Source organism: Camelus dromedarius, chromosome 10, assembly GCF_036321535.1.
Source record: "Camelus dromedarius isolate mCamDro1 chromosome 10, mCamDro1.pat, whole genome shotgun sequence".
NCBI lineage: Eukaryota > Metazoa > Chordata > Mammalia > Artiodactyla > Camelidae > Camelus > Camelus dromedarius.
The window spans coordinates 32,366,453-32,943,168 of record NC_087445.1 but is presented as its reverse complement, the minus strand read 5'-3'; the positions used below and the strand labels follow the sequence as shown (position 1 = coordinate 32,943,168).

General features: G+C 37.2%; 2 protein-coding genes across 5 annotated transcripts in view; both read right to left on the bottom strand.

Moving 5' to 3' along the window:
• The window catches only part of LOC105100277 (histone-arginine methyltransferase CARM1), a 242,656-nt gene extending 24,671 nt beyond the window's left edge, over positions 1-217,985 (bottom strand). For both annotated transcript variants that reach the window (XM_031449785.2, XM_031449786.2), the window contains exons 1-7: positions 217,785-217,985; positions 127,486-127,611; positions 81,969-82,075; positions 81,011-81,115; positions 62,051-62,161; positions 17,116-17,293; positions 11,663-11,753 (exon numbers count right to left, since the gene is read on the bottom strand). In XM_031449785.2, coding sequence (XP_031305645.1) covers positions 11,663-11,753; positions 17,116-17,293; positions 62,051-62,161; positions 81,011-81,115; positions 81,969-82,075; positions 127,486-127,611; positions 217,785-217,962 — 896 coding nt within the window. In that variant the 5' untranslated portion in view covers positions 217,963-217,985. The remainder of the gene's footprint in view (positions 1-11,662; positions 11,754-17,115; positions 17,294-62,050; positions 62,162-81,010; positions 81,116-81,968; positions 82,076-127,485; positions 127,612-217,784) is intronic.
• Positions 217,986-244,379: 26,394 nt separating this feature from the next.
• Positions 244,380-521,411, bottom strand: RFX3 (regulatory factor X3). Of its 3 annotated transcripts, XM_064490242.1 has the most exons (19): positions 520,686-521,411; positions 481,470-481,537; positions 410,004-410,069; positions 395,338-395,462; positions 355,515-355,612; positions 338,330-338,588; positions 323,928-324,002; positions 315,455-315,636; positions 311,995-312,114; positions 299,957-300,078; positions 298,117-298,229; positions 294,114-294,229; positions 293,522-293,676; positions 289,466-289,563; positions 286,334-286,483; positions 280,045-280,253; positions 273,579-273,732; positions 255,135-255,177; positions 244,380-251,358 (listed from the first exon to the last, which is right to left on the bottom strand). In XM_064490242.1, exons 4-19 carry the CDS (start codon positions 395,452-395,454, stop codon positions 251,120-251,122), a joined length of 2,250 nt encoding a protein of 749 aa, XP_064346312.1. In that variant the 5' UTR covers positions 395,455-395,462; positions 410,004-410,069; positions 481,470-481,537; positions 520,686-521,411; the 3' UTR covers positions 244,380-251,119. The 3 variants fall into 3 exon arrangements, with proteins under 3 accessions (XP_064346312.1, XP_031305642.1, XP_031305644.1); XM_031449782.2 differs by lacking the exons at positions 410,004-410,069; positions 481,470-481,537 and having other exon boundaries at positions 520,686-521,410; XM_031449784.2 differs by lacking the exons at positions 323,928-324,002; positions 410,004-410,069; positions 481,470-481,537.
• Between the last annotated feature and the right edge of the window lie 55,305 nt (positions 521,412-576,716).

Sequence of the window (576,716 nt, the reverse complement as noted above, 5' to 3'; positions counted from 1 at the left end):
TGGAAGCCGGGGATAATTTCCATTGTTTTCATCATATGTGGGTTTTATTTTCCAAGTTAGCTTATGGCCCTTTTATGAGCACATAAGGCAGAGTCTACATGTGGTTTTTACCTCCTGACTTCAAATTTTAAGTGTTCTCCCCCTCCCCCATAATACACGCTATGTCTGAAAAGTCCAGCCAGTATAGTCCAGAAGGGAAACAATCTTCCATTAGTTACACCTAAACACTCTCTGCAGAGTGCAGAGAACCAAGCCAGACTTTTACCATCACATCAGCCTCTCCACGACTTCCACGCGGAGCAGAGCTTGGAGAAGCAACCAGGAGAATCTTCCCTCTCCAGTCTCTTTTGTTCCTGTTGTTTCTCCTCTACCTCACCTTGGTCTTTTGTCCTTCCTCCTCCTTTACACATCTCCTCCCCACACCAGGGTCCTGGATGTGTCTCAGAAGGGTGGTGGTACAGCCCTGGGTCTCTTGCAGAATTTAGCACTGGTCTTTCAGATTCAGCAGATGGGGGAGTTTCTGTAACACGAGCACTCCTGTGTCTTGCTAATGTGAACACATGCTAACACAGCCTCACTCAGATATTTGACTTTCATAAAAACCTTTGCTTATTCATTCTATTCCAACAACAAAAAATTCACTCATCCCCGTGAAAACTTCATTCCTTTAAAACGACCAAAAAAGAAAGAAAAGTAAGGGAGAAGAGAAAACCCTATTCTGCTGTTCAACAATTAAGCAGCTTTTGGGTACCTGAATGTAATACGCTCCACCAGAATGAACAACCAGGGTATGCCAACCTGAGGAGAGGCACATACCACCCTAAGGACTAGGATCTAAGAATGTCACGTAAGCCACACACGGGGCTGAGGATGCAGCATAAGACGGGTAGTTGAAATGGCCCCCTGCGAGGCGAGTGCCTGGTAGGAGAAGGATGCCTGTCTAGGAACAAACTGCATCTTTATTTCCTTTCTCACACATCCCTTTCGTACAGCAGAACTTGAGGCTGGGCTGTTTCCGACAGTTTGCTGCATCAGCAGCATGCAGACACACCACTGAGTAAAGTGGTATCAGATGCTTAGCTCATTATGTTTCTGGTTTTGCTGGCTTAAACCCCAGCAAAGTAACGTGGCTTATATTTTACATGTGCTATATTTATATACTTTTTGTATTTGTAAAAATAGGAATTTTTTTTTTCTTAGTACAAAGGAGAAAGGGAAATGGGTGCACAGGACTTAAAAGAAACCAAGCTTCAGACTGTGCCTCTTTTGTAAGAAGAAAGGGAAAGTCTGTGATTCTGTAAAGGAATCCATGGGGTGTCCCTAGGTGCACCAGTATAAACCTCGACATTACTGGCCTGCATAAGAATTGGACCAATGGAGATGTATCAAAAGACAGAGTAGATTAGTCAAGACAACTATGGTGGACACCCTTTATTCATTCTACCCAGCAAACAATTGCTCTCCTTTTGGTAATGGCACCAGATTTTCTTCTGAGAGGCATCTCTTCCCCACTCTCAGCTCCTGTGGTTTGGGTGGTCCTGATTCTGCCCTTAGCAATATAGTCTCACATGTGGCTCATTCACAGACAGTCAGAGCCTCTTACCTCCCTGGCCTTGGTGATGGACCCAGGGTTAAGCATCTGACTGAAAGAGAGTCAAGTCTAAGACTTTTGTTCAAACTGTTGTTGCAAAGGAGAAGAGTCTGTAAGCCTGGATTTGCTAGAAACATTGCTGCCATGAGCCCTATCCAGGAAAGAGCTGAGCTGAGGGATAGAGAGACCTGGACCCAATGAGTGTCTGTGCCCTGGAATCCATTTGTGCCTGAGAAGCTGAACTGACTCTTGGGCTTTTCAGATACATTAGTCAAGAAATTCTTTTACTTAAGTCATTTTCATCCTTTTTCATAACCTAAAACCGTAAGTGTTTTAACTAAAAAGAAAACAGTTAATAAAATAAGAATCCGCTTGTTTATGTGATATGATTGTAATTCTGAATAGTTTTGCCTAATTCAGGGGAATCCTAAGTCTGTGGATACTGAACTAAACTGCTTTAGCCCAGACTGTCTAGAACTAGGCCAGGGGATGGTGATGCTGATGTCTGTTGGACTTGGTAATTCTGTCTGGAAAAGAGCAGCTCTGATGCCAGAGGATCCAGAAATATCTTTGAAACAGTGCATCCCTGGCGACGCAGATCTGGACGTGTACGGGCCCAGCAGCAGAATCCTGTGAAAGAACTACGAGTCTGGCATAGGTTACAAAAGGAAGATGAATACAGAAATTGAGGCTTATCTCACGAGTAAAAGCCAGATGAATTCAAGAGCTGCAGACATAAAAGAGAAGCAGAGGAGCCATCAAGAAGAAATACTGTGTAGCTGAAAGAAGATTATGTCCCAGGAGTCACTGAAATATAAATGAAATAAGGACAGCAGCACATGAAAGTCCAAACATGACTGTGCTGGTCGTGGCAGTATTCCTGCGAAAGTCCTCTGCAATACTCTGTGCATACATTTGGCTTCCAACAAAAGTCTGGTTGTGTCTCATGATAATCTGAAATGTTCTTATTTGGTCCACATGGCTTTTCTATGGACCAGTGACTGTCAGGGCCAAATACCTTTTTGGGAAAGACTAGAAGGCCTAAACCTGTAGTTGTGCCGAAAGGACCTCTAGTAGACATTTCCGTTCGGGGGTCAAACTGAACAAACCATGCAGCACCTTCACAGTAGCATTTAGCAGCTTGTCCATTCAGTTGAATGCATTCTCTTAAAAACAGCGTATTTCTCAGCAACACCATGGTCAGGAAAGTGTTTTGCAGAGTCAGAGTGGAAAGGTGTAGGAAGGGTGCTCACACTGCCTTTGGCAGAATTCTGCTGCTTGTATTCACCTTCCCTTGTCCTTTGCCAGCCCAGATCTCCTATTTCAGTAAAGAGCAAGTGACTACCTGCCATCTACCGCTGGCATCCCTGATGTCGTTCGGCTGGCTCTGCCTCTGTCAAGCATGATGGATACACACACCACCCACTCACAATGCCCTGAAAAGGAGACTGGGAAATGTCTTTTGGTTCTTTAAGTGGTACATCACCTTTTAAGGGTCACCTCAGATCCTCCTAATCTTACCCTGTCTCTGGAATCCTCAGCCACGTGTCCTTGACCCGCTATGTCAAGGTGTGGGCTCATCCGACCCTACATGAGGACATTCCAGCAGTTTCTCACCTCAGACCTGCACCGTGTGCTCTCCCCGGCCCCCCTCCCCGGACATCCGTTCGGACTGTGGGGCAGCAGGTGCCATGACTCCCCCTGGCGACCATGCACATGCAAACTCCTAAGGGCAGGCTACTTATTGTTAGGAGATGGGCAGTTCGCCTGTGGGGAGATAAGGGCTGGTGGGTAAATTCACTCCTCTCTCATCCTCTGTATAAAGTGTCTTGAGATGTAGCTCACTTGACCTCTTAAAGATGGTCCTGAGGGATCAAGCAATCTCTTGGTGTTTGATACCACATGGCACTCAGCTAAGTTATGCACTTTTGCGTTAGCTCTCCCTCCTTCTCTGCCTCACTCTTGTTTCTCCTCATTCTTGTTTCGCTGGGGTTGCACTCCTTCAAAAAGTAGCAGTAAGTTTTGCCTAAGGCCCTGATTCCTGTGGAACCCAGGCTACGGCAATCAACACGGGTGTGGCTCTTGAAGGCAGACTGTCAAGACGGCATCGCTCACCAGTGTGATGACAACACAATTCTCACTGCTACTGGTGAGTAGGGAGTGAAAACTTTCAGCACGCAGTTTCACCACAATTACTAACAGTCTCGCTGGTAGTCAATTAGCAAGTGATAAAGGTAGAAAGTGAAGGATTGGGCTACATGGTAACTGTATGCTTGAGGTTTTGGGGTGATGATAATTGTATGCACTGAGGAACAGGCAAGCTTCTGTCAATAGCACTGGAAGCTTTGCAAAAAGAAAATTATAATCTCAGAGTAGCCAACTCCCAGCTTAAGACACAGTGTGAAACCCAGACGGCTTCCTTAGCAGAATTTACAGGAATTCCTATCTCCTTGGTGCTCCAAGGCTTTCTGTGCTGAAAACCAGGTACAGAATCTGATGGGCAAAAGCCATATTCTTGAAACTGGAACTGCCCCATCTCCCCGCCCCTAACAAGACAGTAGAGCAGTAAGAGTAAAATAACTGCAAAGGACATCGGGTGTGCGACCTTGACAGGTCTCACGTATCACAGTTGGTCCCTGACAGGGAAGGAGCTGTGCCCTGAGACCTGGGATTGAGACAGCAGGCTGAGGATGGCAGAGTACTGAAAACACCTTCCCAGCTCCCCTGAATCCTCCAGGCCAGCAGAAGCAGAATTCTCATCTGTCTCATCAGAGGAGAAGAGCTTCCCTTTGCCTGAAGACTGCGCAACAACCTGTCCTGAAGATAATTTTATTCCCCTCAAGATATGCTTCCTACTGCCCAACGCCTCCAGACCCATGGTCCCTCACTGCTGTCAGCCTGGCCCCTCCAGCACAGCCCGAGCAGTAGGTACAGTCCCTATTCCAGGAGGAGATAACTGACAACTGAACAGCTGCAGAAGCTGGTGAATGTTTTCCGGTAAGAACCAGGGAAATAGGGGGAGGAGGGCAGAATATGTCAGGAGAGGGTACCATTTGCTGACAGGGGCACTCACATGATTCAACGTTCTAGCAAGACACCAGTCCTCTCAGTCTGCTGGGCTGCCACTCTGAAGCTCGGTCATCATGATGGCCTGCAGTTAATGAGGTGGGGATTCCAGAACGTCTGCAGCACAGTGTTGAAGAAGGGGTCCAAAGGCTCAGAGAGGTGGAAATGCTAGATGGATTTACAATGGAAGACCTAGGAATGTTCCACCTGACTGTTCTCAGGCAAAATCCAGGAAACTCTCCTTTCATGAAGGTAACAGGGAACAAGCCAGTGAGAGAGCAGAGGCATTTCTGACATACTTAGAGTGGCTGACCTCAGTCCATCAAAGATGGTGACAGATGATGCTGCCGCTAAGTTGTGCTCCGAATGAGCACAATGTGGATGGAATTTCAGAGTGTCGGAGGCAAGGAAGCAGTAATTAACCATCATAGGCAAGAATGACATAATTACTGGGTCGGACAGCAATACGAGAGTGACACTCAGGATACCGTGACCCAGAGAGATCCTGCCGTTCTTGCTAACAGAGCCTACCATTACCAGACAGGTGAAGGAGATGCACAGTGACCAGGATAGTGCTCAACCTCTGTAACAACCACAAAAACTTGCTAGCTGGTGAGAGCATGATGTCAGCTGTCACAGTGGAAAGACTAGGTCCCTCACCTAATCTCCAGATCGGCTTTATGGATCCACAGAGCACTGGCCCATGACTGAAGGGAGACCCGGTCCCTTGAGGGAGGACTCTGCAATGCCACCACAGGAACATATGGTAAACATTCTTCAATTCTTCTCCAGAGGGACCTGGGTTTCTGTGGTAAAGCAACTGTTGGAGGAAGGAGAGTATCTAGATTTTTTCTGAGGAATGTCAGATAAGAAGGCTGAACCGATACCGACATGAGAAAATTTTAAAATATCTCTGGTTGGTAAGGGCTTATGGAGGTAGCAAAGGAAGGTCTGGCCAAGTCCACCACACAGGGCATCCAGTGAGTTTATACCCACGCTGTGGTTATGTCCCTAGTCCCTGGATGGACAACTGGGATAGAGACATTCAGCAGCTGCAGAACCGGCACACTGGCCTGTGAAGAAAGGGCTATTATGGTGGCAAAGTATAAGGAGAGGACCCCTCCCTAAAACTGAAACTCCCCGCACGACCCTTAGTTCGGTAAGACTGTTATCTTTAGTTTATAAGTACGGGACTTCTGTCTGAGGGAGATTAGATTAACTTCAGTAAGGTTTTACAGTTGATAATGGACAGAACCAAGAATTAAACACCGCTCAGTCTGGCTGCAGAGTCTGACCCACCTAGCTTTTGACGGCTGCCTACTTGCTTGCCTACGCTTGTGCGCTCTGCAGCCGCAGTAACTGTAGTCAGTACGCTAGGTTCATCTCAAACTTCTTGAGAGCATTTGGCTACTTCTCTTAATCAATCCTATGTATATATTTTTCTTGACATGAGACTCCATTAAAAACTGTATTTGAAGGCCTCAGTTTGAAAACCCTGAACTAATTATTTTCAGTAACGCCAGCAATACACATCACATAAAGAAGTTTTACAGCTGAGAATGATGATTCTTCATGACTGAACCTTACTCTCAGGAGATATTTTTCAGAATCTTAATAAGGGTCATGAAATCTTAATCAAGTAGGAAAAAGAAATTATTAATTTTGTAGATGACTGCTACTAACATCAGAATGTAGTACTCTTGTCTACTAAGAGAACACCTCGAGATTGGTTATTTAAAAAGAATAAAGTTATATGCTTACTGCATATGTAAACTGAAATGAATTTTAGAGTTAAATGTACATTTGAAAAAAATGTTAAATGGAAAAAGTAAAACACAAAAGAAGTAGGAGAAAGTTAATACCAGACTTAAAAGGTCAGGGTAGGCTTTTTCCAAATAATGGAAAAGAAACTGTAGAAGAAAATCTTGGTAGATTTACATACATAAAAACTTTTAACTTCTTTTCTGGTGAAAACCATCACAAAGAATGTTACAAGGCGAAGTGAAAATTCTGTAGAAAATACAACTACCTTAATATCCTTAACATACAAGGAATTCTTATAAATCAATGCATTTGTCTTCTGGTGAACAAAAATGTACTGAGCAATTATTACTGGTGAGGTTAAATGGTGGGGACACAGCAGTAAACAAAACAGCTACTCTTACGGAACTTGCAGTCTCGCGGGCAGAGATGCCAATAAATAAAATAAGTAAGAACACAGAATGTGGTAGATGATAATGGATGCTACAGAGGAAAATGAAGAAAGAGGAAAATGGGGAAGTGGGATAAGGGCTTCCAGAGGGCGAGATCACAATTTGTAATCGACAGACAGTCTCCCTGAGAAGATGACATGTGAGCTAAGACCTGAAGGAGGTGATAGCGAGCCACAGGGACATCTGTGCTGCGGGCAGAGGGAATGGCAGTGAGGTGGGAGCAAGCCTGGTATGCTGGAGGGGAAGTAAGGAGTGCAGCCAGCGGGGCCAGAGTGGAGAGAACAAGAGGGCAAGTAGCGGGAGATGACGTCACATGGGTGGCAGAGTGGAACTAGCTCACATAGAGTCTTACCATCTACTGCGTAAACTTTGGCTTTTACTATGCAGGTGATGGGGAAGCCAATGGAGGGCTTCGGGTGGGAGAAGACTGTGATCTAATTACACGTTATCAAGATCATGTTGGTTGTTGTTTAAAAAGAGGTAATAAGTTAGGAGACTATTTCAAGACCGCAGGAGAAGCGGTCTTGAAATAGTTTTGCTTGTTTTGCTTTTGTTTCTCTTCTGCAGGGGTGGGCAGGGGTGGTGGTGAAGATCAGCAGATTGCTTCTGGATGGGTTAAATGTAAGATGCCCAACAGACATCCAAGGTCAGCGGTCACCAGCCAGTTGGGCCTCTAAAGTCTACGGTTCCAGGGAGAGATCCGGACTGGAGTTCTAACTATGGGAACTGTCAACATAAATTACCACCAGGAACCTGAATGAGATCAGTAAGGGAGTGCGTGCGAACAGAAAAAGGAAGACATCTAAGAACTGACCTGGAGTCAAGCCAACATTAAAGGTTTGAGTCATGAGGAAGAATCAGCAAAGGAGACTGAGAAGCTGGGGCCAGTAAAGGAGGAAAACCAGGTTTAGGCTCCGGCAATGAAGGGAAGAGTCAAGGGTGTCAAACGTTGATGACAGGACAGTCAGGTCAGGACTGATGACAGAGTGTACCTGGTGATCTTATTTTTGTACCCTGTTAGTGGTTCCTCTGTCTCTCAGCTTACTCACTCAGAATACACCCAAATTCATTTTTACATCCCCCTCCCTCCTCTCAGCCAACATTTCCACTTCTTTGCCTCTTCGAACGGAAATCACACAAGCTGTCACCACCTGTTGCCTGGATCAATGCAACAAAGGGTAATGAAGAAACCTCCTTAAAAAGGAGAGAATTAGGAGAGTGAAGGCTGTGAGTTTTGATAACTATGTTATTAAAAAAAATTTTGTGTGTGTTTGTTGACTAAAAATAAAACCACTTAAATACACCAGCTATCAAAGAAATACGGATTAAAAATAAACTGGCCACCATTTTGTTTTTTTCAAATCAAACTGGCATTTAACGAAACATATCCCGTATGGGCAAGACTCGGCAGACAGTCTCATATACCACTGGTGGAAGTGTTAATTGGTGAAACTTTTCTACAGGGCAATTTGGCAACATGTAAGAGTAATTTTTTTTAAAGTTCCTTCTTCACACCTTTTGGTCCAGTGATTCTGCTTCTAGAAATTTATTGTAAGGAAATAATCAGAATTCACAATAAGATTTCTACTATAGGATGTTCACTTTAGCACTGTTTCCTATAGAATTTAGGGTGTAGAATTCTATAAAATTCTATATTCTTGTAGGATATAGGAACAGTATCTTAGTGCTGTTTCTTACAGAATTTATAAGATTAAAATAGTAATTAAAATAATTTGATATCCAGCATTAGTGACTGAGTCAATAAATTATGAGAGAGCCACAAAAGAAATACTCTGCATTAAAAGAATATCCAACAGCTATGAGAATATGTCAACAAGGTCTCAAAAAAAGCTACAAAAATGGTATTTATGGTATGATTCTAAGTTTATAAAATTAGAAAATGGGAAAATGGGAAAGATATCAACTGAAATCTTGGTGGTCATTATTCTATACGTGCCTGAGATGACTGGAATTTCTACTCCTTCAGAAATATTTACTGAGGGCCTACCATGCGGCAAACACTGTTCTGGGTACTTGGAAGATGTATTGAAAAGAGACAGAATTCTAGCTCTTGGAGAGCTTCCATTCTACGAGGAAGGATACAGACAATAAACAGTAATAAATACAGGAATTATACATCTCTTAGGAAGGGAGAAATGTTGGAGGGGAAGCACAGAGCAGAAGTGGGAGTTGGGCAGCACGGCTGCCACTTCATGACACGGTAGTCAGGGTAGGTCTTATTGAGAACGTGGCATTTAACAAAGACTTGATGGAGAGGAAGGAGTTAGCCATGTGAATATGGAGGGAAGAGTATTCCAGAGGAGGCTCAGCAAATGCAAGGCCCTAAGGTGGGAGCACGTCAGACATGTCTGAGGATCAGCAAAGGAGCCTGGTGTCTGAAGCTGAGTAAACACGGCAGTAGGAAATGAGGAGCCAGCCTATGGAGAACCTGCTGGAAGGCTGTGGGGATGTTGGGAATAGACAGGGTAAGAAGCTACTGCAGTAACTGAGGTGAGAGAAGACAGTGTTGAGATCAAGAGGAAACAGTACATTCAGGGAGAACTGGTCAGACTCTGGATATACAGGTGATCCTTGATCAACCCGGGGGTAGGGGGTGGTGTTGGAGCTCCCAGTGTCTGCACAATCAAAAATCCTCGCTAACTTTACAGTCAGCCCTCTGTATCTGCGGTCCCACATCCAGATTTAGTACATACTTAACTAAAAAAAATCCACATTTAAGTGGACTCACACAGTTCAGACCTACATTGTTCAAGGGTCAAATGTATTTTGAAAGGAAAACCAACATACTTTCTTGATGGATTAGAAACGGAGGACAAAGAAAGAAGGCCTTCAGGATTTAGGGCCTGCATGACTAGGAGGATAAATCTGTCAGCAACTATGGTGGAGAGACTGTGAGTGGAGTGGGTCTGGGGTGGGAGTGGGGAGATCAGGAGTTGAGTTTTGGACGTGGTAAGTCTCTCCAAGGGCGGATGTCCAGGAGGCAGCTGGATATGGAGTTCACAGGACATGTCCGAGGGGAGAGATACACTTGGAAACCATTAGAATATAGATCGTATCTGAACTACGTGGATGGATGAGCTCATCAAGGGAGTTCTGTGGACAGAGAAGAGGTCCAAAGACTGCATCCTGGGGGCGCTTCAATATTAAGAGGTAAAGGAAACAAGTAACAACCAGAGAAAGACTGGTTGAGAAAGTGACTAGGGAAGCACAAGAAGAATCAAAAAGAACGGGAGGGAAATAAGTGTTTCAAAAGCTGCTCAAACGCTGGGAGTTAAATCAGCTGAGAAGTGAAAACTGATCACTAGATTTAGCCATGTGGAGGTCAGGGCACTGGTGACCCTGGTAAAAGTGGTTTTGGTAGAAATGGAAGTGGGAGAGTTGGAGACTACTGAATACAGACAACCCTTTTGAGGAATGTCACTGCAAAGGGCTTAAAGAGATGGGTGGTGGCTGACCGGGGAAGTGAGGTATAAAACAAGTTGTTATTTGGTTTTTGATGGAATAATTAGCAGCATGTTTGTATGTCTGATGGGAGCCAGCCACTCCACTGGTATTAGTAAGTAAGATGGCAACAGATGGTACGGCTGGGAGGCCACACAAAAACTGCCTGGACAGCCTACCTCCCCCACCAGTCTGGCATACTCCGCCGCCTGAAATTCCTACCTCTCCTACCTCTCCATTTAAAATAGAAACATTTGGGGTCAGCATGACCTTACATGATCTCATTGCCACCTCCCACCCCCTACTCAGTAAGAGACCACTGGCCCCCACTGGAAAGTCTGTGGCTTGTAGTTTCAAAATTACAGATTGAGCAGAAGTCATGAAATGCTATAAAATCTATGGTGAGAAAGCCTATTTTTCAAGAAAAAATTTGGGAGAAAGAAAAACCATAACCATTTGATCCCATTCCTGGTAGAACTTTGTAACCTAGGAAACCAAAGCACTTCCTGCTTGCTGCCCCTTCACCAAGGTTTGGTACTACATAGAGGAAGTCCTGGAAATCAGCTTTGGGTATCTCTGCATACGTCAGCCAGAACTCACAGCTTAATTCTTAGCATGCATCCTTGTCCATCTGCCAGCACATGCCTGTGCTCCTTCCTCCACACCTAACATCCCACATCCCACTCAGGTGATCTCTGTTCCATTTCTCCCTCCCATGGGTCCAATATGGTCATACTCCTTCCCTCTTTTTTGTCAAAACTATAGTCTCAGAAAAGAATGCCAGAAGGAATGGTGGTTTCAAACTGGCAGGGATTTTGTGTCAGTTCTCATTTTACAAATTAAGAAACCACTTCTCAGGGGGTAAAGTGAACTGCCCCCAAAGCCAACAGCTAATTAGTAGGAAAGCTCCGAAAAAAACTGATGAACTCATTTACATCAACGAGTTCTCTGACAAAGGCACATTCTAGCAGAAGCCATAGCCTCGGGCCAGTGGAATGGATGGAGAAAGAGGAGAAGGAGGGACGGCAGGCAAGGAGAGGAGGTTGTTCTTTCAGCATCAGGGCAGTCTTCTGGATGTTTGTTATTGCCTGAGCAGCTCCCTTATTTGCCTGTTTCAGTAGTTCTCAACAGGGGGTGATTCTGCCCTTCAAGGGGGTCTTCGGCAAGGTCTGGAGACATTTTTGGTTGCCACGGCTGGGGGGAAGGTGCTAGAGGCAGAGAGTAGGTACACATCAGGAATGCTGCTAAACGCCCTACAGTGCACAGGATGGCCCCACTCCCAGTATATGACTCTGAAGGAAATGGAGGGGAAGAGAGAAGAGAACCTTACCAAAAGTTGGCTCTGGAGTAGTGTTCCATGTAGAGCTGTTCGTCAGAAAATGGGGCCAAGTGGATGTCGCTGAAAGTCGGGAACATCATTCCTAATGAGCAAAAGACAACAGACTCAGAAGCTGCCTCCTGCTGCCTCCTGATGGAAGAGGACACTCACCTACCACTCAGCTGATCCCACTCTTTAGTTCTGTCTCAGTTATTACACACAGGCTGAAATGTAAATCTGTCTCAAAGCAATAACAAAATTGCACAGAAGACTGGATGGGATATAAACAAGAAATACCAAAGCAAGTCAAAAGCTACATTATGATAAAAACTTAGGGTCCTAGGTGGAGCATTTAACCCGGCTTATTTGCCTTCTCAGCTATTGGCCTTTTCTCTTTCTGTATGCCCTGTGCTTGAAATTCTGGGTACTTCTTTTATTTATTCTTTCTCTCATTTATTGTAAAAACAACTTAGCTTTGGAAATCATCAACATCCCTTCACCCTATCACATGATTATTCCCATTCTCAGACTCTGTTCATGAAAAATCATACTGACTACTTCTCTGCAGGCCCACCATCTTCCAGGCTGGGAAGCACACAGTGGTGTTTGGTTCCTGCCATCTGCAGTCACAGGGGAGAAGGCAGAGACTTTACCAGGCAAATAAACACCTAGATCGGTGTGTCTGAAGTCGGGCCTCTCTGGGGCAGACATGGCAATCAGAATTATTACTCTTGTCATTTGGGGAGACTTTTCTTCATAGTCATTTATTAAACTGCATGTGACAGAAAGATGAACATCAGCCCTATTTCAGAAATAAGGATTACCAAAAACCTATAGATCCTGTCACTATCATCATGAGAATTCCTAAAATTTCTGATTAACTCTGCCTTGAACATTTCTATGATATTCCCATGTATTAATTCATTGAACACTCATAATACTATAAAGTACGTTCTATTATTATATCCATTTTATAAATAAGAAAACTAAGGAACAGGGAAATTTGAATGACTCAGCCATAATCACAGAGCTAATGAGCAGAAGGGAAAAATGCAGCGGTGAAATATCATCCAGTTGTCAATGGCCTCATACTTAACTATGCTCCCTTTGATGTCTGTTAAACTAGAAAAGGTCAGGGAGGAGGGTATAGCTCAGTGGTAGAGTGCATGCTTAGCATGCAAGAGGTCCTGGGTTCAAGCACCAGTACTTCCATTAAAAAATGAATGAATAAGTAAACCTAATCCCCCCTCCCAAAAAAGATCATTTTATTTAGGGTGTTCTCAGAGGTGGTCAGAGGAAAACCATGATTGTAACATTACCCCTATTTCTCCATCTGAATCTCAAGCACTGTTATCAAAACAATAATGACTGTCTGGTGGTTTTTCAATTTCAGGATAGAAGGATATGAAACAACTTTGGAAAAGTCGTATCTATCATTATTTGTGTAAACTTGGGAAGTTTCATAGGAGGATCTTCTGAGTCCAAGCCTAACAGGAATTCCAAAGATATCAGATAAAATGGAGGCGAGGAAATCATCAAAGGTAAAATGTAAGACAGATTCCAAGAGTAGAAGAAAATGAATCGTCTTATTTAATATACTCACTAAATATTCAGCCCAAGAACTCAAAAAATTTCACATTAAGACAACCAGAAATAAAGACAAGATACTAAACGCGTCCAGAGGGAAAGACTATGTCATTCTGAAGGTTCAGGAGTCAGGATGGCATGGGAATTCTCAATAGCAATATTAGAAACCAGAAAGCAAAAAAAGATGCCTTAAAAACACTGAGTAAAAAATGTTTTCAAGTTAAAATTCTCTACCCAGCAAAATGATAATACAAGGACTCAACAAATAGTAACTTCTCCACAAAGAATAAATGCTGAAGAGGGTGTGGAGAAAAGGGAACCCTCCTACACTGTTGGTGGGAATGTAGTTTGGTGCAGCCATTATGGAAAGCAGTATGGAGATTCTTCAAAAAACTAAAAACAGACTTACCAGATGATCCAGCAATCCCACTCCTGAGCATATGTCCCAAGGGAACTCTAATTCAAAAAGATACATGCACCCCAACATTCATAGCAGCATTATGTACAATAGCCAAGACATGGAAGTAACCTAAATGTCCATCGACAGATGACTGGATAAAGTCGTGGTGTATTAATACAATGGAATACTACTCAGCCATAAAAAGAATACAATAATGTCATTTGCAGCAACTTGGATAGACCTGGAGATCATTCTAAGTGAAGTAAGCCAAAAAGAGAAAGAAAAGTACCATATGATATCACTCATATGTGGAATCTATTTTAAAAAAAAGACACAAATGAACTCACTTACAAAACAGAAACAGACTCACAGACATAGCAAACACACTTATGGTTACCTGGGGGGAAAAGGGTGGGAATGCATAAATCGGGAGTTCAAGATTTGCAGATACTGACTGGTATACATAAAATAGATAAACAAGTTTATACTGTATAGCACAGGGAACTACATTTGATATCTTGTAGTAACCTATAATGAAAGAGAATAGAGAACGACTATATGTATGTACATGTATGACTGAAACATTATGCTGTATACCAGAAACTGACATATTGTAAACTGACAGTACTTCAAAAAAAAAACAAAACAAAAAACAAACAAAAAAACCAGTAACTGCTCAAGTACCCTTTCTTCAGAAGCTATTAGAGAATATTCTTTGCTGAAATGAATAGTGTAAACCAAGAAAAAGGGAGACAAAGGAATGATGATGGAGAGGCAATGTCTGGTAGCCATGCAGAAAGACTAGAGAGCTCCCAGTTCATGTGTGGTTGAGGAGGACAGAGAATTACAGGAGGAAGTCTTCCACAGAATAAATATGGATGGCATCTGTCAGACCCGCTAAAGCATGAAAAATATTAGTCATGACTAAATAGAAAACTAAACTAGTGAAAAAATGAGGCAATTAACTCCAAGAGAAACAAAAGATTTCATATGAAAATAATCATACACACCTACTACACCACCTGACTCAGCACTGAACAATATTTACATTGACATTGTAATGTAAACATTGATTACTGATTTAACCAAATAATAATCTGTCTATATTTCCTTATATTAAAAAGTTCTGAAATCCAAAAAGCTTTGCAAAGCAACAGATTTGCGTAAGTGTGCAATGTCATTTGATGGTAAAACCTGACCTGAACTGACATGAGTTTATAGTCTTCATGTATCCCAGTCGGTCTCCAAATTCATGTTTTTTTGCAGAAATATAATGTGTTTCATTATGGGGTGCTGCCTCAGATCCCACTGGAGGTATTAAGTAATACATGGTATTATGGGCTTTCCAAAGTCCTCCAGATTTGGAATTCTGAAATGTGTCAGGCCTTAAGGGATTGGATAAGGGATTGAGGACCTGTAGAAATATATTGAGAGGATGGGGGTGGGGGTGGGTGCCTCAAGAAGGGAATGAGCTGTGATGTAGGAGAGCTAACTTCTCAACCAGAGATTGACAAGAACAGCAGTATGATAATTTTACAAAGAAATATGTGGGTAAATAATAGAAGCAACAGAGAATAGAGTTGAGAGGAACAGCCTTAGGGGAGTGGTCTCAGGATAGGCAGAGATGTGGCAGAGGGTTACTATTTCTCATTATAAGCCTTTTTATTATTATTTGATGTTGTAAACGATGTCTTATTTTGATGGAAAATAAAAATAATTAGGAAAAAATCAATCATCCTCCCCCTAGGAACACACTGGGTAGAAAGCCAATGAAATCAGTAGTCATCTCTACTTGTCTAGTTAAAGATACATAGCCCAGTATAAAATTTCATATCCATTTCAAACGTCTGGGGAAAAAGGATGCCCAGATATTAAGTCTAAGTTTTCGGCTTAGAGGGCAGCTCAACAAATGCATGTTGATTAACTATGTGTAAAACCTCATCATATGAAAGCACTTCACCATTTGAAAAAAAAATCTGGAAAACAATATAAAAATTCTTTCTGGGAGGTACTGAAGAGGAAATCCAAGCAGCTTTGTTCCTTTGCTTTCATCTCCCATAGTCCAATTTTATCACATGAACACAAGGCTTCCAAGATCATCTTGGGTTGTTTTATAATAGGAATGCTAATGAAGTTCTTGACATTAGGTATATTTGCCTAAGTTTATTTATTTTTGCATGAGTTTTTTTTTTAAAGCCTATTTCTGAATCCTAAAATTTTGAAACATACAGGAAATTACAGATGAACTTCAGGCTTTTCTTCTATGCATATCCTGGGTAATCTGGTGACTAGGAGTTGTACTTGTATTTGCTGGTGTGTCTTCATTGGATATCAAGGTAGGTGCCGCAACAGCGGTCATTCACAGTAAGTAAAACGGGCAAGGAACTGCAATTCTCATGAGAGATGGAACTGTTAAGACTGACCAGTTACTTTCTAAGACTTCATTGGAAGAAATGTGCTGTTGGAATGTGTCCACTCTCTCTGGTGAAGGGTGGAAATTTAGTGGATGTGCAGGAGCTGAGTGTGGGCTTCAGGGTCAGACAGATGTGGAGTCAAATCCCTGCTCTGTCACTTACTAGACGTGTGCCCTTGCCAAGATGCTTTCCCTCATGGTGCTTCAGTTTTCTCTTCAAAAGTTGGGATCAAAATAGTGCCTCCTGCGAAGCCAGGTCTCAGTCTTGGCACTCTGACATTTGGGTTTGGGTAACTCTGAGTTGTGCGGGGGCTGCCCTGCACTTTGAAAGATGTTTAGTGACATCCATGGCCTCTCCCACTAGGTGCTGGTAGCACCCCGTCCAACTGCTGTGACACCTCAAAATGTCTTAAGACATTTGCCCAATGTCCCCGGGGAACGGAGTGTAAAGTCACCAAGAACCTCTGCAGTAACCCTTCAGGTAAATAAAAAACCTCCATCATCGATACTTTGTAAGGTTTTCATAAAATAATTTACGCAAATTGCTTAGCACATACAGACACTCGGTAAGCACAAAAAGAATACTGGACTTTGTATTATCTCAATTATATGCAGTAATCATAGGGAAAGAGACACACAGTAGGAAAAGAATATGGTAGGAGCAACAAATGAAACGAGAGAACTGTAGAGTTTCTCACATTATAGAAGATCAACACTTGAAAGGGCTTTAGCGATTACTTCCAATAACATAGATGAGGAACCAAAGTCAAAAGGTCAAGTGTTAGGCCAAGACTGCTGGGGAAAGAAATGACTTAACCAGGACAAAATTATGTAACTCGGAACTGGTCCTCTATACTATACTGAATACCATGCAGCACACCGCCATCAATGTTTTCTGGAGACCTGCTCATGTATTACGGGAGAATAAGAAGCGAAAATCAAAGAATTGGTGTACTAGAAATGCTCTCTCCTCCTTTCTGTCAAGGATTAAATGTGGGGCAAAAAAGACGGCAAATTTTATGGAGAAGTTAGCCTATTTCCTAAACCAAGAATTGGCCAACTCACCATTTGCTTTCAGCCACTTTTTGGAATGAAGGTAACTTTCTAGCATCCTTTCATTGAACAGCATGTATCCCATTGGTTCTGAAATGATCACATCCACAGCCTCTGGAAGTGAGATTTCTTCAATTTTCCCTGGCAAAACAATGATCTTGTCTGAAAGGTGGTTATTTTTCACTAGCATCTGAAAAAGATAAAGTAGGGTACCAGTACTATTGTTACACAGAATCTTATGAAAAATGTGTTTTGTAGTTTAGGGGATGATAGGGTGATAGGGATGGGACAGAGGTGAGATACTTGCTTCTATAAATACTATAAGAATATTTTTTCCTGCACAAATATTTCATCTTTACTAGAAATAAATTAGAAGATACAGATTTGGAACAAATAAAAATACCTATAATCAATACCACATACAAATAATAACTATTGATAGTTTGATGTATACCCTTCAAGACTCTATACAAGTGTGAAAATGTGTGGTCTGTGTATGTGTGTACACAGGCACATGTACTTTTAGGGGGGCGTTATTAATGGCTTCAGCTTATTTCCCATTATTCTACTGGCAAAAAAGATGCCCAAAGGCTCTGTACAACAATCTTGCATAACTTAATAATCCTGATCCTTATTAAATTATCCTTTGATATTTTGATTCCAAAAATGAATAATACTACATTCATTAGCCTTTTCTTAGAAGTACATTTTATAGTTACGTACTCAGTTTTGACGTCCTCTGTATTTTTTTTAACATTTTTTATTGATTTATAATCATTTTACAATGTTGTGTCAAATTCCAGTGTTCAGCACAATTTTTCAGTTATTCATGGAGATATACACACTCATTGTCACATTTTTTTCTCTGTGAGTTATCATAACATTTTGACGTCCTCCGTATTTTAGTTAATAACTTTGGACTCTCTTAAAAGAGGGACCTTGAAGAGAAATATAGCCATTATATTTCTAATTATTTACTCTTAATGCCAAAAATGACAAGGTGATTGCATCATTACATTTATGCCTTGCTCCTCTCTGAAAAAAAATTTCCTAATAAACACCTTATATGTATTGGCACAAATATATACAATACATTCATTTTCAAGTTGTGGTTTGCTGAGACTCTTAGATCTTTGCTCACTGTATTTGTATATAGTCAGAGACTCTCCATTTTGTATTTTTGTAATGTGATCCCCTTCTTCATCCTAAATGCACTACCCCAAGCATTCATCATGACTGAGTTGCACTTCTCAATTTCTGATCACTTCTTCCCAATGCTAGAGTATCCTTCACCTTAACTCCAGGGTACTGCTCACCCACATGTGCCCTGTAATCTTGTTAAATGTCTTTTCTACTTATACTTTCTCTCTCTTTTTTTTAATCAAAGTATAGTCAGTTACAATGTGTCAATTTCTGGTGCACAGCACAGCACAAAAAAATATACATATATTTGTTTTCATATTCTTTTTTAAATCATTTTTTTCCTTCTAGTTTTATTGAGATGTAACTGACATACAACACTGCATACATTTTTTTGTGGGGGTGAATAATTAGTTTTTATTTTTCTTATTAGAGGTATTAGGGATTGAACCCAAGACCTCATGCTAGCTTAGGCATGTGCTCTACCACTGAGCTATACCCTCTCCCTCATACTTTTTCATTAAAGGTTATTATAAGATATTGAATATAGTTCCTGTGCTATACAGAAGAAATGTTTTTTGTCTATTTTTATATATAGTGGTTAACATTTGTAAATCTCTAACTCCCAAATTTATGCCTTCTCACCCTCTTTCCCCCAGTAACCATAAGATTGTTTACTATATCAGCAAGCCTGTTTCAGTTTTGTAGATGAATTCATCAGTGTCCTCTTTTTTCTTTTCTTTTTTTTAGATTCCATATATGAGTAAATATCATATGGTATTTTTCTTTCTCTTTCTGGCTTACTTCACTTAGAATGATGATCTCTAGGTCCATCCATGTTGCTGCAAAAGGCATTATTTTATTCTTTTTTATGGCTGATGGCTGAGTAGTATTCCATTGTGTAAATATACCACAGCTTCTTTATCCAGTCATCTGTCAGTGGACATTTAGGTTGCTTCCATATCTTGGCTATAGTATATAGTGCTGCTATGAACTTTGGGGTGCATGTATCTTTTCAAATTAGAGTTCCCTTGGGATATATGCTCAGGAGTGGGATTGCTGGATCATACAATAAGTCTATGTTTAGTTTTTTGAGGAATTTCCATACTGTTTTCCATAATGGCTACACCAGACTACTTATTCTTTCAAACAAGTCAAGTAATCTTTAATGTAAAGAAAAACAATGAAGAAAACTATCTGAACATGCCATCCACTGTCAACATTTACCCAGGCACGAGGACATGTGGAATTCCATTCTAAAATCACTCCCCACATTAAAGTCAAGTTCAGAGTTCTAAGAAGAAAAGGCCTGAAGGGCAAAGCTTTTGGTGCCCTGCTTTTCTGTGTACATTCTCTTCTCAGGAGAGCCCATTCACCCACGCAGCAGTAAGCATGGCCTTGCCGTGAATGGCTGTCCAAACTACAACTTTAGGTTTCCTCTCTCACCTGAGCTCTGGTTATCACCGGGACGTTTCTACCAACCCACTTTGTTGCCTCAATCTCAACAAGAGCCAACTTCAGCTTCATCTTAAAAGCTAATCATTTCTCTAAAATTTTTGTACACTCTTGTATTTCCTTGATTCCATCTTGGTTACTAACGCCATAATCCTCAGTATCCTGGAGGCATACACAGTTGCTTCCCACAATTAGTTACTAAGTTTTCTTATTTATACTTTTCAGATATGTCTCATTTCCACCTTTTCCTTTTTGCCTGCAACAACTTGTCCAGTTCCTAACAGCTTCAAATCTGGAATTTAAAAATAGCACTTATATAATGAAAATAATAAAAGCAGTGCCTACTTCATAAGCCTGCTTGAGGCTAAAACAAGATAAGGCATTTTAAGGGGTATGTAAGTATTAAATAATTATTGTCATTATTTTTGTTAAAGAAAAAAGTGTTCACTAAAAAAGAGAAATGTAGATGAGCAAAAGCATGAAAGTAAAAAGTCACTGTGTTCCCATCATCCAAAGGTAGGCAGGGTATATTTCCTAGTAGATGACTGAGTGTACTGCTGTTTATAAAAAATACACTTTTTGTAGTAATACTTCATAATCTTTTTTTCATGTATTATGTTTCAGACCATGTATCTGTGAATATTTTTAGCATCATGGCATACGTAAAAAAGTAACAATCAATGTGATACATACTCCACACTGAGACTTTACAGAAAATAATCCTAAATTCTCAAACCCTCAAGAAGATCAGAGACCTACTAAGGCTTCAGAGAGAGGATGTTACGAGCCATCAGCAGGGCAATTTGGGGTTCATAGGAAAGAACTTGAGTCTCACTAGTCTCACTGGTAAAGAAGGCCACACTACATACACGAAAGTGCGAAAACAGGCCTGCCTGCAGGTCACTGAATCTTGTGACTTCATTTATTTTTGATGAGATTCAAAGAATACTAGCTCAAGAAACTGAAGATACAGATTCTAGTCCCGCCTTTACCACTGAAGAGCTATGTGACCTTGAAGAAGTCACTTAAACTCTCTAAATTTTAGTTTCCCTCCTTGCAAAATGAGTTTAAAACTGAGTTGTTTTAGGCTCTTTTTAGTCCCAACATTTTATGATTAGGATAAAGCAAAATGTCCTCAAAGTACATTCCAGTCTATGAACATAAGGGGTTTCATGATCAAATAATTTGTGAACATATTTATAATATATATCCCTCTTACAAATTCAGAGTCCATTAGCATATTAAAGGATTTTAGGAACTCTGCAGAAAACTGTTTGGTGAAATCAAAGACATCCAAACTTATTTGAATACTTTGCAGGTTTTTTTTTTCCTGAATGATTATTTATCTTTCATAGATCTATCTTTAAGAAACAAAAAAAATAGTTTTTTGAAAATCCTAGGTTTGAATACAATTCCTTGACAGAGATATTTGAAAATAGGATATAAACTCAACCAATAATACCTCTAAGACACAAGAGCAGCTAATTTCAGATATGAGATACATTTCAGTACAGATAGTTTTATGTTAGCCTGTCATTTCAGAGTCCACTCTTCCAAAAATGAAACTCAGTAGAACTATCGTATCTAGAGTAATACACAACCAATATCCAGGAAGAGATCATATTACACTCAAATTATACATGACCATTTTGGACAACCATCTGGCATTATTCAATAAAACTAAAGATTTCAATGACTTAGAAATATCACTCCCTATAAATTTAAATTCTAGAGAAATTTTTGAACATGTGCAGAAGATAACCTGCACTAAAATTTTATTATAATATTGGTAATTATAAAGTAAAAATTTTAAATAATCAGGAAGTAACTACTGACAGGGAAATGAATGAATAAATGGTGTTACACCCATACTATGAATACTACTGAATAGTGAGAAAGACCTGGAGGTACATGTGTTAACATAAATAAATTTCATAAGCAGAATTTTAAGGAGGAAGAGAAGTAGGTTGCTGATGAATATATAGTATGATTCCTTTTATTAAAAAAGGTAAATGTATTCAAAAGTAAACTGTACTGATAAGGATATACTAAATTATTTTTTAAAACTCTTTTATGCTAAGATGTGGCTAACTTTTGGGAATGAAGGGAGGGCATGAAATTTGGGAGAAACATATAGAAATTTTAATACACAGTTATATTATTCCAGTTGTTACACTGGGTTGTAGACATATATGTGTTTTTTTGGTTAGTATTCTTTATACCTTATATTTATATTCATCTTTATTTTTGTATGCAAAAGTATTCTGTAATAGGAAATTTTAAATTATGCTTTTAACTAAAGGAAAAGTTTGAGATTAATCATAATAAATGCAGATTTAAAAAGACAAAAGGATTTCTGAAATCAGAAAGAAACTAATAGACATGGAAGACAGATTAAAACAAAGCAGTATAGCAGTAATTAATGTCTCAGAAGAACAGAAAAATGGAGTGGAAAAATCACTCAAAGGTGTATTAAAATTCCCCTGAAAGAAAACAAACTGAATCTGTTAACAGAAGAAATACATAGCAGTCATAAGAAAATTTCATACAGTAATAAAAACATGGAAATATATTCTGCTCAAGGTTTTCGATTTAAAGAAAAAAAGAATGAATTCCTTGAGCACCCATTCAGAAAAACAATAAAAAAGTGAAAGAAAATCAGGCTGGCATTAGACTGCTCTACAGTTATATTCATTTTAAGAAGACAATGGGACAGTGTTTACAAAATTTAGAAGAAAAAAAAATTGTGACCAAAATAAGGTTAAATCTAGAGGAGGTACTATTTACATTTTCAACATGAAAGAACCCAGTATAGCACATATATGCCCTTTGTCAAAAAACTGCTTTGCCAAAAAACAAAAACAAAAACAAAAAAACTCCTAAAAAACAAAAAGCATCTAATTAAGATGTGAATTAAATAAAGAATCTGGTAATAAGGAAGCTATATTAAAAAGGCTAATGTCTAGAAATTAATCCATTTAATTATAGAACAAATACTAAAAAGTGACATGACTTTTGGTTATATTTCAAAGAGAATGACATTACATCTTGACATTATAAAAACAACATATAAAAAAGGTACAGGAGGAAGGAGGAGATATGAGAGTGCTCATTTCTTTCATAGGAAGGAGTAAATTTTTATCATGAGGTTAAAAAAATTCCAATTTCTTAATGTTTTCCATAACTTTAGAGGAATCCTTTAGGAAGCAATTTCTCTTTATGTGAAGAAGAATTTATTGAAAGTTAAGCCATTTCTCTTTTTCTATTTTGTTTCTTTTCCTTCTGTGAAATTCAACAAAATTTGATTTAACATTTTTAATTTAAAATACTACAGATCCTATAATCTAATTTTCCTAAAACTATTTCTCTCTACCCATTCTTTTCTTTGTATGTTTTTATAGAAAAATGTCTGAAATGTACTCCCAATATTAATAATTATTATGGGTGATTTAAATTTTTTCTTTGTAAATTTCTTAATGGCTTAATTTCTTTATTTTAAGGCACTATTTTTATAAATACAGCAAAGTGACTTTTCCTTATAGAAAAATATTAATAAAATCAGGAATCTAAGCAACTGTATCTGCCCCTCCTCTTTTCTAAGATTCCTCAGAAATACAGGAAATGACATAAATACGAAAGAAACTTTAACATGCATGTACATTAAAAAATGCTAGCAAGGGAGGACAGAGTTTGAGGGAACTCTAGAAGATAGAAAGCAGATTGGATTGGATTGATGGAGAAAACAGAGTACATTATTCGGAACCCCTAAATATCAGAGCTAAGGAAGGCTTCCTGTAAGGGAGTTGGGGAGGAAAATCCCAGGTTTGGGAGGAAAATTCCAAGTTTGAGTCAGCAAATGCCAAGAGCAAAAGAGCCCCTGGGATCATCATCTGGGCTAGTATGTCCACCCTCCCATCCCTTCCATACACCTTAGGTCTGTGGACTCTGTGAGACTGAGCTCACTGGGTTTTGTCCCTGGCTAACATTCTTAGCACTGTTTTTGTAATATGTCTTAGTAGGGATCATTGTGTAGATATTAAAGTCAGAAAGAGAAACACAGAATTGCTGGGGATAACTCTGGATTCCAATTTAAGACTCTGAGGGGAGAAAGCTATGTGGCAGTGCCATCCAAAGTTCCATTCCTGAGGATAAAACTCCTTATTTCAGCAGTGGTGCAGGTCCCTAGGCTACCAGTGAGCTATACACATATCCATGTACACATGCAGGGAATCATACCTGACAACACGTCTTCCTCACTGAGCAAAGGCTTTGGTCGGCTATCCCTCTTAAGGGAGAGGTGTATCGGGAACTCAGATTGCACTACCTATGTTAAGAAACCTAGTCCTTCATGCATCACCTGACAGTGAGTAAACAAGGATCTCCAGACATTGCAGGAAAATAAATGGCATGAAAGAGAAAATTGGAGATTAACAAATAGAACAAATGACTCCAAAAGAAACATAGGGTATCATTTTTTTTAAAAAATTAACTAACCTTAGGAGAGATTTTATAGCCATTAAACAAAAATAGGCTACCTTCCTAGAAGAAATGGACAAGTTTCTAGAAACATATAGTTCACTAAAACTGAATCAAGAAGTAGTAGATAATCTGAATAAACCAATCACTAGAAGTGAAATAGAATCTGTTAAAATACAACAACAGCAGCAACCAAAACCTAAACAAACCCAAAACTTCCCTGCAAACAAAAGTCCAGGACCAGATGGCTTTACTGGGGAACTCTACCAAACGTACAAAGTAGAACCTATACCAGTCCTCCTCAAACTCTTCCAAAAGACTGAAGAGGAGGGAGCACTTCCAAACTCATTCTATGAAGCCACCATCACCGTGATACCAAAACCAGAGAAAGACACTGCCAAAAAAGAAAATTACAGGCTAATATCTTTGATAGATATAAATGCAAGAATTCTCAACAAAATATTAGCAAACTAAATCCAACAATACATAAAAAAGATCATACACCACGATCAAGCTAGATTCATCCCACGGTCACGAAGATGGTTCAACATATGCAAATCAATCAATGTGATAAACCACATCAACAAAAGAAAAAAAATGATCATATTAACAGATGCAGAAAAATTATTTGATGAAATTTATTCATAATAAAAAACTCTCACCAAAGCAGGTATAGAGGGAACATATCTCAACATACTAAAAGTTACTTATGACAAGCCAGTAGCCAACGTAACAATGGTCAAAAGCTGAAAGCCTTCCCCCTAAAATCTGGAACAAGACAAAAATGTGTACTCTCACCACTTCTACTCAACATAGTACTGGAAGTCCTAGCCATAGCAATTAGACAAGGAAAAGAAATAAAAGAGATCCAAATCGGAAGGGAAGAGGTAACTGTCAGTATGATGCAGATGACATGATACTATATATAGAAAACCCTAAAGGCTCCACACACAAACAGCCAGAGCTGACAAAAGAATTGGGCAAAGTAACAGAATACGATTAACATACAGGAATCTGCTGCATTTCTTTACACTAATAATGAAATATCAGAAAAAGTAAAAAGAAAAAGATCCCTTTTAAATTTGAATAAAAAACCAAAACACTTAGAAATAAAGCTTACCAAGGAGGTGAAAGACTTATATGTGGAGAAATATAAAACACTGATTAAGGAAGATGAAATTAAAGATGATTTAAAGAAATGGAAAGACACTTCATGCTCTTGGATTGGAAGAATTAAAACTGTTAATATGGCCATACTACACAAGGTAATTTACAAATTTACTGTTATCCCTATCAAATTACCCAGGACATTTTCCACAAAACTGGAACAAATAATCTTAAAGTTTATATGAAATTACAACCAACCCCCCCCCCCCGAATTGCCAAAGCAATACTGAAGAAAAAGAATGAAGCTGGAGGCATAACTCTCCCAGACTTCAGACAATACTACAAAGCTACAAACAGTGTGGTACTGGCAGAAAAACAGACTTGGATCAATGGAACAGAATAGAGAGCACAGAAATAAACTCACCCACCTATGGTCAACTGACCTTCAACAAAGAAGGGAAGACTATATAATGGAGAAAAGACAGCCTCTTTGGCAAATGGTGTTGGGAAAGCTGGATAACTGCATGCAAATTAATGAAGTTAGAACACTTCCTCACATCATACAAAAATAAACCCAAAATGGCTAAAACCTAAACATAAGACAAGATACCTAAACTCCTAGAAGAGAACATAAGGAAACATTTTTTGATACATGTACTCTTCACAACGTTCTTCTAGGTCAGTGTCCCAAGGCAACAGAAATGAAAGCAAAAATAAACAGATGGGACCTAAGTAAACTTACAAACTTTTACAGTGAAGGAAACCATAAACAAAACGACAACTTACAGAATGGGAGAAAATATTTGCAAACAATGTGACTGACAAGGCTTAATTTCCAGAATATACAAGCAGCTCATATAACTCAGTAACAAAAAATTAAATAACCCAATAAAAAAGTGGGCAGAAGACCTAAATAGACATTTCTCCAAAGAAGACATACAGATGGCCAATAGGCACATGAAAACATGCTCAATATCACTAATTATTAGAGAAATGCAAGTCAAAACTACAATGAGGTATCACCTCACACCAGTCAGAATGGCCATCATTGAAAGTCTACAAATTATAAATGCTGGAGAGGGTGTGGAGAAAAGGGAACCCTCCTACACTGCTGGTGGGAATGCAGTTTGGTGCAGCCACTGTGGAAAACAGTATGGCGATTCCTCAAAAGACTAAAAATAGACTTACCATACGAACTACTATTTATAAAAGGATTTACTGTATAGCAGAGGGAATTATATTCAATACCCTGTAATAAACCATAATGGAAAAGAAAACAAAAAAGAATATAAAACTAGTACAACACTAAATCAACTACATCTCAATCAATCAATCAGTCAATCAGTAGTGAACATTCCCCCAAACAACAAAATATCTAACCAATTCTTCCATTCTCTCCTTGCAACCTCATTTCTTAGTGGACAATTCTGAGCATCTGTTTAAACATTTTTAAAAAGTCATATTAACCTTACTATTAAAAAAAAATCAGTGGTTTTAGTTTACTTAAACAGAGTATTTAAGCTAAAGTTCTTTACTAACTTACCCCGTCATTTTGTAACTTGGAAACAAGTGTCCAGCCCCAGGACATGCTACAAGGCAGTGGCAGGCTTGGAGGGAAGTGATTAGATCTATCAATGTGCTTCAACAAGTTTCGCCCATAACTATCATCGGAGACAGGAGCATTATGGGTCGGCTCCTTGAAGATGAAGCACCTAGGGTTACTATCTCTCTCCCTTTCCTCTCCCTCCCACAGTGCACACCGGCCTCCTGCCTGCATCAAGGTGAATGCTGAGCACTGCATATGACCCCTCTTGGGCCACTGCTTCATTACCAGTGTGCAGAAAACAGGGCCTTTTGAAATCTAATACCATGAAAGAGTAAATGGGCTCCTTGAGGAACCAGACAGAGATGAGAGTTCCAAAACCCTGTGTAAACAAGAACCAGGGGGCAGGGCAATGAGGACAACACACAGAATGAGAGAGACAGAGTAACAGATGCAGAAGGACAGGAAGGAGAGGGAAAGAGGAGGGACTTTTTCTTCCTGCTTCTCTTTGGGGTGACTTAAGGGCAGAGTTTGAGGAGTCCAGAAGCTTCTCTATACTGAGTGATTATGCACTCCTTTATCACTGCAGAATCTCCAAAGGTGACAGAAGGAAGTCACACAAAGCTTTCATGAAGGAAATGTTCCAATCCTATAGTTCAGCTGCCAACAACAACAAAAACATACTGGCAACTTTAATACACATAGTTGTTTCCCTCTGATGATGTTCCAGAATCAGCAACTGGGGAAGAACATCAAGGAGGCAGACAAGCTGTCGAGCTTGGAAAGGATGCTTTGACCAAGTTATAAAAGAAGCACTAAGAAATCTGCAATGTCTATAGAAGCAGCGTACAAGTTGTGTGTGTGGAGGGGGAGGTGGGGGTTGCATTTTTGTACTTTCTATTAGGCAGCCTATTTGCCCTCTGTTGGAAGATAGGTCATCCCCTGTGGACTGTTAAGTATCTGACAGTAGGTGCCATGTCTACTTTGGACTATGGGGAATATTCTTTATGTCTCTTTAAATGCTGGCATATTTGGTAACAGGATAATAAGAGGGTAATTTAGGTATGTCAGGGAAAGTTTTAAATTATGAGATTTTTAAATGGACAAAAAGGTTACTGAGTGCCCTGTCTAGCATTCTCTTTCAGAGTCTTGGATCTATTTTACAACTCTGCAAAAAAATGATGATAATGCAAGTAATTCTTGTCTTTAGAAATGGGAAGGAATTGTTTCTGGTGGACTGCAAATGATTACTGCCCTATAGATGGACCAGTCTTGCATCTATTCGTACATTCTTTCCCCCGTTTCTCATTGCCTTGTAGATGTGGTTCTTTGACTTCTCATTTGAACAGGTTTAACTTCTTACTTGTTATCTATTAATAAGTTAAATAAAATATTTGTCATATGTTCATTTAATATTTGTATGAGAGTCATGACTTTATGTCTTTTTAAAAAATTATCTTTCAGCATTTTAATATACAACTTTTCACTTTAGTTCTGGGACTTAATTTATTTTGTTGCCTCTTTGTGACTTTCTTCCTCTTTGCTTTTCCTTCTCTTATAGGTGTGATGTAGTATATAGCACAGTAGTTAAGAGTACTTGCTTCTGAGACAACTGACCTAAGCTCAGATCTTTGCTTCTCTATTTCCTAGTAGTCTTGGCCAATGAATTAATCGCACACCTCAGTTCCATGTAAGTAGAGTAGGAATAATATCTGCATCTACTGCATGGATTGCTCTAAGACAATGAGATAATGCAAGAAAAGCGATTATACATGGCTTGGCAAATAGCAAGTGCACAGTAGACACTACCTATTACTCCTGCTTGGTTCCACCCCCCCCCCCCCGCCCCGCCCCGGGCGTGGGTGAACCAGGCTTTCAGTGATCAGTTTCCAGGAGTGAGAGTGCAGAAGTAGACAGCCGGTCAAGTCACCAGGCAGCAGTTCTCCTTGACCATATGTTTTCCTTCCTATAAAAATCATTTATACTTTGTGTGGCAACTGCTTAGTTGCCTATCCAAATCCATTCTTGCCTTTCACCTTACTAATAAAGTGCCTATATTACCATGGGTAACAACATAACGACTAAAAAACTATGTTCCCCAGCCTCTTTTACAGAGAAGTGTAGCTAATGACTTAAGTTTTGGCCTATGAGAGGAGAGCATGAATTTGATGGGAGGACTTCCAGGAATTTTTCTTAAATGAGAGAGAAAAAGCTAGGGAAGGACATTTTTGAGTCCTTCCTTTATCCATCCTACTGCCTGGAACATGGATTTGTTGGCTGAAGCTCCAGCAGCCATCCTGCACAGACAGGTGACTTTCAGGAGATAAGCCATATACCACGATAAAGGAGCAGGAAGATGCAGGAGGCCTGGGGTTCTCCAATTTTTTGGAGCTGACACACTGCCTTAGTTCCCACCATCAGACTTCTACATGAGATTAAAAAAGCTCCTGTGTGTTTAAGTCAGTGTCAATTTGGGTTTTGGGCTACATGGAGATGAACAAACCAATAAATGTTGGCCGTCTTGATCAGCCCAAGGGGCCTCTCAACCACGTTAGTCATAAGAGAACCGTGTAGTTTGAGAATTCAGATCAGTTCCTACACTTTTGCTATTTGTAGGTGGGCTACTTGTGGGACCCAAAGGAGCACACGGTAGTAGAGGACCTGTGTGGTAGGGTAAACAGTCTCTGCTTCTCTTCACACCTCCCTTTACACAACTGAGTACATTTCCCCAGTGAAGACTTTTTCCATCCATAAGCAATCTTCAGGGCTGTGAATCTCTGGTGTAATTATGGGCGTTAGAGAACTGCTAACTATTAGCATATGAATACTAAAATTAAATTTTGATTTGCCTCCTCTGCACAGATATCTCAACAGTACTTAGTTATATGATTATATAACTATGGTTATAGTTAGGTTGTATAATTAATTATATATTTATACGATTATATTTTGGTGGCTTTGCTTTGGTAAATTCAATGATAATATTAGACCTTTATCTCTCACGAAGTGTGTTTCATTTATTATCTCATATCTACCCCACAACACTGTGAGTGAGGCATTATATTATTTCCACTTTACAGATATGAAAACTGAAATTCAAAATGATTAAATAACTCTATCAAGCTACTCTGTTTCTCTTTAGCAATAAGTCACTAAAGAAACTCTTGACTGAATTGAGTTTTTTTAAGAGCAAAAGTCATTTAAAAATTTACAACAAAGAACTACTGGAAATTAGAGCTTTCAATGTATCAAAATGACTGACAAATTATATTCTTGATTTTGCTGATTTAAAAGTTATAAAAACAATACCAGTAAACTGATTATAGGTCAAAACAGCATGAGGAACTCTACTGAAAAAAAATTTACGTGCCTATAAAACAATTTTGACAAACCATTTTAACAATTTAAATATGAAGGAATTGGGATCATTTGGATTTTATTTTCCACCAAATATGTGAGTATAAAAATCATCTCAGGTTTTACCGAACCTCAAATGTTTCTTCTCCTCAGTGGTTTCTCCTCAAGTGTGAAATTCAGCTAATTAACCCATCCTTGGCTTCGAGAGCAACCAGGGCCTGAGACTATCTAGAGCCCCATCCGCAGTCAGCTCCACAGCGCTCTGGAGACAGCAGACCTCTTCTCCTCCCCTGTGCTGAGAGCTGATAGAATGCGTATGCTGCAAAGATGCAGCCAAGGCACCCTGAATTTTCTTTTCTCCAGGTCCCTCTTAAGAAGAAGAGTACCTAGTCTAAAAAAAAAAAAGGCTGCTCATGAAAAAAATTACATTTCTGAAAGGTCATACAAATAGTGTTATGAATGGATGGAAATATTTACAACAACCAAAAATACATCTAAAGAAGTGTTAGCTCCTGCAGAACTCCACTATGGAGTGATTATAATTAGGGACTTATAGAACAAACACATTGAGGGCGGTAGGGATGCTACTAGGTCTGCATCAAAACACATCTACTCTACTCTCAAAAATCACAGACTCTTAGAATCTTGGTCGTGATGTATGTTCTTCCTCCTTCTCCACACCACCCACTTTGTCACAGGGATTGCTCACTAAGACTGGAGGTTTCAGAACTTCTTCCACATCCAAGGCCTTCTGGCTTCAGAGAAATATCGTCACAATTTGGGCAGAGTGAGTCCGGTCACTCTAGCCTTACAGAGCATCCTTCGCCCAAGATGATCCCACACTGCATGTTGCCTCAGCTGAGCATGCCAAAGAAAATTCCATTCTCAGTCAGTTAGCGCCTTAACTGACTTGTTACCCCCTTGAAACATTTTAGCAAGACATGATTGAAAAGTGACCTGGCAAATTGTTTCTGGAAGACCCTTCATCTGTTTCTGTCAATTATCAATGACCTCAGTTCTCCTGCTACGAAGCCCTAAGTTAAAGGTGGGGGATGCTTTCCCCTCTTTGCACTCCATCCTCTCAATTTCTGTTTTACTCCAAGACTTCACAATGACACTGTGACAAAATAAGAAATACATTTGATCCCTGTCCCTGGTTCCTGACACAGAGCTCCCAAATCCCTTGGAATTTCCTGGGTGACAGAGCATCCTTTGTTCTAATGAGATGACTCCTGTTGGGCTCCTGGATAGCTTCAGGATGGGTGCGGGCCGGCCACCAGAAAGATCCAGCTATAGTTAGAAGCATGAAGCTTTTAGCCCCACCCCCTCATCCTCTAAGGAGAGGAGAGGGGCTGGAGATTGGGTTACTAATAATCGATCATGCCTACATGATGAAGCCTCCACAGAAATCCCTAAACTAAGGGTTTCAGAGAGCTTCCAGTTTGGTAAGTATACTCACAGCCAGGAGGGCAGCACACCCCAACTTCATGGAGACAGAAGCTCTGCATTTGGGATTCTGGATTTCACCCTCTTCCTCTCGCTGTTCACCTGTACCCTTTACAATATCCTTTATGATAAACTGATAAATGTAAGTAGATGTTTCCTTGAGTTTTGTGAGCTGTTCTAGCAAATTACTGAAACTGAGTGGGTTTGTAGGAAACCCAGACTTAGTAGCCAAGATGGACAGAAGTGTGGGTACCCTGGGGGTCCACCCATCACTTGCAAGTGGTGTCTGACGTGAGGGCAGTCTTGTGAAACTGAGCCCTTAAACCTGTGGAATCTGACACTATTTAGCTTCTGAATGGAATTAAATTATGTAACACCCAGTTGGTGTCCAGAGAGTTAGATAATTGGTTGGTATGGGGGGAAAAATACCCCTTACACATGGTGTCAGGAGAGTTGTGAATAGAGAAACAGCTTTCCTTTAACACATATGCACAACGATGATGACTAGTCTTCTATCTTACATGTGGGGATACTTCTTAGCTGAGCCATTCAGATAATTTCTCAGTATTAATAGAGTTGACCTCCTGTGTGTGTCCCTTGTTTCATGTGACTTGCTTATCGAACAGACTCAGGCTCTCATTTGAGTCTTGAGTTGAGTTTGGGACAATGAAATTTAGAATACACAAACATGGGCACTGAGCTCCAAGACAGTAATTAGAGAGTAAGTTGCCAGAAACTGAGCGATTATAACCATTTAGCCTGGAAACAGAAGACTTGGGGTTTATAAAACGTGATAGAAGAAAGGAAAGCACATAAGGTACCTCTGACATCACAGTCATCGTTCAAAACCTCACTGCACAGGAGAGGACACTGAGATGCAGAAAAGCCATGTGACTTGTCAATTTTAAGAAACCAATAAGGAACCCAGTCAAGGCCAGAAGTTAAACTCACTGTTCTTCACGCAAGTATTTTCTCATTCCAGCCCCTGGACTGCCACATGGAGGTGACCTCCTACTGCTGGAAGAGGAGGAAGATCCAAGCTCCTGGATCAGTCAGGATCCAGACTGTGCCTCATAGATTTGCTGAATGACAGACACTTGCACATCGTTTCCTTGTCCTGGCTCTACCCAGAATAATTCAACCACCTTCCCCATCATTAGCTGCTATGCAGACCAGCTGACAAATTCTCCTGCTGATTTATTAGTCTCTTCTGGGCTGTGTTCCATAAAACTTTCAAGCAAAGGAGAGAAAAGATTCCCATCAGCCAGAAAGTTGTGTGAAGCACAGAGGTTAAAACAACATCTCCCCTGAATAATACATTTAAAAAGTCACCCAAAATATGTTATTCAATCTGGCACCCAGATTTAAAGATTGCCAGATGGCCCACCCAGGCCCCTGAGGAAGAAATAGCACACTGCTCTTCCTTTCCTTTTCCTGTCTTGCACTGATAATATCACAAACGAGTAAAGCAGCACAGAAGTGCAGCATTAAGTTATGCCAACAACTAAAGGTAAGATGCTCTGGCTGGCTGAATGCTCTCCCTATACCTGGAGACAAAACACAGCATTTGTATATGTAATACCAAAGTCCCTAAGCATGTCTAAGAACGCAGGAAAGCTCAGGAAGAGACCAAGAAAGGGGATGGGTTTCAACTTCTTCCCAGGGCAAGCCTGTGGGACCCAACTACGTGAATGGCATGATAAAGTGTAGTCTACCAAATACACTATCTCACAAAGTCATAAAGACTTTCAATTCCAGCCCCAGTATCACTCTGAATTGCCCATGCCTTACATTTGGTTTAACCAATTCAGTTCAAAGATCACGTATCAGGCACAAAATGCTCTGCTCTCTGTACACTATACATGACGGGAGAGCAATAAAATCTGCCCAAGCAGAGGCCCCACCCCCTGCAGGTCAGTGAACGAACTAGACACACACAGCCGAAGGTAACAGCTAATGCTGCTGCACTGCTTACTTGTGTCCTGCACTCTCTCAAGTGCCTAACATATTCACTCATTTAATCACACGGTGTCTCACAAGGTAGGCTATGTTTTTATTCTATTTTGCTAATGTGAAAAGTGAAACTAAGTAATTTGCCAAGGGTCACTATTATGGGTTGATTGAGCCTCTCCCCCCTTAATTAATATGGTTGAATCTAATCCCCAGTACCTCCAAATATGACCTTACTTGGAAATAGAGTTGCTGCAGGTGTAAAATCAGGTTGAAATCACTGAAGTAGAGTGGGCCCCTAATCCAGTACGACCGTCTCCTTATCAAAAAGGGACATGTGGACACAGGCACAGGTGCAGAGAGAACACCAGGCGAAGCTGATGCAGACATCAGGCGATGCCTCTGAAAGCCGAGGAGTGCTCACAGTGCCAGCAAACCAGCAGATTCCAGCAGAGGGGCGTGGACCAGGTTTGCCCCCAGAACTGTCATAAGGAACCAACCCTGCTGACACCGTGAACTCAGACCTTCAGCCCTCAGAGCTGTGAGACAATAAATTTGTGTTTAAGCCACCCAGTTCGTGGTACATTGTTACAGTAGCCCCAGCAAACCCATACTGTCACCAAACCAAAAAAAGTGACCTCAAACCCAAGCAGCCTGGTGCCAGAGTCTGCATTTACAACCACTTCACTAAGCTGCCTATACTACTCAAAGCATTGAGCTAAACACCATACACTTCCTTACAGATAAGGCAGAATGAGAACGATTTAAGGGACCCATAAACCAAGTGAATTCAAAGAAAGATTGTGAGTAACCAATTCAAAACACTCATTCAATAAGCATTTGTTGAGAACTTACAATTGTAGGGACTCAAAAAGTGTAAGATGTGTCAATATTCTCATGGAACTTAATATCTAGCTGGGTCACATGGCAGCTAAATTAAAATGTACTGAATTAGGGAGGCTTTATATCAAAATTTGGTAAAATCTGGAAGATCATGCAGAAGCTAGGAGGATACCACTGGGGTGGAAGGGGATTTTGAATAGAGGAAACGATGTGTATAATGTCACAGAATCACAAACTGGAGATGGCAAGGCAAGGAGGAGAAAGCCCAGATTTCTAACAAAGCGCATAAAGCTGGATTCACGCCATCCTCACGCCACTGACTTTAGAAGCAGCTCTCCTGCTGCCTCTGCTGCCCTCTTGTCGCCATCTTGGTTTCTTGTTCCTCATTCGTGTCCGCTCTGTCTGCCTGACTCCTCAGATCTAAACTTCAGCTTCTGATGACCGTTTCAAACCTGCCAAGTGTTTCACCTCAAGGGCTTCTTGGCTTTGTCTTTGTCTTTTTTTGGTGGCGGGGAACCATTTAGTTTTCTTCCTCTTTGGCTTCACACATCTGACAACTAGAGAGCTGGGTCAGCCGAGCCTGCCTGGATTGGGCAGTTAAGGGAGGGGAAGGGGCCAGGCCACCAGCCAGGATAAGGGGATGGAGGTGAGATGTTATGGGCTAATTGTGTCCCCTCCATCCTGAACCCGTATCTTACAGTCCTAACTCCCTTATACCTCAGAGTGTGCTGTAGTTGCTCATAGGATCTTTAAAGAAGTAACTAAGTTAAAATGAGGTTATTAGAGTGGGCCTTAATCCACACAGAGACAGAGACCCTGGTCCTGACACAGACACACAGAAAAGAAGTCCACAGGAAGTCACAGGGAGAAGACAGCCATCCACGAGCCAAGGAGAGAGGCCTCAGAAGGAAATAACCCTGCTGACAGCCTGATTTGCACCTCCTGCATCCAGAAGTGTGAGAAATGAGTTCTGTTGCGGAAACCACCCAGCCTATGGTACTTGGTTATGGCAGGACCTAGGAACCTAATACACGGGGGATGTAGGAAAAGGAAAGTGGGACATTTGTCAGTGAATCCTTACTATCTCTGAGGCAGCTCTGGTTCCTGAAATAGAGGCAAGATCAAGAGAATGGGCCTTTCTGGATACCAGGTGGGGTACAAAGCCCCAGCCAATCAAGGCTCTGGGAAGAGGCGGTTCATGGAGAGAGGGACCATATCACTGTCCTCTCCTCTTGCTGTAAAGACTCACCTTTAGGACTGTTGTTACAATAAGGTTAAGTGTGATTCCAGACACCCTGCCCACCCTCCCAACACACACAACTGTTTTCTCAGAAGCTGTCATTTACCACAGTTAGAGTTCAAAGCCATAGTTAGAATTCAAAAATGCAGATTGAGAAGGTGAAATTCAGTAACGTGAGAGTAACCCAGCTGATCAAACAACAAGGGAAAGTGGCAATTATTTCTCCCTCCCTATTTTGCCTGGCGAAGGAGGCACTGGGTGCTGGAAGGAGGAGTCGGGTTCACCACAGAGGGAACGCAGTGTGCGTGTACATGTGTGTGTATGAGGAGACGGCTAGAGCGATGGTGCCTGGAGACACAACGGTGAGATTTTAAAAAATTCTGCCTAGTATTGGCCTATGCACCTGCAACTGGGTCATTTTGGAAGTATTTTGGTTGCACTCACACATGTATGCTGCTGGGCTTCCAAGAATTGATGAAGATTTCTTTGGTGACTTCATTATAAAGGCACTTCCTTCCCAAGGGATGCATTCATCAGGGTATCACGGCAGCGTGATTCCTGCCTTTGGCCTTGCTGCAAAAGCCCTTTCAAACAAACTCTGCACAGCTGCAATGCAGAGCCTGCTGCCTCAAGCACACAAATTAAATTAAATATTATTCAGTAGGTATGAGAAACAGGCTGTCAAGGCATCAGGAGGAAAAGTGAAAAATTCAGTCAATTTGTCCTGATCCTTCCTCGACATAATCTGCATATTTGGAGTACAGGGATCTGCTTGGAGTGAAACATTTCTCCAGGATAGGGCTGTGTCTTATTCTTCCAGAACATCCCCTAGCACCAAGCCAGGGACCTAGCAGCTCTCAGCAAATGCAGAACTCATCACATTATCACCATATAACTGTTGTCTGGCTGGTGCAACCTCACTCCAAAGGAACAAGCACCACTTCCAGGTTTAACACTAAACAGCTTTTGTCACTGACTTACTCAATTTGCTGGTAACCCCTTGCCTATTTATTGCAACTTTACTTTTACCTAAGTACGTGTACCGGCCTGCCACCAGCATTAATTTACCATTGTAAATAATGGAGCTTTTTATTCAGCTTGAAAGGAATAATAACAGCAATTAGCATTTGGACAATGCTTCACAATTTACAAAGCCTTTTGCATGCCTTATGTTATTTAGAGCAAGGCAAGTATGTGTTTGAGTCTTTGGCTTATTTCACCTGAGCAGGACCTGTTCTTGGGAATTTCTGGGAAATTCTTCCTCCCCTATTCTGATCTGTGATGTTGGTGAGGCTGCCAATGACGTCCAGTATCCCCCACCCTAGCCACGGAAGTGGGCATGGGACCCAGGTCGAGGCAATCATAGCACTCCCATTCCTCAGATACCGATGATCAGAGAGGCAGCTAGACTAATCAAAATCCTTCCCCAGGAGTTTTTCCAATGTAGATGTGGAGGAAACAGTTCCTTGTTTCCTGAGTCATGTATCTGAAAGGATGTGATTCAGGGGCTGCCAGTGGTCTTCCCCTCCACATGTAGATGGACTATCTATGGTAGAAGAATAAATTCAACAGAGAGAGAAGGAAGCAGCAGTAAAGACGGGGAGGAAAGAGAGATGGGAACAAAGAAGGGAGGGAGAAGGAAAGGGGGGAGGAAGAGATAAGAGACAGAGAGAGAGAACACCAACCTCATTCAGATCATTAGCCACGCCTCCTTCAGACTGCATGGTTATGTGAGGCAATAAATTCTCTTTTCTCTTAGGCCAATGTGAGTCTTAGTTCTGTGATTTGCAACCAAAAGCCTGACAAACAGATTTTACAAAATTAGACTTACTTTTGAAGGTGAAGAAACCAAATTGTTTTCCTATTGTCTGCAAATATTCTCTTTCCTTTCCTGTGACCCACCCATATCAGGCTTGGTCATGTGACTTGCTTTAGTCAATAAAATGAGCCACAGCCATGGACATGTGAACAAAAAAAATTAATGTTTTGCTGTTGTTAAGCCTGGGAATTTGGGGTCCTTTGTTACTGCAGCAGAACCTTGAGGAAAACCCTTGCCTATCTTGAAAGATACACCTATATTAAACACTACAGCCCAAACATCAGCCTAGGCTGTTTGCTTCCAAATTCTCCAGTTCTTATTTACACTGTGCCAGGCTGCTTCTGGCAAACCTAAACCCTCCAAGTTTTTCAAAGCATCTGTGAAAATAAAAAGCATAACATTAAAAAATAAAACAAAACAGCGCCTCATGGCAAACCCTAGGTCGTGCCTGGATGACTGATATAAAAAATGATGAGAATAATAAAAATGATCAATATTAACATCCACTAAAAGGGAGCCTTAACGAGAGCAAGGATGTAGGATGCCTCGCTCACTGCTATATCCTCAGAAGTCAGCACAGCGCCCGGAACGCTGTAGAGCTCAATAAATACCTATTCAATATTAAAGGGAAGAGTTCCGTGGGTAGACTCTGTGCTACATGCTTTACACACTCTCACTGTGTTTGCGTAATTAACAGAAGTGCACTGTGCACCTCCGATGTGCCAGGCACAGGCAACACGGGGGACAACAAATGGGGTCCCTTCTCTCACGCCACTTCTATTCTACAGCAGGGCTGCTGACCTCAGCAGTACTGACATCAGGGGCCAGATCACTTTTTGTTGCGGAGGGTCCTGAGCATTTTAGGTGCTTAGCAGCATCCCTTACCTCACCCCTTTTCCCCAGTGTGACAATCCCCAATGTCTCCAGACATCACCAAATTGTCCCTTGGGAGGCAAAATCACCCCAATTGAGAGCTACTGGGCTAGTGGCAGAACAGAGACAAGCAGGCTATCGATATGAAATGTCTTAGGTACGAAAGTGCCACTGGCGAACATAAAGCGGGGAAAGGCACAGCAAGTGGTCCAAAGGGAGGTACTTTGTTGGACCGAGAGGTCAGGAAGACTGCTGTTCTAAGTTAACCTTTGAAGAGAACGGAATGGGGAGAGTGCCAGCCCTGTGGCCACCTGGGGGAAGAATCTTCCTCCAAGAGGGGACAGTTAGAACATGAACCAGGAGATGGAAGTGTGCTTGCTGTTTCCGAAAAGAGCAGTAAGGCCGGAAACGCTGGAGCAGAGTGAGAGGGGCCAAGCGTGGCAGGAAACGTGGTCACAGAGGGAGTGGGAGGCCGGCACAAAGGACTATGGACTTTATTCAGCCCAGCTGGGGGAGCTGCTGGGAAGTTCCAGCAGGGAAATGCCAGGTTCTGAATTATAAAGAATTACTTGGGCTGCTACGTGGAAAACAGAATACAAGAGACACTGGTAGAAGCAAGAAGACTGGTTACGGGGCTACTCTGCTATTCTAGGTAAGAGACGGCTTTGCCTAGCGGTGGGGGAGTGGGGGGGAGCGTTGGGTACATTGTGGATATATTTTGAAGGTAGACCTTTCTAGATCTGATGTGCTGGATATAGAGAAAGAGGGAAAGGAGTCAATAATCGGGTGTACTATTATTAATATTTTCATTTTGCAGGTGAGGAAACCAAAATGCAGAGAGTTGAAGTGCATTCCACCTAGCTAGTGGATGGGAGAGCCAAGCTTCCACCCAGACACTGATTCCAGAGCCTACACTCTCAATCTCTATTTTATATGCCAATCACGGACCTGGCAGCATAAGTGGGGGGAAAAAGCAAACTGAGGTGCTCTAGTCACCCATTTTCTTCCTACAAAGCACCTGTCACCCCTTTTCAGGTTCCAGGACATCCAAGACGTGCCCGTATAGTCATCATACGAAAACAAGCAAACAAGACAATGGCAAACCTGATCCGTCTCATTAGCTCTTGTTAGATCCATTTTGATGCAAAAATCTTGGTATTTAATTCCTACCGGAAGACAGCTTAAAAATTCAAAATTACCAAGAAACCTTTCTGAAATATCTATTTACACCAAACATCCCTGACAACAAAGCTCACCTCAAGGTTCTAAATTGTGCTAGTTAAAAGCATCCAGATTTGTAAGACATTTAAACAGCTCGTCATCTGAGACACAAAGACAAACTTTGATAATTTTTTTTTGAGCAACTGGTTAAAGGTATGCATTACTCAATCCAGTTCTGGATGAAATTTTTCCAAGCTTTATAAAGGCACTTCTGAGGTTCCTTACATAATGACAATGAGAAATACTTGTAAAAATGTGGTTAAAGTGACTGAAATAATACAGGGAAACAATATAGCAAAAAACCAAAATGTGTTCATCCATTAGCAAATATTACTGACAGTGCAGAGAAAACACTACTGATGACTTTGAGAAGCAAGTCAGGAAAAACATGCCACGTGGAAGGTAAGCTACATACATCGGCATTAAATACAGATGTTCCTAATAGAAGTTATGATATATTTTAGATTCTGTTTCAGTAACAGTTATAAGAAGAACTGCTTCTCTGAGAGCCCTCTAAAGAAAACACGTACTGGAGACTTATGAGCTTTAATAATATCAATGTGCGGGAAGACTGAGTACATGTAATCATTAATGGAGCAGTTATTTTGGTATGAATTTCTAAAAATTCATGTAAGGAGAATGTTTCAGAGACAGCTCCACATGTGAAATTCATTCACAGCACCGTGTATCAGCAAGTTATAAGAGACAAGAAGTTTAAGTAAGAAGTCGACATGGGCTATGGGATGTCATCAATGTGAGTAATTGGATATTTTTTTAAAAAGGCCTTTACGAGACAGGTGACGTTTAAAGTACTTTGTAATAACATAGGGATGTCCTGGGAAATCTTCACAGCAATGAGCATTTGCTGGTTATTTCATAGCAAAGTACTTAGAAGAGTGGCTCCACTTACAGATGAAACATGGAATTTTCTGGTTAAGGACAAAGTTGTAATTTGCTGAAATCTTCTGTGATGATAAGTAGCTGTCAAAATTGTTCTAGAAGCAGGCATTTTTGAAAAAATAAACTTAATTTGCCCTTCCAAAGTAAAGATGACTTTTAGTAATGAGTGAGGGAGGAACTACTTTTCAAAAAAACTCATGCTATGGAAAGACCAAAAATGGTTGTTTTGGGATATTTCATTGTTACATTGTTTTGTTTCTGAAAATGATATAAAAATCTAATATTTGAAAGATTAAAACAATTTGGGAGCATGATTTTATAACTTGTTCAAAAATCTTTCAAAAGAAGAATTTTTACTAATTTTAAACCTATTTCTTAAGGATGTAAAACTGTAACAACTTCTGATTAATTTGTAAGACCTTCTGATTGACATCAGAGAAAAGAGAAATTTATTAACTGAATTTCATACGTGCTGCACAATGGTAGATGGGCTGGAAAATGAGTATTATGATTCATTCAGCTCAACTTATTTTGCCTTTCTTCAATTTGAATTTACATATTTCTGTATGCTTTCCACCCAGTGGCAACAGCCCTCACAACTAAGCAAAATAAATTTAATACAGATCCAGACCTTTAAATCACATTATCACCAAACAGTAAATCAGTATTTTAAGTCATACAACTCTATAGGCTTTTGTCTGCCATCAGTGAAATAAATATTTTTTAAAATGTTATTTTCATCCTTATCTCATCTTTTCCTCCCTTTTCATGCATTTTATTCCTAGCTCTTGTATTACTGCATGAACTAAGACTTTCAGTACAAAAGTGAACAGAAGATTACTTTTGTTTTTAAAAAAAGCATGTTTACTCAAACTTATTTACCATCACATCAAAAAGAATAATATATCTAGGAATAAATCTACCTCAGGAGGCAAAAAACCTTTACTCTAAAAACTGTAAGGCACTGATAAAAGAAATTAATGACAGCACAAATAGATGGAAAGATATACCATGTTCTTGGATTGGAAGAATCAATTTCTTAAAATGATCACACTACCCAAGGCAATCTATAGATTCAATGCAATCCCTATCAAAATACCAATACCATTTTTCACAAAACTAGAACAAATAATTTTACAATTTGTATGGAAACATGAAAGATCTTGAATAGCCAAAACAATCTTGAGAAAGAAGAACAAAGCTGGAGGAATCCTGCTTCCTGACTTCAGACTATACTACAAAGCTACAGTAATCAAAACAATAAGGTACTGGCACAAAAACAGACACACAGATCAATGGAACAGAATAGAGAGCCCAGAAATAAACCCATGCTCCTATGGTCTATTAAACTATGACAAAGGAGGCAAGAATATACAATGGAGAAAAGGCACCCTCTTCAAGAAGTGGTGCCAGAAAACTGGACAGGTACAATTAAAAAAGTGAAATTAGAACATTCTCTAACACTACATACAAAAATAAACTCAAAATGGATTAAAGCCTAATGTAAGACCAGATACTATAAAACTTCTAGAGGAAAACATAGGCAGAATGTTCTTTGACATAAATTGAAGCAATATTTTTTGGACTTGTCTCCTAAAGTAAAGGAAATAAAGGCAAAAATAAACAAAGGGGACCTAATTAAATGTAAAAGCTTTTGCACAGCAAAGGAAACCATAAACAAAATGAAAAGAAAACCTACAGAACAAGAGAAAATATTTGCAAATGACAAGGGATTAATACACAACATACATAAACAGCTCATATAACTGAACATCAAAAAAACAAACAATCCAATCAAAAAATGGGCAGAAGAACTGAACAGACATTTTTTCCAAAGAAGAAATGCAGATGGCCAACAGGCACATGAAAAGATGCTCATCATCACTAATCATTGGGAAGATGCAAATAAAAACCACAATGAGATATTACCTCACACCTGTCATAATGGTTAGTATCTAAATACAAATAACAAATGTTGGCAAGGATGTAGAGAAAAGGGAACCCTTGTATAATGTTGGTGAGAATGTAAATTGCTAGAGCCACTATGGAAAACAGTATGGAGGTTTCTCAAAAACCTAAACATAGAAATACCATATGACCCAGCAATTTCACTCCTGAGTATCTATTTGAAAGAAACAAAAACACTAACTTGAAAAGATGCATGCACCCCAATGCTCACAGCAGCATTATTTGTCATTGCCAAGACATGGCAACAACCTAAGTTCCCATCAACAGATAAATGAATAAAGACAATGTGGTGTGTATATGTGGTACGTACACGTACACACACACACACACAAACACACAGGACTACTACTCAGCCATAAAAAAGAATGCAATTTTGCCATTTGCAGCAACATGGACAGACTCGGAAGGAATTATGCTAAGTGAAATAAGTCACACAGAGAAAAACAAATACTATAGTATCACCTATATGTGGAATCTACAAGGTACAACAAACAAGTGAATATAACAAAAAAGAAGCAGACTAACAGATATAGAGAACAAACTAGTGGTTATCAGTCTGGGGAGGAGGGGCAAAAGGGGCAAGTAGGAGGTACAAACTGTTGGGTGTTAAGATAGGTTCAATGATATACCACATAACACAGGGAATACAGCCAATATTTTGTAACAACTGTAAATGGAAAGTAACTTTTAAAAATTGCATGCAAATTAAAAATTAAAAAATGATAAATAAAAACTAAAATGAAGAAAAAGCAAAATAAAGCATTCTTCTGACGAACTAAAAAATATTAAAAATAAAAAAGTATGCCTACTGAATGTTAAATAATTAACATATAATGAAACACTCATTTTGTGTATAGCTCAGTATGTCTTAATAAATATATGTACCCATGTAACTACCACCACAATCAAGAGAGTAAATATCCAGCTATCCCCCAATTTCCTTCACGCCTCTTCACAATCAATCCTGACCCCTCCTTCACCCTGCTCACCACCACCCACCTTCAGGCAACCAGTGATTTGCCTTCTGTCCCTATAGATTAGTTCTGCCTGTCTGAGAATTTCATATGAATAATTTAATATGCCCTTTTGTATCTGGCTTCTTTTACTCAGCATAATGTTTCTGAGATTCATCCATACTGTTATGTGTAAAGGTAGTTTATTCATTTGTATTATTTAATAGCATTCCATGGTTTGGATGTACTACAACTGGCTTGCCTTTTCATCTGCTGATGGACATAAAGGTTGCTTCCAGGTTTTCATACACAAACCATTGTGGAAACATATTTTTATTTCTCTTAGCAAAATGACAAGGAGTGGAACTGCTGCATCACAGGGGGAGTGCATTTAAGAAAAACTGCCCAATTATTCTTGAAAGTTCTTAAGTCATTTTAGATTCCCGCCAACAATGTATACAGGTCCCATTGGCTTTATCGTCAGTCTTCTAAATTTTAGCTATTTGTGGGTGTACAGCGGGATCTCACCATTTTAACTTTGGAGTATGCTGATAACGTACCTAATATGTGAGTACAGTTTTCAAAATAAATGCATCTCTATACAAACAGATATTGATAGGATAGCTAAAAATGTATGCCAATAGACAACCAGAACTTTGCAGATAAATATCCACAGTAATAACCAGCCAGGTCCCCACCTTAACTACGAGCCACTCTAACACCCAGGAAGTTGCTTTTTAAAATACTATAGTATGGTGGTTTTGAGGCTGAAACTGTTTTATTTTTTAAAAGAATTTAGGAAGGAGAAAAGAACAACTTCCTGTTTCAGTTTCAAGTTTGATACCTGTAAGCAGAGGCTGCCTGTCTGCTCAGGCAGAGGGGAGACTGTGCTGTGTGTTTTTGCTCCGGTGTAGTATCCCCTGTGGTGCTGGCTTTAATTTTGCCCTTAACTGAAGTTCATTTGCACAGAGGGTGACCCTGAAGAAAAACACGATTCCCCTTCCAGCATTGCCCCAGGAGGTGGCTGGGCCCCAGAGTCTCTTAGGCACTTTACTTGTGCTCACACTGAAGTTTAGGGACACTCATCTGTCATTTCCCGGCTTGCTGGCAGAAAAGCAGCAGTGCAAATACCAGGAAACCTCAGCGGTAAGTCCTTTACAGGCAGGTCAGATGCCCGGTAATATGCGCAGTGTGACAGTTTAATCAGAGACTTGTGCGGTATTACTGCATCTGCCTGAGAGGAGCAGACTTCTTCCTTTTCAAGAGAGCTCTTTTCAGATGGCTATTACTTTGCTGAATGAGAAACTGCACAAAAGAAATGCCAGCTCCTTGTGGTCTTTCAGATCATTAAAAAGTAACCCAGGTGGCAAAACCAGTTATCATTTCCTCGGCTACAGCAGATGAAAAGAACAAGACTGGACACCAATCTGAGGCTACATGACGGCCCAACCATCAGCCCAGAGTGAAAGAGGATTCGTCAGTTCTGCGGAAAATGAGGAGTCTAAGTGATTACTTAGCATTGTGTGGGGAGGCCAACCTGTTGATTTGACTGGGTTTTTTCCTCTTCAGATGTTGGTCTGGTCTTCGAAGAATCTCACACGGCTAAACATTGATCTTGCTTTTCCTCCCCTCTTGTGGGACTTCCTACAGGGTGACTGAAACTCTTGAGCTACCTGGAACCGGCTGGGAAAGTAAAGCTGGGGTGGGGGTGGGGGTGGGGGTGGGGGTGTGAGAACGAAGTAAATTCCCTGCTAGAGCTGAATGGAGTTCTAAGACATGAAGACTCTGTTAGCAATGATTAGTGATAAGCCATCTGAATGCTTGTTAGTTTCATTCCCCAGAAAGCACAAATGACACCTTTCTTATTTGGACAAATTTAAATTACAGTCTGTCCTACCTTCCCTGCTATGCTTGCCAAGAAAATGTGTGCCCTAAATCACAATTCCCCGAAAACATGTAGCTGCCATGGCAGAAAAATACTTCAGGTCAACAAGCCCTTTCTGCAAACACGCTGCTTCTCCCTCTAATGCCCAGAATCAAAGCGGCCCTTAAATTGGGGCCGAGGACAGCTCTGCACAATGGGGGCTGCCAGGGGAAAAGAGAGGGGCAAGAACAGGAGTAGCTGTGAGCTGAGACTCTGGCAGAAGGAAAGTAGATTTCAGAAGCCGCAAAGGAGCTGCTTGAATTATGGTTTCAGTAGGAAGACATGTCACCACTGGAAACGAGGACAACTTGCCACTGCAGAGGAAAGGCAACTGTGGATTTGGGCAAACCCCTGAAATTCTCAAGACTCCCTCTGTAACTGAGGAAACTGGTCATCAGTTTCACGAGGTTTTTTTGGCCTCTAAACCCTTTAAATTCAGATTGATCCAGAAACCCAATAACTCAAACAGATAAAAGGGATGTTGCTCTCCTAACCATCAGGGAAGTGCAAATCAAAATCACAATGACATATCACCTCACACCTGCGAGGATGGCTATTTCCAAATAACAGCAAAAAACAAAAAAGTTAGTGAGGATGTGGAACAATTGGAACCCTCCTTATATACACTGTTAGTGGGACTATAAAATGGTGCAGCCACTATGGAAAACTGGAGTTCCCACAAAAAAATAAAAATAGAGCTATCATATGATCTATGAATCTCAATTTTAAGTATAAGTCCACAAGAAGTGACATCAGAATCTAGAAGAGGTATCTGTACCCGGTGTTCACAGCAGCATTATTTAGAATGGAAATGTGGTATACACTTACAACAGAATATAATCCAGCCTTAAAAAAAAGAAGGAAATCCTCTCATTTGCGACAACATGAATGAACCTTGTGGATATGATGCTAAATGAAATGAGCCAATCACAGAAGAATGGATACTGTATGATTCCACTTACATGAAATATGTAAAATAGTTCAACTCACTGAAGCAGAGAATAGAAGGGTGTTGCCAGGGGCAGGGGGAGGGGGAAATGGAGAATTGTTTTTCAATGGGTATAAAGTTTCTGTCATACAAGATACGTAAGTTCTAGAGATCTGCTGTACAATACAGCACCTATACTTAACAATGCACTATTGTGTACTTTAAAATACATTAAGAGCATAGATCTCATGTAAAGTGTTTTCACTAGGAAAAAAACAAAACTAGAAGAACACAAGAAAATTTTTGGAGGTGATGGATATGTTTAGTACCTTGGTTTTAGTGATGGCATCACGGAAGTATGCATATATCAAATTCTTCAAGATGTATATATTAAGTGTGTGCAATTTAAAAATATCAATTATATCTCAATCAAGCAAAAAGGGCAGGGTGTTTGACTAAACAAAACCACTAGCTCAAAAAAAATCTGCACTCCCAAGTTCACTGCAGCACTACTGACAATAGCCAAGATATCAAACAACCTAAGTGTCCATCGATGCATGAATGGATAAAGAAGTTGTGATTTATAGATATAGATATGGATATAGATAAAATGGAATATTATTCAGCAATTTGAAAAACGTGGAAATCCTACCATTTGTTGACAACACGAATGGATCTTGAAGGAATTACGTAAGTGAAATAAGTCAGACAGAGAAAGACAAGTACTGTATGATCTCACTTGTATGTGGAATTAAAACAAAAACCCAAACAACAAAAACAACCCCAACAAACTCATAGGAAAAGAGATCAGATTTGTGGTTACCAGAGGTGAGGGGCTGGTGGAGGAACTGGAGGAAGGTAGTCAAAAGGTACAAATTTCCAGTTATAAGATAAGTAACTATTAGGGATGTAATGTACAGCATGACATTAACACTGTGGTATGAGATACAGGAAAGTTGTTGAGACAGTAAATCGTGTAAGTTCTCACCATAAGAAGAAATCCTGCTTTTCTTTTTATTGTATCTATATGAGATGGTAAATGTTAACCAAACCTATTGTGGTAATCATTTCACAATGTTTGTGAATCAAATCATCATGCTGAACATCTTATTCTTACACAGTGATATACATCAATTATTTCTGAATAAAAGCGGGAAAAAAAGAAAATTGAGGTTAAGAACAAAAGCAAACTTTTTAAAAGAAAAAAAAATAGAAAAAAGACAATCAACTTGTTTTTCACCAAGTCTCAATGCTGTGCAGAATACATTAAATATGAAGCTTTTAGTCTTTCTGGCTATTTCCTAAGTTGAATGTAATAACATTTATCCATCATTGAAAAAAAAGAGGGGGTTGCACTGACTATGGGGGGCTTGGGGCAGGTAGGCTCACCGCTGCTGTTCAAACTCCTTTCTCTCTCCAGCTCTGTCCCTGAAGGGTGTCCTTGATGTATCTCTCAAATACATTGTGAGAAATCCTTTTTAGAGGCTGTTTCATCTCTGATGTTATATAATTCCAGTGGTTCTCAAAGCTGCAGCATCACCAGAACTTATTAGACACACAAATTCTCAGTCCGCATCCCCGTCCCTACTGAATGAGAAGCTTTGGCGGTGGGGCTCAGCACCCGTGTTCCAGGAACCTGAGGGGGATGCTGATGCGTCCTTGCCTGAGAGCCACTGTGGCGTTTCCTGGTGTTGAAGTGGCTGTGCTCCCCTGAACAGTCACCAATACCCAGGCCACCCAAGGGGAACTTCGTAGATTTGGGTCAGCAAGGGAAGTTACTATGGAAAGGACTTAGGAACAGCTGTGAATTTCTCTTGACACATGGATATGAGAGAGCTGCTGATCACCCTGTCCTGAATAGTCTACTGAAGCTTTGGGAAGAGTTGGGAGACTTTGTGTCTTGCAATCTTTTGATTTTAAAAAGGAGTAATACAAGTCACAGTTTACAGCACCCTGTATTTTTCCTTCATAACCACTACTAACAGTTTCTTTTTTTTTTTTTTTAACATTTTTTATTGATTTATAATCATTTTACAATGTTGTGTCCAATTCCAGTGTTCAGCACAATTTTTCAGTGATACATGGACATATACACACTCATTGTCACATTTTTTCTCTGTGAGCTACCATAATGTTTTGTGTATATTTCCCTGTGCTATACAGTATAATCTTGTTTATCTATTCTACAATTTTGAAATCCCAGTCTATCCCTTACCACCCTCCGCCCCGCTGGCAACCACAAGTCTGTGTTCTCTGTCTATGAGTCTATTTCTGTCCTGTATTTACGCTTTGTTTTTGTTTGTTTGTTTGTTTGTTTGTTTGTTTTTTAGATTCCACATATGAGCAATCTCATACGGTATTTTTCTTTCTCTTTCTGGCTTACTTCACTTAGAATGACATTCTCCAGGAGCATCCATGTTGCTGCAAATGGCGTTATGTTGTCGGTTTTTATGGCTGAGTAGTATTCCATTGTATAAATATACCACTTCTTCTTTATCCAGTCACCTGTTGATGGGCATTTAGGCTGTTTCCATGTTTTGGCTATTGTAAATAGTGCTGCTATGAACATTGGGGTGCAGGTGTCATCCTGAAGTAGGGTTCCTTCTGGATATATGCCCAGGAGTGGGATTCCTGGGTCATACGATAAGTCTATTCCTAGTCTTTTGAGGAATCTCCACACTGTTTTCCATAGTGGCTGCACCAAACTGCATTCCCACCAGCAGTGTAGGAGGGTTCCCCTTTCTCCACAGCCTCTCCAGCATTTGTCATTTGTGGATTTTTGAATGACGGCCATTCTGACTGGTGTGAGGTGATACCTCATTGTAGTTTTGATTTGCATTTCTCTGATAATTAGTGATATTGAGCATTTTTTCATGTGCCTTTTGATCATTTGTATATCTTCCTTGGAGAACTGCTTGTTTAGGTCTTCTGCCCATTTTTGGATTGGGTTGTTTATTTTTTTCTTATTGAGTTGTATGAGCTGCTTATATATTCTGGAGACCAAGCCTTTGTCAGTTTCATTTGCAAAAATTTTCTCCCATTCCGTAGGTTGATTCTTGTTTTACTTATGGTTTCCTTTGCTGTGCAGAAGCTTGTAAGTTTCATTAGGTCCCATTTGTTTATCCTTGCTTTTATTTCTACTAAGAGAAAATTTTTGAAATGTATGTCAGATAATGTTTTGCCTATGTTCTCCTCTAGGAGGTTTATTGTATCTTGTCTTATGTTTAAGTCTTTGATCCATTTTGAGTTGATTTTTGTATATGGTGTAAGGGAGTGTTCTAGCTTCATTGTTTTACATGCTGCTGTCCAGTTTTCCCAGCACCATTTGCTGAAGAGACTGTCTTTATTCCAATGTATATTCTTGCCTCCTTTGTGGAAGATGAGTTGACCAAAAGTTTGTGGGTTCATTTCTGGGCTCTCTATTCTGTTCCATTGGTCTATATGTCTGTTTTGGTGCCAATACCATGCTGTCTTGATGACTGTGGCTCTATAGTATTGTCTGAAGTCTGGGAGAGTTATTCCTCCAGCCTCTTTCTTTCTCTTCAGTAATGCTTTGGCACATCTAGGTCTTTGATGGTTCCATATAAATTTTATTATGATTTGTTCTAGTTCTGTGAAATATGTCCTGGGTGATTTGATAGGGATTGCATTAAATCTGTAGATTGCCTTGGGCAGTGTGACCATTTTAACAATATCGATTCTTCCAATCCAGGAGCATGGGATATCTTTCCATTTTTTAAAGTCTTCTTTAATTTCCTTCATCAACGTTTTATAGTTTTCTGTGTATCATTCTTTCACCTCCTTGGTTAGATTTATTCCCAGATATTTTACTACCTTGGGTGCTATTTTAAAGGGGGTTGTTTCTTTACTTTCTTTTTCTGTTGATTCATCGTTAGTGTAAAGAAATGCAACTGATTTTTGAACGTTAATTTTGTAACCTGCTACCTTGCTGAATTCTTCAATCAGCTCTAGTAGTTTTTGTGTGGACCTTTTACGGTTTTCTATATATGGTAACATGTCGTCGACATATAGTGACACTTTTACCTCTTCTTTTCCAATTTGGATCCCTTTTATTTCTTTCTCTTGCCTGATTGCTGTGGCTAGGACTTCCAGGACTATGTTGAATAGGAGTGGTGATGGTGGGCATCCTTGTCCCAGATGTTAGTGGGAAGCTTTTGAGTTCTTCACCATTGAGTACTATGCTGGCTGTAGGTTTGTCATATATAGCTTTTATTATGTTGAGATATGTTCCCTCTATACCCACTTTGGTGAGAGTTTTTATCATAAATGGGTGTTGAATTTTATCAAATGCTTTTTCGGCATCTATTGAGATAATCATGTGGTTTTTGTCCTTTCTCTTGTTGATGTGATGTACTACATTGATTGATTTGCGTATGTTGAACCACCCTTGTGTCCTTGGGATGAATCCCACTTGGTCATGATGTATAATCTTTTTTATGTGTTCTTGGATTCTATTTGCTAATATTTTGGTGAGGATTTTGGCATCTATGTTCATCAGTGATATTGGCCTATAATTCTGTTTTTTTGTAGTGTCTTTGCCTGGTTTTGGTATCAGGGTGATAGTGGCTTCATAGAATGAGTTTGGGAGTATTCCCTCCTTTTCAATCATCTGGAAGAGTTTGAGAAGGACTGGTATGAGTTCTTCTTTGTATGTTTGGTAGAATTCCCCGGTGAAGCTGTCTGGTCCTGGACTTTTATCTGTAGGGAGGTTTTTAATTGCTATTTCTATTTCCTTTCTAGTGATCGGATTGTTCAAGTGGTCAGTTTCTTCTTGATTCAGTCTTGGTGGACAGTATGTTTCCAGAAACTTGTCCATCTCCTCTAGGTTATCCAGTTTGGTTCCATATAGTTTTTCATAATATTCTCGTATGATCTTCTGTATTTCTATTTTATTTGTTGTAATTTCTCCATTTTCCTTTCTTATTTTGCTAATTTGTGCTCTCTCTTTTTTCTTCTTTGTGAGTTTGGCCAGAGGTTTGTTGATTTTATTTACTTTTTCGAAAAACCAGCTTTTGGTTTGGTTGATTTTTTCTATGGTCTTGTTAATCTCTATTGTACTTATTTCCTCTCTGATCTTTATTATTTCCTTCCTTCTGCTGCTTTTTGGGGCTTTTTGTTCTTCTTTTTCTAATTCATTCAGGTGGTGGGTTAAATTGTTTATTTGAGATTGTTCTTCTTTTTTGAGGAAGGCCTGTATCGCTATAAACTTCCCTCTTAGCACTGTGTCCCATAAATTTTGTGTGGTTGTGTTTTCATTTTGTTTTGTCTCAAGGTATTTTTTAATTTCAGCTTTGATTTCCTCATTGACCCATTGTTTTTTCAATAACATATTGTTTAATCTCCATGCTTTCCTTTTTTTCTCCTCTGTTTCTCTGTTGTTGATTTCCAGTTTCATGGCATTGTGGTCAGTAAAGATGCTTGAGATAATTTCTATCTTCTTAAAATTGTTGAGGTTTCTTTTGTGTCCAAGTACATGATCGATCCTAGAAAATGTTCCATGTGCACTTGAAAAGAAAGTATATCCTATTTTGGGGGAGTGTAATGCTCTGAAAATATCCACCAAATCTAGTTCTTCTATTGTAGTATTTAATTTCTCTGTTGCCTTGTTTATTTTCTGTCTGGAAGATCTGTCCAGTGATGTTAATGCAGTGTTAAAGTCTCCAACTATGATTGTATTCCCATCAATATCCCCCTTTATCTCTGTTAGTAATTGTTCTATGTACTTAGGTGCTCCTATATTGGGTGCATATATATTAACGAGTGTAATATCCTCATCTTGTATCACTCCTTTAATCATTATAAAATGTCCTTCTTTATCTTTCTTTATGGCCTTTGTTTTAAAGTCTATTTTGTCTGCAATCAGTACTGCAACACCTGCTTTTTTGGCTTTTCCATTTGCATGGAATATCCTTTTCCATTCTTTCGCTCTCAATCTATATGTGTCCTTCTCCCTAAAGTGGGTCTCTTGTATGCAGCATATTGAAGGTTCTTGCTTTATTATCCAGTTTGCCACTCTCTGTCTTTTGAGTGGAGCATTTAGTCCATTAACATTTACAGTAATTAATGGTAGATGTGTGTTTATTGCCATTTTGAACTTATCTTTGCAGTTGAATTGGTATATCCTCTTTGTTCCTTTCTTCTTCCTTTTGTGGTTTGGTAATTATCCTTTGTATTATCATGGATTTTATTTACTTTTTGTGACTCCCTTGTAAGTTTTTGGCTTGTGGTTACCCTTTTTCATAAATCTATTAGCCCATTACTATAACTATTTTTATTAAACTGATAATAACATGATCTCAAACCCATCCTACCGTTAAAAAAATTTTAAAAAGAAAGAAAAAAAAATTCTGTATTTCCCTGCCTCCCTCTCCCTCTCTCAGTGATTTGTATGTCTTCTTTTATAATTTTGTGTTTATCTGTAATTCATGAGTTATCACCTTTCCAGTTGTGAGTTTCTCATTTCTGTAGCATCCTGCTGCTTTTCTATTTAGAATAGACATTTCAATATTTCTTTTAGCATGGGTTTAGTGTTGCTGAACTCTTAGTTTTTGCAGTTTTAGTCTGTGAAATTCTTTCTCTCTCCTTCTGTCCTAAAGGATAGCCTTGCTGGATAAAATATCCTAGGCTGCATCTTTTTTTCATTCAGGACTTTGAATATGTCTTGCCACTCCCTTCTGGCCTGTAGTGTTTGTGTAGAGAAATCAGCTGAGAGCCTTATGGGGGTTCCCTTGTAACTAACTCTTTGCTTTTCTCTTGCTGCCTTTAGGATCATTTCTTTATCCTTGACTCTGGCCATCTTGATTATGATATGTCTTGGTGTGGGTCTATTTGGGTTCTTCCTGTTTGGGACCCTCGGAGCCTCCTGTACTTGGATATCTGATTCCTTCTTTAAGTTTGGGAAGTTTTCGGTCATAATGTCTTCAAAAACCTTTTCAATCCCCATTGATCTTTCTTCCCCTTCTAGGACCCCTATTATGCGAAGATTGGGACGCTTTATATTATCCTATAGGTCCCTTATGCTATTTTCATTATTTTTTATTTGTTTCTCTTGTAGCTCTTCTGAATGGATGCTTTCTATTGTCCTGTCTTCTAGGTCACTAATTCGTTCCTCTGCATTATCTAGTCGGCTTTGCAAGCTATTAGATCATTCCTCATCTCTGTCAATGAGTTTACCCATTCTACTTGGCTTTTCTTTATAGCTTCAATTTCATTTTTGACATATTTTATATCTCTAAACACTATCTCTTTTAATTCCTTCAGCAATTTGATCACTCCTTTTTTGAAATCTTGACCTAGTAGGCTATCGATATCTATTTCATTGATCTTTCAGGGGATTTCTCTTGTTCTTTTAATTGGGAAAGGTTTCTCTGCTTCTTCATCTTGCTCATACCTCTCTGGCACTGTGGTTTATGGAGTATCAGTTGTCTATTTGGTCCTTAAGGAGTACTTACAGTTTCTAATCATCTACTCATGTAGTTATTATGTCATGAGCTCCATGAGGACAGGGACCATGTCTATCTTGTCAGCCATGACAGTCCTCAGGCTAAGCATAGGACCTAACATATAGTAGCTACTCACATTAAAAACAAACAAACACCTTTCTTTTTCTTTTTTCTTTTTTTTTTTTTATAAATGAATTAGGATTCTGTTAGACCAGGAGACAGCACTACCACCCACAGGCCAATCCAGCCCACTACCTCTTTTTGCATGGTCTGCAAGCTAAGAATGCTTTTTATATTTTTAAATGATTGGGAAAAAATAAAAAGAAGAATGACATATCTTGACCCCTGAAAATTAAATAAAATTCCATTTCAGTGTCCATAAGTGAAGTGTTATTGAAACATGAAAAAAAAATTAAAAAGAGCAATAAAGGAAATTTCAAAATTCAATTTAAACACACACACCTGAAAAATGTGCTCTGCCTGGACCCATGTTTCCCACTGTTGCCTGGGATCCCCATTCCCTGATACCTGCTCCTAAAACCTGATTTGTACAGAGACATGGATGAAATGAGACCCCACAGCGATACTGATAATAACCAGGATGGCAACAATAACAATACTTAGAAAATGTCAGGCACTGTGTTAATATTTATATCGATTTTCTCAGGTAATTCTCATCATATCCTCATGAGGGACTATTATTATCTACAATTTTATTAAGAAATGAGGTAGAGAAAGATGAAGTAACTTGTTTATAGACAGAATCACATCCCCCCGAAAGTGTCTACATCCCATTCCCTGAAAAACTGAATATGTTACTTTACATGGATGTGATTAAATTAAGGATCTTGAGATGGCGAGGTTATCGTGGATTATGCCAGTGGGCTGGAAGCTGGAGGGTCAGGTCAGAGAAGTGATGATTCAGAAGTCAGAGTGACCCAGCTACCAGCCAAATAATGTGGACAGCCTCCAAAGGCAAAGAGTAGATTCTCCTTTAGAGACTCAAAAAAGGGCACAGCTCTGTGTCACCTTGATTTTACCTCATAAAACCCACTGCAGATTTCTGACCTCCAGAACTGTAAGGTAATAAATACTATTGTTTTAAGCCACTGAGTTTGTGTTAATTTGTCACAGCCGTAATTAGGAAACTAAAATTTGTCAAGGTCACATGGCCATGAGGCCGGGGACCAAAGGTAACACTCCACACTCTGTGACTCCAGAACCTGCATCATCAACTCTAATGCCGGCAAGGTGTTCAGGGCCTCCTGACCGGGAAGTGAGCACTGAGCGAAGTGAAGAGGCAGCTATATTCTTTCTCAAGTTGCCTTCCTGCCTCATCAGTCTCAATCACCAACCCAGCTGCAAGAAGGGTGATTTCCTGGGTGGGGTTTTGTGGCAAATGGGGTGGCATTCCATGTGGACTACTTTAAAAGTGCTCCTCTCTTAACTGTGTTACGGGTTGATTGTGTCAATAGAGGAAGGTTTCCTTCTTACATGGCAGACCTATCTGCCTTTTTAAGTGCGTCACAGCAGATTTCTGGAGGAGAAAAAGATGGCTGTTCTCCTGGCTCCTGGATGAACTACCTACAGGTGTAGGTGTTCCAGCTTCTAGACAACATCTACCTCTTCACCTCCAAGGGAACCACTAGTCACTGTTTGCCTGGATGGTCAAGAAGGAGGTGGCAGTGAGAGACTGTATCTCACAAGTCATGTCCCATCCACATGACCTAACCTCTCTAAGGTTCTCCCTCATCTGCAATGTGGAGATTATCTGCTCCAAGCACCTCACAGATTCCTTCTGAAGCACTGTGAGTTTATAGATGGGAAGATGCATCCTAAATTCGAAAGCTTCCAGTATGCAAAATGCTTATTATTGTTTCCTTAACAGATTTCTTATTACCACCTTTTAACTCCATTGTTAGTGCAAAAATAAAGAGTGCTGATGGGCTGGATGCAATTTTGTGACTCAGGCATTTGGTGTCTGTAGGAGAGTGAGAAGGAAGAAGTCAGTTATTGAAGACACTAAAGAAACTGGAAAAAATCCCAGCTCAAAGGATAAACTTACATCAGAAAACTTCAAAATATATGCTCTTTCTATTGTTCAAGATTAAAGATTAGAAGTACCTTTTCAATAAACGGCCTTCAAAGCATTTGTGAAGAGATTATCCACACATTTAAGGTGACGAATCCCATGAGAACCTAAGGGTTTTCAAAAACCTCATTGTTGGCAGTAAAAGGTGAAAAGTGAAAAGAGGAACATTTCTTTTCATCTTCTAGGATTCAGGTCAAACTGCACCTCTTCTTCGTCTCTGACGGTTCCCTAACCAGCCCAGCTGAGGGCACGTGTTCCTCGTGGTGGCGCTTCACATCTCTGCCATTCATATGCACTGGGCATTCGCTGTCCTGCGGCAGGAATTTCACTTGTGAAGTCCAACTGGATTACAAACTACAGAGCTTAGAAGACTACAAAGTACATCAGATCAGATGATGTACTGCGTTTCTATAAAGTCTTTGTCCACCCCTAGGGCGTATGTAACAAGTCACCCAGGGGCCTTGCCCAGGCTTTTAGTATCATCCCATTTTCTCCATCACTTCAATTCTCTTCATTGATTTACTATAATACCGGTATTCTCCAGCAGCTTCTTGTCTGTAGACCAAAGCTAGAATCCTGTATCTTGACCTTGGAGTACTTGCTATAGCATATACTATGCGGATCCTTCATCCAGGACCAAGGCACTCATTCCCTCAGCTGCTGGGAAGGTTGGGAGACAATGGCTCTCAGCTGAGTCTTGTTCTGTCAACTTCCTTCGGCCTAACAGAGGCCTAACTTATCCAAAGTTACACTCCTTCCTGAGGAAGTGTACATAAGAAACATAAGAAACATGAAATAGAAAGGCCTTTGATTCAACGTGGTTAGACTCTGATGGGTGGTCCCAGCTCAGGAAGTCCCACAGGGAATTCCTGAGCCCTTTGTTCCAACTCTATGCAGCTTAACTGCTCCTCTGCTGAATTCTATCCTATTTCCTTCACAGGTCAGGGTCCTGAGAGTCTTCTGCAATAAACATCCTGCACACAAATCTGTGCTTCAGAGCCTGTTTCCTAGGGAACCTGTTCTATGACAGATTTTACACATAAATAAGGGAAAGATAAACAATGCCCACAGTGATAGGAACTGGGCAGTGCTGTCCTCCCTAATGTCAAACCAGTCCAATCTGGCCATGGCTGCCAATACCTGGCGTGAACATTGCCCCCAGCCTGACCATCATATGCCAGAAAAGTGAGGTCTGGCCACCTCTGTCCTCCCCATCGGTCCTACTCACTAGAACTTTCTTTGGTGATGAACATGTTCCATATTTGTGGTGTCCAGTACAATAGCCATTAGCCACTTGTGGCTACTGGGTACTTGGAATTCAGCTAGTGTAACGAAGAAGTTTAATTTTTTAATCAGTTTCTATTTACATATAAATAGCCACATGTGTCTAGTGGCTACCAGATTGGACAGAGAAGCCCTAGATTACGGATATAGTGGGTCCAGAGAGGCAGCATCACAAGAGCTCTGATGTCACTTACCTTTACTTCCACTACCCCATGACCTAGAAATATTTGGTCTAACTCCTTAAAAGTCATCCTAATGAGGCATAGATAGGAAGTGTGTATAGTAAAGTCTAATTATTAAGTGGCCCAATAATGATTATGAAAACTGTTAAATCTAAGTACTAAAGAGCTTTGTTGAAAATTTAAATTGATTACAACACATAAACCTATTTCTGATTACTTATGTTCACAGTCTTTTAATCTCCCGGCCCTTCAAGGAATTTATCTTCTAGATAGAGATATGGGACATGTGTTTGTGTACAATTTGAAATTAAGAAATAGCCTCCTCCTTGACTATACATGTGTATAAATTTGATTAATGTTCTTTTATTTTCCATTTGGTCTGTAAGATCTGGGGGCTTTAGCTTTATGTTTCATAATAAGAAAAGAAAAAGACAGCAAGAGATAGCTGCCCTTTTGAGGTGGGCAGGCTCGTGAGTTGGGAACCTATGGGAGACCTTTAATTCAGCCCTGTTCCTTGGACAAGGATGATCTCTTATTACAGACCCAGAAATGTCAGATGGGGCCCAGGGTGAGAGCACATGGCTGCAACTGGGCAAGTTCATGACCATTCTGCAAAAAATGACTAATCGTGCATGCCCTCCAGACAAGGAGTCATTCGCATCATCTCTCCATCTGAGGGTAAGCCCCTAGAAAATCAGTTTGAGCCACTCAATGCAACCGAAATTGAATTCAATACAAGTTGAAAATATTCTGTTTACTTAAAGCCCAGAAGCCTTTCGTGAGAAGCATCCAGCAATGGGCGACGGTAGTTAAATTTGTACATTTTTCTTTCTTGTTACAATTTTATCTTTTCCGAGCAATTTAATGAAGACTCCAGAGGAAAGAATTAAGTGTCTGTTGGTTCAATTACCAAATAATGAAAAGGTGGAAAGAAGCACCATGCACTGTGTGCTGAGCAGCTATCAAAGTCTATTCTTAGACTGAAAATCTTTTGTGTGCTGTTCACACTTGCTTTTGCCACCCACGAATTGTACAGGGGAGTGCCAGCGTAAGAGGCAGAAACCAAGAGCTAGTGAGGACCATCCTCCGCGTAGGTGAAAGGGCCTGGCTCACAGGGAGCCTCTCCTGACACCCACGGCAGCGGCCAGGAGCACGGCGGAGGTCATGGTTTTCATCAGGAGGGACCAGGCTACTGGCAAAGCCATCCTTTCAGAGGATTCTAATTATCCTTGGCCCTGAATGCATTCTTAAGTAGCCTGTCCTTAGGACCACATGCAGGGAAGGCCTCAGAGGCAAAGGAGACTTGCCACCAAGGATGTCAAGGACTCCTCGCAGTCCCCACAGCATTTGGAAAACCACCCCCGACCTCTACCCACCCCAGCCTTATACAGAAAAGAAAGATTACAGAAACACAAAAGTCCTCTATAGAAGCTAAAACCAAAGATAAAGCTATTATGCTTCAGAATTCATTAAAACAGTGGTTTTAAGGCTTTAAAAATCAAGTCTCTGTGGCAATATTATGCAAGGAAAGAGGCAGTTCAGTACAGACTCCTTCAACCTCAATACCCATGGGGACAGTCTCTCTGCTCACGCTGGGGCCTCCCCAAAACCTTTTTTGATCAGTAACATTGAAAGACTCAATGGACAAGTCATTGTACAGCCTCTTTTTTCACCTTCAAATTCTTCCTTGTTTATATAAGAAAATGGCCTCATTCTTAGGAAATACTGAAATGCTTAAGGGTAAAGGGCTATGATGTATGTGACTGGCCTGTAGAAAAAAGTGTGTCTCTATTTCTACCTAAATACATGCACAAAATGTATATGTATATATCCACACACACCTCTTTGTGTGTATACATATTTGTGTGTGTGTGTTCGTGTACAGTGAGAGGGGGACAAGAGCAAATGATAAAGCAAATGGGGCTATATGTGACCAATAGGTAAATCTAGGTAAGAGAATTTGGTAGCCTTTGAACTATTTTTACAACTTATCTGTAGGTTTGAGATTATATCCACATTTTAAATAGTTTAAAACTTAAAAAAATACTAAAAAGTTTTATAATTTTAAGTTTTTTCCCTTTTCTTCTCCATATTGGCTTCTTGCTAGAGACCCTTATAATTATCCAGCAGACCCACTGGGTAAAAGTGTCCGTGAGGGTAGCCCCACTCTGCCAGAAGGCAACAACCCCACTTAATCAGGTTGAAAATTCTCCTGGAGAAATCAATGACACAGACGTGTCTAGAATAGCTCCTCCCATGATGTGCTGGTGATTACTGAGTATATGCTGGGGCTGGAGACGGGACTCTGCTCAGCGAATGCCTAACTAGCTCTAGCTAATTTATTCCTCTCTTCCCTTAAAATACTACAACCAAAGGTATTACATTTTTAAAAATAACAATCTAATGTGTCTCAAACCACCTCAAAATATATGAGAAAACAAACTATATGAGAAAAAAAAATCTCTAAAGTAATGCCTCTCTCTCCCTCTTTTTTTTTTTTTTTTGGTGTCCAATACAAGAGAAAACAACAGGATCAATCTCTTATTACAACAGAAACTCTTTGAATACAAGACTACACCTGAATCATTACTGTTTCTCCTCTATTCCCCCAAGAAACAGAATTGTGGGATGCAACTGAATGAAGATATGATTGAACAAATGGGCAGCACCTGGGACAAAGTTCTACCCTTTATCAATTCCCTACCTTTAAGAATGCATTTTTGAGCAGAGGCATTTTTATCTATGAGTTCTCTCTATACATTTATATTCTCCTTTTCTCTTTGCTTATTTACAATTCCATATTTCAATTTTGTTTAGAATTCCACAAAGAAAAAAGGTGAGGGAAAAACCAGAAGATATTTTTCACATATATAACTAAATAGGATTAATATCCAGAATATAGGAATCATTCCTACAAACGAATTTGAATTAGTAAAACAATTCAAAAGAAAAATCATCAAAAAACTGGAACAGGCAGTTCCACAGATAAGAAAGCACAAATGGTCAAACACTGTGCAAAGATGCTCAAGTCATTAGTGAGTGGAAAATACAAATTAAAACCACGGATATGTCATAAACACCAGACTGGCAAAAATTCCAAAGCCTGACAATATCAAGTGCTGACAAAGCTGTAGAACAATGGCACTCTCGTTTCCTGCTGAAGGGAGTGAACACTGGAAAAACCACTTTGGAACATAATGTGGCATCAGAGAGTAGAGTTGAAGGTATACACACCCTATGACCCAACAATTCTACTGTTGGGTGTATATTGAGAAGCTCCAGCACAGATGCAGTGCGGAGTGTGTTCATAACAATACTTTTATGATGGAAGCCATGCAAAGTCAGCCGACAGCACAGTGGACTGACAACTTGATGCATTTCATAACAGAACACTATCCACCATGAAAGAGGAATAAACAACAGCTGTGTGCATCAACAAACTGACACTCAGGAACATCATGTTGGGAAAAAAAGCAAATTACAGAATACATACATTATGACTCCACTGGTAGAAAGTTCATGAAGGATTTGTTTTTAGGGACAGAAACACAGGTGGTAAAACTATAAAGAACAGTAACGAAATGATACACAAAAATACAAGAAAGTGGCTATTATCTCTGTTTAGGGCAGAAGAGAGAAATGGTCAGGCAAGACATGTGGACCTTCAGTGCAAATGCTAAAGGCCTATTTCTTAAAAGAGGGAGCGCACACACATTCATTGTGCTGTCACTCTTGACACTGCACACATTGTGCAAGTATTCTTTAGTGTATGGCCAATATTTAGTAAAAATGACTCTTAAGAATTGGTGAATAAGCAGATGATCAAAAATATTTCATCCAAGACTTGTTGGAAGAAGAGAAGCAAGTGCCACAACTTGCCAGCCATGAGACTCTGGCAGTCTTTCCTTCCAAACATGGTCTATTTGTCTCTGGTCCCTTCTTCATCATTCAGTCCAAACCAACCATCACTCAGAGCTATGCCCTGTCCCAGGACGGAGGAGAGTTTCATGATCTTCATCAGAAGCAGGAGCCAAGCTTTCCTGTCTGCCATTCTTCCCCTCATTAAAATGCAGGCCTCCTCCAGGTGTGAAGGACACACCCTGCTCAGGCGTGTGCACACACACATCACATCCAACTCTGCAGCCTGACTGGGTTATTATTATACCCAATACTACTGAACTATTATTAGCTAATTCTTGACTGTGCCTTATTCTCATTTTTTTGGTATACATTTTATAATGATAATCGAGCACTATATTTAATACAAAGCATCCCCTTGTCCTCCAATCAGAACCTGAAATCTGAAAAAGCTCCTTGAAACACAGACATCTGTCTGTGCTCCAGCTACAACCATGCAGCAAGCACCCCTTCAAGCAACAGTAAAATTTAAGTGAGTGGTGCATCTACTGTCAGTACAGCACTTTGAAAAAAACAAATAAATAAACCTAGCTCCAGGGAAGTCTGACTCCTCAGCTTGGTAGATCATTAAAGATAAAAAAACATTCTTTACCCCTGATACCCTAGGCCCACTTGCCACCCAGTGGATAGGGAGGAACAAGGTGTTGTTATATTTTCAGTACCACGAAGTTTTCAAGATTATTGTTTTCATGTCAATTACTACAGTGAAGGCGGGCTCTTCCAGCAGTAACCTCCCAACAGGGGGAAAAAATCAGACTGGTACAAAGAATTCTTCTAAATGACCTGCCTGGAAGAGCCCATCACTCAGTCCCTGAAGTTTCCTGAAGGCCCAGTGAGTAGCTGCTGTAACAATACAACCACTCACCTCAGCGTACTGTGCTACTGAACTGGCTTCAACTGCATAGACTCTCCGAGCTCCGGCCTGCACAGCAAAAAACGACAGTATTCCTGATCCACAACCAACATCTAGAACAACCTGGAAGGAAAGGAGAAGAACAAAAAGGGGTGAGAACACAAATAGGAGCTTAGCTGTTGGCACTATGCCATCTCTGAGCACAGAGATCAGATTTACTTAAAGCATTAGCTTTGATTTTTACAAGTGGTCTTACCGTGGCCAAGTTATGCATCTCTGTGAGACTCCTTTTTCTCATATGCTAAATGGGGTTAATAATATCCACTTTTTAAGGACTGCTGTAGGGATTAATAAGAAGTGTACACAAAGCACTTGGCACAGAATTGGTGTTTTTCAAATTGTTGCTATTACTACTAGTTTCTTTATAACATGGATTGCTTTTAGGATGTTTAGGGCCAAGAAAAGTATGGTGTCATGAATGAATTTGCTTACCCTATCTGTCAGCATGAACAAAATGAAAACTATCTCAAATAATTTTTATAATATATATGTATATGTGTGTATATATTCAGAAAAAATTAAAGTCTTTTAAAATCCAAAAATGAGGTATGTACTTTTTTTCTAGGCCTCTCCACAAAGCTGGGGAGGTTTATATACAGGGTAGGACGGTATTAAGGCAGTGGACAGGATTTACAGAAACTTTTCTTCTATTCTCTGTGTTCAGCCCTGGGACTAAAGAGAAGCACCACCTGCTGGCACAAAGGGACCCACAGCACCTGCGCCTGCATGCTGAGAGGAAGCGGTGGACGGTATGGATTGGACCTCTTCCCCCAAACACTGCGGAAGCCAAGGTCTGAAGCTCAGTCTGAGCACTGAAATCTCACATTCCTGTATTGCCGTCTCATCGTTTTATTCTTAGCATCTTTTAGCACTAGCTTTGAGCAAGGCGTTTTGCTTGGCTCTAAATCTTCATAATAAACATATGAGTTGATAGCATTATTATGCCCACTTGTTAGATGACAAGAGACACTGAACGAGCTCAAGTTCATCCAGCAGTAAGAAGGGGAGATAAGAGTTGAATCTGGATATTTCTGCCTTCCAAGCTCATGTTCCACAGAATCACACACTGATGACTTAAATTTATTTTTATGAATCTGACATCTTAACCCAGCAATACCAAGAGGCAACAACTGACAGAAACAAAGTATCACTTTTTGTAGGAAAATTTAGAACAGTTCTTTCCCACTGATAGGAGGATAATTTTTCCAAAAAACAGAAAACATCAGAGGTTGTGCATGCGTGTGTGTGTGTGTGTTTTGATTACAATCCCACACTGTGCTGACACAGATACGGTGCCATTGTTCTAACAGAACATGCTGTTAGTAAAGGGTTCACAGTACATTAACTTACATTAACTCCAGAGCTGCGGCTGTATTCCACATGGCTTCCTAAGGTTTGGGTAATTAGGAGCATTATCAATTTAAAATGTCACCCAGTCTCTGGAAGTTGCTGTCAGGATGTCTATCATTTTAGAAATACCGCTATTCACTTCTCCTCATCCTCCCCAAGAAGCACATCTTCATCACCTGGTCCTTGTTTATGGCAAGAACACTCACGACTGCTGTTTAGGGAGTGGAGACTGTAAAGCTGGAGACTGCAATCCATAGCTCCCCTTCCCACCTAAATGCACTGCATCAGAGGAACATTTCCAGAGACTTCTTCAATTAAAAATGTAACACCTGAGATTCTATGTTCAGTCCAAACTACAGATATGAAATTAAGACACACTAGAAATTGCACCTGCTTGCTCTGGTGACAGGTGGCCCAGAAATGCATGACAGGAACTCTTAGCCTCTTATTAGGATGCTATGAAGCACATCTTAGAGCAGTGTTTTTCAGTTCTCTTGATCCTGCAGACTAAAAACCAAAGAAATGTTTTACCACTAGGAGAGAGACAGGGAATGCGGAGAGAGAGAAAAAGAAAAAACAGGAGGGAGCCTGGTGTGGTCTGACTTTTTGCCAAATTACGCCTTTTGGAAGGAAGATGTTTTGATAGATCCAGACCCACCTGGAGAAGAGGTGAAAACTTATCACCTGAGGCAGTTTTCCAAATACTTTATTTCAATAACTAATTTCCAGCCAGACTAATTTTATTCACTTGGCTATTTCAAAACAGAGCATAGGCCTTGAAAAAGAACCTGACCTTTCGCAAGCATTATCCAGATAATGCCATCTGTTTCCCGCTTATGTGTATGTTTAAAAAGTTAAGAAGAGAATTTTCAGTCTGGAGCTTGTAGAAGAGGGACATTCTGCCTTGTCTACATAAGCCATGAAATGTTGGAAACAAAGCTGAGGAAGGCTGAGAATAAATTTTCTGGTGAAAAATGAACAGTCAAAGCAAATATTTAGGCTCTAATGGAAATATACTACCTCAGCCCTTTCTGGCTGGGGTCGTCCAGACTAGGAGAAGAGAGGACACTAAAGCAAATAATTCTGTTACACCTTCTTATCTGGCACCCCAGGAAGCCTTGGAGCTATTCCTAATCTCATTTTCTTGTCCTCACAGAAGATTACATTGAGCCTATTTTTCATTCTACCATTGACAGACCATTACAGAACCGGGGATGTCTGAGGACCCTGGCAGACATTAAGTTATACTTTCTTGTCCTAGGGAAAAGTGTCTCCCCTTGGACAGAGGCAAAAGAGAGTAATAAAATCCCCTCCTACGTGTAAAGTAGTTTACTGTTTCTAAAGAATGCTCCCTGGACACTGTACATTTGATCCTCATGGCCCTCTGGAGTAGAGAGTACATAGTTATGTCCCTGTTTTATTGAGAAGGAAACAGGCTTGGAGAGACTGTTTCCAGGCAAAGTAATACAGCTGGTAAGTGGCAGTGCTGGATGAGCACCCAGTGCTCAGCTCTCTGCACCATCATGACCACCTTTGTGCGCAGGAAAAGATGAGAGGAGAGGGTGGACTGTGAAGACATATAAACTAGACCACATCACACTTGGGGCAAACACATCCCAAGGCTCCATGCACCAGGAGGAGAACCTGATGTCTTTGGTGGGTTGTCTTTGGGCCTGGGCACTCCAGCAAGGACTGACTTTCCTGGCCTCTTTTTCTGTAATTCTACTCTTCCGTCCCCTGATCTAGGCTCCCTCGTGTGCAATCCCTTGTACTAGAGGCAGCTCACAGCCTACCTACCAAAGGTTCATGTTCTCTCAGCGACTTGTTGGGAAGCCGCTGCCCAGCCAGGATGACATTTCCCCGCCCCCCTGCAACTATATATGGCCATGTGACCAACTGTGTCCAATGGAATGTGAGGGGGAGTGACAAGTATCATTTCCGGGCCAAGATGGTTAACTAGGGTAGCTTCTCCACACTCTCTGCTCCTTATGCAATGGTACTGGAAACCACCTACTGGAGTTGAAAAGAGCCCGAATCTCTGGGTCACCACTTTAGGAAGAGTCACTCAGAACTCAATGGACATAGCATGAACAAGAAAATGAATCTCACTTTGTTAAACCACTGAGATTTAGGGATTATCTGTGTTAAGTAGGAGGCATATGCTGACCAATACATTGCCCTTGGATGAATTTCCTCCTCTCACTTTTCTACCTGGGAAACTCAAGACACAGCTCAGGGATCACATCTCAGGGGCACTTTCCCTGACTTTCCCAGTCAGTCTAGGTTGGGCTCTCTGGCACTGGGTACATAGTTCTTCAACAGCACTTATTACAGGATACTGCAAGTATTTCTTTACATGTTTTTCTTCCTGTCTTAGCCTATGAGCTCCCCAAAGACAAGAATCACATCATTTATTTCTCAGTACCTAGCAAAGTGGGAAACATAAAAGCTGTTCATAAACATTTGCAAATTAAATGACTAACTGGGATAACTCAATATGGTAGTCACCCAATTTCAACATCACTGTGAGAGATATCTGGAAAAGCTTTATGACTTTTGCCAGCCATTTGGACTCTGGGAGTGTTCCTGCATCACAAAGCTAGCATCCAAAGAGGATGAGCTCAGGATATCCTGGCCTTATTCAAGGCTTATATCCTGAACTGTTTCACCCAACCTTATCTTCTGCTTCCTGGCTTTTTTCTTGGCCCCCAAGTCACCTCACAAACCTGACACTTCATACTCTGTCTCCTTGGCTATGATCCAAACACATCCCTTGGGTCACCCTTTAGCCTTTCAGAGGCAACCGTGACACAGGCCTTCTTGGAACGTTCCATGCTCCTTTCTGCTACTGGGCCTTAGCACATGCTGCTCCCTTTGCCTGGGGTGCTCCCCACATCATGCACACTCTATGATAGTAGTCTATGGTAATTTTTTTTTTACCTACTCAAGGTCCATTATGCTAGATCTTTATTTGTTCCTCTAGATGTATTCTCTACTCTTCCCCATCCTGCTCTTTGTCAGGAGTCTGACCTATATGTACAATGGGCTTCCTTACCATTAGATTCTGGTTGGGATCAGCCAAGAGAAGAGACAACAGGAGGTCTGAGGGAGTAAGGACAGTGAGGTCAGATGATTTACTCTCCTAGCTTCCTTCCTCCTGGGTCTCGTGGATTGGTTGTGCCACCTCTACCAAAAGCCACAGCTCTTGCTGGGTTCCATCTCTTAGGGTATGACTCTTCTCTCAGTTTCCAGTAACCCCCTCCCCTTCCCTCTTTAGGCCCAGAGTTGGTAACAGGTCCCCACTCTTGTTAGTGCCAGGGCACTTCACCATCCCGTGTTGGTTCCCTTAACTCTGTCCACATCTTCATAAATGGTCCTATTAATTAACTCTCCAAAAGACCTTGTTGGGTGTGTCTTCCCTCCTGCAGGAACCCTGGCTGATACACCAACTCACCCTTCAGATCTCAAACAGCTCTTCATCAGGGAAGACTTCCCTAACCTTTGCTTCCCTCCCAGGCTAAGTAAAGTCCTCTAGCTGTATGCCTTCTAATCATTACCTCCTCAAATCCTTCCTTCATAACACTCATCAAAGTTACAATTTTTCATTCAATAAGGGGTTATTTGATTAATTTCTGCTTCCTCCCCTGGAATGTAAGCTTCATTAAGGGAGAGACCTCCATATTTCTCGCTCACTTCTGAATCCCTGATACAGCACAGGGTCTGGCACATGGCAAAAACATTCACTAAATCTTTGTTAAACAAACTGAAAAAGTAAAAACGTGTCTCACTACCACGGGCAGGGAACAGATTCATGATCCAAAAGACATGGTGCAAATCTGTTAGCTCCCTGAGAAAGCACCTTCTACTAGCATAACACATCCACTTCAATTTAGTAATCTTAAGCATCCTTCAAAGGATGACTTCCTTCTGACATTGCCATATTATTATTACATTGCAATCCAGTTAGCTCTGGTATACAGTGTTTTCTGGAGAGAGAAATCCTCCCCAGCTGCACTTGGATACACAAACAGCAACTATACAAATGGCTAACTTGGGGCTTATGTGAGTCTTATTAAGAGGTGAGTCAATGAAGTAGACAGAACTCAACATCTGCTGTGCAGTGAAACTTGCTTTCAACTAAACTTGCCTGTATTTAAATAATGAATAATTAATGTTTATCCGCACCAGAAAGTGGTGTGAAATCCCTGCCAGGACCAATGGGGAAAAGTCAACAATTGGTTCTTGAAACAGTGGCCAAAAGTTCCGTGAATTTACTTGTAAGTTAAGTTTAGAAAATATTAGTAAGATAAGGTCTTTTGCTTGTACAGATGTTTTTAATTATAGGCTCTTACGGTTTCCTGGGCAAAGAAATCCTGCAAAATGTTTGGACAGGGTTAAAAAAGCCCCAAGAGGGTTCAAAGCTATTTATTTGGATTTACTAGGTTAAAAGTAACAAAGGATACCCAGGTCCTTATGAAAACATGAAACAAAACTACCCTTGAATAACAGAGTAAAAATAAAGTAAACATGCACCGTTATCTTTACACTTATGTACAACGCTTGTTTAGTACTTTGTAGGCGTCACCTTACTTACGCGTGATGACAACTACATCACATGGGTACTATTATTTTCTCCATGTTGCAGATAAAGAGCCCGAGAATCATATGGAGCTGAAGCCACACAATTAATAAATGGCAGAGAAGAGATAAAAACAAACGTATCTAATGTAAATCCTGTGTTCTTGGCCACTCCTTTCATCCTCAATTCTAAGTTATTTTTTGTGCTGTTCAGGCTACAGTAATGTTGGTCACATGTAGCCTTCTTTCCACCCCAGCAGTTTTACAGTTGTCTTTCAATACTGAGGTCCTGATTATCCCACAATCATTTCCTCAAGTTATGCTAGTTATTATATATATATCCTTCCTTTGTTTGCTTGAGCATATCAACGGCTGCTCTGAACTGCCATACCCCAGCTGTCATTTTTGTATGCCTTATACTCCTAAATTGTGTCCTTCCCATCTGCACTGCCATCATTATTTTCTTCTAGACATTATTTTATTACATCTGTAGTAAACACCGGTGAACCACTCCAAGTTACATGGACCCCGTTCTCTTACATCGTCATGTACTTTATCATCACTGTTACCTGCCGTGGGCTGTCTACCTCCATAGACAGCACCCAACTCTGTCAACATCCAAACTGTTGACTAACAGGCTGACTGTGACTGTTTTAGGCAGTAACAGGATGAGAGCCGCACAGTCTTTTACTGTCCGTCATCTCTTACTACAGCTTTTGTCAGAGAAGAAGAGTTCCAAATCATCTCAGGAGCTGCAGAAGACATCCCTTTATGGACTGTGCAGCTGAGCCTTAAATCTTGTTCAGATAATTAGCACTTGCACTATGGCAGAAGAATTCTGCAGTGATAGCTCCTCAGAAGACAGAACTCTGCATCTGCTGTGCAGTGAAACTTGCTTTCAACAAAAGGGTTGCCTATATTTAAATAATGAATAATTAATATTTATGAGCACCCTTGTTTCATTTTGCCTGGTCTTCTGTCAGAGGATAGATAAACCCATCACCAATCTTTTAGCCACCCCTTCACCAGTTCTCCAACTATTTTTCTCTATTATTGTGGAAAATACAAAGATGTTGATCACTCCTAGCTTCTCTCTTCATGATTAACCCCCTTCATGTGCTGCCAGCTGACCCAGCCTAGCTCACTCAGCTCTAAACCCTTAGGCACTCAATCATTCATTCATCACACATCTATTAAGTACCTCCTATTACTCTCTGTGCCAAACACTGCTAGGTGCTGGGAATACGAAGATGAAAAAAGCATGACTGGTAGGGAGAAAGAGATACGTAGGGAAGAAATACAATAATGGGGAAGTACAACAATGTGTTATAGGGGCAATGATAGTATTATATACTGGCACAGTGAAAGCATGAAGGAGGAATAGTCTATCAAGGGGTCTGGAAAGATTTCCCTCAGGTGGCCTGAGTAGTGAAAATTGAGAGGTAAGCCAACGTTGCACCATGTGAGTGGAGGGAGAGGCAGGAGCTCCAGGCTGAGGGGGCAGTAGGAACAAAGGCACCTAAGAATGACAGAGCCAGTCATGTTTGGGAGGAGAAGCATGTGTGTGTTAGACGCACAAGTGGGGCATGGTTGAGATACTGACATGGTAAGAGCAAAGGCTGCTGCTTGATTGTAGGTGGTCTAGTATACAAGACTAAGAGCTTTGGCTTGACCCTGAAGCAAGGAAGGATCACAAAAAAGTTTTCAATGGAAGAATTATTTCATAGTCATGTTTCAACAGCATCATCGTGGTGGCATGCATGGGCAGGCACAAGGCCAGAGGTAACAAAGCAGATGCTGGCGGTTCCTAACCAACATCAGCCCCTTCCTGCTTTGTCGGAGCCTCACTTTATTGAGCATTTATCCTCCTCCACATGGTTAGCCATCCCCAAGCCCAGTGAGGGGATCCTGGTTGGTCTACGACAATCACATCATTCCTCTTGCCACTGATGACTTTCACGCTTGTGCGTGTGATGCACTGTCAATGAGACCTGAAGGGAAGTCTGCTGGGGATGACTGGGAAGATTTTCTCCCTTCTAAAACACATAGAAAAGATGCTGCTTCTTTCCTAGACATAGTTAAATTTAAATGTGATGCTTAGATGAATGGGATTAAAACATCTCAGACTCATACTACCTCCAACACTTTAGCCAATTTGAATAGGGATTTTTCTCCTACTTGAGGCCAAAGATATCTTAACTGTACAAGGAAGGAAACTAATTGGAAAGCATCTGCAATATTCCAGGAAGGAAACAATAAGAACGAGAGCAAAGAATGAGCTCTGGGACAGAGAGGAAGAGAAGTTACAGAAACATTGGCTTAGTAGAAGCTAAAGGATTTGGAGACTGGAAAGGAAACAAAAAGGTCTAGATTGACTCCCAGATTCTTGGTTTGGGTGATGTTTCCAACGCCTTCAGTTTTGTAGCATGCCAAAATGGAACCTCCGCTTGCTGGCTGGCGAGAATGGCCCTATAAAGTGCTTGGGCTGGTCTCTGAAAATGAGCTGAGTCACGGCTGCTGCTACAGCCACTACTGCCTAAGGAGTCTGCTGCAGAGGCTCTCTCGCTGCTCCTGGGAACAACAGAACAGCCCTCACCTCACTCATGCCACGTGCCTTTGGCCCCTTGCCTTCAATTGCACTTTCCCTGTGGTGTTAAGGCAAGGAGCCAACACTACAGCAGCCACCTGGTCGGCATGCACGTGTGCCTTGTAGAGCAGGGGAGTTAGTACCCTGTGGGGACACGCTCTGACCAACGGGAGATGGCAGCCAACGGATAAGTCATTCTGCTCTCCTCCTCAGTGAACTATCTGAAGATAGAGTGGCTTCACATGACCTCTCTGAAGCCGTCCTGTGACACCGAGCAATCAGCTTTCCATAGAGCTGTGGCCAGCTCGGTAATATTCTCCCTCACATTTGGTGTGGTGGTGGTTTACACAAAATTCAACGTGTTTATTGACATTTTTCTGTGTTTCTATCTTTTCTGTGTTTCTGAACTTCAAAACTCTAAACCTAAGCCATCACTCTGAAGTTGAGTGACTGTGACAATACCTCAGATTTAGGGAAAAAAAGCAAAAAGAGGATATAGGCATAAACTCTAAGTTCTCTGAAGCCCAATTCCTGGTTCAGTGATGGAAAAGACCAGGTTCTAGTACAGTAATTTGAGCTGCTTATTAATTGTTTTGCCTAATTTATCTGCTTTTTGCTGACTTTATCCTCTTTATCTACTTACATTCCTATCCTGGAAAGCAGGTATTAAAAGAAAGACATCTATTTCAGAAGTTACTGTTGCACAGTCTGCTATATAAGCCTGGAGCAAGGTCACAGTGGCCCTTCACGGCACTGTCTTAGAGAGAATGTCAAAGGTTTAGAAATTTAACCCTAGGATGTTTCTAAAATGCCTTGCCTTTAGTTGGTAGGCAATCTATCAAGCAGAAGGAAACAGCAAGTCTGCCAGTAAAACCATACCAGTGAAATAATTTTTCAAACCTCTGTTTCCTAGTTCCTTCCCATGCACAGCTGAGGCACTGAGGCTACCACTTAGCAATCTGTCCCTTCTTTAATGATTTTGCAAAAGTGGCATCTGGTATAATAGTCATTAGTGTCACTGACCAGATATTTCTGGTTCTCCTTATGGGCACCTGGTAGAATTGTACTCTCTTGCCCTTTGGAAATGACAAGTGACCGCATGACTTGCCTTGGCCCAGGTAATGTGGTCAGAAGTAACATGGGTCAGTTTCAGGTGGAAGATTTAAGAACTGGGTGTGTGCTGTGCACACTCTCCTCTCTGCAACAGGAACTGGTCATGTCTGCCATGGAGGCTGCTCCTTGTACCTGGATCCTAGAGTGAGAAAGAGACAAAATACAGCCCTTGCCTGACCCATAATGGACTAAATGAGCAAGATATAAAACTCCATAAAACCGCTGAAGTCTGAGGATTGACTGTTAACAGCAGCATAATCTAGTTGACTCTAGTCAGCGTGGGTAAGCCATATCCTTTGAGTGCTGATGATTTCCAACTCATATTCCCCTGTATGTCCGCAGCATTCTGAGGCTGAGCTGAGACTCTGTATAGGAGCTCACTAAATTCTTATAGCCAGAGCCTGTTAAGCGTTCTTAGCCCACTTTAAAATTAACCTCAAAACGATTAAGGTCACATGTCACCATCTTGAAAGGTACAGAGATGGACTTGGAGCACAGATATTTTGACTAGAAAATCCATCTACTGCATTAAAGACTCAGCTCCCTCTTTCCTAAATGCCCTAAAGAAATAGTCTGTGATCATTGTTTATTCAGTCTTCTTGGCTCTCCTTGAAAGCTGCACTTTGCTTTCATACCGAATGAAAGCATTTTCCCTCTGCTCATTCTGGCATCTTTCTCCAATACCCGTTCAGGAGCAGATTCTATTCAAGCTCAGGAGAATCCTGGCCCAGACATGCCATCTGCTTCACTCGCTTTCAGGAAGTACACGGAGGCCCCCTTAAGGCTTAAGGCGTTGAAGAGATCAGCTAAGACCAAGGTCCATTTTCTGCCTTTTTCTCCTCACCTGTATTACAGAGAATTAATCGCAGGGATGAGTTCTTGTGATATATGACCTAGTATGAATCTTGGCCACTGTACTAGGTTGAATAGCATCCTTCAAAATTCACTCCTACCCAGAAGCTTTGAAAGTGATCTTATTTGGAAATACGGTTTTTACAGATATATCAAGTTAAGATAATGCCATACTGGATTAGGGTGAGCCCTAAATCCAAAATGACTGGTGTTATAACAGGAACGAGAAATTAACACAGAGACACAGACACATGGGGACAAAGGCACATGACAAAGAAGAGATTGGAGCAGTGCATCTTCAAGTCAAGGAACACCAAGGACTGCCAGAAACCATAAGAAGCTAGGGAGAGGTAAGGAAGGATATTCCCCTCGAGCCTTCAGAAGGAGCATGGTGCTGCTGACACCCTGCTCTTAGACTTCTGACCTCCAGAACCATGAGAGAATACATGTCTGTTGTTCTAAGCTACCTAGCTTGCGGTAATTTGTTATGGCAGCCCCAGGACACTGAAACGGCCTCCAAAGTCCAAGCCATAGGGAAACACACACACACACACACACACACACACACACACACACTTACTTTATAACTATCTATAGATATAAAGTGTATCTCAGAGATTGTTTCTCACTATCACATCCTACCCCCAAACACATTCCAAAAATCAGAGCTAAATAGTTTGATACCAACCTAGAACACATAAAGAACGGATATTGCTCCCAAAATCACCATGCAGTACCAGCAGACCAGAGTTTGCATTGAGCTCTACCACTTAGTAGCTGGGTACCTTACAGCAAGTCAGTTAGTTATGCATATCTGGTCCCTTCATCTGTACTTATTAGGCTAGAAACGTATCTTATATTTGTTTGTCATATGGTGTGGTGGGCATTCACCATTCTTTCGTCCCCTGCAGTATCTGAAACTCCCTTCCTATGCTTTGGGGAAGGCCCTACTTCTAAGCCCGCACCAGCCTCCCACTCAGGAAGCTGCAGGTGTCTGATGCTCTTTTCCAGCATACTTACAGCTAATGCACAGGCATGGCTGAGGCTCTACTGCTAAGATGCGCTTTGCATGAGAGGCTGAGATTGTGAAGTCTCAGGGAAGCACAGAATCCCTTCTGGTAAGGTCGTGGCTACCACCAGGTTCTAGCAGAGGGAGGCTCTAAGGACAACACTCAAGGGTAGCACTGGGTGAAGGCTGTGCACGCGGTGGTGTCTATGTCTGGCTGCACCTATGTCTCCCTGAGATCAATTCTGCAGCAAGATTTTAGAAATTATTTTGGTCTTGTAGCCTCCAACCCTAGTTCTCCAAAGATCCTGTCTCCTTTTAGGGAACTGTTTTTCTCTCTCTCTCTTTTTTCTTTTTTTCTTAAATTAGTAGAGCTGGTTTCTGATGCTGGCAGCTAAGCACCCTGACTAATATGCCAGGATTAAATGAGACAGGATATGTAAAGCACCTAGCAGGAATCATGAGTTACCTCCTTTCTTCCCACTTCCCTACACAGATGAAATGAAGATTCTGCTGTCACAGGGGTGAGAAGTGGGGGATTCGAAGAAAGGATAAAGAAAACATGGTATATACATACAACGGAATATTATTCTGCCTTAAAAAAGGAGATGCTGCCACATTTGACAACATGGATGAACCTGGAGGACACAATGCTAAGTGTAATAAGCCAGACACCGAGGGACAAATACTGCATGATTTCACTTATTTGAAGTCTCTAAAACAGTCAAACTCCAATGAGTTGAAGCAGAGAGCAGAACAGTGGCTGCAGGGGCTGGAGAGAGAGGCAAACAGGGAAGTAGTAGTCCAAGGGAGCACAGTCTCAGCGAGGCCAGGTGAGTAATTCTGCCTTCCCAGACGTCTGCTGCACGGCCCAGCGCCTCTGCTCACCAACACTGGGCTGCACACTTTATACATGGCCAAGAGAGTGGATCTTATGTTAAGTGTTAACACAAAATAATAATTTTTATTATAAAAAACGGGGCAGAAGGAAAGTTGATGATAGTTAGGGCCTAGATTCTGGTGAGGGCCACATGGGTGTATATTTACCCCAAACTCATCAAGCTGCGTACAGGAAATGTGCACAGCCTTTTGTATGTGCTTCACACCACGATAAAGAGGTGAAAAACATGTAAGGCAGCAAGAGCTGGTTTAACCCTTGCGGAAAGAACTCTTTGGCAGGCCCGTGCTGCAGCCCGTCTTCCCATCCTGAGTAAGGACGGGGCTCATTAGTGTACCGGGCTAACCAAATACAGTAGTAGTAGCGTTCTTTAGTTGGAGAACTTCAGAGCAGGGTCAGAGATGGACTCAAGGTCCTTTGACCAAACTGACGATAAGCTCACACCAAAGAAAACTCGCACCGGAAGAGGCTGGAGCTCAGGCTTGCCAAACCTGAGCATCAGCTGAAAATCTGAATAGGTTGCTCTGAATGTGTGGTGTTGTTATTTATGTTTTCTTTTAAGCCTTCAACTCCCTGAATCCCTTCTGCCTAAGCCAGCCTCACGTTTGGATGCACTAGGCAGCTGTTGAGACCAGGAGTTCTCTCCTCTGTGAAAATGCTGATTTAAAAAAAATAATGCTAAGCTCTTGACGCCTGCTCACTCTCTCAAGTTTCCAGCCACTGGTGCCCTGACAAATAAAGTGTCAAAACATTTCCAAATTAAAACCCTACAGCTCACATAGCCCCACACCCTCAGCAGGATGGACTTTCCCTGCTTGTACCCAGTGCACACTCTGAGAAACTAAAAATAGCCAGATGGCAATTAACAGAAACTCCAAGGAGGGGAATGGGGTAGGTTCCAGCAGGGTCAGTTTCCTGGATGGGTTCCAAATGGAGTTCTCAGCCAGCAGTGCTCTGGCCAAGAAAGGATTTTCATTAAAACTGCATGGAGGAGGCAGAACGAAAGAGCAAGGTTTGAAAGATATAAAATTATTGCATAAGTGGAAACTACAGCATCATCCCAAGACCATCAATAATAATAATAATACTCGCTACTATGTAATGTGTTGATATTCTGGGCCATGTACTGAGCACTTCGTATGCACTGCATCCTCTTGACCTTGCAAGGACTCTAGGAAGAAGCTGCTACTCTTACAGAGAAGGGAATTGAGGCCCAGAGACAGTAGATAACCTGCTCAAGATCTCAAGGCAAACAGAATAAAGGTCTGTGGCAGGTGCCCAGTAAGTGGCCAGGCTGGAGTTTGAACTCAGCTCTCTGGCTCCAGAACTCATGAACACACCATGGTGTGATGTTGCTTCACAGGCACATGGGGGTGTTTAAGTAACCACAATGCTTTCACTTGATCCTTAAGCCCCAAGAAACAAAAATCTCTTGGCAATTACAGCCAATCTTCCCATGGGCTCGAAAGCAAGACTCACTGGGTTCAAATTCTGGTCTTTTCATTTACTAGTTGTATAAAATCAGATAAATTATCAACATTCCTGGGTCTCAGTTCTTTCATCTCTAAAATGGCAAAAATATTAATCTTTACCTAAGAAAGCAGATCAAAGGAAACTGCTATAGACGGAATGTCTGTGCTCTCAAAAATCTGTTATGTTGAAATCCCAATCCCCAATGTGATGACATATGAAGATATGGCCTTTTGGAGGTAATTAGGTCACAAAGTTGGAGCCCTCATGATGGGATTAGTGCCCTGAGGGGAAGAGACAGAGGAGCGCTTGCTTCCTCTCCCTCTTAGCCATGTGAGGATACAGCAAGAAGGCTGCTGTCTACAAGCCGGGAAACGAACTCTCAGCGGACACAACTCTACAGGCACACTAGACAGGCACACAGATCTCAGACTATGAGAAATCTGTGTTTGCTGTTTATGCAGTCTGTGGTATTTTTGTTAAAGCAGCCTGAACTAAGACAGAAACAGAGTATGGAAAGCTCTTAGCATGGTGACTTCATACAGGAAGTTCCTCAATAAATAATAGCCATTGGTACTGATTCTAAACCCATGCCCTTTCAGGTAGTCAGTTTCAGTGAGAAAGAATACACAAGTTTAGAGAAAAGGTATCCACCTTGGATTCGCAGGAGTTATTCTAGGAGGGTCTTCAGGCTGATGAAGCAAAGAAATAAGGATTTTAAAACATTTTGGATGTGCGCCAGATTTGGTAGATTTGGAGTTAGGGTGACCAACCATCCTGGTTTGTCTGGGGCTGAGGAGATTCCTGGGACACTAAAACTGGTACAATTTACTCTTCCAGTTTTCAGAGCGGAGGGGATATTTACTTTCAGGAATGGGCAGTACTGGAAGCAAGAGAGGTCATCTCCCCCTCCCCTTTTCCTCCTACTAGGGGTGACCCACCTGACTGGTAACACTGGGAAATGGTCTGAGTGCGCACAGCGCTGGCAGCCTGCCTAACCCCTACCCAAGCATGCACTCTTGAGTCCCCCATCTGGAAGCTTGCTGGGCAGACTCTGAATTTGTCTGGGGAGACCCACTGTTCAGCAAGCAAACAAGTGAGTGGAAAAGTTTAGTTCGAGGGGAAAAAAGGGAGTAGGAAGCCTCATTTGGACACAGGTCCAAACTCTGTTCTGCAAACAGCATTACCAACAATAAAGCGGATACTGTGACTTCTACCTGACATCTGTGTCTATTTCTAAATTGGTTCAGAACTCACAGGGGGAGAGGGGTATAATTAATTATCAGTCATGTGATTAATTATCACCTTCATAAACCCCAACAGATGGATGCCTATTTTATTTCATTGGCAGAAAAACCCATTGCAAGCTGGCAAGAAAAAGGTATTTAATAGAAACAAATAGGGTTAGAGGTGGGAGTAACCTTAGCGATGATCTGGTCCACTCTTTGTTTTTACAGATAAAAAGACATACAAATGAAATGGTCAAGTGACATAATCTATGTGAAATTCTGTGAAAAAGCCATCAAATGAACATTATTAGTATGATTAGTAGTTTGGAGAGTAGAGAGTGTAACCAGAATTAAAAACAGGTTATAGATTAAGCAACTTCAGAAGGAGAAAAGTTCTCCCAAATAGAAGTATTACCTCCAGGAAACCTCCTTAAACCAGGGAGAAGCAACCAATAGAGAGCTGAATTTTTTTTAACTGGCAAGAAGCCTGTAAGACACAGGTCAGTGGGGGAGGGTAGAGCTCAGTGGTAGAGCGCATGCTTAGCATGCATGAGGTCCTGGGTTCAATCCCCAGTACCTCTGTTAAAATAAAAAACAAATAAATTAATTAAATAAACCTAATTACCTCCCCTCCCACCAAAACAAACAAAAAAATAAAAAAGACTAAGGTCAGTAAGACTGCTTATCCACAATCTGGAATACCAGGTGAGGTGTCAAAACAAACAAGTTTCCCTCTCTAGCCTCACCTTGCCCACCAACAATAATATAACTTGTCCTCCTCATCAGGAATGTTAATTTCCAAGTCATTAACCAGAAACGCCCCACTGGCAAAGCAAGGGTGCTGGCCCCTCTAGATATATGAGATCCTTTGGTCAAACAGGGCCATTTCTGGTCTTACCTTTGTCTCTTACTGTTACCTTCACCCACCAGAGAACTTATGTTTGGCCTTTTGAAAACATCCAGTTTTGGGAAAGATGAAGAAAGCCCCTTTCACCTTGACTCTCCCACTGAATGAAACCTGGACAGAATACATGGAACAGCTTTGTGAAGACTCTGAAAAGTAAACAGTAGCAGGCAGACTGGGGAAGATGATCAGAATTTGAAATACTACTGATCATATCCCCTTGCCCTCACCCATGGCCTGAACCCAACACGCCAGAAATGGACACCAGGGAACAGGTAAGAGAGCTCCTGGAGACACCCTCCGGTCCGGCTTCAGCTTCAGGAGTGGGAAATCCTGATGCTCAAGGAGAATGTGGAAATCCTGTCTTTCTCTTCCTCTTCTTTGTTCTTCTCCTCTCTTCTCCCTTCTCCTCTTCTTCTTCCCCTCCTTTTTGTCTCTCTCTGAATGGCCGATAACTAGGCTCAGTCAAGGAAGTGCGTGGCAGAGTGAGCTTTCTGGCCAGTCTAAAAAGTGGTCCCACAAAGTACCAGGGAGATCATCAAGAAGATGGAACTGGGCCAAGAAACCCCATCAAGTGTTTTTTAAAAATGAATTCCTGGGCTCACCTTCAAACTGTACTTACATGGATCCAATCTTATTTAGCATATCAAAACTCAGAACTCCTCCTAGGTGCCAGACCCACCACCAGGTGACATGCACATGGGACAGATGCACACAGCACTGCTAAAGCTTTGAAAAGTGAACTGACATGGGAACCAGCGCCCTTAGAAGATCAACTAGTGGCATGGAACTCATAGCTGAACCTTACCAGGCTGAATGAATATGAAAACAAAAACACCAACATTCTCCATAGGCTTTAAGCAAAAGACCCAAAGTTTCAGAACGTGATAATTCAAAATGTACAGAAAACAATCCAAAATTCCTTGGCATATGAAGAATCAGGAAAATATCAATTCTCTGGGAAGGGATAATCAACTCAAGCGAACACAGCAGTGACACAGATGTCAGAATTATCTGACATAAACTTTTAAGTAAGCTATTATAAAAAAGCTCCAACCAGCAATCATGAACGCTAATGAAATCAAGGGGAAAATAGAGTTTCCGTCAATAAATACAGGCTGTCAAGAAAAGCCACATGGAAATTTTGGAACTGAAAAATATAATCACCAAAATAAAAAATCTCTCATGGGCCCAAGAGCAGAATGGACAGGACAGCAGAAAGCAAGCCATGAGCAAATCAACTGCGGGCTGGGGGTCTATTTATCATGACTTTTTCAGGCATCTTCTCTCTACTGCAATTAACTACTGCGGCATAACAAACCCCATCAAAATTTTGTGGCTTACCCTAGAACCGATGTAATATTTCCCCACCTCTGTGGGAGGGTTGGGCAGTTTCTGTGTTTGTCTTGCCTGGACTGCTCATTTCTGCATTCAGCTGGAGGGGTGGGTGGACTGGAAGGTCCAGACTTGTCAGTCTGGCAGTTGGCACTAGCTGTTGACTAGAGGGCCTCACCCAGCTCCACGTGGCCTCTCAACCCCCAGTGGGCTAGTGGGCTTCTTCCCAGTCTGGTGGGCTCAGGGTTCCACAAGGATGAGCCCAGAAGACATGAGGCTCATGAAGGCCTATGCTCTGAAACTCACACAACATCGTATCTGTCATTTTCTATCTATCACAGTCTAACAACAAGGATTGTGCAGAGATAAGGGATATAAAATTAAACTCTCTCTTGATGAAAGGAGCAGCTACACAACTTTGCCAACGGGTGTGGACCCAGGGATGGAGATCCTTGTTTCAATGATCCACCACATCCTTCCTGGGGAATCAATGCTGGAAATCTCAAAGGCCATAGATCTACAATTACTACAGCAGTGGAACAGACTGCAAGGCTCAGACAATCTAGTGTTTTGCCTAAGATCAGACAGCTTGTTAGGGGGAAAAGACGAAACTAGACCCCATGACTGCTGATTCACAGACCAGTCATCTTGTCTCTGACATGAGCTGTGTAGTATTTTGAACACTTTGGCTGTTTAACAGGTAGGAAAGTAACGGACAGCACTTGTACAGTGGGTTGGCAATCATTCATCATTTAGATCCATTTTGAGAAGGAAATAAATGCAGGCACCTGTGGAGTCTATGAAAAAAATGAAGTAAAGTGACACAGTAAGAGCTATTCATTATGCAGCAATAAAGCTCCTAACCTGCTCTAGGCACCGGCACATAGTGCACTCGGTCTCTTGAGTTCCTGGCACTCAAAGCTTAATTTCTTTATTGAGGTAAAATTCATGTAACATAAAATTAACCATTAACCATCTTAAAGTGCACAATACAGTGATATTTGGTACATTCACGATGTTGGGCAACCATTACCTCTATCAAGTTTCAAGACATTTTCATCACCCCCAAAGGCAAGCCTGTATCCATTAAGCAGCCACTACCCATATACCCACTCCCCCAGCCCCTGGGAGCCACCAGTCTGCCTTCTCTCTACAGATTTCTATCCTGGATGTTTCATATAAATGGAATCATATGAGCTTTTACAACTGCCTTCTTTCATTGAGCACGTCTTCATGGTTGATCCACGCTGAAGCAGGTATCAGCATTACATTTCTTTTTATGAATAACAGAAATACAAATAATATTCACAATATTCCATTGTATAGATAGGCCACGATTTGTTTATCTATTCGTTAGTGGATGGGCATTTGGATGGCTTCCACTTTTTGGCGACTGTGAACACTGCTGCTATGAACACTCATGTAAAAATAGTTGTTTGACTACCTGCCTTTAATTATTTTGGGGTATATAGTTAGAAGCAGAACCTCTGGGTCATATGGTAATTCTATCAAAACATAACTTTGATTCGAGTTTTCGACAAGGTTCTTAAAATGGTTTGTTTGAAATTAAGAACCTGCTACCGGCATTACCTTGTCTCTAAAGTCAACATGGTTCTGCAGGACGGCTCTGTGGTAAGTGGCTGTTCTCACAAAGTCTTGCATCATGTTCTGCTGCTGGGAAAGGCAGCCATAAAACTGCAAGGGAAAGAGAAGGAGAGGGAGAGTAAACAAGCCACGAGGCAGTCCCTCCAAGAGCATCTGGCTCTTACAGCCCCCCATGGTCAAGGCAGGCTTGGTCTAACACACTGGGGAGCTGAGGCTCTGAGCAACGGGGGACCTCTCCACACTGGCCTTGTCTGTAAGGCCCAGAGCTCTAAGCAGATTCCAGACTTTCGACTGTTGTTCCATACAATAGATTCAGGCCTAGATCTTATCTAGGTTGGTGCCCAGGGGCCCTTCCCGAAGCAGAGGCTGAGAGAGCACAGATCAAGAATAAAAGAGATGAGAGAGAGAAGGCCAGGGCCAAAAGAGAGGACCCTGATTAGTCCCATCAGCCCAGAGAGAAAGATACAGGTCTTGGGTATAAATCATAGGTGAGGGTGGGTGGGGCAGAAGGCAGGGACAGCGGTAATCCTGGCAAGGAAAGCCAGCTGGGTGACGTGCTGCTTGTAAATCCATGAGCACGGACAGTCAGTAAGAAAGACAATCACTGTAACTGCTAGCATTTGGGAGCATTTTCTTTGGGCCAGGCACCGTGCTAAGTGTTTCACGTATATTCTCTAGTCAAATTACATCACCTCAAAAATTTGATGAATCATGTTCCTCGTCTGAGCAAACTGAGGCTCAGAAAGACACAGCAAGTTGCCCAAGTCCTGACAACTCGATGAGTGACAGAGCGAAGATCCCAGACAGCATTCCGCTGCTGCGGCTGGTCAGAGGATCACACTCTGAAAAACCACCGCACTCTCTTTTCCACCCCTCCCACATATATTCAAGGGTGTGTGTCACCTTGAAACAACTCGATTCCACCTAGGGCAACGTCTCTGACCTGGAAGTATTGGGCCGCAGATGCCTCTTCTGTCCGCTGGCTGAACACCGACTCTTCCTTGTTCTCATTCCGGCATCTTTTCAAGGTATTTGCAAACGCGTTTAATTCTGCCAGGAGGAAAAAAGCAAAGCCGTTTCTACACCTAGGAAACCAGAGAACTCACCACTGCTCTCTTCACAAAATTCCAGCGAGAAAATATTAAGAGATTAAAATGGCGCGTTCGCCCCGGAACACAAGCATGAGAAGGAATGGCAAAGGTGGAAATGGGGACTCCTCTGCATGTGACACCTTATTTACACTCGTCAGACACGTGCACTCAGAAATATCAACTGCGAGAGCAGAATGGAACAGAGTCGGGGCTCACAGGACTCTCCTGGCGCTGTGCTAACAAAGCTCACAGGCTGGTTCTTGGCATGTGCTCAGGGGAAGGTGACTGCAGACAATAAGGAAAATAACATACATGCGAATACAAAATACACATGCACGTAAGTGAGTATATATATAAAATCTCATTCTATTATCACAGTGATAGGGTTTGTTTTTTCACACTTAGTCTTTCTTAGGTGTATAGAGAAAAGATAGAATAATTGGGGATATGTGAATACAAGGGAATGCTTTCTATTATTTGAGGGGAAAAAATACAGAATTGAAAGCTCAAAAAAATCCCGGCAGTGATATTACTAACAAATAACACAGTATGCACAGTTGTTAAAATCTGGGACTTCTGCCTTAGAAATGTCTCTCAAATCCAGCCCAGTGGTCCTCACTGCCTGTGGTCTCGTCCCTCTCCACCGCTGCTGCTATGCCCAGGTCTCCTCCTTAAAGTCCATGCTGGGTCCCTAACACCCACCCAACCTCAGTTCACCTCGAGCTCCAGTCCCTCACGTGCTGTCCACCCCTGTGTGCTCCCCTCCCCGCCCTCTCTTCCTGCACACCCAAGACCTGCACGATGCCCTTACGCTCCCACCAGGCTGAAACCTTACAAATCCCCAGGTCAACCTGGTCCTGGCCTGGCTTCTTGACTTCGAAAGCTCTGTCTCTTCTATTTAGATTACCTTCTGACATCAAACTCCTATTCATCCTCAAAGATTCAGTTCAAACAAGAACTTCCTCACTGCTGTGCTCTGGAACGCTCACAGGCAGAATTAATTGCCGTAATCCACTGGGCCACAACACTGGGTTACACACCAGAATCACCTAGGAAGAATTTTTTTTAATGTATATGCTGGACCTTCATCCTATACTGGGTAATTCAATGTTCTGGTAATGAGAATAAGGCATCTCTGGTTTTTTCAAAAGCCTCCAGTGAGTTTTCATGTGGAACCAGTGACAAGAACCTTTGCTCTAATCTCACACTCCTAGTTCATCATCATATTTCATATTTTACTCAATTTATAAACTTTTAAAAAAATGTCAAGCTTCATCTATATTAAAGTCTTTTAGGGCATGGTTTAGGGATTCAAGCCTCATTTATCCCTAGTCTTCAGAACATAGTGCTAACATAGCAGCCAACCAATAATGGGTCGAAAATGTGAATTCAACAAATATGGGGAAATGACAAATGAACCTGGTGAAACTTTTTCAATTCATCTGGCAATAGGTGAATGGATTAAGGAGATATGATAGATATTATTTCTATTCAATGCAGTATCATTCAGTCCTGAGAAAGAAGGAAATCCTGCCATTTGCAACAACACAGATGAACCCTGATGGCATCATGCTAAGTGAAATAAGCCAGACAGAGGAAGACAAATACTAGATGACATCACTTATATTTGGAATATTTTTTTTAGCAGTCAAATTTATAGAAACAGAGAGTAGAAAAGTGGTTGCCAGGAGCTAAAGTGTGGGGGAAATAGCAAGAGGTTAGCAAAGGGGTAAAAACATTTTCAACTATAAAATGAGTAAGGTCTGAGGGTCTAATGTATAACACTGTGACTACAGTTATTAACACTGTATTGTATAACTGAAATTTGCTAAGAGAAAACTTAAATGTTCTTAGCAAAAAATTAATAACAAAGTAAAATAAAACAAAATAAAATTCTCCAACATACTGAGAAACAAAGAAGATACTGGATAATATTTACCCAGCTCTAGTCTCCGGGCACCTCTCCAGTTCCCTAGAGTTCTCAGAGTTTGCCAGCAGTGGTTTGTGACACCCATCTGTAAGTTCTTTGAGTCCTGGGCATCTCAGTTGTTTGGGCTTTGCAAAGTCAATGGTAAATTCACTGTCCAATAGTCTTTTGAATACTCTTTACAGTTTCAAGTCTCCATCCTTTGGGGAAAATTTGAACTTTAATACAGCCAAAATTTAGTGAATAGGATGTATGGCAAGTTACAAAGTATCATTTTGGGTTTAAAAGCAAGATTTTGATTATAAAGTAACAAGACTAGTCTGCTTGTGTACCTCACCAGCTGTCTTCAAAGGAAAACGTAAAAGAGAAGCTCCAACGAAGTTTTGTTTTACACCAGCATTCATGCAATACATAAATAGCCTTCCAAAATTGATACTAATTTGGATAGATCAACTCTGTATTTGCTATTAAGAAAACAAATCTTATTACACTATAGACACTATAATCACAAGTCTATAATCCTGATGCAGAGACCATATTTGACAAAGCAAAAATCAAGGTCTCTAATTTGACAGGTTTGAGATGAATTTATAGGATTTGGGAAATCAGGAGTCAGATCTTGGTAAGTCCAGGAATCTGCATCAATTAACTTCTGTCTATTGTGAATACTGTCACAATGGCTACCAAAAGAATGTTCTCTTCACAAGTCACCTTTACCTTTATCTTAACAATTAAATAAATATGTGTAAACAAAGGAAATGTCTGTGTTTTCATATGACGTATAAAGATACAAGAAAACCCACCACACTTTAAAAAAGGAAAAGAAATTTAATTCAAGAGAGCCCAGAGGCAGCTCTGCAGCAGTATCTTGAGTTTGATTTTTTTAAAAAAAACCACACCATGATTATCACATTGTCAGTTGCAGATTTGGTGGTATAATTTTGGGACATGTGGCCAGAACAGCTGAGGCAGTCAGACAGGTATTACCCTTTCCTGGCACAGAAAGATGCTAGCATCTTGGTAAATAAATTCTGTATGGCAAGCACCACAGACAGTATCACTTGTAAATAGCAGCTATTTAAGAGAAGCAAGCAAACAAAAACAGATCCCTTCAATCTGGTCTTTTTAGGAGTAACAGAACAAAAAGGAAATGGTGTGTCTGAGTAGTCTTCACTGATCCATGACTATAACAACACGCTAAAATTGAAAGTAATGGTTTCTTTAAAAAGAACCTAAATCAAGCCTGAGAATCAAAAGAAAATAATTAGAATCATGGCCGAGGCATGGAACTGCCATGTCCTTGGTTAACAGCTATAGGACAGAGAAAATTACATCTATGTATTGTGGTGAAAAACAACAAAACATGATGGTTTACAGCCAGAGTGGTTACAATGCCCGTTCCACCAGGCCATCCTCTTTGGAAATAGTACGGATAAATGTGTCCTCTGAAAGGAGTTCTCATTTTACTCATAATCCATGCTGTGTCCAAGGGACCTGGCTTTTACTAGTAACTGAGGGTGTTTCCCCATCCTTCTCCACTCTGCCCTCAGACTTCTAGGAAATACCCCACAGGGACCTCCTTATTCCAGAGCAGTGGTTCTGACCCAGATCCTCCCACCTTTCCTGCCCTAAGCAGTTAAGGGAGACAATATGCAAATGTGAGCATCCATTCAGATTTTATTATGTTCTCAACAGTTGGCCTTTCTTCACTCTCCTCTGGGAGCCATCCTGGCTCTACAGAATTAATGGCATCTTTCAAACAAATGGTACCTGCAGATCAAAAGGCTTTGCTATCCAAAAAAATGTACTCCTTGCCAAAATGCTTTTCAAAGGCAAAATTACCTGCAGGATTTAAAGATCCCTTCACTACTCTTACCAAAAGTCTCTCCCTCTAGTTTGGAGAACAGAGGAAGAGAAGCAGATGGATTACTATTATTGCATCTTATTTTGGATTCTCCAATGAGCATTGCCATAGTCTGAATGTTTGTCCCCCCAAAATCCTATTTTGAAACCTAATCCCCAATGTCATGGTAGTTAGAGGGTAGAGCCTTTGGGAAGTGATTAGATATAGATTCTCTGAGTGACCCCAATAGATACCATTGTTATAAGACACTGTAGGTTTCTTTGCATACATGAGAAAACCAGAAAAACAGACAGCTTCACCAAACTTCAAGCTAAATTCTTCAAGCTAGTGCTTTTTGGTCCTCTTTAAAATAAATTTGTTAGCATTCTTTGAAAGCAATTGCCAATCAACCTCTCTTAAAATAAAGACACAAGCTCTAAGAAATCAAATGTATTATTCGGTTTTGGCCTCCTCTCAAAGTCTTACAATTGGCAACCAAACCTACAATTCATCATCTATGTAATACTTAACTAAAATTATTTTTGTACAACCAAAACATTTGTACAAAGCACTGGGAAGGGCTATTTGGGAGTATTTTGTACATCTGTCGTAACTCTAAACATTAAGAATCTTACGTAAAAATAATTGGATGACAACTCTCATCAAATTTCATAGGCAATCCAAATGCATTTCTTAAAAACCAATTAAACACTTTCTGAGATGACCAGCAGTGACCTGAACATTAGTAAAATAGTGAGCTCCACCATTTGTTTTCACATTTGTAAGGAGAGTTTATTTGTCCAAATATTGAGCCAGTTCCCTGATCCCTATGGGATCCTCGTGCACTTGCCCTAACTCTCCACCCATCGGCAAGGAAAGACCAAGGGCTGAGAACTGTGTGGTCTCCAATAAGCGGATCGATCAGAGGTCAGTCTTGGAGAGAAGGGTAAGTGATTGAGCCAAAGCAGAAACAAGATTCTAAGGAAAGGGTATCAGTGAGAACCCTTTCATTGGCAAGAGATGGAAACTCAAATCAGTTTAACTGAAATAGGAATTTTATGGCTCACAAAACTGAAAAATCCAGGATTAAAATTCCATTTTCAAGTATGGTTGTGTCCAGGAGCTCAAATGATTTTAAGACCCTCTCTCACTCGCTCAGTCTGTATTTCTCTGTTTTAGCTTTATGTTCAGTCGGGCTTCCCCTCCCACAGGGCAAGATGACTATCATTCTCTCCAGCACAACACTGCTACTGGCTCGGCAAGCCCGGTCTTTCTAAAATGTTCTGATAAAAGCTCCAGATTGAGTCTTATTGAACCAAGTTAAAGACCTATCTCTGAATCAATTGCTATGGGCAGGGATCAATTGACCAGACTCGAGTCAGCCTGATCAAATTCCAAAGGAAAACTGGGCTTCTGTTATCAGAAGAAAGGAGAGTAGATTAAAGGTAGGCTAAACCACAGGTGACCACTGCTGAAAGGTAGATAGAAGACTTACAGACTAAGTTGAAATTCAGAGAAAATATATATGCTTCAGGAGGCAAACTGGAGGATGACAAGCCATGGAAAAGACATTAAATCTCTTGACTTCAGAAATCTTTGAACTGGGGCTAACTTAAAACCAGCTTTGCACTCAGAGTAGGTTGCTGTTGTGAAAGGCCACTACCAAGCAACTGAGGTAGCATTTCTGGTCCTATATAACATGTGGAACCCCTGACACTGTCATAGTTACTAGCTCTATTTTCCTGTCCCCCTCCCTAAGAGTATCTGGCCCCTTTCATAGCTCCTGATGTTCTAGTTGCACTGTTGGATCCCATAGCTTATCCAGTAGACTAGCTAAGAATGCGCTGCTGACCAAAGGGTCACTCAGCCTGGACCGAGAGACCCCCTGACGCTAATAAACAGGGATGGGCTCTGGGGCTCCAAAGGGGGCTGATCCTACATCTTGGTTTACCTGGGACATCCCAATTTATGCCTGCTATCCTGGGGAGGTTACTGATCGCATTCCCTCCCACCCTCACAAGAGTCCTGGTTGGGATGATAAATTCCTGAGTCACTGGCGCTCTAAGATGATGTAGTCTTAGGGGAGGTAGCCAGGCTGGGTCAAGTACAAGAGGGAAGAGGGAGCTGGGAGAGATGATGACACAGAAAGACACAGATGGGGGAAACCATGCAAAGAATGCCTGTTTCTCCATGTGGTTCCTGTACACCTGTCCCTCTGCCTTAATATTATGAGATATTTCCTTATAGTAACTTTCCCTTTTTGTCCTGAGCTGCTTTGTACAGGTAGTCTTGACTAGAATAGAAATTCCCCCACTTTACAGCTGTGTTTTTTGGTTTTTGCTTTTCTCTGAGTCATTTCCAGTTTACTCAGATTTACTGAGAGTTTTTTTTTTTTGGTTTGGGTTTGCTTTGGTTTTACTACCAATTTTATATATTTTTATGTTGTAATTATTTCAAGTTTTTTTTTTTTAATCTACACCATACTTTTCTCTACCCTAGAGGTGAACAGTCTAGTGGCAATTGTGCTCATTTCTACCATTATGTTTTAATCCATCAGGGAAGACCCTCCCATACACATAGTACTTAAGATTAAGACTGAATTCCACAAAACCACCTAGTCATTTGAAGATCATCAGACTTGCAGAAAGCCAAGCAGTACCTCAGTTCACGAAATGAGGCCGGAATGCACCTCCCGGAGCACTCAGCATATATTCACAGAGGCACTAATTTATTTACGTGGCAGCACGAGCGATTATTCAATTAGTCCTCACAGCTTCCCAAGGCCTTTGCGTGCCTCCCAGCAAGCAAAGCAGCACAGGTGAACACCAAACAGGTGGTATCAAGGCACGTTTCCAATTTGATTAGATTTATAGTCTTTAAAATGATGTTTAACAACTTAAATCAACATTTTTACAGCTGCCTAGTCCCTACTCCCTATATTCCCAGAACAGTTAACTTTGGTAAGCATGACATAACCCAACATCAAACTTAAAAACCTGAAATAATAGCCTGTACCTTCAGTACACAATGTTGGGGCACTTCACTTTGCCAAGTGAAAACTTAGCATAGTAGAGAGACATGGAAATCTCTCTGGGCTTTCTCTTCCATATTATCTATAAACAAACGAGACAAAAATACCCATAAACTCAGTTAAGAAATTCTGTCCCTGTTGCAAGGCTAAGGAAAGAAAGTACTTTGTACCTGGCAGCCTTGGGATTTCAAGTCACATTAGAAAAACACAGTTTCAGATGACAAGTAGCATCTTTGGGCTTTGCAAGATGACTTTCATGATCTGGCTCAATTTCCGCTCAGCCATGGCCTGTACAGTAACACTACATGTAACACTCCCCAGAAGTTAATCTTGCCTTCATATTTCAGAAAACAAAATGTTCCTAGTGTAGTTTCTCAATGACATGAATCTAAAACTGGCTAAAAGCATGGATGTGCATTTGTCTTCTTAGCTCAATCTCTTTGCTTTTACCCTCTTTTCGCTTTCACATTTATACAGCTGGTCCACTGGGTGAAAAATGACTGGGCAGAGGCTAAATCCAGCCCACAGGCATTTTAAAAACTGACCATCATGTGTCTTAAAAAAAAATCTCATAGGAAATGTGAATTTCTGGCTAAAATTGCACAGCAGGGTACCCCCGGGTCTGCCTTTCTCTCTGGCAACAATCACATGAAAGAAGTAGCTGCTGCCATCCTTTGAATGAATATGAGATCCCCAGCTCACCACAGCTGCTACCATACTGTCTCATTTGCAACCAGCCAATTCATGCATTTCCATGACTTACCTGGGCCCTGTAGGCATTTGAGTCTGTGCTCTCATATCCCCAAGAGTCTGTTACAAAACTTAGTGGACAGGGGGTCTGCAACTTAAAACATCAACCAGGTCCTATTAATTTCTAAGCATTATGAATTATAAAAGCTAAAGAAAATGATAGCCAAACACACTTTCTCATGCTGCCTTTTCAACCAATTGTTAGTTTAATTCTGAGTTTATAGAAAAAGTTGCTGAGTCCTTGGCAATGATTTTATTTGGCTATTTTGTACAGACACTCATTAAGGCAGATTCAAACTCTAATTCTAGAGCTGATAAGTTCTGGTAAATTGGTCATTATCATTCCCAAACAACCTATTTTCAAATGAATATGGTACTGCCAACTGACCTACAGTGTGCTTTCAGCAGTGAAGATGAGTTTTCATTAGACCATCCACCTCCCCCAACCTTCCCCTATAATTAGAGATGATCTTGGGGACTCAACAGTTTTACATCTACAGTTGAAGAGCATTCCACTCAGGAAGGAAGGCAATAGCATGCACCGATTTATCAACCCCTTAACTGATCCAACCATCTACTTTGAAGACAAGCAACCAGTGAATTTAGAAATAGTTAAATAAATAGTTGAATAAATGTTTCTTGGTTGACATCCACCTGCACTTTCCTCATATGGAACGGTGGATAACATCAACCCAAAGTCAGGAGAATTAAATCCAGGGATATTGGTTATCATTCAGTTTCTTCATAACTACAACTGGCAGGCAATTCTTTTTAGATGTGGGGCTTACCTGAAGCTTTGACTGCATACCAGGTCTAGAACGAGCATTGAGTTTGAACCCCTGATACTCTATTAGAAAGACTGCTCCAAATCTTATTAGGGGTCCATTTGAAAATGCCAAGGGAAACTTTGCTTGGCATTCTGCCCATCTACCACTGATCTGCCCCTTATGGACACTTGGAATCTTGTAAATGAACAGCATTTCCTCTTTCGCTTGGGTGCCAGGATGCTCAGAGCCAAAATCATGTGCTGACAGTAAAATTTATGGGTCCTATAATATGCAGATTTTTGTTTTAATTTACTCTTGGCCTCAGTCTTCCTATATTTTCACTGATCTTTAAATTTATCTACTTATATTTTATTACATAAATATGTGAGGAAACTCAACTTCTCTCTGGAAAAAAAAATGGGAGATGAATGCATGGATGGATGATGCATAAAAAGATTGATTTATTGCCTTCATCATTGCTATATGAAGATTGAACAAAGACTGGTTAAATCATTCTGCAACTTTCTGCCTCACTTCGCACACAATAACCCACCCTGCTCTACACAGCAAATGCAAGGACTTTGGAAGCAACAGCGTTGGTCCCATATGCTGAAAGCAGATGGGATCTGCACTGTCTTCACAGTAGCAGCTGTCCAGGAACCAAAGTGAAGAGGAGGAGGCTGGGGGAAAGAGCATGAGGGGGAAAGAAACATAAAAGAGCAATCAGGAGCAGAGAGAGAGATACTTCCTGTTACCAGTCTCAGCCATGGTTAAAAAGCAAGCATACATTTATGAACTGCTCTATTTGATAACGTTTTCACATTTATGGCATCACTTAATTCAATCCCCACTGCCAAGAGGTATTATGATCCCCACTGTACAGATGAAGGAGAGATACAGACACAGTATACTCTGAGTCAAATTAGCAAGGTCAATCTTCATTCCATTACTACTATCTGCCTTCCAGAAAGTGGGAAATTCTAAAATATAGGAAATCCTAGAGAGGCATGTTCTACATTGGAAGAAGCTGTCTTTGTTTCTTTTTTTCCCAGCCATCCTCAATCAGTACAAGACAAAAGTTAAGATGTAACATATAGATGTAATATAAATAAGAGGGAAATGACTTCAGCTGCAGCCAGAGACACTGGCTAGACAGGGAAATGCTTTTGATTCCAAGTGTTACAGAATCATGACAGCGAAAGGCTCTCAGTGTATAAATGGATAATTTTCTTATTTGGGGATATTACTTTAAAGATTAGCTAATTATTATTCTAGGTCAGCAAATCTTTGCCAAAATGAATTTACTCTAGCTGATCTCTCACTGTCCTTGTAAACCAGGTAACTATCAATATACCAGGTGTCAACATCAAAGTTAGAGTGATGTCAGCATCGTAGCTGAATACAATGCCCTTTGTTCCTGTACCCACCCTCCCAACAACAGTTTGGTATCCATCCATGGACAAAAGTGCCTTTGTGGGAGCTGGAGGATCTGGTACCCACACACCAAGAGACCCAGGTGGAGTCTCATCCACACGTGTGTCGGGTAACAGCTACACAGGTCTTGGTTCCAGCTGTGAACCCTGAGTGACCCATGAATTGGCTCCAGCTCCTCTTAGTCTTGGAGGCCCTGGAAAACAACATCTTAGACAATCAGCCATAGACAAGATGTCCTTTGTAGAAGTCCAGGTTTCCAACAGATAAGTGCCAGCACATCAACAGAGCAAAAAATATAAATTTGGACACATTGGAGGGGTAAGAGTAACATTTTAACTTTACTTAAAGTACACCTCCCCCAGGGCAGCACAGCTTATTAGGGCCAAGAGAGACCTTGCTTGTGATTTCTACCATGGAGGAAAATGAGAGTATGTGAGTAAGTGCCCAGCTTCCCCAGCTGTGCAGGATGCTGCCAAAGAGGCTCATTTCTCTCGTGTCCCATCCACAGTATTGAATCATAAGCTGCATGTACTGTGGGTGTGGGGGAGACTGGGAGAGCGGCAGATACGACTCTCAGAGGGCATTAAACGAATAAGAATCCTACTAACTGCACTGTGAACTCTATCAAGAAGCTCACCAACAAGCCACTGGGGACACCTCACCTGTGGATCTCCCCAGCTGGCTCATGGGCATCCCTAATGCACTGTGTGCCTCACCCACACAAACCTCCGCCCAGTGGCCAGCTCTCTACGCAAGCTCCCACTGAGGCAGTGAGAGCAAACTCTGGAAAATAGCTAGTGAGTATATGTACAGATAGCCAGCCTAAATCTGCAGGTCAGGGAGAAACCCCAAATTTAAGCTTTACATAACCTTTGGGAAAACCAAGGGAGACTGTCAGCACTCAGCCTAGAGCACTGCAGGCTCAAAAGAAGGCATGCAAACTTAAGAGTTCTGCCACAAGAGGGAGTAAGAAACACGCAGTAGGGGCATCCACAGCAGGTCTGAGAAAGCCTCAAAACCCTCAGCAGGGCAGATAGAAGGTACCGTAAGTAAGTAAGGACTGGAGGAATTTATGCTACTTCTAACGTGAAGACAGCCACACAAATTTCAAAGAACATGAAAAATCAAGGAAACATGACATCACCAAAGGATAACAATAATCTTCTAGTAACCAAGCAAAAAGACATGGAGATTTGTGATTTACTCAGTAAGTAATTTAAAATAGCTGTTTTATGGAAACTGGATGCACTATAAGAAAACACAAAAATACAATTCAACAAAACCAGGAAACTTTTTTCTACACAAACAAAGTGAGAAATTTTTAAATAAGATAAATCATAAAAAAAAGAAACAAACTCTAGAGCTGAAGAATACAATAAATTTAAAAATTTAAAATGCAATAGAGAATCAGCATCAGAATGGATCAAGCAGAAGAAAGAAGTTGTGAGTTAGAAGACAGGACCTTTAATCCAGTCAGAACCGAACACAGCATATGTGATCTACAGGATATCATAAAAGGAAACAATTTGCAAATTCCTGGAGTTCCAGAAGGAAAAGAGGAGTAAAGAGGGGGCAGAAAGCTTCTCTAAAGAAATTGTGGCTGGGAATTTCCACAATCTGCAGAGAAATTTGAGTATCTAAGTTCATAAAGTTAATACTTCTCTAAACAAACTAAGAGATCTTCCCCAACACACATTATAATAAAACTGTCAAAGACCGAAGACAAAAAGAGAATTTTAAAAGCAGGAAAAGAAAAGAAGCTTGTAACTTGCAAGGGAACTCCCACTAGAGTATCATCAGATTTCTCAGCAGAAACCTTACAAGCCAGGAAAGAGTGTGACAATGTATTTAAAGTGCTGAAAGGAAAAATTACTAACCAAGACTACCTTATCTGGCAATAGTATTCTTCAGAAATGAAGGAGAGATAAAGACTTACTAGATAACCAAAAGCTGAGAGAGTTCTTCATTGCTAGGCTTCCAAGTTCTTTCAGATAAAATGAAGGGACACTATTAGTAACGTAAAAACATATGAAAATATACAAGGAAGGAAGGAATAAAAGGCATACAATTTATAAAGGAAGAAGTCGACTGTCTTTGTTTGCAATTAATATGATCTTATATATAGAAAATTCTAAACTCCACCAAAACATTGTTAGAACTAATCAACCAATTCAGTAAAGTTGCAGGATACAAAATCAACACACAAAAATTTGTTGCATTTCTATACATTACAATGAAATATTTGGAAAAGAAATTAAGAAAACAAACTCATTTTACAATAGCATTAGAAGCAATAAAATACTTAGGAATAAATTTAACCAAGGAGGTGAAAGATCTATTTACTGAAAACTTTAAGACATTGATGGAAGAAACTGAAGATGATACATTAATGGAAATATATCTATATCTATAGATGTTCATGGTTCAGAAGAATTAATATTGTTAAAATGTCAATACTCCCCAAACTTATCTACAGACTCAGTGCAATCTCTATCAAGATTTCAACGGCATTTTTCACATAAATAGAACAATTCTAACATTTGTATGGCACCACACAAGACCCTGAATAGCAGAAGAAATTCTGACAATGAAGAAAAAGGCTGGAGACATCACACTTGCTGATTTAAAATATACTAACGAAAACAATATGGTACTGGCACTAAAATATACACATATATCAACAGAGTAGAATTGAGAGCCCCAAAATAAATCTTCACATTTACAGTGAATTAATATTTGATAGGGAAGCCAAAAATAATCAATGGGTAAATGATAAACTCTTCAAAAAATGGTGTTGGGAAAACTGGATAACCACATGCAGAAGAATGTGATTGGACCCCTATCTTACACCACTTAAAAATTTAACTCAAAATGGATTATAGAGTTAAATGCAAGAAATGAAACCATAAAACTTCTTGAAGGAAACAAGAAAAAACTCCTTGACGTTGGTCTTGGTAATGATTTGTTTGATACGACACCAAAACAAAAATAAACAAGTGGTACTACATCAAAAAGCTTCTGTACAGAAAAGAAACAACCAACAAATGAAAAGACAACCTATGTAATGGAAGAAAATACTTGCAAATTATTTATCTAATACGGGGTTAATAACTAAAATGTGTTTGGAACTCATATGACTCAATAGAAAAAAAACCAAACTGATGAAAAAATGAGCAGGTAGCCTGAAAAGACATTTTTCCAAAGAAGATATACAGATGGCCAAAAAGGCTCAACATCACTAATCATCAGGGAAATGCAAATGAAAACCACAATGAGCTATCTATCACCTTACACCTGTTAGAATGGCTATCACCTAAAGGACAAGAGATAAGTGCTGGTGAGGATGTGGAGAAAAGGGAACTCTTATACACTGTTAGTGGGAATGTAAGTTGGTCGACCACTATGGAAAACACTATGGAAGTTACTCAAAAAATTAAAAATAGAACTACCATATGATCTAGCAATCCTACTTTGGGCATATATCCAAAGGAAAGGAAATTACTATCTCAGTTATCTGCACTCCCACGTTCACTGCAGCATTATTCACAATAGCCAAGAAATGAAAACAATCTAAGTGTCTGTCTACAGATGAATGGATAAAAAAAGATGTGTCATATATATTGAATGGAATATCATTCAGCCATGAGAGAGAAGGAAATCTTGCCATTTACAAGAACATGGATATACCCTGAGGGCATTATAGTAAGAAAAATAAGTCAAAGAGAGAAAGACAAATACTGTATGATATCACTTATATGTGGAATCTTATAAAAGCTAAACTCATACAAACAGAGTAGAGTGGTGGTTGTAAGGGGCTCGGGGCGAGGGAAATGGAGATATGTTAGTGAATGGTACAAACCTCCAGTTATAAAACGAATAAATGCTGGAGATCTAATGTACAGAACAGTGATTATAGTTAATAATACAGTATTATATACTTGAAATTGCAAAGAGGGCAGACCCTAAATGTTCTCACCACAAATAACAGATGGTAATTATTTGAGGGGATGGAGGTGTTGAGTAACCCTACTGAGGCAATCATTTCACAATATGTAAGTATATCAAATAAACACACCGTACACCTGAAAAGTTACATGGTGTTATATGTCAACTATATTTTGATAAAGCAAGAAAGAAACAAAAAACATCAAATTGATAAAATACTGCATTTTAAAATTGTTTAAAAATCTGTCTTGTCTACACACAGGTACATACACACACACCTAGAGGACCTTAATTAATCCCAAGAGGTATAGTATAGAAGTACACGGTGTAGATGCCAAGAGCTCAGACTCAAATTAGCCTGTCTGGCATCCAACTCTGACTCTATTATTTGCTATTGTGTGACCTTAGACATGTTACTTAAAGGTGTGCATCCATTTTGTCCTTTGTAAAATGAGAATGATAATAGTACACATCCCCTAGGGTTGTTGAATATAGATATACACACATATTTATATTTACTTACATATGTATATACACTTATATGTATATTTACACATATATGTCATATACTAAGTATTCAGGGTTAGTTCAGGTTGGAAGTTAATTTATTTTTCTAAAGGAAAATGAGTAGGCACAGGTGTGAACTTTATCCAAGTGGCCCCTAGGCCTCCTCTCTACTGGGGAATTGTTTCTTTTGCAATTACTCAAGGGTAGGATGGCCCTTTCTGAGTTTTTTCTTTAAAGGTCTAGCATTGAAATTCATTCCAGTACTATGGAAGGAAGCCAAGACAGTCAGCTTTTCTTGGAAGGCTGCATGCCTCAGAACAACCTAAGCCAAGGGGGCTCGAGTGCTGGCAGCTCCTTATTAAAAAGCATTTATTGATCACCTGATGTGTGCTGGGCACAGAACAAGAGGGCAATGTGGGGGGAAAAATTAGAAATGAGGTTCCCACCCTAAAGGAATATGTAACTAGACACACACACAAGAAAGCACTACTACGAAGCAATGCACTGTTATACACAAAATGATATAGGATAATTAATATTCAAAAATCCAAGGCGATCAAGAGCTGTGTATTCATCCCAACAGGGAAGGCTGCCTAGAGGAGGCTAAAGGTGAGCCGAGAAATTCGGGCAGGCAGAGAGGAAGGAGGAGGGGAATGGCCTGAAGCAAAGCTCCTAGCAGGGAGATTTTTGAGCCTGATGTGCAGGTGGGGAAGTGGCTTAATTTTCTTTGTTGAGGGGGCAACATATGGAGTCACAAAGAAAATTAAAACTGGACAGAAAGGCTACTTGGTGATGTACTGTTCAGTGTGAGGTTAGACTTGTCATCTTAAGCAATGCGTAGCCTGTGTGGATTTTTGAGGAAGGTCTGACGACAATTTTAGCAGTTTTCTTTGCATCGAGCTTTGGTCCTGCCATGGATATCACTGCTGACTTTTTGATCAGTTCCATCAACATTCATTAGGTTGCCACCTGCATGAGGGAAGGAAGACTGTTTCTGGCCTGCTCAACATTGTCCAGAACAAGGGTTGAACACTGTAGGAGTCAATCACTACTACGGTGAGCAAGTAAAAATTTCCTGTTTGATAATTTAATGAGTTAATATATGTAAAGTGCTTAAGAGAGTGCCTAGCACAAAAGCAGCTCTACAAAAGTACTGCTAGTCCCCCTCTCTCCTCTTCTTCCTCTTCATCCTTCCCCTTCTACGCATCATAGCCTCGATGAGTCCTGTCCACTGGGCCAGGGTAGCAGAGTATCGCTATGCAGGTTGTGCACTACACAAAATATTCACATAGACTATGAAAAGAGTAGTGTTGTCTGGATTGCTTTACATGACAGCCCTGCACAGGTAAGCTTTCCAAGTCATATTCAAACTGGACGCTCCTTTCATACTTTAAAATTCTAGAATATTCTCAAAAACCCTTCCTACCATTACAGCAGAAGGCAGATTAAAGAGCGGACAGAGTAGAAAGAAACCATAACAGTGTAAAAACGAAAGAAGTCATTCCCAAGGTAACCAGCAGAGGCAGCAGGCATCTTTTAAGTACATCCAAAGAAAAGGACCCTCCTAAAGAGTTTGCAAAAAGGAAGAATGGGAAGATCGCTGCTTTAAAGGCTTGAACATGAGTAACTGCAGTCAAACACAGAGAGAAAACGCTGCTATTGGTATAAAACATCTGATTCAAGAGTGTGTGAGGTCAACTTGGGAAGGAACAGCACAGGATGTGAGCAACATGGAACACAAAAGGATTTAGGAGGACCTCAGGAAGCACAGTGAAAAGGATCTGGACTGTTGCTAAGAGATTTCCCAGTTCTTTCTGGAGGTGGGATCACCTGTTAGGATGTGAATATAGTACTTATTATTATAGTCTCAGAAGTGTATGTGATTCATTTGTTGCATAAAAGAAAACAACTTAGAAAGATATATGCTGTTAACACCATGTGGAGGTTTTAGTTATTCATGACAGGTCACTCTGTATTACTTAAAAAATTATTTTTTTTGTTGAAGTATAGTCAGTTTACAATGTTGTGTTAATTTCTGGTGTACAGTATAGTGATTCAGTTTTACGTATATATTTCTTTTCATATTCTTTTTCATTATAGGTTATTACAAGGTATTGAATATAGTTCCCTGTGCTATATAGTGTTACTATTTGTTTTTAAGGGCTTACTTAAAGAAATTCCTTAACTAAGGATAGGAATAGGTGGTCCCCAGGTGATAAGCCCAGTTAGGATTCTAGTTGGTGGCTAGATTGGTCAGCACAAGTACTCTTACAAAGAGGTAAGGGAAAGATTGGTTTTTAAGTGGAAGCTGAAATAATGCAAACACCTCAAAGGTCAGTAACTATACATCTCACCTTGCTTGCAAAATGACTTATTGGCAAATGGTGTGCATTTTATTAGAATGACTTCCATGTAACAGAAATTTACCAATGACAAGTTGCTAGCTGCCAAAACTCAACTGGGCTACATTGCAAAGGATGGCAAGTGGAAGCTCTACCTCTGTGGCTGCTGAGGGACTGTGAGCAGAGGGAATAGCGGGGGTGCTGGGGAGGCTGGACTTCGATGCTGCAGCACCGCTGTGGCTGGCAGGGGACTGACAGAGGTACAGGGATTGGCCTCGCTGTGGCAGTCCCAGTTGGGTTTGCTCTTTCTTTGAGCGAACACCCTGAGCTTTCCAAAGCCCCTAGAAGCAGCAATGCAAACATCGAGATGACAAACTGCCCCTGCTGTGCCTCTCTTACAGCTATGATCACTCTGCCGAGTGCGACAGTTACCAGGGCACACGGCCACCTCCCTGCTGGACTCCTAGCTCCTGGAGAGTGCAGCTGTGTCTGGCTCATTTTGGATCTCCTGTAGTGACTAGCCCAGCACTGGGCCCGTGGAGGACGCTTACGGTGTGCTGGGCTATGTACACTCTGCCCATTATCTCATTTCATCAGCCAGCAGTCCTCTCCAGCATGTACTGGGATTATCCCCATTTCACAGTGAAGAAACTGAACCTCAGAAGGATGCAGTAACTGCTGGTAAGTTACACGGCTGACCGGCGAAAGTGCAAGACTTGCACCAGAAGAAGTCATGCTTTTAGCTACCATATTGTCCTTCCTTTCCTAGGGACTGGCAAACTGACCCACGGGCCAAGTTCAGCCTCTGGCCTATTTCTGTACCAGCCACAAGCTAAGAATAGTTATACGTTTTCACACAGTTTTAAACAAACCAAAGCAAGAATATTTTGTGAAAGATGAAAATTACATGAAATTCAAACTTCAGTGTCCATAAATGACGTTTAATTGGGGAACAGCCACCTTCGTTCTCCTATATATTGGTTACGGCTGCTTCCACACCACAATGGCAGAGTTGAGTAGCAGTGACAAAGGTCATATGGCCCAGGAAACCTAGAATACTGAGTAGCTGGCCATTTACAGAAAAAGTTTCCTCACTTCATCTCTAGGTACAGAGCTAAGCAGGAGACACACTTCTCTGCCCAGCTGTTCAGGCACACTGGCACACAAAGTCAGAAAAATCATGGAGCGTTAAGTATCCGGTCAGCTCAGAAGCACTATCTGAAGGCCATGGCTGCAACTTGGCCACACCTGGAACAGGGAAGCAGGCACAAGGCACTTGGCTCAGAACCATCTGCGGGCAGAGGATGTACTGCTGACGGTAGTTCTGAAGGTCAATGAGGATGCTCAATAAACCACTGACTGGCTGGGCCAACTTGCAAGTAATAAGGATCTTGCAGAAGACTGAGCTGTGCAGATGATAATGAAAATCACATTTAGCCTTGAATGAGCAACTTCCTCTCCTGCTGAGCTCTCTGTAGAGATGCCAACAAGTTTAGGAACTGACAGATTTGAGTATCACCATCCTAAGCTAGAGATGCTAATTGAGCAGTGACATAGCCAGGGGGCAGACAGCAGGACGGGAGAAGGGCAAGCCAGATGCCTGCCGCAATCCTGTACCTGCGGGATGAGAAGAGCCTGGATGAACCTTCTCTGTACACAGCCAGGAGAACTGTGGAAGCAGCCAGAGGGAGCCCTAAAGGCAAGAATCCAGATCTGGGGTGGGGGGCGCAGGAGCGGGGAGGAGGTGGTCATCACTTGACCCTATGTTTTATGGGCCTCCTGCCAGATGTTCCAGGTAAGGCCTGGGACAAAGTGGTCACCACACCAGATCTTACTAGATACCTCAATACAGGACGCATCCTTGACTGTGACTTGGTACTTCAAGGTCACTGTTCTGCCTGGCAGCTATCCTGAAAAAGTGTAGTAACAGGAGGGGGATATTAACAGTAACCACATCTTCAGAAAACAAAGTGGTACAATAAATAAAGCATAGGCTTTCAGGCCAGAATCCCTGGGCTTCAGTTTTGTCTGTCATCAGTACTCCCTGCATGATCCTTATCAGATAACTTAATTTTTCAGATTTCTGGTAAACTCCTCTGCAAAATGAATCAATAGTTAATTAATGTGTTATAAATCCTATATAAGTCAGAATTAGGTTTGTCTGCATATAACGAAAAACTCAAATAATAGTGACTTAAATGATAGAGTGATTTATTTTTCTCTCATATAAAATGAGTCCAGAAAAGACAGTTCAAGGCTGGTGCAGCAGCTCTACAGTCATACAAACACAAACGACATCAACTAATCCTTCTCCTCTAATGTGCTTAGAACATACTTTCCATCCTCAGGGTGCCTCACTGTCAAAAATGACTGCTGCAACTCCAGAAATCAAGTCTACACTCCTGGCAGCAAGAAGCTGGAAGGGGCAATGGACAAATGGCATCCCTATCTGAATCAGCCTGTGTTAAGGAGATTTCCCGGAAACCTGATCCAATCAGCCGCCAAATTTATCTGCAAGGCTGGCTGGGAGACGCACACTTTAACTATGGTCACTGCCACTCCTAATAATATAGAACGTCTGACAGTGCGGACGGAGAACAGAATGAGGACGCAATAAGCAGTCTTGGCCACAAATGCTCACCTCAAGGGCCGATGCTGCTCCTGAATGACCTAGTGTGTATGAAAGGACACTGTGAGGTTGCAGAGGGACACACAATAAAATCCACTTTCCTTTCCCATCCAAGGCCCTTCATGACTGGGCCCTGCTCTCCCTGGTAAGCCACACCTCCTATCACTTACCCCGCCTTGCACTTTCTGCTCACCATAGCCAAGTGCTGACAGTGGCTTGTCTGGCCTACATCCATGCCTTTGATCTCCTCTTCTTTGTCCAACCCAGGTACCATCTTCTGGAAGCCTCCCTGGAGATCCAGGTCAAGGTAACTGTTCCTTTGCTGTACTCCCACGCTGCCCCATGGACACCCATTCCCGCATCTTCCTTACTATCCTGAAATAACCATTATATGCCTTTATCTTTCTCTCTAGACCTGTGCTGTGCCATACAATAGCCACTAGCCATATAAGGCAATGGAGCCCCTGACACGTGGGCTAGTCCACACTCAGAGGTGCTGTTAAGTAAAATAAAGTGTATGAGATTTGAAAAACATAGTTCAAAAGAAAAAGAATGTAAAATAGTTCGTTAGTAATTTTCTCTACTGGCTTCACATTTGAATTATAGCATTGTGGATGTACTGGGTTAAATCATATTATTAAAATAAATGGTATTTGTTTCTTTTGGCTTTTAAAAATGTCTACTACAATATTTAAAATGACATACATGGAAAGAGTTCTGGAGACGGATGCTGGTGATGGTTGCACAACAATATAAATGTGCTTAATGCCACCAAACCATAAACTTAAAAAATGATTCAGATGGCAAATTTTATGTTATGGGTATTTTTATTTAAAAAATATATATTTAATTACATGCATGGCTTGCTTCTGAGGCTCCCATTGCAGCTCTATTGGTGGGGTATGGCTCTGGAGTATAAGCTCCTGGAGAGAAGCAACTGTGTCTCTTTGATGTTTGTGTCTCAAGCATGCACAGCGCCTATTTGCTAAGTGTATATGTAGTATAAAATCCTTGATCACCAATATGACAAAGGTGGGTGACAGGAGAGATGGCAGTAAAGGACGAGGGCCTGGCAGAACCAAAATGTGCCCAGTTTGGGGCCCTGGGAAAGTCGGGGGAGAACTAAGGTGGCCCCTGTCGTGCAGTGGCTGGTGCACAGCCACACGGACTTGGGTTCAAATCCAAATATTGCTATTAAGCAGCAAATAACCTTGACAAGTGACATTCACCCCGAGCCTCTGTCTCTTCACCTGTAAACCAGGAATGATTACAGCACTGACCTCATCACATTACAAGGAGAAATAAAGGAGATTCTATTGGCACAGTCCCTGAAGCATAATGAACGATCAATAAATGCTAGCTTTTCTTTTTCTTATGAGCTTTTACGGGGCCTGTCGTGAAGGAAAAGCAATCTTTAAAAAGTTGCCTGAAGCCAGCCCACATTAAGTCATTTCCCTGCTGAATATTAAAACAATTTTTAATCTGAGATGACAAAAATAATGTGAGCTGGCAGATGGCATAGTGCTGTCACCCACTTTGCTGCTTGGAACTGAACGGGTTGTACGTAAATACCACCAAACTCTTTCCTTGTTTGGAAAAGCACCTGACTTGAAGGTCTGCTGCATGTTCTGCGGTGCTGCAGGGGCCCTGCACACAGGTGTGATGACACAGCCACTCAAGGCCGGTGGGCCACCTGCACCATCTGGGTCAGACGGACAGGTGGGTTATGTTCCTAACACACAATCGCCAAATCTCAGTGGCTCAGAACCACATTTGCTTCTCATTTATGCTATATGCACAGGTCAGTGCGAGGCCTTTGCTTCATGTCATGCTTACCAAAGGACCCAGACGAGAACACGCTCAAGAGTGTGGCTGCAAGAAAGCAGGGACGTGGTGACTCTCACACTGACTTATGAAATCTTCAGGCAGAAAGAACACATCTGTCTTGCTCACATCCATTGGCCAAAGCACGTCATATGTGCACATCTAACTTCAAAGGAGTAAGGGAGTGGAATCCTACCATATGGCTGGAAGAAGAGAAGCAGGATGAACACTCATAAACAGCTGCGGTGACAGCCACCACCTGCATAGATGGTCATATGATGGTAGACATGATGCCACCCAGCATCCCTGAGATTGAATTCAGGGATTCTAACAAAATTCCCCTCAATTTCACATCACTGGAGAATAACAAAAGACAAACTGAAACGATGTACTATTTTTTAGAACAACTGAATCAGTTACAACTTACAACATCCAATTTTGTTAAGGTTTCAGTCAAATGATACATTGGAGTCATGAGAAACCAGAACATGTGTTTTGGACAGCAGTCTGGCAGTATGTAGCAGAGTGAGAAATCAAAGTTTGTATCCTTTGGCACATTGGTTCAACTTCGGGGGATTGATCTGAATGAAACCATCCCAAAGTTACAGGCCCAAAGACATTCACTTATTTATAATATAAAAAATGTTGCCATTACCAATTGTAACAGCAAAAATATTACTTATAATTTAAAAAGTAGAAATACTTAAAAATATCCTACTATAGAGTCCAGGTTAAATAAGCTATAGGAATTCACTGTGGAATATTACTTATATGTTTTCAATGATGCATTTAAGGTCCAACAAATATGAAAATATGTTTATGATGGAGTATTAAATGAAAATAGTAGATGCAAAATAATGTGTAAATAATAATCACAACTATTTAGAAATGGATACAAAAAAATTGCTGAAAATAATTAAGCCAAAATGCTAAGCACAGTTGTATTAACATTTTTACCTCAGATGTAATAATGAAATAAACTTTAAAATAGAATCTGAGAAAACAAACAATTATCTCCAATTGTGAGGGATTCTGTGAAGTGGCTGCTTGGGCAGAAGTTACATTTAGAAAATGGCTTCTCCATGAAAGAATGGATCTATCATCATACAAGCTCACAACAGGTGCTAAAAACATTTATTGTATAAATAAACAAAAAAGGTTAATGGAAAAAAGAGAAACAATAAATGAATGTTTAATTGAGAACATGAAAATGGAGGGATTATTTCTCTTAAGAACCCTGGCTAGGTAATATTAATCACTAACAAGATAGTTTTCAAGCCTGTCAAGAAGTCTCCCAGGATTAGTTCCGTGTGGGCTAGAAGGTTCTACCACCCACAGAAACTCATTTCTCCCTTGACATCACCACCACTCACCATCACCTTCTCCCATCAACCATTCGTCCTTAACTTTTATCCCTCCCATCCCCAAGATAGTCCAGGACAGCGGCTGAGTTGGAATTTTCCTATTAGAAAGAACAGATATTTTCCTTCAACCACAGGGAACATAAGATAATGGTGATCTTCCCCTCAATCTATGATCTGCCTGTTCTTTTAATGATTTGCTGTATATCCAGATTATCTAATGAAATTCTCAGGAAAGCCTAAATCAAGGCTTCCCTATGGAATACAGACCTTGCATGATTTAAATTTGCAAGACCACTATACATGGTTGTACAGAATGCTCACTGCACAATCCTGGGGCACCATTATTTATCGAAAGCATCATAGACTTATTTATTTACTACAGTTCTTTACCAAATGGCAGTAAATTGTATTTTTTTCTGACAAAATCAGTGTATGAGATAACTGTGGCAGATAAAAGAAAAACTGTCTTAAGAAAGTGGCTTTTTTTTTTTTTCTATTTTGGACAAAGTGTTATGTGGAAGATGGTGGCTCTAAAGAATGCTCAGTGAGTATACATGTTAGTCCTTGCCTTTTCCTCCATAGTCTAGCCTAGAAAGGGGTGGCACACTCAAACCCTTCATGGTTCAGGTGCATTATGTAAATGAGTGAAGGAGGCCAAGTGTGTGCATCTTTAGATAGTAGGGATTGTTAAGAAACTAGAGTGGAGAGTACAGACCTCATCTAAATGCCTTTGAGCTTAATTTAAAAACAAAGTCACCCTGTAGCTAAATGTAAATCATCTTCTGGTAAATTTATTTCTCTGGTCATCAGTTTGCTAACTGTACTTCTTGGTGAAATCAGTGATGAAAAAATAGAATGCAGCTTATTTGTTGAACCTTAATTTTCCTCTTTATTTCCAGCAATGAGACACAAAGAATTTTCAAGAGGTTTGCAAGTTAGTATTTCTCAACCAGGTGTGATTTCATTCCCCTCAAGGGACATTTGGCAAAGTCTGAAGACATGTGGCTGTCACAAACTAGGGATGGGCATGCTATTGGCATCTAGTAGGTAGAGACCAGGGATGCTGCAAAGCATCCCACAGTGCACAGGATAGCACCCCTTCCCACCACCATCATACAGAATTTTCCAGACTAAAAGGTCAGTAGTGCTGCTGTTGAAAAACTCCTGTCAAAGTAGTTATGTGACAATTGAAAACATAAAAAAATAGAGCAAGAGAGAGACGAGGCCAAGACAGTGGAGTAGTAGGATGCTCGTGGCTCACCCTCTCCTACAGATACACCAAGACTCACATCCATGGACCCACTCAGCCAACCAGGGCACCTGTGGAACTCTAACAGAACACTGTCCTCTTCAAAAGACAAAGACGCCAAAAACATGGTAGGAGAAAGGAAAAAAGAGACAAAAAGGCAAAATAGTGTGGGACCGGTCCCGCGGGGAGGCAGCAACAAAAGAGGACTAGTGATCATTCGCTGGGTCTCCCCTCTCCAACGGAGAGGCCAGCAGGACTGACAGGGAGCCTCCAAGGCTCAGATCTGTATGGAGCAGCCCTTGACCTACAGAACTAAGTTAAACAGGCACAGAGGTTCCCTGCAACACCCAGCCCGAGACCCAAGCCAGGAGCTGGGGGCCAGGACAGGCTGCCCGAACAGGGTGGAAGACGGGGACGGCTGCGCTGAGGAAGCCCTGGGGGACTGCAGGGAGGTGCACAACGTGGATGAGTGGGTGCACAGGGCAGAACCTGGGCCCTCTATAAAACAGCATGGTTGATGTACCCTGGAGGGAAGGGTGCATACCCCCATCTCTGAAAACCCACAGAAGATTTTCAGTGAGGAGAGGGGGCTCAGGCACTGCTGCCACATCTTCAGGCACTTGGCACCCAGGTAGGGGTGGGGGCGAAACCTGAATCCGTACCTGGGGGCTCGGCAGCCTCAAAGGCCAGTGACTTGTTTGCAGCCTGAGTCAGATAGGATCCTTCCACCCTGGTGCCTCGCAAAGTTCGCGCGGCCAGGACAAACAAGGAGCTGAGTTTGGACACAGAGCAGGGGCGGGGCTGTTCCGTGGTCTTCCCGGGGCCCGCCTGTGGAGCACTGACCAGGGGCGGAGCACCCACGGAACCGCCCAGCGACCAGCGCCAGGAGAAGGCGGGTGCCCCCCCCCCCTTTCCGGCAGGAATGCTGTGCTGGGAGGGGGCACGATCTGCTTGCCGACAGGCACTGGGAGCAGCACAGACGTGGGTGCCAACGGAGGGCTTCTAGAAACAGCAAGCTGAGTTCGCCAAACAGGGGGGGAGACAGAAAGACTTCTCATTAAGAGCACACAGTCTCCAGGAGAACACCCCCCACCAACTTTTCTTTTAATCTGTTTTTATCTGTTCTATTTTTTATTACCTTTAAAATTTTTACTTTTTAAACAATGATATATCCTCCCAGTTTAAATCCCTTTTAAATTTTTCTTTTAAAACAATATTATTTTAAAAAATCCACCTCGTGATTTTTCTCTCTCTTGGTTTTGATCTCTTGTTACTGATTATACATAGGTTTCAAATATTTTTTTTCCTCTTTTCTCCTTTTTTAAAGGTTTTTAAGAGATGTCTCAACCCAACTGCTATTCTGCTTCAACCTGCTCTTCAATTATTCATTATACACTGTTTTCAAACCTTTTTTCACTCCCTTTTTTCAAAATTCTCTCTTTATCATATCATTTTTATCTGTTCTATTTTTTATTATCTTTTCAATTTCTACTTTCTAAACAATTGTATATGCTTCTAGTTTTAATTCCTTTTTAAACTTTTCTTTTAAAGTAGTTATATTATTATTTTTTTTAAATCCACCTGATTTCATTTTCATTTCTTTTGGGTTTGATCTCCTGTTACTGATTATATATAGGTTTCAAATATCATTTTTTGATCTTTTTTCCTTCTTAAGGGTTTTTAAAAAACGACATCTCAACTCGAATGCTAGTCTGATTCAAATTGCACTTCTATAATTGATTATACACTGATACACCATAAGCCACAGTGCCAGAGAGGTAGGAGCAAGATGAAGCAGAGAAACCACTCCCAATTAAAAGAACAAGAGAAATCCCCTGAAAGAATGATCAATGAAATAGACATCGATAGCCTACTAGATCAAGATTTCAAAAAAGGAGAGATCAAAGTATTGAAGGAACTAAAAGAGATAGTGTTTAGATATATAAAATATGTCAAAAATGAAATCGAAGCTATAAAGAAGAGCCAAGTAGAATTGGTAAACTCATTGGCTGAGATGAGAATGGATTTAAAGGCTATGCAAAGTAGATAATGCAGAGGAACGAATTAGTGACCCAGAAGACAGGACAACAGAAAGCACCCAATCAGAACAACTGCAAGATAAACAAATAAAAAGAAATGAAAGCAACATAAGGGACCTATGGGATAATATAAAGCATGCCAATCTTCGCATAATAGGGGTCCCAGAAGGGGAAGAAAGATCAAAGGGGATTGAAAAGGTTTTTGAAGAAATCATGACTGAAAACTTCCCAAACTTAAAGAAGGAATCAGATATCAAAGTACAGGAAGTTCAAAGGGTCCCAAACAGGAAGAACGCAAACAGACCCACACAAAGACATATCATAATCAAGATGGCCAGGGTCAAGGATAAAGAAATGATCCTAAAGGCAGCAAGAGAAAAGCAAAGAGTGAGTTACAAGGGAACCCCCATAAGGCTCTCAGCTGATTTCTCTATACAAACACTACAGGCCAGAAGGGAGTGGCAAGATATATTCAAAGTCCTGAATGAAAAAAAGATGCAGCCTAGGATATTTTATCCAGCAAGGCTATCCTTTAGGACAGAAGGAGAGAGAAAGAATTTCACAGACTAAAACTGCAAAAACTAAGAGTTCAGCAACACTAAACCCAAGCTAAAAGAAATATTGAAAAGTCTGTTCTAAATAGAAAAGCAGCAGGATGCTACAGAAATGAGAAACTCATAACTGGAAAGGTGATAACTCATGAATTACAAATAAAATAAACACGAAATTGTAAAGGAAGACATCTAAATCATTAAGAGTGGGAGAGGGAAGCAAGAAAATACAGAGTATTTTTTTTTCCTTCTTTTTAAAATTTTTTGTTTTCGGTAGGATGAGTTCAATATATAGTAATGGGCTTACAGAAAAAGGTAACCACAAGCCAAAAACTTACAAGAGAGTGACAAAAACTAAATAAAATCCATGATAATACAAAGGAAAATTACCAAACCACAAAAGGAAGAAGAAAGGAACAAAGAGGATATACCAATTCAACTGCAAAGATAAGTTCAAAATGGCAATAAACACACATCTACCATTAATTACTGTAAATGTTAATGGACTAAATGCTCCACTCAAAAGACATAGAGTGGCAGACTGGATAATAAAGCAAGAACCTTCAATATGCTGCATACAAGAGACCCACTTTAGGGAGAAGGACACATATAGATTGAGAGCGAAAGAATGGAAAAGGATATTCCATGCAAATGGAAAAGCCAAAAAAGCAGGTGTTGCAGTACTGATTGCAGACAAAATAGACTTTAAAACAAAGGCCATAAAGAAAGATAAAGAAGGACATTTTATAATGATTAAAGGAGTGATACAAGATGAGGATATTACACTCGTTAATATATATGCACCCAATATAGGAGCACCTAAGTACATAGAACAATTACTAACAGAGATAAAGGGGGATATTGATGGGAATACAATCATAGTTGGAGACTTTAACACTGCATTAACATCACTGGACAGATCTTCCAGACAGAAAATAAACAAGGCAACAGAGAAATTAAATACTACAATAGAAGAACTAGATTTGGTGGATATTTTCAGAGCATTACACTCCCCCAAAATAGGATATACTTTCTTTTCAAGTGCACATGGAACATTTTCTAGGATCGATCATGTACTTGGACACAAAAGAAACCTCAACAATTTTAAGAAGATAGAAATTATCTCAAGCATCTTTACTGACCACAATGCCATGAAACTGGAAATCAACAACAGAGAAACAGAGGAGAAAAAAAGGAAAGCATGGAGATTAAACAATATGCTATTAAAAAACCAATGAGTCAATGAGGAAATCAAAGCTGAAATCAAAAAATACCTTGATCAAATGAAAATGAAAACACAACCACACAAAATTTATGGGACACACAAAGGCAGTGCTAAGAGGGAAGTTTATACTGATACAGGCCTTCCTCAAAAAAGAACAATCTCAGATAAACAATTTAACCTACCAACTAAAAGAACTAGAAAAAGAAGAACAAAGAACCCCAAAAGGCAGCAGAAGGAAGCAAATTACAAGGATCAGGGAGGAAATAAATAAAATAGAGATTTAAAAAACCATAGGAAAAAAATCAATCCAACCAAAAGCTGGTTTTTCGAAAAAGTAAATAAAATCAACAAACCTCTGGCCAAACTCACAAAGAAGAAAAAAGAGAGAGCACAAATTAGCAAAATAAGAAAGGAAAATGGAGAAATTACAACAAATAAAATAGAAATACAGAAGATCATACGAGAATATTCTGAAAAACTATATGGAACCAAACTGGATAACCTAGAGGAGATGGACAAGTTTCTGGAAACATACTGTCCACCAAGACTGAATCAAGAAGAAACTGACCACTTAACAATCCGATCACTAGAAAGGAAATAGAAATAGCAACAAAAAACCTCCCTACAAATAAAAGTCCAGGACTGGACAGCTTTACTGGGGAAATCTACCAAACATACTAGTCCTTCTCAAACTCTTCCAGAAGACTGAAAGGAGGGAATATTCGCAAACTCATTCTAGGAAGCCACCATCACCCTGATATCAAAACTAGGCAAAGACACTACAAAAAAAGAGAATTATAGGCCAATATCACTGATGAACATAGATGCCAAAATCCTCACCCAAAATATTAGCAAATAGAATCCAACAATACATAAAAAAGATTATATATCATGACCAAGTGGGGTTCATCCCAGGGACACAAGGGTGGGTCAACATACGCAAATCAATCAATGTAGTACATCACATCAACAAGAGAAAGGACAAAAACCACATGATCATCTCAATAGATGCCGAAAAAGCATTTGATAAAATTCAACACCCGTTTATGATAAAAACTCTCACCAAAGTGGGTATAGAGGGAACATATCTCAACATAATAAAAGCTATATATGACAAACCTACAGCCAGCATAGTACTCAACGGTGAAAAACTCAAAAGCTTCCCACTAACATCTGGGACAAGGATGCCCACCATCACCACTCCTATTCAACATAGTCTTGGAAGTCCTAGCCACAGCAATCAGGCAAGAGAGAGAAATAAAATGGATCCAAATTGGAAAAGAAGAGGTAGAAGTGTCACTATATGCTGACGACATGTTACTATATACAGAAAACCGTAAAAGGTCCACACAAAAACTACTAGAGCTGATTGAAGAATTCAGCAAGGTAGCAGGTTACAAGATTAACATCCAAAAATCAGTTGCATTTCTTTACACTAACGATGAATCAACAGAAAAAGAAAGTAAAGAAACAACCCCTTTTAAAATAGCACCCAAAGTAATAAAATATCTAGGAATAAACCTAACCAAGGAGGTGAAAGACTAATACATGGAAAACTATAAACCACTGATGAAGGAAACTGAAGAAGACTTAAAAAAATGGAAAGATATCCCATGCTCCTGGATTGGAAGAATCAATACTGTTAAAACGGTCACACTGCCCAAGGCAATCTACAGATTTAATGCAATCCCTATCAAACTACCCAGGACATATTTCACAGAACTATAACAAATCATTATAAAATTTATATGGAACCACAAAAGACCTAGAATTGCCAAAGCATTACTGAAGAGAAAGAAAGAGGCTGGAGGAATAACTCTCCCAGACTTCAGACAATACTATAGAGCCACAGTCATCAAGACAGCATGGTATTGGTACAAAAACAGACATATAGACCAATGGAACAGAATAGAGAGCCCAGAAATGAACCCACAAACTTTTGGTCAACTCGTCTTCGACAAAAGAGGCAAGAATATACAATGGAATAAAGACAGTCTCTTCAGCAAATGGTGTTGGAAAAACTGGACAACAGCATGTAAATCAATGAAGCTAGAACACTCCCTTACATGATACACAAAAATCAACTCAAAATGGATCAAAGACTTAAACATAAGACAAGATACAATAAACCTCCTAGAAGAAAACACAGGCAAAACATTACCTCACATACATCTCAAAAATGTTCTCCAAGAGCAGTCTACCCAAGCAATAGAAATAAAAGAAAGAATAAACAAATGGGACCTAATTAAACTTACAAGCTTCTGCACAGCAAAGGAAACCATAAGTAAAACAAAACGACAACCTACAGAATGGGAGAAAATTTTTGCAAATGATGAAACTGACAAAGACTTGATCTCCAGAATATATAAGCAGCTCATACGACTTAAAAAGAAAAAAACAAACAACCCAATCCAAAAATGGGCAGAAGACCTAAACAAGCAACTCCCCAAGGAAGAAATACAGATGATCAATAGGCACATGAAAAATGCTCAATATCACTAATTATCAGAGAAACGCAAATGAAAACTACAATGAGGTATCACCTCACACCAGTCAGAATGGCCATCATTCAAAAGTCCACAAATGACAAATGCTGGAGAGGCTGTGGAGAAAAGGGAACCCTCCTACACTGCTGGTGGGAATGCACTTTGGTGCAGCCACTGTGGAAAACAGTATGGTGAGTCCTCAAAAGACTAGGAATAGGCATACCATATGATCCAGTCATCCCGTTCCTGGGCATATAACCAGAAGGAACCCTACTTCAAAAAGACACCTGCACCCCAGTGTTCATAGAAGCACTATTTACAATAGCCAAGACATGGAAACAGCCTAATTGTCCATCAGCAGATGACTGGATAAAGAAGATGTGGTATATTTATTCAATGGAATACTATTCAGCCATAAAAACAACAACATAACACCATTTGCAGCAACAGGGATATCCCTGGAGAATATCATTCTAAGTGAAGTAAGCCAGAAAGAGAAAGAAAAATACCATATGAGATCACTCATATGTGGAATCTTAAAAAAAAAAAAAAAAAGAACATAAATACAAAATAGAAACAAATTCATAGACATAGAATACAAACTTGTGGTTGCCAAGGGGGTGGGGGGTGGGAAGGGACAGACTGGGATTTAAAAGTTTGTAGATACTGACAAGCATATGCAGAATAGGTAAACAAGATTATACTGTATAGTACAAGGAAATATATACAAGATCTTGTGGTAGCTCACAGCAAAAACAAATGTGACAACGAATATATGTATGTTCATGTATAACTGAAAAATTGTGCTCTACACTGGAATTTGACACAACATTGTAAAATGACTATAACTCAATAAAAAAATGTTAAAAAAAAAAGAAAGAAAGAACAATGAAAAACAGTTCCTAGAAACTTGGAGTGTTTACTTTTTGCTTTCTTGAGTCACTGTGTGAAGCATAATCTCACATACAGTCAAAAGAATATCATCTTTTATATAGAGATGGGGCATAAATAATTGTAACACAACAAATCCAGTTCTAGTTAGTAATTTGAACTCTCCTCTCTCTATACTTAATAAACAAGTAGACCAAGAATCATTAAAGATAACAGACTTAACTGATATTTAGAGAACAGGACACCCAATAATAATATGACATATATTATTTTCAAGTGCACATGGAAAATTCACCAAGATGGACCATACTGTGGACCAGAAAACTAACTCCAACAAATGTGAAGCCACTAATATCATACAAACAAGTCCTCAGACCACAAAAGAATTCAGTGAGAGTATAGAAAGCTATTGGGAAAATGTCCAAATGTTTGGAAGTTAAACAATATACTTTTAAATAATCCACAGATCAAAAAAGAAACCCATAAGCCAGAAAACAAGTAACAATACAAATTATTTTGAACTGTATGGCAAGGAAAACACAACATACCAAAATTTACTGAATGCAGCTAGGCATTGTGTAGAAAGAAATGTATAGCATTAAATGTGTATATCAGAAAAAAAGAAAGGGCTGAAACTGATGATCTAAGCATCTACCTTAAAAAGTCAGCTGTAAACCAGAAATTGACACATCATTGTAAACTGACTATACCTCAATAAAAACAAATTAAAAAAGAGAAGTTAGAGACAGAAGAGTAATCAAAGAATTCAAGAAATCAGAAGGAAGAAAATAACAGAAAGAGCAAGAATCAGTAAGACAGAAAATGGACAAAATAGAGAAAAATGAGTGAAACCAAAAGCTGTTTCATTAAAAGGATCAATAATGTTGATAAGTCTAGACTATTTAGGAAAATAAAAAGACGTCTATTACCAGTATAACGAATGAGAGAAACACATCGTTACAGACTGTACCAATACAAACGAATATTATTAACAACTTAGTGACAACTAATTTGACAACCTGGATGAAATGAACAAATTCCATGAAAGACATAAACGATTACAGGTCACTCAATAAACAGTAGATATATTAAACAGACATACGTATATATATTTTTTTTAATAAATTGACTTTATATAAAAATCTTCTCACAAAGAAAATTCAAGGTCCATTTGGCTTCAGTTGTTAATTCTAACAAACATTTGAGGAAGAAGTAATGCCAAATTCTATACAAAATGTTAACAAAAATAGAAGATTAGGGAACATGCCCCTATTTTTCGAGACCAATATTTCTCTGATATACAAACCAGACAAGGACATTAAGAAAGCAATACCTTAGGAACAGACAAAAATAATTTATAAAATTCTAGCAAATCTAGTTTAGCAATATACAGAAAGAATCAGATATCATGAAGATGAGGTTTAACTTAGAAATTCAAGGTTGTTTCAACACTCAAAAATCAATAATTTTAATTCATGGTATTAACAGGCTAAATGTAAGAATGATGCAGTCATCTTCACAGATTCAGAAACAGCATTTCACAAAACACAATTCAAGACAGAAACTATCAGCAAATTAGAAATGAAATAGACTTTTTTCAACCTAATAAGATATCTACTAAAAAAAAACTACAGCTAATGGTGAAAATGGAATGCTTTCCCTGAGATCATGAACAAGGTAAGGATGTACTAGAGGTCCTAGTTGGCGCAGTAAGCAAGAAAAAGAAATATAAAAACATACAGATAGGAAAGGAAGAAGTAAAACTATCTCTAATCAGAATACAGAATCATTTATGCAGAAAATCCTAGCAATCTACATAAGAAACCTGTAAGTACTAAGTGACTCAGCAAGATTGCAAGATCTTGCTAACATACCAAAACCCCCCCAGAATCCCCAAAAAACAAAACTGTGTTTCCAAAGTAATGGATAATAAATGTATACTAAATTTAGGCCGTTTGATGAGAAGCAGGATTTCAAAATGCCTTCACACAGATTGCTTATTAGTTACATCTATCAAGGATGTATAGTGGAGAAACAACAATATCTTGATCTGGTGAACAAAATTCCTATCATCAACAAGGGGTAGACAGATCTCAGTGCTCTCTGATGTGAAATGCTGAGGACACAATAGCAGTGAGGTAGTTTTCCAACTAGGGATGCACAACCTGAATCTTTCCATGAGGAAACATAAGAAAAACTCAAACTGGGGAATATTCTATAAAATAACTGGTCCCTATTCTCTAAATATCACAATGTCATGAAAGAAAAGGTTGAGGAGCTGTTCCAAATTAAAGCAGTCTAAAGACACATGACAACTAAATGCAACACATGATCCTGGACCAGATCCAGTATTAGGGAGGGAAAAAAAATGCTATAAAGGACATTACTGGGACAATTTATGAAACTGGACTATGGATGGCAGATTAAATATACAGATTGAATAGACGCTACTTATATTTGGAATCTAAAATATGATAACAAATGAACTTATTGATAAAACAGAAACAAATTCACAGACACAGAAAACAAATTTACCAAAGGGATGAGGAGGAGGGATAAATTAGGAGTTTGGGATTAGCAGATATAAACTACTGCATTTAAAACAGATAAACAACAAGGTCCAACTGTGTAGTACAGGGAATTATATTCAATATCTTGTAATGAGCTATAATGGAAAAGAATACGGAAAAGAATATATGTATATATAACTGAATTACTTTGCTATATACCTGAAACTACCACAACATTGTAAATCAACTATACTTTAATTTAAAAATATTGAACAAATGTTAAATTCCTGAATTTGTAACTCTACTGTAGCTATATAAGAGAATGTTCTTGTTCATAGGCCATATCCAGTGAAACACTAAAGAGTAAAGGAATGTAACATCTGCAAGTTACCCTCAAATGATTCAGAAGTATAATGATATGTGTTTATATATATTATGTATACACACATAAAGATAAGAAAATGTGACATAATAGTGTAAATTAATGAATCTATTTAAAGGATATCCAAAAGTTCTCTGTTACGTTTATGCAATTTCTCTGTAAGTTGGAAATTTTTTTAAAATACAAAAGGATAAGGAAACTTCTCCATGATTCATAAATTCCCAGAATAAGCTTCACCAGTGTCTTAATTTCTTTTTCTCAAATAGTAGAATGTTGATAAAAGTGGGCTTTCCCATGTTTTGTGCTATCACCCCAAGTAAAGATATGAGTTTTCTAGATTATATGTCAACTCATGAAGAGAGAACAGGCAGATGGAAAGCTGTTGAAAGAACATGGGCCTTGTGTTTTCTCTTTGCCACTTGGGCAATTTCTTTCGTACCAATAAGCCTTAGTGTCTTAGCGTAAAAATGGGATTAAGAGTAATATACCAACTTGACAATATGTATTTGTTAAATGAATGAATGAATGAACAGGAAGTAGACCTTGCACATATTTAGTACATACATAGTCAGCACTTCATAGAAATTACCTTAAGTCCATTTAATCAAAATTTTTTTTCTCTGTTGACACTTGTTTCTGTGTTCCCACTGCTACTAAAACACAATGAATTTAAATGCATTGGATTTCACAGTAGTCTTTGAGATTAATGGAGATTATTTAACTATGTGACCAAATCAGGCATGGAGATTAGAGTTAGAGGAAGGGAAGAAATACTCCTCAAAAAGACTTTTGAATATTTGATCATTTCTTTCCTAGTGGTTCCACCTAATTATCCATACAGGGCAACTCCCCAGTAAAGTTGGATTTTTTTTCCTTTCCCAAGTTACAGATAATTGGCAGCTTTTCACTTACTTCTAAATATAAAATAGGCCCCTCACATTTCATATGCCACATCTCCTTACATCCAGAAAAGCAGAGCATATCTCAAAAATTCAGCAATTGTGTCTGATGGGCAGTGACACCAGTAGACAGCCTTCTGCCAACACCCAGGCTGAGAAATGACAATCAATATCCCACTGCCACCTGGGACCCTCTGAGTCATAGCCAGCTTGTTCCTCACTTACTACTACCTTCTTGCAGCTGTGGACTCTGGTCTGCGTCACAACCTGCCCTGACAGATCCAGAATGAGGGATCAGCTGCTTGGCCTGTTCAGTTTCCAGGGCCAGGAAATCAGACAGGCAACCAACTCCCCAGGGACATTCATTAACTTTGAAAACTATTAGATTAAACCATGGATGACCACCAATCTGCAAACATCTGCATCTGCAATCTTTTTGGTGCTGGGATTCACTTTCAGCAGAGATCAAGAGACACATAAACTCCAGAAGTGGAAGATGTTATGAGGCATCCTGGGAAAATTCCTCAAGTCAGAAACTCCTGTTACGAATTATCTTTCCTTCTTATAGAAGGAATAAGACTAATAAATTATAGCCAGTATTCTAAAGCATGGTGAGTCCAAGTCTTTGTGCTTATTCCTAAAATATAGATTATATACTGAACTAACTGAGAATTTGTGGTACCAGAATTAGTCCCACCAAAAGGGTTCCTTATTTAGAAATGTTCTTTTTTGCTTTTTTTTTCAATATAAACAGATGAAGAAGAATGTTAGTCCTACGTATTCTAAATTACTGAGCCCAAAGTCTGTGTCTCAAGAAACGTAAAGGAAAAGGTCAGTATATTCTCTCTACTTGTCAGAAAAGTCATCAGAATGATGACAGAGACCTTGGTGTAGAATCAGGGCAACAGACTCCTGTCCTTGGCCCCCAGCTCTAAGCAATCCATGTTGGTTCGGGCCCTTATGACTATCCCGGCTATTTAAGATTCTCTTCCTCAGGAAGAGGGCTGCAGGTGGTGTGGTAGTACATGGAAACTGCTTGGTCATTGGATGTGATAGGGAATAAAATATAACCCAAGTTCTTAACACTTTGTCTACTGGAATCTCAACATTTCTATTTAACTGAAATTTAAAGATTCAAAGAAAAGTTTCATCCAGAAAATGAAGGCAGCCTCAATTTTGAGAGTCCATAAAACATGAAGTTCTCAGGCCTGCTCAGACTTTCCATATCAACTCTGAACAGTACTCTAAGCTTGAAACAAAGGTATCATGGAAATATGATTTCTGTATGTAGTTTACCAGTACAGTTTCCTTGAGCATTAAGTGCTCTAAGTGTGAACATTAGAAGAAAGGTTTTTTTCCATTCAATCTTACTGTGCAACTGCACATTATTCTTTCACTGGCTTATTTCTCTCCTAAAATTAAAAATATAAGTCATTAGGGAAGGATGCATGGTGATGTGGGAAGAATACATGAGCTCTGGAGTAGGTAACTTTGGATTCAAATCTTTGGTCAATTAATTGTCTTATTATCTTGAGAAAGTGACTGATTTCCTTTCTCCGAATTTCAATTTCCTCATTAGTAAAATGATCCGATTAAACTCTCCTTCAAGTGGATGGTGTATTAGATTAAGACAACAGGTTAAATGTTTATAGTATAAAAAGTAAAAATGACATTTTGCTCTTAACTTAGTTCTGTCTAATTACATATCCCAGAAAAATTTTCCATTTCCTAAAGCCTTGAATTACTGAAATCCACAAATTACAAAAAATATAAACATTTACATGCTGAGATAAGCCATTTCAAAGATGATCAAAGACAAGAATTTCCTGATTTTATTAAAACTGATTCAACTGATATGTATATATGTATAACTGAATCACTATGCTGTACACCAGAAATGAACACATTATAAACCAACTAAAAAATTAAAATTAAAATTAAAAAACTGACTCAACTGTTACCCAGTAAGAACTGCAGACTGTCAAACAATTATACACCAGTAAAATGAACAACCACAAGAAATGGATAAATTCCTAGAAATGTACAATCTGCCAAGACTGAATCTGGAAGAAACAGAAAATATGAACAGACTTATTACCAATAATGAAAATGAATCAGTAATTTAAAAACTCATAACAAAAGTCTAGGATCAAACAGCTTCACAGGTAAATTCTACAAAACATTTAAAGATGATTTGACATTTATTCTTCTCAAACTACTCCAAAAAATTGAAGAGGAAGAAATGCTTTGAACTCATTCTATAATGTCAGCATCACCCTGATACTAAAACCAGACAAACACATCACAAAAAAGAAAATTATAAGCCAACAGCACTGATGAACATAGATGCAAAAATCCTCAACAAAATATTAGCAAATCAAATTCAATAAAACATTAAAAGGATCATACTCTACAGTCAAGTGGGATTTATCCCAGGGATGCAAGGATGGTTCAATATCTGCAAATCAGTCAACATACTACATCACATTAATAAACTGAAGAATAAAAATTACATGATCATCTCAGTACAAAAAATGCTTTTAACAAAATTCAACATCCATTTATGATAAAAACTCTCAACAAAGCAGATATAGAGGGAAAATATCTCAACATAATAAAGGCCGTATGTGACAAAACTACAGCCAACATCATACTCAGTGGTAAAAAGCTGAAAGTATTTCCTCTAAAATCAGGAACAAGACAAAAATGCCCACTCTCACCACTTTTACCCAACATAGCATTGGAAATCTTAGCCACAGTAATCAGATAAGAAAAAGAAATGAAATGAATACATATTGGAAAGGAAGAAATAAAATGGTCACTGTTTGCAGATGACATGATATTGTACAGAGAAAATCCCAAAGATTCCACCAAAAAACCATCAGAACTAACAAATGAATTCAGCGAAGTTGCAAGATACAAAATTAATATACAGAAATCTGCTGCATGTCTATACACTAATGATAAACTATCAGAAAGAAATTAAGGAAACAATTCCATTTACAATTGCATCAAAAAGAATAAAATATCTAGGAATATATCTAACCAAAGAGGTTAAAGACTTGTACTCTGAAAACTGTAAGATAATGATGAAAGAAACTGAAGACAAGCAAATGGGAAGATATACCATACTCATGGCTTAGAAAAATTAATATTGTTAAAATGACCATACTACCCAAGGCAATCCACAGATTCAGTGTAATCCCTATCAAATTACCAACGGCATTTTTCACAGAACTAGAACAAACAATTTTAAAATTTGTATGGAAACATGAAAGACACTGAAAAGCCAAAGCAATTTTGAGAAAGAACAAATTACACTACAAAGGTATAGTAATAAAAGATACAGTGGCACAAAAACAAACACACAGTCAAAGGAACAGAACGGAGAGCCCAGAATGACCCCAAATTATATGATCAATTTACAATGGAGAAAGGCAGCCTCTTCAATAAATGGTGTTGGGAAAACTGGACAGCTACGTGCAAAAGGATAAAACTGGACTTTTTCATACCATATACAAAAATAAATTCAAAATGGATTAAAGAATCCACAAAACTCCTAGAAGAAAACATAGGCAGTACTCTCTCTGACACCTTAGCAATTTTTTTTGATCTGTCTTCTCAGGCAAGGGAAGCAAGAGCAAAAGTAAACAAATGGGACTATGTCAAATTAAAAAGCTTTTGCCCAGCAAAGGAGACTATCAACAAAACAAAAAGGCAGCCTACTGAAAGGGAGAAGATATTTGTAAATGATACATATGATAAGGGGTTAATATCCAAAATATACAAAGAACTCATACAACTCAACATCAAAAAACAAACAACCTGATTAAAAAACGGGCAGAGGATCTGAACATTTTCCCAAAGACGTACAGACAGCCAATAGACAGATGAAAAGATGCTCTACGTCACTAATCATCAAGGAAATGCAAATCAAAACCACAATGAGATATCACCTCTCAGATGTCAGATGGCTATCATCAAAAAGACAACAAATATCAAGTATTGTCAAGGATGTGGAGAAAAGGGAACACTTATGCACCACTGGTGGAATTCTAAATTGGTGTAGCCTCTGTGGAAAACAGTGTGGCGGTTCCTCAAAAAAAATTAAAAATAGAACTGCCATCTAATTCAGTGATTTCACTTCTGTGTATTTACTCTAAGAAAATAAAAACACTAATTCAAAAAGATATATGCACACCAATGTTTACTGCAACATGACCTACAACAGCCAAGATATAGAAGCAATTAAGTGTGCATCAATGGATGAAATGGATAAAGATGTGGTATATGTAACAGAATATTATTTAGGCATAAAAAAGAAATCTTGCCATTGTGACAACATGGATGGATACAGAGGTATTAAGCTAAGTGAAATAAGTCACAGAAAGACAAAAACCATATGAGCTCATTTATATATGGAATCTGAAAAACAAAACAAACAGACAGACAAAACAAAATGAAAACAGACTCAGAGATACAGAAAACAAACAAGTGGTTGCCAGATGGAGGCAGGTGGGAAGTGGGGCAAAAATAGGTGAATGAGATTAAGAGGTACAGTCCTCCAGCTATAAACTAAATAATCCACAGGAATGTAAAATACTGCATAAGGAATACAGTCAATAATATTGTAATGACTTTGTATGCTGACAGATGGTTATGAGACTTAACACGGTAATCATTCCATAATGTATGCAAATGTCAAATCATTGTGCAGTACACACCTGAAACTAACATAATGTTGTATGTCAATTATATTTCAATAAAAATAAATAAAATAAAAAAGCATATACTGTTAAGTCACATTGGGAAAAAAAAAAAAGGTTCCCACATGCCCTTTTAAATTCCAGCTCACCCTAACTCCCAGCCCCAGATAATCACTGATCAACTTTCTGTGACTACAGATTAACTCTGCCTGTTCCAGAATTTTACATAAATGAAATTATACAATATGGACTCATTTGTATCTGGCTACTTTCACTCAATTTAAAATTTCTGAGAGTCATTCACACAGATGAGTTCATCAGTCATCCATCTCTTTTTATTAATAAGTAGCCTTCCATTGTATGGATATGGCATAGTTTGCTAATGAATATCTACCTGGGTTGTCTCCAGATTTTGGCTACTGTAAATAAAGCTATGAAAATTCCTGTACAAGTCTTTCTGCGTATATAATGTTTCTCCTTCTCTTGGGCAGATATCTAGGCATGGACTGGCTGGGTCATAGGGTAGTGCATATTTAACTTATTAAGAAAGCCTCATTTTCCTCTAGGTCTCACCTCCAAATAGAATGGCTGTCTGCAAATTGTATACATGGAATAGGAATTGCTACGCCATGTTTTAGGATTAGTGGGAGGGGTGCCCACCTCTGCCCTTTGGGATGCGAGTGAGAGGGGGCTACACATGCCAGAGCGATGGTAGCTTTTCTGTGAAGTGGAAGCACATATATTAGAGTGAAACTCTTCCCATTTCTTCAGTCTCTTTACAGGCATCCTCTGGTTTTTCCCTGGCAGTAAAATGCCTGGAGAATTTTCTGCACGGGGATGAAGGAAGGAGAGAGGCTGCAGAGAGCCCATCAATACCATCATTAGGGAGAGAGACATGCAGTTAATCCCGTCGGGTTCCCCTTTCCTCACCTCTAGCCTCCATATTACTGTCTGAGTCTGGAGCCCTGGGGTTCCCTTTTTTGGCAGTGCCCACTCAGAGATTCTGAGTGACTGCTTTCTCTCTCTGATCATCCATCTTCTAGGAATTTGTTGAACTTGCACTTCCTGATGGTCCTTTCTTCATTCTCTTCACTTTTGCTGGGTTTGTTATTTTATTGAGGTCTTGGTAGAGAGGAGAAAAATGATAATCTTTGGTCTGTAGCCCTCACCCAGAAATCAATGGCTCTGAGCCAGTGCCCCAATCTTATCCTAAATCTTGCCACAGAAACTTCCCTAGTCAAGTTTATTAATGACTCTTCTGTTTAATCTAACCCATACCTTTAAGTCTTTTCCCATTCAATCTCTCTGTAGAGAGATCTGGATAACCTCCCTCCTGTCTGAAGTGTGCTTTTGATTTCCATAATACTACTCTCATCTGGTTTTCTCCTGTCTTTCTGGCTGCTTCTTTCCATCTCATTTCCATATTTCTTGTTCTCTGCCCTTAAATGTCAGTGGTTCCTTAAGGTTCCCCTTTAGGTCTTTGTTTTTCCTCGTTCTATATATTCTCCCTAAATCTTGTCACCCAGTGTGCTCTTTTAAACCCCATTCTTGCAGTGTTTAAACAGTCTCTTTCCTGAGAAGCCTTCCCTTACCCTCAAGGCTGAGGTAGGTGCCCTGACTAATGTCCCCACAGCACTAAGAGACTATTCCAGAACTTCTCACATGGCACCATACTGCCTGCTCATGAATCTGCTCCCTCCTCTAACCCTAAGCTCTCTGAGAGTCCAAGGCTGTCTTTCATCCAGAGCAACTCACTTGGCATACAGGTAGTGATCAATAAATACTGACTGGATTGAATTGAGATGATAGATTTTTTAAATGCTTTGTGTTTAATACATGTTATTACTGGGAATAACAGTAAAATTTGCACTTTGAAGAAAAAAATCTGCCAGAGAAAAAGAAATCTCAAGTTAATCAGAGAAAATCAGTCTTAAGTGTGTAACATAAGTAAATGATGCTGTGCAGAAATTAATGATGCACATTTTCATGTGAAAAATATATGTTCTTCATTCCTGGGCACCTCTACAGAGCCAAAAGCAATAGAGAGTTCCCCCATCAAAAAAGTCTCACACTCATGTCCAGAGCAGCATTATTCATGGTGGCCAGAAGGTAGAAGTAACCCAGGTGTCTACTGATGGAAGAATGGATAGATGAGTTGTGTTATGTGCCTACAATGAAATATTATTCACCCTTAAAAAGGAAAGAATTGATATGCTATAACACTGATGAAACTTGAGGACATTATGCTAACTGCAATAAGTCAGTCACAAAATGACAAATATTGCAGAACTTCATTTATATAAGGTATCCTAGAGTAGTCAAATTCACAGAAACAGAAAGTAGAATCATGGTGGCCAGGGCTGGTGGGGAAGGAGGGAATGAGGAGTTATTTAACGGAGACAGAGTTTCAGTTTCGCAAGATGATAAAGAGTTATGGAGACAGATAATGGTGATAGTTGTACAACAATGTGATTGTACTTAATGCCACTGACTTGTACACCTAAAAGAGGTTAAGATGGTAAATTTTAAATTATGCATATTTTACCACAATTAAAAATAAAATAAAAAGTCACACACACAAAAGAATTACAGGCTGTCATATCTGACATACAAATATAGCCTTTATCTGGGAGTCAGTTGCTATGAAAGCAGGACTTCCTCATATATGTGTTATTATTAAGGATATAACTCCACCCTGCACTCCAAAAATGTTTATTTAGCTTTTCTTGTTAGATTTTTAACAGGGAGCCACCAAGATCCTCACACAGAGCTTTTTAAGCTGCACTGTCTGAGAAGTGCACCTTATAAGCCCCTTGGGTCCAGACCTATCTTCCTTGACTGCTGGGGTGAGTCTAACTGCGCTAAGGTAGCAACTGTGCCCTCACCCAGAGTCTGTTTCTAAATTATTTCTTGTTCATTGCTATCTGCATATCTGGTTTTATTTCTGCCTCTAGCCTATTTGGGTTATTTCTGTCTAATGGACATCTGGTCCCCTTTAACAAATGAAAAGCACGGAGAGACTGGTATTCGTCCTCATTCGGTATTGTCTGTCTACAGTTTTGGAGATACCTTAAATGACTGAAGCATCTACTTACCTATAACTAGGTCTACAGTTTACCAAGACTTATCCCTATTGCCTTGTTAAGAGGGTTGCCTAGAGAACGTCGTACACTACTAATACTATTTTTTTTCTTAGCTGAAGAAGAAATTCTAAAATGCCTTGTCCATAAATGTCTTTCTTGCAAAAGTTGTTCAAGTATGTGTTTGTGTCTGATTTCATTTGACCTATGAATGAAGTTTCCTATGCTATCATTCTCTGGAGTTTGTAAATGAGAAAATCTCCCTCCTTCTCAAAGAGGAAAAAGTGCTGGGAAACACTCCTCCAAGTGTCTCTTGATGGGACTCAACTATGCCTCACCGTGTAAGCTAAGAATGCCAGGCCTACCGGCACTGACCACTCTCCACCTGGGCTAGTTCTCAGGGTGGGGTACACAGCAAGCAACCATGAGGTATGAAGTACTATCTTCCTCTGGCACAAAGAGCAAGCCTGCTTACTGCCTGCTGTTAAACGGTAGGTTCCCCGGGCTCAGTTTTCCTCTCTTGCAACGCATCCCACTGCATGGGCAGGCACCCATCTTATCTTCCTGAGAGACGCATGCCTGGAAGAGCTGAGGCTCAGGGAACTTGGAGACAATGTGCTGACACTTTGGCTACTGCTCTTTTCTGAGAATCTAAAATAGTCTCTTATCTCTGTGCCAGGAGTCTTGTGTCTTCTGTCAGCATTCATGAAATGGTGGCAATCTAACGTATAAGTTTGCAAATCAGTTAAAATTCAATTAACTTTGTTAAAATGACAATTCTCACCAAACTGATCAATCTCAATCATACTCAGAACAAGCACTTTTGTAGAATTGACAACTTAATTATAAAATGCATATAGAAATGCAAAGGACCAAAAACATCTAGAACAATCTTGACAAAGAACAAAGTTGGAGGACTTAAACCACCTGACTTCGTGTCACCTGAAAGGTAATCCAGACAATGTGATATTGGTACAAGGATAATCAAAAGAACAGAACAGACAGCTCTGAAAGAGACCAAGTCTATATATAATCACTTGACTTGCAAAAGTCTTTTCAACAAACAGCTAGAATAAATGGATATCCCTATGGTCTAAAAATAATTTTTGGCCCAATGCCTTATGCCAAATAAAAAATAATTAAGATTGATGATATTCCTAAAATACAAGATCTGAAGCTATAAAACTTCTAAAAGGAAATATAATAGAAATCATTCAACAGTTGAGGCAAAAGACTCTTAGGACACAGAATGCATTAAACAAAAAAGAATGATCACCTGGACTTTATTAAAATTTAAAGCTTCTGCTCAACATAAGACATCATTACGGAAATAAATAAGCAAGCTACAGACTAGGAGATAACATGCATTAATTACGTATCTGATACATGCCTGGTATCCTGGATATATAAAGAACAGCAACTCCACAGATAAATAACTAGTTAGTAACAGGCAAATAATTTTAATTCATAACCATGTGAAAATCTGCTTAACATTATTAGGCACCAGGAAAATGTGACTTAAAACCACAATGAGATACAACTACATACCCATCAGAATGAAAAAAAATTAAAAAGACTGAAAGACCAAATGTGGGTAGAGATGTGGAGCAGTTAGAGCTCTCACCCATTATTGGTGGGAGTGTAAAATGGTACAACTACTTCGGAAAAAATTCTGGCTTTTTCTTATAAAACTAAGCATACACTTATTTTATGACCCAGCAATTTTACTCCAAGATGTTGATCAAAGAGAAATGAAAAAAATATGTGGTACAAGTATATTCATCATAGCCCAAACCTGGAAATAGTCTCAGTGTGCATGATAATGAAAATGAATATCTTCTACAAATAAAGATATAAAGAAAGAACTACAACGGGTCAGGTAGGAGGGGTGAAGACGCAGTTTACACAAGACCCAGACCCCAAGGTGGGCGACGTATAGAAGAGAGGTAATTACGTTACAGAGGTTCTCCCCAAAGAGTGGGTGGTCTGAGCCACACACTGTGCTCTCCAGCCCGGGAGTTTCTGCACCAGGAAGATAAGCCCCCAGAACGTATGACTTTGCAGGCCAGCAGGGCTTATTTTCAGGAGTCCCAGACCCCTTGAGCCCAAAGCTGCCCAGGGACCTGGACCTGTCTACAAGAAGGGCCATGGCTAGGGGCCTAGCTCCACACACCGGTGGGCTAGCACTATTCCTGGGACCCCCAGGGCCCTGCAGACAAAGACCCTGGGCCCTGGCCCTGTCTAGCAGGCTGACATACCAACTCTGGGACCCCCAAGGCCCTGCAGCCAGAAAGCCAGGAAACTGGTTCCCCCGCTGATGAGCCAGCACTAGCCCTGGGACCCTCTGGGCTCCAGTCCCCCTACCAGCAGACTGATACAAGCTCCAGGCCATCTTTCACCCCTGAGCCAGATGCCCCAGGACCCAGGCCCACTCATCAGCAGGCCAATACCAGCTCTGGGACATCCGGATCCTGCAGCCCACAACCTTGTGACCCAACCCCACCTACCAGTGGCTGGAATTCTTTCAGGGTGCCTCTGAGTCTTCTCTTAGAATACTTCTAGTTGTATTTTAGTTTACCTGTTGCTAGACATTCGTTGTCCAGAGTCTAAGAGCGCTGAACAAATGATTCAAACACAAAAACAGAATGAAATCATTGACACTCAAACTGAAAAATCACATTTCAGCTAACAACTTCATCTTCAAGGAAAATCAACAACAGTGGTGAAGATCTGGATAATCCTTGGTGTCCTCTTCTGCAGCTTTGGATGAAGGAGAACAAAACCGGGAGCCAAGAATACAAATGTTCTCATGATCTAGGAAAAGGCTGACTGTTTTCTAGTCATGGCTTCAAGTAAGCACCAGAACCAGTTTTAAATCACTTTTTCAATTGATGGCAACTCCTATCAAGAAACATGTTGCTGAAACCCAACCAATCAGAAGACTTGCCTTTGGAAAAGCCAAAGGGTTGGGACAAGTACAAAACTTACCTGCATGAGACTCAAACTTCATTAAAGCACTGCTGTAGCCCAGAGTAATTAAGATGGACTCCTTCCCCACAAGGCAACATTCAGTGTCCCTGTTGAGTGAGCATTTGAAGACACAGACACCATCAGCTATAAAGGGTGAAAAAAAAAAAGAATTAGGAAAATCCATTTAGAGCACTCTAAAACAATTCAGCCATTCCCACATCTCTGTTTCCAAGGCTCCCCCATTTTTATCTTCTTAATATAATGCCTCCTGGGACATATGTCTATATGAGGGTCAGAGATAAGAGATGAGTGTAACCATGGCCAAAAGTCAATTCTCTGCACGTGGGTTAACACAGGGCTCAACACTGACTATTGTCTCTTGCATTTATGAACAGGGTTCCATCTCTTATAATCCTTGAATTTCCCAAATCATTTTGTAACTTTTGACACCAATCCCAGGAGAGATCAGGTAATGTCTTTCTGAATGATTCTTGAATACCCACTGTGTGCCAGAGATATTTCAACAACTCTCCCCTGTAAGTATCATCACTGCCAATGTTCCTAGGTGAAGATGAGGAAAATAGTCTAGGTCCAAATATGCACAGCTAATAAATGGCAGAAATGGAATTCAAACCCAGATATTTGACTCCGAAGCACGTCCTCCCTACAACAATGAGCTAAGTCAAGCAGGACAAAGAGGGAGCTTAGTTTCTGCAAGCAGAAGCCATGGTAAGTGGCTAGGGTCTCATCAGAGTCATCCACAGATCTTTGGAAATTAACTCTCAGTTCCTCTTTTTACAGGGTAGAAAGGCCTTTAGCACTGGAGTAGCTGCAGTGTGGTGGAAACAGCAGTGAAACTTGCAGTTTTGCTTTCGTCTGAGGAACTTCAGTCACCTCATCATTCTGAGTCCCACTGTTTCATTATGTAAAATAAAAATATTGATACTTATTTCATAGGCTTTTGTGAAGACTAAACAATAAAGGGGAAATAATTTCTAAAAATCCTAAACAATAAGGGACTAGTATTATTTTTCTCAATATAAAGTAGACCTCAGTTTCTACTCTTAATGTTTTCCATTCTCCCTTAATAGTAAATACAGTAAGTGTATTAACTTAAAAATGTAATTATATATAAAATTCTACTGTTACAGTTGAGCATATGCACATTCAAACACACACATACACAAACACAGAGTTAAACTAGCCAAATATTTTCATCCATTATTTCAATTAAGTGAGAACCTCCTGATGGAAGCATTCACAAATATTTTTCACAGAACACGTAGGCTGGTTAAATAGTGCAGATGTTTTGAAAACATTTTCCTGCCACAAAACATGATTATAGGTTTGGCCATTACAGCCCAGTCAGTGACTCAAAGGCCTAAGTGTCTTCTTACAGGGAGGTAGCTGTGAATACAGATACATAGGAAGGAAGTTTGCTCTTTTAAACAATTTTTAAAATCAAAATATGTGTTTTTTAAATGAAATTAGGATTTCTAGCATTTACCAGTTACTTATTTTATGGTTAAGAAGCAGAATAAGCAAGAAGGAAGGCGGGCTCTGGCCTTCTCTGGTCTCTTGCACATACACGACTATTACAGTTCATGGGCTTTTTGTGGGCAGGGACAATTTTACTTTATTTTTGGAATCAATATATTTTTTTCTCTGAATCAAAACCTAGCCCCATACCTGGTACTTATTAAATATTTGCTAAATCACTAAAAGCATTTCTCCATGTAGTGATTGCATACTACCCCAGAATAGGTTCAAGTCTCCTTAACCAGATAGGCTCAGAATGTATTGTTTTATTGTTGTTTGTTTTGTTGTGATTTGATTAGAATATAAATTGAGTAGATCTCTCCTCTACTTTTATAAACTGTCAAATGCCTGTCCATCTATCCACTTTTCTTCATCCTTTCCCTATCCTCTGTTTTAAATATGGGTGGAGAATGTCTTTTTAAGCATGCAACAAAATCTGGAAAGTATTGGTAATTACTCAAAATTTTAAAACCTACATATGGTAAAAAAAAAACTTAAAATACTTAAAATCAAATTAAAAAGCAATGATAAACTAGGGAAATACTTTCTACATACATAGCAAAGACTTAATATCCCCAATATACAGTTAGCTGTGAAAAATAAGAAGCAAGCAGTTCTACTGAAGATTTAGTAAGATGGATTGATAGATAACTGGCAACTAGAAAAATGCTGATAGCAAAAAAAGAAGTGAAAAAATAATGAATCTCTGAAATAAAGAAATGTATGATAAAACAATGAGATCAAACTTCTTATGTCTCAGTGTTAATTTTTTTAAAATATTTATTGACAATATCAAATGTTGGAGAGGGTGTGAGAAAACAATGGATGGCAATTACTGGGAATGCAAGTTTCTACATTCCTAGAATACATTCTGCTCATATGGTCCAAAATGTAAAACCTATGTACTCTTTGTTTGACAATCTACTCATAATGTAATTTCTTCCAGGATGTGCTTTATCAAGTGTGGATGAGTTTATATTCAAGGACATTCATCCTAGAGTTGTTTATTATAGCTAGCAAATGCAAAGAAGCTAAGAGCCCATCACTTACATGGTTGGCTAAATCAAACACGGTACCTCCACGTGCAGGTTGCAGAGGAGCATGTATACTATTACTGTAGAAGTTTAACATTGTGCTTATCTTTGGAGAAAGCTGTTTTAAAAGATATGTACCAAAATGTCATCAGTAGTTTCCTCCGAATGGAGAGATACGGGATCATTTTAATTTTTCCCTTTATAAAGTTCTGCCTTGTTGAATTTTCTATGTAAATATTTATTTCTATAATCAAAAAAAAAAGAAAAAAAAGAAAGATATTTTCATTTGGTAAAAAGCAATCAAACAAAAGACACATTATCATTGCCAATGTATTTTACCACATTCTCATTCTCAGTGGATATTACCATTCTTTTAATTTCTTTCATTTATTAGATATTAACTGATACTTCATTCATTCAAAATAATTATTTAGGAATTTTTGTAACCAATATAATCATTATTTTAATTCTCATTTCAAAAATCACTCATTGAAATGACTGTTCTTTTGCTGTTTTCTATTTGCTAGTCGCATATCTTCTTGTGTTGATTTCCTTTCCTGTCCTTTGACCATATTAGTAAATAAAACAAACATTCTAAATGATTTGTCAACTATTGTGATCAAGATTAAAGTGCAGCTATTTTAGGGGAGAGTGTATTATCAATTGAAAATTGTGTCTTTTTAAATTTGAAGACTTTATAGTAGAAAAATGAAGGAATATGATAAAAAATTGAGGAATACACATAAACCAAGACTAGGAAATACCACTACCCTAGTAAAAAGTAGGGGTAATGTGGAGATCGTTTTCAGTGTACACTGTACTAAGGAACAGGGCATCTATCTACCAAATTACTAGTAACAATAACTACATTTGAAGAGCACTCTGACTCTCTTTACAAACATGTCATCTCATCTCTTCAGTGCCACAGAAGGCTGGCTGCTTCTGTGTTCTATCATTCTGCTTTTTAACTTCGCTCTCATCAGCGACCCTCTTTGCTACTTCTTTGAGGGGCAAGGCCTGTGAAGTATCAAGGAGAGTAAGCTCCTGTGCACAAGATTTAGTCAGCTTCAGGAAAGCCCAGAGCCTTGCTGCTCCCTCCTTGAGGAAAAGCTACTTGTTCTACCAAAGAACTCTCAAAGAGAACCACAGTGACTCCAGATACCTTACTTCATCCTCCACCTTGATCTCATCTGACAAAACTTAAAAAGGCACAAAAAGAAATTCAGGATCTGCCCATTTTACAAGTGTATACATGTAAACGTGGAAAACGCCACAAGGTAACATCAACAGAATAACAGCTGAAAGAACGAAGAGAACAGGAAGATCAGGAAGAAGAATAAAGTGATGTGCAGATGGTTTTAGAGTTTAGAACTGGGATAGCTGCCACGTGTGAGAGAGAGAAAAGGGGGCTTTTAAGACGTCAGTCTCAGATTACCAACACTGCCACCAATTATGATTACTGAAACACTTGTCTAAATCGTTTTATTGTTCTGGCTTGGGGTTCTGGGTTTGGTTTGGTTTTGTAAATGCTACCCCCTTCCTCTACATTTGTTTTATAGTTATGTTAAGTCTACATTGTCAAATCATACAGTCATTACACAGTAACATGTTCCCTTTCGGCCCTCATTTAATAACTGCTTAATGCTCACCACCAGTCCTATGTAGATGCCTCTCTAGTCATTTCGGTTGTCCAAAGTCATTCTCTAGTGGAATCCTAGGAAGGGCTCGCTGAAACAAAATTTTTAGTAGATTTCTTATGAGCGGTCAGGGGGACAATAAATAGTCCCTAAATTCTTTTTTCGGGGAGGGGGTTAGGTTTATTTATTTATTCTTTTAATGGAAGTACCGGGAACTGAACCCACGTACTCTAAAGCACGCACTCTACCACTGAGCTAGACTCTACCCGCCAATATTCCCTGAATTCTTGAATGCCAATCACTGCCTTTATTTTTTACATTTCTGAGGGTCAGTTTTTCTGGATATAAAATCCTTGGCTCACATTTTCTTTCTCTGAAGATCTTTAATATGTCTGTCCATTTTCCTCTAGCATATATCATCACTATGAAAGTCTAGGGATAATCTAATTTTCTTTCTCTTAACACATAATATGCTAATGTTGTCTAGATTCCAAAGGATTTTTCTCTCGTTCTTTAAAGGTCTGTAATTTTTACCAGAATGTGTCTTATCCTGGCCGTTCTAGGTCAGTATTTTCAGGTATAAAGTTTATTCTTTCAATACTCATTTTCAATTATTTCAGCAAGAATTTCTCAGCTGTAATTTTAGTATTTGTTTCTTTGCTCTGGTATCTTCTTCAGAGACTCTTATCTATGTGTTGGATCTTCTTTGCTTATGTTTATAACTTTCTTTTGAATTCCTTTTATCTGTTTTTACATTCTCTCTTACATTGAAAAAATTTCCATCTTTTCTCTTTTATTTAATGTATTTTTTGTTACTCTAGTCTTCATTTCTAAAATTATTATTTTTATTATTTTATTTCTAATCATTCTCAAATTGTCATTTCATTTCTGAATTTTTCTAATTCTGATTTATGTTATTCTTTGAACTCTTGTATAATTTTTTTAACCTCTCTTAATTTGTTTTGTAACTGAATCTTACAGAAATATTTCTGTAGCATGTCTTTACAGCGTGCTTTCATTATTGGTAGGAATGTTATTCTGCCCCTGACTGCCTTTTTTCTTTGAGTAATTCTATATAGGATTTGACCTCAATACTTTTCTACTGCTCATTTTTAGGGAAGTATCATTTTTCTGAACTTTTAGAAGGATGTTAGTTATACACACAGTTTTATAAGAAACTACCAAATTCTTTTCCACAGCGACTGTGGCATTAAACATTCTTACCACCAGTGGACACATGATCCAGTTTCTCCACATACTCGACAATGTTTGGTGTTGTCATTATTTTTCTTTTAGACATTCTTACAGTTGTGTAGTGACAGCTCACTGTGGGCTTAATTTGCACTTCCCTGATGGCTAATGATGCCAAATGTCTTTTTGTGTGCTTATTTACCATCTGAATACCCTCTTTAGTGAATATCTGTTTATGTCATTTACTTATTTTCAAAATGGACTGGTTTTGATTTGGGCTTTGTTTTGTTTTGTTTTTTACAGCTGAGTTTTGAGAGTTCTTCATATATCATAGATACTGGTCCTTTGTCAGATGTGTAGTTTGCAAATATTTTCTCCCATTCTGTAGTCTGTCTTTTTATCCTCTTAATAGGATTTTTCACAGGGCAAATTTTTTTATTTTGATGAGATCCAATTTATCAATTTTTCCTTATATGGATCCTCTTTTGGTATCAAGTCTAAGAGCTCTTTGCCTGAGTCCCTCGACCTTGTTTGTTCTATGGTTTCATTACATCTTAACTGGATAACTGTGACAGTTTCTCTACCGTCTTCTGCTCCAGCAACTAAAAATGAGTTCACACTACTCCAAGCTGCCAGCTTACAATTAATGAAGCACAAGAGCAATTACTGCAATGCTCTGCTCAAACCTTCAAAGATTCCCCACTGAATATTAAAGTGCAGACTCTCCTACCTGGAATTGGAAATCCCCAGGCACCTTTCCTGCTTCTGCCCAACCAATCCACAACCCCCTGAACATAAACCATACTCCAGCCAAACTAACTACCTGCTGCTCTCCAAAAAGAGCTTATAATTACAGTGCCAGTAGAGATGTTAATTGGAAGAGCATGACTTATGAAGTAATACAGGAAATCAAGCATAGTCTACTCTCATTACCTTAATTTCTTACCCTGCAATGTTTATCTGCTCTCTTCAAACCAGTCCTATCTCCTTCTTAATTGGTAAGCTCCTTTAGATATCTTTTTTCATGTCTTTTTACCCAATAACCCTTAGCTTAATGCCTTGTACACAATACATATTCACTAAATATTGGTCCTTTGAGTGTAGATCAAGACCCTTTGACCTGGCTCTCAGAAAAATTGTTAAAGTCTGGAGAATTTCCCCCAAGAGAATTACAGAAACAAACTTAAGTCATCTTCTGAAACAGCTTAAATTTTTTTTTTTAAATCATTCTCTTTTCTTCTATATCCTTCTCACCTCCCATGACCACAGTAGAAAGAAGAACAAATAAACACTGAAACCAACTTCATAATCAAATTTTAAACACCTCTGTGATCAGTATTTTCAAATCAGAAGGAAGTAACATTCCATACTGCCTTTCATGAAAGAGTATCACACTTCCCTAACAGCTTCTCTAGGAACCTACTGCTGCAGCAAATTTATCACCATGCTTGTCTGAGTAATCCTTCAGCTCCCCCTGCAATTTCTCAAGGCAGGAAAGTGACTAGTGCCAGAAAGCCCACCATTAGTAGGGATTCTGGGAAAGGGAGTAATGGATCTTGCTCTTCTTTTAATCTCAATTCTTTCCTCTGAAATATATGTCTATTGCTTCCAGAACAGCACTCAGTACATAGATTATGATGGATACACACTCACTGAATTAAACAACTGAATCAATACAGTCAAAGAACCCTGGTCAATTCCTAAACCACATAAAAACAAAGAGAATGAAATCTCAGGGCATTATAGATATCAAAGTGTCAATCAAACACCTGGTATTTTCAGTTGACCTTTTTTTTTTCAACTCTGGCAAATGATTTGGAGGTTATGGTTTATGAAATGTTTTTTCAGTTATGACAAGAAGTCAAGGTCCTCATTTCTCCATTATGAATTTACAATTCTTCCTACTTTCCCTGAAGAAGCTGCTCCTCCCAGATTTAAATTTCTACTTTCTGGCAAGCTCTCAGATCGCTCGCTTTCTTTTCTCCTTGTGGTTTCTAGAGACTATAAGCTATTCTCCTGAAGTTACTCACTCAGGGATAATTGCCTCAATGCGGATTCACTAGCTATAACAACAACAAAATGAAAGCTTTCAATGAAACAGTATAAGATAACAACTTTGCTGTCAAGAGCTCTTCTGGAGATTCATTTCTGGTTTTGCCCTGCAGCAGATGTGATGGAACCAGATGTCTGCAAGCTTTGGTTTGGGGATTCATTCATATACACACACATGCAGCTAACATTTATGAGCACCTGCTATATGCCAGTCACTGTTGATTGGCACTAGGGAAAGATGCAAAGATAAATAAGCCATAGCCACAGCCTTGTGAGAGCTCACAGTGCAAGAAGAGGAGGTCTGTTCAAATGCTGTGGTACCCCAGGGAAACAAGCAACTAATTTTGCCTGGGAGATATCTCATGGAAGACATTACATTGGACTTAAGCCTTGGAAGAAAACTAAGAGCTTTCCAAGTAGAAAGGAAAGGGTGAAAGGTCATTCCAAGCAGAGGGAACAGATGATGTGAAAGGCTAGTGAATGAACATGTCACGAATGAGGATGGCAGTTCAACTTGGTTTGCAGGTGGAGTACTGAATGTTAGTACATCAGCCTGTGTAGGGCAAGTGGAGTAGGGATTTTAAAAGGTTTTGATTTGCTGCAATTAATGTTGTCATTCTGACTGACAAAAGTTGCTCACAATAACACAAAGAGAAATGGGGCAACTGAGCGGCTGGCTACCTTGGTTGAGCACTTTCACATCCTTCACCTCATTGTTCCTCACCGCTGTGTCATGAGGTGGGGTTCCTTATGCTCATTCTATAAACAGGGAACCTCAGGCTCAAAGTTACTGGGGAATTTTCTTAAGCTCAACTCAGTTTGGATTGCTTCAAAATCTACTTTTATTGTTCTGCATTATGTAGCTCTGTATGACAGGTAAAAAGAAAGAAGAAAAGGACAGATGAACACATTTCAAAATTTCTCAGTACATGAGCTCTAAAATCCTATTTTCAAAGCCACCAGGTGGCTGTGAAATATACCCTTCTCTTACTACTTAAGCTTAGCTACTCTTAAACACTTACTTCAAAACCCACCAGCTCCATTAGGGGTGTATCATGAGCATGATATTCACAAAATAAATGTTAAATTCTATTATTAGGATGGAAGGAAGATGGACATGACCTAGGTTTGAATCTTGGTTAGAATACTTTACTACTTTGTCTCCCTGGGAATATTATTTAAGCTTTCTACAAGTATGCTTCTTATTCATGATAATATAATAAGTAAAAGGATAATATGATAATAAAGCATTAGTCCAGCTTCAACAAAAACGATGCTGAGCTTTACCATTTGTGTACTACTGTTCTAAAACCTTTATATGCATTAATACCTAATCTTCGTAACAACCCTCAGGTAAGTATTACTCTAATCCTCATTTAGAAGGTGAAATAACTGAGACAGCAAGAAGAGTAGTACCACAGTTACATTACTTCTAAACAAATGATGTAGCAAAACAGTTGAAAAAATTTAGTTCCATGACAGAGGGAACGTTTTCTTAAATGAGAAAAATTTACCCTACTCCTTTTCTCCATTCTGTTGGCTGGACATGTGATGACTGGAGCCTTATCAATCATTTTGTAACCATTAATATGAGTAAAGCTGAGTGGCAGAGTAGTGAGTTGTAAAGCAACTAGGCTCCTGAAGCTAACCCTGGACTGGTAACTACTGGATTTCTTTAATGTGAGAGAAAATTGGACTTCTATTTTTTTTTTTAAAGATGCTGTTATTTGGGGATTTCCTATTATATGTAGCTGAACTGGATCCTAACTAACACAGATTCCTATCTAACAATATACCAAAATAAACATTTACTTTTTAAAACTTAAATAGCCATTTTTAAAATAAGCTAGATTATAGAAAAGTATTTCTCAAATCTTAGAATGGTGATGGCTTACGTGTACATGCAAAGGCAAAATGTATAAAGAAAAACTGTGTAAGAAACTTTTTTAAATGAAATCATTTTCTGTATTTCTTTTTTCAGATAATTTGCTGTTAGTTTAACAATGTTTTTAAAAATTTTTTTAATTGAATTCTAGTTGATTTACAATATTGTGTTAGTTTCAGGTATATAGCAAAGTGATTCAGTTATACATAAATATTAGTTTTTTTCTGATTCTTTTCCACCATAGGCTATTACAAGATATTGAATGTAGCTCCCTGTGCTATACAGTAAATCCTTGTTTATCTATTTTATATATAGTGGTCTATATCTGCTAATCTCTTATCCTAACTTATCCATCTACCCTTCCCCTTCCCTGTTGGTAACCACAAGTTATTTTCTGTGTCTGTGAGTCTATTTCTGTTTTGTATATAGACTCACTTGTATTACTTTTTAAATTCCACATATAAGTGATATCATCTAATATTTGTGTTTCTCTGTCTGGCTCACTTCACTCAGTATGATACTCTCTAGGTCCACTGTAACACTGTCTTTTAAATGATGAAAGAAGTGTATGAAAAACTAGACACAATAAGAACAGGAAAGATGAAGAAAGCATGGGTAAATATGAAGTAGGACCAGATAGAAATTTGAGAAATTAGAAAAACTGAATAGGTAAGTTTAAAAACAGACTAGAAACAACTGAATAAAGATTTAAATTAGAACAGAAAACATAACTTACATGTTCTTATATTTTGCGTCAGGACAAGGACAGGAAACGTAAAATCAGCTCAGAGACTGAGGACATAACAAGAAGATCTAATGAGTTCTACGAGAAGAGAATAGAGAATAGGTGAGGAATCATACTTGAAAATATAATGGATGAGAATGTGCTAAAACATATGGAAAATATAAATCATCATGTACTAGAAGCATGAGTTAACATCAGAATAAAAAAAATAAATTCTATATTTAAATATGGAATGATGAAATTTCAGTATACCAAATCAAAGAGAAAATAGTGAAAGCAGTCAGAGAATAAAAAATGAATCTACTATATATGAAAGGAAATTATAATTACAATTGCCAAAAGAAAGGAGGTTGTTCCTATTACAGACAATTTTTCACAATCAGAAAACATATTTTTTATTTAGAAAGATGGCCCTCTGGTTATAACATGTGAAATATATTAATTTCTTATGAAAATGAAAGGCTCAAAGCCAAAGTTTAGATTTTATATACTAAGCCCTTTTAGTGAAATTATTGACTTGAAAGACACTAGAGGTCATCTTGCCCAACTGGCTCATTTAATAGATGAGGACCTGAAGCCCAGGTTGTAAGGTGACTTGTCCAGGACCATATAGTTAGTTAATAGCAAATCTAGGGCTAGAACTTTACTGTCTTCCATTAACCTCCTTGCAAGTAGAAATCTGCAAAGTTGTAATTTTCTTTAGTTGGTTACATTTGCCTTATTAAAAAAAAAATCCTTAAGTTAACTGTCAGTTTACACACACACATTCTCACTCCACACAGCCTCTGGCACACACTGATAATGATTACCATAGATTAGAGAACAGACCAAAGGATGGCCACGCAAATCAGAAACTCTTGGCAAATCTGAAGTGGCTCTCATGTAGTTTCGAAAGCTTACTGCAGAGACACTCCATGGTGACTGGTCTTTTCTACCCAAAGTCAGAGACTGCACAAGTCTCTCTTGCATCATTATTGCTCAGCACTACTGGAATTCTGTTGGCTGTACTGCATTTCTAACATTTCTGCCTGGAGAAATTTGAGAACGCACTATCACCTTTCTTATTACCTTCAGGTAGTAAGTAATTTACTTGAGGGTTAAGACTCTGGATATTAGTGTAGATGATTTACACAGTGAAACAGAAATACAGCTGGGAAAATTAAACTCAACGGATCTCTTTACAAAGTAAATGATTAATCTCTTACTATTGGTTAAGTTCAGAATTGTAGAGATGAAAGAATTCAAATTCCTCTAAATTGTTGCCCTTCAAAGTGTGGTCCATGGACCAGCACCCTTAGCATCACCTGGAGCTTGTTAGAAATATAGCTTCTCAGGCTTATCTCAAATTCTGAATCACAATATGCATCTTTATCAAGATCCCAGGATGACTCATACAAACAAGGAAGTGTGAGAAGGGCTGCTCTAACCATCCAAAAGTGAGAAGTGTCCATCCTATTTTTTATGCCACACCATGTATTTCCTTTTCATATTCCTTTCCGTTCATTCATTCATATGTGCCAATGTTCTCAGCACCTTTGCTATTTGAAGAGTAAAATTCCTAGAAGTGAATGCTAGACGTCAAAATACCATTAGACCCATTAGACATCTGATTAAATCTCTATTCTGTTCAAAAGTAATTTCTAACACTACCAAATTAAGCTTAATTCAATGACGGCTTCAATTACTCTTGAGAAATAGATAATTTAATGTTTTTGCTCTTCTATATGCATAAAGGTTAAACTAGGTTCTTGGTACCAAGTCCAATGTGGGGAAGGGCAGGTTCCCCACACCAAAAAGGAATTCTCCAGACACAAGCAGGGTGTCTGAGAACTCAATTCAATTCTGACACTACCTACACTCAGAGATACCATCAGATTCTACAGGTTAAGGATTCAGTCTTACAAGACTGCCCCCTCCCTACGTCCCCACCACTCACCCACCCTCAACCTGCTGACTTTAGACACCAGTCACAAGCCCAGGTTGTTACCTGTGTTATTACCTGTGATTCTGATCAGCTGGCTACAGATCAGAGGTTCCCACAACCCCCTCCTTGAGTTCCATTAATTTGCTAGAGCAGCTCACAGAACTAGGAAACGTTTTACTTACTAGATTGTCGGCTTTTATAAAAGGGTATCTCTCAGGAATAGTCAGTTGGAAGAGATGCATAAGACAAGGAATGGGGTAAGGGCACAGAGCTTCCATGCCTTCTCCAAGTCCACCACTCTCTCAACACTCCATGTGGAAGCTCTCTGAACCCCATCCTTTTCGGGTTTTATGGAGGCTTCATTAAACAGAAATGGCTCTGTCAAAGTCCAGCTCCCCTCCCTGAAGGTCAGAGGGTAGGACTGAAAGTTCTAACCCTCTAAACACAAGGTTGGCTCCACTGGCAACCAGCCCCCAACCTTAGGTGCATTTCAAAAATCACCTCCTTAATATGCCAAAAGACACTTTTATCACTCTCAACACTTGGAAATTTCAAGGGTTTGGGGGAGCTCTTAACCAGGAACAGTGGACTAAGACCAAATATATAATGAGAAATACATCCTAGTAATCTGAATGACCAACTCTACATTTCTTAAAATCACAGTATTGCCAAGGTAAAACAAGAAACTCTAATTAGTTGTTGAGTGAATTAATCTCTGTTCTATTACCTTTTATAATAATCAATGATTTAGGAGGCATTTCCAATTTTCTTAACGGTATTAAAATTTGGGGGGAGTGCAAAAGCAGTGATGTTCTGTTTTTCAAAGTGGTTACTAAATAAACAGATAAACCATGTACAATTTTTAAATGTGCAATACTTTCAGTATTCTTTCACAATTAGGGAGCAACTAGGAAACGTTTTTCTAATGCCATTTAATGCAGCAGATCTTGATTTTGAATCTTCCAAGAAAGCCTAGGTTTGAAGAAAGGTTGACAAAATGACCAAGAGGGCCCTCACTGGCAGTGATATTATAATTGTGCCCCACATCTTCACTTTATAAAGAAATTCTTGATTCCTTTATAAAAGGTATTAAGAGAGTTGATCCAATATAGCATTCGCATTTTTACTGCAGTCACAGAGGATTCTTAAATGTTTAGATCAGCATGTTTTTATAGAACACAATGCAAATTTTTAAATAAATAAATTACTGTTTAACTTTTAAAAGAACAAGTAAGTGGGGACAGGATGATTTATTCAGTAATTGTGTTGAGATAACTGGATAAACATTTGAGGAATAAAAAATACTTACACATTTACCTCTTATTTCTCCCCCTCAATGACAGATTCGTAAAAAAAAAAAAAAATCCCCATAAAAGTAATAGGAGAAAACACAGATAAACTGCTATATTAATTTGTGCTGCAGAGTATTTGTATACACTTCCCAGGCATGATGCCAAGGTTAAGAGCCATGAAGGAAAAAACCAAATATGTTTGACAATCTATTCTTTAAAAGCTCACAAACTTAAGACAAATTACAGACTGGAAACATGATGCAGTATATAACAAAAGGACAGTATCTTTAAAGACCCACAAAGAGATAAGCAACATTTTTGGCTATCAAATTTGTAAAGATACTTTTAGTGAATGTGGGTTTAAATACAGAGAAATAACATTCATGATGAGAACATAAATGATAGAATATTTGGGGAGGGAAACTTGGTAATATATATCAAAAGCTTTTAAAATAATCATGCCCTCTGACCTAGTAATTTCAGTTTAGTGAGTTTATTCTTAGACTATAGTAAAGATTGTGTGGAAAGATTTAATTACAATTCTATTCATCATAGTGCTACTTATACTTTCAAAGACTTGAAAAAATTTTAAATGTCAAGCAATAGGGGATTAATTAAATAGGTCATGGTAATCCACTTAAAGGAACACCATAAAATTGTCAAAAATGTTAACATGGATAGCTCTTACTCATATATTCCAAAAGAATAAAATGTTTTGTGTAACTCTAATTTTATAAGGAAATAAAATTATACACATAGAAAAGTGTCTGGAAGCACAGGCACTGAATCTTTAAAAGTGTTTTTTTCTGGAAGGAAAAATTACAGATTTTCTTGTCTCCATTTAAAATTTTTTTTCAATAATTAATATGCATGGCTTTTTGAATAAGAAAAGAGAACAAAACTAATTTTTGCAAAAACAAAGCTAAAATATAACATATATCATATGCCTTAAAGTGGTAATAATCAGTGTTACATTGAATTAAGAAGTGCAGAAAATGAATCATATGTATGTACAAGACTACAATGAAATTTCACACTAAGGAATTATTAGAATGCATCTGACACTGAACTCGGTAAGTGCCCCACAAAGAATGAGAGCATCAAGGCTGAGTGTGCCTGTCTTCCCACATTTCCCTAAACATTCACGTAGGCTTCCAAAGAAATGTAAGTTCATAAACAGTATGGTATTAATGCATATCTTCCTAACTTACTATTATTTAAAAATACCATCCCGTATTTTGAGTAGTGAGCTCTCCTAATTTGATCTTTATCTGTTTTTCTGATAAATCCAGAACTTGAAACCTGTATACAGAAGACAGACTCAGTGTCCACTCACAGATTAAGGCGACCCTCTGAAATACTACTGACCAAAAATCTATCTCCCTCGCTTTTACTCTTCTGCCATATTTCTAAAGTTTCCATCACGGTAACACTTGGTGAGGACCAGTCTTCAAACTGTAGATCTTTAACACTTGAAATACTTCGCTAAAACAGATGTATACATACATATGATTATATTCATAAAATATAACAATATATATATGTGGGATTAAACTAGTAGTTGACAATAATTAATGGTAATTTGGAATGTGTTTTCCATCTAATCATCAAATCATACAAAATTTTAAACTTAGATCTCTTCAATGTATTATATACTACTGTTTGTGTAAGTAGATTAAGGTATGCCCTAATTTCACATTCACAGTTCTGTGGAAATATTTCTCATTGTAATGGGTCCTTAAATCACCCTGGAGAGGTAAATTTAGAAAAAGAGTATTAAAAGAATATGTATGTATGTATAACTGAATCACTATGCTGTACATCAGAAACTAACACAACACTATAAATCAACTATACTTCAATTTAAAAAAGAGAAATAATTATACTCCATCATGGACTTACAAATAGAGCCCCAACTTACTATCTTTTCCCTTACAAAGATTCAAGCATTTTAACTTTTTTAGTTCTTACATAATGTTACACATAAAAATTAATATGCAAATTCAAAGGCATAATAAATTCAATTCTGAAAAGCAAGCATAGGTGGGTGCTATAATGTTCCAGGCTCTTTTAGAAGGTAACAAAGAAGAGCAGGAAGAAGTTCTACCCTCAAGGTGCTCACAGTCTCTACTTTAAAGTGGTACAACATAACATGGTGTTACGGGGATAATGGTGTACAGAGAAAGAGCACCAGCCCAGACTTGCAGTGGGTGGGAGAGGTTCCAAGAAACTTCCAGGAGATAAGTCTAAACTGAGGCTTAAAAGTGACTACACAGAAAAGTGAGAATGAAATGATCCAGGCAGAAGTAACAGCATGTACAAAGGCACAGAGGCATCAAGAAGCTGGGTATGTGGAGGAAATAACACGTTGATATCACTGTCACACAAAGTGTGGGGCCAAGAAAAACAACAGGAGGAAGTTGGCAGAAGCTTCATACACCATGTTCATCCATCAGGCTTGCATTGAAAGAAATCATTTTAACTAGATTAAACAAACACGTTTAAAGAAACAAAGGCTTAGAAGATCATCGGAAGGGCTTTATAAGCAGCTTCTAGGCTGACTTTTAAAGAGTGATCCTCACAGCAATCCCTTCCAAATGACCCTCCAATGAAGCCAGCATCTCTGCCACAGTCAGAAACCAGAGAATCCAGAAGCTATGCCACAGCAGCTGACTACAGGGCCACACAACTTCACCTGCATTTGATGCCAGCAAAATGGCTGTTTTGGGTACAGCTCTCAACACCAGACCCTGAAGACTCTGCTGCCTCTGCCACTTAAAAAACATAATAAATTTTAAAATCCAGATGTGTTCATGGTAGAAAGACCAGATGCAATGCCTGTGCGTCATTTCTAGCTTTCAAAAAAAGCTCTCCCAGATTCACCTGCTTGGTGGAAACACTCCAGCCTCTAACACGCATTAAGGCTTGCTACAAAAGTTGAAATGGATTCAAGTCATCTAAACCATGATCTTCTGCACATCATGAAAATGAGCCTGGGTTTCATCAAGGATTTTGTTTGAGATGTAAGTCACATACCTTTAAATTTACCATTTTAGAGTGTCTAATTCAGTGGGTTAATTCATAAAGTTGTGCAACCACCACTATTTTTCATTACCCTAAAAAGAAACCCCATACTCATTCTCAGTCACTCCTTATTCCTCCTTTCCTCTATTCCCTGCTAACCATGAGTCTGTTTTCTATCTGTTTCCCTATTCTGGACATTTAAAAAAATGAAATCATGTAACATGTGATCTTCATGTCTGGCTTTTTTCACCTAGCATCATATGTTCAGGGCTCCTCCATGTCATAGCATGTATTAATACTTCATTCCTTTTTATGGCTGAAAAATATTCTACTGTATGGAAATACCATCTGTTTATCCATTCATCAGTTAGGTTGTTTCCTTTTTTTTTTTTTTTTGCTATCATAAATAATGCTGCTATGAACATTCTTGCACAAGGTTTTGTTTTAACATATGTTTTCAGTTTTCTTGGATCTAGACCTAGAAGTAGAATTGCTAGGTCATATGGTAGCTCTGTTTAACTTTTTGAGGAACTGTCAAACTGCTTTACAACTGTCAAACAACTGCACCATGTTACATTCCTACCAGCAATGTATGAGACATCTGATTTCCCTACATTTTCTCCAACACTAGATATCATCTGTTTATACTATTACCACCACTACTACTATTGCCATCCCAATTGGCATGAAATGCTCTCTCATTGTGGTTTTAATGTGCATTTCCCTTGTAACTAGTGATCTAAGCATCTTTTCATGAGCTTACAGGCCATTTTACATCTTCTTTGGAGACTGTCCATTCAAATTCTTTGCCCATATTTTCTCCCATTGTGTGTGTTTTCACTCTCTTGATAGTATCCTTTGATACATAAAAGCTGTTAATTTTGATCAAGTCCAATCTATCTGTTTTTTTCTTTAGTGGCCTGTGCTTATAGGATCATATCTAAGACATCACTGCCTAATCCATGGTCACAAGATTTAAGCCTATGTTTTCTTCTAAGAGTTTCATAGTTTTAAATCTTACACTTTCATCCATTTTGAATTAATTTTTGTATATCGTGAAGCAGTTCAAATTCTTTTTTTCCCCTCTTTAATATCCAGTTGTCCTAGAGGGAATACTCCCAAACTCATTCTATGACGCCACCATCACCCTGATACCAAAACCATGCAAAGACACTACAAAAAAAGAGAATTATAGGCCAATATCACTAATGAACATAGATGCCAAAATCCTCACCAAAATATTAGCAAATAGAATCCAAGAACACATAAAAAAGATTATACATCATGACCAAGTGGGGTTCATCCCAGGGACACAAGGGTGGTTCAACATACTCAAATCAATCAATGTAATACATCACATCAACAAGAGAAAGGACAAAAACCACATGATCATCTCAACAGATGCAGAAAAAGCATTTGATAAAATTCAACACCCATTTACGATAAAAATTCACACCAAAGTGGGTATAGAGGGAACATATCTCAACATAATAAAAGCTATATATGACAAACCTACAGCCAGCATAGTACTCAATGATGAAAAACTCAAAAGCTTCCCACTAAAATCTGGGACAAGACAAGGATGCCCACTATCACCACTCCTATTCAACATAGTCTTGGAAGTCCTAGCCACAGCAATCAGGCATGAGAGAGAAATAAAAGGGATCCAAATTGGAAAAGAAGAGGTAAAAGTGTCACTATATGCTGACGACATGTTACTATATATAGAAAACCCTAAAAGGTCCACACAAAAACTACTAGAGCTGATTGAAGAATTCAGCAAGGTAGTAGGTTACAAGATTAACATCCAAAAATCAGTTGCTATTCTTTACACTAACGATGAATCAACAGAAAAAGAAAGTAAAGAAACAATCCCCTTTAAAATAGCACCCAAAGTAATAAAATATCTGGGAATAAATCTAACCAAGGAGGTGAAAGAATGATACACAGAAAACTATAAACCATTGATGAAGGAAATTGAAGAAGACTTAAAAAAATGGAAAGATATCCCATGCTCCTGGATTGGAAGAATCAATATTGTTAAAATGGTCACACTGCCCAAGGCAATCTACAGATTTTATGCAATCCCTATCAAATCACCCAAGACATATTTCACAGAACTAGAACAAATCATAATAAAATTTATATGGAACCATCAAAGACCTAGATGTGCCAAAGCATTACTGAAGAGAAAGAAAGAGGCTGGAGGAATAACTCTCCCAGACTTCAGACAATACTATAGAGCTACAGTCATCAAGACAGCATGGTATCGGCACCAAAACAGACATATAGACCAATGGAACAGAATAGAGAGCCCAGAAATGAACCCACAAACTTTTGGTCAACTCATCTTCCACAAAGGATGCAAGAATATACAATGGAATAAAGACAGTTCTTCAGCAAATGGTGCTGGGAAAACTGGACAGCAGCATGTAAAACAATGAAGCTAGAACACTCCCTTACACCATATACAAAAATCAACTCAAAATGGATCAAAGACTTAAACATAAGACAAGATACAATAAACCTCCTAGAGGAAAACATAGGCAAAACATTATCTGACATACATTTCAAAAATGTTCTCTTAGTAGAAATAAAAGCAAGAATAAACAAATGGGACCTAATGAAACTTACAAGCTTCTGCACAGCAAAGGAAACCAGAAGTAAAACAAGAAAACAACCTACGGAATGGGAGAAAATTTTTGCAAATGAAACCAACAAAGGCTTGGTCTTCATAATATATAAACAGCTCATACAACTCAATAAGAAAAAAATAAACAACCCAATCCAAAAATGGGCAGAAGACCTAAACAAGTAATTCTCCAAGGAAGATATACAAATGATCAAAAGGCACATGAAAAAATGCTCAATATCACTAATTATCAGAGAAATGCAAATCAAAACTACAATGAGGTATCACCTCACACCAGTCAGAATGGCCGTCATTCAAAAATCCACAAATGACAAATGCTGGAGAGGCTGTGGAGAAAGGGGAACCCTCCTACACTGCTGGTGGGAATGCAGTTTGGTGCAGCCACTGTGGAAAATAGTGTGGAGATTCCTCAAAAGACTAGGAATATGACCGTATGACCCAGGAATCCCACTCCTGGGCATATATCCAGACGGAACCCTACTTCAGGATGATACCTGCACCCCAATGTTCATAGCAGTACTATTTACAATAGCCAAAACATGGAAACAGCCTAAATGCCCATCAACAGGTGACTGGATAAAGAAGACATGGTATATTTATACTACAGAATACTACTCAGCCATAAAAACCGACAACATAACGCCATTTGCAGCAACATGGGTGCTCCTGGAGAATATCATTCTAAGGGAAGCCAGAAGGAGAAAGAAAAATACTGTATGATATCGCTCATATGTGGAATCTAAAAAACAAAAACAAAAACAAAAACAAACAAACAAACAAAAAAAAACAAAGCATAAATACAGGACAGAAATATACTCATAGACTTAGAATACAGACTTGTGGTTGCCAGGGGGTTGGAGGGTGGTAAGGGAGACTGGGATTTCAAAATTGTAGAATAGATGAACAAAATTATACTGGATAGCACAGGGAATCACAGAGGAAAAATGTGATAATGAGTGTGTATATGTCCATGTATCACTGAAAAATTGTGCTGAACACTAGAATTTGACACAACATTATAAAATGATTATAAATCAATAAAAAATGTTAAAAAAAAATCCAGTTGTCCTAGTACTATTTACTGAAAAGACTATTCTTTCCCCACTTAACTGACTTGGCACCCTTGTCAAAACTCAATTGACCATACATATATGGGCTTTTTCCTGAACTCTCACGTCTAGTCCATTGACCTAAATGTTTATTTTTATGCCAGTACTATACTGTACTATATACTACATCTTTGTACTAAGTTTTTAAATTGAGAAGTGTGAGTCCTCCAACTTTGTTTTTTGCAAGTTTGTCTATTCTGGGTCTCTTGCATTTCCATATAAAGTTTAGGATCAGTTTTTCCATTTCTGCAACAGAGGCAGTTGGATTTTTTTTTTTTTTAGAGTGATTGCAATGAATCTACAGATCAATTTGGTGAGTATTCTCATTGTACTAATATTTAATCTTCCAATATCATCTTAATAATGTTAAGTTTTCCAATCTACGTACACAAGATGTCTCTCCATTGGTCTTATTTAATTTCTTTCAACAATGTTTTGAAGTTTTCAGAATACAAGTCTTGCACTTCTTTTATTAAATTTATTCCTAACTATTTTATTCAAACAACTTGGAATTTTAAAGTATTGTCTTCAAATTGTTCAGTGTATAGAAATGTAACTGATTTTTGTGTGTTGATTTTGTATACTGCAAACCTGCTGAATGCCTTTATTAGTTCAATTTTTTTTATGTGTTGGTTCCTTAGGATTTCTTATATACAAACAGAAATATTTTTACTTCTTCCTTTTCAATCTAGATGGCTTTGGTTTCATTTTCCTTGTTTAAATCCCCTGGATAGAACCTCTAGTACAATGTTGAATAAAACTGGTGAGAGCAAACATCCTTGTCTTATTCTTGATCTGAGGGGGGAAGTTTAAAGTGTTTCACCATTAAGTATGATGTTAACTGTAGTCACCAAGGACTTTTAATCAGTAGATTGAAGAGTTACAAGACTGGAAGCATAGAGATGCAGGTTAATGCCTGGGAGACTTACTTTCTCTACTTACAAACTAAGGTCAATTATATTATCACTATGTTTAGTGTCCACTAAGTTTTTCAGTCTATTTTAACTCTCCACACTTTATATTCTGTGCAAGGAATCGAGAGTTTCTATCCTCCTGTTTCCAATGTGACTACTTCTCACCCAGCCCTCCACACCACCTCTCCAGACAAAAGATGCTACCTCCTAGTTCCGGTCTCTAAGAGAACAGTTCTCCAAGAGAATTTTACTGACCTCTTTTCTATCACACCACCAGGAACTGTAGAAGAGAATAATGACCCAGTGGCCCCACACCTTCCAGCTGGTGGCCCACTTTTCTCACTTTCACAACTTTATCCCATTAAAGTGCCCACTCCTAAGTAAATTGAATTTGCATCTCTATAGTTTGTCCACATTAAATAAGCTCCACATATATTAATAATGTTAGTCTCTTGAAAGCTACTTGATACTGCATGCTTAATAAGGTGGGAAAATATTCCTATGGCAAATTTTTATAGTTAATTTTATAAAATTAATTCTTCTTCACAGAAGATTTATATTATTGCAGCTTTCAGTGTGATAAGGTCACCCTGGATTTACCCTGAGGCACGTGTATCCTTTCCCATTGTCTGTCTCAAGGCCAACATTCAGCATCTTCAAGGGAATTACTGGAAGCTACAAATGTTACCTATTGCCAAGGTCCCATAAAGATCATTGTTCTATCTAGGAATATATGATCATGATCTCTTTAGAACCACATTCTAACAAATATATTTTCATAAAATTTCTCCTTCAACAGGTCTACTGCAAAATATGTCCATAACATAAAACCTCACCTATTCAATTAAAAAATCAGAAGTCCCCCCAAAGCATATACATATACACAAAAAAGGAAGAAAGGAAGGAGGAAGGAAGGAAGGAAGAAAGGAAGGAAGCAAGCAAGCAAGCAAGCAAGCCAAAGAGAGAAGGAAAGGTAAAGACAGAGAACAACAAAGGGACAGAAAGAGAGGGAGGGAGGGAGACAGGGGAGAGAGAGAGAGAAATTGGATCAAAAGACCATAGTCATTTTTTTTTTGCTGGATCAACTAAGTGTCCTGAGTTTTTAAAATAAAATATTTAAAAGTAAAGATTTTAAATATAAAATAAAGATTTTTAAATAAATTGGTTATTAAAGTAAAAAGAAAGTCCAATTCATTTTAAAGATTACTGATTATCACAATATGAAATAATTTAATTTAAAATTTCATTACACACGTGTTTATTTCTTTGGTTTTTCTGGATTAAAGCATGCAAGGTTGCTGAGGAAGAGTAAAATACTTCTCCACAGCCAAAATATTTTTAAAATTCACTATTTCACTATCAAAGGAGAGTTCCCAAAATGTATTTTTTCATCTTATAGCATACATTCTAAGTAAATTCAAAATACACCATACAAATTAAATGTGAAGAAATTGCAAGTGTACAACTCAGGAAATTTTCACAAATTTAACGTGTGTCCAGCACCAATATAGAGAAATGGTATGATCCAGCACCTCCAACAGCCCCACCCACGCCCTTTCTGAGTCACTCCTCCTCAGTTACTATCCTGACTGCTGTCACCATGGATTAGTATTGCCTATTTAAACCTTCATACAAATGGAATCACACTGTGAATCTCTTTCATATATTTTTTCTTTAACTATGAGAGTCTTTCATATTGTAATTAACAATACTTAATACCATCTTATTGCTGTAAAATATTCCATTTTATGAAAAGTTCCTAAGTAAGTTATCCATTCTACTGTAGATGAACATTTGCATCGTTTCCAGTTCAGGGCTATTACAAACAATGCTGCTATGAACATTTAATACCTGTTTTTGATAAACATCTATAAACATTTCTATAATATACCTAGGAGGCAGAATTTCTGTAAATACGTAGGAAATAGAATTGCTACGTTACAGGGTATGAGCATGCTACAGTAGCTACTGCCAAACAGCTTGCCAGAGTGGTTTTAACTATACATCCTCATCAGAAGTATTAGAGATTCAGTTTCCTCTAATTCTTGCCAACACTTGGTATCATCAACTTTTAAAATTTTATCCATTCTGGTGTGTGTAGAATGATGTATTACTGCAGTTTTATTTTTTATTCCCTTAATAATAAGTGAGTCTCCTACCAATGTGCCCAAGGATCATAGGCAGCTTGGAATACTTGCTATTCAGACAATGACTTTTTCCCCAGGAGCTTCCATGTCTCTTTACCTGAAAGTTTCTGGCTCAGATATATGCTCAGTCCACGCTCAGAGTAGGCTAGGAGTGCCAGGAAGTTCATGCCCTTAGGATTGATTCTCCCCCAAAGTAGAGATTCATCAACTTTTCAAAGAAAAAACCCCAACACTTGCCAGCAGAAATACAGGTTGGCCTACTTGGAATAAATGGTCGTAAATGTGTGTGCCAAGCGAACACAGATACAGATGGCAAGGGCTCGTTAGCAAAGTCTTTCATTCTCCCTTCTGTAAAACTCCATCACAGGAAACATGTGGAGATTATCAGTCACTCAAGGTGGATGTGCCCATAAAAACCAGCCAGTTAGAGCGCTGTTTCCAGTTAGAGTCCACTCTATTAAAAGACAACTAGTTGTCATCTAAAGACTCAGCAGGGCTGATTCACATAATGTCCTGAAGTCTGAGTTAAATCAAAAGTTCTAGTATGCTTTTTGATGATCAGTGGTATGTGCCAATGACCACCAGCTGGACACTGCAACCGTATTCACCAGGAATCACTGAGAACTGTGCTTGAAGATAGAGCACTGTGATTTGGTAATGACTTTTATCAACACCTTATAATAAAATAGCAGGTTTTTTTAGATTTGATTTTTACAGGCTAGATAATAATCTAGCCTTTGTCTAAGCATAGTGAATTCAAGATGAAATACAAAATTAGGGAAATGGTCTACAGGAAATATAATGAGTTAGGAGGCATACTTATTAGTTTGGGAATTTGCCTATTTTCCTGTTTGTATCCCCAGAGTCTAGCACAGATCTGGCTTATAACAAAACTCAAAAATATTTTTGAATGAGGGAATAAAATGAAAGAAAAAATAAACAATGTACCATATTAAATATGGTAATTGTCTGGTATGTAAAAATATTTCCCAGGTAAATCAATGTTTTATGAAAGTGAAGGATCTCTCTAAGAACCAAAACTTTTGGGGGTTTAATCACTTCTAACAATATCCTTCTGAAAAACATCACTTTCTGAAAGGGATAACTACTAGGTAAAATATTTATGCTAGTGGACAGGATTTAAAAACTAAAATGAATACATAAATACATGGCCTTCTCATACAAAACACCAAGCACAAATTCACATGTATTAGGACATAATCTTGCATTATTCAAGACTTAAAACATGTCCTCTACAACAGTTCATTGACCATATATTTACTAATTGTATCCTGTATACCAGGTATCAGGTTAAGTACTAGGGAGAAAGTGCTTTACAGAATACTTGTGAATAGTTGGGGACATAAACAATCTTATAAATAAATAAAGTAATAATACATCATGGCTGAAATACACTATAAAGGGAAAATAGAAACGCAGTGAGAGATGATACGAGCAGACGTGATAAACTGCCATGATGGAACATAAGCAACTCAACTCAGTACACACTTACTGACTACCTATACTATATGCAAGACACTGTTTTCTGCCCTAAATGGAAGATAAAGATGGAAAAGACAAAATGTCACCCTTGGAGGGAGGACTATATAATAACCAAACACATGATGCATTTGAGAGGGATCCGAGAGACACAGAAGAACACATGTTGAATATGATTAGCAAATAATTAAGATCATGGACTTTATTTTTTTATTTTTTAAATGATTCTTTTTAATTGAAGTATAGTTGATTTATAATATTATATTAGTTTCAGGTATAAAATATAGTGATTCAATATTTTTATAGATTATACCCCATCTAATGTTATTAAAAATAATGGCTATATTTTCCTGTACTATAAAATATGTTACTGTTGCCTTTTTACTTGATACATAGCATATTGTATCTCTTAATCTTTCACCCCTATCTTGCCCTTCCCACCTTTCTTCTGACCACTGGTAACAATTAGTTTGTTCTCTGTATCTGTGAGTCTGTTTCTGTTTTGTTATATACAGTCATTTGTTTTATTTTTTTAGATTACACATATAAGTGATAACGTAGAGTATTTGCCTTTCTCTGACCTATTTCACTAAGTATAATACCATATAGGTCCAGACACATTGTTGCAAATGATAGAATTTAATTTATTTTTATGGCTGAGTAGTATTCCACTGTATATATACACCACATTTATTTACCCATTCATCTACTGATGGACACGTAGGTTGACTCTATCTTGGCCATAATAACACTGCTATGAACACTGAGGTGCATTAATCTTTTTAAATTAGTGTTTTCATTTTCCTCAAATATATGCTCAGGAGTGAAATTGCTGGATCATATGGTAGTTCCATTTTTAGTTTTTTAGGGAAACCCTGTACTGCTTTTCATCGTGGCTGCACCAATTTACATCCTCACCAACAGTGTACTAGAGTTCCCTTTTCTCCACAGCCTTGCCAACATTTGTTATTTGTAGACTTTTGATGATGGGTTTGAGGTGATATCTCACTGAAGTTTTGATGTGTATTTCTCTGATAATTAGTGATGTGAAGCGTCTTTTCATGTGCCTGTTGGCCATCTGTATATCTTCTTTTCAAAAATGTCTATTCAGATCTTCTGCCCATTTTTCAATCAGGTGATTTTTTTTTTTTACATTGAGTTGTATGAGCTGCTTATATATTTTTGGATATTAACCCCTTATCAGTCATAATAATTTGCAAATATTTTCTCCCACTCAGCAGGCTGTCTTTTCATTTTGCCGATGGTATCCTTCGCTGTGAAAAAGGATTTAATATTAGTTAGTTCCCATTTGTTTATTATTGCTTTTATTTATTTTGCCTTAGGAGAAAGATTGGGAAAAAAAATACTGCTATGACTTATGTCAAAGAGTGTTCTGCTTACATTTTTGTCTAGGAGTTTTATAGCAACATGCATGGTATTTAGGTCTTTAACATATTTTGAGTTTATTTTTGTATATAGTGTGATAAAATGTTCTAATTTCATTGATTTACATGCAGCTGTCCTCTTTTCCCAGCACCACTTATTGAAGAGACTGTCTTTTCTTCATTGTATATTTTTGCCTCCTTTGTCATAGATTGATTGACCATAAATAAGTGGGTTTATTTGTGGGCTGTCTATACAGCTGCATTCATCTATGTATCTGTTTCTGTGCCAATACCTTGCTCTTCTGATATCTGTAGCTCTGCAGTATTGTCTGAAGTCTGGAATGATTGGGCCTCCAGCTTTGTTCTTTTTCCTCAGGATTGCTCTGGCAATTCAGAGTCTTCCATGGTTCCACATAAATGTTAGAATTGTTTGTTCTAGTCCTATGAAAAATGTCATGAGTATTTTCATAGAAATTGCATTAAATCTGTAGATTGCTTTGGGTAGTATGAACAGTTTAACAATACTGATTCTTCCAATTCATGAACACATGATATCTTTCCTTTCCTTTGTATAATTTTTATTTTCCTTCATAAATGTTTTATAGTTTTCAGAGTACAGGTCTTTCATCTCCATGGGTAAGTTTATCCTAGATATTTTATACCTTTTGATGCAATTTTAAACAGGATTGATTTCTTACTTTCTCTTTCTGATAATTCACTATTACTGTATAGAAAAGCAACAGATTTCTCTATATTAATCTTGAATCTTGCAACTTTACTCAATTCATTTATTAGTTCTAATAGTTTTCTGGCAGACTTCACAGTTTTCTATATATAGTATCAAGTATTCTGCAAATAGTGACAGTTTTACTTCTTTCCTTCCAATCTGAATAGCTTTTATTTCATTTTCTTGTCTGACTGTTGTGGCTAGAACTTCCAATATTACAGTAAATAGAATTTGTGAAAGGTGGCGTCCTTGTATAGTTCCTGAATTCAGAGGAAAAACTTTCAGCTCTTCACCACTGAGTAAGTTTTTAGCAGTGCATTTGTCATAAATGGCCTTTATTATGTTGAGATATGATCCCTCTATATGAAATTTGATGAAAGTTTTTATCATAAACAGGGGTGTTGAATTTTGTCATATGCTTTTTCTGCATCTAATGAGATAACCATATGATTTCTACCTTTCCTTTTGTTAATGTGATGTATCACATTAATTGATCTGTGGATTTTGAACCATTCTTGCATCCCTGGAATCGATCCCAACTGATCATTCTATATGATCCCTTTATATATTGTTGAATTCTGTTTGCTAACATTTTGTTGAGGCTTTTTGCATCTATATTCTTCAGAGAAACTAGCCTGTAATTTTCTCTTTTTTTTTTTTTTGGTAGTGTTTTTGTCTGAATTTGTTATCAGCGTAATGCTATCCTCATATAATAAATATAAGATATGACAACATAAAACTCCTAAAGGAGAATATAGTCAAAACATTCTCAGACATAAAATGCAGCAGTATTTCCTAGATCAGACTCCCAAGGTATATGAAATAAAAGTAAAAATAAACAAATGGGACTTAATCAAACTTAAAAACTTCTGTACAGCAAAGGAAGCCATCAGTAAAATGAAGAGACAACCTACAGGATCAGAGAAGATATTTGCAAACAACGCAAATGACAAGGGGTTAATATCCAAAATACCCCAACAGCTCATACAACTAAATACCAAAAAAAAAAAAAAACAAAAAACCAAACAACTCAATGATAAAATGGGCAGAAGATCTAAAAGGTATTCTCCAAAGAAGACATACATATGACCAACAGACACATGAAAAGACACTGATTATTGCTAAATACTAAAATTCAAATCAATGCCACAGTGAAGTATAACTTCACGCTGGTAAGAATGGCTATCATCAAAAAGTCTACCAATAATAAATGTTTAACAGGGTATTCTGAAAAAGGGAACCCTCCTACAATGTCAATGGGAATGTAAATTGGTGCAGCCACTATGGAGGAGAGTAGGGATGTCCCTTAAAAAACTAAAAATAGAGCTACCATATATGATTTAGCAACCCCTCTCCTGGGTATATATCTAGAGAAGACAAAAACTAATTTGAGGGGAAAGTATAGCTCAGTGGTAAAGTACATGCCTAGCATGCACAAAGTCCTGGCTTCAACCCCCAGTACTTCCATTAAAAATAAATAAATAAACTTAATTACTTAACCCCCCCAAACAAACAAACAAACAAACAATAAACAAATAAAAATAACAAAACATTTTTAAAAAGAAATTTAAAAATATCTAATCTGAAAAGATACATGTACCCTGATATTCATAGCAGGACTATTTCCAATACCTAAGACATGGAAACAACCCAAGTTCCCATAAAGAGACAATTGGCTTAAGAAGAGGTAGCATATATATGTAGTATATATACATAACAGTATATTACTCAGCCATAAAACAGAATGAAATATTGCCATTTTCAGCAACATGATGGACTCAGAGGAATATTATAATTAGTGAGTCAGACAGAGAACGATATAGTATATGACATCACCTATATGTGGAATCTAAAAAATAATACTAATGCATCTATTTACAAAACAGAAATAGACTTGCAGACATAGAAAACAAACATAGTTATCAAAGGGGAAAGGGAAGGGGGAGGGGTAAATTAGGAGTATCGGATTAACAAATACAAACTACTATACATAAAACAGACAAGCATTATGGATTTACTGTATAGCACAGGAAACTATATTCAATATCTTATAACAACCCATAATGGAAAGTAATCTAAAATATATATAATATACATAGCTGAATCCCTTTGCTATACACCTGAAGCTAACACAATATTGTAAATCAATCATACTTCAATTTTTAAAAAAATAGAATCTTGAAAGTAGCCAGAGAAAAATGACACATAACATACAGTGGTAGAGCAATTTGAATTATCAGTGCCTTCTATCTGTAAAAACAGAGTTCAAAGAGAATAGAACATCTTCAGAATACTGAAAGAAAACAATAGCTACTAATCCAAAATTCTATACCAGAGAAAAATATTCTTTAAAAGTGAAAACAAAATTAACATATTTTCAGATAATGGAAAACTAAGAGAATATGTTGCTAGCAGATTTTGCTAAAAGGCTGATGGAAATTATACCAGATGGAAATTTGGATCTTCGGATAGGGATGAAAAACATCAGACATAGTAAATATATGTTGTAATAAAAAAGATTATATTCTCTTAGTTGCTTTAAAATATGCATGATAATTTAAAGTAAAATGTGTAACACTGTGTTCTAAGGTTTATAACAAATGGAGATGTAATTCATATGATAAATATAGCATAAACAATAGGAAAGTAAATGGAACTGTATGGCTGTGAATCTTCTACATTTTACACAAGTGGTACAATAACAACTTTAAGTAGACTGTAAAAAGTAAAAACGTTTAATTCCCAAATCCACTCCTGAAACTGCAGAGATATAGCTAAAAAGTTACTAGATAAATTTAAATGGATTTCTTTAAAATACTGAAATAATGCACAAGAAAGCAAGGAAGAAGGAAAAGAGGAACAAACTGCAGAGGGAACAAACATAAAATAAGAGAACTAAATCCAACCATATCAATAATTAATTAAATGTCAATGAACTAATCTTTTTAATTAAAAGGATTTATCAGAATTAATTGAAAATCAAAACCCAACTACACAACATCTACACCACTTTAAAAACATATATATGTGCAATCAATAAAGCATATGGCTGGAGTAGGTACCCTGATATTAGATAAAATATATAAGAAAAAAGATACTACCAGAGATGAAGATATTCATTTCATTATGCAATAGGGTCCTTTCATCAGAAAGATAAATAAATCATAAAAGTGTATGAAAGTGTATGTACTTAGTAGCAGAGTTTTAAAATACATGATGCAAAAATCACCAGAAATAGATTAAAAATCAGTAAAAGCATGTATGATTTGAACAACACCATCAACCACCTTGACATAATTGATATTCATAGAACATTCACACCTCAAACTGCTGAATACATATTCTTTTCAAATATACAAAATATAGTTAACCTAGATAGACCAAATTGTGGGCCACAAATGAAGTGTTAAAAATTCTAAAAGGTGAAAAATCACATTGAATATGTTCTCTGACCACAGAGAATTAAAATAGAAATCAGTAACAGTGCTATACCTATTTAAAGAAATCCAAATTCAACATTTAGATGAAATGAATACATAGCTTGAAAACAACAATCTAGCAAATCTGACACAAGAGGAAATAAAAAAATATGAAAGCCCTATATATAAAATAAAGAACTGTTATTATCAAAAACCATACCACAGAGAACATTTCATCCTTACATGCTTGGATGGTCTTCTTGATGAATTTGATGCCAAACATTTAAAGAAAAAATAACATCAATATCATAAAACTTTTCTGAAATATACAGAAGGGAAAACTTCCTAAATCATTTTTTAGGCCAAGATAACTGCAATACTTATTCAGAATGACTTCTGACAAAGCAGCAACAAAAATAAAAAATGACCTATCAATTTCCTTCAGAGACCAGACACAATATTTCTTAACCAAATGAAAGCAAACTGCATCAGTAATATATAAAAAGGGCAAAATATCATGACTAAGTAGGGTCCCCCAAGAATGTACGACTGGCTAACATTCAAAAATCAATCACTGTTAATTCACCACTGTAAACTATAACGTTTCTGTTAACAAAGAAAAAAGGTTTGATTTACATTTCTCTAATAATTAGCAATGTTGAGTATTTTTTCATGTGCCTGTTGGTCATCTGGATGTCTTCTTTGGAGACATGTCTAGTTAGGTCTTCTGCCTATTTTTTGATTGGGTTGCTTGTTTTTTGATATTAAGCTGTATGAGTTGTTTGTATATGTTGGAAATTAGTCCCTTGTTGGTTGCATCATTTGCAAATATTTTCTCCTATTCGTAAGTTGTCTTTTCATTTTGTTGATGGTATCCTTAGCTGTGCAAAAGCTTTTAAGTTTAATTAGGTCCCATTTGTTTATTTTTGCTTTTATTTCCATTACTCTAGGAGCTGGTTTGAAAGAAATACTGCTGCAATTATGTCAAAGAGTGTTCTGCCTATGTTTTCCACTAGGAGTTTTATAGTATCTGGTCTTACATTTAGGTCTTTATCCATTATGAGGTTATTTTTGTATATGGTGTTAGAGAATATTCTAATTTCATTCTTCTACAGGTAGCTGTCCAGTTTTCCAGCACCACTTACTGAAGAGACTGTCTTTTCTCCACTGTGTATTCTTGCCTCCTTTGTCGTAGATTAATTGACCATAAATGCATGGGTTTACTTCTGAACTTTCTACTCTGTTCTATTGATCTATGTGTCTGTTTTTGTGCCAATATCATACTGTTTTGATTACTGTAGCTTTGTACTGTAGTCTGAAGTCAGGCAGCATGATTCCCCCAGCTCCACTCTACTTTTTCAAGATTGTTTTGGCTATTTGGGGTCTTTTATGGTTCCATACAAATTTTAACATTTTTTGTTCCAGTTTTGTGAAAAATGTTATTGGTAATTTGATAGGGTGTACACTGAATCTGTATATTGTCTTGGGTAGCATGGCCATTTTAACAACATTGATTCTTCCAGTCCAAGAACATGCAGCTATCACCTCACACTAGTCAGAATGGCCATCATTAAAAAGTCTACAAATAATAAATGCTGGAGAGGATATGGAGAAAAGGGAACCCTCCTACACTGCTGGTGTAGATGTACTTTGGTGCAGCCACTATGGAGCACAGTATGAAGGTTCCTTAAAAAATTAAAAATAGACTTACCATATGATCCAGCAATCCCACTCCTGGGCATATATCCAGAGAAAATTATAATTCAAAAAGATACATTCACCTCAATGTTCATAGCAGCACTAATTACAATAACCAAGACATGGAAACAACCTGAATGTCCATCAACAGATGACTGGATAAAGAAGATGTAGTGGAGATACACACACACAAACACACACACACACACACACACATACATACATATACACAATGGCATATTACTCAGCCATAAAAGATAATAAAATAATGCCATTTGCAGCAACATGGATGGACCTGGAGATTGTTATTCTAAGTGAAGTAAGCCAGAAAGAGAAAGAAAAATACCACATGGTATGGCTTATATGTGGAATCTTAAAAAAAAGACAGTAACAAATTTATTTACAAAACAGAAATAGACTCACAGACACAAAGAACAAACATATGGTTACCAGGGGGTAAAAGGGGTGGGGAGGGATAAATTGGGAGTTTGAGATCTGCAGATACTAGCTACTATAAAACAAGAAGTTTATACTGTATAGCACAAGGAACTATATTCAATATCTTATAGTAACCTACAATGAAAAAGAATATGAAAACGAATATATGTATGTATATGTACCTCTGAAATATTATGCTGTATGCCAGAAACTGACACAACATTGTAAACTGACTATACTTCAATAAAAAATAATGCAAAAAACATTTTGACACTATTCAATAATCACTGATTATAAAAACTCTCAGCAAACTAGGAATAGAAGGGAATTTTTCTCTATCTGGCAAAGGACATCTATCAAAAAAACCTCAGAAAAATTATACTTAGCAGTTTAAAAATGCTGAGTAGGCAAGCCACAGACTAGAAGAACACCTCCTTAAAACCCACAGGTGTCAATATACTGGTACCCAGGATCTATAAAATAGTCCAACAACTCAGTCATAAAAAGACAAATAACTGTGCCCAAAATAATCTAAAGTCTTGAAATGATACTTCACAAAAGAAAATATGCATAGCAAGTAAGCACCTAAAAAGGTTCTCAGCATGAAAAACTACAATGAAATACATACTTCAAAAATCCACCATAATGGCTAAAATCAAGAAAACCTTAATACTTAATTGAGCATGTGAAGCATCCAGAATTTTCATGCATCACTGGTAGGAGTGCAAAATTTATAACCACTTTAGAAAAGGTCTGGAAATTTCTTATAAAACTTAACATACATCCACTCTGTGATTCAGCATTTCCAATCCTAGGTATTTTTTCATGAGAAATGAAAATATATGCCCATAAAACAGACATTTTATATACAGGAATAATTATAGCAGCTTTATTTATAATAGCCAGAAACTGGAAAGAGACCAAGCGTCCATCAATAGAAATGTATAAACAAACTGAGGTATAGTAATAAAATAGAATACAACCCAGCAATATAAAGGAACTAAGTACTGATACTCAAAACAGCATGAATGAGTCTCAAAAATACTACGTTCAGTCAAAGAGGCTTTACACAAGAGAGTACACACTGTGTGATTACACACAGAAGACAGGCAAAACAAATTCAAGGCAAAAAATATCAGAATACTGGTTGCTTCTGAGAGGCTAGGGAGGCAAGACTGGGAGTTTCAGGAGTGCTAGTAATATCCTCCATTTTGACAGGGATTAGGTTATATGGATTGTCAAAACTCATCAAATGGTACACATTGGATTTATACATTTCATTCACATATAAATTTTACCAAAAAAGAAAAAACAGTAAATAAGTATCAAACTTTATGGTTTGCATATTTAGGGTGAAATGTAGTGATGTCTACAACCGATTTTGAAATGTGTCAAAAACAAAAATATTTATGAATGGATAAAGGAATAGATTAATAAACAGATATGTGATAAAGTAAGTACAGGAAAACACTAATGATGGAATCTAGGTCTGGGATATGTGAATGTTAACTAACAATATAAAATTTCCATATTAAAATATTTGGGGGAAGAAGGAAGTTTGATTGCACTTATTGAAAATTAAGTGAAAATATTTTAAGTGATATTATTTTTAAAAATTGAAGATTTGTGGCTATCCTGTTTTTCTAAATTCAAAGCATATTAACCTGGAATATAACCTAAAATGTGTATTTTGAAATAACTGTGTTTATATTGTCTGTTATTTTTATGAGAACTACATCAGAATATCCAATCTGTACCTACAGGTAGAAAGTGATCTTGAAAGAGGTATTTTGAAGCCAGTTATGAATTGGTACTGAATAATTGTCTTCAAAAATACAATTATTTACCTTCACCCAAACTTTTTAAATATCCACATGTGTGAAGTTCTAATCATCTGGGAAACTTAATGGCTTTCTGTTTGTTCTGAATAAAGCAAATCGTTTTTTACTCAAGTGTTTCCTACATGGGGAAGCAAAGAAAATAAATTAAATACTAGCAGTTGTGTTAAAATAGAATTTCTAAGTGGCAATTCTAATCCCACAAGCAACTTGGCGATCTTGACCTTTGCCTATCTATCTTTAGGTCATGGGTGTAGTAGCCCCATTACTACTAACTACAAACATGACTTGATAGTTACATAATTCAGCTCTACTGACTGTAGTCTCTTTGGAAACAAAGTCCGAACTGCTAAGGAATTTTCAAACTATGAGGCTGAAAAAATTCTCTCATGGTAAAGGCAAAATAATGCTTATCCTTTTAGCAAAACGAATCTGTGTAACACTGAAAGTAATATTCACAAGACTCAAAATTTAAAGAACTTGGTATCATATTTTACTTAGTAACTTAGAGCAACTTACATTCTACCTTCTAAAAAAGGTTTCGAATGTCCTGAAGAAATGTATAGCAACACAAGAGATTTTGTTTTCTTTTGCATGGTTTTCAATGAGGAACCTCTGGTTAAAGATTGTCAAGGTATTGTACTTCAAATTGCCTCCATATTAATGCATAGTATGGAGTGACTGTGACAAAGGAGCAAGAGGTGATCTTTGACTCCATTTAAAACAGACCATGACTAATCAAACAAGAGAAACAATGAGCTCCTGAGTCCTGCTGTGCCTGAAGCAAATTCATTCTTGAAATTTTGTTACATTAGTCTTTTTTATTTATTGTAGTTTAATATGATTCTAACACCTACAACAAAAGGGAGGGGTCCTCAGAAGTAGATTATTGTTCTAATAAAAATACATATACAACTTGATTTTTAAAAAGAAAATTAAGAGCAATGGTGAGAGGGCAAAAATAATGTCTAACATGCACAGAGAATTACATGTACCATAAACCGTCCCGATTATTTTATATATGGTACTCTATTTAATTCTCACAACAAATCAGTCAGAAAGACATTACTATTATCTCCCTTTGATAGATAAGGATATTAAAATACAAAAAATCGAGAAGTTAGCCTACCCTGGTCACAAAGATAGTAAATGGGGGCACTAGGAGTTGAACCCAAGCTGTTCTGCTTCAGAGACCATCCTCTTAATCAATAGACTATTCCACCTCTCTGCTTAAAGGTGGAATAAAGTCACAGACATACATCCTACAGTCTTATTTGCTAGTAATGGGCTGCCAATCTGTATCAGACCTTCTTATCTGGTTAACAGGCTGATTACACAAAGAGATGAACATAATCAGATATTGACCCACAATATAAATATGTATCAATTACTCATGGATTTCAGAGTTATCTAAAGAAATTTCTCGTCTGAATTTTCATGAGGAAAACAGATTTGGTGGACAACATTTGCAACATACCAGTAAGAAATACTGGGGTAAGTTCATATAGATGCTACTTAACTTAATTTCAACTGAAGTTAAGATTTCAGGATAAACTATAAATTAAAAGCTATTCTACTAGAGATCAAAATAATGCTCTCAAGTCATGAACAGACTAGTTTTATCTAAGATAAAATTTATCTAGAGGAAGAAATGCATTTAATTATTTCAGACACCTATTTCCATGAATGTTATCTTAAATTTTTGACTTTTGTAAACACTAGACAGCAGATGGCTATGTTATAATCTCTCTTAAGAAACTGGGGGGTCCTGTTTCCCCCAAAATGGAAGACTTAGATATTTTGACATTCAAACTTAATCAGGATACTTGGCTGCAATATAAGATACTCCACCTTCGAAGAGGGTGGACTTGATGGAGGACCAGTGGATAAAGTTAATATATACTGAGAAAACAGCTTTGGAGCTGTTCTCATCCAAAGAGGGGAAAAAAGCATGGCAGTTCATGCTTCTTTTAAAGAAAACATAGTTGTGTTATTTTCCTGGAAATTTTTCAAAATTGGCATTATCAATTTTAAGCAATGCAACTTCCTTATGAACCTTCTAAGATGAATTAGCTGCAAGATTAACCCCTAGGCAACACCCTGAGTTGACCTTTTGTATAGTTACTAGACATAAACCAATTAAACATCACAGAACATCTGTTAAAAATAATGATCTTGGTTGAAAAGTAGTTGATTGTGGGTCACAGTTTGTTCCGACAGTAATTAGACAGCTTACAGGACCGGCTGTCAGTTGAGTTCAGTACTAATTTGTGGTAATAAAATCATATCCTTTATATTTTCCTTATCTATCTAAAGGAATGTGATCCAAAAATTGTCTGACATCTTTAAGATTAAGTTAAGAATAAGAAAACTGGCTAAACTTCTCAGCTTTACAGCATGAGGAATTATTATTTTCTGTGTCAAAGATCCCTGCCTGCTCATTCTGATTTTTTTAAAGCAGTATTAAGTTTTGAGCTCTATGTAAACATCTTTAGACAAAGTTTTTATTGAGGTTGAGCAAGTTAGCTAGATCTTGTACACAAGGTCAAAGACAGAGAAAAGAGCAATAAAAAACCTGGAAACGTTACATAGCTCCTGACAGATCTCTCCATAATGCTGAAGAAGATATATTAGTGGTCTACTTTACAGTAGCTCTACCTAAATCCCATTTGCTTTCTAAGGTATGAAAATGACAGCCAATATACATGGACTTATATAATTTAATAGGCAATGTTCTAGAGACTTGACAGTAATTACCTCATTTAATTCTCACAACAACCCTGTAAGTTAGATACTATGATAATCCAAATTTACAGATGATAAAACTTAAGCACAGAAATATGAATTAATCTGCCCCAAATCATACAACTAGAGGGTCACTAAACAAACTTCAAATCCAGACAATGTAACTTCAGAGTCATGTTCTAATCACTATGATATGCTATATTATGTTGGCTGATGAATCACAAATTTGTTTTTTCAAGAAGGTTTAGAATACATTTTCAATGGGAAGTCCAATAACCTAATAGATTTACAATTTGGGGAGGTGATGGTTATATACAATTGTCCTTTAAATAAAAAAGAACAGATGACACCAAAAGCACAGGCAACAAAAGAAAAAAAAATGGATTTCATCAAAATTAAACACTTTTGGGCATCAAAGGATAATACCAAGAGAGTGAAAAGAAACAACCCAAAGAATGGGAGAAAATATCTGCAAAGCATATATCTGGTAAAGGATTAATATCCAGAAGACATAAAGAATGTACAACTTATAATTTATCAACAAAAAACCAAATAGCTTAATTCAAAAACAGACAAAGGACTTTATAGACATTTCTCCAAAGAAGATACAAAAATGGTCAAGAAGCACATGAAAAAATGTTCAACATCACTCACTATTACAGAAATGCAAATCAAACCCCAAAAGACGTACAACCTCATATCCACTAAGGCTACCATAAAAACAAATGAACAACTCCACTCCCCCCAAATGACAAGTGTTAATGAGGATATGAAGAAATTAGAAATCTGTGTATTGCTGATGGGAATATAAAATTGTGTAGTCATTGTGGAAAAGAGTTTGGTGGTTCCTCTAAAAGTTAATCATTGATCCAGCAATTTCCTTCTAGATATAAACCCAAAAGAATTTAAAGCTGGGACTCAAAAGGAATCAAATTCTGATGCATGCACAAGTGTGGGGCTGGAGGAGTACAACTAGAGGTGGCAGCAAGGGCAGGAAGAAAAATTCCTGATACACACTACAGCATGGAAGAACCCTGAAAACAATGAGCTAAGTGAGATAAGCTTGACATAAAAGGACAAATAGTATGCAATTACACTTACAGGAGATACCTAGAAGAGGCAGAAAGTAGAACAGATGGTACTCGGCTAGGAGGAGGGAGGCGTGGGGAATTACTGTTTAGTGGGCACAGAGTTTTTGTTTGGGATGACAAAAAAATTCTGGAGATGGATAGTAATAATGGTTGCACACACTGTGACTGAACTTAATGTCACTAAGTTGCACAGTTAAAAATGGTTAAAATGGTAAATTTCATCTTATTTATACTTCACCATAATAAAAAACTGTTTTTAAATTAATAGAATCCATAGTGGTTTATCCGATCCAGGTGCCACTTTACCTGAAGAATTAAACAGATAAATTACAAGAGATCAGAGCAGAATTTGAAGAGTGTGGGAGGTGTGACGTCTTCACTGGCTGATTTCACTATCTGTAGAGAAGACAGTAGCAGTGCCCAAACAGAAAGGTGCCTAACTCCTAGGAAACTCAAGCTGGCCAGTTCCCCTTCGTTTATGAAGCTGATCAAATTAATTCTCTCAGGGTCAGGTGGAATATGGGCACCCATAATCCTTGCACCTGAGGTCCACCCCATAGGAAACTGAACTGGCATTTACACTGACTGCTGCTTCTCCTTGCTGGACCTAGGTTCTCCCTTCCTAAGAGCTGTTTTACTTGAAACTCTTTAGGACAATGAGAAGCTTAGAATGAGTTTTAAATGTAATAACAGCCTAGGTGGCTGCTCCTGAATTCCATTACACACCTTGCTTCAGTGACTAGGTGATTATCCACCATTAACCTGGGGAAGAAAAGGCAAATTGCTTTTCTAGTCATCTAAGTAATTATATGACAAACAGACAGTGGCAGTCATTTCTCTGTGCAAAGAGGATTGAATTTGAAATTTTTAAATGGCTTCCAAGCTGATAACCAACTGGATGTGAAACTTTAGGCACACTGCTGTTGCTTAGATTCTCTGAGTTTTGGTTTCTCTACTTTTGAAGCAGAGAAATTATCTGCTTCATAGGATTATTTGTGACTTAAGGTCTAGCAGTGTCCAGTATCTAATGCATATTCAATTAAAACAGATTTTTAATCACAAGGAAAATTCTCACACATTGTATCTAATCAGGATTCCCCAGAGAAGCAACAGGATATGGAGATATATCAGATATAAATACATATGTATATACACATAGAGAGGGGCAGGGGGTAGGGAGAGAAATTGGGATTAATTAATGTTAGAGAATCGGTTAACACAATTGTTGGAGCTGACAAGTCCTAAATCTGTATGACAGACCAGCTAGCAGGCTGGAGACTCCTGAATAAATTTGATGCTGCAGTCTCAAGTCCAAAGGCTGTGCAAAGGGAGAATTCTTTCTTTCTTTGGGAGACCTCAGTCTTTGCTCTTAAGGCCTTTAGCAAGTGGATGAGGCCCACTCAGACTACAACAGGTAATCTGTTTTACTTCATGCTGCCTGATTTTAAATGTTAATCACATCTAAAAAAAAAACACATTTATAGCAACATCTTGATTAGTATTTGATCAAACAAACAACTGGTGCTTATAGTCTAACCAAGTTGACACAGAACTTACCATCACAGGTATCAAGGTATTCAACCATCTAACACTTCCAACAAGTAATACTGGATGACTAGTTATTTTGACTCTGCATCTCAAGATGGGAGGTTTGGTAGGGTGGGGAATCAGTCCTGACTAAGTAAAAAATTCGATAAAGACATAAAAGAGAGGTAGAAGGAGGTTTTCTGAAAAGGGTTCTGTGAAGGAGGCAAGCACAGTCATTGGACTTGCTCTTTGAATCCCAAGTTCTCCCACCAACTGAAGCCAGCTCAAATCGCACCATGATGTGTGTCCCCACTCTCCCTGGCTCACTTTGTTTTTCATAAAAAAAATCTGTGATTCAAAATTTCCTGACGTTATATTATTGGTGGCTCTGTATAAGGGATGAATCATCTGCTACAACTGGCCTGGGGACGTGAATGCTTGATACAATTTGTGACATTTACACCACATGCCATTTCTAAGATCTTGTTCATAGGCCAAAAGAGCTCAGAACACCCAAATGGTTAGACCTGGGGTTTTAGCTATGTCAACCACATTAGGCTGACTGCATAGATGAGCTGACTGATTAGTACAGACATTAGTGATAGGAAGAAACAAAATCAGATTTGTATCATATAATTATATGAACAGCTTCTACTCTTAGTTATGCTGTTTGGCTAAGAAACTCTGGGCAAGGTAATTCTCTCTAAAGTTAGTTTTTTCTCCATAGAACAAGGTTATAGCGTGTGTTTTCTCCCCCAATGGGATTTGCACAAACTAGGAGGAAACAACACAGACAGTCAAACGATACTGTCCCATGAAAATCAAACACTTCAGAAAGCTTTGCCCAGCAGCACTCTTTCAAATACAAATTTATGGGTCATTGGTCATCTCAGATATTTAGTAGCTATGAGGTGCATCCTGAAACTGGAGAGCTACTCTGTAAAGCTCCTTCTCATTTTAGGGGAATATTTACTAAAATTATTCAGGTCCCATCCATCCCAATTTGGAACTGGAACATGACACATGGAAACTCATACACTCTTACAGATTAGGAAACCAATGACCACCTTACTTAAGTCTTCTTTATTAGATATCACATGACAGAAGTTTCCATCATACCTATTTTGCATCTCAGAATATACAAATGTTCTGCTATAGGTTTCATTAAGCTAAATACATCTTTAATATCATGGAACTCTGTAATCAGATCTTTGTTAACAAATGGATTTAAATTATTATCTTAAAAACTCAGTGGTGCACATTGATGATACAATGCTATGATGCATTTTATTCCCTTAAAAAAAAAATTCAAAATGTAGTACTGTTCAAGTAAATATGTCAAGTCCTTTACAACAAAGACAATCACGAAATTTTCTCAACAAATAATCAGAAAAACCTTACAGGATTTGGTGTAACTCTCCTTGCCAATGGTATAATGCTGAAAATTCTTATAACATGACCATTCTCACATGTTGAAAATTCAGACTAACAGGAGATTAGCACATTAATAAAGATTATTACAAGAGTATCTGAAGAAGAAAAAAACACTCACGTCTCCCAAGCACATTTTCACACAGTTTAAAAATAGACAAAGGCATTTTCACTAGCAACTGAATCCTCTCAGCAATTGTAGGAAAAGGAAAAGTAAACAATAACTTTACTGCAAGCCTTACTTTAAAAAAAGAAGAAAAGATACAAAAACTAAAAAAGGGTTCACACAATAGGCAAAGCTTGAAATTTCAGTGTATTGGACTTCATTTTCAGTGTTTATTATCTGATCCCTCATTTATTTTTTTTTTTTTACTGCTAATTGCATCAATTTCCTCTTATTTTCCATGAGCGGTATGACATTGTTATTCATAGTAAGTCACAACTACTTTTACCTTGAGAGTTATTTCCAGAATTTTTCAACACTGCAAAAGTCACTGAGTATACTCAGCATAACACAAACCAAAAATGGGAAATGCTGAGTTTCATGATGGATCTACTCTACCACGGGCAAGTTACATGGTACAATCCAAGTGAATAGAGCATTCTAGAAGAGCAATTATTCAGCCACAGAATTCTTGGATAATCATGGAATCATCCCTCTACCTTCAGCAATTAAAATGCTAGGAGTGTCAGCAACTTGGCATGCATTTCCAGTTGTTATTTGATGAAACATTTATATGCGCTATACAAATCAAAGTCCTAACTGGAGGAGGCACAGAAATCCAAACTAGTAGAATCTCCTCCATATTAGATTCATGAAATAAGAGGAACTCAGTAAAGAAGGAACAATACAAGAAATCAGAGAAATGAAATAAAATAAATCAGACATAAGTCAGAAAGGGTACGTGAGTGGGTGCCATGAAAAGTGCCTTCTGAATTCTCCTGAAAAGATCCTAGAAGCCATCTACAAAGCATGAAAAGCTTACCCTGTTACACAAAATAATTACTACTCTCTCTGTAAAGGTAAGAGAGAAAAACTGTCCTGGGCCTGTGAAATTATGAAATTATTCTGAAACACACAAAAAGTATGGTAATTGATGATAATACTCTCAAGTAAAAGTCACATTTATAAAACAAATTTACCGCAAGAAGAAAATTTAAGATCACGTTCTCAGTAAGATAAAAGAAGAAATTGCCTTTTTAAAATAAAGCAGACTATTACCAGAAGGGTACAGGCTAAGATAAAGAAAGCCTTTATTAAAATTACAAACATGATACCTGACTTAAAAATTGTAATGGGTTTGACCTTAGATTAGTATGAAACTGATTTTGCTTTGTGGTAGGAGGTAAGGACCTAATACATTATTACAGCAAAATTTGCTACATGATGTTTCCTCCCACTGAAAATGATAGCCATTCTTATACACTAAATTCTTCTAAACACAGCTCTGTTCCTGTGATATCTACGATAGCACAAATCTACTGTCCAGTCGTGCAGCAGCATAACACAATTTTAATTTTGGGAGGTTTACAACAGTTTCATTATCTGGTAGAGGTGAGTGTCCCCTAAATATTTTTCTTTTGAAACATTAATTTTTTCTTATTATTCACTCTTCCATGTGAAGTTTTGGAATAATTTTGTTATGTTAAATTGAACTTTCAGCATGTTCAGTTGAGGTTTTATTGAAATTGGATTAAATGTATGTATTAATTCTGAAACTCAAATGCATACCCAAGTGGAAAAAGAATCCAGAAGATATAATATTAATTATGATTATTTTCCAGTGATGAATTATGAGTCACTCTAAATGCCTTTTTCACATCTTTCTGTGTTTTTCAACCTTCCTATGATTGACAATTATGGTTATAACCAAGGATTGCTTACATATAATAGTATATGTTAATCATAGAGTTGACACTGCATGTAATTAAATCACAGAAGTACATGACTTATTTCCAAGATGCTCCTAGAACCCAGATAAAAATGATACAGTTCATGACAATTAATGATCAGATGAATTGTGAGGACAGATAAAATATTACATTAATTTCCTCTTACTCCACAGGAATCAAATGTTACTATGTTTTCCTTATCTTTAATAATTATATAAATACACATATATTTGGAAAAGGCTAGGAAGCCTAATTTTTCAAATATCTGAAGATAAAATAACATTAATTAGCTCTACCATGTGTTGACTACGTACCACATACCATTTAATCCTCAGATAATAAGAATCGCTATCCCCACATTACAACTATGGGGGAAACAACAGCAAATCACAAACATCAGCAGATCTGGGATTTCAGTCCATGCCTGTCTGATTCCACAGTGTATTTTCTTAACATCCGTGTATATCCCCTCTCACAACAATTTCCCACAATATAATGTGATAATACCCATGGGTATGTAAAAGTAGATATTTAGGTCTATTTCTGGGATATCAATTCTCTCCCATTGATTAATCTGTTGATTATAATTTGGAGTAAATTTTAGTATCACTATTAATCATAATTTTTTTTAATGTGGAACATAGTATGTTTCTTCATTTGCCCAAGTTTTTCATGGCTCTGTGAAGTTTTAAAATCACTTTATGTAGATCCTCAGACATTTTTAAGGTTATTCTTAGGGTTTTTTTAGTATATATAAGGAAACTATCAAAACAGACTTTATTCCATTATAGGCTCTATTATGTTTTTGCTCTTATGTGGTAATATGAACAATTTTTGTATGTTTGTTTTGCATCTGGCCACTTAACTCTCAATAATTCTAATTTTTCAACAATTCTCCTTAGTTTTTCTAGACAGAAAGTTAAATCATCTATAGATCTTCCTTTTTTTTCTTATTTTTGATACTTGCCATTGAATTCATTAGAATTTTTCAGAATAATGACTTTTATAGCAGATGCCCTTGTCCTGGTCCTCACTCCAAAAAGAAGGGCAAAACTAATTTTCATACAGTCTACTGATTGGTATGAACTTACAGGCTGGTTAAGAGTTGCTTTCCTGACAACCACCCCCAGGAAACACCCAATTCCCCACCCAGAAGGGTTAATATTTTGCACAGCAGAGGCCTTCAGAGGACTCTGGTCCAGCTCAAAGGCTCCTGGCCATCCTGTCTGGTGGAACCTGCAATGTGCTTACCCGCAGTTAAAGCTTCTCCTGTATCAACACTGTAAAACATTCAATTGTTGAGTGAAGATCTGTAGCCTTAAAGATATTAAAAATCCTTCACTTACTGAGCTTAATATTAGAAAATTATGTTTGATACTTCTTAATACAATAACATAGATTTATTCACAATGACATTTAAAGAGGATTTTTTTTAGCATAGAAAAGTGCTATGTTATAATCAATGAACAACCAGAGCACCAATTTTACATACATTGTAAAAACAACTGTGTAAAAAATACTAAGAACAAAGAGACTTAGAAACACACAGTATTTGTGATGATTGTTGTATGGGACAGTTTTGGTTTTGTCTGCCTTCCACCTTTTTATAGTTCCTTTTTTCTCTACATAAAGCAGTACTTTTTTATAGTCTGTAGTACTTCTACATTAAGAAAAGAAAAACCTTTATGCTGAAAAATGAAAAAAACTCAGTGCTCTCCATGAAAAAATGCTCAATTATCACTATTAGAGAAATGTAAATCAAAACCACAAAGAGGTATCACCTCACACCACTCAGAATGGTCATCATTAAAAAGTCCACAAATGATAGATGCTGGAGAGGGTGTGGAAATAAGGGAACCCTCCTACACTGTTGGTGGAAATGCAGTTTGGTGCAGCCATTATGGAAAACAGTATGGAGAGTCCTTAAAAAACTAAAAGCAAATTTACCATATGATCCAGCAATCCCACTCCTGGGCATATATCTGGAGGAAACACTAATTGAAAAAGATACATGCACCCCAGTGTTCACAGCAGCACTATTTACAATAGCCAAGACATGGAAACAACCTAAATGTCTATCAACAGATGACTGGATAAAGAAACTGGTGAACTTAAACAATGGAATACTACTCAGCCATAAAAAAGAATCAAATAATGCCATTTGCAACAACATCAACAGATGTGGGGATTGTTATACCAAGTGAAGTAATCCAGAAAGAGAAAGAAAAATACCATATGATATCACTTATATGTAGAATCTTAAAAAAAAAAAAAGACACAAATGAACTTATTTACAAAATAGAAACAGACTCACAGACATAGGAAACAAACTTGTGGTTACCAGAGAGGAATGGGGAAGTAGAGCGAAAAACTGGGAGTTCAGGATTTGCAGATACTAACCACTATATATAAAATAGATAAACAACAAGGTCCTATAGTATAGCACAGGGAACTATATTCAATATCTTATAATAACCTATAATGGAAAAGAATATGAAAAGGAGTATATATATGTATAACTGAATCACTATGCTGTACGCCAGAAATTAACACAACTTTGTAAACTGACCAAACTTCAATTAAAAAAAACTCTGCTCTCAAAATCTTTGAGACAATTTGCCCAAACATCAAATTAAGTTAAAACAATGACCAAACAACATGTAAAAAAAACTGCAATAAATTAGCATTAATTGAAGTACAGATAGATCTATAGCAGGAGGCAGGTATTGGGCAGAGAACACAGTGGAAATTATTCATTTATGATTTACAGTCTTATCTACTTCTGATAAGAATTTCAGGCTGTTGATAAGATTTGATGAGGGCAAAAAAGGAAAGACTTGTGACAAATCTCCTCAGAGAGTACAGGTGAACTCAAGCACGCATCAGCCAGAATACTTCAACGATGTGCTATTTTACTGTGTCCCTGTGAATACCGGCAACTATGAAAACTGTAGAGAGGTCTGAGTCAAGGCAATGTTAAATACTGACAGTGTTCTGAAAGAAGTAATTGTGCTGGGCTATTGAAACAAACCAGCACTGATACTTGACATCACTTGAACCCACCTATCTGCTTTACTCCCTTCTTAGAAAGACTGAAAAACAATGTCTAATGAATCCTTTTCTCTCACTGTTGATCTGTAAGCACTCAGGAAAATAAATAAAGATTTCAATCTTCTGATCTGCTTTCAGGTACAACAAAGGAAAGGAACTGGCTGGAGCATTCTGTACCACAGAATCAAAAAACGTAACTGAGAGGCATCAGCGGCCATGTGTTTGGTAGTTAAGGGGCTGTGGGCCAGGATGCACTTGGACACTCCATGACGATAGATAAACTGTGAAAATACCAGCCTCAAACCAAAAGCTCTTACAAAATAATAGTCAAACCTGACCTGGTGTCCATGACATTCCATCAGACCTGAGTGTGAATTAATTTAATAAAAGCGATGTGCTCTCATTGCAATTTACATTAGTACAAAAATCTGGCCTATTAGACTACAGAACTGTGCATGTGACTAAAGAATATACTGTCATATATCTTTACAGTTTCTATAAACCACTACCAAATAGAAGCTAGCTTAGGAAGTTTGCTAAGCAATCAAAACTAGCTTGTGATGCTTTGGGTAAGTTATTTCACCTAAGTTCCAATTTCCTCAACTATAATTACAAGATAATGATGATGATAGTAATGATCGTTATTATAATAATAACAACAACAACAATAACAACAATACTACCTTCCTAATGGGGTTGTTGTGTGGCTTAAAACACCAACTTGTGGATTTGTAATCACTGCATAAAGATGTACTAGGCCTTGTTCTTCCTGGGCATTTCATTTCTTTCTTCATGCTGGCATTATAGTAGTTTGTTCAGAAAAATCTTCACATGACTATTTCAAGCAGAGGGGGAGGGTAACAGCTCAAATGCAGAGCACATGCTTAGCATGTGTGAAGTCCTAGGTTCAATCTCCAGTACCTCCACTAAAAAAATTATTATAAAACAAGCAGAGAGTGAGCCTAAACCCAGCAATCCTGCAAAGCCATTTTAAATTACTGGCAAATGGCCAAGGGACCTACCCAGGCAAATAGTAGAAATAATAGCAGAATCCAGAGGCACTGCTCCTTAACAAGCAGCTTGAACTGCAGCCGGGATAATATGCTTAAAATGAATGAGGTCAAACAACACAATTTTTAAAATGCTAATAGGAAAATGGGAAGCAAACGTACGGAACTGTCAGAACAGACACGCTGCACAGTGCTTCCAAATCCTTGCGATGGAAGCACAGCCATATAGAGTATTACTTAATCAAAAGATTCTTAGAAAAGTAACTTTATATTCCATACACCTGTGTTTAACTAAAAACATCTATCACAAGTTGAGAGGACCCTTTTTCTGATCATCCCATTGTAAAAATTTTGGTTACTCCACAACCACCAACACATTTATGCAGTAGAAGGCTGTCCGCTAACTGTACCAGTTAAAGACATAATCTAATACTTTGGGGAAACTGATGAGTAGGGCTCCTGTTAGCTGTTTGTCAAGATGTTCTGCCTAGATGAAATCACTAGCAACTGTGAGTATAGGAAACTGTGACTTTCCATAAATAACCACATACTAATTTCACACCTCTTATAACTTTCAGGTCAAAAATCTAGACTCTCATAGGTCTTCTGTGCGCTTCATCTATTACTAGCTGGGACTCAATCCATGCTTGGGCTACCAAATCCTTCTTTTTCACAAGAGTTCACTAAATTGTTTAACACATTTGAAAATTCACAGAATGTTAAAGCTTAAAGGTCCTTAGAAATTCTAGTCTGAACCCCTTATTTCCCAGATGAGAAAAAAATAATGGCAGAGAGGCCCAGGCATTGGACCAAAGTTACACAGCAGATTAATTTCTGGAATGAATAGCTGACACCAGAATGAACACTTCAATGCTTCAATACTAGTGTTTTTTCCAAATAATTTTTAACGTATAGTTAATTTACAATGTTGTGCCCAAATCAGTTTTAAAGGAGAACTTTTTTCATTATTTACTAATGAAATCTTACAGAGACCCCCAATATAGCTGAACTAGCCCCTCACTTCCCATTTGCCTTACCTCCTCCATCCCATCGCCAGCTCTGGCCCCCCACTATACCTCTGTAAAACCCTAGGATTTAGTGCAGTGGAGTCTGAACCTTTGCATACATCATCATAGAATTTCTGTTTCTGCTGAAATACTGGGGCTCCTTATCTGTGCCTTCACTCCTGGGCTGTATCTTCTGGGATCACTGGGTGCACCGCTGGGGCCAGAGGCACCCAGACTCATGTGCCCTGTTTCTCTTCCTTTCCTCCAGCCCCTGCACGTACACAGCTTAATCATTTCCCCTGGTGTCTTCTCCCTTTTAGGCCATAGCCATGGACAACTCTATTAACTGCCCTGGATGCTAAGCAAATCTATTTTATTTTAAAATGTATCAAAGCAAAGAAAAACAGATTTTCTGGTTCAGAATGTCACTAGTGTTTTATAGTTGGCCCCTTCTTAACTTGGCAGTCTGATGGAAAGAAAAAAAATTGGAAATGTTATTTCCTGGGGTTTTCATCATTCTGTAACTGATCTGAGTGGACTCATTCTCTAGGGGCTTGAGAAGCCCAGGCCTCTCCAGCAGGTATGTTCAAGCCAACACGCACCATTAAGTGTTCGGAAAGTCATGGGATTGAAAAACCAGTTCAAGATATTCCAACAGAAAGCAACAGACAGACAAAGAATATTCTGGCTTTCCAACTGCCTTTATTGTCACAAATGCTATAAGCTCAAAGCATACCTCTTTTCCACCCTATACTAGACACACTCCCTTTATTTTCCCTTTTCACTCAGTGTTTCTCAACCAGGACACCATTAACATGTGTGAAATGCCAATTTCTGCTGTGTGGGATTGTCCTGTCATTAAAGGGCATTTGGCATTACTGCCCTCACTCACTCAAGGCCAATCACGCCGCTCCTCAATCACTGTGACCACCGAAAACTCCCCCATATAGTCTAAACACCTCCTAGGTGTGTGGAAACACCTCAGACTGAGAACCAATCCTTGCTCACTGTCTCTTCTAATTTTCCCTTCCTGCTTTTCCCCAGATTAGGTGAGGTGCCCCTTTTTATGTCCCCGTAACACCTTTGCAGGTCCCAACACTGTCTGTTAGAATATACTATCGCACTATCCATTTGTACATCTATCTCCACTGCTCCCTGACCCCATTTATGAGTATCTTCATGGAAGGGATCATACCCGAAACATTATAATCTATTAAATGCTCAATAAACGTTCACTGATAAAAAATGGACAAGCAAATGACATACGAAGGGAATTTGGTATATGCTAAGGAAAAAAAACTGTTAATATGCTTTTTAAAATGCAAAATTTTGGAGCTTCTGTCTTCCCAACTCCCTGAAACTACACCAAAATCGGTAATCTTGGAGAAACTATGCAGAGATTTTTTTCTTCTTCAGAGAAATCTGTGTTACTAGCTTCTGCCTGCTTCTGAATCTCTTGATTTCACTACCAATCACAAATCCATCCAAACTACTTAAACCGTCTTTGTAATATTTGCATAGTCAAAAATGGTTGCTAAGTGGGAAATCAAAATCCATGTTTTACCTTTAGGGAATTTTAGATACCAGCACCAGAAATAAGGGGTAGGTCAATGAAACAAAAAGCCTCACCAGGGTGTGTGAATTATGAGACACACCCAAAATACAAGGACACAGGAAAGCACCCATGGGTCCCATATTGTATGAAGCACTTCAATTTATTTAACCTCCACTATTCAATCCCTTAGGAAATAATACTATTACAATCCCCATTTTACAGATCAGGAAAGGTTCCCAGAGATTAAGTAATCTCCCCAGAACCACAAAACTCACAAGTAGCAGAGCCAGGATTCAAGCTCAATCAAGCTTAAATTCATTCACCTTCAAGTTCACCACATTCAACCATCTCACATGTGTGTAGGGTTAGAGTCTTCTCACAAAATTAAAGACATCTGAATAACAAATTGCATCATTGCTTCAAAGTCACACATTACACTGAGGCTTCACATGTGAGTGCTCCCATATCATGGCTGCTTCCTCAAGAGGAAAAGGGAGAAGAGGAAGGAAAAGATTTTTTGATACCTATGATGTGTCAGCGTGAAATCTTATTTAATCCCTGTAATAAGTGTACCTGTGTGTTCAGACAAGGAAAGTGAGATTCCGAGGTTAAGTCACGTGCCAAATTCATCTTTCTCTGAGGTCACACACCTAGGGAATACTCAAACTGGGATTCAACGCAAATACATCTTATTCTTCTATGCTACCACCTATAAAATATTTCAAAATAAAGACAATATTGGAAGACACTGCGCTTTCTAAAGTGTGTAGAAATACTGGCTCAAAAAGTGCCATTTCTGTTAGGATGACCACTTAGGCTGCTGATGGAAACCAAATGACAAAAGGTTTTCCAAAGAAAGAGAGAGGGAGAATTCCACTAAATTTATTTCTGTGTGTTTTTCACAGAAGTAACAAAAAAATCTAGCAGGAGGTCTGTTGACTGAGATTCTTCCTCTTCAAATTCCTGCCCATCAACCCATGCTCAAGAACAATTTCCAGATTGATCATTATATTAAATTACGGAGACAGAGCTGTAGCTCCCATCTGACTGTATTTTGTGCTTTATAAAAGTCTTTTCTAATCAGTCAAGATTAGTTACAATATGTTTTGTATCAGTAATTATAAAACGGCATGGTATTTGGTACATTTCATTATATTTTCAAGCATCAGATTCCCAGGTTATTAAATTAGACGTGCTACCGCTGGGGCATCTGGCAATTTTTCCTAATTAATAATGACAAAGGGAGACAAAGGGAATATTGTTTCACGGTCCAAATGTATTCAGAAGCTACTATCTTCTAAAAGACACTATACTTGGTCACACAGACACACACAGACACACACACACACACACACACACACACACACACACACACACACACACACACACACACACACACACACACACACACACACACACACACACACACACACACACACACACACACACACACACACACACACACACACACACACACACACCAGGCTCCACTTTCGCCAAACAGCACAAAGCTGGCAGTCAATAAAACAGGAGTTCTAAATGAAATCTCTTTCCCTGCTACTTGTGCTTTCGATGCTATTTTAACACAATTGCAATCAAAATAATCATTGAAGGAAATGTGACAAGTTATATGTGGACACCAATGAAAATCAATAAGGCCTCTTAAATAACAGTTCCAATGAAACAAATTATGCATAATTCTTACCTTCACAACTCAATGATGCTTGAAATGAAATCACTTTATACCCTTTATGCAAGTATGTCTTAGTAGTAGTTAGCAACTTGAAAAAGGGGGTTTTATCAGCAAGATTTCTGCTACTGCACGTCCACCTCAACTTACGGGGTCAAGAAGTGCTGGGTCAATGTATTTAGGGGCATAAAGCATGCTGTTTCTTAGCTGGTAGAAAAATGCCACCTACAGTGTCCTGGTCTTAAATAGGGGTATGAAATGGAAAGAAAAAAATCCTTACACACAGAGGTTTTTAGCTGTATTGAAGTCTTTACACATCTCAAAATTACAGTTTTGAAACAGAAAATTAGAAACAATCCCTTAATTATTGCCCTTCTTTCTCTACTTTCCAGTATAACATGTCTTTCCTAGGCATTCTACTAAAACAAGTATGTACAAGATTAGACACAAGGAAGTATCTGCACTGTCAAAAAAAATCATATATATATCTACAATGATATAGATAGATATATCTATACTATATATATGCTGTTAAAATATATACCAATGATGATATAGGTATCAAATATATTTTAAAAAATTTATATATGTATAAGTATTGTCAGTATATATACATATATATATATTATATATATATATATGTATATATAGCATCACAGGTATAGATTTATTTTTCCAATGACTTGATTGTAATCTTGTCCGTATTTATTCTGGTAATATGCCTGGAAAAGATATAATGATGGCTGGCAATTTTCACAGTGCTATGTGCTAGGCATTTTTCAAAATCCTTGTCACATTAGCTCATTTAATCCTCATAAGGTAGGTACTAATATGATTCTCATGTTACAGAGAAGCAAACTGAGGCACAGGGACCTTCCCAAGTCACACAAGAAGGAAGTGCTAGAGTCAGGATACAAACCCATGCAGACTGGTACCAGGGTCTGCACACTAAAGGCAAAAGCTACTTAGTTTAGCCCAGAGGACAGTGCATGTGCAGGTACCTGCTGCTTTCCAACTTCTTCTTCAATATGCTTGCCTTTGCTCCTCACTACGAGAGCCACACTGGCCTCATTCAGGGCATTATCTTCCCTGTGCCAGCCACAGGGTCTTTGCGCATACTGTTCACTCTTGTTGGATCATCTCCCCTCTCCTCTTTTTCAATCTCTGCTCATGTCACCTTCTCAGACGTAGACTTTCCATGACCTCCCTAACCACCTACTACTCCATTACAGGTTCTCCCAGCACCATGTATCTCTTCTTTGGAGGGCAAGAATACACTTGTCGGTATAATCATATGACTGATATCAGTTTCTCCCACTGAACAGTCAGCTCTAAGATGGTGGGAACAGGTCTGCTTTTGACATCACCAGTGTTTCTGCCAGTACCCTGTACATAGTGTGCACTAAATGAATGTATGGAAGAATAAACAGACTGCTACTGAAGCCTCTAAGCAGGTTAGTCTTTCAGATGGTTTTTTCTGAATTTGCAAGATAAAAGTTGTTAATGTATAAAAGAGGGCCAAAAGGAGGGAGGATGTGTCAAGGAATGAAGGGTTAGAGAGGCTGGGACATGGACCTCACTCATGCATTTAGCCGACAATCACTAGCACCTTCCTGTTAAGTATCAAGTAATGTGGATGTCACGATGAGGACAGTTTTGGAAGGAAATAGTTCTGGTACGAGTATTAAACAAATGCAATATAATTTAAGGGCAACATACAGAGGGAGGAGGTTGGAGGAACAAATCAACTGAGCATGGGCTGCAGTTAGGAAATGTTTCAATCTCAAAAAGTTCTCTAAGTCCGGCAGGAGGCAAATGTGTTTTTCAGGTTGATGGAAGAGAATTAGGTAAAATCTTATGTTCAAAGTCACAGACATGTGAGGGAACAAAGTGTTAGGGTGCCAGTCAAACTGGGGGTTAGGGGGACAGGAGGCAGCTAAGCCAGTGGCCAGATTCTGGAGGAAACTGTGCCATGTACAATAGTTCTGACTTTTTCCAACATTCAATAAGAAAACTGAATAATTATAAATGTGGATAAACATTACATAAAATGGCACAGACTGTTTTTCCATGCCCAAAATGTTTCTTCTCCTAGCTTCACAAATTCTTCTCGCCTTCTCCCTCCTTGGTGTGTTTGGGCAGGCTCTCTGCACTCTCTGCATTGGGCGCCTCACAGGGCCCTTCACTTTCTGGGCTTCAGGGATCACCTCCATTGAGATGATTCTCCAGACACTCTCTCTAACCTTGGACCCTTTCTGGATTTTACCCTCACACCTCTCTCTTCCATCTCAGCATTTTATCTTTTGAGTCTGCCCTTGTCTCCATTAGCGCCCCTTCATGACTCCTCAGGATATATTAATGAAACTCCACTAAGGATTGAAGCCTTATACTCCCATCTCCCTCTCTTGTTGGACACATGAAAAAAGTACATTTGTGAATATTGGAAAAAAACCTACTGGTAGCAATGGAGAACTGATACTGAGGTGGGAACTGGGGTGGGCACTAGGAGGAGTGCTGCAGCCTCCCACCTAGCTCCCTTCACCCTACCCTCTGGGGAAGGCTTTGAAGTCTCGGAAGTAGGTAAGGCTACCACATACAGGTGTGTAGATTGTACACGGAACATAGGTTCCCAGCAAGGAGCTTAACTCCTTGAAATCCAGGCCACACTCTTGTTAACTATATCTCTGGTATCTGTGCAGAGGGAGGTATCTTTTTCTCACTCAACGATGGCCCTGAATGTAGAAGTCTAACAGACAAGCAAACAAAGTGGAAGATAATTCTGGAATCACACAATAGATGTGCAGGAGGAAAAAGAAGAACAATCACTCTGCCCAGTACAAATACAACGAAGCCTGACGTCGTCTATACCTTGGGCAATTGGAGCAGAGGTCCCCAGGCTGATTCTCCACATCCACACCTTAAAGTGGAGCCTGCAACCAACACACCCTGCCCTCTTACGCAGCGCCTACTGCCAGGCTTCTCACTGAAGAGCGAAATATGTCAGGGAAATAGACCCTCACAAATACATGTCGGTAGAAACGCATGCCAGCTTAGAGAAAAATCAATACACAATTGTGTAGGAAACTCCCACCAATCCGTATTATACACTCATCCATCTAGCCTTTTAAAAAATAAACTATTATAAACAACGAATACAAATATATTCAAAAAAAGAATAACCAAGAGAAATAATCAGAACAACTGACACCAGAAGGACTAGAAATAATTTAGTAAACAGAAAAAGGTATTTTAGGAAGTCTGATATACACAGAGATATTACAAAGGATATTGTATCAAATGTTAGCAATGGTTAAATCTAGGGAAAAGGCATTAGGTACTTATTGTACCTACTTTTCAACATTTCTCCCTGTTCAGAAATTTTTTCAAAAAATTAATAGGCAAAAGTATACTGCTCTATAAAACAAAGACAAAGACAAGCTACTATACTTGAGGAATGAAAAACAAGAAAGAATTCTGAAATGGAAAGAGATGATTATTAGAATGAGTGAAACTAAAAATCAGGAAAGCGAAAGACCACCAAATGCAGAGGAAGATACATTTTTTTTTAATTTTAAAGATTCAGATTCATTACTGTGAAGTTGCAGAACACCAAGTGTAGAGAGAAAAACAGAACTACCACAAAGGAAAAAAATGGATTACCTATAAAAAACTAGATCAAACTGAGAACAGATTTCTCAAAACAACACGGAAAATCAGAACACTGTGTGGAAATGCATTCAAATGTCTGAGGGAAAATAATCTTAAAGCTGAATTGTCTAGACAGTGGGTAGAAATTAATTTGCGGGCAAAATAAAGACAGTTTGGGTTATTCAAGACTCAGAAAATTCACCTCTAAGCACCGATACAGCATAGACACAATGGCAGCGAAAAATGACTTAAAAGTAGAAAGAAAACCCAAAAGAAATTAAAGAGAAGCAATATCCTTGCCTCTGGGACATTCTTCCTTGATTAGCAAGGGTTAGAGATAATGGAATTATACTGCTTTCTCTATGTAAGTCCTAACCAGTACTTAGTACTGTTTTAAGTACACTTTAGATAAACTTAGTATCACGCAATTTTATTGAACTTATAGACAAAGCAAAGGAGGTTTAAAGATATGGACCAAGGTATAAATGGTCACACATCAATAATAGGAAAAGTATGTGCTTAATAAAATCAGTAAGGTTAGAGTGAAAATGGTCTAAACTTCTCATCTTCCATGGCAAGAGACAACAATTTGGGAAAACCACAGGATAACAAAGAAAAGTATATCATTTGAAATCATAAAGTATTAAGCATGGCTACATATCAGGCACTAGACAGGGTGGATGTGAAGATCAAGTTTTTAAGATGGTAAAACCTTAAACACATACTCCACTTTTTAAATTCTTGCTTAAAAGGGACATATTGTAAAAACGAGCTTACATAAGGTGGCAATAAATGTTCCTTTTAAAATATTTTCTCTTTTCATATTTTTCATCCCAGGAAGCCTCAATACAGTGGCAGGTGTATTTTATATAAATGACCAAAATGTAACAATATAAGTATGCCTCACATCTTGATCTCCATCTGTTTCCCTGTTAGAAAATTAAACAGCCTTGCGGCAGATAATCCTTTCACAAATTATTTCTTCAGATGGCCTCTGTGTGTGGCATATTCATTCGAGCCTTACATCTCTTAAAGTTAGAGTGACCTCTTTAGGCTCCACTCTCGAGACATCAGTGTTTTTCCAACACAGACTCTGTCTTTATATTCTGCCAGCTGACTATGAAATTCATTTGACTACAGTGAAATCTGGCTTTCATGAGGGGTTCAGGAGTTAACTGTTACTGAAAAAAAAAATCTGTGGGAGGGAAAGTCTGTCATGGTTAATGATATGATTTATTGCAATTACAGAAAACTACCCTGATTGTTCAAATTGCGGTCTGTGGGCCTCAGCCAGATTAAATGCCAGGCTGCGACTAGCACAGGGGAGGTAATCAAATAATTGCCTTTGCTAAATAACACTGCTCTTAATTCACACCGCAAACTTTTGAAAGTATAATTTGGTTATTACGTGATTGGGAGAAACAAAACACCAGGATTTTAAAAATCAGATTATGCAATGAAAATGGATCTAGTATTTGCTGACCAAAACCTATTTGGAGTTTCATGTGTTACACAGAGCCAAAGATTTCATATAACCCAAGTTCCAACTGTTACAAAATCTGCCATTTGTGAATGTTTGTGACCCCCTCTCCCCGTCCCTGCAAAATTCATCCCTTAAAATCTCAAAGCCCAATGTAATGGTATTAGGAGGTGGAGACTTTGGGAGTTGCCTAGGTCATGAGGGTAGAGCCCTCCTGAATGGGATTAAGGCCCTGAGCAAAGAGGCCCCATAGAGCTCTCTCCCCCTTTTCCACCATGTGGGGACATAATGAGAAGTTGGCTATCAGCAACCAGAAATGGACCTTCACCAGAACCTGACAGTGTTGGCACCATGATCTCAGACCTTCAACTTTCAGAACTGTTGCTTATAAGCTACCCATTCTGCGGTATTTCATTATAGCAGCCTGAACTAAGATACTCATCATTCAAGAAATTTAAGGGAAAGAGAAAATTTGCAAAAATCAAGGGGTGAGGAAAGTTAGCGTAGAAAAAGAGAAAGAAGTAAAACAGAGGTAATACATATTTTCAATTAGATATTATCCACTCAGAAGATAGTCCACCTGAACCAACAGATTTGAAAGTGAAGAATGAGGCAGCATTTCTGAAAGTCTGTCAGCTAGTATAATTAATTTGTTCTGGTTAAAATAAAAAAAAAATTGGTCACCTATATTGTCAATAATAGATGTGGATGATCAAAGAGTCCTCAGGGGTTAAATAATTATGGAAATGCTTTTAGTCCCAAAAGAAAATGGTACAAAAGATAAGAATATGAATAGTTAATATGGATGCTTGCTATCTGCATTATCTTCTCAAAACTGTAAGATTGGTTTTTATACAACCCATTATGTCATCCCTGGCACATTCATACTCAAGCATTTCCAAACAACTGCTAAAGAGTATATGTTAATTACAGCTCACAGTGAGGGCACCAGACTCATAAAAGGCTTTACAGCATCCTCCTAAGAAGCATGGCATTAAGTTTTGTTCCAAAGTTTAGAGATGGCCGAAGTTTCGATCCGATTGTGCCTATGCCGAATTTACAATCTACTGAGAAAACAGAATGGACAGAGGGAGACACCACAAATAATATACTAATGGCTCATCAGAGACAGATTCCACTAACACAAGGAAAACAGGAAAATATACACACATAATCTAGATACATTAACACACACAAATCAGTTTGAGTGAATGAGGAAGTATGAGATGGAGACTGATGTGGAATAAGGTAAACTAACCCAGAAAAATATGTCATTGAATATGACATTAGGAAAAAACCTAAAAGAGATGTGAAATACCAGAGGAAAGAGTAGAAATGCAGAGGACCCAATCTCATTTGAAACACCAGCCATGGAATGCGGCTTTATCATATCAGGAGTGCTTACCTGCACTAGTGCGTAACTGTCAGGACCACTCAGAGAAACAAAAGCTAAGTAGTGAACGTGCGGCCAAAACAGAGCATGAGAACAAAGGCCAACAGGAACCAAAATCAGAATCAAAGTTTTTCAAAAATAATAAGATACATAAATAAATGACAAAATCAGAAACCAAGAGAAACAAATTATAGAACAGAGGCTAGGAAAGATGAAAACTGAAGGAAATGCCCAATTAATTTCAACAGTGCGCCGTTTTAAAGGACTGGACTTTTTACTCTCCCAGCTAGGCGTTTCATTTTGCATCTGTTTGGTTTGTTTCTGTGTTCTTCTCCCTAAACCCAACATTCATTAGAGGAACTCTGACAACGCAAAAGAAGGCCCTGTTTGTTTTCAGAAAGTCTCTGGTGTGAAAATCTGAGGTTGGTAACTATTCTCAGAAATGTATTCTGTTTAAGAAAAATCTAGGTGATTATTTCATCTTTTTTTAAATATAGCAATATTTACTTGTCTCCAAACAGATTTGTTTCTTTTCTTCTGTGTACTAGCTTATTAGTTACAATTTCTCTTTCATTCCTGAAATACTGTCAGATAATTCACTAATAAATACTGCCCGTTGTTTTAAAAATGCTACCACTAGGGAGTAACCATGAGTAAATACTGAGATTCTTCATACACAGAAGGAAAAAAAATAGAAAATTTGCCAATTAATGTAACTTAACATGTCTAGTTAATGCCAATAATGAAGTTGCTAATAGGAGAGGTATGGGTTTGGTTATAGGGATATACTGATGAATAAGCGACACTTCCTGAGTTAAGGATTTACAAAGCCACAGTAGAATATCACTCTAACTCTAATTTTATATTTATGTGTCAACCTGACAGGATCATGAGGAGCCCAGATATGTTACTAAACATTATTTCTGCATATGTCTGGATGAAATGAGCATTTGAATTGGTAAAATCAGTAAAGTAATTTGCCCTCCCCAGTGTGAGTGGGCAACATTCAACCCACTGAGGGCCTGAATAAAATAAAAAGGCAGAGGAAGAAAGAATTCAACCCTCCCTGCCTGCTTGCTTGAGCTGGATCTTCTCTTGCCCTCGGTACTCTTGGTTTTCAGGCCTTCAGATGTGAGCTGAATTACACCCCAGGCTGTCCTGGGTCTCCAGTTAGCAGATAGCAGATAATGGGGCCTCTCAACCTCCTTATTGCATAAGCCAATTCCTTATCATCAATTCTTCATTCATATATAGATATAGATATAGATATAGATATATAGATATAGATATATAGATATATATAGATATAGATAGATATATAGATATATATAGATATAGATATATAGATATATAGATAGATAGACAGACAGACAGACAGACAGAGAGAAAGAGAGAGAGAATATGAATATATCTCCATATCCTACTGATTGTTTCTCCAGAGAACCCTGACTATAGTTAAGGTTACAAGACAACCAGGAAAACTGAATTCAAACGGGTGAGAATCCCCCCAAGGAGAGGTCGGAGACACAAACTGGCAAACTAGGGGAGAAAGTGGTGGCAAACTTAAAAGCAGGAAAAAAAAATCAACTGAAAGATTAATACACTTTTAAAGACTGAAGGGAGACTAGTATGACAGTTTAGAATCCCTGGGAAGACAGACACAAGTGGAGTCCCTACCCACTCACCAGCTCTCTCCGATGGACACTTAGGAGAAAGACTGCAGGCAGCCGGGAAACCAGAGAGCACCATCCTGATGGCACTAGGTCCTGAGGCTGATGAGGTCCGAGAGTGGAGCAGGACTACCTAGGGAGGTCAAAGGTCTACTACATCTCTACAAAAATCATACAGGTTTTTCCTTCTTAGCTGTATTAAAATAATAATGGATTTTCTAATATTCTTACTATGAAACTTCATTGGTTATTTAAAAAATATTCTGTTGGAGTCTGTTCACTGACCTTTAAGACTTCTTCATCAAGAGCCATAACGGAGATTGCTTATAAATTTTTGTAACCAATAAATTTTTATGCAGTCTTTATCAGTTTTGGGATTCATGATAAATGTCTCCTAAAACAAATTTAAAAGATACTGTTTATTCTGCTTTGGAGTAGTTTAAGTATTCTTAATATTCTGACTTTTAGAAACTTTGGTAGACTTCCCCTGTGACATTATTTGGGGAGCCCTTTAAATATTTCCTCTATTTTCTTCTATAATTGTTCTCTTTAGAGTTTCTGCTTCTAACAGGGTCAATTTTGTAAGCTGCATTAAAAAAAATTACTTGTGGATTTATTCTCTCAGTTTTTTCATTAAGAAGTACAAAGTAGTCTCATGATTTTTTTTTTTATAATTTCCTCTCTTTTAATATTTATTTCTCCTTGTCAATTCTAGTTTCGTATATTTGTGCTTTCTCCTTTTATCCATTACGTTAGCTAATGATTTCTCTTTTGATTTTTCTCAAAAAACAAGATTTTGAAACTTTTTTCAGCTTTCTAACTTATTAATTACTAATTTTAATTTTAATTCCTTCTGCTTTCTTTTGGTTTGTTTGAACGTTATTTTTATAACTTTTGAGTTGGGTATTTAATTCATTTCATTATTTTATTGATATGAAAATGTAATGCCATACATTCTTTCTGACCACTGTTTTAGCTATATCCTACAGACTATGATACATCGAGAGATGTTTAATTGTTTATTTTCAAATTTTGAGGGAGAAGGCCCTTTTTAAAAAATTCTGTTTCCAATTTCTACTTTTATGCTAATGACAAGTGGATTTGTGAATAGTGATTTTAAAAAGCTCTGAAAGTGAATCTTTGGATCCCTACAAGACAAAAAAGAACAAAAGTGAGGACTGGATTTATAAAATGTGAATAAAAAGGAGTAAAGGCCCTAGGCTCTTAAAAAGATAAAGAACTATAATGAAAATTAGAAATTGCAAATTTTGCAAAGTAAAATGCCTAACCACCAAAAATGTGGGTAGGTGCTCAAGGAGAACTGCAAGAGGGAAAAAAAAGAACGAGTGCAATGATAAATAATTACTGACATTTGGCCTCAAGATCAAACAAACAATAGGAATGATGGGAAACAGCAGAGACAAGAGGGACTGAGGCAACCTGGAGAGCACGTTTCTGTCTAAAAGAGACAGCTCGTATTCTACCCGACATACACAGAAGTCCAGGGCCAGTTTCTAAAGTCTTCTTTAAAAAGAAACTGAAAAATCCAGATTTTCCTACTAAATCTCTCCATTTTAAACTGGTGGCTATTAATTCAATTATAATTTTAAAACATTTATTTAAAGGAAAAGCCAAGCTGTTGAGATTAGACAGTAACATGCTGAAGTTTGAGATTTCAGAGATGGAGCATTTCTGATAAGAGTCTGGTCAGGGGAGTGCATGATCAAATTGAAATGAAAGCTTGAGGTCGTGGAGGTTACCCAAAGGCCATAAAACTACTAAGGATTATGAGAGGATGCAAACTGGAGGAAAAAACTGTAAACAGGTACTGTAATTCTTAAGGAAGAGGCTGAATGACCGAAGAGTCTTCCCTAGGGGTAGTTGCTCAAGGTGGACATAGCAAGTTCTGATAAATTTTTTAACTGACCACAGTGTAAATTGTGCTTTGACCACAAAGACTGTTGGGGAACTTTGATCCAAACAGATCACAGGAGTACTGTGTATAGCCTTATGAGAACTACTAGTAAAATCTTCCAAACTGTCCTTTAATGGCCTATAAGTCTGCTAAATATTAAGACCAAATAGACTGATCTAGGTTAAATTATGACATGAACCCATTTATAATCATTTGGTATCTGTGGCTCTCTACTTTCCCTAAAGACAACCAAGTTCAGTTCAGAATTTTTCCCATTCTCCAAGTAAGCAGGATTTTCAAGCTGGAGAGACACACTCAGAGAGGCTAATTTGGGGGTTCGTAAAGTTTTTATGCTACAGACCGCTTTGGCAGTCTGATGAAGCTAATGGTTCCCTTCTCAGAATAATATTAAGGCATAAAATGAAATACATAAAATTATTAAGAAAACTAGTATTAAAAAAGTTTTCACACTATGATAATATGTATGCTTTCTTTATTGAGAAACCAAATAACAAGATCTAGCTGTGGTTCTAATAATTACTGTAATTTTAAAGCACTGATATGCATAAATGATATTTTGAGGCTGCTGCAACTATTGTAATATTATATGAAAATATCTGTGATTTTATTAGTGATAAAGTTTAATGCTAATATAACTGTGATTTGTGGCCTACGTTCAAAATTGAAAGTAATATTAAATTTAAGTGAGAGGTCAATGAAAATAAAGATGTCTGTTTTCCCCCATTCAAGTTCATGGACTCTGAATTGTACCCACAATTTGTTTGGCAATCTATAGACCCCAAGTTAGGAACCTCTGAGAGTTTAACTTTTTCCATCCTTCCACCAAAACTGAAATTCTGGTCCCCTTCACTGGAGAATAGAGAAGCAAAATAAAGTCTGCTTCCAATTATCATTGCATCATCCACCCCCAGATGGCAGTCCATGCAAGAAAAACATTTAAAAATTCTTTTATTTTACTTTTGTTTCAACCAGTCTCTAGCCATACTATACTATAGATTTTTCTGATTAATTTCTTACAGTTCTGTATCATGCTATTATTTACCCCTGGTGATATACCTTTGCTTTTTATTCATGGACAATAAAAATCCATTCTAGAGTTCCACATGTCTTTTAAAGATGTCATCCCTTTGTTCCTCGTTAGAATTATACACAATTATTCTATGAGAATTTCAATTTTGATTACATCCCAATCATGATGAACAATCTTCACATTCTGAATATTGGACCACAGTTAATACGCTTCCTAAAATCTAAAGTACATATCTCCAAATGTCCAGAGTTCTTCCTGCTATAATAGGGCCATTTTTAGGCAAGGTTCATATCACTTTCACACCTCTAAATAATTTTTCCCTGATGTGTACAATGGACCACTTTTATTCATTTGGATAGATCCAAAATTGATCATTATTTTGCTTTCTAAAAAAAAAGAAATTGTCAACCAAAGAAGTCAAACATTTACTCAGTGTAATATCTGTACCACACACCAGATAATTCAAGTTCCTCACCAGTGAATACAGATAACCAAAACCTCTCATCACTCCTGTATCTCACATACCTAACTGGTAATTGCTGCCAGGCATGTAGCATCCACCCATGTCTTACAGGAGGTCAGAAATTCTACTACACACTCCCACCCTAGTATCATTCTAGCCCCCTATTTCTATCTCAGTCAAAAGCTTCCACGCCACAAATCTTGGGTTTATGTCGTTCCCATGAATGCATTCCGTCCTGATACTCAGAACATCTCTACTTCCTTTTGAAGAGGTTATTTTCCTTGGAAGAAGACACACCCTTCCAACCCATCACAGTTATAAATGGAGCAATTTATACTCTTCAAACATCTTGGGATGAATGCAGAAAAACCTAATGCAACTGAATAAGCTAACTCTCAGTCTAGCAGTCTTCCCAATATGTCATGTTGTCTCATCTAAAAGTTAAGGATGGATCTAGTTGATATGGTATCAAAATATTCAGCTGATGTTTTGGTACTATAAAATGTTCAGAAGTTTTCTTTTTCCCACGCAATTTTTTTAAGTGTCTATCTTAAAGAAAAGTATCATCATTATTATGATATATCTTGCCTGAGCAAATACTTCTTAGATTTCAAAATTTTTATGGTTAGCCAAGGTTATTAGGTGATCTATATTTAATTGCAATGTCCAGAGGAATGTTGGGCTATACTTTAAGTCAGTGTCAGATAAACATAATTTGACTGCTCATAATTACACTGAGATAATAATGCAGCACAAATTCTCACTAAAATGCCATGGCTATATACACTCGGAGTAAAACGGCTGTAAGTACAAAGAGTGAATTATCCAGATAGTTATTTTGTATTCAAATAACCACATCCACATTATTTCAAAACATGAATGTAACCAAATGTTTTACATGTTAGTTTCCTGTGGCCATTGTAACAAGATGGCTTAAAACAACCCAAGTCTATCCTCTCACAGCTCTGGAGACAGCTCTGGAGGCCAGAAGCCCCAAAACCAGATGTCAGCAGGGCTGTACTCCCTCTGGAGGCTCCACAGGAGAATCCATTCTTTTCCTCTCTCAGCCTCTGGTGGCACCAAGTGTTCCAAGACTTGTGGTCACATGGTTCCAATCTCTGATCCCCTGGTCACATTGCCTCCTCTTCCTTCTGTGGAATATTCCTCTGTTTCTCTCTTATAAGAATGCATGTCATTGGATTTGGGGGCCAGTGGGATAATTCAGGATAAGTTCCTCCTTCCAAGATCCTTAATCACATGCTTTGTCACATAAGGTAATATTTACTCTTTCACCATATAAAGTAAAACATACTTTATTTTTTTAACCATATGAGGTAACATTCATAGGTTCTGGGAATTAGGACAGGGACATATCTTTTTGGACACACTAATTAGCCCATTCCACTTTGATTTACATAATCCATGAAATATGAAGATAGATTTTTTTTTCATAAGAGACTAACAATCTCTAAGAAGTTGGGTTATTATCTAATAAGCTGGGAAAATTATTGTAGTTACAATATCTTAATGCCTTTATTCAGGGTGATTTTTATAAGTTGATAATTAATGAAAATAAACATTAATACTTTAAGACTAAACAATAAAGATATTCTGTGTTGATATATACGCCATCTTGATCCCTATTCCTATAAACTGCATTATTTACTCCCAGGTCTCCAGTGGGTCTAATAAAAAAAAGGCTTTAATATGTTTTCAGATTCTACTGATGTTTTTAACTTATGAAAATCATACCATTCCACCATAAAACAAAGCACATTATATTTAGGCTACTTTTGTATACGCCAAATGAATTTTTGTTTACAAATATTTTGATCTAAAGAAATGAAGCTATTTTCCCATGAAATTTAAAAACTCTTTAATGCTACATATAAGGTTATTATTTTTGTTAGTATTTTAGTTAGTTACTGTTGTCTTGAAAACAGAATTAAAAGCATAAATAACAAAGAATGATAATCTAAGATACTGAATTGATCCACTACAGCACAAGGTCAGAATGTCTGAATCAGCCAAATTCACAGAGCCCAACACCAATTTTAGAATGCCATCTTCATCCCTGGTCTATCAGTCTTACCTCTGACCTCCACGCTTTTGATCCCGAGTATGTAAGGGCTTTTTTTTTTTTTTTTTTTTTTTTTTTTTTCTCTCTCCTGAAACCACTTTGGCTTTCTCCTTTAACAAAAATTACTTTATAACAAAAGGTGACCAAAATAAGAGTTAGGGTAAATTAAGTACTTTTTAAGCTTACGATGCTCAAACATCATAGAAATTTTGTTTTCTTGGTTTGCCTCTCTCAGAGAACTGCAGAGCGGTTACATTATTCATTTGCAATACAGTTTAGTATGTTTCTCTGTCTGTATTTCAATTTATAGTTTTCCCCTCTTGGATGTTGATTTTTAAATTTTTTTCATATTGAGTATATAAAACGAGCACAGTTCCAAAAGTCAGAACTATACAAAAATATGTTTTAAGAAGTGTCAACCCACTCCCCCCAATTACTTCCCCTTCCATTCCATTGCCATCCACCCACCTTTAGATAACCCATACAATTAGTCTTTCAAGCATCCTTCCTTTCTTCTCAGTGGTGTAAATTTCAGATGGATGTATTTTATTATTTCCCCTTCCTTCTTATACAAAAGGCAGTAGGTTATAGTCTTTTCCACTTTGCTTTTTTCACTTATCCTGGAAATCACTCCACAATAGCTTACAGAGATCCTCCTCATTCATTTATTTTATGAGTCCACAATCTCCATCATGTGTATGTAATACAACTTATTCAATCAACCTCCAATGTTTCATCATTTAGGTTGTTTCCAATATTGTACAATTACAAATTCTACTGTGATGAAAACAATTCACTTATGTTTCTGCATCGTTAAAGAGGCACCTTTGGGGTGAATTTCTAAAAGCTGAACTGCTGGGTCAAATGACAAATACATATGTAGTTGTTCTGTTTATGGAGGGTAGTGTCAACCTACCCTCCATAAAGATTATACCAATTTGCATTTCCACCACTACTGAGCAGGAATGTCTATTTCCTTACAACCTCAAAAACTGAATGTGTTACTATACTTTTCAATCTTTGCCAGTCTGATAGAGGGGAAATTATATTTCAGGGTACTTTTATTTTTCATTTTTACACTTAAAGTGAGGCTGAATAATTTTTTTATTGGTTGAAGGGCCACTTTACAGCTTGTTCTGTGAATTGTCTGTTCATATTTTTTGCACATTTTTCTACTGGATTTTAGTATTTTCCCCTCATATTTTAAAGATGTCTTTATATATTTTGAGGACATTAACATTTTGTGATATGTTACAAAAACTTCCCAATTTTATCAGTTATGTGTTTGAATTGCAAACTTCTGTGTTTTTCTGTAAATTTTATTAATCATTTATTTTATTGCATCAGTATTTTGAGTTCCAGTTAAAAAGCCTTTTCTTTCACAAAGATAAAAGAATCATGTGTGTTTTCTTCTGATACTTATACGATTTTTAAAAATACATTTAGAGCTCTGATCCATCTGGAGTTTATTCTTGTGTATGATGGGAGTTATGGATCTAATTTTATCTTTTTCCAAATGACTAACTAGTTGTCCCAAAAATCACTTATTAAAAAGTTCATCTTTGCTCTGATGATTTAAGATGATGTCTATAAGAAATTCTAGTTCCAGATATTCTTGTGTCCATTTCTAGACTTTTTATTCTATTCCACTGATCTATCTTTCTCTTTATGTTTTATTTATAGAGGCTTTGTGGTGTTTTAATGTATGGTACAGCTTTTTCTTTTTTGTGTTCCCTTAGTTATTTATTGTTCCATATCAACTCTAGAATCCTGTACAGCTTTTTCTTTTTTGTGTTCCCTTAGTTATTTATTGTTCCATATCAACTCTAGAATCAATTCACCCAAATCATCTAAACAAAAAGATTGTTGGTACTTACTGGGACTGTGTTAAATTTATAAACTAATGTAGAGAGAAATGACATCTTTATGAGTCACCCTCTCCAAAAACAGGGTAGAGTCTTTAATTTATTCACATACTTCTGTGTCTTTCAGCAGTGTTTTAAAGATTGCCTTATTTAGTTTTTGCTAATCTAGTGTCAAATTAATTCTAAGTATTTAATCTCCTTTGTTGTTATTTAAATGGGGTTTCTCTATCATTATATCCGTTAACTGGTTATTATTTCTCAATCTGAAGACTAGCAGTTTCACTTTCCTTATGTTAATTTTATATTTTACTACTTTACTGAGTTCTTTTTATTATGTGAAAAAGTTTTATCATTATTTCCCTATGATTTTCCAGGTACATGATCATATTACCTGCAAATGGAAACAATTTTACTTCTTCTTTTCCAATTCTTATCCCTCTAACTGCTTTGGCCATTACTTTCAGGACAAGGTTGAACAGCAGTGGAGATGGCAGACATATTTTCCTTAATATTGGTGGAAGTGCCTCTAGTGTTTTCCCATAATGTAAGATGCTGAAGAACTTAAGGATGAGTTACATTTTTTTTTTTTTACTACAGTTGAAATTTGTCCAAAGATTCTTTCGCATCTCTGGAGATATTTATATGATCTTTTTTCTCTTTAGATCTGTACTGCAGTGTATTGTTTTACTCAATTTGCTAATTGTGAGTCAAACTTGCACTCCTGGAATAAATGATACTTAATCATTGTCTATCCGTTTTTTTATTGTGGTGTTGGATTCTGTTGGCTAATGTTTATTAAGTAATTTTGTATTACTATTCATAAGTGTATTGGTAATAATTTTCTAATTATAATGTCATTAGCTTACTTACTTCTTAAAAAGAATTTCAGTATTCTCAAATAAATTACAGAGCAATCAATCTCTGTGGTCTTTGACAGTTTAGAAAAAGTCCCCTGTGGAACCACTGGGTTCTGGTGCTTCCTTATGCAGTAGTTTCCTTATGACCTGCTCTATTTCTTCGATGAAAATTTGTCTGTTTAAACATCTCAGTGTTAATTTTTTACAATATTGTCCATTTCCATATAGGTTTTCAAATTTATTTGCACAGATGTTGGCAAAATTGTCTCTAATGATTTTTTTAAAATTCTTCTGTTTTAATGATTATTTCCTCCTTGCCAAGTCTTATTTTGCCTTCTCATTAGCTTAGTTAGTGGTTTATATATTTTGCTAATTTTTTCAAAAACCGTGATTTTGACTTATCAACTATATCTACCCTTGTTTATTTTATTATTTTCCTTTTTCATTCTTTTGCTTTTGTTTGTTTACATTTTCTAGCTTTTTGAGTTTGCAATTTAATTTTCATTTTTTTCATTTTCATTGATAAAAGTGTTTAAGACTGTAAATTTTCCTCTAATCACTACTTTAACATAAAAAAAAGTCATAATCTATCTTCATTGTCATTTTTAATTTGGTGTTGGAAATACAATTACATTCATTAAAATTTCATCATCAGTCCTTTTGCTGAAACTCATCACTTTATGTCTTAGTGGGATTCTAACAGATTCTCAAGAAGGCTCCTGGTTACACATTCTTGAGCTCCTGCATATTTTAAAAAAAAAAACATGACAATGCTGTTCTATTGTTGATGCACTTTGTTTGCTGTTTTTCAACAACAAATACTATGTTTTTTTTTGAATGTCTAAAGCCAGCCTAGTACCTTTGTAAGATATTTTATCTTTTTGCTATGAAACTGAGAATTTTTTTTTTTTTACAAAAGCTTAATAAAGTCTGTTTTACTTAGGTTTCAGAGTTAGTTGCTATGGGCCAGTATTCCCTAGTATCTAGTAAGCCCTTTTAATATGTAGATTCTGACCTTTTAATTTATAGGAAATAGGATTTTTAAAATTATAGTTTTAATATTAATTACTTCATTGTTTTGTATATTTATTTACAGGGAATCCAATTATACCTAATTGGATCCTCTTTATCTACATTTCAAGTACTTTCTCTCTTCTTTTCTTTTTTAATCTCACTTTTCATCCTGTTGGTATTTTCCTGATTTTCTTTAAAGCTCTTATTAAGTTTTCACTTGTCTCTTATTCCTTAGAGAATTTTTTAAATTTTCTTCATTTCTTATATGATTTTGACTATTTCTTCTATATTTTTCCCCATTTTAATCAACCCTTATTTTAGTCTTTTTTATTTTGTATCCATTTCTATAATTAGTTTTTTAAATTTCTGCTAAAATTGTTTGTTTTTCAAATCTTCAAATGTTTGAGAAAATTTCGTATCATTTCATTTAGTGGATATAATTTTCATCAGTTGATTTAACTTGCTTCTCATTTCCTGCTATATTTTTATGGTAGGTATATATAAATGAAGACTATTTTTGTCTCTGCATTTCTGTGTACAGGTGGTTTCGAGTGGTTTAAGAGATGCCTACTTGAAGAGTGCATTCTTCCATCAAGGTAGTAAAATGTGGTAGATTTACTGGATGGCTTTAAAAAAATTAATAAGGCTGTAGTGGTAGAGCAGTTAGTTCTTTGCTTATTTTCTTTTGTCTTGTGGAATCATAAATGTGCTTCCTTTTATCTCCCTGCAATGTGTGGTTTTCAAAGGGTGCCCATCCATTTTAAACTACTTTTCTTCTCCTATAGAGTTACCTTCCAAAAACTGCCTCTTGACACACTATTTACAGTTTAGGTTTTTTTTCCTATTGTCAATGTCCTGATCTACAAGATCACTCTTTTCCTTTATTTTTTTCAGAATGGTCACTCTTATAGTGGACTTTCTCTTCATGGTGATAGTTTTAGATAAGCATCAGGCCTGCTACAAATTCTTCCTTCTCTATTTTATGCCACTTCTCAGAGACTGCCCTTGTAATTCATAAAGCTTACAGCAGGAGGATGAAAGTTGAATCACTGAGATTCCATGTTTAATTCTGCAGTTGCTGGTACTCTGAAGTTAGGACAATGTCTGTCTTCTTGTTAAGCTGTGAGCATGAGTTTTATTTCTTCTTGTTGTTATTTTTGTTTGGGGGAAAGATTTGTTGGGAGATTAAGATTTACACTATCACCATTACCTCAACTACCTCAAATTAAATGGTATAATAATATTGTACCACCACATAAAACACTTCAGTCAGCTATGAGAGCTCTAGTTTGCCACCCCTGTCATGATACATACCCCCAAAACATGTTTACTAATTCTCTAGCAAATTATTGGTGTATACTGTCATGCCCAAGATAACACAGGAAGACTGGGCATCTCAGAATCACATTTGAGGGTCTGTCCAAAAAGATGGATTCCCCCAAGTAGTTAACAAGCTGAAAGTGAAAAAGGAAAGACAAAAAGAAAAAGCAAAAAGGCTGGGGAGCAGTTACATGAAATATAACTATCCAGTAAGAGACTTTTGCTGTGTAGGATATTTGGTAATCACTCTCTGGGACTATTATAAAAAGATGGACATGGGTTTGTGGTTCTTTCTAGCCTTCGTTACTTCACCCCTCATGCTTTAGTTCCTCTGTGTTATGTGTTTCTTTTCTTTTGCTCTGTTACTTCTGTGTTATTGGTTATCTTTAACAGTAATTTCGTTCCACAAATTTAAGGGCTGGTGGTTTCCATAAATAATCAGGAGGACCAAGTCAAGAAGTTTAGGAGCAAAAATGTACCTCTTCTTAAGTTCAGGGACTCTGCGTCTGTCAACTACTGACAAAAGCTTATGTGTCTGTTATGTTAAATTATCAAGAGTAAAAACTGTACAAAATAATTGGTTATTTTTTTATTAACGATAAGGTAGTATAATGGTACATGCACAGAAAGTGCTTAGTAAGTAATTATAAATAAGCAAATAACTATCAGAAATAATGAGGAGAGAGTGGTCAAGATGGCAGAGTAGAAAGACTCTGAGCTCATCCCACCCCCAACAAGCATATCAAAATCACAACTATCTACAGAACAACCATTGATGAAAAAGACTTGAACCAAACAGAAAAAAGAGATCTTCTACAACTACTACAAATAAGGAGATAAAGAAGGAACCACAATGAGACGGGTAGGAGGGGCAGGCTTGCAGTATAATCAAATCCTACACTCCCAGGAGGGCGACCCACAAACTGGAGAATAATTATACTGCAGAGGTTCTCCCACAGGAGTGAGAGTTCTGAGCCTCATGTCCAGCTCCCCAGCCTGGAGATCCTGAACTGGGAACACAATTCCCCAGAGCATTGGGCTTTGAAGGCCAGCAAGGCTTAATTTCAGGAGCCCCACAGGACTCAAGAGAAACTAAAGACTTCACTTAAAGGTGCACACAAAATCTCATGTGCACTGGGATCTACAACCAAAGCAGTAATTTGATAAAAGCCTGGGTCAGACCTACCTGCTGGTCTTGGAGAGTATCCTGGAGAGGGGGCTGGGTGTACAGCTGCAGCTCACCCTGGGGACGCATGAAGACACTAGTGGCAGCCGATTTGGCAACATCAACTGTGTGAACACTGATGTTGGTGGCTGCCATCTTGGCTCACTGGCACCAAGATCTGTCCCCATCCAACAGCCTATAGTCCCCAGTGCTGGGACGCAACAGGCCAAACAGCTAACTGGATAGAACACAGCCCCATCCATCAGCAGACAGGCTGCCTAAAGATTTCCTGAGCCCACAGCTGTCTCTATTAATGCCCCTAGACATGGTCCTGCCCACCAGAGCGCCAAGACTCAACTCCACCCACCAGTGGGCAGTCACCAATCCTTTCTCCAGGAAGCCTGCAACAGCCTCTAGACCAGCCTCACCCACCAGAGAGTAGACACCAGATGCAAGAATGCTAAGATCTCACAGCTTGCAGACCTGGCCTGCCTAAAGCAGTCCAGCCCCTACCCTAGGATCAGCTGGGCCCTGGCTCTGACCACTAGCAGGCCAACACAAACTTCAGGACATCCCAGCTGTGTCAGGAACTGCCTTCCTCGCCACCTCCTGCCACCAACAATCTGAAACAAGCTCTGGGATCCTTAGGCCTCACAGCCAGACTCCAGGAAATGGCTCTGCTGGCCAGTAGTCCGGCACTAACCCCAGGATCTGGCTTCACCTGCCAGAGGGTAGGCAACCTCTCAAGAGTCTTCTGGACTTTTGACTCCACTGACCAGTGAACCAGCACTAGCCTGTGGTTCTGCAGCCAGCCGCCTCCTGGCCAAGCTCCACTAAACAGCACCCAACAGCATCTGCACAAGACAGAGCCTGGCAACCAACCAGGCTAGGGGCCAACCAAGTCTACCAGACCGCCCATATCGTAGGCTCACCACAACAGAAGGGCCCACACAGCCCTCTGGGGGACCCCTAGATAATAAAACCGGGCTGACAAGAGGGGACTATACTGCTGGGATGCATAGGACATCTCCTACAGGAGGCCACTTCTCCAAGGTCAAGAAACATAACAGACCTATCACATATATAAAACACAAATAGAAATTAGACACAATGAGGTGGCAGAGGAACACAATCCAGAGGAAGGAACAAGACAAAACCCTAGAAGAACTAAGGGAAGCAGAGATAGGCAATCTACCCTAGAAAGAATTCAGAGTTCACAGTATTGATCATAAAGATGATTAAAGAACTCTGGAGAAGAATAGATGCACAGAGAAAGAAGTTAGAAGTTTTTAATGAAGAGTTAGAAAATATAAAGAAAACCAGAGATGAAGAATATAATAACTGAAATGAAAAATACACTGTAAGAAACCAATAGTAGAATAAATGATACAGAGGAATGGATCAGTGAGCTGGAAGACAGAGAAGTAGCAATTACTGCCACTCAAGAAAAAAGAATAAAAAGCAATGAGGATGGTTTAAGAGACTACTGGGACAATATTAAGCATACTAATATTTGCATTATAGAGGTCCTAGAAGAAGAGAGAAAGGGCCTGAGAAAATTTTTGAAGAGAGAAATAGCTGAAAACTTCCCTAACCTGGGAAAGGAAACAGTCACCCAAATCCAGAAAATGCAAAGAGTTCCAAACAGGATTAACCCAAAGAGGAATATGCTAAAACACACTGTAATTAAAATGACAAAAACTAAAGATAAAGAGAGAATATTAGAAGAAGCAAGGGAAAAGCAACAAATAACATACAAGGGAACTCCCATAAGAGTATCAGCTGATTTTTCAGCAGAAACTCTGCAGGCTAGAAGGAAGAGGCATAATATATTTAAAGTGATGAAAGGGATGATGTATTTAAATTGATGAAAGAATAAGGCACCCATTCAGATTTGATGGAGAGATCAAAAGCTTTACAGACAAGTAAAAGCTAAAAGAGCCTGGCACCATCAAAACAGCTTTACAACAAATAGTAAAGGAACTTCTCTAAGCAAAAAAGAAAAGGCCACAACTAGAAACAAGAAAATTATGAAATGAAAAAGTTCACCTATAAAGGCAAACATACAGTAAAGATAGGAAATCATCCAAACACAAAACAAGTAGGGAACTTAAAAAACAAAAGTAGTAAAATCATGTATACCAATAATAAGCACTTAAAGGATACATAAAGCAATTATATGTAAAATATCAAAGACAGTCATCGTGATGGGAGGAGGGTACTAATGCAGGGTTTTTTAAATGCATTTGAAATGGAAAGATCAGCAACTTAAAACAATCATATTCATATATATATACATATATATAAAATACATACAAAGAGAGAGCAAGCGAAATGGAGAAAGACTGCTGTATAAAAACCTCATGGTAACTGTGAAACAAAAATCTGTAATAGATATGCACACACATATACACAAAAAAGGAATCTACACATAACCCTAAAGGTAGTCATCAAATCAGAAGAGAATAAAAGAAGAAACAGGGAAACAAACACCTACAAAACAAATCCAAAACAATGAACAAAATGTCAGTAAGAGTACATATTGAAAACGTAGGCAAAACATTCTTTGACATAAATCATAGCTATGTTCTCCTAGGTCAGTTGCCCAAGGCAACAGAAACAAAAGCAAAAATAAATAAATGGGACCTAACTAAACTTATAAGCTTTTGCATGGCAAAGGATACCATAAACAAAATGAAAAGAACTTACGGAAAGAGAGAAATATTTCCAAACAATGCAACTGACAAGGGTTTAACTTCCAGAATACACAAACAGCTCATACAACTCAATAACAAAAAAAAAAAAAAAAACAACAACAAAGAAACCAATCAAAAAATGTGCAGAAGACCTAAACAGATATTTCTCTAATGAAGACATACAGATGGCCAATAGGCACAAGAAAAGATGCTCAGTATCACTAATTATCAGAGAAATTCAAATAAAAACTATAAGGTATCACCTAGTCAGAATGACCATCATTAAAAAGTCCATGAATGATAAATGCTGGAGAAGGTGTAGGAAAAAGAGAACCCTCATACACTGTTGATGGGAGTGTAAATTGGTGCAGCCACTGTGGAAAACAGTATGGAAATTCCTCAAAAAACTGAAAAATAGACTTACCATATGATCCAGCAATCCTAAGGGCATATAGCCAGAGGAAATTCTAACTGGAGTTACATTTAAATACATGCATCCAAATGTTCATAGCAGCACTACTGACAATAGCCTAGACGTGGAAGCAACCTAAATGTTCACTGACAGATGACTGGATAAAGAAGATCCAGTCACACACACACACACACACACACACACACACACACACACACACACACTGGAATACTACTGAGCCATAAAAAATAATACCAGAGAAAGATATATATCACATGATATTATTTATATGCTGAATCAAAAAAATGGCACAAATAAACTTATTTACAAAACAGAAAGACACATAGAAAAGAAACATGTGGTTACCAAAGGGGAAAGGCAGAGGGATAAATCAGGAGTTTGGGATTTTCAGATACTAACAACTATTTATAAAATAGATAAACAAGGTTCTATTGTTTAGCACTGAGAACTATATTCAAAATTTTGTAATAACCTATAACAAAGAATATGAAAAATAATATATGTGTATATATAACTGAATCATTAGGCTGCACACCAGAAAGTAACACAATGTTGTAAATCAACTATGTTTCAATTAAAAAACAAAGAACACACCTATTGATTATTACCTTAAATGTAAGCAGACTAAATGCTCCAATCAAAAGACACAGACTGCATGAATGGATGCAAAAACAAGACTCATGTATATGCAGCCTATAAGAGACTCACTTCAGATCTAGAGAAACATACAAACTGAAAGTAAGGGGATGGAGAATGGTATTCCACAAAAATGGAAATCAAAAAAAAAAAAAAAAAAGCCAGGGTAATAATACTTATATCAGACAAAATACACCTTAAAATTAAGACTGTTATAAGAGTAACCACATAATACTCAGAAGATCCATCCAAGGAAAAGATACAACAACTATAAACATATATGCACACACAGGTGCAACTAAGTGTATAAAGTAAATATTAACAGATACAAAAGGAGAAATTGCCAGTAGGGACTTTAACATCCCACTAGAAATCAACATGAAAACTGCAAAAAGCACAAACATGTGAAGGCTAAATGATATGCTAATAAACAATCAATGGGTTACTGAAAAAATCAAAAAGGATATAAAAAAAAAACAAAACCTAGAGGCAAATCAAAACAAAAACATGATGATCTAAAACCTACAGGACGCAACAAAAGCAGTTCTAAGAGAAGTTTACAGTGATACAAACTAACCTCAGGAAACAAGAAAAAATCTCAAATAAACAACCTAATCTTACTCCTACAGGAACTAGAGAAAGAAGAAAAAACAAAACCCAAAGTTAGCAGAAGGGAAGAAATCATGAGGATTGGAGAAGAAATAAATGAAAGAGACTAAAAAAATAGAAAAGATCAATGAAACTAAAAGCTGGTTCTTTGAAAAAATAAGCAGAATTGATAAATCTTTACCCAGACTCATCAAGAGAGAGAGGGCCCAAATCAATACAATCAGAAGTGAAAAAGAAGTTACAATCAACATCACAGAAATACAAAGGATCAAAAGAGACTATTATGAGCAACTATATGCCAATAAAATGGACAACCTAGAAGAAATGGACAACGTCTTAAATGGGTATAATCTCCCAAGACTGAACAAAAAGAAATAGAAAATATGAACTGACCCAATTACCAATAATGAAATTGAATCAGTAATTTTAAAACTCCCAAAAAACAAGTGCAGGACCAGATGGCTTCACAGGTGAATTCTACCAAACATTTTAGAGAAGAGTTAACACCTATCCTTCAGATATTATTCTGAAAGTTTGTAGAGGAAGGAATACTTCCAAACTAATTCTATGAGGCCATTACCACCCTAATACCAAAACCAGACAAAGATATCACCCAAAAAAAAGAAAATTACAGGCCAGTATCACTGATGAACATAGATGCAAAAAGCCTCAACAAAATACTAGCAAACTGAATCCAACAATACATTAAAAGGATCATACACCATGATCAAGTGGGATTTATCCCAGGGATGCAACGATTTTTCAGTGTCTGCGAATCAATCAATATAATACAACACAGTCACAAACTGAAGAATAAAAAACATACGATGATTTTAAGAAAGAGTTTTTGATAAAATTCAACATCCCCTTATGAAAGAAACTCTCCAGAACGTGGGCATAGAGGTAACATACCTCAACATAATAAAGGCCATATATGACAAACCCACAGCTAACATTGTTCTCAGTGGTGAAAAGCTGAAAGCATTTCCTCTAAGATCAAAAACAAGACAAGAATGCCCACTCACCACTTTTATTCAACATAGTTTTGGAAGTCCTAGTCACAGCAGTCAGAGAAGAAAAACAAATAAAAGGAACCCAAATTGGAAAGGAAAAAGTAAAATGATCACTGTGCAGATGGCACGGTACTATACACAGAAAATCCTAAAGATGCCACTAGAAAACTACTAGAGCTCACCAGTGCATTCGGTAGAGTTGCAGGGCATAACATTAATATACAGAAATCTGCTGCGTTTCTATACACTAACAATGAAATATGAGAAAGAGAAATTACAGAAACAATTCCATTTACCATCACATCAAAAAGAAGAAAACACACAAGGAGGCAAAGGACCTGACTCTGAAAACTATAAGACACTGATGAAAGAAAATGAAGGTGACTCAAACAGATGGAAAGATATATTGTGTTCCTGGACTCAAAGAATCAATATTGTTAAAATGACCATAATACCCAAGGCAATCTATAGATTCAGCACAATCTCTATCAAAATACCAATGGCATTTTCCACAGAACTAGAGCAAATAATTGTAAAATTTGTATAGAAACACAAAAGACCCCAAACGGCCAAACCAATCTTGAGAAAGAAGAATGTAGCTGGAGAAATCAGGCTCCCTGACATTACACTCTACTGCAAAGCTACAGTAATCAAAACAGTATGGTACTGGCACAAAAACAGACACAAAGATCAACAGAACAGGTTAGAAAGCCTAGAAATAAGCCCATGCACTTATGGTCAATTAATCTATGATAAAGCAGGCAAGAATATACAATGGAGAAAAGATAGTCTCTTCAATTAGTGATGCTGGGAAAACTGGACAGCTATATGTAAAAGAATGAAATTAGAACATTCTGTAACACCATATACAAAAATAAACTCAAAATGGGTTAAAGACCTAAATGTAAGACTAGAATCTCTAAAAATCCTGGAGGGAAACGTAGGCAGAACACTCTGACATAAACTGAAGCAGTATTTTTTTGGATCCATCTCCTAAAGGAAATAAAAGCAAAAATAAACAAATGGGTCCTAATTAAACTGTAAAGATTTTACACAGTGAAAGAAATCATTGACAAAATTAAAAGACAATGTACTAAATAGGAGAAAATATTTGGAAATCATGACTGTCAAGTGGTTACTATCCACCATATATAAACAGGTCACACAACCCAACATCAAGAAAAATAACAACCCAATTTTTAAAATGGGCAGAAGAACTGATAGACATTTCTCCAAAGAGGAAATGAAGATGCCAATAGGCATATGAAAAGATGCTCAACATTTCTAGTCATTGGCGAAATGCAAATCAAAACCACAAAAACTATCACCTCACACCTGTCAGAACGGCTATCATTTGGCTATGATCAAAAAGAACACAACAAATGTGCGCAAAGCTGTGGAGAAAAGGAAACTCTCATACATTTTTGGTGGGAATGTAAATTGGTGCAGTCATTGTGGAAAACAGTATGAAAGTTTCTCAAAAAACTAAAAATAGAACTGCCATGCCTGGCAATTCCACTCCTGGGTATGTATCCAAAAGAAACAAAAACATTAATCTGAAAACATATATGCACCCTAAAATTTGAAGCAGCATTATTTACAGTTGTCCATTTATGGAAGGAACCTAAGTGGCCATTATTAGATGAACAGATAAGGAGATGTGGTAGATATACACAATGGAATACTACTCAGCCGTAAAACAGAATGAAATTTTGCCTTTTGCAGCAACATGGATGGACTTGCAGGGCATTATGCTAAATGAAACAAGTCAGACAGAGAAAAACAAATACTATATGATGTTACTTATATGTGGAATTTAAGAATACAACAAACTAGTGAATATAACAAAAAAGAAGCAGACTCACAGATAATGAACAAACTAATGGTTACCAGTTGGTGGAGGTAATATGAGGGTGGCGAGTGCAAGGTACAAACTACTGGGTGTAATAGGCTCAAGGATGTATTGTGCAACATGGAAAACATAGTCAATATTTTGTAATAAGTGTAAATGGAAAAATCACCTTTAAAAATGGCATAAATTAACAAATTTTTTAAGAAATAATGAAAATGACCATGTCATTTCATAATCTTGCTACTTGCTAATGACAGAATATGTTGCTTTGCAAAAGGTTTATTTAAAGGCTACTCTTCTGCTTCAAACCATATGAAATCCCTATTTCTTGGGATCTAAGCTCCAATGGAGATAAGTGTCTTCTCTAGCTTTCTAAGGAACTTTATCTGTTAGAAATTTCAGGACCTTTTTGCAACGTGGGTATTATCCACAGGTTGCAAATATGTTTGGCCCCATGTGAACTGAGCTAACTAAAAGCACAGAAAGAATTTAAGAAAGAATCATGGAAAAAAGAATGGGAAAACCTGGCGGACACTAAATGATGCTTTGTTGAAGTATATAAGCAAATTAGCCCAACTGCTTCCCTTCACTTATTATATTATTATTATTATTTTAAATTTCAGGCACATGTTCTGATTAAGAAGAACATGCTCCAAGTGGAACAAAATTAACTAATAAAAGCAAGAATAAAGTCGATTAAATTACTAGAAAGCTTACAGAAAAATTAGCTCACTGTAACAATGTCTGAGTAAAGATGATATGGATTCTACGTTGATGTTTTCCAAGGAAAAATTATACTTTGTGTCCCAGAAGCTGCATAACTATACCCACTAGAACCAGGCCTTGCTGTACATCTTCCTAGAGATACAGAAATGATTAAGACACAATCTCTGACCTCAGGACGCTGAACATGAAGGTCCCCATCAGAATATGGAAAAACGCAGAGAACGCAGTATTCCTAAGTGCTTCAAGAGCAGTATTATCATTCTCCCTGGAATGGCAAGGAACCAGATGCTTTATGAAAAGAAAGTATTCTTCTTGTAAATGAAAATCACAACTATTTTTGGGAGTGAAGAGGTACGAATCATATAAACCAGCTAAGAGAACTCATTCTAAATGCTCTCTAAGGAGATCGTGGGACACTGGACTGAACTGGACACTGGGGTACTGGGCTTCAGCCCCGGCTCGTTCCTTTACCAGTGAGGTTCGCCGGCAGGTTTCTTCCACCTCTCTGAACCACAGTCTCTGCTAATGCTACTGTTATTCTAGAGGTTAGAAAATTAATATTCATTACCTATAGCTGACATGTTCTCTGCTTTCTGATGTGATGTTCCTAAAAATCTAAGGAAACAGAATTCATATCCTGAAGGATTCATCTGTCATCTGTGTGTGGAAATAGTATTTAAAAACTTACTTTTCTGAGGGAGAAAAAGTATGAAATCAGAAATGAGCCTCCTTGTAAGGAAAAAAAAAGACTTTACCCAAAGGAAATTCATGAAGCAATCACACAGACCTTTAGCTTTCCAAGCACAGAGAAGCATTATGAGGACCAAGATTCTAGCCCCGATGGCTGGAATTAACATTGCACCGTCAGCAATGTTACTTCCTCCGAATTTCTTAGGCCAGTTCCTGAGCTGTGCCTCAGTCCTTTTCCAAGCATAGCAGGGTACCTCACATTAATTTGCAATATTTACAAATACCTTGGGATCTGCGGTGCCATTAGCCAGACTTGGTTAGGCTGACATCAATGCACAAAATTCAAATTCACTTTCCTCTTCCCTGTTCCAGATCACGGATTTTCATTAATCTTTGATTTTCTGATACCCAAGATCCAAGGTGTAGGTATTCTCTCAAGCCTACCCAGAATTTATCTCCATGTTTTTTAAAATATAAATTCTAAACCCATGACTGGGTAAATGTCAAAGTTGGTGAAATGTATTTTAGATAATGATTTAAAGCCAAAAACATCGCTAGTACAGAAAAGAGCAATCTCCCCAGAGTGTACCAGTTGTTTATTCCCTAAGATGCAATAAACCCACAATGAGCACTCTTAGCTTCCTTTCTTGTCTACCATCCTTCCTTCCATCCTTTGTTCCCTCCTTCTCCTTTCCCATCTTGTACAACTTCTTTGTTTCACTCTATAAAACTTCACTCTAACTTCTAGTATTTGAAACAGCAGCTCATTCTGTCTCCCCTGTGAGTGACTTAATAAAAATGCTTCAGTGTCTGAACTGAAACACAAGACAAATTTTATCTTCAATATATCTCTTCCTTGCATCCCTGCAAAGAAGAAAAGCTGGCTAAGCCCTCCAGACAAAGAAATGAACTCATGATGAAGTAAAGCTGACTAAAAATTAAATAGAAGTTACCACAAAGGATCTGTCTTAATCATAAATAGAGGCCACTGCCATCCAGCTATCCAAAGCAAAGCAAAGGACCTAGAAGCCAAAAAGCACAGTGGAGCTGATTTTCTGTTCCATTGATCAGTGCAGCTCTGTTGAGAGATTTCGTATACTTTGAGATACGTGCTTTAGTTCTGCAATATAGCTACAAAATCCCTGAGAGTTTCATGGCAGGGCTGTATGGGTAACTAATTTAAAAAAGGATTCTTCACCTTGTGTTTAGCAATTTGTGTTAGAAGCACATATATATTTTCTTCAAACAGGCTCACAGAAAGTCCAGCAGAGACAGAGATGCTGATGCTTTCTGAATACTAGTACTAGGATATATGCTCGGTAAAAGCAGTGACTTTGCTTTGTTCATTCCTTGGGGCAGGCAGACTCTAAAATGGCCCTCAATGATCTCTGCCTCTCAGTATTCATGCCACTATGGAATCCTCTCCCCTCGGGTGTGGACTGGCCTAGTAACTAACCAACAGACTACGACAAAGTCACGGGTGTCACCTCCACGATTAGGTTACATGAGACTGAGACTTTCATCTTGCTATCAGGCTCCTCCCTCTCTTGCTGGCCATGATGACACAAGTTGCAATGCTGGGCAGTCCATATACCAAGGAACTGGAGGAGGCCTCTTACAAACAGGCTGCAAGGGAGCAAGTTCCTCCGTGAACAGCTGTTGATGAACTGAATAGCCAACACCCACAAGAGTGGGATTAGAAGAGGACCCCTCCCTCGCCAAACCTTTACACGAAACCTCAGCACAAGCAGAGTCTTCATTACAGCTCTGGGAGACCCTCAGCAGGGGACCCAGCTAAGCCATGCCCAGATTTCTGACCCTAGAAATAGTAAGACAGTCAATGTGTGCTGTTTTAAGCCAGTGAGTTGGTGGTTAGTTGTTACTCAAAATAGGTAACTAATACACTGCTGTATGCCCAGTGCCTGTAACAGTGCCTGGCTCATAGTGAAGTGTGCAGTAAATATGAACTGCATGAACCAATAAATGAAATTAATTCCATCACTGACATGGCGGCATTATTAAGTAAAGTCCATAACGTATTCATCACAGTGCTGCTGTGTACAATACAACTAGGTGAATAAACTTAATTTTCTACAAGTATTTTCACAAACACAATTTTCTAAAATATAGTAAGTAAATACAATTTCCCATAACACACGTTAAATAAGCTTTTCAGTGGTAGTCAGAAGAGCCTCAAGGCTGACTTATATTTTCCAGGAAATACCAATAAACTTTCTACAGTTAAAAACAAAACATTATGAGAACTTTATCCCCTTCTTAGCCAACAGGCTGACCAGGAACTCAATTTCATGACGACTAAATTCAGAAAATGTGTAGCAATAATCCAGCTAGTCCTTTCACCTGACCTGGCTGGTGTTCTTTCTCCTTTATGCCTTCATGGTTCCTAACTGGAAAATGTGCTTCAACCTCCTCACCTTCTCAAAAGCATTTGGGTCCACCTCTTCTCTTCTTCTCTAGTTTCTCATTAAACACTCTGGTGATTTGCAGCCTGTGATTCCAACTTCAATTTTAACCAAGGGTAAACTTTTTTTTTTTTTTAATTTCTCATTACAAGTTGTGATAACTGCTATGGAAGCAAGAGGTCTGAGATCAATGACAGTGATGCAGTAGGAACACTGGGTCCTTAGCATGGTGAGAAACATAACTTCCCAACTTTGAACTAACGGATGAGAAGGACTCCAATATACAAAGGGCTGAATGGGGGTTCTGAGTGTGAAGGATAACTACACACAATGAATCTGTTAGAATCTCAAAATATCTATTTCCTCAAACAGTCCTCCAGGAAGTCCCAGACAGATGAAGAATCCTGATGCTTTCTGAATTGTACTAGAATGTAAGCTCCACAGAAGTGCCAATTTTTTTTTAACAACTACTTGTCAAATATCTTTGCATTATTTCTATTTGATAATTTTGACTCCGTGTACTTTGAAAATTAATAGAAGTCATTTTGAATTTCTTTTATTATTCTGCTTATTTTCCCCATTACTTTATGAGGTAAAAATGATCTCGGCTTCCAGAAGAGAAAACAAAGCTTCAGACAAGTTTCATGAAGCCAGTAAATGAGGGATTCTGATCTGATAGATGCAACCACCTCACCAACCTCATCATAACACAGAGGTTAAGATGGTGAGAAGCAATCAACAAAAGAAGGTCACACAATTTTATTCAGATGGCTGGCCAGGAGTTAGGAAACCTCATTTCTGTCTAAAATATGCCGAGAACAGTACTACCAGCCCCTCTATCCTTGCTCGAGTTTCTACGCTCACTAAGGAATCCAGCTCCCTCGAAATAACAAGCAAATGTTTCCATGCCTATGGGCAAATCCAACTTTGGGTCTGCAGCTAGAAGCCCAACTTTACCACAAGCTATAGACCGACCCGGTAACTGAACACAAGAGGATGTAGTCAGGTTTGGAGAACAATATACTTGGAACAAAATGGATCAATAAAGTAAGGTCAATATTTTCTACCCTCCAGGTCACTGTGAAGCTAGAGATAGTGTAGTACCTACCATGAAGGAGTAGCTTAGCTGAGTGGAGGTAAATGTCATCATGAGAAAGTGATTTGCAACAATCAACGATCTTTCAGATCTGGAAAAAAGTCCTTATTCTAGAATGTAAAGTCATTCCACTGAGCAAGGGATTTGTCCCCATTAAAACACTAATGCACTGGGAAAACCTAACCCCTTCAGCTTTTACCCACAAGTCTTCAGGGGGAAACTCTGGCAAGACGAAGTATGGGAAAGACTCCCAGGCACTGGGGATTTATAAGGGACGAAAATCCTGGAAGGAAGAGGAGGATCCTGAAGACAGAATGCACCCTATACCTGGGCTGCAATGGGCCAGGGCTGAGAGTGCACGTCATCTGTGTCCAAAGGAGGGGGAATCAGGTAGGGAGGGAGTTTCATCACCAGGATAGTTCTAATCTGGTACATTTTTATAAGCCTCATCTTTTAAAGTAAGTCTGTTTCAAATACCGAGTCTCAATACAAAGCACAAATATGTCGTCAGTGATATTTCCTTTTTTTGGCTTCAATAACCTTTGTTTTGAATAATAACTCTGAAAGTTAGGGCAACTTTGCTATCTACCGTTTATTTACAAGATCCCTATGCCTCTTTTCTCTCCCTAGTGGCATTGACGATAAGTATTAATCAGTGGATTGCCTGTCTTTGAACTAGTTTATTCATTGGTACTGAACACAGACCATAACTAAGTAAGACTATTGAAAACGGGGGAAGAAAGATCTTAAAGGCTCTTTATTTGGCCAGGAAAACAAGTCTTTTCATCTATTTTCACTTCTGGTGTCTTCAGACCTCAGATACACAAGGGCCTTGAATGATTTTCCATTTGTCATCCATTCGAGGCACGGTTACTGCCTGACAGAGGAAGGAAATGCTTTCCCTTCACTGGTATACATCCCATAATGCTGGAACACAAAACCAGGTCTAGCTGAAAGCCTTCATTTCGTTGCATTAAATATCTTCTTGGGAAAGCTATAATGAAATCATGAAAGCATTGCTTTTGGTAAAATAACAATGAAAGAAAGGAGTTACTTGGCAGGATTCTGACTGTATTTCACATTTTAAAACAACTCCTCAGTGCAACAATACTGAAACAGTTACTGGGATTAAATGGTAGCAAGGTTGGATCTGACTGTGAATATAAAGAATAATCTACTGTTTTGGGGGGAATTTCCTGAATTTGTGATTGCTGTGGGGTGGGCAGGGGAGGGAATTCTGCATTTTTCCTCCCTTGTGTGTCCATGTGAAGAGAGTTCTACTAGCATGCAAGAAGTCTATTCTTCATTGCCACAGAACTTGGGGTACAAGAGTGGGGGTTGTAGGCATTTGCTGCCAAGGAGCCAGGGGTGCTAACCAATCTGCAATGTCTCTCACAATGAAGAATGTTCCCAGTACAAAAGGTATTTGTACCTCATTGAGAAATGCTGGGCCCCAGTAACAATTCTAGCCTCTCTCTCCACCCCCACCCTGTCTCTCCCAGGGTTCTCTGATTTATGTATGCCTTTGGAAGAACAGGACTCTGACAACTTCACCCCCCTCCCTGCTTGCTTCCTCATCTGCTGCCTGCAGAGAAGGTTATCTTCTGGGATGTTCACCCAAAGTGATAGGCCTTCAAGGTTTTGGGGTAAGCTCAATTTATGAATTTATAAGGAGAAAGACCATTGTGATACACATCAAAACGCATGCTCTCCATCATTTTTTTCAGTAATTGTGATTAAGAAAGCTTTTATTACAGCTGCTCCAAAACCTCATTAGTGAGTATGAGTGTACGTGTGTGTGTGTGTGTATGTGTATTACATCCTACATGACCCAACTGGTCTAACTGGTAGTTCTAAAACATTATCTCCAAATTCTTTAATACTCTTTCCATAAAAAGGTGGGGTCTACATTCTCTTCTCTTGAATCTGGGCAGGCTTGTAACTGCTTTGACCAGCAGACAATGACATTGGTGATGTTGGCTGATTTCCGTATGTGGGTCACAAAAAGGAATTCAGCTTCTGCTCTGTTTGCCGAAAAACTCCCACTCGGAACCAGAAATCTCCCTGGAAGAGGTCCCCAGTGTGAAGAAACAATGCAGGAGGAAGACACACCACATATGGAGGCTCCCTACTGACAATCTCAGTGCTAGAGTTCAAGTCCAAAGACCATCATTTGGCAGAATTCTTTCTTGCTCAGAGAAGATCAGTCTTTGTTCTATTAAGGCCTTCAACTGATTGGATGAGGCCCACCCACATTCTGGAGAGCAGTCTTCTTTACTCCAAGTCACTGATTCAAATGTTAATCTCACCCCAAAACACCCTCACAGAAACACCCAGAATGTTTACCCAAATATCCAGGCACATGGCCCACACAAATTAACACACAAATCACACTAGCTCCGATGCCAGCCCAGGTGAATGAAGCCTTCTTGGATCCCCCAGACCAGACTGGTCACCAGCTGAGTGTCAAGGAATAACCTCAGTCCATGCCACAAGGAGCAGAATAATCACCCAGCCATGCTCTTCCTGGTTCTTAACCCACAGAGTCCAGGACATTATGAAATAGTTATTTTAAGTCACTGAGGTACTTGTTATGCTCCAATCATAACTGGCACGATAACTTTAACTCACATTACTTCCCCTCTCCCATAGCAAGCATTAGCTACCCAGGCCATCACAAATACAACGGCTCCTCTAGCTCCAGGGCCCTCTACCTGCCATCTTCCCCATCTGAAATATTGTTCCTCCGCTCTTTGCTTAGTCAGCTCCTCTGTCCTTTCTGCCTCAGATCAAATATTAATTCCTGAGAGGACTTCCCTGACCACACTCTTTAAATTAGACTTCCCTTCAATGTCTATTTTTTTCATTCTGTTCATTTTCCTCAAAACATGTATCTCAGTCTGAAATCACCTTGCTGCGTCTTTGGCTACTGTCTTCCCCCAATTAAAATATTTGCTCCATAAAGACAAGACTTTATGCACCCCATTTACTGCCCACACAGTGATAAGCACAGAACATGTGCTCAGTGAATCTTTCTGGTATGAAAAGTAGTGAATGCTTATGTCACACACAGGTGACTGACTTCTAGATTCTGTCTCTAGGCCTCAATTTACTAACTCTTTTATCACAGAATCTGAAAGAGGAGGATGAATCCTCCCATGTGATACAAAGGATATTTTTCTCTGTCACTTCTTCTCTTTTTTCCCTCCTCTACCACTAGGGAACCAAAAAACGTAGCATTCTTTTACAATCCCTCAAAGACAAAAACCACTGCATTTTTACACTTGATTATCTATGTGGCTTATTTATATATTTTCTGAACTCTTCCAGATGAGTGAAAAGACAACTCTAAAATGAGAAAGAGAAGAAATGTTCTCTCTTTTTTCCTGGACATCCACTCTACTTTTAGCCTTTGCACAATACAGTCTCAGCCCATAATGTCTCCTCCAGTCCCCCAGCACGGGGCTTACAGAGAACCTGGAGAAAGGGGTGGAGAAAGCAGCAGCCTCTCCCGTTTATGCTTCCCTTCCATTTTCCAGTTCTTCCATACACGTGAGGAATGAAAACAATATATATTTTTCCCCTCACCTGAACTCAATCTGGACCCACAGGCCCTTTCTACATACAGCCACCCTCCACACCCAGCAGCACCCACCCCAACCCTCTATACTCACCAATTCCCTTGTATTAAATATGTCTTTTCATTTTGTATTCTGGTGCTTTGACATTTGGGGCCTTGCTGATGCTAGAGAGACTGCCCCTCCCAGAGTAAGTCAATTCCTAGAGATAGTGAACAACTTACCTAGAAGTACGCTTTTCAAATATAAGCCAATCAATCTAGAGCCCACATCCCAACCACCTCCTTTACTGGGCTCTCACACTATGGGCCACTATCTATTGCCCTAATCGCCCCAGGGCCAGATACCAGACCACTAGAAAGAGTCTCTATGTCCCAGAGCCTTCTGAAATTATTGCAACCAGCCAATCAAGGTCACCTGTTCCTTCCTACCAAAATCACGGGGAAGGCTCTTGCCCACAGTTCCCCCGTCTCCCTCTGCCTCCTGACCGACCCCAGTGCTTCTCCGCGTGCTCCCATCCCCACGACGGTGTGCTGTGCCCCTCCCCTTGGGAAATGAGTAACAAACTGTCTTTCCAGCAGCAACTGTCTCCTGATCCATTGACCTTACCTTACCTGCAATTGTCCATTAACACATTATATTTTAAAACATCCCACTAGACTGTAAGTGAAGCCAGTGCCTTAGTCATTTGGGAGACAACTCAGTCTACACTCTCAGTGCTCAGTATTTTAACTCTCATTTTAGCAAGATTCAAAAATGCTTGCATTAAATCACTGATCCTCTTAAGAAACATTTATTGATGCTTTGTGTGCACATCAATATTGAGGTATTGTGGAAGGCTCTGGAGATATGAGTACGAATTAAGCATGCTCTCAGGCTGGCTCCTGGTAAAACAGGGACTTGAAAAACATGCAAGAAAAGAAGGAATGAGTGACTGTCTTCCTAGAGTTCACAAGCTAGAGCACATTACTGGCTGGATCCCCTGGTGTGTTTCCTTCTTAAAATCATTGTCAATTTTGGAGGATTAAAAGTAGAATAAACTGACTTGTCTTGTTCTGTTCCATTCTTTACATGACAAGCTTCTGAGATTGAGAATCTGAAAGACTATTCAATTTTTCCAAGTTATTACCAGATTTAATAAGCCTTCTTTGGAACATCTTCACAAAAATACAGCCTAACTATTCCTCAGAACAGCCTGAGGAAACTGTTGTTTTGGGGACAGAACATAAATATAATATACTCAATAACAATGAGCACTTACTGAGTTCTTAATATATGACAGACATTATGCCAAGCATGGGGTATGCATTTATTTAATTCTTGTAGCATTTCTATTATCATCCTTATTTTATAAATGAGGAAACTGAAGCTTAAATAGGGTGAATGAGTTGCTAAGAGTACCACAGCTATAAAAGGTAATGCCAGGATTTGAATCCAGGCAGTATCACTCCAGAGTCTACTTGTTTAACAACTAATTCTAGACAGGAGCTAAGAAACTATATAATTTTCTAAAATTGTATTGATTAGGCCCATTCTTAAAGTCTATTTAAGAATTTGGACCAATCTTTATCCCAGGAGAAATTCTACCCATTCAAAATGTTGCTACTTCGTGTACAATATTTGAGTACACCAGAATCTCTCTTCAAATAGTTCATTAGAATTTTAAGCTTGCTTTGCCTGGCCACCATCCATAGAGGTCTAGTTGGTTATACAGTAAAATGAGCTACTTAAAAACAAACAAACTCCAGAATTGTTCTCCAAAAACTCTACATAAAACAGTAGCAAGTTTCAGTAACTGCATTCATATATAGAATGCATTTTAGGACTCAAGCTGTTATGAGTGAGTTCTCTTTCTTGTTAGTGAATCTTTCTCAAGGAACGTAGTCAGCATCTTGTAAAAACGATTGCCTGCCTTAGCTTTCATTATTCTACTTCTAATAGTCTGGTTTAATGTACACCAGAGAGGTCATCTCCCGACCTGACTTGCTGCACTGAGGGAAAGGTATTCCTCTCTGTAAGACACTTATATCCTCACAGGCCAGGCACTGGATGTGCTCTGGGGAGTCTACAACTTCAGTCACCTTGGACTTCTAATATTTCTTAAGGCCCATTTGCAGGAAAGAAATTCACAGGACACCCCAAGTACCATGTACATTTCAAATCTGCTCCTTTGTTTCCCTATGTGTATGATTACAGATTAAACAAAATTACCAAAATAGGCAAGTGAAATTTTTCTGGCACCTTAAGTTTCAAAATTCCTAATAGAAACACTGAAAGCTTCTTTTTCCTCTCCCTCATCCAAAAGAGAATCAATGAGTTGCTGAGTAACGCTTTTGATCTCTTGCCAAACTTGACGCTTCCTAAGACACTAGTCAAATAACATTTACTACTTCTTTTTTAAAGATCCAAGTCTCCCCATGCCAGCCTAGAGTAAAGGGAGAAGATACATCCCGAAGGGTTTCTTTCATTCCACAACAAGCATTTCCTGAGTGCCTACTATGTGCCTGGATCTGCTCTAAGGCCTTCAAGATAAAGCAGTGAACCGACATCCTACAGTACTTGCCAGTTATTTGAAATTCTCACTGGAACCAAATGACAGCGCAGAACACTTTAAACTCTATTCAGAATCTTGTAACTTTGGATCAGACGAAACCCCAGGAGTCTGAAGACTTTCAGCTGCCTCAGGCTCTGTTCCCTACACTCAATGGACCAGGGTACTTAACAGGAGTTGCAGGGAAGCCATGTGACCCCCTCTTATTTATATGCAAAGTTTGGTGCACATTTTCCGGGGCCAGGTTCTATAGTTTACCTCGGTTCTCAAAAAGGTCCGGGATCCTACAAAGATTAGAAGCATTCCCTTAATATACCCATGATTCCGTTCAAGGAACCCAAGGGGCTGCACTTGCACGTCCTTGCCAAAGGTCACTTTTTGAAACCAAAAGTAATGCCAAGTAGACGCCACACTGGCCGCCACTGCTGCACACCCGGCTCAGTCCTTCCCGCACTTTAGAACTTGACCTCCATAAAGCTTCAGACTGGAAAGTGGCCCACTGCCTCGGAAAGGGAGCGAGTAACCCGCGGGCCGGGAAGGAAGGAGATGCGCGTTCCCGTCCTGCTCTGCTCCTGAATAGGATCGCGGTAAGCAAATCACGCGCCTCACTTTTGACATCTGCAAGTAGTACCCAACACTAGTTCTCAGCACCTGTCCGCCTGGAGCGCCAAAGTTCTCTGCGCGCAAAAAAGGGGGCACAATTCGACCCACCTGGGCCTTTTCGGCACCGGCGAGGTAGCCCCGCACTCCCCCTCAGCTAGCTGTCGGGGCTGCACATCTACCCAGAACTACCGGGAGCGCACCCCGCGCCCCATCCCCGCTTCCTGAGCGCACGCGGCCCCCACTCTATCCCCCACCCCCCCAACTCCCGCGCGCGCGCGCGCGCCAGAAGCCGCCACTTCGGAGCGGGACTCGCGTGCGTGGGTCGCGCTAGTACTTCACCGTCAGTCACCGTCGCGTCCGCCTCGTCCCCTGCCGGGTGCACCTCCAGCCGCAGAGACTTCGGGTCGGGGAGCGAGAGCGGCCCTGCGGCGAAGAGCTGCTCCTCGGTGACGAAGCGCAGTTGCACACGGTAGTGCCGGCGCGCCGGGACCCGGGAGAGAGCCGGGGCCGCGGCCATGGTGCGAGCGCCTCCGCCCCACGCCGCTCCGCGCGCCGAGAACCTGCCGCGGGAAGGGGAGGGGCTTGGAAGCGCTAGCACCTTCCTCACCTCCGCCGCAAGTTCGCCTTTCCAGCTGGGAGGCGCCCGCTGGCTGGAGCTGCGCTCGCCGTCCTGCACATCACATCCCCTCACTCCACCGGGTGCCCGGCAGCCGCTGGCTCATGGCGACCCCCGGCACATGGGGCTGCGTGCGGTAGATGCGCAGGAGGGCGCAGCGCACAAGTTTTGCTAGCGCGTGAGGCACCTGGAGGCAATTGGGGTTTGGAGGCAGAAGGGTGACACCTGCTGTTCGCTGACACCGCGCGGCGGGCGTGGGCGTCAGTTTGGAACAGGCCTTGGCCCGGAATTCTCTGAGATGGGCACTGGCTCTCTGATAGTTTCTGGGGCTACTGGCGCCCACGTGTGAGCGGCCATCCCAAGTACTGAGCTCTTATTGACAGGGTCCCGACATCAGCAGCCAGGCAGTGGGGAAGCCCAGGAACACTCCACCGACTGGCTTGTCCCCAAATGACATTCATCTTGCATCACCTAACTCGGAATTGAAAACTTACTTGCTGCTGCATTGTGAATCATATTGCTAGACGTGGACTGCGGGGGCCAGGGAGTCTCATCCCCAAGTTGACGCCTGGCTCCAGCTCCCTCACCTGCCCAGCTGGCTCCAAGGCATCAAAGGATAGAGGGTCAAAACCAAATCACACGCTGTCTTCTTTGCGCAGAAATTGGCCTTCTGCTGCAGAGGGTTAAGAAAAAGAAGCAGTCCTTCTTTTGAAGAGAGTCCCCCGCAGTTGTAGACTCGGGTGCCGTAAGGGGAAATTTTCTTCAAATTCTGAACCAGCTTATGTGTCCTCAGTCTGTGACCTCCTGACAGAATGTGCTGCAGGCAGGAAGCAAGGATTGTAAATCCATTTCAATTCCATAAGACAATGTCCTTAACCAAGCAGGCTGACTTTACAAGAATGCGCTTCCCTAGAGGTTCTGGGGTCTGTAACTTCAGAATCTCCAACTGTACTGTCAAACCCAGCCAGGCTTTCTGAAATCCCAGGTCGCATTTTTCTCCCCACCCCATCCCACCTCCCATGTAGCCCTAGTTCCTGATGAGGCCTCTCTGGCTCCCCCCCTTATTCCCTCCCAAGGCTTTCTCTTCCCTGCTTCTCTGTCTCTATCATCCAAGTACCCTGCTCTTCCTTCTTATCTCATTCTCACATCTACTGCCTCATGGCTTTGATTTGTGCCGGGAAGCCCCCGATAATCAGAAATTCTTTAGAGTCAGGGCTGTGGAAGGGGTTTCTGGTGTGAAGACCCAGGAACACCTGCATTCTTCCCCACTCTTACTGCATTATTCTGCCTCTTTGCTTCCAGCCACCTCAAAGCATTTTCCTGCCTTCCTCATTTCTTTTTACCTTCTCAGGCCCTAACTTGATGGCACTAAGTATTTTTGTGCTACCTGAGACCTTCCTGGGTCCTCTTTATCCTCCTGTCAAAAAAGCTTGTTCAGCTTTCACATGCTGTCAGCTGTAAAATTGGAAAGTAAGTCCTGGGAGAGAAGACTAATTTATACTAAAATGTGAATGATGGATGAAAATGACTCATAAAGCACCTCTAAAAGGGCAACATAATGACCTTAGTAGAATTCTCACCACTCTCTCAAGAAACCTGGAGTCCTGTTACTTAAAACAAACAAACAAACGTAAAACACAATGGTAGTCTTTCCCCCACATTAATGCAGGGGGCAAAAATCCAACTTAGGCTTATCAGAGAAAAAAGTCCAAACAGTCACCACAAAGCTGGGAAGTCTAAGCTTTGATCATGACTAGACTTAGGGACTCCATTAAGGTTGACCAGATGGTCTTGTCTCCATCTTACAGAGAGGCTTCAGTCATATGCTGGGAGCTGTCACTGATTTACAACCCTTTAGCGAAGGCAAGGTCTCTTCTCTAACTCCAAATCAGGTTGAGTCATTTAAAAATGACTGATTTGCTGTGATAGGTCTACCCAACTTGGGAGTTAAGACTAGGGAGACTGGAAAGCTTACCAAATTTGCATCACCTGAAGGACAAATGAACCAGATAACCAAAGGGAGGAGATAGCTGGAATGACAATCCATGGTAATTATGTCATCTAGAGAAATAAAAATGCCATATGACATCATTTATATGAAGAATCTAAAAAATAATAATAATAAGGATATAAGTGAACTAATTATTTTGATTTCTTCAATATGTGTCAGCACATTTGACTGTCTTTTATGATTGGATTACAGTATTCTGTTGATTCTTATTTTGTAGTTGGCTTTATTCCTTTGATAACTATGTAAGTTTAAAAAGCTAAAGATCTAATCTGTTCTTAGAAACAATAATTAGTACATATGTAAACTGAAAAAAATGTGCAGTATACTGTATACGTATTTACATGCAATATAGTATGTATGTGCAGTCAAACTGTAATAATTCTACATAATAAAACTGAAAAAGGAAAAAAATATATATTGGATATAGTTCCTTGTGCTATACAGTAGCACCTTGTTGTTTATCTCTTTATATATCTAGTTAGTATCTGAAAATCTCAAACTCCTAATTTATGTCTCCCACCCTTTTCCCCTTTGGTAACCGTAAGTTTGTTTTCTATGTCTGTGAATCTATTTCTGGTTTATAAGTAAGTTCATTTGTATCTATTTTTTAGATTCCACATATAAATGATATAATATGGTAAAAAAAACATGTCATTTAACACAGACTGCTTACCACATGCCTGGCACTGTTCTAAGCATGTTACATTAATTCACTTAATGTTAGAGGGTATATTACCCTTGTTTTGACTGACGAGGAAACTAGGCACCAAGATTAACTGACTTGCCCAAAGTCACAGCTCAGAAATGGCATAAGTTCTCTGCCAGTTTAGACACAAAAGTAAGTCCATGAATAGCCCTGACTACAACTTCTCAACGTTAGAAGCTAGAAGACTAATTTCTTAGTATTCCCAATAGTAGAGCTCAAGAACTTCATGAGACCCCAGAATTGTAAGCACATTATTTAAATGGTCCCCACCTTCTTTCCTCTCTCCTCCTACCATCATGAAGATGGTTAAGAACCCCTTATCTTCCCCTGAGGGTGTTTCGCCTTCTAATAGTTTTATTTACACTTGAGCAGTTTTTGTCCTGGTACAAGCACTAGGCAGAAAGTTCCATGAATCATTTGTTCTTTCTTCTGTATTAAGTATAATGTAGACTCACTCACATTATCTACTTGATCCACCACTGAATTTGACTTTCTATTTTTAGTTTATCCCAAACTTCTGTTTTCGAACAGCTATCACTCTCTTCCACCTCTTCCTGTCATCAGCATTTCTTTTCAGGGCCACCAAGCTTTTTTTTTTTTTTTTTTTTTTTTTTAATTCAGGATAGTTCAGAAGAAAAAGGAGCTCCAGCCTGCAATGGGATGTTGATTGAGAGCAGCTGGGTGGACTTATCAGCTGCATTCCTTCTCTGGTCTGCCAGCCTCAGCACATAACAGGGGGAGGCTATGTTTTGCCCCATGAGCTGAGATTGAATGGAGGTCTCATGATCAAATTGGGGAAACCAAAGCCATGCTCCAGATTCTTCCTCTTTCATATCCTCTAGAAAGAATAAGTTCTCTCAGAAGTGAGGAAGGACCCCAGTACATGATTTCCTTGAGAGACCCCCACCATTTCTAGCTCCTGATCAACTCGGTTGTCAGTACAGCATCAAAAGCATTTGACTTTGTTCATGCATATGATCCGTGTCCAAAGCTTTGACAGATTCTTTCCACCTTTTCCTTTCTCCAAATAATATGTGGAAAAGGACCTCTGGCCAACCTCATTTGCAGGTGCCTGTGGCAGCAAGCTCAGCTCAGCTTTAGCATCCAAAAGGACATCATCAGACTGGTGCTGAGGTAAGAGAGAGAAAGGAGATCCACCCTTGGCTATCTCCTGCCTTCCACAGGGTGCAGCTCACTCTGTCTGTGAACTATAATTCAATACCTTGAAGCCTAGACTAGGCTCTTCAACCACTGATGAGCTCTTTTCCTCATACCTGGTAGCAGATTCTCCCCTCCTGAGCCGAGTGACTCAGACTAGAGTGCTCTCCTGCTTTCTTCCCCTGATTTCAAAGTATATTACCCTCAGCAGTATGGCAGCCACACTACTGAACACGGGGGTCCACAAAAAAATAAAAACCTGTGCCTCAGCCAAATAATAAATTTTGACACATCATGAAGAAATGTTGATGTTAAAGTAATTAAAACAATATAATAATCTGCATGTGTTCTAGCCCATTAAACAGCTAGAGTCAAAATTCACTTATAGGTTCCATATTTATGAATTCATCTACTTGCTAAAATTTATTTGTAACCCTCAAGTCAGTATCAGTAGCACTTTCATGCTCATTTGTGAAAAGTTTGGGTCACCCAATGCACGCACTCCCTGCTGAGGTTGAACAAGGTGACACTCTGCCTTCTCGTTTCAGCGATTACACTGTAAACAAGTGTTCTTTTTGCAGTCTATTTGGTGCCACATTTTTCACATTTTGTGTGTAATTTGTTGATCCTCCTGTTTAAAATGGCCCCCAAGCATAGTGCTGTCTGGTGTTTCTCATGCAAGATGGCTGTGATATATCTTACAGTCTTAGAGAAAATACGCGGTTTACATAAGCTTCACTCGAGCATGAGTTATGGTGCTGCTGGCTATGAGCTCAATGTCAATGAACAATAATAGGTATTAAATAAGGTGTCTTTAAACAGAAACACAGAACAAGGTTATGTATTGATCAGTTGACAAGAATGTGACCAGGGGTCACAGGAACCTAACTCTACTTCCCCTAGGAGCAGTGGTTCAGTACTTGCTAATTCAGTGTCAGTGGCAGCACTATAGAACGTAACTACCATGAATCATAAGAATCAACTATATTTTACAATAATAATGCATTTTTGATGGTGCTTGGCAAAGAGAGCTCTGTAACTTTCAGATAATGTCCTTACAAGATATTCTTTCAAAGCTTAGGCCCAGCCTTTGTGTAAGTGACCAGGAGATGGGCCCACTTCCCATTCCTATAGGCTTGACAGGAGGCAGTCTGAGATAGGGGCATACTAGGCTTAGTGACCAGACTGGAGTAACTAGAAGAAATAATTACTAGAGGAACTAAAATGTTCTGCATAATATAGGGAAGGACTGACCTTATTCTGGACGATGGGGAACATTATGGAGAAAGATAGGAAGAATGTCCATCTTCTCCCTTAGAAAGGAGAGAGGGGGGGGGGAGAGAGAGAGCAGGAGCGTGAGCAAGCTGGGCCTGAGCTGAGGGCCAGGCAACATCATGGGAGGGGCTTCCCTCAGATTACAAGGAAAGTCGCACTTCACGTGCCGTTTTTCTCATCTCAGGTTTTAAGTTCCTTTATGTACCTCATCTCAGTCCTCCGGTTTCTCAGCTCTGCCTCTGCAGCTGAGTGTGGTGGTGGGTTGGAACACAGGCTGAGGGAAAGAAATGTGCTGGCCCCACGGGGAGGAAGCAGCACTGTATCTAGAAAACTGTCCAGGATTGCAGATCCTTACTCAAGAAGTGAAAGGGCCTCCCACAGGGTTGGGAGTGGAAGGAGGGAGCAAGCCATGCTGAGAGAGTATGCTAAGAGGCTTGGGGGAGGCAGATTTGGGGGCCAGTCCCAGTCCCACTCTTTCTTACCTGACTCAGGCATCTGGCAAATAACTCAGAAGCATTTACAGTAAACCCACAATGACCAAATAAACTTACTGTGAAAATTAAATGCCACTGTATAGCAACTACTGAATATATAATGGCTATCATCAGTATTATTGCTTATGGAAGAAAATATGAAGGATATGGAAAACGGAAAAGACAAAAGCTGAAATAAACTATATTCCCTCACCTGAACACAACCACTGGAATTATTTTGGAAGAGTTGTCTTACACTTTTTCCGATTAGCCAGCTAATCTTGGCATTAAGTCATTTTTTTTATTGAAAGAAAAAAAAAGCGTGAATATCCACAGGTATGAGAGATGTATACAGGATTGATATTCCCCTGATAAGAAAAGAAAGACTTATTAGTTACAAATGTGTCAGCTTTTACTTGTTTTTGTTGTTCTGTCATTTACTTATGGCTTGTGATTTATATTGTACTCATGCCCAGAGGCACACTGGCATGTTTTGTAAACTACCAAATAAATAAACAGCAGCTATATTTTAGGATTTGTTTGTATGGAGGTAAAAGCAAACAGGAAAACTGGAGAAAACAAGCTGGAAAATTGAGAAGACGGTTGAAGGGGCATTTTGAAAAACTAACGTGCTTATTATTAATCTGCCAACCCACATTTAAATCCAGGGTCAGACCCCCTGCAATAAATAGTCAGTTACAAGAAAATCACTTCAGTGATCATCCTCCTGGAGTTCTTCCCAGAGATGAGATGTCTGTGTGAGATCTATGCACGATTTCTCAAGAGGTTCTTTTCTTGATCTCTAAGCGGGAATTACAAGACAGACATAGCAAGCTTACTGACCCACCTCTTATTCTCTCAGCAACCGCCATAAACCAGAATACACTCGATTACCTGATTTAGTAGAGGACAGAGTAGGAAGAATAAAGTGGATGATACAAAAAAATGCATTAGAACATATTTTACAACCATACCCATACCCTCTTCAGTTTCTCCATACTTAGGAAAAAATGTTACTTCACCAGTCAGTCTTAATGCTTCCTTCCCAGTGCTAATATTCTTAATATGCAGAATGACAGCTGATCTTTATTCACTGTTCTACATGCATTCTCATTTGTAAGTATCATAAGGGTGCAGATTTACCTTTGGGCTAGCAATACCACTGTTTCACATTCTCAAGGGCAATGCTGATCAAATTTTATCATGCTTAAGAATCAACTGGAGGGATGGTTAAAATGCAGATTGCTGGGCCCAGCCTCCAGCGATTCAGATTTTAAAGGCCCAGTGTGGTGCCCAGGAAATAATTTTATTTCTAAGGCGATCTCAGAGGATGGCTATGCCGCTGGCCTGCCATCAGTGGACCAAAGTAGCTCTGTTCTAACCTTGGGAGGAGTGGCAACCAGTCAGGCTGCATGTTAAAATGTGCATCAGCTAATCTAGGAAGCTGATGAATCCCATATAGATAACAAAAGATAACTGTGTCACTCAATTACAAGTGTGTAGTATTTGCCAGAAGCTGGTTTTGCCATAAACATTTTGAACTATTTCCACATCATTTCAAACCTGTAATAATAGCCTGTTTATCTTTTCAGGGGATATGTTGACACAAAATTTCCAGAGGAGACAAATGAAGAATAGAATTGTTTTAAAGAGCTCCAACTCCATGCTTGTACACCAACCAATCAGCCCTTCTCTTTCATTCCTATTTAACTGTTACAACAGCACCCCAGGTATGACACAAAGAGCACTTTAACCTCTTCCATGTTTCCCTTTCCTCATCTGCAAAGTGAGGATGGTAAATCCTGTATCAAAGACTTGATGTGAAGATTAAGTGAATAATACATTTGAAAGCAAAACATTACCTAGGGAAATCACCCCTGAGTTCCCCATTCTCTCAGGGCAACTTTCCTTCAGAGTGCTCCTCACAGATTCTAACACTTGTTGGGGGGTGATTTAATTATCTCTTCCTCTCCCCCACACTACTGTAAACCCCATGAGCATCCGTTTTGCTCACCATTGAATCCACAACACTTAACCTAATTCCTGGTTCTTAGTAGGCAATCAGAAAATACTGACTGAATGAATGACAATATTTGGCCCATGGTAAACAGTAAGTGTCCATTTAAAAATGCATACACACACAATATTGGATGCAATCAAAATGAGAAATTTAGAGAAGGAAGTCATTCTTGATAATCAGGAATCTGAAGATGACACTGGAATTGGCTGCAAAGCCAGGACAGCTTTCACGGGGGACTGCTGAGGTTCCTGGCTGCACTGCAAAGCCAAGACTGACAACTCTGGTGTCTAAGAGTTGGGTCATTGCATATTAGAGAAAAAACAAGGGCTGAGCTACTGATCTCTTATATCCTCTTTGTTTAAGAATCTACTTTGTCTCTGATTTTTTCAAATGTATTGCCTGTTCTGAGTTCTCCGTTTTGGAAACTTTAGGTCAGGGATACGGGAAGAATCTTAGAATTTACAAACACAATGCAGATTTGCAGCTCAATAGCTCCTATAGCTCTGCCAAATTAGTCACATTTATAATGATGGTCTGGGGAAAAAAAACTGCTCAATTAGATTGCCAAGAACACTGACACACACAGAGCACATAAATTTTTACCTTTCAAGGATCAAAATTAATTTTTGGTATGAGGACATTATTCGTATGACAACTTTACTGTACAGGTTAAAAATAGGAATTGCATAATAGGACAAAGACACTGTATCACTGAGCTCTTAGTGGAGGCGCAATGCAAAGTGTGTTTTCTTGAAAGGAGAAATAAACAACTCAGTTCCTGAGGCAGAAGTTGCACCAGGAGACAACATATACAAACTAATTGCAGACAATAAACATAAACCTTAAAACAATTTATATATATATATATATATATATATATATATACATACACATATATACATATATATATATGCAAAGCAGGCCATTTTAGACAGCTTTCCTAAGCTTTACAATCAGAACTAAACCTGCAGTGCCTGTGCATTTGTTTCAAAAGCTTTCAAAATAAATTCAAATCTTCTATAGTCTTGCATTAAGTCTACCCTCCTTCTGCCACTAATTTTCATACTTGGGAAATTATGTTTCTCTTAACGATTCCCAGTATGTGCTGAGGAGATAGTATTTTCAGATATTCCTATATTTGGTTTTCAGTTTATTATGGTGCAAAGAGACAGGGTTCCTACCTAGTCAGCAGACATGTGCTTCCATCTCACTCACACAAGCTGCTACCTCCTTTTAAACTGCTCTGCACCTCAAGTACCCACCCCCTCACTTATAAGAGGGGAATACAATAAAACTAACCTCACAGAGAAATGGTCAGGATTATCTTTTTAATTCTCATTTATTTGGGCTACTTTAAAATTCACTTCCTCTCCCAAAACAGGCATAATTCTGTAGTGGAAGGTATGACAATAGGAATAATAACATGCAAAAGTGCTTAGTAATACTAAGAACCACACAAAGAACTTTATTAATGTTACTTTCGTAACTTTCCAAATAATAGAAGAACAGCCGCTGGCCATGGTTAGAGACAGCTCCAAATGGTCACCTGTTAGCCCACACCCCCTTAGGTCTTTTAGAGTGGGCAACACTGTACTTTGCATCAACCTTCAGTGCTACATGCCAATTATCTTCCCCAGGTACCCACTAAGAAGGGCTGCACTCTGGAACACCTGCCATCACTGCTCTTTAAAAATAGAAAATCACTTTAACTTGTGTAGGCTTAACACAAGTGGGAGCAGAGAACTACCTCAACCCTAGTACACTCAGATTTTTCTTTTTCTCCTTTGTATCTGAAAACATTCGGTTTTTCTTCAGATAATAAACTGTTTTTCTGAGAATTAGAAATGAAAATATGAAAACAAATGTATGTGGGGATACAAAGCAAGATGGCGGACTAGAAGGATGCTTGTAGCTCACCCTCTCCCACAAATACACCAAAACTCACATCCACAGACCCACTCACCCAACCAGAACACCTGGCAAACTCCGACAGAACATCGCCCTCTTCGAAAGACAAAGACGCCAAAAATCTGGTAGGAGAAAAGGAAAGAATTAAAAACAAAACAGTGCGGGACCGATCCCGCAGGGAGGGAGCAGCAAAGGAGGACTGGCGCTCATTCGCTGGGTCTCCCCTCTCCAACAGAGAGACCAGCAGGATGGAGGGGGAGACTCCGAGGCGCGGATCTGCCCCAAGCACCCCTTGACCAACAGAACTGAGTTAAACAGGCACAAAGGGTCCCCACAACACCCAGCCTGAGATGCGAGCTGACAGCTGGGGGCTGGGACAGGCCGCCTGAGCTGGGCGGAGGACTAGGGTGGCTGCACTGAGGCAGCCCGAGGGGGACTGCAGGGGGCTGCGCGCCGTGGCTGGGAGGGGATACGGAGCAGAACAACCTCGGTCCCCCATAAACTGCGAAAAAAGCGAAGCAACACGGCTGGAGTGCCCTGGGGTGAGGGGCGCTGTAGCCTTTGTCTCCTCAGACCTGCCCCGCCATTACTGGCGCTTCTTGCGAGAAGAGAGGCGGGGCGCAGCCACAGCCGCCCTCTCTTCCTGTGCGCAGCGCCTGGGCGGGGGCGGGGCCAAGCCCTGAATCCACACCCGGGGCTCCGCAACCTCCTAGGCAGGACTGAGACTTGTTTACAGCCCGAGGCAGATAGGATCTTTCTGCCCTGGCACCTCAGAGAACTCGCGCTGCCAAGACAAACAAGGAGCTGAGCTTTGGCACGAAGCAGGGGCGGGGGCTGTTCCGTGGTCTTCCCTGAGCCTGCCTTCAGAACTCCGACCCGAGGTGGAGTGGGAAGCTGCATAGGGCAGCGGAGCGACCAGCGCCAGGAGAGGGTGGGCGGCAACCCGCTTTCCTGGCAGGAACGCAGCACCTGACCACGGTGCTGGGAGGGGGCACGATCCGTCCACCTGCCTCGCCCAAGCAGTATCTGACTGCGGCATTGGGAGGGGGAGTGACCCGCTCACCCATCCACCGGGTAAGAGCTCAGCACCTGACCCAGTGTTGGGAGGGGGCAGGATCTGCTTGTCGACAGCCACTGGGAGCAGCACAAGCAAGGGCGCCAACAGAGGGCCTCTGGAAACAGCAAGCTGAGTTCGTGAAACAGGGCGAAGACACAAAGACCTCTCGATAAAGTCATTAAGAGCACAGCGTCTCCAAGAGAACTAGATAACCGATACTCCTTAAGCCACAGTGCCAGAGAGATATGAGCAATATGAAGAAGCAGAGGAACCATTACCAATTAAAAGATCAAGAGAAATCCCCTGAAAGCACGATCAAGGAAATAGACATTGATGGCCTACTAGATCAAGATTTCAAAAAAGGAGTGATCAAAGTACTGAAGGAACTAAAAGAAATAGTGTTTAGAGATATAAAATATGTCAAAAATGAAATAGAAGCTATAAAGAAGAACCAAATAGAAATAGTAAACTCATTTGCTGAGATGAGATCTGACCTAAAGTCTGTACAAAGCAGGCCAGATAATGCAGAGGAACGAATAAGTGACCTAGAAGTCAGGACAACATAAAGCACCCAATCAGAACAGCTGAGAGAGAAACAAATAAAAAACAATGAAAACAATATAAGGGACCTATGGGATAATATAACGTGTGCCAATCTACGCATAATAGGGGTTCCGGAAGGGGAAGAAAGGACAAAGGGGATTGAAAAGGTATTTGGAGAAATCATGACTGAATACTTCCCAAACCTAAAGGAATCAGATATCCAAGTACAGGAGGCTCAGAGGGTCCCAAATAGGAAGAACCCAAGCAAATCCACAGCAAGACATATCATAATCAAGATGGCCAGAGTCAAGGATAAAGAAATGATCCTAAAGGCAGCAAGAGAAAAGCAAAGACTGAGTTACAAGGGAACCCCCATAAGGCTCTCAGCTGATTTCTCTACACACACTACAAGCCAGAAGGGAGTGGCAAGATATATTCAAAGTCCCGAATGAAAAAAAGATGCAGCCTAGGATACTCTATCCAGCAAGGCTATCCTTTAGAATAGAAGGAGAGATAAAGAACTTCACAGACAAGCAAAAACTAAAAGACTTTAGCAACACTAAACCCATGCTAAAAGAAATACTGACAGGTCTACTCTAAATAGAAAAGAAGCAGGATGCTACAAAAATGAGAAACTCATAACTGGAAAGGAGATAACTGCCATGAATTACAAAAAGAATAAACACAAAATTGTAAAAGAAGACATCTAAATCATTAAGAGTGGGAGAGGGAAGCAAGGAAAGCCACTGTGGAAAACAGTATGGAGATTCCTCAGAAGACTAGGAATAGACTTACCATATGACCCAGGGATCCCGCTCCTGGGCATATATCCAGAAGGAACCCTAGTTCAAAATGACACCTGCACCCCAATGTTCATAGAAGCACTATTTACAATAGCCAAGACATGGAAACAGCCTAAATGTCCATCAATGGATGACTGAGTAAAGACGATGTGGAATATTTATATGATGGAATACTATTCAGCCATAAAAACCGACAACATATGCCATCTGCAGCAACATGGATGTTCCTGGAGAATGTCGCTCTAAGTGAAGTAAGCCAGAAAGAGAAAGAAAAATACCATATGAGATCGCTCATATGAGGAATCTAAAAAAAAAAAAAAAAAGCATAAATACAAAACAGAAACAGACTCACAGACATAGAATACAATCTTGTGGTTGCCAAGAGGGCAGGGGGTGGGAAGGGACAGACTGGGATTTTAAAATGCAGAATAGATAAACAAGATTATACTGTATAGCACAGGGAAATATATACAAGATCTTGTGGTAGGTCATAGCGAAAAAAAAATGTGACAATGAATATATATATGTTTGTGTATAACTGAAAAATTGTGCTCTACACTAGAAAATTTGACACAACATTGTAAAATGACTATCACTCAATAAAAAAATGTAAAAAAAAAAGAAAACAAATATATGTCTATACATGCATTACTGGGATATTGTACACCAGAGATAGACACATAGTAATTGATTGTACTTCAATAAAAAAGAAAGAAAGAAATGAATTGATAAAATGGGACATTTATTGGTAAACTATAAACAAAAATTAACTGCTACTACTTTCCTAGTTTCTTCAGGTATATTACTACAATTGAGAGAACTCAGCAGCCTTGAGGATAATTTTCAAAATTCATTTTGTCTACACGGTATAAGCCATCAATTCACACACACAAAAAAAGGGAAATGAAATTTATATATATACACACACACACACACATATATATAAAAGATCAGATATTCAAGTTCAGTTTGGAACATAGGATAAAAATCTAAAAACCTTTTTTTCACATTCTAGAATCACAAAATATCTTTAAAATTCTACTGGTTAAGGGACAGACAAATAAGCATCCTGTTCATTGATGAAGGTTATGTACATTGGTAAATCTCTTTGCAGTATAGTATCTATCAAATTTCTAAACACCTACCTTTTATTACTCAGCAATTCCACTTCTAAAAAGGACCTGTGGATGGACTGGAGTCAAAGATTTGAGGACAGATTTTAAGGTCAAAATCTAAGTGAAAATTACAAATGTACCCCGAAATCCCTTCAATGCACCTCAAAGTACAGCATACTGTATAGAGTTATAGTGTAATCTACATGTGAGAAATATATAAATGTGTAGAGAAACGTGAAAACATAATTTTACAGCATTTCTAGCAAAAAAAAAAAAAAAAAAAAAGATGAGACCCTCATCCAATACCTGAAATAAAAAGGTAAAGATGAATTTATTGATGATTATAGTAAAGGGGAGCTATGCCCAGTCACATGGTCTCTGCATAGAGCAGACTGCTGAGCTTTACATGGTTTTGTTTGGTCTGGTTTGGTGTGGTTTTGTAAGCATGGAGTTCAGGGGCTGCAGCTTCTCCGAGGTGTTAGTAGATGGACATCACTTGTAGAAGCCTGGTTACTTGGGTGAGACTATTGGTTGGCTGGAACTTGAGGCGTTATTGGTGTGAGTCTCTGCTTGGCTGGCTTTCAGACGCCTGGAGTTGACACTGATTGTAAAAGCATGTTCAAGTTGTTGATCCATTGGTTTGTGAGGGGTTCTGGTGGCTCCTTGTTATCCTGGCTACAGAACAATCTATCTTTTCTGAAATGTCTGGAAATATATTTGGTCTTATCACTGAGCTTACTCTTTTTGTCTTTTGATACAACTCCACTTCACAATCACAAAAACAGACAAGGATATTCACTGCCCAAAGAAACTGCAAAACCTTACATAAATAAGGTGATTAAATGAATCTGGTACATCTGTACTATGGCAAACAATATAACTGTTTCTATAAGGAAGGAAATTAGACGTACTGATATGGAACGTACTGAATCTTCATAATAAGGTGGTGAGTAAAAACAAGATGCAGAACAAGTTCTTACCTATATGTAGAACTCTCTGGAAGGATAAAAGAAGAAACTTATCAAAAGTGTTTACCTCAAAAGAGAGAAGTTGGGAGCCTCTGCGTGGAAAGAGTGGAGGAAACCTTCAGAAAGTTAGCTTTCAAACTTATGGTTACCAAAGGGGAAGGGAGAGGAGGGAGAGATAAATTAGGAGATTGGGATTAGCAGATACAAACTACTCTACACAAAATAGATAAGCAGCAAGGTCCTACTGTATAGCACAGATAACTATATTCAATACCTTGTAGTAACCTATAATGAAAAAGAATATGAAAATGAATATATATGTGTAACTGAATCACTATGCTGTACACCAGAAACACAACATTGTAGATCAACTATACTTCAATAAACAAAATTTTTTAAAAATCACACATTCAGTAAATAATTTTTAAAAAGAAAAGAAAGTTAGTGTTCAAAAACCAGAGATCTTGGGCTCAAAATTCCATTTTCTTTTCACATTTCACAGCCAAACTCCTCTTTCATGTGATTTTTCAGGTTGATGCTCTAGTTGGCTTTGCATAAGAGCACCCCCAACATATTGCATAAAATGGTCTTTAAAAACCTATCACACAATAGCATCAGGCAAAATCCCCCTCTTTTTATTCATCCCCATTAGCTTGGTTGAGTGTGTTCTCAAGGTTTGGCAAATGTGGGGTGAGGACCCTTCTCAGGGATCATCCCGAGGTAGCACAGTCCTGCCCAGACCTCTGTATCAGACACTCTCCCAGCCCTCTGGGCTCCGTACCTCCGCAGGGGGCTCCCCACCACCTGTGGGGTGCACCTGCTGTTTACTTTCTCCAGAAACCAGAAGCCTGTTTTCTCCAAATTCCCTATTTACCCAGCACAGAGTTGATACATTCTCGAGTGTGTCTTTTAACTGCCTCTGAAACCAGTGCCTCCAGGGCCCCTGAAGGACTTTCAGCAATCTTCCCTCAAATCTTCGCGGCCTCCTGCCTGCTGCGAGAGGCTCAGAATTCAGCACAGCCAGCCGGGTGTGGTCTCCAGAGAGCTCCGTCGCAATTACTATTACCATTACTGGGAGAAGACAACTCGTTATTGCGAAATAAAGTGGAGCAGGAACAAAGGCCTGTCAGAATGACTGAAATTTCTAGGATTGCTCCAGTCAGCACTCGGGGAGGGGCGGCTGGGGAGGGAGGAGGGGACGCGAACGAGGGGCAGAACAGAACTAATTCGGCGAGAGGTCCCCGGTTAAATGGCAAAGGTGCAGGGAGAACAAAGAATCACAGCTGTGGGTTTTTCCTCTTGGGTGGGGCTGTCAATTAAGTAGGTGGATTCATACATTTTTAACTTTCAACTGTTAACACAGGCTTTTCTCTGGTGCACACACATGGAGAGAATGTGTGAGCTGCCTGGTGTTTCCTCTAGTAAGGACATGAATCCTACTGGATTAGAGCTCCACCCTTATGGTTTCATTACTTAATTGCTTCCTTTGGAGGCCCTATCTCCAAATACAGACACAATGGAGGTTAGGGCTTCAACATGTAATTCTGGGGAGGGCACAAACAATTCAGTCCAGAGTAGGTGGGTGTTCCCTTCTATCTATCATACTCAGGTCAAAACAGCAATCTGTAGCTGTAAAGTAGATGAAATGAATCTGTTCTCCACAAAACTCCAGCGCCTGGGAATCTACTGGACACTGAATATGGGTTTAGGGCATTAGAGCACCACAGTTCAGAGCTCTGGTAACCGAACTCACAATGTAGATCCCAGGTCTTACAAACATGACTTCACCTCTTAGAGCCAGAGTTCCTCGACCACCAACTATCAGAAGAAAGTCACAGACCTGCAGCTCTCCTCCAAAATGTTGCCTTTAAAAGACACGTCCCTGAAAACCATCAAGGAGTTGGGGTCTTCTGAGCACAAGCCACCCATTCTCCTTGCTTGATCCTCAATAAACCTTTCTCTGCTCCAAACTCCAGTGTCTGGTCTGTTTGGCCTCACTGCATTGGGTACATGAACTTGGGTTCAACAACACTGTAGCAATGTACAATAATTATCTACATGTCATGACATGAAAACAGAACGACTGATGGGGTTCAAGACATGCTACCCAAAATATGGCACTATGAGATATAACTGTCTTAAACTGAAGGAATTAAAAAAAAAAAAAAAAAAAAAACCAGCAGAAGCAGGAAGATCACTTCAATCTCCCCTGATCACCCTTCTTCCTCTGAAACAGGTCATTAAATTCCTATGTGAAAAGTACCCCATACCAGGAGGAGGAAAGAAATTCATTCGTATTACCAAAGACAGGGAATTTAGGGCCAAGAAATCTGTACATTGTTAAACTAATCCTTCTCTTCCTAGTTATTTCTTCACCATTTACTTTACCCAAATCCCTTTGTCTTGTCAGTTCTTTACAAATTTATTCTTTGTCTAAAACGTTTTTTTCAAATTTCCATAGTGAACATAAAATACTCTATATAAATTGCTATTTAAAATTGTTTTAAAGCTTTAAATTTATCCACTAAAGGAAATTCAAAAATATTTTCTTCAGGTAGATGAAAATAATCCCAGACAGGTCTGTAACACAAGAAATGGTGGACGTGTGCATGAATCTAAAAGAAACACCGGCTACACAAAACCACCATCATGATGTCAAATGTGTATGCACAGAAACAAGCTAGAACCAAAACACTGGGAGGGGGTTATCAGAGCTACAGCAGTACATCATTCAGGGCACTGTCCACAGAGTACAGAGGAACTGCAGCACTGAAAAGAGAAACACTGAAAGTTTGCTTTAAGTACTCCTTTCAAGCCATTAAAATTGAGAGAGAGAGAGAAAAAGACAGTTTCTGACCACATCTGAGGGAGATATCACTACAAAATATAAAGTCATACTTATATTTTAAGGTATAGACACAATCCACCCCTAAGAATGGATTTGTCTCTTGGTTAACTTAGGGTCAGAAAAAAACAAAGACTAGCAATAACTTAAAAATAAAGTGTTTATCAATTAGACCATTTCATCTTAACAAATCTAGCTAGCCAGTCTCTAGAGCTCATGAAGTATTCATTCATAATTCTCCAGAGAAAAGCAATTTATTGTACAGAACACAGGCAAATAAAAGTTCTGTGAAATTGTTCCAAAGTTTCCCTGTAACTTAATGTGATCTCCTTTTGGGGTGGGGGGGTGGGGAGGCTCATGTTTCTAATTTCCTATATTTTCTGTTTCCAAACCAGGTTGAACCTATACATCTTAGTTCCATCTTCACCATCTACTGTTAGCTAAATTATGGTAAATTAAGCTAACAGAATTTTCCAACTTGTTTAATTTACCCACATGCTAAATATTCAGGACACAGGAGAAAACAAGTATGTTCTTGGATAAGACAAACCAGTAGATTTCATGGATTTAAAGAATATTCTTGAAAGTCTCTTTATATTTAATGCTTATTGAGTGAATGGATGGTATTGAGAGAATGAGTGAATGGATGGATATGCAAGTAAATAGAGGGTTATGCAAACAATTAAGCAAACTACTTGATCACATTCCTCCCTTCTGTTTGCTTCAGCTGGATCTGAGCACCTGCAGAGGTTACGTGAGAGACTATCTTCCAAGCTGGCCTTAGTAGCTGCGGGAGCGCCAGCTTCTGTTCTGCCCAACACGCAGCCCCACGTGCTCGTCCCTAACCAAGAGTGAGCACTGCTGGCTGCTGACACCTAGAATTTCAGCAGGGGAGCTGCCCAGTCACAGACCTTGGTTCCCATTCAACTCAGCACCTGTGCAGCTGGCCTGCGGCCTTGCATCCCCGTCTCAGCAGCGACAGCTCCGGATAGGGTTCCCACCTGGCTATATTAATCAGTGCTGCTCACTCAGCCATGGGCTTGTCACCCGTGTGGTAGGAGTGACTCCTGTGAAAAGGTGAAGTGCCAAACACGTAGAAGACAAAGTGGGCAACGCTATAGTTTAACAGAGGTGAAAAAAGATTCTGATCACATGGGAATATATTTGAAAGAAGTTCTAATCCAAGACAACACTCTTACTCCAAAGGCTTGTATAGGAAGAAACATTGCAAACAATGAACCATAAGTCATAGAATCACAGACCCTTCAGAGAGCAGGGGGGTCTCAAATGTCCAACAATCCAAAGCCCTCCCTTCAGATGAGGAAGATGGGAAGACCAGGTCCTTCCCAGTGTCACACAACCTGTCAGTGGCAGACTGAGGGCAGTGACTTTACATGTGTCTGCCACTTACAGAAAACATCGGCATTCATTGTCTTATTTTTTCCACCACACTAACCCTGTAAATTAGGTATCTGTTATGATACCTACCTTACATCTAAAGAAACTACCTGTCAGAGCTGGGATATTTGTTCCTCCAAGACAAATACAATCCAGAAATCAAAATTTCTCTACCCTTGATCAGGGTATTTGATGATAAATATTCGTAGAGCTGTGCAGAACCAAGTTTTTCATTGAGGTTGACTATGTTTTACACGTTGAGAGTTATTTTGAGATCACTGAGAGAGACAAACCATAACTTTGTGAAAAAACAAAGTAAATATAAAGGTACATTGAGCAATAAAATTATGAATTTTTTTACAAATACAGATTTAAAATACACAGTTCTAATGTGTCAATTATAACATGTAACTGAGAAGGTAATAAATTAAGTTAAATCATTTTAAGGCCCGTGTAATTGTCTAGGAGGAAGGTAATAGCATTGACATTTTCAGACCTTTTTTTTTAAGTTGAAGTACAGTTACATAACTGGATACTTTCAGATCTTGATCATGTATATAATTAATAATATATTATGTAATTATGTACTATAATATTTCTTTCAAGTTAACCAATAAAAGAAAAGAAAAAGTATATGGCTTCTTAACTAGCAGAAGTGAAAATGGAATTATAGAAATTATTCAGTCCAATAGAAGGGAAAAAAAAAGAAAACACAGGATGGGCAGGACATATAAAGGCTCAAAATAATATGGTAGATGAAACCTAATTATGTCAGCAGCTGTATTATCTGTAAATAGACTAAGTGTTCCAGCTAGCAGCCATGATTTGTCCCAAAAAGTCTCACTTTAATCCATTTACAAGAAACACATCTAAAACATTAAAATGTCTAAAAGTTGAAAGTAAAATTATGAAAAAGGATTAAGTCAAAAGAATACTAGTATATCTATATTAATATTAGACAAGACAGACTTCCAGGCAAAAAGCAGCACAAGGCAGATGTGCAGTCACTTCGTAATGGTAAAAGCCTCAATCCTTCAGGAAGATAAAATAATTTTAAGTTGCTGTACTCCTAAACATTACCAATAATAAATAGACAAGCAAGCAAGCAAAGAATTACAAGAAGTAGACAAATCCACAATCAGAATGAGAGATTAAAAGTCACCTCTCTGAGTAAATTAAAGAACAGGAAGATAAAACATACCAGTATGAATACTTAAAACATGAACAACATAATTACAAACTAGAGCACAAGGATGCACATAAAATCTGCACACAGTACTAAATAATACAAATTCTTTCATGGTACACATGATATTTAAGGAAACTGACTATACACTAAGGTTATAAACTAAACAAACACAAATCTCAAAAGATGGAAATCATACAGAATTTATTCTCTGACAGCAATGTAATTAAGTGACAAATCAATCACAGCAAGGTAACTAGAAAACCTTTACATGTTTGAAAAGTAAAACACAGACTTCCAAACTGTCCATGGGTTAAACAGGAACTGTTAATGCCAATTAGGTAATGTTTAGAGTGATTACAAACAAAATGTCCTGGACCATCTTTAGGTCACTATAGAAAGACTTAGAGAAAGTGGAAGTTTTTCTAAAAATATATATATAACTTAGCAAAACTGACTTAGGAAAGAATTTAAAACTTGAGTTGCAACATAGCCATTAAAGAAATTGAACCAGTCATTTAAAATCTTCCCAAAAAGGAAATTCTAGGTCTAAGGAGCTTCACTGATGAAGTCCACCAAACATTCAAGGAAAAATTAATAAAATAAGAGAGAATGAATGGGAGAAACATTAACCAAAGAAAGTATATCTGAAAAATATCTAGAAGGAAGACACAAGTTAGTAAGTCCTCGTTACCACACCTGAAAACACTCCAAGAGTTACTAGCTTTGAAAAGGAAAGACTGGAATCCCAGAAAAATGCCACTTCCCTCTAACATAATTACAGCAATGACTGACCAGGCCCTTCCTTCCCCTTGAACTGCCCTGGGGAGGGGAGTTGCAGACCCTCCCACAAGAACACCCTCAGGCCTCCCACAGAGCTCCCTGGGCTCCTGGCTAAGCTCCTGTGTTATTTCATCTTCACACTTCCACTGTGTTGTGGATCCTATTCTTATCTTTATTTTACAGCTGATGAAACTTAACTTCAGAAAAGTGATTTTTATGGCCACAGAGTTAGCAGATGGCCTGGTTGGAGACAGAAGGCAGGCAAAACGACTGGAAAATTCACACCCTCCACCTCTCCTCTGTATCTATGTTATTAGTCGTCCCACTGAATCTCCCAGCAGGATCCATCAGGAATGTTTGTTTTCCCACAAAAACACTCCCCTTCCTTGGCACAGATAAACCAGTGCTGACTATTTCAAAGGAGCATATGGTGCCAAGGATTGACCTTTGGATAACTATTTACAGGACGTGGACATTATGAGGTTCGTGCCATCGTGTGACATTAGGCGGTCAGCAGCTACCCAAAACAGGTGTTCAAAACTGCACCTGACAAATATTTAATATCTCCATAAAATAGGGATTAATAACCGAAACTACCCCATAGAGTTGTTGGGATAATTAAATGAGCTAATATGTGTCCTTTATGTCACCCACCAAGAAGCAAGCAGTCAGAAGGCATCTCTGTGAAACACTGTTCACCCCTCCAGCATGGCCAACCAAGCCCTGCTGCTTCTTTTGAATGTGGTATCTGCCCAGCCCTAACTGCACTACATTCAGAGGGGCATCCATGGACAGTAATGAAGACACCCAAATTTCATAATTTCGGTTCCTCTCAGGGAAGAAATTTCCTGATTCTGAAGGAGTGTTGGAGCTTGATCGAAACAGCTCAGTCCTCAAGCATACATCTACCCCAATTCTCCCGGCTTCAGCATCCTAAGTTAAGGAGTTGTCATCCCTCTGGAATAAATTTCCCCTCCACATACATTACTCAAACTCCTCTTATCGCTGTACCAGGTTCATACTTTAATTTCTCAGAGATTTTGTGACGTGAAACAGTCCAGTGTGTAACACAGATTCTAAGGAATCACAAGTCATGTGTTACCCACAATCTCATTTTTATCTTTGCTTGGTGGAGTGTGTTGTGGGGTTTTAAAATAGATCTTGGTCTCCTTGAATCCTTAATCTCAAATTCATTCTTAGGGTGAAGAAAAATTATTAAGTCAAAGGTAAAGAACAGGCTTCTTATAAAACCATGACTTAGCAGCTGCCATCGATGAGCACAGAAAGAAGCCCCCACATCAGGCCATTTCCCCACCAACACCTTCTGCTGGTCCTTCAGTCCTGAACAAGGAGATGGGAGGACCCACGCCCCGGCACGGATTTGTCTTGATGACACAGACAAAATAATTTAATGTAGTCAGGCTTCCTAATTAATCTGACATCCAAATATAAAGCTAATGAAAAGTTTGAAATGTGCCAAATGAGAGTGAGGCCATGCCATTTACAGGAGTCCAAGAATTTTAGTGTAGTGGGTGCAAATTTCACAACCCAGAAACTCACTCTGTTATAAAGGTATTTTTTAACTCTATTTCCAGCTCCCCTCCTGCTGGTCAGCAGAACACTTATTAGGTGTTACCTTTGTAAAGTAGAACTGGATTGGGAGGAGGAACTTTTTTTTTCCCCCTGTGCCTACTTCTATGCAATTTTACTTTATTATTTTATGAAAAGGGGTTCATTCTTCCTAACTCCTAAAGATAACCCTCTTAGGACTAGATTCAGACAAACTCTGTTTTCTATGGGAAAAGCAGGTGGTTGCTGGTGATGCTTCATCAGAATATTCAAGGTTCTCCCAGCAAAACCTGGAAACAGATATGTTCTCCCCCAGAAGCCACCTAGTTAAAGCAGGTGTTCAAACTGATGCAGCTACAGATTATTGTTAAGAAACTGGAGGTCCTGCCAGTCCTTTCATGGGGCTTCCCACCTCAGTTTCACTAGTCCTAAACTGTGTGGCATTTCGGATTCTGCAAAACATTCGTGATGGCCATAGGCATCCTAGGTTTAATTGCCTGGGATTGGGCATATTGTAGTGATAGCTCACCTAACATGCAAGTAAACCATCCTATTTCTGCAATACAAAGAGTGTGACTTCCTGCCCATATTATCTGCTGTTTCTTACAGTTTCTCCTAGACACATTCAGTGGTCTTGGTCTTCTGCCAAGTGTCTCAGTGAGGCCTCTGTATTCTCAAGATCACAAGACTACTCTTCAAGTGCACAGAACCTGTTGACATTAATCATCTAAATAGCCATGTGGACAAAGTGGAAAAACCCTGTGTACTCTAGACCACTGAAAAACACTTCTGCAGGATATGGACAGCTTGTAAATTTGGGAGACTTCCCAAAATTTCCTGTTGTATCCTTTAGTCTTACCAGGTACTCCGAGTTTTTTGTTTGTTTGTTTGTTTTTTGTTTTTAAAGAATATTCTTAGCATTTATTTGTTAAATCAACAAATATATCCTTTTGTAAGAAGATATAAGAAATTAGGTATGCAGTACTTACTTGTGATTACTGAAGCATGAACATTTCATAGCTACTTCTGGTTCAAGACATCAATAAATAATGTGTTAAAAGTAAAGCTGATATGCAGTATTTGGGACGACTTCCAATAAATGCTTCCTGGGCTTAAGAAAACTGCTGGGTAGATTTAGGATTTTAAGCCATTAGGTGTTACCTTAATCTTGTTACCTTGGTCTGAACCAAGAGTAGTTTTGATTTTTTTTAAAATTACCTCAATAAATTATTGTAAAGCAAGTATACAGATAACCATCACACAGATCAAGAAATAGAATGTGGCTAGCACCACAAAGCCTTGAGCTCTTTCCTAACTGCAAATGTTTTCTCCTCTCCAAAGGTAAACCATACATTCTAGTGTGCTTCTTCCTGTTTTTGAACTTTATAAATGGAAAAATGTAACCTGTATTCCGTATTTGGCTTCTTTTTCCATGTAATGTTTGTGAGATTTATCAAGTTAATGGTACATCCTTATATAAATAGCCCATAATTTCTCTATCCATTCTACATTAGAAGGAAATAGGTTGTTATCAGTTTGGTAAGATGATGAGTCATTTCTTAGATCAGAAAGATTTTTTAAAATTTCTTTTTTCATAACTTAATGGTTCCCCTACCTAACACATGTAATGTGTTCTGAGAATATATAGGTATGTTTAACAGGCTGCTATTAAAATGACAGAGTAAGTAATGTAAGTGCTTAGTGCTTTATTTGCACTTCTATTCCAAGTTTAACTTCGGGATGATCACTTGGTGTACGAAATATTTATTTGCCCAAAGTGCATTTACAGTTATAAAATGGCAACTGCTGAAGGAAAGGTTCCCCAAAAAATCAAAGACCATTTTGATGAGTAATCCATTTGCCAAATTATTTAGGAACTTTTGAAGTGTTGATTTCTCAGTCTGCAAAATGGCAAATAATCCTAGATAAAATACAAGCTGCTTTTACAACAATTTTTTTTTCAAGTAATGGACTTCCTGTGATTTGATTCAGAGCTTTTGAAGGAATTTTAAGTTAGTTCAGGCTTTCACAGAATTCAGCAACATGTTCCAAATTTTTTTTTTTTGCCATGTACTGACTTCTAGAAATATGTGTAGAGAATATGTGAATGGGAAAAATAGGATAAATGCACAGATAAAATGCTCAAGAGAAGTCATTAAGAACCACTTGTAATGACAGAAACCATCAACCTTAAATAGCATAATCATTAGGTGTAATCATGAGGGAATTTCTCAATCCACATAAAAAATAACTGCAGATTAGATTAGATACCAAGTACCATCCTACATACCGAGAATTCCATAGCGAGCAAGACTGAGAGGTCCCTGAGCTTTCAATTCAAGATGGTGACACACAGGGACCCTAAGCTCGCCTCCTCCCATGAGCACATGGAACCTACAGCTACATGTGGAACTGTTTCCTCTGACAAACCCCTACAGGCTGTCTGAGCAACCCCTACACGCTGGGCAAACGAGAAACAAACAAAAAACCAGATCAAAGCTGGGACAGTCTCACCATAAACTTCCCCTCCCCCACCCCTCCCCCTCCGCCAGTCAGGAGGGAACTCAAAACCCAGAACATCTCCCTGAGGAATGAAGGGTTCCTACCCTACATCTGACACCTCAGCTTTCCAGACCTTCACCTCAGAGACGAGCTCCCAGAACATCTAGAACATCTGAAAACCAACAGGGCTGTGGTCCTCAGGGCCCACAAGGCTCTAGCAAAGCTGAGAAAGGTTCTTGAAGGGCTGGAGCCCTCAGACTCACCCCGCGGCTCCGCGCAGAAGCAGCCGGCGTGCAGACTCGAAGTGAAGAAGCCTCCTTTGCGCACATTAAATTGTCTAATTTAGCTCACTCCTCTGGGAGTCGGCACCCTCCCCGGGGTACAGGCGGGACCGGCTCCTTGCTCCCCGCCGCGCAGCTCCAGTGCCGGCGCCACCTTTTTTTCTTAACTGTAGGCCTTTTTGTTCTTTTCCTGGCAGGAGCCATCTTCTCCCTTTGCCGCACCCCAGAGTCGGTATCTCCTAGAAGGGAGCTTCCACAGTCTGGTGCCTTGGGTTTGGCGGCTGCAGCCCAGGGGACGTCCCTCAGGTGCCCGGCTTTGGAGGCCTCCGGGGCCCTGGGTTCCTGGGCCCCGCGGGACTGAACAGTAGGGAGACAGGCCGGGCGGGCTCCCACCCCCAGGACGCCGCGCAGACTGCCGCCTGACCGGGGCACGCCGCGGCCTTCCTGAGACAGAGCTCATTTGTTTGTGGTCCCAGTCTTCTCCTCCCCGCTCCCTGTCCCTCTCTGCCTTCCCCCCATAACTCGCCCCTCCCCCCAACCCCAGCTCACCAGCAGTGCCCGGATGGGAGCTTGTACTCTTGTCTGTGCCCCGATTTTTGTGGTTTTCTCCGGGGGGCACCTCTCAATGGCCTGGCTCCGGTGGCCCACAGGACTGTCACCAATGGAGAAATAATTCTTACACCGCCGCCACCCCCAGAGCTTAGGAAGCGGCAACAGAGCCAGGAGCTCTGTGAAAGTAGTCTCTTAAGCTCATCATCCACTATAGCTGCAACCTGTGGAAGTGGCCTGTTAAACTCATCATCCATCATAGCTGCAGCCTGTGCGGCAGGTATCTCATTAAAAGACTAAGGTCCCAGAAACCATGAGACACACAATAAGGAAATAATATTTATCCAAATATTTAGTGTTAAAAGTTAACATTATTTGGTACAATTCTATGTTACCGGTGTAAATGTCCATATAAATTAAAATGGTTTTGGTCTTTCTGTGGGCTAGAATGTTAATGTTTGCTTCAGAAGTAACTTTGTCCTATGATATAAAAGCACCATGCTGGAGACTTCCAAAAGGATATTTTGTCCTGCATTTCTATTCTTTATAAAGAAACCCAAATGAATTGGCTATTCCACGTTTTAGGAGACCCTATGTATACGATGATTTTTTTTTTAAATGCCTGCAAGGTAAAAAATGATTCAAACTTGATTGTGATGGTGACTACATGACTGTGGGTTTGTCAAAACTCACAGAAAGGTACACTAAAAAGGGTGAGTTTTCCTGCATGTCAATATATAACGCAAAGAAAAAAAATTGGGGTAGGGTATCTTAAGTGTATTAAAATGAATTTTAATAAGCTATTTCAATCTAGGCAAGGAACTTGGGTGCCAGATATCAATGTGAAGTGACACAAAACAAACACATTATGAACATTCAAAAATCTGGATGTACAATGGAAATGTTGACAGCTTTTGAAATTAAACAGTACTCAATCACTAATTTTCTTTGAGGGTAAGATTTGTATCCTGCTGGGCTTATAATTTTGTTTTCTCTGTTTGTGCTCTTCATGTGCAAATATTGCCAATTTCATTTGACACAAAAAAAGAAAACAACTTAATTTTGTTTCTAAGCTAGTAAATGACATGGAGACTACCCTCCAGATGAGGCAGTGTAATGTCAGCTTCCCAGCAATGATTTGAGGGGGGAAAAATCAAGCCATGTCAAATGTATTTGTAACAAGGAAACAAATTTATTGATTTTTAAAAGACAAGACACCATTTTGTTTTGAAAAACACAAGAAAGCTAGCCTGAGTTCAAGTCTGAAATATTCAGAAAAATCCTACTAATATCTTTAGTATGTTCCAGTCATTTGTTTAAACAACACACTAAAAGTTAATATATATTTTTATAATTATAAAAGTTCCCCAGTTATTGTACAGTACACAATACAAATCGCCCACAAACTATTATTTAGCTCCTGCCAATTTTGAGAGGACATGATATACTAAAAGATTTAGCATTTCTCACAAAAATCACATCAGGAAATACGTATTTACAAAATCAAATACATTATACAAAAAACCATCACATGTTATTCGGTAAAGATGTTTTTAAATAATTAAAAAGTTTATTCAACTGTAGTCCAAAAACTGGAAAAGAACATTACATTATCTCACACATACAATCTCTACAAAAGTTGCTTACCTCATTTACATAATATATTCAGTCGATTGTAAAATAAATGTTCAAATATCTCCTAGTGTTACTATGTTTCTGTGCTTGTGGGACTGAATAATGTAATCTGCCACTTACTAAGTGAAATTTAAATGATGGCACTTAAAAAAAAATACAGTATTTTAAAAAAACACAATGAAAGAAGTTTGACCTAGAAGGTACGAAAGCCCTGAGTGATAGGAGAATTACTGATTGGTAAGCACTACAATTAACCTAATTAAAAGTTTACCACCCCAGGCACAAATTTCCAAGTTTTCTCAAGGCACTCACTTAAAGTTTCTGTAACCAACGCATTGGTCACCACCATAGGTCCCAATTGATGATGGAGATGAGTAGAGAAAAAAATTTGCTTTGGTACAAAAGATGCTTTTTAAACGAATGATATTCAATACCTACTCTCTTGGGTCATTTTAAATTGTGTTTAGCAGGTGAAAACAAGGCAATTATTTGTTCAAAAGTATTAATTCACTGAAGGAAAGACTTACTTGGTTATCAACAGTCAATGGGAGTTTTTCACTTGCTCTTTCCTCCGCAGAATCATAATTCCTCTAATAAAGATTTGTTGTCCTCATTATTGAGCTACATAAACAATTCTTACCAAAGATTTCATTACTCAGGGCTTCCAATCCCAACATCATAATTTATTTAAAAACAAAAAACAAACCAAAAAAACAAAGTAAAGAAGGGGCGGTGGGGGGGGGGAAAGGATCAGATACCAGAACCAAATAAAAGAAGAGGCAAAATACATTTTTGAAAATAGGACATATTACCAATTACTTCAAACCAAAGTGGGGGAAAAATCCTAGGCAGTCACTTTGTAAGTGGCTTTTACTATTTAAGTAAAATTGGTAAACTAAACTCAGGTCTACTGGCACATAAAATCACTAGCAGCAATGATCAAGGCATGCAAACTGAGAAGCATTTACAGTAAATCATCATGAAGAATTCAAAAGAAGAGAGTTAAATTAAAACCCTTTGAGTATTGCATGTTAACACGTGAGTAATTTGCATGGTCTGACTTCCTAAACTGCCTAAAAAAGCAACATTTACGGCAAACTTGCACTATGCTATGGATGTCCTTTGATCAGACATCGGAATAGGTTACACTCTTTGTGAGCGCCCAGCTAGGGCAGCGCAAGCACATCTGCAGACGACACTGCTCTCAGGTTCCATCACGCAGGGGACAAAAGGGGCCCAGGGCTCGCTGAGCGTCCCTTGAACAAAGTCAGCAATTGTGTAAGCGGACTGGCATTTACAGATATCAGCAGTAGTCATAGCATCTCCTGACAGACGAGCTTAAAATCAAGTGCTTTGCTCTCCATTCTATCTAGATATAATTTTTTGACAAAGTGTTAAAGTTTTGGAGCATAGGTAAAATTATGCCCTATATGAAATTCCCAGACAGTATTTTATGGGCACTCTAACTCCAAACAGCTTACCTGCCCCCGAAGAGTTCGGCTTTTCTTTATCCATTTGAACTTGTTTCTTCCTAAGGCTTCACTTACAATTGTACTTTCTAAAGCTAAATAAACAAGATCTTTTGTTTTGGGAAAAAAAGAAAAAGAAATGTAACCTTTTCTTTATCATACCTTTTAAAGGCAATCTAGGTACTTTCAATGTGCAGAGAGATCAGTTATGACATAGGTCTACAGGCCCATGTATTTGTCCTCCTTTTCTAGAGTCATAATGTGATGCTAGAAAAGTTGATTTTTTTTTTTCTGTAAACAGTACACTTACTTAGATGGCAGTGAGTATTTGGGAATAAATATATCAAGCCCTCTTGAAGAAAATTAATAGTTGTATATAAAATGCTAGTGTTCAGCATGGAAACACTTTCTCTTCCTACCCCCCCTTTAAAAAAACAGCATAATTAGACATTTGGATATAGAGTATATTTTACCGGTCTAAGTCTAAATAAATGATCTGAAAGGCTTTTGTCCCCCATTGTATATCTTACAATGCTCAAAGGGTTAATACAAGGCATTACATCAAAGGGGTTTTCTAATATTAGAACTAAGCACTGAATTAATGCTTCTATTCCAGTTTTTAAAAAATCACCAAACTTGCAGAAATACTAGGATTCCATTAACTGATTTGTTCTAACCATACACATGGAGGTTGATCTGATCTAGTGACAAGCCCAATTTTCAATAGCACTGCATGTCAACCTCTCTCCCCCATGTTCTGGTATGATTCATACAAACACAAGTTCTAAGTTCAAATTTTTGATGCCTGTCGTCTTCTCACCAAGAATTTGGGGGAGGGGAGGTTATAACAAAGGTCAATTTGTTGTATATAACCACTGCCTCAAATTGTACACAAAGGTGACTTGGCAAAGTTTTTACCTTCTTCTTGCGTCCACACAGGGAGGACCGACATCACAGTGACCCATGTTTTCTTTCTTTTGCACTAATATTTCAAACACAGCATTATTTTAGACATTTAAAGTATCATCTGAAGAATTTTGCAAATTTGAAAAACGCATCACGTTTAGCACTTCTAGAGAGTGCGTTCATGTAAAAAGGTTCATGATTACGGTAATGAAACCGTATTCATTCCTGAATGACTTTGACAGCATCCTACAAGAACATGTTCATTTTTACTCGTCAACTACAAATCAAAGGCAGTCAATGTTGCACACTACTAACTTTAGATATGCAGTGTTAAAAATCATTTTTAAAATTTTTTGTTTTTAAAGTACACCATCTAAAGAGAGGTGCATGAACCGTGCTATACAGTACAAGAAAAAGCACAAAAAGGAAAGCAGATTTCTGAAAAGGCAGTAAGACTTATACAGTCAGTCCAAACATAGTTTGGAGGAGCATCCTGAAAAAGTGACCAGCCACTTGATAGCCAAAAAAAAATTTTAAATTGGGTCCCATGTTCCAAGGAGGAGGTTCACCCATTTCACTCCATTGTTCACTGGCTTGGTGAATGCAAATCTTCTGGGGATGATTCTCAAAGTGTATGAGATCAAACTATACCTGTGATACTTAATTCTAGTCCATGGAAATATCTTTTCTGAAACTTAAAAACAGCCAACGCCTTTGTCACATTTTTCCTCGCTGAAAGTGTAGCACTTGGTCTACGGAGATATTTTTCGTGACTAGTGTTTAATTACAATGTCAAGAAATATTAAGAAGTCCTTAAAATGTGTGCTTGTCATTTGTAAATAAATCTACTCTGAGAGTATTAATGTCTTAAGAGTGTTTAGAAAAGTCATAGTTTCAGTGAATGAAAAAAATGGAAATAAAGTATTTAGTAAATGTTTGCTCCAATTTGCTCAACTGTATAAATGATGACTTTTTCCTTAATATGTTTCACAATTCAAATCTAAAATTGGTTAGGATGTGCGTGTGTGATTGTACATATACAATATACATATAAAAGTGTGTGTGTGTATCTCACTATAGATTACAGGTAACTGGAAGTAGCAGAGATCACAGATGTTATTTTGTTTATTGGTCAGGATTATGTACCTTAGTCACAAAGAATTAAAGTTCCTAACTGTGTTCATAAAGGACATCAGAATATTTTTAGTGAGACAAGTTGAAATGTAGTAATATTTAATTCCTCTAATCTGTCCAATTTAGAACCAACCATGAACAATTGAAAGAAATGTTGAATCCTGGAGGGTTCCCAATCCCTAACTTTCATCAGTCTAAATTTGCCCACTATTATTAGATTCCTCTAATGATACAAATATATCCTACATTAAACAATGATAATAAATACATTTAAAATCATTCAACAAACAAGATGAAAGCAGTAAATACATTTGGTCCAATACAGATATAGTATAGTTCTGGAGGTGGTGGTTGGGAAAGTGAAAAAATTCAGAAAGGAGGGACAAAACGCAGAATTTTTTTTCCTTTTTCAATTTTGCTAACACCTGTAAACCTTTCCTAATGCACAATGAAGCAGCCACATGGTCTTTGCAGCCGAAGGTGTTTTGTTGGTTTGTTTGCCTTTTCTATGTGTGTGATGGTGCAAATTCATTGCCTTTTGGGGAGAAAAAAAGGGTGATGATCATTTAAACGATATTTAAATGAAGGTGATGCTGGGATGCTAGTGAAGACCTTCAAATATGGGAGGTGTATAATACAAAATTTGAATCAATTTGAAAAATTACACCTAGAATATTTAAAGTTGACCTAAGAAACTTTGTTGGTCTTAGTGATTAGAGTAGTCTAAGGCAATCGAGCATCAGCAGGTGAAACGTACTGCATGCGACCCGATAAGCCATTTGGTATTTCCTCTCTTTTCTACCCCCCACCCCTCACTCTAATAAAACTGGGAAGATAAACATCTGGGTCATTTTGTGCTTTCCCTTTTTTTGGCTCTATGTATTTATATATTACTTATTTTTGCTAGTTTTTTAAAATAGCTATTTAAATGAATGGATGTGCCTTTTTATTTGTTAATAACTTGAGTGCTTAAAAGAACCTTGCTTTTCATGTAAATTAAAACAGGGGTTGGCGTATCCTCTCTGGGATCTCACCTTCTGACTTGGTGGATGACTCCCGCCCACAGGCACGTGCGTGTGCGTGTGGACACACAGACACCGAGACACACAGAGAAACATCGAGACTGAAAAGATGCACTTCAATAAGTACCTGCTTATTTTGTTAGTCTTCTTAAATTATGACTAGATAAGAACGGTCTAAAATATAGATGGTTTTATGTAACAAAGCTGTAATTAAAACTAGCCTGCTACTCTACAATAGCAATCTGATCCTTAATCCTTAAGCAATCCGATCGGTAATCAAGTAATACTCAGCTCGAAGAACAAAAAATAGGTTCACGGTCACTCAGAGAGGGGAACTGAATTTTGTCTTTTTGTTTGGCTTTCTTTGCCCTAAATTTCCTTCGAAGAACATGTGACCTGTCCTTACTTCGGGAATCTGAAAATGACAGGCACACCTTGTCAAATGGATTAAGGAGGAATTCACAGGAACAAAATAAGCCTTACTAAACCTTAGCTTCAGTTCTGTTTTAAGGCACCATGTAATAGCCGAGGTACGATGATCCCTGATGTACATTCTTCAATGGCACTGGTCCATCCAGCCACCTATCCAAATCCTACAGAATTGGGGATAAGCAACAGTGAGGTGTGCCAGTTACACTGCCTTCAGGTTCTGTTTAAAATTTAAATCCACGTACTTTAGAAACCAGGAAATCTTTTTGAAGGAAATAACGATATGCAGGTTGCTACATTCCTTGCATTCTATAAATTTTCTTTTATAATAGCAGCATATGGAACTACTATTAGGAAAAAGACCTGGAATAAAAGAAAGTCATCCAAATGGAATGGTTTCCTGTATGTCCAGCTCAGCATAAGTAGCATGTACACTTAAAAAAAAAAAAAGTCAAGTCATTTTTTCAGCTTCAGTATCTAAATACAACAGCCCCACTCAACAGCAGAATGCATCTGTGCAGTGGTCCCAAACACAGAATCAGTAGTCTTTAAACAGAGGAATTGGTATGCAAATAACAGTTAAAATTCAATGTTTAACGGAAGCTTGCAATAACATGGTTTAATAATTATGTACACAAATTATGTACATATTAGCATAATCTCTTGCAATTGTCATTTACTCCAAACTGATAAATGCACAGCTCAATTTTTCTTCAGAGAAAAATAGATGACCTTCCCAACCCTCTAGCACTATAATAAAAATGCTCTGTATTCTCTCCATACTCCAAAAAGTTATCAAAATAGTGTCTTGTGGTTCTGTCCAATGAAAAGCACCTTTCAAAAGCAAATTTGATGCATCTGCTGCCAAATGGGCATGCCTCCAGTGTAAATCAAAGAAAATCATTTCTTTTGATATTTCACAGAAGTGCATCTAATTAAAAACTTACACATGAAATCATACACCAAGACTAACAATCAACAATAAAATATTTTAAACTACAAAAAAGTAAATTACTTTTTAATTATAAGAAAACAAAAACATCGACATTAAGTGTTGTAAAAATCCTTCTTGACACCTGAAACTAAGGGGAAAAAAACTCATTTTAAGAGGCAAATAATTTGTTTACGTTAAAAAAAAAAAAAAAAAAGACCTGGCAAAATACATACACCCATTCCATTTCACAACTCCAAAAAGGTAATGTTCAGCACAGATAGAATTTGACAACAGTCGACCTTCAGGCTTATTAGAATTTCAACTTAAGCCCAATATCAACAGGGTTAATGTTAGCTGGAAAAATATGCTTTAATATTCTTTAGACTGCAGTGTAGGTATTTCCCGTAGCGCTGCACTGTCTGATAGTCTGAGTACTCGTGACGATGTGCTCACTGTGAATTGGGTTCAGGAGGCTTGGCTGCACGCCGCTCTCCAGAACAGGCTGCATACAGCCCACCGGAAACGCCTGGTTCAGCTCCGTTTTCTCTCTTTTGGCTTGAGGTTCTGAAGAGTCATCTAATTCCTCATCCATTTCACTCTCCACTTCACTGCCTTCATCTGCACAAACAAATAATACAAAGACTATTACCAGAAGACAAATTGGAAAAGGGCAATCAATACACGCTTTAGAGTCACTCTGATACACACATTAAGAAAGAAACTCAGCCCTTGGGGTACAAAGCTTGTGGGTTTCTTTTCAACGGAGCTTACTCGTGTCAGTGCTCTATTCCTTTAAACCCAGCAAAGGTCATTTACTCTTGTCTGGTTTGTGATTGTACCTTTAATAGTTCTTTTAAGAAGACCTCTGGAGTTTCATAAAGTTTTAATATTAAATACTGGCATAATTTGTGTTGTTATAAATTAGTCACTTTGGTACACTATGCTGGCCTTTGGGCAATGTATTGAGGAAAAATGCTAACTAAAAAAAAAGAAAGAAAAAATTTCCGTTTCCTCCACAAATCCACACTAGACATAAATTTCATCTGTGCTGATGTTAATGTAGGTGGGATCTATGTTGATTCACAAAATAACTACGGCATATATATATATACAGGGGCTGCTGGACAGACTTTCTGTGCACATGCATGTTGTAGATCACAATATTAGCCAGGCCCTTAATTTTTATTATAAAAAACTATGAAGACTAAAGCAATAGTATCAGATTAAAAATGCACAATGAATTTCCATTCCTAGCAACACTGATACTCTCTGGTAATAGCTGGTATTCATTTCTGGAAATTAGGTGTATTAAACAGTCACTGTTACCTCCAAATTTTAATACATTTTACATTAACTAAAACATCATTATAATGAAATACCACTTAATTTTTTCCAGCATGCACTGTTAAAATTCAAAAGCACAGCAGAGAGAGAAAACGCTCACACACTGCTTTACTCCTGGGTAAGATTCTCCTCAGAGGGGTGTAGATAATACCTCCCCATGAGTGCTCATTTTTAAACACCGGGGATATATTTCTGCCTAAAAAATCTTTTTACCTCACTTTCAACATGTTTTATTGTTTACCATAAAAATCCACACATTATACCACAGCCTCATCTATAACTAAAACGTACCTATATTTACTCTAAGGTTTTTGACTTACTATAGTGACTTGTATTAACAGAACCAGACCTCCGTTCTTCTCTCTCACGGCATGTCACCTACAGTAGGTGTGTAACAAGGAACTGAAGAGTCAAAGTTGGGCTCTTTCCAAGAAGTGTTGAGTCTAGTTTTACCATTTGGGGCACACCTGCAGCAGAAGTTCTGCCACTACAGCTCTCAACACACACGGGGTCCCTGACTTTCCCTCTCTTATGAGTTGGTGCAAAGGTGGTTCCAGAGAAAAGTGGAGTGACAGGGCCTCCATGTATGGTTGTGTAGGTTGGACAGTGTGCAGCTGCAGGGAGCAACGTCCTCTGAGAAGTGTTATGTGTGACTTACGAGGCTGAGATTAGATGCATTGACTAGAAATGATGTCTGTAATGCATTAAATGATAAGCAGAGTTCTCTCAGATGAGGCAAAAGATGTCTGGGCCCACCTACTTTATCTGGTTACCTTTTCGCCTCTGGTAAATGGACTTGTCAGATGTCAACATTACAGCTCGTCAGAACAAGCATGTTCAAAGGGCTGGCAGGCTGCAGGAGAGGGGTACATTTGATAGCCATTTGCTTCAAGTGGGTATAATCAAAACGTGCTCGTATGGCACCTTTTCGTATGATTTTCGTATTTGTTTATGTCTAAACAAAAAGGGTCTGTAAGGATCCTCACACTAAATTTTTAATGGGGTAGACTCTCAGGCTTGTGGCTATAAAGTCTTGCTTTCTACAGTTTCCTAACTCTCTGTATTATTTGAAATCTTTATACAGACATAATATCACTTACATTATTTTAAAAATTAAATTCTCATTTTGTGGAAAAAGCTCACAAAAGTTTCTTAAAGATTTCACACTCAAGCCTTAGGTTCTGACTATGCCAGTCTGGCTATACTTCACAAAACATCCAGTCTGGGGGAGAATGGGGCCAGCACAGCCGCCCCAAGAAGGTGAGGGCAAGTCACACTGCTGCTTGGCTCCATCTCCACCAACCTTTCTGTGGCTAAGAAATAGTGTCAAAACTATAATGAAAGAGGCAGCAGTGAAAGGAAAAAGTTCATTTCGAGCAGGTAGACAAGTGGAGAGAGGAGGATGGGCCTTTCGTCTTCCCTGCTGTGGGTGGAAAAGGCAACAGGACAATGGACAGAAGCAGCTCCAGTGCTCCAGGCCACCCTTTCTCAGGTCCACTTGTGGGTGACGGGGGTCCCCTGGATAGGCGACATAGCAATCACGAAGCCAGCCCGCAGACATTTTATGCTCTTATAAAGACTCAAAGACGTTTCCGAGGAACCTACCTGAAGTTATGGGGATTTGGTACACAAAAACCAAAACTAGGAGCTACTGGAGGTAACCAAAGACTTTGGTTCAACACTTGACAGAGAAGGCAGGCTGCAGTTCATGTTGGGCCCAGGAGCAGCATTCCTGCTGCACCTCCAGAAACCCTGGGATGAGATCCCCAAACCTGAATCATGAAGCTCTGGCGTCAGTGCATCATCAGGGTTGCCTTGTGTTGGACCTGGGTTTCAAAAGCCACCTTCCTGCTCTAAATTACAGATTGGCCTCATCACTGATTTACTTTTCTGTTTCTTTGGTTAATCCTATAGAGTATATATTTGCAGCAACAACCTCTTGGGGCAATTCTTTTCTATTTTTGCTGTGTTATTATGCATATTCCTAAAACAGGGATTAATGCACGCTCAATTGAGAGAGACTGACAGGAGTTTAATATGGGAGTGATGGAGTCACACAGGACTTTCCCCAGCACATCAATGTCCCCTGTCACCAAAGAGGCATAGAAGCGGAGCACTGAGTACTCAAGTCCAGGATGCTCCAGAGAACAGAAGGGCACCTCACGTGCAGACCCCCCAACTCCTCCCTCCTGCCTGTTTTCACACAGGCTCTGGCTCTGTCCCAGAAGGGCTAATTGGGTGGTTCTCCCCATTCTTTGTGCACTTTGTCCCTGACTCCAGAACTCAACTCCTTAAAAACCTATCAAAATATCTTCTTCTTCCGTCTGTTTGTTTTTTTTTTTTTTGAAGAAAGGACTGTATTTTCTTCAGTGCTTATTTATTAGAAATTTTATATTTACAAAAACTGAGCTGGCACTTTTATCAGGATTGTTTTTGTTTCTACGTGCTCTATTCCAACCTCATTTCCCCCAAGCCCTGGTTCCTTTTACTGTGTAGTTTTATGGGTCATGAGTTTCTTCAGAATTATAGACTGTGTTGTCATGTGAGAGTGGCAATGCCGGTATTAAAACTTAACAGGTGTATTTGTTAGTCTTTTCAACTACGCCAATACTGATCTTGCTCTTATAGTAAACGTCACTGCTATTTCTTTTTCCACTTAAAAGTGTGAATTGGTGAGATGGGTAGGCTGAGGAATCTTTTTTTCTTGACAAGTGGGCCTTGAATAAAAACATTTGGCCCCATCTTATCACTTTTCTCTAGGCCTCTGGTGAAGGTCAGAAATAATTTCCTGTTATTTGTAATTAACTGCAGGCGAAAACTCAAGAAGAGTGTAAACTGGACTTAAATTCAATTCTTGCACTTAATACATGTCACATAAAGAAGGTACAGGAATGGAGAAATAATGAAGGATTCCAAAAGTCAGAACTGTCATATTCATCTAGGTTTGTATGCCATTTCCACAAAATAAGAGTGCTATAAACCCATTTTCCTATACGACAATTTCTTACTGAAAAAAGTCCTTAAAAATGTATATCATTTCCAACTCTTACCTTTATCCAGATTTCCAGGAGATACAGCATTTAAATCACCAAACTGCAAAACAATAGTCATTTGTGCAACAGTTACTACCAAGCAGAATAAAATAACATTCTATCAGTCTGTGGTAAAAACACCACACTACGACTTTTTAAAACAGAAAACTAGTGACCATTTTGACCTCTGAACACATGGGTCACCTAATTTTCTAATCAAACCTGTCGAATTTGAACAGTTTAAATTGTGTCACAATTTAGCTGTCTTAACTTCTCTGCCAAAGGATAACAATTTTCTCTGTCTTCCACGCTCCATTTTACTTTTTATTATTTTAACACAGCAGTGAAGAAATAGAGGCCTGGCTGACCTGGATGAAGATGGATGTGATAGAAAAAGTTTGGAAAAGCCCTGGTGAGTCAGGACACATGAGCTCTGCCCCTAGGCACCGTCCACGAGTCCACCTGGAGTCTGCATTGCAGAAGCATGGTCCAGCCACTGGGTTGAATGCTGTTTTTAAAGTTTTTATTAGTAGAAATGAAAAACGATGGGAACTCTCCATTGTTGAGAGTATTTATTTTTACAAAATCTTTAATGTGAGACTTCTCTTGTAATTTCATCTTCTTATTTACTAAAATAACAGGGGCCCACATTTAAAAAGAAAGGCATCTGACTATTACTATTGCAACAAAAAAGGGCTGAAAACAATAAGAAACCTCATTTAGCCTTCAGCTTAGACTTTATTTTCTACCTTGGTTGAAGAGCTTGATGATATTTTTACAGTTAAAAAAATACATTTTGAGAGTCTCAGGGTGACCATAGATGGATACGCTAAATAAAAAATTGAAGAGCTGAGGTAACAAAGCTAAAAGGACAAAGGTGACGTGAAACCTCCAAGAACCTGCTTTTTAAATGGTAACCATTAATTTCTTTACGGCTGAAGATTCAGAAGAAGTCGTTAGTAGGAATTCAGATTTCTCAATAGGCTTAGAAAGGGTGAGACGGGAATTCTACTTACATTTGGAAGTTTGCTTATAAAAGAGGTCTATGATAGGAGGATTTTTAAATCTATAAGGTATGTCTATAAAGTGATAAAACTGATCTTATTTTGCAAACATACACACACACTTTCTTTTGTTTCACCTAATCATGTATTACTCTTGATAGTAGCTACTGTGGGAGCTTATACATTTATTGTGAGTTCAAGATTCTGGAATTCCTCTTTGACAACCAATTTCAAAAGTTAGTTTATATATCTTACATATCATTCAAGAAACCCCATCTTGTGATTTTATATCCAACTGCGACTCCAAACTCTCCAAGTTTTATTCATTGTACTCGGTCCTGAAATGATTTTTGATTACTCACCAAAAACAAATGCATCTCTCCCACTATTCAGGATATTCAAACTAATATGTCATTTTACTTTTCATTATTTCTTGGGAGTTCAGAGGCAGTTTAAAAAGAGGCATTCCACAACATCTGAAGCCATGGCAGTATTACTGGAACAACGTGTAGCCTCCCTAGGGGACTGCTTTGAAGGGCACACGGGCTTCCTGGCTGCAGGGTTCCCAGCATGTCTGTTTGGAGGACTGCCCCACTGCTTTAGAGTTACGTCCCATTGGACAGAAGATACAAAAGCATAAATACTGAACTGTTGTTGTGAAGTTGTTCTTGTTCACACGGATCAGAATCTTATATTAGTCTCAATAAAAACCAGTTTAAATTATATAGGATTTGTTATAGGAATTAAAGAGTACAAGCAACAAAAAACAACAGGATTCTTTATCGATTTTTGGTACAAACAGAAGAACTATAAACAGAGAACACCCAAGGCTGAAGAATCATTTATAAGTGATTTCTAATGGACATACACAGTAAGATTTTTCTTTCTTTTAAATGAGCACTTAGCAACACTTACGCTCCAATACTGGAAATAATTTGGCAGTGATGAGTCTAAACATACCTCTATACCTATAGAAAGTGAACGCTAAATTTGTTTTTGAGAAATCTTGAAAGGTTGTTTGAGACTAAATTATGACTGCCGTAGGTGATCAGTAACATCACACAAAGTGGCTAAAACCAAACTCTGGATGTATTTGAACATTTTCTTCAAAAGAAACACTGCTTTTAGTTGCTACTTAACTTTGAAAATACAACAACTTAATACAAAGACCTTCCTCTGAAAGTTTCTGCTTAATCTGAATGAATACATCTGATTATTTAGGATGCTGAAAATAGAAACCAATACCGAAATCCCTGACTGTTACCATTAGTAAATAAAAACTTGCAAACTCAGTGCCGTGTGCTTGTGACCACGCACTGTGCTGGATACTGTGCAAAAAACCTCAGAGACACTGCCACAATGCCTCAGAGTGTCTCTGGGATCAATGACAAAGCTCTAATGTACGGCAAATAGAGAGAGTAGATTTAAAATAAAATCTTGTGATTAAGGGGTAAGATTTTGATGTTCTATATAGTGGAAAGAAAAGTTTTTTAATATGCATTTTATGTGTGAGGAAGGAATACATACGTGACGAGGAAAAACCACTTTAAACCTATAGATAGACTATGATCAGGATAATCAGTTTATCCACTCAGTATTCAATAAATATTTATTGAGAGCTTAATGTGTTCTCCAAGCTCTGCCAGCCAGTTCTAGTCAGATTAATTTGGAAATATCCCCTCTTTCTGGGGCTGAGTATCAGAAGTTACTTATCTTAAAAAGGATAGATCGTTTAGCCAAAAAAATGAGGCAACCTAGGATTGGTTGAAGATTTTTCAAGGCACAGGGTTATTAGGAAAGGGTCATTATCAACTGCAGGGGTTCTGGAGTGAGCAGATTTTTCAAGGCACAGGGTTATTAGGAAAGGGTCATTATCAACTGCAGGGGTTCTGGAGTGAGCAGTGGGTCAGAGTAGCAGGAGGGGAGGAAGGGAGAGAGTGGGAGCGGGGAAGACTGAGGGTGGGCGTAGGGAGGACAGCTTCACAGACAAGAGAGAGACTAGAAGTACCTAAATCAGGCCAGGACAACCGCAAACAGAAGAGGACGAAGAGAGACAGGATTTGGATGAAAAACATAAGGAAGTACAGAGATTACAGTAAATTTATAGCTCCGGAAGTTGGAAGAACTGTTAACCTTCCCTGCTGCACCTGGGACTGGAGTGGACCACTATTCATTGAGGTGACATCTTCCAGCTTACAAAGTACTTCTGTGGTTCCGTATAGGGTAGACGTCCTCTCAAATACTACGATCTCAAGCAAGTATCATTTTCTCTTATTACTTCCTGAGAAGCTTTTCCTGACAGCCCTAAGTAACTCCTTCCCTGTCCCTCTCCATCACCTCCTTCAAAGCACCAGCACAACATGCAACACTCACTGTTCCCTCATCTAGTATCTGTCTTCTCAACCCTAATGCCAGTTCCACGAGGGCAGGGACCTTGTCTGTCCTCTTCATAAATGTATCCCAGAATTTAGTACAGCACCTAGTAAAGGCTGCATGAATATCAAATGAATAAATTTACTTTCTCATTTCAACCTCACGAAAAACTTACAAGTTTGGCAAAGTAGGAGCTTAGATTTAATCTCACAGTTATTGAAAACAATGAATGTGTCTAACATCATATAGGCAATATGGTGGTGTGAGATTTGAGACCAGATATTCTGACTATCAGTGTCGGGAGGGAGGGAGGAGAGAGAGAGAGGAAGGAAAGAAGGAAGGAAGGATGCTTGTTTCATACATGGAGGAAAGAGTATAAATGAAGGGATTTAAAATGTGCTCTGGGGTTAGAAAACATATGGCCTTTGATGTATGTAGGAATTAAAATTCTGTCAGCTAGATAGATAAATAGGGAATGTCCTGAAGTAGAAACAGAATGGAATACAGAGGAAGCATTTCTGTTGTTTTTCCTCCTATTGTAGACACCACCTCCTCCGGGGCCTGACAAGTGGTCAGGATAAACAGCACCCTCCCTGACAACAGCAGACTGAAAAATGTGTGGTCAGGGCAGCCACTGAGAGTCTGTCAGACCATCCATTCACGGTGAGCAGTGATGGCCATGAGGTGTAAAGGGGGGCCTGGTCAGCACAGCCAGGGCAACTGTGGGCAGGATCCTCGAGAGAGACCCCAAGCATGACCCTGACTTGCGGCCAAGCTGCTAAGGGGTAATTCATCGTAAGACTGCAGGGCCTAATACCTGTCCTTCCACACGGGCACCAAGAGAGGGACGAGGCTCAGAACGGGAGGGTGCAGCCCACGGGTGTACGGCAGTGACCACTGCACCTTAGATCCAGCAGCAGCGAACTATCCACAGTGAGGGAGGCTGTACTGTAATACAGTACAGGCTGGACACAGAACCAGGGCAGAGGAAGCCAGGGAGCCCAGACAGCAAACAGGCAAGGAAGGATCCACAGGGGGGCCCACAAAACAGAGACTGGGGCAGAAGTGGGGAATGGAAGGAAGGAATTCAAGGTCTGGGATGAAGACCTCACCTGTGGGGACGCTTTCCCAGCTGGGAGTGTTTACCCCTATCCTGGGTAGGAAGGGCTAATGAGTAATCATAACCACGTCATCGTGGGTGGCCAGGTAAACATCCTCCGAGAAACTGCATCTTAACTAAATCTCTCTGTTAGTGTTAGGCAGTTACTGTGAACAAAAAAATACTGCAAACCACATCAGTAAACAAAGAATGCTGAAACCATCAAGTCTCACCAGCTGCCGCCACTCCCCACAGTGAAGACAAGCCTGCAGCCCAGCCTCTGCAGCCACTCACAATGGTGCACTCTGAGGGGACTCAGAATAAGAAAGGACAGGATACTGGCCCTAGATAGCTAGGTGCTTGTCAAAGGAATGAATTCAATAAGCCCAAATGTTTGCTTCCTCCCACACACAAAAAAAGCGCTAAATTCGTTAACTTGAGATGCCTGGTTTTCTTTAGTTAACAAGTAATCTTTTAATGTTCCAACTACCTGGTCTTTGTTGTAAAACTCCTATATATCCTAGCTCCTCCCCTACCTCTTTGGAGCAGTCCCTCAGAGCGATCTGAGAGGCTGTCATCAGGCTCAAAGGGGTTCGAGTCCTCAGAAATGTCCACCAACTAAAACGTAACTCTCAACTTTTAGGCTGCTTTTAATTCAGTCGACAGTTTAGATAGAAATGAACACTGGGCAGGGGGAGAGGAAGGGGAAAGGAACAACCAAGAAACTAACAGTACATCTGCACCCAGGATCAGGGACTCCAGAAACTTTTACTTTCTCTAAACGAGGGCCAGCAAAAGAAGCCAGCTAAAATCAAAACGCTGCAGCTGTGCGTAAGAGAAGGACCCGGCGTAACTTGACCCAATGAACCTGCCCAAAAGGGGGTGGGCATGCCAGAGCACAAGGAACCTGAGCTGTCAATCAGCCTGAGCACTCAAAGAACCTGAGCAGCAAATCAATCAATCAGTCACGAAAATGCCCCTAAGCCAGGGTATAATAACAGGAAAAACAAAGGAACGGCGCCATTTTTCCTCTCTTGGGTTGGCTCACTCCCAATTCTCAGGAATGTACTATCTTTCACTACCTTTTTACTTTACTAATAAAAATCTTGCTTATATCACACTTTCTGTCTCTCGTTAAAAATTCTTTTTTTTCCGGATGACTAAGAACCAAGGTACTTCTTATTTCCCTTTTCCCAGTAACATTAATATACCCAGATTTATACATTTACAGGTAGAGATACAACCTCTCCCTCTCCCTTTCACGTGCGCACACACACACACACACACACACACACATATACAATGTATAACTGATTTACCAGGTGGCATCAAAATATGAAAATGTACGGTCTAGTATGAGGTTGGCAAACTCTCATTCTGTAAAGGGCCAGGTAGTAAGCATTTCAAGCATTATGGTCCTGTTGTAATTATTCAGCTCTGCCACTGTAGTGCAAAAACAGCCACAGACAATAGGTAAATGAATGGGTGTGAGTGTGTCCCGATATAGGTTTATTTATAAAAACAAATGATGGCTAGAAGAAGAGCATGTGAACCCTTGAAGATCTGGTCCAGTTCACAAACAGTAAAAGAAATGGAAGATTTCATCTTTAAGGAAGGTGTAAAGACTTTGGCCACAGGGAGGATATGGAACCAGAGGTTTTAAGAGCTAGCACAGCTCAGGCTGGTGTTTGTGTGAATCAGTGGGTGAAAATGGATGACGTCTAAGATGCGAAGAAAGAACATATGGAATGTTGCAAGAAAAGAGACCGGGAGGAAGATTACGTGTGTGAGTAATTCAGATGGGGCAAGCCTCACTAGTGCGAAGTTTGTTCCAATTTGGATGAAGATGTGAAGAGATAGTCCAATAGTGTAAGTTCTCCACTGGTAAAAGCAAATACAGAGTGGTTTCAGAGTAGGATGGTTTGGAATCATCAATGGAGAAATGACAGTGAGATGTGTGTGGAGAAGAGGAGGAAGGAAGAAGTAATACCGGGAAGAAGCACCTAGAATCCACAAATGATAACTGACTTCATTCAGAGCAATCTAGCTTTCATGCTGAAACGGTTTCCTACTGCTGCTGAAACAAATGACCACCAACATGGTGGCTAAACACAATACAAACTTGCTGTTTTCTAATTCTGGAGGTCAGAATTCCAAAATGGGTCTCCCTGAGCTAAAATCAAGGTTGCTGGTGGGGTTGCATTTTTTTCTTAAGATTCTAAGGGAGAATTTCTTTTTACCTTTTCCAGCTTCTAGAGTTGGCCCACAGTCCCGGGGGTGGCCCCTTCCATCTTCAGAGCCAGCAAAGATCAAGCCTCTCTTCAGCTACATCAGTCTGACACCGACCCTGCTGCCTCTCTTTTCCACTTTTAAGGACTCTTGTGATCACACTGGGCCCATCCAGATAATCAAGGATAACCTCCTCATATTAAGGTCAATTAACTTTTAACCTTGAGTCCATCTGTAGCCTAACATATCCAAGGTTCCAGGGATTAAGAGGTAAACGTCTTTGGGGGCCCATTTTACCTCCTACCACCTATATCTAAGTTATCTTTTAAAAACTGTCACATTTGTCTGAGTAAAATCATTTGACATTAATTTTTTTCTAGTATTAGAGGAAATACACCCTCCAGATCAAGCTGGTTAAAACACAAAAATTTCCACTTCAATTTTGTCTGTTTTGTGTTCTTTATTGGGGGTGGAGTGGGATAGTATAGAAGCATGAATTTGTCTTTTATGATATATTTGTCATAAGGCCATTTGTAGTTTATTTTCATTTATAGACTAAATTTAATGTACCTTTCCTACCAGTCCGGCAGTTTTGTAGAGCATGCATTTCAAGGTTTAGGTTTGTTGAAACCACACATACATCCAAAAAGTTTACCAGGCTCACAGAGTTGAAAGTTACTAGTAACACATAAGGAAATCATTCCCAACAAAAGAAGCAGAAGTTGAAACTGAGGAAATCAAAAAGCTATTGGGTGGTGGGGCCAGAACAGCCCTAAGCTCCACATGCAAACAGAGGCCTAAGGAGCAACTCGGATGTTAAAGTTTCACACTATGGAGTAGGATACATACCGGCCCTTTGGACAGTTTCATGAGGACCAACCTGTGCCACCAAACTGCACCTCAAGCATCCCCAAAGATCTCAGAAAGCCCTCCTGTGTTAGCACTACTTGATGGTAGACACTGCAGCTGGATTGCTACAGTGTTGGCAGCGGATGAGCTGAAGGAAGTGATCACAGGCGGCATTCACAGCAGAATCCACAAAGGAAGCTTTACAAGGTGACCTTATGCGTTCCTGCTGACCTGGGACTATGATCAGCAGCAGCTGACAGACCAAATCACTGAAAGTTTTAATGAGAAAGGACTACTCATTTGGGGTCCTCAGTTACTCTTTAGAAGCAGCCTTTACATAGATTCAGAATAAAGTGATGCTCTAGTCTCACACTGGAGAGCAGGGCTGCCAGCAGTGGTAACTTTAGATATATGTATACAGGAAAGACATGATGTATGTATGTATGTGTATATATGTACATCTTAACAATTTCTGCCAACGAATCATTTGCTCTAGGAAAGATCTTTAAGCTGTCAAAGGCACTAAGAATAGATAACTATAAAATTCTCTGAAGTGGTTATTATCTCATGGTTGTAATAAGATGCCTCTTTCTGACTTACTTTTTCCTTTTAACTCACATAAATTTTACATATTATATATAATCTTATATATAATACTTTCTCTCCATTTCACAAGTATTTATAAAGACCTTTCATTCATTCCTATTAGTAAGATTTTATTCAAGTCTAGCTATGTCCAGTTAGGCCTGATTATGTTTATACCACTTCCCTAATGTCATTTTCTTTTCTAATTGACTTATTTCCCCATTCTACTCTGTTGGCCATTTTACAAAGCATTGAATTAGTTTGCCTCTCATTACAACTTTGGCTACATCCCAAAGAATGCTGTTGGATGCTTTGTATTTCCATAAATCATTTGATTCAACATTCAAAAATTGTCTATAGACTATTCTTCCCCTTGCAATATAGCATTTATGTGCCTTTATGTTATCTGTTTTATTAATTTCAGCTCCTAAGCTTTGTATTGTCAAAGAAGGATGATCTAACTCTACACATTATTACTTGGATTGTCAGTGTAAAGTCAATATTAAAAAATCTAATTTGGAGTAGAAGGCAATCAAATATAGTCCCTCCTGATTAACAGACATGGCTTCAGATATTCATACACTGATGGAAAGGAAAGGGAAAGGAAATGGAAGTAACAAAAATCAGGTCCCTTCTATGTGCCTGTCTGCCTGCCTGCCTGCCTATCCACCCCAACCACCTACCTGTACCTAGTAACCTACACCTACCTACCTACCTTAGTCCTCTCAATACCCCTGTGAAGGAATGGTCCTTGTGCTTATTTTGTTGATGAGAAAACTAAGACTCAAGTGAGATACATGTATAACTTGCCCAGGTTGCAAAGGTATTAAGTGGGAAATATGGAATTTAAATTTAGGTTTTGAGCACAGCAGGAGGAGCAACATAGAGTGTGGAGCCAGCCTGACCTGTGTTTGAATCACAGCTCTACCAGGATTAGTTATGTGATTCCAGACCATAATCCTCTTTGGTACTTAGGCTTCATTACATATGAAACAGACAGGGTATATTGTCTTCAAGACTCAGTTTGCAAATACTGTTGATAGAGCCCTAGAACTCACTGAATCGTAGGACCATAAGAAGGATGGTGATGTGTGTGTGTGTGTGTTTTTTGTATGTTTGGTGGAATGGGGATGATCACACAGCCAGAAATAACTCTGATGAGCTCAGATGAATATCAATATCTAACCCTGACCTAACTAACTACTTCTTTCTCTGTTCTTCTAAGATGTCAATGAAGGAATAAGGAACTTTAAGGCTTTTCCTATAGAAGAAGGAAGATTGTTCACATGCAGATCTGGAACCTCCTAACCCAATTCCAATCTTTCAACATTCTATACTTAGCTTGAACTTTGTAATGTCCTGAATTTTACAAATCTTAGATAGCTGAGCAATCTTCTATGATTTCAGTTCTATTAACCAAAGTTAGTAGAACTGATAGCAAAAGGATTAGGCAGTAACAAGTATTTTGGATTTTTTGATGGTGGAGAGACATGTCTTGAAATTTCAATCACAAGAGATTTGAGAGCTTTATTATTTTCTTTAAATGTCTTCCAAAAGAGAACCAAATTAATCAAAGCATTGCATTTAGCATTGGTACAGGATTTCACAACTGAGAAAAAATAGTTACTGACTTTAAAGTGATTTCCAATTTTATAAAATTTGCAAGGAATTTTAATGTTCCATTTGGTAGAATCTTGTGTTCCTTTTTTTTTTTTTCTTGTAAGTATACTTTTCTATGTATTTCCAAATAGTTTTAATGAAACTTGCTAAGATGGCTAAGATTTCTGCCAGTTTGCTTCACACCGAGGCAGATTCTGCCCTACATTCGCTGTTGGTTCTACTCCTTCAGGCTGGCCAGCTCTCCTGGCAATGTCTGCTGTTGGCCACTCTGTACCCAGGTAGCATATCTTCATCATGATTCTAACTGTTCAGGCTTTTTTTCCCCTCTGCACCCTGGAACACAGCAATTTGTGTGCTTTTATACTGTTTCAAAACCTCTAAGAAGTGATGCAAACTACTATGCATAAAAGAAATAAGCAATAAGGATATATTGTACAGCACAGGGAAATACAGCCATTATTTTGTAATTACTTTAAATGGAGTGCAATCTATAAAAACACTGAATCACTATGCTGTACATCTGAAACTAATATAACATTGTAAATCAACTATAATTCAATTAAAAGAACCTCTGAGAAGCACTCATGAGTGAGCATGCAGGGAGTGAAGAAATAAGAATACAGGCCTCAGTTGCTTTTGAGGGGAAAAGTAGTTTCAAAAATTTAATGCTACCATTAGGTTGCACCAAGAGGGGCCTCTGTCCTGCGCCCGATGCCAGGAAGCCCTGCTCTGGCTTTTCTGTGGCCGTGGCCCTCCCCATAGTGTATGGAGTCCACCAGGCCAAGTGGATGTGCCCTCCTGGAGCCTGTGTCTCACTCCCACCCCTCAGATCATATTTCTGTTACCTGAGATCCCAGAAGTCTCTGACTAAAGGCCGTGAGTCTCCTTTCAGGCCTGGGCAGGTCTCTTTCCAAGTTCCACCCTTCAGAAGAAAGAAGGGATCGCCAACAAGCGGCAGCTATTTGCAAAGGGTGGACGCAACCTGAACATTGGATGGAGGTGTCCATAAGCATGCGCACGAGGTTCCTCATAGTATAGGATGAGGAATGACACGTAACAGAAGGGACATCTAAGGGCCAGAGCGGGTGCCGCGGGCCAGCTAGGTCTATGCACCATTTTCTGGCATGGGTCTAGGAGGAGCCTAAGAATCGTATAAACTATAAACCCAGCCTTCTAAGTTGTTATCAAAAACTATTTATTGGGGGAAGGTATAGCTCAAGTGGTAGAGTGCATGCTTAGCATACATAAGCTCCTGGGTTTGATCCCCAGCACCTCCTCTAAAAATAAATAAGTAAACCAAATTAACGCCCCCCAATTTTTTTTAAAAAATGTATTTATCAACCTAGGTGGATTAAACAGATTTTACTTATAGTTTGATTCATAACTTTTAAAATATTTGGATGTAGGGTACATAGGCCCTGCAAATGTTAGGGTTGGGCCTGGTAGCATACACTTTATGTAAATACAACTGGGCTGAAAAGAAATGAACCTTGATGTTCCTGACTAAAGACAGGCTTCCCTTGAGGCCACCTTCACTGTCTAACAGGAAACCGTGGAGGTATTCGTTTATTATGTCAGAGGAGCCCTTCTTATTTTGGTTATACCACTTCTCTTCTTTGGAAATCAACTGCAGAGACAACGGTAGGAAAGTGGAAACACGCTCTCTTCACACCAAGAAGCCCTAAACAACTCGCGTGATTCAGACCTGAAGGGCCTGCAGGGTCGTCACACCCGGCCCACAGACTTGCAGGAAATGCTGCTGTTTGTGGGAGTATGCTTCAGTACAGTGATAGTGAAAAGCAGAAACAATTGCTGTGAATTGAGGACCTTGCCCATCTCAAACAAGGGCTATTTCTCTATCAGGAGGACGAGGAAACCACAGTCTTCGCCTGTGTCTGTGAGCAGAAGTACCAGAAAGATACTGGCAAGGCCAGAGCCCCCAGGGCTGGGCACAGGATGACAGGGTGTGGCAAGGAGGCCAGCAGGGGGAGCCATCATGCTTAATCTACACCAGAGATTCGTTCACACCCAGCTGACTCGGAGGTCGGGGCTACCAGGCTAACTATTTTCTAAGCAAAGAGCCCACTGGTGGACTTTGCTGAAGAGGACAGTGTGTTGAGTTTTCTTTGCTGATATCCACAGCGACCACTTTAGTTCCTGAAAAATGTTAAGAAATCCGGAACTTCTATCTTCTTCTCTTTTCCCACTTTCAAACTCTTTCGAAAGACTAATCTCTAATTGGCAAGCACCTGTGAAAACCCAACTTCATACAGCGGTTCTCTGAAATACTGACAGGCACAGTCTGAGGACAGGGGGCAATTCTTGGTCTAGGGGTTTTATTTTACAGATACAGAAATCCAGTATGGCCATCATGGAATTGAAAAGTCCTGTAAGTTGGTAGTCTGTCTTTCCATCATTCTTTTGTACTTCCTTGAATGAGTATTTCTCGGGCACCTATTGTGGGACTGTGTTGAGACCACAGCTATAAGTAAAAAAACTGCATTCCCTGAAGGGCTGCAAGGAGAGGTTAGAGCCCAGAGCAAGCAAGGAAGGAAATCAAGCAGAGGAAGCTGATGAGCAGGGATCCCAGAGGGAACAGGCTGTAGCCCTGGGCTGCTGAGTCCATGAGTGCTTTTCTCAAATGCCAGGAGAGTAAGGAAAAGAATGGCAAACCAGGAAAAAGGAGGGAAAAAATGGGAGAGCGTCTGCAGAACTAACTCTTGGGAACTGGAGGATGACAGTGCAGAAGAGTAGCCTCCCATGTCTCTCCTCCAGGGGGTCACTTTCATCATTTATTTTTAAGTTGTTAAATTGTGCTAATGCAGAGGAGCAGATTTACAGCTAAAAGCAACTGCAAACTCTAAAAACATAATTTTGATTTAGGTCTGATCTGTGGGTGGGTATGGAGGAGCTGACTCTAAAAACATAATTTTGATTTAGGTCTGATCTGTGGGTGGGTATGGAGGAGCTGAAGGGTGTAATTTGTTGTTGTTGTTGTTTTCTGGCAGATTTAGTTTTCCAATTGCATTTGCGTAGACTAATACTCTATTTAGTTTGCATATTCAAAATGTCTACTAACAAAAAGTAGAGAGGGGAAGGGTGGTAGGACTATCAAGATGCATCCTGCAAAGCAGAGGAAGGCAGCCCTGGAACAAAATAATGAAAGCTTACACGTCAGGCATCTGGTTTGTGTGTGACTGTAAGTGTGCATGCTTTTGAGGGAGTTGTAAAGCACAGATAAAAATAAATTAGTCCCCATTCTGAAACTGCCTAAAAACAATTTATATGGTGAAAATTAAAATGTGGATTGAACCCACTTGGCTATTTGGAGTGAGACAGCCCAGCTTCTCCAGTCAGCTCTCCCACCTGCTAGTTCTGATGCTGGGCAACTTTCAACCTCTGTTTTCCTTACTGATGAGCTGGTGACACTAACACATCCCTTGCAATGTTTCGGCAAATATTAAGTAAGAATGTAAAACACTTTAGCACAGTAACTGCCACAAGGCCAGTCCTCAATTAGAAAAACATTAATAAGCAATAAGCTTTATTGTAAATAATAAATAATTTATGACAAGTATTCATTATACTTTCTAAGTTACTACTGTTCCAAGAGGTCATTTTTTTTCTGCAAATGACTTTAACTTGTGATATGAGTCTTCTCTTTTAAAATATTCTGTAAGAAGTCAAGGTACGATTTCAGTGTATTCTTCAGCTGCACTAGAAAAATGCTCACTGAAATTTGTTTTTCATTAATTTGATTTTACCTTAAGCATCCACGCTTATTTACAGAGGTTGTACTTCTATCAAATGGAACTTTTCACTCAACGTTTATCCTAAAACCTTGCCTGTAAATTATTATTGCTCTTCTCCAGGTTTTAGGTTTTGAAGAGTTTTTTCCTTTCACTTTGAGTGCACCGATTTTGATGAATGGAAGACATTTTTCTTTTAATGGTAAATCCTTAAGGTTCTTCAATTATTTTCCCTAAAAATATTACTAAAATGTTTTCTTTTTAATATTGATATTCACAACTGAGCAATTAAAGCATCTTTTGGTTCCTATTTTTTATTTCAAAAAGTTGGTTATATAGGTGGCTTAGATATAATAAATATAATTAAATTATGATATGGGGAGGTGGGTATGGCTCAGCAGTAGAGCACACGCTTAGCATGTGCAAGGTCCTGGGTTCAATCCCCAGCGCCTTCACTAAAAAAAGTTATAATAAAGAATTTAAATATATTTAAAGGATTAAATATAAAAATGTGTCACAGAAAATCATTTTATGAAGCACTCAACATTTCCAGATTCAGTGACTATATTAACAGATTATGTATATTTTAAAGAAATAAACTATGCCATAAACTTCCAAATATATTCCAAATAGCCATAAAATCCAAATAACAGGATATATTTCTGCTTAATTCTTCTATATATTTCTGCTTAATTTTTCTTGTCAAAGCTGCACAGAAATCCTTATGATTTTTAAAATTTAACAGGTGTGCAAACAGATGCAACTTGTTTATTTTATTCCTGCTCTTAAAATTTTACCAGTGCCAGAAAGTCTATGGGCATATTTATAATATTTAAAGAAAAATTTTAAAAATCACATATATTTTAGCAGTAAATAAATTCTGTTTCCTTTTTATCATCTAGGCAAAAAATAATACTACTGAACTCTGGAACTGCAAACGCCTTAAATGACTTACTAGTCAGTGTTAATGTAGTAGCAGGCTGGCATACAGAAGAAAACTCGTGGTTACGATGCTGTTCCATTACATGGTAGCCTTCATTTCAGCAATTGAAATGACAGTGCTACAGGGAATGCAAAAATAAAACTTTATATGTTGTACACTGGGTTTATCTATAAAACGATGTACTGGTCTCTCTTGCCTGCTCAAATAACGTAAATAATGCTAATTTAAAAACTCATTTATTGAATTCACATTAATGAAAAGATATATTAATTGTCCTTAAGTTACTATAAAAGGGAAACCTCTCCCCTTGCTTCTGGATCTACTGAGCTGTCTGACACCTCCTCCAGATACAGCACCTGTAAAGGTAAAACAAATGTCCAGCAAAGTTTGTGACTATTTCTCAGCTTTCTCCTCACTTATTTCTCAGTTACTCTTACTGCAATCTCACCCCATCCTGCAGCTGGTAATAAGCGTGGCCAAGTAACAGCAAGGGCTTTGGTGCCAGGTGATTTGGTTTCAGAACCTGATTTTACAACCTAGTAGCTGTGTGACTGTGTGTGCCTGTTACTTGGTGGCTCCGTGTCTGTAAAGTAGGTTAAAAATAATATTCACTCATTAAGTGAATAGTAGTCTTTAAGTATTCCCATATCTCTTTAACTGTTCTTTATAGCTCTTATCAGCATGTGTAGCTATGTAGTTATTTGAACATTTAATAAATGTGTCCCCTACTAAAATGTAAGCTCCTTGAATGTAGCATCAAAATCCATTTGTTCATCACTATATTCTAAATATTATAGTGTTCTGGTCTAGAGTATATACATAAGAAATGCTTCTTAAATAAGTGAATAAATTAATTTCAGAGATAAGTATGAGATTCAACATGAGTGAACGTGATGTGCCCAAGATTGTACCACCAGAGATGATGGAACTATAAGTAGAATTCAAAGTCCTCTATTATTTCCAGGCAATAAATCTTCAGTTAAACTGATCATACAAAGAACCATGCAATTATTATGTGTAGGTTCTAGAATGAAAAATAAAAGTACAAATCAGAGAGAAAAGGAGCATTTAAGATAGTGTGGGGGAAATTAGGCCTCTCTGAGGGACTGACAGCTAAGACATAAAGGAGTTAGAATGGGCAAGGAGAGTCAGGCAGAGGGTTCCAGATAAAAGAACCATTTACACAGTGCTCCAGTGATGAGAAAAGCTTGGTGAAAAAGAACAGAGAAAAGACCACTGTGATTACAACAGAAGGAGTCAGAGGAGTGAGTTCAGGTTGATCAGAGAGGCAGAGCCAGACCTTGTGGACCAAGGAAAGACTTGTGCCTTAACTAACAGAAGAGAAAGCCTCGAAAGAGTTTTAAGTGGGGATAACAATCAGGTTTGCATTTTTTTTGCAGGATGATATTGACTGCACTATGGAGGGGTTGGGGAAGAGCAGACAGTAACTGGTTGGATATGAAGGTCAAGGTAGAAAGATAAGTAAAGATGATGCTCATGTATCCAGCACGAGTAACAGGGAGGGTACCATTTACTAAGAAAGGACCAGCAGCAAACAAATCAAGAGCTTAATTTCATTAAGTGTATAATAAATTCTCAATAAATAGTAACAATTATTATTGTTTTTGTGGTTGTTATTGCAGATGATTGAAAACTGCTTGCTGCAATAGAGGGTGATGATGATTTTTATGGATTTCATTGGGTTTTGGCCGGAGGTGTTGCTCCTATTGCGTGCATAGGCACTTTAGACTTGCTGGGAAAAGGAAGTTACCTAAGGAGCTGAGAACGCAACTGAGGGTAGGCACGTGAAAGCCTTTTTTTCACTTTCAGTCTTATTTCTCAGGTAAGCTTAGGATATCAGGTGAGGGACACGTGAGAAAACAGCCGTCCTGTCTCTGGAATTTCCTTCTCCTTTCCCCAATAATCAAGAAGTTTTAGACACGGTAATATGACCATAGCCAACAGGTCTATAACGGCCATTTGGTCTATGAGGCATCAATGGTTTATGGGGAGATTAAACCTGTGAAGTAAGCGTTACTTGGCCTGGGCTGAACACTGGATTAGCATAGACAGCTCGAAGGATTTTCCTATGGGTAAGGGGATAGCAAGCAAAGAATTCAAGAGGTGTGCTGAGATCTTTGATCTCAGAGAAGGTTTTTTATCTTATTTTCTGATCTAGATTTTACTTATATCATACATTTGAATTATGTAGCAATCTGCCATATTCATTTCCATTGCTTACACAGAGCAAAAAAGAATGCCCATTAGAAAGACTGGTTGGCCGTACTGACTATCTAAGACCATTTTAATGCTGGTGAGCCAGTATTGCCTGTCCAAGCACATGAGGAGGCCACTATGCCTGCACACTGTGTCACTGGCTTATGACCACTGCCTTTGTTCCACAGAGAGGCAAGGGACACAGAGTCCATGCATCAGGATTAGCCACACGGTGTTAATGGGAATCCCTGTTATCATTATCCTGGTCATCCTGTTAAAGAAGTCCTGGAGCATGAGGAAGTTGTCAAACGTGTTATACCACAAGCATGTCATCATAAGCATGTCATCTCAGAAGTTTTGAATGCTGAATTAAGAAATTTTATAGTATTGAAATCTACTTGCCAACTGGATATTTTGCAACCAGGCATCTATAGAAAAAAATAAGGAAAGAGGCATAGAGGGGAAGTCAAATTTAAGAAAAGTCCAGATTGTTTTGATTGCATGAGGTCCTACCTGTAATTTGAAAGCCACAGTGAATCTTGCTTAATCTCACCCGTGTATAATTGGCATCATTTAAACACAATCACCATTAAGAAGCATTATACAAACACATATAGATCAGCATACAGCAAGGGATTTTAAAGAAGAGGGAAAGAAGAATATTCTGAGTAAGTTTCACATATACCTTATTTATATTACAATACTTATAAAGGTCCTTAAGATATTTTAATATATATTTATTTGTAACTCTATTATCATATTTATTAAACTAGGAAAAGCATATAACATTTTTTACTTTTCAAAATTCAAATAAGCATATACATAGACCTTAAAATGAACATGCCTTCTTTACTGCTTTGGGTGAGTACCTTGTAACATTGCCTAATCTGGTGTGATCCAGCAAAACCTGACCCACGTCAATACAACAAAGTCAGCCAGGGCTGAATCACATGAGTTTGTGCATTTATCCCTCATTATATTAACCAACCCTTGTGTATAGTAACTTCAGAGTTTTAGCTTTTCAACATGTTGAAAATATGACATTTTGACGCTATCCAGAAACTATGAGGAAGAGAATATTTTTCCTACATCTTTAGTAATTAGGAGCATGGGTATGAAAATCAGCCTGAATATTCGAAACAGGTCTCCACAGCTTGCTAGCTATGTGATGATTTAACCTCCCTATGCCTGAGCTTTCTTGTACCTCAGATACTCATCTGTAAAACAGGATAGTGTAGCACCTATCTTACAGAGTTGCTCTAAGTGTTAATGCTTTATTACACATAAGGGACTTAGGACTGTGTTTGGCATATAGTAAATGCCCCCAGAATGTTCGCTATCATCTTCATCATAATTGTTATTCTCCTTCTGAAATAGAATCATTCATTTTGTTCTTGAGCACTTGGAAAAAGTCTACAAAAATACATATTTAAATTTTCCTTCTGTATTTCCAGCACTTAGCCTTATCAGAAACAACAATCTTTCTTATTTTCTAGTTAATAAGGATTTTTTTAGTCCAGTGATTCTCAAGCTTTTCTTTTACATACACACCTTTATAGCATATTGAAACATCCATGAACTTTCACATGAAACTTCAGAATCTTTTTATTGAGAAAATACATATGAACAGAGGGATTTAAGAACCCCCTGCCATAACTACAAAGGCCCTCTGGGGTCCAACAGTCATTGGTTAGGAACCATTGCTGTAATCAATAATTAACATACTTAGATTAAAATAAAATTCAGGTTTTTAAAGAAAGCCCTGTGAGTCAGAGCTCTTTCAACCTCTCTTACCTCACCCATGACCGCTATAGGGGTCTCTCCTGTTGCCTGGGCAACACGATGTTCTACTAAGTAGAACATATACTCATCGTAGAGTAGACGGATCAGGTGGAAGGAGCCAAAGCTAGCAGCACTGCGTAAGGTTAAGTCCCGAATAACCATTGAGCTGTTCCAAGAGAAAAGACATACATGCAGCCAATATTAGTGGCTAGGATTCAAGATCAATCTACTTTTTCTCCTAAAAGAAGTCAGAGGTCTAAAAGGTCGGTATAGATAGCACACAACCTGCCATGGAGTGATTTCACTATGGAAAACAGCTGGCTCATCTCTTTCAGCAGGATGGTACAGACGTCACCCTCACTGAGACTTGAATAGCTCCTTTTTAGAGCTAGACAGATATGCACTGGGGAAAAACCATTTTACTATCATGGCAAGTCTGCTGACTCTATTAAAATTCACAGATGGGTCAGAATTGAATAAAAAAGATTTTTGGAAGGCTAACAACTCATCAGCACCGTAAAAAAAAAGCAATTCAAAGTGAAAGTCTTGATGATGGGTAAACACTGTGTTACCATCTCTCAATGATGATGTCCTCTGGAGTAACTTTGGGAAAAACATGTATTCGTGCCTGAGCAAGTTTACAAAATATACTAAGCACTGTACCCAGATGTGGCAAAGTAGAATGTGTACAGGGATCCCTGCTAGCTCTGTTGGAAGACAAATTTATTAAGTGATTCTAGTTTCTCACTGATTTCCATAAAATTAAGGTGATTCTTCTATTAGAAATAGCATAATAAAATCAACTAAGAAATGCATATCTTTGAAAAATGTGAATGTTTATTTACAAAATATCAAAATCTGAACAATATCATTAATAAAATACTAACAGTACACTCCATTATACTCAAAGTGGAAGTGAGTCAAAATGAAACTCTGGCCTCACTGAAGACATGTCAGTTATTAATCTTGTCCATGCAATTCCAATCTCTTGAATATTTCCAACTTGTTAGAGTGGAATGTGTGTGTGTGTGTGTGTTTCTCCTCACTTTCATTTAGTGGCCTTTTCTAGAGATTTCTGGCCTACACAAATTCAAACTGCCATTATATTCTCAGATAGGAGGAGGAGATAGAATCTCAAACGTATGGGCTGATATTCCAAAGCCTGATTTTGCAATGAAGAAATGTAAAATGCCAGGCAGATGGAAAAACAGGAGAATGTACTTTTATTTCCCGTTTCCTTTCCAGCCTTATTTATATAGAAGCTGCTAACACATCATTGTACATGACAGATCACTGTACATCTGAAACCCTGAAGCCCTGGACTCTGATTCTGGCTCATCATTAACTCACTGTCAGTCTCAAACAAATCACTTCCCTGAGACTGTCTTTCCTTTTGGGTGAAAATAAAAGCAGTATTTTTGGTCTAAATCTTTAATGTGATTATCTAAAGGATCACATGGGTTAAAGGTTGTGAAATAAACTTAGGAATAAACAGAACAAGACTCGAATATAAGCGACTGTGAGTCTAACACACAGAACTGGAGGAGCCGAGCCTCTCAGTCTCATCTGGTTACGACAGCAAGAACAAGGGTCACTGAGTGATGGCGGCAGAGGGCCTCTCACTTGTGTGCATCTACTTACTAAAAGGAAAAAAAGCATGCATTTGGAGTTAGACCTGTGTTGACCACTATGTGATCTTGATTGTGAGCATGTCATTCAACATTTTAAAGTTCAGGACTGGCCTGAGAATCACATGAGATAATTAATATACGTGCGATCTTAAGAAAACTACCAATTACGATACTGCTACGTGTGTTAGAGTTGATAATACCCTTATTATCCTAAAAAGCAGTACTAGTGAATGGTTCCTTAGAGTCAAACACCTTAATGAATACCTTCAGTTTAGAACTCTATAATCACTAAAGATAAATGAATACTTCCATTTATATGTCAAAGCTATAAAGACAAAATGCTGTTTATAATTCAATGCATGCTTTTCCTTAAATTCAGTGACACACTACTTATTTGTAAAAAATAATCACTACAAATTTAATAGCTATTTGAAATTAAACACTTTTTTCCCTAAGGTAAAATTTTAAAAGGCAGAGAATTCTCCACTTAAAAAAGCTAAAGCAAAAACAACAAAAAGAAATAACAATAAAACATTGTCTAACATTTTTACACATACATCCAAACTTGATCATGTGAAGTAAATAATTTTGAAAAATAAAGTAACAAAGGAGTAGAATAGTCACTCTTAATTACGTATCTCCTCCTGAAGAAAGACAGCAGATATTTAAAATATAGCCTGGAGAAGACAAGTGGCTAACAAATATACAAATACGACTAATCTTATACAAAATTGAAAGAAATGCAAATTAAAGTAAGATACCACATATCATCTATTACACTATAAGAAATTAAAAGATCAGTGTTGAAGAGGGTATGGGAAAAAGAACTCTTTCTCATTTACAGTTTCTGTAAGCATAAATCCACAAAAGTTCTATGGAGGGAAATTTGGCAATACATGTCAAAATTTAAAATGCACAAATCCTTTGACCTAGCAATTCTAATTCCCGAACTTTACATAAATGATCAAAGACAGTTTTAACTGCAGCAATATTTACACTAGTAAGAAAACAGGGGGCAATACTAAATATCCATTTTAGGATACTGAGTATAAAAAATATGGTTCATTCATATATGAACATTTATACACATTGGGATCTGGAGGACTAGCAGCTGGACCACGTAGGGTCTCACAGGCCATGATATGGCCTTTGGATTTTATTCTAGGTGTTTGGAAACTTTTGGACAGTTGGGCAATCACCTTATTTCAGCATAAAGTGTACATATAATACTACATTCTGTTGGAAAAAGAAAAAAAAAGTGTGCAGACCTTCCATTATAATACCTAGTTATTTAAAAAAAACTCATAAGCATGCTATGAAATTACTGTCATATGTTAAGAAAAGAATCAGTTGAATTCTATTATTAATGCTATGTCTACTTTATGCTATGTGTGTTGGGCTTCTGCCCTACAAGCCAAGTATCAAATGACACAATTTATAGTTTAATTGCAAACCTATTGTCTGATTCAGACTTCTCTGTGTTGCAAAATTGACTCCACTGAATTTCATGTTGCTAAGTTACCATGAATTCAACTCCTTTTAAAATCAGAGTTATAAATGTTAATTATTTTATAACGGATGGGAAATACCTTTGTGTATTTATCTTTTTATCTCCTGGTGTGGAAACTGAAACATCTACCCAAAAACATGATACTCAGTCCACCTCCTCATGTCTTTGGGGATACATCACATCCTTCCTAAGAAGAATCACACCTGTGATTCCCTCTGTGAACTCTCTTCTCAAATAGTGCTTACAGTTAACTTTGAAAGAGTATTACTTTTTGGAAGACATATATTGTTCACTTGTAGGCAAACTAGGTTCCCTGTGCTCCCTTTCAAGTCACTGTATCAAAGCTATAAATTTCATTCTTTAAAAATGGGGTACTTGGTTGACCCTCAGGGTGGCCCTGAGGAATGCTGTGTTCTGTTATCCACAAAACACACAAGCTGGGAAATGGCCCATTTAACTTCTGCATTTCTGCCCAAGAAAGGCGGTGATATTTTCTTCCACCTCCCAGGGAGCCAGCAGCAACCATTCAAAGCCAGGTTAGGCAAGGAGAGACCCCCTTCACCCCGATTTGGAGCAGAGGGTGTTTGCAGCAATATGTCAACTGATGCTGTCATGATTCTCTGCAGTCCATTTCCTTATTTGTATGCACGTAAATACACACAGAAAATTTTAGAAATTATGACATTAACCAACTTCAGAATACGCAGGGTTGGTGTATGTGACTGCCAAATTCTTATGACAAAGCCAAAAATATTTTTAAAAAATACTCTGTAATTCTCTTCTCTGGTAGTTGGTGACTATAGCTTTCATTACTCAATATGTTCTTGTGCCTCGGTGAAGAAAAAAAAACAGGTCAGATTTTATAGGCTCTCAAGTTTCTAAGCTATTGACTTCGCCTACCAGCAGGAGGTATGCATCTCTCTGAATATGACTTTCCCTCTGTGGCCCTGAACTGTACGCCTTCAAGACTTTTTGAAATGAAAATAATAACCATAATCGTGTCTAATAATAACAAGCCAATTATCCCCAACTCACGGAGGACAGAGGGCAGGCAAGTGACGATCTACTGGGTTTGTACATTTCTGCAGAGAACAAGAACTACAAGTAAGTAGTTTTCTCTTCTTTCAAGATACCTGCAACAGATCTCTGTGGATACAAAGGCTCCAGGGGTGTATTTCTAAAATGATACCAACTAAATACAGGTAGAAAAATACTCAGAAAGGAGTAAGGGCAAGTCTGACGTAACAACATAAGAAAGCAGTAAGAAGCAGAAGAACCCCCGCTTTTTCTGATGTAGAGGACGCACTCTGCTTCTGGTCATGCAGGTTTTGGAACAATAGCTAGTGTAACTTCTGTTTCATCATTCATGAAGCACACATACCATCTATATGATTTTCTGGGGGAAAATAAATGAAATCAACTTGTAAGCAAATGAGAAAATATCTGAAATCTTCCTAAGAAATGTTCCCAAATTAAACTTTTGATTCTACTATTACTACTACTGCTCCATCTACTTTGAGGATACTGTGATAATGTTTTCCAAATGTTTCCCATTTATTAAAGGAAAACATATCATCAATACATTTTTCATTGACATCCAGATCTAAACCTAGGACTGGCTTTACTGAAGCATACCAGTGGGTCACAGAGTTAAGCACCTTAATAAGGTGCTTCTCAAATCATGTGGGATAAAGGTATTAAATATATGAGAGACAGAACTGGGGAATTATTCCATTCCCCAAACAAAAACAAAACAACAACATAACACCGGCAGGCTTTCTTTCACTGTATTGACCCTGAGCTAGACCCTAGGAAACTATTTTCAGGATGTAAGGATAATTCAACTCCTAGCTAAACATACACAGTGAATCTACAGCTCTACTTCAGTTTAACAAATAAGAATTAAACCAAATCAGTGGAGAAAGAAAGAAGTCACAATAAAAACCAAGCAACTACCATCATAACTGAAAGTCAGGTTCCATCTTTATAAAGGTGGTTAAAACAAGATGAAAATTCTGTAATTTGGACTTAACTGGGTTCACAAGCACTACTAGTTTCTAAACTCTGCTGCTTTTTTGTATACCTTCTCTCCTACCACTCACCAAAGCAGATGTCCCGACAGTGTACCCACAGCCACAGTCAGTGATACGGCCTGCGGTCACCACTTTCTGATATGCGCATGGTTACATAGGAACTAAACTGAGGACTGCCTAAACCTCAAAGCAAATACGGCTTTTACGCCCGAGCCAGTGGAGCCACCATTATATAAAGAAGCAAAAAAATGAACTCCCATCACAAGAATAAATGCTGGGATCAAAAATATAACTTATTTAACTTATCTTACAAAATGGAATTCCATGTGTCAATTCTGTATATGCCAACGTACAAGGTTCTGTTTTTAACTCTTGGAGCAGACCTATGGTCAACAACTCATCCCAGCATTTGATATCATATATCAAATAGTCTTTTATCTTCTGAGGTTCTGCTATGTCTACAAAAACAAAACGTTTATATCTGTATTATTTTAGTCAAAAAGTAATTCATTTTGTACCGTCTACTAGATTACTGGATATTAAACTGGCTCCGTGTTAGAATCACCAGGAGCCAGCTTTTTGAGGAAAAAATTTCTGATTACCCCTACTCCTAATCACTACTTCCTAACCACCATGATTTTGATTCAGTAGGTTTGGGGAAGTACCTAGGAGTTTTGCTTTGTCTTTTAGACTAGTTCCGAGATGTAGCAAGGTTTGAAAACACCTGTAATGGATCAAATTAAGAAATTAACTAGGTGGGTCTCCGTATGCATCTGAATCATCTGGATAATATTTTAAAAGGCACAGATTACTGGGCCTCCCCTCCACGGTTTCTGATTCAGGTAGTTTTGGGGGAGGGATCTGAGAACATGCATTTCTAATGTGTTTCCAAGCAATAGTGATGCTCCTGGTCTAGGGAACTGCAGTTTGAGAATCACTGAACTAGAGAATGATAAGAGGAGTGGTGGTACGGCCTCAAGAAAGAAGCCTAAATAATGCATGTTTGCCAGAGGGAGGACTGCAGCCCTTTTGTCACTGTTACTGAACGTATTATCTAGACTGGAACCTTCGATGTTCCCATCTGAGAACTTCCAGGGCTTTGAGTAAGAGGCTTTCTTTTTCTAGCAGAATTTTTATTTCCCTAAGCCTCCTGGTACAATTCCATGAAGGTGTAATCATGAGTTGAGTTGAAGATAATCACAACAGGGAGTTTCTGCAAACTAAAGTCTTCACTCGTTTCTTTTCTTTCTTTCTGAGAAGCACTTGCACACATAACTGCAGAAGAGGAGGAACTGAGCTGATACCTGTAGAAAGACCATTTTAGCAGAAATTGCCTGGCAGCTTTAGGAAAACTGGGTCTTCCTTCGTAGGGTTTCAGTGCTTGCATCATGACATTGTCAAGCCAGGCGGCCCACTGCTCCAGGGTGCTCTGCTGCTGAAGAGTCATCTTGAAGTCTGTTTCTAGTCTCTGAACCATGTTGTCATCACACTGGCACACCCAGGAGGCCTGCTCCTGGGACAGTACACAGAAGGCAAAGGAAAAGTTCAACCCAGCATCTTTTCATTCAATGTCAGTACACAAACTGTATGTATGCATGGGAAATTTTTACTGAAAGCTTCAAACAATTAAATGAATTAAGAAAATGAACAGAGAGTGGGGGTAGGGGAGGATATAGCTCAGTGGTAAAGCCCATGCTTAGCAGGCATGAGGTCCTGGTTCAATCCCCAGTACCTCCATTTAAAAAATAAATAAATCTAATGACTTCCCCCACCAAAATAAATAAATAAAAGAAAAAAGAAAATGAATGACTACTTGTCACTTGTTAAGGAAACTAACATTGCCCTTGTGCCTGAAAAAATGACGTGACAAAAAAGCCATGACTTGGTTTTTCTACACTAGCTGGTCTGTGTGAAAAACTAAAATATATGATTACTTAAGAAAAATAGGAGCCTGAACCTACAGTATGCAGGCTCTTTCTCTCTCTTTAGCTTTTATACTCTCTCTTTTTACTCCCAATCAGATAAAACTTTAAAGCCAATTCATTTGAAAAGATTTAGTGTAAGTCAGATGGATAAATAGATTCAATTGGCCAAAAGTGGTCCCTCCGGATTAAAACAGAAACAAACACTGAATGGTCTGAGGTAGAACCATATGCTGCATGAGGTTTATGGATTGGGAACTGAAGTCTCATGGGCTATCAAGGCAAGGCTATGAATGCAAATTAATTCACAGAACCGAAAACAACAACAGCAACAACAACAAAAATCATTTCGAGAAAATGCAGACATGTTACCTGCCAAGAAATGTGATTACTATAGCTCTCCTTCTGGTTCTGATTGGAAACTTTCATGTTTGGTGTTGGCAAAGAAAATAGGAACTTTCAAAGTTAATTTTCAGTGGTTGTCATACATTTTATAATGTTTCTAGTGCAATGTTGTCTTTTAGGATGAAAGAATCCTACACTCTCAAGGTCAGAATAAAAACTATTTGGTAATATAAAACTGACTGAGGGCATGGATTTTAATATAGGGCCTCAATCAACTAAATGACTTCAAGCAATTCATTTAATCTACATGGGCCTCATTTTCCCTAAGTATAAAATTAGAGGAATGAAATGTGATAAGAATTTTTAAGCTGGGTGCATTATGTACAGGTAATATTTTCAAGATAGATTTCTGTGGAGAGGTGTCTCTGAAGGCCCTAATTCTAGATCTAAAACATTGTAAACATGTGTATATTTTTCTGCAGGGTGTCTGTAGCTTTCATTCTATCTGTTCTCAGAAGACTAATGTATTCAAATTGCCCATTTCAACTGAACAAATCCGTAATCTCCACCCTCTGGTTCCAGCATCTCTCCTCACCCCACAGACTTTACCTATTCAAGAGACATTTCAACCAGAAGGTACTTCAAATACAAAATGTCCAAACTCAATTCATTTTCTCTCCAGGTAAACCCAGGGCTTCTTCTATATTCCCAGCTGATACCACCTACTATCCTTCTTTCCCTTATCTAATTAGTGATAAAGTCTTCCGGATTTTACCTCTTAAAAGTCACTTTTAAATATTTTAAGTACACTAAAATATGATTATAGAAAAACTGAAAATATAAATAAAAAGGAATATTAAAAATTCTAAAATGCCAATATTGAGAGCGAGCTACATGCTAACATATACACCTTTCAAACTCTTCACATGTAACATATAAATATATATGTACACTTATGTATATATATATGTTATTTTAAAAGAAGATCATATTATATATTACACTTGATATTTGCTTAGTTTCACTTAAATATATATGATAGCTGTCTTTCCTTATAGGCAAATGAGGAACTGTATTTACTGTTCAGTGATTGAATATGCTTTAGTGCATGAATATACCATTATTTACAAAACCAATTCCATATGGTTACAATTTATGTTCATTACAATTTTTTACAATCAGAAATATGCTGGAATTAGCAATCTTGTAACTGTATCTTCACTTTATTTTGCACTTATTTCTACATGATAGATTTATGTAATATGAATAGTTAAGATCTTTTGAAATTTACTGTTAAGTGACTCCCAGACATTTTATATCAGTTGGAGAGTCTAGGAGAGTACCCAGGGGAGAATTTAGGCCTCCAGAAAATGATAGGGGAGGTTGTTTTTATTTTTTCATTAATGTCTAAGCATTTTTTAAAAAATTCTGGCAAAAAACATATAAAACTTATCATTTTAATCATTTTTAGGTGTACAGTAGAGGACTGTTAACTAATAGGCTCCTTATTGTGTAATAGATCTCTAGGACTTTCTCATCTTGCAAAACTGAAACTCTACACCCACTGCAGGAGATGTTTTTTGCTCATGTAATGACAACAGGCAGGAGGAACTTACTAGTATCCCTGGAAGAATTTATTTTCATTTCTTAACATAAATTCAAACTCACTACTTAGTAGTTAGTATTTGCCATGATAGAATGATAACCTAAAACCAAACTTAGAGAAAAAAAAGCCACGGGACATTATTCTGGCTTTTTAAATATTATATAAGTGACTTTATATTATACTTCATTTTACTACTCTCAGGACTGAAAATAGTATATACTAACAATAGTGCACATTGTAAATTTCCCCTTGTGAAGGGATTTGGCTATTTCAATTCTACACTGGAAAAAGCTAAGGATGAACATAAGAATGCTACTAATTTACAAATAAATTATACTCAAGATGATAAAGAGTCAGTAGCTTCCAAATCAGAATGATTTTAAAAACAGAAACACAAATATATGCAAAAAGTTAGGTTATCAGGTCAACTCACCCAAACCTATTTAGCCCATATTATAAATGAAATGCTATCCATTTACACACAAAAAAATTGGAAAGCAATGCTGATGTAATGCTATCAGTTAAATAAAACAGAGAACCAATTATATCATAATAGGAAAGTCATCTTGAATGCATGAAGAAAAGATTTAATTAGAAAAGAATGAAATGGTGAAACAGATTTATGGACATCCTGAAAGAAATTTTTTAGAACTTTCAAGATCTTAGAGTACTAAAATATATACATTTACATGTAATTTTCATTGTTTCAATGAAAATTTTCTTATTACAGGAGCATCACCCTTGTAAGTGTCAGTCTTACTGAGGTTAATTGTGTAGGGGCAGGGACAACTTCCACATAAATAGGAGAGGGTGATAAAGGTGGAACGGGAGGCAGAAGGCTGAGAAAACCAGAGAACTCAGAAAACCAGGCAAAACTTGGAACAGAAAAGGAAAGAAAGAAGAGAATTTAAGACAAAATATGCCACCCTTAGAAAGAGATTACCCATTAAAACGAACAGAGTTGTGAGAAGTGAAATATAGGGAGAAATGGAGGGCACGCCACTGTGTTCATGGTCCTCTGAGGAAAAGAAAGAGGTCTTGGAGAACAGATATTTAATCGCACAGGTTTTAGCACTAGTAATTGTCATGTGGACCCAGAAAAACTTGGTAATTGAGAATAAAGGAAGAAGGGAAAAGGTAGCCTCAAAGTTGGTGAGTGGAGAATGAGTGGTAGTATAGATGTATAATTGACTTACATGCAATAATATTGCCAAAGTTGGTGTTTATAACCAGTAAGAACTCATTTCTATAATTACTTCATAGGGTTACAGACACACAACTACACAAATGAAAATAATGTTAATAGAAAATTTTAAATCTCTCCCAGATATTACTAGAAATCATTTTAAAATATATTTTGTTACTGAACTTAAAAATTACTTTTTGAAACTAGACATTGCCTTACTATTTCAACTTTTCTTAAGGTAATTTTAAACATACCTTTTCTGAATGAAGATTTGAAATAAACATTACATTATACATTTTAAGACAATACTGTATGAACCATTAACGTTCCTACTAAAATCAGTGAATGTAAAGTCCACTGAAACATGAAAAATTAATGGATTTGTAAACCTGAGACAGTTTGTTCTTGTGGAGATTATGTATTTGCATGTGTGTATGTATTTGTAAATACAGGAAAAAATATATAGAAATGTAGATTTAAGAAAAACTTTTTATACATCACAAGTTTAAGCCCAAATTCATGAGGGTCAGAATGAATTCAACTAATTAACTATACCCTAAAATAAATCAAGCCCAAATATTACTTTTTGATATATTTTAAATGATAAAACTAGACCAGAATTGCAGATTAAAATTTCTAAGAAATGGAGTAATAATTAGTTTATCTTTAAGCAATGGCATTGTTTTTTTAAAAAAGTTTTATTGAGCTATAATTCACATAGCATGCATTTCACTCATTTAAAGTATATAATTCAATGGCTTCTTTTATTTACAGAGTAGTTTCCAAAAAGAAACCCCATACCCCTTCTTTGTCACCTCCCAATCTCCTAGTCTACAGGATCTAGACAACTAACTTACTTCTTGTCTCTACAGATGTACTTATTCTGCACATTTCATTTAAATGGAATCATGCAACATATGGTCCTTTGTATCTGGTTTCTTTCACTTAGCATAATGATCATCCGTGTGGTAGCATGTATCAGAGCTTCATTTCTTTTTATTGCCTGATGACATTCCATTGTGTGGAATACCACATTTTGTTTATATATTCATCGGTCAATGGACATTTGGGTTGTTCCTATTTTTATGTGGCTAATATGAACAATGCTGTTGGAAAATCCATGAACAAGTTTTTAGATGAACATGTTTTCATTTCTCTTGATATGTACCAAGGAGTGAAACTGCCAAGTCATATGGTAACTCAATGTTTAACCATTCAAGGAACTGCCATACTGTTTTCCAAAGTGGCTGTACCATTTTACATTCCATTCACTAGTGTACAACAGTTTCAGTATTTCCACCTCCTCATCAACACTTGTACTCCATTGTCTTCTTGATAATACCCATTAGCGGTAATGAAATGTTTTAATGTGTTTTTCCCTGTTGGCTAATGAATGAGTTTTGGGGTGCTTAAATTGGGCATTTGTATATCTTCTTTGGGGAAATGTATTTGGATTTTTGACCATTTTTAACTGGGTTGTCTTTTTATTGTTGGGTTGTAATAGTTCCTTATATAGTCTAGCTATAAATTTTTTATCAGACATGATTTGCAAATTTTTTTAATTGAATTATAATCAGTTTAGAATGTTGTGTCATTTTCTGGTGTACAGCATGTTTCAGTCATACATATATATACATATATTTGTGTTCATGTTCTTTTTCATGATTTGCGAAAAATTTTTCAACACTAGAAGGTGTCATTTCACTTTCTTGATGGTCTCTAGAAGCACAAGAGTTTTAAATTTTGATTATGTTCAACTTATATCTTTTTCTTTGTTGCTTATGCTTTGAGTGAGCAATGATACTGTTTTTATAATTGGTAACAATTAGCTTCATTACTTTAGTATGTGAGATAAAATATCTGTTGTGATTCCATAATGATATTCCTAAAGTAACTATTTTGTGTGTGATCTTTAAAGTATAAATGAGTAGTTTCACTACAATGTTAAAAAATATTTCCTTCAATTGGGTGATCAAAAGACTCAAATATATTGCACCCAATTCTTTTCAAATGAACAAATATTTACCAGGCACCTATAATAAACTCTGAACTAGAGCTGTTCTTGGTTCTTTCAAGGTGGAGCACAACTAAAAATAAATTTCTCTCTGTGATATGGTGCAAAGGGCTTTACATATTACTAAATATAGAAATGATCATCTAAGATAGGTGCTATAAAAGGGGGACGGTAAAGCTGAGAGCAGTTAAGTAACCTGCCCAAGACTCCACAGCTAGTAGGTGGAAGAGTTTTATCTCTTGCCTCCCGAACTTCATGACTGTGACTGTCATTACTCCGTTAGTTATTCAGCAAACCCTAGTGAATGTGTTGCTGTCTAGCACTATACATCTTAGCAGACTTGAACCACAAAACAGGAGCAGTAAAGTCATGGCTGAGTAAAACTCTCCTCTGTCAGGACTCTGTGAATATAACTGTGCATGTGTATAGATACAACTTTGAAAATATGATGATCCTAATTAAGAAGAAAAAAATTGGATACCCTTCATTAAAAGACATGTTTTGAAAAAAAGCAGAGTACCTGGACATTGGCAAAGTCGACACGGTTGAGGTCATTGAGCATCTGGTTGATCTGAGAAGTGTTCTGAAGCACTGCACGAGCTGCCTGGGCCAGGTGATTGAGCGACGTGTATCTTCGCAGAGTCTGGGCAAAGGCACTTACAGCTGCAACCTGTAAAGAAATCCAATTAAATTGGAATCTTTTTTTTTCCCCTCCAGTAAAAGAAACCACTGCAATCTTCAAATCTTTATTCCTTTGCCAAATTTTAAATGCTTCCCTCTGATACTTATTTCAAATTCATTTGGTGAGAGAGCTTATTTGTAAATTATAGCATTTAAATCTCTAAACCAAGTATTATTTTCCTTTTGAGTAGGTTGAGGTCAAGACTAAAACAAACTCCCACATTCTTCAACATCTGAGTGCAGCATTAATTAAACCGGTCTTGCAAGTAGCTACTCATCCACAGCAAGAAATTACTTAGTCGAGGAAAGTAGGAAAAGCGTTGATTTTCATTTCTTATTCTCTGCACCACAGTCAACTACAAATTAAGCAAATAAAAAAATTTTTTTTCTTTTTACTTGGAAAATAAAACTATCCAGTCCCACTTTTTAAATTGGATTAAAAAAATATACTTTGCAGAGCACTGTCATTCAGATTTGCTCTTTTTACCTTTATTTTATAGAGGTGAAATAAGAGTGGATAATTTTGGGGTGCAATAAGATCATTCGAAGCCTTTATTAGCAAATATAGAGCTAATAAACTTATCAGACACAAGCAACAAGAACAACTCTTTTTCAGAATTTGAATTCCTGTAAAAGTACTATCCAGAAAGCCTCCATTTGCCCTTCACCATCTACTTTCTATCCTTCTCCATTCTGCTCTGTGCCCAGGAAGACATTAACTGCCTCCCTACCCTTTGGATTCCAGTTGCATTTGGCCAATGAAAGGCACTGGTAGGAATCTGAAGGATGCAAGAAAGAATTGTCCAAGTATTTATTCCCTCACAATCTCTGCTCTCTCCTTTCTAAGGGGGAAAGGAGATCGCCTGATGCCAGAATCACCTGTTCCCCCTTAGACCTAGGGACAGGCAGACTTCCCAGTATTGCTAGTCCTGGGTTGCTTTACCATTCCTCCCTGGTTTTCTTAATTCTGTTCACACATTTACAAACAGACCCTTCTTAAACTCTCTTTAATTATTTCTCCTTTGGATACACCATTTGTTTCCTGCTGAGACCCTGACTGAATCAGATTATGTTGAAAGATATCAAAGATAATGCCAAAAAAAGAAAATCTAGGTAAATAGCTAAATCTCATGCTCTCATGGACACTTACATAGGAGATCTACTGAGGATTTTAACATACTTACAGGAATGTATGCAATGGTATTAAATCACTATGGGTATGTAAGAAGCAATTAATTGAGCAGTCAGTTGGCCGAGTGATAGAAAAAGTTCACAGGCCAAAGGACGCTCCATCTTGATAGTGAGATGTTTTAGGATTATGTGGAACGTGGGGGACATTCACATACCCTCAAACAAGAATATTATACATTTTCCCATTTCTGTGGTTTATACTAATCAAGTACATGTACCAGGAACTATGTTAAATGCCTCATACATATGACCTTGTTCAATTCTCATAAACATCCCATCAGACACATATTATGATTTAGGAAGGTTAAGTATCTTGCTCAAGGTTACACAGAAACTACGACACAGTGGTGGGAATATGAATCCAGGCATTCTGATAACAACTTTTGGTCACAACCTCATTATGCTCTTTCCATTGTTAGGGTAGATCGTTTTCACTGATTGCGCGCTCAGCTGAAAAAAGGCCACACATCTGTGAGAGAGGAAGGTGCACCATCCAGATCAACTCTGGAGATCAATGAAATAGCCAATACTGCAGCTGGACTATGACCACATTCACTTTGATGCCACTGGGGAGGGAGGTGCTTTTAGCTGTTTCAAAGTATTCTTACGACTATGACTGATTTTGCAAGTTGGAAAGCATTCTTCTGACCATCATAATTAAATAGCACCTCATTTATTTGCCCACCTCAATGCAGCACTGAGAAGAGCACTGTTGTGGAGAGTATTCTGCAATGATGGAAATGCCCCACATAGGTGCTGCCCAATATGGTAGCCACTAGCCACATGGGTTATGGTACACTTGAAATGTATCTAGTGTGACTGAGGAATCAAAATTTAAAATTTTTAAATTTAAATAGCCACATGTGGCTAGCACTACTGTGTAAACAGCACAGCTCTAAAGCAATAGTCTAAGGTGGGGATACTGATTAAATGTGTCCTTCTGTAAGTTTCATGGATGGAACGTATTACTGCAAACCTTAAGCCAAAGCAGAAAACCTGAGAACCACCTGTGCCGTCACAGACGTGTCAGCTACAAGAGTTTCAACCACGCCCCACAAGCCGAAAGCCAAGGTGCACTGCTGGAGTGCAACAGTGGATACAGTCACTGACAAGAGGCCACAAAAATGTGACTTCTGGTACTAAAGTTTAGACGGAATCAGTCCAATCTGTCATGTATGTTCACAGATCAACCTAAAGTAATATGGTTAGTAGGGGACGAAGTGGAGACTAGAATCCCTATCTCTAGCTAAATAATCCACATTCCTGAAATACAGTCATCAACCGTGAGACAATTGTTCACTTTAGGAAATGATTACTTAATTCACAAAAGTGCTCTCCGGTGTTAAAAAAAACAAAACATCCTGAAAAGCAAACGGATATTAATTTACATGAACATTTCAGAATACAATGAGTATAGTAGGAGACATTAAAAATCTAAAACTCCTTCAAATGGGAGCGATTTGAACATCCTAGGCTGTTTTCAATCTTTGCAATTAAGCAATCTGAAATACATACTTAAGAAAAGGGCTCGTAAATATACCACAGCTAAAATGTTTCTCTACTCTCTCCGAAAGGAGCATTATCAAACAACATCTCTTGTGCAAGTTTTTTATTACATGCTTATAAAATACAAATATAAAAATCAATTTTAAAAGATTCTATATATTACGCTATCAATACTTTACATAACATCATTTGATAGAACAGACTGAAAATTCATAGTTCAGAACCAGAACCATCTCCTAAACACAAAAGAAAAAGCAAAGACATAAAAGTGTACCTTGGTTTGTATCATTCTCTGTGGAATATTGTTCATGGCATTGGAAAGCCAACCTTCAAGGCTTTTTGCAAAATTTCGAATGGCTTGGGTCAAGGCACCTAAATGTTAAAGAATAAAAGCAGAACGAGAAAGATACCAAAGAACATTAATCTTTACGTGAGAATAAGAGAAAACATGCAAACGACATCTGAAACTGCACAGAACTTATATTGTTCTCATTGACAAAACTGTATTTAATATTACTCCTAACTCTGAAAGAATCCAAAAATTAAATTTTGGGCTTTTTTTTTTTTCCAATATACTTATGACACTTTGTTGGGAAAGGAAAACATTCAAACATTTTTGCTTATAGCAACATATACCAGTTGTGAATATATTTATGGAATTTTCTATCTTAGACAAAACACTTTTCAAAACCAGCTTTGTGTTCAAAGGCTAAGTCTTCTCTTTATAAATTCTTTATCTTGGTTTTTTCCCCAAGCTCTTAACCTATTTTCATTTTAGTTAAAAAGAAAGTGATGCAAAGCTTTCTCTCTTCCTCTATGCATCTGTTTACACGAGAACATGTCAATTAGAGTAGTTATCTCTCACTCTTGTTGAAAAGTAAGGTAAAAAATTAAAATAACCTGACTTGATAATTTTGGATTACTATTCTCCATTTCACTGGCAGGTAGAGATAAAAGATCACTGTGGTAAAACTGCTGTCACAGAGACCAATATTCTTAAGATATTCCTAAAATAGTCCATTCCATACTCTTTACATATCTGTTAAAATCTGAAATAGGGATAGGTCCCAGGAGAGTAGCTTTTATGGTGGTCATAAAACAGTTAGAAGCATCTTCAGTTGTCAGGAATGACTATGACTGTTTGGCAATAAGGGGTCTGTTTACTGAGATGGCTGTATGACAGGGGACAGAATTCTTCTACTGTTCAACAAGTAATTTAATCAATAGCATTTTGCTTCATCTGTGCCCAAGGCTTCACAGGGTAGGGAGCAGTTTTAGACATTTAATAAGTAAGTGTCTGAACCACCCACAACATAAAATAAATCTCTGTGCGTTCCCTATAATGTGGGTAGGCATTACAATCGGTATTCCACTAAAAGAAACAGAGAAGTTAATTTTTGTCCAAGGCTCCCAAAAATATTAATGTCAATGATGGGGTTAAATTCCTTGGTTTTTCTTTCTGTGCTCAGATGAGTCTGACATGCTTCTTTATTACTTTTGTTAAAGCAGAGTTAGAAATAATTTAGATTATTCAGATTACTTGCAAAAGATATACATTTTACTAATCCAATAAAAAAAACAAGTAATTTTAAAAAATGATTTCTTTAAGTGGACAAATGACGGAAGAGATAGAAATGGCTAAATTTTGATTAGGAAAAACTCAAGAAGTGCAGGCTCTTAACCACGAGAATCATCTATTGGAAACATTGAGTTGGAAATTTCTTAAGAACTAATCTTTTGAAATTTCCAAAGCTTCCCACTTCAGCCAAAAAGAAAAAAGAAAGAAAGATATTTTTCTGCTGTATTATGTACTAGAACCATGGAGGGCAGGCATGAATGGAAATGAAAGAGTGAAAAAAATTAAAGACCTTTTTTGAAACTCAGTAAAATTTTGTCCAAGATTCAATTTGGCTATCTGTATTTTGTATTTTGTCTATAATTAATATAATAATTTAATCTGAAAAAACCAAGAACTGGAAAATATTACTTTAAAACATTTAATATGACTCATTTTATCTAGACAAATTTAATGCTAGAGAGATTGTAAAATAAAAAGATATGCTTTGTATACCAAATGATTATAGGTTTTTGTACTAAATGACATGTGGGTCACCTTTAATTATAATCACAAATTGTACATTTAAGTGTTACCAGTTGAGTTCTTGTACAATTCTTTACAGTTAACTTTTTTTTCCATTTTCAGATAAATGTATTTTAGAATATAGTAGCTTCAAGCTGACTTTAAATTAGTGTGATATGCAGACTTTTTTTTTTGGCTTAAAAAAGGAATCCCATCTGGACAGTAAATGGTAGAGTGAAGTACTAGTAGCCAGGAAATAAAATTTTTAAAAATAAAATTAAGTTTGCTCTCTCTGTAGGGATTCATGTCAGATCAAATTGTGCAGATTGACTCTGGTAACTTTTTCTCATGAATGGATGGTTAGAAATGCAAAACTGTTCCAAAGCTAACTGGTCTCAACCTGCTTATGACTAATACTAAAATGCATATAATCAGAAGATAGCATTCTACACTGTATTTTAAGCTTTATTTTTGTTAAGTCTTGTTATAGAACAGGAATTAAAATTCCAAATTTATGTGGTAGGGTGGCACATTAATGTATTGTGCAATTTCAGAGAAACCATAAAACTATACTCATGTCAAAATTCCTGAAACTGAGTTATCTGAATGCAGAGACAAACTACTTGACAGAATAAATTGGTTTTTAAAATCAAAATTTACAAAAAACAAAGGTCAACTGTATTGTGTATTTAAAAATTTTAAACTCCATACATGATTGAAGTTAGGGAACTGCTGAGTTTACAAGTTAAAGTCCTGTGATACTAACATAGAAGCAACAGACTTCAGAAGTGGTTAGTGGATACTGGTGCTGTTGATTTACCTCAAAAAACAAAGTGCTCACTGACATCTTTTCTTACATCTCATGAGAGAAATTTATGTTGGTGGCAAGATGTCATAGGCTAATGAGCTACCCTATGCAACTTTTCTTAAACATCTCTAGAGATTATCACTCAGAGCACAGGGAGCAAGACAAAAACAAGGAAAATGAGATTCTGGAACATAAATCAGTAGAGAATTTACATGTTGAAGTTTTCCATGACAACAACACTCTTAATCAGTTTTTAGTCAGGAAATTAGGTGCAAATAGAGTAGAAAATATTAGCAACTTATAAAAATGTGAGACAATGGCAGCTGGATTTTTAAAAAACCAATTTCTATACAAATTTATTTATGTGTATGTGGTATTATATGTAAATGCATGTCTAAGCATATATTTTAAGGTGGTGAGGAACATATGAAATAACTCATATCTTCCAGTGTTACCTATGACATTTAAAAAAGAAAGTATAAATATATGAATGTTAGTATCTTCATCTTTTTTTTTCTACTAATCCCTATTTAAATATTTTCTGGAATAAATTAACAAGAATTGAGCGTGAACAGTGTACTTGAAGTACATGGTTGCTAATTTCACAAGCTAAAAGATTGCTTTTACCCGATTAACGTCACTGTAGAATGGAAATTCTGTCCGATTTCTTTAAAAGTCAAGGTTACTTGTACGTGCTCATAAAGATGTAGGCCTAAAATCGTTTCAACTGCCTCTAACACAAGTATCCGCAGTAGCGTTTATATTGACACTTGCAGAAAATAGCTTTGTTTGCAACAAGGTAGTTTAAAAAAGCATATCACTTAAAAAAGTAATCTAACTTATCTATGTAATTTCTATTTGCTTTGTGGTGGGAACACAATGCTTGTGCAGTTACATAGATTTTTCCCTCAAAATGTCAGTTAACCATTACTGTTAATGGAAACTGCATTTGTAGTTCTTAACATGACGTTGGTGACAAAGTAAATGCTTTTATAAAGAAATTCAACTTCAGTGGAAACCAAGATAAATTCATTTCAAATCAAAAGCAACCATGAAAGAGGCTGGTCTAGCAATTACAGATTTCAAAAATTGGGGGCCCTCTGAAGGAAATTGTGTCCTTGGGTAGAATAATTTTCACATGACTGACTGGCCTGGGAGTGTTCCTGCAATTAGTCATCCAGGCCGTTACATCTATAGGTTGTCCTTTTTTTTTTTTTTTTTTTAATCAAAAAGAAAATGAAAGATTGAAAAACAGAGAATTTTCCCCTTTTACTACCATTTTGTTCTAGGCTACTTTCATGCAATACTCTGTGTTGCATGTTTTCAATTTGGCAAATTTAAATGAGATTAGAATCACTCGAGTTTGCAACGTCACTGCCCAAAACTTTCTGGGTGGAATGTATGAGAACAAAAGCATCCGTACTTGTCTGCATTTAACTTACTAGGAATAGGTCTAAGGACGTCGGGGATGAGAATCTCCACCAAAGCCTGGTACATCCCATGGTCACAGTTACACATCCATTTCAGGATAGACTCATGTTTGCACAGAGTTATCAGCTTTGCTTTCGGAAGTCGACTTTCTATTTCACTCAGATTGCTGGTGTGAATAAATGTAGCAAATGAATAGATGGCAAATGAGGATAAAAAAGAAAATGGACTTTAAAAATAGTTTTAGTTTATCAAATATTACTGAGGTTAGAACTACACCACCATTGCCCTGGTGCCATACGGCTGGATATATACAACACTCCCCCAGAGCTGCCTATGCACGTTAATACTTTCTGACGGTATGAAAGGCAGATATGATACTAATTCCATGAGGATGAAACAGTTCTACCGCAGTCCCCCAAATCAATAAAAATGGGAGCTAGAATACACACGCTGAAACCTCAAGAGAGTAGTTTGTGGTTTATTTCAATCTATCCACTTAACGTTATCAGGTAAGGTTCACAACTGGTATACATATCTCTAATTCATTAGCTGTGGCGTCTACTCAGCCATGAAAATGAATTGGAAAAGCATATTGATTCTGACCTTGACTCAGTAATGGTAGTGCCGTCAGTTGGAGTAGAGGGAGAATAGCGCCAGAATGTTTGCCACAATTTTTCTATCAGGCTGAACTGAAGATTCACAACAACGTCCAATATTGCCTAAAAAACAAAATGATTATCACTATCACCTTACAAGATGTCTTACAGGGATGTGTGAGGAGAACGTACTGAAATGAGACAAACGCTAGAGACACTTCTGGGCTCATAAGTGGACATGGTGAAATTCAACTCAGTTTTGCCAGTGGAAATGGGGAAACAAGAGATTCGCTGGAAAAAAAAAAAAAGGAGGAAAAGAATTCTTAAATGATTCAGCATGATAACTTGTATTCCTCCTAGAATGGCCTCATATTCCACCGTTACGTTTCCCTCTCTTTTCCCTCCATTTTCACACTTGCTTCCTTTACTCTTCTTCCCTTCCTTAACCCATTGCTTCCTCCTGTCTCCCTGGTTGCCAACATGATTCTCAGATCCGTTAGGGCACAGAATAGGTTCAATTCACATCAGTCCTCATTGCACTAGATGTATCCGCCAACCATAAAAGAGGGCAGAGGAAAAGGGTGTGGGGTTGCTTGTGTGTGGCAGATGGAGTTAGGGCTGAATTAGCTCTGCTTAGTGCTGCTGACCATGGGTTCTGGAGTGTTCCTAGCCAAGAAGAGGCTGGGGTAGAAGCTACAGTTTCCAGTTGGCCTTCAGAGGGTAGTGCCCGTCTGGGCAGAAAAAAGGCACAGCAAGTACATCTCTGAGGTCACACGATGCCTTCCATTCACTCCTATCTCTGCACACTCTCTTTGGAGAGAAGCTGTCAAACTATCTCCTTTTCTAACCTTGGGGGTGGGGGCCTCATCTCCTCCTTCTCCTTAGTTTTATCTCCTAGAAGCATTTTCCAGCTGCATCGAGGGCATTTTTTTTTTTTTTGATGATGCTAAAATTTGCCACTTTCATTAACTTTTGATGATTATATTTAATTTCACCCTGCCATTGCAATTAGTCTGCAAATTCGCCTTCAGATAAAAGCAGTCATAAAACCAAATAACTTGTTTGTGCAAAGAGCACGTGATTCTGTGATTATTTTTAGTATCAAAGACAAGTCCTCAGTATAATGTGTTTGATGTCATCAGCACTGCGAACAGAAACATGTAAAACAGCCCCGTCAAGACAAAATTCACAGACACTGAGAGAAACATGGGGCAATCGTTGAGAGAGGCAATCTGAGCATCTTAGGCAAAAAGAGGAAACCGTAACTTCCTAATTCTGGAGTGTGTGTTCCCTAAGCAGATCTGGCCCTGCCTGTGATAGAGAATACCTGATGTTCTCTACACGAACACGCTGAGACCAGTTCAAGTATTAAGCAAAATCTGTCTGGAGTCATGTTCTGGGAACCAGAAGGAAACGTTACAAGTAGTTGGATAATGAAAATGGAGGGAAGCGGACATGTTAGTTAACACACTCCTCGCCGTGCAGTATCAGCAACACTAAAAATGCAAGAGCAAGCCCTGGAGAACAGGGCTTCCAGATGTCCCTCCTCCCAGGCAAACCCCGAAACCTTCTCAGGAGGCAAATTATTATAGCTGCTTTCTCAGCTGTAGCTTAGGTGCATTTCGAGAGATATTTATCAACGAAGAAACTAGTAATATCTGATATGATGCCTAACACATCTCCAGCTATGAGACTGTTGTAAGAACACTATGCATATATTAAAAGAAAAAATTACTGCCACAGCAACTTGTGTAGAAAATTATAGTTGGTCCTTACATAACTAGTGATACTTCCAAAACATCTTTGATACACCAATTGTGAGAATTCCAAATAACAGGCAAAATAGGTACAGTAATTTTTCCTAAAACACAAATATGAAATAAAATACGGTAAGTAACGAATTTAGTGCATCTTAAATTAAGTAGCTCTTCAAATTAAATAATCTCAAATAATTCTTTTGAAAAGGATATTCACTTCAGTCTCATATAGGCAGTTTTACAAATGAATAAAACATTTTATCATTTGTCCACCCACTTTTAAATATGTTCAGACTAAAATATATAAGCAAATATAGTTTAAAATAATTCATTCTCCACTGGTTTAGGGCAAACAACCATTCACAGGACTGGATCTGAGACTCAGGCACCAGCACTTCAAAAATTTCGAAGTCTGACAGGAGAAAAATGATCAGAATTCTTCCTTTTCATATATGCGCTTAGACCCCATGAGAGATGGCGTGGACACTGGTAACTCTGAAGTAAATGGGGATCATTTTATGGACTGCCATTTCCCACACAGATTAATTACCGTACATGTCCATATCTCTTCATACAGAGTCCTCCCGACAATTGGTATGCTAAGAAAAATTTTGTAATCCAAAGAGTATCTTCATCTGATTGGGGGCGTTTTTCATTTACAATATTTACATATCTTCTCCAACTTATACTTTGAATAAATATGAGAAACATTAAAAAGTCCAAATTATGTTTGTGTAGGCTGGTTTGCTTGAAGCAAGGTTTTACCTGAACACAGGGAAATGATAAACTGCTCAGAGAGTATTTATGTAAAAATTTATTGAATATACATGATATACACGTAGAAAGAAAGAAATTTTTTCTAGATAAGTAAGGATCATCCAGAATTCTCCAATATTAGGAAAAGCAGGGCAGTCAAAGAGAACTGGATGGTAAGCACTTCTCGTCATTACAAGAAATGTTGGGAACAAACTGGCGGGACATGTTGAAAGACACTTCTGGCACATGGTTTGTTAATAAAGAGAGAACTTGCCCTTGGTTGTTAATAATCTAGCACCCTTGACAAGCACTCAGATTCACTCAAGCAGTTCTTATTTCTGGAGTGGGAAAAAAAAAATCTGTGAATGCTCTGAGCTGAGACTTCTCACTGCATACTGCATTGTCAGCAGTCAGGAAGACTGCCCATAAAATCCAGAGGATTATCTTTTACTCCTAAGTAGATCACAAATAGCCCTGGAATAAAGCTCCTTAAATTCTAAACAGACTTCTCTTTCAAAAGGAGAGGCACTTTAGAAAACTCTTATTGCAATCTGTTATCTCCTTTCTCCCAGATGAGCTGCAGGTACGTGCTAGCTTGGAGAGAGTTCACCTTCTGGAGACAACGCAGCCCATTCTGATGTGGGATACTCAGAAATGGAGTAGAAGGAGGGATGGAAAATACCAAGAGAAAACTTATTTAGCCGCAGAAACAAAACAAACAAAACTAGAGCCTCAAGGATCCCTGGAAGGAACACCTAAAGTGATTTATTAAACATTTCTGGAAAATACGTTTGATAGAAATACATGCTTATGATGTAAAACTCAAAAGATTAAAAAGAGAATTTTTCAAAGACGATTGAAAAATCATCTCTTTCCCCTGACTCCCAGTCACTCAGTTTCCTTCCAAAAGGCAACCAGCATTAATATTTTGTTTTCTTCTGGAGAGATGCAAATATATGTTCTTTTTCACTCAAATGATAGTATGCTATGTTCACTGTTTTACATCTTGCTTTTTCCCTTAAAAGTAAATCCTGGAGCTTGTTCCACAATAGTACATTTAGAGTTGCCTGTCCTTTTTAATGGCTGCATAGCATTCCAATCTATAGACTGTACCATATTTTATTTATTCAGCTCCCTATTAAATATTGAGCTATAAACAATCTTTTGCATTAAAAACAATAGTGTAACACATTCCCTTGTACATTTATCTCTTTACTCACATGTGAGCATTTTTCTAGGATGAGTACCTAGAGGTGGAACTGCTTTATCAAAGGGTTCATAATAGAACAGGCTAAGAAGAAGGGGAGTGAATTTATTCCCCCTTTCCTGCATTCTTCACTTCTCTAGTCTGAGACAAGAAGAAAAATGAACTTACTGGTGCTCAGAGAAATATGAACTACCTTCATCTGTCCTCTAGGAATAGGTTTGCTTATTTTATTTTAGCAAGTTGCCTGGCAAAACTTAGCATGTGTCCATACTCTGTTTGAAAAGACTCACCTCACAGTGCTCTCGATAAAGACTCTGCAGTGACTTGATATCCTCAAAGGTAGTACCATCTGGCAGAGAAGAGATTTCAACTTCTCCAAACTCGGGAAGTGCTCGAGATGCATCTGTTACCATGACAACACAACAGAAAAAAAGTGATTGTAGATGGTGCCAATTACAGATTAATGAGGGAAAATACAAGAAGACTAAAAAGGAAAAATTTTAAGTCAGAGGTCCAAAGAGCAAGAACTTTTCTTATTAGTATCTTACAAACAAAACTAAGCAGCAGCAGTAGCAGCACAGAAGGATAGAGGGAATACTTGAAAAAATTTTAAGGAAACTAAATTTTCACTATGGTTATACTGGAAATAACACAGCATGGTGTCTCTCAATATAAGGCCCCTATTAAAATAAAAATATCTTGACCTGGCCAGTATCAATTTGGGGTATTTTTATCATTATATTACTTAAGTACATAAAATACATCTAACTTTAAGCTCATTATGCTCATTTCTCTCAGATAATCATAAACCAAAAGAGCTATAAAATGAGTACAAAGAAAATTCCAAAAATAACATTAAACTTAACAACATTCATTTGATATGACAGAGGATCCTGTTGTCCTGTAACTAAATTACCTCTTGCAACATGAATATGGTATTGACTGCTGCAGCGCGGGATCTTTTGAGTCTGACAGGCCTATACTAACACGTACGTCATGGTGGCTGGTTCTCCCATTACGCTTCTATATTCAAATGAGCTGTGAAACTTTCCTCCACACAGAGCACTGGGACATCATTTAGCCTCCCCTTGGGATGAAGGCGTAATTTACATAGTAAGTCTCTCTCTGTTCCTTTCTCATTAGCTCTGGACAATTAATGCAATACACTTTGGTGCCAGCCTTATCATAAATTCAAATACCAATGTGGAAACTAAAACTGCAGAACAGTATTTGTTCTAGTCTTCCAGATAATGCAGAATATGCTCTTTTTAAAGATTATAATTGAAATAAAAACACAAAATAAAAAAAATAAAAATTCCTGTCAAGAGCTCAAGGATCTACAAGAATATACTTGAGGACCCTAGCTTGGGAACACTGACATGTTTTCAACTTCAGTAGCCATTCTGACCTGAGAGTACATTCTAGTTGTCTTTGTCAGAGAGGGCACATAGACACATATACACACACACAGACACATACACACACACTCTGGCTGATAGCTTCTGGCTATCTCGATCTGTTGTACAGAAACTATGCATGTTCAACTCTAGAAGAATCGTCATTTAAAGTGCCATTTTCGCACCTTCATCTATGACAGAAATATGCAAAATGTTCAAGTTCCACTTCCTAACTCTTTAAATAACGAGAAACATATAGTATCTACAAAATTACAAAAAAGGAAGTACTGTGATCAAGTTAAAAGAATAAATTACTTTTTAAAAGATTATAATAATTTTTTTCTAATCTGAGAGTATATGCATATGCAACTTTATACACAGGAAATGAGAATTCCTTTTGGCACTTGAAGTTATTACTGCAGGTAAACACAACACAATTTTGATCAAAAGTGCCCAGTTAATACAAATTCCAGAAAGCAATTTCATAGCAATGAGGCTTCAATTCATATGCATTTAAAAGTTCTACATTGCTTGAGATTTTTAAAAATAAGCTCAAGTGAACACAAGGAAGTAGAAATGAACTAGAACTAATACAATGTGCATAGTTTCAGCACACACAAAAAAACTATAATTAACATCTGTAATAGACATTGCAACTTGGAGAAAACACTATTGTTGTTCTCTTGTTTTCAAAATCCTAATAGCAACTAATATGCATTACACCTTAACATACCTAAAAACTGTTGATGATGTTGACTTTGGGCAATTACAGTTTGCTCAACAGATGTGCCTGTCTGTTGACCACTTCCTGTGAAACCATCTGCAACCCCATCCACTTTCTGCATAGGCTTGTACCTAAAAATATTAGATGGGAAAAAACAAACCAAATTATTCCTTGCTTTTTTTGCACTACACGAAACTCCCAAGGCATTCAGTTTTATTCTGTCTTCTTTAATGTCTCATGATAGCTGTAGGATTTTCTCCTTGACAGTCTCATAAAGTTAGGATGAAGACATTTTTTCAATTGTAAAACGAAGAAAGAAGCAGAGGGGCTTAGAAGGGGAACCATGTTGAAAATCCAGAAATTTAGCCAAGAATGAAAGATTTATGAGATATTTCTTTGGAAAGCAGTGGCAAAGATCTCCATGATTATAGTTATAATGCACAGTTTGAATGTAACTTTTCATGGCCAATGGATCAAGGGATAAACATTTTAAAACAATGGGATTTAAACCTGGATCAAGATCTAGGAGCTCGGGCCTGAGAAATGTTAATGGGTGGCTTTCATTTAATTAAATATGATTCAGCCGACACACTCTACCATATTGTTATTAATATCACCTAAAGCCTTCCATGCATCTCAGCACATTCAACTCCCTTGACTCCTAGCCACATCTGCAAATATAAGGACCATAAGCATTGGCTTGCAGCAAAATGCACGCAAAAAGCCACCCTCAAACCTAGGTTATCACATTTTAAAAATAAAAAGAATCAAAGTCAGATATAGTTATGTGTTTTATCTTTAAGTCCTAGTCACACAAACTCAAGAACTTTCCACACTGCTAAAACAGAAAATATGTTTCAGCAGCACGGGCAAGAAGGGAAGACTGGGAGAGAAATATCACATACGAAAAATGCCTGGGTAAATCTCCTAGGATAAGCAAATACCAAATAAGAAATAAGCAGCAGTGATAATTTCTTCTTTTTCTAAGATTTCATATTTTTTTTTCATTTTAGAAATTCAGGAAAACAAATAAGTGTGAGAAAAAAATTAAAAATCTGCAACAAGCTTATTACCCAGAGATATCATCATTCACTTTACAGTTTGTTCTATCATCTTTTCCCATTTCTAATCATATTTATAAACAGAACCCCCTAATATGCTCACCATCCAGATACTTGACTCTTACGCTGACACTGTAAGTCAACTGCATCATTCTTAAGAAGTTACTGTGAATAACAATGTCCCTAGTAGACGAACAAGATCTACTCAAAGATGCCTGACATATCCGACATATTTCATATCCGACAACAGATATGAAACGAACAGACCCAGAGAAACATCGCATAAACTAATGTCCAGGTTGCTTGAGGAAATGACTCTATTTTAAATGTTATTAATTATACCCTAGATAAATAAAACTTCCATGAAAAGCTACAAAGTCTCTCATAATGACATTTAGATGTACTCTTACGTGACAGTAGCTCACAAAGAACTATAAAAAGTAAAAATAAAGTCAGATGATGAACAAGGTGAAAGGGTACAAAACACTTCATTCTTGTTACTGCTTTAGCAATGACCCCACACCACCAAAATGCTGGTTGTTATTTTCTAATGATATAAAAGACCTCAAACCCGTTCTTTTATTTCGTGGAAAAAAACACGTGAAAGTGCTTTTCAATTGGGGCCAAACCACGAGATGACAGAAGGGGTAGTGTTGTAATGTTCTAGAGGTGTCATTTATAATACCTGCTTTTCTGATTTGTTTTCCTCCTTACAGAATCATCTTAGAGAGGCAAACAACAACAACAACAACAACAAAACCCCACAACCCCCAAAAATCCCACAACTTTTGTGAGGCAAGTACTTTAAGGACTTGTGTGGGGGAGCAGTTGCTAACCATTCTTCTAGAAGGCTAGAGTGATTTTATCTTTAGGGAGTATACTGAGGGAAGTTTTTGTCTTCATTGAGTTATTCCAGGTTTCATTTGATTTTAGCCTTCCTTTTCCAGCTAGGAAATTTTATATTACTAATAAAATAGGCTAAAATTGTTTAACCATGTTCCTTCATTTATGTTAATGGAGTTTGAAGAGTCATGGAGTTAATAAACAAAAAGAGTTAAAGGGATTTGAATTATTTACTCTGGAGAAGAGAAAAGTGGAACTATTTCCTATAGACTTCAATTACATGAACGTTCAGTATAGGATCAGAGAGAAATTATTAGACTTTGCCCAGCTGTGCTTTATCAGATTTTTTTTGTCCTGCACGGCATCCAGTACACTACAGATGCTTACTAGGCACAGATATCAAGAACAAGTGGAATTTAACCATAAAAGGAAATGACATATATTTATCTTAGACTATAAGTTTTCAGAGGACAGACGTAATGTCACAATTTACTTGTACATAGTGCTTAGCAAGCCTGTATTTAACAAAATTATCTGTTTCCTTAGAAAGAGGTAGACAGTGGAAGTTCCAAAGGAAAGACATATTTTTAATAAGCACTCAAAGTCACAATGCATTATAATTAATGTATGATTATGCTTAATAATAATGATATTGAATGAGAAGGACTGATTAGAGGTACATTCTATTACAGAGGAGATGGAAAATACATGAAGATGGGCTTGTAGACAAAAAGGAAGCAAGTTGATAAATACAGAAGAAATCATGCAGGTCAGTACTTAAGAACAAATCTTATATAGGACAGGTAAAGAAAAAAAAAAAAAAAGAAAATACAGTCAGAACTGGGAAATGAGAGGTTTTATTCTAGCCACAAAGTGAATAGTGGGTTGAATGGATTGGACAAAGATGCACCATGTGTATCCATTCTTGCTTGTCTGGTCAATAGGACCTCTGTAAGCCAGAATCTTATGTTGTATCTTCTTAGAAAAGGTGTGGAGACAAATCTGGGGGTGGAGGGTTGTGACATAAAGAATGACATCAGAAAGGGCGAGGGATATGGCTCATATACAAGAACAGTATTATTGTGGACCTGTAAGTATCAGAGAGGTTCCAGGTAGTGCTGACTTTTGCTTTTCCTGCTTTAAGTAATACACCATGTAGTGGCATATCCAGTGTATTGCCTGGCATTGGACTGGTAGTTCAAAGGAATTCCAAGAAATTAGAAATAGTGAACTGAGGAAAGCTAGATGTTCATTTTCCTGATGTCCTGTCTAAGGAAAACATCCTATCCTGCCATCACTTCAGAGGGTCGGGTCTTCCCAGAGAAGGGGGGAGTTTAACAGGAAGTCAAGTAGCATACATTAAAAATAGGCTAAACAAATATTTGTGGTAACTAATACTTCTTGAATGAAACAGTTATAGATATATTAGGTTTTCAAACCTAATTGTATATCAGTATCTGGGTAGCTTTAAAAAAATTCAAACACTAGGCTCTCCCTAGATCTACTGAACAAAATCTTTGAGAATGGGGCTTAGGAACTGATTATTTTAACTAGCTTCTCATATGTTTCTTAAGTAGCCTGCACAGAACTAGTCCCCAGAAGCTTCTTGGCCCAATAATAAGTTACTTCAGCCCAATGCTGTAGAAGTACAACAATAACATTAGAGAAAAGTCATTTTTTTTTTAATAAAGTAAGTTGTCACTTTCCAATCTTTTCCAATAAACTACATTTGGAATGTAAAAAACTAACCCTGAATGGATGGTAGAGAATGAATGAATGAATGAATGAATGAATGAATGAATGAATGCTCAAGGTAACATATTTCAGTTTTATGATACCATCAATTGAACTTAACATACATCAAATCTTTTTAACAAATATTTATTGAGCATTTACTATGGGTAAAGCACTGTAGGGGCATGGTTTTGAAAAGGCTCTGTATGAACAGAATTTTTCCAGTGATTTATGTGATCATCCAACATTATCTTAACTCTGGTTGAATTTCAACTGACCTTTTAGCAATGAAACATAGCTTTCAGGTTTCCTGTCTTTCTACCTTCTTTATAAAGTAATCACTATTTAAATACTGAATAGTAAAAAGCAGATACACTTTCTACTGAAAAAAAACTCTTGGTTGAATCTTTTAAAAAAAACTGAACTCTTCAGTATTTAAGAATATTCTCTCCTCCTAGCCCCATTTATCTTACAAATGCATTAATTTGGATTAGGTTTTTCTTAGAGTAGAGCCTCAGTGCTCTTGAGTTGTGTGTGCTCTGAGAAGGACCTGTACTGCATCAAATGAAGAAACAGCTCTTGGTTTCAAAATTAGTAAGAGCAAATGATAATTTTAACAGCTTGCAACTCCATAGGCAATCAAAGCTAAAGTTGTTAACGATTAAGAAATCAAAGAAGCTCTAATGCTTTAATAGCTGTGCGTATGCATGACACCTGTCACTAACACAGAAAACTTGGAAAATGATTAGGAATCTTCCCCCATGGGGTTAGTCATAGCTGTTATTTAGAACTTGGACAGCTGTAACTCTACTGTAAAATGGTATCTAATTCTATCAGTAATCTCACACATACAGACACTGAAGGAGTCCAATGGAAGGCAAAGAATGGTATGTATTTACTATCACATTCAATGAACAGCACCAGTTGGAAGGATTTTCAACAGACTAAATGAAACATTTGGAAAGGTACCTTTGAATCAGGTGAAAAATGCACATGCAAGATACAAAATCTGAGCTGTATAGGCATAGAGAGTCATTATTATAACTAGAAAGTACACAATCATTTGATTTACATGAATAAATCTAAATGCTGAGCTCATAGTCAGGGCAAAAGGCTGAACTTTTCTACTGGAATCTTGAGATTTTCTTTGGAAAAATTGTCCCAGAAAATTTTTAGATGATTTGAGCCTGAAATAACCCAAATGTTATAAACATGGACAGATTAGAAGAAAACAATGAATGTTAAGAGTGCCATTCTTTCAGAATAGTAATGGACTCCTTGATGTCACACTGAGTATGTCTGTATCTAAACGACTTGGAACATCAACCCTGCTGGTTAATGTTAGTTATTACGTCTCTTCAATCTTTGTTGGTGCCTCTCACAGTATTGTCTCCACATTAGCTCTTCATCTATAATTGAGCAACAAAAGGAGAAAAAATTAAATTCAAATGGGGTAGTCTTATTAATTGCAGCAGTTTTAGTAGGAAATGTGGGAGAGGTAGAGAAGGGAAGAGGTTGATGTTGTTGGTTAAAATAAAAACTACAAATCACTCATTCATTTCACAAAGAACAATGTGCTCAGTGCTCCCCTAGGCACTGAGGATGCAATGTTGAAAGAGGCAGATAAGATTGCCTTATCTCATGAATTTCTCCATTAAGTCCTCCTCACACAGGTAATTTAGGGTTAATTGTATAGAACTGATGATATATTCTTGTTATAAATATTTGTGACACTTTTATGATACTTCTTGTATTCTTACAGTGCTCCTTTCTGTTAAACTGATTCTAGAGGGGTGCCCCGACTCTTCCTTTATTTGGAGAATGACAACCTGACTCCACCTGATGCCAAGACAGCAACAACAACAAAAGGCATCTAAGACTCTATCTAGGAAAAAATAAATTAGTGAGCTTCCAACACAAAGCAAAATTAAATGAGCCTCAGTTTCCTTACCAGTAAATAACAATACAATTGACAAATGAGATCTTGCATATAAAGAGCTTATTGAAGAACATTCCACAAGTTCAATAAATGTTCATCAGAAGGTTAAGTGGTGACTGGTAATATTAACAAACTTTAGATGAATTACTATACTTAACAATTACTGAATTGCAATTGTTTATGACTCTCATATCTTCATTGGAAAATATATTCACATCAGGGACTTGCTGAGGCAGCACAGTGAACATTAAATACACAGTGAACATTAAGTGACAAGATTCCTTATCTGTCTCCAAAAGCCAAATGCACTGACATCTGATCATCTTCCCACTAGACTCCTGCCGCTCTTAGCTGCCTCAGAGTAGTTTCCCAGCCCTAGATGCTTAGCTTCGTAATGACCCCAGGGAATTCAGTCAGGGAAAGGAACTGTAAACCGTTAACATCAATCACAGTTGAAAACCACTGGCCTAGAGTTATAAAGAAATGGAAGCCAAACTTGCCCAACTGTCAGACTTCATTCTTCTCCCAAACAGCTTTATTCTTAAAGTAATATTTTTCTCTAGTGCATATAGTGTAATAATTATTATTTATCTAACTCTTGAATGTTTCCAATTATAAAGCCCTTTGTATACTTTTTTCCACTTGAACTTTAAAATAATCTTTGAAGCAGTCTGTTACTAATTTCCATTTTGCAGATGAAGAAACTGAGGTTCAGTGATGAGGCTCAATCACACACACTGCAGAAATGCCAAAGCAGCCTGTAATCAAATCCTTATTTCCCAACTTTAAACATAGGGTTCTTTCCACTAGACTGTGAAATCTATATTAATAAAGGTCTTCTAATGACAAAGGTTCTTGTCCTTACCACTTAGGAACAAACCTGCTTTCACATCTGTCTACAGCCAAAGCAAAACTAGCCTTGCTGTACCATCTTTCCAACTGGTCTCTATTTCCCTTCCCTCAGTGCTACAAAGTTCCTTCTTTCACAAAATCCAATTCCTGTGAAGAGACCAAAGATGCAGGAAGTGGCACATTTCCTCACTTATTTGGGACATACTCGTGTGATTTTTTTTCCCTTTATTTCATATGCAAAAATTTTAATACATGTATGTGTGTCTGTTTGGGTTACACTACCTCTTTAAGGATGGAATTCTTCTAAGAGCAAAGACAAGAGGATGGGGTTCTTGACCTGGTCGCTGTATGATCGTGGATAAGATATCCACACTGTATGGACTTCAGTTTTCTCATCAAGAGGATGAGTTGCACTAGGTGATCTCTTCCTTCCAGTTCTAACTTTCTGTGATTCTGTGAATTCTATTTTAGATGTGATGGACATATTTCTATATCCAACCATTGATTTTTATGTATTTGTTGAAGGCATGATAAATACAGATTAATATTTTGAGAATGGCTACCGGGATCAAACCCAGCCAAGCACACTGTCAAAAGCACTCGGCTCTATTCTACCACTTTTGCTACTAGGCCTTGGAAGAATAACTAAAATAGATGTGCCAACGTTCTACATGTGCTTCTTTTAAATATTAAACAGCAGCTAACATTTTTACTTAGTTTGTAGAGCCAAAAATTACTCATCTCCTTTTTGCTGTGTAGTAACCTAATATATTGTCTTAACTAGAAAGTTAGCCGTTAGTCCAGGAGTGAATATCCTTGAAAGCTGAAGATTACCTCATTTAAGTGCAGAAGTTATTTTCACATGAAATATTTTCCGCAGAAGATACTAGAAAACAACGATTACAAACTCTCCCACTTCCTTAACCAGGACACTTACCCTCTTCTTGATGACCTGTCATGTCATTGACATGCCAGTTACCACAATGTGTTAAGACTAGATTCCAGTAACTACAGTGGTGCTTACAGGGCTTACTGGAGCGCCCAGGTCTATTTGTCCCTCCACTGAATGCGCAGAGACTGCTGTGCTGAATAACCCAAAAGTGAATTGAAGACCCTTGTCTACTTCTATTTCCTTTGCCAGCTGTTATAGCTCATGACTGCCTGTGAATCAAGTGAGCTCTCATCTGCTCCTTTATTTTAGGTAAATGACTCGAGGACGGCTTCATCTTTTCAATTAAGCTAAACTATGGGCTCTGTGACATCTGTTTTTCAATCAGAAGCTATTTCCATTTATTTTCAGGCTCATGGATGGCGATGCTCCCATATGGTGGTGTAGCGGGGAATGTGATTTGCAGATAAGTGGAAATTTTCCTTTACTACCCTATCAAATCTTCAAATGACATACCATATGTAAAGGAGTTGTGAAAATTATAAAGCTATGCAAAACAATAATCATTATTAATGCTGCAACTACAAAGATGCCAAACTTACCAGGAAAAATGTACAAATTGAGCTCTAAAACATGACTTTTCTTTGATAAAATAATCACTGCATATACCTGAATTTTCTTACAAGAGGAATAGATGAAGCATGTTCCATGGAAGATGTGCACATACAGATGCACACAGAAAGCCTCGAGGCATTTAAACATTTGAATATTCTGGAATATTAAATACTAGTAGCTGCTGTGAAGTATTTTAAACCTTTCAAATGCCACTTGTATTTTAACAAGAGAATGGCAGTCTCTTCTTGAGTGAATTTAGTATATCCAGTAAAATCATTTGCGTTTTGGTTATTCTGTAAACTACAAAACAAATGATTCAGTAAGTCCTTTTCCCATTGTTTTCAACAAATACTATTAAACCTTGCATCCAGACTCAGAGAAACGCTTTCTCTTTGGTCCAGGTGTTTCCTCCCAATGGGGTAACTGGCTTCATTTAAACCCTATCAATGTTGCCAGTTGATACAATCTTCAGAGAGATAATAGCAACGTCTCTCTGTCCTCCTAATCCCAATGAGGGGTTGGTGACCTAGATAACACTAACAATGTGAGCAGTTAGCAAGACACCACTCCAAGAGCAACTGTCCGTAATCCAAAACTTGTACCATTAAAAAAACTCCAACAAATTAAAGGAAGTTTCACTACTAAAGAAGTTTCACTACTTCTTTAGTTCACTAATAGTCTTTTTTTTTAATTGAAGTATAAATTATAAATATTTATATTTATATAATATTATATATAATATTATAAATCAAGGTTGATTTATAATATTATAAGGTTTATAAGGTTGATAAACCTTATAAGGTTTATAAGGTTGCTGTTAGTTTTAGGTATATAGCAGTAATTTATAAGGTTGCTGTTAGTTTTAGGTATATAGCAGTAATTCAGTTATATACATGTGTATATATATTATTTCTGTATGTGTGTGTGTGTATATGTATGTAAATATTCTTTTTCAGATTCTTTTCCATTATAAATTATAAGATATTGAATACAATTCCCTGTACTATATAGTAAGTCTTTGCTGTTTATCTGTTCTATATAGTAGCATGTATACGTTAATCCCAAACTCCCAGTTTATCCCTCCCACCCCTGCCCTGCCCTCCCCTTTAGTAACCGTTAGTTTGTTTTCTATGTCTGTGAATCTGTTCTTGTTTTGTAAATAAGTTCAACTGCATCATTTTTTAATATTCCATATATAAGTGATATTATAGTATTTGTCTTTCTCTGTCTGATTTACTTCAGTTGGTATGATAATCTCTAGGTCTACCCATGTTGCTGCAAATGGCAATATTCCACTTTTTATGACTGAGTAATATTCCATTCCATCCTTACCCATTCACCTGTTGATGGACACTTAGTTGCTTCCATGTCTTGGCTATTGTAAACAGTGCTGCTATGAACATTGGACTACATGTATCTTTTTGAATTAGAGTTTTCGTCTTTTCTGAATATATGCCTAGGAATGGAATTGCTGGAACTCATATGGTAACTCTACTTTTAATTTTTTAAGAAACCTCCATACTGTTCTCCATAGTGGCTGCACCAATTTATTTTCTCATTCAACAGTGTAGGAGGGTTCCATTTCCTCCACATCTTCTCCAGCATTTATCATCTGTGGACTTTTTAATGACGGCCATTCTGACCGGTAGAAGGTTATACCTCACTGTAGTTTTGATTTGCATTTCTCTGATAACTAGCATCTAACATTCTTATTTCATAAGAAAGCAAACACCATAAGAAACTAAACTCAGTACAATTTATGAATATTACTGAGAATTTTATATCATTTCTTAAATACAACCACATTATATCTAATTCTAAAAGCAATTACTGCTAGACTGAGATTGCACGGTTTTCATGGCTCATTAACCTTTATAGCTCTGAAATCTGTTTCATAAGGAAATCTTTTAAGTCCTTGGTCTTGCTTACTTAACCCAGGCTTTTTATAAAAAAAGTCCCTTGAAGGCTTCTATTTCCATGAAAATTTGCTAGGATTCTTTGCAGTGAAATCACAGGAAGGAGGCGGCTTCAGCTTAGGTGCAATTTATCAAGGTTTTGTTCATATTTAAGTTTGAGTATGTGTTACTTTTGAATCAAACCTTGTTTTTCTTTATTGCACCATCATCTCCAATGTGTCGTGCTACTGTGCATGAGTGCAGAGACCACATGAGAAAGTAAAAGCTATGAGTTGCCACTAACAGGTGGAAACAATAATTATAACCAAGACAGTAACAGTTTATTCCAACTCACACAAACTCTATCTCCAAACATATAAGGGACTATTTTATGATTTTTTATTATTTCTTTCAGAGCCCTTCTTAATATATTTCACTGACTATACCTCAAAAACTAGGAATCTGCAATTTAAAAAATAAGGTAGAGAATCTACAAAATAAAATCTAAAACCCCTTAAGATACCTTTATGTACCAGCCAATCTTGAACTGACTCTTTAATCTCCAACACTTGCACTAGAAGTTACAACTGTGTTAAATCCACTTAACAAGTGTCTTTACTTCCAACCTCTCCCCACTGTCTTGCCCCAAATCAAAAAGTAACCTCTCTAGGAAAAATTTGAGTATCATTGTTTTGCTTTGAAGCAAGCCTTTGAAGCCCTGCATAGCTTCTAAGTTATGTTCTGCACAAAGAAGAAACTCATTAGCTTCATATTACAACCAAACCCCTTAATCTATGATCCAAACTACTTTTTAAAGCTCATCTCCCACTAAAGTACCCAATTTTCTTTACAATTCCCCTCCTGCAGTATCAGCCTCACCAAGTCACAGTGCACTCACCGCAGACATCCTGGACTTTACCCCTCAGTGATTTTGTTTACATTATTTCTTCTGCCCTTCTGTTTCTCTCTTTTTGATCCCCCTGCGTCCCTACTCAAATAGCACTTTCTCCAAGAAACTTCCCAATCCTCTCTTTCTCAGACTTGGCTGAAAATTCCTCTGTGTTACAATAGTTCCTTGATCAAGGCTTTATTTTAGAACTTCTTATGTTGTATTACCTAAAAAAAATTCCTATGTGCCTCCTCTTCTAATTTCTTAACTGCTCAAAGGTAAGGACTGGATCTTGTCATTGCACACAGGGCCTAGCACACAGTAGAGACTCAATCGGTGCTTGCTGTCTAAATAGATAAAGAACTACTGTGTGATATATTTTCTCTCTAGCAGTGACTCAGAATTAATGCTTCAGACTAAGCTAGTATGGATGTGGAGGAGACCTCGCCAAGGCACCTAATCACCCCAGATCAATGGTTAGGCAGAATGAGGCAGACCATCTGACTACCTATGTGCAGGCCTCCTCTCTCCTACCTAATTCTGCATGCACAATTGAAAAGAAAACTCATACATACTGTCATGGCTGAGCTATACTGGTAAAGAGGGAAAGATTTTTCACTTTATTTACTCCAAACTGTGCTGTAAGTCACATGAGACCAGAAGGCCCTCGGCTATGTAGCAGCATTATGGGCTTGTGAAAATCATTTAACCTCTGTGGGATTTATCTGAAAAAACAGGGGTCTGAATGCTTTGACTGCCACAAGGCTGAGGGGCCAGACTAGATTGAGGTATTTTTCAATTCTAAGATCTACGATTCTATTCATCCATCCATCCATCCATCCATCCATCCATTCATGAATGCTTGAGGTCTCTTATAGCTCTAATGTCTACAATTCTATGTCTATGAAAGTTGGAGTCAAAGAAAATGTAAGAAGTCCCAAACATTCTGCAAGCATTTATACTGTCAAAAAAAACCACAAATGACTTGAAGGATGTGCAGAGTAGCAAGTAAGAAGCTCATGAATACTGGAACAAATTTCTCCAAATGTGCCTTATGTTTTGCATTTAGCTTCCTTGTCTGAATAGTTTGGAATGTCTTATTTACTTAAGGGGGCCAAACAGGCTGTCTGATAAGTAATTTAAAAAGATTTGGAAAATAAAATGAATGAAATTCTAAATCATATTTGAGAACTGTCCATAGTGAAAGCATATCAACAATAGTGACATTCTTGCACACTTAGGTATTTGTTCTATTTGTTCAGAAAAAAGGAAACGGAACATCTAAACAAACACAAAGCTTTGACATGTCAGTGATAATTCCAGAGTCTACCTTTGTTTCTGCTGCATGGGTTGTTGCCTCATAGCCATATACTGCATGTCTTCTTGCAGACGATTAAGAGGGGAATCTGGCTTGACACGAATCCCATAATAATGGTACTTGGAGTTTCCTCTTCATAAAAAAAACAACAGAGACACAAAAAGCCAGTTAAGTCAATATTAATTATGTAGGACGTCCATTTAACTCCACATTTAGAAAAATTAGGCAAAAACAATATATTAATGTTATATATTTATGATTTACCTGTTCTGGACACCTGTGTATTTTTTGTGGTGGCTACATTTGAAGAATCAAAATAAGATTCTGAATCAATCAGTTCAAGGCCCTAAGAAAAATCTTTCCTTATAAACTCTTGTTTAAATGTTAATCAGAGTCCATTTGTTCCATTTAAGTTACATTTTATTTTCAAATTTATATGTTAACTGTAATTTAGAAGATTACATTAACGGATATTCATTAACTGGATAAAAGGTTGCACACTAATTAGGAATTTATTATAAAGTAGTTATACAGAACAAAGAGGAAAAACAGCCTTAATTCTACTGCCTTGGATAAGTTCTGCATTCTCTAGTTCTATTACTGCAGGGATGATGAAGATAATCTCATTGATACAAGATGTTGTGAAGTCTATTATTTAATATTTTGAAACCTAAAAAGATGTAGGCATTTAATTGACTGATTTTGAAACATATTTTATTAGTCTCTGTTTTTATGGAGTCATATCAGTTTTGCAGGCTGAATAAGATGTGTCACAACAGACATGGGGAAACTTCTCTGTGAAAATGGCAAATTTCCACCTGGATTAAAAAAAAAAAGTCACAATTTCCTCATGTTCATGAGAAAGACCATATTTGTTATTAAAAATGACACAGTTTTACTCTGAATGAAATTTGCAAATTCTTGCAAAAATAACTTTTTAAATATGTAAATTTTTGCAAAGAGAAAATAGTAGTTTTTCACAAGTCTATATATAGCAAGACATCAGTGCTCTATCCAATTTTTTTCTTTCACTTACAAAAAGAAATGCAAGTGGAGTGTGGATTCAATATTTTATATAAAAATAAAACAGAATTTCACTTCCAAGATCGAAAACCATATATATTAGACAAATGCTATATATTTGAGAAGACTTTAAAATCTTATGTAAATGATACTGCTAGTTAAAAAAAAAAGTAAGTTATCTGAATACCTACATAGTTTCAGCAAAATAAACCAGTATGAAAACTTAATGCCTTCCATTTACAGACATTAGATCTTGTCTCCAAAATCCACTGCAGAATAGAGCAAAAAACAAAACCAAAAAAATACGACAAACTCAATTAGTAGTGTTCTCCCATACAAACTGGAGAACAGGAGGGAGTAGCCAGTAACAAAGCTACAGCGCAAAATGACATCTCTTGTGAGACCCCAACATAGATCAAGTGTCTAGTTTCTTTTCAGTTTCCTATAAATCAACAGGTAGTTCTTTCTATTCCATTGAAGATAATTGGGTGAGTTCAGTGTGTCCCATGGTCTTCTTTGTTTAAACTTAATTTGGAGATGGACTTTAACAAAAAGTACCTTCTGATTTGCCTTGGTTGAGAAACATGGTGATTCTACTTATCTTTTACTTAGCTCCAGCAACTGGAGAAAAGGTCTGGTTCTGGTTTGAATAAATTCACCAGATAATTTTATTGATGGATAAATAACAGTTCCACATATAGTTTGCTTAGAAAAAAATTATCCGAGTTCGTGTGCCTCCTGATGTGCACTGATTTTCTTTCTGTTCCCCGGGTGAGGGGTAGAATCAATCTCTGGCACTCCACCCCTGCCAACCACTGCCAGTTTTTCTACATTAGAGTTCTGCTCTCTTTGTAACACAGCTCTTGTTTAAACTTTCTCCGCAGGATTTCTTTTCTCCTTATTCTTCTAGGCATTGCTTTCCATCTCTAATTACAAACACTAAGTACAATTTCAAAAGGAACAGAATTGTTACGTAGTGAGAGAGGAAGAAAAGAACATCAGAAAGTAAAAGCTGCAATATTGCAGTATGTGCTTATAGAGCATAGCGCATGGATTCCACTCATTCACAAACCCAAACAACCCCAATTTTGTCCCTTTCTATTTTAAAGATGTGTTTCAGGGTTTGAATGGAGCCTCAAAATAGGGTCCATCGAAATCCCTTTCAGTAACAAAAGAGGCACAACAATACAGCTATTAGACTGTTGAATAAAGCCCAGAGATTCAAAATATTGGCACGGTATGCATAACTACTGAGCCATCAGCCAGGAGATAGTAGGTTAGGTCCCTAAATAATGATTTTCGTGGTTCTCAAAAAAAAAAAAATACTAGAGAAACAAAAAGCTTTTTTCAAGGGAGTGGAAGCTAGTTCCTTTAGTCTGAATAAACGATCATATTCTTTAGTTTAAAATATACTATCTTTTGAAGTACAGGTAGAAGAAAATTTATTTGTGAGACAACTGAACCTCCAGCGATCTGAAAGCTGTACAATCACTTAAAATGCAACAAAAATAATTCACACTTTGAATACATATAGACCTTGTAAATCTCATAAAACTGACAAATTTATTTTTTATATAAATGTATAATGAAGTCAATTACTAAGGTTCTGTTTATTTTACTAAGAATATTAAAAACTCCTTACTAGAACACTATGAATTTGTGACCTATAACTCATTAAAGGCATATCATCTAATGTTATATACCGTATAGCATCTTTATTTGTATATTTTAAAAAATGGATTTTATAAGATTTAGGAAATCAAAAACATCCATATCATTCTGTTCAGCTACTTAAAATATTTATGTTATGATAACCTGCAAAAATTATAGAAAGGCAAAAATGAAGCTCTACAGTTCTAAGCATTATTTTCATCATCTTTTGATAAGCAAAAATACTCATATCTATTTCCAAAGGAAGGAAAAAGAGAAATTAAGAGTCATCAGGTGCAAGTTCAAATGATTTTTAACTGGTCTCCAGAAATGAAAAGAAAAACTCAGTTTTAATTTCTTACTCTAGCCAGACAGAAATTATTTATAAAAGACATTTCAGTGTAATTTTGCAAGTCAAGAGATACATAGTTTTCCACTTACTATGTCACTTTATATGTCATCTTTATTATGGCTATTTTCCAAAGGAGAAGATAGTGATATATACTAATTTTTAAAGCATCAAATATAAATCTTGCATTAATAGTTTGGTCTACTCATTTCTATATGATTTTGAGAATCAGCTTTTCTTTCAAAGCTTTACTACATTAATGTTTACGACAACCCATTGTTCTGTACTGGCAGTTTTCAGTGAATAATGACCTTTCCCTTCCCCGGGGGAATTTATAAATCAAGTTAAATCTTTATTTTTTAATATATTATCTGTAATCATGTACTTTTGCCCAAACAATATAGTTTAGAAAAGAGAGACTAGTTTATGATCTTATTTTTCAGTACTAACCTAGTTCCCAATCTCCTCGTTCGTAGCCCCATAAAAATTGACCTTATTAGTTTTCCAAAAGAAGCAGCATTGACTGGGTCCAGTTTGTGTTCCTGACAGTGTCGTAGGTAGTGGTTGTACAGAGTGCTTCTGGGAAGGCTCACTCCTTCTGCTGTCTCGTAATTGTCCAACAGCCACTGGAGCTAGTATAAATGAAGACAGGGCAAACACAGAGAAACCATATAATTCGCCAAAATGTTTGTAAGACACTGCAAATACAGTACACAGAGATACTCAGAAGATCTTCCTCAAGCCATGTAATAGGTAACCTGTTGTAATTCTGAGGCCTGTGTAATCTGACTTTGAAAATGTTCGGAAGCGTAAAAAGCTGAAAAACACTTATGACCTCAGACCATGTCCACTCCTTCAAACCTTCAAGCATGTATAGAGACATACCAGTTTCCCTTGCACAGACTGCAATTTGGGGACAAATACTTCTTCAAGGAATTCAAATCATTCCATTAACTGCTTATAAATATAACTTACAATTGCTACAGAACAAAACATGTTCCCAAGCCTGGTGGCATGACACATAATATGCCTTTAGTGTTGGTGTGTTACAACACATGAAGAGCAGGCTGCCTTGTATGAGTTTTTATATTAAGATTCTATTCATTTTCATAGAATTCTGACTTACTTATCTAATTTACTTATGTAAGGTAATAAAATAATGGTATTATCTATTGGGGCAATTTCTGTAAGCAGAAAGGAAAAAAACCCAGTCATTTCCTCTCCAGAAAGGAAAAAACCCGTCATTTCCTACCCACTGGTAAAAAATAAATTATGTATGATGAAAAGGAATCATTTATTACAATCATTTGAGTCTTCCTTACCTCAAAGCTATGTTTTCTCATAATTATGGAAGACACACTACAATGGTAGTCGGTATAGCAATGTTTTCTCAGTTTACATTTTAAAGTTTTATGTGGTCCTGTGTGTATTTTTTAAAAATAATCTTTAATGTTAGAATGTGCAAGAAATTTTTAGAAAATCTAGTTTAGCTATATATTACTGAGTTTCAACATTAACAAAATCAAATTATCAACTTGTTCATTATTTATTTGCCAAAGGAGAACTGAAATAGATTTCAATGACTTTCTTAACGCCATACAGTGTCTTAGTGCTTCATCTGGTTTCCAATACATGTTTTCTGATTACTCGCATACCAGTTGTTATTTCCACAAAAGCAGCAAATAGGACACGTTACCTGTCTTCACCAATTTTCCACATAGAATTTCCAATATAGAATTCCACATGCAATTCAAGTCAAATATGTTATGGAAGCCAGAGAATTCCCTTACAGAGTATCAACCATGAGCCAGGCAATGTGCTAGGCATGTAGAGATGAAAAAATGAATGTGTCTCACCCCTTCCTCCAGGAATTTATAATCATATACCAAAAATGATAATATGGACACTCAAATTATAGCATTTCTCCATTTTGCTTACATATTTTAAGATTTCTGATCAAATTTAGAGCCCACACTTTCAGACTCTTAATAAGAAAATCCATTAAAAAGATTTTTAGAATTATTGCCTTTGTGACAACTGGATTTTTCAGAAATATTTTAATTTCAAATATTCCTACATGATATTTATGTAATTAAACTTATGTCATACCCATACTGATGTAGGCTTAGAAAATATAGCCACCAAGTCTATAAGACAGAGTACTTTTAAAAATAAGAATTAAAGTAGCATTCTGGTCAGGGAACCTTGAAGTTCTCTATGAACCACATATGCATATGGATACATACATGTATATATATCTATTGTCTCTGTAACATATACGACCTTCCCCTATAAAATTTCTTAAAGATTGCAAAAAAAGTTCACTTTCATAATAGCCAAAAAAATTACAGGTCGAAAAGAATTCTTTTGATATGAATGATCTGTAACCTTATTGTCAGTAAACAGGTTTTCCAGAGGCACTCACACGATTTCTGAGTATTCCACATGACTCAGTAAGTTCACTTATACATATTTATTTAGTATAATGAAATGAGGTAAACTGATTGGGAAATCCAGTTATTAAGGCTCAGACTAGTATTCTGCCTTCAACAGTGGGTCAGTATGTCTCTTCAGCGTTCCTTTTTAGATTTTAAGACTTTGTTGATTGTGACTGAACACAACTGAGGAAGACGACACATAAAACGTGGCAAATCAAACCTGCCTCACCTATTTCATCCTTGTGCCTCAGTAAGATGACTGGGAGATCCATTGTTTCTTCACTTGAATGGTATTAGGAGAGCTCTAGTGAACCGTATTGAACAAAAGTGCTGGCTCTTGCTTTGTGTACATATAATAAAGGTGCATAGAATACCTTCCATTGGTATTCTAAATATATAAGAACATAGGAATATTCTTTGAGGAATTTAATTCCGTGAGATCAAGAAGTATAAAGAAAACACCAAAAAGGGGGCAAACATATAAAAACTGTAATTTTTTTTTGAAAAATAGTAATATTTTGCAACTGAACTAATGAAGTACCCACATCCAGAAGCATGGAACACACAATGCCAGTCACTTAAAAATGCCAAAGACATGTCTATAAGTGTATCTATGTATCCTCATATAATAAAGCATACTGTCAAAGCCAAAATGGTATGGTTTCTTAACAAAAAATAAAAACCCATAAAAAAAATCAAATATTTTTTATTTGCTAATGAACAGAACACACATCTATAAAGGAAACGTTCGTTTGGAGGGTATTTCTTTCAGAAGTGGAAAAATAATCAGTTTTATAATATAAACTTTGTAACCAAATTATACAAACAATAAAAATAGATCTGATGTAAAATACTTTTTAATAAGATATAAAGTAAATGAAAATACTGTTTAATGAATCAGATACAAAATTAAAAATTTCTGTAAACTGCCTGTAAACTATTTACTAGTCTCCTTGCAAAATTTAATTACTTAAAAGTAAAGGCAAATATCTAAAAATGAGCGTTTATTAATATTTCAAGATCAGGTAAGTTGTCTTGCATTAAAAAAACTTAGAAAACAATTTGAAAAAGCAAATCCAAAATAAAACACTTCAAGGGTACTATCATAAATTGGCTTTTGTAAAAGTGAAAACTTCCACAAATATTAAAGTTCAATTATAAAATATTTTTAGTCCAAAGATTTGTTTACATATATAAAAATGTTAGACTTTCTTAATCAAAGAAAACTTTCCACACAAATAGGGAGATAATATATAAGCAGAAGTTGGCTTAAAATACTCAAAAGCATAAATAATATTCCTCAAGCCCCCAGTAAATAACTTGGAGAAAATGAAGCTTTTATTGGATTGGCTATGAGATCCTCTCAAGTAGCCAAGCAAGTCAGCCACTCTGGACTGGCTGTTTTGCAAACTGATTGTTCTTATTACATAGTTTTTACATTTTAAAAGATTTTCCTTTATTTCTAATCTAGTTTTTAAAAATCTTAGTTTATTTGTAATATATACGTGTGTGTAGACACATACACATATGTGTATATATTTCATTATGTATATAAAATAAAATCATTAGTTGGTCTGAAAAATTCCACAGGAGTGGGTCTGTGGGTATTCTGGTGACTATCTTTCACAGTAACAAAGCTACACTTCGTTCCCTGTCCCTTATTTGTAGGAGGAGGAATTTTTATTCCTTGCCAGAAGCCTAGAGGTCCCTTTGGAAGAGCAGAAGGAGGTCAAGTGCAGGTAAAAGCCCTGAAGGATGGAGGTGGCTGTGCTGCAGCCTGTGACTGTTCCCGCTAGGAAGCCTGGCAACAACTGTACCACCTAGGGGCAGTGCTCCTAGAAACTCACTATGGAAGGGGAAACTGGTTTAGGAGCAACTAGATAAGATTTCGAGATTTCACTGGGGATTAGAATCTGCACTCTACATGCCAGTATTTAACCTTTGAGTTTTGACACAGTCATGAAATTGTATATTAGATCTTTGAGTCTAAAACATGGTATAAGGAAGGATTAATTTTTATTACAAGAGAAACTTCACAGTTAAGTGTAACCTGAAGGCGTTATACTCCACGTGCTGCCTGAGGGAAGTTCATGCCTGTTGTAAGATATATTGTTTCCTTGGGTTTTGTGTTTAATAAAACGTAATTGGACACTATAATTCAAACTCTTTAACAGTCAGGAATTTAGAACTATTGCTATTTCTTTTACTATCTTATAAAATATCTTATAAAATATGTGTTTATATTTATGATTTTAAAAGCCCATAAAATACTATAGGAACTTTTAACCTTTATCTTTAAAATCTGATTATTCTACAAATGAACTAACATAAATTCACATAATGGTGGAAACCAAGATAATTGCTTCTTTCAACCTTTGCATTTAATCTGTATTAATCAGGGTAGATTAAGGAAAATGAACAGTTCCTATTTTTCCCAAAGGGAAACACTGATTGACAAATTAAAAAATAATACATATTGCGTTTCCCCAATTAACATCTAAATGTAACATTTGGCATTTTTTTCCCAGATGGATTATCCATTAGGATTAATTTTAAGTTCACTGGTAATATGCATTTTGACAGGACTTATTTCTGTCATAACTTATATTTACAACACAGCGAAGTCAAGAGAAAGTGAGCATTAAAAACAAGATTTTGTTTTGAGCCAAATATATTTCAGTAGCTAAAACCAGCAAAAAATCATGAAGTAATCATTTGCTGGATTGTGAAAAGTATATAAAATAAATGCCTAAAGCTTTTTATATACTTTAAGTGGAATTTTAAAAATGCACATGCTAAAGCTCATTATGTGAAATTGGGAACAATTAATTTAAGAAAATTTCTGGATTCAAATTTATAGTCTGAAATATCCCAAATTGGACACAATCAAATCATTAAATGCTAATTTATATTAATTATAACAGAAGGAGTATAAAATAAACTTAAGTCTGCAAGAAGAGAATTAAGATATTTTAATCTGATTTAGGCAGACTCATCATTTACCCACAGCATCATCACATGCCTGAAAGTTTAAAATAAAAATATTTAAATAAAAATCTGAAAAAAACCTAAAGGGTGCACATGAGGAATTGAGATACTGACCATATATTCTTTCACTCAAATGGTGTGCAGGAAGAAGATCACTGTCTATGTAAAATATTCACACATACACCTATTGAAGCATACTTGATAAGAAAGAATGCACGTATGAGTCCACAAACGCACACATGACTGGCAAGGTACTGAGAATACTGATGGTAAGATAAGGTCCATTCCCTTCTATTACTTGTTCTTACATTTATTCATTTAGCAAATATTTAGTGAGCATCTACTATGTACCAGGCACTGTTCTAGGCACCAAGGATGCATCAGTGGACAAAACATAAAATCTTCACTGTCTTGGAATTTTCACTCATCTATAAATATTTAATTGTCTGCCCATATGATGCTACCACTGAAAAAAGTGTCATTATGTTAATATTGTTAATAGACTAGAACATGGCAATCAGTGCAACTGTCCTCAGTCACAGGTGAGGTACTGTATTGGGTATGAAATTAACAAGTTATACATGCATTTTGATCTGGTTGATAACAGCATGATTATGATGAAAAAAAAATAGAGCAGCTGCATAAAATACTCTTAAGAATGTGCTGAAAAAGAGGTATAAATTTAATACCTCACTCCATCTTCTAAGAAGTAGAAAGAGAGGCGAAAAACAAGCAATCAAGTTTGACTATACTGGTAGGGGATTATTTATTTGATTTGCCCCCAACAAGAATTTTCTGAATTATTGTGAATAATCAAATATATAAAGAAAAATAGGAAATCCATTCTATTCCATATTGCAAAATGGAAGGACAATAGACTTTCAGCTCACAAATCATAATTAAGATCCCTCTTTAGAAACTAGTAAGTATGGGACAAAATTATCGATATTTCTCCTAAATTTTTCCAAATGAAACTGATTCTTTGTAGAAATTGATAAAGAACTATCATCATAAAGTTGAATTCCTGTCCACTTCAAAGAATCCCACAAACCTCAAATAATTCTATATTATAGCTTTTATAGTAAGGGATAAAGGTAACTGAGAGTTTATTAACATTTAAAATATTAGCCATATTTTGGGGAAAAAAAAAACTCTCCGCTAAATTTTTTCTACACAGTTGAAAATCACCAAGTAGGTTAACAGAATTTAAAATACGTTTAACATATGATCATCTATTGGAATGCATGTAGTAGCTTATTTTAATTGTTTGGATAAATCTAACAAAAATTAAGAGCAACACTAACTTTCCAAGAACAGAAAGGCAGCAGGATCTTCTTACGTGTTCAGGTAGAAACAAAACCTAGCAGGTCAGCAGAAACACTCTTCCCTTCTCCACCATTTATAACCATCTATAGAATCATTTGTGTTTCTAAAGATTTGATAAATGTGTTGTTTTTAAATACTTAATTGTTCAGAGGACATCCAACGAAAGATCACCACTGCTTTAGCAACATTTATTTATGCCAACTCTTTCTATATATTGAAACGCCCCGGGCAGCTGTAAACAGTACGGAAGAGTTGCCATGCTAGTAATAAAAAGTACAAAGCCATAGAGTAACAAACATTTATCTGTTGTTTATACAGTTTAATTCACACATTCATTAACATTAAATATTACTTCATGAATTCTACAAGAGAATAACAATTTCAAAAACCACTAACATATTTGAAAAATTTCAAGCAAATCAACAAATGAAAATATATAGAAACTTGTTCTTATAGCTGCATTATCATTCATAAAAATACTAATTAAGATGAGTAACTCAAGTTAAAATTAAACATATCTCATATTTCACTAAACTATACATCCCAGATGAAAATGAGATGTGAATTGAATATCAAAGAACAACTTTTTAGAAGTTTGAAAGTTCAAAAAATGTAACTGGAAACTTAGGGTTTTCTTTTTCTTATATCCCTGCACATTTTTGACTAAAAATGAACAACATTTTCACCTGCCATTTTCAAAACACAAACACCATGATCATCATTCCCTCCCCGAAATAATACATCCTAATAATATATATTAAATCAGCCTTTACACATAACCACAGACTCATGCTAACACAGCAGGAATATACTTATGAAACATATAAAAGATTGACATATTGCATACAAATTTTCAGAAAGGGGAAAAATTATATTTCTTAAACTTTCAAAAGAAAGGCCAAAATATATATTATTTTAGAATTTATAATCTATAATTTTCACCAATATTGTAGTCATTCTCCAAGTTGGCTAACCTGTTTTTATTTGCCACGATACTTCCCTTTGAAAAAGAAATAAGACAAACTACTTCATTTAAAAGTAAATATGTAATAACATAAGGAAGTATTTAGTGTTATGTTGGAATATAAAATTTGAATGTTTGAAAATTCACATATTTTAAAAGCATAGTGAAAGTATTTCTTGTAAGCTAAAGGCTTAAGGTTTATTGAAAAAATAATGGTGTTCTATTTCACTTGGGTGATCCCATTTTGGACTTTTCAGTCACAAAATATGAGGAAGAATTAAAAATCATAATAATTTATCTCTGAATTTAAGCATATATTGTCAGTTGGGAAGGAAAACTATTACTATATTGTTACTGACATTAATTTAGCAAAAGATCTGTCTGAACAGATTTAAGCCATAGGTCTATTTACTTTTTCCCATATACTCAGAAATCATAACAAAATTTTTAGTCAGCATTTTCATTGGTTCCCCAAAATTTGAACATTTGATGAAAATGTTTAGAATTTCTCAAAACTGTCATGACTCGTCTTACACTTACCAGTGCTATAGTGATGCTGCATCTGATAACAGCTAAAAGCTTTAAGAAATAGTAATAATAATTCTTTTTTATCTCAATTACTAGCAATTTATGGCTTTTTTAGGGCCTCACTTCTTCTTTTGGCCCAGATTCATTTTTCTTTAGGTCTTAGGATCTGAGGTCAGTCACCTAGGTAGCTGTTTCCTGCTCATCTTATATAGTCTGACTGGTAAATAAATCATTTCGAACAGTTCATCACTGGGTTTGGTGTTAATCTTTTTTTCACTTAAAGAATATTATTGGTCATACAAAGAGACATGATCACCTCTGTCTCAGACATAATGATGCAAATTACAAGCATTTGCTTTGCAGTAAATAAATACCCCACTAGAAAATTTTAAATCAACAGTTACTTTTTACAAATAATTGGCAGCTTGTTACTCACTTAGAAATGTTATATCTGTACCAAAACAGTACAAAAACCTAGTAAAGAAGTATACTGGGGGCTCTACTTTTAGATACTCCAATGCACAAAATTGTCATTAAGTGATACAGAGATCATAAGGGACTGAGAAAGGAAGGTTAAGAAGCAAAATAAATAAATAAATAAATAAAACAAGCCTTTAGAAGCAAGCAACACATGCAGAACAAGCAAGAGATTAGTTTACATGAAGAAGAGGCAACTTACATGGCTGTTGAGAAGAGAGCTTCTGTGAGTGGACAGACCGTCAGACTTTTGCAGCGTCTCAATCGCCATTTCAATCTGATAATAGATGTCATTAAAAAAAGGGCTCAAGACAAGATAGTAATAAAAGGCTCACCAGAGAATTTTTGATAGATTCTTTAAAGTTCAATTTCTTCTTCAATGGTGGCTAATGACTAGCTCTCCCTAAATGTGTATTTCCCCCATCCTCCCCCCACCCCCAGAGAATAACATAAAAATAGCCACACTAACAATAAGCTCGATCACAAAAGCAAACCTTTTTGAATATTCTGTAATTATAATCAGAATGGAGACCTGAGGAGCAGGAACCCCAGTGGATTTCTCTAGTTATGAGAAAACATTCTCGACTTTCATAGTTCAAGATGTGGGATAGTAACCACTCTCTTTCTAAATAGTCTCCCACCTAAAGAGTATTTAATATTTGTTCTATTCTGTCAAAAAGAAAAATATTGCAGATTTTGTGTTTATTTTAATGAAAATGTGCAAAGACACCTTCATTAATGTTCAAAAGCTACTAAATCTACCATCCCTCTCTTAATCCTGTATTAAAATTTGGAAGTGGAGGTCAACACACAAACATTAAGATGTAATCATGGCCCTACATATACTTCAGGATGTGGTGGTGAGACAGAGCTATTAGAAATGATAGCAGAAATGGAGTGGAGAAGAGAAAATAATTCAGAGCCAACAAAGAAAATGGAAAAACCACAGAAACCATCTTGTTCCATGTAATCTCAGTGTACCATGAGCAACCATAACACCTTAACTAAGTAGCTGGTGCCAATAATAAATGAGATGTGCTCTTGATAACTTCATATTTAAAGATATCTCTCAGCTCGCAGCACTACAGCACATACTGTAAAATCAGGTTCTGAACACCCTGTATTTGATTACTGGATTCTATTAACAATGTTAACCAAAGTTAAATTAAAAAATCACATGATGTAAGAAAAAAATCATTTTTTAAATTTTGCCACTCTGATCAAATCAACAATTCCATATAAGTAGTTATAAAAAATTTCATGCTTTCAGGTGAAGTTAACTTACTTTACATTGGCTATGGAAATTAATGATGCTTTGAAATTTTAACATACTGCCTCCTCCCACCAAAAACAAAAGATAGACGGCAAAATCCATAGCAGAGAAAGTCTTTATTTTTCTATCAAGTTTCCAACTTCTTTATGGTGGAATACTTTATATACAGAATGTTCAGTCTCAATTATATCAACATTAAATATAATTTTCTTGGGAGTTAGTAGCTTTAATTTTATTTTGTGTTATTTCCCCAAGTTACTGGTTCTTCTTCCTTAGAGTTAATAAAATATAATATAGAGAATGTTAGATGAGAAATTATTAAAAAAAAAACTTAAAATATATATTAAAGTAGTTCATAAGATGATATAATACAATTTAATGTATTATTAAATTTTTTTAGATCACAAAATTAAGTAAACTGGCTTCTAAAACACTCTCTGTCAGATGGAATGTTGAGGTAGTTCACCATTATACTTGAAAATAAACTGAAGTGATACTGTACAAACCAAAAAATATACATGGAAAAAGAAATGTAAGCATAAGTAAACAAACATTTTACCAAAATGTTCAGCTGTGAAACTATAAAGGACCTCAGTATTACATCTCTTGAAAGGGAATCAAGTGCTCTTATTTTCAAAGAGAAAACATACATCAAAAATCAGCTGAAAAGCCCCATCCTCATGTGAATTTAAATCACTTCTAGGAAGAATTTGCTCAAATCTCTAATTTGCTAAAAGCCTATATTTTATTTAAAGTCTGAGTGTGGACAATCTGGGGCTAGATTTCAGTCTACTTAAATAAAAATAAAATGATCTGTATCTTATGATTTTGTAGGTTTAGATGAAAGACAAAATATTATCAAAAATATAATATCTGAGCAACAGTGAGGGAGAAATCCATATCCAGGTTTGTTTATCAGCAATTTTAATTTCTTCGTGACAAAAGGATTCACGGTTTTTGTTTTTGACAATTAAAAAGAGAAAACGGTAAATAAACATTGTCCATTTTTTCCTTATACTAATTAAGCTTCAGACTATGAGTATAGCTTAGTTCAGTAAATTATTTTTCAAAAAATAAGCTAAGGTACAACACCCAGTTGTATTTCTCACGAAATAATCGACCTAGAGTGGAGTCACCAGTGGTGCACCTCCCCTCTAACGCTAAGACACATGGCGTTTGGGAGGTTAGACTGGTTCATGATGACCCTGGACTACTGCCTCATAATCAGATGAGAAGCTATGGCAACTCCTTTGAGATCAAATGGTGGGATGCTCCATTTGAGATGAGATGCTCAGCCTGGAAAGACAGGCTTATATAGTGTATTAAGTGAGGTGACTGGAGTAGAATAAGACTTAGGAACTCCCTATGTGAAAGCGCAAGTAAGAAACTGATGTCCCTTCCAGCAGCCATGGGCACATGAATTCTTAGAAAAAAATCAGTCTTTTCTGGAAGATAAAAATAGATCCTTAGCAATATACTTGGGATGAATTAAAACCCTCCAGATCCACCAGCTAAAACAGGATCCCCATGCGAATGGGAACCTACTCTGAGGGCGGTAATCAGCCAGAGATAGAAACCCTTGGTCCAGCGCTACTGCAGACACACTTTCAGAAACTGGAGAAGAGGATTTTTGCACTGTGTTTAGACATACCACTGAAATAGTGGAGGGCTGGCAGGCTTCTGGGGTAGAAAACTGATAGAGGTCAATGAAAAGTTTTCCAGCCTTAGGAATTACAAGTGGGCTCAAGCCTCTGATGCTACCCCGACACAATGCCTGGCAAATGAAGAGTCAGAGCTCAGGTAATGGGGACAGCTTGCGACATTCAAAGGCTAGGTTTCTTTCTGATCACACGCTAGCAGGAAGATGAGAAGATGTCTCTGCAGTGCGCCACATGACAGGGATCTCTGGTCCATAATTTGAAAAATCAGACCTGGTTGGAGCATTTGCTGGAAGTAGTTTACAATGAAGACTATTCAGAGAAACTGAGACTTGATCAGAGAGTGCATGGACACCATGAATTCTGCTGTGAGTGAAGCTTAATTTGGGTGAAGAAACAGAGGAAGGTAACACCAGTTGCTATGAGAAAACGTCTGGGTTTGTGTCACCAGTTAGGAATTGGAGAATTAAAGTAAATACAGGTGTGATTCAGGTCCCCAACCAAATGTTGAATTCTCAAACAGAATCCCAGGGGATGGTATAAGTGATTTCCTTCATTTGGGCAAAAGGCTCTCCATCCTAAGTCTGTAGTGCTAGTTAGAGACTACACCAACTATTTTTCCTTCTGGAATAGAAAGTGGCATAGCCACAAATGGGATAAAAATATGACCACATGGCAACAGGCAGAACTTAGTTCTTACATGGTAGATTCAAGGAAAAAAATTCGTAGGCTCTGTAAGGCAGAGGAAGCCTCTATTTGTTCTGAGTACAGAAAAAGTATGCATGTCTGTGGCAGAATGCAACAGTGAAGGAAATCTTTCATGACTTCTCAGGAATTAGGATCAAAAATTCAGTAGAGGCCAGGGAGAGGCTATATTTCATATTCAGGAGGAAAAAGATATAAAGCTCAGTAGAACTCCTACAAAGATACTAAGAAGGACCTGATGGGGGATAGATAACACAGTATGATGAACGTGTGGTCTAAAACTCAGGCTGCAAACTCTTATCCGGTGGCTGAAATGCTACCGCTGCCTCATTGGAAGAGAATCTCCAAGCACACAATTGAGGTCATGAGGGTTGAGGCTCATAAAATATCCAAACAAGAATCAGTGTCCCCAAAAGCAATTCAGAAAAGTCACACTCAAGCCCTCAGGAAAAGGGAATGGGCAAACAGAGAAGAGAGGTTAACTGATGTCTGGACATTTAGCAAATATTGTGTTTATATTCTCTCTTCCCAAGCTCAAAGAAGAGATCAATATTGCACTTTTACTCAGGCAGCAAATACTTTTAAAGAGAAAAATGTAACAAGAAAAAAATCATTTCCCCCATTATTTATAATTCTCCATTGTTCTCTACAATTGTTATGTAGAGTTCCCCAGTGCCTGTTATGGAAGGAGAATCCTTATCATAGGATAGCCCCTTGTTTTGCAGAGTTGCTACCAGGCTTAAGTGCTCTGCTGAAGGGTTGAGAGATTTAGAGGAGACAGGGATCCGAGAAGACTGGAGGTGAATGCTCTTTTGCAGAATGAATGGACAGATGGCAGATGACAGGTGGTGCAAAGAGACTTTGGGTGACTGTGCTCTGGAGATGGTGATGCTAAACCCTCATCTCTTTCCTCTACAAAATCTTTAGTAAAATCAACGCCACTCACAGATACTTCAGGTATAAGTAATTAAGACAGGCTGGAGCACAAGATTCACTTACAGGCAGTTGACAATGTCAAAAAGGTAAACCTCAGCTTCAAACTCAGGGAAATGTGGAGAGATGCTGAGTCTTCTGCATGAGTTACATGCGGGCAAAAAAAGAGGCTCCCTGTACATGTAATTTATATATACATTTATGCACATCTATGCAATGGCCCATAGAGAATATCATATAGGTGAATAATCAGGATTTTCCCTTAATGCAAATATCAACCAGTCATTCCATTACATACTAATAAGACAAAAGGAAAAAGAATGATTATATCATCTTATTCATCGCCTTTATAGGTCAAGGCATATTCTCTTGACTCTGAAATGGCTTTTTAATCTTTTTTAAAGACTAAAGGTCAAGACTGATATATTCAACTACCACCATAATTAAAATTGGTCTCATGGTAGAAATTACTTCCTTTCTAGAACTGTTTAAGAAAGTGATTTAAAAACAGAAGTAATAGTATAACACTTTACGATTTATAAAGTCTTTTTACATTAATTCTCATTTGATCTTGACAACAACTCTGTGAAATAGCAAAGGTAAGAAATATTAGAAAGATTAGAAAATTTAGGCTCTCTGGGATTTAGGGACTTTCTTGAGATTACATAAGTATTAACTATGAGTTTGGAATCCAAGTTTTATCACTCTATGTTCATCACCATTTCCATTTTATATAAATGTAACATAAATATAAATCAACTCTATTTAAAGGGTGATTTTGACGTCTTAAGTATTATTTGGATTTTTCATTCTCTTGCATTCCAATACTACCCAATCTTTAGGCAATTTTGCAATTTATATTAGTAACATAATCAGAAGATAAGAGTAATTTTGGTGACTGTAAAATTGATCAATTTAAAGCATGTTAACATTTATGATTTAAAAAATAATGTTGAGAAAGAAAATGAAACTACCCACTTAAAGGAAGTCTGGGGGCTATTTGTGGATTTCCACTTTTGCCTTGGAGGATTAGGTTCCTTTCAGTGCGGGAAAGGGCTCCATTACCCATACTGTAAACCTTTATATTCATAGAAGCACAGTGCCTGGTCAACAGTGACTGCTCAATAAATGTTTGAGAGAGAGTGATAAGAAAATAATCCAGACTCTAATTACATGAATACAAATACAAAACATTCATCTTCACTCCAAAATACTGAATAAGAATGGCTTTAGAATCTTTACTAAATTTAACACAGGTTTTCATTCTCTAAACTTTTAACAGTCTAATAAAGGAGGACTTTTTCTGAAACCTAGGATCAAGGTTTAATTTGAATTGTGATAACTCATAGACTATCTTTATACTGGGCACATAAAGGGCTATTTCAGTTAGAAGCATTTGGGAAACATGATCAAATAGACACTTGATAATGATTAAGAGCTTGCCTAAGATTTTTTAAAATAATAAATCATTTTTTAAATAGATAATATATTCACATGCCTCCTACCTTTATTTCTTCATGCATTCTTGTAGAGATATCTTTGTAGCTTATATAAGCAATACAAATGTATGTTTCTATTTAAATGCACACATACACACACACGCTTGCTTTTTCATTTAACAGCATGTATAGAGATCTTTCCCGACCTACCTACCTACCTATCTACACACGTAAATACACATACATAGACTGCCTCACTCTTTTTAAAGGATGTATAAAATTCCACTAAATAGACAAATGCATGAAAATGTATTAACTATTTCTCAGCTGGTGAACAAATTAAGGCTTCTTCCAATCTTTTCCTAGTACAAATAACACTATAATGAATATAGTTGTTTGTGCAATGTATCACATGTGTAAGAGTATCACTCTCCACATCAAAGGCTATGTGTATTTTCAATTTTGACAAAAATTTACGTATTGCTCTCCAATCCTGCGCCAATTTAGATTCCTTTGAACAATGAATGAGACTGCCTGTTTCTCTACACCTTTGCCAATGCTTACCAGCTTTCTCAGCTTTGCCTGTGTGAGAGATGAAAAAAACGGTATCTTTTTGTAGTTTATTATTCATTTTCTTTTCAGTGGACTGCTTGTTTAAATATTTTCCCCATTTTTGGTCTCTTTTTCCTGATGGTTTTATAAGAGTGATCCATATAGTATTTTTGTAACTGAAGTACAGTTGATTTACAATGTGTTAACTTCTGGTGTACAGCATAGTGATTTAGTTGTATGTGTGTGTGTGTGTATATATATATATATTCCTCTTCATATTCTTCTCCATTATAGGCCATTACAGGGCACTGCATATCGTCCCCTGTGCTATACTGTAGGACCTTGTTTACCTATTTTATATACAGTAGTATCTGCAAATCCCAAACTCCCAATTTGTCCCTCCCCACCTCCTTTCCTCTTGGTAACCATATGTTTGCTTTTTATGTCTGAAGTGTGATCTATATATTAAACAAATTAGTTCTTTGAAAATAATATTTCAAAATTTTATGCCAGGTTGCTGTTTCATTGTTACCTTTGTTTGCTGTGGTTTTTGTCATATGGGATGTTTTTACTTTTATGCAGTTGATTATATCAGTGTATTTTTTGTAGTTTTTGGATTTTATATCATGCTTCCCCACTTAAGAGAATAATAAATCTTTTCCATGTGGAATCTAAAAAAAACCAAACATAAATACAAAACAGAAACAGACTCATAGACGTAGAATACAAACTTGTGGTTGCCAAGGGCGTGGGGAATGGGAAGGGACAGACTGGGATTTCAAAATGTAGAATAGATAAACAAGATTATACTGTATAGCACAGGGAAATACACACAAGATCTTGTGGTAGCTCATAGCGAAAAAAAAATGTGACAATGAATATATGTATGTTCATGTATAACTGAAAAATTGTGCTCTACACTGGAATTTGACACAACATTGTAAAACGACTATTACTCAATTAAAAAATGTTTTAAAAAAAGAGAATAAAATTTTTCCATCCAAATGAAATTAATTTTATATAAGGAATAATGTATAGAACCAATCTAATTTTCTTTTCTAAGTAGTTATCCTGTTGTTCCAACGTCATTTACCAATAATTCGTCATTTCTATACTGACAGGCAACGCCACCTTTACCAAATACTATATTTCTATATGCATTTGGCCTATTTATGGTCTTTAGTCTATCACTGGTCTATACCTGTGATTCATATGCCTAGACAATTCTGCTTTTTTAATAATATGTTTGAATAACTGTTATGGCTGTTTACATCCCACTCCACCCACCATTATTTTTCTTTTTACAAATCTTTCTTCACTATTCGTGCATGTTTATTTATGTAAGCAGCCTTCCTTATAGAAGAAAACATCTATTGGTATCTTGATTGGGATCATATTAAAAATTTTTAAGTTAATTTAGGGAGATCCAAAATGTTTGGTACTGAAGCTTCTTTTTCAGTTATTCAAACTTCTTTCTGTGGCCCTTAGGAACTTCAAAAAGTTTTATTCAGCAGCTGGATCTTGCACGTATATCGTTAGTTTACTCTTGGCATATTTTGAATTTATTACAAATGAGATCTTTGCTTATATTATTTTTTAACTACTGTCACTTATCTCTAGAAAAGTTACTGATTTCTTTGTATATTAATTTTGTACTAAGTCGCTAAGTCTCTGTACTAAATCTTTGTACTAAGTCTTATTATTTGTTATAGTTTTTCATTTGATTCTCTATGATTTTTATCAGGTATACAGTCATACCCTCTGCAAATTCTGACCTCTTTATTTCCTTTCTATTTTTGTATTTTATTTCCTTCTCTTTTCTAGCTGCATCTCTCCTACAATTTTAAAAGCACAATTAAAAAATCACATTTTCCTTCCTCACAAGGCAGATGGGAAAAGTTACATACAACTTATAACGAGTAAACTTAAAATAAATGAGTTACATTATTTTAACATTCTATAGTTAGATTACAAAATTCCTAGCCCATGACCTTTTTGGGTGCCAACAGCTATAATTTTTTTAAATATAGATTTTAAAACAAACCAGATATTTCTTTGGCCAATAAATATGTCGTTATGCATGCTGAGAAGATCATAACCAAATCACATGCTTTTGGAGGACGAACTCATAAACACGAGAGCATGGAGGAATTCCCTCCCATCTGAGAATTAATAATTGGTCATAGGCACTGTGCTGAATTTTCTCCTCATTATATTAAAAGACAGGGCAGTGGAACAGGCGTCATTACAATTTTATGGGTCTAATACTGACTCATACAGAACTCATAGATGACAGTGTATTTTAATTTGCCACCAATACATTTCATATTTTACCTGGATTACCTAGTTTCTATGAGTAATTTTTTTCCTTTAAAACCCATACTAGTTTCAAACTAATAAATTAACTTGGAATTTGATTTTATCAGTATAAGGATCAAGCAAAAGTTACACAAGAGGTCACCTGGAATATAGTTTACTTCCCTATTTTTAAGTATAATTTATAAATATCATTAAACCTTCCTAATCCAGATTTTGGATGAAATAGAATCTAGTCATTTCTGGCATATTGCAACACATTTGTGTTCCAAAATGCTGTTTCATTATGAAATTGCTAAAAATTAAAATAATCCATTTTATTTTACTTTAGAAATTTAAGGGTAATCCATCAGCTATGCTCAGGAGGGGCTGAAGGCCCCTGTCGTTCTGTTTGTCTTAACCTTCTGGTTTATCAAGATTTCTAGGAATGGAATGGCTTACAGGTTTAACCATAAAATTACTGCCTGTAGATCTTATCAGCTTCAAGGCTAGAGCAGTGTGAAACTGACTGACAGCTGAATGGAATACAGAAGCACTGATGAAGACTACGAGTCACTCAAAGTCCCTTTTTATTAAGTGCTTTGAAAATGAGGTCCCAGAACCTTCAGTCAATTTAGGATTTAGCACAGAAAGCAAAAGATTCATGGCACATCGAGGAGTTTTGTTTGGTTGTCCTAGGGAAAATGGGACACAGGAAAACAGAAAGTCCTAAGATCATAATGCACATCCACACTTCTGTCAAAATAAGTGGAGAAAGCAGTTTTGTTTGGCTTTTATTTTTTTAAATCATTGAGGCTAATTTTAAAACTAAAATAATAACTTAAAATAGATATTTATTACTTCTATAGTATATAAAATAAAAGATAACTGTGATTTATGTATAATTTATTACATTTCTAACAAAAAATTTTCTTCCAAGCATATCTTTATATAGGACAATTAGATAGAAATTTTCATTTCACGTGACTATATTGTTTTTCTCTCTCTATAAAGCCATAAAAAGTAATCCAACATATCTTTTCTGAATAAATTTCATGTAATTAATTTATTTATTTTCATAGTTTTTAAAAGTAATCCAACACAATTTTAACATTTTTTTCCCTTTGGTAAGATGGATGGGCAGTTCAACTCCTATATAGCCATTTCCCCATAAATATAAAGAAGACCTTCAAGTATTGATCTAAAAAAGCTGTGACACATACATGCAGTATTTTTGTTACCATTTGTTTAAAAACATGTTAATGAGAGAGAAAGAGACAGTCTGCTTGTTCTTTTGTGGAATGTGTCGAGAGTGATACTTAAAAGAACTTGGTAACTCTCATTGCCTCTAAGGAGAAGAACTGAGGAACAGGAGTGAGAGGGACACGGTATTATCCACTTTCTTTTATGCTTTGAATTGTGCAACTTAAGAATGTATTATTAATTCATATAAATAAACTGATAAAAACTTTAAAACAAAACAGATGGCCATTGGTACCACTCCAACAAAGAATAAGAAGAAAAAAATCATTTTACAGGACACTAAACATATTCATCTTCTTAGAAAAAGCATTCCTGTACACCAAATCCATAAACAGGTAAACCTAAGGATAAAGAAATAAAAGCACCTACAATTCTTAAATGAATTCTTAACTTCCTATAAATTAAATGAAATAGGCCAAACTTTTTCTTATGTAGCAGCAGATGGCCATTCAAATCTTCCTCTGAATAACTGAAAGAAATGATAAGATTTTACATTAATCAAAAGAGAGAGCGAGATGAATAACATTAATTTCAACACATTTTCCTTGTGCCCTTTGGTAAGATCTAATTTTAGCAAGAGCCATTTAACATAGAAAAGTGGAAAATTAGCTTTCATATCACAGTCTCAACAATGATAAATATTTAGTTATCAAGAAGAAAAAAAACTCCATAAATAACCATCTAGTTATAAGAATACAAATGTTATTTTATGGAGGAATGAATAAATAAAGCTTCTTTAAGAAAATTGCTAATTATTGTATAGTCTGGTATAAAATAAACTATGTTTTGTTGAGCACAAAAATATCACTAACTACAAACACAAATTTTTGATCCTTAAATGCAAACTGTGTTCAGGTTCCAAAGTTCTAAAATTCTATAAAAATATGGTTATACAAAAAATAATGAAGAAAAATAAATAAGAGTTTTTAAGATCAATAAAGACACACAAGGAAACACTGAGATGTAGTCAGAAGGAAGGTCCAAGTATAATGAGCTCAGTTATGACTGTAGTCAACTCTTCTACCTTAATGTCCATGTGCTCCTGAAATGTTAACAGAGTCCTAGCATTAGGCCCCTGGTGTTAATTTAATAAAATTTAAAACATTTACTCAAGTAGTAACTTAGCTTAAGTCATATTCAGTGATGTTCCAATGAAAATGTTACATGATCTTTTTGAAAATTCTTATTTAATATTAGCAGAAAATACCTTTTAAATGGTTATAAGTTTATACTTAATATTTAAATAAGTAAAAATATATACATGCCTACATATACATAACTTATGCACATACGGACTCCACTGACTAAATAAAAGAGTACAGTAAATAAAGGGAGATACAGCATTTTGACCAAATCTGAATATTGGTAATTTGTACCATAATATATCCCTCAAATAAAATTTAATATGTTACCATCATAATCTTTAGGAAAATTCTGAAATTGCTATGTACCTAGAAAATGAAACATTTTACAATGCATAAGCAAAAATGAAATGCTAAAATATGTTTACATAAAATATTTTTTCATTTAAAGCTATAAAACTAAAGTTATATGCTCAAATAAAAATTCTCTGTTAACCATGTAGAGAGCCTTCTAATATAAGAAAGGTGGTTTTATATTGAATATTAGACTAGATGAGAAAATATTTCAAGTGCTAATCATTTATTTTTTTAGTAGAGGCTTCAGTTTCAAATTATAGTCTTTTTATTGGCTTATCCTGACAATCTGGTTTGCACATTGGAGTAAACTTATCTTTGTGGCAGAAAATTATTCCTGATAAACTTAAATGAAAGTATTTCTGTATAAGACAGAGGTCAAATATGAGAGCCAAGGCAATTATTCTGAGAACCTGAGCAGGCACTTGATTAAGGGTTTTAGGTTTGTGCTGTTCCCAAGCACTCAAACATAACTAGTTTCATATTAACTGAATTAATTGACTATCCACTTCACTTATTCAGGCTCTTAAGTAACGGCCCAACTGACTATTCCCCTGTTAGGATTTCTGGCCACAGTAGAGGCTACTCCCACAGTTAGTTGCATCACGCATGCTACAGGTGATGGGTTGAAAGCTAAAGAACAGCCAGAAAAACTGAACTTACATGGCACAGTCTGGCTCAGTGTTTGGCAAGAAATGGCTTGAATCTAGCTAACAGGTTGTTAAAGATGGTGCCCATTTACTTTTTTTTTTTTTTTGCTGTGGTTCTACAGTGAATGAAAAAGGCACATGAAAATAAGCAAAACTCCTACACTGATATGGCACCTACCCAAAAGTCTTGAGTTCTAAGAGTCTAAACAACTACATAGCCACAAATTTTCTAACATTTGGCAAGAGGAGGATGGGAGGAAATCTTCAAAATGGCACTTAAACATCGCTAACTCTACCGCAGGGACAGATATGAAATTGTGCACAGAATCACCACCTCACTGTCAATGAAGCAGATGAAGACCTTCACCGCGACTGAGGGAGGACCTAAATCAAGTATAAATTTTGGTAATAAATGCAGGGTAACACAATAGTCACTAGCAGATGTATATTTAGAGAGTATACATGTACCATATGCCACTGTCATGCGCCTTGATGAGGGCACCTGATGATTTTTCCATGCAAAATTTATCTATTTAGCTTTTAAACTCCTTTTGCTAAAAACGAAATTTCCTTATAAAAATAAATACAAACAAAAAAAGCCATTCTTAACCTTAAATAATAATGCTTTTTTAAAAGTGTAAATTAATATGCACAACAGATACTATGAATTGACGGTTTGGTTTTTTAAATAGTTTTTCGACTATTCCCAGTTGTTATAATTCAGTTATTTAAAGTGTTAGTTTAATTTACCAATTAATATAGTAAAAATCACACCAAATTTGTGTAATAGATAACTTAAGAGTAATGCCACTTTTCATACTCCGTATAGAGAAACAAACAAAAAAATCAAGCTGTAAAATCTATCCTGTAAATGTTTGCAGCTGTATATACAGGTCCTGGAATAATCAATTTAGTTAACTCAATCTAGCAAACCTATATCCAGCTGATGAGGATGTTTAAGAGCCTGAATTCAGTGCGAAGGCAAATAGGAAGGCCTGGGGAAGAGGAAGCAGGCACGGGATGGGGGATGGAGCGATGGTAAGCCAGCGAGAGAGGGTGGATGACATGAACCTGAGAAAGACCTCTTTCTCCCTGTTTTTCAGTTTTCCTAAGGTCTTGATGAGTGGCATGTACTTCCCCTTCACTGAAAATCACTTTCTGGGTGGCCTTGACCAGGAGAACTATAAAATAATGCTGGTACCTAATCTACCTCTTTTCCTCTTAGGGTAACGACGCAGTTATCTTACGTCTAGAATATTTTACAAGTCCTTTGTAAATATTATGATTTTTAAAGCTGAGAGGTAATTACGAAATCATTTAGTTTAATCCCTTATTTTACTGACAGGGGAAGTGAGGTCCAGAGAAGCTATGATTTAGTTTTTAATCTGCATAAATATACTGGTGTGGAAAAAAAGGTTTAGCAATGCTGTATTTAGAGTTATTAAAAGCAAGAGAGAAATGGACATTAGCAATGCTTCAAAATTACAAAGAAAGAATGACAAAAAAGGAACTCCTCACTGAGAAAGGCTAGTCACCTGTTCTGATGTTAGCAGGAAATAGTGAATTAAAAATAAAGGGCTTTAAAAAATGGATTAGGGGAAAGATACTAAATGATGAAAGTATGAACACATGTAATCATTACAAACAGAAAAAGTATACACAAAATACTTACCAAATACATATTCTATCTTGAAGAAAATCCACAAAATGAAAAATGTAAAGCCTCTTACAATTATTTTCTAACCAATTTGTTTCTATATTGCATTATAAGAAAAAACTACGGCAGGATTATGGAAAAGGGCTACGTGAACTTGATTCAAATCTTCAGGCCCCCTTTACATGAAACATCTAGAAAATCAATCCCATGGCTACTTTAGCTAGGTGGTCTAAATGATTATTCTCCTTCTACTCAGATGAGGTAAAACTGGAAAGCCCTGGTTACAGAGTTTGATTATATCAAATTCTGCACAGATTTTTATTACTATTTCTATGACAGCATTTTAATGCATTCAGATATCTTGTGTCAAAATAAATATGTTTATTAAATTTTTAAAACTTGAAAACAGAAATATGTAGTTGGGTTCCTAAGATATTATTTGGTCATACCTACAATCAGAGGCAATATAAATGTTTTTCATTGGCATCACCTAGATCAGTGCCTCCCAAAGGTGTCCCTCTGGTAGAATGCAGAATGACTTTACATATGGCGTATGGGTAAACACTGTACATTTTACTATTTACGTATGGATTTTAACACACGTTAGAAACAATTACATGCTAAAACTGCTCAACACATTCCTGCCCCAGCCCACAGTGTTGGGTTTTTCTCTCTAAAGAGGGACGTGTACAACAGAGGCTACCAAGACGCTCAATTAAACAAATAAAAATTCGGATACTTACTGTCGCTGGGGAAGCCCGCGTGGGATGTGTCACGGAGTGACCAGAATTCTCCATGGAATTGCCGATCAGATAGGTTCCTCCAGAGCTGCTGATGAGCTGTCCTCCCGTGACGCCCATCTGAATCCCGCCAGTGCCCACCATACTGTGGGACGAGACCACGGTAGTCACCTGTGCAGAACTCCCTTGAGTATCAAAGTAATTCCCTCCCGTGTTCTGGCTGTACATCTGCGTTTCTGTGTAAGGGTAAGTTGTTGTTCGGCTTTAGAAGAAGAAGAAAAGAAGAGAGACACTTATATCATCTTACTTCATTTTTTCTAGTGTGAATATAAATTTAAAATATGTCAGTTAGCTCAGCGTTTGGAACATGGTTGAGTATTTTGTGTGAAACTTCATTCCCAGAAATAGCTGGGTTTAACTCTCCAGGAAAGGTACATTTCTTTAATAAGTACTTCAACACCTTCTGTGCTTTTCTGTGCAGACCTCAGCTGGTTGGTAACCGTCAGCGTACAGACAAGCTCAAGTCTCTCCCTCCAATAAATCCTGCTGCCTGACTTCTTCGGTTTCTTACAGAACTTCCTGCAAATCCCAGTTTCGGACTGGCTGGGATCTGGAATGACTGGGGGCTGACAAGTCAGCTCCCCGTGCTACTTGACACTCCTGGGTGACTTGCACTAACCTCCGTGAGTAAGGTAGTTTGCATGGATCTTTCTGGCCACCAGAAGGATCTTGAGCAAAGAGTTCACTTACCTTCAACCCTAAATCCTTATCTCTGTTTCTTTACACTCCAGCTTCTCCTTAATGAAAGGACTATGTCACCTCTTCATGTCCTTACTTTCTGCTTCCCGACAACTGCAGTCAAGCTCCTGCCCTTAGCCTTTCCTTGAAAGTGCTTTTAATAAGGTCACTTGTGACCACATCTAAATACCAAGCTAAAAGGCTGCCGTCAGTCCTCATCTTTCCTGACCTATCTGCAGTAGGACACTGTTGACCACGCATGTTGCCCTTTCCCTCCTTTTTCTGTTCTGATTACGCAGCTTGTTTGATTGATTTTTAATTTTCAATTGACTATAACATATTTTAACCTGACTTTTGCTTTTAGTTTTTAGTTTGAAACTATTATGAACTCACAAGAAGTTGCAAAAATAGGAGAGGTATGAAATACTTTCATTTTAAACATTCAAATATCGAATTAAAATTCCCAGTTCTTCTGTCAGTCTCTTCAGCACCAGATCCCAGAGCTAGCCAGTACTGACAAGTTGGTGTAGATGTTTGCAGACATTTTCTATACATATACAAGGTCTTTCTGTTTTAACCTCTCTTGTTCATTAGTTTTCATGGCATTTCTTTTTCACTTTTTACTTTTTTTAACCACTACCTTTCAGGAAACTTTTGGAGGCTCCATTTTTCTGGCATTTTAAATATTGGTGACTTCTGAGATCTCCATTTTTAGCTCCTATTTCTTCTCATTTTTATTCAGACCATATACCTTTATCATACACTATGTGACCATATACATGCTCACAGGAAACAACTTTACATCAGCTGACATCTCCACTCTCTACTTTCTAGTTATACCTTAGTAAGTCTAAATCTAGGTTTCTAACACCTGGTTATCTCTGCTAGGGAATCCTCTGATACATGGGTAGTCTCAAATGTAAAATTTAACATATGACTAAGAAGGAATTCTTCATCTCTCTTGCTCTTTTCCCAATATCCCTCCCCTCAGCAGACAGCAGGACCACAACCCTCAGTTTGGAAATTATTGCTGACTCTCTCCTTGTTCAGTCACTACATCCTACTAACTTTACCTTCTGAATAATTCTCCATTCCATTCTTGTATTCACTGCCTTAACTCATAATGTTCTCCATTATAACTGCCTTCTAGTTAGTTTTCCTGCCTCTATGTGGGCTCTCTTCCAGTCCATCTTCAACTTTGCTGCTAGGGTTATTTTTCTAAAATGCAAATATGAAAATAAAACTTTTCTTAAAAACCTTCCCATGATTTTCCCTCGCCTCCAGAGGAAACTCACAACCCTTGACCTACCTTATGAAAACCATCAGGGCCAGTGCCTCACGATCTCTGGACTTGGTACCAGCCATGTCCTCAAGTGCTTTCTACACTCACACCACACTGACATTTCGTTGGTCCCTGCAAAGTCCCATTTTCTCTTGCCTCCCTGCTATACTGCACAGGGTTTCCTCTGTCTGGTAGTCCTTTATATTTTTCTTCAACTTTCTTCTTTTGTCTAAGTCATCCTTAAACTCTCAGCTCAAGCATCACCTTATCTCAGAATTACTCTTCTGCACCCCTGCCCTCTGTGGCCACTCCTCACAGGGCTGTCATGTTCTGTTCTCTGTACTTTCGTAACACCTTGTGCATACCTGAAATACAGCTCTCAACAAGCTGTTATTTCCTCTTGTCTTCACACTCCCATTAAGTTATGTTTTATTCCCATCTGTACCCTCAACACTTAACACAGTTGCTGCTACACAGCGGGCACACTAATCAGCAAATGAAATGTGATTCTATTTAAAAGTTTATTTGGCATATTGGATAGCTTTGTAAATTTCTAAAACATAAATCCTTTTTTTTGTAATGTTAAAACATGAGAAATGATGCTAAACTATTCCAAGATTTTTCTATATTATTTAAAATAGGTTATTTTAACCCATTACAAATCACATTTATAATATAATTTCTAATGTAAATTTTAGTAAAATAATAAGAGTGCTCTCAAAGTATTCCACATTGGGTAAAGTTACCGCTTCCCAGAAAGAGCCACCACAGATCCAGGTATAAATTTTAGTCTCATGTGATGACAAAAGCAACAACTTCATAGCGAACTTTTTTTTTTTTTTTTACAGAGAGAAAAATGCCATTTAAAACACACAGTTCTTCTCATTACTGTTGTCCTTCAGTTGGAAATCTCATGTGTTTCTTTCATTATGCCTTTATTTAATAGAATAAAACAGCCATGTTGGTTTCAAATTTAGGTAAAAAGAAAAATGAGGTTATTTTAATTTATGTCTGCTAAATATGACAGTGACCCTATTTAGCTGTGCTTAAAATAATACAACCTGATGTTGGTATTTAAGCAGAGCCAAGGAAGGTGTACAAATAGATACAGGACAGTAAGAGCGTTGACAGACGCAGGACATGGTGCCAGCCTTCCTTTTCACAGTCTGAACAAAATGCTTAAGCACGCCTCGAGTAGTAAGTTGACTTTACACGGAAAACGTAACAATGACTATCGACAGCTAATATTTACGGACCATTTACTATGCAACAGGCACAATTTTGTGTGCTTTTCACGTGTTAATCCTCATTACATTCTATAAGTGCTGTTATAATTTCTATTTCTACGGATAAGATGTATACTTAAAAGTTTAAGTAGGTTGAACAGCTTCGTCCGAAGTGTACAGCTGATAGTAAAAATGGATTTGGAATGTGCACTTAGCCCAAGCTCCCAACCATCCTGTCACATAAGAACTTAACTTTTTAGATGTGTGTCAGTGATACTTGTGAATGGCTATCGGGGAACAGCCCTAACAGGTGGTACCGGGAATGTAGGAACTTACTGTTGCCATCTGGGAGTTCCTTACACCCCAGCTTCGTGTTTACTAGCATCACACCACTTTCCTCTCTTACTCAGAATGGGATCTGTGGAAGATGCACTTGCAGTGCAAAGAGAGATGGGAAAGGCAAGACTACTTCAGAAAGTACCAAGCATCGCACACTTAGGGTTTAGAAGTTCTATGATCATGGAAGTTGCAATTCTACTGTAAGAGAATCATTCCAAGGGATTTAAATCACCCCATCTTTTGGGCATGACTCCTTTATATATTTAGTCCTCACTGAACAACAGTAATGCAAACATATGCATCATGGATATACAAAATGTCTATCTATAGCCCTTAAGTCAGCATAAAAATGTGGCAGCAAAGAGCTTTGATTTTCACACTACCTCCTAGTTGGAGATGATTCATTAGCTAAAAAATGAGCAAAGAACAGGGAAGAGTGAAAGTCACTAAAGAGTATGCCTAATCCATAAACTATGCTCATTACTCAATCATGACCCACGGGACTGGGGAGAAGGCTTGGCTATGTATAAACACACTCTGGGGGAAAGACTGGCAATTTCTAGCGGAAAAAAGACACAATTATTTTAGGAAACAAGTGTCACAAATTGTTGGTGAATTTGTTTCTGGCACATATACACTTGCAATGGGAAAGAGAGGAGACTTTTAAACACTGGACTGGGTAATAGAGGCAGACCATGATGTCCTTAGTCATTGTTCTTTAAGGGTAAGAAGATGAGCATTAACTCATTTGCTGGAGATCTGTCTGGGGCCAGAGCCAGAGTCATACACAGATAATTCCCAAACGTCTTTTCGATTCTAAATGCTCTAAGCTCCTGAATAAATGCTGAAGAATTTATGTTAAATACAAAAGAAGCACCAACAGTAAAAATAGTTCTTTCTCAGGTACCAGAAATGACTCTTTAATTCTGATACCTAAGATTGCTTGTCTTTTATATTACATAATAAATGCATGCAAGTTATTGCTTGTACACTATTTTCCCCAGAAATTTCCAAAACATACGCTCAAGAAAATTACTCAATTTTTGGCATATTACATGGAAAGCAGCTAACTATTTCTGGATGGTACACTCCTGAAACAGCTAAATTCCCAAGCAATTCTGTGCACATTTGAAAGATGCTGCTGTGTTCCTTTTGTTTGTTCTGTATTGATTGCCACGGATTGTTATGACAATGTGTCGTATCATTCCACAGCAGAAGAGAAATCTTTCCATTGTTCTGTATATGTACACAGTAATGAATGTGGGTACATAGATATGTGCATACTTGCTGACAGAAGCTTCTTCACTGCTGACTCTATTATAAGGTCCTAAGGAAACGTCAGGACCCTGATCCACCGAATTCACACTTTTTTGTTTTCTTTATCTTCAGGTGTCTTATCCACAAGTCCAGATATATAGTATCTCTAAATTATATGTTTTGTATTTTACCCAGGTCTTGACTATCCTCCCACCCATGAGCTAATCAGCTACAAAATGAAGTAATGGTATGAAAATGGCAAATTAAAGAAATAAAATATCTTGCAGATTTCATACCATAAAATTTATTATGAAGACAGAACACAGTAATGCATTCATCATTATATTATCTTACATCGGTACAATGTTTTATTGCTTTCCAGCTACTCTGCACATATTCTTTGAACAAATATTTACTGAGTTATCTATGCTGGCACCTAGAATAAAAGGAAGAAAACATACATGACCTCTACTGTCATAAGGGCTATATCACATAGGGGTAGGTGGTCAAAAATAAGAAAGGAAATAAGATAATTAGAAATTTTTCTAAGTCTATGAAAGAGGAAAATAGTATATTAAAGTATAATAAATGAGATGGTGTGTATTAGATAAGGTAGTCAAGGAAATGTTATCCCCAAAGAAGAGATACTCAGGTTGAAACTAAAAGATGAAAAGGAATCAGTCTTACGGAAAACATATCATGAAGACAGTGGACTATGTGCAAAAGCCACAACACAGGGAAGATCCTGGAATCGAGGAAGAAACTAGGAGTCTAGAATGGTTGGTTAAAACGAATGAGAAGGACATAAGAAATGAAGTTTAAAACGTAGGTAAAAACGAAACATGTAAGTAGTGTAAACAATTTTTTTAAACACTGTGGGTCATGATCCACAATTTAGTGGGTCACCAGAGCATTAAAGAGTGAGACTGCACTAGACTAGACAACACCAGAGCATAGTAACTCTAGCAAGGATAAGAATTATTTTGAGAAACGTTATTTCTATCATATGTATATACGGTGTGTGTGTACACACTGTATGTGCATGTGTGTATTTACCTGAATATAAAAATGTACTTCTCACTTTCCCATTGAGGATGGTTCAAAAAGCTTGAGAGGCATCATAACGGACTATGGCAAGAAGTCTGGATGCTGGTTTAAGCTGGGATGGGAGTATGCAGGCATACGTAAGGGGAGGCAGGGGATTATTCCAGCCAGAGAAACAACCCAAGGCCAGAGAGGTAACAGGCAAACATGAGAAAGCGGAGTGGGGGAACAGGGCACAAGGCTACAGACAAGTCATGTCAGATGACTCTGAAACACATTCACCAGACATAATGACAGGAGGTGATCCAACTGCAGGGTGTTTCCAGGTAGTGATGGCAACGTATGTCTGACTGGACTATTCTGAGGAAATACGAAACTAAAGGCAGCCAGAACAAACACGTTTTAAATATTTTCAAAAAGCTTGGTAGCTAAGAGAATTTGGGTACTGGGGAGAACTGTTGTTAGAGATAGGGGATACATTATTTCACTTAATCTGCATTAAGTGAATCACAAAGGTTAGGAATTGACCCCTCCTGGACAGATGTGATCCGAATTCAGCGGCAGCAGTGGTGGGCAGCGTGGGAGATGGCAGTGGTCCTGGGTGTCCTTACTGGGTGACTTGTGTGGTGTGGTCTTGTCTATGGTCTGGCTGCTCTCTAATGATGCTTGTACCTGTCCTTTTTCAGCCTGATTCTCCAGACTTCCTGGAAATTCTGAATCACAAATAACTTTCAGTAAATTCTTTGTTTTACTTAAGTAAGCCAGACCAGATTTCTGCTGCTGGAAACCAAGAACTCTGCCTTAAACAGTCTCCCATTATGAAATTTTTATGTGAGTCACCAAAACCCTGCAAAGAAGTAGCTAGTTTATTTGAAATCTTCAACAAACTGCATTCATGTAGTATATAATCTCTGGTTGGCTAGCATATCCTACTTTTATGAGTTCTGAAACATAACATCTCTTGAATGCTGTAAGTCAGACTGAAGGCAGAAGATTCAACAGAAAGATGACATTTCCATTTTGTGAAAGACACCAAAGGGGAAAACACTAATTCGGAAAGGAATTCAAGTGACTTGACATAAGTGGTTATTACCTAAGAATAAAAAACAATAAATTAAATATAAAGTCATAAAAACTAGAAACACTAGTAAAACACTTGCTTGATTTAAATTCAGCAGACAGACTCATTTCTGCTCATTTCAGCTGCTAAAACAAGAAGTAAACAGTAAAAGCATTTACTGAGCTGTCGCCACAACAGCGGGAGGAAATGCAAGAATAAATGTTAAAAGTCAGTAAGTAATTCTTGCAATAACTAATTGAGCTTTCTTATTCATATATGTTGATAACATACAGAGTAGTAAAATCATAAATTTAAATTATCATGACATAAAGATATCTGGACATTTACAATTTACTTTGCATTTCAATTATTTGTATATTGTAAGATGTGGTTCTCACTCTTTAGTGCACATCAGAATCACCTGAAGGGCTTGTTGAAACACAGATTGCTGGATTTCACTCCCCAAATTCCTGATTCAGTAGAAAAGGGACAGGGACCAAATGGTGGCATTTCTAACAAGGCTGGTATTTCTCATTTCTGCTGCTGATCTGAGGAACACACTTGGAGAACCACTTTACTGGAGGATAATAAAAATGGGAAGCCCAACTTTCATAGGAATAAGGAAAAAAAAAGTGCTATTTCACAGCTATTAGTTCTTGTAGTCTATTTGAGGTTTTCAAAAAGGCAAAGTTTACAGTGGCAAAAAGTTTTATATTCTGGGGCATCTAGCCATGAAAGCATTACCAAAATTTCCATTCATTGCTAGAATGGTTCTTGAAGCACACCCAAAAGGGTGCACAGAACACGAATATCCACAGGCCATTTTCCCCTGACAACAGAAGGCAGGGAAGTGGATATAGACTTAAAGCAACTCTGGCAGAAATGACATCACAAAAGATTTTGATCCAGGGTGACTGGTCTAAGTTTACAAATAAGATTAGCTGGGCTAGATCATATGGTGTTATATTTTTAATTCTTTGAAGGACTTCCATACTGCTTTTCATAATGGCTGTGCTAATTTACATTCCCACCAGTAGTGCAGAAGAGTTTCTTTTCCTCTGTATTCTCTCCAATATTTATTATTTCTTGACTTCTTGACAGCAGCCATTCTAATAGGCATGAGGTGATATCTCGTTGTGGTTTTGATCTGCATTTCCCTGATGATTAGTGATGCTGTGAACTTTTCGTGTACCTGTACGACATATGTATGTCTTCTTTGGAAAAATGTCCCTTCTGGTCCTTTGCCCATTTTTTAATCCAGCTATTTGAGGTGAATTTTGTTTGGTTTGGTTTTTCTTTTTTTTTCTGTTTTGCCATTGAGTTGTATGAGTTCCTTATATATTGTGGATATTAAACACTTATCAGAAAATGGTATGCAAATATATTCTCCAATTTGGTAGGCTGTCTTTCATTTTGTTGATGGCTTCTTTTGCTGTGCGGAAGCTTTTCAGTACGATGTAGTCCCACTTGTTTATTTTCACTTCTGCTGCCTATGCTTGTGATAGCAAATCCAAAAATCATTGCCAATATCAGTGTCAAGGAGCTCACTTTTTATGTCTTCTTTTGCAGTTTTACAGTTTCAGGCCTTACATATAAGTCCTTAATCTATTTTGAGTTAATTTTTGTAAGTGGTATAAGATTGGGGTTCAATTTCTGCATGCGGATGTCCAGTTTTCCCAACACCATTCACTGAAGAGACTGTCCTTTCCCCATTGTGTATCCTTGATGCCCTCGTCAAAGATTAGCTGACCCTCTATGCGTGAGTTTATGTCTGTGCTCTCAAATGTTTCACTGATCTGTATGTCTATTTTAGAACTACCGTATAATCCAGCAATCCCTCTTCTGGGTGTATATCTGAAGGAAATGAAATCAGTATCTCAAAGAGATATCTGCACTCCCATGTTCAGTGCAGCATTATTCACAATAGTCAAGACATGAAAAACCCCTTAGGATGAATAAGATATAGAAAATGTTACACACACACACACATATAGTGGAATATTATTCAGCCATTTGCAACAACATGGATGAACCCTGAGGGCACTATGCTAAGCAAAATAAGTTAGATAGAGCGAGCCATCACTGCATGATGTCCCTCATATGTGGCATATACAAAAATCAAACTCAGAAACAGAGAGCAGAATGGTGCAGGGGCTGGGAGCAGGGAAAAATGGGGGGATGTTGCTCAAAGGGTACAAAGGTATAAGTTCTGCGGATCTAATGTAGAGCTAGTGACTATAGTTAATAATACTGTATTGTATACATGGGAAAAAAAGAAAAACTGAACAACCATATACATGCACGTAAGTTCAAAAATGTTTTGTACTGGAGAAAAACTATCTGTTAATACTATGTGAGTAGCATCAATTCAGTTTCATTCATTGTTCCTTGCATATGATAAAATTACCAAGTAGCCTGCTCCTATGTCTCATCTGTCATTAAACGCTATTCTTTATTTAACTCAATCAACAAATGCAGATTGAGCACTTATACATGACTGTTGAAGTATCAAAGAGAGAATGGGGAGCAAACGTGGTACCTCCCCACATCAAAGTTACCTTCTAGTAGGAGAAAAGGCCGAAGCTAGATAAGTTAAAAATGTCAAGAATGACAGATAGTCCTAAGTGTCATGGAAGAATTATCCACGGAGGGGAAATTTACACAGAGAAAAGGCCATACAAAAAAAAATGGCCAATAGTAAGACTGAGGAGGATCCAACAAGAGAGGAAGAAAAGAGTAGAAGAGTGAGTCAGACAGACCAAAAGAAGACAGCGATTCAGGGATAGAGTGGCTGACTAGCCGACTGCTAGAGATAAAGAAAATTTAATCTAGAAGAACGTCTATTAGATTTAACAACTGGAGGTCACCAGTGACTCTGATAAGAGCAACTTCATTGAAATGTGGAGAAAAAAGCCAGCTTGGAAGAGAAGGAATATGAGGTCAGTCCTGAGAGGATTTACTATAAAGAGGACCGGAGAAACCAGGTACTTGTTAGAGATGGATATGTTGCCAAGTGGGACTTTGGAAAATGGATCTAAGTGTTAATTCACGTGTGTATGTTGCTGAGGCCAAAGCAGGTGCTAAGTCCGGGCAAACAGGTGGTATGCCCCACACCGGAAGTCAGGCCTGCTGCTGAACTGAAGGCAGTTTGGGACCTTGGAGCACTCCCTGCAGGCAAGTCTATCAGTCTGACTCCTTCTGAGGGACAGACTAAGAACTGCTGGGCTTGTCTCCTCTAGAACCTTCTGGTCATGACAAAGCTCAGTCTTTGTGAACCAGCCTTAGGCTTTATACAGCTGGGGGTCATACTCATATCCTGAAGGCTTTGGTCACTTGTGAAGCACAGTAACAATGATTCCCAACCTTTTCAAATGCATACTCCCAACAAAGATTTCTCACTCTAGCTTCCAAATATTTGTTCAAGCAGAGATTTTTATAACTTTAACTTGTGCAGTTAGTTTTATAAGAGAAACTATACTAAAAGAGAATATACTTTTCCAGATAATACGAATCACCCCACTTTCTCACTTTCGTTGCTCCCTCCCCATCCTGAACCTGACCCAGTTATTAATTAATGCTTTTAATCTATTAATCCCCATTTTGCAGATTAGGAAATTCAGGGGCAAATATGTTATTTGCCTGAGGTTATACTGTAGTCGGGAGAAGGAATGATACTTGAACATGGGTCCCTGAAGTTCATTTAAGAAAATTAATAACACAACTTGGCACATGTGGATTTCCTTGAAATTTAAAGAAATGATGAGGAAAGGAGGAGAAAATTTAAAGGTCAAGATTTTTTCAACTGCTATCATGTATAATTATTCTGGACATTAAGCTACTGGATATGAAAATATCACAGAGCAAATTGCCCTTAATGTACATCATTAAATTCTATGAATGGAAAATATTAAAAAGATATATAGACAGGGCAGTCAAATAACAGCCTTTTCTCTTGGAAGCTATTTAACTAAAACACTCAATGCTGAAAATTATTAAATATGGAATTTTTACATATTCTATGAATATCCAAAGAACATTCTATAGTCCCCAAAAATTTAACTATAAAAGTACGAGTTTAAAAAAATACAAGAAGAGATTCATATGAACAAAAGACTCAGTCTTAGAGTCATCAGTTATTAAATAAAATACATGTTTAACTATTATCTATAATAAGACATACAATAATACAATAGCAAAATGTATAAAATTTACTAAAGATGTTTGTGACTGGCCAGCCCTCCTCCCCAGCCCCCCAAGTAACTCATGATCAAAAGACCATTACCTAGATCACTGGAAAGGAACACGTGTTGAGGGTCAGAAAATATGAATTCTAGACACTAACTAGCTGGGCAAATTATTGAACCTCTGCGGGCCTCAGTAAACATCTGTAAAGTGGAAGTATTAGAATAAATGATCTCCATGACTTTCACAATTCTGACATCCTGAGAAGTCATATTTGAAAGCCCTCCATATTTGGAGCGGTGGGAATTTTTATGTGATTAATGAAACAAGCTCTTTGCTGATTATAGAGGACCCTGTGCTCTTTTCCCCCGAAATGGTAGTTCTCTCTCCAAGAGCTTTCTAAGCCATCAGCCATATACTTCCTGAAATCCAAATGGCAAGCAAGTTCATAAACCAGATCCTAAGCCAGTCTGAATGCGTGTATCAGTAGAAGCATAAATGAAGAAAGTATCCTCTCCATCTCAATTACAGAAACACCATACGATTTCTGCTCAGCAAAGAACACTTAAATGATAATAGGAAAGCATAATTTTACCTGCAAATCCCCAAACTTACTATTTCATGGAAAGACAAAACAGGAACTTAAAAGAATATCCCTTTTAAGGTTCTTGTCATTTAAAAAGTATATGGAAAGGATAACTGGATGGCTTCAGAAAATGCACTAACTATACGATTTTCAAGAAATGACTATTTAAAAAAGTGAGTCCTATACACATTTATGGATTTTGAGTAAATCTAATCAATGTCAATATATTAATAATGTACCACCTCCCAAAGTATACCATGTGATGTTACCAAATATTATTCCAATAAGAGTTCTGTGGTTTAGCTTTTAAAACACTGCACTTCTTCCCTAGAGGATTTCTCAGAGCCTTTAAGAAACTAACAGAAATTTAGAGTCCTCAAAAAAGTTCATGCAGTGTTTTCTGGCTTGAGTAACCACAGAATTCTTTTATGGGACTAACATCTTATGAAACACAGTTTGGTAAATTCTCTACTGGGTTTGATGAGAAATCTATTTTTTAAACAGGAAGATTATGAGAATGTTTCTACCAGTCAAGTCTTACTGCAATAGATACCCATACAATGAACACTGTGACATTTTAAAACATCGATTGTCTCTCAACAGTGGACAAGCTTCAAAGAGCAGTTGATAGAAGAAAATCCTTTACAACTATAAAAGTTTTCTCAAAAAAGATTTCTTAATTTGGACACACAGTATGATGTTTTTATTTCCACTTTGACTAATATGATGGAGTACGTGTGGGAAAGTAGGAGTCAAAAAAGGAGTGGGAGAAAGAAAAAAAATCATTATATTAAAAATTACTTAGCTACATCAAGAAATTTCAATTGAATTAGACTCTCTCTACATGCTATGCAATGTTTCCCATCTGGTTTAATTATAATATTATAAATGATTAGAGATCATAAATTATAAGAATCTGTAGCAATGGACAAGACTATGATCCAGCTCATTAAAAATATTCTTGGAAAAACTATTGCCAGGAAATACACAAATGTGGGTTCCTACAGAGGCAATGATAAAATAAAGAGGGGCAAGAATCAATTAGGTTATTTTCTCCCTTGAGTAAAAAGCTATTCTACGCCAACACCAGCACTGGAAAGCAGTCTCCATTGTGCAGCTGAAATATGTGTTCCCCTACTGACTCACACTGTTAAGCCTGTGATGCTCACAGTCATTGTCCATATTCCATATGCACAGCGAGAACCAGGTAAACACTTTGGTATCGTCAAATTATAATGATTACACATTTTCACAAGTGATGACACACATCTACGAGGGCTGTATCACCTCTTGAGCGAGACCCCGTGCATTATGGCTACTCGACACGTGGCTGCTGGTGACAGGAGCACCGGTGAGAGCCAGTACTTACTAACCATGCACAGGCTGTAGGCCATGTACTGAGTGCTTGAAAGTTCATGATGAAGACTGGCATCCCAGTCTTTAATTTCTGGGAGTATCATTAGCAAAAAGCATTTATTACCACACAGAAGTGGGAATCTGACTATGACCCAAGTCAGGGATCAAACGCTAGCTGGTTATTAATTCAGTGTGGTGGAACAGAAGAATATGGCATGCTCCTTCCTAACACACATGGAAGTGTATCAAATAAAAAGAGGGAGTACAAAGACTCTAAAATGAACTTTGGAGACAAAAATTGTACATAGTTAAATGTCAGCACTACAAAATTACAGAAAGATTGGAATAGCTTAAGCTGAAAAAAATTTTTTTGCTATATTTGAAAAAGAATGTTCGTAGTCCTCTAGCTACTAAAATTTTGAGTGTAATTCATGGCAACACAATTTTTTTTTAGTAAATATGAAAATGATGCCACAGAATCTTTGGTCAAAAGTTGTACTGAGATTGAAAGTGTAATGAAAGGTTTTTAAGGATGCATCTTCTCCATCTTGACCAAGGGTGCACATCTGTGACATAATTAGCTGGAGTAGAGGATACAATCTGGGCCCACACAGACCAGATCAAAGCTAATTGGGCTTTGTGGCAAATGAACTCATGACCTAGACCTCATTAGTCAAGATCTAACCAACTGAGTTTGTGGGCCATAGAAAATACATGTTGGCATGAGATATTTACTTTGAATTATTTCTGTACTTAAATGGGATCTATAATTTTAAAGAGTCAACTTTAAAGATGCTATTTTCCTAAGCTTTTGTGTATGAATGAATTCACTGATCTCACATTTACCTGCTATGTGGAAGACCCTAATGTCAGTGGTGAGGTCGTTTTAAAAGGCACAAGGCAGTATGCATAATTCAGAATTATAAATAGGCGAGGAAAACAAATAAAAAAAACTATAGCACATAATTTTACAGTAGTAACTAATGTTTATTGAGTGTTTACAATTTCTCAGATGCTACACAAGACACTTTTGATAAGCTATTTCCGTATTTCACAAATGAAAAAAGTGAAGCAAGTTGTGGATCTTTCATAAAGTCACATATTAGTAATCACTCCACTCTACCTTGGGTCAATGATAAATGACTGCGGTAGACACCATAGAGTTAACTCTCTCAATACCCATTCCAACTGTCCTTTTCCCTTGCCACTATCTACCATACAGAAATGAAAGCTACAAACTTGCATTTCCAGAGTTCTCTGCAGCTATTACTTTGTTACAGCTATGGGGATGAAATATAAACACAAAAAGAGCTGGGAGTGAGTGGGAAAGCCTCTGTGTGTGTGTGTGTGTGTGTGTGTGTGTGTGTAAACACATTCATATGTGCACACATATACACTACCCTCTTCTTCCACCTCTCCTCTTCCTGCTGTCTGGAACACAGATGTGCTGGTTGTAGCCAAAGCAGGTTTACTACCATACCAGAAAATCTTGGCCCTGATATGCCTGAGCTGCTAAACTGATGTCAGCAATAGACTAAGACAAAGTACAGTAGTAGATGCTTTTACAGGCTCATTTCCGGTCATCTTTTGGTAGATTAGCACTAAAGCTGGCTTAGCTGGTCTGAGTTAATCCTAATGGAAGAACAGGCTGAGGGAACTGAGCTTCGGTTCCTCCTCCAGTTCAGTTCACTCCTCCTTTGCTAAGAAAGCAATTTTTTCCCTACTACATAACCAGTTACTGTCTACTGCCCCTGCTCCCTAGAGATACATAGCACTCTGTGAGGCCAGAGATCGTCTACTGGAACAATTTCCATGGTACAATCCAGTCTAGCTAGAGAGATCTGCTTTATTGTCAGCTTGTAAGGTTTTCTCCAGTATGGCTTATTTAATATTTGCACCACATGGTGCTAGCTATTTGCACAATATGCTACCTCTGGATTTCTTATTACCTGACAAAAATCAAAGCCTTAATTTGTTTAAACTTCTGTTTGTCAGATTCCCTTGGATTCTCAGCTGATAGAATGCTGTAATAATATGTAAGATAAAATATTATGGAATAGTAGAGTGATAACTCAGCCCTCCAGAGGGTTCTGGTAAGGCTTTACCTAGGGTATCTCTGAACTAGGAGAACAAACGAGGTAGGAAATGGTACACGCTTGCACAAAGGCAGAATATGTAATGACTTTACTCTGGGGATCTGGTGACAGTTACACGACAGGCAGGGAGGAATCAACACAACGGAGTGGCCTCTAGCAGTGTCCCCGATAGCATAAAGGTCCACGTGGCAGGCACCTCTATTTTCTTCAGTGTAAATGTCAACAGTAGTTTGGATTTATAGTAGAAATTCCAAAAGCTGATTCCAGGAGGCACTGGCCCAATACAATAAACAGGTAAAAAAAATATTCAGTGTGTCTAAAATAGGTAAAGCATTATAGATTCACTAGAGCAACAGAAATTTATTGACCCTTTGTTCTGTGCCAATCACCCAAACAGATGTCAATAAAACAACATGACAACAGTTCTCATTCAGAGAGAGCTGTTTTTAGTATGAGAACTATGAACAAGCATTCACAGCATGATGGAGTGAAAGTCAGGGTAGAGTGCTGTCTTTACTGTACAGAGGAAGGATGAGTTAACTGCAAAGGAGAGCCAGGGTCTGTGATGTGTCAGTCTATAAAGCTATTATTATACTGGGTGTAATGGGCTGGGAAGGCAAGAGAGAAGGCAAAGAATGACATTCCAGCAGAGAAAGCAAACCACATGTCCAAAAATACAGAGGCATGAAATGGGAGTAGTTGGGAAAACAAGCACAAATTTGGTTGTTCCTCAAACAGGTGGAAAATGAAACTAGAGAGGTTGGAATGAGGAGAATGCGAAGGTCGAGAGCTGAATTTTATTTTAGAGGTAATGGAGGTTTAAAGGCAGTGGTGATGGAGGCATATTCAGCGACCAAAAGCAATAAGAAGAGACAAGTCAGGACCAGTGAAGAGCTTTCAGTTGTGTATCATCTACTGCATACCAGGCCCTGTGTTAGTTGCTTTCAATATATTGCCTTACAGTCTCACAACAATCCAGTAAGAGTAAGATTATTATCCTCCCACTTTCCAGGAAAGAATAATAAAGTTCAGCATAGTTAAGTACCTTGACCATGATTATAAAACTAATATTAATTAAACCAGGATTTTAAGTTGTTTAGTTATAATAGTAGGTAACAATAATTGCATGTTCTATGTATCATACACTCTTCTGGTATTAGATTTATTGCAGTAGAACAATAAAAACAACAAACAGATGAAAATCCCTACCCTCGTGGAGCTTACAGGTTGATGTCATGGGAATCTACAAAACTACCCAAGGAAAAGAGTAGGTGCATTAAGAAGAAAGAAAGCAGAGGTTATCAACCCGGGGCACACCAACATCGAAGGGAAGTCGGCAGAGAGTCAATGAGAGAATCTGAATTCATTTGAGGTAAACCCAGAGATCCAACAGATAGCAAACAAAAATCCAGGTGGTAAATGAAAACAAACCTGATGACATAATAGTTCTTCATCTTTTGTTTATAATAATAACCTGAATCTTAACCCAAAGTCGCTGAAAAACTCAAATGAAATAAATTTACATTATTGTTGATGCAAAGGAGACGGGCCGCGGGGAAGTGGGAGAAGGAGTTTAGACAGGCACTTTTACATAGAGTAAGTACCTCATTTAATAAATGCAAAAATCCCCTAGTAATATAGTTTTATATTAATTTACAGAAAACACATACACACAAAAACTTACCTTATTGATAACAACACAAAGTGTATGTCTGATAAGGTATTATTATAATATAGAAATCACCAAGGGGTGTGTTTTTCTCAACCTAGTGAAAACCACTAAAGGGCACAGCAATGTTAGTAACTTAAACCATTCTACTGGATGTAATGAGGAAAACAAGCACATACTCTTAACAAACACAGACAAAGCTCTAACCATCAGCTGAATTTCAATAACTCTACTTTAGTAGAAAATTACTGTGAAAACAAGGGAACACTTTGGCATTAGTGGAATGTCTCAAAGTACGTTACTTCTCTCTATCTGAGTGAGAGAATGAAAAAGACTTGCGCACATAAACTTACATTGCTCCGTTGGTATAGACAGTGTCGCTTCCTTCCACATACTGCACCTGAGCTGGATAGACATGTTGCACCTGCTGCACAGTCTGTACCTGCTGCACCTGGAAAGCAAACATTAGGACCTTGGTGAGACGCAGCTAGGACAGAATGGATACCCAGCGTTACATGTGCCCCAAAGATGTCTGACGGGTGTTGATAAACATGAGAACGTTTTATGATGAAAACTATTACTTTCATGCTTATTTCAAGATAACTGCATGTTGGGTCCAAATCCACCATAGCATTTATGGTGAATAAATTCTATAACATTCCTGCAGGTATGTATGTATATACACACTTCAAATGTTTGGGGTGAAAATCCTGAAAGCTCCACACTTATTTTGATGATTTGTGAAATTCTCTTCTCCTGGTTTGTGAATGCAAAATTTATTTTTTTAATGACAAAATTCATGATGGAAAAGTTTAAACACTTAAACGTATAAAAAAATACTATGATATACCCCATGTACTCATCATCCAAAATAAATAATTGTCACCTTTAACTTCCCTCTTTAACCCTTTGCAGGATTATTCATTTGTTTATTTATGTATTTCTTTATTGATATACAGTCAATTTACAATGTTGTATTCATTTCTGGTGCACGGCATAGTGATTCAGTTATACATACATATACTCCTTTTCATATTCTTTTTCATTATAGGCTATCATAAGATATTGAATATAGTTCCATGTGCTATACAGAAGACACTTGTTATTTATCTGTTTTATATATAGTAGTTAGTATCTGCAATCCCACTCCCAATCTATCCCTCCACCCACCACTCTTTCCACCTGGGTAACCATAAGTTTGTTTTCCCTGTCCTTACAGGAGTTTTTAAAAACAAGTGTAGACCATTTATCATTTCACTGGTAATATCTCATTTTTTAAGAGAAAAGGTCTACTTTTAACATAACACAATACTAATATCACAAACAGAACATTAACAATTCCTTAATATCATATAAAATCCAGTGATTGTTCAAATTTCTCTAATTATTTCAATGTCTTCTTACAGTTGACTTGTTCAAATCAGATCCAAACAAGGTCTACGTGTTACATTTGGTTGATATTTCCTATCTTTCTTTTAATCTCTAACAGTTCCCCATCCTTTTTAACATCTTCATTATTAGTTATTGAAGAAACTGGGTCATTTATCTAGTAGAATTTCTAGAACACTACATTTGGCTGATAGCCTCCCTTAGACGGCATTTGATAAATTCCTCTCTCTCTTGTGTGTCCTATAAACCAGTAGTTAGATAGAGGGCCTTGAATAGGTTCAATTTTTTAAAAGTGGTGTGCTTGTTATTGCATCATGTAAGTTACCTTTGAACAGCTGGTTGTCTCTCTTTCTGCAGTATTATTTGATCAGGGGGTTCAGGAGCATCCACTGACTATAATGTTTCCTGTCCATGTTTTACCTGAGCATATCACTGGTCATTGATGATCATTTTCTAGAGATATTATTTCAATTAATGAAGGTTGCAATCTTGTGGTAATCTGATTCTGCTACTCCCTCTTCATTTATTAGTAGACTTCTATAAACGAATTCCTCTCATTAATTATTTGGTTATACTGAAATAAGGTTTGTACAGGAAGAGCAGGATAAATGCATGATTCATTTACTTACCAGTACTTAGAATAGTGATTTCTACCCCTAGCTCCCTCCACAAGGTGACCAATGTGGTTTTTAGTTTGATTTTGCTTGTATCTTTATGATTAGCTTTTGAATCTACTGTATTTGATGTTTTTTAAACACAGCTTTTTTTCCCCTTAAAATTGTCCCATCTTTGACGAATGGTAGTTCCTTTAAACTGCATTCTGTATCTTTTGGCATGACCACAATGATCCTTCTTAAGTCCTCTGCTTTCTGTTAGGATAAGATCCAGAACTAACTCCCATATTTCCTGTTCTAGATCTGAAATCAACCATTTCTTCAAAAAGCTCTGGTTCTTATTACTTAGGAGTATCATAAATATGTAAAAACTGGGAAAGCAATTTATAAACCGGCAGACTATATGACACCTTCGTGATTTCTTCCACAGAAATATTCACCATCTGAAGAGTTTCTGTACAGTATTATTTTTAAAAACATAGTTTATAAGAGCAAGAAGTTAGAAGGAAAAGCCTTAACGACGGTAAAAAGTGAAGTATTTAAACTATACGAAAACCATTCTGTAGCATATATGGTTGATGTTAAGAGTAAAGTAAGATTGATACGTACTTTAAGAGCAAGATCTCTAAGACATATCTTTAAGTGAAAAAAATATGTTGCTGAAAAAGACACTGTAATTTGATTTATGTATAAAAATATGTTTATATCTGCATATATGTGCACATGTGCACATAAATGTATGAACAGATAAAGGAGAACAGAAGGATGCACACCAAACTTCTAAATATGGTTACTTTGTCGAGTGACATTAAATTAGATGGGAGAGGTGATGTGACTAACATCCGTTATGAATTCATATATTATATCTATTGCATCTAATATATACATATCTTGAAATATGGAAGGACTCCCACTTTTGGCCGTAATGGAGTAAATACTACTGGAAATGCCCTCCCCACCTTAAACAAATAGAGAAGTCGACAAAACATACAAAACAACGTTTTCAGTCATTTGAAAAAAAGCATTGTAAGGTTGTGACCCTTAAAAGAAGGGGAACAAGTAAGGTGACTCCTACAATGATCTTGGCTTCTGACTGGATGCAACCAGAATGCAGAGCAAGAAAGCAGAAACAAAGCAGAGTTCATGATCTCACTGAGATGAGGGGACAGATGCTGGAATTGGGAAGGTCAAGTCACCTAAAATTTGGGTGCAGTATCAGAGAGGGTGTTAAGGAAGAAACAGATCCAGAAATGTTCATGGACATTCCCTTGAATCCAACGCTGAACACTAAGTAGCATGTGTGTAGGGGGCAGAGATGCTCAAGTTCTGACCAGCCTTAGTGCTATGACCTTACTGAACACCTGGACATTTTGTAGAAACATCTGAAGGGCAAAGCTCTCAGTAGTAGAGCTAAACTATCTCTAGAATAAAGACTACTTTAGGTCCATCCTAACAAATCTAAAAAACAAGCCTTGATAATATCCACAAGTAATTGCCTATACAATACTAAATTAAACACTTTTAAAGGTAGACATCAAAATCCAGACATATAAAATCACAAGAATCATTCCCAAAAATGCAGCATTCCCAAAAAATTATTAGACATCTTGAAGAAGCAGGAAAATGTGATCTATCATCAGGAAGAAAATAATGAGGGAATAATGAGAAACTCAATGAACTACGGAACAATATCAAACAGTCTAAAGCAGAGTAACTGGAATCCCAGAAGAGGAAGAACAGAAAATACAGAAACTTATCCAAATGTTTTTTAAAGCTATAAACATACAGATCTAAGAAGTTAACATATATGAATGTATAGACAAAGAAAACCACATCAAAGTGCATTCTAATTAAAGTGCTAAAAACCAGTATTAAGGAGAAACATTTTTAAGCAGACAGAAAAAAGACACATTACATACAAGGCAACAAGTATTAGAACAATTGAAAACTTCCCAGTCAACAATAATGCAAGCCTCAGACAATCAAATAACATCTTTAAAGCAATGAGAGAAAGTAATGTCAATCCAGAATTCCATAATCAGTAAAACAGCCTTCAAATATGAAGAGGAGATCCTTTCTCAGACAAAAACTGAGAGAATTCATTCTTCTCCAGCAGACCTCCAGTAGATAGCCACAAAGGAAATTATTTGGGTTAAAGAAAAACAATACCAGATGGAAAATGAAATCTATACAAAGAAATGAGGAGCACTAGAAGTGGTAAATTCATAGGTAAAGGGTTTTTTTTTCCTTTGTTTTCTGTAAAAGGTAATTCCCGATGTACAGCAAAAATAATGAGAGTATATGTATAACAGAGTTTAACATATCTGTAGAAATTTTTGTAATATTCTTATATGTTAAGTAGTGTAATATTACTTGAACAAAGGCTGTGATCAATTCAAGATATAAACATCATATTAAAAAATAGGATAGTCAACAGAGGAGCTAAGATGCAATAGCAGAAAACACTCAATATGTCCAATAGTTGGCAGAAACAGAGGAAACAGAAGAACAAATGGAACAAACAGGAAGCAACAAGAAACTAGAATTAAATGCAACCGTATCCATAACTGTGCTCGATGTAGAAGATTTAAATCTTGATTGTCATAATAGGTAAAAACATAAAATCTAACATGTACCCTCCACGAGAACACACTTTATACAAAGACAGGCTTAAAATGAAAGGATATGAAAAGACAGCCTTTGCAAACAACAATCATAAGAGAGTGGTTACATTAGTATCAGTCAAAGCAGACTCTAAGATAACTAACAACTATCAATGATAAAGAAAATTATCAAGAAGATAATTATCCTACATGTCTCTGCATCTAAGAACAGTTTCTAAGTAACACTAAGCAAAAATCTGAAAGAATCAAATGTTCTTAAGTGGTTTCCTTCGTGGGGGCCAATATGATATGGTGGAAAATTCAGTTAATTCTGAATCAGGAGATCTGATTTTAAGTCTATATGCTGACACTTGCTGTTTATACATTTGGACAGTCAATTCACTTCTTTAATAATTTCTTTGTGTGAAAGGCTTGATCTCCAGAATATATAAGCAGCTCATACAACTCAATAAGAAAAAAATAAACAACCCAATCCAAAAATGGGCAAAAGACCTAAACAAGCAATTCTCCAAGGAAGACATACAAATGATCAAAAGGCACATGAAAAAATGCTCAATATCACTAATTATCAGAGAAATGCAAATCAAAACTACAATGAGGTATCACCTCACACCAGTCAGAATGGCCGTCATTCAAAAATCCACAAATGACAAATGCTGGAGAGGCTGTGGAGAAAGGGGAACCCTCCTACACTGCTGGTGGGAATGCAGTTTGGTGCAGCCACTATGGAAAACAGTGTGGAGATTCCTCAAAAGACTAGGAATAGACTTACCATATGACCCAGGAATCCCACTCCTGGGCTTGTATCCAGAAGGAAATCTACTTCAGGATGACACCTGCACCCCAATGTTCATAGCAGCACTATTTACAATAGCCAAAACATGGAAACAGCCTAAATGTCCATCAACAGGTGACTGGATAAAGAAGAAGTGGTATATTTATACAATGGAATACTACTCAGCCATAAAAACCGACAACATAACGCCACTTGCAGCAACATGGATGCTCTGGAGAATGTCATTCTAAGTGAAGTAAGCCAGAAAGAGAAAGAAAAATACCATATGAGATCACTCATATGTGGAATCTAAAAAACAAAAACAAACAAACAAACAAAAACAAAGCATAAATACAGGACAGAAATAGACTCACAGACAGAGAATACAGACTTGTGGTTGCCAGGGGGGTGGAGGGTGGGAAGGGATAGACTAGGATTTCAAAATTGCAGAATAGATAAACAAGATTACACTGTATAGCACAGGGAAATAGACACAAAAGTTATGATAACTCACAGAGAAAAAAATGTGACAATGAGTGTGTATATGTCCATGAATGACTGAAAATTTGTGCTGAACACTGGAATTTGACACAACATTGTAAAATGATTATAAATCAATAAAAAATGTTAAAAAATAATTTATTTGTGTGTACAATAAAAATTGCATCTACATTATCATAAAGGATTATTGTGAGGATCCAAAACTATTAAATATAAATACAAAGCATGGCATAGGCATATATGATCATTGCAGTGAATCTTGTCTTCTACATCTGTGTAATTTTCATCTTTATATCCCATTTGGTTTCAGCCATAAATATGCACAATAAATCTTCATCAAGGGTTCCTTTAAATCAAGAGATTCTATAATTAAAGTAGAAATGAAACTCAGAAAGTGTTAAGAATCTTGGAAAAGACGCCTGGATAGATGCTGGCTAACTCATCTGGGACAGCAATATATAAATATGTCCCTTGATTACACTGAGATTTTACAGTACAGTGTAAAAATAGGGCATAATCCTTTGCATTATCTACCAAGTTAAGGAACTGACAAAGTAGAAGACCAAACTAAACACTAAAAATACTGAACTATAGCATATTTTGGAGGTAACATGATTTTCATTATTTTCCAGCATGTATGGGTTTGTCTATCAATCATTAGAAACTGGGCCAAGAGGCCTTTGGAACAACTTAGTGATGAGAAATCGAATTGCACATAGTGCCCGTAGTTTGAGAAAGTATTCTTTCAAGTGTATAATGATAGTGGAGTAAGTAAAAGAGGAGTAAATAAGACAGAAAAAGAAAGGGGAAAGGAAAAATAACTAGCTTATGTATTTATTATGTCTCATTTCACCAACGAAAAGTTAAGATCTTTCAAAAGCCTTCTATTCAGTTTTTAGCTGAGGGTCATTTGATTTTCTTTCCTTTGGAGGAGGGGACAGTGGGGTTCTATTATTAGTAAAGGTGTATTAGAGAGCCACAAAAATGCTCCCTTCTATCTCAAATTAAAACCATTCAGATCCAGGAAGAGAGCTATGTCTATAGAATCACTCTATTGAGACTTATAAATCCAGCCAGGGGATTGGAAGTGCACACACAGAGCATTTTCCATACTGTGATATATTCCCAAAGACCCAACACAGGGTAAACACACTGTCAATATTTATTGCTCAGTAATTAAATAATGCCCTGCATCTGGCAAAGGAAATGCCCACCAATGAATATCTGTGAAGTTTATAGTATATTCTAAATGTGGATAAGTGTATTTGCTTAAAAAACCCCCGAAGGATACTTATTATTCCAAAGTAAACTGATGTGATCACTTTTAATCCCCTTTATTGTATCATTAAAGACCAAAGATAAAATTTTAAAAGGAAATTGCATGTTATTTTCTCTTTCCTAAAATAATTAGCTGTGATTCAGATTTGTTTAAATATTATTTGATAATGTTCTTATGTTAAATATTAATTTCTGTTCAAATACTTACTTAATTGTTATATAAATTTATTTTCTATTTTTTTTTTTTGCCATACTTCAGTGCAGGAACTATTCAGGTTAGCAATATTGAAAGAGATGGGGAAATTAGCATCCTGTAGGCATCTCATTACTATTTCCAATAACTATATTTTCCATCCATCTTTGTGAAATCTACAACCTGTCACATTTTACTGCCTAGCCTATGCAAGCCTTTAGGGAAGAGAAAGGAGATGATTAAACAAACTCTATAGGAAATTAATTTTCTCTTAATTTCATTGTCTGTCCCAAAATAAATTCTCATAAGTGTTTCCAAAGATCATGAACAAATATTTTTCACCACTTGAATTTTAATAGACAACAAAGTGGCAAAAACGTGAATTGAAAAGAGATGGACAGAGGTGGTCTTAACAGAAATAATTAACACTTTCTACAATTAATTGTTCAATTAATAAAAAGGACCTTGGGCTAATTTCTAAAAGGTTACCTAGTACATATCATAATGTTGGTGGTAATGAAGTCTAACCATTATAACATTCTTACAATAAATTTATCCATTTTCTGTCAACTGAAGAAAAAAAATCTATCCCCCAAAGATATGCAACAGTGTATTTACATTCATAGACATGAGATGAATTAAGCAATTTAACACACTCTTATTAATATATATTTAAATGGAAGCATTTCAGTATTATTTAAATGCAGTATTACAAAGGCAACTGCTTATTTTTGTACATTTTTATAATTCTTATTATTTACAAAAAGAAGTGAATACCAAAACAAACTATATACCACAGGCAAATGTGCTAGCTCATTCTAGCTCACTAGAATCAATTAGTATATTTTGAGGACAAATTCACACACTATGTTGTTTTGGATGTGCTTCAAGAAAAAGAAAATGAATCATACTTCAAAACAGAAATCCTTTTCAATAGTAAACGAAATCATTTATAATTGTTAAGCTTATCAGTCAGCTAAGAACAATACTAGTCTCTTTATAAAAATGTCTTCATTATGTCAAGATCTTCATTGCCTTTCTTGTACAAGAGCATTTCTTACACGCTTGGTTGGCAACAAACATTTCAAACCTCAATAGTGAGAACTGTCGAAAACTGCATTAAGATGATTTTAATAGACCAGAGATATGAAAGAGCTCTTAGCAGATTAAAAATATAGAGTATTAGAACAGCTATGTCAGAGGCTGCTCTGTGACTGACCAAAAGCGAAGCAGAAGAAAAAGGATCCACAGTGGAATAGCTATTAATAAAAGGGCAGGAGGAATATCCTACTTTCCTCCTGCCCTTTTATCGGAGAGTAGCAGCACAGAGTTCATCACAAGAGCCGCCTTGTGAGAAGAGAGAAGGAACAGAGCTAATTCAACATTTCTGTACAAGTAAAACTAGGAAAGGGAAGGGACTGAGGAAAAAGAAGTCAAAATGTTCAAGCAGTACAGGGTCAGTATTACTAAAAGAAAGATGCAACAGAAGAAAAGAGCGTAAGGGAAAAAACAAATTTCCTTTACAGGCACAGAGAGGTTAAAGGAACACAAATCAAAAACCTAAAACCATTTTGTTCAGTCTTGGTTAAAAGTAAAATAAATTATGCATTACAAGGCTATTTAATAAACCTTGCCAAGAAAGAATCCCACAAATATTTTGAATGTTCAAAATAATTTGCGGGTACCGGATGTTTATAGTTTATGATCACAAGATCACAGTGAACAGAGAGCGTAGTTAAGGGACAAGACAGGTTAGAAAAAAACGCTACTTAAGTTCTCTTCTGGTGTTTGCTGAGAAAGAGTAAGCAGTTTCCCTAGATCTTTAATGTTAATTTACAAAGTCCTTCCTGGGATATTCAACGGTAACTACAAAATTTCTCTTTAACCTTCTAAGACTGGTAGCCACGTCACAGAATGTGACAAATGTGAACTGTTGGAAAACAGCATACTATTTACTTAAATGACAGAACTCATTTTATGTAGAAAATGGAATTTGCTCATTTCCATTATAAATTCTCTCACTTATAAACTATGTAGCTTCTTTTCGTCTCAGAAACACTCAGATTTGTAAATGTACTTTTCTCATAGTAGACTTTACAAAAATAAATGATGCTTCTAGCCCTTTCAAATCCAATAAACTTCACAAAGCCTGCTTCTTCAGTGGGGCTAGAGTTAAACATGAAACTTACAGGAATTATTTACTAAAACTATGTGATTGCTGTAGGCAACTGGAAGGTATTATGAGAGTGTAAGCATTATTGTCACACTTGGACTTCAAGCAGAATCACACGAAGGCTAATAATGCAGTGGTAAGTAAGGTCCTGGCTCACTCCTGCACTTCTGACCACATGAAAATGAGGGAATCAATTGGGAGAGAACTAGTTCAATAAATCATCCCTAACTGCCTACCATCTATCTCCCCAAAAATACCTGATTAGCATCGAAGAGCAGAAGCTACTTGTAAAAGGTGAAGCAAGTTTCCAAAGGCAATAGGGGAAGTGTTTCTGGGAGCAGGGATGTGACTCAGAATAGATTTAGCTTATAATGATTTCTCAATGACAAATTTGACAGACATTACATAAAATACATAAACCGATATTTGTGAGTCCGAAAAACCCTAAGTAACAACTACTGCCTACAAGTGAGGAACGTTTTTATGTCATGATTACAACACTGTTTTAAACATTATTTCCCGTGAGGCCCAGCAGGACAGAGCAAAACTAAGATCTCACTAAACTAAGTAATAATTTCTGGGAGAAGAAATTTACTAAATAACACTCTGGTGACCAGAAAGAGCAAATGAATTCGGTATACCAACCTCACTGCAGTGCTAGCCGAAGTCTTTGGAATGGGAGTCAATAAATCTAAGCAGCACATCAGAAGATCTAACTCTGCATAAAATATGTTTTGCAACTCTACACTGACAGTTAGATTATGCACTTTAAATGTATTCCCCAGGGAGAATGCATAGATGCAGATTCATTTGTGCTCCTAATGTCTATGGTAATCAAGTATTTCTGCAAGAGAGTAGAGGTGTAGACTCCCGTGGGTAGGAGGGAATTAAGAGAATAAATTACTAAACTTGGGTGCTGGTAGTCAAACTGCTGTAATCTAAACTAACAGAATTTCTTTGTTATGTATGCTGATTAAATTAGTGCTAAAACTATTACTGAGAGTGATATACAATATTTTTTTATTTGTTCCTCACAAAAATTCTGAGGTGAATTAAAGATGGTGGGCATTTTGGCCCCCATTTCATAAACGGTGATATAAGTACAAAGACAGTGAGAACCCAAAGACGTATCAAGTGACAGGTAGTAGTGGTTCCAGGTATTCTGAATCCAGTCCTAGAATTCTTTCTACAATACCAGTGTTTCCCCAAATGTGGGCTTAATGACATTGGTGATACAGAGGCAAGATATGAAATAACTATGAACCATATGCTAAGAATTTATCCCATTTTCAATTAGCTTTAAATCATTCTGGTATGTCAGGGAGAAGATCTCAGTCTTTCCACCTCTGACACTTCATAATCTCAGTTTTTAAAGGAAATTTGGCTTCAGTGTTGGGTATCGTCAACCAAGAGCAGTTAGACAAATTGTATAATATTATTTCATTTTTACTGTATTTAATTTTATGTTTATCTTCCATTTTTGCAAAGGATACTAATTTTTCATTTTAGGTAGAAATGTAAGGTTCTCTTTATTAAACTAGTTCATTTTGAAAGCAGCTCTTTTGCCCCTTTCCTATTTGCCAATTTCTGTTCCCCTCTAACCTTGAAAGAATCTGATTATAGGAATGAGATCATTAGGCAATTTAACCTAACTCCTGACTTTCGCTGTCCCGAATGCACACCATGCCTTGCCTAACCTGTTGATTCTTTTCCTAGATTAAAAGAAGAATGAAGAATTAAGTAGTTAAAGAATAACTAGCTCTTTACCCCCATGAACCCTTTTAGCAATCCTGCAGGCAGATCACCAAGGCAAGGTAACATCTGAGGAGAGAGTCAGCCAGTCTGCACCAAATGGAGAAGGATGCAGAACCCAACCTCCTGCCTCATGATTCACTCAGATTCTCCCCCTACCCCCTTTTTCCCTTTAAAAACTGTCATGGCTGAGCAGAATCTTTGGAGTTGGTCTCTGGATATAAGTCCACCTTCTCCCCAGATTGCCAGCTTTTCTAATTAAAACACCTCTCCTTTCTATTGACACTTGCCTCTTGATTATTGGCTTTTCAGAGGTGAGGAGCCAAACCTGAGTTCAGCAAAAATTTTAGTAATTTTACAGAAAACTAGTAAATAAAAAAGTAACTAAATAGTGGACTTTGGAGAAAGCAAAAAATCATGAAGCAATCTACAAAAGACTGAAAATTAAAAATACTATACTACATATCATACGCTATAAATCATGCTCTTAATAATGACATAATAAAGTCTCACCAAAAAACTTCCCACTTTAAAGAACTAAATTTCATACATTCATTAAAACAGTTCACTGTATCAATTTAGTAGTTACCTAACTTCCTAAGTAAAACAAGTGGTAGCCATAATACTACCATAGTGCGGGTCAAGTTAATTTTGAAGCAAACTTGGCATATCATCTACTTTTTAGCAATACTGCATTTTATATATCCCAATATTTTTATAGTAAAAGTTATACATAAATACAGTTTCATAAGATTTAAACCACAAAGAAATAATCAGAGTAAAATGCAGCTGCCTCCTGCTTAATGTTCACGCTGACTTCCTGCTATTCCCCTTCCTGGAGATAATGACCAACCGTAGGACAGCATGCATTCCTCCAGCACCCAATAAATTCACGTTCATGTGTGTATTTGTCTCTGCTAGCCAGGAGAGTTAACACTTCTAGCTGCAACAACAGACAACCCCCAAATTTCAGTGTTTTAACTCCTAAGATACCCATTCAACATAGGGTGCAGGAGGTCCTGTTCCACATGGCCACTTTAGAGACTCTGACTGACTGGGCTCTATCATTTTGTAGTTGTCTCATCCTGATGTAGACTTATAGGAAGTATAAGGGACTGTAGAGGTGGTAAGATAGCTCCGAAATGCCTTGGCTCACAAAAAATACGTGTCACTTTTGCTCACAATCCACTACTCAGAATATACCACAGGGCCCAACCTAAATAGAAGGGAAAATGCATAGGTGAACATTTTATGTATCTGATAAAATAGCTTTTTGTTCCAGAGTACACACATAAACCAGGTGAGAGACAATGTGTTTTCTTGCTATTTGCTTTTCTTCACTTAACAATACATCTCACAGCTCCTTCCAGGTGTGTATGTATATGTATATGCATGCACAACTGTTTTTATTGGTTTCATAGTACACTATACTATAGATAAAACTTACTTAACCTTTTCATTATTGATGAACATTCAGGTTCCTTTTTTTTTTTTAACCATTATTTAAAAAGTGTTATAAAGAAGGAATACATCTAGTTTTTACCGAATATGCTATGGAGCTGATCCTCTCCATATGTTTACTGGCCATTTGCTCTTCATGTTGTGTGAACAGCCTATTTATATCCTTTGCCCATTTATCTACTGCATTATTTGTCTTCCCTTAATAATTTACAGGCTCTCTTTAAATAACATGAAATTTTTATTCCAATGTATTTCCTGCATTTTTTCCTTTAACTTTGTTTATAGTGTTTATTAACTATTACTTGGCAAAATATATCAACATTTTCCCTATAACCCTTGTGATGTTTTATGTTGTACATAAGATTATCTTCTCCTTTTTTATGATTATGAAAAAATATTCTCTTGCTTTTGTGTGTATTGGTTTTGTAGTTTTAAAACTGATTAGCTCTATAGTCTATTTTGGGTATTAAGATAAAGGTATAGCTTTAGTTTTTCCTAAACAGATACCCAATTTTTCTCAACACTATTTATTGCATTAGCCTTTTTTAATCTGAAAGGGTATTTTTATCATGAACTAAGTTCTTATTTATACATGCTTATTTATTCCTGGTCTATTACCATTCTAAATTCAGTTTTTATTACTATAGCTTTGTAGTGTCTTATGACTTAAGGTAGAACAAATCCTTCCTCCACAGCTAGTCTTCTGTATATTCTTTTCCAAGTACTTTAGAATCAGCTTTTCAGTTTTTAAGAAAATCCTGCTCGGTGTTTTAGTTTGATTATATTGAAATTGTGCATTTGCTTTACTTGGATTACACTGAAATTATGCATTTGTTTGGAAGAGAAATAAATACTGTATAATGGTCTTCCCATCCAGAAACATAGTGGTCTCACCACACATCCTTCATAGCAAAAATCTCTTACATGCTTCACTCTAGCTCACTGGTTATGAATGACCTGTTATGAAGACTGATGCTATTTTTCAAACTGATAAGACAGGCAGAATTCTAAAAAGCACCCCCCACCCCCCCCACCCCCGGGGGAGAGAGGGGAGGCAGATTCCAAACCTACATCCCTGTAACCTGTGAATGTGACAAGATATCTCTCCTGTGGCTGTGTTATGTTATATGGCCCAGTTGAGCTTAAAATTGGGACTGATCTAGCCTCGTGAGCCCTTCAAAGTGGAGTGCTTCTCTGGCTGCTGGTAGAAGAGGAAGTCAGAGAGTCAAAGCAGAGAATTTTCAATATGCACGTTTGCAGAAGGAGGGGTCACAAGAGAAGTAATGTGGGCAGCCTCTAGGAGCGGAGAGCAGGCCCCAACTGACAGCCAACAAGAAAACAGAGATCTCAGTCCTATAACTGAAGGGAAGGAAATCAATTCTACCAACAACCTGAATGAGCTTGGAAGAGAATTCTTCCCCAGTATCTCTAGATAAAAGGCTAGTGTGACAGATACCTTAATTTCAGTCTTGTGAGATCTAGAACAGAGAACCCAGTCAAGCCCACTCAGACCTCTGATCTATAGAAATTATGAGATAATAACTAGGTGTTGTTGTTTTAAGCCACTAAATGTGTTGCAGTTTGTTACAGAGCATTTTAGGAAACAGGTACAGATAGACTCCAAACCAACTATTACTATCATTTTCCGCCTCCATGGGTTTTCAGGATTCACAGGGAAAAGGAAAGAAACATACTCAGAACCACTTTCCCCTTCCTCACCTGTATTTGCATTAATATTCCCTAATTAAGACATATATGTCAGCCAGAATCTTCAATTTCCTGCTAAATTTTGAGGCTTTGGGGGAAATAAAAATATAATTTGGGGGGAAATAATCTTCAAAAAGTTTAAATATTTAAGGTAGAGAATAAATCAGAAACAAACATATCAAAGGACAAAAAGGAACCTCAAAGTCATTGGTTAAATCACCTAATGAAAATTAAGAGAATATTAACTATTATCAAATCCTAAAATCTAAAATCTATTTCATAAGAGGCCAGGATATATACAATAACCAAAGTCCTTTCAGTAATTTATTTACAGTGACTACAATGTTTTAAGACAAATACAATATTTTGGTAAAATAGTAATTAATTAACCCTCTCGATTCCACTGGTATATATTATTCCACTATTTACCTTTGCCTTATGTCAAAATGCAACTTATTATACAGTATGTTAAATTCTAAAACTCCTCATACTCTAAGAAATATTGAATTATTCATACTCTGATATCAATTTAGAGAATTTTGAACTGATATATCGTTGAGTTATATAATTTTTTAAAAGCTATGTTGAAACAAAATTTATAATGGTACTCAATGACAAGACTGACAATAAAATAAGCTTCACTTATTTTGTCTGCATGCTTCTATATTATACGAATCCTTTCTAACAAAACATGTTGCATGTAGTTCTTTGGTAAAATTTTTCAAACAAAGGAATAAATAAAGCAAGAAGAAAGGTTAGTGAATATGAAAGACAATGATTTTAATTTTGAGGGAATTGAGAGCAACATACTACGTTTTAGAATCTGAAAACAAATTAGAAAGAAGTAAAAATAGACAGTAGAAACAATTTAAAGAAAAAAATATAACATGGAATGATGGCTAGCTGTTAAAACAATACTATGAGAGTTAAAAGGGAAATCCCTCCATTGTCTAAAATAAATTTTAAAGTTGATTTTCTTGGTCAAAAATAATTTTTAAAATTGTTGAGCTGCCCAATACTGCTCTTATCAAAATGCCAATTTCTATGAAATACAAATAAGAAAACTGTAGTGATAGACTTAGGAACCAGCACCCTTCTTGAAGTTTTGATGGATGGTCTGATCAGGACAATGGACAGGGCATCATACATCCTTAACTGATTTTCTTTGATGTCTCTACGTTTTTCACTCAGTAAACAAAAGGTATTGATCTAACTACCAAGTTATCCCTGCACGTCAGCAGCACAGGTTGCAGTCAATTTGACAGTTGTTGAGAAAGCACATCTTAAATGTACTTCCCATTTGCCTGACAATTTGCATGGAAACGTACAAGTGAGAATGATTCCCCTGAGCTAATGCTTTGCCCATTCCTAAGCACTGCAGTTTATAATTTAAATTTCATTTTTTGTCACCCATTTACACCTCAGTATCACTAACTTCCCTGCAAAAACAAGGCTAGTTCTGACGTAGAGGAGAGAGAATTTTATTTTGTATGTAAGCCCCATGAAGGCAGGAACAGCATCTGCTTCTTTTGTGTCCTCTGTCACAATGCCTGGTACAGAGCATATTGTCAATAAGGATTTGATGAGGGAAAGAAGGCGAACACAAAGTGAAATTCAACAAATAGCTCTGGGTTGCCAAGGAACAAGAAGATCAAAAAATCACATAGGCAAATGGCACATTAAGGGAGAAAAAGAGAAGAAGGTGATAGTGAAGGAAGCAAGAAAAGTTCAGTTCTCATCCTATTCTTAAATAAAGGCATTTTATTTTTCTTTACTTCATGACTTTCTTATTTAATAGCTCCACTCATATATTATTTTAAAGAACAAAATTCATTGGAATGATAGGAAAAAAGTTTCTACCATGGAAGGCTGCTTCCAAAGAAGTGAAAGGATGGGGCCCTGTAAGCACTGACAACACACTACATTAGATAACTAGGTGAAGAATACTTTCACAGTAGCAAAAGCAAAACGCTTTGAAGCCAAAGACAAATGACTAAAGATACGGATCACAAAAATGGTTGATGACTAATATGGAGCTGAATCAGTGACCAACCAGGTGTACAGACAAGTTTTGTTTTGTTTGTTTGTTTGTTTGAAGATGGCCAGTTAGGGCATTTGAAGCAGTCAAAAACATTTTAAGTCATCTCCAGAAAGCTATCCAATAAGCATATGTAAGCTATATGTAGGGCTTAATCCCCTATTAACCCAAATTGCAAAATATTTTTAAAGTCCAAAAGTAAGAGTATTAAAAATTACTCACTACATATTTTTCATTACTGGTAATTGGTCTGTTCATATTTTCTGTTTCTTCTTGGCTTCCTGGTTTAGTCTTGGGAGGTTGCACATTTCTAGCAATTGGTCCATTTCTTCTGGGCTGTCCAATTTATTGGTCTATAGTTGTTAGTAGCAGTGTCTTATGACCCTTTGTATTTCTGTGGTGCCGACTGTAACTTCTTTTTCATTTCTGATTTTATTGACTTGGTCTCTCTTTTTTTTCTTGATGTCTGGCTGCAGTTTTATCAATTTAGTTTTTCTTTCCAAAGAACCAGTGCTTAGTTTCACTGATCTTTTCTGTTGTTTTTTCAGTTGCTATTTCACTTACTTCTGCTCTGATCTTGATGATTTCTTTCCATCTACTAATTTTGGGTTTTGGTTGTTCCTATTGTTCTAACTCCTTTAGGTATTAGGTTAGGTTACTTATTTGAGGTTTTCTTTGTGTCCTGAAGTAAGCTTGTGTCACTAGATACTTCCCTCTTAGTACTGCTTTTGCTGCATCCCACAGATTTTGGATCATTGTGTTTTCATTTTCATTTGTCTCCAGGTTTTTTTTTTATTTCCTCCTTGATTCCTTCAGTGATCCATTGGTTGTTTAATAGCATATTGTTTAGCCTCCACCTGTTTGTGTTTTTTTTGCAGGTTTTTCTAGTCTCATAGCATTGTTGTCAGAAAAGATGCTTGGTATGATTTCAATTGTCTTAAATTTACTGAGAATTGTTTTGTGGCATAGTCCACAATCTACCCTGGAGATTTGAAGAGTCATAACATTAATATTCAGCACTGACTTAATCAGTAGTTCAAAGCAGCCTTTGATAAACTGTCAACTCTCTCACTCCAAATTCTTCTTTGAGGTACATGGCTTTTTAAAAATGAAACAAAACCCATTAATATATAATCTGTGAATCAGAAGTGCTTACTTTGTGGAGTGAATTGCAGGGACAGGAGGGCAGAAATGAACTGGGAAGAGGCAAGGGAAACTTTCTGGCATAATAAAAATGCCATACATCCTGAACAAAGCGTGGTTTATATGGATACAGTCACTTCTCAGTGCACTGAACTCACTTAAGATCTATGAATTTCACTGTAAATAAATTGTAGCTCACTAAATATTAAAAGGCAAAACAGAAGTATATAAAATATTTCTTTTCTTGACTATAATTAAAGCAAAATTATAGAATGTAATTCTAAAGTGAGAATAGACGATTTATTTTACAACGTCCAGACAAGTAACTCTGTGTGTGTGTGTGTGTGTGTGTGTGTGTGTGTGTGTATGTGTATTTAGGGGGAGGAGTGGGTGTTTCCCCATAAAAATGAAACAGTAATTTATTAAGTTTTCATAATGATATGTGGGCACAACACTATCATAGAACATCTGTGGGAATAATGACCAAGAATATAATTAAACAAAGATTCTTCAAATTACTGTGTTTTAACATCAAATGAATCCTTTTCTTAATGAAGCAAAATAGTTACTGAATTATGTTACTCTGCTTGAGGGAAAAACTGATTAAAAGCAAAGTCATTCAATTTATTTGCTATTGCACATGTACCACTGAAGTGGGATATTACTAGTTGCCATCAAGGATGAGTTCTCTAAACATCAGAGTTGCCTGTTTACAATCTACAGCAGCTTTCATTTTTTCAGATATTTCTATGTATAATGCCAGCTGTACAGTAGTTTTTCTCTTTTGCCAATGGAGGTGAGAAGATAAGGCAAATGAATTTAGATACTTACAGAGTAATGTGATCAATTCAATTTCCCTAACAGTGTAGTTAATTTGTATTGTTTAATTTTAACTTTATTTATACTAGCACAAAGTATTGAGGACTAAAATTAGTGTTTCCACTTACAGAGCTCTAAAATACAGTATAATCACTATCAAATAATTGCTATAGATATGCTATGATTTAGGGATAATTTCAGTAATCTGTATAATGAAAATTTAAGTTACCACTCAAAAGATGATAAATTATTAACAAACTATGAAGTTCTACATGTGGCCAGAAATTTAAATTATACAAGACTTCAATAAATGTATTATCTTGAAAAAGCAGTTATAGAAAATAGGCTCATCCACTTCAGCAAGATGAAGAGAAGCTGGAGAAAGTCCAGTAAGGAACAGTATAAATTACTAAATGGCTGGGAAATAATAAAGAAAGCCTAAAATAATGTGGATTGGTAGGGAACAGAAGCCTAGGAGAGAATTAATAACAGTCTTTATTCAACTAGATAAAATAATACTATACAAACAGACCTTCAGTTCTCTACCCATCGAGAAGAGGCTCTAAGAAGATAAACACAAGGAGCAGCTAGAAGGGCTATGTTTAATACCAAGAAAAATTCTTTCAGTTTCAAGATTTCAAAGTCAAATTACAAACATGGCTGTAAAATCCATTATCTCTGAAAACGTTTAGCCATGACAGAAATTACCAAAGGCAGTCATTCTTCTGACATATATGTAGCATATGCAGCAAGTGTTGTGCACCCCGTGTCCATACACATGCACCCTTGTCACTTTGACGTACACTGGTCTAGCCTCACACTCCAGCACCTGAGAGACTGATCAGACCCCAACACCCTCTTGCTCACCTGCACATCAGCCAGAAGTGTCAGGAAATTAACCCCCATCTGTGAGTAGCCAATGACTGACAGGAGTCTGTATAAATACCCTTCCTCTCCCCTCAGGTGAAATAACACTGGCTCCTGGATCGCCCCAATGTGATCCATCTCCAATTACCCACAGTTGTAACTTGTATAATAATAAAATCTCTACTGGATAAAAATCCCTTCTCTGTCTCACTTTTCCAGTAACCTATCAGCATTTTCACGGATCATTTCCCAAACAAACTAGTTGCATCAAAATCTTAATATCCGAGTTTGCTTCCTTAGTACCCAAACTAAGGCAACATAAATGTCATTTCATTGTACTATCGGTCTTTTCATATAGTTAACAATTTCTTTCAATTCCTCAATTTTAAAATTTCTTGAAAAAATTTATAACACAAGAAATGGAAAGCTGATACCTTTCATCTTTCATTATTACAATACACTATAGTCAATGATGTCAAAACAATTATTTAATACAAGCCAGCTATTGTTGCCTATTATCTCTGAGTCTGAATCTTGCTCTGTTTAAGTGAGTACATGGGAGTGGGGGAAGATTAGCAAATATTTGTGAGGTATTACAGATAACAAACTGATCATGTTAATTACTTCAAGTGAGTGATGGAGAATGGAAGAGGGAACAACTTCCTCACTCTGTGATCCAGTGGTTTCTTAAATCTCTTTCCCATAACCACCTGAAATCCATCTTACCATATTGGACCATTTAAAATCACTTCACATCCCAAAGAATTTACGTTCCACACTTCAGAAAATACTATACTACAGAATGGATAGCCCTAAGAAAGCTAATTCACAATCTTACTTAGAAAAAATTATTAGCAATCTCTCAAGATTTCTTTGATATCTACATAGCTTCAAAAACTATTAGAGAGTTAGGAATTCTAGTCTTAATTTTCTGTGTGACTGTGGCCAAGACACTTCATTTTTCTGGACCTCAGTTTCCTTAACCTTAAAAAAAGAAAGTCAAAATAGATCCATCTTTTCTCTTTTCTGTTCTCCTCCTCGCCACTTCGGCAATAAAAGGAGTGAGCAAAGATGAAGCCGTATGTTTCCCAATGCCATTCTTTCAAAGGAGTTCTGGGAAGATCAGTTTAACATACAGACTTATTTGCCAGCAGGAGAAGAAGACAGGAGAGAGAAAGAGAGGGAGGAGCAGGTGGAGAGGAAAGGCAGGGGGTGGGGGAGAGAAATACTAGGAGAAGAAAAAGAAAAAGAAAAGAAACTGACTTAAAAATACAGGTCATTATATAATAATAATAAAAAACCAGGTATTACCTTCCATTTATTAAAATAACTATTATTGAAAAAAAGAAGAAAATAACCAGTGTTGATGAGGATGTGGAGAAACTGGAACCCTTGTGTACTGTAGTAGGTATGTAAATTGGTACAGCCGGTGTAGAGAACAGTATGGCAATTTCTCAAAAAATTAGGAATAGAATAACCACATGATCCAGCAATTTCACTTCTGGGTATATACTAAAAAAGGAATGGAAAGCAGGTTCTTAAAGAAACACCTGTACATCCATGTTCATAGCAGCACTATTCACAACAGTCAAAGGCTAGAAGCAACTCAAGTGTCTCAACAGATGAATAGATAAACAAAATGTGGTGTATACATAAATGGAATATTAGCCTTAAAGGAAGGAATTCTGACACATAGAAAAACCTTGAGGACATTATGCTAAGTGATATAAACTGATCACAAAAAGACAAATACTATGTGATTCCACTTACATGAGTACCTAGAGTAGTCAAACTCATAGAGACAGAAAGTAGAATAGAGGTTACCAGGGGAAATGGGGAGGTGCTGTTTAATGAGCATAGAGTTTCAGTTTTCCAAGATACAGAGTTCTTGAGAGTGGTTACATAACAATGAATTTACTTAACACTAATGAACTGTACATTGTACACTTAAAATAGTTATGATGATAAGTTTTATTTTAATCACAAACTAAGTTTTTAAAAATACAGGTTAAAAAAACCCAATGGGACATAAGACATTTAAGATCTCTTTCGGCTTCAGTCATAAAGTTAGCATTAACAACAATTATGTCATGATATAAGGTTCATGAACAAAATTAGAACAAACAAGTTATTTATCTCATAAATAGTATCCACAATATTTGCAGTATGTATATTACAACCATTACTCTCTATGTTCCAAGCAACAAGCTTCAGTGACTAATACTTATTCATGCTCTCTACAGAGATTCACTAAAATATTACCTGAATGTTAGAAATCTCACGGCCAAATAGAAAGTTCTACAGATTTAAGATTACTATTAATCTTGCTGCAGAACTGTCACCTCCATTTTGAAGGCCATTAAATCCCAGTCAGAGTGAAGGACAGTATCTTCTGTGCTCCCAGAGGGTAACATTATTACACTCTCATGGTCAATCCTGTGTCAGGATGAACTGCACAGGACTGCCAATCTACCTTGATTCTGAGTCCCAGTGCGTAGGCCCTCACCACGCTGCAGCTTGCTGATTCCGTCCGGCTCTGGCCATGGCACACTGCCACCACTCTGTGCTTATAGGTTGCTTAGAATTAGCACACCATCTACTCATAAATTCTCAGGTTTCTTAATATAAGCTGATAAGAGGATTTCTAAAATCAAACATCTCATGCCATTTTATTGTATAATTCTATTTATTTCTTACTGAAAACATAAATCTGACCTAAGTTAATTTATCATTATTAAATTTTCTCTTCCCTTATTCTCCTTGGTTTTAATTTAAAATTTAAAAAAAAATTACTTGAACTCATCTGATAAGTATATTTTAGAAATCCATTTAATTAGATAAAAATTAGGTACTTATTGGTTTAAATAAATGTATAAATGGGAGAAAAATAATCAGTAGGTACTAAATTATTAAGATATATATAGTTGGCCAATAAGCACAAAAGATGCTTAACATCACTAGTTATCAGAGAAATGCAAATTAAAACTATAATGAGATATCACTATATGACTCACTAGCATGGCTAAAATTTAAAACACTGATAATTCCAAGTTTGATAAGAATGTCAAGCAACTACAACTCTCATACAGTACTGGTGGGAATATAAAATGATATAACCACTTTGGAAAATAGTATGGCAGGTGCATATAAGGGTAAACAAACACATACCATATGACCGAACAAGTCCACCCCTAGGTATTTATCCAAGAAAAATGAAAACATACGTTACACAAAGACTTAATATATGAATGTTCAACACTGGAAATAAACCAAATGGTCAACAATAGGTGAGTGGATAAGCAAACTGGGATATATTATTATAATGGAATGTTATTCATCAATGAAAAGGAAAAGAACCACTGAGAGATATAAACACATGGACAAACCTCCAAAACACTATGTTGAGTGAAGGAAGCCCAACACAAAAGAGTATATGTCGCATAATTTTATTTATTTGAAATTCTAGAAAAGACAAAACAATCTAAGTAATAGTGGATCAGTATTTTCCTGGAGCTGGAAATGGGGGAAGGGAGGAAATGAGAGCAAAGAGGCATGAGGAAACCATTTGGGGTGATGAAAATGTTCTATATATTTTTATTGTGATAGTGTTTATGCAAGTATATGTGTGTGTGCATGTGTGTGTATATATATGTGTGTGTATGTGTATATATATATATATATATATTTGCCAAAACTCATTGAAAAGTATACTTAAATGATGTATATTATTGTATGTAAATAGTACCTTTTTTACAAAGTGATAGCATGGTAAGCAAAATTTTAGTTCAGTAGTTTGCAAACTTTAAATCATTTTCCTTTCTTCCTTAAAAAAATTACATATGTGTTCTATAGAAGTACACACTCTATAAAACATACAGAAAATAGGTATTATAAAATAAAGAGTTTAAGATCAAATAATAAAAGGTCTTGTTAATTGAGGCAAGTTCACTAGCTAATCTAATGGTATACTACACACTTAGGTGAGAGATTCATCACTGAAGATAGTGGACATAAATCTGTATGTCCACTTAAAAATATTCTTAGTACTTAGAACTTGTGGAGCCAATTTATCATTTAGATAGTGACTGTCTAAACAGACATTTCTATGTAACTGTCAAAGAATCAGAGAAGTGTTCATTCTGCCATCTTGTTTCTGCTTGCAATATTCGTGCTACATTCAATCTGTAGGCTATATGTTGAAAGTTTTAAAAATGATTTTCCATATTATGAAGTTATTTTAATTAAAATGAGACCATATAATCTGTTTATATACCTTACTAGAAACATAGAAAATGCAACAAATAAGTAAGGGGGTGGGAGGGGGATCAAGGTGGTGGAGTAGAAAGATCCCAGGCTTGCCTCCTCCTATGGGTACTATATAAGAAAAAACAAAAGATTCCACTAATAAACTGTTAGAACTAGTAAATGAATTCAGTAAAGCTGAAGGACATAAAATTAATTTACAGAAATCTAATGCATTTCTATACATTAGTAACAGTCTATCAGAAAAAGAAAGTAAGAAAACAATCCCATTTACAATTGCATCAGAAAGAATAAAACAGCTAAAAATAAATTTAATCAAGGAGTAAAAAGACCTGTACTCTGAAAACTGTAAGACACTGACGAGAGAAACTGAAGAAGATAAAAAGAAATGGAAGGATATACCATGCTCATGGAATGGAAGAATTAATATTGTTAAAATGTCCTAACCACCCAAAGCAATCTACAGATGTAATGCAATCCTTATCAAAATACCAATGGCATCTTTCACAGAAATGGAACAAAAAATCTTAAAAGATGTATGAAACCCAAAAGACCCTGAAGAGCCAAAACAATTCTGAGAAAGAACAACAAAACTGGAGGTATTATGCTCCCTGATTCAAATCAGTACTATGAAAGCTACAGTAATCAAAATTGTTCAGTACTTGCACAAAAACAGATACATAGATCAAAAGAACAGAGCCTAGATTAAATCCATGCTTCTGCGGTCACCTAATCCTTGACAAGAGCACCAAGAACACACAACGGGGAAAGGATATTCTCTTCGTGAAGTGTGCTGGGAAAACTAGACAGCTACATGCAAAAGAATCAAACTATACTGTTTTCTCACACCATATACAATAACAAACTCAAAATGGATTAAAGACTTAAATGTAAAACCTGAAACCATAAAACTCCTAGAAGAAAATACAGGCAGTAAACTCTTTGACATCAATCTTAGTAATATTTTTTGGATCTCTCTCCTTAGGCAAGAACAACAAAAGCAAAAATAAACAAATGGGAATATATAAAAACAAAAAAGCTTTTGCCCAGGGAAGGAAACCACCAGCAAAATGAAAAGGCAACCTACTGAATGGGAGAAGATATTTTCAAATGACACATCCCATAAAGGGTTCAAAAACTCAATATTAAAAAAACACAAACAATCCAATTTTAAAAATAGGCACAAAACCTGAATAGACATTTTTCTAAAGAAAGTATACAGATGGCTAACAGACACATGAAAAGATGCTCAAAATCACTAATCAGGGAAATGCAAATCAAAACCACAGCGAAATATCACCTCATACCTTTGAGAATGGCTATCATTGTAAGGACAAATACCAAGTGTTGGCAAGGATGTGGACAAAAGGGAACTGTCGTAAACTGGTACAGCCGCTACAGAAAACAGTATGGAGATGGCTCAAAAAATTAAACATAGAACTACCATATGATCCAGCAATTCTATTTTTACTAATTCTGGGTTTTACCTGAAGAAAATAAAAGCCCTACTTTGAAAAGACATATGCATCCCTATGTTCATTGCAGTATTATTTACAATAGCCAAACAATGGAAGCAACTTAAGTCCCCATTGATAGATGAATGGATAAAGATGATGGTGGTGTGTGTGTGTGTGTGTGTGTGTGTGTGTGTGTGTGTGTGTGTGTGTGTAATGGAATATTAGCCACAAAAGGAATGAAATTTTGACATCTGTGACAACATAGTGGATCTATAGGGTATTATGCCAACTGAAGTAAGACAGACATAGACAAGTACTACATGATTTCATTATATGTGGTCTCTAAAACACAAAACAAATGAGCAAACAAAATCAGAGACAGACTCATAGGTACAGAGAAAAAAACTGGTGGTTGCCAGAGGGGGAGAGGGTGGGGAGACAGGTGAAACAGATGAAGGGGATTAAGAGGGGCAAACTTTCTGTCATAAAACAAATAAGGCATAGGGATGTAATGTACAGCATAGGGAATATAGTCAATAATACTGTAATAACTTCATATGGTGACAGATGGTTACTAGACTTACGGTGATCATTTTGCTATGTATCCAAATGTCAAACCACTATGTTACACACCTGAAATTAGCAAAATACTGTACATCAACTATATTTCAAGAAAAATAAACAAAATAAATAAATTAAAAAATTTTAAAGTGAGGGGGCTACCATTAACCTCTCTTCCTCAGGATGCCTCATTTATACATGTGGTACATATAATTACTCATATCTTTGAACTATTTCCTATTTTTAGTAAAAAAAAAGTTAAGTATATATTCTAACACGTCTTTTTCATACTCTAATAAATCTGGTACAAACATAGGATGTAGAAGTTCTGCACTGGAGACGTGATACTGACAATTTACACTATTCAAAAATTACAGTGTTTAAAAAGGAGTGCGTGCATGTGCACATTCAACGCTAAACTTGTAATTAAGTATTTTCCATCACTATTAATTTAGAACGCACTTTAGTATTCCTGGTTCATTCATTAACTCAACAAACACTTATCGAGAACCTGTTATGCGTCAGACAGATCACATACGCCAGGTTGTACCATAATAGGAGCAAAAGAAGACAGTGTCTGGGTCAATTCACAATATAGTTTTGGGGAAAGACACTAATCACATAAATCAATTAAAAACACAGCAGTGAAATGGTCTGTGACAGAAAGGTACATGGGGGCTAGGAGAATGCATAACAAAGACTTGACTTTAGTTTGGGGATCAGCCATGCTTCCCTGGGATGAGGACTACTGACATCTAGTGTTCAACACAGTATTATTAAAACATGCACAAACACAAACCAAACCATGAACAATGAGTTTGGGGGCCAACTATTATGATTAAGCTGCTTTGTATTCCATCTATCCGTCATGTCATTTAGATTTGATCGTTTTCATATTAAGGCTAGCTCTGTTCCTCTTTATTAGCTCCCTCAAAGTACAGTAGTTTAATCTAGCACCAAAGAAAATTTAAACCATAAAAAGCCACAGAAATTGAATGATTCAGTTATAATGTATTAATTAAGGTAATTTAGAATATGTTCATAGTTTCATTATAAAGATTATCCAAATAAACATATACACACAGAATGGATTCCTAAGAAAATATCCATATATCACACTTTGAGAAACACTACTCTTTGCAATCATTTTCCTACCTCCACTTCCTAGCAGTGTCTGGTTTATGAATGAGTCATCTGTCCTCATATCTTAAAATGCTTTGCAGTTTACACAGCCCCATTACAATGATTTTCTCATTTGATCCTAGTAACAATTCTGGGTAAATGACCTATTTCAAAGATAAGGAAACTAAGGCTGGGTGGTACTTCTTCAAGGTAGTGTCTTCTTCAGGAAGTTCCCCACAATTGCCCCCATCCATTAGCTGATTCATCCAAATTATATTATGTATAGTTTTTCACTCCTATAGCTCCGTATATATACTTCAGGCATCACCATTCGCTGTGGACCTTCTGTTCATCTGTCAGTCTCTTTGATCTAACATTATATACGCCAATTTCAAGCAAAGGTCCTGGCACAACAGATGTTTAATCAATATTTGCCTAATGAGCTCCTGTAACACAGTTATGGAGACTAACGGACAGGGAGGTTAAACTGACTTGCTCAATACCAGGTAGCTTGTAAGTGGCACACCTGGAGTTCAGACTCTCACCTCCTGAGATCAAATTCAAGTCACCGTTCTTTTAGTCCATATCTCTAACATTTCAGAGCAATATTACTGCTTCATAGGAAGCTGAAAAACAAACATGAAAACCATTTTCCAATGTGAAGTAAGTTGTCTACTGAGATCAATTAGCAATGTCAGTAATCTATTTTTATACCGGCCATTTAAAGAGCATGGGTGTTGCTTACTACATGAGCTTTCCCAGGCCATTTATTTTTTTCCTACATAGAGTTCTCTGTTGCTCTTTTGCTTTGTTATTTTTAATATCTAAATAAAATAAAAAGCTAAATAAACGATTTCTATAAATTTTCTGGGGAAAATTAAGAGTAATCATGATTTTTACATGTGTAACTGTCTACCAGCTCAATGAACCACAGGCAATAAACACCTTAGTGAACCTCAATGTCAAAGCAAAGCCTTGAAAATAAGCACAATAACAAAAGAGAAAGAAAAATTACTGGTAAAAAGGCTTTGCATAGAATAATTATATTACTAAGGGTCATAAACAGGACTACGACCAGTGGTCTGGTTAGTCTCATAAGAAACTCGGAAAAAATATTATTACTAAGAACTAAAGCTTAGGTTCATTCAAAGTAAAATTAACTTGTTTACTAGCACTGTCCAAAACCTCAGAAATAATTTTTCTTAGTTATTCCATTTATAATTTCATTTACATAAAAAGCCCTCACGTTATTCTGTAAATTTAATTCTGCTCGTGATGAGATACAAAGTTACCTTGAGACTTGCAGATGGGACAATGCCTCTTCAAACCTTACTCTAGTAATAAGTATTTTTATTGAAGAATCACCTTTCTTCTTACATTTCAAGTGCTGTCTTTTCTAATGTATAATTTTTCTTATTTTGTTTCTCTTCTTTAATCCTACCATTTTTTTAAATTGAAGTATAGTCAGTTACTATGTGCCAATTTCTGGTGTACAGCACAATGTCCCAGTCATTCATATACATATATATTCATTTTCATATTCTTTTTTATTACAAGATATTGAATATAGTTCCCTGTACTACACAAGATAAATTTGTTTTTTATCTGTTTTTATACATAGTGGCTAACATTTGCAAATCTCGAATTTCCAAATTTATCCTACTATTTTTAAATGCTGAAATTGCTCATAAGAAAGCACAGACTTTATAGAATCCAAAGCTATCAATACTTAATAACCCAGAAACACCAAGAGGTAAAGGGAGACAGAGGAAAAAAAAAATAACGGCTTTGGTTAGCTATACACATTTATGAAAAACAGCTTGACTAACTTATAAACCAAAAATAAAAAGCCCTGTACATTAATATTTTCAGTTTTAAGGCATACCTTTTATCATCCACTAAAATTACACCTTATGGAAATACAAGATAATCTTTTAAAGCACTCTATAAATATTACAATCATAAGAAGATAAAAATTATACCTTTTATTTAATAAAAAGTCTATATCCCACCCCTTTCCCTGTATCAATCATAATATGAATTTGGGTAAGTTTAACTTTTTTAAAGCCTGATAATCAATTGATTTGATGAACTTGGTTCTCCTCAAAGGGTGGGATGGGAATGGGTATGCAGGCCTTCATACTATATGGGTATATACTGCTATTAATTAAAACAAAAATCAAAGCCACAAGCTGGCTAATTATTTTTTTGAGTTTAGTACCTAGTTCCTACTTCCTAATACTTTTGTCTTTTTTTGAGAATAATTTAGTTTGCATTTTCTAGCAACCAGATTTTTACAGTCCTCAACTGTACCACCAATTCATTGTACACGTTTTTTAAAGAGTCTTAAAATAGCACCAATTCTTTTTAATTAATCATTTGCTTTATCTGTTATTTAGGCTTTTTTATTTATGCATGTATTGATTTTCTTAGTCATAACCATCAAGGCTGGAGAGTAACGGGGAATGTAGAGAGAACTGGGCAAAAAGCTCAAAACTGATTTTCCTCTACACTTTTTTTCTTTCCTTTTTTTAAACATTGATTCGTTGAGGTGAGGCAAAGTAGTTTAAATTTGGAATACTTTTTAGAAGAACTTTCGTTGCTTAGCATACGTATTAGGCAAACTTTCAGGTTGTATTTATTTATAGATAAAATATTAAATAAGTACCCATGTCTATTGAACATAACATTATGATTAGTAGCTCAAATTGTCACTTAACAAACTTACCTCAGGCTGGTAAAGTTACTTATATCAAAAAAAATTGTATATAACTGTAGGCTTCTAGAAAAGATACAAGTTACATAAAATATTCCCAAATTACCCTTCTCCCAGATTATCTAAATGATGTTTTACTACATTGATTTTATCATGTTCTCCCTCTTTTGTTTTAGGTTCTATATTTACTGATGTTCATACTTAGAGTCTGAGTTTAGAGAGGGCTTTAGGAAGTTCAAGGTTTATAATTTTTTTCTTGCTATTTATTTTGCTCAAGCAGCCCTTTATACCCTAGATGCACCTGCTTTGCTAGCTTTGTTCCTAAGATCTTCAAATATGCATTGCAATTCATAGAACTAAAATTAACCCTTATTGACATAAAGTGTATCATCGTGGTCTTTGCCATGAGACTGAGACTGCCATGTTTAGTACTCCTATGTCCTATGTGGGCTTATACCATTTAAGTTATCTTGTTACAACTCATCTGACTGCTTTATTTCTGTGGGGCGGGGCTTAAGAGCTCAGGGTCTGAAGTCAGATATCTTGTGTCTAACTCTCAGCTAAAAAAAAATCACGGCTGAAGGAAGGTATATATATGAGTTGCACACCAGGTTTAGGATTTAGCACTGAGCTATTAGGTAGCCAGGACAAAGAGGGTGGTTCTGATTTGCTCTCAGTGGGAAGTCTATCAGCTGTAAGGGCAGTAAGAAAAATGAACCATCAGTGTCTCAGCGGAAAAGGCTTTAACGCATATCAACACAAGTTTTTACAGAAAATAAACAGGCACTGGCATTACATGTGTGTCTATTTCTAAAATCAGTCCTGGATAAAAGGAAGGGCAAAAATGATCTTTTTGGGGGGATAGAAAAGTTATGTTAAGTGTTCCATGAAATTAACCTTATGATATGTAGTTTTAATAGGTATTGAGTTTGAAAATTTTTAATGAACAGTAACCTGGTTACAAAAGAGTCCAGGAGAGGAAATGATTCTTAACTTGCATACCGCACACCCTCTGGAGGTTTCACAAAGGCATCTCAGGACCTGCTGTTAGCGGGAGGGGGAGGCAAAGTGGACAAGACCCAAGCCCTTTCCCCTCCACGTACAAGGATTCAGTCAGAAGAACTCAAGTGCTTGTGTTACTTCTTATATTCTTTCAATACAAACTGAGCGCCTACTGGCCCAGCATTTCCTAGTCCCATGAAAGAAGACTTTGAAAAAAATGAACCATTTGTTCAAGGACAATACAAATACATCCCACTCCCAAAAGAAATACAACATCAATCTCACACACATACATTTTGTAATTATGACCTCAGAGTATACTTCTCAAATAAAAGCACAGGCTGTCAAGGCCAAATAACAGTTAGCCAAAGCAAGTTATTTAAATTCTTTGAGTCTCAGTTTTCTCACCTGTAATAATACTACCGACCCTAGCAGAGTTGTTATATAAGCGTTAGAAATAATGAGCCAAGCACCAATCACAAGGAATGGCGCACAGTAGGTGCTCAGCAGATGGCAGCTATTAGTATGATGATTCATTGTTGCAACTGGATTTTTAACAAAGTAGAAAGGGGGACAACTTCAAAATGAGTTATTATTGAAAACCTAAGATGCTTATGTTGCTCAACCAGTGCTCACCTAACACTCCACGTCAGCTCTCACCATTCATCTCAGCCACTGTCTGCTCCAGCCATTTCAACCCTGTTTCATTCCTTAAACCCACCATGTTCTCTCTCACGCCAGGTCTTCACAAACACACTTCCCTCAGAAAATACTTCCTTTTATTCCCTCACTGGTCATCTCTGTTCTTTGAATCTTAGCTTCAAAGGAAAGCTTCTTAGCTTTCCTTTGGAAAGACTATCTTGACCAACTGAGACTACAAATAACAATTTTTATCTGGACCTTGAAGTTTCTCTTTCTTTCAGATACTGATGGCAAGGAGGCTTCGCTATAAATTGAGATCTATTATACTGAGATGTAGTTTTAGCACAGATAGAGAATTCCTCTGATTTGCTTTGGCAAAGAGGACAGGTGCTCTGTTTAAATTATGTTCCAACTTGTTCAGGTTACAGGTAAACAGAAATGCCAGTTATCCTAAAGTTTTCTACTTTCTACACATGTGAAAAATCTTACAGGACAAACTGAACATTCCAAACAAACCAAAAGAAGTACCAATGTTGAAACTGGTAGTCTAATAAGCAAATTAGATATTCTTAGGACACATTATATATCTCTAAGATCAAAATTATGGAATCAACTAAAATAAGTTTATACAACTAAGTGATTTGTTGAAAAAGAAAATTTTCTAAAATTTAACTTTGGGAGGTCCTTTGGAATAGCTGTACTAAACCAATAGTTTAAGCCTCTTCAAACTAGAAACACAGATTCCAGTCAGGCTAGCTAAGATATTAATATATTATTCTCACTTTAATTTCTTAAAGTCATACCAGAGTACCAACTTGGTCCAAAATTGTAGCATTTTATAAACTGAAGAAAGTACTGGAGGTATTCCTAAACTTTATTGAAAAAAGTCTTCTGGCATTTCTCTCATCACTATGGTAACTGAACTGGATGACTGACCATCCACAGTGAAGGACACTAATACTGCCCTTGCCCGAGACCAAGCTGGTGTCCATTGTGATCTAGAACCTGAGTTTTCATAATTCACAATCCAGAGCAATCCAAGAAAGGACCAGAAGTTCTTGCTTAGTAAAGAAAATGGAAGCAATTGGGTTTAAGACTAAAATAGCCACAGAGGATAAGTTACTTGATAGTGAGGGCAAAGAGAGAGGGTCAAAGACAAACTCGTATAGAAAACAGGGTCAACCCCCCCCCACCAAATTTTCCACAAAGGAGCCAGATGTTACCACTATTACTGATAATGACAAAAACAATGAAAATTATAATAAAAATAGTAAATTTATTAATGATTTATTATATATTGGGTACTAGTCTAAATTATTTAACAAACACATTATTTCATACTGGTATCCAAGTATAAGCTAGACATTATTGCCATTATTTTATCCATTAGGAGACTGAGTCTCAGAAAGCTAATTATTTGTCCAAAGTCATATAACTAGAAAAAGATACAGCCAGCCCTGAACCCATCCCTTCTAACTATGAATTTCACTCTCTTAACCTTTACAAAACCTGATTTACTTGATGAAACAGTTCTCAAAGAAATAAAAAGGGAACCTGAAATCCATGTACAGAGAGAAATATGACCGTCAACCGTATCAAATGTCACAGAAAAATCCAGTCAGATCCCAGAGAAAATGACTGATTGTGACTATGTCTACATTATCCACAGTTGAATGGGTAGCACCCAAATTTCATAGGATTAAGTGGTTAGACAAAGGAGAAATGTAGACAAGTGTAGATGTCTCTATCCAGAAAATCAGCAAGGAGGAAATATATAAATAAATATGTCAACTGAAGAAAGAAAAGAGTGAAAACCTAGGGAGGAGACACATGTAAAGACAGCAATACGTATGTCATCCGACTCAACTGCCCACAAGGGCTTCTTATGCAACACTGTCCCACACCTCTCACTTCCTAACCCCCTCAGCTCCGTGTACCACTTCCTGATTTCACTTGAGCTCTCTTGTGCCTTTCTCTACCAGAAATGCCCTCTTCCAGACTGTTTATCTTGTGAACTTCAGCACACAGCTCAAAGTGTGCTCATCCTTGGTGAAGACATTACTGACCCTCAATCCCTAGAACTATTTCTGTCTTTACTCTTTTCATTAAAAAAATTTTTTTTAATTGAAGCACCATCAGTTACAATGTCCCAGTTTCTGGTGTGCAGCCCTATGTCCCAGTCATGCATATATAGACATATATTCCTTTTCATATTTTTTTCATTAAAGGTTATTACAAGATATTGAACATAGTTCCCTGTGCAGAAACTTCAAAAAAAATATTTTTTATATATAGTGGCTAAGATTTGTAAATCTCAAACTCCCAAATTTATCCCTTCCCACTCCCTTTCCCTGGTAACCATAAGATGTTTACTACGTCTGTGAGTCTGTTTCTGTTTGTAGATGAGTTCACAGTGTCCTTTTTTCCTTCTTTCTTTTTTTAAAGAGTCCACGTATGAGTGATATCATATGGTACTGTTCTTTCTCTTTCTGGATTACTTCATTTAGAATGACGATCTCCAGGTCCATCTATGTTGTTGCAAATGGCATTATTTTATTCTTTTTTATGGCTGATTACTATTCCATTGTATAAATACATCACAGCTTCTTTATGCAGTCATCTGTTGATAGATATTTAGGTAGCTTCCTAGTCTTGGCTATTGTATATAGTGCTGCTATGAACATTGGGGTGCATGTATGTATCTTTTTGAATTAGAGTTCCCTCCAGATATATGCCCAGAAGTGGGATTGCTGGATCAAATGGTAAGTCTATTTCTAGTGTTTTGAGGAATCTCCATACTGTTTTCCATAATGGCTGCACCAAACTACATTCCTACCAGCAGTGTAGGAGAGTTCCCTTTTCTCCACACTGTCTGCAGCATTTATACTCTTGAGGTACTTTATATCCAATTCTGTAACAGTTCTATCTCCCTCAAAAGTTGGCTTACTCCAATCAGGTACCAGGTTGAATTACCTTTGAAACCTCAGCGTTTAACCCAGTCCCTGGTATATTCCTCTTAAAATACAGTATTCAGAACTGATCACAATTATCTAACTCCAGATGAGAAAATATTTTAAAAATCACTTAACAGAGAATCAAACAATATTACTACCCAACTACCTAAACAGTAGCTCTTATTTTTACAAATATTCAGTACAGATGGTCAATTAAAGGGCCTTCATATTCGACTGGCACAGTAAAATTTATTTCAATTGTAAATCAGCATGTTCCTTCAAAACACCTTACTTCTTATAATGGATACTAAAAATTAGCAGTTATGGCACTAAAAATAAATATGCTCTTCAAGAGCTAAAATAATTATCTTTGTAAAAATTTTTTACAAAAGACATTCAACTAGAATTCATTTAAGAATGTAACCCTGTCTTTTAGGATGTCTGCCACAGTCTTAATTATATAAACACTGTTTTCTTAGGGAAATATGCCAGTGAGAATCAACTCCCAAATAAGAGCAAACCAGAGAAAAGTGTCTTTGTTTCTGTTGATTACATCAGATAATGGTCTAAAATGAAAAGAATTCTATTCACATCCATTGAAGCTAGGATGAGCAAGAAGCAGACCTCTTGACCCTGAACAGAGGAAAGACAAAGACAAGAATGATACAGTGCACCACCTCAGGCCTGGCTCTTCAAACTAGCACAGGGTCCTCTTTAAAATACTACTGACCAGATTTCAATCTAATAGAATACTGTGTTACGGATTTACCATTCTATAGGCAATCATTTCCCCATCTTAATCACTGTTGATTGCTTCCACCAAAATAAGTTTCTCATGGGTGTATTGCAAATTATCATGGCTTCCTTCTGGCTGTGATGATTTGCAACACATGGGCAAGCAGAATTGAGGACAGAAATAACCCATGGTTGAAGCTCTGGCCTAAAGTGAGGAAGTCAGGAGCATTCATATCTAACTTCAATTCCTAAAATCCATTTCCTAAAGGAAACCAGTATAACTGGTTTACAATGTTGTGTTAGTTTCTGGTATACAGCAAAGTGATTGAGAGAGAGAAAGAGAGAGAGAGATACACACACACACACACACATACATATTCTTTTTCATATTGTTTTCCGTTATGGTTTATTACAGAATATTGAATAGAATTCCCTGTGCTATACAGTAGATTCATGTAGTTTATTATATATGTATATATAGTAATTTGTATCTCCTAACCTCAAACTCCCAATTTATCCCTCCCCACCCTTTTCCCCCAGGTAACCATAAGTTTGTCTTCCATGTCTATGAGTCTGTTTCTGCTTTGTAAATAAGTTCATCTGTATCATTCTTTTAGATTCCACGTAAAAGTATTATTATGCCATTTGTCATTTGTCTTTCTCTATCTGACTTATTTCGCTTAGTATGATACTCTTTAGGTCTACCCATGTTGCTGCAAATGGCATTATTCCATTCTTTTTTATGGCTGAGTAGTACTCCACTGTATATAAATAGACCACAACTTCTTTATCTATTCATCTATTGATGGATATTTAGGTTGCTTCCATGTCTTGGGTATTGTAAATAGTGCTGCTATGAACACTGGGGCACATGTATCTTTTTGAATTAAAATTTTCTCTGGATATATGCCCAGGAATGGAATTGCTGATTCACAGGGCAAGTCTATTTTTAGTTTTTTAAGGAATGTCCATACTGCTTTCTATAGTGGCTACACCAATTTACATTCCCACCAGCAGTGTAGGAGGGTTCCATTTTCTCTACACCCTCTCCATCATGTTATTTGAAGAGAAGTAACTATCTCTGACATCAATGCCATGATTTTAATATCCATTATGGGTCAGGGACAAGAGCCAGAAACTTTTAAAGGCACCCTACTACAGTTTGAAAATTCAAGATGACATCATTGTATTAACAATACAAAGATTATAGGCATGTTAGAGCAATAAGAAATTACCTTAGCACTAATCTTGTCAGTTATAGACAATTTATATCCACAGGAACACTGTTAGGACACACTGGGGATCTTCAAACATGTCACTGTTCTAGTGGAAAGGAAGAAAGAAAAAAAGAAAAAGGACAGAGGAGAAAAAATCCTTCCAAATAAGCCTGGAAGGACAACATAATGGCATTGCCAGGCATATATCACACTAACCCAGTATGTGAAATAAAACACTCTGTTGACAAAAAGACAATGAAAGTTCTCAACTTCCTTGCTTGGTGTAAGGGGACCAAGTCATCACTCACCTTGAATGTCCTAGAGGAAAGAGCTAACTTGAGGAACAGAAAAATATGCCTGTTGGGAACAAGCCATATGGCACAGCACGAAGTTTTCCAAAATGCAGTCCATGTTTACATGAGATTAATTTTTATAAGGACATGAACAAAGTGTGTGTGTATATGTGTCATCTTCTACTTACATCTGGTGAAACTGATTTTCCACTTCTGGTAGGAACTCAGTTTTTTTGGTTTTATATATATTTAGTACAAAAAGCAAATCTATTTACAAAGCAATCAGATCTCCTCTACCAACTCTGTGCAATGAGATGACTGGCCTTCCCTAACTGTAGTGAAAGTCGGAAGGTTTATTCTTCGGTTTAACCTCTATACTGAAGAACACCCAGTGCGGGTAACTCCATATTGAAAAGGAGAAGGATTTGGTGAATTCGTGCAAGAAATACTCAGCTCTCTTCCCTACTTAGCTCCTCAGACAGCTAAGCATTCACCCACCAGGAGGAAGCTGGAGAAGTCTTCTTTAAAAATATGACTAGCCCAAGAGAAAAAACAAAAATACTGAACATGAGAAGGTCCTCAGTCAAAAAGCCCAATTATACGACCACATATTGAAGTCAACAAAACCCACTCATGCATTCAAATCAGCCTTTTTCCCACATTTAAAATATGAATAAATGCCCAGAGATTACCAGAATCTGAGAAAAGTTTCTAATATGAAAGACCAAAAAAAAAAAAAAAAAAAAGGACAAAATAGCCTGAAGGAAACAGAACATATTAGTAGAAGAAAATTTCAACAACTTAAAAAATTAACATCTTCAGAGAGAGAAAAGAATATTAAAATCAGAAAACATGATATTATAAAAAGGAACATACAAGGAATTTTAAAGAGCTCTTCAAAATTAAAACTATGATACCAGAAATGAAAAGTAATAGATGGGCTAGAAGATGAAACAAAAGAGCGAAAGAGTCCAAAAAGTGAAAAAAGAGCACAAAGAGGGGAGTTAACCATAAACGAAAAAAACTGAAGAAAAGTTCCCAGAACTGGAGAACATGGATGTTCATATTGAATAGATCCATCAAGGTTCCAGCACAATGTATAAAAATAGGCCCACATCAAGGCATATCATCATGAAATTTCAAGAAACTGGATTTAAAACATTCTGTAAACTTTCAAAGACAAAAAAAAAAAAAAATCACGTAGCTTGCATACAAAGGATTAGAAATCAGAACAGTGTTTGGCTATTCCACAGCAATTCTGCAAACCAAAAAACAATGGAGCAATTTCTTCAAAACTCTGAAGAAAATGATATCCAACCCAAAACTCTGTACCCATCCAACTACCAAACAATTGTGAAGGCAGAATAAATTCTTTCTCAGACACACAAGAGCTCAAAAATTTACCATTTCTTAGGAAGTTATTACAAGCTGTGCTCGAGCAAATCAAGAAAGAGTTGTAAAGATGCTGACCTAGGAAACAGGAAAGCCAACATAAGAGAGGAGGGAGATCCCAGGATGATGGAAAAGGGAGCTCCCGGGATGGGAGCTGAGCAGAGGGCATCCATCAGACTGGAGCAGGTCCAAGTGCTCTGGGAGACTTCTTTAAGAAAACATACAGTTGTTCAGTCTAGAGAAAGTAAATGGGATTTACAGAAATGAAATGTGATCACAGCTTGCTACATAGATTTGCAGAGTATTGATATATATCACGGCAACATAAGCACTGGATAATGACCTACCAAAATGAGTACATAACTAATAGGTTGAAACATATGAAACTGTTGTTTTTGTAGGTCAAAAACTGCATAGAGTTCAACCTAATATATCAGGAGCATAAGGGATGGAAAAGGGGTGTGTGTGTGTGTGTGTGTGTGTGTGTGTATGGTAAGGACTGAAAGGAGTGTAAAATACATAAAACTAAAACATATTTAAAAAGTAAAACACTGTTTTTGAAGACATAGAGGTAAATATCAAAGTAAAAGGTACAGAGAACCAAAGGCAGTTGCCTCTGAGGAGGAGAGGGAGGATGAAGACCGCCGCTTTTTTAAAAAATAACATAGCAGCAGAGCTATTTGACTCTTTACATTATTACATACACTAAATAAGACCAGTAACAGACATCTGGTGATATGCAAATACAACAAAAAGAACATTGCTTTTTAAAAGGAAGAGAAAAAAGAGGACAGAAGGCAGGAAGGAAGGGGGAAAGGGAGAGGAAAGGAGGGAGGGAGAAAGAAGCAATGCAGAGTCGAGGAGAGAGGGCCAGACATGCGTATCACACACATTCCAAGCTCTCAAGGGGGCACTTTCTGGAGACAGGAAAACTGCTGTTAGAGACAGGCACTCTCAAAGCCATTCTTCCTCCACAAGTGAGACAAAAACCAAACCAGGGTGAGTGTAACTGTTCAACATTTGTTTAACGCGGATAGACTGTTATGTTTTAAAAATTGTGTATAACACTGTCCCACTGTCCTCCCCTTGTTGTTTGGATGATGTGCCTCCCCGAGAGCAGCACACGCAGTATTCATCAGTCACCATAATGCCCATCTGTACCGAGACGAACTTTCACCTCCCCAAATACCTCTTACCCCACCCAACATCCTCTCATGACAGTCCATGCATGTTTATAATCATTTTGACCATTCTGAAAACAAAACACTGAGAATTACTAACTCACACATTTTAAAATCCCCATTAGTACCTCTTATCTTGAGGTTACAAAGGTTGAACTTCATTGAAATCTAACTTCTTTAGGATTCATCTGCACATTTTCTGAAAAATGTGCAGAGTCTTGACATTGGTGATGACATCAGTAATACCAGTGTGTTGTAGAGAGCAGAAAGAAGAGTGTGCTAAGATTTTTTTTCTCATTACAAAAGAAATAATTACTTCAGATGTCGTTACTTAGCCTGAGAGTCAAAGACCCTTCCCTGTGATGCTGGCACTCTCCCTGCCCATCCCACTTCTGTCTCCTGAAGAGTATAACCTTGAGTCCCTCTGTCTATATAATTGAGGAAAAAGTTATCCCTTTCCCCAGTAGCACTTATAATTGCAAAAGCAACATTAGCTAACGGTTCTCTTTGATACTAAAAAATTACAGGCAGATCTCAAGTCTCAAGATACTGCTTTAAGACACGCTCTTTCTCACTTATTTTTTTGCCACTCATTAGAAGCAATGACAGGCCAATGTGTTCACAATCCAAAGGAGAACTATTAGCTGGCACGAATGGAACTGTTTTGTCAGTATCTTTTTAAACAAGCCAAGTGTCCCAAGTATGAATAAGCCCTGTAGTAAACATGTGATGATGAATTCATTCTCAGTTTTTCAAATGGGATGAGTCAGATCTCCAGACCTTTAAGATAATTTAAATTTCATTAAACAGTATTTATCAGTCACCAGAACGCCCACACACATTCTGAAATGTCACAAAGGCAAAATCCCTGCCCATCAAGTACATGCCTCCTCTCCCTTATTAAGTACTACTGTGAGCCCATTATATGAAAATACGATTGCTGCCATTTCAACAGGAGAGAACTAGGGGGAGGTGATAAAGGACAGAGGGGAGAGAGAGAGAGGAAGAGAAAACCTAGTTAGCGTGGTCAAGCTAGAAACGGATGCTCTCTTTAGGGGCTAAGAGGCTCTTTCAGAAGAGGGATTGCAGTTTGAGTGCTCATCTCTGCACCCCCTACAGCCGAGCACAGAACCTGGCATGTGCAGAAAATGATCAAGAAACTTTTGCTGAGTTAACTGAAGAACGGAGCGAGGCCTGCTTCAACACCCATCGTGGCAGAGGGATTATCCGAGGCACGCTGGGCGCAGCCGTGCTGGGAGGCAGCACGACGGCGGCAGAGCTCCCTCCCCGAGGGCGGCTGCCCTTACCTGCTGCTGTACTGGGACCTGCTGCACCACCTGCGTAGGCACTGCTGCTTGGCTGGCCACAGACGTCTGTAAAGTCACCGTCGAGCCCGTGTCCGACCCGGTCTCTGATGTCTGCATGATGGTCTCTGGAATACATCAGAATAGAGAGAAAGTTTAAAGGGCTCTCCTTGTATGACCAGCTGGATTATATGTGTTCTTAATGTACTGTACTAAGATGAACTTCCACCTCCCAAATACCACTTACCCCCTCCAACGTCCTCTAATGACAGTCCATGCATGTTTATAATCATTTTGACCATTTTGAAGATAAAATACTGAAAATTACTAAACCATATATTTTAAAATCCCCATTAGTACCTCTTATCTCGAGGTTATAAAGGTTGAACTTCATTGAAATCTACCTTCTTTAGGTTTCATCTGTTAAAAATTGTTTCAATCATATTATACACTATGGTCCAGAATTATTCAAGATACTCAATTCTCAGAACACAAATCCTAATGGGATGCAAATATGTCATAAACTACACTACCTAGACACTTTTATAGACTATCGGATGTCACTGGAGATGTATAATTTAGAATAAATTGTTTGTAAGTTCCTTTCCAACTTTCAAACTTAGTATTTACTGATTTTTAAAAACTAGAACAAAAACAGCCAACATTGGGATAAATAGGGGGGTGTTTTAGTTTGAGTGAGTATATCCAAAAATGAAATGATATACTCTAAACTTAGCCAAACGACCACACTCGTTAATTTTCTTGCCTGTGGTATGATATGGTACTAACATCAAAGTTCAATTATAGTCTTACACAAAGAGAGACAAGCATCAACAATGTTTAATATTCTGGAAGATGAGGAGGAACCACTGTTATAAAAATAAGACTGGTAAAGAAAGCCATGAAATTTTCCCTTCTCTCATTCGCACTCCACACGGCACATTCTGTAGTCCTCATCTGCCTGACCTACTAACACGGGGTTAAATTTTACAGCACGTTCTCTAACGAGTATGGTTTCTTAGACCTCCTGGCCTTGGTATTCCCTTATGCTACTTATACAGTCAATTGCATAAATATTTCTTTGCTGCTGAACAGGGATCAGAATTCAAATTTTATTTCCTGCGGGTGGGAGTGGGGAGGAGAAGCAATATTTAATTGGTAGCTTAAGAAAATTAACTGCATTATGGTTTAAATCTGTGAACAGTATGGTGAACATTAATTTTCCCTAAGAAAGAATATTCAGTTCTTTCACATAGAGAATTAACTCCCCTCAGGGTCTTTTGTCACAGCACGACCTCTTCCAATTTTTTCCCCCAAACCTTTTCAATCATCTCATTCAATTTTGGAAACGGATCTCTGAAGATACCTCATCTACACTTCTTATTTCACAAAGGAGGAAACTGAAGACAAGAGAGGATAAGAGATTTGCTCAAGATGACAGGAGCAGAGATGGGATCAGGCCTGCTGGATCTACGCTCACTTTTCTGTCTAGACCTTGACATTGGCACCAGTTCACGCGGTTGACCCTTCTTACTCTTGTTAGTCAGAACCCTAAAGCAGCAAAGTAAACCTTACCACATACAAAAGACACAGCAGGAAAGCTAACATTGGTGGAGTATTAATGTATGCTAAACCTTCTAAATGCTTTCCACGTTAATTCATAAATTAATCCTTGTAACAACCCAATATGATCGGTATGATTACACTCTCCATCTACAGATGAGGAATCTCACACAAAGTGAAGGTAGCCAGGGGCTTAAAGAACAGAAGAGACTGTGGCAACCACCCTATTTCCTTGGGTCAGCTAGTGTCCAGCTCAAGGAAACTGTGAATTTGTGGGAAGGCTAAGCTGTAGTTGCCAGTTCTTCCAATTTTCCAAAAGAAGCTGAAAGTTGAGATTTTTATGTGAAATTTCCCAGATGGCGGCACATTAAGAAAAAAGTAGCACTTGTCTCCAAAGACACACACATACACACACTTCTGTACTAGTACTAAGACCTCAGATATGCCTGAAAACATTTGAAAATGATAGTATTCATTGTATAAAACTCTTGCCTAATTAAAGTTCCTGGAGGAATAATGGTTCTCAAAATTGGGAGAAGGGATACAAATATTACGAACCCTACCTGTGCCTCTTCTTCTTTATTCCATCGTAGGGGGAAAAAAAAAACTATCCCAGAAAAGAAGGCAAATGCCAGCATCCTTTGACTCATTACATACTTACAGACTATCGATGCCATTTGTGCTACAGCAGAGGGGCTCCCAGGGTGAGGTAATGCCTTTCTACAGGGAGTGAGGGGTGAACCAAATGTTAAGCATCATCTTCAGTGAGGTTTTCTTAGCTAGCTTCTCTTCCCAAATCCAAGAAAGTTGGTGGCCTTTGTCAGTTTATTTTAGAAATGAGGAAGACAGAGTTGCCAATTTCTTGTTCTTGTTCAATCAAGGGGTGAATGAGTTTCTTACAATGAAGTCACTCAAACTAAAACTCTCTCCTGTTTATCCCAGTGCTGGCTGGCAGCTTTATCGAGGCTCTCTCGTGTGTCCAGGGGTGTGTACTGCACACCAGTGCACACACTCTTTTTTGGTATATGACCCATAACTTGACATCTACTATTTTAGAACAAATACATGCAAGAATATAAAGAATGATGGTCTTTAAAAAAATTAAATGTACTTTCAAAAAGCAATTCCTAACAATTCTCAATAAATCACCTGAGAGAGCTTATCAGAAGATAAAAGGCATAGATTTGGAAACTGGCTTCCTATGGACTGTATTAGACTCCATAGGTAGGCTTTGGCACAGAGGAACTACAAATTAAAATTCTTAATTGTCGACATTTAAAAGTTAGAAAATTTTGTGTTAAAAACCAAATTTCCAGATTCTCTTGAAAAACCTGAAAACTTTTAAAAGTGAGTCCATATGATGTGTTTTATATGCAAATTATTTAAATGGCAATACTCATTCACTTGTTTGAGCTTAACAGGCATTTCAGGCATAAGAGAAACCCTCAAACTTTGACTAGTTTACTAATAGAAATATCTAACTAGACGATTGGAACTATGATTTCCCTCGTTTTACAGATGAGTCAGCTGAGGTCCAAAGATGTGAAGTCAGTTAACCAAGGTCAAACAGATGGAAGAGGGAAAAAAATGTCTGGATATAACACTAGCGCTCACGTACTAAACCACTAGACCAAGTTGGAAGTCCTAAGTTTCATAATAGACGTTGCTTAGACAGAAGTAAAGGGAGTAAAGAAAAGCAAACTGGTGAATTTTAGAATGAGGAAAAAGCAAAAAGATCCCATCTATTTAATAGGAGCAACATTTAAAGAATAGAGTGATGAAAATAAGATGGATAGAAAACGATGGCTTATACAACTTAGAGAGTCATAGAGAACTTTCCACCCGGCTTCTGGCTCTATGTATGTACCCCATCAAAACCAGCATATAAAGCCCAAGCCAGGACAAACAATAATTGTCCTGGAACATCTCCTGTTTACTCTTAAGTTACTGCTCACCATCCAACCTCCATGGCTCCTGGATTATAGGGTCACGCCAGTTTTGTCTCCAATTTCCCTTAATAGACATAACTTCATTGTCCTCTGATCTCCTTATCTTCCTCAACTTTGAGGAAGAGGCTCTCTTTGCCAAGGCCTCATGCCTTGAGAGGGTCTCAATCACATCCTTTCCAGAGACAGGCTCAAAAAGTCATACCCCAGAAAAAGTCATAACCATAATTGATCTCTCAGTTAACAAGTCTTTTCCAGGTACCACACAATATGTTAAGTGCTTGAAATATATCTTCTCACTTAATCCTCAAAAGAACCCTATAATGGAATTGTTATTGTTTCCACTTAACAAATGAGGAAACTGAGGCACAAATGGATTATGTAACTTGGTAAAAGCCACACAGCTGGTAAGGTTACGAGCCTGAATTCATATCTTGGTCTGCCTGACTCTAAAGCCCGTGATGTCACCACTAAGTATGTTACTTTGCAACATCATGATGAAAGGATTCCAAATGAAAAGCTAGAGATTGTTGGTGTGAACATCAAAGTGTTTGAGATTCTCAATCTGTTCTGTTTGATCTACATTTCCAATAACAAGAGACAGACATCTCCCTCTTTCTGACAGTTAAATTAGGAAGTATTCTCTTTCTACTGAGGCCATAATAAAACCCAACTAGTAAGCATTTTTCCAGAGGCATTTTAACTGATTAATTCTGAAGACCTGATTTAACAGCAGATCAATTTCAATGTTAAAGCATGTTGAGAAGTGTAATCTTGCTGCCAAATTTTCCTAAACAGATCATTTAAACCCACTGACACATTCAGAATATTCTGGTAGCTTTCCAACATTTCTTCAAAGCAAGAATCATCACATGAGGGAAGTATCTTAGCATGCGTCACATGCAGGTTTTGTTTTAGATCCAGTATAAAGGTTTGTATGTACATTTGAGGTGTTCCCATTCATCTAGCAGTGGTTTCTGGTGCTTTGTTTATGTTTGGGAGTAATTTGGTTAGTTTAGTTCCTTCACAGCCTCCTTTCAAGTGATATTTGTTTATCAGCCACCAATGCAGTCACATTAATCCATTTTGATAAGCTAAATAAACCCCTGCAGTTCGTCTGTGATGCAGCCCGTATGTAAATGAGTTGTATATTCTTGCAGGAGAGACATGCACGATTTCGGTCTAGTCATCCTTGCCTAATGCGGCTGTCAGGTGTGTCAAGAGCAACAGATGCTTGTTTGACAAAGGACCTTTTTATTCTGGCTAATTAAGCAGTTGGACACACCCGCCTGTTAACGGTTCTGCTTTGTACAGCCAGCTCTGGTTGAATCATGCGAATCTACAGCTAAATAGGCCACATTTTGAAAGAAGGCTAATTAACCCCTAAGAGAAGGAAAAGAATATTGCAAAAACCCAGCTGCTGAATGTGACAAGATTAGCATTTCTTCAACCTGATGGGCAAAACCTAGGCAAAGCAAATGTGTTTGGAACAAACATGCATTATTGCAGGTTTCAAGGCAGTCAAATCTTCTTTGTGAAACTTCCTGAAGATTATTTAATACACTCAAATTCACAGTTGGATTCCTTTCATTACACACAATGTGCACGCCAGATTAAATGGTTTAACAGTCTGACCTAATCAATTACTTATCAAACAGAACTATATAACTGGGCTAGCTTAAAAATAGGTAGTATCATCTGATATTTATTGGAATTTTTCATCCTGAAATAATTTGCTCTCCAAAAAAAAGCAAAGTCTGCAAAGTTTGGTTCCACTACGCTAATTGTACTGTTTTTTTTTTTTTTTACCCTGAGGACTGTAACAGGTTTTAATTCAGTACAGAAAATAAAAACCTGTAATTTAATTTTCAAGTGCAACAGGGAATTTCCTTTCTTCTTCCTTAGTATAGAAAAATAAAAGAAGCTAATGCTAATTCTCACCTGAAACAAATTAACCAAAATTATTATGATAGTCACTTAATAGTTATAGTAAAAATAAATTACACCTAAAATGTGACATTAAAGAATAAGTTATTTACTCAGAAACCTGGTTCAACATAAGAGCACAGGTATGCTATTTAAAGAAACAATTTGTCATAATTTAATATTACTATTTTTAAAATGCAGAACAAGGAGTTCAACATCCGTATGCTTTCAGGAGAAAGATCTCAACTCATAATTGAAGTTTTGCAGCATAAAATTTGTATTACTAATACTGGTTAAGCTTCCACATTCTTGAATAAACGTTAGAAAATGTTGGTATATATAATGCCCATAGCAATTAAAATTCCTATCTATAAAAATTAGACAACTAAAATGAGTCATGCTTTTTGGAAAAAAATAGCTGATATGTGCTTTCCTGAACATAAAATTAGGGTGAAATGTATGTACTTCTGATGATTCAAACTCAGTAATATAAAATAATAGGGCATATTAGAAATTATATACATATATATGGTTTAAAAATCATATGATTAAGTTTTTTTTGAAACTCACAAAATTATACTGAGCTGATTAATTTATCTACAAATGTAAAACACTTTGACATGGCTTTTTTCCCACTTCAGCTAGAACAAATGAAAGAAACTGGTTAAGCTATCAACTACAGTCCGTCTTTTTTTACTTAAAATACACCTCTGTGAAAAGTTTATTCATTGTAAAACACGAGGCTTTATCAAATCAATAACTGAAGAGATGTGAAAAGAAACTGTGATTTTCTATATTTTAAAAGCTCTGCTTTTTTATTTAGGTTTGATGTTGTAACCCCACTGACTGTATACAATTAATCTTTTGTACTAAATTGATCTGTAGAAAAATGATGGGATAATAATAGTGTAGACTGCCTGGCAGTCATCTTCCTCTGATAACTGATGACAGAGATTAATGTTGGTGATGCTTAATCAGCACACCTGATAACTACACAGGTTGCCTGGGTAACATTTTTCACTTTTCAAACAAAGATTTTCTCTTAACTAATTCTTCCTTTGATTCAGAATAGATCATGAAAAACTGTTTCCTTGGAGAACAAATATCAAATTAAAGTACTTTAACAGTTTTAATCTTAATGGACTCATTACTTAAAAAATAAAAAAAATCCATTAACATATTACTGAAGCCAAACTGCTGAGATGATGTAAGATTTTTTTTTTTTAATCTCTTATTTGTTTCTTGTTTTCAAGAGAAGCTGTTACCAGGCACAGAGGTAATTCTGGGGAAAAGAGAATCAGGTGCTTGCCCAGTCTATGGCTGATGCCACCCAGGCATTTTCTCTCACTCACTTTCACGATTAGTAAGCAAATCGGTCTCACCTAGATGACGTATGACATATACTAACAAATGGGAGTGCTCACATAACAACTGAAAGAAAAGAAAAAATGAACAAACAAAAATTTCTGAGTATCCCACACTTTTTCTTCCTGGAGAAAGGGTCTGAGAACAAAATGATACAGCATACAGAAAGATTCTTACCAAATCCTAGAAACAAAGCTATGTTTCTTACTATTGGTCAATCCAGTCCTGAGAGTGACTAGAACCTACTGGATGGAGTATTTAATGATAATAGCACTTAGAACTGAAAAATGATGAACAATGAGCATTTTGTCATAAATCTATAATCTTCATTTTTAGAGACATTAATAAGAATAGCTACCATATGTTGAAAATTTACTATGTGATAGATGCTTTGCATACATTCAACCCTAATTTTAACTGTGACGTAGGTATTTCCATTTCACAGCAGAGGAAAGTAAGGTTTAGAGATTAAGTAACTTGCCCAGGGTCACAGAACTACTAAGAGATAGAGCCAGGATTCAAGTTCAGGTCTGTCTCCCTCCAATAATGGCACCTGACACTGCACCGTAGTTGGCTGACCAGACAGCAGCAGCATCAGGGCTATTCTAGAGACTTTAAGAGATAAGGTAGTCTTTGGAGACTTTGGGCACTAACAAAGAGTTCTAGATTTGAACAAATAGATACAAATATCACATGAATTGCAAATATGTACCGTACCTAGTATGTGATCACTATGATGCCATCAAAGCTATAACATTTATGAAATAGAAAAGCATTATCATGGGTTAAAAGAGACCTGCACTCACCTTGTCTTCACAAAATATTTTACAGATGAAAACGGAAATAATACAAGAGACTCATTTACTTTCAAGAATTTAAATTTGTCCTAAAAAACAAAACTTGTCAAATGAGGGCTCATTAAGTATATATATAATATTATACACAAACACAAAAATGTTCACTCAAATATTGCATATGACAGCCAATAATAAGCAACCGAAAGCTGTAACCGGGGAACTAATAAGTCGTTCTATTCTATATTCCTATAATGGAATACTATACAGGTCTCTAAAAGTCAGCATGGAAAGAAGTTCATAATACCATAAGCATAAAAAGTAGGTTGCAAAATAATATGTAGCTCAGAATGCAGTCTTATTCACAGATATATAACTGCATGCTTTGGGAAAATTCTTGAGGCTATATACAACAACATCAGTGTACCTCCTGGAAGATGAACTTTCCCAAACCAATGGCCATAAACTTTGGGTGGTCTCGAGCCAACCCTGCACTTGCTGCTCAAAAGCAGCATGGCTCCAGTGAGCCATCTTACCCGAGAGCCATCCCAGAAAGTCAGCCTTAGAGTCTGTGAAATAGCCCTGTAAACCCCCAAATACCTGTACAGTATTTGGTCTGTTCAGCAGCTGGGTAAGAGCTCAGCTCCCTTCCTACTGAGTGGCTCGAAACTCTCAAAGTGCTCCAATAAACAACATTTTCAATGTTCTTAATGGAACAGACTATTTAAAAAACTTATCTGGAGACTGTATCTACAGATTCATTCACTGTTAGTTTCATGACCTGTGTCATTTTCTGATGAAAGAAGGAAATCTATCCCCCAATGTCTAATGTGATCCCTTCCTTATGACCAGTACCTACTGCCTAACTCAGAGTCGAGACATGAACTTCAATTCTGTTCCCTTGTATTCAGACTCGTAAGAGCAGCGGTGCCTCTTCCACGGATCTCAAACTGAGGAGAGGATACAGGTGGGAAATCTAGGTGTTTAGTCCCATCAAGCAAACAAGTATTCCCTTTTTAAACTAGCAAGGTGACATCTGTTTATTCTTCCTACGTACCCTAAACTTTACACACAAGTTTTCTCTTCTTCCCCCTAAACTCACTAGTATGGTTTTATCCACACACATCAAAGTACTCACCCTACCTTATGTTTTGGGTTAATAAACAAGAATATGCTTGCCAACTAGGGCTTCCAAATGGTCTTCCTTCAGATGAGATGAGGGCAAAGACTGGCTCAAAAGACAGCATTGCTTCAAGAGCCACAAGAGAAAACAAGCAGGTAGTGTTGCCCCCAAACAGGTGTATTTCCTTTGGATTTCATAGGGAGTGAAGGCAAACACAGGAATTCTTAATTTTCTTCACACCAGAAAAGGCTCCAATAACAACTTTCTTCTTGGATTCTCTTGCCCACGCAAGAAGGTTTTCTATTTTTTTTCTAGCTCTTTTCTTTTTATAAAAGAATAGAGCCTTTTGCAGTTCCTAACTATTCCAATGTTGGCTCAAAGAGATCAACACATCTAAAAGGGGAAAATAATACTGTATAATAACACTGCTAATAATGGAAATAATATACCCCACTTTAAATGTACAGTATTTTAAAGAATTGAATTCTCACTACTGCCATTTTTTGGCAAATGTAGTGAACATGGGTGTGGGTGGACTTGAAAAAAAATCTGTATATTCACACATACATAAATTCTGGAAATAATTGCTATAAAACATAATGCTATTAATCAAATGACATTTTTACACTGACTTTAGTTATAAAATATATGTGTACACACTTGGAAAAAAGGCTTGGCCAAGATGAAAATTAAAACAGATTGAAGATTCTAGCCAACTCTGTACATTCACAAACTTAACAGAAAAATCATTTCTCTCTAAAAATCGACAATATTTGAAACAAGTCAATCATACTGAACTAAAGACACTGTTCCTTCGGAGCTTCTTTTATGGGAATCGGTGGTGCACTCTGTACATGACTGTCCTTCCAACTCACTCTAAAGCAATTTCTTAGCTCTAAAATCAGTAGTTCCTTCTGAAGTGGGTTATCTTAGGCTATCTCATAAATCCATGGTTAACACCCCTAGCTGGGAGTATTAATATGCTTAAAATCACCTACAAGTTCTTTATTACTAAAAGCTATTGGCATTATGTAATGTTTTATATAAGTGTGAAATATTACCCGAGTTTTATTTTCCACCCTTCCTCCCCCTCTTACACTTTGATGGTCTTCCCAAGGGGCTAAAAGAAGGAAAGAGAACTCTTCCTTTATTCCCTAAAATACATTAATAGTAACTGTCCTATCATTTCTTTCAGCACCAAACTTTTCCCAAATCTAATCAATCACTAAATCTAATGATTCTGCTTCCTAATCTATCTCAAAAATCTATTCACATATCTTCATCTCTCCAGCTCCTTAGAGTTGAGGCCACTACCTACAAGAGGTCCCCGGTGCCTTCAGGATAAACTGCAGAGCCTCTACCAGGGCTCAGAAGGCTCCTTAGAACTTAGCTCCCCCCTACCATCTTCCAAAGAGTGCTATACACAATCCAGCCACATGGAACTACTCTAGGTTCCCCAATTCCAGCACCTTTGAACAAGAAGTGCCCTTTGCCTGAAACAATTTTTTCTTCCCACCTCTTCTCCTCTTCATTTCATCTTTCAGATCTCAGGATAAATTCCATTTCCCCCAGACAGTCTCCCAAATTACCACCACTCTTCCTTCTCCCTGGCTCCCCGGCTTCTACACAACTCTGGGACTGGTGTTCACCGGGAGTTCCTTTAGCATCTTATTTTTCCTCAGTGAGCAGCAATGATCATATTGTAGTGTAACTGTCTCTCCAACCAGATTATAAACAGCACGAGCAAATGGACTATGCTTATCTTTTTCACCTACAAATATGCAACAGTGCCTAACACACAGAAGATCTTCAATTTGTTGAATGCACAGATGAATCTACAAAGAGGATGACTTTAAGACCAAGCTGAAACATTACTATTAGAGTATGCTACATCATATAACATTTAAAAATTGTGTAAAAATATAATTTTCTGTCAGAACCATTTCCAATCAAGTTATTCATGCAGAATGTTTTCTCTAAATTTTCTAATGTGACTTCACTTTCCATTCCCATTATGGCAGAACTTTACAACTCCTGTATTCTAATGTTTATAAAGCCTTAGCAGATTTTGTATATAATTTTTTATAAAGAAACAAGATAAGGATTAAAAAAACTCAAATGAGCAAATTAAGTCTTCAGCTATTGCTCTGAATCTCCTGACACATCATTTACTATTTTAATAAGTACACCTGATTCACTGAATTGTGGATTCAGATCCAATGCTCTAATCATGTCATCGTAGAAGAAGTCTCCTGGTATGCTTCCTTTGTTTTTATGAGACAGAAGCAGTCAGAGATCTTTAATTTTCACAGCTGAAATGCTAAGAATAAGTAATTAGCCTAATAGTAATTATCCTAACTTCATCGTTAATTAATCACTTGAAATTTATTTGAGCTTGGTAACATTCAACTGACATACTTCTATGTTCTCTTAACAATCACTGGAACTTTTCACAAAAAAGTGTATTTCCAGAAGTCTCTAGTTACAAATTAGTTAACATATTTAGGTAAGGATTTTACATACATTAGTTAATCTGTCCAGAAATCCTGTGAGGTAAGTACTATTATTATCACACTTTTATGGATAAGAAAACTTAGGCCCAAGGCTTAAGTAACTCTATAAGCCCCCAGGTCACATAGCTAGAAATGGGCAGAATGAAGACTTGAATATACCGGACCTCAGGTTCCAGGTTCCAGAAGCAAAACCTGGTTGCTTTTTTCTTTCTTTTTTTAACCTAGCAATATGCTGTGTTAGGCTTATAACATGACAATTTAAATGTTCTGCAGACCAACTACTATGCACTGCTGTCTAAACAGCAGTCTTTTCTATATTTTTAATCTTCTACAATATAGGAGTTGGGCATGCTATAATCTTTAACCCAGTTATTAATTTTCCATATGTTACCCTCCAAAAAATATTAATTTCATGTCCAGCAATGCTGAGTACCTGAGAAGATGGCTATCTATTATATTCTCTGTATCTCGGCAAAGACTGATAAAAATGCTGAATCATGTGGTTCTACACTACCTCTGCTAAAGCATGAACACAGACAGGCTGGTTGGAATTTGACTCAGGGCTCACAATGTGTAAAAACAAAAGTACGATATCTTTTGTCTCTAAAATCTTACAGTTGAGCTCTCAGGTTCTCCTCATCAATTCCACTTCTAAATTAAAAAGAATGACTAGTTGAAGCTTCTTAGATGCCCAAAGAAGGGACAGTCTCAACTCGTTAATTCACAAAAAGCTGATTCTTGGTGAAACCAAAAGGTCTTTGGCACAGGCAGCAGGAGTTGCTGCTCCCTGATCTTACTCTTCAGGCACAAACGACCTTCAGTAAGTCCAAGAAAAATTTACTTAACTCTACTATCTAGTAGCATTTGCAATCAAGGACAGTAATTGGAAAGCAGGCAGAGCTTTAAGGAGGTTACAGGCCAAAGACAGAGTTCAGGAATACTAAACCCCATAGCAATGCTCTGGAACAGTCCTCCAGTCCAATGAACATCTCTGTTCCTGCTTGAGCACAGGACCACCTTTCCTTGACGTATGCCAAGTGATTCATCACATACGTTGATCTATTCACTTTGTGTCAAATATTCATATGAGACATATTTTGCTACAGTGAGCAGAGAAAAGTAAAAACCTCTCAGTTCTCACCCAGACCTCTTACTGTACTTCTTCAATGTCTCAGAAAGTCTGTGTTATGGTAGCCATGTCGCAGACACACACGCACACACACAATGGGTATTTAGCATCAAAAACAAAAGTCAGGTTGAAAAAATACTAATTACATCACACACGTGCAAATACACACAAAGGCAGAAGACCTTCCAAATGACTCCACCTTTGGCTGTAGAGTATGGCTGAGGAAAGGAAAAGCTAATTCTAAAGGTGGCAGTGCTCTTCCCTACAGCTTCATTGTCTCCTACCCCAGTGGAGATGGTGATGGAGGCATGATAACACTAGGTCTCCTTTGCCAAAAATCAACTTACTAAGAATCATTTTGCCTAATGGCCAGTTCGACAAATTGACCAATTTACTCAAAATTTGTTTCTTTTAAACATTTATCCTACTTACATAATTTGTATTGAATAAAACAGTTTTAAAGGGACTTTGAAAATTTCTTTGATCTTTAACATTGATGAGTTCAAAGTTCTAATTTATCTGAAATTTTGCTACAAGCCACCACACTGTAGCCTACCCATAACTATATTCTAGAATGTCATCATTTTCGGGGCCACTGACTTTTGAGAATGGGCACTTATTTTAAATTAAAGGGTTGCACATGTCTTGAAAGGGAGTTTATGGATGATAAGAGGGAAGGTTTATTTCTTTTTACATGTTTTTCATATATTAAACACATTCTCTGTACTTCTCTTAATTCACAAATTTGTTAACCAGTTCAACTAGATAAATATGATGCTTTGGTTTTAAGCAACTGTAAGGTGTTTGTATATGAAATATCAATGATAAGTATGGCACTCAGCTGGGCTGGACTGATAAATATTTCTGTTGCAAACCATTAGCAGTAAAATTGCTATGGAAAAATTAAAACCAAATTAAAACTAATACTTTCCACCAAAAAATTTAAAAGCTTTTTCAACTATTTAATGCAGTGTGATCTGTGATAAACCGTATAGGGAGTTAATCAAACATATTTTACGCAGCTGATAATTTGGAAAACTGGTTCTTAGGCAACTGATAAATCACAGCACTTAGTAAATTAAAAAAAATTGCCACTCAGTGAATTTATGTTTCAGCACACTCCATTCAGTAAATTGATCACTCAGTAAAAGATATTTGGGGAGAGGGTATAATAGGTTTTCAGATAAATGGCTTACTTCTCAAAATCACAGCATTTAAAGTTAAAACGTATCCAGGAGATCATCTAGTTCAGGTCCCCATTTCACAGGAAATCTGAGACCAATTAACCAAATGGATCCATCAGTTAGTATCAGAGTTGGCTTTAGAACTCAGAATTCCTAATTCCAGGCAACAGCTCTTGCTAACAGTCTACGGTGTATAAGAGAAGAAAGAAGGAAGGCACTCAAAAACAAGTAAGAAGTTCTGCCAGAAGCTCAAAGTGCTTATTACACAGTGAAAGAAATACTCATAATACGGAGAATGAATTCCTAAAATAAGAGGGTCTCTTACACATTTCCAAGTTTCTTTCTCCCGTAAATGAATAATGCACTGTTTCAGGATGTTTAACAAGATTTCAAGTAAGGCAATCTTTGTGTGTGTGTGTGTGTGTGTGTGTGTGTGTGTGTGTGTGTGTGTGTGTGTGTGTGTGTGTGTGTGTGTGTGTGTGTGTGTGTGTGTGTGTCAACTAAAATGGTTCACTGGATTTTATATTCTGTAGAGATTCTGAATCATCTTGCAAAATTGTTTTTTTCCTCAGGTACATGGAGCATCGTGGTGACCTAGGCTCAGTATTGTAATATTATATGAGTACCTGGGTGTTTCAAGCTCAGAATTTTATTATTATATTATCTCTGCATGCAACCTATAATACACAAACTGACTGTGTTCACAGTGAAAGAAAGAAACCAAAAAAGCTAATTTCTAGTTTTCCAGGAAGAAGCGGGAGAAGCAAAATTCACCACCATGGTAATTGCCACCAAAATAAACAAGGAACAAATTCTGAATTTTCACATGCAGCAAATAAGTGCAATTTTGGGGTGTGAGACGGAAACCTTTTAAATGTAATGGTTTGTGTAACAGCTTTTAGAAGGTGTACTTTTCCCTGTCAAACAGCATGAAATGCTCATAAGGGTAATCAGTTTTAGACAGCAGGTTTACAAGCTTTCCACAACGTGTACTATTTATTCATGTTGAAATGTTTTGCAATTACTTCTTTACATATTATGTTCACGCTTTCTTTTTAAAAATTTAAAATTGTTTTGTACAAATGTGACTCTGAAACAAACCATAAGGCTTGACTTCCTTACTCACTTGCTGTATATTGTCGGTTTTTATTATCTCATAAGTTGTCCACAACCAATTTTCACAGTAGTCCTCCTGCAATATGGAAGGGTATTATAACAAGGTGAAAGCAAGCACCTCCTAATATAACCTACTCAAAAATTATATGTTCTATGTAACCTTTCTTATGAAGGTAATATAAGTGATTTTCTGGTTATACTATAATAGTAGGCTAGCATGTACATATTATATTCAAAACCATATACAAATATGGGCTGATTACTTATGGCTCCGTGGAGTCATTTTTCACACACACCAGATTCACAAGAATGGATTTTTCTCAGTGCAATTGAAAGGTTATTTACATATGAAAACTCCACTCACTTTTCTTACAGGCTTTACTCAACACTGAACGATAAATTCTTTTTCATTAAGACAACAGTAGAATTTTTTTAATGTAGGCTAATGAATCAGTCATTCTTCCTCACCCTCTCTTTTCCTTCTCTCCCTCCCTGTTCCTTTCTCTCTGCCTTCTCTCCCCTGCCTCTTTCCCTTTTCCCTACCGGCTCCACCTTCCCAAATACAAGGAGCTAGTTAGGCCCATAGTTAAACAGTAGCCACACAACAGCCCCGCCAAATTGCTCTAAGTCTGTAAGCTGAACCGGCAATGTAACACGTCATTCTTTTCCCTTTGAAATTGTTTTTGTAAAACTAATTTTGACATTATCTATAGGCTTGATCTTACAGCCTCCCCATTTCAATCATTATAGATATCAAAAATAACAGCTGAACTATTTTTCAATACTAACAGGTAAGCCATATGTCCAAAGTATTCGGTGTCTCAAAGCAAAGCTTACTGAGAAATCAGGTCACCAGCGCTGAATATTCATGGCTTCTACTTTCCAGACTACAGTCTGAATCTCCATAGTGAAGCTCTACCATACCACTTGACCCTGGCATCTTACGAATTACGGAATTTAGCTCTTAACACGACTCCAAGGTAACTCCACTTTATTTTTAAGTGCACAAATAGTAATTAGCAGTCGAAAGGTAAAAGCAAAGGCTTCCAACAACTGAGGAAGGAAAGACTTATTAAATCATTTTGCTTTTTCTCTTCCTCAGAGGACTCTAAACAAAATGATCATTTTCCTAGGGTAAATATATTGAGTAAAAAGTCATAAAAGAAAGGTGCAAGGGTGAAGATGACATTTCTAAAGTTCAACAGCCGTTGCTCCAAGCCCATGTAAGTCAGGGAAACCTCTGAGCCCCTGAGGTGGCTTCCAGAGATGCAATGAGACTGCAGCAAAAGCTACTGCCTGGTTCCAAAACAGAGGAGGTTGTCCATTTTTTTTAGGCATGCCAACCCCATTATGAAGTTATTTTTATAGAGTTAAATTTATGACTATCTTTAACTTCCAGGAAAAAAATTACAAATTCCTTACTTTTAAAATTATTGCTGCTGGCAACTCTAGTGTTATAAATTCATTTTTCTTTCAAACTTAATATTAATAAAGCTACCACCAATGCTGAAAATCTGTTTATTGTTTAATGTGAGTTGAATAAATCAATAAATATAGAATAGAGAAGTCAAAAAAGTAACATTCTAATGTGTTTTATATTGATGAATCTAAAAATTGGCACTTCTTAAGTCGGTTCTTCAAGCACAGGCTTTATGTACATGAAAGTTTATGTCAGTTTAACAAGAAAAACCAAAAAATCCAAAAAGCCCTTTCTTTGGGAAATACATACCATATATACATTTCTACAAAATTTGTCACCTTATAGCAATACCTAATTTTTTTCAATTACAAACTTTTCTCCTAAAGAGAACTTGTCCAACATCTACATATTATTAGAACATTATTAAAATATTTGTTACGGTATAACATAACACAAACCAAGTAAAACTTTTAAGTGCACTCAATTTACTCAATAAGTTATTTTGTTAAATATTATGAATAAGACTCAATAATAACTAACAATTCACAATTTAAGTGATTTATATTCCTTCCCAAGAACATATAATCAAATTATTTTTACATGAGAGTTAAATTAATACTTGGGGGATATTATAGTTTATGATTTGTTTGAGTTACTCAGGAGTGAACTCTTTTCCCTTTATTTTATTTTTAAATGGCCTACCTTCAGGACTTAAATTATGCTCTTTTTCATGTAAAGGTTTAACTATACCTGAAGGGAAGAAAAAAAAATCTCAATAGAAAAAATTATCTAGTGAGAATTTATTATCTACTACAGATCCTGGACACTATTTTTTGAAGAATTCATCCCTGCCTCCTTTTCTTCTTGCTTTGAAGGCAAGAAACCAGTGCTTCTTGAATGTGGAATTTAACCTAACAGCTTACTGCTTTACCATCTTTAGAGTCAAGATAGTTTGAGCAAATACAAGCTAAGTTGTGTAACAGAGCAGTTCCCTGGCAACTGTGAGTAAGGCTGCAAGTGAAAAACCTTTTAAGCTTTTTTGCATAGTATCTCAGTGTAGGAGGATGAATACTAAGTAATAAATCAGGTAACAGGGAAAAAAATACACCCTCCACCTAGACAGTATGAAGAAACATAAGGCTGTTGTTTGATACCCAAATGATTCTACCAATGAATCATAATTGTTTTTTCCATCCTTGGCTCCTCACTTACATCCAATTTCAAAAAGCTACCACTTATTACTGAGTACCTACCACTAAATTTAACACTTGAATTCTCACAACAGCCTTGTTAAAATGTATGTTGTTCTCTACTTTATAAAAATGGACAGTGAGGTCCAGAAATACATTTTCAAAGTTTCACTACGAGTGGAGACAACATCGGGACCCACATGGAATTCTATCTTGACTGTGAATCCATGCCCTTGCCATGATTCAGTCTGCTTGAATTTTTGTTTGTTTGTTTTTCACATTTCCAAGTTAACAGAAACACAATTTCGGTTTCACATTTAAAATTTTCAGCTGCTATGAGATTAGCACTCAAGAATAAAATCGTGGTGCTACAAAGTCAGTGGAAATTTTTAAAACATCATGGTCTTCTTTAGTGTTTATTACACATGCCAGTTTGAAAGACAACCCCCTCAAAATGATGGCTGTTTTACCAAAAGAGCATCAGAAAGCGTCTTAATCGGTACAATAATAGTTCCCAATCTATTCATAAATAAAACTAATAAATTATGCTCACAACCTATGTCCACCATAAATTCAAAATTCACTGGTAGAATGCAGACCACTGCCTTTAGATGCTGGGAAAGATGCAAGATAAGGGAAACATTAAATTACCTGGCTGCCTCCTCTTTTTTTCTCTCTTTAACAAAGACTATTCCTTTAAGATACACTCTTGTCCTGGGTTCCACTCTTCACACACTGTCCCTTGAATAATGTACTGCAGTCTTAATGTTCACTTGTACAAATTATGATGACTTTCAAATCTAATGTCCTTCCTCTTCTTCTATTTGACTTAAATTCTGATCCCATAATGGGAACTGCCTCTTTGCAAATGCCATACAATGAGATCCAAGATGATACTCTCTCTCATACCACATCAACCACAAACTCCCTCTCTCAGTCAATTCCTAGAATTTAGAGGGTAATGTCCCTGACTGTCACAGCCTTTAGCCTTCTGGAAGCTTTATTCACAACTTAGATCTCCCCTGAACTCTGAACCTATTTGGTTTAACTGTCATACCCATTCATGGTAATCTCATCTACATTAACTGTATCTTCCCTGAAACATACACAAATGTTGCCAAGTCTAAAGGATGGAATAGAGTTTGAAGAGATAATTGACCTTTAGTGGGAGTCAGGCAATAACTTCCATAATCCTTACATGGCAAGTATATTTGAAGCCCTACAGTGTGCCAAGGAATTTAATTAACAAGGTATTTTATAAATGTTATTCCATTTAATTTTGACAATCAAGATAGGAAATAAATGCTATATGAACAAATGGGACAACAACTCTTAAGGTGATTCATTATCTATATTTTAGGTATAAAAACTGAGTGGTTAAATAGTATGTCCAGGGTCATAAATCCAGCAAACAACAGTACTAGAATTCGAACCTTGGTCTACCTGACTTGAAGACCAGTATTCTTTATATTATGCTACATTAGGCCTATTTCTGACATTTGCTGAAGTTACTTTAACCTGACCCTCAGTTTCTTCATCCAGAAAAAGAAGAGGTGTCACTGATGTTCCTATGGGAGTAACCCACAAGCCAGTAGGAGGGCATCCAGAGTGTGGCATTTTTCAGAGTTCCCACATTTACACCAAACACGATACCAGTATGGTCCTGCATCCCACTGCCCCAACTGCTGCTGAGAACCGCTGGCTTTTTTTATACTATACAGAAAGTGGTATAGTATTACATGAAGGTATAATATGACAAGTTAAAGGAACATACTGTAAACCATATAGTAACCAGTGAAAGAATAAAACAAAGAAGTATAGCAATAAGTCAACAAAGGAGACAAGATGGAATCATAAAATTACTCAAGGAATCCAAACGAAAGCAAGAAAAGAGGAAAAAGGAACCAAAGAATAGACAGGACAAGTAGAAAACAAAGAGCAACGTGGCAGATTCTAACCTAACCTGTCAATAATCACATAAAATGTACTTAAAACATACCAGTGAAGAGGTAGAGATTGACAAATCATATAAGAAAGACTAAGCCAAATGTTCTTTATAGGCAACCCATTTTAAGTATAATGTCACAGATGGGTTAAATATAAAAGGACTAAAAAAGATACACTATATCAACACCAGACAAAGGAGATTTCAAAATAGGAAATATTTCCAGAAATAAATAGGGAAATTTCATGATAAAGGAGTTAATTCATCAAGAGAACTTACAATCCTAAATATTTATGTACCTATTACAGAACATCAAAATACATAAAGCAAAACCTGACTGAACTGAAAATGAAAGAGTGAAATGCTCTTTCATAGAAGGAGATTTTAACATCTATCTTTCAATAGTTGATAAAACAAGTAGACAGAAAATCAAAAAAGATATAGAAAACCTGAACACCACCATGAAGCAACCTGACCTAACTGACATTTATCGAACACTCCACCCAAGAGCTGAATACACATTCTTCTCAAATACATAGAGAACAATCAACAAGATGGATCATATTCTGATCACAAAGCAAGTCTTAACAAATTTCAAAGGATTCAAATCTTACAAAGTTGTCTGATCATGCCAGAATTAAGTTAGAATCAATAACAGAATAATTCCAGGAAAATTACCAAATATTTGGAAACTAAATAACACACCTCTAAATAACCCATGGGTTCAAGAAGAAAAAAAAAGGCAAATTAGGAAGTGTTTTGACCTGGATGAAAATGAAAATACAGTATTTATGAGATGCCTTACCCTCTCAGTAAGTATGAGTGAAGGGGAAAAAAAAAAAGAGTTATATCAATCAGCAGATTTTTCAAGTAAGAAAAATCAGGAATTAAGAATAAAAGAAAGAGGATTATGAATTCATAAAATATTAAAACTGGAAGTATTCTAGGAATCTTTCTAACATTTGTAAACTCACAAACTTACGGAGGAAACAGTTCCAGGGAGAATATATGATTTGCTTAATAGAGTTTATAATAGTAAATATTTTTAAATGAGCAGTCTCTGCTAGTAGCTACATCATACAAATGTCTGAGTTCTTCAAATGCTTATATTCACCTAACAAAAGCAGATAAAGGTTTTATAAAACAAATGTGCCCACTTCTGGGCCAGTATCTGATTAATGTATTTTGTGCTTTATATGCAAGTTTTCTGTTTTCTGTATTTGCACACATAGCATAAAAATTAAGAATAACAAATTCTCAGGCCATACTGCCTGAATTCATACTCTGGCTTTACCACAACTAGGAGCCATAATATTGGACAAGTTATTTTACCTCAGTTTTCTCTACTGTGAAACAGGAATATGCTATACAATGAGAATAAGCAGTTCCTACCTCCTAAAGTGATTTATAAGGATTCAGTAAGTTAATGCCTTTTGTGGGCTTACAACAGGCATTACGCATAGTAAGAGCTCAATAAATGATAACTATGAATACATATCATTGATTTATAAATTACTTGAAGTTTATTAGGCAAGGCAATGGCTTTCATTATTTTTAATTAGGTGACATCAATTAAAATACGGTATCAGCACAGAAAAATGGGTTGCTTCTAATTAGTAAATGTTAAAGTAAAAGCTTATAAGTTATTTGAAAACAATGTCAAAACAAAGCTGGGGCAATTTCTTTTCAAAGCAGGAGACAATGATTGAATGAAAAATTATTACATGGAGTGTTTCTGGATAAACCAAGAAATGCAGTACTATCACATACGAGATGACACTAAAGTTACACGTCAGGACTATTATTCTGTTGTCTTCAACTGTTCCTTCTAATGGGCACCATTCAACTAGAGTTTATGGATTTAAATATTATAATTTAAAAAATGACAAAACATTCATTTCTAAATCTGTTTTTAGATGAATAAAAGGCAGCTTTCAGCAGTGTATCATTTGAACAAATTCCATTTGGTGAAAACAACAAAATAAATGTGGAACACATTTCACATTCTTTATTTTATGCAACATCAATGCTTTCAACACTCATACATTACAAAAAGCACAAAAATAGATGCTGTACTATCAAATTGTAAAGAATACCAAATTGACATAATTATATCTTATAATTTCTTCCAAATATCAAAAGGACGAGCTTTTTTTTTAAAGTTAAAACAATTTCCTGTGTCTCTTAAGTGTTCTACAGAATCAGGTAAAACAGGTGTATTTTTACTGCATAGCTCCAAATTTTCATATTTTAATTAAACCTACTATTTATAATGCATGCTTTGTCTTATAACAATGACACCAAAGCCTCCTCAGCTGGGCTGAATGAGCATGTGCCTGAATCAATTCAGTAATAAAATATTAAATAAGTCTCACTTATTCTATTCTGTTCTGAGAAGTAGATGAGTAGATTTTCTATACCTTCAATAACATAACTAAAATATCACCGATAACGTTAGAATTTGTAAAACCACTTTTCTCCTCTCCTCATACCACACAAACACTTCTTCTTTACACTCAAAATTAGGAGGAAACCTGTCATGACGGCACTAAAGGCAATGAGACTAGCTGGAAGAGGCAGAAAGCACATCAGTGCGTACAGTACCACCTGTTCCTCTGAGCTCCCTCTCAGCCTCTATCCATCCTTCAGTCAGCCAGGAGTAGATTAAAGCTCTCAGCATGTAGGATACCATCTTCCAAGCCTTTTACAACAATATCAACCAGCAGTTTTCACCACTGGGGGAAGGATCAAGGCCAGGAAAGCACTCATGCACATGTAGAGTATTAATGGGACACTTCTATGGTTCACTGAGTGTAATGCCTACCAAGAAGATAACAGAAACCTGAAAACAGAAGCCCAGGGCAAAGTAAGAAATGTAAGATGGCTTTGAATGCTGATTGAGGTCCCCAATTATCACCATCATCAAATATTTAGCTAAGCTTCACCACTTATGAAGTATTTTTTTACTTTTATTCAAAATTCTTTTATTGAAGTATAGTTGATTTACAGTGTTGTGTTTGTTTCTAGTGTACAGCCTAGTGATTCAGTTACACATATATACATATTCTTTTATTATAGGTTATTACAAGATACTGAATACAGTTCTCTGTGCTATATAGTCGAACCTTGTTGTTTATCTATTTTACACATAGTTGTTAGTATCTGCAAATCCCAAACTCCCAATTTATCTTTCCCCAACCTCCCCCTGCAGCATAACCATAAGTTTGCTTTCTGTCTGTGAGTCTCTGCTTTATAAATAAGCTTATCTGTGCCAGTTTTTTAGATTTCACATACAAGTGATATCATATATTTGTCTTTCTATGTCTAACTTACTTCACTTAGTATGATAATCTCTAGGTCTATCCATGTTGCTGCAAATGACATTATTTCATTCTTTTTTATGGCCAAGTAATATTCCATTGTACACACACACACACACACACACACACACACACACACACACACATATATACACATACCACAACTTCTTTATCATCTGTTGATGAACACTTGGGTTGCTTCCATGTCTTGGCTATTGTAAATAGTGCTGCTATGAACACTGAGGTGCATGTATCTTTTTGAATTAGAGTTTTCTCCAGATTTATCCCAGGAGTGGAATTGCTAAATCACATGGTAACTATTTTTAGTTTTTTAAGGAAACGCTGCACTGTTCACCATGGTGGCTGCACCAATTTACATTCCCACCAACAGTGTAGGAGGGTTCTCTTTTCCCTATATCCTCTCTAGCATTTATCATTTGTGCACTTTTTAACGATGGCCATTCTGACTGGTGTGAGATGGTACCTCACTGTAGTTTTGATTTGCAAGAAAGTATTTTTATATATTTTGTTGCAAATCAAATGCAATTATATATATAATTTTATTTGATTCTCACAACAGTCATATGAAAATATACTACACTTTTATTAATAACTGTATTTTGCAGGTGAAGAAACTGAACAAGTTTAAGAGGCTTGTCTAAGGTTACTTTAACCAGTAAGTGATCAGGAAATTGACTTCTATTTTCCCCAAAACTGACTGCACACTTCAGTCTTTCGGCTACATTGCTGTATCCCATACAGATAAAGGAAGAGGGGAAAATTGAAAGAGGCAGGTTCCATACTATACAAAGCCAACAATGATTCTTATAAAGCACTGTATTTTTCTCTACCTACCTTTAAACATCAGTTCCATTCCTTCTTTTACTTCCTCACCTCTTTTCATTCCTAGTTCTTTCCTTCAGCTGACCCAATGGTCTGAAACCATTTGTTCCATTTAAATCCATTAGATTCTGATCTGCCTAACCAAAGATAACCCTAAGTCAAACCTGAAACCAGCAACTATGGGTCCTTCTCTTCTATTACATACCCTGACTGTATCAGAAACTGGCCTAAGGAGTAATGAAATTGTGGAACTCTCAGAAGGAAATATTTCTACTATATGCCATAAAAAGCTGGCAGTCACTATAGAATCAAAATAGTATCTCCTAGATCTGGACTGACTGTTTCCTGCAGGCTCGCCTCACTCAGTGACTGAACTAGAACAAACATGGAGAATAATAAATTAAGCTAAAATGAGCAACAAAATAAGATATTAATGAATCTCTGAAGAACTACCTAGACTGTCATGTTAAGTGTTTACAATCTTTCTGAACTCAAAGCTTACAAGGTTTGGAGGAGTATGTCAAAATGAAGTAAGGGAAGGATGTTAGCAAAAATAACGGAAAAGAAACTCCTATGGGTTAAATGCAGTTGCTAGAGAACTGAGTATCTGTCTTTCATTGAAAACTTAAAATAGATTTTAATATAGGAAAAAAAGGAACATTTAAGTCTCCAGGCAGCCAACTTCATAGAGATAACCACTGTTAACAATTTCTAGTCTATTTTATGAAAATAAATGACAGCAGTGTGCATTTTTAAAACAAATACTATCCAGTACTTACTATTGTACAGAACAGCAGTTGATTAAAACTCCTAGCATCCCAAGTCATTCACCTATATGATATCAATCATTTGATCATTGTACTAACTCAATAACACAGGGAAAAGGGATATTATCCCCATTTCACAGGTGGGGAAATCAAGGCACGGGACTTGTTTATTGTAGTCTTAGAGGTGCTAAATGACACAAATGAAATGTAGAACACCACCCTGACAGAATGATGCTGTCTTCTTCACATATTTCCTTCTACAGTTTCTTTCTCTGCCTCTCTGCTCTCCTATCCCCAACACAATGCACATGAAAGCCTATCAGAGTGTTAACTCCAGCAGGTAAGCAGAGTCCAGCAATGGGGTCTGCAGTCCTGCTGATGTGAACTATTCACTCTGAAAGCCTAAATGCTGTGTTTTTCTATAAGTGAATTTTCTGGAAAGAAGAAAAAAGGAAGAAAAAGGAAGCATTTGGAAAAGGAGACCTGATTTGTTCTTTAGAATGGAAAGGGTCCCTAAGAAGGGCAGGATTAGCTAGAGAAAGGACCGGTAAAACAGGACATTAGAGAACAAACATCAATCCATGGGATTTACTCTAGGTGGTCGACCTTAAGTTAAACCATCCTGACACATGTGTCTCTCACCTGAGAGGAAAGCTGGTCTTCTTTCAGCCCAATAGACGTTTTCCTACACTGCCAAACTGATCCTGACGGCAAATTTGGGTTTTCTGGGTTGTTGTCGGTGGTGATGGTAATGCATGTATGTATGTGTTTATTTTTTTTTTAAAAAGGATGAGCTAAAGTCAAAGGCAAAACCACTATGACTCTTCTGCCCTGGCCTGGAGTGGATCTGTCCAAGCTTACAGGATTCAGAATTTACAATTTTGAATTTTGAATTGTTAGACAGCAAAGGAGAAACCTTTCTACTGCCTGCCTCTTCTCTGACCTTTGAGACTACGGAGAATAAAAGATCTCCTAAGTGATTTACAGATCAAATCCAACAATCTGAATCACTCATTATGCTCATTAAGAAGGTTCCATAAAAAGTCACGTTTATTTACAGTTCTGCCCAGTTTAGCTACTTGCTTAGTAGGTAAATAATACATATTGTGGAGTGAAAACATGGTATTCAAGAAACAAGGAAACACTGAGCACCTGCCATGTGTAAGGATCTGCTATACATAAGACACATTGAGAGGCAAGGAGTTTTATAAAAACGAACAGCTTCAAAAGAAACGTATTTCAAAAATATGATTTCTGTATAATTCCTGACTGGACTGTCACAATGGAGCTATATTTAAAAAAAAACAAACATATGAAAAAAGAAGCTCTACAAAAATAGTACTTTTGTCAGAAAACTAAAGATCTGCAAGAAAACCGACAATCTTCATAGGATGAAGGATGAAAACAGGAGTTATTTCCTTATTTGAGAACTTTACTACAGACTAGTCTAAGTGGATACTCTGGATGACTGCAGACTGCCTTCCTAACATCAATTTAACACTATCCAAACAGATGCTAAGAATTCTATTCAGTTTTAAATCAGTGAGAGGATGTGTATGAACTAGAGCTGTTATACACTGATGCTGGGAATGTAAAATGTCACACTTCAGAAACTACTTTGGAAGTTTCTTCTAAAGTTAAACATACACAAACCACATGACCCAGCAATTCCACTTGCACATATTTATCCAAGAAAAATGAAAACATTTGTCTGAACAAAGACTTGTACACAAATGTTCATAGCAGCTTTGTTCATAACAGCCAAAAACTGAAAGCAATCAAAGGTCCATCAATAGGCAAATGGACCTGTTGTGATATATTCATTAAATGGAACATTAATCAGCAATAAAAAGAAAAGAACTATTCACACCACAAAAATACGGATGAATTGCAACATTATGCTGAGCAAAATAAGCCAGACACAAAAGAGTACACACTGTATGATCAACTTCCTATATGGAATTCTAGATCAGTGTTTGCCTGGGGCTGGGAATTAGATGTGGGTATAATGAGGGCACAAGGAAGTTCTGGAGGGTATACAAATGTTCTGCATCTTAATTGTGGTGGTGGTTACATGGATATAATTTTTAAAAAACTCAACTGGACACTTTTAAAGGGTATATTTTAATGTACCTATTGTGTATTCTATAATAAACATATTTCAACTAAGGCAATTTAAAAAAATTTTGTTTCTTTTTGGGGGGTAGGTAAGTAGGTTTATTTATTTATTTTGTAATGGGGGTGCTGGGGATTGAATCCAAGACCTCGTGCACACTAAGCATGTGCTCTACTACTGAGCTATACCTTCCCCCCAAAAAACATTTTGGAAGTAACATATTTAGAACAAGGAAACAGATATCCCCCCTATACAAACTGCACTGTTCAGATCGTATTACAGGTCTGGTGTCTACTTTTGTGAACATCTTAAAGGAAATTAAAAATTAAAGACAGTAAGAGGAAGGTAAGTGCAATGGTGAGTGTGTCTGGCAATGATACCATACATGAGAAATGACTGGATGTTTTGTCTGGTGACAAGATGAAATAGGGACACGTAATTGCCCTCATAAGTATGAAGTACTACCCTCTTAGGGGAAGGCAGAGACTCCTATAGGGTGGAAGTTATAAACACATGGCTTTTGCCCTGCATATATAAAGGACAACAATTACTTTAACTAGAGCTCAAATTAAAAATCAAACCTCATTTGTTGAATATTCACTATACCCCAGATACAATGGAATGTGAACCTCCTGAGAAAGCAGTCATTGAGTTCTCATCGCTAAATTTTTCTTGTCATGCTTACTGGAGAGGGCATTAGATAGGGTGACGAATTAGTTGTCCTCTAGGAGTCTTTGTAAAGCGTGTTTTACTCCTTTTATAAAACTTGAAGTAAATTTTATGACTTCAAATTACTGAATCTTATACTTTCTATTAGTATCATGCCTTTCATATTTTGGTGTTCAATAATTTTTTTAAATAAAATTGTGCTTTACTTTTTAAAATACACTGCTGTTTATCACTAGCATAGCCAATGCAGAGTTCCTGATTGGTATAAGCCACCTGGCAGTAAAATCCTAAGTATGGGAAAATAAAATACCTTTTACAATGATTCACTTTCTGATGAGATTTCAAGTATTGCCTAACAATCCGAAAAGAAAACTGCTGACACAGAAAAAGATAACAAGATGCTTGTCCTATAAATGGAAAATGATTGACGAAGAAAATGTTGCTTTTCCTACTTATCAGGGGGTAAGATTTCCCTAATGGTTGGAATGAGAGAAAATTTAAAGTATGTCTTAAAGGTGAGGTGGATGTAAAGGATGATGGCGTGTATGATGGACATTGATCACCTCCCTTCACACTTACTCTCCCCTTTTCTTGTCTGAGAAGACAGAACTCTCATTTGGGGAGCCAAAGGTTTCAAAGAAGTTAACTCCACTTCCTTTAGGGATGGAACATACAATCCTGCAGGATTCAACAATTAGGACTTTCTACTATCATGGCCACAGTGATTAATGCTGAGGTAAAAATACGACCTACACAGGTTGAATCAGAATAAATGTCAGGACTTTTGTTGGAAATAGAGACAGACACTTTTTTTCCAGGGAGGTAAATAGGAAAACAATAAGCCCTAGGAGCTGCTAGAAGCCTAATCAGAACTGAGATGGGAGGATCAAAATGAAACCAAAACCTGGAAGAAATGGCAGTCACTGAGCCACTGAATCATTCCCAAAGTAGCCCTGTCTTTGGATTTTTTGAGTTACATTAGCTAATGTATTTTATTTGTGGCTAAAATCCATCTGATCATTTTTTAAAAGATACTATCTTTATGACTTGAAACAAAAAATTAAGAAGGCAGTAACTCTATGAAAGGATAAAAGACTAGCATGCACAAGATGTCAAAGGACTTTAAAACTGGCTTAGAAATTTATCGCCAAACTCACTACTAAAGTAACTCTGGTATTAAACACAGACATAATCTAAGTCCCCATTCATTGAGCACCTTTTATTTATTTGTCTTAGGTAGATACTTCTTATGAGCACTATTTTAAAACTTGTAAATGTTTTTAGGTCCATTTCAACTACCCCTCCACACTAGCCCCAGACTTAAAGGGTCTGAGCTATATTTCTTAAATTGATGGGGGGAAAACAAGATGGTGCCATCTCCATTCTCCTGCCACAATCAACTAGAAGCTAGGTTAAAGAGCCACCAACTTCCAGATTTCAGCTCCAAACAGATGAGGGAAATGTGGACAATATGAAGGCAGCCTCTGCTCCACAAAGCTTCTCACTGTTAATCTTGAACCCTACTCCAGGTCCCAAATAAATCAGAGTCCTGAGGATACAAATATAGAACTTCTAATAACTAGACTACAAAGCTACCAGATGGCAAAACTGCTAAAAAGAAACCTGCTATTAAAAGTAAAGGACCTCAGTATTAATGTGATACATTATTTTAAATATTTTAGTTAGGAATTATACAGAAAATACAATAATTAAATACTGGTAAGAAAAGACTTAACTGGTCTTACTTATCACTTTGGAATTTTAAGAACCATTGCAGATTCTGGTCTACATTCCTCTGATAAAATATATCTAAACAAATAAGAAATAGGAGGCTGTCTTTGGTGACCTTCAGGTACGAACTGAATTTCATTTTGTCTAAATATCACTTGATTGAGAAAAATTTTTGGATAGCCATAGGTGTCTACAGAAAATTTTTAGCAGGACAGTATCTTCTGAAAAATGGGGGAGGAGAAAAAATAAACATCAAGTTCAGCTACATAGTTGACTGACTTATTAATTGAAAAAAATGTATTCAGGCATCCTAATACAAAAATTATGAGAGATTTTCGTGGTCTACAATTCTGTGAATAATTTCTCATCCACAATTGGTTTATCTGAGAGAAAGAGAGAGAGACACCAAGAGACTGAGGTAAGCAGTGGGACTGAATTCAATCTGAGCTTCTCTCACAGAAAGGATATCAGTTCCAAGTTAATTTAAGGTTAAAACTTTAGGTAGACATAGGAGTTTAGGGCTTTTTTTAAAAAGCAATTTGCTTTAAATAAGAAATTTATACACACACACACACTTTATGGTTTCCCACTGCTTAGCAAAAACAAAGAATGAAAAGAAACATGGCAGAATAAAAGGGTCAAAAGCCATGTGATCAGAGATAGATTATATTCTATTTCTATATTATTATATATTTTCTCCAATGAGCCTACATTATTTTTATAATTTATATATATATATATATATATATATATATATATATATATATATATATATATATATATATATATATATATAATCTCCTATATTTTTAATGGACCTGGGCATGTACAAATACCTTATAATTCCATATTTTTAAAAGTATTAAACAGTCCTACCTTCCTGTAACACATCCTTCCTGAAATGGGATAAAGTTAATTGCTCCTTCCAAACCGATGGTAGAATACTTAAAGCCATTCGACAGTCTCTTTATTACTACCATAGTGACCATTGCGTATTTCAGTAGTTTAATCATGACGTACCTAGATGTGCCAATTATAGTCTATTTATCCTGCTTGGGGTTAGCAGAACTTCTTGGATGTGTAAACTGATGTTTTCTTAAATACAGAAAAATTTCAACCATTATTTCTGAAATAATTTTTATGCCCCATTCTCATGCTCTTCTTTTGTGACTCCAATTACACATAAGCTAAGCCATTAGGTGTTGTCCTTTAGGTCCCTGAGTCTCTGTTCATTTTTCTTTAATCTTCTTTTTCCTAGGTTCTTCATGATGATAAATTTTATTGACGTGCTTCAAGTTCATTGATTTTTCTACCATCTCCAACATGCTATTAAGCTCAGCCAATAAAATTTTAATTCCAGTTGTTGTTCTTTCTAGTTCTAGAATTTCCATTTGGCTCTTTTTTTTATAATTTTCATTTCTTTGTCAAGATTTCCTATCTGTTTACTCATTAAGATCCTAATAATTGTTGTTGTCGTTTTAAAGTCCTAACATGGGTGTGTATACTTAAGCCTCTGTCAACGAAATCCAACAGCTAGGCCATATCAAGGTTTATCTTATTGATTTTATTTTCAATTCACTAGGGAATACATTTTTCCTGGATTGTTCTGTTTGCTTATTTTTGCATGTCTAGTAATTTTTTATTGTATATTGAACAACTGTGATAATAAAATGTAAGAGTGTAGAGAACCTGGATTCTGGTTCTGCTATGTTCCTCTGAAGAGTGGTGATTTTTGTTCTCAGGCAGTATAACTACTGGCTGAACATCTTGAATTTGTTTATGTTTTGTTGAGATGGTTTTTAGGAAAGCCCAAGGTATTTTTCAAGCTCTTCCAGTTTGGCATGACTAAACTTCTACCTTTGTCTTCCCTGTAGATTTTGCTGAGGTTCAATTTTAAACTTGCTGGGTGGATCTAGAATATAGTCTTTACTCCTAAGGTGTGGACTCTTCGGTTTACAGTTGAATGCCTAGGATGTTAATGTCCTTCTAGTCTACCCGGGTCAGAACTCCAATGTCTATCAGGAACTTTTAATATGTCTTTCCATTTTCAGATCCTTGGTAGACATGCTCTGATAAGCTCACAGAGACTGCTCTGGCACATCTGCAGTCCATTTCTCAGCCAAAGACTCAAGAGGAACCCACATTCAGAATTCTGGACTCCAATTTCTGTATAGCTTTCTCCTTTCTGGTACTCTGCTCCAGATTCTAGCTCCTTCAACAGCCCTAAACTCTGATCTCTGCCTTCTCAGCTGAAAGGCATCATTCTTTCTGCCTGGACCCTAGGTCCCTAGACACAGTCAGAAAAATGTCTCCAGGCCGAACACCAGGGAAACATGGGGGCTATTCTTATGAGTTTACCTTCTCTCAACAATCACAGTCTTGCACTGCTTGCATCTAATGCCTGGCAAGAGTTTCCTCACATATTTTCTTCAGTTTTATCACTGTATATGGGAGGAGGTATAGACCATTACTACCCTGTATCATCATCAAGGTCAGTAGCAGAAGTTTTTGTCCACATTATTTTAAACAATTCTTGTCTTCTCTCATTCTCTTAATCTATATTTGTCTTCTTTACTCCTTATTCTCAGTTGGTATAATGTATGAGCCTGAGTTAATGCACATATATTACTAAATAATTTTGATAAAATACCTTATAAATTTAAGACCTCATAATGATGATGGAACATTTTGAAAGCATTAATACTATAATAAGTTCTGTAGAGTTCCTTAAGTTCAAGCAAAATGTTTTAAATTTTATTAATTTTTTCTATCTTCTCATATTTATTTTCCTTTTTCATAAATAATAATAGCACAAGCAAAACATCAGCAATACCCTGCTACCATACTTTCATATCCCTTTCTTTGCTAAAGTATATTTGCTTATTTTTGTAAAGTCAAAACAAAAAGAAGAGAAAGAGACCTCAAGTCATCAGAATTCTCATTTTCTAATTTCTGAAGTTGGTCTGATCTTAACATTCATGAAGTATAAAGGTCTTCCTAGGCATGTTTAAAGAAAACATCTACCTGTCCCTGACAAACAAGAGATTTAAATGAGAACTCAAAATGAAAATAAAGTTTTAAACACACATTTATATGAAAATAGATAGTCCCACAAAGACAGCATATTTTTTGCCAAGCATGAGCTTCTCAACTGATTTAGATACTTTATGGGCTAATGCAAACAAACGCTTTTCAGACAGGCCTGACTTATCCATTAAGGAAAGAGCCTTGGGTCTATAATACTTTCAGGGGTTCACAAAATTGTTTTAATTTCTTTTAAAATGAGAAGAATAACTAAAAATCTAGGTCAAAGAAAATGCTTAACATTTCTTAACATATTTGTCTTTTTATTTGTGTTAACATTTTGTCTTTATACAATAGAATATATTTTATATTAAAATTTATAATTATAAAATAATTGTGTGTGTATGTATGTGTGTGTGTGTGTAAAGCCAGACATAAGCTGGCAATTGCTTTCAGATTTACTGGGAACCTCAGTCTCTCACAGAGCTTGACTTTCTGTCTGATTCTAGAGTATGGGGCCCCTAGACACCCTTCCCTTTAAGTTTCCTGGAGGTGCTGATTTCATCCCTAACGCATTTCCCTCTGATCCTTTTGGTTTGCCTGAAATGAATTCACTTGCAAAGTAAATTGGATAATATTAGGCAGATAGTTCTCTGGGCAGCTAGACATCTCCATGGCCTCTTTTAAGTTACCATGTAGAGATGTTACCTTCATAGCTGCTTCCCATCTGCTTTACATTTGCTTTCTACAATAGAGAAATAGACCTGGTGTCTCTTCCTATTTCAAAAGCTCTCCAGCATTTTGGAGCAGCCCGCAGTCACACATTTCTATCCAAGCAGTGGGTTCTAATCCACAGTCCATTAGCAGAGCAAATATAACAATCACACTGAGAACCCACAAAGTCACAAACCTTAGCTGATTTGGGTTACCGGTTTCACTCACTTTTCCAGAATCCTGTAATTTATCATTCATGGCTGCTCAAGCAAGTAATTTTCTGGATTCAAATCATCACTGTCTTATAACAACAGAAATACTCTGTATGTTCAAAGTGACCAACATCATTTTCAACAGAAGAAAAAGGCATTTAAGATAGTAAAATGATGCTTTCAATGACCTCTAAGAAATCTTACATATAAATCTAATGTTTAGGGTATGTAAAAGCAGAGTGCTCTGAAGGGAAGCTTGGCATCAAAGATGGTTAGCCTGCTTCAGTGAAATTTAATTAGTTCAGTCAGAGACTAGATCCTAGCTCCAGCTCCATTACTGGTATACTCACTGGTAAAACTGATTTTTCTTATCTCAATTTCCTCATAGACATGAAAACATATGTCCTGATCTTCAAAATACTGTTAGCATCAAATGAACAACTGTGCCTCAAAAACACCTGGTAATTTTTTTTAAAAAAACTAAATAAATTTATACAACTATTATCCTTATTACTTTGCCCTGTTACACCAACATTCTTAAATATCCTAGGTCTGTGCTCTATTTTTCATAATTGTATTAGTCACAAGTCTGCCTCAATCTTTTAAATTTTTTAATGTTTTATAAATCAGACTTAATGTATTTCACTGGATTACAGACTATAGGTTTAAAATGTGTTAAATCACTGCTTTTCAGAACAATTCAAACACGACCTATTTGTTCGCTTTTCACAATCAAAGTAAAATGTACTTTCTGTTGTGCATTCCCAGCAGCTTGTTTATAGTCTGTAACCAAACGGAGCACTTATTCTGTAAAGATCCAAATAGTAAGTATTTTAGGTTTTCTGTGCCCATAGGGTCTCTGTCACAACTATTCAAATCTACCACCCTAGTACGAAAGCAACCACAGATAAAACGTAAACAGGCACAGCTGCCCCAATAAAACATTATTTACAAAAAAACCAGGCTACCAACCAGCTAGATTTGGCCCCCAAACTATAGTTTGCCAACTCCTGCTCTAGAACTATGCTTCTCAATCTTTACTGTGCATACTGATCACAAGGGGGATCTTCATGCAGATTCTGATTCAGTAGGTCTGAGTATAGCCTGAGATTTTGCATTTCGAACAGTCTCCCAGTTGACTGATGATGCTGCTGGCTAAAGGATCATATTTTTCAGTAGCAAGGTTCTGATAAACTCCATGAGATGAAGGGAACTATCCAATTATTTGTTGCGTCGCATCGGTGCCTGGAACAATGCCTGACACATAATATGCATTTAATATTTATGGACCAAATGAATAAACAAAGAATAAGCTTCTAATAAAACGTCATGCTCATGCATATAATCATCATTATATGCGTTATTCTTTATGGGGCCCATCCTTTTGTACGTTCATCTTAGCATTTAAGCCTACCAAATCTAACAATCTCCTTAAATAGTGTTACTGAATTAAATCACAGTCTTGGTCCATGTAGACTTACCAAAGCTAGTTGTTATTGACAAATTCATCCCAAACTCTTCTACATTTCATCCACAATGATCAGCTTCCATTTTTTTAAGAATCCTGTTTCTTATACTCCAAGGGCTTTTTCACATACTATTTCCCCTGATAGGAAATCCTTCTCCAATCCACTAAGTCTAAACATAAATGTCATCTCTTCTGAAAGCAGGGCCAAGAGTAAGTATTCTTACCCTCCCTCACTTCCCTACTCTCCAATTGTGGTCCTCTATCTCAGTCCTATGCATCTTGTTCAAGGCACTTATCACACTTTATAGTTATTTACTTATACGTTGACTTTTTAAAACTTCCATTTCCCCTACTAGGATAGAAGCTCCTCAAGGGCAAGATATACATTTACCTCATTTACCACTGAATGAGTACAGTTCCTGACATGTGTAGGCACAAAAATATTTGGGAATTGAAAGGATAGATGGTTATTTAAGTTCAGAGAGAATGTATTTTATTGTCCTATTTTTACAGTGTAGATACCTCTTAAAGTAAAAAGACTGATTTTTATTTGAGTGAGGCTGTAGCAGCCAAATTTGTATTTTATGATGCTGCCTGCCAGCAACATCTGATTAGATCAAAGATGGATACCTCACCCAGGCTAGTCCACATCCTCTCTCTTGGCATTTCTGAAAGTGGAGTCTCTGTCTAGGCTGGGTCACTCTAATTGGGTAAGTAAGGAGTAGCGGTGGGTGACTGTATTTGGTCATGTGAAAGTAAATGTATACAGTGTGAAGAAGGATGAGATGTGCAGATAAAAGCAAACATAAAAAACAAGGAGCTTGGTTCCTAATGGCTTTACAGATGAGGAGTTCTAGTTCCTCATGAGGCCAGGATATTCTTTGGGATTTCAGGATTTATCCCAATATCCAAAATATGTCAAAACTGCATGAGGAGAAAATGTTAACTTGGGGAATCCCCAAGTTTTCAATAACCAGAGCCCAGTAATCAAAGGTATGAGTAGTATTATTAAACAGATTTTATTTTTAGTCAAAAGATAAATACTCTCAATAAATAAGAGCATTTATATGAAGATGTGTCCTAAAACAAATAAGTACTTCTGTAATTCCTCCAGGGATAAATTTGCCATCACTGGACCCTTAGTTCCAAAATTATTCAAAATACTTCTTTCCAGGTGCTCCTAACTACATTTTTTAAGTAAAAAATTAACAATTATGGGGATAAGCTGATTAAGATAACAAATATTTTTTAACCACCCTCCCCCCACCAAAAAAAAAAAAAAAACAGAGAGAAACTCTAAGCTATGTCTGAAGTAGAAATGAACTTGAGAATGAAGAAGGAAATTATCACATCCAACTGGAATTCTATTACTCATATAAGGAGATTTAAAAAGCAATGGGTCCAAGCTAATAAACTCGCTAACAATCTTCTACAAGCCAAGCACCTCAAAATACAAATCAATTCTGGTCACCCCTGCAGCCAACTATTCCTACTTAATTTAAAAAAAAAAAATAGTGCTTAATTGAGTAATCGACATTTTTGTTAGGAAGTTAAAATGGAAATGACAAAATCCTAGCAGTTTTCTTTTATAGCACAATTCAAAGTATCCATTATTTTCCAAGCAGCAAATGAAAATGTCAAAAACATTCTTGCTGTAGATATTTAGCTGTATTCTGCCAAATTAATGAAAGGAAAATATTGCACTTTGAATTGGTTAATTACCATGAATCCTTCTGCAAAGGGCTCCTGCTTGCAGAATTAAGCCAGCTCTAGTTGGCACACTGCCCTAATATTCATGGAAACTAGACTATAGGCTCCACTGTACTCGAGAGACATCGAGTTTTTCGCATCCATTCATCAGCTTACAAATCATCAGTTCTAATCACTATAGACACTCAACTGTCTGAAGTAAACAGGGCAGAAAGCACCTGCATTTAACAGAGATGTACCACATTCTGCTTCTTTGAAATTTTAAGAGCTAGACTTAGAATAAAGAATAAATTTACATATCTTCTAGAAACTAGAGCTACTTCAACCAAAATCCTCTAGTGACTTCAAGGAAATCCTCTAGGAACAAGGCAACTTAAGGAAAGGAGGAATTTGGAGAAGTTCTTTTTCCTCCTTTCTACGACAGGGTCAATGGCCTATTTCAAGTACAGGCCTCTTGGGAATCCACATATAGAGCTCATACCTTGCCAATTCCTAGGATTCAAGATAGACAGGTGCTGATTTGCGTATTTCAAAACCTGATCAAATAACTACAACATTACTATATCTCTCCTTTCTCTCTTCTTCATGTCTTGATCTTATCTACTGAAATTATAAGACCCGAAATGCCTTCTTCAACTTGGATGACATATTGGAAGTACTTTCTTTAAAATTAAATAGGAATATGTTTCTCAATTTTTTTGAAAAGTATATTCCATGAATCCTTCTATTTGTGGAAGAAAAGTAAGATACAGAAAATAATAATATCTCTCTCTTCCATTTCCTTTCTTAGAAAGTGAAAGAAAATATCCTGAATCAAGATAGATAAATACTGATAAACCTATGAATGAAAGCTGGCTTCTCTAAGATGCACTCCATCTGGTCCTCACAAGTAAGCACCCTCAGGCTCCAAGCATGTTGTCTCCTCATAAAGAGTCTAGCATCAAAGGATGGAAAGAGCACAAAAGCAATAGTTGATCCTAAAAAATGTCATTCAACACCAACTGCAACATTGTTCTACGTTAACATCTAAGTATTACGACAAACGTAAAGTTAGCAAGCAATTTTTTTAGGATTAGGAAAACGACCCCTTAAATTCCTAGTGAAAAACATTTAGATGACATTTGACATTCAGGCTTTGAGAACTTTACATAATAAATCTATATTCCTCTTTAAAAAATTGAAGCTAACCCAGGATAACAATGAGGATGCTTAAAAAGTGTAGATACCATGAGAAAAACAGTACACAAATAAACAAACAGAAGAAAGTAGAAAAAGAGAAAGAGGGAACAAAGAACAGATGGGACAAACAGAGAAAAAAAGACAGCAAGATGATAGACTAACAACGAACCATATCAACAATTATAGTAAATGTAAATGATCTAGACACTCCAATTAAAAGACATATATTATCACACTTCTAAAAAAGCAAGACCCAACAATATGCTGTCTTTGAAAAATGTATGTTAAATATAGACACATATAGGGTAAAAGCAGAAGGATAGAAAAAGATACACCATTCTAACACTAGTCAAAAGAAACCTAGGGTGGCTATACTATAATATCAAAAAAAAAGTTGATTTCAGAATAGAACTATTACCAAGGATATAGAGGATAATTTCATAATAATAAAGTTAATTCACCAAGAGAACATAATAATCCTAAATGTTTATGCACCTAATAAAGAGCTTCAAAATACACGAAACAAAAACTGATAGAAACCAAGGTACAGAATACTCTGGCCATAAAACAAGTCTCAAATTTCAAAGGATTCAAATCATACAAAGTAAGTTCTCTGCTCACAAGTGAGCTAAACTAGAGAACAGTAACAGAAAGATCTCGGGAAAGCACCCAAATATTTTAGAACTAAATAACAAAGAGTCAAAGAAGAAACCAAAAGTGGAGTTAGAAAGTATTTTAAACTGAATAAAAATGAAAACAAACCATATTAAAATTTGTGGGATGCTGCTAAAGCAGTACTAACAGGGAAACCTATAGTACACAACATCTCTATTAGAAAAGAGGTAAGGTCTTAACTCAGTGTCTACAGCTTCTATCCTAAGACCAGAAAAAGAGGAGCAAATTAAGCTCAAGTAAGCAAAAAACAGTAAATAATAAAGATCATAGCAGAATCCAATGAAGTTGAAAACAGTAAAATAGGAAAAGTAAATGAAATCAAAAGCTTATTATTTAAAATGGTCAATAAATTATATAGATTTCTAGACAGACATGTCTGATCAAAAATTGAAAGATATCAGGAATGAGAGAGATGACACCATTACAGAATCTACAGGTCAAATGGGGTTATTATAACAACTTTATACCCATAAGCTTGACAACCAACTTAAGAAATAATCAATTCCTTGAAAGACACAAATTCCCAAAGCTTACTCAAGAAGAAGAAATAGATAATGTGAGTAAATATCTATTACAGAAATTGAATTTGTAGTTTAAAACCTTCCCATAAGGAAAATTCCAGGCCCCAATGGCTTCACTGGTGAATTCTATCAAATACTTAAAAAAGAAATAATTCTATCAATTCTCCCAAAAATTACAGAGGAAAGGATACTTTCCAACTTATACTCTGAGACCAGCATTACTCTGATACCAAAAATGGACACAAATATTTTTGAAAGGAAATTATAGAGTAATATTCCCCATAAACATAAATGTAAAAGTTCTAAAAAGCTGAATCCAACAATATGCATAAAAGATAATACATTGAGACCAAGTGGGGTCAATTGCGGGTTTCAAAGCTAGTTTAGGGTTTCAGGGATGGCTTAAATGTAATTCACCATATCAAGAAACCAAAAAAGGAAACTCTTGTGTTCATCTAAAAAGGCACCAAAAAAGTAGTCTCTGACAAAATCCAACATCATTTCTGATAAAATTCTCAGCAAAGCAGGCAACAAAAGAATATTTCTTCAGCCTGACAAAGTGCATCTATAACAAACCTACAGTTAACATCATACTTAATGGTTAAAGACTGAATGCTTCTCCTCTATAATTAGGAACAAGACAGAAATGGTTGCTGCCATCACTTCTATTCTACATCGTGCTGGAGGTTCTAGCCAGTGCCAACTAGGGAAAAAAAAAGAAAGAAAGAAATGAAAGTATTGAGAAAGAAAAAAGTAAAACTTTCTTTATTCATAAACACAATCATCTACGTAGAAAACCAGACAGAATCTATAAAATAGCTATAAGAACTGATAAGCTCAAAAAGGTTTCAAGATACTAGGGCTCCTTTGAGAAATGGCTGATTCTAAGACTGGCGCACTGAAAATATAAGATGAACCTCAGGCATGTTGTAGTGTCAAAAAAACAAGAAAGTGCTGAGAAGAGGAAAAAAGCACAAAAAAAATAGAAGTAAGTCTAAGAGACATAAGACTCAACCTAAAAGAGCTCCCAATGGCTAGAGCTGGAATAAATTGAGTGACAATATTAAAAAAAAAATCAATCTTAAGTCTGTTTACAAACAAATATTGGAATTTGCAACTAAAAAGCAATACCATTTACAGTAGCATCAATACATATAAAATACTTAGGAATAAATCTGGCAAAAGATGTATAAGACCTGTACACTGACAACAACAAAACACTTCTGAGAGAAGTTAAAGACATAAATAAATGGAGAGGTATTATTTATTCATGAATTACATGACTCAATATTGTTAAGATGTCAGTTCTTCCCAAATTGATCTAAAGAGTCAATGCAATTCAAATCTAAATCCCAAGAGGCTTTTCTTTTGGGTAGAAGTTGACAAACTGATTCTAAAATTCACATGAAAATGTAAATGATATACAATAGCCAAACAACCTTGAAAAAGAAGAAAAGTACAGTAACAACATTACCCAATTTTAAGACTTACTATGAATATACAATAATCAAGACAGTAAGTTGGGGGGAGGGTATAGCTCAGTGGTAGAGCACATGCTTAGCATGCACAAGGTCCTGGGTTCAATCCCCAGTACTTCCATTAAAAAAAAAAAAAAGACAGTAAGTCATTGGAGTACAGATAGACAAACACACCAATAGAATGGAATAGAGAGTTCCAAAACTGACCCACACGTAAGTGTACAATGAGTTTTCAACAAAGATGCAAAGCATTTCAGTGGCGAAAGGATAGTCTTTTTAAGTAAATACTGCTGGAACAACTGGATATTCACATTATAAAAAGTGAGCTTTGATCCATCTCACACCATTACAAAAACTAACTCAAAATGGATTGCAGGGTACAGGTTAACAACTCTGAAACTGCTTTATATGTACAGTCGGGTTGAACAAATAAGTACTGAATAGACGGTGAGAATCATGTTTCTCACCATTGGAGAGAGACATGGATAAACAATGTGGTACTGGGATAGGGTCAGCAACATCAGTATGAAGTCACATTTAGCTTAATACAGATACAAATAGATAGATGCAGAAGTAATTACAGATGTGTATGTCCACAGGTTAGCATGCACACAAATATTCCCTAGCTCTGCTCGCTGAGAGACCTTAGACACAGTGACACCACAGTAGCAGAAACCAGCATACCCAGTGCCCACGTCTTGCTTTCTAAATAACATACCCCTCAAAAGGAACCAGGACTCCTTTGAGGAATGGCTGATTCTAAGGCTGGGGCACTGAAAATATAAGATGAGCCGTAGGCATTTTATAGTGTCAGAAGATAAGGAAGTGCTGGGAAAAGAAAAAAAGACCCAAAAAAAAAAAAAAAAAAAAAGAAAAGGGGAGAAGAGTAAATCTAAGAGACTAAGGAGTCAACCTAAAAGAGATGGAATGGCCAGGAGTAAGTTGAGCAACAAAATAAATAATACATGATTATAATATAATGTAAAATTAATATATATGAATTCATACTGATCTAATAAATTATTAAAGAAATAAGTGAGAGAGAAGAGACAAATAATAAATACCATTCACATTACTCATCTTACATAAGAACTCCAAATAATTTATGTAGATACTCATCCCTAGGAAGTAAAGTGTACTCCCTTCACCCCACCTCCCCTGAGCATGAGCTATACTTAGTGACTTGCTTCCAAAGAATGAAAGGGTGAAACTAAAGAATGAAAGGGTGAAAAAAGATTAACTTTACAGTGGGAAATCTGGCAAATAATACCTTGGTTAAAGGTTAAACAACACCAGCAATAAAACATGTGGACAGCATGTGTCCACCCATCCCCACTTCTTCCCTGAATCATCACAATCTAATCAAGAGAAACATCAGACAATTCCAAATTAAGGGGACATTCTACAAAATATGCGACCAGTACTGCTCAAGACAGTCAAGGTCATTAAAAACAAGGGAAGACTAAGGAGACGTGAGGCCTGAAGATGATGAAATCCTGGGATTGAATTATGGAACAGAAAACAGCGGGAAAAAACTAAGGAAAGCCAAATAAAGTCTCACGTGTAGTTAGTAGTAATGCACCAAAACTGATAGCTTGACTTGGACAAGTTTACCACGGTTATGTAAGATTTTAACAATAAGAGAAAGTGGACGAGGGGTATACAGGAACTCTCTGTACTACCTTGGCAAATTTTCTGCAAGTCTAAAACTATTCCAAAGTGAAAACTTTCTTAATAAAAATAGATTATAGACCATGCAAAAAATAAAACCATTAAGGCATCTAGAAGAAAAGATGTAAGAAAATATTTTAGACTTTGAATCAGGCAAAGATTTTTGCACTATACACAGAAGACAAAATGGATAAATTCGACTTCACCAAAAGCAACAACTTCTGCTCTTGGAAAGGCACTGCTAGGGAATGAGAAGACAAGGTGACTAGGAGAAAATATCTGCAAATCACATATCTAGTAGAGGACTTGTACCAATAACGTATACAGAACTCTTAAAATTCAACAGTAAGAAAACCTGATTTTAAATGGACAAAACATCTGAATAGACACCAGAGAAGATACAAAGATGAAAAATAAGCCCACGTTCAAAATCATTAACCTTAAGAAGACATAGACTAATACCGCAAAGAAAAACCGCTACACACGTTAGAATGAGCTTGACTACACCAAACCTGAGTCAGGAGGCAGGGAACTAGAACTCTCATACTAATGCTGGTGGGAATGTCAAATGGTCAAATCAGTTTGAGAAAGTTCGAAAGCTTTTTAAAAAGTTAAACTCATAACTATCATATGACCCAGCATTCTACTCCTAGGTATTTACCTTCCCCTCAAAAAAGAAAGTCTATGTCCACACACAGTCTTGTACATCAATGGTCATGGCTGCCTTAATCATAATACTCAATAACTGGACATAACCTAACTGTCCGTCAACAGGTGAATGGATAAACTAATTGTGGTATATCCTTATGATGGGACACTACTCACCAATAAAAAGAAAGAAAGTATTGTTACATGCACCAGTATGGATGCATCTCAAAGTAACTACGCGGACTGAAAGAAGTCAGACAAAAAAAGAATGCATACTGTATAACTGCATTTATATAACGTTCTAGGAAATGTTAAACTAACTTATATTGACAGAAAAGAGGAGTGATTGCAGGGGTTGGGCTGGCGGGATCTGGAGTGGAGGGACAGACAGTGGTGGAAGAAAGAATATAAAGAGACACAAGGAAACAACTGGGATGACTGCATACTCACTATTTTACCTGCAGTTATGGTTTCACAGATATATGCATATATCAAAGTTGTACACTTCAAGGATGTGTAGTTCATTTTATGTCAAATATACTTCAGCAAAACTTTTTAAAAAAATTAACCACAAAACCTGGAAAACGTGGGAATACACTAAGCCTGGAAATGAGAGCCTGAAAAAGGGATGATGGCTTTTGACAAACAGCTGATGGCAAAACACGTTTGAAAGACTGATCAGATTTGGTCTACGTGGCTTCAGGAGAGAACCAGTACCCGCGGAGCAGAAACGTAAAGGAAGCTGCATCAGCCACACAAGAAAATTCCGACGACGTGAGCTGTCCAAACATGGAACAGACTTCTCTGTAAGGTAGAGCACTCTTCACTATGGAGTTTAAGCAGAAACGCAATCACCTGTTAAGTGAGGCCCTAGGAGAAACTCCCATTTGAGACAGCAAACAGTATTTCTTGATCTTTAAATGCATTAGTTAGAAAAACAGAATCGTTTCCACTTGGGGAAAAAATTTATTAAATCATATTCATCAGACCAAACAGCCATCAACAGCAAATATTTCAAATGGTTTAAAGTATTTGGGAATATATGAGCAAGGTTAATGGACATACTTGTCAATCTTCAACTGGGTTTTCTTTCACATGGGGCAAGCAATAAAGAAGGCTTCAAAAATAAACATGGGGGGAGGGTATAGCTCAAGTGGTAGAGCACATGCTTAGCATGCATGAGGGCCTGGGTTCAATCCCAAGTACCTCCATTAAAAAATAATAATTAAATAAAAATAAACCTAATTACACCCCCCGAAGAAAACTAAAACAAAAAAAAATTGTTTAAAAAAAGAAAAGAAACATAGTTTGCAAAATGTGTATTCATCTTGTTCATTTGTTTTTGCATATAGTAAATTACAAATTTTTTGAGGGAAAGAGGCATTTATGTTTACCATGTAATTTTGAGCACTTACAGGTCAGTAATAACAATGGCTACTATTTATTGAATATATATTATAAGCCTAGAAATTTAAGGAAAGCATTTTGAATACATGAACTTTACAAAACTGCAAGATAGCGATTACCCCTATTTGACAGATGAAAAATCCTAGGCTGAGGGATGCTAAAGGGATCCATCAGATTAAGGATTTGAAGTCAAGTCTGTCTGGCTCCAAGGCCCAATGATATAAGATTGCCTCCTGGTTCACTGAAGAAATAGGGGACACCTGATGGTTACTGTAAAATCTCTCTCTTTCCTATCTAAATATATTTCCTATGATCCTGCCCAATTTATTTTTCAAAAGTACAGATTTTCTCACGTTACTCATTCAGCCTCATTTCCCTCAGTGCTTTGTAACGCCTTACAAGTAAAGTCTAAACTCATCAACATGGTGAATAAGACCTTCCTCCCTACCTTCCAACACCATTGCTTATTATTTCTGCTGTATGTTCCAGATATACTAAAATACTGGCAATTCTTTAAAAAATGCAATGCATTTGTACCTTCTGTTCGCACTTTCCTGCATGCCCTTCCTCTTATTTTCACCCTGGTAAAGGAACTTTTATCCTTCCAGACTCATTTTATTGTCTCCTCTGTTGAAGTCTTGTCTGACATTCCAGCAACAAAAAGATGCACCTTCTCTTACATGTACATCACTCTATTCATACTGATAATTATTTGTGAATATCTTTCTTGCAAAAAAAAAAAAAATTCTTGTCAAAAGCAGTTATTCATCTATGAATCACCAGTACCTAAGCCCAATGCCTGATATACAGAAAAGCTTCAACAAATGTTTATTGACTAAATGGATGGATGATGGGCCAGTGGATGAATAAGTAATTAAATGGCTGAACTAACTAGTGTCTGAAATTAAACAAGGATAAGGAAAACTGGAGAGTTTTCCCTTCTTCTGGTATATAAAAGAAATTGTACTACCTCTGACAGAGATATGCTAGTTGCCACAATTATAACATATACACTACACCTTGCTAATTCTGTATTTCATCCTAAATCATGTCTTAATTGAAGCAACTATTATTATCTAGCCTACTTGATTGTGCAGTCAGTCCTCTTAAAACAATTTATTCAATCAAAAGTAGGGGTAATATATAATTTGATGCAAAAATTAATTCTCAAGACTATAAAATGGTTGGGAACCAGGGGATCTGTGAACTACTCTGATTACTTGTCAGGAAGAAGAAAGCCAGAGGAATAACCTTTTTGTGACCTCCACCCACAAATAAAACTATTCCCAGATTTTATATTTCAAGACACAACCTTGTTTAGAGCTCTCTTCTGCAGATAATATAAGACATCAAAAAACTATGACCATTTAAAATTTCAGGCTGCTTTCTTCCATGATTCTTCATAATTTTAACTTAAAATATTTTATGCCTGGCCACTGTATGTTTGATTAAGTTCCTAAAATCAGTCTTAATATACAAATGATTTAACAGTCTGTAATCTGAGGTACACTTTGGTTTTGGGGGGCTCCTTTTATCATCTTATTCACTTGCCCAGAGCTGACACGGGAATAGCTTAGGTCCTTGTTGGACACATTGTTTTATGTTAAAATCAGGCTAGACCTAATTTTTTTTCAATGCAAAATAAGATGGAACTAAAACAACAACAACAACAACAAAAAAAAAAACAACAAGAAGCTTTGAGAACCACTCTCAGCTAATGAAAAAATTATTTTAATTACATGAGAAATGTTCTAAAGCAATCTTCCAGGTGAAAACAAAGCATCACTTACTGGTTAAGGAAAATGCCTTTTCTAAAGAAACGTTCACATGTTCAGAAGCCCTTAGTCTGTGAAATAAATGCCTTATACACATAGGTTAAAAAAAATTCGCACCTTGGTAATTTTCTTCTAAAATGCTGCCTCATTACAGCAATAACATTTTGATTTATGCTGGAAAGGGTTCCTTTTTCAAGAACTAAAATGTAGTTTTAAAAACACACTAGAAGAAAAGTGAAGTGCTCTATAAAGTACTCAAACAATATACAGCAGTCAACTTTGCTTTAAAAGGACAAAAGAAACCATTTTAAACCACATTAACTGTAATCATCTTTTTTTTTTCTGAAACATGATAGTAAAATGGGGATAATAACTGAATGATTTCAGAGCCCAGCAATGGAAAATCTGGACTGCAAAATGAAAAGACAAAACAAAAACAAAAACAAAAACAAAAACAAAAAAACAACAAAAAACCACTTTGGGCTAAGATGACCATTAAATAATCGGAATCTATTTTCCAAAACACTGGTGTAAATGTTTCCAGATTAGGCGGAGAACACAGGATATGCAATTTGTTTTGATTTTTCCCTTTACTATCTTCAACTTTGCTCCTGAGTTTCCTTTTGTAAATACACAGGTTAACATAAGGAGGTAACTGAGTGTTTAACGTATCACATTGTGATTGTTCAAGGGAAACTTTTCAGCTCATTCAAGTTCTGGCTCCTTTCAACGTTTGATATTCCATAAAAGTAAAAGACACCGTGTGGGAATTAAGAAAGAAGGGTCCATGAGAGAACCAGAATCTAATTACATAAACACACTTCCCTACAGGTGGATATAAATTCAGAAATCTCTGAAATCTCATCTTTAAAGGTGAGCAGTGCTTTTTTAATTATGCTAAAAGTCCCTTGTCTGCTTCATCTCTCGTGAACAATTTTAATCAGGCAAACCAAATACACTCCGTCTCACAGACAACTTCCCAGAGCTCTCAATGATGAGCTAATGGGAAGACAAGGAACCACAAGGATTTTTATTAAAAGGAAAAAATGGCCAGCCTAGAGATTTGGCCAGCAATAAAGCAAGATTAAATCATGATTTCTCCCCACTTAGCCTACTTAACTTCAAGAACTACAGACATGTAATTAATTTGCTCTTGAGATTTACTCTGTAAACATAAACACACCGTTTTAAAAATGTTACATCCTTACAACTCAGTGGTTTTCGTTATTCCCTGTTCCTGTTCACAAAGGGACTAATAAACTAAAAACCAGTTTGTCAGACTCTAAGAATAACCCCTAAAATGTATCCTCCCCAAAAAGGGATAGTCAAAAAGTGCTCTCATTAGTCTGTAAGAATCCTGACAAGGTCAAAATGAATGTGAAATGATAATTTAAAAGGCCAAAAATAATCCCATCTCCACCTTTCAGTCAATCCCCAAGCCCACATCGGCTCCATCCAGGAGTCTTCAAGCCCACTTGGAGGCCCCTCCCAATATAGCAGCCTGTCCCAACCTTCGTTTTCCAACTGCTCTAAACTATCTAAACCTAAGAGCTACCGTTTTAAACTTCTTTCTCTTAACTAATTCAACTGATAAACTCCAAAAAAGTACTGAAGGTTTCCCTGGTCCTAAGTGTCTGCATGTATGCTACAATGAATTGGTTTTGTCTACTTTGATCCCCTAAACTGCTCTGAAATTAAATATCCAAATTTTTAAACCCTGATCTGAGTTTACCTCCAATTAGTTGCTGTGTGGTTTGCAGCATATTCTCAATCCGCTCTGTGCCTCACTTCTTTCATTCATAATACTATAACTAACAATATATGCCCTTAAAGAGTTGATTTAAGAATAAACTGACATAATATATGAGAGAGTTGATGTAAGAATTAAATGACATAATACACTTAGCACACTGTGCTCACAATACATTTAAGGTTCCCTCCATCAAGTCCCAGATCAGTGTTTCCGGGCTCTTCAAGTGTAAGTTTTATCACCTCCATTGAACCATGAAGATGTTCAACTTCTTCCATCCTCCCTGGCATCTCTGCCAGCCTCAGGACTCACCAGCAAGCTGTACCCAGACCCTTTCTTGTGCTATTGCCTCATCTCTACATGTAGCTCCAACCCTCTTGAGGTTTCCCAGCTATTTCATCCAAGAGCTCCCTGGGCATCCTGCCTCACTCAGTACTTCTGTGCAAGAGTCACATTTGCTTATTCATCAGCGAGAGCTTCATTCACCTTTGCTGCACTTTTTACCTGCCTGCTTCTTTTCCTCATTAGTGCTGTGCTTCTGACTAACTGCAACCGCACACTATCAGTTTAATTTGATGCTTTTCTATTTAAATGGGTCTAAAAGACTACTCTTTACAGTTAAACTAAGAAACAGAAAATTAAAACATAATACAGTAGGATAAACAGTACTGGCTATAGCCCAGAAAGAAAATTTGGGGGTTTTTTTTGGTTTTTTTTTTTTTTTTTACAATCAGCTTACAGTATATGCATTCACCTATCAGATCCTGTGATTCTTCTGACCTGGTTGCTTGATGAGCTGTAAAAATTGAACTTGCTTATTGAAATGGTAGATACTGAAGAACAAAGGGGAATACCTGCCTATGAAGGCAAGGCAAAAAGTAAAAGAGAAATAAGCTTTTAAGAAATGTTCATCAGTACGACTAAGGTTGCAAATCCTTCTAAGACTCCCCCCAAAAAGTCCAATCTATCTATAATTATCCCAGATTAAGAAAATCTCAATTCTAGAGTTAGAAAGGGCCAGATCTCTACTAGAGAATATTCCTCTGTAATGACATAAATCAGTTAGGACACTGTCTAGATGCTATTACTATGCTCAATGGTCATTTTTTTCTCTTTTTTTTCTTTTTTTTTTTTGTTAATATTCTTTCCCAATCCACTATTAGATACACAAATTTAAAATGCTTAGTGATGCATTATTCTCTAAATATGAATTACATTTCTTTCACAGACTCCATGCTTGCTAATTTTCCTAATGGAGTATAAAGTCTTCCAATATCCCAAAGTTAATCCCAAGTTGCTTCAAATTACCATGTTTTGAAGTTTTGCCTCAAGTTCTGGTCAAGGACAAAAAAATATATGTATCAGATAAAGTGCCATCAAGGACAAGCTGTTTCCTTTTAAGTAACAGAAAAGAGTAATAAAACAGTATTTCTTAGAATTTTACTTTAAAAACTCTTAGGATCATTCAATTCACTCAGGCAAATTTTATATTCTAGAAATATCAACAAGTAAATTATTGCAATGACCTAATTCAATACTACGTGGAACAACAGCTAAAACTTTCTCTTCCATTTGATACTTGGTTTTTAAAGAGCTGCTGTTATATCTGACCCAGAGCTTGGTTTCTAATGCCATTTTCCAGTAACAGGAACCAGGGCTCCTTGGAGGAATGATTGATTCTAGGAGCGAAGTAGGAAATATAAAGGTGAGTCTGAGGCATCCTGAGGTGCCAGAAAGGAAGGGCTCAGAAAAGAAAAAAAACAAAAGCAAAACAGCACACAATGATGAGGGTGTGTCACAGAAACACAGGGGCCAATTAAAATAAAGTAGTATTAGATTATAACCCAAATGGTAAAATAAGTACCACTGAATCCATACTTAACATAAATAAATGACTGGCTAAATAAACAGATGAGCGAGGGGAAATGAATCTCTTTGCAGAAGTATTCCAAGTAATTTCTGAAGATACTCCACCCCCAAAGGAGTAGAACATAACTCCAGACTCTTAAGAGTGGGCTCCACACAGTAACCTCCTTCCAAAGAGTATCGTATGGAAAGGGGTGATAAAGAGTAACTTTACAGTTAGTAACAGGGAAAACTGCATGTGAGACACATGGAAGCGCTCTGTGCTACCTTCACAAGCTTTCTGTATATCTGAATCTATCCTAAAATTAAAAATGTATTTTAAAAGTTAAAAAAGAAAGACCTGCCACTGCCTTTGGCTGTCTGAGGCTTGCTATCTAGCTTACCTGTAGAAACTCTAGTCAATTTAAACCACTTCACTTGTACAATTTTCCACAACACTCAAATCCAGAGGTCACTTGCACCGCAGCAGAACGAGAGGCACAGTCCTGCATTTGAGTTTGGCTCTACATGTAACTATCCACTTGAGTGAAATAACCAATTTCCTCATCTATAAAACAGGGCAAGCCTGCTTGGAGGGCTGTCTGTTACCCCTACGGGGAGGGGCTAAAGTGGTGGCGATGGCCTGTCTGCCTTCTCACCACGGAGCATCTCATCTGCACACAGCACCAGCCTTCTCTGGTTTGGCTCACTCAGATGTCAACCAGGTGCCAGGCCAGGGTGTTCCTAGTTTGTTTCTTTAGACTTGATGCTCAAATGTCATTCTTAAAAAAAGAAAGAAAGAAAGAAAGAAAGAAAGAAAGAAAGAAAGAAAGAAAGAAAGAAAGAAAGAAAGAAAGAAAGAAAGAAAGAAAGAAAGAAAGAAAGAAAGAAAGAAAGAAAGAAAAAATCAATCCATGTTAATTCTATCTCTGGAAGAATAGAAATTAGACATAGTGGTCGCTTCTATGTGGAGGCTGGAGTGGGAGGGCAACATGATTTACGCTGTATATACTCCTGAACTATCTGAATTATTTTTCACTCTGTGTATGCATTAGCTATTTAAAAACTTACTATAAAAGCAGCAACAACAAATCCATTACTACTCAGGGATTACTGTACGTTTCTTATTTCTATCTGGGTATCTGCTATCTGTGTCTTATCTCCTTTTTAATTCAATACTGTAGTAAAAAGCAAGAAGCATGGCTCCAGGAAATTAGTCTAAAATGGTTTCAGTCAACGTCTTTTGTATCAAATCAGCTGTTTCAAACGGTATAGCAGTCTTGGAATCAAAAGTGACTTGGGATAGAATGCAGGCCTACTTACTAGGTATTTAACCTCACTAAACCCCAGCGTCCTCATCTGTAAAACTGGAATAACACCCACACTTCACAGGGAAGCTGGAAAGATTAAATAAAAATACATGTAAAGTCCTTAGCAGAGTGCCTGGTCCACCTACTACTGTCATTAGCAGTATAAACGGAAGTTTGTGGGAAGATCTGATTTCTCACTCAGACGTATCTTCTACTCAGCCATGAATCCAGAAGCAACTTTCAAATTTTAACACTCCTAAAATGCAACCGGTGTTCAGCAATTATTATTCTTATTCCCCTAAAGAAAAAGCATTAAATAAATAGAATGAACAGTATTTCCTTCTCTGCACAGAAATGTCTTCAATCCTAAGAAATACGCAGGAGTCACACACTACAGGTAACATATTTAGAACTGAAAAACTCTTGGGAACCACAAAAGCAACAGTAATCAAGAAGAATAACACAAAACTTAATTGTGCAGAATGCTACAGTTGACGTTGTCTTTGGGATTCTGCCAGAAGATTGCGTAAGTTTTAAATTTTCCATTACATTTGCATTCCGGCCTTTCACTTTAGTTTACTTGCAGAGGGGTATGGCCAGTTTTACCTAGACATAGATTTTTGAGACTAGTGGTTCGTATATAAATAATCTGAATAAAAATACAGGTTAGAGCAGTGCATACAAACATCTTCTGTGCTCAATGAGTATTTGTTGAGTGGATTTTGAGTACATAAATGTGTGAATAAATAATCTGTTACCAATGCATCTTCCTTCCTATGAGTTAATAGAAAAATTCCTTTCCTATCTGTCTCAAAAAAGCAGCTAAACAACATACTGTACACTGATTTCTATTTTATCAGGGGTTTTAAATAAAAGTATTTCAAAAACTAGACGTATATTTCCACTCACAGGAACTTTTGTGTATCTGCACGAATTCACACACATACATGTACAAAGAGTAGAAATGTGTATCTCTATATACTTCAATGTAACTTTAGATATGAAAGTATTATCTTCCCAAAAGATGTATTTGAGAATTTCTTATCCTTCCTAAGTTTTGCTTTAGGGTTCTGCTACAAGATTCCTTAAAACCACTTCTTGCTTTAGAGATCACACATAAGAAAAGCAGCTTATTACATCTGATTTAAAACCCATCTAGCAACTTGACTGGTAACTAGAAAGTGGAAAAGCATGGAGCCACTATAAATTTGCAGACGGTGCCTGTCAATGAATGCTCCAAAACTAAGGGAAGAGGAATGGAAATCTGAAACTACAATGATGAAAATCTTAAAGAACCATCCAGTCCAAATGGTTAGACTAGGAACCACTTAAGAGATTCCACTGCATTACTAGATCACCCAGTCCCACAATGGCCATTGTCGAATGATTTTTTTTCCCTCAAATCTTCTATTTTATGTAACATTTGACAGGCTGTAAGTCATTCACATGTGTGTCAAATCATCTAATCCTTACAAAACCTGTGAGCAAAGTGCTGTGCAGTTAAATCAGGGAGAGAGAAATAATGTGATGTGCACAAGGCCTCCGAGCTAGTATGTGGGAAAACTGGGACTCATACCCGAGTCTTCTGCCCCTAAATATCTCGCCCTCTCCACTCTCTCCCATCTGATCTCCACAGCTCAATTCCACTTCCACTGACAGGTCCCAGCTCTTGCAGTGCAACGCTCCGTCCATCTAACTGCAGGCCTTTCTCAGGTGGTTTGTCACAACCTCTCTGGCCTCATCCATCTGTAGCCACAGACGTCTTCCCAAATTTAAATCAGATAGCCTTCTTCTTGGTAAGTTCGTCAAGGTTTGGAATGTACTCTCTGCACACCACACAGGCTTTCTGCCCTTTAAAGTCACCATGCTCACTCTTCTGGGATCCTTCTCTCCTCTCTTTCCACCTAGTTAATGGATACCCTTCCTCGCCTCAGGCAAGCCTTCCCTTACTAAACAAATCAAAGGCCACTCCTGCACACGCTCAGGGTGCCATGTACCTCTCTTCATTGCAGTTATTGTAGTTGCAATTACATTTACTCACGTAATTATTTGCTTAATGTCTGACTTTTCCACAAGACTGTCAGTGCCACAAAGGGTAAAGATGAAGTCATTTTTTCTGTTTTAGTTACTATTATATCTCAGTATTAATGCCCAGTACAATTTCCAGCCCTACAGTAGGTACCTGGTACTTTATTTTTAAATCTAAACAAATACGGAATTAGGCTAATTCCTTTTTCAGTTTTTGAGTATTTGAAAAAAGCTATTATTCTGATGATTCCTCACTCTACACATATATGCACAAAAGTTAAGCTTAACTAAGGAAACCACTCTGATTCTTTGAAATATTCCTTTTATGTCAAAGTTCCCAGACACGTGTTAAAACCTGGAAGCTATAAAGGAACACCACGGTATTTTCTTGCCAGTACAGACAGACTGTACCTTCCCTGATCCAAACCCTGTACTTCTGTTAAAACAGTCTACACCTGAAACATGGCAGTGACACTTATGTCACAAATTCCCAGATCTTCTTCATACAAACTGCTCTTAAAGCATGTCTACTTGATTCTTGACTAGCGTGATAACTTGACAAACCTATATGCAGAATTTTACATTAATCACTATTGTAGACCTTCTAAGTTTCAGCCAATCATTTCAGATGGCTAAGCTTTTTTTTAATCCTGATTCCCTCATCCAAACTTATTAGCTTTCACTCCAGCTCTAGGTGATATGCAAATGTAACGGGCCTGTTTCACCCAAGTCAGTGATAAAAATGATTAATAGGACAGAGTGAAAGAAAGAGCCATGTCATGTCACTAGAAATACCTCTCTCAAGGATGACGTCAATCCATTCATCCAGTTTTCTTCAATCATCTGCAAATCTACCTGTCCTCATAAAAAGCCCCTAATTCGACCATCTATTTCATAGACACATCAAGAGATACTTCATCCAAAGTCTTTGCCAAAATCAACTTACTCCACCCACATAGTAAAAAAAATAAAAAAAAAAAACACCCAAGTTTAACATGACATATTCCTAGTGAACCCCGATAGTCTCCAGAGGACTGCTTTTTTTCTAGTTAAGTCTTCACAAACCATCTAATCAGTTAAAGAATTGTTCCAAGGACAGACATGAAACCCACTAATCTTACAGCTACAGAATCCTATTTTTACGTCTCTTTTTTTGAAAATAAAAGCAGCATCTGCATGAGCTTAAGTCTTCTGGCACCTCTGGTACTGACCATAAATTGCTCAAAGAACACCATTCATTTCTGCAAGTCATTTAATCCTAGGGCATTAACTAGTTGAGAGCATCAAAGTGCCTCACCTTCCGTAAACTTTCATTCCCTTGCTAACATCATTATTTTCCTTCACTGAATATCATTTTCTTTTGATAGAGAAGTTGAAACCAACCCAGGAATTCCATAGCTCTGCCTTCACCCCAACATCTAATAGTATTACACCATCTCTCCCAGGCAGTATTTCATCCTTTTTCTTGTTTCTCTTCGTGATCTGAACACAACATGTTGTGCTCCTTAGCATCTTTATAAGCCTCACTTCGTTGGAGGATTTAGCCTCCTATGTGCTAGTCTTTCCTACTACTTTGGTATTTGTCTTCCGGTCTTTTCTTATGCACGAGGATCATTTGTGCTTATACGGCCAGTATTTCACTACACACGTTTCATTCATTTAATTAATGTTTTATTGCTTGCCAAATATATGCAATTCACCAGACTGAAGCAAAGGATACAAAGAGGCCTTGCCTTCGAGGAATCCAGAGGGGAAAAAAAAAGGTTAGACTTTTAGGAAGAAATAAAGGCTCCTATGTTACCAAGATAAAAGTTAAGTGTTGAATGAGCAGAGTACAGAGCAACTCGCTCAAGTATGAAATAGCTGCTTAAGTCTTCCTCAAGGAAATGAGTCGAGTCTTGAGGGTGAGGAAATAGTCTACAAGTATGTGCAAGGTATGGCAATTTAAAAAGTACACTGTTTTCACACAAGAGTGATTAACTTCATGTAGCTGGGATTTAAGTTGCATAGAGTGCAAGAGATAGCCTGAAAATATGAAGCCAGTTATAAAAAGGCCTTGTGGTTTAGATGTCCAACACACAGGATAAATAAAATGAAGCAGATTCTCTCTATAGAATACTATGGAGCAGTTAGAAGAAATCAAGATGTACACCCAGTAACATGGACAGATCTTTAAAATAGTGCTGAGAGCAAACTGAATGATGTCTAGACAATAATACCAGCAATGCAAAATTAAAGTACATGCACATCGACTGTCTGTATGTGCACAAAACAAAGCTATGTGTTCTCCAGGGACACATACAAATAAAAGGATTCAGATGAAAAATACAAGAACAGTTACCTACTGAGAGGGAACGTAATGAAAATGGGAAATGGAAACAAGGGGATTTTTTTTTTTTTTGAGTATATGTCTGACACCCAAAGACATAAAAAATAAACTTAGTTTTCCCACAAGTGACACAAGTTTTAAAGTCTGGGAATGGCAAAATCTAATGTGGTTTTTTGGAAGGAAGTTTGGCTCAGTGTGAATATACAGCCCTGGAGCTACAGTTTCTTCCGGAGTCAAAGAGCAAGAGTTCATCACTTTTTCTACACATGCTGAGTAGATCTTTCCCATTCTGTAAGGAAAGGTTAGGGATCAGACTAAACTGCCAGTAAGTAAAGACGGATGTAGAACTTTTGGTAACAGATGAAGATGAAGACTAGATTTGACAGAGAGTCAACAGCTACAAATAGAAGTAGCACCTTAAAGCCCAAATCCGACTATCTTCCAGAAATTTTATTGAAAACCTTCCTGCATTGTGTAGATACTGAACTATATAAATACTAGGGGTTTCATCAAGCTGAGGGTCTGTTCCATTTTCTTGTAAGTATGGCAAAGGGAGAGCAATGAGAAATTAAAACAGAGCCTCTCTGAGTACGTCTTGGGAGCTCAGAGTAGGGATCTCTGTAAAAAACTCACACAAGCCCTACCACTTGAGAGATGAATCTTACATTACCAAGAACTGCTTCACCTGTACAAACAGACTTTCTATAGAACTGTAACTGAACACTACAGGCAATGAGCCAACATTTTAAAATTTCATCAGGCTCTAGTGCCAGGTGACAACTGTTCGCTGTGACATGATTTATGCAACATATTTCATTTAGTTATCTTAGAATCAAAGGAATTTTACCAGAGGGTTCTCATTCAGATAAACAGGAAAGATTTCTACTCCAATCACATCTGTGAAAGTGGAAAACACACCTGGGAAGTTCCAGGACAAGATCCTATTGATTAAATTTTGAGAATAAAGAACTTAAAAACACAAAATTGGCAGCCTTATTGGGTGTCCCTCTATTGTGGAGACATTGTTTTTCATTTGGATGCAAAAAGCTAACTAAAAAGCAACCAGAAGCAAAATATATTTTAAAAATTATGTGATATATAAATAATATAGAACATGGTTAATAATATTCTATATTTATATACCCTTATGTTTCCACAGACATGTTCATGAGGATTAAATGTTTGTTTTTCTCTTTGGTCTGTGCTTCAGTCATTTGACAGGACTTCTTTCCTCTCTGAATCTTCTCATGAAGTATCATTTCAGCCCCTATTTAGTTATCCATCATCTCATTCTACTGTCTTCTCACCCATTCTATTCAGAATAAGGTATGTTTCAATAAAGGGTGGAATTTAAAGGAAGGCATCTTCAATAATGACTCTAAACCAATTTTATTTTTAAGTATTATTACCTAGAGAAGGTAATCTATACTGTCTCAGGATAATGAGATATGGGTACTAGGTCTTTCCCTCTTTATAAAATGTGCTACTTTTATAATTAGGAAAAACAATTTTAAATAACTACATGCAGTGACATGATGCGGGAAAACTTTATTATAACAAGTTCTCAATTTCAAAAGATGGTTATATATCAAAGGGCCTCAGTCTAAGATTTTCCTCTTGCCTTCTATCATTTTCTTGACTTACAACCCAACTTTAGATACAAATGCACAGTCATTAGCTTTGTCAAAGGGTCTATAAAAAATTACAATGGGAGGCAAGGACTGAGAAAAATCTAAAAGTTACATAGCAGATACTTAGGAAAGACACTAAATCTGTTCTGGACTCTAAAATTAAACTACATTATACTAAAATGCCAAATTTTCTTATAATGAGACACATTAATGAGCACCTCAACAATCTATGCTAAACAAATACAAATATTCTTATCACTTCAATCTACCCATGCATGAAATGAAATAACCTAATATTAACAAAGTCACATAATAGTTTTAACATTATTGTTAGGAAAAAGTCCTTGTTCAATAAAACAGTTATCACCCTAATGTCTGCCCAGTTTTCATCTGTCTTACATACTCATAAATAAGAAAAATCAACATTTAAAAAGCAACAATATAACTTTTAATGTTCAATTTTACTTTTCTTAACTTTAAACTTGAAACTAATAAACTTGTTTATTCATATCACTTATTCACCTCATTCTTTGTACACCTTGACTGAGGTGGGATTTCACAGAATTTCAGAGCTAGTACATTACCTCCCATCTTCCCAGCCTCAGGAGGAATATCAGGGGCCCTAAACATCCCCAAACAATAATGTTATGCCACTAATTACACTAAAATATGATAGTAGTTAGTCATAAGTTACACGTGTCAACTATCAAAAAGGCTCCAAAACACTGCTATTTTCTTGCCATTTCCAAGAACGCATGCCTCCATTTCGACAGTGAGAAAAAGCGATACCTAGATGACCACTTAACCAATCAATTTTCTAACAAGCAACATATTTTTACCATATGTGCAACAGCAAACTACAAATGACTTCCAGTGCTTCTTTGTATTCTCACTTTAATGTATTTAATGTTCTCACAGAGCGATTTTTTTTCTTGTAAAATGTCAGGTTATTGTAATCTACAAAATCTGACTTTTCCCGGTGAGTTAAAATATCCTTGAGATTTACTAGGTTTTTCTTTTCTTTCTTTCATTAATACTCATTTAAAATATACATTATAGTAGTAGTACCACTTTAATAATTTGTAACTTGGCTTTTTATGTCATTCCATACAGTAAATAGATGTAAATGCAACTCATGGGGTGAATACTTCATAAAATATAATCATGCAAAGTATTAACAATATGCTAATGATTTAGTTATAGCTATTGAGTCATATCTTATGTCATTTTGTAGGTAGTATTTACAGCAAAGTAAGCATTTAGCAAATTTAAACAGGAGAGAAATTTCAAGTTCATGATTGCTAAAAGAGGAAAAATGGAAAAGAATCTGCTTAAGCAACTTACGGAATTCGGTTTCACATACTTTAAACTTTTCAGGTAGTTTTGAAATCTCATTACTATAATAAATGTTGTATAATATTTATCAAGGCAAGAATATGCTAGGTGACTTACATGGCATAGTTTCTCCTCAAGGGGTTTATAGTCTAAGCTAGACAGCAAAACATAAGTAGCAAATGTTTTTAAACCTCGCAACAAAGTTAACATTTTAAAACCCTTGAAAGTACATAAGAGAACAAAAAACTGTGTTCATCACATGAAAACATAAATTGAGTTTTGTGTTTCTTTATTAAACAATATAATTCATCGTTTTTATTCATTTAATCCAATTTCTCAATCCTCCAAAACAATTTTACTAGATACTGCGTTAGTCAGAAACTAGCATTTGTCACCCTCATCCTGAGGTTCACAGAATGTGCTTTGGATGAAGACAATATGTAAAGAGTCATCCAACAAGGTCAAGTCAAATCGATGACTAAGCAATTGGAATACATCTACCAGTCTTCTCAACTAAAAAGGTATGATAAAATTTAAGAACTAATACACTTTCAAGGAAAAGGTTCTTGCAAGGAAGAAGTACAATTAGAACAATATTCTGCTGGATCAAAGTTTTTTTAAAAATTCACTATAACATAACAATTACCACTGACAAGCCTTAAGAAGTTGAAGTATAAACAAAGTATGACAAGAGAATATACAAAAGACTTCATAAAATGTTTCAATGAACAACAACAACAACAAATGTAGTTACTAACATCCCTATGAAATATACCATCATATATTTATGGTTTGTTGAAATTAAATTCATCTCCAAATTTATTACACTTTTATTTGCGCATCAAATTTTACAAACACCTGTATGAACATACCTGCATAAGCTATTTTATTTTCTGTTTTGTTTTGGTGTTAGGAGCAAATAATCATTTGAAGAATATCTAAAAGGAAGAACATGCCCCACATCATATATTAAAATGTTTCTTATTTCAGTGACAAGAAATAAGTTGTTAGAGTAACACAAGTAAACTTTTGTATTTCCCAATTCACAAATCAGTTGGTGTTTATCATTCCCAAAAATAAAAGATGAGGGAACATTCACCAACTTATTTTATGAGGCCAGCATTACCTTAATTAAAAAAAAAAAAAAAACAAGACATTACAAGACATTTTAACAACTACGAAAATTCCTCAAGAAAACAGACACAAGAATATCTGTAACAAAATCCTAACAAAGCAAACCAGTAACATATAAAAAGTGATATGAATCATGATAAAATGGGACTTATCCCAGAATTCAAAAGTTGCTTCATATTAGAATATCAATCAGGGTAATTTACCAGATTAACAGACTAAAAGAGAAAAAGATTTTATAATCATCTCAATTTAACATTCATTTGTAAATAAAAACTTTATGCAAACTGGGAATAGAAGAGAACTTACTCCAGGTGACAAAGGGCATTTTCAAAGAACTTACAGCAAACAGCATATTTAACGGTTAAAGACAAAATGTTTTCTAAGATCAGGAAGAGGACAAGGATATTCTCCCTTAGCACTTCTTTTCAACATTCTAGGTCCTAATCAATGGAGTAAGACAAGAGTAATAAGAGGCAGATAAATGGGAAAGGAAGGACTAGAACTGTCTTTATTTGCAGACAACATGATTGTCTATGCAGAAAACCCTAAAGATTTTTTAAAAATAAAAGCTGTTAAGAATAATAAGTACATTTAGTAAATTATAAGGGCTATAAGGTCAATATATGAAAAGTCAAATACATTTCAATACCAACCATATTGTACTTCAACTCTAGCAATGCTAGTAGTATCATTTTAGAGTAGTATCAAATAAATGATATACCTAGAGATAAACTTAACAAAAACTATATGCAAGAATTATACACTGAAAATTAGAAAACACTGGTAAGAGAAATTAAAGACTTAAATAAAGAGATATATCATGCCCATGGATCATAATACTCAACACTGTTAAGATAGTAATTTTGCTGAAATCAATCTATAGATTCAAGACAATTCAAAAATCAAAATGCCAAGAATTTTTTTGGTGGAATTTGACAAGGTAACCCTAAAATTTGTATGCAAATGCAAAGGACCTAAAATAACCACAATAATTTTGAAACACAAGACAAAATAAAAGGAATTATATACTACCTAATTTTAAGACTATGAAGCTATAGTAATCAAGAAAGTGGGGAAGTGACATAAAAATAGTAATAAAAAAATTGGAACTCAAATACACCCACACATATACCGTCAACTGATTTTCAATAAAGATGCCAAGGTAATTCAATTAAGAAACTACAGCCTTTTCAACAAATGGTGCTGGAAAAATTGGATACTCACATGGGAAGATATAAAACTTACTTCACACCACATATAAAAATTAACTTAAAATGTATTAACAACCTAAAGAGAAGGTTATAAACTTCCAGAAGAAAACAGACACATAAGTGACATTAGATTAGACTAAGATGTTTAATACTCCACAAAAAGCCCAAAGAAAAGAAAAGATAAATTAACTTCATCAAAATAGGACTTCTGTATTTCGAAATAATTCACCTAAGAAAATCAACATGCAAGCACACCAATGTGATGGGAAAAGTTTGCAAAACATATTTCTGATAAGAAGTTTATCTCTAGACTATGCAAATATCTAAAAAGAACTCAATAAGGTGACAAAAACCATGATTTTTAAAAAGCAGGTAAATGGTTTGAACATTTTACCAAAGAGGATATGAACAATATGCATATGTAAAGATGCTCAATATCATAAGTCATTTTAGTGCAACACAAATTAAAACTACAATGAATTACTACTATACACTCACTGGAATGACAGCTAAAATCAAAAACACTGCCAATACCACGTGTTAGCAAAAATGAAGAGCAACTGAAACTCTTCATTACCAGTGGAGATGCAAAATGGTACAATCACTTTGGAAAATAGTTCGGTATTTACTTATAAAGTTGAAATATGTCCTTTTATGACTCAGCAATCTTTCTCCAACTCATCTACCCAAGCGAAATGAAAACATATGCCTATTCAAACACTTGTACTAAATGAATACAATAGCCTTATTCACAATAGTAAACAAACAAACAAAAAAAACCCAGAAACACTGCAAGTACTCATCAACTAGTAAAGAGAAAAAACAAATTGTGGCAAAGGCATACAATGAACTAGGACTCAGCAATAAAAAGTAACAAACAACATCATACAAGTACAAGTATAATTTTAAAAAAGCCAGGTACAAAAGCTACATACTGTATGATTCCATTCTAGAAAAGGCAAGACAATAATGACATTGAACAGAACTGTGGATGCCAGGGCCAGGGGATGGGGTAAAGGACTGACTATAAAAGGTCATGAACAAACTTGTTGAGGTGATGCAAATGTTTTACATCCTGATATGTTAGTGGTACAGGACTCTATACCTTTGTCAAAACTCACCAAACTAACTGTACACTAAAAATTGGTGAATTATATTATATGTAAATTACACCACTATAAAGCCAATTAAAAATAAAAGCAATCAAATGTAAGCTGAAGACATACTTTGGTAGGAATGTCTGGTTACTTAACTATCCAAGAAATAACTGCAATTTGTTTGATTTGCATATGTAAAAATGCAAACACTAAAAAAAAAATCAAAAAACCCAAAAGGTTATCAGTGGAAAAGTCAGTCACGCTATCATCCCTATGGTGCCTATGCCTTTTTTCACTTCATTTATATTTGCAAAGAAACTAAATTAGTACATGAGGATGTTTTCACTAAGACATCTATATTTTAAAGGATGCTTTATTAAAATAGAAGACTCGAGCTGATTATAACATGTAGGTCATTTTTTCTGGAAGGGGACCTTCCCAAAGCCCTTACAATCTGATTTACCTAATAAATCAGAGTATCAGTGGTCTGCCAGCATCTTAGTATCCCACTTCTAACAACCTGCCAATTCTTGTCGTAAACTTTATCTCTGGGCAAATACAAGCCATTACTTATCAGTATGTCAATCTGGATATACTACAAGTTACATTAAAATATCCTTAAAGAATAACCACAAAATCAAAGCTATTATTCCTGTATTCCAGGAGCTTATAGTAAGTACATCTGGGAAGAAAATGCGTATATACGGGATTCTTCTATTAATAATCTAAGATACTGTATATTCCAAAACAGAGTGATGAGTGGTAAAGACAGAAAGATTGCTATGGTAGAAAAGACAGTAAAAAATGGACTGGAATGAGGCATGAGGGACTTGATCATTCCTGAACAACAGGTTTGAAACAGATGAATGAACATGAGACTGACACAGATGTGACTATGTGAACAACATTTTCAAAGGAGAAAGTAGAGACTACTTGTCTGAACTGGAAGATTAGGGAGAAGTACAAGATAAGATTGGAAAGGTAGGATTTATTTATCCAAGTAACATTTACTGAGTACCTATTATATGTCAGACACAGTAAAGAAATGGAGCTGTTTGGAAAAAAATTCTAGTCTTAGGAATTTGGTCTTTTTACTCTGTAGCAATACAAGTAATAGAATTCTACAGAGTTCATGACAATTTCACATACATTACCTCAACCAATCTTCATAACAAATTATTTTATAGAATGGGAAAACAAAGGCTTAAGAAGGCATATCTTTCTGCTTAGAGCAAGAGACAGGGGGAAAAAAAACAGATCTTCCTACTCCTAGCCCAGTGCTCCTTTCATGCTCCATTCTCTACACCATTCAACTCTTTTTCTCAAGAAAACAGTAACTCATGTTTTCTAAAAAGCAGTATTTTAGTCAAATACATATAGCCATGTTGTATGGGCTGAATTAGAAGGCAAAGAACATGGAAGCAAAGAGATCTACTAGTAATCTTTTCTAATAATCCAGGAAGAAATGGGAGCAATGGGAATGAAAGTCAGTATCTATGAGACAGTATAAAAAGACTTAACTAGGTGTCTTATGTGAAAATGCCAAGAGACTCAAAAATAACTAGGAGACCAGAAGAGCCACTCATAAAACTGAAATGTCAACAAACAGATCTGTTTTGAGGAAATATCTCATGTGGTCAAATTATTTCCCGAACACAAAGATATTAGATCAAACATTATGCAAGTCTCTACCACTAAAACTAGAATAACTCAGGGCTTACTGCCATTGGATACTTTATTTACAGATATTTGTAATTGTCTATACTTAACAGTCTAGACCTTCCACCAATCTCCAGGGGTATCTATACTCATAAAGCCCAGTAAGAGTTTATGTCTACTTTCTGGGAACCTCTAAGATAGTTGACACAACTCTAAAGAACTAATAAACATCTGTTTAATTAAATCTATCATTGAGTCAAAGCTTTCTTTCAGGGGATCAGAGGTATTTGCCAACAACAAGTAAATACCTAATTAAGGGCATGAAACTGAGAAATCATTTTAAAATCTACAAAAAGATAAAATCTATGTTACCTCTTAGATGGAAATCATTCTCAGGGCAGGGTTATAGTCATAACTTCCCCCCAAATTCTATTCTTTATGATACTAGTTTACTGACAACACTGAACTAGTAGTTCTTTAATCACTATAACTCAAGATCCAGCGGATAAACTAGTTTTTAAAGGGAGATAACAAAGAAGCGAGAGTGAGCCCAAATAAAATCACATGCAACATAGAGTGGAAAGAACAGAGGTCGATGCTGCGCTTTGCAATGACCAGTAGAGGCTGCCAATGTACAAAGACATGCAGGGTTCCCCTCCACTCCACAGACACACAAGGAGTTGCCACCAAAACAAAAAGCATTTCCATGGTATAGTATGAAGCCCAGCATTCTGGGCTCGTCACAGAGCATTATTCAACAGTACTCACCAAGTGCGTTTTCAACCACAGTTCTGGGCATGTGTTGTACAAAGGAACTGTAGCATATTTTGAGTACTTCTGAAAGATGATCACACTTATCCAGACCCAGCCACTCTCTGCCCAAAAGAAATCTTGAAGCCTTACACTGTTACCTTTCCAGCAATGATACCTCCAGCTTTAGAAACAGGTGAAAACGGATATTTTCACTGAAGAATAGTTTGGTTTACAGTCCTAAAATCCTTGTGTAAGTAGATGCATTATTTGACTTCTTCAAATAAGGTTAATCAGTTAGAGTTGAGGGAAATTTTCAGTTACTGATTACAGTCATAATTTGGTCTACAATTTGGAAGTATCAAACTTAAATTACAAGTACTAACATGCTTGAAAAGGAACTTCCTCATATTCAACGGTCAGGTGAGATTTTGTCCCACCGTGCCCCTTACCCACAGCCAAGAACATAGACACTCAAATACACCAAGTGGCAATCACTTTTTAAAATTCATTCCGTGAATCTGCTCTACGATTTTTAGAATTATGTATCTGGCCCTTTTTGAGCTCCACAACACTGCTATTTCTTGTAGGGAAGAACTTTGCTGTCAATCACTGCTCCCTTTTGCCACGCAAATATGTGCTGCAGCTTTCACTTGTCACTCCTATTATATGTAATGTAGGCAGCTTAGCACTAAATCAATTTAAGGAACTGCAGAAGTTAAATACATACATTATTATGATGATGACAGAAAAGGCAATGAATGTCTTGCAGCTCCATTTGCTTTCTTTTTTAAGAAAGAAAAAGCTAATTATCTGCAGCTGTCAACGATGACGACCTAGACCTATTTAAGTCAACATCAGCCTTGGACAACTGAAAACATTTCTCATATTTTTGCCCAATTGTTTTCTTTTTGCAATAAAAAAAACATATCTCATTACAAAATATTAAACATTCTGAAGGACAATTTAAGAACAAGTTGAAAAATGTAAGACTACATATTTCTATCCCTTTTCATAACAAATTCATTTTAATATTTCAAAAAACTGACTATTTTTGTACTATCCATTCTTTAATTAGCGCAGCCAAAATTTAGACAGATATAAAGCCTCTTCACATAAATTCAACTGAAACCCCACAAACTAGTGGCTGCAATGAAATTATGTTACAGATGATCAAGGCAGAAATTTTATCCATTTTTTAAATTAATAAAAGGCAAGGAAAAAAAAACACATTCCAAAGTTGAAATGCTAATAAATGACAAAAAAATTCACACTGAATCACCAGCTCCTATGTTTGTATATTATTTTATCTACCAAGCTTCCATTTTCCAATCTAGCTCAACTAGAATCTAAAACTGAACAGCTAATTGGTTTTGAATTTTCTTTCTTCAAATTTAAGGGCCAACTTGTGTATTTCCAGGATATCAAATAAGAATGAAAAGAATATTCTTAATAAATGAAAAAAAAGTTATTATCATCAGTATATAAATGATGGAATCTCTTAACAGTGTGCTTTCTAAAATGGATATAGAGGTCATTATTCTTGATTATGAATGTAAATACTCTCTGCATTTGCTCTTACTGAGTTTTCAATGATAAAACATTATTTTCCTGTTACTTCTTTTGAAGAGCTCTTCTCACAGGAATACACTTAACAGTATTTTAAAATTTCATATTAAAACACTGTCCATTTAGCTTTCTAATGAATTTTTCAAACACATGTAACCCCTAATATAAGCAAAACCAACACAGATAAATTAAAATTCAATTAAGTGAGAAAAAAAAATTGACAAATGGCCTAACAGAATTACAGTTTTAAAAATAATAGCTCCATGTTTAGGTCCCTAAACCAGCCTTAAAGAGAAGTCTTTTCTAACTACACCTAACCCTCAGTTCCAAGATTCTTATTTGCCACAACCCCTCCCTTCTGTCTGAAGGAATCATTCTTGTATTTGCAGGACACAAGGGAGAAGAGGTCAAGAACCATTAATATACATAACATAAAAAGCAAACGCAACTCAGATCCAACGAATCACATGTGGAAATGGTCAAGGTATATATAGACTTAGACATGGCCTATGTGACAGGTAAATAGTATTTAAGAAGCTACACTGCATCAAACACTAAGTAAGCTTCCCACGGCTCCAAGACTCATAATTGACAGGATCAAGATTCCATCCTAACTTTTGACAACAAAGCCTAGGTTCTTTTTCACAACATGACACTACCTCCAAGCAGAATTCTTCTCTGGCTTTACATTTTTAGAAATCTGTATCTATGAAGATTGAGCGATGGTTGCCGTCCTTTACAACTGATGATGCTGGTGACAGTGTTATTCTGTAAGCATACACATGGCAGAAATGACAAAAATATGATTAGGAGGCAATCTTTTGTCTTAAAATGAGGAAGATAAGATAGGTGACCTCCAAGGGTCCTTCTGGCACTAACAATCTAATATTCTTTGGATTATTAATCCTGCTAAGGTATTTGGGAAGAGATAAAAAGCCTCTGGCTGTTTCTTTTCTAACTTTCGGAAATTTGTTCATGGTAATGTTATAATTCTCAGTTGATCACTATTTTATAAAAACTTAAAAATAGCATCTACAACTAATGTAATTCTCACAACTCTGTGAGAGGGATCATTATCTCATTCCAGTGAGAGAAATAAGGCTCTAGATCGTACTGACTTGGCCCAATTCACCGAACTACTAACTAACAGAGCAATTCCAAATGCAGGTCTGCCCTGCTCACACTCAGGACGCCTCCCATGGTGTACAAGATGTCACAATCACAGCATTCATTTGTACATCACCATAACTTTGTCACATGCCCCCTCATTTGGTCCTCAGAACAACCCTGTAATGAAACAAGGCAGGTAATATTATTCTGGCCTCATTTTACAAATGAGAAAACGGAGCCTTAGAGAATTTAAACCACTTGCTTAAGTATCCTTCAGAGCAATGGCAGAGTCTCAAACATGGGCCTCCTGACTCCAAGTCCAGTGTTTCTTTTGTCCCTGTAATTTTTACCAGCAATTACAAGTTGGCTTGAATATATCTTTGAAACATTTCTATGCCTACCCTGTGTAATCCAGTCTCTCCAAATGAAATCTACTAAATATAATTAGCTCAGGAAAGCATTATGTTTATGCTGATGTGTGACATAATAACTTAATGTTTCCAATATAGAATTTAGTTTCCAAATTTATTTGCTATGATTGTCAAAAAGATTTCCACCTAGGTTTTGAATGATCAAGATCAAGAACAAGGTTTCTAACATTAGAAAAATTCTACTTGAATCCTAACAGAAAAAAAAAAAAAAAAGATACCTAATTTGGGAATTTGTTAAATTACAAATCAACCTTCTCCTTGCTTACAACCACTTAATAGGACAGACAGTAGTAGTCTTCCTGTCTTTAATTCCTCAGAATCTTTCTATCCAAGTGCACTGCCATTACTGAAGGCCAGAATGATCTCATTAAGCAAAGCAGCTTCTTGCCCTTTCATTAGGCCCTAATCTAAATTATAGTATAAAGACATAAGGCTCTGGACTCCTGACTGGCTCATGATAAAGGGCACTAGCTGGCCACGTGGCCTGATGAAGTCCTGGGACACAGAAGGGTCTTTTTTTGGACTTTTATCAGTCCTAGAGCAGGCAATTTATTTTGAGCCAGAAAAATAAAATATAATCTTGGGCCATCTGGTTCTGTAACATTCTGTATTTGTTTAGAAAGGTCGCTGTTGTCAAGTTATTGAATGTTATCTCTGGAAATGACAGGAAGAGAGAAGTTTCTGAAAGCAGGCCAGGAATGTTAAAGCACCGGATATTAAGGTGTAAAATAGTATTTAAAAGCTTGGGCTTTGCTGTTAAGCAGACCATAGCTCAAATTCTAGCTCTACTACCTACTAAACGACCTTGGGCAGGTCACGAGCTTTCTTAATCTACTTTCCCCATCTATAACACCTAGATAAAAACACTCTAGAGGAATATTTGTAATGATAAAATGATGTAACATTTATACATCACTAGTTTATAATCATCATTCAAAACTTATTCAGTAATAATTATCTGTTAATTTTTGTTCTTCTTTTACTTTAGTTTGGCATGAAACTAAAGTCTCATTACTTTTATAAACCCTTCTCAAGACAACAAGGTGGAATTTAAAAACAGATTCACAATCTGTGTTATGCATATCAAACATGTGGATTTAGTGCCTATCTCTAGCAAAAAACATCAGTCTATCTTAAGCATTTAAGCAAAATTCACTTCTTTTTCTCATCAGATTTAGAGCAGCTCTTACACTGTGGGTGAAGTGACCAGGCTGCTGTGGCACTGAAGAACGAATACTAAGCAGTATCAAATCTGCATCTGAACAACTTCCATGGGACGACTACTGCTGTTTCACTCAAAACACTGTTCCAGTATCCTGACGCTGTTATGCGACCGCTGTAACTATCTTTGCATTAGGTAGTTTTCTATTCATGTTTCCTTACTGTATAGGTTTGCTGATTGGAACAAGAAGTCTTTCTTGACTCTACATTTATAACAAATTATTTCCAGCTTACACTTTGTTTCTCTAGTGTAGACTTTAGACAATTAAAAAGCAGTGGTTCTCAAAGTGTGGTTCCCAGAGCAGCGGCCTCATTGACTGGGTTCCCAGTCAATCTAAATGTCTGTAAAACAGAAAATGGCCAAACTTACTCAGCTGTGAGGATGAGCTGGATTATTCGGATTCTATCTGTTGTCTTGAATATGGTCATAAACATCATCTATAAGCTGTACATAATTACTACTAAATGGCTAGATCATCAAATATAGCTCTCTGGAAAAGAGCTGGTCTACCAGCATGGAAGCAAAGTTTTTGGCAATACAACTCCACTTAGGCAAGAAATCTGTGGAGAATGGAGGACAGAAGGATTCACAAGGAGATGCAGGAGAGTGAGCGAAATGGAGAAAACCATGTTCAGAGACAAAGAAGCACATTAGGCATACATTGAAGTGACACCCCCAAAGATGGGACATTTATGGACTCCATGGAAACAAGAGCAGACAAGCACCCAGTGACAGCTATAATGATGCCATGAAAGCAAGCTTACCATTTGAGAAACTAGAGATGGACATAAGGCATCTTATCTCTGCCTTATAAGGTGGTGATGCGTAATGCAGTATTACATGAACTCCAAAAGTAAAGAGGATCATATCTGTTGAAGTATGAAGGAACTCAAATGTCCAGTTTTACACATTCAGTCTAACATGTTTAGAACACTAGTCCAAACTGATATTCTAGTATTTGACATCAGGAAGCAACATGAAGATTTGCAATAATTATAGAAAGTCTCCTAAAATAACTATTCTGTTTCTTTAGAAAGTGAATAAGAAGTAAATAAAGGCCTACCATGTTATTAGCAGTAAGTTAAAAATCTAGGAATGGTTAGAGTGGCCACTATAAGATAAAACTAAACTAAATCCAGAAAATAACGAGTGTTGCTGAGGATGTGGAGAAATTGGAACTCTTGTGCACTGTGGATAGGAATATAAAATGATGCAGTTATTATGAAAAACAGTAGGAGGGTCCTCAAAAACGAAAAATAGAATTATCAAATGATCCAGCAATCCCACCTCTGGTTATAAATCCAAAAGAACTGAAAACAGGATCTCAAATAAATACTTGTACACCCATGTTCCCTGCAGCATTATTCACAATAGCCAAGGAGTGGAAGCAACCTAAATACCTATCAATAAAGAGATGGATAAAGAAAATGTGGTGTACACTTACAGCATACCTGGGAGATACTGTGCGTTTGGCTCACAATAAGTGGAATATTGCAATAAAGTGAGTCACAGGAATTTTTGGTTTTCCAATGCATGTAAAAGTTACATTTATATTCTAGTCTATTAAGTGCAATAGCATTAAGTCTAAAAAATGTATATACCTTAATTTAAAGACTTTATTGCTAAAAAACAACTATCATCTGAGCCTTTGGTGAGTCAAAACTTTTTGCAATAGTAACATCAAATCACCATAACAAACATAATAATGAAAAACCTTGAAACATTGGAAGAATTACCAAAATGTGCCCAAAAGACAAGAAGTGAGCAAATACTGTTGGAAAAATGGCACCAACAGACTTACTTGATGCAGGGTTGCCCCAAACCTTCAACTTCTAAAAAAAATGCAGTATCTGAAATGCACAATAAAGCAAAGTACAATAAAAGGAGGTATGCCTGTAGCATGGAACATTATTCAGCCTTGAAAAAAGACTGAAGTCCTCATATGCTACAACATGGATCAGCCCTGAGGACATGACATTACGCTAAGTGAAATAAGACAGTCAAAAAACACACAAACACTGTGAGACTCTACTTCTATGAGGTATCTAAGACAGTAAACGTCTTAAAAACAGAAGGTGGAATGGTGGTCAACAGAGGCTGAGGGCAGAGGAAAAGGGGGAGTCATTCTTCATCCGGTGTAAAGCTTCAGTTCTGCAAGCTAAAAAATTCTACAGCCCTGTTGCACAACGATGCGCACTTAGTTAACACCATGCACTTTAAAATGGTTAATCTGGTTAAAGAAAAAAAACCTAGGAATAAACATGTCTTGAAAACTCTGATAAGGTTATAGAAAAATTACTGAAAAGGTTCACTATAATTGCTTTAGAAGCAAAATAATCTCACAAGAGTAGATTCCATTTTAATCATTACAACCATCCCTTAATAACACTAATTTCAGTAAAATTCTAGGAACCTATGACTTAAATTTGTTATTTATAGTAGAAAGGAGGTAAGTCATATCAGAATTACTTGCAGGAGTTTAAAAATATTCCTTATCCTCACCCAGAGAGGTGCTCCCAGCTGAGAGAGCCATCATTACTGATACCACTGTGCTATGTTCTCCAACTGTGCTGGGACTGAAGACAGATTGAGAATTGCATTTTTAAATGACAGTTTAAATCAGTAGTAAGAAAATTCAATGTAATCACTTTTCCTATAACAAGGAAATTACATACATTGTTTGATATAATTAAACTTTCTTCACACTATAAAGTTAAACATGGGTTTTATTTTCTGAAGGCATATGTAAGGCATTATAAATGTGGTATCTTTAAACTGCGACGAACAATCCTTGCTATGAGATCACATCTTCATTTGTGCTGGGCACCCACGGAGAACAGAATCAACAGTATGTGGGTAACGCAGGGAGAAATACCTCTCAGGACTTCTGAAATACTCTGTGCAGAACATTGCTCTTTGCCAGCCCTTTCCTGTGTCTATTTTTCTCCAGATGCCTTTTTCCTATGATCTCCTCTATTCTCCAAAGCACTTTTTCTCATCCTTTTTTTTTCCATATTAAGAAGAAGGGGAAGAACAAAATTTTCCATACCCAAACTTCCAGAAACAAAATAAAGAGTATCTCTCATTTCCATACTTGGCTGTTTCATCTCCAGGGAAACAAAAGCTACATTTTAAGAAACTAGGGTTAATAGAATCTTTTCACAATGACTTAACTTTGGTGCATTTTCCTTATACTACATTTTAAAAACCTATTGATAAGTATCTGATAGTATCATACCAGATACTACTAGGCATCATCAGATAGTACAGAAAAGTATCTGGTACTATCATAAAATTAAGCCCCTAAAGAGGATCCACTGACCAATATTTTTTACTGATAACATTTCCTTAGACTACATAAATACATTCTTTAACACGAAAATCACACATTGTAACTTCTACTCCATAAGAGTATATTGGACCTCTGTAACATCTTTTCTTTCTTATTTCCTGCCTTCTTTTGTGTTAAACAGATATTTTCTGGTATACCTTCTTCATTCCCTCGTTATTTCTTTCACTATAATTTTTTGAGTTAGTTTCTGAGTTGGTTGCTCCAGAAATTTACAATTAGCATTTTAATTTAAAACATTCTACTCTGGATTAATACTAACTTAGTATTAATAATAATTAAAACTTTCCCCCAATATACCTCTGTGCCTTTTCCTTCCTTTTTACTATCATTGTTAAACAAACTACATCTCTTAATGTGATAAACCCAGACACAGTTTTATTATTACTGCTTTATGCAGGTGTTCTTTGAAACAGAAAAAGTTACAAAGAAAAATGCATTTATTTGTATGTCTTTCATAATACCTATGCAGTTACCTTTATCATTGTCCTCTATTTCTTCATATAGGTTCGAGTTTACTACCTCGTGTCCTTTTGTTTCAACTTGAAGGACTCCCTTTAACATTTCTATAGGGTAGGTCTGCTAGCAACAAAGTCTCTCAGTTTTTGTTTATTTGCAAATGTCTTATTTTCTCCTTCAACTTTGAAGGAGAGTTTAGCTAAAAACAGAATTCCTGGTTGACAGTTTTCTTCCTTTGACACATTGAAAATGGAAAATTGTCTTCCAGTGTCCATGGTTCCTGATAAGAAGTGAACTATCAGTCTTGCTGAGGATTCCTTTTATATGACAAATTATTTTTCTCTTGTGGCTTTTAGGATTTCTCTTTCACTTTTGTAAAGTTGACTACTATGTCTAGGATTTGACTGTGATGGGTATATCCTACTTAAAGTTTCTTTAATGTGCAAATTTATACTTTTTCTGCAAGTTTGGGAAGTTTTTTGTCATTATTTATTTTATTTATTTATTATTTTTTTTCTGTTGTTCTTCTGGGACTCCCATCATATGTGTGGTGGTACATTTGGCGGTGTCCCATAGGTCTCTTGAAGTTCTGTTCATTTTCATTTTCTTCCTACTCCTCACAATGGATAATCTCCACCGAGATACCTTCAAACTAATACTTTCTTCTACCAACTCTTATCTATTATTGAGCCCCTTTAGTAAATTTTTTATTTCAGTTACGATACTTTTAATTAAACTCTAGAATTTCTATATAGTCCTTTTTAAATAATTTCTATGCTTACTGATATTCTCTTTGGTAAGATATCAACGTCATATTTTAATTCTTTAGACACAGTTTCAGTTAGTTCTTTAAATAAGTTTATAAAGCTGACTTCAAGTCTTTGTCTATTAAGTCTAAATCTGGGCTCCCAGGGGTACACTTTTTTGTTGGTTGTTGGTTTTTTTTTAAACTTTTTTTTTCCTGTGTACATAGCATACTTTCCTATTTCTTGCAAAACTCGTATTTTTTGTGTTGAAAACTGGACACTTTAGATAACATATTTTAACAATTCTGGTGTTAGAATCCTCCACACTGCCCCACCAAGATTTTTTATCACTAGTTTTGTTGTTCTTTTTCTTGGTGCTACTTCTTTGTTTAGCACTTTCATGAACAAATTTGTATCCCCTGCATTATGTGGCCACTGACTATTATTCCAGATTTTTTTAAGTTCTTGTTTTTATTTTTAAGTCTGCCTTCCTAAGAATCATACCTAGATCAGAATATAGTTTAGTGGTCAACCGATTGGTCAGATTTCCTTAAATGCCCTGAATATATGTCTGTCACCCTTTGCCAAAAGAATTTGTGAGAAGCCAAATCTTCAAACTTCAGGCAGCTTATAAGACAGCCCCAGCTTTCACTTCCTGTTTGCCCAGAGCCGCAAGATGAGCCAGAGGTGATTGTCTCCTTTCCCAGGTCCTTGCTGGGCATATGCACAGCCTTGCACATCCTGCAAACTTTTAGATATCCAGGAATATGTTGGAGCTTTTCAAGGTTCCCTGTGGTTGGCTAATCCTCCAGGATTTTCTTTTAAATTCCTGGCCAGGCTCTTGTTTGCCCCAAGTGAAATCACTGCCTTAAACTGTGGAGATGTTGCCAACCGTTGCTATTGTTTCAGCAAAGCCCTGGGGGTAGGCCTTTTCTTCCCCCAGCTGAGCTGAGCTCTGAGTCAAATCAACAGCCAACCACTCTCTGAGAATTGAGTTTCCCCACGGAGCTGCAAGTTTGGACAAAATATGAACTGTACTCTAGGGATGGTGCTTTTAATGGATCTCCAAAAGTGGTCACGTCTCTCCACTGCCCGAAACACTGCCAGCTTCTGCTATACCACAAAGCTGGGGAAGGAGGGAAGATGGATGTGGCCACAAGTTAAAATGTCACAGACTCCAACGTCTTCCCAAGGTTCAGTAGTTTTCTCTTGGACATACAGTTTTCAGGTCATTCTCTGGCTGTGGTCAACTGCCAGGTTTCTGGAATGGTTGATTTTCACTGTTTTGCCTATGTTTTCCTTGTTTTAGAGGGAGAGGGCGTATACTGAGGCCCTCACTCCAGCAATCTGGAAGCCAACCAAGCTCTGTAGTATTTTTAATTTATCTTCACATATACTTTAAAATAAAAGAAGCGTTTTAACAACAAAGTTGTTTTTAAAAAATTATACTTATAAATTTTTAGATCACTGATTCTTATCATTAGTAGAAACTTACAAAACATTTTACAATTTTTTATTTTTATAATTTTATAATAAAATTATAAAACTACTTAAAATTTCTAACTTTTAGTTATAAAAATGCAATATTTATAGTTAAATAGGAAGAAATTGATCTGTGAGAGGGAAAAATAAGGAAAACTGCATGAGTAATGTCTCACTGTATTAGATCTTTCCTGTTGAGTAACATGTGCATGATCAGAAATAAAGGTGATTCCTCATCTTAGTTACTCTCTTAACCCCAAAAGGCCTCTCAAGTCTTTTCTGGACAACAGAAATCAGTTCAAGTGAGAAAGAAAGACTATTCCACCTTGTCTTAGTTGGTTGACCTAGGCCAAATCTAATTCAACTCTGACAGTGATAAAAAGAGCCATAAAGGAAATTCATTAGAGAAGACGAATGAGAGACCTGAACACAGGGAGCAACCCCATCTCCTGAGATTCCTCTGAAGGGACTCAGCACAGACACACTGGGCTTACTTCAGGTTTACCCAAGCATCAGCCAAACCTGCGTAGTTAAGGAACAGCAAGATGAGATTCTGGAAAGGAGAACAGTTATTCATTACTATTATCTCTCTTCAGCACTGCCTGACATTGGCAAACCAGAGAAAGGCCAAAACTGTCAAAACAGGCCAAGAAAGGTAAACACCCTTTAGCAAGACTTTTGTTTTCAAGAACACTGTCATGCTTCTCTGGCTTTCCTACTGTTGTGTAACAAACCACCCCAAAACTTACTGCGCAAAAAACAAAACAAAACAAAACAAAAAACAAAAACACAACCATTTTATTTGCCCTTAATTCTGCAATCTGGGCTGAGCTCAACTAGGTAGTTCTGCTCAGCTTGCTGGCGGTCACTCACACAATTGCTTTTACCTGGCAGGTGGGAACTGGACTCAGCTAGAATATTAGGATTAGAGTAGCTGGGCTTCTGTCTCCACGTAATCTCCACGTAATCTCGGAGTCAGTCTCTCTGTCTCTCTGTCTCTATCTCTGTCTCTCTGTCTCTGTCTCTGTCTCTCTCTCCCTCCATGAGGCCTCTTTTCCACATGGTGTCTCTATGAAGGTAGACAGATTTCTGACATAATGGTTCGGGTCCCCCAAAAACATAAAAGCAAAAGCAATCTGGCCTTCTTAAGGCTTATGCCCAGACTTCAAAAGCTCTAAGTCTGCTGCATTCTGTTTGATAAATAAGCTACAGACCCAGTCCGGATTGAAAGGAAAGGGACTTCACAAGGGTATGAACACCCAGGGGTATGGTTCACTGTAACCTCCATCAACGCAACAGACTACCAAAACATTAAAGCCAATGCTCAGATGACTAGAATAGGAGCAACAAGAAACTATAAAATGACTAAAGCTAGCTAAATGAAGACTGAGCAATTATAGTCAGATTCTATTTTCTGTTCCTTCCCATTCTGAGAGCCGATCTAGGTTCAGTGAGAATCTTAATTATAGGTGGAAGGAAGTATAAACCTGATTAACCACTTATAAACCATATGACCTTGGACAAGTCTCTTTCCAAGCCTCAGCTCCCCAACTGTAAAATTATACAGGCTCTGTTTATCTTACAGAAAGGCTGTAGAGAGCAAATAAAACAAGAAATGACAAAGAGCTCTGAAAACAAAACTGCTATACAAATATAAAGAAGTATTACTTATCTGACAGGATCCTAAGTATAGTCAACCTAGCTTGGCTCCATTCTATTAATAAAACTATAATAATCATAGTTAATTACCCCTATATGCTAAACTACTTCCATAGTAATGATATTATATATAATAATAGGCTAAAATTATATTATGTTTTATTACTATCAAGAATTAAAAACACTAACTATAATTTATCATTGACTAATCAGGTGATGCTAGATACTTCAGGTAAACTATAACTAGCCCTTACAATAACTCAACAAAGTAGTTATTATCTCTCTTTTACAAAAAATAAACTGAGTCAAGAAATTGTCTAGAGGTCACACAGCTAGTAAGTGAAAAATTCATTATGAATGTTTAATGCATAGTAGGCAGTTGATAAGTATTTGTCATTATCTCAATTAAAGAAAAATAAACAAAGACAGGACTATCTGGCTTAAAGTAAGTCTTTCAACTGCGTCAAACTAACTCCCTCTCAAAACCCTTATTCTTATAATGCAGCCATTGAAACTGTAATCACAGCAAACATATCTAATTAACACGAGCAATTCATCACCTTCCTCATCTGCAAAATGATTTCCAATCTGAAAAGTATCTTCATTTTTTTAAACATCTAATCTTTAATCTATCTACTGAGTCATGAGTTGTAACAGTCACATTATAATCTAGGAATACCAATTGAAAAAAAGTGATACATTTACATACTAAAATATCTCTAAAACATAAAGACAATTATCAAATATAGTTAAATAGCAAAATACGTACAGTATGAATCACAAATAAAAATACATATCCTTATATTATGAAGAATCTTGAAATTTAAAGAAGGAAGAAAACACTGCCCAATAGAGAAATGGTCTAAGGATATAAAGACAATCAACAAAAGAAATACAAATGGCTAAATACTTTTTTTAATTGTCATTGGTTATCAAAGAAATGCCAATACAAGTGAGTTTTTTTCAACTATCAGAGTGACAAAAATACAAAAAAAAATTTACAAAGCTTGATCACACTTAGTATCACAGAGCACACAAACAAATGAAACATTAAAGCGCTACTGTTGGAAGTATAAAATGGCATGACGTTTCTAGAGAGCAATTTGGTGGTTCATAAAAATACTGAACATGTACCCAGCCTTCTACCCAGCAATTCCATTCCTAAAAACTCAAATAAACAATTGGATGCCGCACAAAGATGTGCATACAATAATTAATCGTAAAACCAAAATACAGGATGTCACCCTAAATGTCTAGCCAGAGAACTACTTAAGTAGATATATTCATACAATGCCAATAAAAATGCATAAAACGTTATCATGAAGATATGCATGTCAAAGTTAAAAAGCAAATTGCATCACCCGATTTTTAAGAGGAAGTGCGTATTTCTGTGTTTGTAAAGGAGAGTATACATGTGTGACCAGAAGCACGCCCAAGAATGCCAGAGTGAGCACGTACGTGCTCATTAAGAAAAACCCTGAGAAGATGTGACAGTAATCTTGTCAGCAGATGTGTTGTAAGCTTTGAGCAGAATGATAATTTTGCTCCCTTCTTGTACCTCTCTGTATTTTCTTAATGTTTTATACTAAGAATAAATAACCTTTGTAATCATAATACAATAAAATTAATTTCACTTAAAATAACATCGACTGTCATAAGCCTGAGGCTCTATAAACTTCCAAATGTTATTACTTTTGATATAAAATACTGATTAAAAAGCAGTTAATATGGCTACTGAAAATTTTTTATTCCTCCTTCAAATGACAAATTCAAATCATAAATCTTTCATAGCTGTCTCTACTTAAAATTTATAATTTTGTTAAAAATTTCACTTAAAAAATAAAAGCAAACTTATTTATCTATTTTATATATTGTAAACTTGACTATACATCAATAAAAATAGATATTTAAAAGTGAAAAAAAAAGCAAAGCAGACATGTTTAAGTGCTACAAAATATACTTAGCATAAATGTGCTATATTACATGTCTTTGAGAAATAACTTGTACATTTAAAATCCTAGAGACTTAGATTCTATTGCTCAAAAAATACAACATCATCTTGGTATATAAAGTTGGAGTTGATTAACTTATGCTCATTATTTATAGTGTAAGGAGAATTTTCAGTTAGCCTCTGGTAAGGTTATCCACAGCTAATCTTGCTTTTCAGTTTAGTCACTGTACCCAGAGTATAAGCAGTTTAGTTATTTACTTTGTAGATCTATCAGCTCCATTTATTTGCATGAAATCAGGATTCTAGAAAAAGAAATGCTTAAAATCAACTATTCAGCTTGGATAGTGGATGGACAAGTGGGCAGCTACTGTCCTCAGGGCTGAGTCTGAACAACACCGAGACAGACAACTACACTACATCTCACTTGGGGACTTTGGAAACCTTTGGGGTTATTTTGGTTGTCATAGTGACTGGGAGGGACAGTGGTTCTAATACCATTTTGGCCCACAGATGCTGAAACATACTGCAACACAGAATAACCCAAGAACTGTCCCATCCAGAAATGACAGCAGTGTCCCTGCTGAGACAGGGACCATGATTTTTTCATTAAAAGTTGTATTTCTAGCCTACTACATAAATAATTATTTGTTGAAAAAAGTCAAAACAACAATTAATAGTGCTTAGTGAGATATAGATAATATAAAATAATGAGGACAAACAATGGAGAAACTAGACAGTTTTCTACGTTAACTCAAGACAGGCCTTTGCGGCTGGGTTCTATTATACCTAGGGGAATTCTATGATCAGACATGTCTATACCCAGACATGTCTATACCCAAAATAAGTAGAAAAGCTTAATAGTCCACACCCACATGCAAATTCTAGGGAGATTATCCTCCACTACAGCTATTTAGGTGTATGTCTCCCTCTATTAGCAAAGACAAGTAATTATGTCAACTCAAGATGTGCCAACTAAGCTCAGTCTTGCTTTGGCAACCGGGTGGCAAGAGTTTTGTGGTTTAACAGTATGGGCTCTGGTATAAGACAGCTGGGTTTAAATTTGGCTTTACTACGCATTACCTGAATAATTCACTTCGCATCTTAACGTACCACCCAAATCTTGGTAATTTACTTAACATCTTCTAGCGTCAGTTTTCTCATCTATAAAATGGAATAATGAAACAGATTCACAACCCCCTATTCCAAGCCCTTGGATCAGATACGTCACGTGACTCAGAATTTTTCAAATTTTAGAAAGCAATGCCATACCTAACGCTGCAGGTGGATGCAGGGCGGCAGTCCATGATCATCCACATTGACACGTCTGTGGCCAAACCAGTGAATGTTCCAAGAGTTGGATAAAGACCCTTGAGTGCCTCATCTCGCTTAGTTCAGGCTCTACAGCTAAACTGGTATGGCCGCAAACTTAGGGAAACCGGCTACTTGCAGAGCCTTTTGAAATTCAGAAGTGAATATAAGGAATCATCGATCTGCACTACTTACTTCCCACAGAGAGACACCGTGAGGGCTGTGCGAGTGTATGTAAGTACGTACCCCAGTGCTCCTCACATAGGGAGTACTTAATAAATACTGGTCGTTTTTATAAAATGTTAACTAGCTCCTAAATGAGATAAAAGACTATGCAAGATAGCTGGGAGGTATAAGGGGTGGGGAGGGAAGGATGGGGTGAGTAGTGGCCAGAAGGGAACCTAAGACAATTATGCTAATTAAAGCAAAATGAGAGTTGACTGATCATAAACTGCAAGAAAATAATACATCTGTCACACTGAACTTTTAAGTAAACATTTACTTCCTTTTGATAAAAAGGAGTTTCTCCAGAAATTAAAATCTGAAGACATTTAATATTTTCTGTTTCACATGTGGTTTCCTACTTACAACTCTGTATGACTTCTTTCTAAAAGTGGGTCTGATATTGAAGCTTTTCCTCAAGGTAAGATCAAAGCTGGTGTCTCCTTAATGTAAAAAAGCAATTAAGTTCTTGTCGACCACAGCAAGATATAGTAAAATTTGAGCAGTTAAACAGTAAATGCAAGAAGTATGTTGAACCTCATCTCCCAAAGGACTGAAACTCAATTTGCCCCTTTACCCCTCCCCATTTTACTGATTTTCCAGACCCCTAAAGAAATATTAAGACCTTTGGGGAAACGAAGGGAACTACAGGCATATGGTATCTGTGATCAGTGATCTTTGATGTTACTGTCATAATTGTTTGGGGGCACCATGAACCACACCCATGTAAGATGGTAAACTTAATCAATAAACTTTGTGTGTGTTCTGACTGCTCCACCAACCTGCTGTTCCCCCATCTTTCTCCCTCTCCTTGGGCCTCGCTATTCCCTGAGACACAACATTGAAATTAGGTGATTTAATAATCCTACAATGGCCTCAAAGTGTTCAAGTGAAAGGAAGAGTCACACATCTCTCAATTTAAATCAAAAGCTAGACATGATTAAGTTTAGTGAGGAAGGCATGTGGAAAGCTGAAGGCAGGCCAAACGCTCGAACTCTTGCCCAGATAACCAATATATAAATGCAAAGGAAAAGTTCTTGAAGGAAATTAAAAGTGCTACTCCAGGAAACCCACAAATGGTAAGAAAGTGAAACAGCTTTAATGGGAATATGGAGAAAGTCTGAGTGGTCTGGAGAGAAGATCAAAACAGCCACAACATTCCTTTAAGCCAAAGCCTAACCCAGAGTAACTCTCCAATTCTATGAAGGCTGAGAGGTGAGGAAGCTGTAGACGAAAAGTCTGAAGCTAGCAGAGGTTGGTTCATGAGACGTAAGGAAAGAAGCCATCTCAGCAGTGTGAAAGTGAAAGGTGAACAAAGCAGCACCTGCTGATGTAGAAGCTGCAGCAAGTGATCCAGAAGGGCTAGCTAAGTAATTCATGAAGGTGCCACACTGAACAACAGATTTTCAAGGTAGACAAAACAGCCTTGTATAGCTAGAAAGGACTTGTATAGGTAGAAAGGAGAAGTCAATGCCTGGCTTCCAGGCTTCAGAGGACAGGCTGACTCTGTTGGTAGGGGCGAGCATAGCTGGTGACTTTAAGTTGAAGCCAATGCTCATTTACCATTCTGAAAATCCAACCCTTAAGACTTATGCTAAATCTACTCTCCTTGTGCTCTATAAATGGAACAAAGCCTGGGTTGACAGCACATCTGTTTACAACATGGTTGACTGAATGTTTTAAACCCACTGTTGAGAACTACTGCTCAGAAAGAGATTTCTTTCAAAATATTACTGCTCACTGACAATGCACCTAGTCACTCAAGAGCTCTGATGGAGATGTCCAACGAGATTAAGGTTGTTTTCATGCCTGCTAACATAACATCCATCCTGCAGCCCATGGATCGAAGAGTAACTTCAACTTTCAAGTTTTATTATTTAAGGAATATATTTTGTAAGGCTACAGCTGCCATAGATAGTGATTCCTCTGACAGATCTCGGCAAAGTCCACTGAAAAGCTTCTGGAAAGTATTTACCCTTCTAGGTACCATTAAGCATATTCATGATTCATGGGAGAAGGTCAAAATATCAACACTGGCAGGAGTTTAGAATAAGTTGATTCCAGCTCTCACAGATAACTTTGAAGGGTTCAAGATTTCAGTGGAAGAAGTAACCACAGACGTGGTGGAAACAGCACGAGAGTTAGAATTTTTAAATGGAGCCTGGAGATGTGGCTGAATTGCTGCAATCTCATGGTAACACTTAAGTGGATGAGGAGTTACTTAGTATGGATGAGCAAAGAGGTTTCTTCAGATGGAATCTACTCCTGGCAAAGATGCTGTGAAGATTGTTGAAATGACAACAAAAGACTTAGAAAATTACATAAACTTGAAAAAGTGGTGGCAAGGTTTTGAAAGGATTGACTCCAACTATGAAAGAAGTTTTACTGTGGATAAAATGCTATCAAATAGCCTTGCATGCTAGAGGGAAATCGTTTGTGAAAGGAAAAGTCAATCTCACTGTTGCCTTATTTTAAGAAATTGCCATAACCAGTGCAACCTTTAGCAACCAGCACCCTGACCAGCAGCAGCCATCAACATGAAGGCAAGACCCTCAGTACTCTACCAGCCAAAAGATTATGACTCACTGAAGGCTCAGATAATGGCTAGTATTTTTTTAGCAATGCAGTGTTTTTTAATTAAGGTCTATACATTTTTTTTAGACGTAATGCTACCGAACACTCACTAGACTATAGAATAAACACAACTTGTATATGCACAGGGAAAGCAAAAAATTTGTGTGACTCACTTTAGTGCAGGGGTCTAGAACCGAACCTGCAGTATCTCCAAGATATGCTGTATCACTTATTAAGCACTGCTCTGTACCAAGAACTGGATTGTGTACCTCACATATAACCCTTATTTAATTTTTACAAGGCTGCAAGGCAGCAGTTATTATCCTCATATTACATAAAGATACTGAATTAATAAGTGGGTGAACCATGATTTAACCTCAGGTTTGACTAAGTCATTAACCCATGAGCTGTTTGTACTAAACCACCTTGCCAAAGGAAATAGCTACATTCTCACATTCTTGACTAATGATTGCCTTCCTTTGTGTTTTTATCAAGTATGTTTAAGTTGTACATAATAATATGGAATTTATATTATCTCTCAGATTATGGGCATTTTAGTTCTTTCTATAATCCCAATTTTGAAATGTACTTGCAATTTTTATCTTATCTCTGAAAAATAATATAAGGATTTACATAAGCTACAGGTATCCTATTTAGTTATGAGAGAATATTTATATACATATTGCATTTCATTTCCAAGCAATTAGCACAATTATAATCAAAGAGCCTTCAGCATGGTAGAGACTTCAAGGATAAATCATATATTTAGTTGAATAAATAACCATTCTGGTCTTAAAGATCTTTCTAGGGTATGACCTCCCAAATATCCCTCTATTGCCACTAACTTTTAGGGAGTGTCTTCTTTATGACAAAGAAAAATCATCCTTTCTATAATTCAAGCTTATTCTCTTTGGTCTGGCTTTCACGGAGATAACTTAAGGCTCTAACACACCTGTCATTTTGCTCCGTTATTGATTTTAGCTGAAAGTTTGTAACAAAAAATAAAGAGAACTACAAATAAATTTTAAAACAGATTTTAAGGTCTTTCTTCTTCTTCTTGAAACTTTCCTCTCTCCTGTCAGTACCCTTTTGCTGCCCTTTTCAGTGCCTCTCCAACTGTTCCCTGCCCAAAACGAACTGTGGAGAAAATAACTGAACATCATTAGTTTAGCACTCTAAACTAAGAGCTCAGTGGCAAAGTTTAAGAAAAGTAATACTCCAGAAAAGAATGAAATTTTGCCATTTGCAACAATAGGGATGGTCTCAGAGGGATTACGCTAAGTGACATAAGTCAGAGAGAGAAAGATAAAGTGATATCACTTATATGTGGAATGCAAAAAAATAAAACTACGAGTGAATATAACAAAAAGGAGAGACACTCACAGATCTAGAGAACAAACTAGTGGTTACCAGTGGGGAGAGGGGAGGAGGGAGGGAAAAGAGAGGGGTAGGAGATTAAGAGGTACAAAGTATAACATAAAAAAATAAATAAGCTACAAAGATATACTGTACAACACAGGGAATACAGCCAATATTTTATAATAACTGTAAGTGAAGTATAACCTTAAAAAATTGTGAATCACTATGTTGTGTACCAGTAACTTAGATAATATTGTATGTCAACTGTATCTCAATTTTTAAAAAATTTAAATAAAAAAAGTACAAAACTGTTGACACATATTCAATGTGTAGAATGCTATGATTTGAGTCTAAACAATTACTCTTATCTTGAATTTGTGATTAACTTTTAACCATTATTAAATCTTATTAAATATTTAACCATATAAAAATCTTATGATGTTTCTGTTGAACCACTGATGAAATTTATTGTCTATCTGCAGATATGTAATTTCATTGATTGTTACAATACAATAAGGCTTAAATGCATATTTGGGTAAGGTGAAAATGTATTTTAGAATCCATTATTATCAAACACTCTAGAATTCTATAATATGATGAGGGAATCATTCCTGGACACTATTAGCATTACTCATAAATGCTGCTATAACCTAGAATGTTGAAGGCTCTATACACAGACAGTAGCTTATGAAAACTACTGTTAAAAATAAATATGCTTAGTAACTACCAGGCATGGGATTATTAAATACAAGCAATATTTTAAATTGTATAAAAATGATGATACTTAATGTCTCTTTATGACTGAGATATGATATGTTTAATATGGACAGTTTCTATTTTAATTTTTATATTTATATTTTAAATTTATACTACTCCTTTAAAACCAACTATCAGTGGCCCTGATAAAAAGCTAGTAACTTGTGTATCCTGTATATTGTGCTCAGTACATATTCAGTAAATGTTAGTTGACAAGGAACGGAAGTAAGGAAGATGCCAACAGTCTAATTCTTGTTTCAAGATCCAAAATACCAGTTGGAAAAGAGATTTATGGACTTGATTGTCACATAGAGAGATATAATTTGCTTCTCTAATTTATAGTCCTTGCACATGGTAAGAAAAGCAGTACAGAGCAGTGGCTTTGAAATCCTACTTTTAGTGAAATTCTACTAAGAGCCCCAATAGAGAGACAAAAATGGACCTGCTTTGCAGCCACCAACATTCCCCAAGGTGGCTCCTGAAGAATTGTTTTGATTAGAAAACTTAATTTGAAAAGTACTAATACAGTGGATAGGAATACTGAAGTAAGAGTCACAAGATCTGGGTTCACATGTTAGATCTTCCACCTACTTGCTGTGTAACTGTTTTCAAAGGTGTTTCTTAACCTCTCTTGGTCTCAGTTTTCCCATCCATAGTATCGTTGCATATAACTGACTAGTGGGAAAGTTAAATAAGATGCTACACACACAAAATAACTTTAAAAAGTGTAATCCATGATGTAAATGTAAGGTATGTTATAATTAATGTCCCATATTCTATGCAGTAAGAAAAAACAAATATTTTCCTTCCCTACCACTCCCCTTCCCAAGACACCTTGTTTATTTCACATGTAACAAAGAAGTTTATCAAAATGAAAGGAAGTCCACAGAAGTCCTTCAGGTTAAAAGGGAAACGTGAGAGGGATAGGCACATACAGACTTGTTCCCAGTAGCTTCTCAGGATAATTCAAGTGAAGCTCATCTCCCACTACTTTGCCAAGAGAAGAACTCCACCAAAATACCCATTGTTTTGTTTTTTTTTTTCCCTCTGAACTATTTTAATAAACATTATTTGCAAGCACTTTTAACAGAAGTACACTATGGATGGAAACTTTTCTCCAGGCCCATACGAGCTTTCACAATTATTAGGTATGACTGTCCCTGTCAGACGCCCTCAGTCATGAAAAATGAATGATAAGGAAAACAACTATCAGAATCACGTGTTTGATACAGACAACTCAAATGGTTTAAGAACTATGATAAAGTTGCAATAGCTACTAAAAACTACCTGAGTCAGCACAAAGTCTTTTAGAACATACTGCCAGTGATAAAGATTACAGCTCTTAAATTATAACTCCTATAAGTAAATGCACAGTTTTTGTTATAAATCATGTTACAAAGGTCTTAGACACAAAACTATTTACTTTACCTTTCTTGCAACCTTATACCCACAAAATAATTTGAAAAATGTATAGGGAGATTTTTGGTATACCCTGTGGTAGGTGGTCTTTTGTAAAACCACAGGTTTGAAATGGAGAAAATAGCTCCAGCTTATTTCTTGAGTCTTGGTTAAGTCTCTTAACCAGCAGATCATGTGATTATCTTCCCACAGAACCTGAAGGCCGAAGAAATGTTTAAAACAGCAATGTTTTATCATCTTGAATGGGCTGCATGTCAGTTGTATTTCAACTAAGTGAAAAGGTGAAGAAGTAATTTGGGTTCAAACATAATCTCAAAGACCAATGATGATGAACAGCGTACATATACTCAGACTTCATGCTACCCCTCTGGCGCCCCTCCCACCACCCTCCCACCGCCAGCTCGGCTCTTTTCACCTTTCTGAATGCCAGTGGAAAAGCTCGCTTTAAAGTACTGTAGTAGTAGAAGCAGAAGTTCACACACCAAACTGCTGCACCTTCTTACATAACCAACCCATTATTGAGCAGGGCAATTATGACATCAGAAGTACGTTAGCCAAGTATTCTACCAAATAGTTAATACCCATGGATCCTCATGCTACATGTCATTGGCTGGATTTATAAGGATAGCTGCTATACACTTTACTATCTCCAGTATGAATTTACTGTAGTACAGGCTTGATGCTTGGTCATCTATGAAACAACTATGGAAATGAATGCAGCATATGAAATTAGCTGGGTGCCATTTTAGAATGCCAAACCCAGGCAACACAAGGGGGCCAAATGGACAGGAAAAGACTAACACGAATCTCCTCCTTGTGTTCTCATTAGACCACCCTGCGTAGTGCCTAGAAATTCACATCACAGGAGCCTCGGTGCTCTTTCTCACCATTTACCCTATCGACTGTGTTTGCTAGCTGGTGGTACCTTGCAGTGTAGCACGTCTTTAATCCTAGCTGGGGCAAGCTGGGGAGGTGGCTGGGATGGAGTAGTTCTCTTGTGGTTCCCCACAGAGAGCTAAGCTACCCAAAGCATTTAAAAATAGAAACTGTAACCACATAATGTAAAGGACAGTTCTAATACTGTTTTGTCTTAAATATATAAAAGTAGTGAAAGAAAATAAAGCTCCTTCCTATGTTAGCTACTGTCAACCATCAAGAAAGAAAAAACCTATCTCAAAATCCCATATTTTAAAAAAGTATTGAAAAAATTCAGACATGAGACCCCATATTTGACATATCAAAGGACTATGTTTTGTGTACATTTAGTTCATAATTTATAGAGAACATGGATCAATTACCTCATATTCTTTCCATGAGCCAAACTCAATGTATTTTCTACCATAAAATGCCAGAATGACCAAGTGGCCTAAAATATTAAAAGCAAGAAAAATTAGGTTAATATTAAAAACTAATTCTTTGATATCTAGAAGCTATATGATTATCTTAAATTATTAAATTTGTGGATAAATACTAATTGCCATACAAATGAATTATCTTTAAAATATGCCTTTGCATAACTGTACCTATATTTTTTAAAGCTTCTTAATTTAACCAAAAAAGATACTGCTTTGCTTTACAGAAAAGGAGAGAGAACTTTTGTTTTTCAAAAAATTAGAATTCAAGCAAACATATTAATCTAATAATCAGGAAAAATATAAGTGAGGGAAAATAACGAAGAGAAGAATTCTTTGAAAGAAAGTGTGCTTTTAAATTGTGAAGATGAGAGACCAAACAATTCTGAAAGCAACCTGCTAACTTCTTGTATACGGAGAAGCAAAAGGGAGAATGGATTAGCAGTTGACATACCTTCGCTCATTCCTTAAAAATAATTAAATAAGATTCATTTCTTAAAAATAAGCAAAAACAATACATAAACAGGTTACAAACTGGAGAAAATTAATAGGATATGCATGATTATTCAGTTTTATGGAAATTTTAGAAAGAAATCCTTGGTTCCGACGAGAATGGGCAAGGTTAATTCCAAACTAATGATTTTTATTGGCTAATAAAGCAGGTTTAGAATAACACTGATATACAAAAATGCATTTAAGTATACTGTTTATATATGTTCATACCTTTTTTGCCCTAAATTTGGCCCATGATATCAAAGATCAATTTAGTACAAAGTACTCTGATCATTTAGTCACCTATAAACAGCATCATAGCTGCCTGGCATGATTTAGTTTTGTTTGTTTTCTTTTTTTCTTTAAAGGTAAAGGTAACATTAAGTGACAGTTGCCATAAATTTTTATGTCGGTCCATTAAACTTAGAAAAATAACAAAGCAAACAGGCACAGCTGAGTATATATGAACAGGCAACAGTCTAAATACACATTTTGGGGGTTACCCTGAACAAGACAAGACAAGGATCACTAAAATAATCACAGGTGTTTGCTGTGTATTTAGGTGATTACACGTCAGATACAGCAAGAATGCAATAATCTACACTAATTAACACACCAGAGTTCTCAAAAAGAACTTGGCAGTTTTAACACTATTGTTAGATTTTTGTTAATTTTTTATCATTATTAAATATATTTTCTGACATAAGGTATTACTGTACATGTTTATTATAAACTAAGTGACTAAACAATACTTTATAACAATTGTAAACAGAATGACTATGAGTTACACATACCTGCATTTAGATGTTCCAAAGATAATTCTACCTACTCTTTTTTAACTCTGATTCTTTTCTCCAACTACCAAACATCAAGTAAGAAAATTCAAGCTAGTCTACAGTTAATCTGTGTCCTCTACTCCTTTCCAAACAGATTACAAGTAAAATCTCTTTGAAGACATGTTTCACCACCTCATGCTGAAACTAACACAGCTGTTTAGGATCTGTTCATGTCTTGAATTATTACAAGTTCCTCAGCCTCTATACCAGTTCACTGAGGATACAAATTTGTCTTAGCCACTTGTCATTTTAACTTTTAAATTCATTCATTTCTTAAACACCATTCTCACATACTGTAATTCAATTATTCATTTAAGAAAGAATTCCAGCTATATTAGGTCTACACATACAAATATCAAATATACATGGTCCTCACACACAAGTAGCTCACACACTATCAAGCCAAAAACAGCAAGATGGTCCCTCCCTCAAAACCCTACACTGGTCCCACAAGAACTTATTCTTCTTGTTTCTCTCTATATTCAACAATGACTTTCTTCTCATCTCTGGCACAGATAATCAAAATACCTTCAGCTTGCCCTTCAACATTTATTGGGTCAATACTATGCGCCTGGCAATACGCTAGAAGTTGATTAGGTACTCAGTGCCAAGCAAAACACAGTTTTATTTTGTTTTGTTTTGTTTTGTTTTGTTTTGTTTTGCATTCAGGCCCCACTTCATCTGCTCCCACATACTAAACTAACTTTCTCAGCGGCTTTAAATTCTGGTATCCAGCAATCTTTCACCTTTTCCACTCTCATTTTCTCACACCCCACAACTAGGGGTACTGATTTGTCACGCATGTCAGATGACCCCTCCTAGCACCATCCTGGTCTCAACCAGGCAAAAGGGGCCTTGTCTGGGCCTTGCACTTTACAGAACCCACTTTGGTCCTCTGGCCAGGTACTTCCTCATGAAGCAAGAAGTCTGCAGAGTCCAGGGCATGTCCTCTGCCTCCTTTGGACTCTACCCCAGCAGATTCTCAGGATCCCAAATTCCCACACAGAGCCCTAGAGCACAGTTCCCAGGGCAGATAGGAGATGCAGGCATACCCACCTCTAGGCCCAAGGGATAGTCAAGAGATAGCTTGCAGGGGGTGGGCAAGGTTGCTCAGGGAATGGGCATGTGCACATGCTACTGCAAAGAGCCCTGGATATGGGGAGGTCCCCATACCCAATGCAGGAAAAGAAAGCGGAGACAGAAGGCCAATTCTCCCTTGGCCACTATGATCTGGAGCAGAACTACTGAAAAATGTGAACATTCTAAATGGTAATCCATCTCATTATAAAGCTGTACTGGTCAAATTAGGAGGAAATAGCACATTTAATTAAGCTAGCTGATTTCCAGCATTTAAATACTCAAAAAATTAATGAGTGAACTTCCATTTGTATTCTTGTACCTGTTAGTGGTAGGCATGGGCCTGGTTTCTACACCCTATTTCCACCGATGGTTCCCCAGCTCCAATCTTATATAACCCATCAACTATTGATTATTGTAATAGGAGCAGCAATGAAGTAGCAGTAGCAAAAGCAGCACTGATAACACCTCTACTGAAGGTCCTAGCATAGTACCAGGCATCTGATCTGTACTAAACTCTTTCACAGCCTTTGTGTTACTACCTACAACCTCACAGCTAGTTATCTTCATCTTATCCAATCAAAAGTGACCGAGTGGCAGAAGGATTCTAACCAAGGTACTTCCGGATTAATATCCCAGGTTCTTCACCCTATACTTCCTTTCAGATGATTAAGAGGTTTACCTGGTTTCAGACTCCCTGCTAACCTACACAGACCTGCCAGATTAATTTCTCTAAAGGACCTCTTTCATCTTAACATCTGATCCACTTTTTAAAAATGTATGCTGTTGGTTATACTCTATCCAGTTAGGTTCAAAATCCTTAGCCTGATTTTTCTTTCTACTACTCCATCCGTTTATTTCCTAAAAAAAAATCAAACTTTTCACACCAAAATCATACCTTACCTCTACCTTTCACATGTGCTTAACGTCTTCCTCACAGCCAGTACACCTCCCCAAAAACTTAAGATCTCATGATTTACCTCCTCCCTAAAGACTTCTCTAACTACTCAAACCCAGACACTTTTCTTATTCCTATGTTACTGAGAGCCTCTAATCTGTTAATAAGCAATTAAGCCATGAACTTAGTTAGCATGGTGAGAACCACAAAGGATATGACATACCTTGTGAATTCAAGTCACTTTACGGAGCTAATATTACTGGAAAGCACTGTAGGAAAAACTGGTAAAGTGGCTCTAAAGACAAAGCACCTGGCTGATAATGTCTTTGTCATACATTAGCTGACTTTGGTGTTAAATTTGTACAGTAAAGTAACTACCAGCAGTTCATTTATAATTAGCAGACTTTTTGGTCTTGGAACCCTTTTAGATCTTAAATTTTTGAGAACCCAGAAGAACTTCAGTTTATGTGTATTATATCTAGTCATGCACCACAGCCAGCTTTTTGTCCTCTCATCTTAAAAAATGACAAAGTCGTAATTTCAACTCATTTCCATAGTGTAAATACTCCGAATGTGGCTACTTTCAAGCTAGGAATGTGACATCTGAATAAAGATTTAAGAAGGGATGAACACTGGCCCTCTCAAGCTGGTAAGAATGGGCTGCAATACATAACTAGTTATGTCTATCCATTTATCATATTAGAAAATAAAATGGAAGAAGGCAGTTCCAGATGGTGGCGTAGGAAGATCCTGAACTGACTTCCTCCCATGGACAAACCAAACCTACAGCTGCTAATGGAACAATTCCCTCCGAAAAAGACCTAAAAATTAGCCTAACAACTGCTGCACAACAAACAGTACAAAGGCCACATCAAGGCAGGTAGTGGAGGCAGAGACGTGGTCTCACCAGAAACCTCATCCCAGCACGGCAACCCACAATCAGGAGGGATCTCACAAATCCAGAGCTTCCCCCTAAGGAGTGAGGAGTTCGCGCCCTGGAACAAGCACCCCAACCCTTAGAACTTGCAACAAAGAGACAAGCCTCAAAAACACGTGGCTTTGAAAAACAACAGAGCTCACATCGAGGAGACCCAAAGGGCTACAGGGAACCTCTCTCAAAGGGGTTGAGCACAGACTCACTCATCCTGAGCACCAGCACAAAAGGAGCAGTTTGAAAATGCCTAGACTACATATGAAGATTCATTCACTAGTTTTAAACATATACCAGAGGGGGAAGAGGCCAGTCAGGGCTCTCTTGGGGTCCGGAGGATCTGGTGAGAACCGCTTTTCCATGATGGTGCCAGCTGGTACACCCTGCCCTGCACTCTCCTGCAGCCCTGCAAAAGCAAGTTGGCACACCCCAGCCCTGCACTCTCCCGTGGTTCCACAAAAGCTGGCAGGCATGCCCCAGCCCTGAGCTCTCCTCTCCTGCTGCCTCACTAAAGCTGGCAGGCATGGGCAGTACAAACAGGTGACACTCCTTGATCACCTGGCTCTGGTGGCCAGGGGATTTGCATTCCTGGATTCCAAAGGACTGTAACAATTGGAGAAACAGTTCTGGCAGGCTATCATTCAAAGCACATTACACAAACTGCAGACTGAAACACACCCCAAATCTTTTTGTAAAAAGTATACTTGTCCTGTAACCTTAGACTGAAGGGCAGAATTGAGGCTTGCCTCATACCTAGAGACTACAAAGATGCTCTCAGTGAACACAGGCGGGAGGATGCCACCTTTGTGCTCTCCTTTGGCCTTGCTACAGCTCGCCAGTACCTCCCAGAAAAGAGCTCATAGACAAGTCTGAATGCCTGATTTTTGAAATGATTGGCCAGGTTACCTGTGCTGGAGGCTGGTAGGGTTTATGCCACAAGATAGTGCCACAAGACTGTATTTACCTGCATCCTTTAAAAGCTACTGTCTGAGGGTCTGTTTTCCCAAAAGCCTAAAACTAGGTGCTGACTGAGATACTTCTCTTTGGAACACTGACAGATTTAAGGCACACCCTCAACAATAGGGACCTATCAGGAATAAATCAAGCTGTTTAGACAATCACAAAGGTTCAACAGACAACCAAGACCTAGGGCAAGGTTGAAAGATAAGATTCTTCACCTAACACAAGGCCACTCCTTCAAGAGAAGGAAGGTAGCTGTTTCACCTAACATAGAGAAACAGAGAGTCAAGCAAAATAAAGAAACAGAGGAACATATTTTAAACAGGAGAACAACAAAAAACTTAAAAAAAAAAACTTAATGAAATGGAGATAAGTAGTTTGCTTGATAAAGAATAAAAGATAATGGTCATAAAAATGTTCACTGAACTTGGGAGAAGAATGAACACAGTGAGATCTTCAACAAAGACACAGAAAATACCAAACAGAAGTCACACAGCTGAAGAACAGGATAAATGAACTCAAAAATATATTAGAGAGGTTCAAACAGACAACATGTAGCAAAGAAAGGGTCGTGGAACTCACAGACTGTAGCATAAAGGAAAAAGAATTTTAAAAAGTGAAGATAGCTTAAGGGACCAATGGGACAACATCAAGCAGACTACCATTCACATTACAGGGATCCCAGAAGAAGAGAGAAAGGGGCAGAAAAATTATATCAAAAAATAGTGACTGAAAACTTCCCTAACTTGAGAAAGGAATCAGAAATCCAAATCCAGGAAATCTATAGAGTTCCAAAAAAATGAAGCCCAAAAGACCCACAACAAGACACATTACAATTAAAATATCAAAAGTTAAAGACAAAGAGGGAATCTAAAAAGCAGAAAGAGAAAAACTTATTATATAAAAGGGAATGCCCATAAGACTACCAGCATATTTTCAGCAGAAACTATGCAGTAGTCCAGAAGTGCCACAATATATTTAAAGTGCTGAAAGAAAAAAACTTCCAACCAAGAATACTCAATGTGGCAAGATCATTATTCAGAATTTAAAAGAAAAAAGAGTTTTCCAGATGAGCAAAAGCTAAAAGAGTTTAACATCACTCAACCAGGCTTCTAAGGAATGTTACAGGGATTTCCTTAGCTAAAAAGAAAAGGGCGTTAATTAATAACAACAACAACAAAATATATGAAAGTATAAATCTCACTGGTAAAAGTAAATATAAAGGCAGCAGATTAACCACTTGTAAAGCTGATATGAAGATTAAAAGACAAAAATAGTAAAAAAAAAAAAAAAAAAAAAAACTACTACAACTATAATAATCAGTTAAGGGATACACAAAATTTTTTAAAATGTAAAATATGCCATTAAAAACATAAAACGTGGGGAAGGGGATAAAAAATTGTAGTTTCTGAATGCATTCAAACTTAAGTTGATATCAACTTAAAATAGAATGTTATATACACAGGCTGTTAGTTATGAACTTCATGATAGCCACAAAGCAAAAACCTACGGTATATACCAAAAGTAACGAGAAAGGAATCTAAACATAACACCAAAAAAAGTCATCAAACCTCAAGAGAAGAAAGCAACAGAGAAAGGAACTGAGTAGTACTACAAAATAGCCATAAAACAATTAACAAGAAGGCAGTAAGTACATACTTATCAATAATTACTTAAAATATAAATGAATTAAATGATTCAATCAAAAGACAGAGTGGCTGAATGTACACATAAACAAGACCCATCTATATGCTGCCTGTAAGAGACTCACTTTAGATATAACGACACACACACTTAAAAAAGCGAAGGGAGGGAAAAATGGTTCATGCAAACACAAAACAATAGGAAGCTGGGAAAGCTACACTTATATAGAGGCGGGGGCAGAATAGACTTTCAAACAACTACTATAATAAAAGACAAAGAAAGGCATTTCATAATGATAAAGGGGTTAACCAAAGAGAAGATATACTATTTGTAAATACACACACTTCAACGTATGAGCACAAAAATACATAACACAAATATTAACAGACCTAAAGGGGAAAAGTGACAGAAACACAGTAATAATATGGAACTTTAATAACCCATTTGTATCAATGAATACATCATCCACACAGAAAATCAATAAAGAAAGAAACTGGAAAAGAAGAAAACTGGAAAAACCATAAATATGCAGAGATTAAAAAACACAGTACTGAACAGCCAATGGGTCAATGAAGAAATCAAAAGAGAAATTAGAAAAATACCTTGAGATAAAGGAAAATGGAAACACAACTTACCAAAATATATGGGATACAGCAAAAGCAATTCTAACAGGGATGTATAGTGAGACAGATCTACTTCAAGAGACAAGAAAACTCTCAAGCAATCTGACTTTGTACCTAAAGGAACTAGAAAGAGAATAAGCAAAGCCCCAAGTACGTAGAAGGAAGGAAAGGAAAAACAATGATCAGAGTAGAAATAGAGGCTAAAAAGGCAACAGAAGAGATCAAAAAACTAAAAACTGTTTCTTTGAAAAAATAACCAAAATTGACAAACCATTAGCTGGAATCACCAAGAAAAACAAAGAGAAGGCTCAAATAGATAAAATCAGAAATAAGAGTTGATACAACTAATACAACAGAAATACAAGAGCCTACTGAGAGAAATGTAAGCGACTACTAAGAACAATCATACATCAACACATTGGACAACCTACAAGAAACGGACAAATTCCTTGAGATATATCATCTTCAAAGACTGAATCAGGAAAAAAAAGAAAATCTGAATAAACCAATTACTAGTAAGGATGTTGAATCAGTAATCAAAAATCCCGCAACAAACAAAAATCCAAGACTAAATAGCTTCACTGGTGAATTCTATCAATCATTCAAGGAAGGTTTAATAAGCATCTTTCTCAAACTCTTCCAAAAAAAAAAAAATGAGGAAGAAACACTTCCAAACTTACTCTATAAGACCAGTATAACACTGACACCAAAACCAAACAAGGACACCACAAAAGAGGAAAATTATAAGTCAATATTCCCAAAGAACATAGATGCAAAATTCCTGAAAATATTACCAAACTTAACCCAACAATATATCAAAAAGATCATATACCAAGGTCAAGTGGGATTTATTCTAGGGATGCAAGGATGGTTCATGACACACCACATTAATGAAGGATCAAAAGCATATGATCATCTTAATAGATGGAGAAAAAGCTTCTGACAAAAGTCAACATCCATTTATGAGAAAAAAACTCTCAACAAAGTTACAGAGGGAGTGTACCTCAACATAATAAAGGCCATATACAACAAGCCCACAGTTAACATCATACTCAAGGGCAAAAGCTGAAAGCTTTTCCCCTAAGATAATGAACAAGACAAGGATGCTCATTCTCGTCGTCTTTACTCAACATAGTATTAGAAGATCTAACCACTACAATTAGGCAAGAAAAAGAAACAAAAGGCATCCAAATTGGACAGGAAGAAGTAAAACTGTCACTACTTGAGGATTATGTGATTTTATACATATAAAAACCTAAAGACTTCATCAAAACACTACTATAATTTTTAAACAAATTCAGCAAAGTGGTAGGGTACCAAAATCAACATACAAAAACCTGCTGCATTTCTATACATTAACAATGAATTATCTGAAAGAAAACTGTAAAAACCTTTAAAGTACATCCAAAAGAATACCTAGAAATAAATTCAACAAAGGAGCTGAAGGAACTTGTACAGTGATAACTAAAAGACACTGATGAAAGATTATGAATACGAAATAGAAGGATATTCCATTCTCATGCATTAGAAGAATTAATATTGCTTGAATGTCTGTATTACCTAAAGCAATCTACAGATTCATGCACTATCAAAAAACCAATGGCATTTTTCACAGAAACAAAATACTCTGTAAATTCGTGTGAAACCACAAAAGACCCTGAAGAGCCAAAGCAATCTAGAGAAAGGACAAAGTTAGAGGCATCACAATCCCTGGTTTAAAGTATATTACAAAGCCACTGTAATCAAAACACTAAGGTATTGGCAAAAACAAACAAACAAACAAAAAAACAACAACAGACATATTAAAGAATGAAACAAAACAGAGAGCCCAGAAAGAAACCCACATATTCACAGGCAGTTAATTCACTACAAAGGAGGCACGAATATACAACAGGAAAAGAACAGTATCTTTAATAAACTGTGTTGGGAAATCGGCACAGCCACATGCAAAAGAAGGAAAACTAGACTACTATCTTAACATCACACACAAAAATTAACTCAAAATGGATTAAAAACGTAAATGTAAAACATGAGACCAAAGAACTTTTAGAATAAAACATAGGCAGTATGTTTTCCTTGACATCTGTCTTGGTGATGAGTTCTTGGATCTGACTCCAAAAGCAAAGGCAACAAAAGCACCAATAAACAAATGGGACTACATAAACAAAAAAGCATCTGTACAGCAAAGGAAACCACTAACAAAATGAAAAGGCAGCCTACTGAATGGGAGAAAATTTGTGTAAATCATGTATCTGGTGAGGGATTAATATCCAACATATAGAAACCACTCACACACAAATCAATCAATTTTAAAATGTCAGATGGATTTGAATAGACAGTGTTTCAAAGAAGACATACAGATGGCCAACTGGTACATGAAAAGATGCACAACATCACTAACCATCAGGGAAATGGAAGTCAAAACCACAATGAGATATGAAAGCACAATTGGATAGAATAGAACGGCTATTACCAAAAAGGCAAGAAATAATAAGTTTGGCAAGGATGTGGAGAAAAGGACGTGCACTCCAAGTGGGAATGTAAACTGGTGCAGCCACTATGAAAAACAGTATGGAAGTTCCTCAATAAATTAAAAACAGAACTACTGTATGATTCAGCAATTCTACTTCTGGGTATTTATCTGAAGAAAACAAAAGGACTAATTCAAAAACATATAGGCACCTCTATGTTCACTGCAGCATTATTTACAATAGCCAAGATACAGAAACAATCTAAGTGTCCACTGATGAATGAACAGATAAGGAAAATGTTGTATATATAGACAATGGAATACTACTCAGCCACAAAAACAAATGAAATCTTGCCATTTGCAACTACATGGATGGAACTTGAGGGTATTTGCCGAGTGAAATAAGTCTGACAGATGAAGAGACATATCATATAAACTCACTCATAGTTGCAACCTAAACAACAAAACAAATGAATAAACAAAACTCATACAGAGTGATGATGATGGCAAACAGAATGGTGGCTGCCAAAGGGGAGGAGGTAGGCAAATGGGTTAAGTGGTCAAGAGGTACAAACTTGCAATTATAAAATAAATAAGTCATGGGGATGTAACGTACTACATGGTGACTACAGTCAATAATATTGTAGTGAATACCTGAAAGTCGCCAAGAGAGTAAATCTTGAAGGTTCTTATCACAAGGGGAGAAAAAAATTTAATTTTGTATGATAACTAGATATACTGTGGTGATCATTTTGCAGTGTATACAAATATCAAATCATTAGGTTATATACCTGAAACTAATATGTTATATGCCAATCATACCTGATAAAAAAGAGAACTGTAATATTTACTGATTTTAAAATGACAGTAATAAAACCATAAACATATTTTTATGAAATATATCTAAATTTTCCAAAATACAATTAGTGAGAAGAGTATCACTGTTTTATATTTTTACAAACTTTTTTTAAACATATTGGTTAATAGAAGACAATTGGCTTCTCAAGGATACTTCTGCATTCAATTTGCTGTTCTGGTTGAAATATTGAAGTAAGTGCAACATCACAGAAACATGTAGTTGAAAAGGGAGGACATCCTGGAGCTGGTGAATCCTGGGGTCCTCTATTCACGCTCTGGGCAACATTCATACACTTTGCATAAAAGGCTTTGGTGTGAAAAGACCTTACCAGTAGTGAGACTTTGGACTAGTTTGGTAGTTTAACTAGTTTTTCTCACCTAGCAATTATCTTAATATGAAGATCTCTAACTTCAGCCTGCACTGAAAAGAAAGTTTATGCTATTTTCTGTGTGCGTTTACATACACACAGATATATAAGTGTGTGTGTATACATAACACAGTTCCCCAATTCAATAACTCAAAGTGCTAAGAATATCAAGGAAAAAATAATTACAAAGAAAAAATTCTTCCTTTTCAGAAGAAAAAATTTTATGCACAGAATATTTACAAAGCTCATGTATGAATCTTCACTGTGCTGGACATAATTTTCAATTAACCACAAAAAGTACAATTATGTTCTATTTTCACAAGTAGACAATTGCACCATAGGTACAAGGTAAGAGTTACATATCCACTGATGTAAAAAAATGACTATCAGAGAAGAATTATATTTCACATAACTCTTAAATATTAAATTTCCCAATTTAATATTTTTGGCAATACTTAATTCTTCAAACTGGTATTAGTAAACAGTTTAACAATATAAGCACATAAATCATACTCAAGAAAAAATTTTCATTAACTTAAAATTTGCAGAACTAGGTGTAATAGCCAGAGGCTTTATCGGAAAAAGCTGTACCGTCTTAACACTAAGGGCTATTTTTCCCTTGGCTCTAAGAATCACTGTAGCCTGGCATTCTTTTCTCTCTTCAAATATCAAGGCAAAGTTAAGCATGTTCTGCACCTCCTCCTTTACCTAAGTTTAGGCTGGAATTACCTTCTTCAAAGAGTTGAAATAGGATAGCCGTTGCCTAAACCAATTTAATCCCACTAACTACTTCAAACTGTTATATTTCAAGCACTTCATTCTTTTGCAAATATTATCTTCTCATTAAATTAAATGCCTTTATGATCCCTTTGACAACAACAGTATCTATTAAAATTTAAACTACATTTTGCAAATCAAGGGTGAGTATACTGAACATTTTTTTCAGGGGTAGGCCAAAAAGTACCAGAAGTAATCAGATTTTTATGGGACTCCACAGCTGCCTTACTTCTCAGCAAAAGCTATTAATATTCATTTTCAGTTATAACAACAATGGAAGGTGCAGTTTACTTGCTTCTACTCTTATAGTTTTTTTTTTTACATAGAAGAAAAATTTGGAGAGAGGCTAAATGTTTAAATAATATTAAGGACCACCATAGATATTAATAAAATAAATTTGCTTTTTTCTTTAAATTCTATCCTTTTTCAGGGTAGTAAGTACTTCATCTGTTCAGTGTATAGTTCTATTATTGCTCTGTAATCTTTAAAGATCCTGCTCCAAGATTTGAATCTGTGAACAAAAGGGATCACTTTATAAAATCTCACTCTAACAATTCCTTCTCATACTGAAAATGACTTAATAAAACACACAGTGCATAATATCCTTCTTTGAAAACCATTTTGTTTCTGATTATATCCAGTTCCACGTTACTATTTTCAGCTGCCACCCTCTCCAGCAAAACCCTCATCACATCCTACCACCAGGAGTAAGCCTGAAAGATAAGGACAATACGAGCTTCTAGACTTTGATGTTAAGTTCTCTATAGGTAGTTATTTTGTTTTATCTTTTATTTTATTTTCATTTTATAACCCAACTGAGTATGTAATGCCCTCATATTTACATTAAAAATCTGAGCTCAAAATAGTTAAAGAATTTGTTTAAGGATAATTAGCTATCAAATGACTAAGCCAGGATTTGAACTTAGGTCTATTTTACTTTTTCAAAGACTCACATCTTTCCCTAATAATTTTGCAAGTTGACAAACTTTATACAGCATATTTTTATTTTTTTAAGCTAAAAATGTAACTAATCTTGGATATTTGTGCACATGTTCACATATGAGTGTCTCACATGGTTGGGTCTTTGTGGAAATTTTACAGCTGCATGTAAGTACTACAACGGACTTCTATTAGTACTGTGACAATCCTGACAAAAATCCATGTTCAAGATTAGTTGAGGGAGGTAATTATCCCACTGATCTGCTTCATACTGATCCTGTGTTTGTGTCTTCAAGAGTGAGCCATGATTTCATGGTTACAGGCTGAACTACAGTGCATATCCATGCCTCACGATGTAGAAGGGGACAAAGTCGTTGACTAGTAGAATGTGTGGCAGGTCAGGCTATTTAACCGCTCAACTGTAAATCAGAATAATTGACAGGACAGTTCTATAAAGTGCTATACAGTCACTATGTAAAATATAGACAGAGCAAAGTAAACTTCAGAATATTATTGACAATAAAAAGAGCCACATAAAAAATTATTCTCTAGAAAAGCAGACAATTCAATGTTGCTCAAGTGATGACTAAATTCAAGTATTAAATTCACTGCGGTTCTATTGGATTTCTAAGGGCTAAAGAACATTAAAAATACTTCAGAAATAGATAATTTAGTGGTAAAACTTCCAAACATTTCAGTTATACTTGGTACAGGTAGTATCTACATTGAATTGGGACACTAACTCCTCAGTTAGCAGGACAAAGCTTCTCTGGTGCTGCCATGCTGATCCCTGAACCTATGACACCTCACAATGACATCCTCTAGAAAGAAGCTAGTGTAACATTAGGTGGGTGTATAAAAACATCTCAATGGGAGAATTCCACTGTGGGTAAGCTATTATTATAAAAGTGCAAAAAAGCATGCCACTTAATCACTGATAAACATTTCTACCTAAAGAAAATTCATTGTTAAAAAAATAGTTTACGCTATACCGTTTACTTGTTCTATGCCATGTGTTTGCTTAAGAGGTTGGTTTTACCTTTAGCTAAAGCTGTGTATTTTCTAATCTGTTTAGGGCAGCTGTCAAGTAATCAAAATAAGCAGTGCCATTTTAATAAGGAAGTCTTTTAATGAAATAGGTCACAAATACCTAATTTCTACTCTTTACTGTAATTGCCAGGAAGTACCATAACTGCCATTTAACAGTCTTTTCCAAATGCTGACACAAAAGATGAACAAATCAAGGGTATTAGCATGTGTGTATATTTACAGCTTATTGCTGTCAAAGGCTGCAGTTCCTCTCAACTCCAGCAGCTATATGAGGATCTGTTTCTTTTGATGGAAGCATCCTGTTTCAGGTTGTGAATATATCTGAATTAATCTCTTTTTCATGGCTATATAAGCAAACACATACTAAAGGATACACGGGAAAAATGTTAACAAAATTATAGCACAATATTACACCTTTAGGAATATCGCAGACACTTACACTGTCACTGTGGAAGATTCTATATTTTACTACTTTATTCTTTCTTCTTCAATAAATTCTCTGTTCCATTGGTTATTAGTTCATAATTTCAAAAAACATTGTTTATATATAGCTCAAATAGTGTTTTCTTGGATAAATTTTAAAAGTTTATTACAAGAATCAGTTTTATATGCAGATCCACTTAAATTGTATACATAAAACTACAAGGAGCTGCTACATGATTAAAATAGAGGATCTCCAAAAGAGAAAGCACAAATACTATGATTTTTATTTTTAAAAGCACATTCATTATTACTATTTTGCTACAGTTTTTTAAAAAATATTTCCCTAAAAACTCACTTACATATTTTTACCCTTTTTTTGGTTTTATTTTGAGCACACTCTTTTTTTAATCAGTAGCTTTTTAAATTTGGTACTATTATTGCTATTTTAATACTACAGTCCTGTGCACAAATAGTAGTAGTTTTATAAGGAGTTTGCCCATTTTTGAAAGGCTAAGCTTCCCCAAATCAAACTAGTTTACTGTGAAAAGAAAACCATGACAACTGTTTGTACCTCTTGCTTTATTATTACATCCGGCCTGGTCACTCTTAGAAATTCAATCTATTACGGTTGCTAGGAGTCTGTTGCTGTGCAACCTAGAAGGGTATGCTGTGCTTTCAGGCTAAGGAGTGCTAATAAACCTGTAGGCTTCCCTCTATGGGTCTGACCAGTGTGTTTAAAGGGCTTAATACTTTTCAAGAGTGATTGGACTACAATTCAAGACACATCCTATTAAAAACAAGTCACACTGAGAGATTCCCAACAAAGGGACAAAATGTTAAACATACACAAATATTCCAAATGTATCCTCCGAATCCCTAATTTGGTAAAACAAACAAAGAACAGATTATGATCTACATTTCAATTATACCACCATCTCCAAGTTTTTATTTCTACAGTCTTCTAAAAGGTTCTAAGTATACATGAACTGAGAAAGTTTCCAAAAAAAAAAAGTATTAAGTACCTTCAACTTTGATTGAAAACAAAACAAAACAAAACAAACAACAAAACTATGGTACTTATATAAACTTCAATGGTAGAAAAATAAATTAAACCTAGGAACCCAGGAGTCATGAAGTTAGCAAAACTAAAAGCACTCCCCCACCACACACACACAAAAAAATCAGTGAGAACCTGAAGAAATTCTAAATTTTATTACAAAAAGATGATTTCTTGTTTTTCTTTTCATCCCTTTTGGTCAGTAATGATTTTGTATTAATTCTAAAATCTACTTCTATCCTATCAGTTGCATATTCTAATACTTTAAAGAGTAATACTCAGCAAGTTATTCATATAAATTCATTAGAGTTAGTAGTACTTGAATGTAAATAAGAACAAGAGAAAAATAGTGGCCTATCAATAAAATACTGCTAAACAAATTATGTGAAATAGTATTTGAAAAGTGGGCAGAAAGAGGACTTCTACCTTCCTTAAAAGAAGAAACTGAACTGACTTTTATTTACTTAGGTATGATAGGCCTTTTTCATAAAGTATCTGAAGAAAAAAACAGATGAAGTCGGCCTACCATAAAATACCAAAGACTATACAGATAAATAAAATGAATATGATTTTACACTAGTCATCTTAATTATGAAAATTTACCCAGAACTTTCCAAGGATATTTTGGCTATACTAATACTGCCTGCAACTTTCCAAAGTTAAAAATAAATTTTTTAAAAAGCCAAGCAACATCTTCTCTATATTCACAGCAATATTTGGCCCTTGTACCTAACTACTCTGAACTAGGCACAATTTTTCAAATAATCTCTCAACTGTATTACCTTATTCTTTTTTAAAGAGCCATGAATATCAGTCATTTAATAGTTGTTTTTATTTCTTCATCATTATATGCCACAGGAAGCAGAATAAAGGAAATTAGCTATTTCTCTAAAAGTATCAAGAAAACAACAATAAACAAAGGAATGTGGAACAACTACTCAAAAAAGAAAGACAAAGAATTCAACAATAGGAGAGCTGAAGCAGGCTGAGGTGCAAAGGCAGCATCTGACCAAAGAACTGTGGCTGACGCAGGAAGAGAATGGGCTTGCTAAGAAGGTTTAGAATGAAACAGCCTATAAGTAAAACCAAGCAGAGCAGAACAGAGCCAACGGGAGAAATGGGACGGAAAGGATGATCAAGAGAGACAAAAACAGAATAAGAGAATAACTGAAAGAAAATTTGCAAAAAGAAACATGAGGATTCATTAGGTAGTTGAGGAAAAAAAATAAAAATTAAAATGAATTTTATATTTTGCATGGTAGCAAAAAAATTTTTTTCCTTGATCCATCCTTTCTTCTTTCGAAGGCATGCAACAACCCAGAAAAGATGTTCTTAAAAGATGCAGTGATATCAATAACAATTGTGATGTAAAAACCAAGTGATTTGTAATTTGAAGATTCAACTTAATTTTACAATGAAGTAATTTGAAAACTGTCCAATTCTCATTTAGGATAAGAAAAATTTAAATTAATTCAAAGCTGCAGGACCTAACATATGCAAACCTTTTGAAAGTAATGAAAATTTATTTTCGCAAACAAGAACAAGACATTAAAGCACACACAATACATATATACACTCACAATAGCCAATAAAGTCATTAAATTCAGATTCCACTTATATGTATACAGGGCCTGTGTTAGGCAAATGTGTTAACTTTTAAAGCAGTTATTTAGTAGTTGGTCAATTATTATACAATGTATTATACAATGTATAATGTATTATACAATCCTAGAAGAAACGGCTCTGAAAGAACCAAAGTTCTAAACTGGCTACATTAATACTTAAGATCCTGTCAGGCACTATTAACTAAAAGGCAGTGGGGCAAAATAAAGAATAAAAAAATTTTAGATGATGGATATCCTATCGTGGAAGTGTGGGAAAAGAGCCTTCTGGTGTTTACTGGGGTCTTGTGTCTTTAAATTTACAAAGCTGCAATAATTATAAAGTGTGGCTTCCTTAGGAGAAACCAGAGGAGTATGTAGCTATAGAGAATCATATGTTTATCCATGGCATTTAGCCTCTCTTTTGCACATTCCAGTTTTCTTGGATTTGCAATACCCTGTATCACTTGATTCATTTCTACATACTCACCTTCTTCCAATAATAATAATAATAATAATAATAATAATAATAATAATAATAATAATAATAATAATGATCCACAATAAAAGCTGAATTCTGAATTTTTAAAAATTTCATAAACTTTATCAAAAATATAAGAATACAGGGTAATAAATTCTTTACAGTAGTCATATCTTACTAATGATAAAGAGAAAAGAAATGAGAGCCCTAAATATATGGCTCTTCCTGCTTCCACCAGCTCCCTCCTACTTGTAGAATATTTCCCAAAGTACGTTTTTTCAAATTTTTTCTATAATGTGTTTAGCCAAGTTCAAAAGGATGTTGATATACAAAGGAAGAGTTTTTAATACTAAAATGTATAAAAAGGAATGTGATACAATAACTGATTAGAAGAGCACTAATCAGTTAAAACATACCCTAAAACCTCTTAAAAACCACCTTTTAACTACTACTGTTCACTTTTATCATTTAAAAACTTGAAAAAAAAAAAGTATTGGATCGATGGGAAAAAAGGGACTGGACTGACTGATTCTTGAAATGCATAACTGAGGATACTGAAAAAAGGCATCTTGAAGTACGTTCTATAAATTGAGGGACAATTTCAGTTGCATCACATTATAAATGCCAAAAACTTCAAAGATGTATTTCACAATTTTTGTGAAAGCAAATACACAGAAAATCTTTAGAAAACATAAAAGAAACCATCTTTATAAAGAGATAAATGTTATTTTCTCACAGAGCACTAGCAAATTGTCTTTGTAGTGTATACATTAAATTTGGAAGACAGTATTTAATTCCAACTCAAAATCTGCGATGAGGAATATGAAAGTTCACAATTTAAAATTTTAAATGATACTTGTCTGGCAACTGACCTTTATTCTTTTCATGATTTTTTTTTTCATTCATTCCTCCATCATCTGGGGGAAAGGATACAATATGGCAAAGCAGAGCCATGGACTGGCAATCTGAACCCTAAGCCTGACTCAGGTAGGAAGTGAGAGAAATAATAATGGAGTAGGTGAAGAGTGAGGGGATAGAGCTGAAAGAATAGTAACCATAAGTTAACAATTAAAGCAGAGACCTGGATATATAGGAATTCATTTCATTATTTCATTTTACTGTTCTATTTTTGTATAAGTTTATATTTTTCCTTAATAAAAAAGGTAGGGAGAAAAATAAGGCCAGAGGTGCTCTCCAAAGTCTTTTTCTTACACAGCTCACATATGTTCATAAACATGGTGATGGTACAAACAACTGATGATGCCAAATTTGGCTTCTTTAATTTTTTAAATTTATATTTTTAATGGTAAAAATACCAAGCACTTAAGTTCAATAAACTCTGGCCTACAGTTTGCTAAATGTGGGAACATCTGACTCACTTCAGACACAAATGACTCAGCGTATTTTCAAATATAACCACTTAACCAGCCTTTAAGGAGAAAACCAGGATAGAAGTAAATATTTTACATACAGTTTACATAAGTCCAAACAGAGAAAGGTAGTTTTTGTATGCTTAAGATTCCACAGTAATTTCTACTCCCTAACTTAAATGTTAAAAACATACACATATTATTTATTGTACCATTTTTTAAGTATTCCAATACAGTACAACAGCCTCAAATACTGTCAAACTGTACATTTCATAATGGATGACAGCCACATACTGTTGAATATTTGACACTGAATTCAAATGGAAAATATAATTCTGACATTAGTACACTGAAAATCTCATTCTAAAAATATCAGCATGACAATCTATTTGTCAAAATAACAGAATTCAAGATAATTTGCCTCCATTAGTAATTTTTATTTATCTAAATAATCTCTAATTTGTCTTTTTGCATATACAAAATTTTACAAATAAATTCAATTCATAAATTGACAGTAACTCATGATTAAAGGTGACTAAGATGATAGATAGCTATGCTGTATAAACAAGGACATTCTAGCTTCACATCTAAGATGCTGAAGGGCATTTTGATCATAGAAACCATGATAGGCAAAGACTCTTTCTCCAGCTACAATTAGCCAATATAAGCAAACTGAGAGCACAACCAACCAAACTAGCAGTTCGGCTAATTCTAATTTCTATTTCCTTATTAATTGTGACTTTTACTTTTAACACTTCATTTATCAATTCTTTCCAATTTTTTAAGATATAGTTTAGTGATAGTTACAGGAGTTTTCAGAAGAATCTCGAACTTGGAAGCAGGTAGGGTAGACCTGAAATGAATATCCCCTCTCCTTTCAAAAACAAAAACAAAAATCTAAACTAAAAGCAGTTTTTGAAAGAGACTCTTAATCTGCCTGTTTCCTTATAGAAAACCATAGCTTTTAGTCAGTACACTTCAAAAGAATATATAAATGAAAAGGCTGTATATTCAGGGAAAGGCAAATAGAAATGATATAAGGCAGAAAGAAAAGCACTGTGTAAGGACAGATGTAAACAATTAGGACTCTTTAGTATAAAAGGAAGGCTAGTATCAATAAAAGCATCAATATAAATACATAAAGCCACATTTGAAGAAATATACAAAACTTACCTCTGTCAGACTCTGTTCAAATGTCACCTCTTTAACTTCTTCCTATTTACTCTATTTAAAATTACAACTTCCTCCACCCTCATCATCTACCATCTCTATTTCCCTTCTTTCTCTGTTTTTCTCCATAGCATTTATAACCATCTATAACACTTATTTATTTTCTCTCTCCCTCATCCCCAATTATTTGAATGTAAGCTCCTCTAGGGCAGAGACCTGATCAGCTTTGTTCACTGTTTTATCCTCCACAGCATTTCACTGCTTGGCCCACATTGTGGGTACCAATATTTGCTCAATAAATAATTGTATAATCCAAAAATGGGCAGAAGACCTAAACAAGCAATTCTCCAATGAAGACATATGAATGATCAATAGGCACTTGAAAAAATGCTTGGTATCACTAATTATCAGAGAAATGCAAATCAAAACTACAATGAGGTATCACCTCACACCAGTCAGAATGGCCATCACTCAAAAAAGTCTGCAAATGATAAATGCTGGAGAGGGTATGGAGAAAAGGGAACCTTCCTACAATGTTGGTGGGAATGCAGTCTGGTGCAGCCATTGTGGAAAACATTAGGGAGATTCCTCAAAAGACTAAAAATAGATTTACCATATGACCCACCAATTCTACTCCTGGGCATATATCCAGAAAGAACCTTAATTCAAAAGAACACCTGCACCCCAATGTTCATAGCAGCACTATTTACAATAGCTAAGACATGGAAACAACCTAAATTTCCATCGACAGATGACTGGATAAAGAAGTTGTCGTATATTTACATAATGGAATACTACTCAGCCATAAAAAATGATAAAATATTGCCATTTGCAGCAACATGGATGGCCCTTGAGAATGTCATTCTAAGTGAAGTAAGCCAGAAAGAGAAAGAAAAATACCATATGATGTCACTCATATGTGGAAACTAAAAAAAAAAAAAAGACAGATGAACTTATTTATAAAACAGAAACAGACTCACAGACATAGAACACAGACTTGTTGCCAGAGCAGAGTGGGGTAGGAAGGAATAAACTGGGAGTTTGAGATTTGCAGATACTGACTGGTATATATAAAATAGATAAACAGTTTATACTGTATAGCACAGGGAAATATATTCAATATCTTTTAGTAGCTTACAGTGAAAAAGAATATGAAAATGAATATACGTATATTCATGTATGACTAAAGCATTGTGCTGTACACCAGAAACTGACACAACATTGTAAACCGACTCTATCTCAATAAAAAAAAAATGAAATAAATAAAAAATTGGATAAAGATGAGAAGTAAAAAATGAACTTGTACACCTAAACTGATTCTAGAAGTTGAAGGAAATCCCTTGAGTCTGAAGAGAGGTCAACATGACGTCATAACTGGTAGGAAATTCACCAAACACCACCTCAAGAGATGGTACAGGATGAAAATACACTGACTAACAAAAGAGCTTGATGAATCTATGAATGACAGCTCCACACAAAGAAACAAAGACTCTTCACACTAAAGTCTCTGTGGTAGACATCCAAGCAACTTCCACTGTCCCACAGCTCAACCCTCAGTGGAACATCACACACGCAACCACAGGCCTGACTACTGGAGTAACTCCATTCTGACACCGCCAGGCACCCTGATATAACCTCTGAGCTCAAGTCCTGATTCGGCACTTTGGACATCCCAGTAGCAACAGTGAAGACAGGCAGCAAAAGGAGAAACTGAAGTGGTTTGGGGTATTCAAAGTAGCCCACCTCCTAAAAAAAGTTCTCAAAATGCCCCCCAGATCTCTCCCATGTTAAGCAGCATTTAGGAATTCAACACCCTGCCACAAACAGAAAATAGGAGAAAGGCGCTAGAGCCTAAAAAGCACTTCCCAAGTTCTGAAACTAAAAAATTAGTTTGTCAGACACCAAGGGAATTCCAGGCAGGTCTACAATTTCATAAACATACACATATGTGCGTGTGTGTGTGTGTGTGTGTATATATATATAAAATTCATGTATACATACAGAATTAGGTAACAAAATATCATTGGAAAAGTAAGAGGAAAAGAAACCTTGATTAGGTCAACCCAAATCTACTCTGTGCTAAATGATGCTGAATTTAAAGAAATACCCAAAACTAGTGAATTCATGCCATTAAATCAGTTTTAAAAAACAGGAAGTAAATAAATCCACTTGGAGTAACAGAATTGCATCTAATGGTCATTATAAAATCAGGGCTAGACAAAATTATAAAGTGGTTAAATGCGTTTTCTATAATTTGATTAGAGATAAACATTCTGAGGCTTAATCAATAATTATTCATTGATTGCTTCCACTAGGAAAGGACATTGAGTTGTTCGCTAAGTTCAAAAACCTGCTGTGTAGTCAGCTGCCCTCTGGAAGCTCATGAACAATTTGGAAAGATCAAACATTTACAGACATAAGTCTAAATCACAATCAACAGCTGTGTTAATAAGAAATTCATTAGAAGTAAACTGATCAAGTTATGGACCACTCTAAGTTTCGGAGAGATGAATTTAAGTGGGGTGATTTTAACAGAAAAAATCATGAGAACAGGCAAGGAAGAACTCAGGTAACCATAGCGTAGTAACAGCGACTGCTATTCACTAAGTACATGGGCGTCAGACACAGTGCTATTCGCCTATGTCACCTAACGTAATTTTTCGAAACAATACTTTAAGGTAGATTTTATTAATCCTATTTTGCAGAGTCTCAGTAATCCACGCAAGGTTAAACTACTAATCAGAAGTAGAGCTGGAATTCAAACCCAGGGCTGTTCGTCCTGCAGTTCATGCCCTTTATCAATTACACAATACCGTAAGCCAAGCTGGCCAGAGAAAAGTCACAGAGCAGAGTGCTGAAATATACGCTTGAAAATGGACACTAGATTGTAAGCTTCCTGAGAGCAAAGCCTATGGTAGTTCTGTGGCACTCAGTAAATACTTCCGAAATAATTCTGATGACTAGGAAATAGGAATCCTGAAAGATTCTAACCCTAATAAATATAAAACTCTGGGCTATTAGAAAACATCCAAAGTACCTTCTTTTCAAAGGATTCGATTAATCCATATTTAGGAAGAGTTGTAGTAGAAATTTATCCAGATTATAAACTCATAACCTATTAAAACCACATAAAATGTTTTATTCTTCCTCTTTAAATCCAACAAATAGAGCAGTCTAGTACTTAATTGATACCCGAACCTCTTTATTCAAACCTCAGTTTAAGACTTCCAAGTATTTAGCAGTCTTTTCATCTGAATTACACCTTGAATATGTGTATTTTCTGTTCCATTTTATGGGCCAACAGATACATTGGCAAATCAGGAATATAGTTAAGTCTAAAAGTAAATGATTTCGATGCCCCTGATTCTCACCCAAAAACAAAACCCACCTTCTTCAATTAACAGAAAGGAAAATCGATTTAATGCATTGTATTCTGATTCTTTCTTAATCCTCATTAAATTAAAAAATAAAGTCATAAAACTTAAGAATGAGAAACTTCTAGGGAAAAATGCAAGAGCTAACTAATATTTCATCATACCTTTGTTTATCATACCTCCTTTTTTATTGAAGGTGAGAAGAAATCCAAAGGGAACAGTTTTACAAGAAAGGTTTGTCCATGGGGATTTACCTTGTTAAGAGCGAATGACAAATGGTTTTCTCCTATAGGAAACCTACTCCTGTTTTATATAAATGTATCCTTTCAGATTCGGTACCACAAATGACGCTAGTAAGAGCATCAAGTTACTGCTAGAAAATTCAGTTATTTATCATTTTCTTGATCTCTCCTACATGGATTATTTCAAATAATCAACAGGGTTAGTGCTCAAATTGTTCATCTTTATCACAAAACAGGATCCAAAAATTAAGTTCAAGCCAGATCATGGGTTTATCTCCAGTTCTATCTGTCTCTCTAACACACACACACACAGAGAGAGAGAGAGAGAGAGAGAGAGAGAGAGAGAGAGAGAAATAAGACAAAATCTTGGTAGTTACTTATTCCAGCCACAGTCTCATACTATTAATCAGTAAACAATATATCCTTTCAACAGCTCAGATTAAGAAAATAAGAAGTCATATAATAGCATGACTGCTGCTATTGCTTCTGGTTGCTATGGAATAAGGGCAGTCCCTTCACATTCCCGTTCGTTGTTTCTCTCTTACTTAACACTGCTGCAGCACCTTTAAATCCCAGCCGGGCAAGTCCCAGCTTGCACCGCCAGTATCAGCTGCCAGTATTTTACTTTTGTTCCACAAGAGAGTGACCTACGGAATAAATGTTTCAATTTTTATAATGAATAATTCGATGAATTTTTACAACAATCTTTAGAATGATTAGAATCATCCTTACCCTCATCAAAAAAGTAAAGAGGTGTATGCCAAGTATGAGAATTATTTATACTAATACAGTGGTTATGACATACATTACCATACAGCAAGGGAAGGGATTTTCTCTTCCCAGCAAGGGAAAATACAAATAGTAGGGATTAAAAATCTCATATTTTTCTTTATAAAAAGCCAAACAAGTATGGTATTTCCTCTTAATATACAGCCCATCTAAGATTTCAGAAAATATTTTAAAATTGCATTTCTATGTCATTCTAAAACAAAGCAATTAAATAATGACCTAAAACCCAAAATTTATAGTTGAAGATGATAAAAATTAAGATATTTATTCAAACTTCAAACACAGAACTATAAAATTTTAACTTTTTCTAGGAAAAATACAGAGCTCAAACTTGTAGATAAAAGAAACAAGTACTATAAATGCTTAAGGCAGCACATTTGGGTTGTCTGCCTTTAAAGAAAGTTTTGCACCACCTATAACGTGTACCATAAGAACATTGTTCGAGGAGTGAGGAGTCTGGAGTTCAAAGCCTCAGCTCTGATAAACGTTGTATGTCGCTGTCCAAGTCACTTAACCTGTTTTCTTTAAAATAAGTGGAGGATAGGGAGGGGGGTGTTGAACAGACTCCAATGTCTGTTCCAACTCAAAAATTGTGTTTCTAAAATATTCTAATTGTCTCTATTGGAATCTATATATTTGTGCCATTTGGAAACATGTGTAACTCTAGCAACAGACCTTTTACCTCTTTAATCTCTACTCTAGCATCCTGGCTACCCCTTTTGATCAGCTGTGCAGAGCCAGACACAGTAAAGGGGCAGAAGGATACAGCAGTAATATAGTTAAGTAGAAGCAGGGAGAAAGGCCAAAGTTGGGCCCCTAAGGAACGAAGACACTCATCATAGGCAGTTTGAGGCTCTAGCTTCAGACCCAAAAGTTTAGCTGCAAACAGGGTCAGCTTCTAAAATACAAGTCAGTTATTTGACAGAGCTTTTCTTCACATGGTGTTCTTCCAAATTAGAACATTAAGTTGTATGCTATTGGGTAGTTACTCCGATATGGAATAAGTAGACCAATATCATTTTTCTCACATTGGAAACTTATTTTTTAAATTATATAACATAAATGCAGCGGTAGTCAAATTTTTTAAAAGCTTTTAAACATTAGAATAAAATTAACTGCTTTTATTAGTGCTATATTAAATGGAAAATAAAAAAAACAACAAAATTACACTTTAAAGTATCTAAAAGCAGAGAAAATGTTATTACAAATAATGTTTACATTAAGATTGTATTAAATTCACAAAAAATATTCTATAAACATTACTGAAACTAACTTGTATATTCCATGACCCTTCTGTTTTGCAGGGTTACATCTATGTTTTGTTCAAGCTTTATTTGGCTGTTTAAGCTTTATACTGATGTTCTCTTGTTTACATTACATCTTCTATCTACCTTTGGAAAGCTTAAATGTATGAAAACCTTATATACAGGATCACTTAACTTAGATGTTTTCTAATGGCAGAAATAATTAAATATAACCCTTTGAGAAAAGAAATGGTAGTTTATTTATGGGATACGATCATTTAATTAGTGCATCATTTTGTCTCACTCTACTATTCTGTCTGGCTAGTAATCCTCTAGTAGAAATACTTTTAAAAACTGTCAAAATAATTATATTAAGTCATGTACATTTCTATGGAACTTTTTGGATCAGAGAGAAGTTTAATGATTAAAGTTACATAACCAAAAAATACAGGCCTAATATAATGTAATGTATTTACTTCTTCATGCCTGTAATTAGATTCAAACAACAAGAAACATTAGCTTTTAAATAAAGAGATTGAGGACTACATTTTGTGTTGTTTATTAAAATGACATTAATCATTATTTGTTATACATATTATTCTGCTCATTACAGAATAATTTCCAACATGAATAATAGATTTTTTTTTTTTGCAATAGACTCTAGCATTGGAAAATTAGCTTCTTTCATATCTGCCTGACTTCAGTCAAACAAAAAAACTAAGGGACTCTCCTCATTCCCTTAAGATAGTGAATCAGAAATATTAACCTGCTTAAAATGATGTCATAAGTTTTCAGTACATTAACTCTTACCAATGGCTATCTCTTCTTAAATCCAAGTAGCTAACTTTGAAGAGAATAGTCCGGAAGATAGTTGGTTCTCTTCTCTTATCAACTTACAAAATGGCTCTTAACAGTTCACCCGAATCTACCCACAAACAAGTGAAAAGAATAATGTACAATTAATCCCTTTCACCTATGAGGTATATCTCAAAACAGTTGTTTTCCTGTGTCCTGCACGTAAGGGCTGCAGTCCTTGTGCTTGCTCCCTTTTTAAAAATAGGTCATATTTCAAGGAGAAGAGCCTGGAATGACTAAACAAAAGACGTGACCAACAACTGTGAACAAACTTCCTGATTTACAAATGCTGTGCTGAGAAGAAACATGAAGATCAATCCCTGAAATATTGTCTTAAACATAATGCGAGCACAGTTTCCAAGGCTACATTGAGTCTGTTCTTAACACTGGACTTCCATTTTTTTCAGAAAATGTAGAGTAAAGTAGGATTCAAGTTTATTTCAATAAACAAATCATTTCAAATTATACAGCTTTAAGAGTAGAACATAATAATTAAGTCTGTGTGATGGACACATGGGTTCATGATACTATTCTATATACTTCACTGTTAGTTTTAAAAGTTTCAAAATAAGAAAGGTTTAAGAATATATATCTTAAGGGTACATAGTTTTTCGCTATACATTGTCTTCCCAAATGTAAACTGCTTTAGATATCAGATAAGCTAATCAGATATTCTAATTGAATATATTAATTTTGTATACTAATACATTCTATAACTTTGTAATAATAAAATAATTATAAGAAAACTCTAATGCAACATCTCAGTTTAATTCTTTTCTATACACAACATTAATACTGAAACTCCATACAATAATAGTCAAAAGGTCCCAGAGCTTTATTGTAAATATTTCAGACAAATAAAAAAAACAAATGTGGTGCACACAGGAAACAATACAATCTGTTCCTCAATTTCCCCTATTAGTTAAAGTCATATTATGGCAAAAAAAAAGATTTTCATCTAACCAATTATTTCACCATTTACACTGATTTATCCATATCACCGTATTTTTAATCTTTATCTCAAAATTCTCTAATTTCACCTAACTGCATTTTCAGTATCTCCTTCCATCCTTTTTAATGCTTCTTGATTCCCAAATATAATCTGTCATTTCTGCCTTCTACAATTTGAAATCTTAAAAAATATGTCCACACCATGTAGCTGGGAATATGTAACTGTATCAAATACCTCATTTCTCTCTTTTCTTTCAAAACACTCCTTAACACAATAGAAATTTGTGCCATTTCAGGACTCCTAAATTAACCAAAATAGTACTGGCACTACATACACATTGATATAAATCCTTTAATTCTTCATTCAAAAGTAAAGCTACAGGAAAATGATGTAAAACCACAAGCGTACAGACTAACATAACCAATGATTTCTTATGTCTCAGCTAGAATGTTTTTGAATAAAACATTAGAAACAATGTTATTAATTGTAGTGGTACTATTACTAGATGTGCTTAATATGGCAAACTAGACTTCTTATGTAGCCCCTAACATCACCCTTCTTCTTCTCTGTACCGTACGAATCATTGTTCATACTATAGTTTTCCAATTATATGATCCTGCCCCAATTTACCCTCATTCTTATGCCATTCCTTCAGATTAAGGTATTGTTCTAGGCATGCGGTCTCATCTATTAGCATTCTTTCTAAGGTCTGTAAACTAAAAGGTAAGGTGGAACTTCCAAAGCTCAGGGATAATGCATCACTCAAGACTGTACTATAGGATTTAGGAAATTTCAGACAGCAGTGTAAATTAACAAAAATACAATAAAATAGAGGCTTACATTATCCAAGAAAGAAGCCTTTACTTTAAAGTTTGCCAAGGACAGCATGACTGGAGGGGAGTGATGTACCAGGACCACTATAATGATCTCCTCTCACAAATTACTCTGATCTTCATCTCCATCCCATGGTCACTGGCATTTCTAACAAGACTAATAAATGCTCAAGTAAATCTAACCCAATCAAAATATGAAAATACATCACCATCTAGATTCAAAGATAAAATCCTACCTCACTTCCAAACCATATGGCTCTCAAACCTTTGCTGAAATATAAATCCACATCTATTATACAGCTCTACGCATTCAACATTATTTAAAAGGTTTCAAATTTCAAAACTTGGCAGACTTCTAAAAACAACAGATCAAATGTTGATCCAGCAGCATAACAGCTTTATCTACTATAACAGAATTACAAATTTTGTCTTTAACTATAATTTAATTCAATTTCAGCATTCATGACCTCTGTTAACTAAAGGTAGCTTCTAAAAATCATGCATAATGTGAGGCACTATTAAAAATTGTTCCCCAAATCATAGGAAGGTCATTCAAAGAACTTAAGTCAAACATTTCCCCTAATTTTCTTTGCCTCAAGAAAATAGCACTGGGGTGGTTCCTAATACTGTTAGAAGATATGTTAATGCAAAAACCAATGAGCAAAATCAGTACTGACAGAAGTTCTGAAGTACCAAGCAAAATGTACAATAAAATGACTTTCTAAAGGTCTATACACAAATACACATATATACACAAAACACTACATATAAGCTAAAATCCATTTTTCTTAATATAAATACACCCTAAAAATATAAAGTGGCTTTTAAACAAAATGTCATGTTTTAAAATGTCCTTTAGAAATATGTAATGTGATCATGTTACATGATCAAAACAAAGAATCTAACTTTATCTGGTATCTGTATATTAATATTTCATGTTGGCTTTTCATCATGGCACATCAAAATATGCATATTGTATATTTAAGCTGGTAAAAGTGATTTTCAGATCACTAATATAGTATCTTTTCATGAGCTTTTTATTAATGACCCTTATGCTGACACTTCATTAAAACTCATCTCCAAGACTGTCATCAGATATAATCATATGCCAATCAGTGAAAGCCTGATGTGACAGATTACACTCTTCGGTTCTTTAAAGTGTCAGCCTAAATGGGAGTAGCGGGAAAATCTAGGTTCTATTACAAAAAATATATCCACAAAACAATCTACCAAAAGCAAAACGCAGAGAGGTGGATTTAAAGCATCATTTCTATTATCTAGCACACACACTAGATTTGCTCACTACTTCTGTCTCTTACTTCAAACTTTCTAAGTCTGTGCATGACTAAATCACAACATAGGCTCTTTAAAAGAGAAGGATACTACAGCACATCCACTAATGTACTAAAGGACATATAAAGATATAGTCTTTTGGAGAAAAGGAGTAACAGACCAAGATAAAGTAATAAAATGCATATCCACACAAAAGTATATGTACTCTGCTTACTACCATAGCAGAAAAGGAAACAGATCTGTAAGAAATACCGGATCACCTGAGTCATTCCTGTTTCTCCCCTCCCCATGCCCTGCAATCCCCACCCCAACCTCTACTTCCACCAAAACTTCACAGTCCAGGAAAACAAATTGGGGAGAATGTGCAATGCACTGGTATTCAACAATGGAAACAGGATACGATTTCTAAATGTATCTCTTTCTTCCTGCTCCTCTCCAGCAACCTCCCTCACCATCCCCACAACTAATGCTTGGAAGAAAAAAATTTAACTGACAAGCAAAGGGTTTCTAAAATGATTCTGCATGTTAAGATAAACTATGCTGATTGAGACTGAAGAGGGCCAGATGCATCTTTAAGGATGATAGTTATTTTACTGAAATGTATAAAGTTATCAAGCATTCAAATATGAATGTAGTAGAGAACCTTAAATATAAACTTGAATACATTCATATTAATCAATAAATAATAGCATTTAAAATAATTTTAAAACAACAATTATAGTCTACTAGTCTTTCATATACTCCTTATTAAACTGGTAAAAGAGGTGAGGTGAGATATAGCAAAATGTTAGGCTTATCTTGAGCTAATGCAGAAATACTTCTCTTCACAGACTGCCATCCTCTAAAATCTTGTAAGTGCACTTGCCAGATTAACATTAAAGATAAATGTTATGAGAATGCATACTTCTTGACCAAAAGACAATGATTTTTCTGCCACCAGACCTGAATGAAAAGAATGTTCATCCAAGTATAAACAATATTCAGAAAAACAAAAGGCAAAATTATTGTCAATGGAAAAATATAAAAGAACACTAGTGTGGCTAATGGCAATCCTTCCCAGAGCAGGGCCCCCAGTAGTCCAAAAGCCCTCAGAACTTGCCCAGACTGCTTGACAGGATTTCAGCTCTTCTCAAAACTAGCTGCATAGCATGAAGGGATGAAAAAAGTCAAGGCTTTAATAAATAGTTTAGAAATGTTGAAAAATGAGATCACCAGAAACTAAATTTTTATTGCTTCTAATGAGAGAGAGAGCACATGCGCACAAGCTTGCCTTCTCCCCCCGCCCTCTGTCAATTTGCTTGTCCACATACGTGGGAAATTATGTCCTGTTTTAAGTATCTCGTTGGTGAGCAACAGGCAGGAGCCCCAACTGTCAGACACTTGTCTGGCACACAGACATAGAGGAGCTGGCTCGGTGGGAGCTCAAGCTGGGACACTCAGCTAATTCCTATGTGGGTGAGGACATCAGGGCACTTGGCCTCAGCTCCCTACAGGGGCCACTGAAACGGTGGAACCTTCTGAGACGGTGCCATGGGTACAGTCATGATGCTAGTCCCAGGCCCTGGGTTTTCTTTTTCTCTCAGAAGGAACAACAGGCAAGCAGAACGCTATCATAAATGAAACACCAATTCCAGGCTCCAAATTATTGGCTTGTTTCCCCTTTCCCCACACCAACCTCACCATGGAATCATAGGTTGGAAAGGGCTTTAGAGATCACACAGACCTACTGTTTCATTTTACAAATGGAGAAACTGAGACCTAGAAGGTTTAAGTAACTAGCCTACAGTTTCAGTTAGGGGCAGACTGAGTACCAGGACAGAACCTTTGTTTTCTCATCTTTACTCTTTTTGGCTGGCACTTTTGAAGGCCTTTATGTCTCAGCCTAGTCACCTTCTCTCTTTTGTCCCTCCACAGCATGTCTCAATTTATCTGTCCTCTCTCACCAACTAATGTACTTTCATTTTCAGGCCAGCTGCCGCACGCTTAGTTTTCCTGGGCTCAGCTCCTTAGTTTTCCTGGGCTCAGCTCCCATTACCCCTTGTCCATTTTTGTCTAAGAGGAAGACCTCTGGTACTCTTGATCAGGCACTGGGAGTGAAGGCAAGAAATACTGAATACTGACTGGCCATCACAGCTTCTAATAAAAGCAGTGAGAACAAAGAATCTAGCTGTTAAAGGTTGGTGATGGCGAGGCATATGTGACTGTGCAAACACATTATTTTTGGACTAAACTACAGATTCAACCTCAAGTGTTTAGCCAGAGGCCAGTACAGAGCTGGGACTAAGAGGGGAAACTTCTGGAGCAAAATCATGCTCAGTTTACATCATTAGTAGAATAACAGTATGTATTTGTTCAAGAGGGCAATCAGAAAGATAGAAATTATAAGATAACAGATGATTGAAAACAGTAAGAATGATACACAACCTTACCATCTAAGTCACATTGCCTAGACTGCTCCCAGTTCCTTTCAAAATGTGTGTCAAACTCACTGGACAAAGGAAGCAGAGAGGATGGCTGAGCTGAGAATCTGCCTACTTTATATGTTGGGACTAATTATCTATAAAAACAATGTAAAAGGAATTATACAATTAGTTGAACATTTAACAGCAGTGGGAGGATGAGAGCATGTAAGATGAGGGAGACAGAAAAAAACGCTGTACGATATATAATGCTTCAGCAAAAAAGATGACACACGGTACCAGGTAAATTTTCAATTGTAACGTACAAATCACATTTCCAGTTTGAGAAAGGTTGAGCTTATTTAGATCACTCTAAAATGAGAAAGACACTTCATTCTTAGTGAAATGCTTAGAAAAACAGAAATATGGCAAATTACTGAATAGCAACTTTAGGTATAACAGCCAACTAAAGTGATTCTTTCAACATCTTTAATATCTAACAAAGGGAGCCAAAGGTGACTTTTTTCTTCCAGTATTTCATGTTATGTATTTTACTGAGTAAGGTTCCAAGGTTACTTTCTATCTCAAGATTGGGGTTGGCAAATTATTCTAAAATTACTTATTGCTACAGGTATACAAATGGTGATCTCACATATTGTTCTACTGTTAGTAAAATAACAATTCAAAGCAGTGCATTATAAACTTATAATTCATCAAGGAATTATAAATTATAAATAATTCCTTGATGAATTCTTCTTTATACAACTATTTATTGTCATTATTGTATATTTATGACTGCATTTTGTATGAAGTTTATATATAGGGCTCAAAATGTTTCCAAATGAATTCATATATAACAGGTGTGAAAAGGAAAACATAAATTGGACAATGAAATGGACAATGGGAATAGCAAGAGTTCATGAAATGTTACTTCATTAATTCTCAGCCTTAGATTCCCTAGACTAGTAGAGTTACTCAAACATAAAAGGAATCCATTATAATAAGGCTGCAGAGCAAAACTAAAATAAAACTTTGGGCTAGCATCCTATTAATTCAGTGTAGTAACACGACTGGTTATCAAATGGTAATCCAAACTTACAGTCGATAGCTTCATGTCTTTGATTTATTTTTAAAAGGCGGGGAAGAGGGAATAATTATTTAATGAGTGTAGATCATTGGGCAAAGTCTTTCAAAACTTAGGACTCATTGGGAAGATGGTCAAAAGCAAATTAAAAGGATTCTTAGATGGCAAAAACAGTAGAGTGGGTATCTTCTCAGTATTCCCCAATAGTAAGAGCCAACATGTATTGAGCATGCATTCTCTGTCGAATACTGAGCAAAGCCCATTACAAGAACTAGCTCGCTTACTCTTCACAAAACTGAGTAAGGCAGATAAGATGGATCCTATTTTTCAAATGAGAAGACTGAGGCTAAGTGAAGCAAAATAACTTGGCCAAGGTCTCATAGCTAATAAGATTATCTGAAATGTGAGTCCAAAGGTTGTGTTTTCAACCAATACACTTATCCTCAATCTATCTGAACAACAAAAACATATCCCTATTTGATAATCTAAATACATTCTAACTTTTTAACTCATTCATTTTCATTAAATACATTTTGTACTTTGATGTGAAATGTAAAACTTCAAATATAAAGGTTTTAAAACAATGTCATATAATATACTTTAAAAACTTCAATAGCATAAACTAATTGGTTTATGTTAATGAATTGGTAGAATCACCTAGCCTACTTTAACAAGACTAATATTTTAAAATATTATTATTCTCTATCATTGTTTTGGATTCTCTGTGGCACTCCAACACATGAAGTACTATGTCTTATAAAGGTACTTTGAAAAAATAACCGCATTTTGCTGATTGTACTTAAACGTGGGACAATACTATAAATTTATTTCCTGGAAAAAAAGTTTCTATGATATAACTTCATGTGGCTAAGCTTACGTGACAGAGATACTGACTACCACTGTTTTAGTATTTGTCTCTTAGAGTACATATGTACTGTTGAGGAAGGAAAGTCAGTGATGCAGCAAGAGCCCCAAAGACTGAATTCAATAGTTCTCCTGAAAAAAACTCTCACTGAACAAATACTCAGATACATAAAGCAATATATGATCACTTTCAGTTTAGAAGTATAAGGCACAGAGTAAAGCAAAGAATTTAAAACTTTTCAGATAATAAAGCCAAGTTAAATATTCAAACCAGACTATTCTAATGGCATGAAGTAGGGATGCAGTTCTCCAATTTTTATTATTATTGTTGTTGACTTAATTAAGTAGCCTGATAACTATTATTATCATTTATATTTCTGAGATAGCTTTTTTAGATTATATCATAAAAAGCGTTATCACTAATTATGCCTTATATGTTATAAGGATATACAATATACTGTTAAGTGCAACAATACCAAAGTTAGAGTATAAAGCCATACTACCAAGAGTATGATTGAGTCAAACTAAAATTTTTAGATAGATTAAAATACCTGTATAAAATAATGATAAATGTATATGTGTATAAGATGAAAGCCAACATTCAGATGATGCCAAATATATCAATCTTGATATTGTGTTATTCTGTGCTAATATATATACATATATATATTAGTACTGAGAGAGGCTTTGATATAAAACTGACAATTAAGACAGTATATTAAATTTAGACTCCATAGAAATAAGGCTATTATATGCTTGAATGCATATGTAATTAAATTTTCTCCTTTAAATAAAAGTTCTTATTAGTTCACATTCTTAGTGATAATAATCTCATGTTGCAAACAGCACAGCACCCTCTGGTGCATCTGTTGTAAGATGTATAAAATTCCCACCAAAAAAGTATAGAATCTGAGTAAAAATGAACCTTAGAAATCAATAGGTTAATACTCTTTTATTTACTCCAGGACATACTTTTAAACATTAATGCTTAAAAACAATTTTCACTTAAAAAAGAGCATGCTAAAAACTATAGTAACAATTGAAGGTCAGGAAAACGTTTTCATCTGAAAATATTTAAAATAACGAACCAACAAAAACAATACCAGTTTCCAACATTTATCAATCAAATTAAAATAATGCTGAAAAAAAAATTCAATTATGAGATGGCAAAAGTTAACTTGTCATGTTAACCAAATTTCACTTTATTCAAATCTACTTTGGTTTTTTGCTTCAGATAAATGTCACTAATTGTGTAAAGTGCTCCTGAGTACTTTTTCTGGATTCAAAGGGAATTTACCATTACTTTTAAGAATTCTAAGTGTTTTCTGAAAGAATCTTCAACTTAAAAAACTTTCTAGGAAAATAATTAACTCTAAAAGTATATTTTACCAAGGACAAAAGCAAAGGATGCCACCTGCTTTAGACAACCCTTTGTGAACCACTGGAAGTCTCAACACAATGCACTAGAAATGAAAGTGACACCTGTTTAAAGCAGCCATCTGTCTCTAACAAAGCTAGATTTAATCAAATCCACTTAATCTTGGATTTCCAAAATATGGGAACACTATGCACCTGTGAACAGAGAGGAATTTAAAATCTGTTTTGCAACAGCCACTGGGAATCTATACCAAAGAGTTAAAGCAAACGATTCCATTAGGGAAACTGTTTATTCTTAAATAACTAGAAGTAGAGGATTTTCAGCCTAATGCACAGCATAAAAAACAGAACAAACAAATAAAAGAAACCTTCCAAAACTAGCAGACTTTTCATAAATTTAAAGGTTTCTTCCTTTGAAGATGCTTTGTAACTTAAAAATTTAGTGATTGGTATTCTCATTTCTTGTAACATAGTCTCACTACAGATAGCAAGAACAAAGTAACATTCCTATTACACTGTTGAGAAAAGTTTGGTTTTTTTTTTTTAACTCTTCCTACATGAGTTTAAAACAATGCTGACACTATATCCACCCTTTTAAACACACACACACGTGTATATACACACACACACACACACACACTCACTTACTGTAAAATCTGAGATGCAAAATCATACTCCACCTACTGATTTCTTCAGTTGACAGTTTAGAGGAAAGCACACACAACATCAACTTCCTCAATAATGAAACATGTTACCAAAAAGTAACACACATCATCATTTAAATAGTAGAGTGAATCTATCTTGAATTACAATTCATTTTTTAACTGCTAATTTTTAATGGTAATTTTTTTTTTACCATTAAATTTGCTTTGGGTTAAAAAACTGTTTAGGGTTAAAGTATATTAAATTTATAAACTATAACTCTTTTGAGTATACTAAACTTATAAACTATACATCTTTTATTTGTATACCTGAGTTCAAGACTACGTAACTACTTGAAGAATAATATATTTTTTAAATTAGGCATAACTACCCCATATAATGAAAACACTGTAGAATAATGCATTTTAGGAATGAATTTTAGTTTACTGTTATATACATAAATGTACTACATAAATATGCCCATACCATTTAATTCACTGTGTAACTCATAGGCACAATAATCTAAAAAGACTGAGATAGGCATTATGACATACAATGAATCACAGATATTCAGCTACTCAAAACATGTTACAAGTGATTCCTATTTAATAGATTTAGTTCCAAACCCTGGCCACTTTTCAGTTTTATATTTAGTCTAAAAACAAACACAAGAGAATACCAATATATAATACAGTCCCTCCAAGGAAAAACATCACAGAAAAAATAAACTAAGTGCTACCAAATATTTATCCTTGTGTTAAATTTCTTATCATTTGACAGTATTTCTGGTTATTATTTACTTATAATCTGTATGAATAATGTTGAGATACTTAAGTCCAAAGCATCTCTATCAGCAACTGTTGTATCATATATACGCTTTTCAAAATGTATAAGTAATAGGATTCAATTTAAGTTCTGCTCTCAAATCACCTTGTGAATGAAAATCTAAATTACAGAAAACCTGAGATAGTCATAATGAGTGAAATGCCTCAAAAAAGTTCTTGGACCCTGCAAAGAAAAGTATTAAGCCATAAAATTATAGCATATAATCTACTCAACTAAAAATGTCTTATGTAAATGGCATAAGATCTGAAACTGTCTCAAGACAGCAAAACTCCTATTAACTTCAGAGAGTTTATAGGACCCAGGAACTTCACCATCCAAAAGTGTTCAGGCATTTGACACTCATCTGAACAGAAAAAAAAAATACAAGTTAGTATTAGAGATTTGCATGAAACCTAGGTTGGGGAGGGGGGAGTAAATATAAAGATATTTGAGTGCTTTGAGAAAGGCTTCTTTCAGAACAAAATATCATCTTCATTTAAAATAGCAAGGAAATGATTTTTTAAAAAGGAAAAGTTTTTTAAAACCTCAACTCTTCTTTTACAAAATATTAGCCTTAATAGCATTACAGTTACCCAACCAGCTCACTGACAATTTCAAGGATAATTAATACTGTCACGTTATTCACAGGCTGCTCGGTCAGGTAAATCAATGTATGTTTGCTGTTAGAAAGAAGACTATTTAGATACGTATTTTAAAATTCCCAATTGGAAACTTCAATATGTGCAAATATAATTTTACATTGTTATTTGTTTCAGCACACATTCACTATCAAAACTCTTTACTGATAATCTATTAATTAAATGTAATACTACAAAATGAACAAATTTACAGGATCTGTAAAACTGAGTTACTTCTAACCAAAAGCCTACTACTTGAGGACTGATAAGTATTCAAATCTACAGAGAAAAACAGAATTTTGAAGGAACGATCTGAAAAGGAAAAAGTTCTCTCTCTTCAGCAGGTTTAAGTCACTATCCAAAGAAAACCAAAAAGTAAATAAAAGACTATGTTAAGTACACACATGTCTAGATTTTAACAACCACAAAGAAAGTGAAAGATACACACGTTTTAAGTTGAGAAGCTTCATACATTCTTTATGAACAACTTGACTTCAATTTCAACTCTCAAAGGAAAACGAACAGAGAAGATGAAAAAAGAAAAAACTCTTTAAAGTACCATAACTGTCACAAATACCACTGTAAACTGAGTTCTCACAAAGCTTCCTTATATCCTTTCCCTGTTTATCACACACAAAGTCTCATAACCACAATGAAAATTGTTAACACTCCACTGTGGGGAAGGAGGTTCGTCAAAGTGAAATGGAACCTCACCAGTACCTCTCCCATTTCCACATGAAGGATAAAGCACTGTCAATAACTACTAACCCAAGTATCACAGATGCCCTGCATCCGGTTTAAATCACACACACACACATACACACACACACACACACACACACACACACCCCCCCCAAAAAAAAGGAGAGAGAGACTTTTGTAAAAAAAAAAAGATCTCTTTCCCAGTGCAGCAAAGAGCCCAGCCAAGAGGCCCCTGGTTTCAATGTGTGTGCAAGGGGTGTGGGGGGAGAAGAAAGAGGGGGAGGGAAGAGTGCTGAATGGATATTAAGACTGTTTGCAGCACAAAGAAAACACAGTTTTAAAAGAAAAAAAAGAAAACCGTGCAGCTGATGATGGTAAAAGAAGAGCAGCCCATTTAGCACAAGGCAAAGAGGGGCAAAAATGAAGGGAATAGGCGGTGGGAAAAGTTCACCGTTGTACGAGGATAAAAATAACAAAACCCATAACAAGGCCCCACAAGTGAACAACAACAACAACAAAACAGCACCTCTTGTGTTCCCCCGTGCACAATGTTGTCTATTCCAGTTTTGAAAGAAGCAGGAACCGAGCAGCTTTTAAAAAGATGAAAATTAAAGAAAGAAAAAAATCCTTATCTTCACCTGACCCTCCTCCTCAGACCCAGACCTAGGGGTGAGCTCCACTACCCGCAGCGCAAAACTGTGGCTCCCTCTCCCGCTCGGCTCGCAGCCCCCCGAGCTCCCGCTCCATCCCTGAAGCGCGGCCGCGGAGGGCCGGGGCCGGCGGGCGGGCGGGCGGCGCGGCGCCCACACCCCCGACCCCGCCGCGGCGCGCACGGTCCATTGTAAACAAGCCCGGGGGACGGAGCCCCTCGGCAGCGGCGCCGCCGCGGCAGCCCGGGTGTCAGGAGTGAGACCCCCGCACAGCCACACTCGGCTCGCACACACGGACACACACACGCACGGACACACGCGTTCACACGCATCCACACGCTCCCACACACAGGTAGAGACCGAAGAATATTCACCTTGGCTGTGGATTATTGTGGTGTTGTTGGTGGGTGATGGAGATGGTGGTGGTGGGGAGGAGGAGGAGGAAGAGGAGGAGGAGGAGGAGAGGAGTAGTTGTTGTTGATGGGTAACAGTCGCCAGGACTACGGTGACTATGGCGCTTGATTCACAAGGCAACGGTTGCTATAACTCACAAAAGAGAGAGAGAGGGAGAGAGAGAGGGAGCGAGAGGGAGAGGGAGACACTCGCACAGGGAGGGGTGGGGGAGGGAAGAGGGGAGGAGGCGGGCCCGGTGAGTCGCCGGAAGGGGCGGGCTCAGCGCCTGACTGACAGCCCTCGAACTGGGACTGAGGGGCGCGAGGCCGGGGTTCTGAGAAAGGGCTCCGAAGAGATGCGCTAGGTTTGGTAGGAGCTGAGGTCACCCCAGGGTTCCCTCACAGGTACGCTACGACACGCCCTAGCGAGGCTGGAGTGGGAATTTCGGAGTGTGGCACAGAGGATACTTTCTGTGAAACGAGAATCGAGTCGCAGCAGCCAACTTTGTGCAAGGAAGCCCCAGAGCCGGGAGAGGGTAACGGCAAAAGGGGAGAGGATGTGTTCAGGACAATTCCAGACACCTTGCGGGACGCCCAGTTACAGCAGGGAAAGAATCCGCTTTGAAGCGTGGCCCTACCCCCCCCCATAAACGTCATTTCCGGGGCGGGGCAGGCGGAGGGCCCCGGATGTACGGCCGCTTCTTTTCTTTTTTTTTTTTCCTCCTTCCTTTTTTTCCTTTTTTTTTTTTTTTTTTTTCCTCCCATTTCTGAGGCGCCGGCGGAGTTGGCGGTCGCAGCCGCCTGCTGGCTTCTAGCATTCCTAGGCACTTCAGGGCGGCGGGGCCCGCGCTGGATTGCAGGGTCCGCGCCGCCCTCGCGCTCCGGCGTTCCGCGTCCCAGCCCGCTCCCGCCTCCTGAGGCCGTGACTCGGAGGAGCGCGGGCGGCGGGGCGTGAGCGAGCTGCCTCGGCCGCCATCTTAGAGCAGGCGAGCGCGGGGCGCGGGTGGGCCGCGCCGGCTTCCCGCGGTTCCGCCGCTGCTGGCCGCACCGGGAAGGTCCGAGCTCGTCCGGCCCTCGCTCCGGAGCGAAGCGGCGAGGTCCTGACTCCCTACCTACAGGGCGGGGAGCAAGCGCTCTTAAGGAGCAAGAAATCGCCCGCTCCGGGGAAAAACGCATGGCTCTTCCCCTTCCGGGAAAGGCGTTGGGAGGTGGGGTAACTTACACCTGCCTTAGGTGGCACCTGTTTAGTTCCTAGTTCCCCGTTATCTTCAGTTGTTCAGCAACTGTCCCGCTTTAGAGTTAAACAAACCAGGATTTTAGCTCAACCCCGTGTCCTGTTACTTTCCCCGTCCTGGTCCCCGTTATCTAACCACCTGCTGTATCTGAGGGTCTTGCTGCTTGAGATAGACGAATGGCTTCCGTCGGTGACGGATGATGTTAGCACACAGCTGGCTATCTCGAACCCCCGTTGGTATCTAATGCCTCACGGTTGGAATATACTCGCCCAGTTCTCTGCCGACCGGAGTTCGGCAGGAATATGCCCCCAGGCCCTGCCAATACCTCTAGCCTCCAACACGCGGCTAAGCTGCTTATCCAAGACAATAACATCAGTAGAGCATTAGGGAGTTAAGTTCACCACTTGAGGCTTAATTTTTGCACCTGCAAAATAAGGATTTGGGGCCTACAAAAATTCACAATACTAAAGTAATAATTGCTACCATTATTGAGGTCCTACACTCCCCCAGACACTGTAGTGTTAGACATGCATTATCTCATTTAATCCTCACAACCACTATTAAGTACATAATATTCTCATTTTGGAGAAAACAGGCACAGTCTTAAAAGTCAGTGGCTTTATTTTACGACTCTGTGTCATGGAGGGTATTTCAGGAATACCCTGTTTATTTAAACAATAGATTCAAGAAAGTAATGTTGCCTTTGGTAATACAATGAGTTATAGAGGGTCTTATAATAACGTATTACCATGCAGTAGTGAACAGTGTTGAGCACAGTGCTAAAACGGAAAGGTTTCATGACCCACCGTGGTAGTAGTAGTCTCAGATGGGTGACAGTGTGGTGACCAACAGCGTTACACTCTTCAGATTTAGAATAATACTTTAGACATACACATGGGAAATAAAGTATGCATTCCAGCTGTATGAAAACTGGTGGTCATTATGAATATTCACTTCATTACATTTACAGATAAAGTCCTCTATTCCTATAATGGTGTGCGGGGCTGTTTGCTCACACTACACAGCTCTAAACAGCTTTGGTTCTATTGTCTGTTACAGTTTGCCTGTCCCTTCCCTCACTGTCAGCTGTTGTTTCTTACTGCTGTTAGTGAGCATAGTTCTATTATCCTCCCCACCCTTTTAATTTACTGCTTTTAATCTGTAGGCAAGAAAACCACATAATGAAGATTGTGCAAAACTGTAGTATCTCAGGAGTACTTCAAGGAACTCTCCTTTAGAAAAAATGTATGACCTTTGTGCAAGGACACTGTAACATTGGTTTTAAGCTGCTTAGAGACATTTTTTACCTACTTCCTAATTTGGCCTTTTCCTGGGTATACATAAATATTTTAAGTGAGTTCTTTACAAGTTAGGATTTAGAAGACTTTTCCCTGTTTTAGAATAACTGATAGTATTACTTCTAATCACAGTGAGGTTACTGTAATATGAATTTTTCAATGTTACCACCACACTGAGTGAAATTACCAAGCTACCAATTCAAGGTACAGATTTGGAAACCTGCTAGATTATATATGCATGTATTTTTTAATGTTAAAACCGGTTCTAAAAGGTCCCAGAAGTCCCTTTGCCTGTAGTCAGTTTTGATAGGATCTCTGTTGTGGTCATTTATAAGCTGTATAGTTGGATCTTCACATATGTTGTATATATATTTCAGAAATAAACTAACTCAGAGAAAAGACGCAGCAGTGTGTCTAACATTTATCACCTGTTACAGTGCAATAAAAACACTGGGCTCAGTAAGAAAAAGTGTCTAACCAAAAAATATCTGACATTCCTTGACAAATTCAATAAACTGTCAATGCAATAATTATTTGTCAAGTATCCAAAATGGGCCATAGTTTCTGTCTGTAAAATGCCCAAAGTCAGTATCTGTGAATTTAAAATGCCGTATCCTTTAAACTTGCATTATTTTTGCTCTCAGCTTGGAGTGAATGGCAGAGACATCAGTTAAGACATAAGTTAAAAACACATTTGTACCTGAACCACTTGAAAAATAGGAAGCCCTGATTATCTATGTGTGGAGTACAGACTTTACAAATTACTTCAGTACATTCTCAAGGGTAAATTTCCTTTTCAATATTATCTATTAGGTTATTTCCTCCTATTGACATTTACTGCATATTCAAGAACTAATAAGTTACTTTAACATTAATGCTTTTAAAAGGAAAAGCTGCATACAAAAGATAAAATATTGATATGTGATAGGCTTACTTCCAAAAAATTGTATGTATGAGAGTTTTGAAAATTAACATATTGGGCTGTGGCAGCTTATCACTGGATTTGTGGTGAATCCTTTTATAAAGCAGAAATCACACCTGTTTAAAAGTGTTTCACTTGATTATAATATCTGAATTTCTTCAGTTGATAGATACCTAGAGTCTTCATACTCATATGGAAATGGTTTCATTTCAACCAGTATTTATTGAGTACTTATGATATGCAGAGCACTGGGAAATCAGACTACCAGATTACTGGTTGCCTTTACTAGATCTGAAGTTCTGTGGATATATGATCATAATCAATTATATCAGAGAGTGACAGAGGCCAAGGTCATTGAAAACTACATATTTTGCCACTATTCTCTGGAGTGTTCCTAACTACCCATTCCAACCCAAATTATATTTTGGTTTTGAAAATATTACAGTATTTTTTCTCATAGATTTGTCTTTATAATTGTATTTTATTTAAGTAGTACAAACCAACTGTATACTCAGCAGTCCTGAAATATGTCTGTCCTTATATATAACCTGGAATTAAAGTTTTACCCCAACAATGAAAGATGTTAATAGAATCATAAGTTCACTATCTTTTCTCAAGACCAAAATATCTTTTGATATACACATGCAGCTTTTTCACTTCAATTAATGCAGAATCTCAAATACAATATTTGCAGCATTAAAACCAAATAATTGGAAACAACTGAAATATCTATCAGATGGAAGATGGAAAACCAGATTGTGAAATATTCATGCATTGGAATACTACTGAACAATTAAAAGGGATGCATCTCAAAAACAGTATGTTCAGCAAAAGAAGCCAGGTGCAAAGAGTATATACTGTATGAATACAATTATGCATAGTGCAAAAACAGGAAAAACTAATCTATATTTAGTGTTTCCCTATGATGTCAGGGGCAGTGAGGTGGGATTTAGTGGAAAGGAACATGAGGGAACTATCTAGGGTGATGGAAATGTTCTGCACTGTTCAACTTTGTAGCCACTAGCTAACAAAATTCAATTGTACATTAATTAAAATTAAATGAAATTTAAAAGTCAGTTCTTTAGTTACACTAGCTACATTTTAAGTGCTCAGGAGCCACATGTGGCTAGTGGCTACCAAATGGGACAGTGCAAATCCAGACCATTTCTATTATTGCAGAAGTTCTACTAGAAAGTGCTGTTCTAGATCTGGTTTAAAGTAGTATTTACACGTGTTTTAAAATTGTCAAAATTGTAATACAAGGCACATAATATCATATCTGCATTATATGTCAATAATACTTGCCCCCAAGCCCCAGAAAACACTAATAGAAGTATTTATTGCTAATTAACCACTTTTTCCTTAATATTTTATTCAACACTGCAGAGAGAAGGATAAATAATAGGTTGTAAAATTATCCTTGGCACATTTTCAAAAATGTACTAAGTGTGACCAAACAGTAGGTAATGTTGATTTACTGCTGAAAGAAATGAGTTCTGAAAGAAAAAGATCACTTCATGGTCTTTAACACAACTAGAAACCAAAGGAATTGCTTTTGAAGGCCTAAAGTCATCTAGATGATTTAAGAGAATTTTTTTCCATTTCCCTATTGGAATCGCAATAGCTTAAACATGCTGGAGCTCATATAACCTTCTTCTGAGGTAACACTAGGAGTGTTTCAGAGATTTTCGTACTAACTCTTATGACCAGGTTGAGAAAATCATGTAAATTCTCTAGGTAACAATAAAGACAGACTCAGGGCTTGGAGGTGGAAGGAAATGTTTGTAAAGAAAGGATTAAAATACTTGAATGATCTCAATTCTAAATTCTAATTTTCATGGATTTTCAGAAATGGCACACCAGGTGAATTGATTCAAAATGCTAAACATGTATGTTCATGTTATACTTTTACTAAATGAGGACATAATTTTGGTAGAGTAAATACTATAAAGTTAACACATACTTCTACTAGCATTTATTAAGAATTCTGTGAACCCCAAGTAGATTTTTACAAGATAAAAAAACTTGAACTGAGTGAGAGATTAATTCTTATCAATTAATCAGCAGTTAATGTCACTAGTATATGCTGAAAACTGTTTTATTTTTACTCAATTATTATTAAAATTGTTCATCAAAAATGATTTTATTTTATCCAAAGTCTAACTGCTGAAGAAATTCTTAACTTGGCTCTCTCTCTCCCTTTACTTTTTTGCCCCCTTTAATGTAATGTACAGTATGGATAAAAACATCTCCCAACCTCCTGCAAGGCCACTATTCCTATGTTAAGTGTACTAACGTATCTTCCACTGGAGTATTTCATACATCTCACCCTCCCTGCCTCTAACATCACAGTACATTATACAGCCTACATTTAAATTGTTTTGGAATACTTATGTCAACTGTTAAAGCATATGACTGAATTTTTTCATCCATATATTATATACCAACTTAACCTCAGCCACTAGTTAAAAAAAATAAAGATCTCTGAATCAAATTACATGAATTTGTCCCTTTAGATGCCTTTTTATTTGTTTGAAAAGAGAGAATTTATGTGTATGGAATATTTTTCCAAAATTTTTTGTTTTGCTTACTAACATTTTTATTTTTAGGGACAAGGAATACAAAAAGTACACATTGTATAGTGAAATGTTTAAAACACACTTGCTTCCAAGCACTGTTTGAAATTTTACCTACTGTTTTCCTCTGGGAAAGAGATTACGGTCATTTTTAAGACTTTCATAGATCCGGCTCAGTGTGAAAACACTGATTAGAACTAGGTTTCCAATACCACATCCTATCAAATATATACCCCTTAAAATATGCATAGCGAAGAACTGAGTTTTTGAACAGCATATTAAGTTTTATAGACATCTGATTAAGCATTTGTTCATTTTGATTTGCAGCTTTCTTTTCATATTTTCAAGTCAACTTTTTCTTCAGATCCTTAACATTTTCAGAGGACCTTGAGAAACATATAAAGTCCTGAACACAGTGCTTAGTGAATAAAAGGCCCCAAAATATAGTAGGAAATTTGAATTTAACACAATTTGTCTCAGTTTGTTCTTCTTTCTTTCTAAGGGGTTGGGGTGTTAATTAACCAGAAAAACATAGAAATCTATTGAGGTAAGAAAACTACAGTTAACCTTTGATACTAGTTTCACAAAGATCAGAAAAAAACTAATATAATCAAGAAATAGAAAAATTATTTCCTAAGATGATGACTTAAGTGCACTTGAACTCAGTACCCTAATTTGGCACTACAATCTTTACCTCATTATAAAATTACACATTATAAAAAAAAAAAAAGCAAAGACAATTGGATTTACATTACAGGATATCCTATTTGTAGCTTCAAATGTGTGACACATTAATTATAGGCTTCTTATTTAATATGATATCAGTCTTCACCCAGAAGAAATAACCCTTAAAAAAAGAATACTAATTTGTGTTGAAGATTGATGAAAGACAAATGTTAATGTGAATAATTTAAGAAGATATATAAAAGACTCTGACAAGGAATTTTTCATAGGGTTAAACATGCCTATTTTTGAAAGTGAATAATTTTTTAAGATTAAATTCTTGCTCAAAATCAAATCAAAAAGATAAAATCACATAAAATAACCATGTCATTTTCTTCTGAGTCAGCACTGATTCAATGACCCAACAATGTAATACAAAGCACTGTGTTTCTAGAAGAGCCAGAAACTGTATCAGCGTCCAAGGAACCAGCTGTAGAGGTGGTGGAACTGAATGATGCATAAATAAGTAAATAAAAAATGGAGCTTTATCTGAATTCTCACTGCTGAGGGTAATTAAAGAAATATCCAATATAAGTAAGAGTAATTCTTTTAAGAATATTTTTGTTAACTTAGTTGTCTAATCAAAACATTACAGCTTATTAGCATCTCTTAAAAAAGCCACATTACTATATTTGGGTATCATCTTTGGAAAAGAAATACCCTAAAAGTTTATCAGAGACTTCAAAAGATACAGGTAAGGTAGGCTGGAAATTGTAACACTTTTAGCAAGGACACTGACAGGAACCTTACTTAAATGTCCACAAGCAATCTTAATCTGATGTCAGCTATAATGAAGCAGTATAAAGGTGAGAGAAGGAGAAAATGTAATCAGAAAATATAATCAACTGAGATGTTTTTGTACAACTGAGTATTGTTTCATGGGTTGCTTTGCTTTGCTTGTTTTTGCATTTGTGCAGAATGAACCAAAAAGGAACTCTAAGGGAAGTAATAGTCCTAGAGGCAAAATGTAGTTAAGATGAGGATTAAGGCTGTAACTAGAAATAGTTACAGGTCATATTCTAAGGACTAGTAGAAAGGAAATATTTCCAGTACTTGACAATTACTGGGCATGTCTAATGTAATATTTTAAATCAACTATACCTCAACTTTAAAAATTTAACATTAAATCTGGAAAATCTAAAGTCTCTTTGACAATGAATAAAATGATAAAAGGATTAAGAAATAAATGCAAAAAGATAAAAAAAAGAAAATTATTGGGCATGAAAAATACCCAGTTCCCAGACATTCACTGAGGAACTGCTATATATGTTATGGTAGTTAATATGGACATTTGGGGGTTGGGGGAAGGAAACAAGGAAGAGAGGATACAAAAGATAAGTTGAAGTTCTTCCCTGGGCTAGATATCTTCAATTTGTTTCTCCACACTCACTCACTCTCTTCTCTTCTTCACCCACCTTTCTAGATGGCTGACATTCCTGGACCACGTGATTGCAGTACCATGCTTACTGGCTGTTAGTTGGTTTCCATCACTGGGCAGCACTGGCAGGAGACTGGAGGCAGGGAGGGAGGAGAGTGGGGTCAGGGTACTTATCAGCATTTTCCCTCCCTGCAAAGTTGCTTCAAGATGCAGCTGCATCCCTTCACTAAAAATTCTGATAAGGGCTCCTCCCCCTTTCACCTTGGGGTTTCCAGGTGGTAACAGCTCCACTGCTCCTTAGGTTAATGCATTATCCTTTTTGGTTCCCAGACACCTACATCATAGCAAATAGGCCCTTTGTCCTTTAAGTCTCCTCGAATTGCTTTCTTTTTTAGTGTGTCATCTGTTTCTTGTTGGGACTTTGATGACACCAAATAAGATCACAGCCTATGTATCACTTTGCTAGGGCTGCCATAACAATGCACCTCAGATTGAGTGGCTTAAACAACAGAAATTTATTTTCTCAAATCTGAGGCTAGAAGTTTAAGATCAAGATGTTGGTAGGGCTGGTCCCTTCTGAGGCCTCTCTCTTTGGCTTGCAGATGGTCATCTCCTTGTGTCTTCACAGTCTTTCAAATGTGTGTGTTCATGTCCTAATCGTGTCTTTTTAAATTGACACCAGTCACACTGGATTAGGGCCCACCCTAATGAACTCATTTTAACCAAATTACCGCTTTAAAAAGCTTATGTCCAAATACAGTCACATTCTGAGGTACTGGAAGTGAGGACTTCAACATATGAAATTGGGGGGATGGGGAGCACAATTTAGTCCATAAGGAACCAGTTGAAAAGAACAGAATATGTTAGAAAACAATATCTTGAGGTTACGACTACAGGTTTTCCTCGATTTATGATGGGGTTATACCCTGAAAGATCTATCGTAATTCGAAAATGCATTTAATATATTTAACCTACTGAACATCACAGCTTAGTCTAGCGTAACTTAAACATGCTCAGAACATATAGCCCACATTTTGACAAAATTATCTGACCAAAAGCCTATTTTATAATTACATGCTGAATATCTCATGTAATTAATTGAATACTGGACTGAAGGTGAAAAAGAGAATGGTTCTAAGCATTTCGGTGGTTCACCCTGGCGATCGGTGGTTGACTGGGGGCTGCAATTTGCTACCACTGCTCTGCATCACAAGAGAGTTGGTGTAGTACTGCTTATCACTAGCCTCAGAAAAAGATCAGAATTCAAAATTCTAAGTATATGGTTTCTTCCATGAATGCGTATTACATTTGCACCATCATTACGTCAAACCATCTCAAGTCAAGGACTGTTTGCAGAGTATGAATATTAGACAAGGATACTATTACATTTATCCTGAGCAGAACATTAGAAAGGGAAGAAGAGAAGAATTTTTTTTAATGAGTACAGTTTTATAAACGTGCAAATTTCAGTGGCAGATTAAAGTGGAGAGGCATGTGAAAAAGAAATCACACGGGTTAGAAAGAACTATCAGGTCTGGAGACTGAAATGAGAGCCATTTTGGTAACAAAGTTAACAATAATAGCTAAGATTTATGGAGCTTGCTGACAAAGATTAGTGGTTATCTTCCTCTGTGATAACAGAATCACTCCTGTTTTTGCCAGCCTTTTCCACAAAATGACCTTTTCAGACTTCCTTTTCTGGTCTCACTTGAAGCTAGATGGAGAATTGTAACTAAGCTCTGGTCAATGGGATATATTCAAAAGTGTTCATGGGGACACTTCTAAGAAATCTTCCTTAAGAGGCACCTTGCTTGTGTCCTTTGCCACTTTATCCTCTTATCCCCTTCTCCATCCTGCTGCTTAGAACAAGGATGCCACAAACTTGGACCAAGACAAACACACAGGACAACAGAGTAGGAGGCTAAGTCACTAGTGATTGGGAGGCTGCTATACTGGCCCTGCACTGTGTTTACAGGGGAAAAGGAACAGCCATCAGGTTTTCTGCCTCACATGAAACATACCCTAGTTAATACAAGCATTTTCTGTGTGCTAGGTACTCTTCTCAGTTTTTTTACCTGTAGTATTTCACAATCCTGTAACAATTCTATATGTAGGTGCTATGATTATCTTCCATAAGGAAACAGACACAGAGAGATCAAATAATTTTCCCTAAACAACACACCATGTAGAGTTCAGCATTTAAACCAGACTAAGAGAGCATCTGACTCCAGAGACGGCCCTCTTAATCGCTACGTCAGTCGGCCACCCTCTAGTCTCTGGTCCGATGCCAAATCATCCCCTACGTGGTGAACACGGTTATTTTTGAAAGCTTTAAAGAGGAAAATCTTACTTGAATTTGGAACATTGTTACGCAGTCTATCAAGGGAGGGAAAGTGAAAGAAATAAAAACTTTGGTAACATTTTCTACATACCTGTAATCTTATTTTCATTGCTTACTTTAGCCTAAAATTTGCTGCAGTTTTGGTTACTCATAATCGGTCTCTTTCTAAACTTAATTTTTAAAAATTTTACTTTGTGAAACTCTATAAATCTAAAATGCATTTGCTTCCTAGTTATCTGGCTGTGATCAGCCCCAGAGAGCAAGACGGTGTTTTAGATCTATGCCACAAACAGCCATATTCTGCCAGAATCCTTCTCAGGATGCCAGCTGGGTTAATCTTTGGTGAGATCCAGGGGCAACTTCTGCACTTAATTGTCAGATTTCTCTTGAGAAAGACTCAGCTCTCAGTCAGGAGTCAGTCCTTATGGTGACAGTCTCTGTTGCACTCCCTTCAGCAGCAGGAGAGCTTTAAGAGGGTTACTGGGCTTTGTTAACCCCTCTCTTAAAGAAATTGGAGAAAAAAGGATTTTAAGGGCATCTTGGTTTTTTCTTTTTTTTTTTTTTTAAACGTTTGGAAAGAGGGAAAAACTGGACCAGTGGATATTGTTCTATTCCCTTTCCATCTGGCCACATAAAAGACTTCAGAAAGGCCATTGGATCTACTCAGAAGACATTAACGCACTATAAGTCTGTAAAGAAATAAGGCATAAATAAGGGGTCCGTTTATTCACTTGCAGTAAGAAGTTCTGAAGGCAGAACACAGAAGGCAAAGGACCTACGATGTCTCTCATACAATTTACTTTCAGGCTATTAATAGTACTGATCAAGAACAGCTTTATTAGGATGGGATTTTGAAATAAGTCTATCCCTATGCCTACTGTGGTCTTTAATTTCTACTTCTTATAACCAGTTTTTCCAGCTAACAAAGACATTTGAAAAGTACAATTTATAATCAGTATTATGCCATCTTGGGGTAGGAAAAAAGTGTAAATTCCTTTTTAAAACACCTTTACTGAGGTACAATTCACATAGAGTAAAATTCACCCGTATTAACTGTACGATTTGAAAAAGTTTTAGCAATGTATGCAGTCGTTTGGTCATCACCCTATCTAACTATTGAACCTTTCTATCAATATCAAAAAAATTCCCTTGTGGCTCTTTGCATTCAATCCTCTCTCCTCCCACCCCTGCAACTCACCCCCACCCCTGAGTCCAGGAAAACTTTGATCTGCCATGACTGTATTTTTCCCTTTACTAGAATGTTATATAAATGGAAATATACAATCTTTTTTAAGAAAAAAAATTGAGGGAGGGTCTGACTTCTTTTACTTGGCAGGATATTTTCCAGAGTCATCCATATTGATGTGTATTATCAGTTAAGTCATTTATTTTTATTGTGGAGTAGTTTTCCTTTTAATGGATATAGCACCATTGTTTTCTTTCTTTTTTTTTTTTTTTTTTGTTATTATAAATAATGCTGCTATGAGCATTTGTATATAAGTTTTCTTGTGGACAGACGTTTTCATTTCACTTCGGTAGATATCTAGGAGTGAAATTTCTGTCATATGGTAGGTGTACATTTGACTTTCTAAGAAAGTGCTGGAATGCTTTCCTAAGTGCCTTTTTCACTTTGTATCCTCATCATATGAGAGCTCTAGTTGCTCCACATCCTTGTCAACCTTTGTGGCAATGATTAAAATATCCTTTTAATTTTAGCTGTTCTAATGGATGTGTAGTAATACCTCATTGTAGTTTCATTTTGCATTTCACAAATGACTAGTAGTGTTGAGCATCTTTTCATGAGCTTACTGCCCATTCATATATCTTCTTTTGTGAAATATCTGCTCATCTTTTGTCATATTTTGAGTTATTTGTCTTCTTATTGAAGTATGAGCTCACAACATAGTTTGGATAGAAGTCCTTGGTCAGATACACATTTTGTAAATACTTCTGCCAGGGCATGGATTCATTTTCATTTCCTTAAAAGTATCTTTCAGAGAGCAAAATATTTTAATTTTGATGAAATCTAGCTTATCAATTTTTTATTTTATGATTTGTGCCCTTTTTTAAATCTAAGAAATCTTTGCCTAACCCAAGGTCATTTGATTTTTCTCCTCTATATCCTTAGCAAGATTTTATTATTTTAGCTCTTAAGTTTAGGTCTATGAACCATTTTGAATTAATTTTTGTGTAGGATGTGAGATAAGGATTGAGGTTCACAACTTTCTATACAGATATCCAACTATTCCAGCACCACTTGTTAAAAAGACTGTCCTTCTCCAGTGACTTGCTGCTCTACCTTTGTTAAAAATCAGTTGTTTGTACGTACGTGGGTCTATTTGGGGATTCTCTGTTCTGTTCCATTGTTATATCTGTCGCTCTCGACTCCATACCACATTATCTATTTACTGTAACTTTACACTAAATTTTAAAATCACATAGTATTAACTCTCCACTTCTGCTCTTCTTTTTCAAAGCTGTTTTGGATATTCTAGGTCCTTTGCCTTTCCACATGCATTTAAGTATTATCTTATCAATTTCTTCGAAAAGTCTTGCTGGGATTTGGATTGGCATTGTATTGAATCACCAGATCAGCCTGGTGAGGATTGACAGCTTAATAGTATAGAGTCTTCTGACCCATGAAAAAGATATACCTCTCCCTTTATTTAAGTCTTCTTTAATTTCTCTCAGTAAAATTTTCAAGTTTTTAGTATATAGGTCTTTCACATCTTTTGTCAGATGTATCCCTAAATATATCACAATTTTGAAGCTACTGTTAATAGTATTGCTTTAAAATTACTTTTGTTCATTGCTAGTGTAGAGAAATGCAATTGATTATACTGATCATATATCATGATACCTTGTTAAAGTCACTATTTCTAGTAGCCTCTTTGTTGATTCCATCAGAATTTCTATGTAGACAATCATGTTGTCTGTGAATAAAGACAACTTTTACTTCCACCTTTTCCAAAAGTAAAAGACTTTCTTTCTTAACAATCCCCTCCCTACGTAGGTCTCAGAGTTCAGCACTGTTAACAATGTTTGATTTTAGTTCCTCTGGCAATCACAGCATTTATGTGGATCTGTGCTTCATATTTAAATAGTATCTATTGACACTCTACAATGAAAGATTAAAAAAAAATATTCTATTTTCCCTTCCTTCATCTTGTTTCCTCCCTCTGATTCCCATTTTCAAGTTACGTTAAACTTTTACATTGCCTAGATTTATAAAAATTATTTCCGTTTCTGATCATATTGTGGGCTAAACCTTCAACAAAAACCAGAAAATTCTGGGCAAAGTATTTTAAACCACTTATCAAGTGCATTGCTGAGGTGGCAAGAAAGAGAAATTCACAAAGATCTAGAAAGGAATGAAAGCCTAAATTTAAAAAAGTAAACCAGTGCTGAAGAGAAAAAAATCTACCATTCCTTAGTAAATGAGAGTTTCCATTTTAACGGTCTCTTGGAGACTGAAGACAAAGACTTGGACCTCACTGGATGAGAAGCTATAATCTGAAACTCCTCCACAAAGCCAAGAACTGAAAGCTGCACCTTCAATAGAAGTATGAATTAGGTAGAAGGAAAGAAACTGTCACATAAGAGAGAAGCAAAGAAGACGTGGAGGGCCGGGGGTCTTGGAAAAAGAAGGTCTTGTACAAAATCCTTTCTAGCATCAATTAAACCCTCCTTCACTTTTAGTTACATAATTATCATTTTCAGTGACTATGGATGAATAGAGTTTCATTTTAATATTTTCTGAATTTAGGAACCAAGTAAGGAAGAGTAGTTGTCCTCATTCTTAACCCTACCTGCAGCTAATCCACAGACAGCCAGCATACCAAAAATATCACTGAGTGTCCTATGCTTAAGGTAGGTCAAAATGAATTTGAATTTAATTTTTAAAATGTTTTTGTGCTAGTTAAAGAATTAGTATTCTTGACTTTTTTTTTTTCTAGATTCAAATCTAAGATTGTAAGACACTGAGAAAAATACTGGAAAACTGTTGACAAATATATTAGCAATAGTGAGTTTGTTTCAAAAACTAGGAAGTAAGGGTATAGAAGTTAAAATACTAATAAAAAATTTTAAACTATAACTTCAAAAAAATCACCAAACTCAATCTTTTGCTCCCTTAAATTGTCATTTCTTAATGTTCATGGTTTGGAATTCTTTTAATCTTGTAACTCCCCACAAATTGATTTATTGGTTCCGTAACTTCTTCTCCACAGAAAATATGAAAAGGTTCTTGATTTCTAACTTGTTATTGTGCTGCAGTTTTTCCTTCATGGTGTGTGTATTTTGTTAATTTAGGTGGATTTTAAAATAAACTTGGAGGCTATATAATCAGTCATTTTTTTCTTTTCCTGTTCTGAAGTATGCAAATGGGAACTTTTAAAGGAAGAAAAGTGGTTATCATCTTCATTCAAAATATCTTTATTCACCAATATGATACTAAATGTAACTTTTCGCTTATGGCGTCCAGAATGATTTGAAATCTGCTGCACTTCCTATTAAGAAAGTTGCGTATTACCCGTGTAATCTTCTCCTGGTGATCCAGCATCACAAGTGTTTACCCAACTTACTTTGAACGTGGGTTTTAGAACTAGCTTTATTACACTGCTATCTTGAGGAAATCATCTCACTTCACTAGGCTTCAATGTTTGATCTGAAAAAGGTTAGCAATTTTTTCAGTTTAAGGAATAGTCTAAAAAATGTGAACAATGTAGTGGTTTTACCATGTACACATAATTTGAAGTAGGTTACCTGATTATTGGTGAAATAACCTGAGACAGTATCATAATGTTTGAGCTCTTAGATTCATACATATTTCAACAGTTTCATTTTTGAATTTTTATCATTTTAATAGGTGTTTAAAATTCTACATTCTACTTGTTATTAGTAAAAGTACTAGGAAGGTTGCAACTGAAATGCTAGAACTTGAATTTGTATAAACTCTAGACTTTACATAAAAATTTTAACATAGTAAATTTTTGACAAAACAACTATTCATTAAAGCAAATTTTCTTCATATAAATAGGCTTTTTATTGGTCTGATTAATGTAATTGTCTCTCACTATGGCAAAGTATGTTTGGATGACCCATATTTCTTTCTCTGTAAGTAAGCCTGACAAGCTACCTCCTAAAGGCTGTGGGGAAGGTTTTTGAAATACCTCTGAATTTCTTCAAGATTAGGGTTTTCTAAATGAAAAAAAAAAATTTAGACTTATAAAGTATTTTGGAGTCTTTATGCTGTGTAAATCCAAAGTATTTTTTAAATATTCTTAATATATGTTCACTTTAACCACACTGTGACTATAATTCTCTTAATTGTATATCTTTCAAGATATATACTATTATTAATGTATTATATATTATATTATTAGTTAAATGACTTTAAAAAGTCAATGCAGCATGTAAATTTGCTATGTCTTATGCCTATGTTCACAAGGAATATGATTTTACCTTAAGTGAAATTAAAACTATGCAATAGTGAAAAGAAAAGAAAAAGAACTATGCAATAGTGAAATGAGATCATTTACAATGGAACTATGCTGTATTACTGTGGATAATAATGATACCTAACATATATTGAGGGTTTTCTTTGTGCCAGTCACTGATCTGAGAATTCACTCAATCCTCACTATAAGCCTAGAAGATAGATACTATTATAGTTCTCATTTTTACATAGTGAGAAAATGAGGCCCAGAAAGCTTAAATAATTTTTTCCAAGGTCACAGAGTGAAGCGATACACCCAGTCAAGGGCTTTCATTTTACTATGCTACCCCTCCAGAGTACTGATGGTTGTGTAAGTTTACAGAATACAAATCTGTTCTTTTTTTCCCCAAATAAATGAGTAGGCCAACCTGTATTAATGATGAATCCAGACTTTTAAAAAATGCTTTAAAAATTATGCCTATTAACATAGCAAAGGTAAAGTATATGACGGCTGAAGCTTCTGGAATGGTTCAAAAAAGTTAATCCAGTAATAATCAGGCCCTCTAAGATTTAGCCACGCATCCACAATCACCAGACACTGACTTCCAGAACATAAGAATTCCTCATTTATAATAGAATACACAGACCTAGTCTGGAAAAAAGAATCATCTTCATAAGTATGTCCCTTCCTGTATGCTCACTCAAAAACATGAATGTTGGGGGAGCGGGTATAGCTCAGTGGTAGAGCACGTGCTTAGCATGCGGGAGGTCCTGGGTTCAATCCCCAGTACTTCCATTAAAAAATAGTAACAAAATTTTTAAAATAACAAAAAACAAAACAAACAAACATACATGAATATTTAAGAAGCCAAAACATCTCTGCTGATGGGAATCTCTGCTTAGAGTCCCACAAACACCTTCAACTCAAAACATACAAAATTTGGTCTCACTGTTTTTACCCTAAAATTTAATTTTTTATCCTGGATCCCCTTTCTTGATGAATGGCCTCAAGGCCCTTCCAGGTGCCTGAGCTAGAAATCTGCTAGTCATCTTAGACTCCTTTCTATTACTTGCCTCCCACAACCAATGAGTCACCAAGGCCAGCACATTCTATCTCCATTATCTCTTTTATGCTCACTGTTTTTGCTTCATTCCCACTACCGCTGCTTTACAACAGGTCCCATTGCACTGGGTTTGCCTGCACAGACACTCGCAATGGTTTTTCCTATACCCAGTCTAGGAACTGCTGCCAGAGTGATCTTAAAATAGAAATCTGATCATGTCTTTCCTCTATTTAAATTTCTCCAGCGGTTCTCCATAGTTTTTAGAAAAATGCTCAGATTCCTGAAGTCATAAAGCACATTATAATTTGGCACTGACCTATCTCTCTAGAAAACTGTCCAGGCATCCTCCCTGTCTGGCGGTGCTGGATCAGAGGTAGGCCAGGCTGGGGAGTATCCCAGAGGATGGCTGGAGTTCAATGGTGAGGCATATTTCCACTGTTACGGTTCATAGAGCCAGTAGGCAAACACCAGGAATTGTGTCCTCTGAAGTGCATAGTCAGGTCTGTAGTAAACAATCCAAATCTGTCAGTTAAAGATTAAGAGCAGAAACCAAAAAAGGGAGCCAAACTGAATTCAGAAAACTAGGCGAATAAGGAGTGAGGAGTGTGGGTAGAAAGATACCTCTGAAGGAATTCCGGAGGTGGGTTACAAATGTTTGTAGCAAACTTTTGCCATTATTTACATGCTGGGTCTAATGAAGGCAAGTTAAAGTGAGATGGGTGTATACCACTCGCGGTTACCCAGAGATGTTATGCCGTTTCATGTCTGTGTCTAACTCACGTCATTCCCTCTCCCTGAAATGCTCTCTTCCACTTCCCTTTTCTCTAACTCTTACTCATCCCATAAACTCATTTCAGGCATCATCTCTTCTGTAAACAGTACTAGCCAATATAATTTGGGCATTTACAATGTATAGGCCCTATGCCAGATGCTTTAGTACATAATCTCATTTAAATCTCATCAGGAAAGGTGCCTCTATTTTCCACGTTGTACAGATTAAGAAACTGATGTTTAGAGAGATGAATCAATTTGCACAAGGCCCTACAACACTTAAATAGGGAGTGGGGAATTAAATCCAGACAGTCTGACACTAGAGTTTGAGCTTATTAACCACCACTGGCCTTTACCAATTCCCCAGGCTGATTTGCTATGTATGCCTCTCTGTGTGCAACTGTGTTTACATCATCACAGCCCCATCCTTCTCAAATATAACCTTCTATTTATCTGTTTCTCCCCGTAAAGAAGCTTCTAAAAATCAAAGGTCAAATATCAGCTACACAAGTAGAATTTCAGTAAATATTTAATTAATTAATTACTACTATCCTTCAAGTTGCTAGGAAGCAATAATTAAGGATACTGGGTATTGACCCAAGGAAATTCATGTCAACTAAATGTGGCCTATTGTGTTATTCTTTTGTCCTTTCAGGATTTTTTTTTTTTTTTTTAGTAAAATCTGGCATCAGTCAACTAAAATCAGAATATTCTCTAACCCAGACAGTATCAGATACAGATAAAATATTATTTTTCTTTGTCTTTCTTTATGTTTTATTTAACTGTTTGCTTTTGCTAATCATTATCATGCTACAGTTTTCAAGACAATCACTCCCACTGTATTCAATATATTTAAGTAAAATGTTTTTCCTAACTCATCCAAGTTTCACCTTCATGAACTACTGTCTTATCCTTTTTCTAACTTTTATGTTTTGGGGTTTTAGTGGACACTAAGAGAATCATTCGACTTTAATCCTGAGTGACTATATTAGACTCAAAGAGGTTTTTAAACAGTTATTTCAAATTGCAAGTTTTAGGGCTTTATTTTAGCCCACCAATAGGTACCCCTCAAGCTTCCAAGGGAAGGGAAAATAGAGGGGAAGAAGACTACAAATGCACCGTTGGGAAGGGTGCACATTTCAACCGGACTCAAGGACATTAGCCAGTATTCTTGTAAGACAGGTGCCTCTGGACCCAGAGGAATGAACTGAGAATCAGATCTATGTGCAAGGAGAGCAGCTGGCCAGCTCTTCCAGGCCCTGCCTGTCTACCACCCACAGCTCTAGGGGCAGCAAAGTGATTTTACTCTGGATCAGAAGGAGCACAGGGGAATTTTATTTCATTTGCTTCCAGATTTAATCCTACCCAATATCACTCAAACTTTTTTTTTTAAACAGGAAGAACAGTATAGACTGACAAAATATGAACATTCACCAAAACAACTTCACAGTACAAACACAAAGAAAAGAAATGGCTTAACCTTTGTCCGAGCTAATTACAGCACTTGTATTAGAAAGGAGAGAAAGACATCAGAAGCAGGTCAGTCAAGACCACAGATTTCACTGGAACAGCTTGCTAGGTGTTAGGAGGTGATGAGAACGTGGCGTGAAGTGTCCAGTGTGAGGCGGAGTAGGTCCCACCTCCAACTGCAGGCTTCATCTACCTTCAAGAGCAGAGGGCAGCCCTGGAGCCCCGGCCTCTGTCTCCAGTGCCTTCCTTCACAGCAGCTGTTCCATGGCCCATAAATGCCCCCCAGCGACCGACACACAGGAACAAGTCTCCAAAAATTTTTGTCTGTCATGTTGTAGCCAAACAGAGAAACCCTAGAAGATGTGTGCAAGATGGTGAGGTACAAAGTGAAAATTGTCTCAGGAGAGCAAGAAATACTCATCTGTTGTGTCAAACTCCTGAGAAGTTAGAGTTTATCTGACAGAGCAACTCACTTTATCCTACCTAATTAGGCTTCCACAGACTGGCATGGGCCTGCAAACCCACAGGAAAAAAAACTGTATTTTCTGAGTCAGATCATCTAGTTTTCATTTGGCTCCCCTTCAATCTTTGATTAAAAATTTTTAATATCTCAGTCCTGGCTCTGTTTCCTGACATTAGAGGAAGGATCACAGGTCAACTTTGGCTCACACTCAGACAGTTAAGGGAGGAGCAGCTCCTGTCAGAGACTAGATTTTTGGTGGTAGCAGCATTAATTAATTATTAGCATGCCTAGTAACAGGCATTAATGGAAAGACAAATCTTGAGAAGAGAAGCAGGAGTACATACAGTTCTCTTTTCAAAGGAGATTTTCTGCTGAGTCCCAACTCTGGAAACTCTAATATTTATTTGATATATTTTTATTTTGAGGTTGTTGGTTTCCTTTAGCTTTTATTTTTATTAGGGAAAATGGTATTTTTTTTTGTACTAAGATCTTACCAGGTATGTCTTTATGCATATTTTAAAATATAAATGGCCATAAGTAAAGTAATTTTACAATGACCAAAAAATGTTTTCTTATATAGTTTACATTTCCATTAAAATAATATTTACAACTTCATATAGTTTCAAGTTAAAATTCAGTGTAGCTTTTGGTCAAATTGTCATGTACTACAAGTTGGTGGGATATAAATTAATATTTGTATCAATTTGATCAATATGATCAACTGCCACCAAAATTTATCAGTATAAAACTAGAAGTTTCATATGTTGGTCTCAAAATGCAGTATGTCAAACCATGTTGTTACAGAAGGAAAAAAGAACACATGCAGGTAGAATCACAGAGAAGTTACTTCCTTAAAAATCAGAACAGGAGATTCCTTAAAAAGCTCAAATTGCTCAAGAATTAGAACAAGTTCCAGACTTTCTGAAGAATTTTGGGACTTTTGGTTCTGAAAGCTCCCAACAGCACTAGGCACTGTCTCAAAGTATTTCAGGAAAGTAAGCTCTTTGTCATGTTGTCTGAAAAAAAAAAAGTTCCCTTTTTACCACGGCTGACATTTACAATTCAAACAAGTAAAAAATACAAAATTGATATTCTCTGAAACATTTGAGTGGTGGGAAAGGGTGTATTTTATAATAAATTTTACAGTGCACCTGAGTGGAATTAGCTGATCATTTGAAAGCTTAAATCGTATCCTATACGGCTTTTTAAAAGATACTAGCAGCAGAACCAACGTAGAAAACAAGAGACAGTAATATCTACACAGATTTCTAGTTGAACAGTAATTGTTCCTTTGTCTTTCATAAATCACCAAGGAGAATACTACTGTTAATTAATGGTGACTCACGCTCCAGTGATCTATTCCTATCCCCCGGCATGCTGCTCTGGAGGTGGTAAGCAGCAAAGTGTTGATGACTATATCGACTTAACTTGGAAAGAGATTAAGAATCTCAGTGTGACAACAAATATGTATTTTCCTGTTATAGAAATATTTCACTCTTCTGTTCAAAATCAACAGTAACTTTCTTAGCCCTTTTGAATAGCAGCCAAACTCCTCTGCCTATCCTTTAAGGCTCATTGTCAATTCACATCTTGTGCTCAATTTACTTATACAGACTCAACTCTTATTTATTTATTTTTTGTACGTGTCCCCTTTTGCATCACCAAAGTTGTTCCGTTCTCTTCTTCCATCCACGTCAACTGTGAAAATCTACTGTAGCTGTTGCAGGAGAGGAAGATAATACCCAGAAGTAATGGGGTGAATAGTATGTTTACCTGGTAACCTTCTATCGTGTTTGTGGAAGACACTGCTAGCTGCCTACCCAAAATCCAGCCCCCTTCACGCTCGGTAGCAGGATTCCGGTTTTGCTCAGGGTAGCAGTGTGTTTTCCTAAAAATACTTCTCCAGGCTCCCTTGCTGTTAGGCTGGGCTTGTGACACAACTCTGGACAATGAGACAGAAGTTAGGGCTTTCTTAGAAAGCTGTCATTTTTTTTTTTTCATAAGGAGCCCTTTCGTTCTCTCCACCAGGAATATTGATGCAATATGTGCAGATACAGTGGTTTTTTATCACCTTCAAGTGACAATCCTGAGGACAAAGACCTATGTGCTAAGGATGATGGAGTGGGAAAATGGAAAAAGCCTGGGCCCCTAATGTTACCCCTGAGCTGCCACGAATGGCCCTATTCTGCCTCCCTCCTCTCCCCTAGTCTCCTGTGAGTCACATAAACTTCTCTCTCTACGCTATTGGAGGGGTTTTCTTGCTCTTGTGGACAGACACATTCCCTAACTGCAACGACTCTTAGATTTTTTAACTGTAAGAATGAGTTACTTTTATAATAATAATTGTTTTAAGTTAAAAGAAAGTACACAAGAACCCAAGCTTTGGTGTCAGACAGGGCTAAATTGGAATCCAGATTTTCCACATACTAATTGTCTGACTTTTGACAACATAATTGATACTTTTGAGTCTCAATTTCCTTATCAATAACAAAAATAATAAAGATGATGACAATATCTAGCATAGCAAAATAAGGTGGTTGTAAGGCACACAGTGAGCATCAATATGGCTATTATTATTATTATTATTATTGCTACTAAGTATCCCAACATACACCCACCCCCTCCTCTGCTGTGTGTTCCTAAAACAGGCATGACATACACTGGAGGTCAAAAGAGTTGGTTTTCCTCTACCATCAGTATGCAAGACTTTGGGAAATACATTACTTTTCTTGGCACCAAAGTCCACATCTGAAATATAGGTGGGACAAGATTATCGCTAAGTAATTTCCAGCTTTAAAATTCCATAATTATTTTAAAAAAAAACTTCAGGAAGCAATTGTTAAAAAATCAGAATAGTGGTTTTCTCTAGGGGACAGGAAGAGAGTTGTAATCGGGCAGAAGCACACAGGATGGGGAATTTCATGAGGGTGGAAATACCCTATTTATTTACTTAGTCGGTGGCTACCTAGTTGCTTGCTTTATAGTTGTTCATCAAACTGTTCACATATGCTTTGTATACTTTTTATATATATCTTATATTTCAGAATTTTAGAAAATCCTCATAAATTTCTGTTTATACATATACTGTTTGCCTCCGCCCAGTTACAAATTTTTTTTCTACTTGTGTTATTAGGAATCAGGTTTGTGATGCACTTCTCTATACATCCTCCTTGTGGTTAGGATGGCTTCTTCACTGTCGCCTTGCACCTTTATCTCCCAGTGGGAGGGGCTGGGTGGGGGGCAAATACCTCGTCAGGAAGGAGAAGGATGGACATAGGGTGAGTTCCTGAAAGCCAGTAGAGGTAAGTAAGAGATAGCTCTTCAGGGTTTTGGAGAGGGGGCTGGAAAAAGTAGATCAGTCATAAAGTCTTTGCTCACCTTCAAGCCTGAAACCCTGGAAAGGGATGACATAGATTAAAAACGAAACCTGAGGGGATGTGCCTTTACAAAAATTAATAGACCACTCTTTGAGCAGTTTTAGGTTTATATAATATTGGAGTGGAAAGTACGGAGTTCTCATACACCTCCTTACTCACCACCCACAGTTTCCCCCATTATTAACACCTTTCATTGTTACCGTAACTTTATTACAGTTGATGCACCAACATTGATACATTTTATTAACTAAAGTCCATAGTTTATATTAGGGTTAACTTTTTGTATTGTACTTTCTATAGGTTTTGATAAATTTTTTTTTTTAGTTTTTTAAAACTTATTTTATTTGGGGTAGGTAGTTAGGTTTATTTATTCATTTTTTATATGGAGGTGCTGAGAATTGAACCCAGGCCCTCATGCATGCTAAGCATGTGCTCTACCACTTGAGCTATATGCTCCCCTTGACAAATGTTTAATGATTTGTATCCAACATAACCATATCATACAGAATAGCTTCAACTGCCCTAAAGATTTCACGTTCCACCTTCATCCCTACCTCTCCCTGAAAACCTGGCAATCACTGATCCTTTTACGTTTTCCTATTCTTGCCTTTTTCATAATGTCATAAAGTTGGAATCTTGCAGTATGTAGCCTTTTCAGACTGGCTTCTTTTCCTTAGCAATACGCATTTAAGATTCTTCATGTCTTTCCTTCGCTTGATAGCTCATTTATTTCACTGAATAATATTCAGCCTATGGATGTACCACAGTTTGTTTATCCATTCACCTACTGAAGGACATCTTGGTTGCTTCCAAGTTTTGGCAATTCTGAATAGAGATGCTATAAACATTTATGTGCAGGATTTTGTATAGACCTAAGTTTTCAACTCATATAGGTAAATACATTTCATGCCTTTTTGGAGAGACAAAGTATCAGACATGAAGTCCTTCCCCACTTCCTCTTGCAAGTTAGAAATGACAAATGGCATAGTAAATCTGGAGATCATTCCCAAGTTTGCACTGGAGCCATAGCTAGCTTGGAAGGGATTTCTGAATGTTCCCTTGTCTTAAGAAGGCCACAGAAGTAGTGTATCCAAGGACCAGCTGACTGGTGCCTGCCATTCCCATCCACCCTTACTCTAAAAGATTCTACCAGGGAAAAGAGATCTCATGCAGAGGATTTAGAGAAAGATACTGTCAGGAAAAAGGGAATGCAAAGACAGCACCTCTAAAGATCCCTGATGCCAGAAGGCTGTGGTGGTATGTGCCCAGCAGGTGTCTGATGAACATCAAGTGTGCCCCATGATACAACCAACCACTGGAACCCACCATTGACAGGAACCAGATTGGGTGAAGACAAGTGAATTCAGAGCCAGGAAAGAACAGCTCACAGACTTCAAAAGGAAGTGCCAATCCTAAACCTCACTGTCAGGTGGGACAAATGTCATCTTGAAAACCAATCAAAATACGTGAGAGATGAGGCAGGCAAAATACCTGCCTGGGTTCCTGAAACCCCTTCTCATCACTGCAAGGATGCAGTTGCTTCCTCTTGGACACAGACTTCATCTTTGAAAATAGAAGAGAGAAAGGAAACAGACCTAACAGGGATCTGAACTTTGATTTAAATGACTACTCACCTGAAATGGGTCTAAGAGACTTTTAATCAACATGATTAGGAATGCTCCCTTCCATTTCTTCCTACCCCTCCTTAACTAGAAAGAAGGGCCAGTATCTGTAAGGAAGTTTAAAACTTTAGGAGAAGGAGGAGGAGGAAGAGAAGGAAAAGAAGAAGTTGGTAGCCTAAGGGAGGGAGTGTGTTACATTTTCATACCACTATATGGGTTACGTTATATAACATAGTTTGCACAGAGTGCAGTGTGGTATAGTAAGACGTAAAGCACTGCTCAAAGGACAGCAGACAAGAATGTCCCATCCTAAAGGGAATGAGGTCCACCAGTCTAAGGGCTCAAAGCTTGAACTGCGTATGTCCGAATCCCAGCATCCTCACTTACCTTGAGCAAACTAATTAACCTGGCCAAGCATCAGATTATTATTTTTTAAAAAACAAAAATAAATAAACAAACAAAAAACTACTATTATTTACTTCATGGGCTGTTTCAATGTTTAAGTAAGAGATACATATAAATCTTAAGCATAGTACTTGACGCCAATCAAGTATTACTAAGCTCTAAGCCTTACACTTTGTACAGTGGAATATTATTCAGCCATAAAAGAGTGAAATTCTGCCATTTGCAACAACATGGGGTGACCTAGAGGGTACTATGGTTAGTGAAATAAGTCAGACAGAGAAAGACAAATAGTGTATGTTATCACTTATATGTGGAATCTAAAAAACTAAAACAAGCAAAGGTATATAACAAAACAGGAACAGGCTCACAGATATAGAGAACAAACCAGTGGTTATCAGCGGGGAGAGGGAAGGGAGAAAGGGCAAGTTAGGGGTAGAAGATTCAGAGATACAAACTACTATGTATAAAATAGATAAGCAACAAGGATATATTGTACAACACAGAGAAAAACAGCCATTGTTTTGTAATATTTACAAAAATATTGAATCACTATGTTGTACACCTGAAACTAATATTGTTTTTTTACTTATCTCTTTTAAGGGGAAGAAATTAGGTTTATTTACTTACTTATTTTAAATTGAGGTAGTGGGGATTGAACCCAGGACCTCATGCATGCTAAGCACACACTCAACCACCGAGCTATACCCTCTCCCACTGAAACTAATTTTATAAGTCAACTATACTTCAATAAAAATTGTAATAAAAATTAAAAAATAAACTTTCCACTTTGTACAAGTCACAAGGGCTATTTGATTCCAAATTTTTAATGTGTCATGAGAGAATTACCGCCTCCTTCACAGGTTGTAAGGATCATATGAGGTAACCTGAATAATGGGCGAGAGCATCATATATACTTAGAACATGTTAGTTTCCTCCCCCTTCATTTCTAATAACACCTAGAACAATGCAATATTTATAATAGGTACTTAGAGCCCTTAAGGATCCGTTAAGAAACTAGCTTGTTTCCATTTCTGAAACTTCAAGTCTCTTTAGTGAATTATGTACCAGAGGAGACTAAATAATAGCTTTATAGCTCTTACGGCCCCAGAGTTGAGTCTGGTTAACTTCACGAAGGAAGTATGCAACACTTTGTATGCCCTTGTTTCTCTCAGCACATTTTCCCCTTCTATCCTTCCTGACTCACATCTCCTTTCACTTCCCAGTGTCTCATTTCAGTCCTACCCAAGCCTCCTTCCCCTGGGCCACAATAACTCTTTTCTATCAAATCTTGTGCTCTGAGGGCTTTCTCCTCTGCTGACCAGTGGAGGGCTAGTGGCCTGAAAAATGGATCCTTCTTGGCTTCTTCATTAACAATAATGGGTTAATTAGTGTGTCAGTACTTTTACCAAAGTGTTCCATTTTAACAGGATACTCTGGTAGACTTTGTGCTTTTAACACAAAGGAATAATTTCTTAGTCCTAAAATCACATTTGAGTACTCATAATGAAGTATTTTGAAGTTAGACAGTCTTTGGAGGCCCCTCATATCACACTCAGGCCTGTGTACTCTGCCAACACATGGTACACCCCACTGAGGACAGTGTAAACACTGGTATCCTAGAGACCTGAGAATGTTAATTTATCCCCATCACATGGTGCCAGGGAGTAGCGTGGGGCATTGCAAGCATAAGCCAAATAAAGGAAATTTACTAAGTGGAAATAATTTTACTGACCTAGAGATAAAATTCTGCCCTCAAACCCTTATTCGAGTTCTACATTTTATATTGGAAACCTAAGAACACTATAAAATTCCCCTTAACATAGGCATTTCACAAAAAGTATATACGATAATGTGCTCATTGGGAACATACTGTGTTTATTTTTGTAAAAGCCAGCTTTGCCCAATGGTTGTGTCTGCCATGAATTTGGGACATTAAAAAAAAAATCTCAAATCTGTGCTGTTATCACAGGGTTTTCATGCTTATCATCTTTGTTCTTTCCACAAAATACAGGCGCCATTACCATCGCCTCTCACCAGTTCTTGACAGAACCTTTCCAGCCTGATACATAGAGGGAAAGAAAACAGCTCCTTCTCCCTTTGCCTCTCATCCAAAGGCAGGTTTTCTGCTGTCTCTCCCTTCTATCAGGTCACAATGGCGAGTCCTGCTATCCCTTCCTGACGAGCTGCAAACACTGTGTGTTTAGAGAAAACCGTAATAAGGTTAGATCCTAGAACTGATTCATGATAACACCACTTGGCTTAAAATATTTGAAAACTCCCTTCTTCATCATGAATTCATTCACTTAGCAATATCTGTTGAGCCCACCTACTCACAAGGCACCAATGCTAGAAACTGGTGGTTGCAAAGAATCATTTCTTCCCTGAATGGCTCTTAACAAAATACAGGGAAGGCAAAGATCACGCGATGTAACTGGAATGTTCCTTTAACACCAAGGATTGGCAAACTACAGCCCGTGGGCCAAATCTGCTTCATGGACTGTTTTATGTGGCCTGCAAGCTAAGAAAGGTTATGTATGTTTTTAAGGAATTGTAAAAAGCAAAACAAAATAAAAATGAAGATCATATGAGAGGCAGTAACGCCAATGGAGCCTAAGATAGTTACCATCTGGCCCTTCACAGAGAAAGTTCGCCAACCCCTGCTCCATGCAGCTCTGCATGTAAGTAATAGGAGACAGTTTCTCCCCAAGGGCAAATACTGGAGAACATTCTCATGGTCCCCGTACACATACACATTACCCAAGCTCTTCTCTAATGTGTTTCCAATGGTCGCACATGTTTCTCTATGTCTTGAGAGAATTTTAGTCTGTCTCAGCGCCATCTCCTAGTGCTGACGTGTGCAGAAGGGCATTTGCAGCAGAATGGTAATAGCAGCCTTGACCAGTAGTTGTGTCCAAAACACAGAAGCAGGGTGAAGGCAGATCCCCAGCCTAATCCCTCTATACCCTGCTAAACAGGAGCCCCAAGTATTGGAGCACATAGCCATTAGCTCTCTGTTGTCACATCAGTCATCTTCTCAGCTCTGAGTTTCAGCACTCACTCCATCATGGACCCAGAATGTCTGCTCTCTTGCCTACCAGTCCAACTCTCACCCCAAAAGTGGGAAGGCTTCTATTCACACCCAAGATCCTATGTTGTCATCCTTGCAACCAAATCTAGTTGCTGAAAGAATACTGGCTTGCACAGGGTCCACAATTCAAATCCATTACTCAGTGCTTTAAAAAAAAAACAAACAAAACAGATTTCATGTAATACATGAAGATCTTCCAGAGCCCTAATCCGTGGGAGCTGAGTAGCAACTGTCCCATTAGAGGAGCCATAGGCTCTCCAAATGACCATTGTATCAGCCACTTCCTACTTTTTCTTGGACCCTGAGGACCAAGGTACCCGAATCTGGTACCATATACTATCTTAATGGGCCTACCTCACTTGCTCATAGTAAATTCCTTGGCCACTGTGGAAGTTTGATTTTGTAACTCCTGTTTTTAATCCTCAAAATGTAAAAGATCCACTTCATACCCTTTAGGATGACTATTGTCAAAAAACAAGAATAGAAAATACCAAGTGTTGGTGAGGATGTGGAGAAATTGGAACGTTTGTGCACTGCTAGTTGGAATATAAAATGGTGCAGCCAATGTGGAAAACAGTATTGTGGTTCCTCAAAAAATTAAAAATAGAACTACCATATGATCTAGTAATTCCACCACAGGATATATACTCAAAAGAACTGAAACAAGGACTTGAGCAGATATCTGTACATTTGTATTCATAATAGCATTACTGGCAATAGCCAAAGGCTGGAAGCAACTCAAGTGACCACTGACTGATGAATGGATAAACAAAATGTGTTATATACATACTGGAATATTATTCAGCCTTAAAAAAGAAGAAAATTCTGACACATGCTACAACATGGATTAACTTGGAAGACATTATGCTAAGTTCACAAAAGGACAAATACTGTGTGATTCCACTTACATGAAGTAGCTAGAGGAGACCAATTCATAGAGACAGAAAGTAGAAATGGTGGTTTTCAGGGGCTAGGGGAGGAGAGAATGGAGAATTATTGTTTAATAGGTGCAGAGTTTCAGTTTTACAAGACAAAAACAATTCTACGAATTGATGGTGATCTAGTATCTACCTATTCAAAGTATTGTTTGTGAGAATTACAGGACCATCTATTGTGAAGTGATTTGTAAATAGTAAACCACATTCCAGGTGGGGGATAAAGGCCACGTGAGTGATACAGGTGAATGAAATTTGCGTAGAGTTGTGATCACTTCCAATGGGATTAAAGGAAGAGGCTTTCATGAAGGACCTAGCATTTCAGCTGAGCTTCAAAGAATGGGCAGAATTTGAAAAGCTGCAGATACATCAGGGCATCTGGAACTGAGAGAGAGGCATAAGTGAAGGGCCTGAAGTGGACCAATAAATGGTATATTTGAGAAAATAATCATGTTTGATAGGAGGATAGGGTGAAAAAACCAAAAGCAAGGGGTTATGTTATGGAAAGTCTCGACTGCTTGCCTAAGAAATTCGATTTTCATTCAGTAGACAATGGGAAGCCATTGTGTTTCTAAGGAGAAGGCTTACTAGAGCTTTATTGGTACTATTGCAGAGGTATATAGAATAGATTAAAATATAGATAGACTGGAATAAAAGAGATCAGTTAAAAAGCTATAGATTTTCAAGTCATGAGTTATTCAGGGCTAAGCTAAGATGGTGGCAGGCGAAAGGGAAAGAAAAAGATACAAATCCAGATGTCAGACTAGTAAGAAAATCTTGTAGCCCCTTATTACCTTATGGTTGATGGAAGGCTGACAGTAATTTCAGATCTCTCTAACAGATAATTCCAAGAAGAGATTATATATCCAGTCAACATCTCTATTCCAGGTTTTAGAATCATCCATCCTTCTGCCTTTTGGGTATTGTCATCTGAATATTCTCCAGGCCCCTCAAATTAAGGATGTTCATTCTTGAACTTATAAACCTGCTTATTCTCCAATTTTCTGATTCTTAAAGAAATATCATTTATGCTTTTTTTCTCTTATTTAAAAAAGAAATATGTAGTATTTGTTGAACATTTGGAAAAATGATCACAGGGCAAAAATACAAAGCAAAATATAATCTTCATTCTACTCTAAAAAATTTTTGATAAATGTATTTGATAAACATATTTATAGTCTTTTTATACATAGGATTAACTTTTTAAGTAAGACGAAATTAGCATTGAACTTTACATACTATTTTGTAACTTTTTTTTTTGTTTTGGTGACCGATTATTATTATAAAATAATACACTAACACCATTTCCCCATATCCACATGGTTAATCATTAACCATGTGATCTTGAGTAAACCATCCCCCCTTCTATGTTCTTTACTCTAAAATGGGTATGCTAATACTTAGCTCACTGCACTGTTGTAAGGGGTTCCTAAACCGTGCTGCACATTAGAATCACCCCATGAGCTAACATCCCAAGCTGCAGGTCACACTTCAGAATGTCTGGGAATGAGACCTAGGCATCGATCATTTTTAATCCAGGTGATTCCAACTTATAGCAAAGCGGAGGAGTCCAATTTAAGGTTTAAATGAGACGACATGTAAAAAGCACCTGGCAGGTAGAAAGCACACAATAAATAATAATCTCTCTCATTTCAGAATGTCTACCAGGTATCCCACACTGAACAATTCTGTATTCATTACTTCTTTTAACTCTCATCATATCCCTGTGAGGTTTTTTTTTATCCTAATTTTACAAAGCAGGGAACTTAGATTGATTAAAACTTACTCAGTGTCACACAGCTCATAATTAAGGATCCATGATTCAAATCCAGGGCTCACGGACTGAAGTCTATCCCTTTTCCCCTTCAGTCTACCAGGCTACAGAAATATTATTGTTTTCCCCCTTTTCTTCCTAACTTCTCCAATTCTATTTAAATCAGTTTATCATAGTATTTTCCAAGCCGATTAAGTTGCCTACAAAGAAAAATTAAATCTGCATGTTGTGGGGTTTCTAGCCATATCTTCTGTAACTTTACTAATTCCCATTTTCAGCAAAGAAAATAGGGGTTAATTTGTGTGGCAGAAGCAGATTGTGAATGTCTGTTTGATATACACTGTTAATTGAGTGTAAAATGTATGTTTTATCCCTTTACCTAAAGGCCAGTTAACTACAAACAGATTAGAAACAATTATATTCATAGATTCCATCTGAGGCCCTATTCAGTCATCTTTTAACGAGGTAACATTTGCTATAAGAGAATCTGTATTGGCTTAAGGCAAACTAATCACCACCATTAGAAAATTAACCGCATATGTATACGCATTTTATATACACATATAATTGTTTTGAAACAGACAAAATTCCTGGCTACACCATGCTTATAAGGCCTGTAATGATGACTCTGCTCTAACACGTTGTCAGAGCAGTACTTCCATCTGTGGATAGTTAGGAATCGTGTCAGTTTTTATCATGTAGTAAGACACAGTCAAATTATTTCCAAAACTTTTGGAAGTTACTCATTTCACATTTTCTTTATTATTTTTTTTGGCATTTGAGGCTATTTTATTGCTCTGACCAAATGTCTATGTCTTGATAGCAAAAACATTTGCTTTCTTCTCATCTTGCTTGATATTTTTGGAAGAACAAATTGACAACTCCCATGAATGATTCTGAGCTAGCAGGAGAGCATCTGCTGCAGGATGGCTCTTCCTCTTTTGAAGTTCGCTGAGAAGCGAATTTCATCATTTTAAAAGCAAAAAAAAAGTGCCCAATCTGAGGTGACAATGAAAGGAATCTAGATGCAAAGTCTGGACCACTCACACCCAGGAAACATTAAAACGTTAATACTTGGTTGGTAGACGCTAGCAGATGCTGTCCATACCAATAATGCATGTCCATAAATATGACTCCTGAACTGGCCTATCTTGTATTCACTTACTTTTGGGTTTTGCCATTTATGTTTGAAAACTGGATATCCAGGATGGGTTTTATTTTCAAAAAGTTTAAGTGGTGGGGAAAGAAACACACTCATTATATTTGATAATACTTTCATGTTAAAATTGGTCAGTAAAATCGTTTTCAAAGGAATTGTCATATCTAGTTAGTAATGGCACATGGATTCATTTCTTCATTCTTCATACTGTGAATTGTCTTCATCCAATTTTTAGCATTCCTTTAGTGGCCCATTTTTGCTACATATTTATTTTATTGACTAATTTTTTAAGGATGCATGGATCTTTCAAGATCTTTGGGAATATGTTCAAAAATGTTAAAACACTGGGCTTAGTAAAATTACAACAGGCAATATAAGCCAGATTGAGAAATATCTTGCCAAATAGTATTTCTCAGCAAGCCATTTGGAGACACTAATTTCTTTTAAAAAAATAGTTGATACCTTGATCAAAAAAAAAATTTTCTCCCTTTCCCCCTCTCTAAACATTAGTGTTCTTTTACACATATTAATTCCTACCTGGCTACAATTCTAAAATATTTTGGCATTTGTATGAGAATGCATATAAATGTTTGTCTACAGAGAATCAAAAGGAATTCAGAGGTTCTCAGTGGCAGACATAATCTTTAGAAAATTAATTTGGGATTCTGTTATAACCGTTGGGCTCTGAAACCATGAGCTTTTTCCAAAGTAAGGTGGAGAGGTGGGTGGAGATCATTTTCTTAGTGACCAATCCAATATGTGAGATTTCCCTTGGGAGGCAAGTGTATTTGAGTGGCTGCTGACTTTGAGTCTTTGTGACCACCAGAAAAGAGAAAATCTCTGCCTACTTTAGGTAACAGGGTGGGTGTTGGGGTAGGGGAAAATCTATTTAGATGAGGTGGTCAGGAAATGCCTCTGAGGTGGCAAATTTAAAAACTGAATTCGGAAGCAAAGAAACGGAGCAACTGATGTGAAATGTGGAGTAGAGGAAAGAGTCCCACAAGGAAGGATTGTACTGGTTAAGACCCATCATTAGGGTCCTGGTAAGCATAGCAAAGAGTTCAAATTTTATTTTATGTTATTTATTGAGTAGAGTTTTAAGCAGAGCAGTGACATGATTTAACTTTGGTTTGAAAAAGACTACCCTGACGCCTAGAATATAAACTGGAAGAAGCAAGACCAATCAAGAAAGTTTTAAAAAACAGAAATGACCAAAACTGGCTCAAGGCCAAATCTGTTTCAAAACTGGCTATAGAACAAATCACAAAGGTTAAAAATTGATCACTGAAAAAAGACACCAGGCACAGAGGGTTTTAGAGATGAATTCATTCTAACCACTAATGAATATATAATTATTTCTAGTCCACCATTTCCAGACTGTAGAAACATATGAAAACCTCCTGAATAAAGTTAGAATAGCCTTAATAAAAAAAAAACCCAATGAAAGTAACCAAAAAAGTTTGTACTTTTTCCTTTTTGAAATGAAGGTATCCACCAAACATTACAGAAGAAAAACTCTATGATTCTGTCAATGATTGTCATAGCGGTATTTGAGAGGTTCATTAGTCATTCCTAAGAAAAACTCTAAGTAAAATAGGAATAAAAGCTCTGCGGCAGGTCTAAGCAGTCAGAGGACGAGGGGGTATGGGCCAATTCATCCGCTGCTACAAAAGAACTAGTTTGTCTACCTGTACAGCCTGTGTTCTACCTGAGGGACCCCTGCCAGTGACAACAGGTGTGGAGGCCTTCAGCACCATTGGCAAGCAGCCCCAGTCCAAAACCTACTGCTGATCTCTACTTCTAGGCCCAGCAGAGTGAGCGGTCCTGCTTCACCAACTACCAGTGCTCTGAGGGTCAGCCCTTCACTCCCCAAGCCTGGCCACTTCTTTGGCCCAGGGGATGGGGTATTTTACAAGTAGTTTTGAGATACCCACTTCCCTTTCCCTCCCTCCAGGGGACGGGAGTCTTTAGAAGCTTGGCTAGGCAGAGTTTCTCAACCATGGCGCTGCTGACATTTGGCACCAGGTAAGTCTTTGTTGTAGGGAGCTGCCCCCACAAAAATATCCCACCCATTGTGGGATATTTGGCAGCAACCCTGGCCTTTATCCACTTGATACCAGCAGCACACAATACTCTCCCCGAGTGTGGCAACCGGAACTATCTCTAGACATTTCTAAATGTCCCCTGAGGGACAAAGTCACTGCAATTGAGAACTGCCGGGCTAGAAGACAATGGCATGACTATGTTTATCATAACTTATGGCTTTATATGATTGCATTTACACCAATAAATTCTCAGTTAGGAGGAAAAAAGGGAAACTATCTGTCTTAAGTCAGCTTGAGCTGACAAAAGAAAATACCATAGATTGAGTAGCTTTAAACAACAGAAATTTATTTTCTCACAGTTCTGGAGGATGGAAGTCTGAGATCAGGGTACCAGCAAATTTGGGTTCTGGTGAGATCTCTCTTCCTGGCTTGCGGATGGCTAACTTCTCACTGTGTCTTCACATGGCAGATAGAGACAGCTCTGGTGTCTCTTCTTTTTCTTATAAGAGCACTAGTTCTATTAAGCAGGGCTCCACCTTTATTATCTCATTAACCTTAATCACCTCTTTAAAGACTCTATCGCAATAGTCGCATAGGGAGTTACCTGTGCATAATATATGAATTTTGAGGTGACATAATTCAGCCCATGGCAATAACTAAATAAGACTTAAAAAATAAAACCAAAAAACTTCTCCCTAAACCCAACAACTACATTATATACAACAGCTGTTTATAAATTAATATCAGTAACATAACAGGGATCTCTGCTATTAGTACTATTCTTCAACACATTTGGAGATTGATAAGGCTATAAACTAAAACAGCAGTTTAAATATGAGGACTGAAAAGATGATACTATATTTCCAGTTGGTATGATTACATACTGAGAAAATACAAGATAGTCCGCTAAAGACCTACTAGCACTAATGAGTGAATTTGGTAATGTGGGTGGCCAGATACAAAATTAATAGCTTTTCTTTCTACTAATATTATGAAATTAGAAATTGAAGGGGGAAATAACCCATTCATAAGGACAATAAAAAGGTAAATTACCCAAAATAAATCTAAGAAGACAAGAACTGGATCTAAATGAAGAAAATAACATTTTATTAAAGGACGTGTTTATAAGATCTGAAATTGAAGACATAGTCCTTCCTATATTAATACATAAATTTATTGCAGTTCCAATCAATTTCAACTTTTTTTTTCCCAACTGGTCAAAATAGTTTAAAATTACATGGAAAAATAATATACAATAACTTTTCATTTAAAAATGATATTAAGGGTAGACCTACTCAATCAGATATTAAAAATACTGTAAGGCTACTGTGATCAAAACACCATGTACTAGCATACTAATAGAAAAATAGATACCTGGAATAAAATAAATTATAAAATGAACATAATAAATGATAAAGTTGACATTTTGATTTAGGAGAAAAAAAAGTTTCTCTCTTAAATGATGTTAGCATTCCTGGTTAGTTATCTAGAGGAACATGAAAGTATCCTACAATGGCTAAAGACCTAAGTGTAAAAAAATTACAAGACAAAAATATCAAAAGAAAAATTAAAAAACTTTTTAAAACCTTGGAATGGAGAAAGCAAGGCAGTAAAGTCTTGAGAACATATAGAAAAAGCAGTAGATTTGGTTACAATATATTAAGATATTTCTCCCCTAGAAGCTGCTGCCGTCGTCCAAATGAGAGGTGAGAGTAGTTACAACAGTGATGGCCAAGGAGATGGAGAGAAGTAGACATACTGGATCTATGTCTTAAGGTGGCAAAAACAGGAATTTCAGATACAGTGGATGTGGATTTGAACGTGGGAAGAAGGTAGAATTTGATCCAAGTTTTATGAGATCATTTTTAAGAAAAAAAATTAAAACTACTCACTCCAAATTAGATACAAGTGAATGTTTCTTTAGAATGAGAAAAGAAGCCACAACTAATTACAAATTTTAAAAAGCTGCCAAATACTATAAACATTACCAAATCCAAAAAAAAAAAAAAATAGTAATGACATACGATTTTTAATCAATCAACTGCTTGAAACACTTTGGCAGTGGACTCTTTGATATCATCTTTTATATGTCAATGATTTTGTAAGATAATATGTTAAATAAAGAAAAGAAAGATTATTCACGCTGTGTTCTAGTATGGCTGATCAACTTTTTTTAATGGGAAATTGTGATATATAAAACGTGACATCACACATAGATGTACTTACTATCTGTAGTATAGCTTTAAGCTTGGGGTCTATATGAAAAATTCTAATAATTCAATTTCATTCAATTTTCATCTTTAAAAATATGGATTACTTCTAATTATATATGTTGCATTATTGAGGATTTGTGGCAAGAGAGAACTTGCATTTTGACTAGGCACCATTATGTCTCAAATATTTCAATATTTAGCTAAATAAATACTAAATAGCACATGTCTAATGATTGGGAAAATATTCCACAGACTAACATCTGGCTCCACAAATGTCAAGTAGTTCTCCTTTCTACACGATACTTCTGAGTGAGAAAGATCATGCCCATTCTGTAGGACCAACACAGGTCCTGAACCTTGCGTCACAAAGCTGGGTAAGTCAGCAAAATGAGTGGTTAGGAACTTTCCTAGAGCTACTTCATGCAAGAATACTTAGTGATAACTTAATTATATACAGGAGTGTCTGTGGACAATATAAGCTTATCTCATTAAATCCAAACAAATTGTATCCATAATACAACTTCCTTGTAGACAGATCTCAAAAATGCCTGTGGCAAGGACATGAGGGGAATGTTTATCTCAGGGGAAAAAAAGGTGTAGTTTTAACTCATCGCAGTTAAAATATGCTACTTTTATAAATTTTAAAAAAATACGTGACCACGTGAACACATTTGGGTTCGAGAGTGTTCGACAGGGCTCTTGCAAGTGAGAAGCACTGAAACTTAAGCTTTATTAATTATTAGTAAATTCACTTCCGATTGACAGAGAGAAGAATCATATGATTTTCAGGTTTGTGGCTTGAGTAACACAAGCTAAACCCTTGAGTAAAGACATCTCCTTGTTTGAGGTTCATGTCATTTACCTAAAAGCCAAGTGGCTGGGTAACACCAGAAAGGTTGCCTGGTTCAGGAAGCTTTTGCTCTATGAGTCAAAGAGTCCCTTCCTCTATGTAGAGACACCAGACAGCCTGACTTGGGGAAACTTCTTCTGCCTTTTCAGGCAGCACTGTCATGGACCTTTGGGAGCTCCACTGGCATGAGATAATCACCAAGCAGATGAAAATTGTACCACAAGAGCTCTTAAAACTAAACTGTCTTTAGAATTGTCATAAAATGAAAGACTGAAATAGGATCCAGATTCTCCTAAGATAATAGCCAAAATGAGCAGGATGTGATTTTTTAAAGTCACCTATTACAAACCAATAAATAGGAAGATAACAGCTTGAACAAAAAAGTACAATAAACTGACATAACCAAGATGAATCAAATAATGAAATTATCCAACAAGGATTTTAAAGCAGCCACATTAAAAATGCTTCAATAAGCAATTACAAATTCTGTTGAAACAAATAAAACAGTAGAAAATCACAGAATCAGTGAACTTGAGGACAGATCAGTAGAATCTACCCATTATGAACAAGAGAGAAGAAATAGACTAAAAAAAACTGAACAATAGAAATTTGGAGTAATAATAAAAATTCCAACATTTATACTATTGGCTTCCTAGAAGGAGAGAAGAGAGTGGGATGAGAGAGTACTGGAAGAAATAATGGTTGAAAACTTTTTAAATTTGGTTAAAAAAACCCCAGAAAATAAAAAAAGCCCTAAAACTATAGAATTAAGAAGTTGAGCAAACTCTAAATAATATAAACTGAAAAAAATCTGTGCCAAGACATATAATTAAACTTCCAAAAACTAAAGACATAGAAAAAAATCTTGAAAGCAGCCCGAGAGAACCAACACATTAGCTAGAGGGAACACTACTTTGAATGGCAGTGATTTCTTATCTGAAACCATGGTGGCCAGAAGGATGTGCATCTTTCAAGTGTATAAAGAAAATAGCAGTCAATATCAAATTTTATATCTGGGAAAACTATCCTTCAGGAATGAAGAGGCAATAAAAACACAACCAGATGAAGAATTTGTTGCTAGTGTACCTCCCCTTCAAGGGTGCTAAATAATTTTTTTCAAATGGAAAGAAAATGATAAAAGAATCAATTTTCAGCATCAAAAATAGAGTAAAGAACAGAAACACAGTACATGCAACAGACTATCCTCATGAGATTTGTAAGTCATATTTGTTGATTGAAACAAATATTATAATGCCATTTCATATTCAAAACAATGCCATATGGAAGTGGGGAAGGTAAAGAGAAATAAATGGAAGAAAGGATTCCATATTTCATTCAAAGTAATAAAATGTTAATATTAGTAGACTATTATAAGTCATATCTGTATTTTATATTACCCAGAGCAACTACTATGAAAACTATATAAAGAGACACACTAAAAAAACCATAAATCAAGATGGAATGCTAAAAAATGTTTAAATAATCTGTTTAAGGAAGGCAAAAAAAGAGAAGCAGAGGAACAAGAGCCAGAAGAAACAAATAATACATGGCAGATTTAAGTTCTGCTATATCAATAATTACCTTAAGTGCAATTGTCTAAATACACCAATTAAAAGTACATCAAGAAACACAACCCAACCATATGCTGCTTATAAGAAACTCACTTAAAATTCAAAAACACAGGCTGAGAGTAAAAGGATGGAAAATTATACCATGCAAGTACTCATTTCAAAAAAGCAGGAGTGACTCTATTAATATTAGGTAAAGTAGACTTCAGAGCAAAAAGTATTGCTAGAGGCAAAGAGGCACATTACATAATGCTAACAGAGGATCAATCCACCAGGAAGACAGAACAATCCTAATGTGTATGTGCCACACCTCAAAAATACATGATGTGAAAATCAATACAGCTGAAAAGAGAAATAGACAAATTCAGACTTATTGTTTGGTCTTTAATACCCCCTCTTAGCAAGCAATAGAACTAACAGAAAATCAAGATGAAAATCAGAAAAATCAGAAGAAAAGGATGTAGAAGACCTGAACCATGTCCTGTATTTTCACTGTAAGATTCTTTGCAGTAAAGTTTTGCTGCAAGCATTTTTGCCGCAAACTTTTTTTGCCACATAACTAATTGGCTGTAAGGCATTTTACTGTGAACAGTAAAATAACTTGCTGACAGTTTGGTTTCAGATAGCTATGTTATTGATAGATTTTTTTGAGCTGACAGATGATGATGATTTGCCCCAAGAGTTGATTTCTTATTTTGAATATCACTACATTGGATGAGAAAGAGATTGAAGGCCTCAAATGCACAGAGTTAAACCCACATTTCCTGTAGAACCGAGGAATGTCTATCAATAGACGTGTGACAATGTGCCAAGAGCAAACAACAATGCAGAGGCTTCTGCAATGCAATACAAAGCTCAGGTGCAAACAGGCATCCTGTCACTTCAAAATTGATACATCTCTTAATGAAGGAAGATAGCTTAGCGAGAAAGTGTGATGCCGAACAAGAAGAATCAACAAACTACCAAAAAAAAAAAAAAAAAAATTGAAAGGTACTGAACAAAAGACTTGGAAGACAATGCCTAAGTACAACCATAAAATAAAATAACTTATTTGTCCAGTATTGCCATCAATCTACATACATTTTGAATGTATTCAAGTATTTTGCATTTTGCAATAAGGAATTTAAAATTTGTTATTTATTTTCCATGTGTCATTCTACCTTTTTATGCCCCTCTTTTACTTTTTGTTATCTTACTTTTTTATGACAAAACTGCTTGACAGCCAATTAGTTATGCAGTGAAAATAATGGTTGGAGCAAAGATGCTTACTAGTGAAAGAACTAGTCTGAACAACACAATTAACCCACAGAAAATTGACATATATAGAACATTCTACCCAACAAGAACAGTATAGACGTTTTTCAAACATCCATGGAATATTTGCCAAATAGATAATATCTTGAGCCATAAAAAAACCTTAATTGATTTAAACTAATTGAAATCATAGAAAGTATGTTCTCTAACCATAATGAAATCAAACTAGAAATCAGTAAGAGAGAAGAGGAAGATCTCCAAACACTTGGAAATTAACAACACATTTCTCAACAGTTGATCATAGAGAAAGTCTCAAAGGCAATTTAAAAATTCATAGAAGTAAATGAAAATGAAAACACACCATATAAAATATGGGGATGCAGCTAAAGAAGTGCTGAAAGGGAAATTACAGTGCTTACATTAGAAAAGGGGGACAGTCTCAAACCAATAATATAAGCTCCTATCTTAAGAAATTGCCAAGAAAAAAAAAAAAGCAAAATAACCCCAAAGCAAGCAGAAGAAAATATTGACCACACTCGATTCCTTTACTTCTGTTGTTACTAGGTCTAGATTCCACTGTCCAGCTTTATAATTATTCCCTCACAGCTGTCATTCATTACTCGATTATCTCTCTTACTTTTGTACATAACCAGAAAAAAAATCCTGACTTTCCTTATACAGGTAACTCTCTCAACATTTGTTCGCACTATCTCAGTGTTACTGGAGAAAATCATAGCAGGACTGAACAGAGTAATTTTAAATCCATGACCATACTCCTTGGTGGTCATTTGACACTGACAAACCTACTCCAGTTTTCTAGTAAATTCACTTTACACTATCATGGTGGATGATTCAATTCCTCCTATATCTTCTTCTCCCTTGTTCTAAGCTAAAAACTTGTCTGTATATTTTATACAAAAATAGTTCTACTCCAGTAAGAAATGCCTCATGTTTCAACTGGATGGCCCATCAACCCACTTGTACCTGTACACATACACTGACCTCCCTTCTAGTTATGATAGAAAAGGCACTGCTCCTATCTTAGCTCAACCTCTTCACTTACCTTTATTTTTAAAAAGAAATTTTTACAGTTATTTTTTTCTTTCTCGACTACATTATTAATTCCTCCCACTCTACTGGATCCTTCCCATCGAAACTGAAGCATCCTTTAAGATTACTTACCAAAACAGACAAAAAAAACTAAGCAAACAAACAAAAACTTTGTTGTGATTCCATATCATGCTCCAGCTACTGTTCATTTCTCTGCTGTCCTTCATAGAAAAATACAGCATTGTCTATACTCACTGTTCCTACTTCCTCACCTCCCATTTTCTCTTCAAATCATCCTAATTGGTATTTCTCTGACTTCTCTTAAAGAAAAAAGAAAAAAGAAAAAAAAACAGACCTTACCTCACCAATGACCTCATCGTGCTATAAAACTAATGTTCACTTCTCTGAGATCATCTTGTTTGTGCTCTTAACATTTGACACCAGGCACTATTCCCTCCTTCCTGACACACATTCCTCACTTTGTTTCCAGGATATCATACTTCCCTAGCTTTTCTCTCATCTCCTTGACTGCTCCATCTCAGACTCCCTTCCCTCTTCCCGCAGACCTCTAAGTGTTTTGGTGACCCAGGGCTTTCTTTTTGGCTCTCTTCTCACCTTGATGATCTCATCTGGATAATCGTAGCTAGTCCCAAGGCTTTAAATTCTGTCTTTAGCAGCCAACTGAAATTTATATCTCCAGTCTATTCCTCTCTTTAGAACTCCAAACTCCTATATTCTACTTGACATTTCAATTTGGATGTCTAATAGAAAACTTAAACATTTGGCCAAACAGAATTATTAATACCCTGTCCCAATTTGCTGCTGTAAAGTCTTCCACCTTTCACTAAACAGACTTATCATCTCTAATTACTCAAGCAAACAAAAAAACACATAGGTTTGTAAATTCTTGATTCTTCTTTCTCTTGCAACCTATATCTAATCCATCAGTAGTAATGTAGGCATGACTTTCAATATGTCCTGAATCTGTCCACTTACTACCATCTCCATAGCTCTAACTTAACTCTACATCACCTACTCACCTCACATTTCCTTAACAAATGACTTTCTGAATTCCCTTAAAACTGAGACATGGCTGGCAGGTCATTTTAAAATGGTAGGACCTTAATGTTCTCCAGAGTCACATATTGTGTCTGAGCGTTTACTTTTAATTTGAGTCTTAAAAGATATTTTAGGGAGAAACTTGAAGAAACTACTACAGATATCGTTTCAGACTGGAACTGTCTGAGCTAATGTTTTGAAAAGACAAACAAAAAGCAGAAAGAGCTTTGTGGATAACCAGTGGTAAACTTAAACTGCTTTGTATGGATCTTTAAGGATGGATTAAGGCATAAATGCTCATGGAGCTAAAGTTTGTATAAAATGATAAGGCAAAAAGAGGAACACTTTAAAAGTCATACTAACGAGCAAGAAGAACAAACAGGAAGGGGTAGGCCCTCTGCTTGAGACAGATGGTGATAACAGATGACAAAAAGGAAGCAGGACCACTGCGTTCCTGTTCTGCCCGTCTTCTGCGTCAAAGACAATGATATTCAGACTGGAGAGGGTAGAACAAACTAGTTTACAAGGGAACTGATGTCGAAGATAGGGGGAATATTCAGAACACCGAGTGCCCTGGCTGAGATGAGCTTCATCACAGAGTTGGAGAGAACTGGGAGGTGAAACTTTCAAACCAGCAACTGTTACCTCTGAGGAGTGGTGAGGAAGGGGAGAGGTGTCACAGGACTGGAGTGAAGCAAATACAGTGCCAATTTTCAACCAGGGAAAAGTGCAAATTCTGCAGTTATGGATCAGTGAGCCTGACGTTAATCCCTGTGCAAAATTATAGAATGGGTAATTAAAATGGAAGGGTTTTCAAACACTGTAAAATGAGAGCATGTAAATTCTTACAAAGGGAAGTGGTATTCACTAAGACCCAGCATGGGCTCATTAAGATTGAGTGGTACCAGACCAACTTCACTTTCTTTTTGGGTGGGTTAACTACTACTGTTAAGAAGAGCTAATGTTTCTTTGGTGCTTACTCGATATTAGGCTCGAGGTTAAATGCTTTCTATGCATTTTCTTATTTGATCTTAAGTATTATTTCTCCCCATTTTATAGATGATAAGAGGTTTTAACTAGCCCAAGATCACAAAGCTAAAACTGGGGAACAAGAATTTAAGCACAGGTAGCCACATTACATAGGTAGTGCTATAATGCCATTAAATACAGGATGGGTATGTCTGAAGAATGCTATTGAAATGGTATATGGCTACAAAATAGAAAAGGATGAATTAGCTGATGGTACTCTTGAGGTGGTGCATAAACGATGGAATGATCATTTTCAAAGAGCACTGATTAATATGTCATTGTTTACTAAGAAAGAAATCTCCAGTGATCTTATCACAGAATTCCATCCTTGACCTATTGTTGGCTAACATTTTCAGGAACAACTTGGCTAAATAAATAAATGGCATCATATCAAATATGTGGTTGACCTGAAATCTGGTTGGTTAGTATGTGATGACAGAACTGGACTCCCTAAAGATCTTGGTACAGGTTGAATAAAACAAGAGGCAGTATATTAGTAATAAATGTTAAATCTATCACTTAGGTCTTTCAAAATCTACCCAATACCACATGGGGAAAAACAAAAAAGGTAACAACAGTTTATGAATAGCTCCCACTCATGTGGCCAGGGCAGTGGTATTACAGCCCCAGGATAAGGCAAAAAAAGGTCAGATAAGGAAGCTTAAGATGAGATCACTGAACTGACTTTTCATGGAAAAGCTCCAAAAACACAGGTGGAAAAAAAAGTGGTAAGAGTCAAGTCCAGAGAGTAACACAGAGGAAGAGATTAGAGAACAAGCAAGTTTAGTAACTGTGAGAATTTGAAGCAGGAGAAGCAGAAAGATTGCAGAAAAATCAAACACGTTCACGCTCCGTTTATTTTCTTACAGATACACCCTCTTTCCTCGCCTCTCTTACGTGTGCAGTGAAAGGCCTCCAGTTACTGAGGGCTTGATTATTTTCCCTGCCTGTACTATAAGCAGGCCTTCAAGTGGTTTGGTAGTAAATAACGTTTCTCAATTTATTATTTTAATTTTTAAAAAAATAAAATGTTTAGGTTTTTTTTTTTTTAATTGTTCCACATGTGTATTGGTTTAAAGGATTTTAGGCTTAATTATGCATGTGTCCCTTGATGTTAAGGGAGGCCCATTTTCAGACAATGGCAGGTCACTGAAGCTTTCTTTTTATTTAGCTCTTGGTAAGTATTTAGGAAAGTGTGTACAGAGGCTCTAAGGAGCTTTGAAGCTTATGAAAAATACATCTGATATAAATAAGAGTAAAGAGTATCATGGGGCTAGCAAAAAAGCTAAGGTGATTTGATACTACATTGATAGAATTATGATATACAGGAAGAAGGAACTGATTTTATATATATATACATATATATAAATACACACACACACACACATATACATATATGTATACACACACCTAAACCTGCACATGGATGGATACCTAGTTCTGACACTTTAAGAGGATAAATAGAAATACCCCTGTATTCAGAGGCCACCTGGGTGATGAAGAGATTTGAAATCGTATGAGAAACTCTTAAAGAAATCGGGATGCTTTCTCCTGGAGAAGATGTTAGTCACTATTTATCAAACTGTGAAAGTGACTGGAGGAATAACAGGTTATAAGAGCAAATGGAAAACCAGAGCTTTATCACTTGACAGAGCAGTGCAGTGGCAGAAAGCACAGGTTCCAGAGCCAGGCTGCCCGGATTGACAGCCCAGGCCCGCCACTTACTAGTTGTTTAAACTTACTCGAGTTACTTAACTGCTCTGTGCAGTAGTTTTCCCAAGTGCATAATGGTCAAAATGCAGTTGACTCTTGAACAGCTTGGGTTTGAACTGCACGGGCCCACTTATACTTGAATTTTTTCCAGCCATAAATACTACAGCAGCACACGGTCTGTGGTTGGTTGAATCCGTGGATGTAGGGGAACCACGGATATGGAGGGCCACTGTGAGTCATACGTGAATTAACCCCCTCATTGTTCGAGTACACATGTCATTAGGATTAAATGAATTAAGCTATGGAAAACACAGACAATATTGGCTGGTACATGTTAAGCACTTAATACATTTTAGTTTCTAATAAAGCCCAGTAGAAGTTTTCCTTTCAGATAACATAAACTAGTGTTCAGACTTTTGATGACGGTCAGTCAGGAAAGGGAGTGACGGGGGAGGAAAGAATAGTAATGGTCGGGTTTGAGAATTTGAGTTTCCTTGTCCTTATCATGGAATAAATACGGCTGAAGAAAGATACATCATAATTACTAAAGTTAGGATATATTAAACTATCTAGTGAGGTCCCATAACTTGGCAAAATCAAACACAAATTTATTGCTATTTGGTTTTTCAAAACTGTATCATCAAGAAGAGAAGTAATCTAGCAAACCCAGGCAAACTTCTTGAACTTTGCATAAAAAGGCAAGACAATAAAACTTGCAGAGACCAATTGGGAGGTTATGGCAATCGTCCTGACAAGAAATGGAGAAGACTTAGAAGCGGGTGGTGGTAATGGACATAAAGAGAAACAGATTTGGGGTAACATCTGGAGTTAGAAGTGACAGAATTTTCAGCTAGATTGAAGAGACAGAGCGAGCTAAATTACGGATGTATTCTAAGTTTTTGGCCTGAGAAACTTAGTAGAAGTGGTGCCATTTTCTGATATTTGCAATCTTTGGGAAGGAATAGATTTGGGTGGAAAAATAAAAAGTTATTTTTAGAGACAAATTAAGTTTTAGATGCCTATTAGTCACTCAAGAAGAGCAGCCAAGTATGAAGCTGAATATTTGAAATAAGTTTCAGAGGAGAGATGATAAATGGAGGATATTGATTTGAAAGCTTAGACTACCTGAGCCATGAGTGATACCACTTAGTACAGGGCCAAGTTACTGAGCTCGCGGTACTCCAACATTTAGAGACGGGGTAGAGGAAGAGAAGGAGCTAGAACCCAAGACAAAGAAAGGTCAACCTGTGAGTTAGGAGGAAAGGCAAGAGCGATACTAACCAGAAGGCCAAGAGAAGAAGTCATTTCAAGAAGGAGGGAGTGGTTAAATGTGTTGAGGGCGGTTGGGAAATGAGGTTAAGTTACGAACAAATCAAAGACCACTGGATTTGGCAGTCCCAGTGTAATTGTGGGTCCCAGAGCTCAGCTGGAATAAATTGATGAGTAACTGTGAGATGAGGAAAGAAGAGAGCTACTGAAAGAACTACTGACAGGACAAAGTGCCTCTAGAGATGTAATTATTACAGCCCCTTGGAACTGGGCAGGCCCACACATGATACTGGAGGAGCTCAAAGAAAGGGTCACAGTTAAATGAGGGGATTTGTGCATCTGTTTGTGAGGTGGACCAGATGACCTTGGAAATACCTATCATACAATGATGTTCTGGGATTTTTTTTATTCTGTAGTATTTATCTGATTGCTCTGTTGCTTGCCTAAATTGTCAGTGCAGTGTCCCCAGGCTGATCCCTCTGCAACCTTATCAAGGATAAATTATTTTCATTAGACTTTATAAAATACTGGAAATAGCTCTTGAATTTTTATTACTTTCTCAGTAGACTCTAGATTGGAAAAAATTGGTCTCATTCAACTGTCTTATAAAGTAGATAAGGCAATTAAGGCTCTGAGAAGTGAAATGATTAGTCAAATATAAAATTCAAAGACAATAGCAAAGCTAGGACTAGAACCCAAGTCTCCTAGTTTCATTTCTCATCATCTTATTACCCTTCTATTTTTGGTTTGTATCTTTCTAATTCTTATAAACTATCTGCTTACAATAAGAACTTTCAAAGTTCCATTGTTTAAAGTAGCAAAATAAAAAGCAAGCAAACAAACAAAAAACCCCCCAAGGAACACCTGAAATCCTCAGCATCAGAGACTTGAAGTTCCTCTTTCAGAAATGAGCTGAGGCATTCATTCCTCCAGCTGCTGGAGTACTGGCAGCTGATGGCTCCCATCTGAGTCCTTCCCTGGGGGTTCTCAAATCCTAGGGTCAGGTGGACTCAGTAGCAATCCATCATAAGACGGAAGTGGCAAATCCAGAATCAATCATAAATGGGATGGAAGGCACAATTCAGCTGCATTGCCCTTCTCCCTCAGCACGAACCTATGGCCACATGAGGGGTCCCTGATGAAGAGCTCACTGAGGAGGAAAAAGCCCAACAGATGGTTCACAGATGGGTCATCCTAATATGAAGTGCAAGCTGCAAATGGACTGCTGCTGTTCTAACGACTCACTCAAGGGTGTCTATGAAAGAAAGCTGTGAAGGGAAATCCTCACAATGGGAAGCCCTTTAGGCTTTTCATCTGGTCCTCAACATTGCATGGAAAGAACAGTGGACCATTAAGTATACCATGATGTATACCAGTTCACGAGTGGAGGAAAATGATTGAGCTGGTTGTTCAGAAAGCAGGAATAAGAAAAATTAAATGATTGGTGAGAAGGGCATCTGGGGAAGATTTATGTGGATGGGCCTGTGGGAATGAGCCCATGTAAAGATCTTTGTATCACGTTAAGGCCCTCTAGAAAGCAGCCTTCTCTCCATCATCCTTCATAGAAGAAGCACTAAATAACCAAAAATACAGACTGGAGAAGCCAATTGCTATCAGCTAGCCTCTGTCATCAGCCATCCTAGTGCTGGGATAATGGTCACGTAAACAGAAGTCACAGTGGCAGGGATGGAGGTTATGCGTGGGCCCAACAGCAGGGCTCCCCACTCACCAAGGTGAATCTAGCTTCTGCCACTCCCAAATACCCCACCTCCCAGCAACAGAGATCAGTGCTAAGTCCTGATATGATACTCCTCAAGGACACCAACCAGCTACTTGTGACAAATTGACCACTCTGAACACCTTCCACTCTGCAAGGGGAAGCAATTCACCCTGGCTGGAATCAACACGTATTTCAGGTATGAGTTTGCCTTTGCCAACCACAGGACCTCAGACAGCACCACTGTTCAAGGGCTTACAGAGGGTTTGACCCACTGACATGGGATCTTGTTCAACACTACAGCAGACTGAGACCCACTTGACAACAAAAGAGATAGAGCAGTGAACATATAACCTTGAGAGCCACTGGTGTGATCACGTACTGCAGCATCCAGAAGTTGCCAATTGTAGAAAGAATAATGGAATAGCCTTTTGAAAGTGCAACTGAGACACCAGCTTGGATATGAGGCTCTACAAGAATGGGTGCTTATGCTGTCACACCTAGGTACAACCTAAATCAATGACTATTGTATGAAGTTATGTTCCCAATAGGACCTAAGAGAAGGAAGTTGTATCCCTGCTTACCATCCCTCCAAGTGACTAACTTATAGAATTTGTGCTTCCTATCTTTACAACTCTAGACAAGGTGGGTCTAAATGTTCTGCCCCCTCCAGAAGGGGATCTGTTCCATCAAAAGCTATAAAAAGTGTCCCATTAAACTTTAAATTAAAACTACTACTGTTGCTTTGGGGTTCTCATGAAAGAAGAAAGTAGTACACAAAGAAAGGTGTCACCATTCTGGCACCAGGTAGAAGTAGAGGTGCTGCTTCACATCAAAGGCAGGGAGGAATAGTATGTTTGGTACCCATGCAGTCCACTGGGGAATCTCTTGGTTTACTGCATTGCCCAATTCTGACAATGACGGGACAAGTACAACAGCCATGGCCTGAGAAAGACATGGTGACCTGGGCTCAGACTCATAAGGGATAAGGGTCTGAGTCACTGCACCATGTAAGCTACCTCGATCAGCTGAGATGGTAGCCAAGAGTGAGTGGAATCTAGAATAAACAGTAGAGGAGAGATACAATGAGAACTCACTAAAATATAAAAGCAAATTCAAATGGCACAGGAGATAGAGTATAGCAAATATTATTTTATGTCACCTGGATCCCCACTTTAGGACTGAGAGATTCATCACCTCGGTTGCTGGTAGCATTGGCAATTAATGGCCTCTGCCTCTGATTCTGTGAATCACCCCAGCTGAAAGGAGCTGCTTTGCATAAGGTCACATCACTCCTGGGGCATAGTTCCCATTCAATTACTGGATAATAAGAGGGTTCAAAGACTTAGCTCCTTTGCCTCAAGGAGGGACAACTCTGAAGGGCCACCCCAGCTCCAGAGCCTCCCAGAGTCTGTATTACAACTTCATTGTAGTTCCACTCCTCCCTCGACACAATCCTGCCTCCTTTACTTGCCCATGTAAGGGTTGATTCCCAAGGGCACCTACCAATAAAATTATTGCACACAAAACAAATCTCTTTCTTGAACTCTGTTTCTCAGGGATAGCTAGTTCAAAAAGCATATGGCATGTGAGATAATACTTGCTAGTCATGAGAATGATATTGTAGATTATTTCATGAAACGGGGAAAATTAGGTTAGGGCAATTGTGAAATGTGGGATCCCACTTTCATAAATGTACACAAATATATGTAAATATATCCTGGGAAGAAGCATAAAAAAAGCATAAAACATTAACAGTGGTATCTTTGGGTACTAGCCTTGTGATGTTTTTCTGTATTTTTAATAATCAACACTAGATATGTTACTTTTGATCAAATGTTATTTTACTAAAAATGTTGAGTGTGCAATATACCTATAAACGTACAGACGTATATAAAACAAAAGGAAGTAGCAACAGTAAACACAGAGTCCAATATAATTACTGTTTATCCCAGATGACACTTGATTTAAGAATGGAAAACAACTTACATCTCTCCCCACTAGATTGACTGAAGTTACCAGGTGAGATGGACAAATAGGAAACTAACACCTAGGAGTGGAATTGCTGGGTGATATGGTTACTCTACGTTTAACCTTTTAAGGAACTGCCAGATGGTTTTCCAAAGTGGCTGTGCCATTTTATGATCCTCAGTTATTAGATCATGTTATTTTTCCACCCTATTCCAAGCAGGTTTCTCTTATCATCTGAAGTATTCAGCCAGATTTAGATTAGTCTTTTCTCTTAGATGGGTCTGTGCAGGGTCCCTACCAAGAGAAAGACTGGGGAAAGTCAAAAGAATCTGATTGATTCCTGAGGCATCATGCATATGGGAGGAGTAAGGCAAACATCAGTTCTTCTTCAAGACTGACACTCAGCTCTTGGTGCATTTCCTCCCTATTCCTATTTAGTCATTTAAGGTGCACGTGACATTAGCCAACCCACTCAAGAATCTCTACATTAAAGGTGGAAACCTTCTCATTGGTTTGTATAGCCCTAAGATCCTCTCAAAGAAAGGAGCCTCATTACTACCCATTCAACTGCTTTCCTTGCACACTGTAATTAAAATCAGAAATTGTAAAAATTGTTTTTCAGTACAAGATTGTTTTTCTTGCTTTTTAAAAATTATGCTCCATAACTTTTATGAACAGGTGATAATTTGCTTTACCTTTCTCCCCTCCCCAGGCTAGATCATTCCAAAATTTGTTAGGAAGTTAGCCGTATACTAGAGTTGAACATCAAATTCAACCCCCACATTCTTGGCACCAATTCTCATCTAATAAAAGGAAGCATACAGTTCTTAAAAACATTTTCTGGTACACAAATTTATATGGGGAAGCTATGATTTATACAAGTGGCGTCACAGAGCCCAACGGTCACAATGTCTTTTAACAGTTTCACAGAAAAAGCAGAAGTGTTCTTCAAGTGGTTGTTCCATAATCAACTCTAAATAAAAACCAAATGAATCATATCAAAATAATTTTTTATGAGGATTTTTTTGGAGGAGGTTAATCAAAGGTAGTTCAAGAGCGACAAGGCTGCATTTAATGTGAATTTGAACTTCACTAATTTGAAGTGATGTGGTATGAAACATGAATAATGTCTATATGTACATATTTTGAAATAATTTGTATCCCTTTCAGTTATAAAAACAATCAAGAATTACATAATTCAAAGCTGAGTGAATAAACTATAAACTATGTTTTTGCTATTTTCATGAGGAGGTGGCAAATTAACTGGCAAACAGATCTACCATCCTTTGTCAGATCTATTGAAATTTAGTCTTGAACTATTAGAAATAAGTCAGGCTTCCAGGAATGTATCATTCTCATTAATGCAACTGCCCTGTACCTAGCTTTCTGGTGTTCTGTCTCCATAGGAGAACTCCTTAATCTCTTAGACACATGGATATGTTACATACTACGTATTTACACATTATTACATTAATGTGTTGCACATTATCTATTTCTTGGCCTGGAGTTAAAATCCCAGCTGAACTGGAGAATTAACTGGAGAGTCATCTATAAGCCATGTTTTGCCATGAGTATTATAGAAGGAATATTTTTCAGTTATTTCTGAAAACATAGTATTTTCACTTGGCTCAAATTTCAAAAGTACAAAAGGTAATGCTGTGGTAAAAGTCTCTCTCCCACTCCTATCTGCCAACCACTCAGTTCTTCTCTACAGAGGTGAAACCAGTAGTACCAGCTTTTTGTGTAAACTTCCAGAGATATTTCACACATATATATGCAAATACGTATGTTCATCCTTTTTAACAGCACCGGTAACAAAGGATACATTGCCTTGCATTTTTCACTTGATAAAATGTCTTGAAGATTAGCCTATATCCTCACACAGAGAAGTTCCTCATTCTTTTTAGCATATGCATTGTGTATTATTGTATGGCTGTACCATAGGTTGTTCAGTCTACCCGGAAAATTTTTAAAAAAAATATTTGTTCCTGGACCCTCTCGTAGACCTGCAGAATCAAAATCTACAGGCCAGAGTGACTGTCATCCAGTCAAGCCAGCAGATTGGTTCTGGGGAATCACCATTCTAGGTTACCCAGTCTGAATATCATTATTTCCAGCTGAGTTTTTCACTGAGGCTAGAAAGCAGAGGTCATATTTTCTGGGAAGAGCCTGACTCATTGGTAGTACTTATTTTTATTGTTTGATTTATAGAACATTTTCAGAAAAAAAAATTATTCCTCTAGATTTCTACCAGGATAAAGTCACCTATTGATTTGCCCCGAATCACACTCAGCTGAAATGATTCTCAGCGAACCTCATCTTTTCTTCTGTTTTGCATAACTCCCCCCAGCACTTTTGTTTTCCCTAACACTCAGTGGTTCTCAGAGGGGGCTGGAACACAGGAATAACAATGGCCACTGTTTTTGTAATATAGAAAGGCCACAGGAGAGACGCTGATCAAATTCCCAAGGGAAGGGCACCCACCCACCCAGTGGAGAAAAACTGATTCTGAACGAGAAGGCCATGAAAATCTCCTAGGTCACCCTATGTTCATTCAGTCAAGAGAAAATAATTTATTTTTATCAAATAGAAGAATAAAAGGCAATTGATAACATAGGTGTATCTCTCCCCCCACCCCCTTACCAGTATATAATATGTTTTTGCCCCCTCCTAGCCGCTTGTGGTACAGGATAGTACATTATTCAACAGTATCTTCCTTAAAGGCCCTAATCATCTAATGCAGTAGTAATGAGTTTGTTTTTTTATCAACAATTCGGGTGGGTGTGGATCTGGAACTACACAACTTACGAAAATGTAAAATTAATTAAAAATATATATTTATACACACAGGTCATTTTGATTTAGAGCAAATTTAAAATATTTGTGAGTACATTGTATAAACTCCCTCTTCCCATCCATCTCTAAACTGAACCTTCATTCTTTAATATTTGCTTCCCTTCTGGTTTTATCAGGCTCGTTGTCAGTAGGAAGGCATAAGCAAAATGGTTCATCAGCTGATTTTTGCTTGGAGGCCTTGCAAGTAGATTTAGATCTAGTCCTGCTATAATTATACACTGGTTTTGTCTGAGCAATTTGAAAAAAAAACTGCTTAAAACAACGAAAAAAAAAGATGTGGTATTTCTTACTGCTTTGGATGTTAATGGTCCATGGATTCCCAGCATCTCAATCAATGATAATGACCTTTGAGACAGATTTCATGAAAGCAGGGAAGAAACTAACATGTACTGATTACATTTTATATAGATTACTTAAACTAAATATATGAAATGTAATCACATGTCCCCATTTTATAGGTGAAGAGATTGAGGCTCAAAGAGGTTGAATAACTTACCCAAATCACACATCTAGGTGAATGGCATAGCTAGGGCTGGAAGCTAGTTCTGGTTCCAAATATCATTTTGCTTCTACTAAATCATGTTCACTATACAGACAAATTACACAATTTAGAGACACGTTTACAAGAAAAAATAGTCAACATATTTAGATGAAAACATATTCACTATTTCATTATGAATCCCCAAACTGGGTAATTGAGGTGATTCAATTTACTAGACAAATATTTCTGACTGGATAATTATGGCGTCAACTGTGCTATCAGATCTTACAGATCACACGCTACTGGAAGAGTGGCTGTTCTAGATATATGGTACTGTGTATATATTGCATGAGTTTAGTTTTAGCTATAACTGAGTATAACAAGTTCCTGAGGGAGTTTCCAAATGAAAAAGTGATTTGCGCTTTTGTTGTTGCTGTTAATGGGTAGTCCTATACTAAATTTAATCAAATGTTTGTAAGTGTGCAGATTTAAATATTGGCTTTAAGTATGGATCACTGACACGCACTATCTCGTGCTTCTGTAACAATGTCACACAGAAAGAAATCAACCTCAATAAGACTAAATTTTTTTTTTTTTAAAAGCTGCTGACCTGTTTGGGACCTGAGTTCAGGAGTGTTGATGTAAGGTTTACCTAAGTTAGGCATCTATACCTAACAAAACCTAGAGAAATTATAGAATATTAGACTTTTATAAAAACAAGAATTTGTTTTAAAAGGATGAGAACTACAGAATTTAATGAGAGCAACATATACTCTACATCTAATCTAGTCATAAGTATAATTACGCATATACATGTATGCATGTGTGTGTGCATGTGTGTGCACGAGCACACATGTATTACATGGTGGATATTGACATCACCTTCCAGCCTTTGGCTAGGCTACGTCTACACCTTGGTCTGTTTTGGATTCTTCTTCCATATTCTGCCTGTCATTTTCCTAATGTCTCACCTTCTTGTCCTAACTGGATGGGATTTTAGGGCCCTTATTCTCATTACCTACTTATACATTTATAAAATTATAAAGTACATCAGAGTACAGTTTTTCTAATCTTTAAATATTTTAATATACACAAGAAACATGCATGTTCCCAACCCCAAGCTCCATCAGATTTACTATTTCGCTTTACTTTCTTTCATTTTTAAATTACAAAACATCGCTATAGTTGATTTTGAAGCTCCCTTAAACCCTTCACTAATCCCGTTTCCCCTCCTCTCTCCCCACATGAAAACCATGACCCTGAATTTGGTGTTAGTCATTCTCAAGCACGTTTTAATTTGTTTACTTAAAATGTTTGTATTTATAGACAATCTATAGGATTCCAGTTAAACATGTCAGACTGAACACACACACATTTAGTTTCAGCCCCCCGAAACCTGATGAAGAATGCTCTAACAGCGTAATCATACAGAGAGAACAAGAACAAGTTATTATGCTTTGCCCATTTGACGGTGGGAGTATGTGGAGGGGGAATTTTTATTTCATCAAGATAGAAAACAAAGAAATCTAAAACACCTGGCACTTTTATCAGGAATGCAAAAACTTTCCCTGTTGACTTCTGCTTTTGTGTCATTGGTGAAGACTGAGCCACATGACCACCACAAGCTACAGTAGTCCTAGGACAGAAAGTATTTGCTTTTCCAACCTTAGAGCAGAAACAGGCAAGTGCATATGAGTTGACTAGCCAAACTACTGAGTTTGCCACAGGGCCTCAAGAATTGTACTTAGCTGGGGGAGAGACTGGAATTATCAATTGGGTTCTAGGAGACTGCTGCCTCACGTAAGTTTCATAAACAACATAAGTTTCATAAAATGCAAAATTCCTCCTTTGCTTACCAACACTATCTTTAGCTCTGATTTCCCCGAAGTGTTCTTCTTGGAATGGGATTCTGTGGGATATTTTTCAAGCTTATTTGACATAGCATTATGCAGTCAAATAAGCTTGAAAAATTAGAATTTACCTACTACATTGTTAAAATGTATTTTTACATTATTAAGTTGTATGTAATTTCTCTCTGTCTCAAAATTCCTATTTCTAATATATTATTTAGCAGGGAGTTACTGATCATTACTGATTTTCTTGCCCTTTTAAAATCAGTTTGTAAATGTTAAATTTTATATGAAATTATAGCATTTATAGCATCTCAGGACTCAACTCTAATTTCTGTCCTTTTATTCTAATTCCCTCAAGTAATATAAATCCAAAACATGATTTTATTATCATTTGAGGTTAAAATAATAAGACTTCATCTGCTTTCCTTCCAAGTATTTTTTTTCATATTTAAATTTTATTTTTAACTTATCAAAGTAACATAGGCACATAGTTTATGAAATCAAATAGTCCTAAAATGTTTACAACAAAAACAATGGTTCTATGCCTCACCTCTCTCCTCCTCCTGAGGGTCACTAATCTCATATTTATACATCTCTGTATTTATAAACAATATGCATATATCTTTATCTTTTTCCCTTCTTCAACTCATTTTTATCTCCTATTTCAGAAAATTCCAAACATATACAACAATAACATGAATAACTGAATTAGCCCCCATGTACCCATCATCCAAATTTAATACTTACTAACTTATAGCTAATCTTGTTGCATTAAATCCTCACCTACTTTCTCTTCTCGAGGATTATTTATTTTTCCACTTAAGTATTTTTCATTGGAGTATAACATACATATAGAAAACTGCAAATATCAAAATATATCACTCTCTGAATTTCCACAAAGTGAACACACCCATGGAACCAGTACCTGGATCAAGAACCAGAACATTAATAGTCCCCAGAGCCCCTCATTAGAGCCCCTCACTCATGCTTCTTTCCAGCCAATACCCCTCCAAGAGTAACCACTCTTATAACAGCAATTTCAGTTGT

Excerpts from the sequence above, each read along its gene's own strand:
- RFX3 (XM_064490242.1), bottom strand. The coding sequence starts at position 395,454 with ATGCAGACATCAGAGACCGGGTCGGACACGGGCTCGACGGTGACTTTA. Across the intron at positions 315,637-323,927 it reads GCTCTCTTCTCAACAGCCAT|CTCCAGTGGCTGTTGGACAA; the intron begins GTAAGTTGCCTC and ends CATTTATACTAG. Across the intron at positions 300,079-311,994 it reads CCCATGCAGCAGAAACAAAG|GTACAAGCCTATGCAGAAAG; the intron begins GTAGACTCTGGA and ends TAATATTTTTAG.